Here is a 576,716-nt window from a genome sequence, read left to right on the forward strand (position 1 = left end):
TTAAACCGGGCGACTTGGCCGTGCGCGTAGAGGCGCGCGGCTGTGAGCTTGCATCCGGGAGATAGTAGGTTCGAATCCCACTATCGGCAGCCCTGAAGATGGTTTTCCGTGGTTTCCCATTTTCACACCAGGCAAATGCTGGGGCTGTACCTTAATTAAGGCCACGGCCGCTTCCTTCCAACTCCTAGGCCTTTCCTATCCCATCGTCGCCATAAGACCTATCTGTGTCGGTGCGACGTAAAGCCCCTAGCAAAAAAAAATATTTAAGCCGTTTCAAGCATATTATTATAATAAGGAATTTTGTTTTCGATGCATACATCTGTATTCAGTAGTATATTAATGACTGAAAATAAGACAAACCCTATAACAACCTATAACCCTACGTGTACTTGATTTATTTTTAAATATAGACGAAATATGCGGGAGTTGTCAAATAACAACATACTTTTAAAATAATAAATAGCAATATATTTCATTGTTGTGTAGATTTAATAAGAGAAATAAGAAATAAATAGTTGTTCGTACAAGTCACCTTAAACAATATTCTTGTAAATGAGTTTAATCCGCCTGTCCTTCATTTCGGCAAATATATCTATTACTTTCGTTTTGAAGTCGGGCGTCTTGCTAAGATTCCACAGAAATTCCTTCTCTATACCTAGAGTTCCCAAGTTAGACAGTCTCTGGTTGGTCATCCAATTCCTTAAATACGTTTTAATTCGTTGGAAGACACCCATAGCGCGTTCAATAGAAACTGACTTTAACGGAATATACAGCATCAAGTTAAGCAATTTTTTCCGTATGTGTACTCTAGAATACCTTATTAAGACTGGAAGCCAATAGCTGTTGGGGTTATAATACCGCAGCTAACATAGGCGGGCAAGAAAATACACGTACTTGAAGGGTTTTGATGCCGTCATTCATTTATTAGGTGTAAATTTACTATACTTTGTATTTGAATATTATTAATTTATTTTTAGACGTGTCTTATAATAAAGTAAATTCAAATTAATTACATTAAAAGCATGTCTGAGATGGTAGCCAATAAGAGCACCTTTACAAGAGAGATCCACGTACTAGCCAATGAGAGCAAGAAGAGACGCCGGTAAGTCTGTCTACTGGGCGGAGACATCTCGCTATAGGAAAGTCATAGTTCCACAGTCAGTGCCTACAGATTGTGAGTGGTACAAATGACATTGCTGCAAATGAAGGTGAGGAACTAATTACGACTCTCAGAGGTAAGATTTCCAAACTACCTGACTCAAAAGTAATTGTAGTAAATGTGCCACCCAGGTATGACCTTTTAGAGGACTCATGTGTGAACAAAGCTGTACATGATGTAAATATAAAAATCTAAGAGATTATGTAAGAGTTTTAGAAATGTCTATGTAGTAGATACTTTAGGTCTTGGCAGGCAAATGTTCACTAGACATGGGTTACATCTAAATGGTAATGGGAAAGCAACTCTCTGTAGACAAATTGCTACAATTATCAACAGAGATTTGCAAACTAATCAGTACTTAAGAAAACCCATACTACTAAACTGGCACAAACAGGGAAACTTGCCAGAAAACCCAGACCCTTAAATCAAGATCTATGTACAAGGATCTGGGTTCCAGGGAAGTTCTCAACTCATGAGTCAAACGTTACCCACTTGCAACAGTCAAGTTTTAGGGAGGAAGGAGGTCTGAGATTGCTCTTGGTAAACTGTCAGAGTGTAGTAAATAAACAATTAAAATTCGGTACATTGATGGAATCTTATGAGACGGATGTGGTGATAGGAGTGGAATCGTGGTTGAGAGAAGGGGTGGGTAATACAGAAGTATTTCCAGAAGGGTATACAGTCTATCGTAGAGACCGAGGAGATAAAAAAGGAGGAGGGGCATTTATTCTGGTGAAGGAAACTTATTGTTCGCATGAATGGTTTACTGATGAAAGGGATGAAATATTAGGGATAAAATTAGTTTGTGATAATATGAAGGAGGTGGGAATTATAGGAACATATAGGCCTGGAAGAGAGGAAAGAGATATGGAAATATTTGAGAAAATAATAGATTATACTCATAAAAACAATAATGATACGGTAATAATTGGGGGAGATCTAAACTTGCCTAAAGTTGAATGGAATGGAGCTGCAAGTGAAGCCCATGAACAGAAACTGGCAAATAAGTTAATTTGGGAGGGAGGATTTACACAAGTAGTACAAGAACCAACTCGTCTCAATAACTTGCTAGATGTATTCTTGGTTAAACCATGGGAAATTGTTGATAAAACTGAGGTAATTGAAGGAATAGGTGACCATAAGGCTGTAATAATGGATGTAGGACTCGTACCAAAAATGTTTAATAAGAGAGTCACAAAAGACAAGAAATTATACAGAAAAACTAAAGTTGATGAATTTGGAACTTACCTTAAATCACAATTCAGTTGTTGGATAAGTGAAGGGAATAATGTGGATACACTTTGGGCTAAATTTAAAGGAATCATTTGGGAAGGAGAGAAGAGATTTGTACCTGTTAAGAAGGGTAAAATGACCTCAGACCCTGTTTATTATACAAGGGAAATAAGAAAATTAAAAAGAAAATGTAGAATAGTAAACAGGAAAATCAAAGAAGGTAGGGAGAATAGAGAAACTAGAAAACAACTAATGAGAGAACTGAATAGAGTGAAAAAGGTAGCATAAGAGAATTATATGAATGGCATTCTTCAAGAGGGTAATGACCACAAAGGGAAATGGAAAAAGCTGTATTCATATATTAGGAATCAAAAAGGAAAAGGAATCCAAATTCCTACAATGGTGGGAGAAGGGGGTGAACACTATTTAACAGATACTGAGAAAGCAAACCTCTTTAGTAGGGAATTCCGAGATTCAGTAGAAGATTCTCAGGACTTGGAAACCGTAACAGAAGATAGAGAGGGAGAGACACAGAGGGAAACAAGAAGCTTCTCATTTACAAATGAAGATATTTTCAGAGAAATCCAACTGCTTCAGCAAGGAAAAGCAGCAGGAAGTGATCAAATTACTGGGGAGGTATTGAAGACAATGGGGTGTTATATAGTGCCTTATTTAAAATTTCTCTTTGACTATGTCATAAATAATAGTGTGATACCAAAGGAATGGAAGGAATCTATAATAATACCAATTTATAAAGGAAAGGGTGATAAAAGGAAACCAGAGAACTACAGACCAATCAGCCTGACCAGTATAGTTTGTAAAATACTGGAGAGTTTAATAGCAAAGTACATCAGAGGGATATGTGATGATAAAAATTGGTTCATGAGGAGCCAGTATGGATTTAGAAAGAAATTTTCTTGCGAGGCACAACTGGTGGGACTTCAGCAGGACATATCAGATCAGTTAGATTCAGGAGGCCAGTTAGATTGCATAGCCATAGATCTTTCCAAAGCCTTTGATAGAGTGGAACATGGAATATTATTAAAGAAATTGGAGGGAATAGGATTGGACGTAAGGATAAGAACATTTCTAAATTCAAGGGTTCAGAAAGTCAAAGTAGGAAATAATATATCACAGGAAGAGAGAGTCTGGAAGGGAATTGCACAGGGTAGTATAATCGGTCCGTTACTTTTCTTAATATACGCAAATGACTTAGGGAACAATATAACATCGAAAATAAGATTGTATGCAGATGACATAATTGTTTACAGGGAAATAAATAACATTGAGGATTGTTCAGAATTACAAAGGGACCTTGACAGTATCCAAGAATGGGTTGAAGAAAATAATATGAAGATTAATGGAGGCAAATCAACTGTTACAACATTTACAAACAGGAGCTTTAAAACTGAATTTGAATATACTTTGGATGAAGTAGTTATCCCAAAAGATGGCAAGTGCAAATACTTAGGTGTGAGATTTGAAAGTAATTTGCACTGGAAGGGTCATGTTGATGACGTTGTTGGGAAAGCATACAGATCGTTACATGTCATAATGAGGCTACTTAAAGGATGCAACAAAGAATTAAAAGAAAAAAGTTACTTAAGTATGGTTCGTCCATTATTGGAATATGCAAACAGTGTTTGGGATCCTCACCAAGAATACCTAATAAAAGAACTAGATGGTGTGCAGAGGAAAGCAGCAAGGTTTGTAACAGGGGATTTCAGGAGAAAGAGTAGTGTATCAGAAATGTTAAAGGAACTTGGGTGGGAAACTTTAAGTAAGAGAAGGGAGAAAAGTAGACTTATAGGATTATATAGAGCCTATACAGGAGAAGAAGCATGGGGAGATATCCGTGAGAGGCTTCGGTTGGAAAATAATTATATTGGTAGAACTGACCACAAGTACAAAATTAGAAGGAATTTTAGCAGAAGCGATTGGGGTAAATTTTCTTTCATTGGGAAGGGCGTGAAGGAGTGGAACAGTTTACCAGGGGTAGTGTTTGATCCTTTTCCAAAATCTGTACAGATATTCAAGAAGAGAATAAACAACAACAGAGATAATAAATTAAATGTTAGAGGGCATTCGACCAGTGCAGGATATTGTAAATAATAAATGTGTGTGATTAAAGTAATTCCATCCCCTGGTCTAAGGAGTTTGGACAGCCCAAGTAGGGGACTGCCTGTAGGGGTGAAGTACAGTTGGGACTTCGAGGGCCCTGGGACCGCTACGGTAGCTGTGAAGGCCCTTCAGGAACTCTGAAAAGTGGTGGCAAAAGGGGCTCTGGTTAAGACGCAGCAGGTCGTTATGCTACTTAGGTTCCAAACTGGGTAAAATATAAATATGTAAATAAATTCAATGTTAATTTTAATCTTATACCAGTTGTATAGTATTATTAGACGTAATTTCACATACCGTACTGTATATGAGTTGACTATGTTTGTAAGATATTATAAGTAGAATTTTGTAAACAATATAAATTTATTAAGGATGATATGTGTGTTTAATAGAAAAAATTATTAGTGTAAATTGTATAATATTGTATTCTAGGAAAATTTTCTTCATCTCCTGTTAATTTAAAATTTAGTGCTTGACAATAATGTATTTTAGTGTACCATTTGCCACCGAGGTAGACACCTCATTTGCAAATAAAGAGATTTTGATTTGATTTGATAGCGTTAGTGTTGCTCTACCTGAAAGCTTTGAAAATAAAAGGGAAAATACACAGAACGGACAGCGTCTACTTTCGCCTACGTGCTTCGTGTAACTGACGCGAGCCTTAGCATTGCCGAAGTGAGAAGAAAATAAGTAAAAACGGGGAATACAATAACGTCACGAATGTGGAAATAATTAATGTTCTAAAAACGAATTGCATTAACTAGACAATATTTCTTTCACAAAATGTTAGGGGTACACGCTGTCTACCCTGACGCTTCGCCCCTGCCTGGTACACTACCATCAGGGTCAGTAAAGAACATGAAGTGGCCAAAGAAGGTTGGATAAGAAATATGATGGACAGGAGCCTGAACAATGGAAGCAATGTCAGACTCAGCTAGGTGATCCATGGTCATCAACCCATGCAACCAAAATGGAAGCCCCCCCCCCCGGGTCTGGTTTTACAAAAGGCAGGGGTTTCTGTGAATGTATTCTACCGTCCCCATCCACTGGGGGCTCTGTGAGAATTCAGTGAAGATGTCACTTGACTACTGGGACCCTGTGTTGCTTTTTATGACAGGCAGGGTATATCACAGATGTGAGAAACGGGCGACTAGTGTCAAACCTAACCCAAATGAATGTACATTACACTAATTAGGAATTTATACCATTTGGTCGCGACATATAAAAACAATACGCCATTAGTAAAATGATTTCTGGTTTGGTAATTCAAATGTCCATAATTCTACAGCCTGTAAAACACAAGTACTCATAAGTGTTTATAAATCCAAGCTTTAGCTCACGAGTGTACAACAAATTAATAAAGTATCACTCACAAGTAATGACATGCAAGTTTTGTAGCGTTTGGAGACTTCCTTGGAATACTTTGGGCAGCATTCCACAAAAACTCTACTACCCTTGTTTCCATTCTCAATCGTGCAGACTTTTAATGATAGGTAACTTATCCTTTACAAACGTACTACACTAGCGATCAGTTTCTGACGTTCGCGTCTGCATTGATAATGATGCTCAATTACTCGTGTATCATACAAATCATTGCTTCCACAAGCTCTTCTCGTACTTGCAACTTGCCCCAATTTGCTTGTTGCTTTTGCACGTTGATATGTAAGACTATTATACATGCAAGATGCAAAGAGTATCGCCATTTATTTTGTCATCCATGTGTTTTGTGTTACTGTAACTGGTTACTGTTATCAATCGATCGTCGATTGTCGCAGTACTGTATACAATAGTACCAAATACACCATAGAGGCTGTAAGAACGCCCCCGTTCCGTGATGCATTTTCATAGCATACACTCAGCTTTTCCATCTGTGACTAATTAATGATTTTACCACATCAACAAAGTTAAGTACAATATAACCATAAACACGAGCGGGAAGGAAATGTTTGGATTTGATATCTGGAAACATAAAAGACATTTTTCTCGATAATGGTTGGTATGATAGCCATACGAAATTCTTTTGTTCCTTTCAAAGGATTTACGCGGAGACAGAGACACTTGTTCACTTGTTCTCTTTGTGCGTGGAGGAGTAATATTTCTTGGACAGCTGATACCATTTTACTTATATAATACATAAATTGTAGCATAGATTATTAACAAGAAAATCGGTGTTGTGCGGTACTTATTTTAGTGTATTGTGGTTGTGTTCTTGTTTGTTTCTTGCGTGTTTACTTCCATTATGTCACGTGGAAAATTAGTTTTGTTTATACTGTATTGAAATAACAGTCAGCATACCCTGTAAGAAAAATAGTACTGCCAACCTAACATGTTGATTGGGTCATCAGTCTGTACATTGGTTTAATCAAATACAGTAGAGACAATACGCGACACTTACGGATTTCGCCTTGCTAAAATGGGAGACAATTCGACGGTGGCGCTCGTAGTGACTTGACCTGAACAAATCGCGCTAAATTCAAATATCAATGGAAATGTATATACGGAAATGGATAAATAAATTACGTCTAGAAAGAAAGTGGTATTGAGATATTAACTTCGAAGTTGCTAAAGCAATTCTGGATAAATGAATGAAGAATTATTTAAAAGCTTATTATTTAAAGACTGAAATTAGACACATAAACAAGATATGAAATGGGCTGCTGTGAAATGGCTTGATCTTTCATTTATGCATTACTTTTTTAGCTTGAGCATTCCTGCCTGAACTTTTACTGTTGGATTTGTCTTTTTTATTTAAAAAAACATTGTATGATCACATTAAGACACTTGTCAATAAAATATCGGCACATTCCTTACACACATGATGCAATGAATTAACATTTAAAAGCTGGACAATTTTCCTCTTAACATGAAGCCTACTAACAGAAAGAAAATCTATAAAATTCCGGCTTTAATCTGAGAAGAGGGATTAAAGAAAGAAAAGTATGAAAATGTTGTCAGTAGTGATGCTTTGAGGAATATTTACGTGCAATTAGAGTAAAAATGTAACATACCCTTGGCTGTATAGTCGAGGATTTTTAAAGTCGCTGGCCCGGAAATGATATGAACAGATCTTATAATTCTTCTATAAGCGTAACGTCACTTCTTTCTTGTACACCTTATCCAAATCACTTACGTGACATTTCAAAACCCACAGATCACACCTACGACAACACATCGGTATTGAAGGTTAACTGCTGCACTATACAATAAAATATGCGTATTACATTTTATGCCAGTTAAAATATGGGTCGAGCAGGTCAGAAGATTATGAAGTACTATAAAGATCTCTGTCACTGGAAGAATATGTATGCAAACACATATTACTTACATGTTCTTGTCACGAGGGAACCTGAAGAACGACTGCGCATTTTTCTCTACTTAGTAATTACTGCAGCCAAACACAGCACATACCTTTCCCCTCATGTTGAGAGGAGATATCAAGGAATGACACACGCTACTATTTAATTATGTCAACTCACTGAAAACGCATAAATAACACCAAAAACTTCACACAAAAATACACGTGCTCTTATGAGAGAATCAGTACTGTTCAGGTCTATCCGCTAGAGTGAGCTCCAATAGCTGTCCCTCGATATCTCGCTCAGTGTCGCGTATTGTCTCTACTGTATTTGGTTTAATGCAGCGCACCATGCCACCCTATCATACGCTGATTTTAATTGCTGCGTAACTGCTACATAACTCGATTTTTTTTTTTTTTTTTTTTTTTTCCATATTTAAGCTTTGGTCTCTCTCTAATATTCTTACCAATTACCCTTTCCCCCAGAAACCAATTAAACATGTCCTAAGTGCCTCAAGATATGTGTGCTATCCAGAGCCATCTACAGTTAAAGCAGGAAGGTACGCTTGGCAACGCTGTATCTATCTGTCAAGTGGAGGCCGGCAAAAAAGGGGGCGTGTCCAATTTTGAATGGCTTCACCCATATTCACTACCTTTAGACCAACACGATGATTGTGATGAATGCACTCTCTTCGTAAAATGGTGCTAAGAAACACACACATCAGTAAATGCATTCACTGAAGTTAGAAATACACATTTTACATGAATAAAAACAAAACACTTTAAGAACAATACTTACAAGCTCGATTATTGTGGAGCATTGACAGCTTCCTCCGCTTACTGTTTTTATCCTCACCGCTGACATAACTCGTTTTCTTCGTCTGCTTTCAACACTTATTTAACACGACATTGAAATATGTAGACAATAAACAATCTTCGCACCATTATTATTGCACCCACAATGACGGCGTTCAAATCAGAACTGTTGATTGTCATCTCTTCCTAAAGCAGCTCAGGATACAGAGAACAGAAATTCTTTATACTTTTCACTTCCCAGATGGTCTTCGTATACCACTGTTCTGCAGACACACACACAATACAATGCGATGGCACCCCTAACTCACCTCTCTGAAGTTCTTCAAAATAGGGATCACATGATTCATTACTCTGCAAGAGACCTAAACAAGTGTCACAGCTTATCCTTCTGGATATTGTCCATATTGTATACCCGGAAATGTACAGCATATTACCCCCCACATCTCAAAATGCCCACCAAAAGAATTCACATGATAAATGTGAGTCTAATTTGTTTATTATTTCCATATTGAGCCCACACCACCGCATCCCTAGAATATCCTTGATACTAATTTTCATCTCACTTTCTAGGACTTGAGGTGTAGTAACGTTGTAGTTACAACCAATAAGCTATAAGTACTGACTAAACCTTCTTTCTAAGTTATCACTTTGAAAGTTTCTTGACAGTAAATAATTTGACAGTTCCAAACGAAACTTTTTGAGTAGGGCCTAACTATTTTTCCTTTTAGTGCAAATAATAATAACAATAATAATAACAATAATAATATTTGCTTTATGTCCCACTAACTACTTTTTTTGGAGACGCCAAGGTGCAAGAATTTAGCCCCTCAGAAGTTCATTTATGTGCCAGTAAATCTACCGACATGAGGCTGATGTATTTGAACACCTTCAAATACTGCCGGACTGAGCCAGGATCGAACCTGCCATGTTGGGGTCAGAAGTCCAGCGCCTCAACCGTCTGAGCCAATCAGCCCGGCCCTTTGAGTACAAAGTTCGAATAGGTGTGCCGTAAAACTACCTCTGTCTACAATATTTATCCATTTATACAGGTGAAAAGTTATTTGTTGCAGTATGCAGTAGAGGGTTAAGACCCTGATGGATCAAGCCAATGACATTTTGTCGCTAGCCAGGCTGTGTATAAATCAATGTAGAAAAGCAGGATCACAATAATAATTCCTTAAGAATGTGGGCCAATGGCTGATATGAAACTGAACCCTGGCTGAGCAAAGACTCACTCCCTTCAAGAGGCTCTCTTAAACATACCTACCATGTTTGACCAATGGGCTGTCTGTCACTAGCCAATATGTATACGGACCAATAAAGACAGGCTGCAGCACAAGAAACAACATTAAAGCTTGAAATTTTCTTCACCAAACGAAAACGAAAAATAATTCATGCAGTAGAGGGTTAAGCAGAGAGCCTCTTGAAGGGAGGGAGTCTCTGCTCATGTCAGCTATTGGCCCACATTGTTTAGATTATTTTCTGCTGTGGTAGTTAGTAGTAATGAAATCTAGCTGGTATTTTTAATCAATCAATCAATCAATCACCACTGATCTGTATTTAGGGCACTCGCCCAGGTGGCAGATTCCCTCTCTGTTGTTTATCTAGTTTTTTTCTTAAATAATGGCAAAGAATTTGGAAATTTATGAACATCTCCCTTGGTAAATTATTCCAATCTCTTGCTCCTCTTCCTGGAAATAATTTCCCCAATTTGTCCTCTTGAATTCCAACTTTATTACCATGTTATAATCTTTCCTACTTCCGAAAACATAATTCGAATTTATTCGTATGCTGACATCATTCCACGCCATCCCTCCCATGACAGCTTGGAACATAGCACTTAGTTGAGCAGCTCATTTCCTTTCTCCCAAGTCTTCCCACCCAAACTTTGAAACATTTTTGTAATGCTACTCTTTTGTCAGAAATCGCCTGGAACAACTCGAGCTGCTTTTTTTTTTTCCAGTTCTAAATCAAGTAATCATGGTGAGGGTCCCATACACTGGAACCATACTCTAGTTGGAGTCTTACCAGAGACTTATATTCCCTCTCCCTTACATCCTTACTACAACCCTTAAATACCCTCATAACCATGTGAGAGTTCTGTACACTTTGTTTACAGTTAGGTTTATGTGATTACCCCAATGAAGATCTTGCTTTACATTAACACTTAGGTACTTACAGTGATCCCTATCATAGAATGTCAAAAGTAGCTGATACTCACGCTTGCCAATACCCGGGGAAATATTTGCAATGGGCGGGAGTCGCACACCCGAAAACTAGTGGTGAGTGAGCTGACCGCCTGTTGAGGGAAGAGCTCACTTCAGGCAGCGAGAATTGAAACTTCGTTTAATGGATGATATTCTCGCGAACTCAAAACCATTATTCCACTCCCTCTTCTTCAGAAAGTATTACATATAACACCATAAATGATAAATAGCGTATTATTATTATTAATTTTTTTTTTTTTGTTTTAAATACATAGAGTTGAGCCTCTATGGACAGCGTGGTAACAACCAACTTCATTTTAGTGTCTAGGTCTTGTTCTTATTCCGACTTTGACTTCCTGCCAGTATCTTCTGAGCCCAGCGACGAGTGCCTGTTTATGCTCTTCAGACAAAGGTCCTCTCCATCTTCTGGAAGTTGATGGCATTTTGAAACCTTGATACTTGTTCACCAATCTTCTGAATGCGTTCCTGTTATGAATTTCTTGGTCTGAAATACCAATCTGCCTCAGATCTTTTTCGCATTCCTGGAACCATCTCCTTCCTTTTCATTTGAATCTCACAACAGTTAGTCTGAAGCACACTCAACAATAGACCACACACCTCATGCTGTATTGAGAGGTAAGTCTCATATAACCTATGCCATCTAACTAACACATTCTCTCATTCAATTCATTAATTTAATTTTATCTAATTTATCAGGTTAACTTCATGGGCATCGCAAAAAAAAAAAAAAAAAATTATACCAGACACAATGTATCTGTGTTAACCACATCTTCATGTGCTGTCCTGACAATGTCCAACAACATTTCAGCAAGATTTAACAAGCACCGTGAGAGCATCTCATTTATTACTTTGATTGAGGATGAAACAACATCTAACAGTCCCCTGTCAGCTAGTGGTTATTTACAGCGGTGTCCAATGGATTACATATAGCTAACACCACACAAATAGTATTGATGACAAGCTACAGGATCAACATTTACCAGTTCCCATTTACTATTGAAATATTAATGATCAGCATTATTAGAACTAACAGTTCTGTGTATATAAATTAATACTTGAAATTATTCTCAATGATGAACATACTCAAGATGTTAGAACCTAGTTCATTTTCAAATTTATTCATAATTCCATCCCAGTTTTTAATGTCATTTTGTATATATTTGTTTTCATTTGTTTTATGTCATTTGTGTGCATGTACATTTGTGTAGTTATTAGGTGTTTTACATTAAGGCTGAAGATGGCAGCCCCGGCCGAAACTAGTCCCTAATTAATGTAATTTAGAATATTACATATAATAGTATTGAAAGGTGGACCATTACTACATTAATTTAATAATTATATAGTTCCTGGAACCATCTCGGCCTTGTCGCCTTAGATTGAATAAAATTCCATATCCTTTTTGTTAGTCGATCATCAGTCATCCTCAAGAGATGAGCATAAAATAGTAGCCGTCTCTTCTTAATTGACGCTGTGAGAGGTTCTGTCTTGCTGTACAAATCCTCATTCGGTCTCATTCGCCACTGTCCTTCAACCCACCTATTACCTAGGATTTTTCTTAGTATCCTGCGCTCTCTTTTTTCCAGCCGGTCAGCTTGACCTTTACTACTTAAGGTCAAAGTTTCAGACGCATATAATCCCTCAGGTTTTACAACTGTGTTATAGTGTCGAAACTTGGCCCCTATACTCATAGACTTTTTACTATAGATATTCTTTGCCATTTGGTATGCTTGGTCTAACTTCCTCATCCTGACATTGATTGCTTCCTCTTCTAATCCATCCTGCTGGATGACTTCACCAAGATATCTGAAATTCTTGAGACGACCGATTTTTCCAAGATTAGTGATCATCCATTCAGATCCATCACAGATGTTTGACATATATTTTGTCTTCAGAATAGAAATCTGGAGTCCTACCTTTTCAGCAACTTCTGACAGCCTATTTATCTTCTTGACTGCTGAATCTAGGTTGTTAACAAAAATGGCCAGGTCATCCGCAAAGGCCAGGCTGTCAACGTACACCCCTTTGTGCTTAGGACCAAGTCTGAACTGATCTTCCTTTGTTTCTTCTTGGTCTAACAACTTCCTCCACTCTCGAATGACTTTTCCCAAAACACAGTTGAAGAGGAGTGGGGATAATCCATCTCCCTGTCTTACACCCGTTCTGATTGTAAACGGTTCTGAGATCTCACCCATAAATTTTACTTTCGACACTGTGTCAGTTAGAGTTTGTTTGATCAAATTTCTTGACGTATCGTCCACTCCAAACTCTTCCAAAATATTCATTAATGACTCGTGGTCAATGGAGTCATATGCTTTCTGAAAGTCAGCAAATACAACCACATAGCTCTGTCCTCCTGTCTTCTCGTACCTGGTGATGCTCTTCAAGTTAAAGATCTGTTCTGGGCACGAATGGCTTTTTCTGAAGCCAGCCTGATATTCTCCAATCTGTTGGTCAAGGTGAGCTTCTATTCTGTTCTGAACTGCTTTGGAGAAAATCTTATAGGGAACAGATACTAATGATATGCTGCTATAGTTGTTGACATTCTTTTTATCACCTTTCTTGTGCAGAGGGTGGATTAGTGCTGACAGCCATTCAGTTGGTATCATCCCAGTTCTCCAGATATCTTCAAAAAGCTTGACTAGTACATCTAGAGTTTCATCATTTGCCAGCTTCAGTAGTTCTGCCACTATCAAATCTTCACCAGCTGCCTTATTATTCTTTAAGCTGTTTATACTCTGTTTGATCTCCTCTTTACAAGGAGGGAGTGAGTTGGGTAGTTTGTGGATCAGGTCGCACACAGGGAATCTTTCTTTTGGTTCCTCACAATAAAGAAGGTTTTCAATGTACCGAGATATGATCGTACAGTTTTCTTTATTGGTCAAGCCCAGCTTTCCATCTCTAAAACAAAGGCTGGGGGCTTGGTACCCTCTCAAATTAGTCTTGAATGTTTGATAGAAGTCTCTGGAATTGTCTTTCCGGAAATCCTGATCGAACTGTTCTAATTGCTGTTTCTCATATAGTCGCTTGGCCCTTCGGAAGGTTCTGGCTGCTTCTTTTCGAGCTTCACGGAACACATCGAAATCTTCAGATCTTCGGGTCGAGTTCCACTTTCTCCAGGCATTTCTTCTTTGGGTCAGCACTACATCACAGACCTCATTCCACCATCTATGCTTTCTCTTCTTAGCTGTCAGGATTGCAGTATTAGCTGCTTGTTGGATCTTGGAGGTGATGTCCGTCCATTTATGAGATTCAAATGTCAGTTGCTGGTGGTATTGTTCTAAGACATCTTAATTGATTTTTAACTTTCCAAGGTCGTATTTATAAATTCTGTTTCCTGGTTTCAGGGCCTTATTGAGAGGAATGAAATTAATTTTGATCTTGGAGAGGTAATGATCTGAATCAAACTGGGTACCTCTCTGCACTTTAACGTTCATTATTTCCTTAATCGCTCTCCTGGATATTGCTACATGATCAATCTGTTTCTCTCCACACACATTGCCTGGTGATTGCCAAGTTTTTTTGTTTGCTTGGCTTGTGTTTGTAGAATGTTGACATTATCTGAACATTGAAGGTACAACACAGATTGATGAGTCTTATACCATTTCTATTAGTCATTTTGTGAGCAGGATAGTTTCCAGTTGTTGATCTGAATTGTGGTTCTATTCCCAGCTGAGCATTAAAGTCATCTAATAAGATCGTGATGTTCATAGATAGTATTTTCTCCAACTGTTCTTCAAGAAGGTTCCAAAACTGTTCGACTTTCTCAGGACTACGTCTGTTGTCCTCATTGATCAGTGTGTATCCTTTGTTACCGCAGCTGAGAGTTAGAATGGAAAGTCTCTCAGAGGGGCTGAAGAAGTCCACGATTGAACTGACAACCTTCTTGTGAACAACAAAAGCTGTGCCAAGTAAAGGCACGTTCTTACCTATTTTTATAGCCCTTTTGCCTTTATAAATGCTATACCCCTCAAAGTCCATTATGTCTTCATCTAGGTATCTTGTTTCTTGGATGGCTAAGATGGTTATGTTGTGTTTGTCCATCATCATCGTCAATTCTTTGCGTTTTCCCACTTTCAGTAGTAAATTGACATTCAGCGTCCCAAAGTAGTATTTCTGTTTCGTCTTGAATTTTGTTCATGTAGTAATGTCCTCAAAGCATCTTGGTTCAGGCTCCCCAGAATCCACAGCCCTGATTGTGCTCTTAAGAGTGGTAGATTCCCTCAACGAGGTACTACCTGGGATAGTGTACTTGTCGTGACGACATTCCATGCTGCTTGGTTGTTCAAACCGCTATGGGTCAGAAAACTCCTTCCCGGTAGTAGAACCAAGGTTGTAAGCCCTGGACCTCAATAATAGGCCGCTCCTCTGGAGTCAGTTGCCTTTCGCAGCCGCTTCACTGAAGAACAGACGCTGTTAAATGAAGATAGTTCATCCGCTTTTTCCGCCGTTGGGACTTGGTTGTCGTCTTCCGCCTTCCAAACCATTGACTATCTTCACCGTAACCCTGGTAGGGACCCTCACAAGGTACTACCAGCCGGGCCAGCTGGACCAAGGTTTTTTAAAGAGGTGTTACTCCTCTACCACTTCCCACTTTGTTCTGGCTTGTGACAGACAGAGCCTGGCTTCCCACACATTGGGCTCAGGATGGCAGGGTTTATTATTATTATTATTATTATTATTATTATTATTATTATTATTATTATTATTATTATTATTATTATTATTATTATTATTATTATACATACATTATCATTATAGACTGTTGTGCCTTTCAGCGTTCAGTCTGCAAGCCTCTGTGAATTTACTAAACGTCGCCACAATCCTCGATTTGCAACTAGTGTTGTGGCCTCATTTAGTTCTATACCTCTTATCTTTAAATCGTTAGAAACCGAGTCTAACCATTGTTGTCTTGGTCTCCCCCTACTTCTCTTACCCTCCATAGGAGAGTCCATTATTCTCCTAGGTAACCTATCCTCCTCCATCCGCCTCACATGACCCTACAACTGAAGCCGGTTTATGCGCACAGCTTCATCAATAGAGTTCATTCCTAAATTAGCCTTTATCTCCTCATTCTGAGTACCCTCCTGCCATTGTTCCCACCTGTTTGTACCAGCAATCATTCTTGCTACTTTCATGTCTTTTACTTCTAACTTATGAATAAGATATCCAGAGTCTGCCCAGCTTTCGCTCCCGTAAAGCAAAGTTGGTCTGAAAACTGACCGATGTAAAGATAGTTTCGTCTGGGAGTTGACTTCCTTCTTACAGAATACTGCTGATCGCAACTGCGAGCTCACTGCATTAGCTTTACTGCACCTTGATTCAATCTCACTTACTGTATTACCATCCTGAGAGAACACACAATCTAAATACTTGAAATTAGCGATCTGTTCTAGCTTTGTATCACCAATCTGACATTCAATTCTGTTGAATTTCTTACCTAGTGACATCAATTTAGTCTTGGAGAGGCTAATTTTCATACCATACTCGTTGCACCTATTTTCAAGTTCCAAGATATTAGACTGCAGGCTTTCGGCACAGTCTGCCATTAAGACCAAGTCGTCAACATAGGCCAAACTGCTTACTATATTTCCACCTAACTGAATCCCTCCCTGCCATTTTATACCTTTCAGCAGATGATCCATGAAAACTACGAACAGCAAAGGTGAAAGATTACAGCCTTGTCTAACCCCTGTAAGTACCCTGAATCAAGAACTCATTCTACCATCAATTCTCACCGAAGCCCAATTGTCAACATAAATGCCTTTGATTGATTTTAATGATCTACCTTTAATTCCATAGCCCCCCAGTATAGTGAACATCTTTTCCCTCGGTACCCTGTCATATGCTTTCTCTAGATGTACGAAAATAAACGCAACTGCCTATTCCTCTCGTAGCATTTTTCAATTACCTGGTGCATACTGAAAATCTGATCCTGACAGCCTCTCTGTGGTCTGAAACCACACTGGTTTTCATCCAACTTTCTCTCAACGAGTGATCGCACCCTCCCTTCCAAGATGCCAGTGAATACTTTGCCTGGTATACTAATCAATGAGATACCTCGATAGTTGTTGCAATCCTTCCTGTTCCCTTGCTTATATATAGGTTCAATTACTGCTTTTGTCCAATCTGGAGGTACCTTACCAACAGTCCATGCTAATTTTACTACTCTATGAAGCCATTTCGTCCCTGCCTTCCCACTATACTTCACCATTTCAGGTCTAATTTCATCTATTCCTGCTGCTTTATGACAATGGAGTTTATTTACCATCCTTTCCACTTCCTCAAGCATAATTTCACCATCATTTTCCTCCTCCCCATGAGCTTGGCTGTTTGCAACGCCACCAGGATGATTTCCTTTTACATTGAGAAGATGTTCAAAATATTCCCTCCACCTCTCCAGTGATTCCCTGGGATCTATTATGAGTTCACCTGAATTACTCAAAACACTGTTCATTTCCTTTTTCCCTCCCTTCCTAAGATTCTTTATTACTGTCCAGAAAGGCTTCCCTGCTGCTTGACCTAGCCTTTCCAGGTTATTACCAAAATCTTCCCATGACTTCTTTTTGGATTTAACAACTATTTGTTTCGCTCTGCTTCTTTCATCTACGTACAAATCCCTGTCTGCCTTGGCCCTTGTTTGGAGCTATTTCTGATAAGGCTTCTTTTTACGTTTACAGACTGCTCTCACTTCATCATTCCACCAAGATGTTTGCCTTTTCCCATCTTTACACACAGTTGTTCCTAGGCATTCCCTTGCCACCCATTCACTTTCTATATCCTAAACCTGCTTACTGTCTACTGTTCGAAACTTCTCACTAATCATATCCATGTACTTTTAATTTCCTCGTCCTGGAGATTTTCTACCCTTATTCGTTTGCAGACAAATTTCACTTTCTCTGCCCTAGGCCTAGAGATACTTAGTTCACTACAGATTAGATAGTGGTCTGTATCATTGAAAAATCCGTGGAAAAACTTGTACATTCCTAACAGATTTCCTGAATTCAAAGTCTGTTAAGATATAGTCTATTATGGATCTGGTACCCCTAGCCTCCCATGTGTAGCGGTGAATAGCCTTATGCTTGAAGAATGTATTCATGACAGCTAAACCCATACTAGCACAGAAGTCCAGCAAACGCTTCCCATTCCCATTAGCTTCCATATCTTCCCCACATTTACCAATCACCCTTTCGTATCCTTCAGTTCTATTCCCAACTCTCACATTGAAATCGCCCATTAGCACTATTCTATCCTTGCTGTTGACCCTGACCACGATGTCACTCAATGCTTCATAAAACGTGTCAACTTCATCCTCATCTGCACTCTCACATGGTGAATACACCTCCAAGTGCCAAATCTACCCACATCATTCGCTCATTTACGTGCCTAACAGAAACTATGTTGCGTGCAGTGGTATTCCTGATAAAGAGCCCTACCCCAGACTCTGCCCTTCCCTTTCTAACACCCGTCAAGTACACTTTATAATCTCCTATCTCTTCCTCGTTATCTCCCCTTACCCGAATATCACTTACTCCTAGCACATCCAGATGCATCCTCTTTGCTGACTCAGCCAGTTCTACCTTCTTTCTTCCATAAGCCCCATTAATATTGATAGTTCCCTATCGAATTCCATTTCATTCGCCAAGTTGTTTCCATGGAGTCCCTCGCCTGTCAAATGGGAATGGGACTCCATTACTCCCATAGGTCTGAGGCTTGCTTAAAATGTTCTGAGTTCGGTAAATTCATGAAGCAGGATGCTACCCTACTTGCACATAGTCCAAGTGAGGATCTCTTCTCTAACGGGTTATGGACCACCGGTGAATTGTATAGTCCTAGCCGCGTAAGCATAGGGAGGGCCATGACTCAGAATATGTCCGAGATGCCCACTCCCATTCCATAGCAACTGGTATCCCGACTCTCAGGACCACTTACTAGGCCACTCAGCCGTTGCCCATGGTTCACGAACTAGGACGTGACTACAGCAACCCACAAACATGAACCATTTATTATTATTATTATTACTATTTCGGTGATGCTGCGAAACCAGGAATCCTGGGATCACGTGGCAGTGTACGTGGAGAACATTCTTCGTCAGAAGAAGAAGGATTTGGAAGCATACGAACGTTTGTAGAGGAGAAATGAAGAAAGAAGACGTCTGAAAGACAAAGCACGATATCACCCTGAAGTAATGCGAGAGCGGTTCCGGGGTGATGACACACATCGTGGGAAAAGGATGTGTGGTTTTAGTGGGTAAGAATCTCACACACTTGTGGAGTGCGCACCCTTCACAAGTGTCTTCTGAAGATTTTCCACAATCCCTCGTTAAAAAAAAATTATTATTATTATTATTATTATTATTATTATTATTATTATTATTATTATTATTATTATTATTATTTCAAGTTGGTTTCTAATTCTTCTTTCTCTTAACTCAGTTTTAGCTCTGTCTTCCAGAAATATAACTGGAAAGCTCATTTTTTGAAAGGGACAACTGACGTCTATGTGGTGGGACATAACTGTCAGATACCGTCTGTATTTGTCAGTCTACATATCTGTTGTAAATAGCACTGTTTCTTAAGAATAGCCTCCTTTACTCGAGATGAAAACTCACCCTTTACTTGGTCTGTGAAATTGTGAATCTGACGCGAGACTGTGCTTTTTGGTAGTTGTATGTCTTTAGCAGTTACAACTCTGTACATGACTCCCAGATTGAGAAGCTCGTTTGCCAGGTTAATGAAGGCTATTCTCCCCACAATTTCAAAAGGTTTTAAATCAAGGATACTGAAAATCAAACATATCTTCAAAACATTATCCTTGGGTTCTTTGACTACCGTTTTAGCCCTGAATTTGATTCAAATGTGTCTTCTGAGAGACGAAGTGGAACTACTTTTATATGCTAGTATGGCAAAACATTGCAGGCATTGAATGTAACAAATGCACTGAAGTGTCAGAGGATCCACATTTTCGGAATATTCTACCTAAACTGAACTTTAACTATTTGAAACATTTCTCATTTAGTTTTGATTTAACCTGTTCTTTCTTCTCCAGTGCGATTTGATAACCTTGGAAGAGTTCTCTTTACACAGCTCACTCTTGCAACGGGATTACTTATGTTCCGTATCCACTGACGACAAGACAGATATTGGCTGGTCAGGATAGCCACTCCAGAATTCCAGGTAATCGAGCTCGAAAGTACCGGCATAACAGTGTTGCATAATGATTCCAGCATTTCCTACAATGAACATGAAGCACTCGCATACGTAGCATGAGCTCGTACTCTAATCCCAGTAAGGAACTTTCATCCCATCAACACAGTAATTACAATTGAGAAGACTTTTCCTATTAGCGAAACTCACAACCTGACTTTTAACCCTGTTTATCATCGTACCATTACCTGCTGTCCAACTCACAAAATTGTCGAGGTCTTTTTTGCAATTGCTCATAATCTTGCAACTTATTTATATATTACTCTATACAGTCCAACATCATCTGCAAAAAACCTTATCTCTGATTCCAGTCCTTTATTTATTTCATTTCAATCATAAAAACAATCAGACACTACTGATGTGCATTTAAGGCAGTCACCCAGGTGGCAGATCACTTATCTGTTGTTTTCCTCGCCTTTTCTTAAATGATTGCATTTTTATATATATTGGGTCTATGCATAAGTTTGTGCAGTTCTTATATTATATTTTACTGTCATTGTCACGTATTGTAACTCACAATCACTCTGTGATGTATTTACCTCCACTCTCTATGACCTTCTGCCAACGTTCAGGTAGCCGTTGAATGCCTCGCCTGTAGAATTGTTTTGGTTTTGACTGGAAGAAATCTGTTAGCCATTAGTCAAGACAAGCTTCGCCAGGAAACACTTGCCCCTGAATGTGGTTAGAAAGAGAGCGGAAAAGATGGAAATCTGAGGGGGCAAGGTCAGGGTGGAAATCTGAGGGGGCAAGGTCAGGGTGATACGGAGGATGAGGAAGAGGTTCCCAGCCAAGTTCAGCAATCACACCTTTGGTCAATTGCGCTGTATGCAGACAGGCGTTATTATGGAGCAATAAGACTGGTTGTTGTCTTTGTCTTTTGTTGTCAGTAACAACGGCAAGCCATCTTAGCTGGTCACCATAGGCTCCATGCGCTGATGGGAGAAATGTACCGCTGCGCTGTGAATGTTGAACATTGTAAGTTAATGCGTTTCAGCGTGCACGTATCCGCTGTTGTGTCACCGCGTGCTGCCATGGCCTACTAAAAAATAACAGTGGGATTTCAGAATGTTTTATGCAACAACAATTGGCCAAATTATTCCAAACTTGCAGAAAGTGGTTATGTAATAAATTTACAAGAAAAAACAGTTTTGCAGGAAATAGCAACAGAGCAATAACTGCAAATGTGATTGAAAAGAAACAATGGTTCACTATATATCCTACCATTTCACGGTAGAGGCAACATAGTAATTGATGTATTAGTAGTGGTGATAACGAGATTAGTGTTCATATACACATTCAACAATGCTGTCTTCAGAAAAATATCCTTGACTGTTTCTAATACAATATCATGTTAGCGTAGGTTAATCCTGCTACGGAAGCGATTAATTTTAAATTTTAATTACTTTTAAACATAACCATGTTTTCTAAGGAAGGCCTTGGTAACAATAGTTATTATTTCATGAAAGCTAATAATTGTTTCCATGAAATGTAAGCATATTTCAGCTGTTGTTTACGCAGTTTGCTCAGAACACGTCACCTCCCGTACTGATCGACCGTGTGAATAAAAAACAATATAACACTATCTTTTGTTTTTCTTAAAATTTAAAGAAGTATTGAATCCTAATTTGCCATCTCTCTTTTCTAACGTTTATCCCAGAGTATGGGATCCATATCAACGAATAAACAAACTAGTGAAATATTATGAAAATTATTATTACATAAGATTTTATATTTTGATGAATTGAATGAGAATATCTAAATAAATTTAAGATCTTCAAGTTTTCTTCTTTTCTCTTTTTTTCTTTCTTAAATGATCACATGCTAGTTTATACAATAGTTTTCTTCTATACTTCTTTCATTTAAACTTGATTCAAAGTCATTTTTTTGAGCAACATAAAGTTCTAAACTTTCTAAACCATTCATGAATTTTCCCTATTTGGTCGAATGTACTGTATTAACTCTATGCCATTAGAAATGTCTGTAAATTTATGATTATTTTCAACCATACGCTCTCCCATTGCTGAATATCTTTAATGTTTGACTGCATTAACATATTCTTTGTACCTTATAGCCAAACTTCTTCCAGACTGTCCTATGTATCGTTACCTACATGTTTGACATGTCCATTTGTAAATTCCTGACTTATTAAATACTAGCATGTACCCGCGGCTTTGCCTGCGTTTATTAATTCAACTGTTTTATATAATAAAAAAACTATTTTTTCCTTATAGAGCTTCCGGTTGAACTATATTAGTGTCCTTCCAATCGGAGCTAAGATATATAGTGCGTTTGCCTTTCCTACTCTTGAACAAACCACGTATAGTTGACAATGGGAGAAGAAGCCTTTTCGAAGACGGAGTCTTACAACTTTAATAGATTGTTCTTGTGCCTTGTTGATATTCATAGCGAAATTGAAACAAACGGGGAACTGCAGACATCTAAACTTAAAATGTATATCCAAAGAAATGATTCGAATCCGAGGAATGAATATTACTTCGCTCGCGGCATGACCAATCATGAGAATGGCTTCAGTAATATTAGTCATCAGTTTCAGAGTCATGTTCATTGCAGAGGGCATGATTCTTATTCTTAAGAAGGATAATTGGTGCCACAATCGTCTGCTCTTAAGATGTTCGAGGGTATTCCAGGTGACTCGAAGTCTTTCAAAAGCTCTGCCGTAACTTTTTAGAACATCGGGTAATTCTTGTAAAAGTTGCTTGTTGATGACGGTGACAAGTTCACTTCTTGGAGCAAGAATTGCTCTTTGATATAGCCATGCGTTATTGGTGAAATGCTGTGGCCACAAATGTTAAAAATTTCAGATCTGTGTGTTTATTATAATCTGATCTCTCCGGCTCCGTGGCTAAATGGTTAGCATGCTGGCCTTTGTTCACAGGGGTCCTGGGTTCGATTCCCGGCGGGGTCGGGAATTTTAACCATAATTGGTTAATTTCGCTGGCACAGGGACTGGGTGTATGTGTCGTCTTCATCATCATTTCATCATCATCATCATCATCATCATCATCATCATCACCACGACGCGCAGGTCGCCTATGGGAGTCAAATCGAAAGACCTGTATCTGGCGAGCCGAACATGTCCTCAGACACTCCCGGCACTAAAAGTCATACGCCGTTTCATTTCATAATCTAATCTTCTTTACTATAGCCTATGTTTTCTCTAAATGAAATAATAAAACATGAGATTGAGTTAGTTGAAAGAAAACATGGTAACCGGATAATTCTTTTGAGTGTTGCTTATTGATGATGTCGACAGCTTCATCATGTTTTGGTGCAAGAATTGCTCTTAGACACAGCCATGCATCTTAGGTGAAAACCTGTGCCCACCTATGACAAACATTTCAGATCTTTGTTTGCCGTAGATTTGGCTGGGCATCGCACACATGAACACAGACAGATAGACAGACATCATGGACTGAAGGAAAATGGCTTCCTATTCCACGGACTTAAAATAGCATCTTGACTGATATGTGTATTATTATTCCTTGTTTATTCTTATCCTCTCTTGTGCCCTATATATTTCCTCTAAATGTATACATGTCCAACCCTTGTCCCCTTTCTCTACGGGGTTTGGGTATGAAGTGAGATGAATCTTCGTAGCAAGATTTTACGACCGGATAGCTTTCATGACGTCAACCTAATCAGATGAGTTAATGAGATGAAATGTACGACATGATATATGATAATAAGAATGAATAGGATGAAACCCAGCGCCGGCACATAGCCCACTCCTCTTGAATAGCTCAAGACTTTCCGTCCCCATCCGATGGACAAATCACCATCAATATCCTACATTGACACAGTCAGGAGGATACTCTTGAGCCTAATCCACCGGTTGGCCTACAACTTACATTTTTTTAAAGCTTGGGCACAGGACAATACCCGTATATTATATGGTTCTCATTTATAATCGATGATGACTTCTAATCAATGTAATAGACAATCAATCTAATCAACCACATAACTAGGTCCAACATTTTAAAATGTAATTTAAGAAGATAAAGTACTAACATTATGTAAACTGGTAGGTTCTGTCAATAAATGGGACAAACACAAGGAACAAATGCGAACTGAATGACACACTTCAGACTTCCAGTCCAATAAAACTCATTTACAATGGTCAATTTACCAAAACTTTTATTGGAATTCCACATCCGGTGTTTTAAGTGTCTTTTATATTTTCGCTATATATTTTAATGTGTGTTTTATGTCTTGTGATAATCCATTCTGTAAGGGATTTTAATGATTGTACATACATTGTATAACTTGCCGTTGTTTAGAATTATAAGGCTGAAGATGACCTCTGGTTGGGTTGAAACCGGTCCCTTAAATTATGAAATGGTCAAAAAATCTCTTTATCATTTTATTTATAGTGTATTGATAGGTGGATAACCTCATACCTATTCTCCATCACCCCCATTCATGACAAAGCATAAAATTAGTTCACTTTTGTCTGTTTTGTGCTTTGCGGGCACTTTGCTATCATCTGAATGAAAATCGTCTGCCGAACTGTTACATTAAATTCTTTTGACAAGTCTCTGGAATCAATCTGATGACTGTGGCGGTGAAAAACTTCTTTTTTTGTAACCCTCTGGAAAAAATGGTAGGCAAATAGGCAGGACTTAGAAGATGATCAGACCTTCTGTTTCTCACAAAGTGAGAGCTGCATATTCTGCAGTTTAAGCATTTCCAAGAATTGATACACCAGAGAAGTTAACTGGTATACCTAGTCGTACCATAAATACTGTCTCAAAGTTTTTAATAAATTTCTACAAGGCGATGAAAGATATTTTAATAACATGATAGCAGTAGTTACATGGATATATAAGGAACACAAATCACAAATCTTTTTTCTTTGAAATGGCCACCTTTAGCAAATGCCTTTGCTGGCAGGACCTAGTGTTTACAGTGCACTATGTCTTCTGGTATAGGCTAGAGCAATTTTGTTCCTTTCATAGATCTGTTTCTGTCTTATACTTGGCTTTGACAATATGAAAGTGACAGAGGTATGAGCGATACTAGTAATGCCAATCCTTATGCAGCCAGTCCTGTTATGAATGGTGTGAAAATGTTGCTCATAGGGTCGTTTGGTGTATGCATTTCAGTGGGCTTGGCGGACTGATATGTAATAGCAACTCTGGCTTGGTGAGGAAAGCAACGGGAAACTTCCTCACTCCTCATTTCCCTGGTACGCTTCTTCAGTGATGCCTAGGCTATCTATGACAGCTGATGGCAGAGCTGTTGAGGATTCCACCAGCGTTAGCGCTGACGGACTGAACATACAATACCTTTAGCAAGCATACATTCAAGTTATACCAGTAAGCGTGCTCAAACAATAAAAATTAATCATTTAATGTGGCCATTCATGGTTAATTAAAATTGTGCAGAGGTAGGTGTGTGTGCGTGCGTGCGTGCGTGCGCGCGCGCGGGTCACTTTCAACACTACCATGTTTTAGCATGACCCCTGGCAGTGAACTGGGTCTTTTTCCTAAAATTTAACACATTATTATGCAACAGTAAAACATATTGCATACCTGATTTTTGTACCATATGAAGGTGTCAGCCATCCAAAATGAAGATATAAATTATCAAGTGCATATATATATGAAAATGAAAATCCACAGCCTGTTTCCAGTCAATTGACCGGGTCAGGAATGGAATGAATAAAGTCCAGAAACAATGTACAATGCAGTGACATTAAAATGAACATGTGAGACTTAAAATTAGACAGATTTAATATTGTACTGTACCGTTACAAAGTTAAAACTGAAGATAAAGGGTGGTTACAATGATATTAAAAAATTAAATTGTGCACACAATACATTAAAATAAGGCAATTGGATGCCATTAAGGAATGTTTCTAGTTAATTGATCTTGATGCTAAAGAAGATTCTTAAAAATGTATTGCATTCCATTACAAAGTTCTAATAGTCAGATGATGTTGTGTGGTAGCAATGACATTTAAGATTAAATTGTGTACCTAAAATGATTAATGTTAAAAGAAAGTACATTAAAGCCGTGAAAAAACTTCCAGTTGATGTTCTTAACGCTGAGGGCAAATGTTGCGCATGAAGGTCAGAGTAGTTCTAAGATGCAGGTGGTAAAGATTTGCAGTTCAATGCGGAACGAGAAGTTTGATCTAATAAATGATAATAATAAAAGTAAAAATTCGTACAACTACTGCTGAAGAAAAGGGCCGATCAAATGGCATAAGTAATATGTGACTCACCTTGTGCTGTGTTGTGTAGAACATAGCTAGCTGTACATGACTGACTTCATTTCATTCCTGAGCCATATTTGATTAACCTTATTCTGTGTTTTCTATCTCATTAGGATGTAACCTTCCTCTGTTTGCAAGGATATCAAATGTTTTGGCACCAGTTTATAAGATAAGCATTTCTTAAGAAAAATTGTGTCTAGAGATTTTGAAATTTTAGTTTTTAAGTTCTTAAATCTGTTCAACAATTTCTTAGTCTGGCTGCATACTCATTGTTGATAAACTTAACCATAATGATCCTGTATTGACTTGTCTAAATCTATTACAGAAACTATTTAAAATAATTTATGTTGGGTCCACATTGTCAGTACACTTTTAATGATTGAAAAATATTTAAGATATATAAACTTCATGGTAATTTGTCCGTATGAACTGTGATTACATTAATAGTTAAATCAATTTTATCATTTCCACCATTTTGATACAAAGTTTTGCAATGTGTTTACATTACAAATTAATATTAATTTGGTACTAGTTTCGACCTAAGGTCAGGATCATCATCAGCCGTGTATGACGATTGTCGGGAGGATTGGAGGGGAAGTGCAGGGCAGGAAGAACGGCAAGAGCGAGGAAAGTAGGGGAAAGAAGGGCGGGGCTGTTTTTAGGGCGGATCCGAGGGATGGGGGAATAGGAGTAGTTTCTGTGGGAAGGTGCCATAAATAGAATGAAAAATTCAAAGCAAATTGTAATTTTTTTAAAAAAGTCTTTTGCCTTCAACCCTCCCTTCTATAATCAACTGTGGAAGGTGGTATTTGGAATGCTGCAAGATATGTCCCAGGCATGCAGTGTTTCTCCTCTTAACTGTAACTAGCAGTTCTCAAACTCTATTCACATGTTTCAGGATTTCTTTATTAGTTATTCTTCCAGTCCATAGTATTTTAACCATCCTTTAGTAACTCCACATTTTAAAGGTTTCTATCTTCTTTGTTGTAGCAATTTTTCTTTGATACCATATAGAAGTATAGATGAGATGTAACATTTTATAAATCATACTCTAATTAACGCCCAGATCTGTACATGTAAGGACTTTCTTAAATTCCATGAAAGCACTACGGGCATTCTTTATGTTCCATTTTATCTCCAGGTCTGATGTCCAATCATTACTAAGCCACGTTCCAAGAATCAACAAAGTCACTGATAATTACTTTACAACTACTATAACTTCTAACAACATGGACAACACAATAAGATATAAACATATTGGCTATCAGTTTGAACAACAATGGCGCAGCGTTTTGCCTAGCAGAGGCACTTTCAACATTTGGTGTTTGTACCGGTGTTTTGTGTTTGATGAATAATGATGTGATGAATAAATCTCGGCTGACTTTTCAGAGTTTGACACCTACTCTACTCTTTATCGAGGCTTGGACTGGCACAAGGATTTCCGTGAAATTTCCTTGTGATGGAGCTTAAGAGTTTCATGGCTCACAAAACTGTACATTCCTTTTAATTCCAGGCATACACTCTATATCCCTAGAATGTTAATTATATATTAAATTAATTTCCCTCTTTTTTGTGTGTGTGTGTGTGTCCATTCACTAATATTGGGCTTATATTTCACATGGTTGTAGATCCAGAAATGATGCAGAAGAGCTTTATATCAGAACCTGGATTTTGCCCTGACTGTGGTTCTATATTACCAGAGTTAAGGACTGATGGTGGTGTAACATGCTTCACTTGCAAGAGGAAACATGGACCTGAAGGTGAGTACAAGATAGTTATACTGATGGTAGATGCAAATAGCCAGGATTTGATTGTGAAGTTGTTGTCCTCTTTGGTGCATACACATAGTGAATTGCTTTACCTGGAGAAGTCCATACTTTTCCCAATTTTTTCAAGTATTTTTAAATATTAAGTCTTCATGTATTCAGCTTTAGTCACCTAGGCCTATAAGTAACACATGGTGTGAACATTTCAATAGCTTCAAATTTGTAAATTAATTTTAATATTTACGAGAGTGAAGCAGCAAAATGTTCTCCTACCTCTAATGTCGATACATTTCATTGCTTCAGTTTTTCCTGGATTTTAATGGAAATGATAATCCACAGCCTGTTTCCAGTCATTTGACTGGGTCAGGAATAGAATGAATGAAGCCCCCTTCTAGTGGCAAGGTTCAGAATTGTGCCGGCTCCCGAAGCCGGTCGCACTCCTCTGGGGCAATGATTAATGAAATAAAATGATATTGGAGAGTGTTGCTGGAATGAAAGATGACGGGGAAAACCGGATTACTCAGAGAAAAACCTGTTCCGCCTCCGCTTTGTCCAGCACAAATATCACATGGAGTGACCAGGATTTGAACGGAACTCAGCGGTGAGCGGCCGGCATGCTGCCACCTGAGCTATGGAGGCTCCTGGATTTTAATGTTTATTTTAATTTTGTTAGGTTAGTTTTAAAAATTTTTCTTCAATATTTTTTACAAGTATTCTTTTGATGCTGACCTTAAGCCACTATATACTGTATGCAGTATATACCAGTATATACCAAAAAGGGTATTACGGTTTCGCTCGGTATATGTTACGATCAGCGGCGGCTCATGACATAATTTTCAGGAGGTTCACAACATTTTTGTTCACGTCTCAAATGTACCAAAGTGTAATGCAAATTAGTTGAAAATAACACATTAAATCATTTCACTAAAAGTTCTTTGTACGGTTCATTCCCTACTCATAATATGGTGGAACCCTTATAACTGAGGATCCATTTTATTTGAGACTAATGTGTGAGTATACAACAAAACTAAAATTACTATTACTAAAATGTTTTTATTCCATACACTGGTGAGGTAAGGCAAGTCTTCTATCAAAATGATAAAAATTATAAAGATGAGTTTTCTATGAAGCCAGGAGATGTTCGCAGTGCCTACGTGCTGCTGTGCGAGGTAGCATCAGCAGTTAAGTTGGCAGCATAGCTGATGCCGCTTGTATCAAAAAAAAAAAACCAACAAACAGTAAACTTTGTACTCACCTCAGCCATTCATAACAGATGCTGGAAATGTTGTCTTTGTGTTCGAAGATAGACTTCAACACATCTACACATATTGGCGAAGACTTTCACTAAAGTTTCTTGTGTAATGGACTGCACATAATTAATGATATTCACTTTAAGTTCATCAGTCGTTTTTGGATTAGTTTTGTACACCTCAGATTTTGCCGCACTCGAGAGGAAATAATCTGGTAGGGTTAAATCGGGAGACCTGGTGGCCAGAGATATTATTTTATCCCCAAAAAATTTATTTAAAAGGTGAAGCGAATGGTGGAGTGTATGTGCTATAGCATTGTCCTGTTGAAAGAAAGAACATTCAATTTCGTCTTCATTCAACTGAGCAATAAACTTGTAAATTATTTTTGAGCAGTAGACATCAGAATTCACTGAACTGTCAAAGAAGATTGGCCTTATTACGCGTGCTCATGATATGACAATCCATACACCAAGTTTCTGTGAATGCAGTGGTGTTTGTCTTAGTGCTTTGGGATTGTCTGAAGACCAAATTCATGAGTTTTGAGAATTTACATAGTCGGATAAGTGAAGCCATGCTTCATCTGAAAAAAACGTTTTATTTAAAACTCATGCTTCATCTGAAAAAAGCATTTTATTTAAAACATCAAGTTCATGTTGATTTATGAATCTTTGGAACCATTAACAGTACAGCACTCTTTTTTTGTAATCGGTTTCTTGTAATTCATGAACCATGGTAACTTTATAAAGGAAGAGATTCCTGTTTCTTGAGCTAATTTGCATGTTGATTTACTTGGACTTTGCAGCCTTATATCGGAAATTTCATCAAGTTTTTTGTCTGTTAAAAGCGTAGGCCTGCCTCTTCCCAGTACATCGTGAACTGACCCGGTCACACAGAATTTAATTATCAAATCCCAAACGGTATCCCGGTTTGGACACTTTGAATTAGGAAACCATGCCTGAAATTTTAGTTCTACATTTTCTGTAAACCGCTCGCCTTCGCGAAAAACGTATTCCACCAAAAAAAGCTCTCTGTTCAGTAGTAAACATTACCACCCGTATCCTGTTGCATTATTCCAATAATCTGTCTGAACGTTCACTCACTGCAATACACACTGACGATTTCGACAGTCCACAGCTCACACATGTGGCTTTCCCTGTACTGCTACCGTGTTGACCATGGCCTGTCGGCGAGTGAGGGTGACAGATATGACACCATGCTGTCAACTCAACTGCTCATGCTACCTTACGCAGCAGCACATAGGCACTGCAGAGAACATTACCTGGCGCCCGTTATTGCTGTGAAAGTCAGAGGGGAGCAGCAGTGACCTATAAAAGGAACTGTCCCGACATTTGTCTTAGTGGGGAAAATAGAAATCATGGAAAACCATTGTTAGCCGAAGCTACTCTGTTCGGTAAAAGTAAAATTCACAGCAACTTTGTTGCAATGCTGTATTGTAGTGAATGTCGAGAATTAGTATCTTTAACTTAGTTTTGGATACTTCCATCTAATCAACACTTACAAAGTGTTATATAACTTTATTCTTTCTCATTTATAGTAGAACTAGTTTCGGTCTATTGTTTAGACCATATTCAGCTACAATGAACTTAAGAACCGTACATTACAAACTATAAACAATGATAAATTATTCTATATTATAAAGTTTACATTCCTTTTCTTGGTGATATCTTTTATCTATAATTATAAAAAGAAGTGTCTGTCTGTCTGTCTGTCTGTCTGTCTGTCTGTCTGTCTGTCTGTCTGTGTGCGATGCCCAGCAAAATCTACAGCACGCAGAGATCTGAAATTTTGAACATAGGTAGATGGAAGTGTGTCCGAATGCACCTCAAAGCCGGAATTTTGATTTTCGCTTTCGTTGGTGAGTTATGAACGAAAAACCATCGGAAAACGTGCATTGGGATATGACAATCCAACGTGCTGTCACCAAGATTAAATGCATAGAGTCGCTGTCGCTAGGCAGCGTACATAAGATAGGTAGAGAACACAATATTCAAGGAGCCATTTTACGTCCAGGATGTAGGAAGCTGTTGTTTGGCCTCATATGTTGTGAGGGCATATGACGGTGTTGATGATGATTCGTCCGTCGGTCGGGGCGTTAAGTCTTGAGCTATTCGACAGGAGTGGTCTATGTGCCGGCGGCGGGTTTCATCCTCTTCATTCTTGCTATCATATATCATCAACAAATTAATCTAAAAAGCCACCTAATCGATGCTTTATTTCTTTTGCCTTTGGCAAACTTAAAAATACATTAACAAACACAGTACATGTTTCGACCACTTAGTGGTCATCTTCAGCTGTATATAAAAAATCTTAAATGATAACATTTAAAAGCAAGCACATTGGATCTTAAAAACAATATCCCATGGGAATCCAAAAACTATTGTTCTAGATGCTTTAAATGAATTGGAAGATGGGGGGGGGGGGGGTTGGGGGTAAGGAGATTTATGTGAATGATACTTAAATTACAGCATCGTTTACAATTGTGTTTAAAAAACTTAAATGTTGAAAAACATATTTAAAATATTTAAAAGCGTCTATGGTAAAATTCTTTTTGATAAAATTAGGTGGCGTGAATAAAAAGTTCGTGTTAGTAAAAATCTTCAGGCATTTGTGAGAAAATAATAACTTAATTAAAATTCGCGTCTGTGGTGCTGTTAAACACTTTGTTTTTAATAAACACACTTTAAAATATTCTAGAGTGTCTATGGTAAGGCACTTATTCAAAAACACTTGTGCTTGAATGAAAGTTTATGTCAGATGCACCGGTCTTCAGGTATTTATTGTTTATATTTAATAACTTCTTTGAGTGATATTCTTGTGGTTAAAAGGCCGTGTTGACTGTTTAACTTCCGAGAATTGCTCTTCGGAATGTGATAAAAGAAAGAAATTGTGTTAGTCGTTTAACTTGTTAAAACCCTGTGGTGGCTTCTGTTATACAAAATGGCGATCTGATTCGGGCAGCTTGCCTCGCGATCTGTAACCAGCAGGAGATCGTAATATATTAAAATATAACATATGATAAAAGTAAAAAGCTCCGAATTCTAAATAGATAGCGGGAAGATATTTGTATTCGAGATTGCGTGGCCTTGACTTACCTTGTCTGGCAAATGTTTAATCCGCGTTGCCTTGGAGAACTGCCTTCGTGCACGACCTAGTGTGATAGCGGTGTGACATGGTCTGATTGTTCGTGGAATATTCCGGAGAAAGGGGAAGTAGAGTTGTGTCGTCATCTAGTGCGTCTTGTGTGTGGGGAGGGATTACTGGTTGTGTTTCAGTGACGTCGTGTTCGAGTATTTCATTTGTTTGTCTTGTTTGTTTACTGCTTACCATTTCCACGTATTTACTGAATTGTTCGTATAGGAGGTTTTTTCGTTCGTTTCGTTTAGATTCCGTTCCCTGTTCTCTAGTTTATCGAGAGTAATGTGGATGTTTTCTAGGTTATTCATTAAACTTCCTTTGTTAATCCTACTGATAATTTGGAGATCTTGTCTGATGTTAGTGAAATTGTGATTTGCCTCCTTCATATGAGCTCCCATAGCAGAGTATCTTCTGTATTTCTCTGCATTAACATGTTCCTGATATCTAATTAAAAAGCTCCTCCCAGATTGCCCCACGTATGTTTTTTTGCACTGGGTACATGTCAATCTGTAAATGCCAGATTCCTGGAATTCGTCATCTTTAAGTTTATTGACTTTATTGTGATTAAAAAATCTGTGTTTTGTATTGTTGTTGGTTGAGAAAGCTATTTTGGTATTGTGCTTCTTAAACAATGTCGTGATTTCATAAATCCTCGGGTTGTTAAAGGTGAATTTAACGTATTTCTTTGCATTTTCCGATTGTTGCTTTAGTTTAATTTGTTGTTGATATTTGCACTTAGTAATGATTTTGTTAATGAATTTCAAACTGAAACCGTTATGTAAGGCTTGTTGACGAATGAAAGATAGTTCCTTCTTTCTGTCCGTATCTGTTAACGGGATTTCAAAGGCCCTGTTGACGAAACTGTAGTAGGCGGATTTCTTTTGTGAAGTGGGATGTAAAGAATCGCTTTTAATTGTAGTCGGTGTAAAAGTGGGTTTTCTGTGTATTTTAAACTGGAAATGGTTGTTTATCCGAATTGTTTGAATATCTAGAAAATTGAGTGTACCTTCTTCTTCTTCTTCCACTGTAAATTTAATGTTTCGGTCTAAAGTATTCAAGGTATTTAGAATACTTTGACTGTTATTAAGTTCTTTGTTTATAATGACAAAAGTATCGTCAACAAAGCGTACCCAGAAATCTAGTCGTTTAATGTGGCCTACTATCTGAGTGTATTCCAAGTGATCGAAGTATATGTTAGCTAAAATTCCGGAGGCCGGTGCTCCCATAGGTAGTCCGTCTTGCTGATAAATTTTATTATTAAAAGAAAAGAAATTATGGTTCAATACGAATTCCAGGATAGTTATGAAGTTTTCTATTTCAGGTTTACTGATGCGTTTATGGTCTAATAAATTAGTTTTTATAATCTTGATAGTGTCTTTTATAGGAATGTTCGTATACATGTCTTTAATGTCGAAAGATCTTGTTACGTGAGAATAAGTTAATTTGAAATCTTTAGCGGCCTTACAAAACTCTTTAGAGTTTTTTATCGAGGTTTTGGTATAAAAAACATAGTTTTGGGACAAAAACTTATGGATAAATTGAGAGGCTTTGTACGTAGGACTTTTCTGAAAATTAATTACTGGTCTAATAGGTACGTCCTTTTTTATGTAATTTAGGCATAGCTCTTGCCTTAGGAAGTCCAGGGTTCATATTTACGAGTTTATGGACTTCTTGGTCATTTAAAAGGAAGGTGCATTGCTTCAGTATTCCTTTCAAATTCCTTTGGATTTTTAGGGTGGGGTCTTTCTCAATTACCTTAAACTTGTTACTATTGAAAAAAGTTTCTGTTTTCTTAATGTATTCGGTTTCATTTAATATTACCACTGTTCCTCCTTTGTCGGCTTTTGTTATAACTACGTCATTTTGCCTAATTTTACGCTGAAGATCCTTCTCAACTTTTGAAATGGTGGAATTAGTTAATAATCCTTTAATTACGGAGGGAATCTTTTTCTTTGCTTCGTACCGTACATCATTTGAATGTCGACTGGAAGAGTTTGTATGGCCGTTTCTGTTTCTGCTAACGTTTGTATTAATTCTAGTTTGTTGTTGATACTTTGCCAATTATGATTTGGACCTTTGCCTAATATTTGTAGTTCTTGTTCTGTAAAAGTCGTGTCAGACAAATTTTTTACAGGGGGTGGGAGTTTTTCACAATTGAAAGGTGTTTTAGGTTGAGGCTTATATTGTTTAGTTAGGGCATTGCTTTTTAGGTTTTCTGACTTCTTATTCAATTACATAAAATCAGCTTCATGGTCCGTATCGCACTTCAATAGATTCACAATTAAGTATTTATTTACTTTCCACCTAGTCGATACAATGATTGCTTAAGGCAATTTTTAATGGTCAAAAGTGGTACATGTTTCGTATATTATCAACATCTTCAGCCACATAACACTGTTTAGATGAAAAATATATAAAATTGACAAAGTAATGCTTTAGAGGAAGTGTCCTTAAAATTAACATAAGATTGACAACATTAAAACAAACAAATAACTCAAGAGAAAATATATAAATTATTTCTACAATAGAAAGCAGTCGTCAAGGAAACACTTGTACAATATTCCATAGAGAATATGTCCTAATAAATATTCTTTTCTTAATAATTCATGAAAAAAGAGATCAATTTAAAAATTAAAAATTATACAATTTATAAGTAATTATCGAAATGAAGAAATCCTGAAATCACAGTGCGGCTCTTATTATTAATGTAGATGAAAATATAACTAATTCCTAGTTGTCAAATATTATTAAGCCTGCTTTCGTTTGGAACAGTAACTCCTGTAATTATTTCACAGTTTTGCGCCGGGTGTAATATTGATGATGCGTTCTTCCTTGCTCTTGCACCTGAGGAGGTGGAGGAGTGGGGGATATAGGTGTGTCAAGAACTTCCTTGCTGTCACCTATAGCTTCAACTGAGGAGGAATAAGTTGTAGGGCTATCTGTAGGTAGAGAAATTCCAATTCTTTTTTCGTGATCCTTCTCAAGCATTTTCAAATATACTAGAATTTGATAATATAATGGATTCTTATATTCTACAGCCTCATTAAGGTTATCATTTTTCTTTACAAGTTGGTCTAGATGAATGTATAGGTCTTCATATGTGTTCATTAAGCTGCCCTTTTTTAACTTTTTTATGATGGTCAGGTCTTGTTCTATGTTGGTAAATTTATGACCTGTGGCAGTCATGTGTGATCCCATTGCTGAGAATCTTCTATGTTTTTCAGCATTCACATGTTCCAAATATCTAACTTTAAAATTGCGGCCAGATTGTCCTATGTATGTATTCTTACATTCAAAATTGCATTTTCCACCAATAACAACATGAAACATATTATTTTCAACCATGATACAATAAATCTCTCGGAAAAAGATAAATTTTTTGATTCGGGAATATATAAACTCACATGCTTTGAATGTAAGAATACATACATAGGACAATCTGGCCGCAATTTTAAAGTTAGATATTTGGAACATGTGAATGCTGAAAAGCAGAAGATTCTCAGCAATGGGATCACACATGACTGCCACAGGTCATAAATTTACCAACATAGAACAAGACCTGACCATCATAAAAAAGTTAAAAAAGGGCAGCTTAATGAACACATATGAAGACCTATACATTCATCTAGACCAACTTGTAAAGAAAAATGATAACCTTAATGAGGCTGTAGAATATAAGAATCCATTATATTATCAAATTCTAGTATATTTGAAAATGCTTGAGAAGGATCACGAAAAAAGAATTGGAATTTCTCTACCTACAGATAGCCCTACAACTTATTCCTCCTCAGTTGCAGCTATAGGTGACAGCAAGGAAGTTCTTGACACACCTATATCCCCCACTCCTCCACCTCCTCAGGTGCAAGAGCAAGGAAGAACGCATCATCAATATTACACCCGGCGCAAAACTGTGAAATAATTACAGGAGTTACTGTTCCAAACGAAAGCAGGCTTAATAAGATTTGACAACTAGGAATTAGTTATATTTTCATCTACATTAATAATAAGAGCCGCACAGTGATATCAGGATTTCTTCATTTCGATAATTACTTATAAATTGTATAATTTTTAATTTTTAAATTGATCTCTTTTTTCATGAATTATTAAGAAAAGAATATTTATTAGGACATATTCTCTATGGAATATTGTACAAGTGTTTCCTTGACGACTGCTTTCTATTGTAGAAATAATTTTTATATTTTCTCTTGAGTTATTTGTTTGTTTTAATGTTGTCAATCTTATGTTAATTTTAAGGACACTTCCTCTAAAGCATTACTTTGTCAATTTTATATATTTTTCATCTAAACAGTGTTATGTGGCTGAAGATGTTGATAATATACGAAACATGTACTACTTTTGACCATTAAAAATTGCCTTAAGCAATCATTGTATCGACTAGGTGGAAAATAAATAAATACTTAATTGTGAATTCTTATTCAATGTCGCCTGTTTCTTGTTCATTAGACTCTCTACTTTATCTCTACAGTATTTTTGTACAGAATCCCATTCTAACGGTACCAAATTTATTGACGCTGAAAGGTGCGCTAGGTAAAGTTCCCGATTAAGGAAGGATTTCTTCCTATACATAAATTTGATTTCTCTCTTAAGCCATATACGGTTAACTGTTTTCTGGGTTGAAATTTGGAATACTGAGCGTATACTGTTTCTTTGTGTCCCTTTTAAGAAATTAGGAACCAGGTTGTTAATCAAACATTCTTTCAGGAATGTTATATCTGTGCTTACTTTTGCAAGTTTCATCTTTAGTTTAAGATAGATGTTCGTACTATTTCCTGCTTGGTTAGCATTCGTATTGCAAGCTGTCCACTTCATGGCCGTATCGATGAGTTTAATCAACAAATTAATCTAAAAAGCCACCTAATCGATACTTTATTTCTTTTGCCTTTGGCAAACTTAAAAATACATTAACAAACACAGTACATGTTTCGACCACTTAGTGGTCATCTTCAGCTGTATATAAAAAATCTTAGATGATAACATTTAAAAGCAAGCACATTGGATCATAAAAACTACATCCCATGGGAATCCAAAAACTATTGTTCTAGATGCTTTAAATGAATTGGAAGATTGGGGGGGGGGGGGTTTGGGGGTAAGGAGATTTATGTGAATGATACTTAAATTACAGCATCGTTTACAATTGTGTTTAAAAAACTTAAATGTTGAAAAACATATTTAAAATATTTAAAAGCGTCTATGGTAAAATTCTTTTTGATAAAATTAGGTGGCGTGAATAAAAAGTTTGTGTTTGTAAAAATCTTCAGGCATTTGTGAGAAAATAATAACTTAATTAAAATTCACGTCTGTGGTGCTGTTAAACACTTTGTTTTTAATAAACACACTTTAAAATATTCTAGAGTGTATATGGTAAGGCACTTATTCAAAAACACTTGTGCTTGAATGAAAGTTTATGTCAGATGCACCGGTCTTCAGGTATTTATTGTTTATATTTAATAACTTCTTTGACTGATATTCTTGTGGTTAAAAGGCCGCGTTGACTGTTTAACTTCCGAGAATTGCTCTTCGGAATGTGATAAAAGAAAGAAATTGTGTTAGTCGTTTAACTTGTTAAAACCCTGTGGTGGCTTCTGTTATACAAAATGGCGATCTGATTCGGGCAGCTTGCCTCGCGATCTGTAACCAGCAGGAGATCGTAATATATTAAAATATAACATATGATAAAAGTAAAAAGCTCCGAATTCTAAATAGATAGCGGGAAGATATTTGTATTCGAGATTGCGTGGCCTTGACTTACCTTGTCTGGCAAATGTTTAATCCGCGTTGCCTTGGAGAACTGCCTTCGTGCACGACCTAGTGTGATAGCGGTGTGACATGGTCTGATTGTTCGTGGAATATTCCGGAGAAAGGGGAAGTAGAGTTGTGTCGTCATCTAGTGCGTCTTGTGAGGGGGGAGGGATTACTGGTTGTGTTTCAGTGACGTCGTGTTCGAGTATTTCATTTGTTTGTCTTGTTTGTTTACTGTTTACCATTTCCACGTATTTACTGAATTGTTCGTATAGGAGTTTTTTTTTGTTCGTTTCGTTTAGATTCCGTTCCCTGTTCTCTAGTTTATCGAGAGTAATGTGGATGTTTTCTAGGTTATTCATTAAACTTCCTTTGTTAATCCTACTGATAATTTGGAGATCTTGTCTGATGTTAGTGAAATTGTGATTTGCCTCCTTCATATGAGCTCCCATAGCAGAGTATCTTCTGTATTTCTCTGCATTAACATGTTCCTGATATCTAATTAAAAAGCTCCTCCCAGATTGCCCCACGTATGTTTTTTTGCACTGGGTACATGTCAATCTGTAAATGCCAGATTCCTGGAATTCGTCATCTTTAAGTTTATTGACTTTATTGTGATTAAAAAATCTGTGTTTTGTATTGTTGTTGGTTGAGAAAGCTATTTTGGTATTGTGCTTCTTAAACAAATTCGTGATTTCATAAATCCTCGGGTTGTTAAAGGTGAATTTGACGTATTTCAGTGCAAATATCAACAACAAATTAAACTAAAGCAACAATCGGAAAATGCAAAGAGTTGACATCCAAACTAGCCGGTTAATTTGGTGTGGGTGAAACAACAGTAAGAGACATAAAGAAACAATAAGGAAAACCGGATCAATTTTTCTGCTAAGTGCGATCATTCATCATCCCAAAAACAAATGAGAACATCGGAGACTATGAAAATCTAGATGAAGCCATGATATGGTGGTTTAATTAAAATCAAGCGCAAGGTATTCCTGTGTCCGGTGCGATGTGTGCTGTGCAGGCAAAACGTTTTCACTGTCCCCTTGGTTTAGAAGGAGATTTTAAAACATCTTCTGGCTGGCTTACGCGGTTTAAGAAACGTTTCAGAATTTTAGAAATTACAAATAACAGAGAACGTCTCAACGCTGATACAGATGCTGCTGAGAAATTTGCTGATGAATTTCAATTGCAGTATTGCTGCTTTAAAGAAGAACTGCAGATCAACTCTGCTACAGGAATTGATTGAGGAAATCACTGACATTCCAACATTTTGGAAAGAATTAATTTTGTTGGATGCTCTTCACACAGTCAAAAAATCATGGGAGGAAATCACTGCTACTATGCTCGCATGGTCATGGAAATCAATTTTGCTACAATGCCATCATTACTGCAAAACCTGGATGAATGTCGAGATGCAGAAGAAAGTGACATAGTCGAGTGTAGAGATCAGTAAAGACAACGATGATTTCAGACACGAAAGTGGAATTTTTCTGTTGAAGAGGAAAATACGGACAATGTCAAGTGTGGGTGTGATACAATGGAAGTCTCAAACGTTTCCCACAGTCAAGCTAGTGTCTCTATACACACACTTATCTCTTATGTGGAAAACCAAGGTGAATTTTTGTTATCAGAATTGTTTTCTTGGGAAAGGTACGATCCAAAATTAGGAAAAGTGAGCGATCATCTAAAAAACAAAAAATGATGACAGATTTTTCTCACTAGTTATTATTGGTGTAATCCACAAGCATTTTGTAAAGCTCATGTATTTTTTGTTGTATATTCATTTTCCTCTGTTGTGTCTTGCAGTGTAGAGTAAAATGTTATCATTACTTTTTTGTTTGTTTATACATTTCAATATTTTAACCAATGACCTTGTTTTTACTAGGCTTAAAAGAAAAACTGTGGATAATTCGCTGTTTTCGGTAATTCGTAGAAGTTCGTGCATTAATTACAGCATATTATCTAGAGTCCACTGCCTTACAAAATGCTGCCTCTTTCTTCTTTACTTTCCATGGTCCTCTCTCTCTTTTGTTGTTGTGGAGGTTCTTCCAGAAAGGATAAATGAGTATATTATCTTAAAAATGGAGAAGATATTGGAGAAACCTGGTGCATTGTAGTGTGAGTTTGTGAGGTGAACTTTAAGGATAACAAATTTAAGTCAATGCAGCTGTAGAGTGTGACAAACACACAGATTGCTGCTTTCTCATCTGATAGGAAAAATATCCTGAAAAAGGGGCAAGAACATCTTGAGGCAGTATTACTGAAAATGTTTAATTCACTGAAAGGAAGTTATCTGATTTTCATGGCAATAAAGTTTTATATCATAGTCGTATCATGGTCGCAAAAGTTAACCGTATTGCTGCATCTTTTGATTTCTTTTCTGACCCAGATCTGGAGATTTTTATTCTTAATATTCAGTGTTCTCCTGTTTCACAGGTAGTATATATCTCCTTCTGACCAAACAGTCTTTCAAGTTTTGCTTATGTGTTTGTTTTATTTTTGTCTGTCATCATGAGGAAACCTCTAAAACAAGTTGTATACTTGGAGCAATACACTTCCTGATGTAAAAATTGACCAGACTCTTGTACAGAAGAATCAGCATCAAACTCTCTCCATGTTATGGTGTTGCTCTGTACATTTATCCAATACACATTTTTCTCAATAAACTTCTGTAGTTCTGAAAGAGACATGCAGCATTCAGAGCAATTTATCATTTAAACTTGTTCCAAAAGCATAGAATTCATGCTCTTCGCAAAGTGTAGATAGTCCTTTGTGTATTTAGTAGCCAAGAAATCTTTATTGATAATGCTTGTGCTCCTTCCTTTCAGACTTGTTTACACTTGGAGACTTAGAAACTGACTGTCAGGAAGTGTACATTCACGTTTAACTGCTGGTCAGAGGCATAACATTATATTGATATTCTTAGTAAGTTTAGATAAATGGAAATATATAAGCACAGATTTACTTTGTAGCACTACAGTAGTTAGAGGGCATGTTGGTAGCTAGAAGTAACTACTGTAATATATTATTGATCAACTATTGTGTGCAATTTGTGTACTTCAGATAAAAAATGTGGGAAAATGTGATAAATGTAAATACTGTATTCTTTACCTGAGGCATAGAAAATGAAATATTATGGCATTTTCTAAATGAATTCAGATCCCTTCAAAATCAAGACTGGCGTTCGACTAGGTGATGGACTTTCACCAATTCTCTGCAATTAGGTATTAAACAAAATCATGAGGGAATGGGAAATTAGACTACATTAAAAAAAATTTTTTTAAAAATAAGGAATCCATTTTGGGCAAAGAAAAGGAAGATTTGAGGTGAAGTGTCCTGCCTTTGCTGATGATATAGCAGTAATTTTGGAAAATAAATTACAAGCACAAATAATGGTGGAAATTTTACATGACGTAGCCATTAAAACTAAGGCTATATAAGATGGGTATGCTTAGCCGCCATTTTGGTTCATACATGTACAATGGCCATGTGATCAAACACTAGTTTCTCCTACCAGCGCTCACTTCATCACATTGAACGTATTGTTTTAATCACCGCTTGCATGGACAGAATAGTGCTATATTTGTGTGGATATTTATTGCATAATGGTGGGTTGTTCTGCACCTAATTGTAGTACCGGTAATGTCTCTACTGCGGGATATAGGTTGTTTAGATTCCTTTCTGGCTTGCATTATACCTCCACTGCCTCTGCTACACCTTCTACTTCAACTGCTGACTTAAATCTGCATCCAGCTCCCACTGACATTACTACACCCCTTAATTCAGTCACAGTGATCATTCAATATTCAGTTCTGCCCCCAAAGTCCGGCAACAGGAGTTAAACTTCCAAACACCACAGTTACAATATTTGTCAAAACTAACCTCATATGACAGAAATAATTTGTTTAACGTTGGTGATAGTACAACAAATGCATTATTGAAAACCAAGAGCTGTGGTAGGCAGGTCTTAAACTATGAACTTTCTAACTCAAGCTCTGAAACATTCGCATTTCTTAAAAAAATTGGGTGGTCTAAAGAAGCCAAATAGTGAAGTTAAGAAATCGGTTTGTAACTGCGAGGTCTTCTATAGGAACTATAAGCATTATATAATGCAAAATGGTGCAAATCTTGTAATGGAGAACACTTTGAATGATAAATGTATCAGTACATGTTCTCCAACGTGTTGTAATTGTGGACTTTAACAAGAATGTACGGAAACGAGGTAAAATGTACGGGACTACTTTGGAAAAGAAGAGAAAAATATAAACAAGGAATGTAATGTTATTGTTTTGTAAATACTGTAATAAAAGGAGACTGTAAATTTGTAAAATATTACTTAAATATCTTTTTTTTTTTTTTTTTTTTTGTGCTGCCTGAGCAAGTAACAAATGATGCAAACTTTTGAAGTTTAATAAGATGAGTCGTGTTGAGAAATAATACTACTTCTCCTCAAACCAGAGGAATCTCTGTCAAAAAAAGTACTGTTAACTTTGCCGAAGTCAAAATTTTTCAATATTCTCCACAGCTCGTGGGCCACTCCCCTTACAAGTCATTGTTAACTGAGTATCAGGTTGGGAGAGAAGTTTCAGCTATAGAAGTAGTTACCCTATTCCTACATTTTTCCGAATGTAATGTAAAACTACATAACATTTGTTTCATGAATGTTCGGTTGAATAAACTAAAATCCTCTGTTCAATATATCTGCATAAGCAGATGAGATTCATAATACTCACCAAAAATTAAGTTTATTTTGCACATAGAATGTCTTTTTTTTTTAAATACTGGTAAATAAGAAAAGATACTAAATTTTAGAAGAACAAAATAAACTAAAAGCATCCCAGTTACTTGGGTGTGTTCATCTTCGTACATCACATTTCAGCGTTATTTTTGTTCCAAGAATGTTTTTCTTATTCTTTCGACAACAGTGAATCAATTTCACGCAAGTATGAAGTACCGACTGAGATCATATGGTATCAAAATCTTCTATCACAATTTATATATCTTCGACACTGACCGATTACCACGTCAAATTCCACGGTTTAAGAATTACAGTAGCCTATATCAATACCATGGTGTCCCTCATTTCAATTGATGGTACCGCGGCTCATAGCTTACGAACATCCTATTCAACTTATCAAAAATATAATTATAATAATAATAAACTGATCTATTAGTAAGCCATTTTTTCTAATATTTCTCCATTGAGAGTACGTGCCTAGTTTGTTTGTTTATTAAAAGGCAAATTATCAACAAACTTGCTTTTACAATTACCGTCTCGAGTAAAAATTACACAATAATTAACGAAATATACTAATATTTATATTGAGTAACCGTTTGAGTAGTACCGAGAATGAGTATTTTTACAGTGTTTTAGTTTAGCATTATTTTCTAACGTGGAGAACAGTTAAAAAAGAGGGATATACAAGATTCGGGCGGTCAACTGCCTTACCAACGTAGTGCAGGAATGAACCATAATGGCGGGCGAGCATACCTAGTCTTTAGAGAACCCTAATTAAAACTAGTCTTCAAATTTTATATGAAAAAACTAAATATTGAACATATACACAGCAGAGAAAAGGTCTTAATAACACAGAATGGACATATTCAAACAGTTGATAAATTTAAATATCTGGTAGAATGGATCCAGTCAAATGGACTTGATAACACAGCCTGCAAAGAAAGACTGAAAAGTGGACACTCAACACTGTTACAACAAACAATCAGTATTGTTTACTGGCAAAAATCAAGACACCGCACAACTGTAAATAAATAAGAGGTATTATATGGATTAGAATTTTTAACATTGAACAAAAGAGGTGAAAAAGAGAAACTGGAAAAGAATGAAAGAAAAATAGTTAGAGAAAATTTGGTACCCCAAAAGAAAAGAGATATTTGGATGAAAATGAATATCTCTATCACAATATAGAGAAAATTAAGGATACAATTAAAAGATGAAGACTACAATATTCTGGTCACCTTCATAGAATGAACGCCGACACGCTAACTAAGATCTTTTATTATATCTCCAAATTAAAACACACCACCGGTTGGTTGGAAGAGATAGGATAGGATTTACAAAGACTGAAGATCACAGATAATATCATAAATAACAGGGTGGCCTTCCAGTAACAGATTACTTCTGTGGATTTTTTGCATTTGCAAATTCGATGTCAACCTCAGAGAGTGCTATTGGAGGAACAGAGGCAGGCAATCATTCGACGTATGAGGAAGTTCTGGGAGGAAAAGTAAAATACTGTACTGTAGTCTTAGGTTCTAAGCAGTCTATAATTGGCCAAATTCTTTAATAAAAAATAAAAAGTGATATTTTCTTGATGATTTCATTGCCATCAGCATTGTTTCTCATATATACAGTTGGCATGAAAGTATAGTTTCAAAATCCTATGAGGTGATTTGGAATTTATTTCTGTTGACTTTCACAAATATATTTTTTCCATTTTCAGTTTTTGGAGAGATGGTGACACGCTATGTGATAAATTTCAATTCACATACCAACAACCCACAAATTAAAAGTAGCAACTGGAAACACAAGAGCATAAAAGAAGAAGAGCCTGAAGGACCTCTGGTGGAAAGGAAATGCCCACAGTGTAATAATGATGTGATGTCCTATTCTACACTACAGTTGCGTTCTGCTGATGAAGGGCAGACAATATTTTACACCTGCACAAAATGCAAGTGAGTAAACTAAAATAAAGTACACATCATTACTTTGCCCTGAAACTGAATCATGTGTTTTATGACAGTATTTAGGATTGAGTGTTGAAACTAACTGTACTCTCTAAGTTTCTTGCCCTGATCTTTTCTGACCATATTTTCTCTTTTCTCATTGTTCAAAGTCTCTTAGCAGATAGCATATAGGGTAGCTCAGAAACTAATGCACCAATATAAATGGTCCGTTATTGGATATTATAAATTTTCCAGCTAACTCATTCGTGGTTGCCAGCATTTCACCCCAGTGCTAAGTTGGACTCATCAGTTGGTAAATAGCACCCCCCCCCCAAGACGCATGGTCGGTGCATACCGTGGAGGCCACTGTGTAGGCTACTTGAAGCCACGGGCAGTGCCATTGTACTATGGGAGACTTTGTCTTATTTCTAAAAATTGATGCCTGCCTGGCCATGAGATGATATAGATGTTGATTCCCATAGGGAACGTGAAATATTTGTCCCAAATGAGTAAATTTATAATACCAATATAAATGGTCTGTTATTGGACATTATAAATTTTCTAGCTAACTCATTCCTGGTTGCCAGCGTTTCACCCTAGTGTGCTAAGTTGGTCTCATCAGTTGGTAAATAGCACACCCACCAAGACGCATGGCTAGTGCATACTGTGGAGGCCACTGCATAGGCTACTTGAAGCCACGGGCAGTGCCAGTGCACTATGAGAGACTTTGTCTCATTTCCAAAAAGTGATGCCTGCCTGGCCGTCAGATGATATAGATTTTGATTCCCATTGTGAACCTGAAATATATGTCCTGAATGAGTAAATTTATAATACCAATATAAATGGTCCTTTAGGGAACCTGAAATATTTGTCCTGAATGAGTAAATTTATAATACCAATATAAATGGCGAAAGGCTGGCAACCAGGAATGAGTTAGCTGGAAAATTTATATTCGCTTTTAAATATATTACGCAGACATTATGCAACTTACACATTTGGTTTTTTTTTTCACAGAATGTACATTTGTCCTTCTTGTAAACAATATATTAACATTACCAATAACAGTTACCGCAATTCGCAGAATTTAGAAAAAAAAGGTATGCGAAGTTAAAAGTCTGTCCTATATAAACACTGATCGCTACGTTTAAAAGTTTATAAAATCGCATACATCAGGTTTATAACAATGGAATTTGTGGGGGTTATTAAGTATCGACTAGACGTTATTATGCATAAATCTCAATTTGTTTAGGTGGTAAGTTTCACATATATGTTAAAAGAAATGTACAAATGTAAACACGTGATGCCTGGAATTGGCCTATTTCTTCCATGGTGCGTAGATCCATGATCAGGCTTGGGAGCATCCCGAATTTCTTCATAACAATTTTATACCCTAATCGCCATGGATTTTCATCCGCTTCCTTAGACATTTCTCGCCACTTGTCGGCTTTACTCTTTTTAATTGTATTTCGCAGTCTTTTCTTCATAGTCTTATACCCTACTGAGAGAGCTTCATCATTGTATCGTGCTCTTTGTGTCCTTCGTCTGAGTCGCAGGCATTGTTTCCTCAGCTCAGCTCAGCTCAGCATATTTTTCTGCTGAATTGCAAGAATACTTTTCAACAGGCCCCTGGTGATGTCCAGTTGTTCTTCCTCTTATAATAATAATAATAATAATAATAATAATAATAATAATAATAATAATAATAATAATAATAATAATAATAATAATAATAATAATAATAATATTTTTTTTTTGTTTTTTTTTTTTTACGAGGGATTGTGGAAAATCTTCAAAAGACACTTGTGAAGGGTCCGCACACCACAAGTGTGTGGGATTCTTACCCACTAAAAACCACACACCCTTTTCGCACGATGTGTATCATCACCCCGGAACCGCTCTCGCATTACCTCAGGGTGATATCGTGCTTTGTCTTTCAGACGTCTTCTTTCTTCATTTCTCCTTTACGAACATTCGTATGCTTCCAAATCCTTCTTCTTCTGACGAAGGATGTTCTCCGCGTACACTGCCACGCGATCCCAGGATTCCTGGTTTCGCAGCATCACCGAAATAATATTATCTGCTGTCAATTCTCCTAGTTCAGTTTCCACACAACTCCTCTGAATCGTCCAGTGGCCGCATACAAAAAAGGTGTGAAATATGTCATCAATGTCATCACAGTATATGCATGCTGCGTCATTCGCTCTGCCCACTTTGTGCAGGAATTTCCGGAAATATCCATGCCCTGTTAGAAGCTGCGTGAGGTAGTAATTTACTTTACCATGGGCCCTTTCAACCCAGATATCCAAGCGTGGTATCAGTCGCTTGGTCCATTTGCCTCGAGGTCCACTTTCCCATCTGAGTTGCCATCGCCTCATCCGTTGACTGAAGGCATGCTTCTTTGCACATTTCTTTCCCAGCTCTCCTTGGGTACGCCAGATTTCATGTCGCTCCAATGCAAGTAGGTCTATTGGGGCTATTGCTGCCACCGTGAAGATTGCAGGTTCGGAAACCGTGCAGTATGCGCATGCAATACGTAAAGCCGCTCTCCGTTGTACGGCAGCTATCCTTCTCCGATACCAAGCGAATCTCAAGGATTCAGCCCAGATTTCAGAGCCATATAGGAGCACTGACTGAACCGTCGACATGAGAAGACGTCATTTGCTGGATTTCGGACCTTTAATATTTCCCATTAGTCTGCTAAGTGCAGTCATGTATTTTACTGCCTTGTCTGTCGTTCTCTGAATATGATTCCAGAATGTGAGCTTGGAGTCAAGTGTCACTCCTAGATATTTTGTGCTCGCAGATGTTTCAATCACTAACTCTCCAACAGTCATTGGTACAAGAGTTTCGATCCTTTTCCTTGTCAGAAGAACTATCTCCGTTTTGTGTTCGGCTAATATTAGACTGTGGTTCATCATCCATTCTTTTATGCACCGCATCACCTGGTTCAGTTTGATTTGAGCCATTTTAACATTACGAGCTACTATCAAGGCGGCCACATCATCATCGTAGCCCACAAGCTTCGTGTCCTCTGGCATCTCCAAACGTAACAAGCCATCATACATTATGTTCCAAAGATCTCGACCAAGGATCGATCCCTGCGCTGCACCAGCCGTCAGGCGTTTTGTCTTTTCTCCATCTTCCGTATCATACAACAGAGTGCGATCTTTGAAGTAATCTCTCATTATGTGCATAAGATATTGTGGTAGCTTGAAAGTTTCCTCAAGAGCTACCAACATGTCGCTCCATCTTGCCGAATTGAAGGCATTCTTCACATCCAGGGTCACAAGAAGTGTCAATTTACGGGAATGATGGTTGCCCATTTGTGCCCTTTCTGCTGTATTCACCACCTCCCACACTGCATCTAGCGTCGAGTGTCCTCTCCGAAATCCATGTTTGCGAACAGATAGATCCCCTGCTAGTTGAACTGCTGAGAGGATTCTGGGCTGCAGAAGTTTCTCCAGGCCTTTTCCGGCTGTGTCCAGCATACATAAAGGTCTATAACCGCCAAGTTTTCCTTTGCTGATCAGAACCAAACGAGCCATTTTCCATCGGGGACTAAAAACACCTGTTTGCAGGCAATGATTGTACATATTCAGCAACAGTTCTGGACATAGTTCTGCTATTATCTTTAACACTTCTGTAGGTATACCATCTGGTCCTGGAGTTTTCTTGTTTCTAAGAGAGCTAATAGCTCTATTCAGCTCTTCTACAGTGAAAAGGGGTATATCATCCAGTTCTTTTTCGTCATCACAGTCATCACAGTCTGGATGGTCTGGGAATAGTGTATTCACAATTTGTTTAATTGTTTGCGGATCCGCACTCGGGGTTGAAAATGTCCCGAGTTTCTTCATTACAATCTTATAACCTTGTCCCCATGGATCATCTTCTACTTCTTTAGCCAGTGCCCACCATTTATCAGCTTTACTTTTTCTGATTGCATTACGGAGTTCCTTCTTCGCTGACTTGTACTCCGCTGTGACTGAGGTATTCTCTTGACTGCCTCTCATCCTTTGAGTCCTGCGTCGAAGTCGCAGACAATTCTTTCTCAGTTCAGCAATCTCTTCGGTCCACCAGTACGCTGGGCGCTTGCTATTTCGCGGTCTCCTTCGGGGCATTGAGGCGTTGCATGCTTGATGGGTTAGCTGCATAGTGAGTTCAACACATACACCAGCTGCTTCTTTCCCTCTACGAGTAGAACATTTTTAAGTTATGTTCTCCATTCCATTCCGTATTACATCAATGAACGTTTCCTTGTCAATACCGGCTACATTCCACCGTGCTGGTCTGCGCAAGATGTTTCTTTCTTGAGGAGATTCTTGGAGCAGTCGAAAGATGATATATTGGTAATCGCTCCCCGTGTAGTTCTCAATCACTTGCCATTCAGAAATCTTAGGCGTAATATCCTCTGATGAAAAGGTTACATCCGGTATTGTTCCCTGGTATCCTGGCCGTCGGAATGTTGGCACATTTCCAATGTTGTTGACCACCAAACCCGTTCTGGCTGCCATCTCCATTATACGACGTCCTCTGGAGTCTGTTTGTGGCATGCCCCATTCCAACGCTTGAGCACTTACGTCACCAGCGACCACTAGTTTTTTTTCCATTCTGCGTATTACATCCTCAAGACCATCAATTTTCATCTGAAAGTTGGAAACAGATTCATTTGGCGTAAAATAACAGCTTACAATAGTGATTCCCCCAGTCTGTACCCAAACAAAACCGTCATCGCATCCATGCTGTGTTACTGGGACTTTTCCTAGATCTGGTATCCAAATTGCAGCTGTTCCGAGGTTATCCACAAACCACCCTGGATGGTCCCTCTCTTGATATGGTTCGCTAATAATAACGATGTCTACTTCCATCTCGTAAATCAACTGTGTCATAAGATCGTTAGCTGTTTGACTCCTGTGCATGTTTGCTTGAAGTATTCGCATCATTTACTGTGATTTTTTGCCTTCTCCAGAGCTTCACGAAATATTGCACATGCTCCCGATCCAGGAATGTGATTTCGTTTAGTTTCATTGACACCCTTGTCTGTACAAAGCATACATCGTGGATTGTTCTTTTTACAGTCTACTGCCTTGTGGCCAGATTCTCCACACTTAAAACAGAGCTTACTTCTGTCGGGGCCTGTGCAGTTTCTTGCCAGGTGACCATATGATAGGCATCGGAAGCAGCGAGGTAACATGGTTCTAGCTCCTACTCTGAGTATAGCCATCCTATCTTAATTCTTCCTGCTTCCAGTAATTTCTGAGCGTCCTCGTCTTTGGTTTCGAAGATGGCAAGTTTCTGTCCCCAGCTGTTTGGTTTCGAGATCGATATTTTAAGTTCTCCATGGGGATTTCCGGAATCTCGTCTTACAGCTTCCTCCACGCTGCGGCGGTAGTGACGCCATCCATGTCTCGAATCTCCAGTGTAGTTCGGGGGATTAACGCCTTTACATCGCCATCACGTCGGAGGGCATCTCTCAGAGAATTACTGAATACCTCCCTATTTTCAATCTTAGTTGTTTTGTTGAATTTAATAAGGACAGCTCCAGCTCTTGTTTTACGGATGGATCGAATGCCTGCTCCACTGTCTTCCGGCTTCACCCTGTTCCTGATATCCTTCAAAACATCAGCGAAAGTCTTACCGTTCATCGGTTTGATGATTACGGCTTCTGTACGACTCCTAGATTTCGAATGAGGTTGTTTCCCACTTTCGCTAAGCACTGTAGTTTCAAGATCATTACTGGCCTGTTTCGTTGGAATATCTTCGTGCTTCCTATCCTCACTCTTCTTCTTTCTCTTCTTCTTTGACAGAAACGTCTCCCATTTTCCTTGATCTTCCTCCTCCGAGTCATTTGTCACTGGTGATGTGTTGGACAATTCCTTATTCTCCATGGTAATTGGTCTCTGCTTTTGTTCTTCTGCAGATTTCTTCCATGACATCCTGCATGCTGCTCCAGCCTCTAAAGCTTCTGCCAGCTTCATGAGGCCATTCTTTATTTCCGTTTTGAGATTTTTGAGAGGAATAGCCATTATGTTCTTTAACAGTGATCTTGCAGTCTCAAGATGCACCTCTTCTTTGTATTGATTATCCATTATCTGCCGACTGATATCATCAATCAGATTTAGGTCAATACTCCTACCATTTTGGCCATTGTGGATACTTTCCCTTGATACACCAGGGAGCTGCACTGTATCACACAGAATGTCTGCTTCTGCCATCATGCCAATGTGAGAGTATAGCTGGCCGTGTCTCGAGTCAAGGAGATGAAGTTGTGAGTAGGTGGCTGGGAGCGCTTACACTATAAAGCGATCGTCTATCTACCGCAGTGTACCTTCTACGTGATTTTGATCTTTGGCAAGATGGCTGCTCACAACAGGATTATTTCACCGCAAACTTTTCAATATTTCACTCAATATTCTGTCGTTCCAGTTGTAAACAAACACATCTACCATGCAATGGGGCTTAAAATAACCATACAAGCTTGTTTCGGTGAGTGCCTTCACAATATAAACCCACTTTCTTGAGGTATTTTGTAGCTGCGAAGTTCATGCGTCCTTTCATCTCCAACAATCCAATAATAATAATAATAATAATAATAATAATAATAATAATAATAATAATAATTGTAGTCTTGGCTGCCATGTTCAAACATTTTTATTCCCTGCCATATAGGTAGGGTGTATGCCAATTTTCCATATGTATCACTGAAGATTTTTTACATGCTGATATCATACTCTAAGGGTTTCCTTCCACCGTTCAAAAATCCACTACCTCTGGTGTGTTTGAACCCATGGTCACGGGATCATAATGTCGACACTCTACCATTGATCCACACAGTACATTAGATCAAGCCTGCAGACTTTTCATTAGTGAAAGTACTGTTATATTCTCACTTTCCAGCTAATTTTTTTATTGTAATACAGAACACATAAAAATATTTCAACCTTTAAAATTAACAATATTGTAAAAGTACACTATGTCAAACTTCCAAACAATTCTCTTATGTGGTTTTTTTTTTGGCTACTTGTTTAACTTCACACTGACACATCAAAGGTTTTCGGCAACGGAGGGATGGGAAAGAGCTAGGATTGGAAATTTAAAGATATAAACTCCATTTTTGTTTCTGTATTGAAAAGGTTGAACCTTAAAAAACTTTAGGATTGGAAAGGTAACGACCATGGCCTTAATTAAGGTACAACCAACTTCAGGGCTGTTGATGGTGGGATTTTAACCCACGTTCTCCTGAGTGCAAGCTCGCAGCTGCGCCACCCTAATCCTGTGACCGATTCGCTCGGTGTGTTCTTGTTGAATTACAAGCACATGCCTAGTGTCGTCAGTTGGGATGGTCGCTAGGGATACAGTAGAACTTCGATTATACGTTCCCGGAAACTATGTTTTGCCGTATTATTCGTTCAAATTTCATGGTCCCGCGGGCATGCTAATTAAGTCACGTTGTAAAAATTCCACATTAACCGTTCCTCGAAGAAATGATTTCCCGGATCAACCGTCCTGAAATTTCAGTCCCATCAATGCTAAATCCTCGATCACACGTTTTTCAAGAAACTGTATCTCACGAAAGGACGTCTACAGCATGCTTATGAATCTTGGTGTTAATGTCTTGTCATTGCAGTAATTTGAGGAAGTACTGTACTTGAAAAACAATCGGCGGTGAACTTGCATAAGAGAACATCTTAGCATCGCATTCAGGTGGTATCCTCAGAAATTATAAAGTAGAGAGTGGCCACAACAATTGGAAGGAGGCAGAGTGCATTTCGACAGCTCTTCTTGAAGACGGTACGTCAAATGTTCGTAGGTACTTGTAAAACGTCTACATTATGTCCTAAGATGTTTATTTTTTTACTTTTTCTCGAGTGTATCGCCAAACAGGTTTTCGGCACTTCCCTCAGGGCACTGTATAATCACTGGGCTTTCAGGCAGGAATCGAAACTGCTCATTCTTAAGTAACACACATTTAGTATTTTAATATTGTCGTGTACGGTTATGTTATCAAGACAACAACAGATGTTGCACCTTACATACATAAAGCCATGGGAGGTTTTGGGATTATGAACATTAAAATAAGAATTATAAGAATAATAATAAGAATGTTATCGAGACCACAACAGATGGTGCACCTTACATAAGTAAAGCCATGGGAGGTTTTGGGATTGCCTATTACTGTTTTGTTCCTATAATATCCCTTTCAGACTGTGTACGCACAATTGTGCGGGTTGGTATTTTATTTATGTTGAGCTTATTTGATGTTTTCTTGGCACTAGACCGGACTGCAGTGCTTTTGCGGGACACGTAGCATGTACTTCAGTTGTTTTTATTTAGCGCTTGACCACCAGGGGGCAGGAAGAAGAGTTTAAAAATACAGTTCATCGGCAAGATGGCGGGAAGCAGTAATGCCTAAAATAAGTATTTATTTTTTGCATTCATATTAATCTAGAAGCTCTACTGAATATCAGAATATAATCAATGAAGTATGCAAATTGTTTAGCAAACGTAAATTGTGAACTTACAACATCGTACGTAATACCATGAGGTTTTGAATGTTGATATGCACAAGTGTGCCGGCTAGGTTTTCCTACAGGCAATGCATGCAAGAGTGCTGGGTGCTGCCACCAAAAGGACTGTGAAAGAACTCGTACTCTACGTGAGAAATTTAATGTATAAGATTTTAATTGTTTAAAATACATTGTTCCACACTGTAAAATAGAACATTTAATCATGTACATGTGTATATTCACTTGTACTGAGCTCATTTTTTTTTTTGTAAGTAGTGAATTGACAGGCACAATTGTGTGGGTTCTGTTTTTTAGCTGAAAGATTTCATTTTGTAAAATAAACTATAAAAACATGTATTTGAGAGCATTTTAGTAAGTTTTTGACGTACAAACGAAAATACACACCTCCAGTTTTCTTTCAGATCCAATGACAAGGTGCTGCTGCCAAAAGGGCAGTAAAAGCAAAACTCATCCTCGGTGTAGAAAATGTAATATTTACTTGTGTTTGAATGAAGATTTAATTGTTTTAAATTATTCCCCACTGTAAAATAGAACATTTGATCATGTACATATGTATGTATATTCACATGCATTGAGGTAATTTTTTTTGTAAGTAGTGAACTAAGTCCTGACATGCACAATTGTGTGGGTGCTTTTTCTCAGATGTTAATATTTATTTTGTAGAATAAACTAAAAATATATGTATTTAGGTGCATTTTAGTCAGTTTTTGACATACAAACAAAAATTCACACCGCCAGTTTTCTTTCAGGTCTGAAAGGGATAAAAGACTGAGAATTTCACATGTTTGTGTTAAAATGTTATAAATGTTATAAAAACCGCAGTTGTTTTATTTGCGCACGTTACATCTCACCATAAGATAGCTTGCACTCATACCGATTTGTATAGCGAGCGTGCTTTCCAGCTGAGCTCAAGGTCATCAATAACCATAATTCTGGAAGTGTTAATGATATTTGTTCTCTTTCCAGTTTGATTGTGATTGGTGATGGGCAGAATTTAATATAATGCATTCGAGAACTTAAGAATCGATACTTACATTTGAACCATATTCTCGAGTTCAAACGGTTCAACATAACCTTTAAAAGTCGATGTAGGCCTAATTTACACGGTACAAGATTTCCATAAACTGACTACGAACAGTATAGAAGATCCATAATCGTGCAAGAGTTGAATTCTATAGGAGCACAATTACTTATTCAATTATATTGAATTATATTTATCTATATACTTTCTTTCCTGCAACTGAAGAAAATTACTGGATCATCAAGCTATTCTCCATTTTACTTTGGCGTTTGAAACCACAGTGCCTGATGTTAAATATATCGCGCTGATCACCAGGAGCTGGCAAGTCACTTTAACAGATCTACTAATCTTCAACTCCTGCACGATTATGGATCTTCGTATGTGTTTGATTATGATATGACTTTGTGCCTGACAGTGTTTAAAAACTAGCTCATTTAACCGTTCTCTGCTATTCATAAGCATTATAAGATTTTGCCTAACACTGCGTGTGCCATACTGCCGCTCAGAAAATTACGCACTGTTTTCTTTTAAGTGACTTACATTTTATTGCCTCTTCTACTGATCTATTATCTCCTTTTCCTATGCAGTGTTTTTCATGTTTTAATCGGCTGATGATGACCTGGACTAGGGTCGAAACCGGTACCACTTCTACTTATTATTAAATAAGAATGTAATTCACTACATTTCTTATTCTTTTGTATTGAATAGGTTGAATCTCTTTATCAATTATTTCAATTTTAACTATAATATTCTTCAATACGGAACAATGAAATTTTTAACTTTAAATATGAACAGTATAGCGGTGACCAAATTACAATGGAAGATAAAAACAAAAAAGGATTTTGCCATAATTTTGGGTGCTTTTGTATCTAATGTGCTTCATTTTTTTAGATAAGAGAATTAAAAACTACATGTGGTCGATTGTTGTTTGGCTGATCAAAGTTGCTGAAATAAAAGAAGTTTTCAGAGAAAACTGACAAATTTTCCCTGGTAAAACTGAATGTACCTCCCCCATGGTCTGGTACCTTGACGTGGTGGGGAGGCTTGCGTGCCTCAGTGATCGCGAGAGCGATGCCGGCGGGAGCTTCGGCTCCTGGCAGGGTCACCCTTGCCGGTAAGGTCGAGGGTGAGGGGCCAGACTAAATGACAGACCTTCAGCTGTAGGTCCTGAAGGAAGAAAATCTTTGTCTCAGGGAGTAGGGAATGAGAACACCATCAGTCCTGAAGTCGCAGCATGGCAGGGGCAGAGGCCAAAAGAGGGCAGCCCCCTCACTGCCCTATAGACACTGTGGGCCCATATCTCACAAGCCCGAAATAACTTCCATGAAAAGTCAAAACGAGAGATACACCGGACTGCTGAACCCGATGGCAACATGGCGAGGGAAAAGGATTATGAGATTTGGAACATGGAATATAAGAGGATTAGCTGGAAAGGAGAATGAATTAGTGGCGGAATTCGAGAGAGCAAGACTTGTAGTGCTGGCACTGACAGAGACAAAAAGGAAAGGTCAAGGAGTGGATACAATGGTGAACGATCATGTACTCATTTATAGTGGAGTTAGCATCAGACTAAGGGCCAAATCAGGAGTAGCACTACTGATCCACAAGAACTTCAGAAACAAGATTCAAGAATGGAAATTCCACACGGATAGAATTCTAACGGTCCGCATACGATTAGATCCAGAGATGGAGCTGATGACATTTATTGTGGTTTACGGAGTGAACGACGATGTAAGAAAAGAGGAGAAGGATAGGTTCCACGAAAAGCTCCAGAATGTGGTGGATGACACTCGAGGGGACATCATTGTATTAGGAGATCTCAATGGCAGAGTCGGAAACCAGTCAGAGGGAAGTGGCGGAGCTGTTGGCCGGCATGGTGAGCCTGTGGTTAACAACAATGGTGAGAGGATTGTTGATTTCTGCATTGCCAATAATCTCGTCGCAGTGAACACCATGTTCCGCATAAGATGATACATATGTACACGAGGGAGGAACCCAGCCGAGATGAGCGCTCCATCATAGATTATGTGTTAGTGAAGAGAGATCACCTCCAGAAGGTGACAGATTGTCGAGTATACCGTGGCTACAAAATAGGAAGTGACCATTTTCTCTTGATAACAACAATGGAAACAACAGCAAAGGTAAAGAGGAAACAACCTAAGAACAAGAAGCAAGAAAAGATTAAGGTGTACAAGTTAAGAGAGAACAGGGAGGTACAGGAGCAGTTCACACAGGAAGTGGAGGAGGAGTGTCAGAGGATAGAGGAGAGGATCGAGGAAATGGACCTGGAGGGAAAGTGGAACATATTCAAGAAGATACTATTAGAAGTGGCAAGTAAAGTATGTGGAACAACAAAGGTGGGGGAGTACAAGAAAAGAACAAGCTGGTGGAATGATGATATCAAGGAAGAAGTAAGAAAGAAAAAGGAAATATGGAAGAAATACTTAAGAAGCAAGGATGCTGAGGACCATGAGATGTATAAGGAACAAAGAAGAAAGGTTAAAGACCTAGTGAAAACAGCAAAAAGACAGTCTTGGGAAGAATTCGGCCAAAGAATGGAGAAAAATTATAAAGAGAACCAGAAGCTGTTCTATAGAACACTGAAAAACATGAGAAAGGAGAAACAATGCCCTCTAAAGTTTATAAAAGATAAGGAAGGGAAAATCTTAACAGAAGAGAAAGAAATAATGGAGAGATGGAAAGAATTTTTTAATGATTTACTGAATGGAAATGAGAATGAAGACAGCCCATGGTCAAGTGAGGAAAGAGAGGAGACGGGGGGAGAAGGAGTACAAGAAGAAGGAGAGGACTTAAGGATAAATGAAATGCAGTTGGCTATTAAACAATTCAAGAATGGGAAGGCCCAAGGACATGATGGAATCGCCTCAGAAATGATTAAGAACTTGGGAAAGAAAGCAGAAAACTTTCTATTCAAGATAATGGTGGAGGCCTGGAGAACAAAAAAGGTACGTAGAGATTGGGAGGTAGCAGTCATCATCCCCATCTTCAAGAAAGGAGACAATCGAGAGTGCAGTAATCACCGTGGCATATCCTTGTTATCAGAGCCTGGGAAGGTCTTCTCAAAGATCCTGGAGACTAGATTAAGAAAGGAGGTAGAGGCTAAACTTGAAGAAGCCCAGTGTGGCTTCCACCCAAATAGAAGCACGCAAGATCTCATATTTACTGTTAGGATGGCCAGTGCAAAGCTACTGGAGAAGAACAAGACCCTTCATGCTGCCTTTATTGACCTGAAACAGGCATTTGATTAGCAAGTCACTTTGCAGTTCAATCATGAGTCTGTATAAGAACTGTCGGAATTACGTGCGGACAGGAAATGTGAGGTCAGCAGAGTTCATTACAAGACAAGGAGTCCGGCAGGGTTGCAGTCTTAGCCCTCTTCTTTTCATCGTATACCTCGACCATATTATAAAGCTGTGTCATGAGAGAATCAAGAAATTGACGGTCGGTAATTATCTCATGCGGCCAGTACGATTTTCTGACCTGGCATTTGCTGATGACCTGATTGTTGTTGCCTCCAGTGAACAAAACCTGCAGCACAACATCAATGTATGGGTGGAAGAGCTTAAGGAAAAAGGTATGGAGGTGAATGTGGACAAGACACAGACTATGGTTATCAGCAGAAATGAGGAGAGACACTGTATCATGGTCGATAGTAAACCATTAGAGCAAGTCACCAAGTTCAAGTATCTTGGCTCAATCATCAGCTCAGACAGGAAGATGGAGGAGGAAATAACAGAAAGAATAGGAACAGCAGGGCACTTATTTAATGCCATCCGAACAAACTTCCTCAACAAGAAGGAGATCTCAAACGGCACAAAATTAGCCGTTTACAAATCCACCTTTATTCCCACATTGACCTAAGGCTGCGAATCCTGGGTGCTAACAGAAAGAACCAAGAGCAGAATCCAGGCGGCAGAGATGAGGTACCTCTGGAAAGTAGAGAACAAAACCAGGAGAGACAGGATCAGGAATACAGCCATCCGGAAAGTATTGAATATGAAGCCACTGGAGAAAACCATCCAAGAATATCAATTGAGATGGTTTGGCCATGTCCACCGAATGTCGACAGACCGCTTGCCGAGGTTAATGAGGGAGGTGAGAGTGGAAGGAAGGAAGGCTCGAGGAAGACCACGGAAGACATGGGAGGAGGGGATTAGAGAAGCACTGCAGGAGAGGGGACTCTCTGTACAAGAGGCCGTTGCCATTACCGGAGATAGGAGTAGATGGAGATCTCTCGTATCCTCGACACCTCATGGTACAAGAGGACCGGCTTAAGTAAAGTAAAAACTGAATGTAAAGTTTCGAGATTTTTAAGTCGCGTACCGGTAATTAATGTTTGAAGATGACCCTGTGGTCTAACTTGCCTTCCTCTCACCAGGAGGGCCCGGGTTCGATTCCCGGCCAGGTCAGGCATTTTTACCTGGATATGACGGCTGGTTCCAAGTCCACTCAGCCTATGTGATTACCTTTAATTGAGAAGCTATCTTATCATGAGATGGCGGCCCCGGTCTAGAAAGCCAGGAATAATCAGGGTGTCTACTGAGTTCCATTTTCAAAATTCCAGTATATTTCCAGTATATTCAGTACAACTTCCAGTACCTAATGCTATGAATTTTTTGAAGTTCTTTAGGAAGAATTATACTCTTGATGATTTCAGGTTTGTAATTTTTTGCCAACAAATGCATTTTTTTGTTTTTAGCTAACTCAGCCTTGATTTTTAAATACAAACAATTTTTTAACATTTCTTACAGAGCCTCCCTACTTCCCTCACAGCCCTCCACTCCAATTTATACAGCTCTTGCTTTGGAAAAAAGTTACAATCCTAGTGAATACAAAATTGTTTGTAAGACTATTAAAACAATTACAAGAAAAAAAGCTGACAAATTGCCAGTTTTATATAAATGAAAAAAAACCTTATTTATAGCTTCATACTATATAACTGTTTGTTTTCAATTTACAATGCTGTATTACATACACACACAAAATATACTTGAAAAGTCTTATTTAACATCACTGCTTATAAGTGACAATGCACTTTTGGCTGTTTGGATCACTTCGTTAACACTTACATCCAATAAATACAGCCAAAGAAAGAGTATTATATACCACACATTGTGGAAGTACACCGTTCTTGAATAGATTCTGTACTAGGCTTATTATAAATAAAAGCTTGTTCTAGATAATAAGTCACAAGAAAGACGTATATATTAAATCAATCACTTTTATATGCATCACAGAAAAAAATATTTATTTATTTTAATTTTTTAACCAACATACAGTAGTACTACTTAGTCAGATTTTTGGAGATTTTTCTTCTTTTTGTCAGCCCAATACTGTTTCATCCTTTCTGAATGTAATTTTCTTTCTGATTCTGGAATCACTCTTCCTATTCTCTGCTTGTTGATTTTTGTCTGTAGTCTAGTGTGTTTATCTTTCAATATGTTGAGTGTATTTGTTTTGTATTTTAAATCTTCTATTGCAATATGCAATTCTCTCATGTCTTCTTTAAGTTCTGTGATCTATCTATCTATTGCAACTGTTTTTGTTGTTCTGAATAATGTTTCACACGCATATGTAATTTGTGGCTGGGTGGTTGTTTTGTAGTGTTTCAATTTGGTTGTTATTGAAAGACACTTTTTATTATATGTATTCTCGGTAACATGCTGTGCTGTAACCAGTTTATCTATTCTATTTCACCATGCTGGTTTTTTGTTCAGGTTATATGTGATTATTTCACCTAAATATTTAAATTTTCTACAATTTTTATTTCTTGGTCTCCCAGCTGAGTTAGCATAATTTCTGCTTTTTCAAATGAAATTTTCAAACCAATATTTTGAGGTATTTCCTGTACAGATTTATTTGTTGTTTTGTTTCCTGAATATCATTGGCCAGAAGAGCTAGATCATCAGCAAATCCTGGACAGTTCAAATGTATGTTATCCTTCTGGGTTCCAATTTTTATATTTTTCGAGTTGTTTTTGTACCATTCAGATTCCCTCATAACATACTGTAGTGCACACTCTGTCTTAAACCAGTTGTTACCAAGAGTGGTTCAGAAAGTTCTCTTGTGAACTTAATTTTAGAAATTGTATTAGTTAGAGTAAATTCAATATTTTTGATTAGCTTTGAGTGAAGTCCGAAATGTCTTAAAATGTTTAATAATGATGGTCTGTGGATGGAGTCGTAAGCTTTCTTGAAATCTATAAATGTTATTGAAAGGGGTTTGTTCCATTTTCTGTAATATGCCATGGACTGAGCATAGGGACGTGGCGACCCCATCGCCCAGTGGGAAACCACTGCAATCAGCCACCCGAGTATTGGCGAGAAAACCATACCTCATTGGGTTAGGAGGAAATGCCAACCCAGAACCCTGAACATCTAGGGTTGTCCCTCTGCGGTTAACAACCGTAGTTGTAAATCAGAGCTTGCTCCACCCAAGGTTAACTACCTTCAAAAGTCAACCATGGAAAGGTCTTTTAGGAAAAAAATTCCACCTTCCTGTCCAAGAAAGCAGGAGAAGGCTACATCGGATTCGGTGGGTAGCCACCTTGAAGACATCAACGAGTCAGAGCGTTGGCAATCACCCATTCCTATGCCAGCATATAAGAACAGGATCAAACAAGATCAGATCAACTACATTGCAACTTATAATATTAATTCTCTACTTAAAGCAGGAAAACTAAAGAACTTGACAGACGAATTAGATAAACAGAAAATTTTAGTAGCAGGACTCCAGGAGATGAGAAATACTACAGAAGAACCATTCGAATCTCAAGGCTACAGAATTTACAATGGGAAACCTGGACTAAGGGTTATGAAACAATGCCCCCAATTTGGAACTGGGTTTATAGTCAGTGTGAAAATAATAGATTCGATAATTGATTTTCAAGCCATCTCACCTAGAATTGCAACTTTGAGTTTAAAAGTATCCAACAAAATTTATACCATCATAAATGCCCATGCTCCTACTAATGAAAAGAATTTTCTAACAAAGACTAGGAAAGGAGTGGAAAAGTTTTGGGATCTCCTTGTCCAAACTGTAAACCAAATAAATATTAACAACGTTAAGATCCTGTTAGGGGACTTCAATGCCCAACTCAGAAGAGAAAAGAAATACCGAGATATCATTGGGAAATGGGCTCCACATAAACATACAAATAAGAATGATCAAAGACTTGTTGAACTCTGGGAAGGCAGCTAGATCACGTGTGTATGGACAAAACCTTCCACAGAGAAATCTACAATGTTATAGTATTAAGAGGAGTAGATATAGGTTAAGATCATTACATAGTCAAAATAAAACTTAAGTACACACCACTAAAAAAGAAACCAAAACGCAATAAACAAAAGAGGAACTTTGATCCACACCAGTTAATTCTTCTTCTTCTTCTTCTTCTTCAGACGCCATCTCCGAGCGGAGGTTGGCAATCCACGTAACTAGCTCTGATCTTGACAGCGCAGAATGGAATGCCATTTCTGAAGTACAGCAGTGCCATCTTCGAAGGTCTTTCAGTCATGAATTTCTTCTTCTCCCAACAGATCTCTTCCCCTGTATCTTCCCTTCGATAATAAGCTGTAATAATTGATACCTCAGACCTCTCATGATATGTCCTAATATGTCCTAGATATTGTGTTTTTCTCTGTTTTATGGTGAGCAGTAGTTCTTTTTGCTTTTCCATCCAGCGAAGGACCTCGGCATTTGAGATTTTCATTACCCAGGATATCCGCAAAAGAGGGCGATACAGGAACATTTCGAAGGCATCAATACGTTTCTCTGTGATTGGATCCAGCGTCCAGCTTTCACATCCATATAGGAGAACAGAAAATATATAGCAGCGGATCATACGAATTCGTACTTGGAGACTTGAGATCTGACCTTACAAAGAATTTCTTCATGGTAATGGATTGTTTCCTGGCCTGCTCAATTCTAGATATTATCTCCCGTTTGGAGTTACATTGGTCATCCAAGATGGTACCCAGATATTTGAGAGAAGACACTTGCTCAACTATTTTATCTTTTATTGTGAGATTTGTCCGAACTGTCTTCTTAGAGAACACCATCAGTTTCGTTTTTGAGGGGTTAACATATAATCCAAACTCTTCACTGTGCTGAACTAAGGAGTTTATCATGCACTGAAGGGCAGGCATGTCATCAGCTATGACAACAGTATCATCTGCATATCTGATGTTGTTGATGATTTTCCCGTTAATTTTGATCCCACCATAGTCTTTCAGTGTTTCTTTAAAGATTGCCTCTGAGTAAATGTTAAACAACAGAGGTGACAGTACACAACCCTGGCGGACGCCCTTCCTGATCGAAGCAGTTTCTGAAGTTCCTTGATCAGTTTTGACATTTGCAAACTGATTCCAGTACAAGTTACTGATTATACATAAGTCACTGGAGTCACTACCTGTTGGTCTCAGAATCTCTATCAGCTTATTGTGCCTGACACAATCAAAAGCTTTTTTATAGTCACCAGTTAATTAGGAATTACTTAATTTCGTGTGGCTATTTCTAGCCAAGTGCAGCCCTTGTAAGGCAGACCCTCCGATGAGGGTGGGCAGCATCTGCCATGTGTAGGTAACTGCGTGTTATTGTGGTGGAGGATAGTGTTATGTGTGGTGTGTGAGTTGCAGGGATGTTGGGGACAGCACAAACACCCAGCCCCCGGGCCATTGGAATTAACCAATGAAGGTTAAAATCCCCGACCCGGCCGGGAATCGAACCCGGGACCCTCTGAACCGAAGGCCAGTACGCTGACGATTCAGCCAACGAGTCGGACAGTTAATTAGGAATGATAAATATAGAGAAGTCACACAGAACATAAGACTGACAGATAACTTAGAAGAACTGGTTCCAATTCTCATGCAACAAGCTGAAAATTTAGCCCCATTGAACACATGTAAAAGACATGCCTGGTGGACCTCAGAATGTGACAAAATTCATGAAGAAATACATCAGGCATGGTTAAAATTTCAAACACACAAAACAGAAGAAAGTGCAACCAACCTTAGAAATATCAGGAAAAATTTCACACAAATTATCAGGCAAACCAAGAGACAATCACAGAAAGATCTAATCAATTCAATAGAAGAAAACTACCACAAAACCAATTCCAGAGACTTTTACAAAATGTTTGGAAGACAAGTACAAAAATTTTCCCCTCCCACATTAATGCTGAAAAATGAGGATGGAAAAACGACACATAATGACAAGGAAAATGCCGAAATCATGGCAAAAGCATTCATTAAACTTTTGAATTCTGAAGAACCCCAGGAACTTTTAGCAATTAATACAGACACGCCCATCAAAACCCCGCCTGAACTCATAAACCCCCCAACAATCCAAGAGGTGGAAACAGCACTCAAAGAGTTGAAAAATGATAACGCATGTGGAGAAGACCAAGTTTTCACAGAAATGTGGAGATATGCCAGTGGTACATTTCGAACATCCTTACACATGGCCCTAACAAAAATCTGGATAACAGAAAAGTTCCCCAAACATTGGACCACAGCCATAATCCACCCACTCCACAAAAAAGGAGATAAAAGCAATCCAGATAATTACAGAGGTATCTCTCTCTTAGACTGCACATACTAGATTTTCTCCAGAATCCTATACAGGAGGATCAGAGAGCAACTAGAGGACGAATTAGGTGAATACCAAGGAAGCTTCAGACCTTGGAGAAGCTGTGCAGAACAAATCATCACTTTAAAATTAGCCATAGTATATTACAAGAAGCAAAACAAACCTCTTGCATTAACCTTCATGGACTTTAAAAAAGCTTACGACTGTATCCGTAGACCTTCAATATTGAAAATATTAAGAAATTTCGGGCTCCATCCAAAATTAATCAAATTGATTGAATTCACCTTAACCAACACTAAATCAAAAGTCAAGTTCAGAGGGGAATTCTCTGAGCCATTCATCATAAAAACAGGCTTAAGACAAGGAGATTGCTTGTCACCATTGCTGTTCAACTGTGCCTTGCAATATATAATGAGGGAATGGTACAAGAGTAACCCAAAGAACATCCGAATTGGAAGACCCAAAGACAACATAAGTTTAAATTGCCTAGGTTTTGCTGATGACCCTCCTCTCTTGTCCAACAATATTCAGGAAACCAGACAACAAGTTATATCACTACAGGAAGTAGCACAGAAAATTGGTCTTGGAATATCTTTTGAAAAGACAGTAATCATGTTTACTGACCCACCACTCATAAACAAAATTGCCATAGGAAACCAAGAAATCAAAATTGTAGATAAATTTAAATATCTGGGAGAAATCATAACATATAACCTCAATGAAAAGCCAGCATGGCACAATATGTCACCAAGAATACCTACAACAAAAAGGGTCTGTCATTAGCAACAAAATTAAAACATTACAAAACAGTCACTCAACCAGTAATAACATATGCAAGCAAAACCATCTTCAAAACAACTAACAATGCACAAATAGTCCGGCTCCATGGCTAAATGGTTAGCGTGTTGGCCTTTGGTCACAGGGGTCTCAGGTAGTAAGTGCAACATTAAGTGGATTACAGAAATCAAGGAAGATATGGATGAACTACAAATTACAGTGGAAGCCCTAAGAAACAAAACCGACAAAATCAAGAAACTCACAGACAAACAAACCAGACTGCAAATCAGAATCAACAAACAGACAATAGGAAGGGTGATTTCCGATGAAGAAAGAAGGATAAGATCAGAGAGAATGAAAAAGTATTGGGCTGATAGGAAACTAAAAAATTCTTTGTATAAAGTTGGCTAGAGTGGTCCAATGAAGGACATAAAATATCGTGATGTGATGCCATGGACTAGCATCAAAGTTATTATTTCTTCAGAGCAGCTTCTCCAAGGTCTGAAACCTCCCTGGTATTCACCTAACTCTTGATCAAGTTGTTCTTTAATCCGATTATATAGTATCTTAGAGAAAATCTTATATGTGCAGTCAAGGATGGAAATACCTCTGTATTACTTCTTTCACCTTTCTTGTAAATTGGATTAATTATAGCTGTTGTCCATTGACCTGGGAATTTTTCTGATATCCAAATCTTCTGTAATATCATATGGAGGGATATCTGAGTTGCACTGCTGGCATATTTTCACATCTCTGCAAATACCTGGTCTTCGCCACACGCTTTGTAGTTCTTCATTTCCTTAAGCAATGTTTCAACTTCTTTTGCTGTAGGTGGGTTTATATTTTCTGGTTTCGTTTTTATCGGAGTATGTGTATCAATTAATAAGAGCTTTTGAGGTTCATCATTGTTCAATAGCTTGTTAATTGCTTCTGCCATGATTCTGCATTTTCCCTATTGTTATGCAGTATTTTTCTATCTTTATTTTTCAAGAGTAATGTGGTGGGGTTGTATTGTTGCAATTGTTGGCTTCCTAATAATGTCTAGAATTGGTTTTGTAAGAATATTCCTCAATAGAGTTTATTAAATTTTTTGATATTTTCTCTTAATTCTTCTAAGGCTGCTCGTCCACTGGAAGCGACTACGCGCGATTACGAGATCAGGCGACTACGTGCGTAATAGCGTGACTGATCCCAAAGCGAAGATTGTAACGGAACCGCGTCCACTGCAAGCGATCTCGAGCGGCCGACTCACGCGATTATAGGCGATAACAGGCGACAAGCGATGGATCCCACTCGAATGGGATTTGCCGCGTGTAGTCGCCTGTACTCCACGGTTCTTGCAAGCATCCGGTTGTCTGCCGTCGTCATATGCAACATTATTTTTATCATTACTGCATTTGTCATGGATGTAGATAGTGAAAAGTTGGTAAGTGCGGTTTGTGAAAGAACACCACTATGGAAAATGAAAGATAAACGCTATCATTCTCGAGATATACAACGCAAACTATGGTCGAATGTTGCAGAGGAAGTGGGCGTTAATAATGGTAAGTACTCTAATTCAATTATTTATTTATTTATTTATTTAATTTTTTTTGCTAGGGGCTTTACGTCGCACCGACACAGATAGGTCTTATAGCGACGATGGGATAGGAAAGGCTTAGGAGTTGGAAGGAAGCGGCCGTGGCCTTAATTAAGGTACAGCCCCAGCATTTGCCTGGTGTGAAAATGGGAAACCACGGAAAACCATTTTCAGGGCTGCCGATAGTGGGATTCGAAACTACTATCTCCCGGATGCAAGCTCACAGCCGCGCGCCTCTACGCGCACGGCTAACTCGCCCGGTATTTATTTAATTTATGTAATTTATATAATATGCTGGACTGAGTAGCTCAGACTGTAGAGCGCTGGCCTTCTGAGTCCAACTGGACAGGTTCGATCCTGGCTCATTCCTGTGGTATTTCGTGACATTTTACTCTGGCAGGGCTGTGTTGCCATCTCTTTTCCCTCCCCAATCGGTCCAGTTTTCACTTACCAACACCACGATACTTTTATATGAATAATAATAACAATAATCCGATGACACCAGCTGAATATAAATCTGCTTTCACTACATTATTTAATTAATTAGGTACACTACAATGGCATTTATGAACACACAGTAATGAACAGGCTAACAGCTAATGCAATTCCGACTATTATAGCACTCCACTGTTTCACTGATCACAATCACAACTGATAATAACAACATTCATGAAAACAAATAAACAGTGCACTCCCTAACTTCTATCTCCTTGCTCAAATTTCAAAGCATGACCACGTATTTAACAATTTGACCACCTTACAAATAGTGCCGTCACGTTACGGTTATGTTTTGAATCTTTATTTTAGCTTCTTTATAGAAGTGAATAGATTAAATAGTCAGTATAATGGAATTCATTGTTTTGTAAAATGTTTTGGAATGAACCTCTAACAACAATTAATATAAGACGTGGGGAAAAAAGCCTAGCTACATTTTAAAATGTAATCATTTACAGAGTGAAATAACGTTAAGTGTTTTCGAACAAGCGGTGGAGTGGCGCCCAAAAACCCTTCATGCACGAACCGCCACTGATTTCAAGGTGCTCAAATACGTCAGCCTCGTGTCGGTAGATTTACTGGCACGTAAAAGAACTCGTGCAGGACAAATTCCTGTACATCGGCGTATCCAAAAACCATAAAAATGTAGTTGGCGGTACATAAAACAAATAACTTTATCATTATTTATATTATTTTTATAATTTTAATACGGGAACATATGCAGTTTCTGTTGTAATATAAAATGAAAAAGAAATGAAAAAAGCAAATTTAAGTAGTAACAGTACCGTACCTAAACATTTTCAGTTATTCGGTTCGTGTTCACAAAAGTATGCTACAAATTTGTCTCTGATCACATAAGCAGTGGTAACACTTCTATTCTCGCCTAGTGAAGCAAATCTGGTGGGTGCACCACTGGTTTCCGATTGCAACTGTTGATGTAATACTGTCACAGCTTGTTGTTCACCTTCTTTATCGATGACAATATTATGCAGCAAGCATATACACTTAACAATCGCATCGACGAAATCGGGCTCAACCTCAATACATTTCTGCAGTATTCGCCACTTGGTGCTGAATACCAAATGCACACTCTATAACTTGTCGTGCTTTGGAAAGACGTCTATTAAAAACTCCTTGTGATGGCCCTAGTTGTGATGCTGGAAATGGTCTCATCAAGTACGTTTTCAGTGGATACGCTTCATCCGCCAAAAGAACATGTGGAACTTTAATATTCGTTCCAGGAAGTGGAGCAAGCTGTTGATTGCGTAGCTCACCTCTTTCAAGTCTTCCGTAAAGTTTGGAATTGGAAAAAATACCACCGTCACTCTCTTTACCGTATGCGCCCACGTCAATAGTAATGAATTTGTAATCGGGCCCAGCAACGCCTTGTAACACAATGGAGAACTGTTTGTAATTTCTGTACATGCTGCCGGCATTATTTGAATTTCGTATGCGGACGTGTTTTCCATCGATGCAGCCAACACAATTCGGGAATTTCCACTTACTCCAAAACCGTTCCACCGTGGATTTCAGGTGTTCATCTGTAGGGGGGAATGGCATATGTGCAGCGACTAACTGTTCCCAAATCACCTTGCATGTTTCTAGAACTATTCTGCCCACCGTTACATCTGAGATTCTAAATGAATAACCCAACGTCTTGAATGAAGATCCTGTTGCCAAGTACCTGTAACAAAAAATAAATAAGTAAATATACTTTATATAAAAACATAACAACATTAATAATTAATAATTTATTTTTTCTGTAAAAATTAAGGCCACATACCCTTCTCTTACATCTAACCAGACTAAGATAAGGCTACCTAAATTTATGGAAACTATAACAAATTCATAGTTATTATACAATTGATATAGTGTATACATAATTAATAGTAAATAACTAACATACATAGGATAAAACATACGAATTAATGCAGTTATTTGTATTTGTAGTTCTTGTTCTTATGACAATCCCTGAATGGGAAAAGCATATTGTTTGTTATCAACGAGTAAAAATAAATAAATAAATAAATAAATAAATAAATAAATAAATAAATAAATAAATAAATAAATGGTCCATTTAAATAGACGGAGGTTGCCCAGTTGTACTTCCCATGAAAACATTACTCATCACTATTCCATTTAAACCTGTTCTACTATAAAAACAGTGATTACATGTCGATAATAGAAAGTAATCAAGAATTGAATGAAAATTGTATGTATCTGTTTATTAGCGCATTGACCAAAAATGGTCCTGTTTCTCTTTGTTTTAGTGGCAGAGGTAAAGAAGAAATGGAAGGGGCTCCGTGATACATTTCGGCGAGAGTACAGAAAGGCATACAAGTCTGGAGATGAAGCACCGGGAGATCGTTCCTCTTCTTGGCCGTTCTTCAATCAAATGTTGTTCCTGCGCGATATACTGGAACAAAGAGATCTCAAAGGGAACATTGTATCTCCACAAAAAGTGGCTTCGTCTGGGAAAAATGACACCCTCAAAGATGTAGACGATTTTGCTTCACCGTCTCTTGAAGAAGAAGACGATCAAGCACCTACTTCACAAGAAACAAACGCAAGTGGAATTGATCCGGAGCAGCGTAGCTTATCTGATGAACAACCAAAACCGGGGCCTTCAACAGCCAACATCAAACAGCGGAAGCGCAGGAAAACGAATGATAAGAAACTTGATGACAACGACGAGAAGTTCCTTGAAATAGAGAGAGCGAAATTACAGTTACTTGTTGAAAGTAAAGCCGTTAAGGACGACAGCTATTACCAATTTTTGGTAAGCCTCCTTCCATATATGAAGAAGGTTCCTGAGAATCGCAAACTCACTGTGAGAAATAAACTCCAGCAAGTTTTTATAGATGAGGATGAATTACGTAACACTTCTCTGCACACGCCGTCTCCGCATACATACACACCATCCCCGTCGTCCTGGACCATTGAACCAATACCCCAAACAAGCTCACCCAACGACACTCTCCAAGCGGGATCCGGCTCTGTAGATGTGGGCTTACGACAATTGTTTGGCAACTTTTCCGGTGCATCATAACAGACTTCGTGTTAAAGTGTTTAAAGTGATATGATGTGTTGTGGAGGTACAACAAACTAAAAAGAGAGTATGATTGAAAACTACAGAGACTTTTCAAATTAGATTTAAAGGTTTCATATTTCTATTTAACCCTTTTTACTTTTTTCTTATAGATTGTGTGCTTTTCTCTCGTTTTTGTAGGTTACACCGATAAATTAAATTGCATACTTAATTCGATATTTCATTCTTTAATAATTTTTTTTTTTTAAAAGCAAAAATAAATATCAACACTCTTTTAATAACTATTCATATCACTTACCTTAGAGTCACAGTTAAACGTTCCTGAGGTGTTATTGTCTCCCTGAAGTTTGACGTTTTGGCTATTTTGAGCTCTATTGCATTCAAAATATAGTGAAACGTTTCTGGACGCATCCGATAATAATCAAAGAATTTCTGGGGGTCTTTGTCCAAATCATTGTGCAGATGATGGAATTCTCCCATTGGCTTCCTTTTAGCTAGTATTGGGTTTACCCACCACCGATGTCTCCTTTTGCGATTTTTCCTCCGACGCCTCGTCAGGTAGGGACTCTCCAGAATGTAAACTAAATCATCATCATCCATCTCACAGACTATTTAATACGTTTAATAACTTGACAAACGGAAACACACACAGACCTGTACGGAGTACAGATGCCAACTGACAGCCGCGCGTAGTCGCCTCTAGTGGACGACCCCAGTCACGTGTAGTCGCTTGATCAAAATCGCCTGTAATCGCCTGTAGTCGCCTCATCTCGTAATCGCGTGTAATCGCTTCCAGTGGACGAGCAGCCTAATTGTTTGAGTGAATCCTTTCTGACATTCTTGAGGTTCATTGCATTTTTTTCTGTTTTGTGGGCTTGAAATTTCAACCAAGCTTGATGTCTTTCTTCATTCATTCTATCACCATCAGAGGTCCACCAGGCATGTCTTCTCTTTGGATTTAATGGAGCTAGATCTTGTGCATTCTATTTAAGAATTGGTATTAGGTCATCTAAATTGTCTGATATCTTGTAGTTCCTGTTCTTTGCCGATACTGGGCATTCTGGATTAACTGATGTGGGTCGTATGTCCTTTTCTTTCCAGCTCTACTTTGTCTTTTTCTTCTTAAAGGAGTAAATTTAATCTTGATTTTATTTAAGTAATGATCTGAACCAGTGTCTGTTCCCATTAGAACTTTGACATTGTGGAGTTCCTTGTGAAAGAATTTGTCCATATATATGTGGTCTAGCTGCCATTATCCTTTTGTCCAATCAGGATGTTTCCAAGTTTTAAGTTTGTGTGGTTTTCTTTTAAAATATGGTAGATTTGGAGTTTAGTTCATGGGTTCTGCAATTTTCTATGAGTCTTTGGTCATTTCTGTTAGTATATTTATGAGGAGCCCATTTTACTACTACATCTCGATACTTCTTTTCCTTACCCAGTTGAGCGTTAAAGTCCCCTATAAGGATCTTGATGTTATTCATTGTCTGATCAAGGAGATCCCTGAAATTATCAACTTCTTGCAGAGTTTCTGTTAGGAAATTTTTTCATTGGTAGGGGCATGAGCATTTATGATGGTGTCAAGTTTGTTTGTTATTTGTAAAGTTAGAATTACAATTCTCAGTGGGATGGTTTTAAAATCAATTAAAAATCTATTTTTTTCAAATTTACTATAAATCCAGTACCAAATTGGGGGCAATGTTTCATGACCCTTTAGCCTGGCTTCCCATTGTACACTCTATAACCTTGAGATTCAAAGGGATCTTCTGTTAAATTTCTCATTTCTTGGAACCCTTCCACAGGAATATTTTGCCTATTTAATTCATCTGTGATGTTCTTAACACGTTCAGTACCTGCTTCTGAGTGGGACACTTGAATGCCTGGACTAGCAATTTTCATGACCGGCCCTCTTAACGTGCATCACTTAATAAAATTTACCATTACTCCTGAACTATAAATATTAGAAACGTGATATTTTGTGCTTACCTCTAGTAAATATATAGGGTGTGATATTTGGTGTCACAGGTTCCAAATTTTATACAGCCTATCTGTACTTTCGGCATAATGATTACTGTCACTGAAGTGAAGAAATGAAAGAATATGAAGGAAGCGTATTCAGGATATTGTTTTAGAAAATATTGGAGTATGAAAAACAGGGTCTTCGGTCCAGTACATTCTTATATCAGGATTTTGGACTAATCGATTTCCACGATTGCATGATCGAATTCTTTGTGAAATAATACAGAGCGCAAAAATATGTGAATGTTCCATTCAGAATTGTTGTGTGCCGTTTTATATGCCCTATGAATAGTATGCAAGGAACAGGAGAGTCCAACAGCTCCGGATCTGAAGGTGAGTCACCTAAGTACTTCTTTAAAATTTTCAAAAATGTCATCAAAAGGTCCTCACCAGTAGCATGACCTGAAAATGTGGATGCAAGATATTTTGTTTGAACTAAGTTTCCATCCCAAAATTGAACAGCCACATCCATTCGACCCTTCTGAGCGACAGAATTTAAACTTTCATCAAAAGAAGTACAAGTAGGCTCCGTAACTCAGGCGGCAGCGCACCGACCTCTCACCGCTGGGTTCCGTGGTTCAAATCCTGGTCACTCCATGTAGATTTGTGTTGGACAAAGCAGAGGTGGAACAGGTTTTTCTCCAGGTACTCCGGTTTTCCCTCTCATCTTTCATTCCAGCAACACTCTCCACTATCATTTCATCAGTCATTCATTAATAATTGCCCAAGCGAAGTGTGACAGGCTTCGGCAGCCGGCACAGTTCCTCTCCTCGCCACTAGATGGGGGCTTCATTCATTCCATTCCTTGACCCCGTCAGATGACTGGAAAAAGGCTGTGGATTTTCGTCAAAAGAAATACAAAAGCAAGGACACTCTTTAACCAAGTTTGTCAATTCTTTTTGGAAGTATGGACCCAGTCCATATGTAACTAGGTATCCAAGTTTATTCTTGAGCAGCTTGAACTTCTTCGCAATTCCGCTGTCAGGAAACACGATTTTAAAAAGATCACACTACAAATGCCACAATTTCTGCAGTAATAGCTTCATCCTTGATGATAAAATTGTTAAGAGCGCTTCTAGGCACAACACAAAATATGCTTATCATTAACAACTGAAGTTAGCACTTCACAAATTTCAGCTTTCATTGGAACAGAGTTTGTAATTGATGGAACAGCATTCACAGGAACAGAATCTGTAACTGCTTTCTTGGCATGTATCAATGTGAAACAGATTTTTGCAGGAACTTGAAGCGCTTATTCTTTTGATGTTCCTTTTGTCTTTGGCATGAGATCGAACTGCAGAAACCCCCATGTTGCTAATATTAAAACTAGTCCTACACAAAGAGCAATATCCTTTATAGTTATCACTTTCCACTCTTTGAAGTCAATTCCAATCTTAATTTATTGTTCTGTTCAACCAGTCATCTTTGAAAGAAATCTTTCCTCTCATTTTACTCGTCTCCGAAAAATATGTGCAACACCAATGTAAGTAAGTTTTTTTGTAAGTTGCTGTATATTGCTCTGACACAGATAGGTCTTATGGCGACTACAGGACAGGAAGGCAGTAGCTGTGGCCTTAATTAAGGTACAGCCCCAGCATTTGCCTGGTGTAAAAATGGGAAACCACGTAAAACCATCTTCAGGACTGTCGACAGTGGGGTTCGAACCCACTATCTCCTGAATACTGGTCGCACTTAAGCGACTGCAGCTATCGAGCTTAGTAGTAAGTTAACAAATAAACAATGGATGAATTATATTATATGCACAATATAGGCTACTTGAAGTATAGCATATAATATAATGCATACATTGTTATTACACTTGAAATATTGCACACAAAAAAAAAAAGAAGAATGAAGGGAAAGGGAACGGAAACTGAAAATAGTATTAGTAGAAAAGGGGAAGTTAGTGACTGTCTACAACACCAAGAGCGATGAGGGCATCACATACCGATGCCGGGTTATTAAAGAAAATCACAAGTTGTTATTCTAATAACTGTACTGTTACTACTGTACTATGTACATAGTGCTTTTCAATAAAATCACTTTAAGTTAATGACAGCCTAAACAATTGTTCTTTTTAGCTGGACTTTTGAAGTGCAAATATCCAGGGTAGATTATAAAGAATGATAATATTTGTTCCAGTATATTTATAATTTTTCCAGTATATGGTTCAAAATTCCAGAATATTTCCAGTACCTATATTAAATTCCAGTACTTCCAGTTTCAGTAGACACCCTGATAATGGCCGAGAGGATTCGTCACACTGACTGTGCGTCACCTCGTAATCTGCAGGCCTTCGGAACGAGCACCGATCGCTTGGTAGGCGGAAGGCCCATTGGGGCTGTGGTTTGGTTTGGTTTAGGGGCGTTTGTAAGATTATAAGTAAACATATTTCATTTTTGTGATGTTTAGCCAAATTGTTGATGGTTCATTCGTTCCCGGATGTTCCGTTTTCTCTTGTTGTACGTTTTCTTTCCAGGGTCCCTCCAAAAAATGGAGAATCAAGGTTCCACTGTACAGTGGAGTATATTTTGGCTCATTTTCTGTAACATGGCCAAGCCATGAATATTGCTCGTCTCCAGACAGCTTCCTCTATGTTAGGCTATAAACATCCTGAAAGAAATCCTGCATCCCTGGTCTGGCACCCTTGGATTACTGACTGTTTGGATGTTGGGTCAAAAGAATGAAACAATGAAGATAGTCTGGGGAGTATTTAGGTAGACAGGAGAAAATCCTCCAAAAGGAGATTATTTTTTATCTTTAGAATGGTGGGGAAGATATGTACAAAAGGTAGGGATTAAGTGTAAAAGTAAAGAAAGCTCTGAAATTAAGATGATGTACACCATAACACTACAAGATATATTGCCATTGATGCTTATAGACATGATACTCTATAGGGTTTTGGGCTTATGCCTTTCTCGTGGGCAGTCGAGATTTTCTTCTGATGACGCCGAGCACAGTTCTCTGTGAAATGTAAAGAATTTCACCTTATTTTATGACACAGCATAAGCCCAAAAGCCTATACAGTATCATATCTATGAGATATATTGTTTTGATGTGACTTTAATGTAAGTTAAATGATGTTAGACATAGTTGAACGCTTATTATTATGAGTATTTATTGCCTATCTGAACTTCCTGATACAAACACTATGAAAGAATTGTTACATTAGGAGGAACTGCATGTTATATTTCTCTTTTACAGGTTCAAGGAGACTGAGAATTCATGAGACAAAACATGCCCACTACATTGGCAACACTGTAAATATGATCCAAATAATTGAGATTTTTTGTGTAAGTTTTTTTTTTCAAGGTCTGCATAGCATAAAAGACTTGCCTGATTCCAAAACAGAAATGCATTATAAGTACAATAATATCATGTCCATGCTATAAACAAATGTACAGAATTAAGAAAAGTAAACTTATGTACAGTTAAAAAATAAATAAATGTTTGATTAAAAAAAACACACACACACATGCATCATCTTTTGTGACTGTTGCTTTTCTTGTATGGTCTTGATTCATGTCTTCCTCTCAATTTCTGTCTTGATACTGTAGGTCGTAGCACCGAAGATCGCTCCTGTGAATGCAAGCTTCCTGAAGGAGGATTATTAACTTCAAATTCACCAACTGCGCTGTGCTCCATTAGCTTCAACTTGGCTTCTATGGCTTGAATAGTTGTCTGACGACTGAAAGACAGTTGGAATTAGAAAGCAGTTGCAATCAATTCACCAGTTTAAATTTAAATAATTAATGGAAAGGAAGTAACTAGTGCAAATCAACCCATATATAGTAATAAACACCAGCATACACACAATGACAGGTACATCCATTTCTTCTCAGACCCTGATGAATTCATTTCTACTTCCCAGCTTCATCATGAGGATGGACTTTTAAAATTCATTGAAGGACAATCTTGACAATGAAAGTGCAGGATAAGAAAGCTGGATAAACATAGGATAAGGAAGAGACAAAAAAGATAAATATGAATACTGGTGGTAAAAGACTAGAAACAAAAGACAAACACAGAAGCAGAAATGGAACTCAACAGGTCAATATACTGTAAGTAAATGTAAAAAGGAAGAAGTGCAAATCTTACCTGATCTTCTTCTCACACTTTGCTCCAGCTAAAGCAGGAATTTCTAATTCTGGCTTTGGTTTATCCAACCCATCCTAGAAGATAAAAAATGCATTAATATTGAAATATTATACCATAGAATATAAAAACGATGCTTAAGATAAAGATGTCATTTACAAATTTTTGGGAGAAAGAAACTATACTGTCACTCTTCTTTTTTGATCTAACAGCAACCAGTATATACTGTGCACTTGACACACAGGAATAAATGTAAGTAAAGAGATAAGTGAAGTTTGTATCTAATTTGAATAACAATAATCATCATCATCCATTTCCCTCGTCCACCTCCTGGTGGGTAGAGATGTTTATGCCACCTTTCCATCTTCCAACCACCATTGTCCCTACATAACAGTGTTCCAATCCAGGTTTTCTTTCATTGATAGTTTTCACCACATTTGTCTGGGACTCCCTCTTGTCCTCCATCCTATCGGTGTCTCCATCATCTGCTTTGGCTTCCTTTCCTTTTCCATCCTTTCAATGTGTACAAAGCTTTTCTCCTCCAATTTTCGTCCCAACGTTCTCATTTCTTACTCTGTCCTTCTTGTCTTTCCTATCATCCTTGAAAATTCCGTTTCACTGTCCTGGATTTTATTTTCCTGTCTTTTTGTCAATGTTCAGGTCTCTGCTTCATATGTCAGTATTGGGCAGTACACCTTATATTATCACCTCTTTACACTTCAATGATAGTTCCTTCCTCCACATCATGTTCCTCACACTCTTGTAGAATGCATTTTCTTGTTGAATTCTTGTACCGATCTTCATGTCCAGACCTGCAACCAGCATTATTTTGCTTCCAAAGTACTAGAAGATCTCCAAAATTTTGTTCCTTTATTTTTATAATTCCTTTTCCTTCTCTTCTAGTCAACACCATTGCCTTACTCTTTTCCACACTGATTTTCATTCCATAATTTTCAATAGTCTTATTCAACATTTCGAGCTGCCCTTGTACTTGCTCTCTGTTCACTCCTCATACCAAAATATCATCTGCAAAAAAGCATTACCTTCAGCTCCCTTTTCCCATATTTTACCTCTGTCTCCTTCAAAAGTTCATCCAAGACCATAATGAATAAGTGTTATTTGAACTGTTTGTATTTGATATTAGAAGCATTGTACAAGTATTATGTATTCATCATCATGATGTCCCCTTTTCCACCTGACTCCGCGCGCGGGAGGGGCAAATCTGGTTCCTCTCCACCATTTTCAAACAGGCCTTGTCTTGGCAGTCTTTCTTCTTTCATCCACTTGACATCTTCTGTACCATATTCCTCAGAAATTTTATTTTAGCTGCCTGTACTCTACTCTCATCTCTCTGAGTTAATGTCCATACCTGGTAGTAAAAGGCTCTCCCCACTTGTATCCTTCTACTAATTTCCATATCCAGTCTTCCATTCTCTGCCACTTCCTAAGTATTTGAAGTGTTCTACCATTTCCAGTTCCATGTCTCCAATTTTGATAGCTCCTTTTCCTTCTGTAGTTCCTCTACGCATCACCATTGTCTTACTCTTCTCCATGTTGATCCTCAATCCCCATTGTTCAATCCTTCTATTCAGTACATTCAGCTGTTGTTTTTTTTTTGCTAGGGGCTTTACGTCGCACCGACACAGATAGGTCTTATGGCGACGATGGGATAGGAAAGGCCTAGGAGTTGGAAGGAAGCGGCCGTGGCCTTAATTAAGGTACAGCCGCAGCATTTGCCTGGTGTGAAAATGGGAAACCACGGAAAACCATCTTCAGGGCTGCCGATAGTGGGATTCGAACCTACTATCTCCCGGATGCAAGCTCACAGCCGCGCGCCTCTACGCGCACGGCCAACTCGCCTGGTCAGCTGTTGTTGTACCTGATCTTCTCCCCAGATCACATCATCCAAAAACATCATTACATTCATTCTTTCCCCTCTAAAATCTTCCCTTGCTGCCTTTACAATGTCATCTATAACCAATATGAACAGTAAAGGTGCCAACACACTCCCTTGTTTTAGCCCGTTGTCAATTCCAAAACATTCTGTTCTGCCCACTGCTCTCTTCAAAAAGTTGTAACAATTATATATTGCTTTTACCATTGTTATTAGTTCATTGCCAATGACCCCGTGTGTCAGGTTTTCCCAAACTCTTGCATTATTAAATTATTGACCACATTATAAGACAGGACATTATTATGTCAATGATTTGGCAGAGATATCAGGTAGCTGACAGTGTTAAATATGAGGGTGGCCCAGAAAATTATGCACCACCATTTTTTTCTCAGCCCCAAACAATCGTACAAATGCAAAACATTAGATATGAATTCTTTGAAGGTTTCTATTTCTTCCGACAGATAGCATACTTGCAGCAATAGTTCAACATGGCGTCAGCAAGTGATGTACGTTATAAGCAGCGTGTCGTCATTGAATTTCTCACTGCAGAGCAAGAAACCGTTGAAAACATTCACGAACATTTATGTGCAGTGTATGGAGCATCAGCAGTCGTCAAAAGTCCGGTTAGTTGCTGGGCACAGAGAGTGAGGCCATCCGAAAGCAGTTCAGCAGAACTCCAAGATTTGCAACGGTCAGGGAAGCCCCCCACAGCTGTCGCACATGACAAGATGCAACGTGCTGATGTGCTCACTTGCGAGAACCGACGCAGAATGACTCGGCAGCTGGTGCGCGAGCTGTCAATCAGCAAAGGAAGAGTGGGTGTAATCATCAGTGCTCTTGATTACGCAAAAAAAAGTGTTCACGATGGGTTCCGCGACTTCTTAAGGAGGAACACAAAACTCTCAGAAAAAACATTTCTTCTGAGTTGCTGCAACGTTTAGGAACTGAGAGGGAAGCCTTCTTGTCCCGGATTGTGACAGGTGATGAAACTTAGGTTCACCATTTTTAGCCCAAAACAAAATGGCAATCGATGGAATGGCGCCATCCTGACTCTCCACAGAAGAAAAAAATTCAAAGCAACTGCTTCTGCTGGTAAGTTCATGATCACTGTGTTTTGGGACTGTGATGTTGTCGTACTCATTGATGTGATGCCAAGAGGCACCACCATTAATTCTGAGGCATATGTCAACACATTAACCAAACTTAAGAAGTGCTTCCAGAGACTTGGACGCCATAACAACCCAGGTGATTGTTTGCTTCAACATGATAACGCACGCCCTTACACAAGTTTGAGGACGGTGGAACACATTGCAAAACAGGGTTGGACAGTGTTACACCATCCACCCTGTAGCCATGACCTAGCTCCCTCAGACTTTCACTTGTTTGGACCATTGAAGAATGTCATTCGTGGGAGACATTTTGAAGATCACGAAGAGGTGATTCGCACAGTGAAGAAATGGCTTCGTGAATAGAATAAGGAGTGGTACCACCAGGACATAAACACTCGTGTGTCTCGCTGGAACAAGGCCATTGAATGGGAAAGAGATTACGTGAAAAAACAGAGAGTGTAGAAGAAACATAATTCTTTCTTGTGTATAAGTTTCATTATGTTCAATAAATAATTGTTGCAGGAAAAAACTGTGGTGCATTAGTTTCTGGGCTACCCTCATATTCACAGTACACTATCAGAGAAAGAGAAATAAGACAGTAATATAAATACAAGAACAGGTAACAAAAATGAGCAAGATTTAAGAAAAAAAAAAAACCTTTGGCAGCTTGGATTTGAAGCAAGAATAGGATACAAGTTACTGAAATGGGGTTCTTGAAAGGTACTAAAGGAAGAACCACACAAGACACAAACCATTGTGAAATACAACAAACAGTAGGTGACAAATTATTGCAATGTTTAAGGACACAACTAAACTAAAGAATACCAGAGCAGTCATTTAACGACATAATGAAAGAAAATGCTGGGTTAGAACTAGATCAGAGAACAGTGTAGGAGAGAGCATAAAAGACAGTTGAGTCAGAAGTGATGCAAGAATAATGATGGAAAGATAGTAGATAGTGGAAGATTACCCAGAATCAATCTAGATCAGAGTCCATTGTGTCCAGATAGATGATAGTAGGAAAGGAAAGGGTGAAACTCACGAGGGAACATCGGCAATGGTTAAGTCTCCAATCACGATGAAACTTGGAAAACACATTCGGGTACATGTAAAAAAGATGTCAGCATCAACTTCGGGTGCTGACATTCATTAGGGCGTTAACTAAGGGGCCTAAAAGTTGAGACATTTCAAGTTCTGCATGAACAGAGATGAATACCAACTGGCCAATGCTAAGCCTGCCTTGTGCCACACCTCTGCACCTTCACGTTTCCCTTCTCCTTGCGCCTGCTCGTCTGCTTAGCTGCTGAACGGGATCGGTTGCTACACTTTGCGTACTCAATTAGCCTTCCTCATAGCTCTCCTCTGTAATTCCCACATTGTATTTGTCGGTTTACTTTTTCTGAAATGTTTATGAAAACGTTTGCGACGATTCCTTAAGCGCAATGTCGTTGAGTGTGTCAAAAAACATTTTCCATCTTCAAGCAAATCATGGAAGTCACGGTGAAGAAGGTCCGCTCAACTTTTGGGAGCTGCAGCTTTATGGCACGATTGAGGGTGAATGTTAAGCAGTCGACTGTTTTCAGATAGGTTTTGATGCTCACGAGGTGATGTCACACTGCATGCTATAGGCCGTAATAATGTAGACTGAAGCGTGGTCTTTTGCGTTGCATGTGGAATTTTAGGTTTTAATTTTCAGCACTGGATAATGAATAATTTTGGGCATAATTGTGTACGAATGTATGGGTACACTAACTGATTGAGCCACTGTCTCTCTATGTTCCTCAGCAACAAACGGGAGAGTCAAATTCGCTTTCATTTTTTGCACAAAATCACTGATCTGTACTGTACAATGAAGGGATGTAGTCTAAAGATCTCTCCAAAGATGCTTCTCACAAAATTGTGACTGTATCTTTCTCCTCCTCTTCTTGCAGACACACAGGATACAAATTACAAGATCTTTCTACTTTTGTTTCTGTACATTTTCTTGGAGCAACTCGAGCAACTAGTAGATGGGCTGAAGTTTGTTTGTCCCATTGAACACTCTCTTGAAAGTTCCAAAGCCTACAGTTGCAGGTCTTCATCACAAACATGCCGCTTCAATCTTCTTGCTTCTGTAAAGCGAGAAAATACTTTTGTATACATCAATTTCTTGTGTGCAACAGGATTTAATGACATAGATTCTACTTGGATCTTCCATCTTCCACCTGTATGCTTGTCGTAGTAATGTCACCTTACAACAACTTTTGTGAACAGTAGAGATGGCGAAGTGACACTTCAGACCATTTTTTGACATTTTGATAACAATAAAATCTGAGGTTCATGAAATATTTAATGAGCAAATGTACCAAGTACAGTATGATAAATGGATGATGTAAAATATAATAGTATCAGTATATAGTAATAAACAGCGTTTGCTTCTTCACTAAGCGCTTAAAATGATACTAAAGGGATCAATTTTACCCTGAAAGCACACTTAACAGCAACAAATTTAAATAATTCCGAAATGGTTAGTGAAAATTAAGAAGATATTCTATGTACAATAACAAACTAGTATGTCTAAGTAAGTGAACTACTTTAATAATAATTATAAAATTAGTAATGAAATCTAAGAAGAGTCCAAAAGCAGAATTTTACGTACATTAACAAGCAACTCAGAATTATAAAGCAGAATTTTACGTACATTAACAAGCAACTCAGAATTATACGTACAGTAACAGACTTGACCTAATCCAGGTTAAAAATCTACTTCAAACTGAAGTTTAAAAATATAATTTTCGAAACTTTTGCATTTGACAAATGGGAGCGCCTTTCTGTTATATTATGACCCTGTTTTGAGAACAATAATGTCCTTTTTCTGAGTAAAACAAAGACCTTGCATTGCGGAGTACGCATTCCCATATCTTCTCTCTTGCAATGCTGTCATACGCCTTCTCAATATCAAGGAAAACCAAAGCAGATCTTCTCCTTTTTCACAATATTTCTCCATTAATATACAGACACTGAAGATTAGGTCTGCTGTGGACCTGTTGGCCTGAAGCCATATTGTTCCTCTTCTAACAGTGGCTCTAAGTTGACTCGCAATCTGCACTCTAAGATTTTCTCAAGAATCTTAAGCCCATGGAAAAGGAGTGTTATTCCATGGTAGTTGGAACATTATCGGCAATTTCCTTTCTTAAACAGGGGATAAGACACCCTTGCTCCAATCAGTAGATACCTTGTTATCTTTCCAAACTGCATTGAGCAACCTGTGTAGCCACTGTAAAACCTAGGCTCCTGCTGCTTCAATCATGTCTGTATCGACTAGGTGGAAAATAAATAAATACTTCATTGTGAATGTACTGACTTCATCGATTCCTAGGGATTTCCCTTGTGGCATCTTCTTAACGGCTACTTCTGTTTCTGCCCATGTAATGGGAGGTTCCTCTCTGTATGTTTCAACAGCTGGTTCTTTTGTTCTCTGATCTGCTTCTATCCTCTTCAGTAGGTGATCAAAATGATTCCTCAGAACCATTCCGATATCCTCTTCTTTCCTGGCTAGGTTTCCATTGGGATCCTTAACTGCTTTGATGGTTTCAACTGAATTTGTTTTGTTTTTGATCATTCTGCACCACAGTTTCATATTGTCTCTGCTGTCTTCCTCCAGTTTTTTGAGTAAATTACTCTCAGCACTTTAACTTTTCCTCTTCTACAACTCTTTTAACTCTCAGTTTCTTGTCCCGGTAAACTTGCTCAAGGTCTCTGATCTTCCACTCGTCCCTCATCTGTTCTGGTTTGCATTTCTCTACATCTCATTCCTTTTGTGCTATGTTCCTTTCCTTTATTGAGGATCTTACTCTTTCATTCCATCAAAGATGTCTCTTTTTCCCTTACTCACACACTTGTCTTCCCGCAAACCTCTACTGCTTCTTTTATCAAGGTGTTTTAAAATATTGTCCTCACCACTCTCCACCTCTTCTGCAGGCAGTTGTCTCCTTATATGGTCCTAATAGTCAGTCCTCTTTCCAATCTGTTGTAGTTCCCACACCTTAATCTTAGGTAATATCCTGGTTGTTATCTTTGGTATATTAAAGTCTTTCAGATCTGCTACTAATAACCGATGGTCGTTATTGAGGCTCTCATTTGAAATTACCTTGATATCAGAACGAGTCTACTTCTTTATCTGTAATGACATAGTTAATGACTGTCTTCATCTGTCCAATCCCAGCTGTATCGGGTAATCTTGTGGTGGTGGTGGTGATTATTGTTTTCAGAGGAAGTACAACTGGGCAACCATCCTCTACATAACACTAATCTGAGAGATAAAATGCAAGGGGTCCGACACTTCGAAAAACGAAGGTATCGGCCATAGAAAGACAAGGGCCACGAAGGGTGTGAAAATGAAAGGCTCCCTAGCCCTCGCAAACCTAATAGCGTCGGGGTCGGAAAAGAACAAGAGTTGACCAAGGGAGGTCGGATAGGATAGATGAAAGTGAGGAGGCTGGCACAAGTAAGTGGAAGCAATGCCAGGACTCAGCTAAGGGCCCCGTGGTCGCCAGCCCACGCTCCAAAGTTCAGAGCCCCTGGGGCCCCTTTTAGTCGCCTCTCACAACAGGCAGGGGATATCGTGGGTGTTATTCTACCACCCCCACCCACAGGGGGTGGGTAATCTTGTGACTGACTCTTTTGTTGAACCAACTGTTTTTTACTACCATACAGTGTCTTATCAAGAAGTCTAGGAGATGTTCCCCTTATGAATTCCTGTTCGTAAGGCCATGTAATCCTATCACCTTCTCATAGCCATTCCTGTGTGTCCCAAACTGTGCATTGAGGTCCGCAATGATGATCGCCCTCTCTTCACTGATGGGCTCTTCTAGGTCTTCCAGAAACTTGTTATTTTCATCTTGACTGCAATCTGTTATTCTTGCACAAGCATCAGCTTCTCTTTCCCTAGGTGAACTGTAGCCTTTATAATCCTCTCATTGATGTACTGGATATCTGTGATACCATCCAACTCTTTTGCCAGTATCAATCCTACTCCATTTCTGTTGTTACAATTCCAGTAGAGGGTATAGTTCTTCCACAAATTTCTTCCCTTTACCTTTCCATTTAATTTCACTCAGTCCTAGAATTGATATTTTCCTTCTCTCCATGATGTCCACTAACTTCACACTTCCCAGTCAAACTCAGTACATTGATTGTTCCTATTCAAGTGTTGTCTTCTCTGGGGTTGTTACACAATCGCAAGGCCTGGCCTATCATCAGGCTGTAAGCCATCATATCTGGTGTGGGTCTGCGGTAGCTGTTGTCTACTCGGAGTTCTTTGTTTGCGTCTGAGGTTTGTATAAGTGTTGAGAACGACAGCAGTTATTCTCCAAGTGACTTGCTAGGCCTAACGTTAGAGAAGATTTTCTGCCAGGGTTACCTCCCTTAGCCTTTAGCAGTCCCCTGCCACATCTGCAAGACAGCAGTTTCCTGTTGAATTTATGTGTCATTTCCTACACACAGACTTCAACAAGCCCCCCCTAAGGGTGAACTCCTCTGCCCATAGCCATTAGTTCTCCGTTAGTTTGTCAGGTTTAGTAACGGTCACCAAACCCTTGGCCAGACAACCGCGGGTAGTACTGTCTGCTGCCACATATGGTGCGGACTACAGCCTATCTGCTAGAATGCCATCTTTGTCCTGCCACATGTACAGAGAAAGAGCTGCTTGAGGTTACAAGGAACGCACTTGGCATTGCTAATTTCTGGTGCACCACAGTATGAATCTTTGGTGCACAGTTTATTTTTATCTCTTTTCATCTTTTCTATAGACAGTTTTTGCACATCTTTATATACATGTAATATTCTGCTTGACACGATATAAATAAAAATAAATTTCTAAACAAGCAAGCTTTGTACTTCTGTATTGATATTGTGATGATAGCCACTGGACCTCTGGTTTTACACAGAATCTGAACAATGGAGATGTGACTTTCTTTAGACAATTTCACATGCATTGACCTGATTTCTAACTGGACAATTGGGAACTGATGAAACACAGAATTGAGAAGGGGAACATGTCAGAGGATTCAAGATATTTAAGAACAATATTGTTGTTATTATAAATAACTGCCGTAAAATTGCAATATTGGCAATATTTTCAAGTTATTTATTAGACATAAAAATGTATTTACCATTGCATTATTTATATACAAATAAAATTCCATAATTTTTCATCCACCACTAGAAGTTATTTTCCTCCAAGATTGTTATTTTGTGTTAAATCCAGGTTTTTGCATATTGAACTACATTCAGATTTCACAAGGCTGCAGGTGTAAATTGTTTTCAGAATATCTAAAACTGGATAACCAGATTATGTAAATCAGTTTCAGCAAAAATTAATTTTTAAAATCTGCATAATTAGAGCTCAAAATTAACTTTAAGATTATTAGGTTGTGTTCAGGACATAAAGTACATGCCTAAGAGATGTTAAATATAGAATAAAAATGGTCAACTGGTCACCAGTGGGATCATAACCCACAAGCTTTCGATTTTACAGTGGATACTCTACTGGTGGCCTAGTGTCTGGCTGGCCATTCTTGTTCTGTACTTCACATCTCTTCGGCATCTACTATGCGTTCTGATCATGACTTTATTAACTGAAAGTTTATTTCAGCTACAATGAGGTCGTGAAAATTAAGTATCCACTCTAATTACAACTACAAGAAAAAAGTCATTAAGGACCTTACCTTTCCTACACTATTTGCCCATCGCACGACAACGTGCTTATATCCCAGCATTGTTCCATCTAGCTTTTCTTTTGCTTTATTAGCATCTTCGCTAGTTGAATACGTTACGAATGCATACCCACGAGGCTGTCCAGCTAGAGGACCCGACCGATGGAATAGCAGATCAAATTTTTCAATATGACCATACTTTTGCAGGAGTTTCAGGAGATGGTACCGGTAAAGAGAGAGAAAGACACATAAATGTTAACAGCAACTGAAAAGATAAGTTTAGGTGATATTTATTTATAATTTTTCAAGAACTGTAATTCACCATGATTAAAAAAAAAAAAAAAAAAAGCTTTGCACACAATACAATAATATATTTCTGTCCTCTTACTAATTGTAGTTTACACAGATAAAGGAAGCTGATGAAACTCAAGAACAACTTATTACTGTGGTGAGAAGACAGGAATGTAGGGGGGAAATGTTTGCCACACTCTCAACTCTTCTTCTTCTTCTTTTATGACCACATAGGATCACTTTAGTCAGTCCGTCGTTCAGGTCTCTTTGAAGGGATTGTTCGGGCTTTGCGGTCCTCCCAGTACTTCTTCAGACGCTCCGATCTTCGTGCCCTTTCCTCAGTTGAAAATGTGCGTGTTGGTTTGTTTTGTGTAAGGGTAAAGCGGAGGTTTGTATTCTTGAGTTTTGTATTCAATTTTATCTTATTTTTGGTGTCTTCTGTTGTAAGGCCTATTTCCTTCAGATCCTCTCTTACTTCTCTGATCCATTTACATCCTGTTGTGGTATTTTTTGAGACGAGATTGTGTTGTACTAGTTGTTTCAGAAGTCTCGAGTCCTGCATCCTCATGATATGTCCAAAGAATCCCAGTCTCCTCTTACGCATAGTATCTGTAATGGGTTCTAGCTCTTTGTACACGACTTTGTTAGGTATTAACCGCCACTGTCCATCTTTCTGATATTTTTTGTTGATACAGGTTCTTCCAATCCTCCTTTCAATTTTCTGAAGTCTGTCAGTCTTTGATTGTTTATTCAGGTAAAAGAGTGTTTCTGCTGCATATGTAGCTTCCGGTTTTATAACTGTGTTGTAGTGTTTTATTTTTGTATTTATTGATAGACATTTCTTTTTGTAGATATCCCATGTTAATTTTTGTGCTTTAGCTAATCTATTTGTTCTTACTTGGATTGAGATTTTTTCATTTAAGTTATGTGTTATTCTCAACTCTTCTGCCTCAACAGAAAAATTATATTGTAGGAGAAAGTGAAAAAAATAAAAAAATAAATATATACACAGTTCTAAAAATTAGGGGAAGATGTTTTTGAACCTATGCAATGCTCCAGAAAACAATGCCTTACACCCAGGCATATTACCAACTAAACCTTTATTCTTTACCGCTGGAAGTATACAAAAGAACATTGATGGATTCACATTCATTTTCAGAACACAAACAGAAATGTCCAAACAGGGGCGAAAACAAAGTGATAACAGTCCTGGTGATTGTTGTGCACGAGTATGAATTCAGGGCCAACACTGCATGCAGCAACCAACACATGCTGTAGCAGTATCTGCTCGATGCAGCCCGCAGCGGTAAGATTACCACGGACGACAACAAGAGCTGTCCGGCCATCAATACTGATGCCACCTCACACCATCACAGAACCTTGTTAAAAATCGGTCGCTTTCCTGGACTATTGCTCACCACGGTGTCTCCATACATGTTGACGTCCATCATGCTGTGTCACGGGAAATCTGGACTCGCCTGTGAACAACACAGGTCTCCATTGGCGATTTGCCAGTTGACATGGGTACGGTCAAACAGAAGGCGAACTACGTGATGTTGCTGGGTTAAACGGGGCACTCGAATAGGACGTCTGGGTCGTAAAGACACTTCTCTTAACCTCTTCCTTACTGTCTAATCAGACAACGTGACTCCAGTGACCCTCGTGAGGTCTTGTTGCAGTTCTCTGGTAGTTGCTGAAAGACGCACAGATAGACAGATATCGATCATCCTGTGGGGTTGTCATGCGTCCACGATCTTGTCCAACCCTCCTCGTGAACTGGCCTGTCTCTTTTGTAGCGATTCCACAAGCATTGAATAACTGATGGAGAGATATTGAGATCCACAGCAACACGACCAAAAGTCCATCCCTCCTGGATCAAAGTGACGGCCCTTGCGACTTGAAACTGGTTAAGATGTCTCAAGGAATGTGTTGGTTTACGTACAACATGCTCAAATAACCGCAGTAGTCTGTGTACCTCACAACAACACATGGACGCACCGCTATTCACTTCGTTTTGAGGGGTCACCTGACAGTTTAATGGATGGCTATGCCTACAGATGGAGTATAACTTCGATTTGACATACCTTGAGTAGCTAAGGTCTCAAGTAATGCTGTACAACCAATGGAACCCCATTTATCAAATTAACGTTCACATACCAGACGTTACAAAACATGTTTCCCTAATTTTTTTTGAACTGTGTATTTATGAAAGGATGGGTTCCTAACAACAGGCAGAAGCGGCTTATTGCACTGAGAAACAAAGCTGTACATTTTATAGACTGAATTATTCAACTTCATATCACATCAATGTTCATCTTTGTAATTTGTAGACACTAAAAGTGTATAGATATCTAGTCATCATCATCATCATCATCATTTAATCTTAGACTGGGTTGTGGATCTCAAACAATGAGAGTACTGGGCAAAAATTACAAGCAATGAAAGGTTGAAAATGAAAGATACTCTATGCTTGTTAACCTAATACTTTTCTAAGAGAAATACTGCTAGCGGTAATAAAAAAGAATTGCTCCTGGGAGTTTGTAAATGAGAAATGAAGGGAGGAACTTGGTAAGATTATGTGAATGTAATGCCCGACTCAAATACAGCCATGAATTTGGCACGCATATCTTGCAAGCTCTAGAACCTCTGGGAAGAGTGGAGAAATGCAGACAATATCAGACATATTCAACAATCCTTTAAATGTAAGGAAAGTAATGGCAAAAGACCTCGCTCATCATGCCTAGTATGCCTCATTACGACATCGCTATCAGTTTTTGTGATTTTCTTATGACCACACAATCTATGGCGATGCTTTTTGAGGATCCTTCTTGACTGAGAGTCCTGAGTCCCGCAGCCAAAATAGTGAGAATTTCATAAAACCTCTCGAGTCAAAGTGAATTTTTTTTTTTTACAATTAGCTTTATGTCTCACCAACACAGATAGGTCTTATGGCAGGAGTGGGAAGGGAGCGACTATGGCCTTAATTAAGGTACAGCCCCAGAAATATTGTGCTCCTTCAACCACCTAATCAACTCATTCTTTCTAGCCGCCATTGCTGGTGCTATTTCAAGGATGACAGAGTGGTACGGGGCATTGCCCATGATTATAATGCTCTTTTCAAGCAAGATGCTCAGCAGGCTTTCCTCAAACCATTTCTGGAATGTGCCACTATTCATTTCCTCGTGGTAATCTCCGGTTTTCTTTGATCGGAACACACACAAGCAATTTGGCACAAAACCTTGCGAAGTACCGGCGTGAATCACTATGACTCTGCCCCCGTTCCCAACAGGTGCTGCCATAGTGCCTTCTACTGAATCATCTGTCCAGCCTTTGTTCTGGGAATGAGAAGCATTAACACAAGTTTTGTCCAACCATACAATAGAATCAAAATTCTCGTCAATAATCTCTCTCAGAAATCTGCACCGCCACATCAAGGTATCACTTATCTCCATCAGCACTCTTCGCCCGTTAAACTTCTTGTGCCTAAAACCCAGATTTTTGACTACTTTTCTAAGAAAAGATTCGCTCCCACTGAATAGTTCACTGTTTCCAAGAGAACGAAGCAATTTGTCAAGGGTAGGATATTTTTCCTACGGTAATAGGCGTAAATATGCCGACAAATCGCAACTTGTTGAAAAGAGTCTAATTCCGTTACGGATTTAGGCTTATTCCTCTTCTTCCCTGGAGTTTCAAGGTTGGACTGCTCCGCTGTCTGGTCCTCAGCAAAGTACTTCTCCTTCCCAATGCTCATAACTGTGCTCCTGTTAAGTTTGGTCGCATCAGCTGTTCTCTGAACTGCTTTTGCAACAGGCAAGAGAGGCGTGCCGCCATCTCCTTGTATGTAGGATGGTAAATGGTTTATTTTGTCACCTATTCAATACATCTAAATTTTTACATTTAGGAATTTATTATTAATTCCACTTGAGACATGTTTCGCCCTTCATTGAGGGCATCATCAGTCAAATCACCTCCTCAAGGCAAAAATCAGGTACCTGATTAGTATTTAACATGCACACATTAATATTCATTACAATGGGAAAATTAAGTACGAGAAACACTTGTACAATGGTGATAGTTGACAATATAAATTTATAGACTAAGTAGTCGGCACCAATTGATAAAATTCCTGGGTACTTTTAGCAGAGATAGCAGTGGTGCTCCGAAGAATAACTGACACACTCATAGGAAATTATAACGATTTTACAAATTATTTACATTATAACACTCAGGGGAGAAAGGGTATAGTGCTCGGTGTCAATGTTTGTAACAAAAATTACTGTCATGGTTGGTAACTATACAGTAAATTTACATTATCCAATTGAACAGTTGAGAAATCACAGTTTATATACATATTTACAAGAGAGCCGCTTGGTGAGCAAGGATATAACAATGTCTAGCATCAAGTGCGTGCCATTGTTTTAATCGTTGGAAGACGATTGCAGCATTGACATATCAGAAATATGCAGAGTGGTTTAATCTTATTTTATAATCACAGGGGGCAGGGAAAATATTCCATAGCCAAATGAGGTTCTATAGGCATCAAACAGAAAGTTATCTGGTTGAAGTCCCGGGTTCTGTACGGTGAACTTGGTCAGCGTGGACGGAGACTCATTGGTTGTCACTGAGTAAACGGTGCATTTGAATGGCAACAATGATGGCAGTTATTTGTAGGTAATTGTATTATTGGGAATATGTTGCGGGTTGAATCTTTCGCTTTTACTTTAGTTAACTCCTTGTAGCTTGGAATGTTAGTGAAAACATCGGTGTGAGATGCCAGTGAGACTTAAAATGATATTATTACGTAAATGGAAGTATGAAGGACCTCGGGACGAAGTTACTGTTTTTGTTGCTGGTCTGGTGAAATAGAAAGGAGATGCTTATGCTATGAACTGCAGTGGAGAGATTAGAATATATAACTACAGAGTCAGAGTGTTGTAGCTGGGATGAGGCATCTTCTCATTCTGTCTGCGAAGAGGAGCCGTAATGGCACGCCATGTTCGTGCCGGTGTGCGCTGGATTCTAGCGTGTTGTTGGAAGTTGTGTTGTATGAAGTGGAAGTTATCTGTAATCGAGATGTCATTAGTATTAATTGGTGTGTAGGACAAGATCATGGTAAGTAATGAAGATTAAATGTTATGTTACATACCTGATGTGTCGCTGAGAGGCTATTTGTTGGTGAGGTTGGTTGACTATGAAGGAGACCCAGTCGGTAATACGCAGTGTGGTTGGCAATGGCGGCGGGAGGGGGTGGCGAGCTTTGGGAGGGAGGAGCATGGGGGGAGTTCATGCGCAGAGGTGAGCTGACGGAATGGAGGAAGGTAGAGTGGAGGGGTGAGCTTGTAATGTGTTGGGAGTGTTGATTGATAAAAAGAGGGAGGGGGGGTATGTATGGACTCGAAAATTACGCGGTTGGTATTGATGTCTTTTTATTAATGCGGTTGAATGTTATTTGCTTGTGTTGGGTGTTGTGTTTTAGATGGTCAAGTGGTTTTTATTTCTTGCATTGTATCGATGAGGTCGTGGTGGAGGGGGAAGTGCTTGGGTGGGAGGAGGTATGGGCTTGCTGTCATTGTGTGTGGGGGAATGGGTGGGAATGGTGGTGGTGGTGGTGGTGGTGGTGGTGGGGTAACTGTCGACGTGCTGGGTGAGTGAGGTAATGTGGTATTAAAGAGTTTAGAAAAGTTGTTGCCTTGAAAATTTATTTTTTGTAGTAAGGTGGGAATTTGTTCATAAAGGGTTTTTTAATATCTATTATCTCGTTGAGGTTTTTGTCTTTATTGAAGTGTTAGTCTAGAAAGATGAAACCATCAGCATCATACGAAACAACCTCTCCAAACGCAGTGGACTAAGCAAAATAGAAATGAAGAGTTTATTAAAGTATTAACCTTTGTATTTAACAATAATTACTTCACGTTCAACAACAAGATATACCACCAATTAGTCATTATCGATAAACAGTGCAATAGCCGCGACAACATCCTCACATTCCTAAACACTTTAGACAACAATATAAAATTCACAAAGGAAGATGAGAACAACAGCTCTATTAATTTTTTAGACATTAACATCACACGAATGGACAACGCTTTGGAGTTTCAGGTACACAGAAAACCCTCCTTCACCCCGCTAACAATAAACAAGAATTCTTTACACCCCAACTCTCATAAACAAGCCTCTTACTACAGTTTAATATACAGAGCTTTAAAAATTCCCCTTTCACATAACAATCTAAAAAAAGAACTTGATTACATAAAAGAAATTTCCAAATTCAACGGCTTCAACACCAACATGATCAACAGGATCATCAACAAAGTAAAACTAAAATTAACAACACAGCTTTCCCCAATAAAACCCAATAAACCCAAATACGCAACCATCACATACACAAATCCAGTCATCCACCAGATAGCCAACCCCCTAAAAAAAAGCACGAAGTCAACATTGCTTTCAAAACGCAGAACACGAACCAGAACATATTTTGTAACCAGAACTCTGTCAACCCAAGAAACAATCGCTACGCAGGCTCAGGTATTTACAGACTCACCTGTTCACAATGCAATTTCTCGTACATCGGACAAACTGGCCGAAGCTTCCAAACCCGTTATTTAGAATACTACAATGCCCAAAAAAAAAAAAAAAAATTTTCCACAATGAGCACCCACATGAAGGACACTGGCCACCACTTCACCACAATAGAACAAGACTTAAAAATCCTAAAAAGAGTTGAGAAAGGCAAACTAATGACTGAGTTTGAGAACCTATACATCTTTCTAGACCAACACTTCAATAAAGACAAAAACCTCAACGAGATAATAGATATTAAAAAAAACCCTTTATGAACAAATTCCCACCTTACTACAAAAAATAAATTTTCAAGGCAACAACTTTTCTAAACTCTTTAATATCACATTAACTCACTCACCCAGCACGTCGACAGTTACCCCCCCCCCCCAAACCAATCCCCCCACACAATGACAGCAAGCCCATACCTCCTCCCACCCAAGCACTTCCCCCTCCACCACGACCCCATCGATACAATACGAGAAATAAAAACCACTTGACCATCTAAAACACAACAACACCTAACACAAGCAAATAACATTCAACCGCATTAATAAAAAGACATCAATACCAACCACGTAATTTTCGAGTCCATACATCCCCCCCCTCCCTCTTTTTACAAACCAACACCTTATCAATCAACACTCCCAACACATTACAAGCTCACACCTCCACTCTACCTTCCTCCATTCCATCAGCTCACCTCTGCGCATGAACTCCGCCCATGCTCCTCCCTCCCAAAGCTCCCCACCCCCTCCCACCGCCATTGCCAACCACGCGTGCGTATTACCGACTGGGCCTCCTTCATAGTCAACCAACCTCACCAACAAATAGCCTCTCAGCGACACATCAGGTATGTAACATAACATTTACTCTTCATTACTTACCATGATCTTGTCCTACAAACCAATTAATACTAAAGACATCTCGATTACAGATAACTTCCACTTCATACAACACAACTTCCAACAACACGCTGGAATCCAGCGCACACCGGCACGAACATGGCGTGCCATTACGGCTCCTCTTCGCAGACAGAATGAGAAGATGCCTCATCCCAGCTACAACACTCTGACTCTGTAGTTATACATTCTAATCTCTCCACTGCAGTTCATAGCATAAGCAACTCCTTTCTATTTCACCAGACCAGCAACAAAAACAGTAACTTCGTCCCGAGATCCTTCATACTTTCATTTACGTAATAATATCATTTTAAGTCTCACTGGCATCTCACACCGATGTTTTCACTAACATTCCAAGCTACAAGGAGTTAACTAAAGCAAAAGCGAAAGATTCAACTCGCAACATATTCCCAATAATACAATTACCTACAAATAACTGCCATCATTATTGCCATTCAAATGCACCATTTACCCAGTGACAATCAATGATTCTCCGTCCATGCTGACCAAGTTCACCGTACCGTACCCGGGACTTCAACCAGATAACTTTCTGTTTGATGCCTATAGAACCTCATTTGGCTATGGAATATTTTCCCTGCCCCCTGTGATTATAAAATAAGATTAAACCACTCTGCATATTTCTGATATGTCAATGCTGCAATCGTCTTCCAACGATTAAAACAAGGGACGCACTTGGTGCTAGACATTATTATATCCTTGCTCACCAAGCGGCTCTCTTGTAAATATGTATGTAAACTGTAAATTCTCAACTGTTCAATTGGATAATGTAAGTTTACTGTATAGTTACCAACTATGACAGTAATTTTTGTTACAAACATTGACACATTGAACAATAACGGCACTGAAATCATGCGAACTTTTTTGTTCATTTGTTTTCTCTATGACCTTTAAATTTCAGAAAACATCCAACAAAATTAATGCTACAAGATTTATATTGATCCTCCTACACTGAAACAATGATTAGGGGCATGATGAAAGAAGAATTTGTAAGCTATGAAAAAGTTAAAGATGAGACGCATGAAATTCTAGGTGTAAGGCTTTCCCCTGACTGTTATAATGTAAATAATTTGTTTTCTTTATGACCTTTAAATTTCAGAAAACATCCAACAAAATTAATGCTACAAGATATATATTGATCCTCCTACACTGAAACAATGATTAGGGGCATGATGAAAGAAGAATTTGTAAGCTACGAAAAAGTTAAAGATGAGACGCATGAAATTCTAGGTGTAAGGCTCTCCCCTGACTGTTATAATGTAAATAATTTGTAAAAACGTTATAATTTCCTATGAGTGTGTCAATTATTCTTCGGAGCACCACTGCTAGCTCTGCTAAAAGTACCCAGGAATTTTATGCATTGGTGCCGACTAGTTAGTCTATAAACTTATATTGTCAACTATCACCATTGTACAAGTGTTTCTCGTACTTAATTTTCCCATTGTAATGAATATTAATGTGTGCATGTTAAATACTAATCAGGTACCTGATTTTTGCCTTGAGGAGGTGATTTGACTGATGATGCCCTCAATGAAGGGCGAAACATGTCTCAAGTGGAATTAATAATAAATTCCTAAATGTAAAAATTTAGATGTATTGAATAGGTGACAAAATAAACCATTTACCATCCTACATTCAGTATCTTCAATACGGATTAACAATGATTTTTATCTTTCTCCTTCTCGAAATACTCCCTAACATTGAAAACAATTTCCCGGGCCTGGCTCCTTAGTATAGTAGTGCGTCTGAAGAACTTTGATCCTTAGATGTAGGCGTCAACACGACAGAATATGAACTTCACATATGGGCCTAAAATTAACCTATTATATAACTACCGAACGAAATATTAAACTAAGCTGCTATATAATCTAGATCACTATTGTACCTTGTTACACACTTTTCACCTCAATATAATGTGCTATACTATTAAAAATACTAAACAATAAATTTATAAACTCTACACTAAGAAATATAAATGAACAACCTAGCACAAAGACACACCAAGACCGTAAAAAGAACTGAGCACAATACAAAACAAAGCTGATAGCACGTGGTTACAGTAAATAACAGATCGACAACACTGGAAACTGGAAGTGGAGTCTAATACGCTCTATCGGAGCACAATCGCTATTAAGCAAAGTTCATCAACAAATGATGATGACCTATTTACAGGTCGAAACTGGTACTGTCTTTTAATGTAAATATTCTAGACACTTTGTAAAATACAGTGCTGATTAGGTGGACAACTCATCCTTCATACTTGTGTGCTCAAATTATCAATATGGATATGAAGCTGATAGATCATAGGACTGTGTGGTAAGCCTACTGGTCAAATGACAGAGACAAATGAATGGCCATTAAGTTCTCTTGATTAATATTGCATAATACGATAATAAGATACCCTTATCCCTTTTCTCTTTGGGGTCGAGTATGAAGTGAGATGAATCTTCATAGCGAGTTTTTATGGCCTGACGTAAACCTCATCAGAGGAGTTAATGAAATGAAACAAATTACTATATTTACTTTATATGTAGGCCCCTGCCTGCTGTCATTTCTTGATGGATACAGTACTTTTGCATCCATCTCTTGGCACAGGCCAGAGTAAAGTGTAGCTTCCACCGAAGTCCCAGTCAACATCCATGGCTGTGACAATATGGAAGTTGCTGGGGTATGGGTAGTGCTGAGTAATGGCATTCAGAGCATGACTAGTGCATTTGAGTGTTATGAAAGGTGCTGCTCATAGGGTCAGTCGTGCTGCAATAGTACTTTCTGACCTAGTGAGGAAAGCAATGGCAAACTATCTCACTCCTCATCTTGCCTAGTAGCCTCATTTTGGTGCTGCCATTGGTTTTTGGGGTTTCCTTATAATCGCATAACCTTTGGTGGTGCTATCTGAGGATCCAACCAGCCTCTGGGCTGATGACCTAACAGACACAGACATGTAGGCCTAAAACCCATATGTTCACCATTTATTGTCTTTTGAAATTTAGAAATACTGCCTTCCAACAAAAATAGATGGTAAAACTCAGAATACATTCATAAGTTTGTTAAAGAACAGTGTAGAATATTTACACGTACAATTTATAGCTCTTTACAGTGTAGATGTCGTGCGTTTCACTGCACAAAATTTGAAGTTATCGCATATTGGATCCCCCTATTTTTTTGGCTGTAAAAGATGGGGGGGGGGGGGGAGGAGGAGGTGGTCTAACGCGCGAGTAAATACGGTACTCTATATCCATTCCTCACTCCCTTCTTTCCTTTCTCCCCTTCCATTTAATTTCGTTCAACTCCATTTCTATACCCACTTTCTCTGTAAAATTTCCCACTTTTTCTACCTTTCTTATTATACTTGATAAAAATTCAAGTTTGTTAAGACAATGATATTTACATAGTGCCTTTAAGTCTATAACCATAAACAGCAGCATGCATTCCTACAAATTATAAGAACTTCCTTTGTCAAAGACTCAGTTCAGACATTGTACTAAAAATATATTTTTAAAAGTTTTCATTTAGAAGCTTACTCAGTGATCCTGGGATCCAAGTTTCCAATCCATAGCCGTCTATCTTCAAGCTTATTTTCAGGCAATGGATCAAGAGGTAATGGATGAGTTATGGGCTGAAACAAATAAAATTATATTTGATTATGATGCAAATTAAATAATTTACCTTTCAGTCACTTCATATAAAATTCTCATATTCTTTTGAACAATAACGGCACTGAAATCATGCAAACTTTTTTGTTCATTTGTTTTCTCTATGACCTTTAAATTTCAGAAAACATCCAACAAAATTAATGCTACAAGATATATATTGATCCTCCTACACTGAAACAATGATTAGAGGCACGATGAAAGAAGAATTTGTAAGCTACGAAAAAGTTAAAGATGAGACGCATGAAATTCTAGGTGTAAGGCTCATTTCTAATAGGCAACTTGATATATTTGGAGTGTACAGATCGGGAAAGGGTAGCACTGACGCGGATTCGGAATTATTTGATAGGATAGTCAGCTATGTGGGAAACGACATGGAAAGAAATGTGATTTTAGTGGGAGATCTGAATTTGCCAGATGTCAATTGGGAAGGAAATGCGAACGATAGGAAGCATGACCAACAAATGGCAAATAAGTTAATATGGGAAGGACAGCTGATTCAGAAAGTGATGGAACCAACCAGAGGGAAAAATATCCTGGATGTGGTGCTGATAAAACCAGATGAGCTCTATACGAAAACTGAAGTAATAGATGGTATTAGTGATCATGAAGCTGTTTTTGTGGTAGTTAAAAATAAATGTGATAGAAAGGAAGGTCTTAAAAGTAGGACTGTTAGGCAGTACCATATGGCTGATAAAGCAGGCATGAGGCAGTTTCTAAAAAGTAACTATGATCGGTGGAAAACGGTAAATAAAAATGTAAACAGACTCTGGGATGGGTTTAAAGAAATTGTTGAGGAATGCAAAAACTGGTTTGTACCTTTAAGGGTGGTAAGGAATGGTAAAGACCCACCTTATTATAATAGAGAAATAAAGAGACTAAGAAGGAGATGCAGACTGGAAAGAAACAGAGTTAGAAATGGCTGTGGAAGTAAGGAGAAATTGAAGGACTAGAAAATTGAATCTAGCAAAGAAGGCAGCTAAGGATAACATGATGGCAAGCATAATTGGCAGTCATACAAATTTTAGTGAAAAATGGAAGGGTATGTATAGGTATTTTAAGGCAGAAACAGGTTCCAAGAAGGACATTCCAGGAATAATTAATGAACAAGGGGAGTGTGTATGTGAAGATCTTCAAAAGGCAGAAGTATTCAGTCAGCAGTATGTAAAGATTGTTGGTTACAAGGATAATGTCCAGATAGAGGAGGAGACTAAGGCCAAAGAAGTAATAAAATTTACATATGATAACAATGACATTTACAATAAGATACAAAAGTTGAAAACTAGAAAAGCGGCTGGAATTGATCAGATTTCTGGGGATATACTAAAGACAATGGGTTGGGATATAGTACCATATCTGAAGTACTTATTTGATTATTGTTTGGTCGGAGGAGCTATACCAGATGAATGGAGAGTTGCTATAGTAGCCCCTGTGTATAAAGGAAAGGGTGATAGACATAAAGCTGAAAATTACAGGCCAGTAAGTTTGACATGCATTGTATGTAAGCTTTGGGAAGGCATTCTTTCTGATTATATTAGACATGTTTGTGAAATTAATAACTGGTTCGATAGAAGGCAATTCGGTTTTAGGAAAGGTTATTCCACTGAAGCTCAACTTGTAGGATTCCAGCAAGATATAGTAGATATCTTGGATTCTGGAGGTCAAATGGACTGTATCGCGATTGACCTATCTAAAGCATTTGATAGGGTGGATCATGGGAGACTACAGGCAAAAATGAGTGCAATTGGACTAGACAAAAGAGTGACTGAATGGGTTGCTATATTTCTAGAAAATAGATCTCAGAGAATTAGAGTAGGTGAAGCTTTATCTGACCGTAATAATTAAGAGGGGAATTCCTCAAGGCAGTATTATCGGACCTTTATGTTTTCTTATATATATAAATGATATGAGTAAAGGAGTGGAATCGGAGGTAAGGCTTTTTGCGGATGATGTTATTCTCTATAGAGTGATAAATAAGTTACCAGATTGTGAGCAACTGCAACGTGACATCGAAAATGTTGTGAGATGGACAGCAGGCAATGGTATGTTGATAAACGGGGTTGAAAGTCAGGTGGTGAGTTTCACAAATAGGAAAAGTCCTCTCAGTTTTAATTACTGCGTTGATCGGGTGAAGGTTCCTTTTGGGGATCATTGTAAGTATCTAGGTGTTAATATAAGGAAAGATTTTCATTGGGGTAATCACATAAATGGGATTGTAAATAAAGGGTACAGATCTCTGCACATGGTTATGAGGGTGTTTAGAGGTTGTAGTAAGGATGTAAAGGAGAGTGCATATAAGTCTCTGGTAAGACCCCAACTAGAGTATGGTTCCAGTGTATGGGACCCTCACCAGGATTACCTGATTCAAGAACTGGAAAAAATCCAAAGAAAAGCAGCTCGATTTCTTCTGGGTGATTTCCGACAAAAGAGTAGCGTTACAAAAATATTGCAATCTTTGGGTTGGGAAGAATTGAGAGAAAGAAGAAGAGCTGCTCGACTAAGTGGTATGTTGATATAGATGTTGATTCCCATAGGGAATCTGAAATATTCGTCCTGAATGAGCAAATTTATAATACCAATATAAATGGTCCAATAACGGACCATTTATATTGGTATTATAAGTGGTATGTTCCGAGCTGTCAGCGGAGAGATGGCGTGGAATGACATTAGTAGACGAATAAGTTTGAATGGCGTTTATAAAAGTAGGAAAGATCACAATATGAAGATAAAGTTGGAATTCAAGAGGACAAACTGGGGCAAATATTCATTTATAGGAAGGGGAGTTAGGGATTGGAATAACTTACCAAGGGATATGTTCCAATAAATTTCCAATTTCTTTGAAATCATTTAGGAAAAGGCTAGGAAAGCAACAGATAGGGAATCTGCCACGTGGGCGACTGCCCTAAATGCAGATCAGTATTGATTGATTGATTGATTGAAGTGGCACTGTTGCTTGCTTCTGACCCAAGGTGACTTTGGTTTGAATTCCAATTATTTGTGTGTGTGTGTGGGGGGGGGGTGAGGTTGTAACAAAAAATTCACACATTGAAGGTATCAATGGTATCAATTCCATGTAAAACTGGAAGTTCTGTGGCTGTGATCATTAGACATCGGATTGGTATGCAAATGCAATTTTTGTTTGCAGATATGCAGACCTCCAAAATCGACAAGGAAGTACGTTTAAAGGTAAAATTGGACAAATCATTACGTTTAAAAGTGCATACACTTCAAATTTCCGATTTACTGTGCATGTTTTAAACTTATATTATGCATGTGTGTGTGTGCGTAAGGAAAGTGTCCACTTCTCGGTCAACAGTTCATAAAATAATGGTAAAAAAAACACTCAAGGGAATAAAATGTTGTCGCCTTTTCATTTTTGATACCTATGTATTGCTTAGACCGTCATCTACTCACTGCGTGAATTTAAAAGCCCTGTGACAATAATCACTGCTAAAACATGAGGCTTATTTAATATTAAGAAAAGGAACCACCTTTCGCATCATAAGCAAGGCTCCACACACTTACTCGCTCGCGCTCATAGCCGCGCAAACATAAGATATGACGACTCAGATATCTTATGATAAATAAACCATAGATGGGCACTTTTAATAAAGGTTACAGGTTTCATAAACAGCCTGTCTGCTCCAAACATTTCCGATACCGATGCAGTCTTTCAGTGTATTTCATACTCTGGAGAAGTGTGCAATGAATGCATTAGTACAAAACCAGCCAATGACAACAGCTACTAAGAGAAAAAATTATGACAGGAAAAAAACTTACACAATTTATCACCTCAGAGGGCAGGAGGTGTGTCAGTCATTCTTTCAATTTGTATTCGCTTGTGGCTCTAACAGGCTAAAGAAATTAAAGGAACAACTCAAGAAAGAAGGGGTGCAGCCTAAAAATTCACCAAAACGTATTAAAGATTTCTCAGATAAAATCTATTCCTTTTGATGATCGTAAACATGCAGACAACTTTATGAATAATATCAGTGAATAAAATGCACTTGTCATGCCAGGCCAGATCCCTACAAAATGAAGAAGTGGTCTCATGCTTCTCCCAACCAGCATGTCTAAGAAGTACGTTCATATATTATACTCTGATAGTTGTATAATTCATTAGATAGAATTCCTGCATCACTCATCCTGGTATCCCATCTGACTGATCTTTGTACGACTTGTAGAACCAATTAAACTGTTATAGGGAAACTGTCAATAATGATTGAGGAAGAAAAAGGAAATCTGATGGAGAAGGCTATACAACATCTTAATCACGTCCAAGCAGAGCGGACTGCTTATAAAAAAACCACAGACAATTGTAGACAAGGGATTAGACAACTGGAAACTCCATTGTCTCTTGGGTCATATAGCTGTAACACATACGAAGGCACAGTGCACTATAGTTTTGATTTTGCCCAACAGGGGCACTTCCCATATGATCCGCAACAAGTTGGACCCCTTTTCTTTCTTACAGGCTACAGGTTTCTTTGGTGTAGCGAGTGAACCACTTAACAAATTTGTTTTGTACATTATTCCAGAAGCTTGTATTGCGGGTAAAGGAGTAAATGCTGTCTTATCTCTTGTATATCACCTCTTGGAAAATTTTTGAGTAGGTAAGGAGCATTTAGAAAATGAAATGTCATATGGCTTTTAGTGCTGGGAGTGTCCGAGGACAAGTTCGGCTCATCAGGTTCAGGTCTTTTGATTTGACGCCCGTAGGCGACCTGTGTGTCATGATGAGGATGAAATGATGATTAAGATGACACATACACACAGTCCCCGTGCCAGCGAAATTAACCAATTATGGATAAAATTCCCGACCCTGCCAGGAATCGAACCCGGAAACCCTCTAACCAAAGGCCAGCATGCTAACCACTTAGCCATGGAGCCAGACTGGAGCATTTAGAATTCCATGCTGATAACTATGTTTTTAAAGATAAAAATTTCATTATGTTCCGTATTGAACTGTATCACATTTAAACTGAAATAAGAAATAATGTAGTTCAACCTATTCAATACAAGTAAATAAGAAATGTAGTGTTACATTCTTATTTAATTATAAGCGGAAGCAGTACCTGTTTCGACCCCAATCTGGGGTCATCATCAGCCGAATAAAAAGTACAAAAACAATGCATAGGAAAACAAGAAATTAAAGGATGAGCCTCTCACAAAAACAGTTGAAGAAGCAATATAAGATAATGGGGATTAGCAATTTTAAATGGTAAAATCTAGAAGAAGTAGAAGGTCAGTCACTTATATGAAGTAAGGTCAATCTTCTGAAGAGTAGCACAACACAAGCAAAGTTCAGTCCTGTGTCTCAAAATGTTTACGAGAAGAGGTGAACAGTTAAGTGAGCCAGCCTGCATATACTATCAGGCGCGAAGTCACAACACAATTTAATAAATATGAAGTCCCAAAATTGTGTAGAAGTTGAAGACGAGTCGCTTGATTGAAGCAAAATGCTAGCTCCTGAAGATCAGCGCAACATACTCAATGTCCGGCACTGTGCTTTCAAATGCCGACGAAACTCGTTGAATAGCTTAATGATCCAGGATGTAATTGTTTTGATTGCGAAAATGTATATAATACAATATAATATAGTTTAATATAATTGAAGTATGTAACTAGGATCTTGTAGATTCTTTAGAACAGTTGACGTAAAAAACAATTGTGAAGAGAAAAATGGTAAAAAGCACAATATTGGAAACAAATGAAAAATGCATATACACAGCGCGCTACTTCTTGAAGATAAGAATTCAGGGCGTAATTGAGGTAGTAAAAGCCAGCGCAAGGCATGAGTTTAAATTTGAATGTTGCTAAGACCCAAAATGCAGGTGGCACTATATTATATTAGTATACAGTTCAAGTCTGAAAGTGGTTTTATTTTTTCCCAAGAGGAGAGGTGAAAAGAAAAGATAAGTTAATAAAGGAGGAGGATTAGTAGATAAGAGAAGATTAAAAGGATTGGAAGTTGAAAGAGGATGGGAAAGGATAGGATAGGGAAATAAAGGAGGGGTATTTTAGGGTGGGTTATTGGAGGTAGAAAACGTAGGTAGGAACTGTGTAAGGCATGGAAAATTGAATTCGGGTTTAGAAATTTAGTATTTTTGAGAAGAAGAATTAGGAAGTCAAATAGAATATTGGGTTTTTCAGAAATGTCGTTTAAATTGAAATTAGGGTTGAAGTACTGGTCAAGGTGAATAAAACAATTTTCAGTAGTATTTAGAAGGGGGCCTTTGTGAATGATTTAAGTATTTTTATGTCTTTTTCAATATTGGTGAAATTATGCTTGGAGTCTTGTATGTGTTGTCCTATAGCAGAGAATCTGTTGTATTTAATGGCGTTGATATGTTTGAAGTATCTGATGTTAAAGTTACGGCCAGTTTGTCCGATGTACGAGGAGCTGCAGGTGTTACATTTGAATCTGTATACTCCAGATTTAGGAAAAGCATTCGATTTAGTGATTTAGAGTTGTGTAATATATCAAGATTTCTGTTATTGGTTCTAAAAGAAATTGTCATGTTGTTTCTTTTAAGAACATTACTTATTTTATAAGCATTTTGAGTGCAAGTAAAAGTGGAAAATGCAGTGGGTTTGGTTCTGTCCTTTGATAACGTAGTTTTAGGATGGTGTTTGAATTTGTTGATGATACGGTTTATGAAAGAGTTGTTGAAGCCATTAAATTTAGCGATAATACGGATGGTGTTCAATTCGTTATTTAAATCTTTTAGACATGGGGGTGTTGAAGGCACAAAAAATTAGGCTGTTATAAGTAGCACGTTTATGTGCTTGAGGGTGTGAAGAATCTTGCCGTATTGTGGTTGTGTTTGGGTTGGTTTTCTGAAAATTTTGTAAGTTGAAGAAGGATGTCTAGTTATAGTTAAGTCTACAAAATTAAGAGTTTTGTTGTGTTCTGATTCAAGGGTGAATTTATGTTAGAGTCAATGTTGTTAAGAAGAAGAAAAAGAAGAAGAAGAAGAAGTGTAGAGGCTGCGTTGGCTGATTCTTCATTTAAGATTACTAATGTGTCGTCAACATATCTGGCCCAACCAACGCAGCCTCTACACTTCTTCTTCTTCTTAAGAACATTCACTCTAACATTCAATTCACTCTTGAATCAGAACACAACAAAACTCTTAATTTATTCAGCTGATGATGACTCTGATTGGGGTCGAAATTGGTACCGCTTCCGCTTCTAATTAAATAAGAATGTAACACTACATTTCTTATTTGCTTGTACTGAATAGGTTGAACTACGTTATTTGTTATTTCAATTTAATTATGTTAATTGTGTTGGCAAATAGAAACATCTTAATGAGATACCTCATGTGGAGGGTTATGACAGGAAAAACAGCAGTTGAAAAATTTCATTTTTGCCAGTGGGTCACACGAAATTTCACCCTGATTTGTATTTTGGTTGTTTCAAGAGAGCATTCCGGAAAAATGAAAGTGAAGTTATTGAAGATGTAATTAATGTTGCCCATAAAAGCTGTCAGGTTTCTAGCTCTATTATTCCTGTAGTGACATCTCTAATACCTCACAGGAAGTATGCGAGTGAGATGATTGGTCTCTGATAAGCCTTCCAAAAATAGTATGAATTCATGCTCCACACATGTGAATCAGTCATGCACTTAGATGCCATTACTTTGCAAATGCATAGATTAATATATTGCATGATGCGCCCGTGCAATTATGCGAAGCACAATGCTATTTCTATCAAGTAGGCTAATAAATTAAAATTCACCAAAATTGTCACCAAATGGCTCCTAAAAACTCTAGAAAAGTCATTAGTCGCTATCTTTGAAATTCTGTCACTAAATTACTTTTTTAAACTCCAAATCTAGCGACTAGTCTCTAGAATCGACTACACTGATGTGAACGAAAACGAACATAGCACGCGAGAGTGAGAAATTGACAATTGATACATGCGTTGTGATATACAGGTTTCAATAAACATCGATATTTCATTTGAAAGCGGGCAATGAGCGAAGGACTTCTGGCTAATGGCGTACAAAGTTGAAATGGCGGGATTTGAAAACAAATGTTAAGTTCAGCAAAAAATACGTTAAAATTGGGAAATAATCGTGAGTCAGGAAAAACTGTCAAAAATCGGGAGTCTCCCGCCTAAATCGGGAAAGTTGGAAGGTATGGTTCAGCAATCCGTCTGACATTCCTATCAGGCGGTATGGCCTCGTTTAGTGATTATGCCTAACTTTTGGACACTTGTGTACTTCTAAGTGTAGCATAAACTAAAAAGTACGAAATACGCACAACAAAAATTCTCAATTTTGTCTGTGAAGCAACTATCCAATCTTAACGTACGATCAGTGCACGTGCACTATTTGTCAGGTCATCAACTCAGTTAGATTTTCAAAATGCACCACCAAAGGTTATACAGTTACAGAGGAACCACAAAAACCGATTAAATAAGGTACAGCTCTGGAATTTAACTCTCGTGAAAATGAGAAACTGCAGAAATCCATCTTCAGTGTTGCCAACAGTGAGGTTCATACACACAATCTCTTAAATGTAAGCTCATAGATACGCAAGCTGTATGACATAGCCAACTTTCTCAGCGATGATTTAGTCAGATGATTTGCTAATAACAGAAATAATAATGTCAAGTTTGATCTTATTTGCAAACAAACCAGGCTGCAAAGATTCATCCAATGAATAACTAGAACTTTCTAAGAAAATCAGTAAGTAGAAGTGATTAAATTCAACTAGGAAAGCAACAATTTTAGTAGAATAAAAATCTTAACAAAATATGCCAAGAAAAAAAAAAAAAGGCTGAACATATGATATACAGCACCACAAATATGAAAATGTTACTGGTTTTACATCCCATTAACTTAACTACCTCTACTGATTTCAAAGATGCCATGATGCCAGAATTTCATCCCACAGGAGCACCATATATAAGAGAGATACCATCAGTTATTCATAAAAGCCATAAGTAATTGCATCACTCTCTACTACCATGACATAGTATAAAGCATCTCTTACTCCTCAGAAATAGCATATTTTAATTCTGACAAACCAATTTTAACTGGTATCTGCCATAAGGAAATACCTTAATGCCCAGAATTCGCTATAGGCCTATTCTTCATCTCAGCCTTTTCACATGTCACTTAGGGTCAGCATTGCATTGGTGGATTCTTCCCTTCCATAAATGTCTATTCAATGCTTTTTCCCCTCATCCAACCTTATTCTCTTACATCCCCTTCTACCTTGTCTTTCCATCTCATTTTTGGTCTTCCTCTCTTCCTTGACCCATCAATTTCCAAATTTCCAACTCTTTTGAATGAATGAAAGTTTAATTGCAGCCAATGACCATATAAATATGAAGTCTTACAATTCTCTTAAATAAAACTTTGTCAGTGATTCATGTCTCTGTTTACAGGAAATGGCATGGTATCTACCACATGACTCCCCGCAATGAGAACATGCATAGTCTGAGTCAGGGTGATGAAACGTTGATCTTCTGCATAACTTACGGTGAAAACCATGCACTGTGAACCTAGTCACAGTGTGCCACAGCAGGTAATTTGCTTGTTTCCAGTCTTGCGAGAACATTGCATCAGTGGTAAAGAGGTCGTCCCACATTTCCGCTCTCTTTGCCAGTAAATCTTGTAGAGTATTAATGTAGCTGGAAGTAGGGGGGAAGTAGCAGTTTAAACCATAGTTCCTCTGTGTAGTAAAATTCCCTGGCTAGCACGTATACAAGACGGGATGGTGTACATTTTGACAAGCAAAGGGTCTTTTTGAGAAATGTTGATTTTACACTTTCGATATCTTTCTTTGTGAGATATGTCCAAATGTTTTCTAGAGCGTATGTAACCGACTGGTGATACCTTCGCATTGAACAGCTCAAGAACTGTTTCGAGGGATAATTTGCTGAGCTTCTTTATATCATTCATTGATTGTATTGCTGCATTTACCTTGTCTTTCACGTGTAGGGTGAATACATTGCCCTGGCTTTGGAATGTTACACCTAGGTATTTAAACTTCATCACAGTAGGTACCTGACATGACTTGTATAGAAAGACTGCTTGCTTTCCACCTTTTCTAAAGGACATTGACACAGTCTTTCCTCGTTTAGGAGGAATTTTATTTCTTTCCGCCCAGTCTGTCAGTTGACTGAAGGATGTTTGAAGTGTTTCCTGTGACATTGATGTTAACATCATATCATCCGCGTAGATGTACATTTGCAGCTTACCTGGATTTTCCAAGTACATGGACTGAATAACATCTGCTGTGGCTATGATGAATAAAAGGGGACTCAAAGGATCGCTCTGCAGGACTCCAATATTCTGTCTTATAGGTTTTGAGTGAGAAAGACTGTCATTGATTTCAATAAAATTTTCGTCTTGAATATCCCTAATGATCCTGCAAAGAAAATTCTGATCACAGACCAATGTTTCCAGTTTCTCTATGATTATATTTCTATTGATAGCATTGAATGCTTTTGTGAAATCAATGAAGATGGCATGCAGTTTTCTCTTGGGCCTTGACACGGCTCCCTCTATATCTTCCTGAAGACATTGGATAGCCTGAAGAGTGGACCTACCCCATCTGAAGCCAAACTGTTCTTTTGGAAGAAAATCATCAACTAAAGATTAGTCTGGTAGTTTAAAGTCCTGTCAGTATTTTAAAAAGTGAACATTCTAGGGTGATCCCTCTATAATTGTTGGGGTTCCCAACATCTCCTTTACCTTCATAGAGAATTTTCACAGTAGATAATTTTCCGGAATGCATCCTGTTTTCAGACATTCGTTGAAAAGGTCTGTTAATACTTCCACTAATGCTGGGGCTAGTGCTTATATAGGCCTATGCTCATTGAAAACCTCGCCAGGGCCACATGCTTTATTATCTTTGCATTTCCAACTCTTTACCCCACATAGTTCTCCCCTCTTCTCTCTACATGCCCATACCATCTAAGCCTACTTTCTTGAACATTCTTTCCTATGGGTCCTATTTTCACTGATCCTGTGATGTAATAATTCCTTATTCCATCCCTTCTTGTGGCTCCACTCATCCATCTAAACATTCTTATTTCTGCCACTTCCATCTTTCTCTCATGGGCTTTTGTGATCGGTCAAGTTTCTGCACTATACAGCATCACAGGTCTCACCACAGATTTGTAGAGCTTTCTTTTCATTCTGCAACTGACCTTATCACACAGTAGGCCTACTCCACGGTTACGTGAACGATGTTGATCCACGAAATATCACTGTAATATTTGTCACAAACGAAAGGTAATCATCGATTTACTCAAATAAAGTCTCAAATCCCAGGTTGATTAAGAAATACCGTCGTTACTAGCAAGAAATATGTATACGCATTTACTGGCTGTAAATAGGCGTCCATGGTGTTGCAACCGCTGCTCGCGCAGTCTTTTGTTTCTCTCTTGAGGTCGAGGGCTGGCACGGATGAATGGAAGTGCTATGTCTGCGATTTTTGTTAACTTTTGCCACATGTCTTGCATTCCGCTGCTCGCACCGTCGTTTGTTTTTTAGCTTGAGGTCCAGGGCTGGTACCAACGAGCTCTCTTTCTAGCGAATGGGAGTGCGGGTATTTTGTTGAAAATAGCATGATCCCTGGACCAATAAATCAGCGAGGTGACAGCCCATCAAATTACATCAAATGAGAAAAATCAATAAAACGACACCAAAGAACTTCAGTGAGTAAAGACATAACAGATGAGTGTTGGACAAACAAAACACTTACGGAAGCGCTGCGACGTAGCAGAAATAGTTGTTGTAAGGCAGTAAAGTATGTATTCTCTAAAATAAAATATTTCTTACTATTTCTTAATCAACCTGGGATTTGAGACTTTTTTTGAGTAAAGAGCAATTACTATCTTCCATTTGTGACAAATATTACAGTGATATTTCATGGATCAACATCATTCACGTAACCCTACTCCACTCAATTTCTTCCAGTTCATCCATCTATTATTTATCCTGTGCTGTATTTCAGCCTCCAGTCCTCCATCACTTTGTACGTATGCTCCCAGTTATTTAAAATTCCTGACCAATGGTAGCTCTTCTTGCAGGTAAATATATAGATTTCGTGCTTCCTTTGTACACATATATTTTGTTTTCACCCTGTTGATCCTCATTCCTCTTTCTTCCACTTTTCAAGCTTTTCTTATAATTTATCTCGGGTCGGTTTGCATAGTACGTCGTCGGCAGATATCATGCTCCATGATGCCACCTTCTTTACAGCTTTAACTAGCACATCCATAACTGGATCAAAGAGATATGAGCTGAGAGCAGATCCCTGATGTAGCCCTACTCTCAATGGAAATTCCTTTGTTGTATCTACACTGCTCTTGACTTGCATCATCACACCTTAGTACATCTCTTTCACCACTCCCATGTACTTTTCTGGCAAGCTCTCATACTCCTCGATAACTCTTGCCTGGGAACTCTTGTCATATGTCTTTCCCAGATCGATGATGATGCTTGTTGTTTAAAGGGGCCTAATATCTAGGTCATCATCCCTTCTCCAGATCAATGAAGGCCATAAGTTATGTAGATTAGCTTGTACCTCTCTCTCTCCATCAGCTGTCTTAGTACAAACATGACATCGGTTGTTCCTCTTCCTGGCATAAATCCAAACTGTTCTTCGAAAATGGTTTCTAAACATAACCTCGCCTCAATGATCCTTTCCTATGTCTTCATTGTGTGGGACATCAGCTTTATCCCTCTAGAATTCGCTATAACATACTCACATAAACTTTTATAAACTGTGATTACATAATGGATATTTAAAAACGTTTGGTTTAAACTAATTAATTTTAATAAGAACCAAACATTAAGACCCCAGTTTTCGCCTTTGAATCCGTAAATCTGAGGACTTCTTTTCTACCAAGGCAAGGTAAAATGAAATGAAACTGGAACGTTAAGTCAGTTCCCTAACCAAAGTTTCTTCTTAACAGTTCATGTGATATTAAGGTATGTGCTTGAATTTCAAAGCGATCGAAAAGGAATACAAATCCTGCAACAAAAAGAGAAAGAAACAGAAAGAGACTCGAACATACGTACATCTAGTAAACTCATACTTCACAAACTCGATCAAACAAAATGTGAATCGAAGTTTTGCACCTTCGGTGTTTTCAACATGTTTTGCCTCTTGACAACACAATATTCATCGTAATTAGCAAGGTACAACACAAAAGGTACGAAATTAGTCTGAGAAAATGTGTCAGTGTTGATCAACCACTTCCAACTTTACACGATACTTGTGGAGTGTTTGTTTGCAATCAGGGTTGCCAACGGGCAAAACATTTTCGTACTAAATTTTCCCGTGAAAAGGTACTAGATTATGGAAAAACGTACTAAATCATCCTTTTTACAACGGAGTAGGATTATTTATAATGGAAATATAGAAAAAAGTATACTTATCAAAAATACACCTTTATTAAATGAGAAAAACCGAGCTCGTTAGCTGCAGTCGCTAAAGTGCGGCCAGTATCCAGTAATCTGGAGATAGTGGGTTCGAACCCCACTGTCGGCAGTCCTGAATATCGTTTTCCGTGGTTTTCCATTTTCACCCAGGCAAATGCTGGGGTGTACATTAATTAAGGCCATGGCCACTTCCTTCCCATTTCTAGGCCTTTCCTATCCCATCGTCGCCATAAGACCTATCTGTGTCGGTGCGACGTAAAGCAAAAAAAAAAAAAAAGGGGGGGGGGGGGCAATCGTAATTATAATTATCAGAAGTTATCGGTTTTGATATCTATAATGGGAAGCGGGAATGTTGCAGGTTCAATACCCACCATCCTAACATTTCCAGTTCCAAGCTGACTACGTGATGAGATTCTTTTATTTACGTTTTCACGCATTTCTATTTAACATTCACACCTTTTAGAACATATTAACATGCATTTCACATTGTGCTCTTCTCTTAATCCTTGGAAAATATTGCCAAAGCAATAAACTATTTTAAAATATGAAAATTTTGGGCAGACGCGTGCTTTAGAAGGAGCCCATTCACTTACGCTACAGACCAGTAGTTTGTTTCTCAATCTGGTCTTATTAACAGAAAAAGCAGGAAAAATCCTGTTCTGTTTCACCAGGAGAATGTGGTAAACAGTCGCAAAAATTCGTCAAATTTGAAAAGTTGTAGTCGCCTACAGGATTTTTCAGTTCAATTAAAGAGTTCTAAAATTCCATAAATGCTTAGTTCTCTTTCAGCGATTCTGTGGAATTGTTTGTAAAGAAGGAAGCTGCACTTTCGAGTGTCGACTCAAATAAATGTGTACCTTAAAAGCCGTTCAGTTTGTCAAACACAGAAGTTCAATATAAATAGGGCCTGTTGTTTAATAGTGTGTTTTTCTCAGGTGTGTTATAGCGTAATATTTATATTGAGCCTGTATGTTCGGCAGACTGAAAAGATTTTCAGTTTCTTTGGACTTTGCTGTCCACCATTTCCTATCTAACTTCATGAGCACTCTGTCATTGCATTAGGGGAATATATAGCTAATGGGATTATACTTATGAAACTGCCATCTCTTTTGCAGTTTTCTAGTTAGACATGGAGAGATTTCTCAAAATAGGGTCACTTGTTCACAGAATTCAACATGAAAAAATAGACACTTGGCTCTGAAACTTCTTATCAATTTCTTTCTTGTTCTTCTGCTGCAGTAGAAGAGCGTCTACTCTAGCTCCGTAAAAGGTACTAGATTTCCATAAAAAGAACTAACGTACTAAAAATGTCCATGAAGTACTAGATCTAGTACTAAAGTACTAACGGTGGCAACCCTGTTTGCAATTGCATCAAAGCGATGTTTACATATTTACACTCAACCAAATACAGACTCAACTGTTCACAGAAGAGCCAACTTTACGAAACAATCCCTCATTTACTTTATAGCTTGCTTTATAGAAAACAAGATGGCGCCTGTATTGACGTGAATTTTTGGATTATGTGGGTTGTGTTTACAGTTAAGACGCAGTTTCAGGCATTTAATGCCGTGATTTGCGTCAAGTACTAGACATTTGTTTGTAATAAATAATTTCAATCAAAATGTCTGAGCTTACTAGAGCTGCTACTCCATCCGAAACGACAGTGACAGTGGTTGAGAGCGAAGAGGAGCACGTACAACAGGTATGAAGGGGCCTAGTCAGTTTCAAGGTTATGCAATATCAGTAGTTAGTGGTTTTATCACTATGTTTGCTCTCGTAGTGTGATTTCGTCGATCACGTTTTATTCTTTAAAGGAAGCGAAGAGAGTTGCAATTCTGTGGATGTAATCAAAGAAATTGCGTTTGTGCTTTTTAAATAAGACTTGTTTACTACCATGGTGCTTATTCGTTTGCCGCTTCTCACAAAATTGACCACTACCATGCGAATTTTTCCATCTGTACGCCTAAAATCGCCATACTCTCCTCATAGATTATTTAGTACTCCAGCACAGGATAGTCCATTGGCTGGAATTCGTGTGTTAGATCTGACGCGCATAGTGGCAGGCCCGTTTTGTACTATGATTTTGGGAGATCTTGGTGCTGAAGTATTGAAAATTGAAATGCCAAATTCGGGGGATGAAGCTAGGAAGTGGGGTCCACCCTTTATTGAAGGCACATCTGAATCTTGTTACTTTCTGTCATTGAACCGTAACAAGAAGAGTGTATGCATAAATCTGAAATCTGATACTGGACGAGAAATAATTTATGAGCTTGTTAAAAAATGTGATGTTCTTATTGAGAATTACGTGCCTGGGAAATTGAAATCTCTTGGTCTTTCATATGAAGATGTGAAAGATATTGCTCCTCACCTTATATATTGTTCTTTGACTGGTTATGGTCCTAATGGGCCATACAGTAAACGCCCTGGCTATGATGTAATAGCTTCCTCTGTTGGTGGACTTATTCATATAACAGGTCCTAAAGGAGGAGAGCCATGTAAGGTAGGTGTAGCAATGACGGATATAGCAACAGGACTCTATGCTCATGGAGCGATTATGGCTGCTCTGTTGCAACGAGTTCGAACAGGGAAAGGCCAGAAAATAGATTGTGATCTTTTGTCCACTCAAGTTGCTTGCCTTATTAACATAGGTTCAAACTATCTGAATGGTGGTCTAGAAGCCGTGAGAAGAGGAACTGAACATGGTAGTATTGTTCCGTATCAGGCATTTCCTACATCAGATGGACATTATCTTACTGTGGGAGCAGGAAGCGATCATCTATTCAAAGCACTCTGCAAGAAATTGGATATGGAAGAATTGTCGACGGATCCAAGATTTTCTAACAATGCAATGAGAGTTAAAAATAGAAACATTCTCATTACCCTCCTGCGTGAAAGATTTCAACAGAAAACTCTCTCTGAATGGCTGAAAATTCTAGAAGATTCACAGTTTCCTTATGGGCCTGTCAACAATATGTCCCAGGTATGTGATATTACAATTGTTTTTTCTGAGTACACCCTGGTGATCTTTGCAGAATAAAAGCAGAGTAAGCCTGTGTTTCATAAAGACAGTGATAATGTTTTATGGATGTTAATAATAGCCTATATTGTGTTTAATAATGTTAAGTTACTTTGTTATTTTACTTTTTGGTTTTGTATTGCAGCCGAATGGCCATCATGGTACATAAGCAAAACGTTATGATTTTGTTCTCATTGAACATTTGTTGAAATGGTACAGTTCACATTGTTTATTGCACAACACACACACACACACTGTGGAGACAGATCGTGAAAACCTCGGCGCGCACATAGTTGGTAATTCCCTATGGGAATCAACATCTATATCTTCACATAGTTGGTGGTGAAATCCATGTACCGCTAGTCTATTCAGGGTGCTTTTTAGGTCATTGCGTCTGTGGAGTAGAAGTCTGGGTCAATCTCTGCCCTTTCCTGCGCCTGTTTAGGAGCAATTCCTGTTCCTGCTATGTGGATGGGAGTGGCAGTCTGATTCTCAAATCTTCTACTACTGAGCTCGATAGCTGCAGTCGCCTAAGTGCAGCCAGAATCCAGTAATTGGGAGATAGTGGGTTCGAACCCCACTGTCGGCAACCCTGAAGATGGTTTTCTGTGGTTTCCCATTTTCACACCAGGCAAATGCTGGGGCTGTACCTTAAGGTCACGGCCGCTTCCTTCCCATTCCTAGGCCTTTCCTCTCCCATCGTCCCCATAAGACATATCTGTGTCAGTGCGACGTAAAAAAAAAAAAATAAATAAAAAAAAAAAAAAAAAAAAAATCTTCTACTAGAAATGTGTCTTTGACTAGCTCCTATGCCAGTCTTGAACGTGACATCTTGGAGATTCCTAGAATCCTTTTAAGGAATCTAGCCGTAACATTTTCTATGGTCTTTAAGTCAGTTACTGTTAGATTCTCCCAGATTAGTTCTAGCCCATAGGTTAGTACTGGAAGTACCTTAGCGTAGAATAGAGTCATGGCTGTGGATGTAGACAATCTAGTGGGTTCACTGATATATGTACTTCTTATTGCGGCCATAGACCACTCCCTTATATGGTATCTAAGTGAGGTGGCTGAAAGTTGAAGTGTTATCCTGAGGTATTTAAACGACTTTACGATTTCTATGTCTTTCCCGCCACATTGTATTCTGTCATTGTATGAAATTCTTCCTCCCTTTTAAAAACTTCTTATTACTACGTTAAGGTACTATGTTATTGTAAAACTTGCGTCAGTAGGAAGTCTTATGTTTTCTAAAAATTTTTAGTTATAAAATATCTTACGTCTTGATGTTTTTAGCATACTTTCACTGCTGCAATAAAACAGGTGCAAGTTGCGTGTTTTGAAGGGGGGAATAAATTTAAAATCTTCTTGTAGTTTGTTCAGGGTCAAGTTGTCTGAGTTTTATGTTCCCTTCCTCATAATTGTGATCTGTTGGACTGTGTCAGATTATTTGCTGTCCCAACCTGTCACTTGTGTGATTGTCGGGAGCGTGCCGTGCACAGTCCAACAGATCGCAGTTATGAAGAAGGGAGCATTCTCATTTTAGATAATGAGACATCAAACTTCTATAATTATACACAATTTTGTTCTAATTAGCATTTCTGATGATTTGTACTCAACCTTGAAAGGAGATAGTTTAACTTTTAAGAGGCAAGTGATGCCGCCTATTGGACTACTACCTCTTTGTCCTTGGGTAGCAAATGCATTTATAGTGTTAAAGCCAGTTTCGCTTTTAAGAGGCATGTGATGCCGCCTATTGGTCTACTACCTCTTTGTCCTTGGGTAGCAAATGCATTTATGGTGTTAAAGCCCTGAGTGGTTCAGGCAGCCATACTGTATGCTGTTTTATTGGCTTATATTGTAGGCCTATGTGAAACTGTGCTTTATTGAATATAATAATCACACAAGATGAAGCAGCTTGAAATTGCACACTTGCTTACTTTTGTCATTTTCAAAGTTGAGTTTCTTCAAATCAGGGATCAGAATTGTATTCAAATTTTTGGGAATGATGTCCTACTTTGTTAAAAATATGTTAGCTTCATCCAGAAACTAAGCAGATATCTATACTAATATTATGAAGAGGAAAAATTTGTATATTTGTTTGTAACGGATAGACACAAAAACTACTGAACCGATTTTAAAAATTACTTCATCTATAGAATGCTACATTGCCAGCGGGTAACATAGGCTGTATTTTTATTTCAAAACAATTCAAGGGCGTACGATGGGGGGAGATATAAAAAGAATAGGCTAATATAGGTGAAATCGAATTTGTCGTACAAGGACGAGACAAAGCTTTTTAAGCCCCTTGACGCAAAGAACAAAACTTGGTAATCCCTACGGGCCCTAAAACCCATCGTTAAGGAGATATTGGTACCACACTACCCCTGCTCTAGGAATCGGATATAGAAATGAACTGCCGTAACCATGACGTCAGCTCCAGTCTACAATATATCACAAAAACCTAACATGTTACAGACATGAAAATTGGCATTTGGAATCTTTAAAAATAAAACGCAAATTTTTGTTTTCAGAAACTCCACTTAAGTGGTAGAGGAGGTGGGGGGGTGGGTTGAAAAGAAGTGAGGAAGGGGTTGAATTCTTTATATGAGGATACATATATCTCAGAAACTGAAGATGTTACAGACGTTAAAATTGGTAGGCTACTTGGAATCTCCTTTAAAAATAAACACACTTTTTTTTTGAAAATCCACTCAAGGGGGTGAAATAATAAAGAGAGCGGGTGAATTTTTAAAAAGAGTGTCTCCTTCTTCTATGGCTTTTCCCACACCTGTGGGGTCGCGGGTGCAAACTGTGTCGCACATGTGGATTTGACCATGTTTTGTGGCTGGATGCCCTTCCTGATGCTAACCCCGTGTGTAGAGATGTAATTACTATTTTGTGTTCCTATTGTGATTGGTAATGTGATGTGTTCAGTGAATATGAAGAGGAGTGTGTTGAGACAAGCAGAAACAACCTGTCCTCGAGCCAGATGAATTAATCGCACGGGATTGAAATCCCTGACCAAGCCCGGAATCGAACCCAGAACCCTGCGAACCGAAGGCCTGAACGATGACCACTCAGACAAGGAGTGGTGAAGTTTTTAAAATGAGTATTTCTCATAAATGTAACATGTTACAGACGTGAAAATTCATATTTGTAATCCCCTTTAAAAATAAACGCGTATTTTTGTTTTCTGAAAATCAGCATAAGCTGGAGATCGAAAATAAGTGAAGGAGTTGAATTCTCTTTACGAGGATACTTATATCTCAAAAACTAAGATGATACAGACGGGAAAAATTGGTATTTGGAATTTCCGTTAGAAATAAAGACATTTTTTTTCGACTTAAAAGAGGACTGTTTCTCACATGTAGAGTTCCACGTCGCATGTTCCAGATTTAGTTCTGCCAGTAGCCTGGTCATCTTAGCCCGAAAGGAAATACCACAAACGTGGTTTACAAAGAGGTTCTGGCGTAAATGAAATGCAATTTTTTGGTTAGATTTTATACTTTAGGGATTTTCAGATAATGTCTTAGTGCAGTATCGAGGAACAATTAATTTTTATCAACTTAACAAATCCTCGCGAGCTAAGCCATGGGTAACAACTAGTTGAATATAAAAACAAAGCCTATTAGTAAGCAGTAGGCCTGTCTCTTAAATTTCTTCCCTGTACAGAACCCTCCAAGGGGCTGCCTGGCTGAGGCGGTAAAGGCGTGCTCGGTTCATCCGGAAGGACGTAGGTTCGAAACGCTGTCAGGAAATCGTAAAATTTAAGAAACAAGATTTCCACTTCTGGAGGTGCACATGGCCCTGAGGTTCACTCAGCCTACACTAAAAATGTGTACCAGGTTAATTCCTGGGGGCAAAGGCTGCCAGGCGTAGAGCTCACCACTCTACCCCATCAAGTGCTGAGTTTCCGGAAAGTGGAAGCCTTTACTTTCCACCTCTTCAAGAGCCTTTCATGGCCTGTACGGAGATGACTTTGCTACAGAACCCTCCAAGATAGTAGCCAGGAGACTTCCATGCCTGATTATGTCTTCAGTTCAGACATTCCTCCTTTTCCTCATGTACTTTTTAAACATGGCATCTTTCTCTGTTCTGGATATCTTCAACATCCTCCTTTTAACACCGTAATTTGATTTTCTTTTTGTCGTGCCTAGTGCCCAGGTCTCAATCAGTCATCATTGATCTATATTTAGGGCTGTCACCCAGGTGGCAGATTAGCTCTCAGTTGTTTTGCCCGGTCTTTTCTTAAATAATTTCAAAGAACTTGGAAATTTATCAGGCATTTACTGTGATAAATTACTCCAATTCCTAATTGAAGACCTAACATTCTAAAGTAGCTAAGTGCCAAAAACTACTTTAAGAGATAATGATGAAAAACACTACCAAATGCTCCAGTTAATTCATTTTGGCTATTTTGTGTGAAAACCCCATCATTAAATCACATAGGCCTATACAATCAGCCATGTACATATAATGTGTTATATTTTTGACATCTCTTAGAAAATGCAATTTAAAAATGAAAATTATGAAGGGGCTATGACTAACACCTTTTTCATTTTATATGAGCTCCATTTTGTATGTATACAGCTTCATCTAACAGAAAGTAAATGTGGATAATATTAACTTCAGTTCAGTCTTTTTGAATCAAGAATGTTTAGTCTAATATGTAAATTCACAATAGGAACACACATTTCTTTTTTTCACTACTTTACAAATCAGCATAAACCTGGTGATGTTCTTTGTCGATGTACGGAATATGGTAGGTGTACCAGAGAGATGGGAAGGAAAAGGGGGGATTGTAGAAGGCAAATGGTGTAATGTTTTAATGGGAAGAAAATTTCAGACTAAGTGTGTGGAGGAAAGTGAACCAAGGTAAAGTGTTATCAAGGAATTCGGTTAAGGCTAGTGTTGAGGAAAGTAGAAGAGGAGGAAAGGAGAAGGTGGCATTTTTCACTTTCAGCATCAGAATTCAAGAGAGGTATCAGTGAGAAATCCATATGAGTCACTGCAGGTAGAACATCAGAGGGAAGATGAGGAACAGGGAACTGTTGCAGAGGAGGGCAGAAGTAGGAGGAAAGATAAAGATAGGAAGGGGAAATGTAGAATAAAGAATAGGAAAAGAAAGGTGGAACTGCGTCAAGAGAGGGAGAAAAAGGGAGGGAGGAAATAGGATCTGCAGCTGGCAGAAAAGATGAGGGCGACCAGGAGCGGAGGGTATCAAATTGGGGTGGGGGGTAGGGTTCAGGCTCTGGATATGGAGGATTCCATTGTTAGACACGTGTAGAAAGTGCATGAAGGAAAGGGAACCAGGGTAGAGTGTTGTCGAGGACTTAGGTTAAGGTAGATGTGGAGGAAAGTAGAAGAGGTGGAAGGAAAGGAGGTGGTAGTTTTCACATTGGTACCAACAGTGTACGGCAAACAGCTATATGTACCAACATAGTTGGGAATATGTGGGATCTGGTTAATGCAACACGGTTAAAGTTTAATAAAGCAGATGTTATCAGTGGAATACTGTGTAGGAGGGGTACTGCCTGGAAGGTGATCAGAGATTTAAATGAGGCTAAGGAGTGGGTATGTGGGAAACAGAGCGAGATTTGTAGATCTGCGTCCAGATGGCCTTCTCTTAAACTGTAGTGGTGTAAGTTAGGAAGTTTGTTTGTTTAGAAAGGTTGTAGGGAGGTACATTCAGGGAAACTGGGTGGACTGGGGAGCGGAGATAAGGGTACAGGGATTTGAAAGTCAAGTCGGAATATAATACTATTGAATAGGTGGAAACCTATAGCTTTTGTTTTACAATAAATTTTCTTGTAGACAGGATGGGATTAATAGGAGGGGGAGTATTCATTCTGGTCAAAGAAGAATTTGTAAGGTATGAAAAAGTGAAAGATAAATAAATGGCATGTTGCCTCCAAAGAAGCCTAGTGAAGGTCTTTCAAGTTGACGCCTTATAGGCGACCTGCGTGTCTGTGAGGATGGGGCCCTAAGATGATATCTAATGCTAAAGATGGCACAAACACCTAGGCCCCGAGCCATAGGAATTAACTAATGAACCTTAAATTCCCCGACCCGACCGGGAATCGTACCCAGGTCCCCTTGGACCAAAGGCCAGCGTGCTAACCATTTAGCCATGGAGCTGGTCAAGTTAAAGATGACAAACTTGAAATTCTAGGAACAAGGCTGATCTCTAAAGATGATAAGCAACTTAATTTTTTTGGAGTGTACAGACCTCCAAATAATGCTGATTTGGAATTATTTACCAGATGTCAATTGGGAAGGTATACGAACGACAGGAGGCATGGTCAACAAATGGCAAATCTGGGGAGGACAGCTGAATCAGAAAATGATGAAACCAACTGGAGGGGAAAATATTCTGGATGGAGTAAACCAGATGATCTCTACAGAGAAACCGAAGTAGACTTAATAGATTGTGTTGGTAATCATAAAGCTGTTTTTGTCGTAGTTAAAAATAAATGCAATAGAAAGGAAGATTATAAAAGTAGGAGTAATAGGCAATTTCATATGGTTGGTAAGACAGGCATGAGGGAGTTTAACCCTTCAAGCTGGTATTAAAAGTTTGCCAAGTTTTACCATACAGCAGTAATAAATTTTAGAAAAATATCACAGATTTACATGCTGTTGCAAACATTGCTATAACTTCTAAATGACTTGTCTGATTTTGTTCAAAATAGGTGCAGGCGCAGTTCTTATAATGCAAATGTTATATCTACATACAAAAATGTGGCATGCAAAGTAGAAAATAGAAGGAATAAAATTCGAACCAACAGGTGTCCATGATCACTCGGGTGAGCATTCACTAATATTACTATCATTATGTACATCAGACATAATTTCCTGCTGTACATAATCATCATCCCTAACACTTTCATTATCACTCGGTTTATGTTCATCACTACTTTCACCTAATATGCGTTCTAGAGTTGCATTAGATAAATACAGACCCTGCGAGGACGCCGCCCTGTTGTTTACCACGATCGACGTTGATGAAACAAATTCTTTTTACCCCAACGCAATGCCTCATTACGGTAGAAGACACTCCCCTGCATAGAATGATGCCCTGTGCTGCAAGCCATGCTAAAAGTTCACGTTGACAACCAACAGATGGCACGCAGATGTACATCTAAAACATCGCTATACCAGTCCGTACAGGTATACGTCAAACTGCTCCTGGCTTATGTTTTGTAGATCCATACACGTACGCGTCAAACTGGCTTGAGGAGTTAAGAAAAGTAATTTATGATCAGTGGAAAACTGCAAAATAAACATTTTAACAGAATATGGGATGGATTTTAAGCAGTTGTCGAAAAATGTGAAAACTGGTAGGAAGGTACCTTTTAAAGCAGGTAAGGAATGGTAAAGACCTGCTATATAATAACAGGGAAGTAAAGAGATTAAGAAGGAGGTTCTGGTTGGAAAGAAATTGAGTTAGAAATGGTTGTGGAAATGAGGAGAAATTGAAGGAACTTACTAGGAAATTGAATCTAGTGAAGAAGTCAGCTAAGGATAACACGATGGCAAGCATTGGCAGTCATACAAATTTTAGTGAAAGTTGGAAGGTACTTTAAGACAGAAACAGGTTCCAAGAAGGGCATTCCAGAAATAGTTAATGAGCAAGAGGAGTGTGTGTGTGTGGGTGTGAGGATCTATAGAAGGCAGAAGTATTCAGTCAGCAGTATGTAAAGGTTGTTGTGTACAAGGATAATGTCCAGATAGAGGAGGTGACTAATACTAATGAAGTATTGAAATTTACCTACGATAACAGTCATTTACAATACGATAAAAAAGTTGTAAACTGGAAAAGCAGCTAGAATTTATAGTATTTCTGGGGATATACTAAGGACAATGGGTTGGGATATAGTACCATATCTGAATTACTTATTTGATTACTGTTTGTGTGAAGGAGCTATACCAAATTGAGTGGAAAGTTGCTATCACCCCTGTGTGTGATGGAAAGGGTTATAAACATAAGGCCAAAAATTACAGGCCAGTCAGTTTGATACGTATTGCATGTAAGCTTTATTTCTGATTACATTAGACATGTTTGCAAAATTAATAATTGGTTCGATAGAAGGGAGTTCGGGTTTAGGAAAGGTTAATCCAATGAAGCTCAACTTGTAGGATTCCAGCAAGATTTTGCAGATATACTTGATTCAGGAGGTGAAATGGTCTGTATCATGATTGACCTATATAAGGCACGGGATCGTGGGAGATTACTGGCAAAAATGAGTGCAATTGGACTAGACAAAAGAGTAAGGTAAAGATCTGCTATATTATAACAGAGAAGTGGAGAGATTATATAAAATAGAACTTTGAGCATTATAGTAGGTGAAACCTTATCTGATCCTGTAATCTTGGGTCAGGAATGGAATAAGGAAGCCTCCATCTAGTGGCGAGGAGGGGGAATTGTGCCGGCTGCCGAAGCCTGTCGCACTCCTATGGGTTAATGATTAATGAATGATAGGTGAAATGATATTGGAGAGTATTGCTGGAATGAAATATGACAGGGAAAATCGGAGTACCCGGAGAAAAACCTGTCCTGCATTTGCTTTGTCCAGCACAAATCTTGCATAGAGTGACCAGGATTTGAACCACAGAATCCAGCAGTGAGAGGCCGGCGCACTGCCCCGCCTGAGCCACGGAGGCTCCCTGCAATCATTAAGAGGGGAATTATCCAAGGCAGTATTATTGGACCTTTGTATTTTCTTCTGTATAGATGGATGATATGAGTAGAACTGGAATCAGAAATACAGCTTGTTGCAGATGATGTTATACTGTATAGAGTAATAAGTAAGTTACAAGATTGTGAGCAACTGGAAAAAGATCTTGCCGATGTTGTGAGATGGACACCAAACAGTGATGTGATGATAAACAGGGTTAAAAGTCAGGCTGTGAGTTTTCGCTAATAGGAAAATTCCTCTCATTTTTAATTACTACATTGATGGGGGTGAAAGTTCCTTATGGGGATTGCTGTAGGTGCCTAGGCGTTAATATAAGGAAAGATCTTCATTGGGGTGATCACATTAACAGAATTGTAAATAAAAGTTACAGATCTCTTCTCATGGTTATGAGGGTACTAAGGGTTTTTAGTAAGGATGTCAAGTAGAGGGCATATAAGTCTGTGATAAGACCCCAATTAGAGTATGATTCCAGTGCATGGGACCCTTAGTAGGATTGTTTGATTCGAGAAATGGAAAAAAATCCGAAGAAAAGCAGCTCGATTTGCTCTGGTTGATTTCTGACAAATGATTAGAATTATGAAAATGTTGCAACGTTTGGGCCAGGAAGACTTGGGAGAAGGGAGATGAGATGCTAAGAGTAAACGGTATGTTCTGAGCTATCAGTGGAGAGATGGTGAGGAACAACATGAACAGACGAATAAGTTCAAGTGGCTTAGGTGGCAGCACGCTGGCCTCTCACTTCTGGATTCTGTGATTCAAATCCCGGTCACTCCATGTGAGATTTGTGCTGGACAAAGCAAAGGCGGGACAGGTTTTTCTCCGGGTTCACAGTATGAAGATAAAGTTGGAATTCAAAGAGGACAAATTGAGCCAAATATTTGTTTATAAGAAGAGGGTTAGGGACTTTTATAATTTACCAAGGGAGCTGTGATCAGTAAATTTCCAAATTCTTTGCAATTATTTAAGAAAAGGTAGGTAAACAGTGTGTCTGCCCATGGGCGAATGCCCTAAATGCAGATTGCGGTGGTTGGTTGATTGATTGAAGGGAGATATTTAATAATTGCTTCCAAATACTTCATTTTTCAGGATATATCTTACGATTGTCTCTTTCTGTTAAATGTATGCTCATGACATCACTAATTGTTTTGCCTCTTTTAAGGATATTTACTCTTTTCCAATATTCTACGTCTGAATGCAATCTTTCAACATACTCTTATACAGTACCAGGACGTGTAATCCGAATACATGATGCATTACTTATATTAATTTAACCTTGTAAGATTTAACATACTACCGGTATTATCGTTCTACAATGCGATTTTATTTTACATAAATATCACACGAGAACGCGTTCACTTCCTTATATAAATGACTGTATTTACACTGTACGTCACAACACACAATTATACACAGTCGCAAATGACACTATATATAACACTCAATAGCGGAGTACCCTGAAGTCGATTCTGACCAGTACAGATATCAACAACACTGACTCGCGCACTATAACGTGCCCTCTCTTGAATTCACCGCCTCACTCACTCAAGTCCAATACTCAGACTCCACCTCGGAACCCAACAGTCACTCCCAGTCCATCACTTGCCTGAGTCCTAAGAACTACGAACTAGGAACTAAGAACTAACTTCACTGACCGACAGCTCGATATTTATACTGTTTGGTCAACCATCTAGAATGATCTACTTCTGGAAGAGTTCTTACAATGCTCTAATGGAACACACTTGAAACATCGATCGACCAGCTAGTTGAATGGGTACTTGAACGTTCCTCCACTATTTACAAATGTACATGGAAATATCTACAACATTCGTAATGTCTCTACATGTATCTGGATAATAAAACCTTACAGTAAGTTTCCAGAACCCTTCATATATACCAAATTATAGTACAGTAAGTCTAACATACAAACATTATGGAATTTTCTACCACTTTCGACTATCTAGATTTTGAGGTTATACAATTTTATACTACATATTTACAGAGAAAACATATACTAGTCATGTTTAACACTTAATAAAAGATAATTTAGCAGTAAATAAACTATAATTAAAATATATTAAACATACTAATTGAAGGTTTTACACCAATTACGATGTCGTACCTACGACAGTATTAGCTTTGAAGTTAATGAAGTCACACAATGTCATAAAGTGTACTTGAAATGGTTGGGAAGGCTGGGATGATGTATTAGTTTCCTGCAGATCATCAGGTTCATATGATTTCAGTGTCCTCTTGCGCTTTTCAGTTAAATCGAAATTACAATCACAGGCTAGAAAACTGTGGCCTGATATCAGATATTTATGTTCATTGCATTTAAAACAGCTTTGTGCCACTAAAAGCAAATGCGTATGGAACAGTACATGGCTCCTATTTTGTGCACAGCAGTTGTCACTCCACAATGTTAGGTTCATTTCATCCGTGGACAGCCAACGGCAAAGATACATTCAACACCGCCCTACCCATTATGCTGGAGGGGTTCAATGATGATGATGCATCTGTTGCAATTTATGATGGTTGCAGTAGTTTTGCATTTGTCCCTTGGCACAGGCCAAAGCAAAATGTAGCTTTTGCCAAAATATCAGTCTCATCTATGGCAGTGACAGTATAGAAGTTGCTGTGGTGTGGATGGTGCTGAGTAGTGACATTCACAGCACGACTTGTGCTTCTGAGTGTTATGAAAGGTGTTATTCATAGTCAGTCATACCCAGTGAGGTAAGCAGTGGCAAACTACCTCACTCCTCATCTTGCCTAGTGCACCTCTTTTTAACGCCACCTTCAATTTTTGTGTTTTCCCACAACCACATAACCTCTGGTAGTGCTATTCGAGAATTTAACGAGCCTCTGGGCTGGTAATTTAGCAGGCAAATTAACAGAACAAAGAGACAATGTTTGATTTGGAATTGAATACATGAAACAGATTTGAAATTTTGTGATTTGCTCCTTGGCCCCCTTCACTTTCACACAACTCAACTCACTAGTGTCATAGATATGTACACAAAAGTTATAGCATGACATCTTATGTGAATAAAACATTTCTGCATGGGTAAGAGTAGGTACAAACAACACTTGCTGCAAATCTATTCCAACTGTAAAGGTGTCGGTGCCTGGCATTGTTGAAGAAACTTATCCTTTTGCATTTCGTCCATTGCACGTTGTGCTTTCCTGTGATGCAGTTCTATTTGGATGTTGGCAATCTTTTTGCTAAGGTGAATGCTCTATGGTTGCAAGATCTAACTTGCCACACGTTTTGTACATGTCTGCTTTAGGTGAAAATTACAATTTTGGAAAATACTTTTTTGCTAGTCGCTTTACGTCACACCGACACAGGTCTTATGGGGTAGGAAAGGCCTAGCAGTTGGAAGGAAGTGGCTGTGGCCTTAATTAAGGTACAGTCCCAGCATTTGCCTGGTGTGAAAATGGGAAACCACAGAAAACCATCTTCTGGGCTGCAAACAGTGGGATTCGAACCCACTATCCCCTGGATGCAATCTCACAGCCACGCACCTCTAACCGCACGGCCATCTCGTCCGGTTAAAAAAAAAATACTTGAGGAAATCTCATCTGTAATGCATTTCTTCAACACATCTCTGGTTATTTGAATTTATATGCTTGGTACAATCACTAATGTTTAAATGAGGACTTAAATATTATTTGGATATATTCTTATAATGATTGTAGTCTTGTCTCTTGGAATTCATAAAATAATGTTTTATTAGCTCATTGTCATCTTCTGTTTATTTAATGTTATACCCGAATGCTCCACCACGCTCGTCACAATTAGTGGCCTGACCCATCTTGAGTTACTTCGCCAATACCTCAGTCTTTTTCTTATTTACTCCAAATGTATCTATGAATGTTTTCTGACACAATTTAAAACAGGAACTGTAGGCCCTATACAGAATTGTTGAATTGCAATGATAAGGCCTATCTTCGGTTTGTTCATTTCTCCCACAGCATCTCCTAACAATAGGTAATAGTGAACCCATTAAAATGGTTCCTTCTGTGTTTGCAGTTTGGGTGTAAAAATCGTTAAAGAAACCCAAACAGTGTTCATTTCACACCTAATGACATATCAGTTTTTTGCTGTCATATCTGCAGACAGTGTGAAAAATACAGAGAATGAAGAGAGGTTATGTAACATAGAATCATTTTTTATATGTATTACACAAAGAGGTGTATAATCTATATAACATTATTTAGTGCCATATGATTATTATTAGCAGGCATTTTTTCGTCAGAACATGTTGTATGTGCTAAACTTTTTTACTTTAAGTTGTTATGATGTTCAGTCATCTTAAATGAAAGTCCACTGGCAGCTCTTCCTTCAGTATTACCCTCGATTATATCAAATGCATCTATCGAACCAGTTACTGATATTAATTTCACAAACATTTCTAATAATCCCTCCTCTTTGTCCTAGAAATATCAAGCCTCCCTACTAGACTTGTACTGAAGAGGTTCCATTGTACAGACGCGCACATTAATGGTGTCCCGACATAAACAATCAACACTGCCCCACTCCAGTACTGAAAAGAAGGGGAGAGAGTGAAGGGGTAGTGTCGAAGGCCAATCCAGTACAAAACATGGGGGAAGGGAGTGAAGGGGTAGTGTCAAAGGCACAATGACTCGCCTTCTCGCTTAACGCATTGCTGCATGGACTGCATGCAAACAGCCCGCTACAAGACTTCGTTGTGATCGAAATGGGCACAGTGGCGGATGTATTGAAGTACAGCATTAGGTTACCTACTCGCCCGGCCCCGCAGTGTACGGGACAACGCGTCCGGCCGCCCCAGGTTCGATTCCCGGCCGGGTCAGGGGGTTTTAATTGTAAATGATTATATCCCTGGCCTGGGGACTGCGTGTTTGTGTCGTCCTTAACGTTTCTCACATTCAACACTCAACACTTCCGCAATTCCAATTACATGCAGGTTCATATATTGTGCAAGTAGGGGCAAAAGAACTCTATAGGTTGACGCCCCGAACAAATAGCATTATAACATAAAAAAATTAAAAGTAACCTACTATGATAATTACAGTATTAGGAGGTAAAGGAGGTTTTAACCGAAAATATTTTGTACTAGTTAGGAATGTTTTGTAGCTGCGTTATATCGGGTCTACCAATCCTTCTTCACCTCGTTTTTGCCATATTTTTATCCATCTCCAAACTGTCTTAAGACTGCATGGTATTGCTTGTGCTATTGCTTGGGGGACCATGTGAGCCTCCCACATGCCAATAATACGGCCTCGATTCACCTGTGATAGGATAGGAGCAATCTTATTACAATGTTACAGTATAACGCCGGAATGCACACACTGTGTATTCAGAACTACCTGTTCACTCCCTTCCCCTCCTTTTCAGTACTGGAGTGGCCTTCAACACTATCCCTTTACTCTCTCCCCTCCTTTTCAGTACTGGAGTGGGGCAGTGTTGATTGTTTATGTCGGGACACCATTAATGTGCGTGCGTGTACAACAAGCAAGCTCTTCCATTAGGATAGTTTTAGAATGCACATATTTAGTGTTTTATAAAGTTTGTTCACTAGGGAGATTTGTCTGTATTTAATCAGTTCGAATTTTGCGTGCCTTTAGAACAGTCATGACTCTTGCTTTCCTACTGATTTTGAAGATTTTACAACACTTCATCAGAGGACTAAAGCTTTTAATTTGTTTCAATTATTGGTCATCAGACCCAGCCTCTTTGCCATTTTTACGATTCCTTGGAGTCGGCCCCAATTCAGCTAGTATGAAGATCATACAGATGGATCATTTCTCTCATAATCTTCATGTCTGGAATTGGTTTCTTCTCTCCAATCTACCTTTATATTGGCACGAGTATTTGCTTGGAAAGTACATCAGCATCTCACTAGCCTTCAGGTTGTTCCTGCCATTGCCAGCTTCTGTCATCAGGTTGATGTTCCTTTCTTGCCTAAGCAATAGGAAAAAAAAAAAAAAATACTGTGCATTTACTCACAAACTGAGTCATTTATTTTGTGGTAGCATTGCTATAAAAATGAAGCAGTGATGAATTAGAATGTTGTCTGTATCTCCTTGGCATTTCCTGTCGCTTCTAGGGTAGTGACAGAAATAGATTGATAAGAGAGAAAGAACATTGTCTAGTTATAGCCTAATAGTAACTTATTGGGAACAATTTCCAAGTTAGAGAAGCAGCATTTACAATGTACATATAATGTGGAATTCCTTTCAAATGATTTCTACTTAACCAGATTAATTTTATCATCAATTTTTATTGAAAGTTTTTGGCTATTTAGTGATTTAAGGCTTTAGATTAATATCTTGTTTTGTTCTAATATATGCATGTGTGTGATATTTCAGGTCTTTAATGATCCTCATATAGAAGCTATCGGTCTCATAAAGGAGGTGCAGCATCCTGTTGGGAAAACTGTGAAACTTGTCGGACCCCCTGTGCAGTACAGTGATTCAGTCAATGCTGTGCGATTACCGCCACCACTTTTGGGACAACATACTGCAGATGTGTTGAAAGAAATTCTTGACTATTCAGAAGAGAAGATTCAAGAGCTTCAAAGCAGTGGTGTTGTTCAGTAGAGAAGATTAATCTACCAAATTCATTCTTATAATTTTGTAAATCCTTGTTTTCTTTGTATTTAGTACTGTTAGAGAAGTTAGAGAAGCAGCTTTTACAATGTACATATAATGTGGAATTCCTTTCAAATGATTTCTACTTAACTTATGTTATAAGAAATAAAATGACCTAACGACACATCGGAAATATCTTGAATTCTTGAAATCCTGACCAGTCTGTACTAAAGTCTCCACCAGACAACTTCCTGAAATTGCCTGTTTTTGATAGGATTTCAGTGAAATCAGATCTTTCAACCTTCACATGTTACTTAAAGAAGCATGCATGTATATTATCTTTCCTTGCCTTCCTGAGTTACATCTTCCATTGTTTTTTAAATTTTTTTTTTTTCTAATCCCAATGGTGCTTGGTTTGCAGTGTTGGGAGTCTTGCTCTCTTTGCCATTCATGGTTCTTCCCTTTCTATACGTTATGCAGTAATTATTTAAGGGTCAGAGAAATCTCCTAGCGAGTTGGCCGTGAGCTTGGATTCGGAAGATAGTGAATTCAATTCCCCCACCGACAGCAGCCCTGAAGATGGTTTTCCGTGGTTTCCCATTTTCACACCAGGCAAATGCTGGGGCTGTAGTATCTTAATTAAGGCCATGGGCACTTCCTTCCCAATTTCAAAGAGAAAGACTGTTCTTTTCATGAATCTACAAGACCATCCTTTGCTTGCTTTAACCTGTGAGATTTCTATATTGCTTTTCTCTGGGATCTCCAGCCCCTTTAACTGTAGCACTTTGTACAAAACTGAATAGCTATTGTTACTTATATTTTAACAGTTCTTTTTCTGGATACTAGCCTGATTTTGGTCCCTGAAATGATAAAGCTTTCTTCTCGGCACACTGCTACTGTTGTTTTTGTTTACACCAGTAGCGTAAATAATTGCATAATTGCTGTTATTTCTGCGAATACTATTGCTCTTAATTTAAACTGTGCATTATAACTTCCATTTTTCTTATCCATGTGCATGTCTCCTATGTGGTTACTGCAAGCATACTAGTGATGATTGCATAAACCAATGCTATAGCTATATATATTTATCTCGATCTTCTAGCTTCCCTTCTTTTCTCAATAATTTACTTCAAATTATTTTCTTTTCAGACATTCACTTCAAACCAAATTAAACAATAGATCACTATATCTGACCAAAAGGAATCCCTGTTCAAATTACGAATGTTCCCCTTCAAGTAACAAAAAAGTTACTACCCATATTACATTGAGCAAACATAAATTATAAATCAAGTTACTTGTCTACGCAGATAGGGGTACCAACTCCCAGATCAACTCAGAACATTTGGCTGCTGTAGGAGTGACGACATAGTTTGGCATCAACCACAGCAGTTTTGATATGTCATTTAGTTTCAAGTTTGGATGTGTTATTCGGACTTCATCATTGTTTTAAATTAAGATTTGAATTGTGGCATACCAGTGTTTAATTTATTATTGGTTATATGTGTGCATATGTCTTCCAATTGTAGCATGACTGAAGATGATCCAATATATATGGGGTCGAAAATAGTCCCAGTTTTATAAGGTAGTGTACAAACTTATGGTATTGAATAGGTGGACCCTTCTCTACCCTTTGATAACTATGCGTAGATTGCCGAGCAATCTTGTTACTGAGTGTTGCTGCTCGAGTTTCTCTACCAAACTGATAACTGGTGTTTGAAACAGTAGGGCTGTGGCTAGAAAGGTGTTGTTAAGCCATTCTGGTCTGAACCTGAATATCCCTAACAAAGGTTCTGGACTGGGCATTTTTAAAGGTTTTAAAAATGTTGTTTGTTTCACGTCAGGTAGTACTTTAAATTTTAAAACTGTTTATATGTTTTGTAAATTTAAAATATCAAATAGTCTACTAAGTAAGTAGGCCTACAGGTTTCTGGAATACTGTTATATGTACCCTATTTTGATCATGTAAAATATGCATTGCAATTACATAACAAGAATGAAAATGATAAAAAAAAAGTAATCATTGTTCAATAATAATATTAATAAAATAATGAAAATCTTATAAAATTTTACCATATAATCCCATATACCACCCGCACTGTTTTTCTCGAAAATATCACTTCTAAAAATAGGATGCGGGCTTTTCATTTCGAGGTCGATACTTTACACGTCTTAGAAATGTTACTTTTTTTTTAGCGTTTGTTTGAAAATAAGTTGGCATGTGTGTACCGTATCATTCTCTCTTATGTATTTCATGTGATAATTGAGATTTGTTCTATAATATATTGTGTGTAATACTTTCCTAACTTATAACTTTCCTAAAAGTCACCTGTAGATTATAAGCTCATTAAAATTATTTCTAAGTATGGAACAACCCTCAAATCAAACATCAGCACACTCGTGGTCACCATGACTTGGCACCCAAGCTTCTCAGCATGTGCTCCCCCAACCCCAAATACACTTTCACTTTTACTGTAAGCGCTCGGCGGCAGTCAGTCTGCAGTCTCGCGTTCTTAAGAGTGCCACGTGTAAACATGAATTCAGCAAAGCATTTGTGGTCTTTTATTGTAAATGAAAAACCGAAAGTTGTAAAGGAAGCTGAAATGATCGAAATTCGTGTCACCGGTAGGAAATATGATTAGATGAATCTTGTATTCGAGATTGGATTAAGAAGAAAGATTTTCTTTTGAACAGTAGTTGTGATCTTAGAGCTTTCTGCAGACAGAGTTTCCTGAAATTGAAAGGATTAGGTACAAATACGTAACAGAAAGGCGGGAATTGGGATACGGCGTGTGTACCAAAATGTGCCAATCAAAAGCATTGGAAATCCCAAAGGAACTTTCTACGCCAGAGTTTAAAGCAAGCCGAGGGTGGATCACAAATTTCTATATGAGGAATGGATTGAACATTAAAAGGCATATCACAATTTCACAGCCTATGAAGAAAAACTGTTTTCCTTCCAGTGCCATATAATTCGGTTGCAAAAGAAAAATTTGTATCTGCTTTCCCAAATTGGAAATGCAGATCACATGCCCGTCTATTTCGAAATACCATTGGACAGTACTGTGAGTGTTAGGGGGTCAAAAAGTGTTACAATCAGAATGGGTGGTAATGGAAAAGAGAGGTTTTCATAATATATACTTGCTGATAGGACTAAACTTCCACCGTACATTGTCTTAAGAGAAAGACACTTCCAAAAGAAAATCTACCTGCTGGTGTTATCGTCAGAACTCCGGTTGGATGGACAGTCTACTAGTGGAAGACTGGCTGAAATGTGTTTGGGAATGTCGCCCTGGTGCGTTGCTTCAACAGAAAAGCTTGCTTGTTATGGACAGCTACCGCGATCACACAACAGAAGCTGTGAAGAAGCAAAACAAGGACGCAAAAACCAATCTAGCAATCATTCCGGGCGGATTGGCACCTATGTTACAGCTGTTGGATGTCTGTGTAAACCATCTGTTCAGAGCAACCTTGAAACAGCTGTATACCGAGTGGGTGGTGGCTGACAATCATGCATTGATGCCCGGAAGTTCAACTGCTTTGTTCGTGTGTAAAGACAGCGAGGGATCATATCTCTGGTGACATCGTCCAGAAAGGTTTCCAGAAGTGCTGTATTTCTAATGCTATGGATGGCAGCAAAGACAACGTTGTGTGGATAAGTGATTGTCAAAGTTATGGTGAAAGCTCCGAAGTTGATACTTCTGATGAATGAAGTGTTGACTATCATTCTATGATTGATAACTTTTTCCGTGTGTGGTTTAAATAATTTATTGGGTATTGTTTCGACGACACTTAAAAACTGTCTGAATCTTAAATTTGTGAAACATACGTAGTGAAATGACATTCTTGTTCTGTAGCAAATATTGTAAATGAATTTGGGTGAAACTTTTTTAAAAATTTTGTACATTAAAATATAGGGTGCCAGTCTTATTCAGGGGCAGGTGGTACTTGGGATTATACGGTATTTTTCTCAAAACCTCAAAAGACTTCTGTTCGAGAGAAAATAGTCTTCTAAACATAATTTGCCTTTTTGTGATAAACTTCAGAACAATCCAGCATACGAAGTCCTACCTCACATATTGGACAATAATATGTTATCTCTTTCCTGGCCCATTTACCACTTGCCTTCTTGCTTCTGCCCCACACACTTTGCAGCTTCTACAGGGTCTGGCCTTATTCCCAGTTGGTGGAATTTTTCTCCCAAAATGCCTTCCGGTGAGTCGGCCTGTTGTTGTTTCACTGTCCATGGCAACAAATTCTTCCCCTGCTACCAAAAGCAGTGTCCCACCAACAACACACATGAATTTTTCAAGGTCCAAGTTTCTTGAACAGTATGGAGCTATTCACTACCCCTCGAATGAAGAGATGAAAAAACGGCTTCTTTCACCACATCATTGTTTTCCTCTTGAATGGATAGTAGACTACAAGCTGATCATTATGGTCCACTCCAAGTTTATTTGCGTTGTAGTCCATTATAGTATCTCGCTTCGCCATACCTCTCCTTACATAAAATAAACTTCATTATAAAGCCCGTATTGTCGTGAGTATACGTTGAAGGTTAGGTCAAATGTTCCACCTTTACAATACCAAGATTCTTTATTAACTAAATATTTACATGATTTTTAATTATATCGGGACATGTTTCGTCTACCTTGTAGACATCATCAGCCATAAAAACTTTTGAGAAAAAGCTACAAGGACAAGGACAAAGTAACACATTAAAATAATTCGGATAACCGAATATGTCATTTAAAATGGTGAAGAATTCAGAACTGTTTTGAGCACAGCACTTAAGAATACCGTTGAAATTAAAATTAAAATTGTCCACATGGGATGATTCAGTAAAAACTTTGCGTTAAGTTCTTCCTTTTTGTGTGATGTGTTAATATATAATATTCTGTTATGTCGTGAAGGCTTGATAATGAATTGCACAATGTTCATTCCAATAGGATAATAACGATGTATAAGAAATCCAGCGAGCATATGTTAAAGCCGTCTTATTGGTGTAGTGTTGGCATTTCCTGTTGAGAAGTTAGGTGGAAAATTTGAACGTGATGACGTAATATGGAATGTGCAGTAGAGGGCCCTAGAATAAGAAAGATAGCTGTTGTTAGTGTTAAAATAGGCAAGTTTTTGTGTCTTGAGATGTAAAGTAATGAAAAAATGAAAAATGAGAAGTGCGGCACATCTGATTACTTACGTTCTCGCCTGTCTGACGGCGACTAGTTCAGTGTGGAAGCCTGTGGTTGACTGAGAGCGAACTATGGAGGTCGTGTGTGAAGGGAGCCGCCATGAGGGGAAATTAGGGGAAGGTTAGGATCAGTAGGCGGGAAGCCGTCACATGGAAGCTTGTTAGTGGTTTTGTCAAAGTAAGAACTATTGAGCAATGCCTCAAAAATTACGTTCGCAGTTTCGGAAATTTCATTCAAATTGTGAAAGGGATTGCATTTATGATCTATATTAATATAGATGTTTTCTAAAACATTGGGTAAAGTGCTTTTATTATGAAAATAAAGAATTTTTAAGTCCTGTTCTATGGAAGTGAAGGAATGATTGGATTCTGTCATGTGAGTACTCATGGCGGAGTACCTTCTATGTTTAGCGGCGTTGATATGTTCCTTATATCTAACTGAAAAGCCTCTTCCGGTTTGCCCAATGTAGCTCGCGGAACATTGGTTACACTTTAACTTATAAACGCCTGACCTATTATATTTATTCATAGTGTTGTTAATTTTATGTTGGTTGTAAAAAAGATTAGTATTATTGTTGACTGTTTTAAAAGCAATGTTGATCTTATGTTTCTTGAGGGTGTTGGTGATATCATAAATCTTACTATTTGTATAAGTGAAAGTGGCGTATTTGTCTGTTTTTCTTTTTGTTTCTCTAAGTAAAGTTGAACTGGATTTGTTAGTAATTTTATTGATTATCCTGTCAATGAAATGCCTGCTAAAACCATTTTTACTCGCTATTAAGCGGATAAATTCAAGTTCTTTTTTACGATTAGCATTTGATAAAGGGACGTGAATAGTTCTTACTTTGACAAAACCACTAACAAGCTTCCATGTGACGGCTTCCCGCCTACTGATCCTAACCTTCCCCTAATTTCCCCTCATGGCGGCTCCCTTCACACACGACCTCCATAGTTCGCTCTCAGTCAACCACAGGCTTCCACACTGAACTAGTCGCCGTCAGACAGGCGAGAACGTAAGTAATCAGATGTGCCGCACTTCTCATTTTTCATTTTTTCATTACTTTACATCTCAAGACACAAAAACTTGCCTATTTTAACACTAACAACAGCTATCTTTCTTATTCTAGGGCCCTCTACTGCACATTCCATATTACGTCATCACGTTCAAATTTTCCACCTAACTTCTCAACAGGAAATGCCAACACTACACCAATAAGACGGCTTTAACATATGCTCGCTGGATTTCTTATACATCGTTATTATCCTATTGGAATGAACATTGTGCAATTCATTATCAAGCCTTCACGACATAACAGAATATTATATATTAACACATCACACAAAAAGGAAGAATTTTAATGCAAAGTTTTTACTGAATCATCCCATGTGGACAATTTTAATTTTAATTTCAACGGTATTCTTAAGTGCTGTGCTCAAAACAGTTCTGAATTCTTCACCATTTTAAATGACATATTCGGTTATCCGAATTATTTTAATGTGTTACTTTGTCCTTGTCCTTGTAGCTTTTTCTCAAAAGTTTTTATGGCTGATGATGTCTACAAGGTAGACGAAACATGTCCCGATATAATTAAAAATCATGTAAATATTTAGTTAATAAAGAATCTTGGTATTGTAAAGGTGGAACATTTGACCTAACCTTCAACGTATACTCACGACAATACGGGCTTTATAATGAAGTTTATTTTATGTAATGATTATGCCAACCAGGCAAACAAAGCTAACACCTACTTGAATTTTAAGATTAAGCTATCAAAAATAGGCAAGGACATTGCTTTTTTGAAGAAATGTTTACATAATGGACTCATTCCAAATTTTTTGAAGTTCAATCAAAATAAGAACAACAGTTCTTACTGGCACAGAAAAACCCAATCTAGGTCTAATTCATTATGGATCAGGAATGAAATTAAGTTTCTACACAGGAAAAAATCTTTACTTAACACAAAGTTATATGAAGCACATCTGTTTGCTTCGTCCTCCCTAACCCCTCTAGAATGGGATTCTTTTCAGAAATTCGCTCTTACGAAGATAGAGAATGTAATTGTCAAAAAACAGGCCACTTTAGACAACAAATTCAACACACTTTTGCGTAATAATAGTCACAATAAAAACTTCCTTCCATACAATAGGCACATCAACGATTCCGACTCGGAAGACGTGAAGTTCCATGATCCGGTTATAAATCTTTCTGATGCCCAACTTAGCGCTTCGGATATCGAAATTTTAGAGAAGGGCCCTAAATTCAATTGGCCTACTGCTTTTAAGTTGAAAGATGCCATTACTATCACTGCCGAAACTGAAAACGCCATACAAAAACTACCAATTGACAGCCAAACAGAAATTAGACTTAATATTCGCAAAAAAATTTCTAATTTAATTAAAGTCAGCAAATCTACAGCTCCTTTATTTCCCAAAAAAGCCATAGACTCGTTAAAAAAGAAGATTAACGAAAATGATCTAATAGTCACGAAAGCGGACAAAGGCAATGCCACAGTTATTATGAACAAAGAAACTTATGTGCAAAAAACTGAAACCTTCTTTTCTGATAACTCTTTTAAACTGATAAAAAAAGATCCTACTAACAATATCCAAAAAAAACTTAAAACAATTATTGAAACAAACGTCCTTTATTCTTACTGAACATGATTCTCAAAAACTCATTAACATGAATCCCAGTATCCCCACAGCTAAAGCATTGCCTAAAGTCCACAAAATAGATATTCCCATAAGACCCATAGTTAACTACAGGAACAGCCCGACTTACAAAACTTCCAAATTTATTCATAATTTCTTGAAGAAATACTACAAATTTGAAAATCCCAACTCCATCAAGAATTCTATAGAATTTTGTAATTTGACAAAAAACCTAGAATTACAGCCGCAACAAAAAATGTACTCATTTGACATTAAAAACATGTATTCCAATATACCAGTCAAGAAAACTTTAAAGATCAAGGATAATTTTCAAAAACACAGAAAATTAAGCATACAAGAAATAGAAGAATTTTTAAATATTTTAGAATTTGTAACTTCCAACAACTATTTCACTTTTAATGGGAAAATTTATAAGCAGGATAGTCTTCCTATGGGCTCCCCGGCTTCAGGAATAATGGCAGAAATTTATTTAGACCACTTGGAAAATTCCAAAATTCTTAACAAAATTAAAGGTATCGTATTCTGGACACGCTTTGTTGATGATACATTTACTTTAATAGATCACAACATCTCCAACGGCGATATCGTTCTTGAACAGTTGAATGGAGTCGATCCATGGATCAAGTTTACTTCCGAAGCGGAAGTCAATAATTCATTAAACTTCTTAGATGTCACTATTAACAATAGCTCCAACAAATTCTCTTATACCATATTTAGGAAGCCCACCCAAACTATTAATACTATTCAACAAGACTCAACGCATCCGGAATCTCAAAAAAGAGCAACATTTTATAGTTTAATCCACAGAGCTTTTCACGTCCCTTTATCAAATGCTAATCATAAAAAAGAACTTGAATTTATCCGCTTAATAGCGAGTAAAAATGGTTTTAGCAGGCATTTCATTGACAGGATAATCAATAAAATTACTAACAAACCCAGTTCAACTTTACTTAGAGAAACAAAAAGAAAAACAGACAAATACGCCACTTTCACTTATACAAATAGTAAGATTTATGATATCACCAACACCCTCAAGAAACATAAGATCAACATTGCTTTTAAAACAGTCAACAATAATACTAATCTTTTTTACAACCAACATAAAATTAACAACACTATGAATAAATATAATAGGTCAGGTGTTTATAAGTTAAAGTGTAACCAATGTTCCGCGAGCTACATTGGGCAAACCGGAAGAGGCTTTTCAGTTAGATATAAGGAACATATCAACGCCGCTAAACATAGAAGGTACTCCGCCATGAGTACTCACATGACAGAATCCAATCATTCCTTCACTTCCATAGAACAGGACTTAAAAATTCTTTATTTTCATAATAAGAGCACTTTACTCAATGTTTTAGAAAACATCTATATTAATATAGATCATAAATGCAATCCCTTTCACAATTTGAATGAAATTTCCGAAACTGCGAACGTAATTTTTGAGGCATTGCTCAATAGTTCTTACTTTGACAAAACCACTAACAAGCTTCCATGTGACGGCTTCCCGCCTACTGATCCTAACCTTCCCCTAATTTCCCCTCATGGCGGCTCCCTTCACACACGACCTCCATAGTTTGCTCTCAGTCAACCACAGGCTTCCACACTGAACTAGTCGCCGTCAGACAGGCGAGAACGTAAGTAATCAGATGTGCCGCACTTCTCATTTTTCATTTTTTCATTACTTTACATCTCAAGACACAAAAACTTGCCTATTTTAACACTAACAACAGCTATCTTTCTTATTCTAGGGCCCTCTACTGCACATTCCATATTACGTCATCACGTTCAAATTTTCCACCTAACTTCTCAACAGGAAATGCCAACACTACACCAATAAGACGGCTTTAACATATGCTCGCTGGATTTCTTATACATCGTTATTATCCTATTGGAATGAACATTGTGCAATTCATTATCAAGCCTTCACGACATAACAGAATATTATATATTAACACATCACACAAAAAGGAAGAATTTTAACGCAAAGTTTTTACTGAATCATCCCATGTGGACAATTTTAATTTTAATTTCAACGGTATTCTTAAGTGCTGTGCTCAAAACAGTTCTGAATTCTTCACCATTTTAAATGACATATTCGGTTATCCGAATTATTTTAATGTGTTACTTTGTCCTTGTCCTTGTAGCTTTTTCTCAAAAGTTTTTATGGCTGATGATGTCTACAAGGTAGACGAAACATGTCCCGATATAATTAAAAATCATGTAAATATTTAGTTAATAAAGAATCTTGGTATTGTAAAGGTGGAACATTTGACCTAACCTTCAACGTATACCTCTCCTTTACAGCCCTTTGCCCTCACTGACACTTCAGACTCTACCTCCATGTTTTGAAGATAGAACAGTGACATCCCTCGTGTCTTTCCATTTGAAGGCTATCATGTTGGGTCTTTGATGGAAAGTCAACTCTCTCCTCTTCAATTTTGCAGGGACTAAACCTTTACGCATCTCTTTCCTGTTTAGTATTACAGTCCCTGTACCTAAGGTATCTCAATCCCATAACTGCACAACAGTTGGACTAGTGTAAAATCTGTCCATACACACACTGTGGCCTTTGCGAAAATAATCGAACGACACCCTTTCAAACAGAGAAACATTAGAATAGTCATTTCCACAACTAGAGTACACTTCCAAATTCATAGCATAACCTGAATTAGATTCACACACAAGAGAGAACTTTATTCCATACTTCTCTGGTTTGTTCTTCATGTACACGCGAAAGTGTATTCTACCACGATCGACAGATTTTGGGATGGGACAATTACACCAATAAACTGTTTCACCAAAGATTCAAAATATGGGGGGGATCATGACCTGGTTAATCATGAGGTATTTAAGTGTCATTGTTCAATTGCAGCGAGACATGTTCATCTTGAATCTGTTACGTGACAGTGGCTTGCTGGCAAATTATGTTTACAAAATCGGGGTTGTCGACCGGTAATCCTGCAGATTACTTTTTACAAGTAAGCTCCTTTTACATGACTACCAGCAGAGAGAAACTACTACACTCCAGCACCATTTTCCAGACTTATAGGCAACTCGCTCTAAGCGGAACGAGCCTAGGCCTGGTCGCTGGGTGATAAGGGGCTTGCTTTGCCTCCTACTACTGGTGGTAGATATCCATTTAAACCCTGGTCCTACTACTTGTGAACTGAAAGCAGATCTATACATCTGTTGTCAGAACGTGTGCAGCCTAAATAATAAGCTGTGTGATTGTGAACTATCTTTCTATCTTTGTCAGACTTAAGAGAAGTCAATGTGATTGGCTTGATCGAAACGTGGCTCTCGTGTGCTAGTGATAGTGAACTACCACTTGGTGCTAATTACAGCACATTTCACCAAGATCACTCTATTCCGGGTGGTGGAGTGATGCTAGAAGTGAACAGTACGTTACTGTGTAAACGAAGGACAGATCTCGAACGGGACTGTGAGTTAATTTGGGTGGAGATACTCTTTCCTCGACGCCCTGTACTTATGGGATTTTACTATAGGCCTCCAAACAGCCCTCTGTATGACCTTGAACAATGCCTGGATTCAGTCATCGCAACTCTCCCTCACGGCGAAGTAATTTTAATGGGTGACTTTAACTTGTCTATAAAGTGGTCTTCTCCCTCTACAAGACTGTCAGCTAACAACTGTGACACATACTGTATTTTATAGACAGCTTCATTAATGGCCTCGGATTGAAACGGTTGAATATGTACCCAACACCCTGGACCTCATGCTCTCCTCATTAGAACTTAAAAAACAATAACCCCAGGCAGAAACCTTTTTCTCTGCGACCACCAGCTCCTCGATGCTACATTCCTTCTACCCCAACCCTCTTCAAAGCCCCACAGCAGGACATCCTCCAGCCCTACCTACGTTTGGCACCGTGCCGACTGACCTGCAGTGTTTTCCCTGGAGCCTTCTCGAAATGGCTGATACCGAGTTGGCTCTTTACCTGTTGTATGACTGGCTGCAAGTTGCACAACAGGCTATTAATAGCAAATATCAACACTGGATATCACAAGTGACCAGACTGATATTAAATAACAAAGTGCTTGGCGCCTTTGGAAAGAATTCCCTAACCCACACACTCGCAGTACCTTCGTTAACATCTGCCGCCATGCGAGGTTTATGATCAGAGGAGAGTACAAGACACACATAGACACAGTCACTGAAAATGTCCGGAGCAATCCCAAGCGCTACTGGAGTATCATCAACAGAAGGAGAAGGATGGAGCAGATCCCTTTCAATGTGAAGCACAACGATACAATAGCAGATGGCGCCAATCGCAATGAACTGTTTAATGGGTACTTCTTCTCCACCTTCTTCCCTCCTTCACAAAAGCAACACCTCCCTCCCGTAGGTACAGTTTCAAACAGAACCTTATCGAGTATAACTACCACACCAAGCAAAGTTCATAACCTCCTTCAAACTCTTTGTACCAGTAAAACTACCAGTCCCGACACTGAAGATGAAAGAACAGACATTATGTAATGTCTACATTTCAACTGTTTAAGTAATGTTATGTTAATAATTGAACATCTGCTTATTTTAATTTTAATCAAGTCGTTGAGATTTTGAAAAACTTTTGCTGAAGAAGAGAATGATATGGTCAAGGACCGGTTTTCTAATCTTCCTTCAAAAGCAGAAATACGGCTTCCAAAATCTCCCTCAATGGCAGAGATAAGGCTTCCAAAATTTCCCTCAGTGGTAGAAATCGTCCCTTCAACCTGTTGCTTTATGCCGGAAACGTGGATTTCTACCTCCTTCTTGAGGTTCGTGATATCCCCTTCCAGCTGGCTTACTCTACTATTGATCTGGTCAACCTGTCTCAGTTTTGACCTGATGTCCGATACTGGTGCATTAATCGATTGGTGATGTCACTAATTTGCGATGAAATTTTGTCATTTACAGTTGAAATTTTCGATTCTAGACCCTGTTCAGCTTTGTAAACCTACGTGTACACTAGTGATATTTGTCCAGTTAAAACTGAGTTAGCTTGAGAAATTTGGTCTGTTAAGGTGGAATTGAGTGTCTGTATCATGTTTATTAGAACAAATTTTAGTAATATTTACCTCATCTTCTGATGTTTCTTCCGGATCTTCGTCGAACTCAATGAAATTTTTTTTTGGATTTTCTCCTTTTTCAGCGAGATCTTCCCGTAACCACGTCTGCAGTGATTTCTTTTTCCCGTTCGTCAGGAGATTTCTCTTGGTGAGTTCGTCTTTGAGCTGTTTCACCGACATGTTTTCTAGTATCATTTGCATTTTGATCTATTTCTCGCTACACTCGTATTCACTTGTAAATTCTTACGTCCTGCCCTACGGTCGCCAGTGATCTATCCAGAATGACGCACACAAAATACTGTCAGTTGGTACACTGATTTATTCACAATTATTTACAAATTTAATACACATAACCTTAACCCCTTAAGCGGGAAGCTCGGTTCACACTAGCTCACTCCCAGGTGGGGAGCGATTTCCCTGATTGAAGAAAATATTTAATTACTTGATTAAAAACAATCTTAGACTAAAATGAACTATTGAAGAGCCAAAAGAGAAATATTTACTTGAATATAATATATTTAATTGTTGAAAAATTTGATTATTTTAATTTTTCAATACTTTGTGCAAAAACGTACTAAGTGCTTTCACAATGTGAAATCGAGGTTGCTTCTTCCTAACAGCAAAACTCTGGTTTTTGTTTGTACAGTAACTTTCACCTGAATATTTTAGGCAGTTTACCATCAATCTCTGCCTGTAAATAAATGTTTCTGTATATGTAAATTGTAGATTTACAAAGTTTACATGTACTTAAAAGATGTACATTGGAATAAATTATAATACTCACGAATTTTTCTGTTATGTTGATTAGCGCTTTCGAGGGATCAAGTTTATATCGCCTCCCTACAATTCATAAGTGACATAAACGTACTGTATTACGCTACAATACGCATAATATTTACAGTATTTACAGTCTTCGCAGTGTTATGTCTTTTACAGCTGTTCATTATAATACACACGCAAGCAGATCATGTTATAAAACCTGTCTCGCCTTTGCTTAATTTATATAATTCCATTCCAAAACGCGATCGTTTTCTTGTTATGTAAACATTCCACCCTAGCCACCCTTTCCATAGCAAGAGGTTGTCATCAATTGACATTTTGCCGCCAGGGGTATAAGCTTCCAAAAATGTTGCTAATAGGTGGTCAAATACTGGATTTATATCGTATATTTTGGGAGGAAGTTGTGCATCATTCACCTCATTGTCAGAGATATGTAAAAAGCTGTGGAAGAAAATCTAATAATAATGTTATTGGCTTCACGTCCCACTAACTACTTTTACGGTTTTCGGAGACACTGAGGTGCCAGAATTTAGTCCCGCAAGAGTTCTTTTGCATGCCAGTAAATCTACTGGCAAGAGGCCGACGTATTTGAGCACCTTCAAATATCACCGGTCTGAGCCAGAATAGAACCTGCCAAGTTGGGGTCAGGAGGCTGGCCAGGCCACTCAATCTGGTGAGAAAAAATCTCTTCTGTGTCATCACCTCATAGAAAGTAGGCGTAGTGAACAAGCGATTGAGAGAAATAGTGTCCTAATTTACGTTTCTCTACAATCCCTTGCGGCAACAGTATGGCCATAAGAAGCTTTATTTTGTCCTTATTTGTCCGGACACGGTCTTGATCTCGATTCCTTCCTTTTGTCTTACTAAACTGGGATTTATGTGCGATGTCCCACTCGGCATCTTTTGTCTGTTCAGCTATGTTCTGGCATGTCTCATCATAAGAAAGTAATTAAAATATTTCGCTCAGTTTTTTCCCTAAAAACACTCTTTTTACATCACGTTGGAAATTTGGATAAACGGGAATTTCTTTGTCCATTTTCAGTATAAGTTGACGAAGAACTTGCAATGGTTGGATTGTAATCAGTATTATCGTCACAACTGTCGCTGTCATGATCGCTACTTGAACTGGATGTAAAAGAAAAGTGTTCCACCAATCAATAGTTATTTATTGTGAATGAATTATTGCACTAGTACCGGTTTCGGCCTCTCTTGGCCATCATCAGCTAGCACACAATATTTACAGTCATTAGACAAAATTACAAAGATGTTACGTTAGAGCATCCGGATGTCTAATGAAAAATGGAAGTAAAATATATTGTAGTATGTTGCGTTAAAATATCTCTGATTAAAGGTGGTGATGGTTATAATAAACTAAAACCTATTGAGTGTGCATGGACATGAGTACATAAACACATTAAAATATATATGATATACTTTGTATAGAACATTCTCGATGATCACCTAATACAACTAGATCAACACAAGAACTACAAGAGGATTGAAGAATGAATGCTACGCAACATGAACTCAAATTTTAATAGACGTTTTTAAAATATACTAAGTTTTAATGTGTTTAATGTGCTATATTTTTTAGTGTCTTATGATGTGGCCTATATATTCAAACCCAACTGTCGGCAGCCCTGAAGATGGTTTTCCGTGGCATTTTCACACCAGGCAAATGCTGGGGCTGTACTTTAATTAAGGCCACGGCCGCTTCCTTCCCACTCCTAGCCCTTCCCTGTCCCACCATCGCCATAATAGCTATCTGTGTCAGTGCGACGTAAAGCAACTAGCAAAAAATATAACTGACTATTTGAAGGATAATGTTAATTTTAAAATTTTATTGTACCCTATATTGAATTTATAGTAATAAGATTGTTTGCAATCTAAACTGATGTGTTTCTTGCTGGTGGTCTTCCATTTTTCAGCCTGGGTAATATTATTCATCACTTTTGTAACTCTTAAATGAATGTACCGGTACAGTACATTATAGTGACATTCTTGACGTTTCAATCTAGTGTAAAGAAAAATAGTGTAGGTATCAGAATTCTGTAAGTTATTAGCAAAAAGAGCAATCTCCTTACATGTTGGTATCAAAAAGAGCAATATCCACGAAAATCTGAAAGTTAGTATCAAAAGGGACAATCTCCGAAATACAATTTAAAATACCTAATTAACCATTAATTATATGGTAGGTTTTCTTTGATTACTCGCTCACAGCCTGTCTGTTGTGTATATAAGACAAAAATCACCCAGATAGAGTGAATAGAAATGCATTAGATAAAAAATCACTCCCCCTGTAAAGTGCGGGAAGGTGGAGATTGCTCTTTTTGATACCAATAGCCTCAAATGAAAGAGGTTGAGGACACTCAAGTAAAGAAAATACACAGTAAACAAATGAAAACTTGAATTAACAAATAATTTCAAAATTAAATATTATGTATTTAAAGAAACAGATCCTGGCACAGTCTGGTGGTATCTGAAGGTGCTCAAAAACATCAACCTCGTTTCAGTAGATTTACTGGTACATAAAATAATTCCTGCAGGACAAATATACAGCACCTTGGCATCTCCAAAAACTATAAAATTAGTTACTGGGACCTAAAACAAATAACATTATATTATTAATATTATTATTATTATGTGAACATCAGTCTGTTTTAAACAACTTCAGCCCACTATTCTGCAATGTTTATAGCCTTAGGATTTTTCAACAGGTCTTTGGTGGATGAAGTGGAACAAGACGGCATGGTATAGATACAGTGAGTTGTTTGCTCAACTCTGCAGTCACATACTGTTGGCTCAAACATGTTCAAATCCTTTAACCCACGAGAGGTTGCATCAAAAGATTTGTGTAATTAGTCATGCATGGTCTATTTGACCGGGAAGTATAAAATACCAGTTTTTTTTTTTAGCAGAACTCGTATTAATGAAAAACATGTCCATGAAACAAACTACCAATTTTTCTTGCAGAACACATTGATTTATGTAAGAAAAGTATACAAAATACTAGTTTTTATAGCAAAACAAGTTGTATTATTAAGGAAAATCATATCCATGGAACAAAATACCAGTTTTTTTAAATAATAATGTTATTGGCTTTACATCCCACCAACTACTTTTACGGTTTTTAGAGAAGCCAAGGTGCCGGAATTTAGTCCCGCAGAAATTCTTTTACATGCCAGTAAATCTACTGACACGAGGCTGACACATTTGAGCACCTTCAAATACCACCGGACTGAGCCAGGATGTAACTTGCCAAGTTGGAGTCAGAAGGCCAGCGCTTCAGCCATCTGAGCCACTCAGTCCAGCACCAGTTTTTCTAGCAAAACACATTGTATTATTAAAGAAAAATACATCTGTGAAATGAAATAACAGTTTTTGTAGCAAAACACTTCTATACTGACAGCAAAGGCCGTGGACGGCGAAAGCCAGGAGTCGTGTACTCTGTAAAGGACTGTGTAATATGCAACACCAGGAGTCGCATACGGTGGAAATGACCAGGTTTACAGAAAAAATTCTTTACTGACTGACTAGTGATGAACAGAGGAACAGCAAACGTAAACACGTGTAATGGATGAGTCCATTGAAAGGTGCAGGAAGGGAGGAAGCTTTATACTGTGAAACTATTTCGAAAGAACAAAAACTGAATGCGCCCAGTCTAAAAGACCATGGTGCAACCCCTCGTGGGTTGAGTTGTTCCTGTATTTTATCTCGCTGACTCTGAGCCCACTGAAAGCTTTCCAAACAGGTCATTCCACCTCTTGTCTAGCAGCCAGGCTCTGAGATGGATTCATCCAGTGATCTTCAGCCCTTTCTTTCCACATAGCCAACCATGATTTCTCGTTTTTGAAATCTGTCACTTGCATGAAGCTCTCTCTGGATTTTAATCGGGTAGGGGAGGTTGGTGGTGATGCAGTGGACGTTTACTCAAGGTAAATATTTGATTCTCTCTGTGCAACTGCATCACATCTGATGGCAGGTGTTTGCTGTTTCAGCCAGATAGTACAGTTTTCCCTGAGCTGTTAGATTCTAGCCCTGTGTAATAAGTCTGCATGTCTCATTCAGAGCAATATGTACATCCTAGGCTGTGTTGACTTGTACCATACAGGGCTTGCATACTCGGCTGCAGCATAGCACAGGGACAGCCCTGTAGTTTTAACAGTGTTTTGTTTTAGCACCTCAAATTGTACCTTTATTTTCCACAAGTGTTTCTTGCTCATACTTTGACATTCAAACAGTGCTATTTAAATGACAGGGTATGGTCCATATGACCCTCAGGTGTTTCAGTTGAAAACATTTCGTGATTTACACCCTCTCAAGTTATTTGAGGTTTCCTGGATGTTTGTTGGTTTCTGAGGTGGAATGCACTTAGTCAAGTTATGGTTGGGTTTAGCTTTAGTTGTTTCTTGAAGTAGTTGTGTTCAACTCAACTAGGGTTTTGTTCAGTTCCTGTTCAATGCATTTAAAAGATTCACAGTGGGCTACAGTAGCAAGATCATCAGCATAAACAAATCTTGTATTCCTGTGGAATAGTGGGTCATTGGTGTAAGTATTTTTTTAAACAAAAAATTGTAACTAGAACACTGCCCTGTGGTAAAATATTCTTTTGTACTTTCCAACTATGTTGTCCCTGAAAATCAAGAAAAATTCCTCCAATTTTGAAGGAGAGTATGTATTTCATGGGTGTGTGGGAAATCCCATATCAGATCATGCTCTTTGCACAGCAGTAGTTGATGGTTGACAGTATCATATGCTGACATTAGATCAGTGAAAGTCCCTCCTGTTACCATCCTCAACAGTGAATTGAACCTGATTATTAACACCATAAAGCAATGGCTGGACTGGAAAAAAGATGAGGAAGAAGCAGCATATGTGCTGCAAGCTGCCTGCATTTGAGGAAAGGATGGCATCTCCACACAAGTGACTTGTTACAAAGCCATGATAAATATATACAGAGTTTACCAGAAAAATGTTTGCACTCCTTGTCAGTCTATATCAGGATATTGACATTCTCAATTGTTTTGATGATGATGATGCATGTTGTTTAAAGGGGCCTAACATCTAAGATCATCGGCCCCCAATTGTTTTGAAGTACAAGTATTTTGCAGTATGGTATTTCGCCTAACAGATGTCAGTACTTGCATCACGGTAGTGGAAAGACAAAATGGCTGACATGATTTGTGAGGTTTGATAATGCCGTTAAAGTGCAACGTCAGTGGAAGAGGGAGTTTGAAACAGAACCTCTAACACGCCTAACAATTAAACACATTACTGATAAGTTTGAGATGCATGGAACGATTTGTGATACTTACAAAGGAAGATTAGGAAGAATGCATACAGCTACTAGTCCTGCTTTGTCGGCTTTCGTGTTGGAAAAGTTTGCTACTTCTTCATAGAAGTCTGCTACGCAGTGTGCATGCGAAGTGGGGATTAGCAGTATAAGTGTACGACAAATTTTGAAAACCACTAAGTGGAAAGCTTAAGTGGTTAATAGGAGAAATTCCAATTTTATATGAAAGATCTTACAACCCTAGCAGTAAGTGAATTGACAATTTTGGAATAAAGTATACAAATAAGATATTTGAATTGCAGATTAAGACATTTTAAATATGTTTTTCTTTTTATGTGTAAACTAAGGAACAGGATTGAAGGAAAGGAAAAGTTTTTTTTTTTTTTTCTCCCAAGAATAGTGACGTTATAACACACAGTGACTGATTTTGTGAATTTTAATTTTGCAAGGTTTTTTTTACTAAAGGACATAGTAGGGATAAATGATTGAACAGTTTAGACACAGAAAGGAATTTTTATGTTTTCAAGATATTATGTATAATTTATGTTATTGATGACAGTGTTGTACAATGTGTCTGTGACCTCAATATAGATCAAATTTGGAAAATGAGAGTAAGATAAGACTTCAGTAATACTAGGGATGTTTAAATTGTACAGTGAAGAGTATAGGGTAGAATTAAGACATAGATTATACTAGTAAGTCCAACGACTTCGCTGATGTTTTGTACCGCTTAAGAAGGGAGCAGTTGAGCTCTTGAAACATGAATGGGGGTAATATAATAAAATTTATTTATTTAATTGTATGGTGATTATAACTACAAATTTATAAGTCCAGGTCCAAGTGTTTCACACACTCTACAGCACTTTCTGAACGATGAAATAGGTCGCTGGGGCTTCCGGAGTAGGCATGAAGATGGCAACGCAGGATGACATGGTCCATGGTCTGCTCCTCTTCACTGCATTCACACATTGGAGAATCCATCCAACCCCACTTATGGCGTAAGAAATTGCAGCGTCCATGCCCATTTCTCAGTCTGTTGAGGTGACACCATAGTTTTCTTGGCAAGTCGAATCCCTTCATTTTCTGGGTTGGATTTAGGTCATGAGCATTTGTTCCAGATGTTGAAATTGACCACTCATCCCGCCAGCTCTTGTTTAGATTAAAATTATCCCTCAAGAGTCGGCCCACGAGTATACTTGCTGGTCTTCTAGATCAAAGTCATCGTGGTGATGGATAACAAAATTCCTGGTGAACTGGTAATGAGGGAAATGACCAGATCTTCTTTGCTTCTCTCAGCAGAGCTTTCGGTTGCTGAGATGAAAACATGAAACCTCGGTCTTAGAATCACTTGGGATCAAACACCAAGACTTGAAGAATGTCGCCATTTTGACCAAGTCTGCTGAAAGAATGCCTTCTCCATCCTCAAAATTTCTGCTTTGAGTTACCAGTGCAATGTTGTCTGCATTGATGAACATAGTAGCTGTGGTTGATGGTAAGTCATGGATGTAAAGGTTGAAGAGAACTGGGGCCATTACTGATTACTGTGGCAGACTTTTTTTTTTTTGCGGCTTTTAGAATCACCTAGGAATACTACAAACTCTCTCTCTCTCACAGAGGATGTTGGAAATTAGGTTTGCAATTCCTAAGCAGGGAATTACTTCCAGCACTTTAAGAATTAGTCCATGTCGCCTGACAGTATCATATGCACTTGTCAGATCAATAAAGATAGCTGTTGATTTTAACTTCTTTTGGAACCCTGCTCGATGTGAGTGGTAAGAGACAAAACTTGATCAGTGCAGCTACGATTTCTTCTGAAACCAGCTTGCTCTGGGGGGATTACAGCATCAATGAGTGGTGCTATTCTAGTGAGGAGGACTCGTTCCAACAGTTTATATATGCAACTGAGAAGTAGGTCTCTGCTCCGACTTTCCAGGTTTAAGAAGGGCGATCATCTTTGACCGTTTGAACTGCTTTGGCAGGTTGTTTGTCTGAAGGATGCAAGTAAAAAGAGAAGTGATCCACTTTATGCTATGTGGATCCATATTTTGAAGGAATTCGTTGAAGATATCAGGGCCAGCAGCCTTGCCGGTTTTCAGCATTTTGATAGCAGCTTCAACTTCCTGAATAGTGAATGGTCTAGACAGTTCCTCATTCTTCTTTGTTCCATGTTTGAGCTCGGTGAGCTTATATTTCACAGTTTTCGTATGGCATTTATCTCTCTTGGCTCGGGTGACTTCAACCATTCTATTTGCAATGGCATCTGGGCTCAAGTTAGTGCACTGCGTTTTAGAATTATGTTTTCCAGTAAGTCGATTTAAGACTCTCCAAGCTTTTCTGCTCAATTTTGCAAAGTCCATGTCTTTGATTGTTGCTTCCCACTTTTGTCTCCTGCTCTTGTCTAATGACCGTAGAAGCTGTGAACCTACTTCATGGCTGCCTGTTGTTTGATATTCTTCATACAGGGCCTCACTTTCTGGATTCCAACCGGGAACATATTTTCTGAAACCTCTCGGAATGTTCGATTTGGCAGCTGAAATGACTAAGCTGACTAGCAGTTGGTTCTAGATTTGTATCACACAACTTCTGATCAAGATCTTAGAGAATTTATCCCAGTTTGCACGATCAAAATTCCACCTGGGTGAAGGTACTGAGGTCACCAGGGGTATCTTCATACCTGCTTCCAACAGGACTGTTCGATGCCGGCTGTTTGGGAAACTCGACAATATTGTACGTGTAATACTGAGAGGTTGATCAAAGCAATCCTTGGACACAATTGTTAGGTCGGGATTGTAGTGTCTTCTCCAGCGAGCAGAATTGAAAGTGCCCTTGTCTTTCACATCAAAAACTAGGTGCAGATCAGATATTTCAGCCCACTGAGTTAATGCCTCACCATCTTCATCAACTGTGTCATATCGCCAGTTAGTATAATGGCTGTTAAAATCTCCAGTGTAAATGCAGGGATGGCTGAAGGTTGGCAAAATGCTAGGAGGCTTATACACGTTAACAACTGTTACGTTATTAACCTCTATTACTATAGAGAAAATGAGATCCTTTACACTTGACTCGATAACCTGAACTGTAAGACTGGATTTGGCATAGGTGGCAATTCCATACTGCTGATGGTGGATAGCGTCGACTAGGGTATAGCCCAATATTCGTCCTCTTCTATCAAAGTCCTGTTCATCTGTTGTGTGCATCTCCTGAATGTTAGCGGTATCAATGTCGAGATTATTCAGCTGTTTTTTAAGGTATTCATACTTGGCACGAGTTAAGCCTTCAATATTTAGTTGGAAAATATGGACTGAAGGTCCAGTGTCTATTGTTCAGTGGTTCTGAAAAGAACCGTTATTTCCAAAAGTTTGATACATTAATCACCTTATGTCGCTGTTGCTCGCTCAGCACCACCCGGGGGACACGTGCAGGGCAATCAATAGGTACAATCTTGCGGACATGAGCAGGAAGTGTTTTCATAGATTGAACTGGAAAGCCTACAATTACTGAATGTGCATAATGATGATCGTGATCATTGACGGCAATTTTATGAACAAATGGAAAGTCACTTTCTGATGAAGGTAGTGTGGCCCAGTTTAAACTTAATGGAACAGTGAATTGACATAACTATGTCTACTGGGCACTGGAAAATCTGCATGTTCATGTGGACTAGGTGGTCTATCTATCAGGGGTTAATGTCTGATGTGGACTGTCAACTAGGGGCTTCATATGACCCTTTTTCTTTGATGGTACTGTCACTAGAGAAGTGTACTTAGAAATGTTAAGCACCTTGATTTTACTAGCTGTACGTGCACCTTACGGAACTGATGATTAGGTCTTCTACCAACAGGATGGGGCACCACCACACTACCGTGTAGCAGTATGAACTTTCCTGCATGACAATGTGCAGGGACATTGGATTGGATGAAGAGGGTCCATTGAAATTCGGCATGGTCTTGACTTACTTGTGGGAACTGTGATAGCTCAAGTCTATAGATGTAAGCCACGCGTGCTGATGGCCCTTCACCAGGGTGATATAGTGGTACGTGCAGAGATCTCCATTGCAATATTGACCAACGTAGTTGCGGCGACCGCTCATCATTCTGCTATGTGTCTGGCAGTCAATGGTGAACATTTTGAGCATCTAATGTAACCATATGCTTAGCTGAAGACAGAACTACATGTGTGATCAATATTTCAAATAAATGATAATATAAATAAATAGTTTCTGTTCCGTAAGGAGTGTATACATTTTTCTGGCGGACTCTGTAGATGGCTATATGGCAGCACAACATGATATCTAGACTAAGACGATGACTACACCAAAATGGTCCTCTTCAACACTATTAGATGGACTGTACCTTCTCCTATATTGCCAATCATAGTATGTAAACATTTCCAATCACTGCAAAGAATGAAAAATGTTGGGGCTGTACCTTAATTCCACGGGCGCTTCCTTCCCATTCCAAGGCCTTTACTGCCCCATCGTCACCATAAGACCTATCTTGTTTTGGTGCGACGTAAAGCAAGTAGCAAAAAGCAAAGAATGAATGCGAAATAATCCTTGGAACACTTTTTGCTGGTCCTGGCTCTATATTCTCCTGCGCTACATTAATCATCCATCTAGAAGGCAAATGTCTGCATGTATGCTGACAGATGAAACCAGACAACAAATACTTTGTACCTTTGTTGTCTTTAGATGTCCACTGCTGGAAGATTTAGCCGTCTCTGTTGGAATCTCTACCAAACACTGATAAGAAGTGTACAACATGCAGGCATGAGAACTGTTATACCTTGTCACCCAATGTATTTTCTTGCATAAAATTGTCAACATGCATTCTTCGAACCATAACAGTTGAATACACACCTGTTACATGTTATGAAACTTACACCAATCAATGTTCTGTTCTTGCAAACGTTACTTTCTACATGCCTGTGACCATGTTTAGTGTGTTGTATTTGGGCTACACGAACATGACATATACATACAAATTGGAAACCTAACTTGATGCTGTCTTAATTCTATTACAAATGGTTTAAACTGCCATTGAATTTCATTTCACTATTCATTTTTGACAAGAATATGTACTCACAAAGGTCCAAAGAGGGGTGTTGAAGACATAGTTTAATTGAAATTGGGTGTGAACAAATACTATCCTATCAGATGCAATCCGAAAGAAGGCAGTCATGGCACCAAACATGATTGATTTAAATGATGATGAAAAGAATCATGTTTTCATGCATATCTTGGCTACCAGGGTGTTATTATAATGTGCCGACAGTATAAAGGTATCCGATTGATTCCGTACATCACATGGCTGGATGCGTGTGGTTCTATTTTGTTTGTTTATTCATTAAGTAATGTACATGGGCTTGGGATATCAATTCATTATATCATAGATAGGAGGCTGCCAGCTGAAGTACATGATCGTAGCATGTTCTGATACAGAACATTAGGTTCTTCTTATGTATATTGTAATGTAATGAATCCCCATTGATTGCATACCATTTATATTCCTTTATGACACACTCTAATGAATTTACCACTTTCAGTAGGATTGTGTGCAGCTAGCTTAGGTAACATTGTGATACATTCAGCATGTTGTCCCAGCAATCCCCATATCTCAATCCAGTTACCTGAGAAGTATGTTGGGACAAGAAGTTTGATTTATTGTGGATTCTCTTAAACATTTATTAAGCATTCAAAGATCTGGCAGCATTCTGCTGTCTGATATTACAATGCAGTCTGTCTTGAGTCTAAAATTGTTCATGTCTTGGGTGGTAATGTTGAATTGGAAGTGCGTAATAGAGCAACACCATATGATTGTGATGTGTTGAGTTGTCAGTGTGTGTGTCTATAAACATTATAGACTAATTAGCTTTGCACTTCGTTGTTCAATAATATATCTGCTGTGATTCTTGGTCACTATGTATTAATTTTATCATTGAATTTTACAGCATTTGTTGATAGTGTTAGTGAGATGATCTAAGGATTGTGATTTTTTTTCTAGGATGTGCGAACTGTGAGACTTCAGCTTCGTAAACCAAAATCGAGAAAGTCAGTCCAGTGGCGAGCAGGGACAGTTGATAATGAACATTTGAATAAAAAGAAATCAAAGTGTGAGTTTCATTTTATTTTTCAGTTGATTTTGTTCAATTTCTTCCACGTGTATACTTAGTTTCCTGAGAGTAAAAAGATCTTTACATTTTTACAGTTATATCTTCCCCCATTCTCTTTCTTCTCTATCTCAGATACTGTATCTAATACAGAAATTGGGTACATATTGCTTTTTTAAAGTTTGTAAAGGTTTTTATGTTAAATGTCATGGCCTACGCTGCGCTTCAGAGTATCATATACAGTAGAAGTCTGTTATAGCGAGAGTTCAAAACGGCAAAAATTTAGAATGGATTTTCGTTACTTCCGATTTTCTGTAAAAGCCGGAAAAAAACCATACACAATGAAATCGGTATGAAACAGCAATCAGTTTGTTCAAAACTTGCGTTTTCGTGCATTATATCCACACTATGGTTTGCTATGCTTATTATTTTTCGAAATCGGGTACTACGTGAAAGTGTATGTTTAATTTAATTCTGAAAATAATATAGTATCCCTCTAGAGGCCTTTGTGGCAAATGTTCCAGTTTTTTCCTTCAAACAGACCTAACTGTACATGTATCTTGAAAACGTATTTTAAAGTGTACGTAGAGAAATAACCTCCTCACTACAAATTGACATGGGAACAGCCTTCCCAAAATTTAACTAGATGCGACAAAAATATAAACTATCCTCTGAATCAGTGATGTGCTCTGCCTTATCTTGAGGTGTATACCATCCTTACTTAATTTCAGTACATAACATTAAAAATTAAGCGATCGTTAACTTCAGCCTTTATTTCTAACGAGTTAACTGCTATTGGCCATGTTATTTATGCATTTAATATGAGAACATGTTATCTTCTTTCATTTCCAATTTTCTTTTAGAGAAGAGCAGTTGACAGGCATTACTAACAGACTCCGACTTCGCCTTTGAATGTCGAGGAGAGAGCTTGGAAGTGTACATAGCGAGAAAACGATACGGTTTCGAAGATGACCGATCGCATTTTGTGGCAAATGTTTTTCTTATTCAGACAGCATCACCTAATTTAACCACATATGTACATTGAAAAGATATATCAAGCGCCGTAGAAAAGTGATAACCTTCTCACTATAAATTTAGATGGGAATAGCCTTACCAAAATTGTACCAGACACAAGAAAATTTAATCTAACCTCAGAGATCAGTGATGCGCTCTGTCATATCTTGAGGTGTAACACATTCTTACTTAATTTCAGTGAGAGTATTCAAATTAAATGATCCTTTACTTAGCCTTTATTTCTAACAAGTTAACCACTGCTATCGGACACGTTATTTACGCATTTATTATGAAAACATGTTCTCCTCTTTCATTCCCATTTTCTTCATGGAATAGCAGTCGACGGGTATTACTAATCGACTCCAACATCGCCTTCGAATGTCGACGAGAGCGCTCGCTAGTGGACATAGCGACGAAACTATACGAAAGATGATCGATCGCATGCAATATAATTGAATAGCTCGTTGTCGAAAGGCACTATGTCCAATTTTTAAAGTTTTGAGATAAACACAAAAAAAACTATTTTTCCGCTCTTGTTTTGTAATATGAGACATAATTGTTTGTACGATGTAAAGTGCACACACACGCCGTTATAATAAAGTAAAAATTGTATTGTTTCATATGCTACTAACACTTTTACAGACAAAATACTTAACTGGACTTGGTTCCTTTCAACATGGAACGAACAGAACCTGTAAACGAGCAATAACATTTACGTTCTTGGTTTATTTCCTTTATTTCTAAATGAATATATGTATATGCAATCATGAAAATTATAGGTAATAACTGTTATTTTCTTCAAACAACACACGGATTTGTTTATTTTGTTATGCGTTACATTTATATAAACCCATTATTAATAAAACAGCTGCACTGTAGTCACAGATATCGAGGAACAAAAGCATATTAGCAAAACAAGTAATACTGTTGAAAAGACAGGTAAACCTTTTTCACTGACACGGCCATTCTAGTAATTCATGAAAGAATGCTTTACTCTCCTCAGAAGTCGTTACATAATGATGAACCTTCTTGAGATCATCCTTTTTCGTTGATTTGATTGCTACTCGTCCTTTCACATAGGCCTTCATCAACTGATTCATAAGAGGACCATTTCTTGGCCCAGGCTGAGAAAAATGGAATGTGTGATGGACTATACTCCCAATGAAGGGATGAGCAATCACTCTGCCAGAATGATCTGCAGAATAGTGGAACTCGGAAACGATGCAGGAGCAAACACCACTTTCGCACTTTTAGGAACGTCCTTCCCTGTTGATTCATCACTTAGAGTTGTTATCCCATAATGCTTAGGCCACCACGCATCCACATCAATGATTCAGTTCCTTCGACCATTTTTATTGCAACACCCTTTTTTGCGTTAGCAATGATTGTACAGTATTCTTTTGAAGTGTAGATTCTGTCGCAGCGCTTAATTTGTTTCTTGAAAACACCAAAATTCCTATCGCAAGGCAGGAAGGAATGACCTCTAATAGGGAAGCGGTGAATAATTTCCTCGAATCGTTTATCTTCGACGGAGCCCATGCAGAAACGAATAAATGAATGAATGATGAATGAATGAGTGAAGTTTCTTCGTGCCTGGTTTAATCTCATTGGTGAGATAGTCCAATATGAATGTGCACACTTCATTGGCCCCTTTCTTAGCCTGCCCCTCATGATACATGTATGCTTTGGAACTATTGTCTTGGAGGTTGTGTATTGTAAATACATGTACCCATAGCTGCCTTAGGTAGAATATTTTCTGAACAGGTATATGAGGTACAGGTAAATTTTGCATGTAGTCAAAGGCAACCCAGGTTGTATCATCAGACTGGCAGGATTCTGAGCATGATTTCATAGAATAAAATTTATGACTTCTGTGCTTGTGAATATTTAGCTCGCTGCTGCTAATTTAACATTTTGTAATAAGTGCGGAGACTTCATTTTGACTTGAAGTTCTTCGCAGATACTGCACACATCTATTTGGGGTCTACCGAATCTGTAGCCAAAGTTCTTATTGAAATAATCAACATAAAATGTATATTTTACTTCAGGATTAGGATGTTCCTCACAAAATAAATCATGCATTTTTTTAAGGTTCAGCCTTGCATCCAAATAGTTTACTTCGTTACCCCCATAATGAGAAGTTTTGACTGGAAACTTGAGAATGTGGTCCCAAATTTCAGTGCAGATTTCACGTGATATAGCATGCGCCTTCTTATTGAATCCCCTCTTGTCCACTGGGCTTTTGTCTTTCGCCAACAGCTTAGCAATCCTGAATACACGCTTCTGTGTTACTCCGTGTAAACTAATGAATGCATTCCTACAGACCTGCAGACGCTCTTGATTTCTAAGAACAAAATATATATAAGCTGATTCACGTTCCACTTTTGATCGTTCTCCGTCTTGATTAACGATCCTAGGTCTTCGCCATTTAATGGGATGCCATTCAATCAGTCTCTGTAAGTGGATATCCTGTTCATTTTTGGTTTCATAATCGTAAAAAGCACTAAATATCTGCAGCCTCTCTTCTTCTTGCAATATATTGAAGCAGTGACGCTTGCACCTAAAACAAACAAGTTACCTAGGTAAATTCTTTGTCCGACATCCATTAAGTAATCATAACTTCAGTATCAATAATCGTTCGAATCCCTTTTATGGAAGTGAAATGGTTGAACAGATACTATCTGGTAAAAATGATAAATTCCATCATACCTGCAGGGAGGTCCAATACTGTTCTGAGGAACTGCCTTTCCTGCATAGCTTGTATATGCAGTACCCTTTACCCTTGATTGCTTTACTTCATTCCTGGCATAATTTTCTTCGTTGCATTTACGTTTCTTTCCTGCCATAACTTCGTTGTCCATGATGAAAATATCTTTAAGAACACAGCAAGAAGAAGAGTAATAATATGCAGAGTGCAACAACCACGTAGGATATATTGTCAATTACAACACTCAACATCTATGTAAACAAATGAAACAAGCGTGCCAATCTTGACATCCGAGACACAGCTGCGCTCTCTGCATAGGTTGGTTGGTGCTGGTTGACATTCCGTGTTGAAACGCACTAACTGCAGGACTAAGTTCCTTTCAACATGGAATAACTAACCTGACGGCTGTAGTAATGGCACAAGCGCTGCCAGGAAATGGTTCCTTTCAACGCCAAAACATGCATCTTGCTTCTTAGAACGCAAAATCGCTGTAAAACGAATTTGTCAAAAATGTGGACTTAGTGCCTTTCAACAACGAACGATTCAATTGCTGGGTGCATAAATGTCGGTAACGTAAAAAATCATGCATGATTAATCATTTGTAATAACGGATGTGTCGGTGATAAGGCTCTTGCTGTAACTGAAGGATAATAAACAGTTTGATATAGAAATTGTGAAGGGACAGATGAAAACTGTTGTTATAATAGGGTTTTCGTTATATGCCGTAATCGTTATAGCGGACTTCTACTGTATTTGTTATAAGGCTAAGGTATGGATAGCTTTTATTTCAAGAATGTAGAGATTCTGTTTAATTTCTGCAGTACCTTTTACCCCTTAATACAAATAAGAAATCTACAGTAGGGCTCATACATTAATTATAAGATGCTAAGCAAGAGGGGAGAAACATAACTCACAATATAATATGTTATATATTATATACAGGCTGAACCATGAGTCACCATATCCCAACATACCTAATGATCTAACAGGTCTGCTCTGCCATTGTGTCTGTATAATTCAGCCTGCCTAGTGGTCATGATCATAACGCGTCAAGTCTCTATGGTCTGACACCGTCGTCAGCAGGTTCGAATACCATCGGTGGCAAAAATTTTCACCATCAGAATGTTGGGAGATGTGAATTTCATTTTAAATGGTTCATATTGAACTGTGATTACAATTAAATTAAAATTAAAATATTTCCACCTTTTCAATACAAAATCAATTAATGTGGATTACATTACGGAAGAAACATTTATTGGAACCAGTTTCAAACTTTTTTTTTTTTGTCATCATCAACCAAATTGCGAGTTGCACAATGTATCTGATAGTTCATAGAAATTGTAAAAAGTCATGAAAACACAGTGGTTTGACACTACAAATGTGAAAAAGTCAAAATTGTTGTAAAAGTTTTGGATAATGCATAAAATGCACAAATTAATGCACTTAGCTGTTGAAGGAAGAATTCAAGAAGAAGAATTTGGGCATTGAGGATTCTTGAGGTTTGTATGTATCACTCCTCATGAAGTTCTGATAGTTGCGCTGCGATGTGTTGGACATATTGCAGGTAATGTCTCATTGGCGATCAAAGTTTCAGATTATGTTTAAAAATGCATACATCAATGCATGTAGTTGTCGTTGAAGGATAACAAATTTTCTTGAGAATTACGCATCACACGATACAGAGTTCCAAAAGCTGCACATCATCAACGGTAGTAGTGGTGGTGGTAGTAGTAGAGTAGTAGTAGTAGTAGTAGTAGTAGTAGTAGTAGTAGTAGTAGTAGTAGTAGTGAGAAAACAATCCATGCAGATGCAGTGAACAATGTAAAAAAAAAAAAATGGTAAATAGAAATAATTCAAAGAGATTAAAGTCCTTAAAAAACTGAAAGTGAAAGTTAAAAAATTTAAAATGGTGGAGAAGATTAGCAGTTCAGTGCAGAAATAAATGAAATGAATAAGGTTGTAAATAGTAATAAAAGCCAAATTAGTGAAATGGTAATGGAAAAAGAGGAAAAATAGAAAAAAAAATTATGAAGAAAATATGTAATAGGTGACTCACCTTGTACAAATATAACTCTTATGTTATATAAACTGAGTGGCCAAAAGACAAGGGAAGATGCTGAATGTGCTGTTAATAACGAGTTCTCCTCCGCGAGCCTTAAAAACAGCAGCAATACATCGAGCATCGACTCTACAAGGTGTTTGAATCGTTCTGGAGGGATCTGGACTGCTACTTGCACTGCTACTCACAGTTGGTCTTGCGTAGTTGATGTGGGGTTCATGGAGCGCACACCAGCATTGACAGCATCCCATAAATGCTTGATTGGACTAAGATCGGGGGGTCTGGAGCGCAAGTCCTTGTTCGTAACTCTCACAACATAAGGTAAATGTCAAGAGTGTTTGCACGACCAGGGATAAATAAGCAAATTTAAAGGAAGTACTTACAAGTTATCCCAACAAAAGGCCGTCGCTGATTGAGGAAGCACTGGATACAAGAGGCCAAGCGAATCAACTTAAAATAAGCTTAACTAATTGGCTGAAATAATAATTCCTTGATCAATTTAAAGAAAAACTTTAATAAGGCAAAATCATTTAAGAACATCAGACCTCAATAATAATAATTTAAATTTCCGAGCAATTAAAGAAAGAAAAATCAATTCAGAATTATAATATTAAAATCAAGTTTTAAGAATGAGCACTGAAAATCTTCCAGAACAATAAATCAATGTAGTTCAGTTCAAAATTAAAACGCTAAATCAACCCAAATCATTTAAGGTAAGTACCACCTTCCAATCTGTAATTCAAATACTGATCCCTAAGTAATGGGAGGCCAACTCAAAATAAGAAAACTTGAATCAAATATTTCAATATGCAGGCTGAAAACTTCTCCAATGGGTTATCTCGGTTACCCCAAATGGTATAAGAAACAGTCATAACCCACAACCCACATTACTTCAGAAATGAGCCAGAAATAATGCAATGACATGCAATAAATCCACAAGTACCGCCATAATTAAATATCCCACAATGAACAGTCACTTCAATAAAATCAGTCACACAAGACTGAAGAAAGGTAAGCCACTCGGGCAAACAATCCTTCCCAAAAATCAGATGACAGTCAAGACATAATAATTAGCCGACACTCATGTGTCAGATACAAAGGAGCAACGCCCCTTTTACGTTTGCATTCTGTTACACGGTTGGTGTAACAGAGTGACAACCACCATGATCAAATCCCAACTCAAGTACCGAGTAATTCATCAGAAAAGCTTTCATCCTAAAACTTATTCTTTTCCTCTTACTTGCTCGGAAGAGCTTGAATATATTTAAATAATAACATAATTATTACGATTTAAAGGAGGAAATGAAGTTAACCACCATAAGCTTAAGCAGACACTTCGTATATAGTAGTTAGTTGGGAGCTCCGCAACGTAAATATACCTTTACTAACATGGAACCTTAATAACAGCTTTAAACCAAACATCAATATCTTTCATACACTCGAATTGAAATCCCAAAAGTATGAGTATTACATAAAAGTATTACATAGATAATATGATGAAGTCCAGATTTTTTTTTAAATTCTTAAAAATTTTAAGCTCGAAAAGTCCAAAAGATCAGCTGTAGAAAATCTCACATATCGTAGTGTTTAGTAGTGTACATGTCTCTTAACACAATAATTAGCAGCCTTCGATGGGGTAGGTTAACCATTATAGATATGCTTGAAGCTACTTACAAGGTCAGATGCAAGAAGAAATGAAAACTCTTTAAACAAAACAAACCAGTTTCTTCAGGCCCTTACGCCCTGATGGAGAAATGGTTATCCGGGATCAAATCCCACAATCATTTTCATTCTCTTCACGGATAATTTATCCTCAAACCAGGTCAGAAGCGTAGTTTTCAAGGCGTCTTCTTCCAATTCAGCAACAAGAATTCTATTAAAAAAACTGCTATCGATTTCATTATTGGCAAGCCACGATCACCGGCCTAGCAGTGTTAACTACTCCCGGCCAGATAGCAGCACCGCTTGGTCACCTCGTACGACTAGTTCCAACTCGACCGCCAGATGGCTCACCATTACCAAATCAGAGAAGGTTCAAGGAATCTTCAGATTTGAATTCACCGTGAGGCAGACAGTAAGGAACGCATGAATAAAATGCTGAACTGATTGTACCATAGCGAGGAATAATTCTAAATCCATTGCAGCCTCCCCCTCGAAAGCATCAACATGGGGTGGGGTATAACAAGCAGGCATAGATGAAAACCATCGGTTGTCTCAAGAATATATGTAAGAAAGGTTCCATCTTCAATAATTTAACATAAACACGTCCCGAAGTGAGCAGAGGTATACCTGGGTGATGTATAACACAGTGATACAGACCACTCGCAGTTGTTTAGTGTTCAGTTAAGTCCATGTTTTCACGCGCAATATCATCAGCACGCCAATTTTCCTTGAGATGTTCAGATAATACCAAGGTTACTAAGGTAATCGGAGTTCGCTTAATCACAATAAATTTTCAGAGGCACAACCTACACAAGAAAACAGGTCTTACAATGTATTAAACATAGCATAATTCTCATTCGAACATAATTCAGGGCTTCAATTATAGGGAATGACAAGACTTCATGAGTGATAACCATATTACCACATAAATACCCCAAAAGGTAAACACAAGAAGAAGAAGAAAGAAAAGACAAAAATAAATAGGGAAACATAAGCCTCTTCGAGAAATAAGTCAGTGCAACAAACATTAGATAATTCTTAAAGTGACTCATCACACCAATCGCTTTATCATCAGTTTTCTCCAATCTGATCAGAATACCACAGTAAGAGCCGTAACCTGAATATCAGATCACTCACGATAATTATCACATCAAGTTGAAGTGTAGCGAATAAATCAATATATTAATTTAAGTTAAAATTTTAACAGACATATCTGTGAAATCAAAACCCCCCAATCAATAGATGATATAGTTTTTTTTTAAATTTCAAATCATTTCTTGGCTTAAATTAGTATTCCATTCACACTGCTTCAACTTCCATAGCCCTACTACACATATACTCATTCCAAGCAGAAGGTGAAAAAAACAGGAAACAATAATAACTAGAAGGATACTGAATAACACGTTTAGAACAGGAAGCTAAGCAAGAGTAGAAGATATGAATGTTTAGAGCAATGGTAAAAGGTTAATTACAGTTGGAGACATATGTACAATTCAGATGTAGGGTACGCGTAAGGTGGGTCATCAACAACCGAACTATCAGCAATTACCAGGCAATCAACACACAATATCAACACCTACACCGGGTTAGAAAATGACCAGGAGAAACACGGGAGACAAACCCATCCAGAAACCACATAATCCTTCTACAAGGCCCCATATCCAGATAGAGGATCGATGACTGCAATACCGTCAGAATGAGCAGAATAATCCCATACTTATTCTTCTACATCACAGAACGATAAGTTACTATACCAATGACACTTTTCAGATGAAGTTCCATAATAAAATGCACTAGACAGGCAGGTTAATTGAAATGAACATTTAAATTCACAAGCTTAAGTAAGATGACCTCAGATGAACAAGATATGGCAGAGAATATAAGAAGTTAAACCACAAGTCAGGTAACAGACCCCCAAAATAAATACATAGTTAAGAACTTTTCCCAGAATGAGTTGCAGATACATAAAATGAGTTTTCACCAAATCCACCTTGACACCAAGAGAAAAATAAAAGGCAATGTACAACCTCCTCAAGGTGCCCATACTACAACAACCCACATAATAAGTAACTCAAATAACAACAATACATCACCACTCAAATGACCACCAGTGCCGATGTGTCAGCCACGAAGGTAAAGGACATACAAATCCTCGACAGCATCTCACAAATCACAGAGTGCCCACCCAATATCATCACAACAACCGTAATAACCACCATCATGACTTCAGAGGAACACAGTCACCTCTCAACGAAACCATAATGCCACCCCAACATAATTCCCAAAATCAAACCCATAATACCAAAACTCACATCCAAAATAAGGATCAGAAACCATACCCTACAGGTCAAAAGGAGGTACACTCCTTAGGTCATGAATCCTTTAACTATCTCAATATCACTTCACCATAACGGACGGAAGAAGTAAAACTCTAAGTACATTACATGAATCTACAACTCTCATAAACAATATACTGGTAAATAAGTAGTAATTTCCCTCCAGACACCTTAGAAAATTATAACAGCGATGAATAAGCAGGGTACCAGAGCACCTTACAACTTGAAGTCCACACGAATATTCAATACTTGAACAGGAAGAAATTACTTAACACAACTATCCTTACAGGCTACTTCCCCTTTTCAAGATGGCATAAACGCCTTATCAGTAGACTATACCACCCATAATCCTAATCAGATTCCCACGAGCAGAAAACGATTAAAAACACTAGAACATAATTGACAGACCAGAACATAAACTAATTTTTCAACTAACACGGGTTCAACTTTCCTCCACAAATACATCACCTAGTTGAATAAGAATAAGGGCAAGCAGTTAATCCACAATTAATAATTATATTTCAAATAACCTAGAACAGGATATCAAACGAGTAAAATCCAAGATAGAAATAGTAAACAATTCATAGCGAGACAAATAGGCACGATCAGTTGGAGACCACTAGTACTATTAGATGAAGAGAGCTCAATAAGTTTGTCATCACAACAGATCAACAATTAATGCCAAGCTATCAAACAGGATAGAAATAGGGATAGCAGAAACTCAGGAAGGAACACAATCTGGAATCAGGTAACTAGCCTACTTCACAGAATCACAGATACAATTCATCCCACCATGGAACATCCAACCAATTTTAAAAAGGCAAATTAAATCCTTCGATTAGAAGAACCAACTGGGAAATAACGAGCAAGGACCCATACTACATATACCACAGTTGTCCTTTGCAGAACCTCGGCGTTACCCGGTCTATAAATACGTGATGTCAAGATCACACTGTTGTTCCCCAGCAAAACAGGTACCACCCCCAATATTCCCCAGGGGACAAGGTAAATAAAATATAAGTAGTGGAATAGAAGTCGAGTCGATGGAAATGCTCAAGAATCCTTGAAAAAGACAGTTACACCGCAAATGGCCCCCATAAACCATCATTAGTAGGATTCCAGTACCGGCTAGAGGATTTGTTATTTAGTCCCATACCTAAGTATCAAATCCAATAACACGGCAAGATGACAACAACCATGTCAAGAGACATTATAAGAACCACTGAGAGAAAATGCCATTGAGTGGCAGGTAAACATTAAATGGGCTTTACAGAAAAAGGTTAAACACTAGAGGACATCGGATCAACAGGCAATGCATGAAGAGAGGAAGGAAGGAACCAGATCACATGACTTAGATACATTACTCACACGAGGGTGCAGAATAACAACAATGCAAGGGACAGTCAGGCATGAGAAACATCAAACACCAAGTAAGGTTTATCCCAGGATTAAAACAAAACCAGAAGTTGATAAAATGCAAGCTAGATTAATCAATACCCAACAAAACAGATCACGATTAGAGAAGCTTGAAGTGGCCCAGACACGCGATGAATATCTCACAACCAATCGACACATTACAGTAAGTAAGTGGGCTTTGACACATCAGAAATAGCAGAACACATGCAAGCAATAATTAAGACAGGGAAAACCAGTAAAAACTGTAAGGTTTAGGCACGAGACCAACAAGTCATCCCAATCAGATACTGATCCACATGGCTCAACCATGATGGTAACTGCCCAATAAACAGTTGACACAAGGAGTAAACCAAAACATTAACCAGGTCAGTAACGATAGAGTCATACAAGGTAGATGGTATTCATATCCAATTCCACACAAGGGCGAAAACATATCACTAATTAATTGTGACATAACCCAGACCTGATCACACAATAGTGGATGCATATAACGGCACACATCAAGCTCACTACACATTAGAAGTAGGTAAATTAAACCAAATTTAAGAAATAACAATAATAAGTCAGATAAGGTTAATTAATTTCAAAATAAGAACACACCAAAGCGCACAGCCACATCACTGATTAAATAAATTTTCAAGAAACCATGATGTGCACACCCAATCATCAGATATCAACAATCAAGGTACAGTTACGGACATGAAAATAACAGTGGTTAGCCAAAGGTAATAAAGGCAAATAAATATTAGTTTCAATCTCATCACTTAATGACAACTGACCAACCTTCTTCATATTAATCATAAAATCGAGTTCAACTGAAACATTAATTACTGAAGTCAACAACGAAGTGCATTGAGACATCAATTCACCTTCAGGTCCAAGAGAAATCAAATCTTGCACCCTGTTAATAAAGTGATTGGTACGGGCTTTTAATCTTCTCAATTGGTAATCTGATGGACTACACTCTTTTAACTGTTTTATAAACACTAATAATTCGTTAATAGAACTGGACATTGCATGCACTGACTTACCCAAGTCGATGCTCATGTTACCTGGATTTACAGGGGAATCAAGGGAGGCCAGAAGCAAGGTAACATCGCCTTCCATAGAACCAGTGGACACCAAACCCCAAATATCGAGCTCGTACAACAGCTCACCCTTCCTCAGCATTCTTGGCAACAACATGGCACGTGCACTCATTTTGATATGAAACAGAAAACGCCAAGGTTAGCACTCAACACAAGGCTGTCTTTCCCTTCACAAGTTTAATTTCCTAGTCTCAATTGACTTATTATTTCAGCCAAGGTGATATCGATGGTCTGACGAAATAGCCAACATTCACAAGACACAAGAAAGAAAAATATGCATTCACAAGTTATCAGAACGTAGCTGTACAGAAAACCACGCAATCTGATACCACACACACTCTCACAACATAAGGTAAATGTCAAGTGTGTTAGCACGATCAGGAATAAATAAGCAAATTTAAAGGAAATACTTACAAGTTATCCCAACAAAAGGCCGTCGCTGATTGAGGAAGCACTGGACACAAGAGGCCAAGCGAATCAACTTAAAATAAGCTTAACTAATTGGCTGAAATAATAATTCCTTGATCAATGTAAAGAAAAACTTTAATAAGGCAAAATCATTTAAGAACATCAGACCTCAATAATAATAATAATTTAAATTTCCGAGCAATTAAAGAAAGAAAAATCAATTCAGAATTATAATATTAAAATCAAGTTTTAAGAATGAGCACTGAAAATCTTCCAGAACAATAAATCAATGTAGTTCAGTTCAAAATTAAAACGCTAAATCAACCCAAATCATTTAAGTTAAGTACCACCTTCCAATCTGTAATTCAAATACTGATCCCTAAGTAATGGGAGGCCAACTCAAAATAAGAAAACTTGAATCAAATATTTCAATATGCAGGCTGAAAACTTCTCCAATGGGTTATCTCGGTTACCCCAAATGGTATAAGAAACAGTCATAACCCACAACCCACATTACTTCAGAAATGAGCCAGAAATAATGCAATGACATGCAATAAATCCACAAGTACCGCCATAATTAAATATCCCACAATGAACAGTCACTTCAATAAAATCAGTCACACAAGACTGAAGAAAGGTAAGCCACTCGGGCAAACAATCCTTCCCAAAAATCAGATGACAGTCAAGACATAATAATTAGCCGACACTCGTGTGTCAGACACAAAGGAGCAACGCCCCTTTTACGTTTGCATTCTGTTACACGGTTGGTGTAACAGAGTGACAACCGCCATGATCAAATCCCAACTCAAGTACCGAGTAATTCATCAGAAAAGCTTTCATCCTAAAACTTATTCTTTTCCTCTTACTTGCTCGGAAGAGCTTGAATATATTTAAATAATAACATAATTATTACGATTTAAAGGAGGAAATGAAGTTAACCACCATAAGCTTAAGCAGACACTTCGTATATAGTAGTTAGTTGGGAGCTCCGCAACGTAAATATACCTTTACTAACATGGAACCTTAATAACAGCTTTAAACCAAACATCAATATCTTTCATACACTCGAATTGAAATCCCAAAAGTATGAGTATTACATAAAAGTATTACATAGATAATATGATGAAGTCCAGATTTTTTTTTTAAATTCTTAAAAATTTTAAGCTCGAAAAGTCCAAAAGATCAGCTGTAGAAAATCTCACATATCGTAGTGTTTAGTAGTGTACATGTCTCTTAACACAAAAATTAGCAGCCTTCGATGGGGTAGGTTAACCATTATAGATATGCTTGAAGCTACTTACAAGGTCAGATGCAAGAAGAAATGAAAACTCTTTAAACAAAACAAACCAGTTTCTTCAGGCCCTTACGCCCTGATGGAGAAATGGTTATCCGGGATCAAATCCCACAATCATTTTCATTCTCTTCACGGATAATTTATCCTCAAACCAGGTCAGAAGCGTAGTTTTCAAGGCGTCTTCTTCCAATTCAGCAACAAGAATTCTATTAAAAAAACTGCTATCGATTTCATTATTGGCAAGCCACGATCACCGGCCTAGCAGTGTTAACTACTCCCGGCCAGATAGCAGCACCGCTTGGTCACCTCGTACGACTAGTTCCAACTCGACCGCCAGATGGCTCACCATTACCAAATCAGAGAAGGTTCAAGGAATCTTCAGATTTGAATTCACCGTGAGGCAGACAGTAAGGAACGCATGAATAAAATGCTGAACTGATCGTACCATAGCGAGGAATAATTCTAAATCCATTACAGTAACTTCACGGGAGTGCTGTTCCAACCATCACAGAGCGGTGGCATGGCGGATTGTCCTGTCCAAACATGACATCTTCATCAGGGTACTCTAGCGCCAGAATGGGATGCAGATTGTCTGAAAGAATGTCCACATAAAGTGCATCTGTCAGCGCTCCCTGCAGCCAGACAGTGGGGCCTAACTGCGACCACGAGAACGCTGCCCAGACCAGAACTTAGCCACCTCCTGTCTGGACACAATGTTGTTGACACTTAGGAACCATATCTTCATGGGGCATGCGCCACACTCTTACATGCCCTTCATCGGACCATACCACATGCTGCCACTGTTCCATGGTCCATTGCCGATGTTTGCAGGCCCGTGCACTGTGTTGAGGTGTCAGCAAAGGGGCACAAGTTGGTCGTCGGCTGGTGAAGCCTATGCGGTGGAGTTGCTTCCTTACAGTCCTGGTAGGAATGGATTCCTGACTGTCAACATTCAACTGGGAGGTGATCTGGCTCACAGTAGCCTGTCGAGCGCCCAATATGGTTTCGCGGAGGCGACATGATGTCCGTTCGTTAAATCCTGTGTGGCGTTATATACACGGGTTGTAACATTCTCTCTGCGATTTCATTATCTTTCTTTAGAGATATTTGGTACTTCCTAGAGACCGTATTTTGTAAGCACATGCATTCAGTTCTGACACGATTGTTGATAGATTTCATGTGATAAGGTGGTTTTTCTAGAGTCTGTATACAAATTTTATAATTACAGTAGACTCTCAGCTAACCGCCTCGTGACTATCCAGCCTCTGTACTATCCGACCTACTTAGTACTGTAATACAGTACAATACTTTTCCGAAGCTTTAGCAAGCTGGCACCTGCTAGAACGTATGTGATCTTTCAAAATGTTTTATGCATATCTTGTGCTTTTGGCAGATGTGGTGTCACTATTATAAGGTGTAGTACAGTATTGTCAGTAAGTATGCATTGAATAAATTATTAGAAAACGAGACATAGAACCCCACTTTCAGCACTCACAAACAACAATGAACAGACGTAGAGAGCAGCTCTGTTGGCAACTGTGTCCTTTGTTTCGTCAGTTGTTTATCGGATGTTCAAAGAAGTGTACCTTGTGTAAATTGTTGTTTGTGCGCTCCGTTGTGTTTTAATTAAAGATTGTGAAATGGGTGATAAGCGAAAAAGTTTGTTACTATGGATGAGACACTACGTGTTACAAGGCGACTGGATTTGGGAGTAACAGCCAAAACTATTGCTTTGGAGATAGGGATAGGAAAACATGGTATGCTGCACAAGGTAGTGGAAGTGGAATTAAAGTAGGAAAAGCCATGTTGAAAGGTAAGCATAAAGAAGTTGAGGAAGCATTATTTTTGTGGCATGAACACTTTAGAGGGAAAGGCTTGGCCGTTACTGGGCCGATATTGCAGGAAAAAGCATTGCAATATCAATTTATTAATTTAATAGAGAAATGTACACTCAAGTTTGAGCATTAATTAAATTTCACATTTCATTCTTTGCTATAGTCTGTAATTGTCCTGGTTCTTTTGTGCATGTTATGATGTGATATCTACTACACTTCTGTCCACACAAAGTACACTTACAATCTTCGTCTGGCTCATGTAACTTCTTGTTTACGCATATCTTGTGGTGAAACCCGTGTATGGAGAGTCCTGTTATGACGTGGCGCTGCGTGTTGCACTCTCTAGTCCATCTATCGTCCGTCATCGCTGGTGAAGCGTAGAAGTCGAGGTCAATTTCACTTTTCTTCCTTTCCCTGATGTTTACTAGTGCCCTGCTTGCTTCCGTTGATTGTAGGTAGAATTGTGAACGTATGTCGTCTAAGAAATATGTCTCCCGCATAATTTCGTATACCATCTGGGATGGCGGTCTTTCCAACTCGGGTAATTCTCTTCATGAACATTGCTTTTATTCTTTCTATTCTCATCAAGTCTCCAATCTTCAGCTTTTCCCACACAATCTCAAGAAGGTAATTTGTACTGTCTTTTCTTCATTTATCTGTAGGCTGTTTTCCTCTGCCCAGGTCTCTAGTCTGCGCACTGCCCTTTGCACATCCTCCTTTTCTTTCGCTCCGATCACCATGTCGTCTGCATATAGGATCAGCTCTGCTTTTCATCCTTCCCCTGCTATGTGGTTCACATCTGCTGTGTAAATGTTGAAAAGTGTGGGACTCATAGGATCCCCTTGCATAACTCCGTTTGTCTGTATTATGTCTTCAGAAATGTCTATGTTGTTGTTTACTTGGATTATGTTCCTCTGTAGACATGCTTCAATTATTCTCACTAGTAGGTCCCTCTTGCTGATTGTCCATTTCATTTTCTCGATTAGCTTTCGCCTGTTGATTGAGTCGAACGCCTTCTTGAAGTCAACAAAGACTGCATGATATTTCCCTCCTTTGTGAAGGCTTCTTCTACCTGATTTATTAGGTATTTCACTGCCTGGACTGTGCTCCTGCCTTTCATAAAACTGAATTAATTTTCTGGAATGTGCCCAATGAAGGCTTCCAGTAATTCTTTCATTTAGTATCTTCGTGAAAACTTTAAAGGATGCGTTTTCTAGTGCTACTCCTCTAAATGAGTCTAGTGATGTTCTGCTCCCTTTTCCTTTGAACAGTATCTTTAGAGTCGCTGTGTTCCATCCCTCTGGTATTTTCCCAGTCTGTGTACATTTGTTCATTAGGTCTTTCCACAATTCTTCCATCTCGCCGTTTGAGTCTTTTAAGTGTTCCATGAAAATTTTGTCTGGTCCTGCAGATTTCTTGTTTCTCCCTCCTTGTATTGCTTTCCTAATTTCATACATTGTTATTGGCTCCAGAGCATGTGTGAGTTCTGCTGTTTCTGTGTCATATGCTTGCTTCAGCCCTTCCTTATTCAGTATATTCGAAAAATGATGTTCCAATTTCTCCTGTTGCGATTGACGTCTTCTTTTTCAGCGCTATGTATGGGTCTGGTTTTGCTTCCTCGGCTTGTTTCCTTCCTTGTTTCTCTGTATATTTTTCTTTTTTATTAGTTATTTATATTTTTCCCTTTGTTCTGCATATATGTTGTTAGGTCTTCTGGGCGTCTGTAGAATTTTGCTGCATTCAGGGCCTTTAGAGTTGCTTTTCTTTCCGTGTAACACTCGTGGTCAAACCAGGCTTGTGCGTGTCTTCCTTTTCTTTACTATTATAGCTTTCGTTATTACTTTGGTGGCTGTTTCTAGGGCTTCTTCTGGTCTTTCTTCTTCTATTAGGTTTCTCGCTTTCACAATGTTTTCCTCATTTTCTTTTATTGTTTCCCGCTGTATTTTCCTGGTATATATACTGGGTCGTTTCGCTTCCTCCCTCTTTTGTTGGATTTCCATGCGTACGCGTGTCATAGGTTTGTGTTTCCATGTTGGTGCTGCCGATGAGTTCCATAGGCCTTCTTGTTTATATAATTGTAGTTGTACTCCTCTAAAAAGTAGTAGGTCGATGGCGCTATGACCGTTCTGTTCTAAGTAGGTTGGTGTCTCTTTTTTGTTCGCTATTCTGAAGCCTTCTTCTTGTAATGTCTTGAGAAGGATACAAGTTTTGGTATTTCATTTGTCTATCCTGCAGTTAAAATCTCTGGCAAGTATTACGTTCCTTTCTGCTTTCGTTTGTTCTATGGCTACAGATATTTTATCCATTATGTTTTCTATAGGTATATTTGGCTGAATATAAATTCCTATTATTGTGATTTCTGATGTGATTATTGTGACCATGTTTTCCTCCTTGCTGATTCGCTTGATATCTCCCAGTTTCCCTTTTATGAAGATTGTGACTCACTCTGCTGATCTTCCTTCCGTCGGGGTTGCTAGCGTGTGTATACCATAGTAACCTTGCAGCTCCATAGGTTCTGTGAGGAATGTCTCTGTCATTATCACAAGATCTGTGTCATCTATTGTCTTCTGTGATACGTGGGTATTGCGTTTTTTATTCCCTCTATATTCCATAATAATACACTTATTTCCGTGCTCAACTGAAGTTCCTTCTTCTTTGGCAATTGGGTGAGATGTTTACCGATGTTCCACCCCTCGTTCTTCCTCCGGTCTCCTGTCATATCTCCGAAAGCGAAATCTTCTGACTTTTATTCCCTGTGGCCAGAATCCACGCTCTGTGCATCTTCCAGATAGATGTATGGGAAACCGCAGTATCAGTGACAAACAGGAGAAGATTCAGAATATACTATCAGTGATGAATGGTTGAATCAGTGGAAAAAAGTGATTCGGTATTTGCCAGAGTACCATTAGTGGAGAGGCTTTATCCGCTGACAATGAAGCTGTGGCGTTGTTTAAAGACTATCTTTGAAAGTTAATTGACGAGGAGAGAATTTCTGGGGAACTGTTGTACAACTGCGATGAGGGTGGTTTAAAGTACAAGATGCTCCCTACAAAAATGCTTGCTCCAAAAAAAAAAAAAAAAAGAAGCTGCGGCACCCAGAGACATAAAAAGTAAGGAACGAGTCACCATCTTGGCTTGCAGTAATGCACTGGCAACCACAAGTTTAGGCTTACATTAATAGGGAAATCACTGAAACCTAAAGTACCGAGCTCGATAGCTGCAGTCGCTTAAGTGCGGCCAGTATCCAGTATTCGGGAGATAGTAGGTTCAAAACCCACTGTCGGCAGCCCTGAAAATGGTTTTCCGTGGTTTCCCATTTTCACACCAGGCAAATGCTGGGGCTGTACCTTAATTAAGGCCATAGCCGCTTCGCTCCCACTCCTAGCCCTTCCCTGTCCCATCGTTGCCATAAGACCTATCTGTGTCGGTGCGACGTTAAGCAACTAGCAAAAAAAAAAAAAAAAAAAAAAAAAAACCTAAAGCTTTCAAAAACCTGAAATATCTGGAATCACTGCTCTTATATTACATCAAAAGAAAGCAGGAATGAATTCAGAAATTAAAACCTGGTTCCAAAATGAATTTGTACCAGTTGTAGAGAAATATTCCAAGACAGCAATTTACCGAGAAAAGCTGTGCTGCTTCTTGATAATGCGCCTTCGTATCCTGCCAGAGACAAACTTACAGATGGAGATATCAAAGCTTTATTTTTACTACCAAATGTGACTGCTCTTTGTCAGCCGATGTACCAGGCAATCCTTGAAATGCTTATGTAAAAGTATCGCTGGCGTCTTTTAAGTTCGTTGATATAAACAGTTGATAATAATGAAGACTGTGTAACCATTCTGAAGAGGAGTTAGACATCATAATGTGGTTGGCCGAAGCATGGGAAGAGATTCTGAACATATCACTTGTATGGTCTTGGAAAATTCTTTTGACCATGAAGGTGGAGATTTTAACTTTGAATCCATATGCGAAACTGAAGTCAAAGATTGAAGCGATGATCATCTTTCATTGCTCAAAAATGTACCAGACCGTGACGATGTCGATGCAGGGGGTGTAACAGAATGGATGGCAAATGATGAAGTTGATAAATTAACTGACAACGATATTGTAGAAATGGTGACACAGTGGGAAGTAACGGAACAGGAGGCGGCAAGCTTTGATGACAGGAAAAATCTCATCCCATGTTTGGAAGGGTTCCAGACTATTGAGGCAGCGCTGCAGTACGTTAGTGAGCAGGAGGAAGCAAAGCCAGCTGATCTCCTTGCGTAAGTGGGGATATATTTCATCACGGAAGAGGACTGAAGCAGTCATCCATCAAAGACTTTTAAAACCTCAAAGCTGTATGTTTTGACTTTTATGTTAGGCCTGCCTTTTAACATGTGTGTAACGAATATGTTTATTTATATTTTCTAACCATTAGGTCTCTGTTTTCAGTAACGTTTTATTTATTTTAAAAGTACTGTTCATATCTATACCCATGTTCATAAAAACCAGAACACCTTGAAAAACTAGAGATAGGAAGTTTTTATTCACAGGACATGTGCATTAGTATGTTCTGGAGGAATAAAATTAGCATTTGAACGATGTCGGCCCTCAGGTTCAAGATCCTCATCGATATCTTGGTGCTCTACCACCAACTGGTAAAATGTGCCTGCGGCTCTCGTTGTTGTTCTTGTCTTCTTGTCTTAAGTGGACAATGTACACATTCCACGACTTGTTTCTTACATCAGGCTAGGTCATCCTTCCCTTCAAAACTTTTGTGTGTGTGCGTGCGTGCATGCGCACGCCGAGCTCGATAGCTGCAGTTGCTTAAGTGCGGCCAGTATCCAGTAATTGGTAGATAGTGGGTTCGAACTCCACTGTCGGCAGCCCTGAAGATGGTTTTCCATGGTTTCGCATTTTCACACCAGGCAAATGCTGGGGCTGTACCTAAATTAAGGCCACGGCCACTTCCTTCTCATTTCTATGCCTTTCCTATCCCATCGTCACCATAAGACCTATCTGTGTCGGTGCAACGTAAAGCAAATAGCAAAACCATGTTGCAGATATATGGGAATTTTTTAGAATGTTTGTAATATTTTTGAATTGAAGGAAAAGAGAGGGGAAAATGCACATAGGAATGCTTTAGTAACTGTGAAATTAATTCTTGTATACAGGTTTCTTTCTAAACCTTTTGTTAGGGTTGTCTTGCTTTTTAATTAGTATTCATTCTGAGAATTACAGTTGCCCGGGAATGGTGCCAATGACTAATTACTTGCAAGTTCCAAAAAATTTTCCAACCTGGCTTAAATAATTCTGTTCATAACTCAGATTGTTGCAGATAATATCAAGGTCATGTAGTTCAGTTAAATTTGACAAGGAAGAGACCTACATGTGCTAATTGTTGAAACAGAAATACCATAGCATTTCAGTTGCCTAGTAAACATCAGTAACAAAGGACGAGCTTGTTAAGATCTCGAGATAAGAAAAGATGTAATTGCAGAAAATGCAAAAGGACTTTGAGAGAGAAAGCTTGCTGAAAAATACAAATGCAGGGAAACTCGAACACAATTGTGAAGAATAAAAGAAATTTTAAGTGAGTAGAAGGAAAATAGGAACTGAGGAGTGAAACAAAGGTGGGAAGTCAGTTTCTGCAGAAGTGAATGTTGCAATATATGAGTGGATCAGTTGTGTTCAAGCAAAGGATCTGTGAGTGAGCCAATGTTGCAAGGAAAAGCATGAGAAATCTCAGATAGTCTGGAAGTTGAGATTTTTTAACAGATGAAGTATTTGTGCGTCGTGCTGGATCGCCGCAGGTAACACAATGGAACTGTTAAACACACTTTCTTTTTCAAAATTGTGCAGGAGAAAAGAAAAAAAAAGAGCTAAATTTACACCAACACAGGTGAATGATTACTTCCCAAAAGCTGTAATGTTCGTAAAGGCTGTAAAATCATTTCTGAAATCTCACAAGCAAATATTTATTTAGAAATGGTTTAGAATAATCAAAGTAAAGACGTAAGCACATATTTAAGGTGGATGTTCTTTGCCGTTAAAATGTTCGCTTCACTTTTACAACATTGTTTCAGTGGAAACTTCTGCTAGATGACCGTGGTTCAAATACTGTTCGATCTTGGGTCGGAATTTTGACCTGAAAGGTCATGTGGCTTTAGGAAGGGCAACTAGCGTTAAATCATTGATGAAAGTTCACAATGAGCTTGAATGGCTCCAACATCCCAGAAATAAGCTGACGAAAGACTTTTTATTATGAATATTAACCAATATAGGACCAATTTGATGATAATTATGTCGTCAGTGCCCACTCTTGTGAAATAACCAGCTGGCAATACTTCGATGGAATAATTCTAAAACATGTTTTGAAATAGTCCTCATATTCACGACCTCCTTTTGTCTTTCATTTTCTGCAAAAGAAGAGGTTTTTTTCCTCAACATTTTAGATGAAAATCATATCTATATTGTAACTAGCTGGAGTACCCAAGCTTCGCTATGGAATTCTACATTGTATTGTATACAGAATTCTAGATGAAATCGTGTACACGTGAATAAGATTTTTTTTAATTGCATAGTAGGCATTTAAAAACTAAATTTTGGTGCCTAAACTACAATTTCATCCAGCGTGAATAAAAGTATTTATAGCCTAGACTGTAGTGCTTTATTCCCTGACTTTACATACCGATTTTCATTAAATTCTGTTCACCGAGCTCGATAGCTGCAGTCGCTTAAGTGCGGCCAGTATCCAGTATTCGGGATATAGTAGGTTCGAACCCCACTGTCGGCAGCCCTGAAAATGGTTTTAAGTGGTTTCCCATTTTCACACCAGGCAATTAAGGCCTCGGCCGCTTCCTTCCCACTCCTAGTCCTTTCCTCTCCCATCGTCGCCTTAAGACCTATCTGTGTCGGTGCAACAAAAAGCAACTAGCAAAAAAAAAAATTCTGTTCACCCACTTTTTCTCGTGGTTCAGCTATGATACAAACTTAGCAACAAAATTCGAAATTCTTTAATATCTCTGTTACCATAGTCGGTATGGTAAAAATGTATAAACATAAATGATCGGAAATTTAATTCTATATAACTTCAGTTATGTACTGTAGTATTTATCGATAGGACCATTAATAATTTTTTTTGTTTTTTGAGAATTGAATTTTAGGCCTTCCTCTAAACTACCGTTTCACTCAGCATGAATTAAATTGTTTATAGCGTAGATTATAGTGGCTCACTCCCTGACTTAATATAACGATTTTCATTAAATTCTCTCAGCCATTTTTTCATAATGTATGTATGTACGTGCGTACATGCATACGTATATACACAGATACATACAGACACAGAGATGACATAAATTTAAAAAGTGCATTTCCTTGTTACTGGGGACACAACCAGTACAGAAATACCATTCTTTTAAAATTGTGAGTAATGTGGAGACAAAACTCGTATATATAGATACAGCCTGTATTGATGATTGGTGAAAGATGAACTTCATATCATGTCTTTTTCATCATACTACTTGATAAACAGTTGGTCTTTTTAGGCACAGTCTTCTTACACATGCCTAGACCTAAAAGGGTTAAATAAGTAATGTTGAAATAGGTAGGGCCTATTGCATCATTCAAATCTAAAATGCCAAAATAGGATAAGACTTCCTAACCTTAGGCCATAAATCAACAGTATTTATCCTTCTCTCAACAACTTTATATTAACATGACCTACTAAATTTTTTCTCTTCACGTTGTTGTATTTTATTTTATTTTATTTTATTTTATTTTAAGGCTGCTGTCAATACGAGAAGCCTAGAGCTTTTGGTGAAAGTTCGTCTGAATCTGATGATGAGTGTGACAATTGCCGTGGACATGTTGAAAGAAAGAAGAAAAAGAAAAAGCCATCACCAGCTGAACCATCATCACCTACAAACTGTCCGCATGAGCCAAGCAGTTCTGTAGATCCTGGTGAGGGGGTAATACTTGAGTGTGTTTGAGTAGCTCTCCCATACCTGACAGACAAGTCTCTCCATAGTGACACTGTAGAAATATTGAACCTAATAGATGTATTCAGATGTGACTGTGTGCTAAAATGCGCACAAAATTAAAGAAAATGTTATTTAGCATAATATTAACTATAACTTTGTCTCAAGATCCTCAACTTTTCAGAAACACTTGACGCTCCTCTGAATGTTTATAATTTGTATTACTACAATATTTGCAACTTTCTTCATGTTTTTTTTTTATGACATTATTTTTTGTAGTTTCTTGCACTCCTTTTCAATATGCATTTCTCTGTTAACTATTGTTTACTTCTTGACAAAGGATGAGAGGGTTACGGAACTTGTAGGAATTGTAGAAGAACTTCAAATGAACAACACTGATCATTCAAATTATACTTGGCTTGTAAATGATGTTCCAATTTGTATTTTGTCGAGGAAATTTGGTCAGTAAAGTTATAGCCTTATCTCTCAAGGTTGTAAGTGAAATTTTATTATTTGTGCTGTATTTCTTACTGCCCTTTACATGAAGACTGTAGAGATATTTAAAATATAATCCATCTAAACTTGAAATTTGGATTGTTGAAGCTTGAATGTGATTTTTACCATATTTCTGAAATATTACAAATTATTTTCTTTGTTAATTGTTCAGGCTTCATGCTCCTGACAGTTTGAAGGTCACTGACTTTGTGCTTACTGATGCTCTGTGGCTTCAAATAAACCCTTAATACTGTACCTTCAAAATTGAGTTCTGTTTAAGTATTCATTTGTAACAAATCTAGAAAAGTATCTGATGAATGAATGAGAAGGATACAAGAGTTGATTTCTGTTACGTTGAAGAGGTCTGGAATAGCATTTATGGTTTTGAGAAGTTCTGGATAGGAAAGAAGTTCATTCATTCATACTCATCTAGCTTTTGTTGGAAGCAGTACTATATAGCTTATATTCAATTGGGTATTACCATTTTTACATTTACTTTTCTTTACTTCATTAGTTCTTCTACATACAATATTTTAAAGATTATATACATACACATTATATAGGATTAGATAAAACATTTAGAAAGTAGGGCTGTTATTTCTTGTTGAGAACAACTCTTTTGGATATGCTCTCTTTATATTTCTTCATATTTTGAAGGAAATCTTTTGATTTTTAATCATCCACAATAAATTCATCTCCCAGTAGAAGAAATGTATTAAAATTTTCAAACTATTTCTGCTGTGATATGAGTATAAAGTAATGTTTTATATATGTGATATCAAAAGGAAATTTTCACCATATCCGTTATAAACCATATAGTTTGTCCAAGTTAATAGTTAACCACTAATGAATGTATTGGCTAACAAAGATATAATAGCTTAGAATCATTTTGATATTTGTATTTTCATCTGCTGTTTGCTTTTTGTCATTTTGATTCCACCACCCGTATAGGCATCTTTTCATTATCTTGAGCTGATTAGCCTTATCTTTATTCTACAATTCCCATTTCAAGAATGAGGGGGTCTCAAGAATTACCCCTTCCTTGTGCATTTGACACTTGCCCCGCTAATGAAGCTTGGAAGGAGAAGGAAGCATGCCAGACGGTGAAAAAATGGATGTGAATAAACTAGGAGGGATATGAAGGAAGCCCACCAGTGAAGATAGCTTGTGTAAAGATGATGCTTCGTCTTTTTTTTTTCTCTCTTGCCTGTATCCTTTTTATTGCTCCACCTACCCATACTAGTCTGTCATTGTGTTCATCCTTTGTGTGTTCCTATAGTTTTTGTAATTTGCTTAGACCTACCTTTTTGAAATTCACTGCTGATGATATGTCCTTATACTTTTTTAGTTCCTTTAAATTTATTAAAGATTATTCATAACTTTCAGATATGAAGAGATACGTGGTTTTATTTTGCTTAATAAACCAAACCAAACCCAATGGCACAACAGCCCCGAAGGGCCATGGCCTACCAAGCGACTGCTGCTCAGCCCGAAGGCATGCAGATTATGAGGTTCGTGTGGTCAGCACGACGGGTCCTCTCGGCTGTTATTCTTGGCTTTCTAGACCGGGGCTGCCATCTCGCCATCATATAGCTCCTCAGTTTTAATCACGTAGGCTGAGTGGACCTCAAACCAACCCTCAGGTTGGGAATCGAACCCAGGGCCTCCGGGTAAGAGGCAGGCACGCTACCCCTACACCGCAGGCCTGGCTTATTTTGCTTAATGAGGAATAATAATTGGTAACAAAACATGCTGAAAACAACAAAATGAAAGTTGATGGGAGAAAATACAGAGAATGCAGATTAGCATCACGAAGTGCTAGTTTATCAAGTAAAGCCAATTGAAAAGTATTGTTGGTCATATTTAACTGTGTGTACCGAATGATGAAAATCCTGTTAGAATTCTGGATTGATCAGATGCAATTCTTCAAACTGATATTCATTTTACTAGGTAAAAATAATAAATTATGGTTAGGGGCCTTATTTTTTGGTGAAATAAAACTGTTGATTTTGGTGTTAAAACTGACACTATTTCGGTAGGTATTTCGTGAAATAAATTGTTATACTGATCGATGTTTCCTGTGAAATCTTCCTTGTAGTAGCGTATGGGGTAAATGTAACTAACTTTGTGATAAGGGGTTTTAAAGTAAACTCTTGGAATATATCATTGTTATTAAATCTTAGAAAAACCAAATATGCAAATTGTTATAGAAATAAATATATAAATCACTAAAAAAAAAATCCAAACCCCATGGCACTACAGCCCTTGAAGGGCCTTGGAATACCAAGCGACCGCTGCTCAGCCTGAAGGCCTGCAGATTATGAGGTATGGTGTGGTCAGCACGACGAATCCTCTCGGCCGTTATTCTTGGCTTTCTAGACTGGGGCCGCTATCTCACCGTCAGATAGCTCCTCAATTCTAATCACTGTCCTGGCCGGGAATTGAACCCGGGACCTCCGGGTAAGAGGTAGGCACGCTACCCCTACATCACGGGGCCGGCATATAAATCACTGATACTTCAAAGTGAAGTTAGGTGATCTGCCCTGTGATATACATTTATACATAGCCTACATTTTTAGACGTTGAATTACTTGTCTCCAAAGTACAAACCAAGCATGGTTTCAACATTATCAGGATACAGAGTTGTGCGACAGTCAGATTGTGTCTTTGTGTAAGCAGAGAAGCTCCTCTCGCTGACCACATTAGACGTCGGAAACCATAAAGCTTGCGAACACTTGGATGTAAATTCACTGTGGTCATTTATAAAACCTCCTAAAACTTTGCTAACACTGTCTTCTTTCACTTCCTCAACCAGATGTGCTTTCATTGCATTTTTCAAAGTAATGTAGCTCTGGAAGATGTTCATGGATAAGCTCTTTTTCCCCGGTAGGTGCTGAGTAGCTCAGATAGTTAAAGCGCTGGCTTTCTGACCCCAATTTGGCAGGTTCAATCCTGGCTCAGTCCGGTGGTATTTGAAGTCCTTCAAATACGTCAGCCTCGTGTCACTAATTTACTGGCACGTAATAGAACTCCTGCGGGACAACATTCCGCTATCTCGGCGTCTCCAGAAAACGTAAAAGTGGTTAGTGGGACATAAAAACAATACCATTATTACTACTCAAACAGGCGATTTATTTACAATAGGCCTACCAATACCATCATATTTTACAGTAAAGACAGTATTATTTATCTTTCCTTTAATATTCATTCTCTTCCTCATGCCAGGATTATCCTATTTTTCTAGAAGCATGTTGGCTTGCATGAATGCTTTTTTTGTATCTATTACAAATTGCTCTCTATAATTTTTCAACACCTTTACGATATGTAAAGTATCGCCGATTGTTATTTGCCACTTGGAATTATGTTCATTTGCTTCATTCTGATTCTCTGCACTGTATATCGTAGCCTACGTTTCAACTTTACGAATATTACCGGTCCACTATTGATATATTAGAATCTTTCTTGCAACGTCAAATACATAGAACCCCTCACTGTTGTATTCTTCGGCCCTCGAAAAACCTGTTGTGACTTCAGTTTTCGGCATTTTTATACTTAAATGTTGGACATTTGCCGATAAAGGTTCGTAAGTAACAAACTCTCATTGCGCACTGCTGTATCTACGACCGGTCTTGTATCTTGTTACGACCACAACGCTATTTGCTGTAATCGATAACATATTGATTTTTATCGACTGCCTTAGAGATCGCGGAACTGAATACACGTACATTCGATACACAGTGCATACCACTTTGTGTGGATTTGTGTGGGGAATATACAGCGCTATCAAGCAAATGAGAAGGAAACTACAATAGTCAAGTTCTCAGAAGCATTTAAACGTTTATTGGAGAGCTCTTCTGGTGTCATTTTGCATTTTTCGCACCAAATGGTGTATATTTCGCGATTATTTGCGCAATTAATCAAATTTTGCGATATTTCGCAAGTTCCTTTTGCTAAAATACGGTATTTTTAGTACCTGGGAAGTCATATATAGACAAGAAAGAAGATATCAAGAAAACTCGTGCATATCGTTATTACCAAAAAATACGGCCCCTAATTATGGTATTCAAGTTTCTATGTCTTGAGCTTTGATCATGGACCAGGATAGTCCCAATCATTCAGTGAATGATTCCTTGGAACAGTATGAATACTATTAAATTCTCTTGCAGGAATGTGGGAATATGATTACTGAACAATTTTGTTAGTATTTATTATTAATCTTTTATCAAGAGGTATTCTCTCCAGAATTGTCTGATTGGCATGTTCTTGAGAAAGTTAATCAATTGTGTAATTTTATATAGTGCCTCCATTTTATTTACTTTGGCATGTATAACTGCAGAACCCATGACTCTGTGTTAATTATTATTCCTAGATCACAGAGTAAGTCAATCATGCGGTTAGGGTTGCACAGCTATGGGCTTGTATTCGGGAGATGGTGGGTTTGAATCTCACCGTCATCAGCCCTGAAGATGTTTTTCCATTGTTTTCCGTTTTCACACCAGGCTGTACCTTAATAAAGGCCACGGAGGATACCTTTCCCATACTTCTGTCGCCAAAAACCATAGATGTGGTAGTGCGATGTTAACCCCGCTGGCAAACAACATATTCTTAGATCATATAAATTTCAATAATTAAATTTTCAAATCTTAAAAACTTAGTTACTTCACTTAAAAATGTTTGCTTGGCCAGTATTACAACCAGTATTATAACCAAAATTCTCCCAGCAAAATCATTCCGATTAGGCCTCACATGTGGGGGCATATTTCTTTTTGGATATGAATTGGGAAATAGCCGAACAATGCACTGCAGAAGATAGAGCAGCCTACATTCATAACAGAGAATGAAAATGACCATTCATTCCAACAGTGCATTGTTATTGGCAAGTATAGATATAATTACACCATAACTGAAAATATTTTTCTCTAAAACCCTTCTGTGAAATTGTGTGAGCTCAAGTCAGATTTTACACATCGTTGTTAAGGCATTGAGTCTATTTGGTCTGTTACCCTGATTAGCTGGTTTTTTTACCCATTGGAAAACATTTTCATCATCAGGAAGTTGGCTGACAGGGTAGGAGATATGGGTGGTATACAATTTCTAATAACTAGATTGTGTACCAAAAGTCTGGGTTCATTTCCAACCTTCTCCGCATTGTTCATCTGAAGTGAGGGCATATGGCACTGTTGATGGTGATTCGACCATCGGATGGCGACATTAAGATTTCACCAGAACACTTGGTGTTATTCGACTGGAGTAGGCTATGTGCTAACACTGAGTTTCACCTTCTCCCTACATCATTATTAGGGCTCAGATTTCTATGACCTAAAAAGTCTTGAAATATGCATGCATTTATGCCCTGAAAGGACCAAAATATGATTTAACACATTGAAGACGGGCGCCGAATGGAGGCTGCTACCCCATGCAGACCGGATAGTTCAAGCTTCCGAGAAAGAAATTACACTGTTGCACTCAAACTACTGTAACTCGAAATGTATTCAAGATATCGACCTCAAACTTGGAACATGTACTCACTAGGTTGCATTGTAGTCTGTACAATGTGATAACTTCTGAAAGCAATGCCGTATGTGGCTCCATTCAATAATCTTTCTAAGCACAGTGTAGTATAATGCCATATTTGTGCCATTCGTACACTCATTCTTTTCATGTATGCAAGGATTTCCCCTTTATGGCTACTCCCCGTTTAGTGTTAGCCGTTAATCATTAGATATATCTAATTCTCTGTCACTCGGTACCTATTATAACCAGTCTGTACACAATCACACTTATCGGTAGACGTCGGCAACTGAATACGCCGCACCATGTTTACATCTGCACGGGTGTTCCAGGGAATAGCTGTACATATCAGACATTATTTTGTTAAATACATGAAGGTTTAAAGAAATAAAGTTGCAGAATAATTTATATTCCATGACTACACTGTTTGGAACTCATAATCTCGCCCACAATTTCATCAGTAATGAAGTAAATACAAAGTGAATCAAAGCGAGAAGCCCGTCACCTACTGTCAGCTGAGAAACTGAGAATTCTCAGGGCTCATCACCTATGTGTCACATCAGATAACGATTCTGCATATAAATGTTGAAATCGATTGTCTTCATATAGGGCATGTTGCCATGGGCACGTCATATTGTACAATGATTCTCGGCGCATAAGAACACCCGTGTATTTACAAAATTTTCATGGCTACAAAGACCGTAATTTTTTTTTTCAAAATGCTATTTATCCGTGGCGTTGACCTCTGTACATATTTTGCCACTACTTGCACCATATGATATGAACCTGCCTATAATTGTAATTGCGGAAGTGTAGAGTGTCTAATATGAGGAATGGAACATTAAGGACAACACAAACACCCAGTCCCCAGGCCAGGGATATTAATAATTTATAATTAAAAACCCATGACCCAGCTGGGAATCGAACCCAGGGCCGAGGCGGACGCGTTGCCCCCTACACCGCGGGGCCGGACACAATAAAAAATACGACACTGAAATCTACGATCCCTCTATTCAATGACATGATTGAAAGTAGTTAAAATTATAGCCAACAGATAGCACAACAATTAAAAACAATACCCGTGCGAAGAAATGGAGATCTCTGGGGGCCATCAACAACTGCTGGCCGCAGTACTATGGAGATCTCCGGGGCCGGTCGTCAGTGTGTTAAAACATTGAAAGTATTATTTAAAAATTAAAACACTAAGCATAAAAAAATGCATTTAGTCCTAACAGTTAGTTACAGATGATTTCCCATTTCAACACCCGACAGTCTTTACCCTGGAGAGAAGAAAGCATGTTATCAAGAGCTCAAGCAAAAATGTCAGACTGAGATAAGAGTAATCAAAAACAACTGGTGGAAACAAAAGACTAAGGAACTCCAAAATCTATATGATGCCAGAGACGTACAGAAATTTTATGCTAGAGTAAAAAAGATGTACAGACCTGTTCGTTCCTCATCAGGCACCCTGAAAGCTGCCAACAGTACTACGATTTTCAGGACATCTTGAATCGCTGGAAGAATCACTTCAGCTTGCTTTCGAATTTGCAGTTCTTCTGCTGAAGACTTCCTCCAACGTGTGCCACAACATCCTTCACAACCTTGGAGGGCAATCCCACCTACTTTTCAGGAATTTTGAAAGGTTCTTGATAATGTAAAACAAAGAAAGGCTCCTGGAGCTGACAACATTCTTGTTGAACTCGTCCAAAGTGGAGGCTTTTCTCCCTCATCATACTGATATGGGGATCTTGCAAGGTCCCTGCTGACATGAAGAATTCCAGCATTGTCACCATCTTCAAAAAAAGGCGATCGAAGCATCTGTGGTAATAACCATCCCTACTCTCCATAGCTGGTAAAATATTTGCTTGAATTCAGTGGAATAGTCTCCAGATAGTGTCTGAGAAGGGTTCAATCCGTCAAGATGCACTACTGATACGTTCTTCTGTGCAAGACAACTCCATGATAATATGTTTGGACAAGTATAGTACCAAAATGAAATTTCAGAAATGGGCTTAAGAAAGGTTGTGTACTTGCACCAACACTTTTTGCCTTGTACCCGGCAGCCATGCTCTACATGACATCATATGAGAAAAACGCAGGTGTAGAATTTAAATATAGGCTTGATGGAGGGAAATTCAATTAGGCCAGACTCTGATCAGAAAGACTTACTAGTCTCACACATGAAACTGAACTACATTATATGGATGATAACGCTTCTCCAGCTCATACACCTGATGAGCAGTAAATGTTGTTTAAAACTATTTCACTAGGTCATTCGAACGATTTGGCCTGACCATCAACATTCCTAAAAAAAAAAGGTACTTGCACAGCCAGCTTCTGGACCTGCCATTCCAATTTTCAGTATTTCTACTCGTAGATCATTTCCTTTATTTAGGAAGTATTCTCTCCGGTAACTGTGCAGTGGAGAACAAAATACATGCTGCCCATGTAGCTTTCGGATGTTTTACACATTGGGTCTTCCTGAATAAAGATCTAAAAATATATACATAATCGATGGTGTATCGAGCAGTTGTCATCTCCACCTTGCTATATGGATGCAGAACCTGGACTCTATACCATTGTGACCGAGCGAGTTGGCCGTACAGTTAGGGGTCTGCAGCTGTGAGCTTGCATTCAGGAGATAGTGGGTTCGAACCCCACTGTTGGCAGCACTGAACACGTTTTTCCGTAGTTTCCCATTTTCACACCAGGCAAATGTACCAGGCTGTACCTTAATTAAGGCCACAGCCGCTTCCTTCCCACTCCTTTCCTGTCCTATCATCGTCACAAGACCTATCTGTGCTGGTGCGACGTAAAGCAGATTGTAAAAATGTATATACTGTATATATTGCTCTGATGACAAGAATCTAGAATGCTTCCATCAACAGCTCGGATATATTATGAACATCAAATGGGATGACTACATTCCAAACACAACAGTTCTAGAGAGGGCAGAGATGAACAGTATAGAGGCCACCATAGTGAATAGTGTGTAGTGAAATCTGTAACCGCTACTACAGTGGTTACACAAAACAAAGCACTAAACACAATAAGGGGGGGGGGGAAATGGTGCCTTTACGCAGTACCAAAAAACTTCACACACAGTTGAACATCAGTTGGAACTACGCAGATCTCCGCAGAAAATAACATACGTAAATATCAGTAGGGCCAACTAGTGGGCAATAAACCAGGAAGGTGGAAGGAGCTACGACCTACCGAGGGCATGGACATGGCTTAGATTGCGTTTTTCGAAATAATTCGCCGTGATCCTTAAATTTGAAAAATGTAATTTACAAATACATTCCGAACAAAATCCGCCAACTTGCAACTTACAAACTATATGCTCTGTGGTACACATAACTTAGAGGTACTTTGATAATTTCAAACCAGCTATATATCTAGTTACAAATGCAGTTGTAGAATGCAGTTTACAGTGAAGTAAACGTACTCTCCAAAACTCTAGCGTACATCAAGAGACACTGAACTACCAGAGGCAAACTGCAAGGTAAATATATTAAACTACAATCTACATATTTAGTGAAACAAGAAATGGGAATGCCTCGAAAACAAACAGGCAAGCCCAGCTGAAAAGCTAAGGCGTCATAAATAATAAATTTGGCGAATCTAGGTTTAGGCTAGGGCAGACTCCTATACGAAATAGCAACCGAACATTGCGGAAATTTTAGCCGGAACGGAATGCAAGAGTGCTTACCCGAAGGTGGCCCATCCCAGTAGTGAGGCGTCGCACACGACATAAAACTTCAGACAGACCAAGACAGACTAAGGCAGACCAGGCCAAGACAAGACGACGAAATGCTGCCTCGCACTCTATATAAGGGTAAACCCTGGCCTTGGAGTAGCCAATCAGAATGCATGAGTCTGCCTATCGCCACCTAGGTTCACCAATCACAATTCCTACTACTACAGTCGCGAACTTTAAACAAGTTTCTCGAATACGCATGTTCGCGAATCTTCCATTTCCAGAATAGTTAGAAAATGCCTTCTAGAACACATAACCAACAAAAGGCAACACACCCTGTTCAAAAATTCATGTAACAATTTTCTAGATACTTCCAGTAAGTACAGAACTGAAATCTACTATTTACAAGTACATATGTTACAAATATTACACTGTACAGGTTAGGTCGTTACAAATAAAACATTATCACCACTCTTTACAAATAAGGTCTTCAATATAAACATTTTCCACTTCCACTACGTTGTTCACCCGTGACAAAATCAGTGCAGGCAGGAGACACCATGGTGCCCGTCTGAAGTGCTATAAAGATCAGATTAAGAAGACATTCAGGAGCACTGGCATTGATCCAAGTACTTGGTAGATCGTTGCAGAAGACTGCACTCGCTGGTGCATAACTACTGCAGTTGCTGTTGCACAATTTGAGCGTGAACATTGTAGACATGAAACAGAAAAATTTCACTTGTAAACCATGCAGGCTCAAAATCTCCACCCTCTATAACAGGGGTGGTCACGCTGAGCATTTCGTCCCGCGGGCACACAGCACCAATAACATAGGTATCGTATTTAAAAATTAAATTTTAGATGCTTCCTCTAAACCACCAACCATTTCATTCAGCATGAATAAAGTTTATAGCCTAGACTGTATGCTTTATTCCCCAACTTTACATATCGATTTTCATTAAATTATATTCACCCATTTTCTCATGGCTCGGCATTGATGTGGACTTAGCAGCAAAAATCAAAGTTCATGAATATGTCTGTTATCATAGCCAGTACAGTAAAAATATATGACATAAATGATCAGAAATTTAATTCTATATAGCTGTAGTAATGTAGGAATTTATTGATAGGGCCACTAATAACAGATCTTTTAGAATTGAATTTTAAGCCTCCTCATAAACTACCATCTCACTCAGTGTGAATAAAATTATTTATAGTTTAGATTGTATGCCTTATTCCCTGACTTTACATACCAATTTTCATTAAATTCTCTTGAGCCATTTCCTCATGGCGCATGTATATATACATACAGAGATGACAGAAAATAAAAAAGTGCATTTCCTTGGTACTGTGGACATAACCGACATAGAAATACCATTCTTTTTTAATACTGAGCAGTGTGCAGACAGAACTCTTATTTTGTATATAGATTAGGTGGAACCTTTCACCAGCAGGCTTTGACAGCTTATTCCTGGTAAATCCCACTAACCAAGTAAAGATTGGTAAACCCTGGTGATTAGCTGCACAAGCATCGTGAAATGATGTTTAGAACAATATCTGGTGAAAGTTTAACTTATTATTATTATTATTATTATTATTAACTTTATTGGCCACATTGGAGCACGTGAGTCGTTCCACGTTCACTTTCTCTTTGAAGGTTGTACTGTTTGATTCTTGTGATCTGCTCAGTACTTTTTCATTCGTTCCAATCATAATTTTTTTCAATTAGTCTGAAATCACTATAGCCCCTGCAAATGTGAGAGTCTTAAGAAGTGTGTTAATTTTATTTTTGTTCTCTGCATCTGGTGTCTTGAGTCAAACTGCTTTGAGATCATCTTGAATTTCATGGATCCATTGCCCACCTGTCTTCTTTCCAAGATTTCTCACCTCTAGTTGTCATAAAAGCTGATTTCCTGGAAGTTGCAAGTTGTGAAAGAAATCCAACATTTCTTCTTCTTCTTCTTCTTCTTCTTCTTAATCTTCTTTGTGCTGGTGATTGGATAACTACAACCTAGTATTTTTTTATTTATGCATGTTCTGATGATTCTACTTTCAGTTTAGAGGAACAGATCAGGTTTTTGTTTTTAATTTCAAACAGGGTTTCACAAGAGTAAGTGGCTTCGAGGAGAGTTACGGTTTTATATAGCGTCTTAGTGTCTATTGACAGGCACTTCTTATTTTGTTAGCCAGGTTAGAAATTGGGCCTTTTTTCATTTTGTTAGTTCTATTTATCCATGTTTCTTTCTCATTTGTATGTGATGATTTCTCCCAAATATTAAAATTGAAGAACTATGTTAATTTTGTAATCATTTATGGAGATTTTATTTATGCTTTGGGGTTTCATGGGCATGATCTCAGTTTTTCTGAAGAATATTTGTAAGCCCCCCCCCCCCCCCTTTTTTTTTTGAGACTGGTGATCTGGTCACAAACTTTTTTCAAGTCGCGGGCTGAGAGAGCTAAATCATCTGAAAATCTCTGACAGTTTGTTCTTATTGAGGGTAAAGCTCTAATTTCATTTTAAATACTACATAAGTATGACTAAAAATATGTTATATGACCAAAATACTGCTTCATTTTATTCACATATGTTAGAAATGTGCTTACATTAAGTCAAGTATGGAAAAACGATCAAAGGTAAAAAAAAAATGACGTCATAAAAATCTGAGCCCTACTTATCATCATAAAAATCCCAGTCCCACATCCAGACATGCTGGTCACCCATGAACAAAAGACCTACACCAAGCAAGCCAAATATGTCGTAGGACACTCCCAGCACTAAAAGCCATACAATAAATAGTTAACATTATAACTCAGGTAAGCATTAGCATGGTATAGCTTTAAAAGTGAAACAGAATGTTCCTTGATCATGATGGATGTTATATTTCACAGTTATTCTTAAATTTGTATTTGTAAGTGCTTTTTACACTTGTTACTGTAGGTCATATTTTGTGTAGTTTGTGTTAATAAGAGTTCTCTGAATATGTATTTAACCCAAACTTAAGATAAGGTATGTTAAGAGTATATTTTTCATATTATGCCCTATTACATTGTGTTTTATTTAACTATAGTGTATCTTGATATTTTTCCAGAACCTCCCACTTCTGAATGAACTTTTGCACAAGATGAACTACATATAATGTTGGAAGTCTAGTTCCATAGACACAATAGTTTGTTAATGTTTCAACAGAAGTACTTACTGCTCACCAATCATTTTATTATGAATACCATAATAAAGATAACTGTTTCTTGTTTAAGTGATTTTACTTTGTATTTGTTTGGTTTAAGACTCTTGATGTTAGAACCTAGTTTTAAGAATTCAATGAGACTGTATAATTTAATGAAGTGAAGTAATTGTGGAAAATGTGTACATATTTTCTCTAATATTAGTCTGAGAATAAATAATACATTTATTATGTTGATAAGTAGGATATGCATTACATTTCTACCCTGCTGTAAAAAACTGTATTTATGATCTTAACATAACAGTACGAAGTCGGTATCTATTGTTTATTTATTTCATCCTATGTAAATATATATTAAACAAGTACATTGTACATCCAGCCTTGAAGTAAAAGTAATGAAATAAATAGATGCAAGGATTTTTTTATACAGCACAGTAACTTGATAACAGATGTACTGAGCAAACTGAAAAAGTATTGGATTAGGCTATGTTTTACCCAAACTTTTGTGATAATCCAAAATAGGTCGTTCATATGAGAACTTAAGGTATATTTATTGCAAATACTTATGTGCTTAAATTAGCGTAGTCTCCGTTCAGCATCTTTGTCATTGATCCACTATGGTATATATACCATGAAAGAATTTCTTCCTGTGCTGTGATAGTTTTGAATCACTGATGCTCGTGTAGAGTACCGTTTTAAAAGTTTCTGCTCAGATAAAGTCCATTTTGGAAACCAATGAAAATACTTGATTGAAAGATTCCATGAATGTGGTGGATTTGATAAAATTATATTTCTTAAGTCCTGCCTTAATGACAAAGCTTGGTTGTATAATATTGATCAAAATCATATTTCTGCTCTTAATTACATTATTTACAATGTTCCTATATAATGTACTTTACTGTCCATCATTTCTCCTTGGACCAGATAATCTTTATGTAATACTATGTCATGAATCCAGCTAAGACTTAAGTGGCTTTGTGATTCTTAACAAGTGGACTAATTAGTTATTAACATCTGTGATTTTATCTTACATGGAATGACCTAAGTATTTTGATGCTTGGTTCATGTTAATTTATGTCTTTGCACATACATCCTGCCAATTCCATACATATTTACTGTTAGCCCTACTCTAACAGAAACATTGCAGAATAGTTCATTTAAATTTAACCTCTAGTTTCTTAATTTGATTGATAATACACTCAACAAACAATACTGATTATCAACTACCATCAGAAAATGAATGGAAATATTGATCTTCATTATACTCCAGTGTAACAGTACTGCAAACACAGTGTCTGTACTTAATGGCCAGTTATTCAATACATATTGAGATGTAAATATTGTACAAAGAAATATACTGTATATTTAAATACACTACAAAGCAGTTAAATTAATTTCTATGAAAGATATACTGCATTCTAAACACTTCCTAAGAACCTGTAATTTATTTCATCATTTCCCCTTATCCCTTTATTTATTTATTTATTTATTTATTTATTTATTTATTTATTTATTTATTTACTTTTTAATTTGTAAATGGAAGTTTTGCATATTTTAAGATAGTTCATTCATTTGTTATATACCTACCATACCTCAAAGCATAACACAGCATATACCTCTCTCAACCGAGTGAGTGGTTGCGCGGTTTGGGTCACGTAGTTATCATCTTGTATTTGGCAGAGCTCCATTGTTAGCAGCTCTGAAGATGGGTTTCCATGGTTTTCCATATTCACACCAGGCTATGGTCGCTTCTTTCCAATTCCTAGCCCTTTTCTGTCTCATTGTCACCATAAGACCTAGATGTGTTGGTGCTATGTAAAGCAAATTGCAGATTAATAAAAAAAACTCTCACCTTTCTGGCCATCTGTTACCACTCATTATTCCCTTTGAATAATTCTTAATTGTCTGCCATAGCTACCAACTTTCACAAATTGTGGCCTTGATATCGGTTATAATCCATGCTTCCTTCTGACTGTGGTGTAAAAGGTAGGCAGTAGATTCTGTGTGGAACTTGTCTACTTCAGTAAAAAGGGATAGAAGGTTATTTACGAAAGTCAATTGAAGATCGTGATCTTGCACATTAGAAAAGCAAATACATAACTAGGTGGTGAAATAATAAAGTACTAGTTGAAACCTGTCAAAACATGACAGTCAATGGGTATATATTTAGTGAAGGATTTCCTTATATACAACATTTTTACAATTGGTAGGTAAAATGGGTCCACTTATTCAATACCACAATCTTTTTTAGTGTATGACTTTTTGTATACATGCTGACAAACATAAATACATTCATGACTATAAACAAACGACTAGTTCTTGGATGTATCTGATTGAATACGAGGTTGCGGTTAGGAATTCATCATACTCTCCTCCGTAAGCTCTATTTCTGCAGTCTTCTCTAACATGTTGAATGGTCTGCCGTGGTGCGCTGCAGTCACATGCTGGTAAGGATTGCACTCCCCATTGGAAGAGTGAGTCTCCACATCTTCCATACCCTGTTCTCAATCGACTGAGTGTTGTCCATACCTTACAAGGTAGATCAAACCAACGGACTGTCTGAGAGATGCAAGGTAACAGCTAACATGTATCTGGAGCATCAATAAAAACACACTAATAAAACATGTAACTTTATTTGGTGAAAAATCAGTTACATTGTCATATAATTAGTACACGAGACCGGGTTCGGCCGCTTGGGCCATCATCAGCTGTAAAGATTTAAAAAAACTGGCACAACATAAAAGACCATGAACAAACAGACATCTATAAAAAGATACACTTTAAAATCAATCTCTGATAGAAAACTTGGTGGCACTTATGTCTGTACATCACAAATATTGTACAATGAATTTAGACCTTGACATAATAAAAACATTAAACATTCAAAGATATCAAGTTAAGGTAAGAAAACACTTGTGTTGTGCCTTGGTTTTGAATTGGTGAGTTATTGTGTGGAGTCCAATCTTGACTTGTTTGATCTTAACAAATAACTTGTGTACACTTGTGAGTGATTGAGAGGGACATCAATAGTTATTGTAGAAATAGATAGTGGCTCAGTAGGTGTTCTGTCGATACAGATCAGACCGATGTCTGTAATAAAGAGAAAAAAGGGAAATATAAAAATTTGAACTGCTGTGTGGGACAAAAAACTAGGATGTGACCAGAACTTTGAAGCAAGTGTGGTAAAAAGTAGTGATGGGCAATGTTCTCGCTCGAGACTCTCGAGAATGACGTCGCATATCTCGAGACCGATCCTCCTGTAGTGCGAGCTGTGCGACGTACCAGTAACTACGATTGTAAACTTGATAGTATATCATTGGCACTTATTGCGTGATATAACGTTCTCATATCAAAACGTGTGAGTCAATACATTTTGTCAAAAGCCTGGAAAAGTACTGCATGTTCAACTATGAACCTCTTAATACCATTAACGAAAGTGAAAAACGAATGTCAGTATCTTAAACTGTTCACGACATATTTGGGGTGGACATCTTAGCTGAATAACGCTGCATCATTTGTGAATAACTGCAGATAGGATGTACACCTACTTGGATACTAGAGGCGTGCATTATTCGAACTTGAGACAGGGAAGATGTGCTTTGCTACATATGCCACCCTCATTACACATGAGTGAAATGTGTAATCTAAAATGCCCGATTTTGCTCCAATTCTTTCAGCAGGGGTGATGGGCAACTCTCTTGAGACCGATTCTCGTGTGCTGTGAGCTGTGTGACGTCCCAGTAACTACGTGTGTACGCTTGATAGTTTTCATCAGCAGTTCTCATTTGGAAACGTGTGACGATAAATTTTGTCAAAAGCCTAGGAAAGCACTGCATGTTGAACTATGAGCTCCTTAATACCATTAATGAAAGTGAAGACAGAATGCCAGTATCTTAAACTGTTCAGGAGTTATTTCAGGTGGACTTCTTAGCTGAATAACCCGTATAATGTGTTAGCAACTGTTATTAGGATGTAAACCTACCTGGATGCCTCATAATCGGCGGCAGGGTAGCTTCTTGTGATTCAGACGGGGCCAGAGGTGTTCTGTAACTATTCCTCCTCGTATATACTTTTAAGTGTTGGATCATCCAAGAAGTTTTTCTTTTGAATAAATCACACCTAGGGCTGTGCTATGTGACATCTCTTCAAAATAACCGACATCCACACAACTTAACTTACGTTATGAACATCGTCTTCAAGTTGTCGCGTACAACTAGTAGGCCCTACTATTTTACATTGCACCGTCATATATCGAAGTACCTAATTATGAGGGGAATACTGTATAACATTCTACGGAGTTATTTCCTTCGTCACCAAAATATCGGTAAACACAAGCAGTGGTCACACGTTATTGCATGTAGGGTCTGATAACGATGCACACCAACCCGTCGAAAGAATTGGAGCAAACTGAAGCATTTTAGATTACACATTCTGCTCATGCGTAATGGTGGTTGTATATGCAGTAAGGCGCATCTTGCCTCGTCTCGAGTTCGAATAATGCACGCCTCTAGTATCCAGGTACGTATACCTACAGTAGCTGTCACGTTCTGTACTTAAACCACTCATTCGTGCACCTAACACTACATACAATGCCAGAATGCGTATCCTTTATAATTATGTTATACTGCGTCAAAATAGAGCTCGTTAGAAATGAACGCCCTAGTCGCTTGTTGACGCGTATTTACTAAATGCAGAAGGCCTGTGGTTGGCCATTCGCATACTCAGCACAAACGACGTTCAGCTCCGACACCTGTAGGCCTACGACACGCTGCTCGCCGCACAATGCGGGGACAGCGCTCTCGAGATCTCTTGAAATTTCTCGCGAGAAGTAATACCTGCGCTAGTCTCGAGAAATCTCGAGATCTAGTCTCAGACTGCCCATCACTAGTAAAAAGATATAACTTGAAAATAATATTCTCACCCATGAGTAAATAATGCAAGTACCAAGCTTGAATAATAATAATTATTATTATTTTTTTATGATCATTATGATTATTATTATTATTATTATTATTATTACTTGTACATATGGCTATGAAGTGTGGGATCTGGTAAATACAGCACGGGTGAAGTTTAAGAAAGCGGAGATTGTTATTAGTGGAATACTGTATAGAAGGGATACTGACTGGAGGGTGATTGGGGATTTAAATGAGACTATGAAGTGGGTATGTGGGAAACGGTGAGTGAAATTTCTAGATCCTAATGGGTGGGTAGGAGATAGGGATCTGCGCTCAGATGGCCTTCATTTAAACCGCAGTGGTACGTATAAGTTAGGAAATTTGTTTGGAAGGGTAATAGGGAGGTACATTCAGGGAAACAGGATGGCCTAGGGAGCGGTGATAGAACAGGGAACTGGAAATCAAGTAGGGATGACATAAAATTGTTAGTGTTGAACTGTAGAAGTATTGTAAGGAAAGGAATAGAATTAAGTAATTTAATAGATTTATATTTACCAGATATTGTAATAGGAGTTGAATCATGGCTGAGAAATGATATAATGGATGCAGAAATTTTCTCACGGCACTGGAGTGTGTATCGTAGAGATAGGATAGGAAGGGTGGGAGGGGGAGTGTTCATTCTGGTGAAAGAAGAATTTGTAAGCTACGAAAAAGTTAAAGATGAGACACATGAAATTCTAGGTGTAAGGCTCATTTCTAAAGATAATAGGCAACTTGATATATTTGGAGTGTACAGATCGGGAAAGGGTAGCACTGACGCGGATTCGGAATTATTTGATAGGATAGTCGGCTATGTGGGAAACGACATGGAAAGAAATGTGATTGTAGCGCGAGATCTGAATTTGCCAGATGTCAATTGGGAAGGAAATGTGAACGACAGGAAGCATGACCAACAAATGGCAAATAAGTTAATATGGGAAGGACAGCTGATTCAGAAAGTGATGGAACCAACCAGAGGGAAAAATATCCTGGATGTGGTGCTGATAAAACCAGATGAGCTCTATAGGGAAACTGAAGTAATAGATGGTATTAGTGATCATGAAGCTGTTTTTGTGGTAGTTAAAAATAAATGTGATAGAAATGAAGGTCTTAAAAGTAGGACTGTTAGGCAGTACCATATGGCTGATAAAGCAGGCATGAGGCAGTTTCTAAAAAGTAACTATGATCGGTGGAAAACAGTAAATAAAAATGTAAACAGACTCTGGGATAGGTTTAAAGAAATTGTTGAGGAATGCGAAAACAGGTTTGTACCATTAAGGGTGGTAAGGAATGGTAAAGACCCACCTTATTAAATAGAGAAATAAAGAGACTAAGAAGGAGGTGCAGACTGGAAAGAAATAGAGTTAGAAATGGCTGTGGAAGTAAGGAGAAATTGAAGGAACTTACTAGAAAATTGAATGTAGCAAAGAAGGCAGCTAAGGATAACATGATGGCAAGCATAATTGCCAGTCATACAAATTTTAGTGAAAAATGGAAGGGTATGTATAGGTATTTTAAGGCAGAAACAGGTTCCAAGAAGGACATTCCAGGAATAATTAATGAACAAGGGGAGTGTGTATGTGAGGATCTTCAAAAGGCAGAAGTATTCAGTCAGCAGTATGTAAAGATTGTTGGTTACAAGGATAATGTCGAGATAGAGGTGGAGACTAAGGCCAAAGAAGTAATAAAATTTACATATGATAACAATGACATTTACAATTAGATACAAAAGTTGAAAACTAGAAAAGCGGCTGGAATTGATCAGAATTGATAAATGATATGAGTAAAGGAGTGGAATCGGAGGTAAGGCTTTTTGCGGATGATGTTATTCTCTATAGAGTGATAAATAAGTTACAAGATTGTGAGCAACTGCAACGTGTCCTCGAAAATGTTGTGAGATGGACAGCAGGCAATGGTATGTTGATAAACGGGGTTAAAAGTCAGGTTGTGAGTTTCACAAATAGGAAAAGTCCTCTCAGTTTTAATTACTGCGTTGATGGGGTGAAAGTTCCTTTTGGGGATCACTGTAAGTATCTAGGTGTTAATATAAGGAAAGATCTTCATTGGGGTAATCACATAAATGGGATTGTAAATAAAGGGTACAGATTTCTGCACTTGGTTATGAGGGTGTTTAGGGGTTGTAATAAGGATGTAAAGGAGAGTGCATATAAGTCTCTGGTAAGACCCCAACTAGAGTATGGTTCCAGTGTATGGGACCCTCACCAGGATTACCTGATTCAAGAACTGGAAAAAATCCAAAGAAAAGCAGCTCGATTTCTTCTGGGTGATTTCCGACAAAAGAGTAGCGTTACAAAAATGTTGCAAAATTTGGGTTGGGAAGAATTGAGAGAAAGAAGAAGAGCTGCTCGACTAAGTGGTATGTCAGTATAAAGATAATTTAAAAGTCACCACCTTCAATTCAATTTTGAAGTAAATAAATCTGTGTATTGATAAGGTGGTGACTTTTAAATTATCTTTATACTGTGATACTGATCAATACGGAAATGAAGCTAATAGATTATAATAAGTGGTATGTTCCGAGCTGTCAGCGGAGAGATGGCGTGGAATGACATTAGTAGACGAATAAGTTTGAATGGCGTTTATAAAAGTAGGAAAGATCACAATATGAAGATAAAGTTGGAATTCAAGAGGACAAACTGGGGCAAATATTCATTTATAGGAAGGGGAGTTAGGGATTGGAATAACTTACCAAGGGAGATGTTCAATAAATTTCCAATTTCTTTGAAATCATTTAGGAAAAGGCTACGAAAGCAACAGATAGGGAATCTGCCACCTGGGCGACTGCCCTAAATGCAGATCAGTATTGATTGATTGATTGATTGATTGCATCCAGTTAGTATTTGTATCATTATGACGATACGATTGCGTTTGTGAGGTTATATCATGAAACATGTGCTGTACATAAATGTTAGTATGAGTTCAGTTAACGTAAATACCTGTAAATAAATATTATATAATTTATTCTTACCTGTATGTATGATTTGTAATCCACTACAGAATTGTGAAACACACTGTAATATCCCGAATGGCACTAGGTAAGACAAGAACTATGGAGAATATTCTTTACATTATATTTGGGCTTTATGCACTAGAATTTATGAGAAGGTCTGTTGTGGCATATCTTTCTAGAAGCCTGGCGAGGCACATATATAAGGAGGTGGTCCCCATGGTAGAGACAAGTTATTGTTTAGTAGAGTTATAGTGTAGCAAGAATATACTTGTGACCTGCAGTGGTTGCTACCTCCATATCGAAGTGATAGGCAGTTGTTTAATATGGCGGCTTGTTGATATTCTCGAAGTGAAATGTTTTGTTTGTGAAAAAGTGATTAAGGTCATGTGCATTTAATTTGTAAATAGATTTGAATAAATAGTGGTACCAACTGACAGCAATTCGTGTGCGTCTTTGTGAGCACATTAACTGGCGACCATGGGACAGGACGTAAAAATTTACGAGCGAATACGAGTGTAGTAGATCAAAATGCAAGTAATACTAGAGAATATGTCGCTGAAGCAGCTCAAAGATAAACTTACCAAGAGGAATCTTCCACCGAACGGGAAGAAGAAATAGCTACAGGCACGGCTACGGAAAATCTCGTGGAAAAAGGAGAAGATTCCGAAACGTTTTTCATCAAAGTCAACGAAAATGCTCACAAAACATCGGAAGATGAGGTAAATATTCCCAAAATGTGTTCTAACCTAATGACCATGATGCAGCACTAAATAACACAATATCAGGTGTCAATTCAGGCCTAACAGGACAGATTGCAGATCATATTTCAAAAGGAAATAACAAAATTTCAGATGTAAAAGACAAACTTTCAGGCAAAATTTCTCAAGCTCAATTTTAACCAGGCAGATAGCACAAGTGTACACATAGGTTTACAGTGTAGAACAGGGCCTAGAATTGAAATTTACTACAGTAAATGATGCAATTTCATCACACATTAGTGACGTCACCAATCGATTAAAGCAGCAGATATCTGGCATCAGGTCAGAACTGAGCCAAGTTGACCAGATCGTTAAGAGTAAGCCAGCTGGAAAGGTATATCTTGGACCTAAAGGAGGGGATGAAAAATCCAGGTTTCCAGCATAAAGCAACAGGTTGAAGGGAATATTTCTAACATCGAGGGAAATTTTGAAAGCTGTATATCTACCATCGAGGGAAATCTTAAGAGCCTTATTTCTGCTGTTGAAGGAAGGATAGAAAACTGGATTTCGACCATCAAGGGAGATGTGCAGAATATAAGGGAAGGCATCGACAAAGTCACCTTTATTAGAAACAACTACCAGTCACTGTACATGGAGATTGCAACTTTGAAATACAGTTGAAGACAGATGACTGTGTCACGCATGTCACTTCAATATGGAGACTGCAACTATGGCATGTCGCTACTGAACAACACCTCGTCAAACAATAACTAACTTTTTCCGTCAGGATCGTCTCCTTATATATGTGCGCCTGGCTAGGCTTCTGGAAAGTTACATTACAAAATATATCTTCGTGAAAATTCTGGAGTGTCTAATACTTAGGTTATAATGTATAGAATATTCTCAATCGTTCTCGTGCCTATTACCATTCTGAAAGTTACAGTGTGTTTCACAATTATGGATTACAGTTTATATATACAGGTAAGAATATATTTATTTATCACCTACAGGATGTCCCAATTACAGATGATGTAATAGGAAATTAAATAAAAAATAAAATAATAAAATAAAATAAAAAATAAATTTAATAATATACATACAAATATACATATATACAAATAGATATAAATCTTCACATGTTTTCTACAAATTATTTACATAATCCACAAAATTTTCACGTTCCATCCTTTAGAAGAACTTTACAAATTGCAGTGGAAGGGTGGTGAAAAATGTCGAGTGACCCTTCCAGCTGATTTATTGAGCCAATAATTTTCATGCGCAATCGTCCTACATTTGGGCAGGTGGAATGTACATTTATGCCTTGTTCATCTGCTTGGAACATGAAGTAGGATCGACCCCAGTATAGCCGGACAGTCCACTTCACTCTTCAAGCATTTAACACGTTGAGTGCCAAGCGACCCCATATGGGTACGTGAGAGTAGTGAAGTTTTTGAACTTCACGTCCCCGTATGGGGTCGTACGTTCGTTCTAAATCGAGAACTGTGCGAACCCATTTGGGTGCGCAGTAAGTACTGTGTAGAGATGAGAAGAATGCAAGAATGAGGAATGTGGCCTGCAAGCACAAACTTTCTGTTCTGTCCAGGCAGATTGGCTCTTATCTGCTACGCGAAAACATTGACTCACACTTTGCAGTTTGCTAGATTACAACTGACAAGAGCGAAGAACTGCCAGTAGAAGATAATATAAAGTCGCCTGGGTAGTAGCGGAGTTGCTATGGTAACCATTGCGTCACTGGCTCTGCTGGTGAAAAACCCTTTGCCCCGTGCCTCACTGGGCATATGCATTCTTCTGATCTCCCAACAATATGTGATTCGAAGCTGTTCTCTTCCTGCCATCTGCTGGTCATCTATTTAAGTACGTGCATAGTCCACCTTCCATTCCTCAATTCCTGTTTTGGCGCGACCCCATATGGTTACGTCAAGAGTGATTTGTAGGGTGACGAAGTCGTTGTCTACCTCGCGCACGGATTGTTTATGTAAGTGTGCAGTGCTGTGAGTTTCCTGTTTTTTTAAAGTCGTTACGAATAAATCGAGGGGTAAAATACTTAGTACAGATAGTCTGGACGATATATCGAACAAGTTGGACAATGATGTAAATGAAGTATATAGTTACAGTGATTTTGAACCCAGTACAGAGCAAATAGCGATCTCGCACATTCATCCATATTGATGAATTATAGTCTTCAGCATACACATCCCTACTCTATTCCGGGTTTCCAAGCCACCTGTTGCAACAATTATTGTCTTGTCCAGGGACACGAACCTTCATCAAGTAGCAGTACATAAGTAATACATAGTGATTACTTTGGTAACTCAATCCATTGGCTGTGCTGTCTGAGCAGCCATGTGTTTGGGTACTAAAGAATGACAGTTAAAAACAGAGTTGTGTGAGGGCAAGAGGTCTCACGAGGAAGTCGATACGGACAAATCTAAATAGTCACGTCCTGTCGTTTGGAGATGGCAAGAAAAGGGGGTAGTTTGAAGGATACCATACTTAAAATTAATGGGTGACCCAACTAAGTGAAAAGGGACGCAGAGTCATGTTTATGATGACAAGTATTAGAAATGGGGAAGTTATGTTATGAGCATAGGGTTAAGGGCGAGAAGTCAAGTTCATGTTAATAAATATTGCCATGTGCATAGCGTGGGATTTGAGATACATGGGGGAGGTGGTAGCACCAATGGTAAGCCAGTAAGTCTTTATCTAAGAGGAGGGGAGACCCTCAAATCATATTGCTAGTCCCTTTAAATACGTATGTAATTGAAGGAACGAGTGTCTTATTGCATTAGACTTCGCTTTGGAAGCCTTGCCTTCCGCTCACGTTAGAGAAATGCGATCGATTCTCCAAGTGGTCTCGCTACTTAGAATATTTCTTAGTACATCAGGTTGAACGGTGGTGCTAACAATTGGTATTCACCATTCATACTTTGATTCTCGACTTAAGCCCTAGTTCTTCTGGGTTTTATCGTAGTTGGCAACTTAAAGCTTGAGGAATCTCTGTGAGACTCCACGATGCTCTGTTTTTAACATCGCTTAGCATTTCAGTGGCACACTAATGTTTTAGGGTCCACTTGCATTTACTTGGAGTAGCCATTCTGAGGAAGGCTAGTTCCAGTACGTCACATTACGTGACCGACTTCAATTGTACGTGTATATTCTTTGTACATCATCTGTCAATATACACACATATATAGGAAATCATATGAGTTTCAACTCTTAACAACCAACTTACCTCACGCCTATAAATTATCATCTTATATCCCTTTCGTTTTTAGTACTGTTGTTAGCCATCAGGTGATTCCACTCACCGCTCGGCGTCTCACCTGTTGGCCGGGATACATTATGACCGTCTTCAATGATATAGTCACTGGTTTTCCATGTTGCACAATTATCGCTGCTAGGTTCTCTTACTCAAATTAACTGTTATTCAAATAAAATGATATTCTTATTCAATATTCCGTAACTACTAATTCTTCTTATAATACTATTCTGTTACATCCTAATTAACCAAATTCACATGATTTTCACTACTTTATATAACAACATTTTATGTGAAAATTTCCTAACCTAAAATCGGAAGATCGTCATTTACAAACATTTCCTGACCTAAAATCGCAGGTCGTACATGTTTACGGCTCCAGTATGAACAAGCTAACACATCTCTCATAATCAACAGTGTATAACGCGTCCCTGCAAAGGAAAAGATAAGAATGACCGAGTGTCGGGACAGTAACTATTGTATAAGTGCAACCCTATATGGGGACGCGTGTACGTGTACAATTCGTAATGATCAATACGACCCCATATGGGCTCATAATATTTTACCTAATATATCATAAATACATCCTCATTTCAGCGATGAAAAATGGAAATGGCGTATGGCTTTAAGTACCGGGAGTGTCCGAAGACATGTTCGGCTCGCCAGGTGCATGTCTTTCGAGTTGACTCCCGTAGGCGACCTGCGCATCGTGATGAGGATGAAATGATGATGAAGACAACACATACACCCAGCCCCCGTGCCATTGGAATTAACCAATTAAGGTTAAAATCCCCGACCCGGCCGGGAATCGAACCCGGGACCCTCTGAACCGAAGGCCAGTACGCTGACCGTTCAGCCAACGAGTCGGACATTTCAGCGATCATTTGCTTTGTTAAGGCTGTCAACGTTTTGGCACCAGGGAGTAACTCGATGTTATTAGCTCACGGCACTAGACGGCAATCCTATGAAATTCGAGCTGGCACTTAACGTGTTAATGGCTAACATTGCGTTCGCACATTTTTGGCGCGTTGCTAGCGTATTAATTCCAAGAATGTTTACAAATTTTTCATACCTGCTTGAAGAGAGTGGTATGCCCAGGAATACAAAACTAATCCACTTCATGAACCTTATCTGTACTCTCTCGAGATGGTGTATGTGGCCTTTCTGATATGGGAGCCACACCTCACAACCCTACTCGAGACGGTCTCACCAGGGAACAAAACAGAGTTTTGACACATGCAATATTACTGAAATCTTTACAATTCCTTTTGACAAACCCCAGGAGTCTGAAAGATTTCTTTATAATACCATCGATGTGCTTCTCAAGCCATTCCTGTTACTAAGAATTACACCTAGATCATTAAACTCCTCCACACGATTTAAACTTTCTCCACTGATTTTATATCCTGTAAAATACAGGTGTTAATTTCCGAGTAAATGACATGACACCACACTTGAATTTATTCACTTTAAGGGACCACTTATCACACCACTCGCATATTTGCTTCAGATCCTCTTGTAGATAATCACCATCAGTCTTCTTCTATAACTTTGTATAGTTTCGAGTCATCAGCGTACAAGAGATATTCACTGCTCTGAACGACTGTAGTAATATCATTTAGGAACAAAACAAATAGAAGAGGCCCTAACAGTGATCCCTGTGGGACGCTGGATAACTAGCTCAGAAAGAAAGAGAATATAAGCTTTTGAAATGTGGTGTTACAGAAGAATGCTGAAGGTGAGATGGATAGATCGAATCACAAATGAAGAGATACTGAATTGAATTGGTGAGAGGAGATCAGTTTCGCTAAATTTGATGAGAAGAAGAGATAGAATGACAGGACACATCTTAAAATGCCCAGGACTTGTTCAGTTGGTTTTTGAAGGAAGTGTAGGTGGTAAGAACGGTAAGGGTAGACCAAGGTATGAATATGACAGGCAGATGTAAGATGCAATAGCTGCGTAGAAATGAAAATGTTAGCACAGGATAGGGTGGCATGGAGGGCTGCATCAAACCAGTCTATGGACTGATGACTCAAACAACAACATGTCGGATTACTGAAAATATGGAAATAGGTCTCCATTTATATACATCTTCATCACACCATCCCTTTTGAATAAGTTTTGTTCTAGCTGTTTTGAAAGCTTCTGGGCATTTCTTGTATATAAGCATAGCATTTGCCAAAAGGCACAGTACTCTTGTTGTTTTTAACTCCTTCAGGGCCGGTTTCATCAACGTGGGTTAAACCTTAACCCCGAGTTAAACAGTTTTAACACTGAGTTTGACTGTTCATTCCGTTTCATCAAGGAGGGTTATTTTTAACTCTAGGTTAAAACTGGAGTTAAGTTAACCCCTCCTTTCACCTGGGTTAAACTGTTTATTCAAGGTTAAAAGCAACATGACCACATTAAATCATGCATTTGATGCAGAGTTGCTTTATTTAGATTTGTTAAACGGTGTTCCTAACAGAAATAGGCCTATAATAAGAAGGAAAGACTTTGAAAATCTATCTGAGGAACAATTTCTGAAGAGACAGACTTAAAAAACCGTCATCAGTAAATTCATCGATGAAGTTCGCGAGAGGTGAGAATACACAGCTGATCGAAACAAACTTGGGCTTGCGAACTAAACTAGAAACTATATTGACCGTAATAGTAGCAACAGCGGTATTACACAATATTGCTGTGGAGACCCGAGATTAACTTCCCCCACAGGACTTGACTCTGCATCAGTATCTCACAGGAAGGAGAAGGAACAGGAATGTTGGAATTGAGAATGACATCATTCTTCACATTGATAACGACAGCACTGCAGTGGCATATAGGAATGCAACTGCACACCACCACTTCAATAGTACAACACTTATGAACATTATACTGTGTATTACGTAGTGGTTATACAGAAATGCATTACTTTCGTGTGTGTTATTGCTGTGAAGGTGTGCCAACTTTCAAAACAACTCTTGGCACAGAGAAGCTAAAATTTTTATACAACTGTTTTAGTTGTTTCGTAGATCGCACTGTAACGTGGGCAATATTATTAAATTCCCCTGTTATTCTTTCCCATGTATCCTCCTTTTCTTTTAATTGTATACCGTCAATCTTCTTGCATTCTATAATACTTCGGTACTCGGTGGCTAATTCAATAAGTAATGATTTTTCTAAAGCAGAAAAATTCATGCCACTATTTCTCTTCTGCACTTCTTCCATTTTTCGTTCAAGATCACGAAAGAATAATATCTACCACGGACCTGAGGGAGAAAACGAAATACAGCGCAAGAAATAAACAAAAGAACCACGCAAGAAGTGTGTTCATGATCTCTGATTTTTAGTCACTGCCTCCTTGATTATTAGGGCAGCTGTTTCCTGCGAGGGTTAACGCGGTGTTAGTTAACCCTCTGCTGAAATAGCTTGGTGAAACGCGTGACTTTTAAGAATGAGTTAAAATATTAACCCTAAGTTAACAAACCCAGGGTTAGAGAATATTTAACCCACGTTGATGAAACCGGGCCTCAGAGTTCTAACAATAACACCATCTGGACTGGCAGCAGTATCAGATCTTACTCTGGCAAGAGCTGATTTGAATTTTTTTTTTCGGAGTCTGTAATCTTTTTTTTCTTTTTCGGAGTCTGTAATCTCAATATCTTCAGTACATACTGGATCTAAGTATGTCACAACGCAGTTTTAAGACAATATGCAGTGTATGGTAATTTCATAAAATGGCCAGGCTGTGTGGCTCAGATGGTTGAGGTGTTGTCCTTCTGATCCCAACTTGGCAGGTTCAATCCTGGCTCAGTCTAGTGGTATTTTAATGTGCTCAAATACATCAGCCTCATATCGGTAGATTTACTGGCATGTAAATAAAAACTCCTGCGGGACTAAATTCCGGCACCTCCAAAAACCATACAAGTGGACGTGAAACAAATATTATTATTATTATTATTATTATTATTATTACACAAAATGTCTGTGAACCTCCGGGGCCTTCTTCATACTTGATCCCTCATCGGTTACAAATGCAACCTTCCAAAGATGAGGCAGCTGAATACCTAAATCATTGCTTTATGTTGCTATTCTGGAGTTATGTTTTCCCCCATTTTTTGTTCATTAGGGAATACGCTTGTAAAGAGCATTATGTTTTTAATACCCTAGTTGTGAATATAATGGAAATCAAAAATGGGTAGTGATTCCTTTTTAAAATTGTCAGGTCATATATCTGTAATAGCTGCACATGAATTTTTTGCATACCTGAAATAACCGCAGGTGTAATTGCTCACTGAACGTAATTTTCTAACTCATGGCTGTGTTGCGCCACTGTCATGCGGTGTGGTAACAGAGCCTGCCTCATGTCGTACATCATTCTGTTCTTTAACTACAATAGTAAAGCCTACACCTCCTGCAATATTATAAGGATGCAAGTCCAAAGCACACATTTTCACATAATTATCCCTCAGTTAGGCTGCCGTTTTATAGCCAAGCTTGGACTGGAATTAAAGGTATCAGGAATCTCACTTTGAGGACTTATTTGGTTACGGCTATGTTTTGCTGGCATACTGGTGCTTGAATTTCTTAATATACACTACCCAATTATACATCTGGTAAAGCATGTTTTTTCATCTTTATCAAGAATTACTGGTATATAAAATCTGTCCCATACCTTGCCGTTGGTGCTATTATAACTGCTCACTAAACTGACAAGGACCTCTAAGAAGGAAGATCTGTGTCACACCCTCCTCCCCCCTATCTTAGTAGATAAACATTGTGGAAAATAGTTATAAGAAAAATAATTTACTGTCAATAATATCATAGCATGTGATAATAATGGTAATAGTGATGATGATGACGATGATAGTAATCGCAGCGAGAAACTGTTTGGAGTTATTGAGTTGGGTTGTAAACACATGTCTGTTCGAGTGCATGTGACCAGTGAAGGCTGATACAATGATTGTGATAGTTAATGGAAGGCATGTTAATTTTGGGTGCAAAAGATGTAAAAATGGCTCTTAACTTTTTGAGGCTGGGGATGAGGTTGTTAGGAGGAGAGTGGGTTTGTGTGGAGATGGCGTATCGTATCTGTCATGGTGTTGAGATGTCATGACTTTTATTTTGTAAGCAGGGCATAATCACTGAATTGTGGTGCCTACGCTGCTACATAACCGTATTTATATACGTATTGCCCCTTATTAGCCAGTTACCTGCTGCATAACCCATGTTTGGGTAACCTTGAGGTCTTGGTTGTTTTACCTGTCACTAGAGAGGAGATGAGAATAAACCCGTTCTCCTACTAACTGATACCTGACCAAGTACTTAGGCAACCCACTGTTTACCTGCGTTCATCTCTAGGGCTTCTACAGTGATTGTAGATTCTTTAGATCTATAGCATTCATACTGTGGATACATACATACATACATACTGTAACAGGAAAGCCTAGGTCCTGGTCCATATTAATTGAAAGAAACATTACTTCAGCATAAAAGATCCGACCGACGTACGAACATCTATGTAAAGAATGTTCCAGTATGTGCCAGACCCTACGAGTGCACTAGGCGGAGTCAAGTGACGTCACCTGTCGCTTGAAGCTCACCTCCCCTAGAGATATTTCTCGAAAGAATTTTTCTTTTACCAGCTTTTTAACACCTTAACCAATTTCAACGGGACAAACGCTGAATTATAGCGGACGTCATAAAAGTTAATCCCTGTGAATTTCGAATTAATTCATCCCATGGTTGTTGAGTTATAATAATTTAAAGTTTCAACAAAATTACGTAATCACGGTCACATGGCCGAGAGAGATGCTACCCCTCCCAGCACTGGTATCTATATATGCCAAGGCCAGCCAGCCAGCAAGCCAGTACAAGGACGAGTAGACAGCTGTGTGAGTGAGACAGAGGAGAGACCGGCCCGCGTACAGTATGTTCGCACAGTCACGGTGAAAATACTTTCCGTCGTATTTCCGGAACGCGAAATTATATCGCCGACAGAATTATAAAAGACGTCGCACTATATTTAGTATATCGCGTCGCGACTACAGTCTAATCCTAAAGACATTTAAGAATGTAATACGAGTGAACTTATTGAAGTGCAAACATTAACTATTTTACGTTCACAGAATATGTCATTACGTGTAGACTTATGATTTTGAACTTCTGCAGAAACTAATGTGTAGAATCACCAGAACTCGTTTCTTTCCGAGTATTGAACTGTATTCCTTTATTCATGCCACGTCAGTATACGACTTACAGTAATTTGAGTGAAAATTAAGAACTTTTCTGAGGTAATATAACATTATAATAACAGGATAAGCAGAAAATAATTCTTAGTGACTTAATGACTGTGTTCAAAGACTGTGATTATCGACTTGCCTTTTCAAGTGTGAACTGTGCATTTATGAACGTTTCAATAACGACTGTAAATAGTAATTCATACAGGAAGGACTGTGATTCTTTCAATTACGCCATAAATAGTGTTCAACAGTCAATGACAGTGTCAGTGTTAACTACTCGCACTAAGTGAATTTTTCGTGTGCGAAAAATCACCCTAACGAGCTGCAATTCTACATGATCCAGTTCCAGCCGTCATCACCTCATCGGGAACGTCAACATGGTGTGTCAAGGGAACATCGCCGATCCTGATTCTCCACGGAACATTCCAGATGTCCATCCTTCGACATTTTGTAGCAACATTTCTTGCCATAAGTGAGTAGTAACAAACTGACTAAAATTTTTTTTTTTCATTAATTTGTGAACAGTGGAAACTTCAGTGCCGCGTGTGAACAAATATTTCAGAGTTCTCATAATTTCTCAGAAGTGAGTAATTTAATTTCAAATTTCAGTTTCATATCTCGTAGAAAGACTTTAGGCTTTTCAAGTGTGCTATATATCAAGGGTGACGAACTGAGAACTGAAAACTATTAACCAAAATTTAATTTCTCATATCAACTTACAATTATAAGTGTGCTTAGGTTTAGAAAGACTTTAGGTGGAAATTCAATACCTCATATTCTCACATATGAAAGACTTTGAAATCAGTAGTATTTATGCCATTTTCATGAACAGAATTCAGGAAGATTACTTTCAAACTTTTAATTTCAATGCCAGATTTGAATCAAAAATCATATTGCAGGGTGAAGAATTAATAAGTTGTTTTGAAAAAGATTTTTTAACCATCTATTATTCGCTCTGCGAGTCTATCCTACTCTGTATCAGCTCCAAAACCAAGTTCCACTCCCTGAGGTCCTACTCATGCCCTTTGCCCACAACTTTTCCTGGTACAGAGAGGATAGTAAAATAATAGATGGCGCCGCAACTTTAGGGGCTCGATTTTGGAGCCGTGTTATAATAATAGATGATGCGCCAGTAATAATTACAACATTCAGGGTTTGATTCAAGTCATTGTATTTTGAGCACAGGATCCGACTGCAATCATTACGAACACAAAGAACTTGTATTTGACTTATTCGAATATTCCGGAAACATGGATAACATACTTGCAGCAATCGAAGCTCTCAGGCTTAGCATTAATGATCAGAATGCCAAGATTGATCGAATTAATACGCAGATGGTAGGGTCTAATTCTCAACTACAGGCGCAAATGGTAGAGTCTAATTCCCAATTGCAGGCTCAAAATACTCAACTTCAACAACAAATGCAGGCTCAAATAAACACACAAATAACCGCACTACAATCACAAATAGTTGACTCTAATTCTCAACTACAGGCTCAAAATACTCAACTTCAACAACAAATGCAGGCTCAAAATACTCAACTTCAAGCGCAGTTAACTGAGTCAAATAGTAAGGTTGAAGACTTAACTTCTAAAATTGACAGGACCTTGGACACTAAGTTTGCTGAAGCGGATAAAGTCATTAATAAAAGGCTCACTGAATCTAGTGCCCTTATCGAGCAACGATTCCGTGAAGCTGGAACTCGCCTCGAAAAGAAACTTACTGATTCTAGTGCACAAGTCGAAGCCACATTGAAAAACATGCGGGATCAGTTTGTTGAAAACTTAAGAGTCTATCAAGGAGGAAATAAAGACAGAGGTCATCAAGTCTTTAGACAAAGATCTTAGAAATGTTCTTCCTTCAGTTCAAGCATTTTCTACTGAACTTAAAGATTTACGGACTGAATTTCAAGAATCTCATGGTAACATCTCACAAACTCAAGTAAAGCTAGCTCAGGTGCAGGAAACCTTGCGAGATGCATTAAAGAACGATGTGGGTAAATTACGAAGCGAGATAGGATTAATTAAGAGCACGCAAGGAGAACTCGACAAGCGTATTACAGGACAGCTAGACAGCACGCATACCCAGATAGCTGCTTTCTGTAAAGACGTACAAGTCATTAAAACTGACTTGAGAAATGAAATAACAAATTTAGGCACCTCAATTAATTCTAAAATTAAAAGTTTGTCTGAAGAAATGAATCAAATTAAACTCAAAGAACATACGACTGACGTCACAATTCCTGGTTCGTCGAGGGAAGTACACAGCACAACAACACTTATTAAAGTACCAGATGACAAACCAGTCAAATTTTCAGGACGTGACGAGTATACTGCTCGAGAATTTTTGTTAAATGTCGACGATTACCTGGAAGAGAATAGGGTAGATGACGATAGGAAACTTAGACTAGTATCCAAACTTCTAGAAGGACGAGCCTTATCATGGTTCATAGCTTTTAAGAGCAACTTTAAAAACTATGACGACTTTAAAAAGGCACTTCTTAAACGCTTTTGGGATTCAGAAAGACAGCACCTTGTCAAGATGCAACTCTACTCTAGTAAATACAATACTTCAGTCAATACTTCCCGATATTCCGATTATTGCCTAATGCAATTAAAGAAGCTCCAGTTTTTAGATCCACCTTTGCCAGATATCGAACTTATTCAGATCCTGACACTTCAATATCCGCCTCATGTTCAAGAAATACTAGTCGCTGCCAACATTAAAACATTGGAGCATTTTGACGCTACTTTGTGTAGGTTAGATACGGCTAATACCCAATCTAGTCCGAAAACTAACAGGAGTCGAGAAATAAATACGAATTCTGCGGAAATAAAACCGCCGGAGAGAGAGGAACCCAGGACACGTGAAGAAGGCAGATTAAGCCCTACCAACCCAACCAGATTCCGGAATTTCAGACGTCAGAGGAATCAGGAGAGACACCCTTACCAACCTAGGAATTTATGGAGACAGCACGAAAGCACTCCTGAAGAAAATCGTGAGTCCAGACGACGAGAACTTGAAAGTAGATGGAAGGATACACAGGAATACATCAGGGAGAGAAATCGTAATCCTGATGAGCCTGGAGCTACATCCCTGGAATACCAACGTCAATTCGGACCAAGAGAACAAAGATCACCTGATCCTGAATCAACAGGCGCTATAAAAAAAAAAACGCCGATCTCGCAATAAGGAGATTAACTACAGAACACGATGAGGACGAAATTTCAAATTATTGTACTGCTGTTATCAATTACTGGCATATTGACGATTCCGAATTACTATTCGAAGACGCACAAACACTAAGGCCAATTATTACACGTTCACTACCTGTCATAACAGTACGCACAGGCAACCTACAGGTGATTACGCTCATCGATTCTGGAGCGCAAGCTTCTTTAATTTCTGATAAGCTTGTAGACTCTCTTAAAGATCAGAACAATGTTTTGTTATTGCCTGCAGCTCAGATTAAAGTAAGAGGGATAGTTCCTGATAAAATTGTTAAATGTAAATTCCAGGCATTTTTAGAGTTTGAAATTAACAGTCAGACATTCGAACACATATTTTTAGTAGTATCACGTCTTAACTTCAACTTGGATCAGATTTTATGATCAAATACAAAGGAACCATTGACTATGATGCCAACCTCGTAAGATTCAAGAATAATTCCGTAGGACTACAGCTGGTAGGACGAAGTGACCTGGAAGTTCAAGAGAAGGGAGCCCGTTTCGAAGAAGCCGGTGGTGACATTATTAAGCCCGCTGTAAGTGAGGTTGCGCCAGCCGTAGCGGAAAGTAGAAAGGGTGACCAAAGTGAGGACGATGCAGAGTCCCTATTCAATGAGAACTCCATCATAGGTCCGGACTATATAATGTCAATAGCCAGTGTGGTTGAAGACCCGGAAATTAAATTAAAATTGGAGGAGGCTAAAAATGACGTTCTACAAAAATTTGCATGTGTATTCGATGACAAGCCTGGAGAGATAGCTGGCTATGAATATCATCTTGATGTAAATGACTTGTCCCCTTATCAGAAGAAACCATATCCCGTACCCGAGAAATATCGAGAAGAAGTTCGCAACTTAATTCATAAAATGACAGATGATGGGATAATTTCGCCTTGCGTAACTAAGTACTTGAATCCATTGCCCATAGTGCGTAAGCCTAATGGCAGTATCAGAATTTGCCTCGACGCAAGGGTCCTAAATGACCGACTGACCTTAGAATATGACCGTCCTCCATTACTTAAGGATATTATCAGAAGATTCCACGGCATGAATTTCTTTAGTTGCCTTGACGGAACTTCTTCATACTATCACATAAAATTGGATGCTGAAAGTAGGCTATTCACAGGCTTCTTATTTGAAAATAGGACCTATGTTTTCAACAAAATGCCCTTTGGCATTAAGAACTCGGGAGCTGTTTTGATCAGAGCCTTGGAAAAACACTTATCAGATGATGTAAAGGACATAACTACGATTTATGTTGACGACATTTTGATTGCCTCGAGAACTTTCGAAGAGCACGTGAGAGATGTCAATCTGGTCCTGCAGGAATTGGAGAAGAAGAATTTCAAGATAAATGCCCAGAAAAGTCGACTTTTTCAAACATCAGTATTATTCTTAGGACATGTAATTAGTGGTGATGGAATTCAACCCAACCCTGCCAAGATTAAGAGTATCATTGACTTTCCTAGACCTCAGTGCATTAGAAACGTGAGACAGTTCCTAGGACTTTGTCAGTTCTTTTCTCAACACTGTCCAGATTACACTGAGATGGTAGCTCCTCTTCAGCAACTGCTACTTAAGAATAATAGATGGAAGTGGACCGAAGAATGTGAACGAGCTTTCCTTGCCACCAAGGACATGTTGAAAAACTCTGTTAAACTAGTTTATCCAGATTTTTCTCTTCCATTCTTCATAGAGTGTGATGCCAGCTCTGTAGGAATAGGCGCAGTGCTGTATCAAGCGAGACCTGAAGATCCCGATTACAGACTTTTCATCTCGTTTCTAAGTAGAAAACTACGACCTCACGAAAAGTCTTATACTATAACTGAACTCGAAGCTCTGGCTGTTGTTTTTTCTCTCCAGTATTGGAAGAAAATTATCTACGGCTATCCCATCACGATTTACACAGACCATAAAGCTCTGACATTCATACTGTCATCTGACATGACGAATGAGAGAGTTTCCCGATGGGCTCTTTTTATTCAACAGTTTGACCTCACAGTAATACATAGGCCTGCCCGGAAGAATGCATTAGCAGATGCCCTCAGCCGCAACCCTGCTGAAGTTATAGAAGTTCACGAGGTTAACATCATGACTGATGATGACGAAGAATGTCTTCGCAAACTTCGTTACCTTGCCCAGATGCAACGAAGAGACGCCAATTGTACGGAATTAATTCGATTTTTATCAGGTTCGATTCCCGCCGATGAAGATGAATTCCCACGTCTCCAACGACTTTCTTCAAACTTCTGTTTACGGGATGGGATTCTTATGAAATACATTGATTTAGCCAAGACGCAATGCAGGATTTATGCACCTGTTAAAATCAGGAAGGCTATCATATGGCATTGTCACTCAATTTCAGGTCATGCTGGTACGGATAAAGTTCTCAACCTTATTAAGGAAAGGTTTACATGGGAATATCTTAGGCGAGACATTAGGAGAATTTTACGGTCCTGTGATTTATGCCAGCGGATCAAGTCGAATAATTATCTCCTCAAGGAATTTCCCAAACCGCTGATCCCGGAAAAGCCCGGAGAAATAATGGCAATCGATCTGTACGGCCCTTTGCCAAAGGCGACCAGGGGGAACAGACATGTCATTGTAGTTGTGGATGTCTTTTCTAAATATACTATGTTATTGCCTATCCAGAAAGCTAACGCCGGTAACATCTTAAGGAGCCTGAAAAAGAACATCATCCCCGAGATGGGAAAGCCTGAATACCTACTGACGGATCACGGAACGCAATTCACTTCCGTAGAATTCCAACAGGCTTTGGAAGAACTTAACATTCGACATATCATGAATTCTATTAGGCATCCGGAAGCTAACCCTGCTGAAAGAATAATGAGAGAACTCGCTAAATTCTGTCGAATTTATTGCAGTGAACATCACTGGAAATGGATCGAGGTCTTGCCAGTAATGCAAAAAATCATGAACTCTATTGTGCATGAATCTACTAATGACATTCCTCTCAGCCTACATCATGGGTCAAAACCAGAGCGACCTTGGGACAGAATTTTACCAGCTCTACCAAATGTTATTGTGCCGCAGCAAGTTAAGATCAACGACGCGCTGACCAGGTTAAGACATGCAGCCGCCCTCAGAGAACGACGCCAGCGTAATAGGAAGTTCAGAAGACCATTGAATCCTGGAGACCTTATTTTAATACGGAGACCAGCTACTTCCAACCCTGAGAGAAGGATTTACGCTAAGTTCTGTCCACTATTCGTAGGTCCTTACCGTGTCCGCACTGTATTGAGAAACGGGGCTTATGAAATTGTGAAACTGGACGGCACTTTCGAGGGTATTTATAACTCAGCCAATTTAAAACAATATGTACCACAGGAAGAGTAAAGCCTGGAAAAGAAAATCCTGCGTATTTTCTTTTCGTCCAACCAAGGGGAAGATGTACCAGGAAAGCCTAGGTCCTGGTCCATATTAATTGAAAGAAACATTACTTCAGCATAAAAGATCCGACCGACGTACGAACATCTATGTAAAGAATGTTCCAGTATGTGCCAGACCCTACGAGTGCACTAGGCGGAGTCAAGTGACGTCACCTGTCGCTTGAAGCTCACCTCCCCTAGAGATATTTCTCGAAAGAATTTTTCTTTTACCAGCTTTTTAACACCTTAACCAATTTCAACGGGACAAACGCTGAATTATAGCGGACGTCATAAAAGTTAATCCCTGTGAATTTCGAATTAATTCATCCCATGGTTGTTGAGTTATAATAATTTAAAGTTTCAACAAAATTACGTAATCACGGTCACATGGCCGAGAGAGATGCTACCCCTCCCAGCGCTGGTATCTATATATGCCAAGGCCAGCCAGCCAGCAAGCCAGTACAAGGACGAGTAGACAGCTGTGTGAGTGAGACAGAGGAGAGACCGGCCCGCGTACAGTATGTTCGCGCAGTCACGGTGAAAATACTTTCCGTCGTATTTCCGGAACGCGAAATTATATCGCCGACAGAATTATAAAAGACGTCGCACTATATTTAGTATATCGCGTCGCGACTACAGTCTAATCCTAAAGACATTTAAGAATGTAATACGAGTGAACTTATTGAAGTGCAAACATTAACTATTTTACGTTCACAGAATATGTCATTACGTGTAGACTTATGATTTTGAACTTCTGCAGAAACTAATGTGTAGAATCACCAGAACTCGTTTCTTTCCGAGTATTGAACTGTATTCCTTTATTCATGCCACGTCAGTATACGACTTACAGTAATTTGAGTGAAAATTAAGAACTTTTCTGAGGTAATATAACATTATAATAACAGGATAAGCAGAAAATAATTCTTAGTGACTTAATGACTGTGTTCAAAGACTGTGATTATCGACTTGCCTTTTCAAGTGTGAACTGTGCATTTATGAACGTTTCAATAACGACTGTAAATAGTAATTCATACAGGAAGGACTGTGATTCTTTCAATTACGCCATAAATAGTGTTCAACAGTCAATGACAGTGTCAGTGTTAACTACTCGCACTAAGTGAATTTTTCGTGTGCGAAAAATCACCCTAACGAGCTGCAATTCTACATGATCCAGTTCCAGCCGTCATCACCTCATCGGGAACGTCAACATGGTGTGTCAAGGGAACATCGCCGATCCTGATTCTCCACGGAACATTCCAGATGTCCATCCTTCGACATTTTGTAGCAACATTTCTTGCCATAAGTGAGTAGTAACAAACTGACTAAAATTTTTTTTTTTTCATTAATTTGTGAACAGTGGAAACTTCAGTGCCGCGTGTGAACAAATATTTCAGAGTTCTCATAATTTCTCAGAAGTGAGTAATTTAATTTCAAATTTCAGTTTCATATCTCGTAGAAAGACTTTAGGCTTTTCAAGTGTGCTATATATCAAGGGTGACGAACTGAGAACTGAAAACTATTAACCAAAATTTAATTTCTCATATCAACTTACAATTATAAGTGTGCTTAGGTTTAGAAAGACTTTAGGTGGAAATTCAATACCTCATATTCTCACATATGAAAGACTTTGAAATCAGTAGTATTTATGCCATTTTCATGAACAGAATTCAGGAAGATTACTTTCAAACTTTTAATTTCAATGCCAGATTTGAATCAAAAATCATATTGCAGGGTGAAGAATTAATAAGTTGTTTTGAAAAAGATTTTTTAACCATCTATTATTCGCTCTGCGAGTCTATCCTACTCTGTATCAGCTCCAAAACCAAGTTCCACTCCCTGAGGTCCTACTCATGCCCTTTGCCCACAACTTTTCCTGGTACAATACATACATACATACATACATACATACATACATACATACATACATACATACATACATACATACATACAGATATAATGGCTAAAAGTCAATGTCAACAGAATAAATCTAATTTATTTAAAATATCAAAAGATAATAAAACTTTTTTTTTTAAACTGGACAAGTTCAAACAAGGAAAATCTATCCACATTAGAAGATAGGACTCCAGGCTGCTCGACCTTCCTAGCAATAAAATTATATACAGTGTGGTTGGAAACAATGTGAACCATTGTCATCATTTTATCAGTTGCTGAAGTTAACCAATCGGATTGCTCCGTGGGCGAATTCAAATGGGCTATACGAGGCAGTGTTGCTAAATCTGCATGTAGCTTAAGATCGGCTTTAGAGCACCCATCAAAGAAAAAGAACTTTGCCAGGGGAGTGATATGAACACGGAACTGCGAGCTGAGAGGATCGCACCATAGCAAGTATGCTATGGTGACACCGGCTGAAATCCACTGCGTGTGTGTGTGTGTTTGATGCTGATTTTTTGGTAGGACACTTAGGACACTCTAAGCACTTGCAAATTTAGCAACACCGCCTCACAAAACCCATTTAAATTTGCTCACAAAGCGATCTGATTGGCTAACTTCAGCAGCTGATAAAGTGACAACGGTGCGAGATATAAAATTATTTATTAATACGACAGCTCTCTAACACTCATATACACGGTTCACATTGTTTCTGACCACACTGTATATCTCTCTTCAAACATATATGCCTTTAAATTTTTTTAGTTCTTTCTGTCTTTTGTTGCTGATTTATCTTTATTGTTATACTGCATATTTAAAATAAATTACTAGTTACCCGCTTCAACCGCATTACAACCACACTGCCCTCCTGTCTGTACTTTCTTAAACTTGTAAGCAAATAATTTCAAATTTTCATGTCTTTATGATACATCAAATAATAACAACATTAAATCCTGTGAACTATGTGGTATTTACACATATAGTAGGTAACAGTTTACTTTATTTCTCATGAAAATATGCAAACAATTGCTCAAATAATTGAAAAATCATTCAAGGGTGGCGTACTATCAATATCATCTTAAATATGTACGGCTACCTGACCAAGGTAGTAAAAGTGCATTTGATTCACTCGGAAAGATGTGGGCTTGATTCCATATTAGGAAACCAAAAAAATTAGAAACAAGTCCACTTCTGGAGAGATACATGGCCCTGATGTTCACCCAACCTACACCAAAACTGAGTGCCAGATGAATTCCTGTGGGCAAAAGTGGATGGGCACTGAAATAACCACTCTCTCCCACTCAGTGCTGAGATTATGGTTAGTGGAATCCTTTACCTTTCACTCCTCCTAGGGCCTTCAGAGTTTGCAAAGAGATGGCTTTGTTTTCACAGAATATGGATTGCCTACAGTTTTGTCAAAGAGAATACTTAAAAAGCTATTATACACCGTTCGGTTACATATACAACACACACTTTACTCCCAATAAATGAACAGTCTCACAAGGCAATCAACAGCAACTTTGCCACAGAAGTGTGTTAAATATGGGACTCATTTATATATGTGACTTGAATGTAAGTCTCATAACTAATTCATCTCACAATTCCGTGCTTTTGGATATTTGCTATTAAAACAGTGAAATCCAATATTACAATGAGAATTACTGGAGGTATTAAGAAATGTTAAAATTTCACCAATTAAACATTTATTTTCTCAAAACAAAAGTGAGAATGTCATTAATAACAGGAGAAAATCCATCACATTAATACAATTATTCATCATTTTTAACTTCAATGTGAAGTACACTGCTATTATATAAATATTACAAATATTACCAATTAAAATTTCATCGATGAAACTCAAACACGAGTTCTGTATGGAGAGTGTGTGGAAACATATCAACAGGCACCACCCTTCGAATTGAGAACCCTCCAGAGGTACAAAGTTGAATAAAGTTGGCTGTGACAGCCGGATGATCAGCTTTACATGAAACATACACCAGGCGTCGTATCTGCACACACTCCGACAGGATGTTTATCACTTTGGGAGCTGCAAAAATATATTTTGATTTCATCAGTAATTTCAATAATAACAATGTTCATGGAAATGAAGTAAGAAAAACATTCTATAATAACAAAAGTTAAATATACAGGCTGATGACACACCACACCACCTCAAATTATTTAAATACTGGATGTCTCATCTAAGAGTCATCAGGCACCTTATCTCTGGTGTTTCTGAATATATTTTCAATTTCATTTCTGTAATGTGTAGGAAGGGTCAGTCCAAACAAAGACAGTTCATCAGGTATGTGGTGATGTGTCAAAAGAAAATGCCGTTTAGTTCTCACTGCAAACAAAATATTGTTTAAAGTGTAATTTTATGTCCCCAATCGATAGAGCAGCCTAAATTAGTCTGTTGCGATATTCCGTTCAAGGAAATTTTTATTTACAGTGACAATACAGCTTCCCTGGTTGTGCTGCCTTGTAGTGTGCCATACTGTCTCCACACTACTATCATACAGCAGCCTCACTCAGCCCCGCTATTGGAAATACTAACTATTCCTCGTCTTGCTATCACCGTCAATAAATATCCTTGAATGAAATATTGCAACAGACTAATCTGAGTCTGCTCTATCAATTGGGCACAAAAAATTAGACTTTAGACAACATTTTCTTTGTAGTGAGAACCTAAACAACTTTTTTTGTTGAAACTGGATGTTGCATGATGTATCTGATGAGAAGTCTTTGTTTGGGGTGACTCTACCTACACATTACAAAAACTAAATAGAAAATATCTTCCAAAACACCTGAGAATAGGCACCTGATGACTCTTGGGTGAGACAACTGGTGTATTTGTATGTGGATTGTACCAGGAACACGGGTACATCAATTATTTCTTGAGTATTATGTGTTATAAATCAACAACACGATTCAACTCGCAATCAGCTGATGCAAGAGGTGGATAGGCCCCCGTTCACACAGGCCTTGGCTAGCCTGTTCACAGCAGTGGCCTCTGCCAAGGACAGATGTCACAGGTTCGAGAGAATTCCAAGCCAGAAAAATTAAAACTTCTACAATAATTAACCTAGTGACATGAGAGATACATTATTCTGTGCGTAACAACGTAAATGTCTCGATGTTCAAATTTCATGAAAATACGTGCAGGGATATAGGAGTTTTTCCAAGGAGAAGAAATCATGTCATCAGGTGACGTCAGAGCCAGAATCGTATAAAAGAGGGCCACAGGATCGGATAGTCAGTATTCGTCATTCAGCATCTGGAAGCGCTGTTCATCAGGCTTGCCATATATTGCTGTAATGCCGCTCAAAGTGCGAAAGTCTGCCAGAAACTATGTCCAAGTTAACCTTATGTCAGTAGAGTGGAACTTATAAATTTGCGTACCAACATGAACATAGAACATTTTTAAGTGTTTAAAACTTTCAATGAACTGTGGAACTTATAACTTTGTGTAGCAACGTGAACATTGAATATTTCCAAGTGTTCCTTTCAATGAACTGTGGTACTTAGAACTTGCACGATCAAGTGTTTGAACATGTTAAATTATTTCAAGTGAAACATAGAAAATATAGAAATATTTCACATGACTCAGTTAACGTAACTTACCGTGTTACAATTTACGTAAAAAGAACTGTGATGTAAATGTAACTGTTACAAATTACAGTGTGTCTTACAACATTTCTTACACACCTGATATTCATTTCAATTCAATTAGTAAGACATTACTTCCTGATTCAACGAGTACATTTTTTAACAACACGAGTGATTCATAAACAGTGATTAGTATAATAATTATTATTATTATTATCATCAGATCTAAAAATCTGTTATTTTTGTGCTTACAACAGTGTCTAACCATGAATAAACTCCTATAAATGTAGCAGTGTTCATGTGAAAGTCAAACTCTTGCATTTCATGATAATTATCTGTTGTTCAACAACATTCAAACTTAGTCATTTTTCTTCATAGAGTAGTAAGACTACCATTTTCATATTTAATTTTGACATTTTTACTCAAAGTGATTGTTTGCTTGCTTGATGATGCTTGTTGTTTTAAGGGGCCTAACATCGAAGGTCATCGGCCCAGTGATTGTTTGAGTTCAGACAGTTACCCAATTAAACATCAAGTGAACCTAACGTAAATAAATAAATAAATGAATACTGGATTAAAGCCACTATATTTATTAATGGAGCCGAGCTTTCAGCCAAACTGCATTGGCCTTCATCAGGACATGTTAAGTTCTGCTTCCGACAGTGAGCAAAGAAATTCAAAGAAACGTGGAAGTCATGATCGTACCATCCACGACCTACCCCACTAATTGGACTCAAGGATTGTCATGCTGTGATTTACCGCCCCCTGTCGATGGTTTCGTGAGTGCGTCCCGCTGTTCCATGGTGGTGTTATGCATGTATTTCTGCAGTACAGGTCTCCATGTCTTTGATAACTTGAAGCCGCCTTCCCGGTTGATGTTATTTGGGCACAGCTCTATCTCTATGGCTTCTCTTACCAGTCGAGCATAGAAGTCTTTTATAGGCGTGATGACCTTCGCCTGGTCAAAGAGGATTTCATGGTCTGTACTGTAGAAATGTTCTGCTATGGCAGACTGCCTTATGGCATTCTCTGTGGAGGATGAAAGAGCGACATTCTTTACTGATCTAATGTGTTCTTTAACCCTGGTGCTGACAAGCCTTTTCGTCATGCCAATATGTGAGCAACCACAACCACATGGAACTTCATATACGCCCGGTGTTTCGAGATGTTAATACTATGAGCCACGAAAACCTACGTTCATTACTTATAAAGTGAACCTGTTTGGGGGACTTGTATAAAGTGGATACTCGTGCTAAATCATAATTACGAGTGAGGTGACCCCGCGTAAAGATCATCTGAAACTTCCCAGTCTTCACTGGATCGGAGTCCTGTGGTGATGAACGGTTGCCAATGCATCGTGGTGCCATGGTGATGGGCAGCCTGCGTGGGACAGTGGTGCCATGATGGGACCACTCCAGGGGAAGCAGCTCAGAAGAAGAAGAACAAACCTGTACTGAGGTCATATATGTTTATAATACCAATATAAATGGTCCGTTATTGGACATTATAAATTTTCCAGCTAACTCATTCCTGGTTGCCAGCGTTTCACCCCAGTGTGCTAAGTTGAGCTCATCAGTTGGTAAATAGCACACCCACCAAGATGCATGGCTAGCGCATTCCGTAGAGGCCACTGCATAGGCTACTGGAAGTCACCGGCAGCCAATGCACTATGAGAGACTTTGTCTCATTACCAAAAATTGATGCCTGCCTGGACATCAGATGATATAGATGTTGATTTCCATAGGGAGTCTGAAATATATCACTTATTTTAACAAACCACTCTAGCGTTGCCTTGTCAATGAGAGCTCCACTACCACTCTGAAACAGTTTAATGCATATCCTAATAGGATATTCCAGTAACTCTAAAGCCCTTTCAATATTATTACACTTTAATGCTGCATCGAGCCCTATCCTAATAATCTGACATTCTGCATCTTCAAGGTAGTTATTTAACTTTGATTTGTCCTCCTCTGTCCATATATACTTGGTGTGGTTAACAAGCCTCCAGTCCTTTATGTCCTTCCACTCTTCCTGCTCCATTACTTCTGCCACATCCAATCCAGCTTCTCTAATGTTCTTCCAAATCTGATCCATCGATCTTCTTACAATGTTTTATTATGATGAATTTGGTGTTGATAAACTTATATGATTGTCAATTTTTCTGCAAACTTCTATTCAGCTGATGAGACGCAGTAGGGCGTCGAAACTAGTACTGATAGAAAAATATATGTTGCAATTACATCTACGCCACAAATTTTTATGTATTGAATAAGGTGGACTCAAAATTATAATAAAATGTTGTAATCTTAGTTCAATACGGACAAACAATGAAGTTTATTAATTTAAATAAAATCCACCTTCTTCTCGGTCTTCCAACTGGTTTCTTTCCCTTAACTTCTCTTTCCAATTTCCTTCTTGTTATCCGTTCCTTTCTCATTCTTTTTACATGTGCGAACTATCTCAGTCTTGCTTTCTGTATCTTCTGTACTAACGGTTTTATATTTAGCTCTTCTCTGATTTTAATATTTTGAATTCTATTTCTTCTTGTCTTTTTAACTGATGTTCTTAAAAATTTCATTTCTACTGCTTGGATGTAACTATCTTGTCTCTTATTACTTACCAGCGTTTCTAGTCCGTATGTTACAATTGGTATGAAATACTGTTTATATAATGTTAATTTCATTCCTTTATTTGTACCTTTATTTAGTCTGTTATTAATTTCGGTGTTGATTTTATAACTTCCATTAATAATGCTACCCAGATGTGTAAACTGTTCTACATTCTCTAACCGTTCTCCGTCTATGTTCACTTGGCTTCCCATTTTCTCTTTTCCACAGTGCATAACTACAGTTTTCTTTTTACTAATTACCATTCCAAACTCCTTCAGATTTTCATTCCAAATGTCCAGTCTCCTTTGTACTTCCTTTTCTCCCTTTCCCCAAATCACCACATTATCTGCAAATACCAAAGCATTCATTTCATCAGTACTGATACTCCGTTTTACACATTTTATGATTTCATCCATCAATATAATAAAACAATAATGGCAACAGTGCACTTCCTTGCTTGAGACTTTTTTTGTATAAAATGTTTCTGAGTCACCACTCCCCCACTTGTACAATGCTTTTACTCTCATGAGACAACATTTTTATCTTATTAATTAATGATTTTGGTACATTCCTTTTCAGTAGGCATTCCCATACCTGTTTTCTCTTAACTTATCATACGCTTTTTCCAAATCCAAAAATATGAATAGGATTTCCTTGTTCCTTTTCAGATGTTTTTCCATTATCGTTCACACATTAAATATCAAGTCTATTGTTGATCTATTTGGTCTAAAGCCATATTGTTCTTCCTCTAACTGTGTTTCTATTATATCCCTCAGTCTTTTGTCTATGACTTTCTCCATTATTTTTAGCCTATGTGATAATAGGGTTATACCTCTAATTTCATTTTCACATTTCTTCCTATTTCCTTTTTTGAACAGTGGTACAATGCTTCCTTGTTGCCAATCTTCATGTATCCTTTCATCCTTCCATATGGCATTGAGGGCTCTGTATAGCCACTGTAGTCCAATGCTTTTCGCTGCCTTAATCATATCAGCACTGAATTCGTCTTTTCCGCTTGCTTTACCTTTGGTCATTGCTTTCACTGCCCTTTCAAGTTCACTTATCTCCTTCTTCCTCCGAGCAGTCATCCTCATTATAAAGTTTTACAAAATACTTTGCCATCAACTTCTGAAGACCCTTTTCGTCATGTACTATGGATCCATCTTCTCTCTCTAATGCCTTGATTTTTCTTTGATTTATTCTTTTCAATTTTATTACTCTGTATAATAGTTTCTGATTTCCTCAACTATCTTGCTCAATTTCGTTCGTAAACTCTCCCCAACATTTCTCCTTTTCTTCCTTGATACTCCTCTTTACTTGTAGTTTCAATCTTTTGTATTCCACATGTAACCTTTCTATCTTATTGCCCTTCTGTGCAAATGCAGAGCAACAGACTCCTTTATACCTTGTGTTGTATGACCTGGGAAAGGCTTTCGACTCAGTCCTGAGACCAGCTATGTGGACAGTACTGAAACACTTTTGCTGTCCACAGCATTTTGTAGATCTGGTGACGGTACTTCATGATAACACATCTGGGCAAATCATTCAACAAAATATTATCTCTGACCCATTTCCAATCACTCACTGATTGAAACAAGGATGTGTGCTTGCTCCAAGACTCTTTGTTCTTTACCTAACTGCCATGCTATATGGGACATTTATAAACAACCAAGGTGTAAAGGTCAGATATCGCTTTGATGGAGGACTGTTCAATCTGGCTAGAATTTGCTCCCGAAAGCTCACTAAGATTACCTGCATTACAGAATTATTATTATTGTTATTATTATTATTATTATTATTATTATTTTATGTCAGAATGTTGATACAATATGAACAGTACAAGTATAGAGAAACACAATATACTGTACAAATTACACAAAATACATGGCACTTTATAGATATAATTTGTGCGGTCACCCTGAGTCCATCCAATCATCAACGGCAGCAATTCCCTCTTTAGTCACTTGAATGAGGTCTTTAAGTATACATTGGGCAGAGCATAGTTGATATAATAATAATAAGAAGAAATTGTGCACAAATGTACATTACATTTTAGAGTAATTATTCTTTTACAGCATTGACTAAAATGGTATCGATCACATCGTTAGTTACACTGCATAGATGGGTCATGAAAACCAGGTCATAAGCACAGTTTTTGATGGAAACCATGTATGGCCAATCTGTTCACAGCACTCCTCAGTTCGTTGTTCGGCCCAGTCCAGCTTTGATTAATCGTTGCATCCATCCTGTAGAATTCCAAGCCAATTTCTGCTTGTTTTCTTAGTCTAATTTGAAGTAGTTTCTGTTCTTGTCATATGGAGGGTATTTGTAGTCTCATTTTTATGTCTTCCATAAGGAAGGTTTCTCTAGCTAGCTCATTAGCAAGTCTTGATGGTGACATTTTGGAAATACCTAAAATTCATTTCAAGAATCTAGCCTTGACATTCTCAATAACTCTAAGGTCAAATAGACTTAGATGTTCCCAAATTACCAAATTAGCTCCAAACCGTATGTCAGGGCTGGTAGAACCTTTGCGTAGAACAGCGTCATGGCTGTATTTAGAGACAGTTTAGTGGGTTTCTTCAGATCATACATATTTCTGATGGTTGCCAATGACCTTTCTTTTACATGAATTCTAAAAGAAGTAGAAGAGGGCTGGAACATAATCCCCAAGTATTTGAATGAATTTACAACTTCCAGGGCTATTTCACTGCTTCTTATCCTGTCATTTTCTGCTATTCTCCCTCCTTTCCGGTAAACCATTCGGAGTGTTTTCTTTCTATTGATTATGAGACCATTCATGTCAGCATACTCATTGAGCTTATCCATTACAGCTTGTAGGTCATCTCAGTTGTTTGATCCTATTGCTATGTCATCTGCATACTGGTGTCACAACCAATGTGATATCTGCTAAGGCTATGTAGAATAGTATCGGACTATTGCAGTACCCAGCTGCTTTGTAGAATGGCTGTTGAGGATGTTTCATCATCTTGTATCGTGACCCTGTTGTAAGCAAGTATGTTATTTATGGCTATGGTTAGTGGGTTGTCTGCTCCAATCATATTCACTAATTTTCTAAGGAGTATTTCTCTGTTTAAGAGGTCAAAAGCCTTCTTAAAGTCCACAAAGATTACATAAAATTTCCTCCTTTGACCACCTCATTGAATCTTGTATACAGTAAAACCTCGTTAATTCGAAGTCGTTGGGACTAAAAAATATCGACTTCGAATTACGTGATTTCGAATTAACCGCCAATTCGCAATTCAGAAGTACCAACCCTTGCCGTATTACAAAATTTTCTATGGCCCGTTACTGCATGCAGTTAACCTTGATTCACAGTTTATACCCTTCAAATGCCATGAAAAAAGAACTATTTCCAAAATGTATCCAAGAAGGTGTATTTACAGTATTCAAGTAATGCACTCGGATATCTCACTGGCAAACATAACCTCACGCAATGAAAGAAAGAAAGAAAGAAAGAAAAGAAAAAAGCACGATTCAAAGACGAGGATAAATTATACCGGTCCCCCTGTGTAAATGCATTATTTTTTGGATTTCTGTACTGTTTGCATTTTTAGATGCTTTGTTCTGGCATGGAAAGTGCCCGACGCCCTTAAAACGTTGTGGTTTATTGAACTTTCCTATGACGAGGGGATAAAGTTTCTCGCTTCCATCCCATGTGCATTGCAACGCACTACTATGACCCATTTAAAACCATAAGACCGTTTGGGCTTGCATTAAAATAAAGCAATGCAGTTTCACCGGCAATGACAATATTGTTCGGTGCCTACGAATTTATTATATGAGCTACGTTTTTTCGTCAACTGTCGGCATCGCCAGTGTTCGCGGATTCTGTTTTTCCGCACACTGCCTGTTGCGTGATATTACGGCGTTCCTTAAAAGGTTGAATACAAAAGAATTCTGATTTCATTCAACTTAGCAATCATGAAGCGCACTGTAGACCCACCGAAGTGAGTGTAAGTGCGGAAAGCTACCCTTCCACGTAACGGAACGCGCGTTCTATTATGACGCGGAGCGGATAAATTTCGAGTTGAAATTACTCTGTAACATACTATTGTTTTAAAATGTAAAGGCAGTTTCGAATTAAAAGTCTGAATTTCGGTAATGGGGCCGACATTGTACTTTGAATTACGAATTATCCGCATGTCGAATTAAGCAATTTAAATAACATGCAAAACTGTATCTCATGTTTCCGGGAACGAGAGCTTCTTCGAATTAGGCAGGATTTTGAATTAACCGATTTCGAATTATCGAGTTTCTACTGTATTGTCCAAGAGATTCTCGACTGCATGTAATGTCCCTCTTCCTTTCATGAAACCAAATTGCAGTTCGGGGATCATAGTTCCTGTTTCTGCAATTAGTCTGTTCTCTAGGATCTTAGCATAGGTCTTATAAATGTTGTTTTCGAGGGCAATATCTCTATACGAAACAGGGTCATCCCTGTCCCCTTTGCCTTTGAAGAGCATTTTGATATGCGACTGTCTCCAACCTTCGAGTATTTTCTCTGTCGTAAAACACAGGTTGAACAGAGTGATCCATACACGAAGCAATATGTCACACGTGTCTTTCAGATTTTCATTGAAAACTCCATCTGGGCCAACTGCCTTCTTAGTTTTCACGGACTGGATAGCAGTTTTGACTTCCTCCTGATCTATAGGTCTTGTTGTACAATGTAGATTTTCTCAAAGTGGGAGAGCTATATCAAGGTTCTGCTGATTAAGGATCTCCAAGAAATGCTTCTCCCATGTGGCAATCGGGAATTCGCAAGAAGGGCACATAGCTCGTTGTTTGAGAGCAATGTAAGGGTCTTTCATAGCATATCGAGCTTGCAATTTAGCTTGTTTTTTTTGGTAGTGCGCTTTCCTTGTTTGAGTAGATCTTTATATGTTTTCGTTTTCACTGCATACTCAGCATATGTGGATTTCACACCTGCTTTCCGCGTCTTGCGTAAAAGGTCCAGAGTATCTTGTCTGACCGTGTACCACTTCTTGTCGAACCATAGCTTGGCGATCCTCAGAGTCTTCTTGATTTGTGCTTTCCTTATGAGGTCCAGAACACTATCTGGAGTAGTCTCAAACATTCCTTCATTTATCATATGTGGTACTCTTTTCAAGTCTTCTTTTCCATCCTCGATGATAGGCACATCCTTGTAGTGCATTGATTAGGACTCCTCTTGGTTACTGAATTTTGACTTGTGAGCTCAACTTTAATAGCTACAGGTATGTGCTTCCTAAGAACTGCTGTCAGATGTGAGGCCATAACCCCTCGATTAAAAATTGTTAAGCAACGTCCTTTGTCAAAGAAAAGATCAACAGTACTTTTACCATTTGGAGCCATATAGGTTACTTCTGCTTTATTGACTAGTTTATAGCCTTCATCTCGTAGGTAATCAAGAATAATATTAGTTTTATGATCAGGTTTGTCTAAATGACAGTTAATGTCACCCCCCAGATTCACATTTCTGTCATCCTTTACCGCTGTTATTGCCTTAACTATATGTTTCATTGCATCGTCTGTTGTTCTAGCTGGGCTAATTTAGATACCGATGATGGTTATTTTGTCCGTCTCAATTTTTTTTTTTTGCTAGTTGTTTTACGTCGCACCGACACAGATAGGTCTTACGGCGACGATGGGACAGGAAAGGGCTAGGAGTGGGAAGGAAGCGGCCGTGGCCTTTATTAAGGTACAGCCCCAGCATTTGCCTGGTGCGAAAATGGGAAACCACGGAAAACCATTTTCAGGGCTGCCGACAGTGGGGTTCGAACCTACTATCTCCCAAATACTGGATACTGGCCGCGCTTAAGTGACTGCAGCTATCGAGCTCGGTCCGTCTCAATTATTAGCATATTTTCTTCTTTATGGACGTCCCTTGGTGTGCCTATGCCTTCTCCATACAATATACTAACTCCTCCTTCAGGTCTTCCTCGCTCCTTTGATGTGGCTAGAACATGTCTGCTGTAAAACTGTGAAAGCTTATGTGTTCCAGTAGAAAAGTCTCAGTAAGTATGGCTATATCAAACTGTTGCCAGAAATTATCAGAAAGAGAAGAACAAAGAGATTTTAAACCTTCCACATTTTAAAGAATAATGTCCAAATTTAGTGCCTTAGTCTTGTCATGTGATCTTATTCTAGACTTACAGCTGTACACCAACTCTTCCTCTTGAGAAACGAAAAGGCCGAACTAAGATTCCCTGAGGCCAGAAGTTTTTGTCCTGTAATGAAACAAGGTATCTCAAATCCACTCCTAATTTGAATGCCTTGTTTGATCTTTTTGTTTGTAATGACTCACATTCAATATCTCCAAGAATACCATTTGTTCGGAGGAAGTTTATTATAGATTCCGACTCTGTTTCTTTGTAGAGCCTCCCCATATACATCCACACTTTCCTGGGAGCTGCCTGTAGCTGCTCTATGTTTGGTTTAGTTCAAATTTTTGTGTTCCCTTTTGTATGCCCATTTCGATTCCGTAATGTTGTTGGTCTTCTTCTCTGATGGCTAATCCATGGTCCAGTATTACCTTCATTGGCATCTTAGTTTGTTTTTTCTGTCATTTTTTCATTACAATTGTCAAGGGAATTCTTGTTACATTCTTCCTGAGTACCTCGTTTATGATTCTGAGAGTGGTCTTCGATTATCGTGTTATCAGCTGGTACCTATAATCGTGGCTTTCCGTGCATTATAGTGCTTGGTACTTGGGAAATGGGACATTTGGTTTGTTGGTCCACGCTGCTTTGTGGGAGTTGTGCTTCATCTTTACTACAATATTGTATTTGATCCCAATTGTGTGCAGAATTTTCATCTATTTAAGTTGCAGGATTTTGTATTTTTTTCTGTTTTCTCTTGTTTGGCAGTAAGGGCCAACTTGCACTTTCAGTTTTTTTTAGATGGTCTGTTAGGGTTTTGGATTGTTCCACTTGTACCTCAAGTATTAGTGCTAGTTTTGTTAGTAATATCTTACTTCGGGCATCAATAGAAGATTTAACATCTGGTATTTCACATTTAATTTCTGATTTATTTGGAATCATGTCCAATCTCTGAGCCAAGCTCTCAATTTTGTCACCTCGCACTTGCTTTTTGTTAATTATCTCATGCTTGCACTTTTCACTCATCCATAGTAATTTGCATTTTTTATGTTTCAACATTTCAAATTCACCTGAGTAATTACTGTGCACTCCTTGTGATGCCATATTTTGTAAATCCCATCACACTGTATAGATATATCTTCCTCTCTTACTCTTTTGTTGCAAGTTCTGCAAGTTACCACTTTGGCGCTGCACCCTGATGTGGCCATCACTTTCGTATTATTGAAGTGAACTCCTAAGCTATAACTTTTTTGAATGCAAAATTCTGGTTTCTTGTCTTCACTTGTGTGTGGAAATTTGTTACACGATTATCCTGTCCGTACACTCAAATTAGTTCAAAGATAACATTTGTAGCACTTGTATAGATTTTGATGTAACTGATCTTATACAATACCTGAAACTTCACTTAAATTCACTAATATTCAATACAATTCACGACCATTGTGTGAATATGTGGAGTAGTTTGCTTTTCCCTGCAGTCACAATGTTCTGTCTGTTTTCCTAAATATCCCCACTTCTTGAAGTTGTCCCTAGATCTTCCAGTACCACTCCTCAAACGATTAAGTGACCTCCAAGGAGTCCAGCTGAGCTGATGTCAAGGAGGTGGAGATTCATGACGTACCATCCACTCCAAAAGGTGTTGTATCCTACTCCGCTACAGGTCATGGCACACTTTTGCTGGTGATTTGTTTAAAGTAGTAGAGACGTTGATTTCAGGGCTGCCGGCAGTGGGGTTCGAACCCACTATATCCCAAATGCAGGCTCACAACTGCGTGCCCCTAACCGCATGGCCAACTCGCTCAGTGATTTTAATTATTTAGGAGGCTAAGTCTAAATAGCTGGTGACTCCTGTTGTTCTCTGGGTTTGTTCTCTCATATCTTGCCACCACTTCCCTCTTTATATCAGGAGGAGTGATCCCAACTAGGCAGTAAAGTGTCTCAAAGATCGAAGTACATCGAAGCGCATGTTGGCCAAGCTGTTTGCCAGACACAGCTGTATATCTAGCGTTGGTATAACAAAGTAATATTTGGAGGATAGATGAAGAACACATTGCGGACTATAGAAGTGCATTTGCTGGAAAAATAACTGAAGTCAACGTAAGTGGTTATTGCACCCATTGCCTGAACTGTACACCATCACCTCTACTACCCTGCCGACCAACATTCTAATGGTGATTTTTTTTTCGACTAATGGGACTTGAATCAGTTAATCATGGTGCCAGAACCACAGGGATTTGATGTCTGAATGATCATGACAAATGGCAGACAAATATAAAGACAAAAACAAGTGGTAGTAGATTAGGAACACAGGACAAGCACCGTGAAACAATACCACTTTGCTATCATGGCTCCACAATGAAATATTCATGGTAGTTGAAGGGAGACGGGTAATGAAAGAAAATCCATAAAAAGCAGTATAAATAATTTTTGGACACCTCTTTAAAAACCATGCCTTTTATTTTGGAGTAAAGATACTCCACAGATTGGTTAATAGAAGAACAGATAATTAAGGGTCTGCTGTAGACTGTTGACATATATCAGAATTAGGGTTAATATAAAACTTACCTACACCTTGTCTACTTGGGTTAAGAACAGCAACAATATCTGATGCCATGTTCAAATCCTGCAGTACTCTACGAAGTCTCTGGGGATAGAAAGTACACAATAAGCACATATGACCAAATCTACTTTCAGTGTTCAGAGAATAACCTGTAATGCCAGTGAAAACCATTAAAATAAGAGGAAATTGAAAACATGATATTTAATTATTTAACTGATTAAAGGATTAGTTTATATTAACACTAAAAACACTCAATAAAATTATACTCTCAATCAGTATTTATATGGTGCCAACTACATTCTACCTCAAACTGAGGGGGAAAAAACATTATGAACTATGAAATTTTAACATTAAATGATAAGCAGTATAAAAGTTAGCGGAGACTTGTCATTTACCGATCCCATTTGGGAGCAATATATCCCTATTGTAGGGAATTCAAAGCAATAAGAGCTGAAGATGCATTCAAGATTTTTAAAAAAAACTTTTGTTCTTTGTAATGAAACTATGGACATGTTGGGGAACTGTGTTTTTAATCTGTTGTTTTACCTTTTGGAACTGAGGAACAACCAGGATGTGTATTTAGCTGCCAGTGTGGTGCTCAGTAAAGCCACGGGTGCCACATCCTCACAAAGTGTTGTGGACATTCTAAACAAGTACGATGTTTAATGTGACATTGTTTTGAATGTAGTTACTGATTCGGCTTATTATATGGGTGCAAGTTTGAGTACCTTAAGGGGGTTTGTAGGTGACAGCCTAGGTCATGTGCAAAGGTGGGCTCATAAAGTAAATTCTGTAGGCTATATCGGGCAGTGCAATATCGACAAACTTAACTTGATAGTTGCAAAAACCAAGGCAGCTTTCCCAAACGCTACACAAAGGAAACACATGTATCTTGAATTGCTTTGTAACACTGCAGGGAAGATCAAATTTCTTCCAATGCCTGTGCAGACAACGTGGAATACTCGGTTTGAGTCTGTGTTCTACATTCATGAACATCTGAATGACATTGTTGACTTTATGGATAAGATGAGTGAGGAGGATGATGGTGCTGCATTTTTTAATAACATGAGTAGCAGTAAGCTAGCTGTCACAAGAGCTTAAGCTCAGTTTGTGGCAGACAACTGTAACCGGATCATGGATTTAATTACATCATTAGAAGGTATTAGCTACGCTACAGCTCATGCTCTGTATTCAAAGCTGAAAGTATTACAAAATACACTGGATCCACTGACTAGGAAAATGTTTTCTCCTGAATGAAATGTTGGCAATTCACAGAGCCAAAGCTGCGAACACTCTAAAGACAACAACACCGTAGAATATGATGAAACTCAGTTAATGGCAGCAACCCTTCAATGGCTGTTTTTAAAGCATTTAGAAAATATGTAAACTTCACACAAAAGCCTACTCTCATGCTCTATGGTGTTGTCATGAATGACACGTTAAACTGGAATGACCATATAACAAGTGTCTGCAGAGAGGTATATGTATTCCTTCACCCCCTAAAAATGAAACAATCCATTCTTCCACATAGCATGAAAATAAAACTTATTCAAACTCTTATTTTTCCAATAATTTATTACTGTGATGTCGTATCAACCGATGCAACAGTAGAACAAACTATGAAACTTCAAAGGGCAATGAACTCTTGCATACGATTTATATTTTCTTTGAAAGTTAGGACACACATTTCCCCTTATTATGAGAAGCTATCCTGGCTGAAAAACGACCAATTAAGAAATCTACGTGCCTTTGCTGGTGGGACCTAGTGTTTACAGTGCACTATGTCTTCTGCTACAGCAATTATGTTACTTTCATTGATCTGTCTCTGTCTTATACTTGGCTTTGACAATATGAAAGTGACTGAGGTATGAGAGATGCTAGTAATGCCATTCCTTTTGCAGCCAGTCCCTACTATGAATGAAGTAAAACTGTTGCTCATAGGGTCAATTGGTGCATGCATTTCAGTGGGCTTGGCAGACTAATATGTAATAGCAACTTCTGGCTCAGTGAGGAAAGCAACAGGAAACTACCTCACTCCTCCTTTCCCTAGTACGCTTCTTCAGTGATGCCTAGGCCATCTATGACAGCTAATGGCGGAGTTGTTGAGGATCCAACCAGCCTTCGGGCTGAGGATTAAACATACATACAATAAATCTACATACTGTGACACTAATTTTTCAACTTCTGAACGAATCTACACCTGAATACCTATCCTCACATTTTAACTTCCTCTCATCTATCCATGGGTATAATACCAGATCGACTTTTACCCTTATGATACCAGTTAATCACTCGTCTGTATACAGCCACTCATTCCAAGTGTCTGGGGCAAGGCTATGGAAAACTCTCCCTGTCAGTATACATAATAGCACTTCAATAGTCTCATTTAGACAGTCTTGTTGAGATTTTCTCTTAAATACATGATCAGCTTATATGAATGTTAGTGTGTATGAGTGCAAATATGATTTAGAGCTATTGTTAGGTGATGGATGACCACATGCTAAATCGAACTAAGCGCCAAAATCGGATTTTTTCGTAAACTGGCATAACATGAATATAGATAGTAATATCTTTCTTGTGCCAAAGTGGTTTAATGTTACCATGAACCAGGAGGAAGTGACATCACAAAGTTGTGGCATTGATTTCATCTGCCAGAGTGAACCAAACACCGAAAGAAGATGGCTTCGGAAGGAAAGGGTCCACGAGCGAGACATTTAATTTCATCCAGAAACATCGCAGAAATAACAGCAGATATCCGGAGTGACTTCAGTTCTGGCTCCTCAGACCTGTTTAACCCTAAGAAGAATGGGAAGAATGCACGAGTGGAGGCAAGTTTTGCAATATCTTTACTGTAAATATGTCTATTTTGAGATTAGTAAGAACAGCTATTCATTTCTGAAAACTGACCATGCTTTTCGTGCGTTTATACTCGAGAGTCATAGCTACTCTTTTGTTCTGAGAGCCAATGTTACCATACTCGATTCATTGTATCCAAAGAATAAATAGTATAGTTTCATTAGTTGCGCAAGTTCACGAATAGTTGGTTCACTTTGGCATATGTTTCCAATGGTCGCTGTGAGGTTGCATTTGGAGTTGGTCCGCTTTGGCAAATATTTCCAATGCAAAATAGTATCTCTTACAGATATTTTTCTATAACTTTTTTCAAAGCCAAATACAGATGAAGAACAATGTAGCACAAAGAAGAAGAGGAAATTAACTAGCAGAAAAAGGGAAAATTGAACAGAAAATGGACAAAAGGAAGAAGAGAATGGAGCACCCACATTCAGTCCCATTAAAAAAAAGAAAGGGGACCCTGCAAAGTGGAAAAAAAAAAAGTTCGGAAGTTCAACAGAACCAGAGGAAAGGCATACACAAGTCCGAAAAGAAGACTACTTCCTGAAAAACACTTCATAGATTATGAGTGTAAATGTATAAAGAAGTGTCATACTAAAGTGTCGAAAGACGATGGGAGAGCATTTTTTGGTCAGTTTTACAACTGTGATTCTTGGACTACACAAATAACACTGATTATTGGCTCTATAAAATGCCACGGTGTCAGCCACAGGCAAGTGAAAAATGTAGGCATTTCTTCAAGAAATCTCAGCCAAAAATACTTCATACGTTCATCTACAGATGGGGACACTGAGGTATGCAAAGACATGTTTATGAAGACATTGCAAGTAAGCAGTGCTAAAATTCATAGGGTACTGCTGCATGAACCACATAATAAAAGTACCTCCAGTACTGTAGACCGTATTAGAGAACACACTGAAAGCTTCTCTGCAGTTTATAGCCACTACACCAGGAAAGATTCAAATAAAACGTACTTGAATACCAATCTAAATTTGAGTTTAATGTACAGACTATTTGTTGAGAAAGTTAAACAAGAAGGTTGTGTTCAGAAGATGTCGCTGTATGAAAGCAGGCATGGCTTTAATATAAGCTTCCGTCCCCTCTATTAAGGACACATGCCACACATGTGATTGTGTGAAAATTCAAATTCAGTCAGCTGAAGCCAGTAATCTTCCTAATGATGTGACACAGTTGAAAGCAAAGCTAGAACTTCCATCACCATAAAGCAGAATGTGGAAGAGATGCTATGAAGAACGATGAATTGAAAAGAAAATCTGAAGATGGACCCAGCATAATATCATTCAACATGCAGAAGGTAATGTCTTTACCTCACTTAACTACAAACGAAGACTACTACAAAAGACAGGTTTCTTGTTTCAATGTAGGAATCCATGATTTCTGCTTTAATAAAGACACTATGCATCTTTGGAATGAGAGTGTGGCATCCAGAGGTGCACATGAGATACGACCTTGCATCTTAAAATACCTGAAGAGTCATGGAACTAAAGAAACACTAATAGCATAGTCAGATAGCTGCGGTGGTCAAAACAGAAATTTCAAGATGGCTTGTTTCTGGATGTTTGTGGTCCAATCTCCAGGGATAAGCATTAAAGAAGTTATCCACAAGTTTGCTGAACCAGGACATTCTTACCTACCTAACGACAGTGCATTTGGAGACAGAGAGAAAGCTTAAGTATCACCCAGAGGTCTATGCTCCATCACAGTGGTGTGACATAATTTCATGTGCAAGAGTAAGGAAAAATGCTTTTGAAATAAGTGTAGTAATGGAAACAGAAGATTTTAAATGCACTGAAATTCTGCAGCAACATCTTGTTAACTGTGAAAAGAATGATTCAGCTGACAAAGTTGAATGGCTTAAGATCAAAGAAATGAGACTTACGAAAGGAAAGCCTGGCATAATGGATTATAAATACATTCACAACGAGGACTATGAATACTTTTCAGCACACTTCAATAAAAGACTAAACGGGTAGACCAACAAACCTTGGTGAACTTGATCTTTCAGTACTCTACCCAAAAGGTAGACCTCTGAGTGAAGACAAGCGTAAAGATATGAAAAGTCTACTGAAATACGTCCCTCCAGTACATCATTCATTTTATGAAAGGATCACAAATGCTAGTGTACAAAACATCATTACTTTTGAACATGACTGCTCTGACAATAGCTGTGAAGAAATCAGTACTAAAAAGTAAAAAGTAAACTCGTGTCCTCATCCCGAGGTGGTGCAGCTCTTTTCAGGCACACCCCCAATGGAGGTGAGCTGCATGTACCATTCCATTCCAATCACCAGTCCTCCTGCCATTTTTAAATTTCTGGCTGTACCGGGAATCAAACCCGGGCCCCGAGGACGGCAGCTAATCACACTAACCGTTACACTACAGAGGCGGACAATCAGTACTGAATGCACATTAAGTATGATTTTCAAGGGTATTCATATGCAATTTAATTTGAAAGGGTACTGGTACGTGGATTTTATTTTACCAGGGGTATCAGTTGTTATATTTTGTTAACTTTTATTTTTCATTCATCTTTGTTTGTAATGTCTAAATGTGAATTAAGAATAAATTAAAATACTTTGTACACCAAAATGGACCATATCCCAATCATCTGGAAAAAGTAACGTAATTCAGAATGGACATGTTGCTGCATGGTTCCCAAAAGTATAAAAGGAAAAGTATAACTGTGTAAATTGCTGGTACGAAATATTAGAAATCAGAGTCAACAGCAGACTTTTCAATTTAACTGTAACTTTGAGCGTTAATTTCTCAGAATGTTTCTTTTGATACTTGATACTTATATTTGCATTAAACAAATCAATCAATCATATACAGTACCTGTTTCATTCCATTTGGAACATCTTCAGCTGTATTACAATGCTTAGGTGAAATTACAAAGTATTTATCTTCTTAAGAACATCTTAATAAGTACCTTGTTTTACTTAAGATCTATGTGAATTTAAACAATTGAAATAAATTAAAATCAATGTGGATGGTTGAATGGGGTGATGAAATGGGAGGGAAAATGGATTTACTTATTTTAGTCTATTTTAAAATGATATCTATTCATTCGAACAGATGTTATAAAAAAATGTTATTTGTTTCCAGCACTTTTCACTATGATACATGATATTCTGCTTGTCTACTAATAAAAAGTTTTTGAAAAATAATTTTCCTTTGTCACTGTTCTATATTTTACAAGGGTGTTCTCTTAATTTGCTCCTTCCAAGGCGAATGTTGTTTATTTTCATTTTATAAAAGTGTCTCTTGAATTCAATTAATTCAGGATCCCTGAAGCTGACTGCTGTCATACTATTATTAAAAGAGCTTCCCCGAAATCTGAAACGAAATAAATGGGAGATTGTTTTTAAAAGCATCTTTTACCTCTGCACAAGGAAACCTAGTATATAAAAGAGTGGTTTCATACCTTGTTGTTGACAAACTCTACTGTGTCCTTGGAGGAGGGACGGCTGATGTAGCCTTCTGTCTTGTGAAATAATGATGTGTGTGTTCCAAAGCTTGCTCCACCTTCGGGGAAGGCAAGGTTGTGGAGTGGGGAGGAGGCGTGTCGCTTACGGTCGCGGTTTCGGCTTTAGAAGAAGGGGTAGGAGGAATAGATATATACAGGAGGATGGAAGTTCGTTCATTTTCTTTCTTTTATTGTCTGTATCGTTTTAAATGCCAATGCTTCCAGATGTGATAATATCCCTTTGTATAAAGGGTTCCTATTATCAATTATATCATTCAAGTTATTATCCTGATTACTTTGATCTAAATAAATGTATATATTTTCTAATGTATTTAGAAGACCACCTTTAATTCTGTTTTACATAATATTCTCAAATCTTGCTCTATAGTGGTGAACCGATGACCGGTTGCGCTCATATGTTGGCCCATCAAGGAAAATGTTTATGCCCCTCAGTGTTGACATGCTCTAAGTATCTTACCATAAAACTGCGTCTAGTTTGCCCAACATAAGATTTTTCACATTGATGACAGTTTAATATGTAAACCTCTGAATCTAAATGTTTGTCTTTCTCTAGGAAGTTAACGCTGTTATAGTTTAAAAAAATTTGCTTAGTATTATTACTGCTTGAGTACGCAATCTTACAGTTATATTTTCTGAACAAATTTGTTACTGTATATATTAGGATTGTCGAGAGTGAACCTGGCATATTTATCTTTCTTCTTTATTTTGGGTGTTACATTAGTATGAAACTTCTGTTCGAATTTTCTGATTATTTTATTTACCATATCAAGTCCAAAACCGTTATATTGGCCTTGTTTACGGATAAAGAGCAATCTTTTTTGTGATTCCAGATGTAATGAGTGGTTCTTTATCGTAAGAGGAGTAAAAGTGGGCTTTCTATGTATCTTAAAAATAAACTCTTGCTTATCCTGTCACATATTTATGCCTAAAAAATTTATGGAACCTTTTTTTTCTTTTTCTACAGTAAACTTTATTCTGGAATCTAATGAATTTAAAATATTGAGGATATTATCACTATTGTTCCATAGATTAAGACCCTCTATTTGTCCTATTATTTTGGTCTGTTCTAGATGATCCAGATAAATGTTGGCTAAAATGCCAGAAGCAGGAGCTCCCATAGGGAGGCCTTCCTGTCTGTATATCTTCTTGTTAAATGTGAAATAATTGTGTCTTACAAAAGCCATTCACCACCTTACTCTGTCAAAAATTATTTTCTGTAATCAGTATTTACAAACAATTTTGACAGGCAATATAAAACATAGCAAATTGAAATCATTTAAGAAAAGACTAAAGGACTAGGTACACAATTGATAGGAAATTTTCCACCTGAGCAACAGTCCTAAATAACATTCTATTATAGATGGCCATATTTATTTGTTGGAGAGGCATACTCTTGACTTCTGGGATTATTATTATTATTATTATTATTATTATTATTATTATTATTATTATTATTATTATTATTATTCTGCAGTGTTTGTTTTTGTGAAATTGAAGGCTGTTTTCATTTTACTTCAACTGATTCATAAGGAAAGTATTTCAGGATGTGTAGGCTTGGCAGTGTGTTCACACAAGTAAAGAAGGTACATATGAACAAAATACAGAAAGAAAAAATCAACGTTGAGGTAAGAAAGACAGTCCTACCAGCGCTCCATGGAAAAATTTGTCACTCTGTACCTAGGAGTTCGCTAGTAACTTAGATGGAAGTACAAGATTTAGATCAATACGTTTAATGTTGCCAAGTGAAGCAATCAGATCAGCTTGCCTGTGCAAAGTTTTTGGAGACAGTAGTTTATGTATAGTGATGAGGGTAATAAACAAGACCTTGTGTGTAATTTACATGTAGTTGTGACAAGTATCACTCTAATACACTGCCAATTTACTCATAAGAACAACATTCCAGAAGCTGTTCCTTTAGTTACAAGGCTAGTGTACAGGGCGCTAGTCTCACCTGCAAGAAATACATACAGTATGTGAATACACAGAACCCTAATGAGAATTTAAAGTTTCTACTTAGGAAGAGATGTCCATAGACAATTTTTCTTCATAGGCATTTGGTGAAATAAGGTGCTTTTGAAGCTGCTGTAGTCTTCAGTAACAGAGACAGGACTGACATTCTTACAAAGTTTGGATTTGGACCTGGATTCTTTGCACAGACGATACTATGGAAATTCATGCTTGTCATTTAAGTGATATGCTACTATTCTGAACATGGCACAACTGAGGCAACAAGAGATTTCCAGACTCTTATGAGGGAGAGAAAGAATAGTTATGAAGGATATTAAACTGTATAATGAACTAACATACCATTGCTTTTCCTTGGTTTTCTCAATTTCACAAATTTCAAAACATACAGTATGAGCATTGTTCTTTTTTTTCTTTTTTTCATAATCATTCACTATAAGAACTGGACTTCGACAAGGAGACGGACTTTCACCATTGTTATTTAATTGTGCATTGGAGAAGGTTATGCGTGAATGGAACAAGAAATGCCAACCAACTATCAAGATCGGTAGAAATATTAAACTCAACTGCCTTGCTTTTGCGGGCGATTTAGCATTACTTGCAAGTACAATAGAAGAGGCTAAATTTCAAATTGAACAACTAGAAATTATAGCAAAAAAATGGGATTACAAATTTCATTTGAAAAAGCAGAAATGATGCCAACTTTTAAAGTTGATTTTTCAGTTATTCAACTGAACAGTAATAAAGAGATTAAAATTGTTCAGAAATTCAAATATCTTGGGGAAATAATAACATGAAACACAAATGAAAAAGAAGCAACAGAACACAGAACAACTAAATTTAAACAAGCACAAAGACTTACCTGGCAAACCTATAAAAAAAAAATCTCTTTCGATAAACGCTAAGCTGAAACACTATAATTCCATAGTTAAACCAGAGGCAACGTACACTAGTGAAACTTTATTCAAATTAAATGTAAAATCTACAACAGACAAATTAAAGAAAACTGATAGAAGAATTCTTAGAACAATTATTAATAAAAAACACCACCAAGTTCATGGACAGTGGAGATTGTTGCCTAACAACATTGTCTATCATGAATGTGAATCAATAATATCTACAATGCGTAAAAGAAGAATTTCCTTTTTCTGTCACATATCAAGATTACCAGACACCAGGATATTGAAACAACTATATGATTATTTTTTGAAAAATAAAATCAACAATAATTGGTTCAAGGAAGTTCAGGATGATTTGGAAGAATTGGGTATAACTCGGCAACAAATCAAAGACAGAAAAGAGAAGAGGATTTTGAAGAACAAAAGCATAAGTCTCAAACTAAAAACAGTTGAACGGAAACAATATACTATATGGGACACACAAAGGGCTTCCAGGTCAGAGAGGATGAGAAAGTTCTGGGAGAAGAAAAAGAAGAAATTAACTCAAATGTATTGATTTAAGTGCTCCAATGTGGGCGTAAAATATGTAAATAAATAAAATATTGGCAGGATTGTAATGAAACTTGGCACCCTATTTCTACATTATATAATGTAAATTTTGACCGGAAGCATTTCTTGATATGCTTATTATTTTGGTAGGTGGGGTCTCACCAAGTGGTATGAAGAAGAAAAAAAAAAAAAAAATCAAAAAAAGAGAACTGTACAGTATATTACATCAATATACATGGTAATTACCATGCTGTTAAAATCCATCTAATAAACACAGAAAAATAGTCATACATTGTAATAAAAGTCAAAATTGACATCCAATTCAAATACCTTGCAGAAAAGAAACTACCTAAATGAAAAACACCTTGATCCAAATACAGTAAAACCTCGTTAATTCAAAGTCGTTGGGACTCAAAAATCGGACTTCGAATTACGTGATTTCGAATTAACCGCCAATTCACAATTCAGAAGTACCAACCCTTGCCGCGTTACAAAATATTCTAAGGCATGCAGTTAACCTTGATTCACAGTTTATACCTTTCAAATGCCATGAAAAAAGACCTATTTCCAAAATGTATCCAAGAAGGTGCATTTACGGTATTCAAATAATGCCCTCGGATATCTCACTGGTAAACATAACCTCACGCAACGAAAGAAAGAAAATAAAGCACGATTCAAAGACGAGGAGAAATCTATGCTCGCTCCCATGTGCAAGTGCTTTATTAATTGGATTACTATACTGTATGCATTTTAGATGCCTTGTATTTACACAGAAAGTACCCGATGCCCTTAAAATCGAACTTTCCTATGACTCTATCCTTGTAAGATTTCCCGCCATGGCACTTCTCTCGTACTTCAGAAATGTAAACACTTGCCGCGTCACAAAGTATTAATACCATTAATACATGCAATCACCTCGATTCACAGTTTAAACCTTTCAAATGCCATGGAAAAAAACTAGTTCCGAAATGTATCCAACAAGGTGCATTTACAATGTTCAAATAATGCATCTGGATAAATCACTGACAAACATAACCTCATGCAACGAAAGAAAAAAAATCGCACAATTCAAAGACGAGGATAAATTATGCTGGTTCCCCTGTGCAAATGCATTATTTTTTGGATTTCTTTACTGTTTGCATTTTTATTATATATGCTTTGTACTGGCATGGAAAGTGCCCTACGCTCTTAAAACATTGTGGCTTATCGAAGTTTCCTTTGACGAGGGGATAAAGTATCTCGCTTCCATGTGCATTGCAACGCACTACTATGACCCCCATCCCTCACACTGTACGATTTCCCGGCTGGCAATTTCTCCTTTAAAATCATAAGACCGTTTGACCTCGCATTAAAATAAAGCAATGGAGTTTCACCGGCAATGACAATATTGTTCGGTGCCTACTAATTTATTATATTTGCCACGTTTCTTCGTCAACTGTCGGCATCGCCAGTGTTCGCGGATTCTGTTTTCCCACACACTGCCTGTTGCGTGATATTACGGCGTTCCTTAAAAGGTTGAACACAAAGGAATTCCGATTTCATTCAACTTAGTAATCATGAAGCGCACTGTAGACCCACCGAAGTGAGTGTACGTGCGATAAGCTACCCCTCCACATTCCGGAACGCACGTTCTATTATGACGCGGAGCGGATAAATTTCGAGTTGAAATTACTCTGTAACATACTATTGTTTTAAAATGTAAAGGCATTTTCGAATAAAAAGTCTGAATTTCGGTAATGGGGCCGACATTGTACTTCGAATTACGAATTATCCGTATTTCGAATTAAACAATTGAAATAACATGCAAAACTGTATCTCATATTTCCGGGAACGAGAGCTTCTTCGAATTAGGCGGGACTTTGAATTAACCGATTTCGAATTATCGAGGTTCTACTGTAATAACAATCAAGCTAGCTAAAGATCAAAAATTCAACTGGGATATCTACAATAAAAAAGCCTATCCATAAATGCAAAACTAAAACACTACAACACAATTATAATACCACAAGCCACATATGTAGCAGAAATGCACTTCCATCTGAACAAACAATCAAAGACCAAAAGAAGAAATGGAAGAACCTGCATTAACAAAAGATATAAAAAAGACACATAGTGCCCAATTAAGTCATGTACAAAGAGTTGGAACCCACTACTGATACTATGCCATCCTCAGTCCATACGTAGCATATGCTCTACATGTGGTTTTCTTTACTTATAATAATACAAAACAATTTAAAGCAAAAACAATAATGGTAGGAAAGTCAACTCTGACAAGGGAACATTGGCAATGGTTAAGTCGCTGATCGCGATGGAACTTGGAAAACACATTGAGGTACACGTAAAAACGATGTCGGCATCAATTTTGGGTGCCAACATTCATTAGAGCGTCAACTACGGGGCCTAAAAGTTGCGACATTTCAAATTCCGCGCGATCAAGGATCAATACCTGCTGCCCAATGCTAAGCCGCCATACTGCGTGCTTGGAGACATGCCTCTGCACCTCCTCCCCTCCTTCTGGTTCGCCACCCCACGTTTTCCTTCTCCCCGCGCCTGCCCGTCTTCTTAGCTGTCGAAAAGAACCGGTGCTATACTTTGCGTACCTATCAGCCTTCCTCATATCTCTCCTTTGTAGTTTCCACATTGTATTAATCAGTTTACGTTTTCTGAAATGTTTATGGAAACGTTTGCACTGGGCGAGTTGGCCGTGTGGTTAGAGGCGCGCGGCTGTGAGCTTGCATCTGGGAGATAGTGGGTTCGATTCCCACTGTCGGCAGCCCTGAAGATGGTTTTCCCTGGTTTACCATGTTCACACCAGGCAAATGCTGGGGTTGTACCTCAAGTAAGGCCACGGCCGCTTCCTTCCAACTCCTAGGCCTTTCCTATCCCATCGTCGCCATAAGACCTATCTGTGTCAGTGCGACGTAAAGCAACTAGCAAAAAAAGTGTATGGTGCCTGTTGTTAATTGTGTTTTGTTTCGGTTTTCTTTTCACTATTTTTTAATGTTTCAAATAGACCAAAGATTGTTTTTGTTTACTATCAGTTATTGACGGGGAGTTTGCCTGATGTAACTTAATGTATACGAAGTCATATTGTGTTGCCTTGTAATTGTTTGTTGTTGAACCAGTTCGTACAATAGCCATTTAATTTTTTGCGTATGCAACTGCCATTATACCCAGAAGACTGTAGTGTGATACTTTAATATCGGTACTTTTTGAATACATAGACCTTCGTCAGCTATAATGCATAAGTACCGGTACAGGAAGACTACAGGTCTGCCTGTGATTACTGTATAACTACTGCATATATAAATGCACATCTTTTTTTATTTTTCAAGGCTTTTCTTATTACGTCAAACTTTACTACCTTCCATGTCATACTCATATCAAAGTTGCCTATGCATTAAATTTATTTATATTTGACAACCACTGCTGCAATTGAAATATATTGTGCCTGTCACTGCAAAACATAAATACATCATTTGTAAAAGCACAAATAAAAACATTCTACCTATAGGCCTATTCCTTATACCAGAGTACGCAATAGGAAAATACCAGTAGTTTCAAACTTGGAGTTTATAATTGTTGTTGACACTCCTGATAGCGTACACAAAATGGGTGGGGGGAAGGGGACATAAAAAGATCTGGACCTATAACCAGGTTTTGATATCCCGAGAAGATTTCTGATAATAATCTTATTGTCACTAAGGCTGACAAGGGCAATACCACTGTTATAATGAAAAGAAACAAATATATTAATAAGACTAAAGAATTCTTTTCTGACAGTTCGTTCACTGTTGTTAAAAAAGACCCTACTCAAAAAATTCAACGCCTTCTTAAACAAACTCTTAAAAATACTTCATTCCTTTTAACTGAACAAGAAAAAACTAAATTTATTAGCATGAATCCAAGTCTTCCGTCCGCTAAAGCCCTTCCTAAGATACACAAACCCGGCAGCCCTATCCGCTCGATCATCAATTACAGACCAAGTCCTCTTTATAATGTTTCTCAATTCATTCAAAAGTTTCTAAGAAGTTATTATCATTTTTTGTCTAAAAAATCTATTAAAAATACTACAGAGTTGATCGAGAATCTTAATAAATTTCATATCCAACCTAACCATTCCCTTCACTCGTTCGACGTTGTTAATATGTATCCTAGTATTCAAACCTCTAAATTATACCCTATCATTGAAAACAATGTAGGCAAATACAGCCACCTAAGTGCTTTAGAAATACAAGACTTTATGTCTATCCTGAAATTGGTTTTAAATAATAACTATTTCACTTTCGACGGTATTATCTATCAGCAGGAGGGTTTGGCCATGGGATCGCCGGCTTCGGGCATCTTAGCTGAAATCTACTTGGATTTTTTAGAACATACTAAAATTGATAATAATAATTTCATTAATATTCTTTTTTGGGCTAGATATGTTGATGACACTTTGGTAATCCTAGATGAAAGCACAACAGACGCAGCTTCCACTCTTATCAACCTTAATAAAATTGACCCACACATAAAATTTACGCTCGAATCTGAATCTGAACGAAGAATAAATTTTTTAGACTTAACCATCATTAGGCAACTATATTCCTTAAAATTCAACATCTTCAGAAAGCCTACCCAAACATCTTCCACTATTCATCAAGTTTCCTCTCATCCGCAAATCCATAAAAGAGCGGCTTATAATAGTATGGTTCATCGAGCCTATACGGTCCCAATGTCTGGAAGTGATCTTAAAAAAGAATTGAACAATATCCATATGATTGCTAAACTCAATGGATACAATAGTTCCTTCATTGAAGGTATTATCAATAAATACAAACATCGTCCTATAACCACTCTGAAAAAAAGAAAAACAAAAAATTTATTTATTTTCTACCTTTACGTTCAATAAAGATATTTATAAGGTCACTAACGTTTTTAAAAAAACATGATGTTAAAATCTCCTTCAGAACCAACAATAATAACGCTAAAGTCTTACACAACTCATCATCTGTTAATAGAACTGATCCTTTTCCAAAATCTGGTGTATATAGGGTCAAATGCAACAGCTGCAATTCTTCTTATATTGGACAAACAGGAAGAAGCTTTAAAATACAATACTTGGAACATGTCAATGCCCAAAAACACAATAAATTTTCTGCAATTGGTCAACACATGAATGATTATAATCATAAATTTACTGACATTAAACAAGATATGGTAATTCTCAAAATTATGAATAAGGGACCCCTCCTTAACATAACAGAGAATTGCTTTATAAATCTAGACCAATATTTTAATCCTAATTTCAATCTTATTGACATTTCCAAAAAAATCGAACATTCTTTTTGACCTGCTCATTCAACTTTTCAGACAATCAAAATCTAATATTAAAGGTCCGATTTTTCTTCTATTTATAGTCATCATCATCATCATCATCATTATCATCATCATCATTTCCCTTTATCCAGCTGTAGCCGGGTAGGGGCAAATATGGTTCCTCTCCACTTTCTTCGGTCTTTCCACCACTCCTCCTCCAACACTGTATCCCAGTCCAGGTTTCTTTCTATAATGCTGCGTTGGATGGTATCCTTCCATCTCAATCGTGGTCGTCCACGGCCTCTCCTTCCTTGGATTTGCATTTCCATCACCTTTTTTGGCATTCTATCGTCGCTCATTCGCTTTATGTACCCAAATCATCTTAGTCGGCTCTTCTCTATTCTATCATTAATTTTTTCCACTCCAATTTCTTCCCGGATTTTCTCATTCCTTATTTTGTCTCTTCTACTCTTCTGTATCATACTCCTCAAGAATTTCATTTCGGCTGCCTGTATTCGACTCTCATCCTTCTTTGTCATTGTCCAAGTTTCTGCTCCGTAAGTTGTTATGGGTACTAATACATCTTGTACATAGTATCCTTTGCTTCCATTAGCACATCTTTGTCCCATAACATATTTCTTACACTATGATAGAAACAACTTCCAGCTTGAATCCTTTTACTAATCTCAGCATCCAGTCGAGCATTCTCCATTAATTCACTCCCCAGGTATTTAAACGTTTCCACTACTTCCAGGGGCTTGTCTGCAAGTCTAATCTGACTTTTCCCTTCTTTCTCCCCTCTAGTCATAACAAGAGTTTTACTCTTTTCTACACTTATTTTCAATCCACATTCTTCATCTTCCCATTCACCACATTCAACTGTTCTTGAACCTTCCTGTCGTCTTCTCCCCAAATCACAATATCATCTGCAAATAACATCATGTTCATTTCTCTTCCTCCATATGCTGCTTTTGCTGTTCTCATGATGTCATCCATTACTATTGTAAACAGGATTGGTGATAGAACACTTCCCTGTCTCAGCCCACCAGTTATTTTGAACCAACTTGTCCTGCCAACTTGTGTTTGCACGCAACTACAACATTCCTTATACAATGCCATGATCATTTTTATTAATCCCTGTCCAATTCCTTTTTGCACCAGACTGTCCCAAACTTTTGTCCTAGGGACACTGTCAAATACTTTTCAATATCAATGAATGTCATCACCATATCATTCCCGTACTCCCAATGCTTTTCCATTAGTTGTCTCATGATGAAAATGGGTTCTATTGTTGACCTTCCACTTCTGAAACCAAACTGATTTTCCTGTATCTGCTTCTCAACCCTCAACCTTATTCTACTTTCCAGTATCCTTTCCATTATCTTAGCGACATGGGATATTAGAGTAATTCCCCTGTAGTTCTTCAAAACTTTCTTATCACCTTTCTTGAAAATTGGGATGATTATTCCTTTTTGCCAATCCTCGGGGACCTCCTTATTTTCCCAGACATTCCTGAGAACCCGATATGTCCACTGCAGGCCTACAGCTCCAGCTGCCTTTATCATCTCCACTGAAATTTCATCTATTCCAGCAGTTTTTCCATTCTTCATCTTTCTTACTGCCATTTCAATTTCATTCATTGTAATTTCTTTATCCATTTCTTTGTCAACTAATTGCCTTTCCTGATCGTCCATTGAATGACTGTCGTCCGTTCTTATGTTCAGCAGCTTCTGAAAATACTCTCTCCATCTATTTCTTATTACTTCTGGCTTTGTTAATATTATGCCACCTTCATCCTTCACAAATCTGGTGTTTACTTGATATCTCTTTTTGTTTCTTAAGATACCATACAGTAATTTCTTGCTGCCCTGCGTATCATCTCTCAATGTCTGTGTGAATAAGGCCCAGCTTTTCCTCTTTTCTTCCTCCACTACTTTCTTGGCCAAATTCTTTGCCTCCACATATTTTCTTGTACTTTCTTCAGTCTTAGATGTTTTCCATGTTTTTCATGCCATTTTTTTTTTCTTCACTTTAATCTTTACCCTATCATTCCACCAGTGTGTTTCTTTGTCTTTCACATTTCCTGATGTTCTACCACATACCTTTTCTGCACATCCAACCAGTGCTTCCTTAAATCTTTTCCATTCCTCTGCAACATTCCCCACCTCTGTCCTGGGTACCAAGAGTATTATTTCCCTTTGAAATTCTTCTTGTATATTTTTCTCCTTCAACTTCCATACTTTAATTCTTTTCTCTCTTCTTAATTGGGGTTTTTCTATTTATAGTACTTTTCTTAATCATTCTTCCATATTCCCACATCCCTCAGCCCCACCTTAAAAAAAATCCTTTTCTTCTCCTTCCTTTATTTTTCTCCCTTCATCTCCTCAAGATTTCCTTTGAACCTTACCTACCACCATTTCTCTCTTCAGCTTATCACAACACGCGTAAATTCCCTTATGACATATTTTATTTAAACATTTTCTTCCACCTGACCAAATTTATTTATTTTCTACTGTCATTTATTCAGAGTCAATTTTATGGTCCGCATTGAACTGCGAATTTATATCCACCTTTATTTAACTCCATATATGTTATTCCGCCTCGTGAAACATCCATCGTCCTTCAAGATTCCAGAAGCAGAAGAGCTTTCTTCTAGCATCTTTCTTCACATCGACAATTATTTCTAGTTTATAAACATCTTGAGAAGACAATGTTACGGTACTTCAATTTCAATTGATCTCTGAATGAACAACATCATCGCTTGAAAACCAACCTTTTTCGATTTCCACTTTCACAACTTGTCATTTTTATATGACGTACGGGACCTTTTTTATGGATCTCTATTTTTTAACATAATATAGCGCTTCTCTGGACTCCTAAGCCTCCACGCGCAACAATTACCTAGTTCCAAAAAACTAAAGAGCCTTTCCAACATCCATGTGTTTTGACGTCTATGAATACCTTAAAAAATGACGTAACGTCTTCGAATATACAACAGCAAACTCAAGAAGCCAGCATTCAACTGATAATTCTTCTTTATAACATCTTTTAGTGCACACTAGACTTTTAATGCTATACGGCGCACTGAACTTTATTCATTAATAAACAACATAACTTCCACTCAGTGCTTCGTCAATTGGAAGAGTTATTATTTTTAATATATTGCTACTCAATATCCCACATGGTATGTACTTTTAAAAATACTGTACTTGTATTTACATTGTTTATTTTTTCTTCGATATTTACGCTTTAATTTACTTCAGGCTGATGACCTATTACTAGGTTGAAACTAGTCCCTATGTAATTTAAACTATTTACATTTTGTATTGAAAAGGTGGACCCAAAATAATATATTAATTTACTCTATTGTAATTACCAACTTCCACACAAAATAGAATTCATCATGCAGTTTCCAGCTGTTGGCTAGGTCTGCTTGGAACATAAGCCTCTCGTCTCCTCTTGTCTTCCCACCAATTCTCCCTGTTTACTACACACTCTTGCATTCCTTTTATCTACCTATATCTTGGTCTTTCTCTTGGTTGTTTTCCTGCTGACTCCTCCTGGGTGTCCTTTACTCTGTCATTCTCTTCATGTCTCCATACCATCTAAGTCTAGATGCCTCTATCCTGTTCTGTAGCGGCTCTTCTTTTTCATTTCTCTAACCTTTTCATTTCTCATCTTATCCATTCTTGTCACTCCTATCTTCTTCTTCTTCATCCATTCCCTTTTCCAGATTCTTCTATACTGCTTCTCAGAAAGTTCATTTCACTTGCCTGTATCCTAATCGCAGCTCTCTGCCTCATTACCCAAGTTTCTGCTGCATATGTCAGAATAGGTGTCTTGTATATTACTCTTTTGCTTCTCTGAGGGACATTCTTGTTCCAAACCAGGCTTCTGACACTTTTCAGGAATGCTCCTGCCATGTTCAATTATTTCCTTATCATTTCTTCCACTTTCCTCCCTGATACTTCCCAGGTACTTGAAACTCTCTATCTTCCTAAGCTGTTTCCTTCTAAGCATTACCCGTCTCGTAGGTCTCTCCTTTTCTTCTAATTGTGATCATTATCTCACTCTTTTTGGCATTAAATTTCATTCCATATACGTACACGAACAGACTGAATTAATTTGATTCTTATATTGTCGATCTGGAGAGGTCCATGTAAAAACACAACATTTCTGGTGTTAGAACAATGTATTCATTATGGAAAGTCTGTTGTCTGTTGCAAATTGTATCAACTGATTACCTCATTCATTGCACACTCCCAGATCATATTTTTCTCACCATGTCCCATAAGTGGTTGTCTATCACGTTGGTTCCAATTTCTGCATGGAAGTCTCACAGTATGATTGTAATTCTTTAAGGTATAAGGGTTATTATAGCCTCTGCTATATTTACACAGAAGTTTTCTATCTCTTGGTCCTCTGCAATGATGGTGGGTAGGTACACCTGGACCAGTTGCAACTTACATGGTTTGGTATTGAGGGTTTAAGAGCCACTATTCTTTTGTTGATGGGCCTACGCGTTGTGATAAATTAAACCCATTGCTTGTTGACAACAAATGCAACAACATTCTAACCTGTATTATCTGTGCTGGTGATATATATCAGATAGGAATGAGTTTCTGATAGTCCTCAAAAATTGAGTCAATTTCTTCAGTCTTCATTTCACAACGTGAAGTTTTCCAATCTTGAGTAATCCCCTTATGTTGTGATTTGGTCAATTATTAGCATATTTTCCATGTAAGGCCTGATCATTCACTTCTGCACATCGGTTGCACATTTTACACCAGTCAACTTGGATCCAAAATGGTGCCGAGTTCTACTCGCATCACATAGTATAACAGTATTAATTTCTTGGCCTTGTATAATGTGCTGATGGGATATTAGCCCAGTTGCATGCAGAATCACAACCAGCAAAAATCAATGTGTGAATGCTGCCTGCAAGTGTCTGAAGTCCAGTTCAAGGAGCATAGGTGAACTGGATGCAATATGCAACACAGTCTGTGCCAGGCTGAAGACCTTTCCCCTTCCACAAATTTCAGAATTTCAGATGAACAGACTGGGTTTGTCCCAGGCAGAAGAACTTGTGAACAAATTCTAAACATCCAACAGGTAATAGAGAAGACCAGGGAGTACAACACCACATGTTGTTGTACATTGTGAAATGGTCAAAGTTTTGAATGATTCACATCCAGATGAGGATGCCGAGCCACCTGGTATAGGCCCTACCTGATTCAGCAACTGTACACTTCGAACACAGAGTCTATAACACAATAACATCTTCTTAGACATAGTCTCTACTGCTGCCAGAGTGAAACAAGATTGCATCCCCCACCTCATGTTTTATTGTATGCATACAGTGAATACATCATGAGGAAGTTCTTGAAGACTAGGATGACAGCATCACAATTGGAGACCGGAAAATCAACAATCTCAGGTACACGGATAATACTATGATGACTGCAACAAATGAATATGAAATACAAATCATTATGCAGAAGCCAAATGAATGGAGCAGAGCTTATGGTCTTGAATTCAACAATATGAAGACCAAAGTGATGATCACCCATTAATACTCTTATCCTCTTTGAGAATTGATTGTAAAAAAATAAAAGATTATATTACTAAATCCACACAGAGTGGATCTCTTCTAAAAAGCACTGATTCAGGATAACGAATTAATCAGTTAATAGGAGTGACTTCATACAATTTACCTAACTGGAGCAGGAATATGTATTTTTTTTTACAAATTGCTTTACATCGCACCAGCACAGGTAGGTCTTATGGCAACAATAGGATAGGTATAAGGAACACATTTTCATATACTTCAGACATTAAACCATAACAAGAGAGTATTCATTTGTAACTTCAAATCTAAAGTTTCGAGTGTCAACAAAGCTGACTGTTTTTAAAAACATTGGAAAAAATTTATTTTTAGCAATAAATAATATATATATAAAACATATAATTCCAACACAACTGTGAGATAAAAATAAAGGAAATGAAACAAATGAAAATGGAACATTTACTGAAGGTTCCTCACATACCTTTTCCACACGACCCACATAGAACTGCACATTGTGGATGTTATTGACTTTTGCATTGTACTCTGCATCCTTAACAGCATCCGCAATAGTTTCAACACCTACACAACCCCGGACATGTGAAGATGCCAATAAACTGATAGTACCTGAAACATTGATCAAAGAAACACACACACTGATAATTAGAAATCTCTTCTAAAAAGCACTGATTCATGATAACAAATTCATCAGCCAATTGGACTGACTTCATAAATTTTACCTAGTTGGAGCAGGAATATTTTTTTTTCACAAATTACTCTGCATTGCACCAACACAGGTAGGTCTTATGGTGACAATAGGATAGGCAACTGCTAGGAGTAGGAAGGAAGCAACCAATGCATTAGTTAAGGTACATCCCCAGCATTTGCTGGGTGTGAAAATGGTAAACCAGAGAAAACCATCTTCAGGGCTGCCGACAGTGGACTTCAAGCACACTATCTTCCAAATACAAGCTGATAGCTACATGACCCAAACCACGCAGCCATTTGCTTGGTGGAGCAGGAATAGTGTAAGTTCTGTGCTCAATACAAACAATTCTATACGAAAGTCATATCTGTTGAATGAGGATGAGATCTAAAATGCTTCTATGCATCATATTCTGATTTTTTGCTATCTGATTGAGTATATAGACTTTTGGGGAATTGTTTTTCTTTTTGCAAGTTGCTTTACAATACCAATATAGTTGGTCCGTTATTGGACATTACAAATTTTCCAGCGAACTCATTCCTGGTTGCCAGCATTTCCTCCCCCCCCTCAGTGTGCCAAGTTGGTCTCATTAGTTGGTATATTGCACACCCACCAAGACGCATGGCTGGTGCATACCGTGGAGGTCCTTTACATCGCACCGACACAGATAGGTCTTATGGCGACGATGGGAGAGGAAAGGACTAGGAGTGGGAAGGAAGCATCTGCAGCCTTAATTAAGGTACAGCCCCAACATTTGCTTGGTGTGAAAATGGGAAACCACAGAAAACCATCTTCAGGGCTGCCGACAGTGGGGTTCGAACCCATTATCTCCCAAATACGGGCCGCACTTAAGCAACTGCAGCTATCGAACTCGGCTTGGGGAATTCTCTGCATCACAGTTTGTGAATATTAAGTTGTAGATGTTAAGAGAAATGGATAGGGCTGTAGTCTGTTAATGGTTACTAACTGATCAGTTGCATGCAAATGTCTTACGCTAGCACGAAATAAGTTGTGCCGTCCAACTGCCGAACAGATTAGTTCTAGAGGAAATACACCTAGAAGAAAACCATTAAATCCATTTCTTCTCAGCCCACGGTTAGCTCGATTCTGCTGAAGGCGGGCTGAACACTCATTAAGGGGCTATCTTGATAGATCTTGTCTTGTGCTGCAGGAGAAATGAAATTGATGGGTAGGGAACCTATCCATGTGAAGATGAATAAGCGGGGATTGTCCTTGTCCTTTACTGTTTCCATGTTTGTTGTTGTCCCTTCTTTCTGTTGCTCCGTTTTCCCTCGCCTTAGTGTTTATCCTACTATGTGTTCCTATATACGAGGGCAAGTCAATAAGTATCTGCAATCAATTTTTATAATTTATTACAGAAAGAGTACAGTAGAACCTCAATAATTCAAAATTGGTTAATTCAAAATCACCCCTAATTTGAAGAAGCTCTCGTTCCTAGAAACATGAGGTATGGTTTTACATGTTATTTAAATTGTTTAATTCGAAATACAGATCATTCGTAATTCAAAACTGCCTTTACATAAAAAATAAATAAAGTAGGCTATTTTACAGAGTAACTTAAATTCAAAATTTATCCGTGTCATGATAGAACACGTCTTCCGGAACATGCAGGGGTAGCTTTCTGCACTTTCACTCACTTCAGTGTATTTACAGTGTGCTTCATATTTGCTAAGTTTGAGTGAAATCGTAATTCTTCTGTACTTAGCGTTTTAAGGAATGCTACAATATCATGCAGGCAGTGTGCAGGGAAGCAGAATCCATGAACAATGGTGATGCCGACAGTTGGAGAAAAGGCTTGTATAATCAATTCATATGCACCGAACAATATTGTCAATGCTAATGAAACTGCACTGTGTTTTTTTTTTTTTTTTTAATCGAACTCAAACAGACTTACGGTTTTAAAGGAGAGAATTGCCAGCTGGGAAATTGTACAAGGGTGGGGATCGTCATACTGAGTTGAAATGTACATGGAAGAGAGGTCATTTCTTCCCTCGTCATAGGAAAGTTTCATAAGCCACAATGTTTTAGGGGTGTCAGGCATTTTCCGTGCAAGTACAAGGCATCTAAAAAATGTAAACAGTACACAAATCCAAAAAATAAAGCATTTGCACACGAGGCTCAGCATAATTTGTCCTCATCTTTGAACCATGTGTCTTTTTCTTTTGTTGTGTGAGGTGAGGTTATGTTTGTCAGTGATTTATCCAAGTGCACTATATGAATAATGTAAATGCACCTTGTTGGATACATTTTGGCAATAGTTTCTCCATGGCATTTGAAAGGTTTAACCCCTTCGGTGGCGGGTTTTGGGAGACCTCCTGTGCCAGAAAAGTGATGTTTTTCGGAGGAAATTATTTATTTTTAGGAAGCAAGGAATGAGTAACAATTTTTTTTTTTTGCTAGGGGCTTTACGTCGCACCGACACAGATAGGTCTTATGGCGACGATGGGATAGGAAAGGCCTAGGAGTTGGAAGGAAGCGGCCGTGGCCTTAATTAAGGTACAGCCCCAGCATTTGCCTGGTGTGAAAATGGGAAACCACGGAAAACCATATTCAGGGCTGCCGATAGTGGGATTCGAACCTACTATCTCCCGGATGCAAGCTCACAGCCGCGCGCCTCGACGCGCACGGCCAACTCGCCCGGTGGAGTAACAATTATTAAGGGAACACATTCATATATTATTCAAGGTTAATACAATCTTACATTACACTCTATTTACACTTTTTTTTACAGTAGGTCTGTTATCTAGTTTCATAAAACATCATAAAACATTGGTGTTTTGAGTAGGACCTATACTGTCCTGTGAGCAATACATTCTTATTTCAGGCTTTTGTATTATTCCCATCAGCAACACTAACGCAATTAATTGCCAGATTTTGTAAGAGTTTATTTTTTCCAAAACTGTGCCCTTCCATGCGGAGATTTATTTACAAGTTTTTCAATGCAATTTCAGAATAGGGCCAACTAATTTTTTCGGGCACTGTCAAATTTACAATTTCATCTGTTAGAATCAGTTCAAAACAGTCAATCGCACTCACCTCTGATAATCCTCACACCAGGATTTGCCGTAAATGGAATAATATTAGATCGCACACTATCCCCAGGCTTACACTTTTTCCAAACGAATGTATATTCAACATCTACCATCACCTTAGCTTCTGACGTAATATCTTCTTCACTTTCACTACAATTACTGAGGTCATCATCTAAAGAATCAATAGTACCATTATAGCTACTATCAGAAATACTAATGTCACTTAGAGATTCATCTTTGATGTATTTCCTTATTTTGTCTTCAGACAAACTTCTCTTCCGTTTCGCGCTTGCCATTTCTGTTTACCTCGTCAGCTGGCCAGAGGTTGTATATGTAAAGTAGAGAAGATAAGGCATATTTTAGGCCAGACGCTTCGTGAATACAGCTGGAAATCCTCCCGCCATCTGTTGAGAATGCTTGAAAACATTTTCCAAAGCGATTAGAGTACCCGAGAAATTATTGGGCGATCGCGAAATGAACACTGCAGCTAAACGAGAATTTCTCGGGCGGTGACGTTATGGGCAGGCGTGCGCCACCCGAGAATTTCTCGGGCGTGCCACTGAAGAGGTTAAACTGTGAATCAAGGTGATTACATGCATTAATGGGTCTCAGTGACGTGGTGAGCGTTGGCATTTCTGAATTACGAGAGAAGGGCCATGGCAGGAAATCGTACAAGGATAGAGTCATTGTAATGTGTTATAATGCAGACGGACTTTCTCCCCTCGTCATAGGAAAGTTGATAAGCCATGATGTTTTAACGGCATCAGGTACAGTACAGTTGTCTGCTGTAACTTGATCTGAGTATATATAACTTCTTCCTGCATAAAGTGAGCAGTTCAACTCTGTTTATGGATGTGTTTGTGATGGCTACTAAACAGACCAATCTTGGCATAAACATACGCCCACACAAATCACAATAAATGGATGCAGGAGGGGGGGTGTAATTGACGGAGTTTTCTTGCTTTTCGCTTGGCCTATTGATGTCTGCGGTGTTCTCTTTCAAACAAGTTGACAGCGGTGGATGTAGTGTTCCACCACAGTGAACGGTCCACAGCACATTCTTCCCATGCCTGTATATTTATACCAGTTGTCTTCATGATGTGTTTCAGCTGGTCCTTAAAATGCTTAAGAGGGGCTCCACGAGGTCTACTGATGATGATGATGATGATGATGCTTGTTGTTTTAAGGGGCCTAACATCGAAGGTCATTGGCCCACGAGGTCTACTGCCAGAGCAAAATTCACCATAAAGAATTTGGCGAGGAAGCCTGGTATCACTCATGCGGTGAACATGGCCCAACCATCTCTGTTGATGATCGATGATTGTTGCCTCAATGCTATTTAGCTGTGCTTTGTTGAGAACTGCTGTGTTGGTCACATAATCCTCCCACTTAATATTCAAGATGTATCTCATTTATTGTTGATGGAAGCACTCAAGATTTTTGATATCACGGCGATAGAGTATCCAAGTTTCACAGCCATACAGTAGTGTGGAAAGGACAACAGCTTTGTACACCATTAGTTTGGCATGCAGTTTTAGGTCATTATTCGTGAAGACTCTGTGCATTAACCGTCCAAATGCTGCATGAGCAGCCCCAATTCTTTTATCAACATCTTATTCACAAGTACACCGTTTAGACAAGATGCTTCCAAGATATGAAAATGATCAACCTGCTTCAGTGTTGTGTCTAAGATGGAAATACTAAACTCAGGGAGAGTTAAACCTAGGGCAGGTTGTGCAAGTACCTTCGTTTTTTCGCATTAATGGCACGACCAAAGTGATCACATGCAGTTTTAAAGCAGTTGTCTAACTGTTGTAGTTCTGCAAGGCGTTAGAGCAGGGGATGCGGTGTCATCGGCATACTGCAGTTCTGTCACCTGGGTAACCGCAGTACATCTATGTGAGCAAAGTCTTGCCAGATTGAAAAGGCCTCCATCAAATGGAAATTTAATCTCCATGCCTAAGTTGTTTGCAGATGATTCATGCAGAATGGCAGCCATGTACAGTGCAAAGAGTGTAGGAGCAAGCACACAGCCTTGTTTCAATCCATGAGTGATTGCGAATGAATCTGATACTGAGTTACCATGAAAAACCTGTCCAGACATGCCATCATGAAGAGCTTGAACCAATTCCACATAACGTTCAGGACATCCAAAATATATCAATACTTTCCACATAGCAGATCTTGGTACTGAATCAAAGGCTTTTTCCAGATCATAGAAAACTAAATACAGAGGCTGCTGTTGCTCCCTTCATTTTTCCTGGGGTTGTCTAGCACAGAAGATCATATCTGTTGTGCCTCTGGAGGTTCGGAAACCACATTGAGACTCAGGCAAAATCCTCTCTGAGATAACATGGAGCCGGTTTTATACAATTCTTGCAAGAATTTTACCTGCAACTGACAAAAGCGAAATACCACGGTAGTTGCCACATACACTGCGGTTGTCTTTCTTGAAGATAGTGATCATGGTAGTATTTTTCAAGTCGTCAGGTACTTCTCGAGTTTCCCAAATTAAGAGGATGAGTGCGAAAAGCCTATTCCTCAAGGGTATACCTCTATTTTGTATCAGTTCCAGAGGGATGTTATCAGGACCAGGAGCCTTTCTTGGTTTTAGCTGATTGAGTGCTTTGGTGAAGTCTCTGTATGTGGGTGGAACTGCCATCCATGATTGTTGGGGCTGCTGAGGGACATTACGAAGAATGTCTTCAGTGAAATGGGAGGCATGATTTAGAAGGGCAGAGAAGTGTTCCTTCCAATGCTCTAAAATTTCTCCATTATCATTTAAAATGATGGAGTTGTCAGCAGTCTTCAATGACCCGATGAAGATCACATTGGACCCTATATCTCCTTTATGCCAGCATAGAAGTTTTGCAGGTCATGGGCATCAGTCTTTGCAGTTCTTAAGCTTTTTGTTGCCACCAGTTATTCTTGATTTCCCTCATTTGTGCCTGACATTTTCCTTTATGTTCCAAGAAATGTGATTTCTTTATATTAGAGGATGGATCTTGAAGATAGGATAGATGGGCTTCCCATTTGGCATTGATCCGACAATTTCTTAATTATTTTTATTAAACCAGTCTTGTCTTTTTTTTCCCCTCACAAAACCAATTGTTTCCACAGCTGACTCACGAGGGAACATCGGCAATAGTTAAGTTTACACAAGGAGTATTTTATTACACCACCTATTCAATACAATCCACTGTTGCGTGGTTAAATGAACATAGAAATTACTAGATTTTAAGGTACATGTTTCCCCCCCTCTTTTACTGGGCATCATCAGCCTTATTCAACTCTAAAACAAACATTGTTCTGAGGACCTTATCCAATTTATATAAACTACACTGTTGAACTCTTAATAGTATTGATATTGTGGTTCATTTTAATTTACAGTACAAAGATACTTATAAAACATATATACACACATTAAAATCACTTTTAAAATATTAAAATGTTCATCTAAAATAATTTTGTATCACATTATTCTTAAAAATAATTCATGTCTGAATCTGAAATGAATCCTCTTCGTAAAATGCTTGAACAATATGCAACACTTGGGACCAGAGTATCGAACCCAAGGCATCAATGGATAGGATTAGTATGATAAAATGTGCATGTTAAGGGTGAGATCAGTTATTAAAAAACATAAGGGTTAAAAATGCGTAATCATAGGTTATAAACTTCATGGTTCTGATCTGTATTGAATTGTAATTACAATTGAAAGGTGGATCATTACTACATGAATTTAATAACTGTATTGTAAAAAATACGTTGTCAAATTGAAGAAGATATGGATTAAGTTTTCATAATAACATCCCCGCTCTGTCAAACTAACGAATGTGCAAATTGTCAAAATATTAGGAGAGTTGAAATAAGTTGTGATTACTCATGTCAGGTGGTGGTGGTGGTGACTTTTGTTTTAAGAGGAAGTACTACGAGGTAATCATCCTCTCTGAACAAATAAGTGGAAAAGAACTTTAAAAAAGTAAAACTAAATTATTTATCAACAAAGGAATTTGGAAACGCAGTACAAAATAAAATGAAAAAACAATTATAGAATTAGGCCAAAAGGATTACTAACGTATCAAAAGGGAACGTACGTTCCCCGAGTTACAGTGCACTTGTAATTTATATACCCATGATAAGTCCACTGTCGCACATAAAGCGGATGACGAGATCAGCAGTAGTCGCGTCATCGGCTAGTATGCGTTCGAGTGTTTCCTGCAGGCCAAGGCTCCGTCTTAGGCCAGAGAGATCGGCGCACTCTGTGAGGATGTGGGCCACGGTGAAGTCGGCACCACAAGAACACACTGGGGGGTCTTCCCTCTTTAGGAGATAAGAGTGCGTGGATCGTAAATGACCTATCCTCAGCTTGCATAGTAATATGGCCTCTCTCCGTGAAGGTCGGAAAGAGGACCGCCACACAGTAGTTGTCTTCTTAATTGCTCTCAGCTTGTTGGGAGTTCGGATATCTAGCCACTCCGATTCCCAGGACGCCAAGATGGTTCGACGTAGCTGAGAACAAATATCCTTAGCAGGTACATTGGCAGGTCTTGGAGGTAAAAGTGCAGCTTCCTTTGCTGCTTCATCCGCAAGTTCGTTTCCCGCAATCCCAATGTGGCTTCCAAGCCACGGAGGTACCTCGCTAAGAGTTCGTTCAAGACAACCACCGATATCAATATTCAAATCATGACACAAGCTATCAATCCGAAACCCAACCGGCCGTGTGGCATTCGGCCGGTTTTGGCACCGCTGGTAGTATTGGGTGCGATAGATGCATTGATAGCTTGGATGTAGCGGCATTTCACGAATTTTGGCAGAGTACGTTAGGAGTAACTGCTGCCTCCTTATCCGTAAAGGTGGAACTCCCGCTTCAGCGAGCAGGCTGGGAATGGGGCTAGTACGGAAAGCACCTGTTGTCAGCCTTACTCCACTATGGTGAATACTGTCTAAAAGGCTCAGCGTAGATTTTGATGCTGAGCCATAAGCCGCACTTCCATAGTCAATCCGGGAGAGGACCGTAGCCGTGTAAAATCGCAGCAGTACTGCACGGTCAGCCCCCCACGAAGTACCGCTGAGAAACTTAAGCATATTAAGTCTCTTCATGCAGGCAACCTTCAACTGACGGATGTGGGGCTGCCATGTAAGTCTCTTATCAAAATGGAGACCCAGGAATCTGTAGGCGTCAACCACTGGTAAGACACTGTTTCGCAAGCGGAGCTCTGGTTCGGGATGCACTGGCCGACGTCGACAGAAGTGTACAACAGAGGTTTTCGCTGCTGAAAATCGAAAACCGTGTTGCAGGGCCCATCTGTCGACTCGGTTAATAGCTCGCTGAAGCTGTCTCTCAGCAAACGCCACCCTTCCGGAGCTGTAATGTAGAGCTAAGTCGTCTACATACAGCGAAGGAACGACTGCGGGCCCAGCAGCGGCAACTATGCCGTTGATGGCGATTGCGAACAGCGTGACACTCAGTACCGATCCCTGAGCTACTCCATTTTCCTGAACGTAATATTGAGAAAAAACATTCCCTACACGGACTCGAAGGAGACGGAGGGACGTGAAGTTCTCAATAAACGTTGGCAAATTTCCCCGAAATCCCCACTGGTGTAGTGTGGAGAGAATTCCATATCGCCAGGTAGTGTCGTAAGCTTTCTCCAGGTCGAAAAACACGGCGACTAGGTGTTCCTTCCGGAGAAAGGCCTCCTGAATGGCGCTCTCCAGTCTGACCAGGTGATCAGTGGCAGACCGATGAGAGCGAAAACCACACTGGTAGTTAGACAAGAGACCCTCCTTTTCCATGGCCCACACAAGACGCCGGTTAACCATCCTTTCAAATAGCTTACAGAGGCCATTTGTAAGGCATATTGGCCTATAACTATCCAGAAGTTTTGGATCTTTACCTGGCTTGGGAATTGGTATTACAATTCCCTCATGCCATTGAGATGGAAACACTCACTCACTCCATATTCTGTTGAATAGGGTGAGGATATCCTTGAGACATCTGTCACTCAAATGCTTAAGCATTTGATTATGGATTTTGTCCGGTCCAGGAGCCGTATCTCTGCATAGCGCTTGGGTACTTCGGACTGTCTTTGATTCAAGAGAGACAGAATTATCGAGAAGTGGTCACTATCACAGAGGTCGTCGTGAACTTGCCACCGTAGCAGGGGAACTAGCGCACGGCTGCACAAAGTGACATCCAGGTGTGAAAATGTGCCATGTGCGCTGCTGAAATGTGTCGGTTCCCCTGTATTAAGCACGCAAAGATCAAACAGGTTGATCATTCTCTCGAGCATCCTCCCCCTAGGACAGGAAGACGGAGAGCCCCATAGTATGTAACGGGCGTTCACGTCTCCCAGCATGAGGAAACGAGTAGGCAACTGAGTGATCAAATCTTGTAGTGCATGAATTTCAAGATCGTAATCCGGTGGAATGTATATGTTGCAAACCGTTGTCATTACTGGCAACGGAATGCGAACTGCAACTGCATCTAGCTGAGTACGGAGCGGTACTTCTTCGCTGAAGATGTCGGAGCGAACTAGGGTACAAACGCCCCCAGTTGCCGCGCCATCCACAGCTACTCTGTCTTTGGAATAAAGACAATATCCTCTCATAGTCGTGTCGTGTCCAGGCCTCAAACGAGATTCCTGTAGACAGACTAGCGGATATCAATTGATGTAACTCAGCTAGGCGACAGTGATAACTACTGCAGTTCCACTGCAATAGTGCCATTGTGTGGATTGGTAGCGTTGCGAATTTAGGACAATTGCTTGCCCTTCTTTCGGTCAACTACCTGCCAATTTCCGCCGTCTTTGTCGGTGTTCGTTATGCCATCGTCACCATCTACAATAATAATGGCTTCAGTCTCCATTGCGTCCCCAGCAGGGGGTGACTTGGAGGCTGAGCCCTCCATAGATGGTGTGCTCTCTGATTTTGAATGGTGGGCCTTCTTCCTGGGAGAACTGAGTTCCCCAGAAATTGATCGAACAAGAGGGCATCTGGGCCTCTCGTTCTTACCCACCGTTTCCTTCTTTGAAGGAGAACCGGCAGATTGGTTGCCGGTCTTCTTCGGGGATGCTGTGATCCCCGATGGGGTTGGAGAAGACTTTTTCTCCAACTTCTTAGGGGAGCGCTGTGGCTTCCCTTTCTCCTCCTTCTTGACCTGTGCGTTGGTAGGAAGGCTGGAAGAAGATTTTCCAGCCAAATTTGGGGAAGTCGTTCCCCCCGCACTTGAACTAAAGGACTTCCCAGCCGAAGGTGTCTGAGAAGTGCCCTTTCCAGAATTTTTTGGCAATAACTTGCCTACCGATGCCTTTGTTGCGATTTGTTCTCTCTTTTCTTGGTTACTGGTGCTGTGAGGAACTGTCTGCTTGCTAGTTGATGGTTTCTCCGGAGCGGTTGATACAAAACTTGTTGGTGTTATTGGTACTTTTGCTGCCTTCTCAGCAAAGGAGACGGAGAATTCCGGAGGGGCCATTGATTTAAATTTCCTCCGGGCATCTGGATAAGATAGTTTATCCAGTGTCTTAATCTCCTGGATCTTCTTTTCTTCCTTGAATTTAGGACAATTCTTGGATCGGGGCGCATGCTCACCTGTGCAGTTTACACACACGGGTGGTGGTGTGCATTCTACACCAGTATGTACCCCTTTTCCACATTCCCCACAAGTTGCTGAGCCTTGGCAGCGGGTTGACGTATGACCAAACCGTTGGCAGTTGTAACAGCGCATAGGTGCTGGAATATATGGTCGAACTGTCAGTGTATACATTGAAACTTTAATTCGTTCGGGCAGTGTCTGTTTGTCAAAGGTGAGTATGAAAGCACCTGTGTCGTGAAGATTAGCTCCGACACGCCTCTTGAGCCTCTTGACGTCGGAAACTCCCCGACGTGCAAGGCTTCGGATGAGATCATCATCAGAGGCTTTGACTAAGTCCCTGTGAAAGATAACTCCTTTGATGGAGTTCAGGGACCTGTGCTTTTCCACCTTAACAGGTACTGGTCCGAACATTGTAGCTTCCAGTAATTTCTTACTCTGCACAACCATAGTGGTCTTGATAAGTACGGAGCCGTCTCGTAGTTTCCGCATCTCATCAACCTCTCCACCAACAATATCCTCCACAGCATTACTAATTAGAAACGGATTTTCTGGAAGGAAGCTCTGTCCATCGACTCTGAAGGCAACCAGGAATCGAGGCAGATTTTCCTCAGACGTTTCAATATTGAACAAATCATCGGCTCTGTTGAAACGTTTACGTTTCTTTGCGGTACAATTTAAAGACGCAGTTTTAAGGCCTGCAGCCTTCGAAGAATTAAAACCAAAATCAAACTCAAAACCCATCCATGTCCCACGAGTACCCGGGATATAAAATGTCGACCTTCGGCAGAGCCCTGACGTACCGAAGGCAAGGCTATATACTCCAGAGGTCGCCCGGTATCTGGAGGTGGGTCGCTAGCAACTACTCTCCCAGTAGCCATTCGTCACCTCGCCACGACCCGAAACTTGTGATTGGGTTGGGCCGCTAAGAACTACTCTCCCAGTAGCCATGCATCACCTCGCCACGACCCGTAACTTGCGACTGGGGGAGGATAAAACCTCCGTGCTATCCTATTCTACCCGAGGCAGAGAGGTTGGCTGGACAGGAAGAGGAAAGAAATTTAAGAATGGGAGTATAGAAGAGAAGAAATAGTTATGAAATCTAAAGAGCACAGACACCTCTCAGGCAACTCGGGGGACACCTTGTTAGTCTGGCCCTACACCGAGGCCAATCCAGCATGGGTAACCCTAAGCTGGCACAGCCCTCGGGATCAACAAGCACACAAGCCCCCACACCGACGTCAAGGTCATGGTGTCCCTAGAGGGGGTTACTCATGTCAAATCAATTATTAACTGATTGGTTTTATAAGTTAGCCATACAGAACGAGATGCAGATGTGAGACTTTGTCAGAGGGTAGACGTTATAAAAATAATAAAATCAAGACCAAGACTTTAGAACCATAGGTTCCCTAGTTCGTCACTTTCGCTGGTTTGCCATAGTGGGGACGATATGTTGGGTAAAAATCTTTGTATAATAACGAGTGCTAGTCGACATTGGGGTGTTGGTCAGAATCGCTGCTAAAACTATTCATAAGTGTAAACTATAGGCCCATATGATGATCTCATGGAAACGTAATGCCCCTTGTAGATGTAGATGACCGTAGAAAAGAATGTGGGTGATCTGTAATGAAACAGGTACTTACTCATTCACCAAATATTATGTACGTCTTAACGTTTCAGCAGCGTTAGCTTGTTTAGTGTTCCTACTCCTAGTGTTGTATCAATGCGGTTGAAGTGGTGGGGAATGCTGAGGGTGAGAGTAGGTAGGCAGAGCTTTGCATCCGATGCTAACACAGGAGGGGGTTGTTTGGAGGAGCAAGCGCAGGCTTGGTATTTAGAGAGATGAAGGGAGTTTTTAATTCTAAGGATTTAAATACCCGAGGGATGCTATTATGGTTTGGATTAACCGCACTTAATAACTTACGCATTAAAGTGTGTAGTGGACTTCTGATTTCAGTGTTGTCATTGAGATTTTGACCTTTATCATATGTTTTGTCCAAAAGGATGTATACACTCTCAAATTCATTTAAAAGTTTACCCTTACCTGTATTCCTGATTATTGTGAGATTCTTTTCTATTGAAGTGAAACGGTGTCCGGCTTCCTTCATATGCGTGCTCATTGCTGAACATTTATTATGTTCTTCAGCATTAAAATGCTCCATGTACCTTGTATAGAAGCTTCGTCCAGTCCGTGCAACACAGGAAAATCTACACTGTGAACGTGTTAATCTGTACACTCCTGAACCTGTAGCATTGTTGGATGCGCTTGAGAATGGTTGGCTGTTGAGAGAGCTTTTGCATTATTGTAGTGATAAAGTAGTTAAAACCTACTGAAATAGTTTAATTTTTTGTATTTATGATTCATTTAGTACTATATATATAGTGGTGTTTAGTGCTTGTTGGTAGAAATTGGGAGTAGTGATATTTATTTAAATGTTATAACAAGTAATTCAGTTGGTCTTCAGTAAATTACGTTTTCTATGTTAAGTAGGCTAGTTAGGTCTACCTTGTTTCGAATGTAGGTTTAGGAAATACTTTAGGTAATAATATTAACTTTAAAAAAATTTGTAAATATCTGTAGGTTCGTTGGTATAATACTTACAAAGGCAGATTATCATAAGGAACAGTATCATAACTTACGCCGAAACTTCTCCGGTATTTCGTATAGATATCCATTTAAACTATCGCGAAGGTAATAATTTACTACATTAAAAAACATGATACGCCTGTAAATTTCCTTTAAAAAGAAGTCAAAGAGATTACACGGTAATAGCTAACAGTCATTGTATTGTTATTGATTATTGTCGCTCTTCATATTCAAATATTGCATTGTTGGCTAAGTCGTAAACAGAGGGTGTATAAAATAGTATAGGCAAGTAAATATAAATAAAAATCAGCTGATCTCGTATTCCAATCATTTGTAGTTCTGAGTAAGTAGTTAAAGTATCCGTAATTTATATTTCGCTCCCTCGATCTTTCAGTATTTATGAGCGGTTAGCTAATAATAATAAAGTTCATATATCCCAGTAATTGCAATTCAAGTCCCTGGAGTAGTAGGAGTAGTTTTGACAGAAATATTTTTGAGAAATTATTGCAGACAACCTCGTATTTTTCAGTAGGCCTAATTAAGGATACTTTTATTCTCCGTCCTGGGGAGTATGGAAAATAATAGTAATCCACCCACTGTAATAATCACATAACCACATTTCAGTTGAGAATTGTAGTGAAGATAAGGTATATTAGATAGTATCTTGCCTGTTATATTCGTGTTTTTCTTTGTGTACGGCAATCCCTTTCATACTTAAGCATTTAAACAAATGCAAAGGTTTCATTTCTATTAGAGTATAGTAGGATAAAGTAATACCAAAGAAATAATCTTCTGTCTATGCGTTTAACTTTGTTGGTAATCCTTGAGTAACCGAGCTCGATAGCTGCAGTCGCTTAAGTGCGGCCAGTATCCAGTATTTGGGAGATAGTAGGTTCGAACCCCACTGTCGGCAGCCCTGAAAATGGTTTTCTGTGGTTCCCATTTTCACACCAGGTAAATGCTGAGGCTGTACCTTAATTAAGGCCACGGCCGCTTCCTTCCCACTCCTAGCCCTTTCCTGTCCCATCGTCGCCATAAGACCTATCTGTGTCGGTGCGACGTAAAGCAACTAGCAAAAAAAAAAAAAAAAAAAAAAAAAACAACCCTTGAGTACGGTAGTTCTTGCGAATTTCAAACTTTAGGCCTAATTGCAATTTTCATTTCTATTTGTGCTTAATAATAACCTATTGTAATTAGGATACCTCTGAACATAGTTTTTAAACTGTTGTAGTGTATTGTAGAGACTTATTATATTTTTTTTTGCTAGTCGTTTTACGTCGCACCGACACAGATACGTCTTATGGCGACGATGGGACATGAAAGGGCTAGGAGTGGAAAGGAAGAGGCCGTGGTATTAATTAAGGTACAGCCCCAGCATTTGCTTGGTGTGAAAATGGAAAACCTTTTTTCAGGGCTGCCGACAGTGGGGTTCGAACCTACTATCTCCCGAATACTGGATACTGGCCGCACTTAAGCGACTGCAGCTATCGAGCTCGGTGTAGTGACTTAGAAATTAGAGTGTTTATTCTATTATTTTGAGTATTCTTGCGAATTTCAAACTCTAATTGTAATTTCCATTTCAGTTTGTGCTTAGTAATAACCTGTTGTATTATAATTAGGATACGTCTGAACATAGTTTAAAATCATTGTAGTGTATTATAGTAGGTATTTTATTTTAAATTAGTGTGTTTATCCTATTACTGTGAAATATTTGTGTAGTATAGTATCTGTAGTATCTAGAGTATCGGTTTTATCTGTATTAACCCTCTTACTAGAATTCTGTTGCAGTAATTAGGGTAGACTTAACTGCAGTTTAGAATTGTGTAGACCTAATTCTTGTTTATTACTTTCGGTTTTCAGTAATTAACAGCAATTTTCATTCTGTTAGGGTGTAGTAGAAAAAAGAATTCGTACAACTAAGTAGCAGTGTAGTAGTAGCTTATATTAATTACCTTGTTGTTGTGTGATCTTTGTGAACTATCCTAGACAATATTTCTTTCCTTTCATTTTTATAGGCAATATTTCTTTCCTTTCATTTTTATTTGCACAGAATAAGTTATGTTATTTTATTTTATTTTTTCCTTTCTTCCCATTATTCCATAAATAATGGCTACGCAGTGCAAGTGTAGGAACTGTGGGTGTGGCCAGGCACTAAGGAGTATGAGGGAGAAGATGAGGGAGATAATTAGGATTCTTTCAGAGGACAGGAAGGAAAGTAGGCTTCCCTCAAATAATGTACAGGATACAGTAGGTGTAAAGGAGAGGGATGGGAAGGAAATGGGGGAATTGTAGAAGAGAGGTGGTCTAACGTTTTAAGGGGAAGAAGATTGCAGGCTAAGGTTCAGGATCAGAATTCAGGACAGGTGTCTCTGAGAAATCAGTACGAGTCACTGCAGGTAGAACAACCGAGGGAAGATAAGGAACAGGGAACTGTTGCTGATATGTGTGGAAGTAGCAGGAAGGGAAGAGGTAGGAAAGGGAAATATAGTGTAGTGGAAAGGAAAAGACAGGTGGAACAGGGTCATGGGAGGGAGAAAAGGGAGGAGGAATAAGCTTCTGCAGCAGTGAGAGAAGATAGGGCTGACCAGGAGGGGAGGGGTTCAAATGAGGTAGGTAGGGTTGAGGCTCTGGTCATGGGGGATTCCATCATTAGATATGTGGGGAAAGTGTGTGGAGGAAAGGGAACCAGGGTAGATTGTTATCCAGGAATCAGGTTGAGGCAGATGTCGAGGAAAATAGAAGAGAAGAAAGAGGGAAAGGAGAAGGTGGTAGTGTATCACGTTGGTACTAACAACGTAAGGCAAGCAGATATAAGTACCAACATAGTTGGGGATGTGTGGGATCTGGTAAATGCAGCACAGATGTTTAAGGAAGCAGAGATTGTTATCAGTGGAATACTCTGTAGGAGAGATACTGACTAGAAGGTGATTGGGGATTTAAATGAGACTATGGAGTGGGTATGTGTGAAACTGGGAGTGAGATTTCTAGATCCTAATGGGTGGGTAGGAGACAGGGATCTGCGCTCAGATGGCCTTCACTTAAACCACAGTAGTACATATAAGTTAGGGAACTTGTTTAGAAGGGTTATAGGCAGGTACATTCAGGGAAATGGGGTGGCCTAGGGAGCAGCGTTAAGCAAACAGGGAACTGGAAATCAAGTAGGGATGACATAAAAATGTTAGTGCTCAATACTGTAGAAGCATTGTAAACAAAGGAATTGAATTAAGTAATTTAATAGATATATACTTACCAGATATTGTAATAGGAGTTGAATCATGGCTGAGAAATGATATAATGGATGCAGAAATATTCTCACGGAACTGGAGTGTTTGTCATAGAGATAGGATAGGAATGGTAGGAGGGGGAGTATTCATTCTGGTGAAAGAAGAATTTGTAAGCTACGAAAAGGTTAAGGATGAAAAACATGAAATTCTGGGTGTAAGGATCATCTCTAAAGATAATAGGCAACCTGATGTCTTTGGAGTGTACAGACCGGGAAAGGGTAGCGCTGACACAGATTCAGAATTATTTGATAAGATAATCAGCTATGTGGGAAACGATAAAGGAAAGGAACGTGATTGTAGCGGGTGATCTAGATTTACCAAATATCAAGTGGGAAGGTAATGCGAACGACAGGAAGCATGAACAACAAATGGCAAATAAGTTAATATGGGAAGGGCAGCTGATTCAGAAAGTGATGGAACCAACTACAGGGAAGAATATTTTGGATGTGGTGCTGATAAAACCAGATGAGCTCTACAGAGAAACCGAAGTAATAGATGGTATTAGTGATCACGAAGCTGTTTTTGTCGTAGTTAAAAATAAATGTGAAAGAAAGGATGGTATTAAAATTAGGACTATTAGGCAGTACCATATGGCTGATAAAACAGGCATTCATTGTCGCCATAAGACCATCTTGTGTCGGCGCGACGTAAAGCAACTAGAAAAAAAAAGGCACGAGGGGTTTTTTACAAAGTAACTATGATCGCTGGAAAATGGTAAAAAAAAATGTAAACAGACTCTGGGATGGGTTTAAAGCAAATGTAGAGGAATGTGAAAAATGGAATGGTATGTATAGGTACTTTAAGGCAGAAACAGGTTCAAAGAAGGACATTCCACTAATGAACAAGGGGAGTGTGTATGTGAAGATCTTCAAAAGGCAGAAGTATTCAGTCAGCAGTATGTAAAGATTGTTGGTTACAAGAATAATGTCCAGATAGGGGATGTGAGTAATAGTAAAGAAGTATTAAAATTTACCTATGATAACAATGACATTTACAGTAGGATACAAAAGTTGAAAACTAGAAAAGCAGCTGGAATTGATAAGATTTCTGGGGATATACCGTCAAACGGGGCGATTTCGGACAGTATGGTAGAATTGCCGTATTTTGTTGCATAGCAACGAGCCTTCGGTGCTTTGCACTTCTGCGCGCGTTTTAGTTTGACCTTTAGGTTATGTTTCCCGCGTTCTGTGCTTTTTATTACGAATCGACTTCATTATTTAAATTTTCTAAGATTTCACTGCTGTTGGTGATATTCTTATCAATTACTACAAAAGTGTCATCCACATATCTCAACCACAAACAAACTCCATTGATATTAGTTTTTAATTTTGTGTGTTCAATCGAGTCCATGTAAATATCAGCTACGATGCCCGATATTGGATCACCCATTGCTAAACCGTTCTGTTTGTAAATTTTCTTATTAAATGTGAAATAGTTGTCCAAGACAAAATTCAATAGCCTCATGGACTCATCGATCTCATACATGATGTTAATATCTCTGGTCGGAATATTTGGGTACATATTAATCACATCAAAAAAGCATATTGCTTGATTTGGTTGTAGACTGAATTTACTTCGGATCTCACAAAAATCAAATGAATTCTTTAAGGGCTGCTTGTTATTAAATACATAATGTTTCTTTAGAAAGGTCGGGCTGTTACGGCAGTTAATAATAGGACGTATTGGAATATGACTCTTATGGACTTTAGGAAGGGCTCTTGCTACTGGGATGTTAGGATTCATACTTATGAGTCTTTGTTGATCTTGTTCATTAAAAAGAAATGTTGATTTCTTGATTATTATCTTTAAATTACTCTGTACTTATTAATGGATCCTCGTTGTTGAAAAAATCCTCTGTTTTTTGGATATATGCTCAAGCATGCAAGATGAATTCTATAATATCTCTTTTCCGTATTACGTATTAAAATATTCCTGTATATTACATGCGGAAGTATGTCTCTGATATGTCTTCCCTCTGCAAAATCAAAAGGAGTTCGGTTAGTTTCCGCCAAACATGATGAAAACCATGCTAACATAAGAGGAAAAGTTAAAAACATAAACCATACATAACCCTGAAGGCTCATAAATCTTATTAAACAATAATTATCTACTAAAAAAATAAATCTTAACAAAATCAATGCCAATCTTACCTCATAAGAAATTGTTTGAGCAACAGCCCGCAACCCTCCTAATAGTGCATAATTAGAATTTGATGATCACCCCGCAATCATTACTGTATACACTCCTAAACTGATGGGTGGTTCAGTCTTTAATATATTTTATAACATTTATATTTTTTGTAGGGTGTACTCTGTCAGGTGATTTTGGTAATTTAAGTTATTGTTTTGGGGGAGATATTTTATCTTATGGATTGATTTTATTGAGATTTTGAATTTGTGCGTTTTCTACTGACAAATTTGTTATTTTAACACCAAAATAACTTCTTTCTTCTTTTTGTTGAAACTAACAATTTCCGATGGTACATTTTATCTTGGTCACAGCCACTATGATTCAAGCTGCGCTTGTATCATTCTGGTGCTTAAAATATCTACTTTTAAATTTTATTCACGGTAACTCAGAACATTTTAACTCCGTGTTTTGGCGATATATTCTGCCTTGAGCAAATTCGTAAATCAGTAGTACATATTTCGTTCAATATTTAAACATCATCATTATCATCATTATTTTACAGTTCCAGTTCCCGGGTACTATTTAATCTTTAAACATCACCAGCTACAAATGTGTTTAGGTGAAAATCTTAAAAAACAAAACAAAAAAAACTTGTAACTGATGATGTTTAAAGATTAAACAAAACATGTACGGTATTACTAATTTATGAATTTGCTTACGGGAAAATATACTGTATTGTATCGATAAGGTGAAACAATTGTTGTTGATTTATCCATGTATGTTATACATCGATACAGACAATGAGGTTGATTGTTTGCAAGATGGTAACCAGTCAAATAAAAAGTTATGGAAATGCTTAGGAATATCTGGCAACATAAAGAATCTAAAGTGTTCAGTTTTCAGTCCAGCTGACTCTAGCAGAAAACTGTGGGCATCTTCAGATGTGCCTCATGTATGTAAGTGTATAAGAAATAATTTCTATGACAAAGTACTCTAATCCCTAGTTCCTCTTCCTATAATTTTTTTTGCATGCACAGACTTTATAACATTATGTAAATTTATAGGTATAAACAGTTCAATGATAAACAAGGTTTTCTACTGTTGACATTGTTCATTATTCATTTTACAGGGAAGTTTATGAATGTGACACATCTCCTGAATTTTCCAAATTGAAAGTTTGCTATAAACTCATCTCTACCCATTTGGATTCTAATTCAATTCAACGAATAAATGTTAGGCTGGCATTTCAACTTTTCAGTACATCTGTTGCTAATGGTACAGAATTCTATCGAGGTATTTAGATGGTTTAGAAGACAGTGAAGCAACAGAAAATTTTACAAGTGATTTGAACTGCGTAATAGATGCATTAAATTCAATCATCCCTACTCAAGCACTGCATAAAGGATCACAGTCATATGACACTTGAGTGAAGTGGAAGAATATCCTCAGAAACAACCATAATATATTTGCTTCACAAAGAACACTGGAATCCTTGAGAGCTACCTTAGAAAGCACTTTAGAAGTGTCTGAATATTTGTGGGGAAAAAATTACAGCTACGTTTTGACAAGAAAATCTAATCATGATCCCCTAAAATGCCATTTTGATATCCTGTGATCACTAAGTTGTGATGATCATCCATCCACTGTTGACTTTCTACATTTACAATCCAACTAAACTTTCTTTATCCTCTGGCATAAAACTGAGTACTGAGATGAATTCTCCTTAAAGTCTCTAGTTAATCATATACGTATTCTTGCAAGAGCAACTGAATACAAAAATTGTGCAGTGAAAATACAAGCTGAAGATAAAATCAGGGAGAAAACTTAAACAGAGGACTGGGAAAACAGTTTACCTGACTTAAAAGTCAGGGCAAAGCATGCTTTTCTTTCTTTCTTTTTTTTTTTTTTTTTTACAAGTTGTTTTACATCGCACTGGCACAGATAGGTCTTACGGCGACGATGGGATAGGAAAGGGCTAGGAGTGGAAAAGAAGTGGCCATGGCCTTAGTTAAAGTACAGCCCCAGTATTTACCTGGTGTGAAAATGGGAAACCAAGGATAACCATCTTCAGGCCTGCCGACAGTGGGGTTCGAATCCACTATCTCCCAAATACTGGATACTTGCCGCACTTACGCGACTGCAGCTATCAAGCTCGGGCAAAGCATGCTTACTGTATCATTTAGGCAGATACTGTCCCCTTCAAAATTGGTAAAAATCATCTATTGGAAAATATTTTATTTCTACTGTGTGTTGAAATATTATTTTGTGAACCAGGAAGGGAGTTGTATCACATCGAGCTGGCTAAGCGAGATACGCCAGGTGGCCGGGAATTCCACTCAAGGACAAACGAGGGGAGAGCGCAGATACAGCTAGCCAAATAACCTTCAAATCAGCCGTGAATGCCACGTGACCAGGCAGAATGTATGTCAAGTGCTCGATCGATAATTGTGAAGGTGCATGACGTCTGACTATGGCAGCCAATCAAGCGATTAATTTGGTGCGAAGTTAATAAATTAACCAATCGCTTATGAGGAAAGGACGCACCCCTGTCTTAAGACAGTGAATAATGGATTTTCCTAGGGAAAATTTACTCAGAAATTTCTACCTCTGAACACGTTGTGTGGAGAATTACTCTAGCTTCAACTACGGACTGAAGAAGACGCACTTCGCTTGCTGAGGGAACTTCGTCATTCAGAGCCTACAACTTGTAACAACTGCAGTTCAGATATTTACGGATCCCACCTATAATTCAACAGATTTCAAAAGTTAAGTTTCTTTACCATCTTATCAAACATCGGTGTGAGTTTTGGGCCTTGTCTTAGACGTGATTTTTAGTTTCAGCTTCACAAGAAATTCCACAGAAGAGATCACCGGTTCGAGTCCAAGTCAGGATGCCAGTCTTCTTTCTTGGTGAATGGTGTGATTTCCAGCGCCCCAGCATGTATCCAATGCACGAGTAAAATGTAAGGCAGTCCAGGCGGGCGTGACCAGGATCGATGGTGCGTAATGTGATAATGCACTAGGTCATCAGTCCGAGTTCTACAGCCGACAGTCACCACCAAGTAATATTTAAACTTTGTTATTCTTTCTTTCCTTTTGTAATGTAATTGTAATGACATAGCCTCTACTTATTTGTTTAGAAATTTTCTATTAGTTAGAATTTTTCCATCTCTTCTTTCTTGGTGATGGTAGATTGAGGATGAGTGAGTATTTGAACCTATTAGTTTGTTTGAGTGGATGTCTTCGAGAAGTGTTTCAACTGTCCCGAGTTCATTGTGGCAGGAGAAATAAATGTAAAATGACCTCAACGTTAAACTAGGACTATTTGAATATTTTTAGACTTTAAATGAGATCAAATGGGACAGTAAATTCGTGGATTCTATTATGTCAGAGTTCATTCTTCATTTATGCGACGTATGGTTGAGTTTGGTGTGCAATAGAGTCATCTGAAATATTATTGTGCAGTAGCTTCCGCACGTATGATCTTGCGCGGCCAGGGAAAATAATAATAATAATAAAAAAAATAATTTAACTAAATTATCGCGTAAAAGAACACCTAAGGTCATGAGCATAATATTAGTTATTATTGAAAATGGTTGATGTGCGCTCATTTATTGTAATTTAGGCCTGGGAAATGGCAGTATCTGACCGATACAATTTTTTATATATTTGCTGTGTTGTGATGATAAGTTGACTGATAGATGGATATTATTGAATTCAGCAGTCGAGCTGTGCATCCATTAGTGAGTCAATTTAAGAATAGGATATGTTACTTGATGTAATTTCTTCGTTGTGAGTGCAGATCAATCGAGAATCACAATTGTAATGGAGAAGTAAAAATAAATATCGTAGCTCATGAACCGCGTGCGCGGAATGTTAGTTCTGGCCTATGTTTAAGCGATTTTATCGATGATTTTTGGATGATTTTGTGTTCGTAAATTTTCTCTGAACATCGTCGTATAAATGTGTTCCTTAATAAAGTGATGGTCATTGCTCTGTCACATTTCCAGTTGATGAGAGGAGGTCACCACGATAGTGTCATCATGAGAATAATTTTCCTAACTTTGTCTAAACATAAAAATTAATAGTCAAGGGCTAGCGTTCGTGTAAATATGTATATAATATTTCCGTGTATCTTTGTGTGAGTGTAGTGTGTGTGATTTGACTGTACTTTGCTTAATGTAAGTTTCCAATCCATATTTGTGATGATGCTCTTCGTTATTTCGTGGGAATTTTTGGCCTAATTTACGCCGACTTTAGTGGTTCACCATTTGAATGAATTTAAACCTTTAGTGAATTTTATTCATTTTTAAGGAAGAATAGGATCTTATTTAACGAATACACATAAATAAGTATAGGCCATGTCAGTGGATTGAACTCACAAAATCAAATTGTAAGCGTTAATTAATTAATTATTTCAATTAATGGATAAACAACGATTGACATGAGGTCAAGTTCCGAGCTATTATGTGAGGAGCAACTACTAAATAATTATAAAGTTGAGTTTATTAATTAATTTACAGGTCAAGGAAGACGATTTAACCATAATTTTATGAGAGAAAAATTTTTATTTAATTTTCAAAGAGGAATGAAAATGATCATTTTCAAATGTGTTTAAAATCAAATCTATGAAGGAAGGAAGTTTATTTTCAAGTTCTTAAATTATCAATGGGAGAGATCATCTCAAATCAATCATTATTAATTATTTAATTAGTTTTCCACTAAAATATAAATATTATACTTGCAGATTCAGCCCTTTTGCTGTTCGATTTTTCGATGAAGTGTCTATGTGACTACGACATAAAAGAAGACTAATCATATAAACAAAATACCTAGATTTTGTAAATTATTGTGAAGTTTATGAAGAGCAGTAGTTGTAATAAATGTGTAAAACCTATTTAGTTTTCTCTCATTTGCCACTAGTTCATCATCTATCCCTGCACTTTAAAATTTTCGCACAGCCGATAAGCGAACGATCTACACCCTGAAGATCTTCGCTCACCGGCCGAGCTGAGCCCGGCATGACGGGTGCAGGTATAGATTTGGCAGCCAACGTGTTAAGGCCCGATTTATTGGCTGTACCAATAAAAGAACTCGATCTTGTAGTCCAGAATTTGGATGCAAACAAGATGCAGTGGCAAATTAAAAATTTTCAGGTTTATTTGTGACATTTATTAGCCCAAATTTTTGTGGCGAACTACGCTCATGTTAAAGGTTAGGAAGGGCCTTGGTGCTATATTATAAACAAAATCTGGATGATATTTTCAAAATTTATCTTTTGCGGCAGATTTCCGCATAGTTTGGACTTAAATTATAAGATATTATTTATGCGATAATAATCTTCTTTTATGACTGTGAATTCAATCCACACGTGACTGTCGATCTGAACTCGGGTATTAGACCATCGAACCTGGTCCGTCCAATGTCTGAACTGCTAGTTGTCTCAAATTAGAATGGGTACTGTTACTATGGAGGACCTTCGTAGGCTCCTAGAGGTAGTGACTACGGACTTGAAGGACAGTTTAAAACAAGAATTAAACGAAAACAGTAATTCATTGAAACAGGAGCTAAAAGTTGAGCTAAATGAAAATAGTGATTTATTGAAACAGGAATTAAATGAAAACAATAACTTATTGAAACAGGAATTAAATGAAAACAATAACTTACTGAAACAGGAGTTAAAACGTGAGTTAGGTGAGAACAATGAATTGTTAAAACGTGAGATTAGTGAGAACAGTGTACTGTTAAAACGTGAGATTAGTGAGAATGTGAATGCTCAATTAGGACTTAAGCTAACGGAGAATAATGCTCAACTAGAACGCAAATTAACCGAAAATAACACTCAGTTGGAACTTACACTAACAGGAAAACTGAATGCAGGACAGGACAAACTCAAACAAGATCTTAAGGGTGCCCTAGAGGAAATTCAAGCTAGGACGGATGAAAACTTAGGGAAACTGCACATGGACGTTAAATTATTTAACGGAAAATTAGCGTCGGTCCAGAGCGAGTTGGTGTCCGTTAAGCAAAAATTTTCTAACCTGAAAGGGGAAATTCAAGCCGGAATCGATAGCTCCATGTCAGCGATGTCAAATGAGTTTAGCGAAAGACTAGCCAAAGTACAGACAGGAATACTGCATGGACTAGACCAATACAAGGACGAAGTGAAAGGAAATTTTAGGACCATTGAAGAGAAAATTAGTGACAATGCCGAGGACTTGTCTGCAACTAAAACCGCATGGAGCAGGAAGTTCACCGAAATCTATGAAACGGTAAAACAGGTGGAGAAGGGCGTAATAGCCGAGATTAAGGTAGCCCAAGTCACTAATTCGGAGCGACTCGAATACTTTTATGAGACAATCGAGGAGACCCAGCAGAGTCTTAAAACAATGAAAACATCCGTGGATAAGGAAATAAGTGAAGTTAGAGCCAGTTCGGAAGTCTACAAACAGGAATTACAGGGAGAAATACAGGAGCTTACCAAGGAACTAAAGCTACTCAAGTTACAAGGAGAGAGTAATAACATTGTAGCTAATTCTCTGTTAGAACGACAGGGACAACTGGAGACACGTGTATCCGAGGAAGTTCAATTCTCAACTCCCAAGACCGATGAAAGAGTAATTCTAAACGTTCCCGTAAACACCACCAACCCATTTTTAGAGCCTGTTAGAGGGGAAACGAGTCAACTGAACACTTCTGGTCAAACCCAAATCGTGAATATAATACGATTGCATGAGGATCACCCAAAGAAGTTTAATAATGTAAAAGGAATAACCCCCAAGAGTTTTATTAACGAATTGCAGGAGTTCTTCCGAGATAATAAAATCCCTGTGGAACGTCAGCTACGAGTAACCGAGAGATACCTGGAAAACTCAGTGTTGACGTGGTTTACAGCCTTCCGATACTCGTTTGACGATTTTGAAGGTTTTAAAAGGGCATTTTTAGAGAAGTACTGGAACTCAGATATTCAGGACCAACTTAAGACAGAACTGTATGCTAAGAAATATGCACAATCCACACCCACGCGCTTCTCAGAATTTTTTTCAAGTCAATTACGCAAATTGCGTGAGCTTGACGCGCCACCTACAGAAACTGAGCTCATAAAGGTCATAGTAAGACAGCTGCCTGCGGATATCCAAAGAATTATGATAGCCTCGAACGTTCAGACGGCAATTCAAGCGGAGGCTATTCTCAGACAGTTAGATATGACATCCAGGGAGCCGTCTAGGCGGAGTACAAACCCAGAGCAACAGGTGTTCCATGCAACTGTCAATCGACCAGACGACAGGAACCTTGCCAGCCAAGGGAGAAACCGGAATCGCGAAAATGAAGAAAGACCGTCTAGGGATCGTTCTCCAAGACCAGGCTATAGTAACGAAAGAGAATGGAATTACTACCGGCGGAACAATCGGAGAAGGCCGTATGAAAATAATAGAGATCGCTGGAGAAGAGAACCCAACGACCGCAGATTCGAAAACCGGAAGAGGAACTGGAGGCAAGAAGAGCGTGAAAAATATCTCCGCGAGCTCCAACAATCCAACCAAGAACGACGCAAATGGCACCGTGCTATCCACGACCAAGACGTCAATCCTGACATGGTCGGCGCCGAGAGCCTAGAATATCAGAGAGCCAAAGAAAAGGAAGAGAGGGAACGTCCTGAAAGAGAAGAACAGAGTCAAGGCGCTATTAAAAAAAGAACAATCCCTGAACTAACGGGAGATAGCCTGAATTCTAGCCCTTGTACTGTCAATAAGACACGAGAATGGATAATAGTGCAGATTGATTCCTGGATGACAAAGTCGGAGGATCTACTAGAAGAAAATATGGATACAAATAGAGTTTGTACGAGGACATTGCCGATAATTTTAGCCCGAGTATGTGGTGTTAAAGTAAAATGCTTGGTCGACACAGGGTCCACCATCAGTGTCATCTCCAATTCGTTTCTAAATGACTTGAACGAAAGATATAACATTCCAATTATTCCAGTGTCTCATGTAAAAATAAAGGGAATTATCCCGGATAAAACTGTAGCATGTAGACAACAAACTTTACTGGATGTGGAAATTGGTAATTCAAAATTTCAAAATATTTTCCTGGCCATGTCAAATATAAAATTCAATATCATCCTTGGGGTGGATTTCTTAACTACTTATCAGGCCAACATCGATCTTAATTTAAATCAAATACTATTTCGGTCAGATGAAACAATTGAAACAGTCATGGTTAACCCGACAGAAATAGCTGATCAGAGTGTGTTCCAAATTAGTAATGCCTATGCACCGTGGGAATCTTAAGACCAGGAGGCCACTGAAGAAGTTCACCAGGCCCTGGACAATATAATAGAAGAGGGCGATAGTACAACACACCCGTACGATCTTATAAACTCCAAAGCTGAACAAGCATTAGGAACAGAGAAAGAGAGAGGCCAGCTCCGAGATCTACTGATGAAATATAAATCACTGTTCGATGACAAACCAGGCCAGATTCCTGATTTTAAATACTCACTGGTAGCTACAGATTGGACCCCGTTTAAGAAGAAACCCTATCCGATCCCAGAGAAATTTCACTCTCGTGTGGCGAAGATTATCAAGGAAATGGAACGGGATGGAATTATTATGAAAGCTTGTACACCATTCCTTAGTGCTCTTGTAGTAGTAAATAAACCAGACGGGTCTCTGCGCATTTGCATCGACGCGCGCGATGTAAATAAGAAGTTAGTACCAGAAAGAGACCAGGCACCGGCAATCAAAGACGTCCTGAGGAAATTCCATGGCATGAGATTGTTCTCATCAGTTGATTTTACAGCCTCCTATTATCACATACTGTTAGAAGAGAAGTCTAGGCTGTTAACTGGGTTTATGTTCGATCAGCAGACCTATGTTTTTAGAAAGCTACCATTCGGTATATGTAATGCCGGAGCTGTTCTTGTCAGAGCCTTAGATAGATGCCTTACGGAAGAAGTTAAGAGCTTTACCACCAGGTATATCGATGATCTGCTTCTGGCCAGTGAAACTTTTGAAGAACACCTAATTAAATTGGAGAAATTGTTAGATAACCTTTCTAAGTCTGGATTCCACATCAACTTAAAGAAATCCCATTTTTGCCAAGCTGAAATATTGTTTTTAGGCCATATAATTGATGGGGAAGGAATACGACCCAATCCTGTAAAAATAGAGGCCATCAGCAAGTTCCCAAGGCCGATCCGCGTGAAGCAAGTACGGCAGTTCTTAGGCATGGCCAACTTCTTCGCGAATCACTGTCCGAACTTCACAGAAACCGTCGCTCCATTGCAAGACTTATTGAAGAAAGGCAACAGGTGGAAGTGGAACAGAGAATGTGATTTAGCCTTCGCAAAGACCAAAGAGATGCTATCAAATAATGTCAAACTAGGATATCCCAATTTCAAGAAACCTTTTATCCTACAAACAGATGCATCAGGAGTCGGAATTGGGGCCGTACTGTTTCAGGAAGACGAGAGGAATCCCGAGGACAAGATCTACCTAGCCTTTGTCAGTAGAAAACTGCGCAGCCACGAGAAACACTATTCAGTAACAGAGTTAGAGATGCTATCTATCGTCTATGCCCTAAAATACTGGCAGAAAATTATCTATGGGTTCGAGATAATTATTAGGACAGACCACAAAGCACTGATATTCATGCTAAAGGCCACAATGGCGTCTGAGCGCATTTTTAGATGGACCATGTTCGTACAACAATTTAACATCAAATTAGAGCACTGTTCAGGGAAGAGTAACATGCTAGCTGACTGTTTGAGCCGTAATCCCAACGAGGAAATTTTACAAGTCAACCAACTGGAATTAATTCCCGAAGATCACGAGTTTTTGAGGAAATTGAGATACATAAAACAAGCTCAAAAGCGAGATGGTAACTTGAGGCCTATTATTGACTTTCTAGAAAACAAAACTAAACCTAAGGACCCTGGGTACAGAAAGATAAGAAGGAAAGCGTCCCGGTATCAATACTTAGATGGTACTTTATTTAAATTTATGGATACAGCGAAATCGAAACTGAGAGTACTAGTACCTTCTAAATTACGCGAGCCATTGATATGGCATGCTCACAGAATCACGGGCCATGGTGGCATTGACAAGACACTAGCCACGATACAAGAAAAGTTTACGTGGGACAAACTCCGATCAACTGTGAGAAACATAGTCCGAGCTTGTGACATTTGTCAGAGAGTGAAACCGAGCTCCCATCTGCTCCAACACAGTCCCATTCCGATCATTCCTTCTAGGCCAAAACAACTATACGCAATGGACCTATTTGGACCTGCTCCGACATCGAAGCGAGGCAACCGGCATATCATTGTCACCATCGACGTATTTTCAAAATACGTAACTTTGTACCCGATCCAGAAAGCGAACTCGAAATCAATAATTCGGCGCATCACTCGCAATCTGATTCCAGATATGGGCAAACCAGAGGCATTACTCACTGACCAAGGGTCCCAATTTACATCCACAGAATTTCGTGAGGCCATGGAACAGCTTGGAATTAAACATATTCTGAATTCTATCCGCCATCCTTCAAGCAACCCGGCAGAAAGGGTAATGCAAGAGCTAGCTAAATTCTGTAGGATTTATTGTGGAAATACACATTGGTTATGGGTCGACGTTCTACCTATAATGATGGAGTGTTTGAACAATACTGTGCATGAGGCCACGGCACAAATCCCTGTTAGTCTCCATTTTAATCGACCACCAACTCGACCTTGGGATAACATCGTTCAATGCCCCGGTAACTTAAGGCCAACACTGGAGGAAAACATTCAAAAGGCTGCTATCTCATTACGGGAGCAAGCTGATCGCAGACAACGGAGAGTAAGGGAAAAAAATTTTTTCGACCCCTGAGATTGAATGAATATGTTCTTTTAAAGAAACCAGCCATTTCGGAACCTACCAGCAAATTCTACGCGAAATTCGCACCTCTTTTCGTGGGTCCTTATAAAATTATCCGAGTATATGGGAACAATGCCTATAAAATTCAAAGTCTTGATAAGAGCTATGAGGGAATTCATAATGCCTCTAATTTACGAAGCTACAACTGCACTAGACCAGTAAATGACGCCCAAGTCAACACGATAATGGAAGAAGAAACGTCATGGGATGCAAGTGAGGATGCAGTGTACCAACATGCATCAACCCAAGTCAACCTGCAAGAAGAAACCTGTGAGGAATGTCAAGAAATGCAGAGCACGATAATGAATCAACTTCGACTACTGGGCGCAGCACTAGAAGCGGACAACAGGAGGCTACGTGCCGGAACAAGAGCTGAAAATATGGCATAGAAGTGTGACACATGTTTACCACTCAAATTTTTCAGGGAACATGTTAAAGGTCTATTTCCAGCATTAATGATTTCATCTTCCGACTAAATCATTAACCAACCAAGGGAGAAAATGTCCCCTTCAAAATTGGTAAAAATCATCTATTGGAAAATATTTTATTTCTACTGTGTGTTGAAATATTATTTTGTGAACCAGGAAGGGAGTTGTATCACATCGAGCTGGCTAAGCGAGATACGCCAGGTGGCCGGGAATTCCACTCAAGGACAAACGAGGGGAGAGCGCAGATACAGCTAGCCAAATAACCTTCAAATCAGCCGTGAATGCCACGTGACCAGGCAGAATGTATGTCAAGTGCTCGATCGATAATTGTGAAGGTGCATGACGTCTGACTATGGCAGCCAATCAAGCGATTAATTTGGTGCGAAGTTAATAAATTAACCAATCGCTTATGAGGAAAGGACGCACCCCTGTCTTAAGACAGTGAATAATGGATTTTCCTAGGGAAAATTTACTCAGAAATTTCTACCTCTGAACACGTTGTGTGGAGAATTACTCTAGCTTCAACTACGGACGGAAGAAGACGCACTTCGCTTGCTGAGGGAACTTCGTCATTCAGAGCCTACAACTTGTAACAACTGCAGTTCAGATATTTACGGATCCCAATTATAATTCAACAGATTTCAAAAGTTAAGTTTCTTTACCATCTTATCAAACATCGGTGTGAGTTTTGGGCCTTGTCTTAGACGTGATTTTTAGTTTCAGCTTCACAAGAAATTCCACAGAAGAGATCACCGGTTCGAGTCCAAGTCAGGATGCCAGTCTTCTTTCTTGGTGAATGGTGTGATTTCCAGCGCCCCAGCATGTATCCAATGCACGAGTAAAATGTAAGGCAGTCCAGGCGGGCGTGACCAGGATCGATGGTGCGTAATGTGATAATGCACTAGGTCATCAGTCCGAGTTCTACAGCCGACAGTCACCACCAAGTAATATTTAAACTTTGTTATTCTTTCTTTCCTTTTGTAATGTAATTGTAATGACATAGCCTCTACTTATTTGTTTAGAAATTTTCTATTAGTTAGAATTTTTCCATCTCTTCTTTCTTGGTGATGGTAGATTGAGGATGAGTGAGTATTTGAACCTATTAGTTTGTTTGAGTGGATGTCTTCGAGAAGTGTTTCAACTGTCCCGAGTTCATTGTGGCAGGAGAAATAAATGTAAAATGACCTCAACGTTAAACTAGGACTATTTGAATATTTTTAGACTTTAAATGAGATCAAATGGGACAGTAAATTCGTGGATTCTATTATGTCAGAGTTCATTCTTCATTTATGCGACGTATGGTTGAGTTTGGTGTGCAATAGAGTCATCTGAAATATTATTGTGCAGTAGCTTCCGCACGTATGATCTTGCGCGGCCAGGGAAAATAATAATAATAATAATAATAAAAAAATAATTTAACTAAATTATCGCGTAAAAGAACACCTAAGGTCATGAGCATAATATTAGTTATTATTGAAAATGGTTGATGTGCGCTCATTTATTGTAATTTAGGCCTGGGAAATGGCAGTATCTGACCGATACAATTTTTTATATATTTGCTGTGTTGTGATGATAAGTTGACTGATAGATGGATATTATTGAATTCAGCAGTCGAGCTGTGCATCCATTAGTGAGTCAATTTAAGAATAGGATATGTTACTTGATGTAATTTCTTCGTTGTGAGTGCAGATCAATCGAGAATCACAATTGTAGTGGAGAAGTAAAAATAAATATCGTAGCTCATGAACCGCGTGCGCGGAATGTTAGTTCTGGCCTATGTTTAAGCGATTTTATCGATGATTTTTGGATGATTTTGTGTTCGTAAATTTTCTCTGAACATCGTCGTATAAATGTGTTCCTTAATAAAGTGATGGTCATTGCTCTGTCACATTTCCAGTTGATGAGAGGAGGTCACCACGATAGTGTCATCATGAGAATAATTTTCCTAACTTTGTCTAAACATAAAAATTAATAGTCAAGGGCTAGCGTTCGTGTAAATATGTATATAATATTTCCGTGTATCTTTGTGTGAGTGTAGTGTGTGTGATTTGACTGTACTTTGCTTAATGTAAGTTTCCAATCCATATTTGTGATGATGCTCTTCGTTATTTCGTGGGAATTTTTGGCCTAATTTACGCCGACTTTAGTGGTTCACCATTTGAATGAATTTAAACCTTTAGTGAATTTTATTCATTTTTAAGGAAGAATAGGATCTTATTTAACGAATACACATAAATAAGTATAGGCCATGTCAGTGGATTGAACTCACAAAATCAAATTGTAAGCGTTAATTAATTAATTATTTCAATTAATGGATAAACAACGATTGACATGAGGTCAAGTTCCGAGCTATTATGTGAGGAGCAACTACTAAATAATTATAAAGTTGAGTTTATTAATTAATTTACAGGTCAAGGAAGACGATTTAACCATAATTTTATGAGAGAAAAATTTTTATTTAATTTTCAAAGAGGAATGAAAATGATCATTTTCAAATGTGTTTAAAATCAAATCTATGAAGGAAGGAAGTTTATTTTCAAGTTCTTAAATTATCAATGGGAGAGATCATCTCAAATCAATCATTATTAATTATTTAATTAGTTTTCCACTAAAATATAAATATTATACTTGCAGATTCAGCCCTTTTGCTGTTCGATTTTTCGATGAAGTGTCTATGTGACTACGACATAAAAGAAGACTAATCATATAAACAAAATACCTAGATTTTGTAAATTATTGTGAAGTTTATGAAGAGCAGTAGTTGTAATAAATGTGTAAAACCTATTTAGTTTTCTCTCATTTGCCACTAGTTCATCATCTATCCCTGCACTTTAAAATTTTCGCACAGCCGATAAGCGAACGATCTACACCCTGAAGATCTTCGCTCACTGGCCGAGCTGAGCCCGGCATGACGGGTGCAATACATAGTGCAAAATATTTCAAAAGTGACAAAGTATAAATTATACCTACCTTTCCTCCATGGCAAACTGACTGATAATGTACTGGTACCTGCTTCGTTAATACTAATTAAAGATTATGGATCTACACAGAGCAACACATATCTTACATATGCATCAGAAAGTGTTCATAATATGCTGCTGCAAATGGAAAAAGTTGTTGAGGAAAAGCTATTGTGTGCTAATAGTTTGTGGGAGGATATATATTTTTGAGAGTTTTGAAAGTTAAGATGTCATCGCAAGTGGGAAGTTGTTAAGATCATGTGTTGTGTACTTCACTACTTGAAGTGTCAAGTCTTCTTCAGCACAAAGGAGATAAGAAGAGAGTTGGCTACTGCCAAGATAGTTAAATCATCTCGAAAATACTCCATAGTGGCCTGCAGCTGAAATCATCTTTAAACGCGAGTTGCATGAATCAGTTTATTACGTAGACTGACAGAACTGTACATGCCTCTGTTAACTGCATGGTGCCACAAAGGTGTTGCCAGTGCCGTCTGTGTGGCGGTCCACGCTAACTCACAGGGAATGCACACTTCCTCTTCTATTATGCTATGATTCAACTGTACAAAAAGAGATATTTCAACAGAATACCTGTTCCACAGCACACATCCAGCAAGGTGGTAATGGGCGACAGGTGAGACAGATGTAACACAGTTGAATACAAGACTTCTGCTGCAGGAACATTCATCTGGAAGAAGGAATCTGGTGAGATCCGAAACTGAAGTCCACCAAGGGACTCGGTCAAGTATTCATGCCCATGAAGATGAATAAAGGGTGCCTCCTGATGGGTGCAGCGAGTATTTGGGCTGTAAAACAATAACAATAGCTACAAATAGTTCAGTGATAAACAAGGTTTTCTGCTGTTGACATTGGTGCTTTGCTACAGCTCAAAAGTCTAAGAAGTACAGGTTAAATATAATGGTGAAATTGTTTATTATTCATTTTAGCAATATCCAACCTCCACACTCATGTAGTTAGTAGATGTCTGTCTCAAAGTGCAAAGCAGCCAATAACAGACCTAAGAGTTTTCGGGCAACCATACTCCTGTTTGAATCCATGAGTGTCTGGGAATGTTTCCGAAATGTTACTTTGATATTCCTGGACCAGACTCAGAAAATGATCAGGACAGCCAAGTATCACAGCAGCACCTTAATTAGTACATCTTGGAACAAAACCAAAAAAAAAAAAAAATTTCCAAGTCACAAATTATCATAAAGAGACATTTCTGTAGTTCTCTGCACTATTTTGGGAGAGAGACAATTACCAATGCAACCATGGTTTGAGACCTGGCCAATGCATGTGGTATTTTTGAAATAAAAGTAATAACCCTGTGACCCTGAAGTTCGAATTCCACGTAAATGTTGAGGTTCCACGGTTAACCCAGCATTACTCGCTAGTCTTTATGTGCGCCATTACTCGCTAGTCTTTATGTGCGCCATTACTCGCTAGTGAGCGCAGTGCTAACCTTAATGTTTAAAGACCATAATATGCCCGTATAAAGATGGGAATATTTCTAATAATGAATGTGTTTTTTTACGTCCTACTTACTACTTTTTGATGGTTTTCGGAGACACCGAGGTGCTGGAAATTTGTCTCGCAGGAATTCTTTTACGTGCCAGTAAATCTACCGACACGAAGCTGACGTATATGAGCACCTTCAAATACCACCGGACTGACCCAGGATCGAACCTAACAAGTTGGGGTCAGAAGGCCACCGCCTCAACCGTCTGAGGTACTCAGCCCAACGAGGTATTTTTAATACTCATAAGTTGTGAATTTTATTATGGTCTATATTGACAATTGATCACTATCAAAGTGTAGAGAAAGGTCGACCTATTCAATACCATTAGCTTAATATAGTGTCCTATATAATTGGTATTAGTTTCAACCCTACATACACTGGGTCATCTTCAGCCTTGATCTAATGGGAAACATAGTAGTTAATTTCCTAGATTTAACTATTCTTAGAAACTCTTTCGCTCTGTCGTATAAAATTTCAGGAAACATACACAAACTGCCAATACCATTCGTCAAGACTCCATACATCCCCAAACACACAAACGTGCAGCGTATAATAGCATGGTTTACCGTGCCTTCACGATACCTATGACAAAGAAAGATCTCAACATTATAATCGCCAAATTTAATGGTTACAACAGATCATTTATTGAACAGATAATCAATAAATTCCACTGGCTTAAGACCACTCTCACAAAAGAAAAACCTAAAGCTACCATTTCATCTACTTTTACTTTCAATAGCAATGTCTATAAAATTACCAATCTCCTTTGAAAATCTAACATACAAATTTTCTTCAGAACTAATAACAAAACTTCAGAAATTTTATACAATTCATCATCTATCAATACCTCCAACAGATTTTCTAAATCCAGAATCTATAGATTCAAGTGTAATGACTGCAGCTCTTCATACGTGGGTCAAACAGGACACAGCTTCATGACCAGATATTCGGAGCATGTCACACAATAAGATATAACAAGTTTTCTGCTATAGGCCAACATATTCACAATTCCTTTTTTTTTTTTTTTTTTTTTTTTTGCTACTTGCTTTACGTCGCACAGACACAGATATGTCTTATGGCAATGATGGGATAGGAAAGGCCTAGGAAGTGGAAGGAAGCGGTTGTGGCCTTAATTAAGGTACAGCCCTGGCATTTGCCTGGTGTGAAAATGGGAAACCACGAAAAACCATCTTCAGGGCTGCCGACAGTGGGGCTCGAACCCACTATCTCCCGATTACTGGATCCTGGCCGCACTTAAGCGACTGCAGCTATCAAGCTCGGTATTCACAACTCTAAACGTAAGTTCACTGACATTGAACACGATTTAGAGATCCTTCAAGTAACAAACAAAGGGCCAATCATGAACATTACTGAATATTGTTTTATTTATTGCGATCAATATTTCAATCCTAATTATAATTTGAATGAAATTTCCAAGAGACCCAATATTCTTTTTGATCTCTTAATTAATTGGTTAAAAAATATTAGACTCCCAAAAAACAACTCGATCTTTCAAACCATACGCAATATACATCCCCATCAGTTACCTCCACTACCTCATCCTTCTGCTCCACCCTAGCTGCCTGATAGTTGCTACTCCTCCACCCCTCCCCTCTCCTTCCCTTCTCCACGTTCCTTAACCTTGTGATCGCATCCATCAGTCCACCTCCGTCTGCTGGTCAAACAGGCTGCTCAGGGGGAGTTTGTTTCTAGTCATTTCTTTTCATTCTTTCCTTCCTACCTCTTGCTTAATTTGGCTTTTAATTTCTTCTTCAGGTTCCAAACCACATATTGAACTGGGAATCAATTTTTTGGTCAAACTAAGACCATCACATGACCGTTTATTCTATCGGAACCACCTAAACTACAGATTAAAGAAGTGTTAACCTCACATGACAATATAAAATTCTGCAGCTTATATTCAACAAGACTAAAGACATATACAAGCTTGACTAAACACTATGTGTATAAAACAATGGAGTCATAATCATTTTTTTAAAAGGATTTTATGTTTGAGTGCAACATCATTTCGTACTATAATTTTATTTAATATTCATCTAAGCAGGTGTTATATCATCATCATCATCATCATCATCATCATCATCATCATCATCATCATCATCATCATCATCATCATCATCATCATCATCATTTCCCTTTATCCAGCTGTAGCCGGGTAGGGGCAAATATGGTTCCTCTCCACTTTCTTCGGTCTTTCCACCACTCCTCCTCCAACACTGTGTCCCAGTCCAGGTTTCTTCCTATAATGCTGCGTTGGATGGTATCCTTCCATCTCAATCGTGGTTGTCCACGGCCTCTCCTTCCTTGGATTTGCATTTCCATCACCTTTTTTTGGCATTCTTTCGTCGCTCATTCGCTTTATGTGCCCAAATCATCTTAGTCGGCTCTTCTCTATTCTATCATTAATTTTTTCCACTCCAATTTCCTCCCGGATTTTCTCATTCCTTATTTTGTCTCTTCTACTCTTCTGTATCATACTCCTCAAGAATTTCATTTCGGCTGCCTGTATTCGACTCTCATCCTTCTTTGTCATTGTCCAAGTTTCTGCTCCGTAAGTTGTTATGGGTACGTAATACATCTTGTACATAGTATCCTTTGCTTCCATTGGCACATCTTTGTCCCATAACATATTTCTTACACTATGATAGAAACAACTTCCAGCTTGAATCCTTTTACTAATCTCAGCATCCAGTCGAGCATTCTCCATTAATTCACTCCCCAGGTATTTAAACGTTTCCACTACTTCCAGGGGCTTGTCTGCAAGTCTAACAATTTAAAACACATTATAACACCTGCAATTAGACTTGCAGGTGTTATAATGTGTTTTAAATTGTTTCAAGATTGATTGTGATTGCTTAATTTGACTCTATGGCTGATGATGGCACGATATAAGTGCCGAAACTAGTACCTTATGTAAATGACATGTGATCGATTCACACTAATAAATGTCATTGCATTGAATAGGTGGACCCTTAATAATTTCATTTTATTGTAATAATATGAATGGCTATAAAAATATTATTATTTGCAAAATTAGTGCATTGTTTAAGATTATACTCTACTTTTCATTTTATACAAATATAGTATTATTTTCGAGTGCAGGAAGTGTTCATTTTATTTATTTACTTTTTTCTTACAAAATGCACTGCTTTGTTTCTTTAAGGCGTTTTACTATGATATTATGAGAATATCGTATTTTTATTTATTACACCTCACCTATCATTATTCCTTTCTTTTGGATTGTGAAGAATATTCTTCACTTAAATGTCCTTTAAATGTAAGTATGGTCTCTTTTATATGTAACTTTATCCTATTTAATTTCTCTCCCATTTTCCTGAAAGGAGTAGGTTTTCAAATAAAGTACAAATCACCTTACTAAGTTCTTAGTGAAAGTTTCCTTCCTTCATCTTAATTTCTTGCATCCAAATTTGATATCTGTGCATATTTTAGTGCAAAATATATCAATTCTTCTTTTGACAGTGCTTGCAAAGTTATTAACGTAGAGTAATTTAATTGGGCCTATACTGACGAAAATATGGGTCACTCTTTCTTTCAATGGTCGGGCGCAATGACATTTGACAAAAGGATCATGCTTGAGACCGCTAACATTTCAGCCAGCCTTCACACGAAAGAATTACCGTATTTCACGGCATAATCGTCGCACTTTTTATACCAAAATTTTCGAAAAAAATTGTAGGGTGCGACCATTATACGATGAATATTTAAAACCAGTATTTGTATTACTCAAAAAATGTATTTATAACTAAATTGTATTTGATACAAATTTAAGATGCATGTAATACTCGCGTTTATACATCAAAATAATTAAAATAGTCTAAAACAAAATTCATAATTTTTTGCAACAATTCGGCGAACGTTTTTCCAACCTGAAAATAAAAATGAACGTATTAAGTTAATTTGTCATTAAATTGAGTATTAAAGTTAAAATATTACACTTGCAAAAAATTATCGCTTTGTTGTGAAATGCGGACTTACCGGTACGCAATTTATTCCAAATCTTCGGTGTCGGTATCGCAGGTTTCGCTATCTGATGCGCCATCCTCGCCTCTGTTAATACCAGTATCAGATTCTTCGTCTCCCTGCCACACTGCGTCATCTTCGGAACCGTCTAGTGCATTCGAAATCCCAGTCGTTTTGAAGCTCTTGGAGACTAGTTCAGGTGGTATAAGATCCCAACTCTTCTTCACCCACGAGCATAACAAGTCCAAGGGTGGACGCCTGATATTTCCGGCGGGCGTCAATTGCTGATCGCCGCTCATCATCCACTCGTTGTAAAATCGACGTAAGTGGTCTTTAAAGGGTTTATTAACACATACGTCTAGTGGCTGCAAAGCAGATGTTAGGCCACCAGGAATGACTATCTGTCGTGTCTTATTTGTAGTGAGAATTTGCTTCACTTCGTTCACGAGGTGACCTCGGAAACTATCTAAAACAAGCAGAGCTGGTTGTTTTAGTAGTGCACCAGGTCTTCTATTCCACACAGTTTTAACCCAGTCCAGCATGAGTTCTACGTCCATCCAACCCTTTGGTTGCACTCGTACATGAATTCCACGGGGAAACTGTATATTCTTAGGCATCGTTTTCCTCTTGAAAATGATGTAAGGCGGCAACTTTCTCCCGTCAGCTGTAATGGCTAGCATTGCCGTGCATCGCAACTTCTCACTACCGCTGGTTTTCATTAATACACTCCGTGATCCTTTTAGCGCAATAGTGCTGTTGCGAGGCATATCAAAAAAGATTGGAGTCTGATCGGCATTACCGATTTGAGAAAGCAAGTACGAAGTTTCCTTGCGCAAACGTATGACAAATAGGTGAAAATTTACAATCTTGTCCGTGTAATCAGCAGGCAACTTTTGGCTTAGTGTTGTTCTCCTTCGCAATGACAGATTGTGTCGTCGCATGAACCCCTTAATCCACCCACGAGTCGCCTTAAACTGAGTTACCAGTATGTTGTGTTTGCGCGCTACCTCCTGTCCCTTAATTTGTAACATTTCATATGATACACTGCAGCCATTGTTACGTATTTCACTGACGTACCTAAACACTTCTTCGTCAATTATAGGAAACTTCCCTGTTTTAGGACCTCTAAACGCGCGTTTGTGCTTTTTAGCTTGTTTTTTACTTTCCGCCAGTCACGCACCAACTTTTCACTCACAGAAAATTTTCTTTCTGCAGCTCTGTTCCCGTGCTGTTCAGCGAAGGCAATCACGCTTAGCTTGAAGCCCGCAGAATAGTTTCTATATTTACCCATAATCGCTTATAAATGCTTCACACGTTAATGTTTTGCGATATAAATGACTTTCCGTAATTGTTCACTATTAAAACAAATTATTTCTGCAAACACCCAAAACACAAATTAAAAACTTAAATTCTCACGCACACATGTCTACAGTAATCACGTAAATCTGAAACAAATGAATGCATCTGTGATCTGTCCATTCCAGAGCAGCCAATACTGTTAGGCAGCAAGGAAGCATGCAACAATTTATCAGTTTAGCTCATTGGTTGCGACACACTACTGCGCTTGCGCAAAGCTCGCAAACCGGAGCTCTAGCTAGCGCGGTGTAGATCTACTGTATAGTTGACTGTATTCCGAGACGTCAGTAACAAACATTCATTTTTTTCAATTTCTTTTAAACATACGGTAATTAGGTTAATATTTCTTCCCAGTTATTGATGATTTTACCATTACTGACGAGTTTATAAAATAAAACTTTAATAGCATTGGATAATAATTATCTTGACTGCTTGGATAAAAGTTTTCATCCCATGCCCGGACACTTATGACGTAGTAGTAAGATAAGAGTCTAGCGATGACAACTGAGACATCGTAAATAATTCGGCTGAATAATTCCGTGGAAATCTGCGTTATCGTCTTGGATTTCACTTCGTGCGCAATAACACAGGAGCCGGCCCCATGGTGTAGGGGTAGCGTGCTTGCCTCTTACACGGAGGCCTCGGGTTCAATTCACGGCCGGGTCAGGGAATTTTACCTGTATCTGAGGGCTGGTTCGAGGTCCATTCAACCTACCTAGCTGGTATTTCCTGGCGACGTTGCCGATAAGCGATAACTTACAGCCTTACGTATTTCAAATGGGAACTCATAATATGTAGGTGGTGAATAAATAGTACACTGTCTCGCGACCACGTTGTCAAACTGCCGATAGTCTACCGGTAAGCCATGCGTCGTACATATACCGGTATTATTTATTTATACGTTGTGCAACATGTCGCAAACGTGACTGTGTTGCCAAATTGTCCATAAACCATACACGTATTTAAATTGCGCATTCATGTGCAACTTACGTTGCAGTTTCATTTACCTTTTAACCAGATTAGTGAACAAAATTTGGGCGTGCGACGATTATGTAATTAAGGGTTTAAAGTCCGATTTTTGTATTGAAAATAAAGGATGCGACGATTACGCGGTGGCGACGATTATGCCGGGAAATACGGTACAAAGAAATAGGGGGATTTGACTACCATCGAATTGACATATGAGTCCGTGGGGTTCCTTCATTCCCCTCTCTACTGCATATTCCAGGTCGAGCCAGGGGGCATGTGGGTAGGCGGGGAAACAAGTACCTTCCCCTCTGTGCATGTCTGGTTCGTGTTAGATCTCCATTCGCTGTCTCCATATCCCCTCGCACATGGCGTGTCCATGTGTTATGCTTCAGCATGGATCTGACCAATGTGAAAAAGAGTGTAAGCTGGTACTGGGCGGTTCTGAGGGGTGTACTGATTTCCTTGCCTGAAATGAAATTTCTGGCCACGGGATTTTAATGAACACTGGTCTACAGTGTGCATTAGCAGTTTCAATGCCTCAAGGAGACAGTTAATTGTTGTTAAAAGTTTATGAATACACATAGAAAAATATAGTGTTAGGTATTTACAAGGCATTTCATTTTCACAATTAATGCTCGCTGAGAAGAATGGTGAAGAATGCCTGTCGTCCTACACCTGATTTGTCTATGTGTCAACCATTGTTAAGTAGACAACAAACATGAGAAAGTTGAAGTGGTTAACCAGTTGCTCCGAGAGAAATGTTCTGTTTTGCTTTCCGTGTTTGTTGTTTGGAAGTGATATAACTTGGACAAAAACTGGAGTGATGGATTTGAAGCATTTAGGTGAAAGGGCTAAAAACATATGAACAATCAGCTAAACACCTCAAGGACGAGGTTGACTTAGATATGCTAGGAACAGTGAATACTGCTAGTTAGTGAGGCCTATAGACAAGAAACAAACAGATATAATAAATCGAGAAATATTATTAAAAATAATTTACTGTATAAAATTCTGTGGTAAATTTGAACTTCCACTATGAGGCCATGACGAGAGGGATCATTTATCAAATCCCAGAATTTTTTGAGAATTATTAGAATTTGCTGGAAAGTTAGACGATTCTCTCAAAGCCATTTAGGGGAACATCCAAGGTTATCCAGAATGAGCTTCTAGAGAGTATTCTTGAGGGGTGTAAAGAAGAAATAATATGAAGTGAAATTAAAGGAACAAATTTTTTAGCTGTAATGTCGGATGATACGATGGATGTTTCTGAACATACCCAACAGGTTATTGTTTTCCGGTATGAAGTAGACGATGCTGTGTGCGAATGATTCTGGGGATTCTTTAATCCTGAAACTCAGAATGCAGAAGGACTTGCACAGTGTATTTTAGAGCAACTAGAAATTCTTTTGAATGGCAAAACTGATAAACATATCGCGCAAAGATAACGGGGTGGCGGTAATGAATGATGATAAATGTAGTGTAAAATTAAAAAGTCCTAACAACATGCACATTTTGTGCATTGCCATATGCACTAATTAAATTTAATGATGGAGAAAGCCGCATCCCAGAATCGACAAGCCCGAAATTTCTTCAGCAGTCTAGCCGCGATACCAACATTTTTTTCCAAATCGCCCTCACGGTAAGCCATGTTGGATGGCATAACTAAAAGGACCTTTCTTGAATGTAACACCAGGTGGAATAGCCAACTCGTTAACACAGTCTGTGAAAATAAAGAGTCTCTTCACAAATTTCCAGGAACTTCAAAATAACAGGAATCAAGCAACTGTACAAGCAGCCACAGGGCTTTTACGCATGATAAATCATCATGGCTTCAATTTCTGGCTTACACTTTTCCACCACATCATGCCTCATCTGGACATATTGTATAGCCAGCTACAACATCGTTTGGCTAACTTATTGAGTATTCATAAGGCAGTGAATGAATTTCCCCAGGCTATCAATATAGAGAGAAACAAGATCCCTTTAATAGTTGATCAACCTGAAGAAAACCCTCCTCCAGCGAGGAAAAGGAAAGAAAATAATGGGAACATAGTTGTAAAAGAGGTGTGTGACTATTTCCTGTCAGGCAAAAGAAAGATTTGCTTTCACTAAGCGTTTGTCCACTGCGAAGTTGTAGAGTGCATCTCTTTTTGGAAGATCTACTGACTCACAAACTTTCCATCCAGTGAGCTCGATGACACTATTGAAGCCTACCCATTCTTGTACATAGAGCGACTGGTGACCAAACTCACGGTTTTATATCAAAGGCAGGAGTTCTGAAGTCTCTCCAGACTTATGAAGATGTACGAGACAATGCTGAGTACTGGAGTTAGTGAATGCTGCACAGAAGTATTCACTCTGCTCCGAATAACACCAACCACACCCATGACAACAGCTGAACCTGAAACGTGCTCCTCTAATTTAAAACGAGTGAAAACCTTTTTAAGGAGTACAATGTCAGAAGAACGACTTTCAGCATTGGCAACGATTAGTGAAGAAAAGAATCTGACAGATAGTATTATCAATTTCAACAACATAGTGTATGACAAATTCACTTGTCATAAAGAAAGGAGTATAGATTTTGTGTATAGGTAAATATGAAAGTGAAAAAAAACTTTGTTAAATTAAGTGCATATTATTTCTGTGCATTAAATAATGTTACAATTTATTGCAGACTTCAAAAATAGTAATTGGTAGTGTTTGATTCATCAGAAGTTTAATAAAGAGTAAGGATAACTTAAGTGTGTTCTTTAGATTAATCATATTGTACAGTTAGCTGCAACCCTACCAAAAGAGAAATGCATGAACCACCACTGCATACAACTAATAATAAAGAATACAATTTGGTATGTCTTAATTTAATATCTAAGTCTAAAACATTGATGAAGTTGGACTATACATTCAAACTTGAAACCAAAATGACACATTAAAACTGTTGTGGTTGGTGTTGAACCATGTCAATGTCCTTACAGTAACCAAGTGTTCTTGAGTCGATCTGAGAGTTGGTATTCCTTATCTGCATAATTGAGCAATTTGATTTATAACTTGCTTTGATGAATAGTAACATGAGTAATGGTTTATATGTAGCTTGAAGGGATCATTCACAACATGAATAAGAGTTGCTTTTCATCAGAAGCGATTTATTGTTTAATTCAGTTTGAAGTGAACGTTGGTACGTTCCTCGTAAATTGTATGCACTTGGCAAGGACATCAACACCAGCAGTTTGAGCAGCTAATGCTAAGTCACCGGCATAGCAGAATATGGTGCTGATGGTATTAGGCATGGCACTGAAGCAGTCCATTCTTTACTGTGAAGAGCAGTTTGTTAACATGTTCTTCATCACTTGTTGATTTCTTACAAGGCACAGCTTTTGCGTTCAAGCAGCAGTCCGCCTAGCCATTCTGTATCTTAAGCTGCAATCAGGTTGGCAAAAGCTACTGATGCTTTTAGCTTCTTCTGGAACCCGAATTTGGCGCAGGATGTTAGTGCTAGTATCTGTTCACAACAGCTATGTAAATTTTGGAACTCTGCCTCTCTCTGTTATGCTGGAGTTATGTTACTGAATTCTGTTCAGGATAAGGTGTTTCAAGAGTTTGAAACAAATACTGAGCAATGCTACTGGTCTGGAACTTGAGGCACCATTGGGTGATTTTCCAGATTTAAGGACTGCTGTGGTACAAGACATCTTGAACTTTGGAGGGATGTTTCTGGTGTCTAGAATGTCAGTGAAAAATTGATTTATATATGTTCTTCCATGCTTTCCCAAATGTCTTACATACCCTGGGCATATTCTATCTATTATAAACACAGAACAACTACGAACATGAGCTTGTCCAGTAGTGTGCTTTCCACTGAGCACAGACAGGCTAGAGAGGGAAAGGCAAATTAGACACCGTTCTACATTCAAAACATGCATATAACGATCTCCTTCAACACCCACTCTGAACTGAAAAGCATGTATCTGTGATAGAAGCCCTAATTCTATGATTATTCATACTTACTACAATTTATGAATTTCATGCTTCTATTCCATACTGACTTATTAGAATTCACTATAATTTGTTTGTACTGAATAGGTGGAACAAGAAATGATTTTCCAATAAAGGAAAAATTAATTTGTACACTCAACACATGCAAGGCTGTCCTATTATTTGATACAATGTACTCTATACCGCATAACATTCTGAGTAGCATTTCCAGTAGCGCCTTTATAAGGGAAAAAAAAAACGTAAATTAATTCAATGGTTCCCAGTATCTGAAACCAAGGGATTTCAATACCATGCACTTAAAAGATACAGAATTCTTATAATTAATATTCTCCTTCATTAAGTAGCCAACACCTATTTCTTAAACATTGTAAATTTTTCATTATCATAGAAGTCAATTATTGCATGGGGTTTGGGTGGACAGCTTCAGAGATTTGTTGCATGTTGCTGAACTGTGCAATGTTTCCCCAGTGATCTATGTTGCTTACCACATTTTTTCTGCCCTCAGAAAAAATATTGGACACTGTATGTCATACTGCAAGCTTGAGGCGTCAGCTCCCAGCTTTAAGAAACATTTGTTTTCTCATGCACTTTTGAAAGATTCCTTAAAAAGTCATACACACAGTATGTTACATTTTTTGCCTGACTGTGTAAAAATTGATGAGTTATACCACTGTCAAGTGCTCAACTGTTACTCGGCTTCTTATGAGACATCATAAGTATAAAACTTCAGCTTACAGCACATCTAAAACTTCCTCCACACTAACCTGATACCGCAATACTGTCAACCTACCTTGTATTTTGCCGAGAGATTCCCCGGTGAACATAAATATTTCAGCACTTTCTTATCTTTTTCGCTCAGTGGGAGAAATAGATGTTGAAATTATCACTTCAATTCAAGGGCAGATAGTATCTCCCAAATGCCTGGTTGTAGAGTCATGGCGTTTGGGTGGACAGCTTCAGAATTTTTACAGCTGTCACATAGCATCACAGAAACAATTGAATCTATAATGAACTTCGTGCATGGAAAGAAATAAAGATAATAAACACAGCGAATGAAATGAAATGGTGTATGGCTTTTAGTGCCGGGTGGTGGTGGTGATTATTGTTTTAAGAGGAAGTACAACTAGGCAACCATCCTCTATATAACACTAATCAGGGAGAAAAAATGGAAGGGGCCCGACACTTCGAAAAATGAAGGTATCGGCCAAAGAAAGACAAGGGCCACGAAGGGCGTGAAAATGAAAGACTCCCTAGCCCTTGCAAACCTAATAGCATCGGGGTCGGAAAAGAACAAGAGTTGACCAAGTGAGGTCGGATAGATGAATGTGAGGAGCCTCGCACAAGTAAGTGGAAGCAATGCCAGGATTCAGCTAAGGGCTCCGTGGTCGCCAACCCACGCTCCAAAGTTCAGAGCCCCTGGGGCCCCTTTTAGTTGCCTCTTACGACAGGCAGGGGATACGGTGGGTGTTATTCTACCGCCCCCACCCAGAGGGGGGTTAGTGCCGGGAGTGTCCAAGGACATGTTCGGCTCGCCAGGTGCAGGTCCTTTGATTTGACGCCCTATGCAACCTGCAAGTCGTGATGAGAATGAAATGATGATGAAGAAGATACATATACCCAGTCTCCGTGCCAGCGAAATGAACCAATGATGGTTAAAATTCCCTACCCTGCCGGGAATCGAACCCGGGATCCCTCTGACTAAAGGCCAGCAGGCTACCCATTTAGCCATGGAGCCAGACAACACAGCGAATAAAGATACTGAACACAGTGAGCGAGGGCGTTCATTTATTTTTCAAGGCAATTTATCCATTGGCTGTCATGGGTGGGCTAGAAAATCTGGTTCCTCCCTCATGTTTATAGTTGTTCTGTGTTTAGTATAGTCCTGCTTTCCCCATTTTCAGCATTTTGATAGCTTCATCTATTTCTTGCTGAATGAATGGATCTGAGAATATGGTGGTGACTTTCACTATACCATGTCTTCTAGCTCATTTTCTGTCTCTGTTTTTGTGGTTGGGTCTAGATGGATTTTCTCAGCTCATGATTTGATATGTAGTGCCGTTTGAGATAGTTTTATCCTTACTTTGTTTCTTGATGGCAGATGTTTGATGCAGTACCAAGTTTTCTTAGAAGTGTCCATGCCTTCCTATTTGAGTATTTAAAGTCGAGTTGAGAAATCACTTCTTTCCACCTTTTCTTTCTGCCTTCATCTAGTTCACCTAGTACTCTTCCCATTTTCAGCATCACCAGTTTTCCGATAATTTTCATGCATTGTTTTAGATTCACCCCAGCACTGAATGTAGTACTTTTTTAAATCATCGTGGTGTGTTCTGTTTTGCTGCGCCAATAATTACTCCCACAAAATCTCTTGTAGTTTTCAGCCCTTGGAGGTATCCATCGCAGATTGTCATCTACTTCCCAACTGAAATATTCCCAGATAGCTATTTTGAAATTTTGTCTAGCTTTATCAATGGACCTTCCAGCTGGGATTTGAAAGCCAACAATGATGACTGTAGAGCAGTGCTAGCTTTTTCGGAAATGTTTTAGAACTTTCCTTGTGTGACCTAGGGGTTGTTTCTATTCGTCTGTGGAGACAAAGACCAGGTGAGGGTTGGGGTCAGTTTGCCATCTGCTTGAATGAAATGCTTTGATTACTTTAGCATCAAACCTGAGGTGATTGTCTCCATTTTCATTTTTGCCTGTGTAACCCCAGAATGTATAGCAGCTATTCAAGTCTCCTACAGAGAAGCAAGAGGTTCTATGCTGCTGAATTTTTGGCAGGTCATATCTTTAATACCACGGAGAATGCTTTTTGTATATTAAATGGATCCATGGATTGATGATGGGAGCTTTGCTATCATTTTGTATCCTGTGATCTTCCCTTTGATGTCAACGTTTATTTCAGTCAAGTGAGTCTTGCCGGGCTATAATGTCAATGTTATGATCAGTGGCTAATTTGCTGAGAAAATCACATTCATCATTTGATAAGCCTTCTACATTTATATGAAGGATGCAGACACTAGGTCTGAAATGTTTTGTACGTTGGCTTTGAAAAGGCCTTCTTTTCCTTCTCCTTCCTAGTATTATTATTTTTTTTATTTTTTTTAGGTTTGCCTTCTGCTGTAGTTTAAAGCACTTTAAAATGACCACGAGAGATCTATGATCTAGTTCGGCCACCATATTGATAGACTTTCAGCTGTCCTAACTTAGCAGTCTGTTGCCCACAGTGCACTATCGTGGAAGCTGTCTATACGTCACACCACTGTTATGAATTTACTTTTTGGAAATAGCGAAGCTTTATCTGTTCTTGTAATAATTAAGAGGGGAATTCCTCAAGGCAGTATTATTGGACCTTTATGTTTTCTTACACATATCAATGATATGTGTAAAGAAGTGGAATCAGAGATAAGGTTTTTTGCAGATGATTATATTCTGTACAGAGTAATAAATAAGTTACAAGGTTGTGAGCAACTGCAAAATGACCTTGATAATGTCGTGAGATGGACAGTAGGCAATGGTATGATGATAAACGGGGTTAAAACTCAGGTTGTGAGTTTCACAAATAGGAAAATTCCTCTCAGTTTTAATTAATGCGTTGATGGGGTGAAAGTTCCCTTCGGGGATCATTGTAAGTACCTACAGTAGGTGTTAATATGAGGAAAGATCTTCATTGGGGTAATCACATAAATATGATAGTAAATAAAGGGTACAGATATCTGCACATGGTTATGCGGGTATTTAGGGGTTGTTGTATGGATGCAAAGGAGAGGGCATATAAGTCTCTGGTAAGACCCCAACTAGAGTATGGTTCCAGTGTATTGGACCCTCACCAGGATTACTTGATTCAAAAACTGGATAAAATCCAAAGAAAAGCAGCTTGATTTGTGCTGAGTGATTTCTGACAAAAGAGTAGTGTTACAAAAATGTTGCAAAGTTTGGGCTGGGAGGACTTGGGAGAAAGGTGATGAGCTGCTCGACTAAGTGGTATGTTGCAAGTAATAAATATCTATGTAGTTCTGTATTGAAGATCACTATACTGATAAGATTACTAATTAATTTATTATTTAACCACCTATTCAATATAATATAATATAATATAATATAATATAATATAATATAATATAATATAATATAATATAATATAATATAATATCACCAATCCTGTTTACAATAGTAATGGATGACATCATGAGAACGGCAAAAGCAGCATATGGAGGAAGAGAAATGAACATGGTGTTATTTGCAGACGATATTGTGATTTGGGGAGAAGACGACAGGAAGGTTCAAGAACAGTTAAATGTGGTGAATGGGAAGATTGAAGAATGTGGATTGAAAATAAGTGTAGAAAAGAGTAAAACTCTTGTTATGACTAGAGGGGAGAAAGAAGGGAAAAGTCAGATTAGACTTGCAGACAAGCCCCTGGAAGTAGTGGAAACGTTTAAATACCTGGGGAGTGAATTAATGGAGAATGCTCGACTGGATGCTGAGATTAGTAAAAGGATTTAAGCTGGAAGTTGTTTCTATCATAGTGTAAGAAATATGTTATGGGACAAAGATGTGCCAATGGAAGCAAAGGATACTATGTACAAGATGTATTAGTACCCATAACAACTTACGGAGCAGAAACTTGGACAATGACAAAGAAGGATGAGAGTCGAATACAGGCAGCCGAAATGAAATTCTTGAGGAGTATGATACAGAAGAGTAGAAGAGACAAAATAAGGAATGAGAAAATCCGGGAAGAAATTGGAGTGGAAAAAATTAATGATAGAATAGAGAAGAGCCGACTAAGATGGTTTGGGCACATAAAGCGAATGAGCGACGAAAGAATGCCAAAAAAGGTGATGGAAATGCAAATCCAAGGAAGGAGAGGCCGTGGACGACCACGATTGAGATGGAAGGATACCATCCAACACAGCATTATAGAAAGAAACCTGGACTGGGACACAGTGTTGGAGGAGGAGTGGTGGAAAGACCGAAGAAAGTGGAGAGGAACCATATTTGTCCCTACCCGGCTACAGCTGGATAAAGGGAAATGATGATGATGATAAGATAATATAATATACAGAATGTTTCAAAAATAGGGGGCATAATTTCAGGTATATATTTATTATATGTAGATAATCAAAATAGTTCATTACAACATGTGTCCGGAAATGCTTCATTTCGGAGTAATGATCTTCACAACACTGAACTTCACAGGAACGTTTTTCTTTCCGTAGGTCATTGCCGTGAAAGGAGACATTAAGAGCACATTCTGATGGTTCATTCCGAAGCGCAGGTTTGGCATTCGTCTGTGCGTCATGTACTCAATTCAGCATGTGGCAGAGATACACTTCATGTACGATAATAAGGCGGACGGCAATACTGCGCTGGCTCGTCGTTTGTACCAGGAGAAGTACCCACATTGACGATGTCGGATTGGAAGACATATGTACGTCTCCATCGCCATCTGTGCGAGCATGGAAAATTTCACTCTCCTGGTTTGGGGAGGGGTCGACCATGATCTACAACTCCAGCTGCAGAGGAGGAGATTCTGGACGTTGTGGACACGACACCTTCTGTCAGCACACGAAGGATAGCGTTGCAAATGAATGTTCCTCATATGGCTGTCTGGAGACTATTGAAAGAGTATCAGTTGTATCCTCGTATGTGTACAGGCCCTGTCACCAGCAGATTACCCTGCACGAGTTAGGTTACGTTGACCAGGTTAGAAATTGTACTTTTTTCATTTTGTTGGTTCAATTTATCCATGTTGCTTTCTCACTTAAGTTGTGCATTATGATTTCTCCAAGGTATTTAAATTGTAGGACTATATTAATTTTTTGATCATTTATGATGACTTCTTTTATGTCAAGGGGTTTCATTGGCATGATCTCAGTTTTCTCAAAGGATACTTGTATTACTATTTTTAATGCAATTTTCTGGAGACTGGTGATCCGAGTACGGACTACTTCCATGTCGAGGGCTAAAAGAGCTAAATTTCCAATTTCTTTGCAATCATTTAAGAAAAGGCTAGGAAAACAACAGATAGGGAACCTGACAGCTGGGCAACTGCCCTAAATGCAGATCAGTATTGACTGATTGATTGATTGATTGAGGAGGATGGAGGTGGTGAGGAAGGTGCAGAAAATAGTGAAGGGCAGTCTGAGGTGGGGTCTTGAGATTTCCCGAGACTAACACAAGCACTGTTTCTCGCGAGAAATTTAGAGAGATCTCGAGAACATTGTCCCCGCTTTGTGTGGTAACCTGTGTGTCACAAGCATATAGGCAGACAGAGCTGAATATTGTTTGTGCTGAGTGTGCAAAAAATAGCCTACCTAGGGCCTTCTCCATTCTATAAATACGTGTGAACCAGTGACTAGAGCGTTCATTTCTTTCATTTCTACTGAGGTCTATTTTGATGCAGTATAACGTAATTATAAAGGATACGCATTCTGGCATTGTTGCTGTTGTTGTTCGAGTCATCAGTCCATAGACTGGTTTGATGCAGCTCTCCATGCCACCCTATCCTGTGCTAACCTTTTCATTTCTGGCATTTTATGCAGCGATAAGTACATGAATGAGTAGGGTAAGTAATGTAGATTATTTCGAAGAGATGCCACAAAGCACAGCCGCTGTGTTGTTTATTCAAAAGAAGTAAAATACGTCGGCAGAAATATTTTTGGGATGATCTGGCACTTAAAAACACATATCGCTGAAGGGGAATTGTCACAGAGAACAAATCCGACCCAGCCTGCATCACAAGAAGCTATCCTGTCGACAACAATTGCAAGGTATCCAGGTAAGTGTACATCCTATCTATAATTATTCACAAATTATGCAGGTTATTCGGCTAAGATGTCCACCTCAAATAACTTGTAAACCATTTAAGATATTGACATTCTGGTTTTACTTTAGTTAATAGTATCAAGGGGCTCCTGGTTGATAATGCAGTACTTTTCCAGGCTTTTGACAAAATTTATCAGCACACATTTCCGAACGAGTGCTGATGACATACTATCAAGCTTACACTCGTAGTTACTGGGACGTCGCACAGATCAACGTCAGTCTCGAGAGTCTCAAATGAGAGTATTACCTATCACTAGTAGAAAAAATAAACTGCATGGTGTGAACATATTAAACACGTTAATGAAGAAAGAACGCCACAACAAACTACAGAATTAATTAAAAATTAAAGGAAAGAGAACAGGAGGAACGTTGAGATTACAATGAATGAACCTGGTTAAGAACAATGTACGGCAAGAAGACCTGGACTAAAACACAGTGATAGAAAAGAGTAAAATGCAGAGGAACTATGTTTGCTTTAAAACATAAAAAATATTGAAGATGTAGCCAAAGAAAATATCACAACAGGAAAGAGTATAAAAGCTGTATATTTACCACGCTTGAAAGAAGAGAGAATCAGGAGTGCAGTGCTTCCCATAACCATGTACAAAAAACTCTCTCAATTGTTCCTGTTGCTCTTTCAGTTCATTCTCTGTAAGATTACGAGGATGACACACGGCCACTGCCATAGTCTCCCCTGCTTCTGTTGAACGAATCACTAAACCACGCCAGTATCCACCATCATTGAAGTCATGGCAAGCAGGTAGTTTTGACTGTCTGAGGTAATTCTGGAATGCCTAATTACAAGTTTTATTAGGTTAGATTAAAATTGATCCAATAATAGAATTTCACAAGGGTTAGGACCAAAATGATCACTAAGCTCTTACCATGCATGGTAATTTAGAGTGATTATCTGTTTATTTGTGATGACTGTTGTAGTCATTATCACTAGAATTGGGTAGATTGACCCAGGACTTGATAATAAGATAAAATACTGGTGTCGTTCACAAATGAGATAGGGAAAAAATCAGCAAGGGCAAGCAATGAAAGTCGGTATCACTAACATAAATCTACTAAAACTAACACACAATTAGCCACATTTTTATGACCACATTGGAAATGTGTAGCCTGTGAAGTATGTCAATCTGTATGCAGTTGCACTTAACAAAGACAGTCATCAAGGTGAATTCAAATGCACTTGCTATGATCAGCTTTTGGTATACAAAAGTTTAAAGCTGTTGTCAATACCGATCACATTACCTATGTTTACAATTCTTTATATATATTTTAATCTCTTGCTTCTGACATAATAAATAGTGAAGACATAAATGTTTCCATACCTCAGCAATGTCTTTGTGACTCTGCTTTGTAGATAACAAATATGTTCCTGGAACACACACCACATTTTCCTCAGCAGGACTCCCAATATAAAACCCCAGGGTTTTGGGATTTCCATCAATTCCAGTTCTAATGTGTAAGTCACTCTTGTTACGGTATGCTTCTGTCACTGGCTAAAATTATATTAATAGTTGAAAATTAAATTCACTTTAATAAAGACTTCCCTAAAGCAGAATAAAATATAAATGAGCTGCTAGATATAGTACACAAAAATCTGTCTTTAACAGAAAAAGAAATTGAATGAAAATGTAAATTGAAACCACAGTAAATTGATGTGTTTACATATTAATTAAAACTCTTCATAAACTACACAGTCCAAAAAATTAGGGGAACATGTTTTGTAACGTTTGGTATGTAACTGTTAATTTGATAGATGGGGTTCCAATGGTCGTACAGCATACCTTGAAACCTTAGCTACTCAGGGTATGTCAAATCTACGTTATACTCTATCTGTAGGCATAGCCATGTATTAAACTGTCAGGTGACCCCTCAAAATGAAGTGAATAGCGGTGTGTAAGTGTGTCGTTATGAAGTACACAGACTACTGCGGTCATTTGAGCACATTGTACGTCAACCAGCACATGCCATGAGACATTTTAATGATGTTCAAGTCGCAAGGGACGTCACTTTGATTCAGGAAGGGTGGACTTTCTGTCATGTTGCTGTGGATCTCAATGTCTCTCCGGCAGTTATTCAATGCTTGTGGAATCGCTACAATGAGCCAGGCCAGTTCACAAGGAGGGTTGGACAAGGTTGTGGACGCATACAACCCCACAGGATGATCGATATCTGACCATCTGTGCATAGCGGCGTTGTTCAGCAACTGCCAGAGAACTGCAACAAGACCTCAGGAGGGTCACAGCAGTCATGGTGTCTGACCAGACAGTAAAGAACAGGTTAAAAGAAGTGTCCTTAGGACTCAGACGTCCTGTTCTCGAGTGTCCCGTTTAATGCAGCAACATCGTGCAGCTCGTCTTCTGTTTGCCCATACCCACGTCAACTGGCAACTTCGCCAACAGAGACCTGTGTTGTTCACAGACGAGTCCAGATTTCCCCTGACACAACATGATGGACGTCAACGTGTATGGAGACGCTGTGGTGAACGGTACATGCCAAATGTTGTCCAGGAAGGCGACCGATTCGGACAAGGTTCTGTGATGGTGTGGGGTGGCATCAGTATTGATGGCCATACGGATCTTGTTGTCGTCCGTAGTAATCTTATCGCTGCAGGGTACATAGAGCAGATACTGCTAAAGCATGTGTTGGTTGCTGCATACGGTGATGGCCCTGAATTCGTACTCGTGCACGACAATGCCAGGGCTCATGTAACATGCATCACCAGAGCTGTCTTGCGAGAACTGGACATTCAAGAGATGGAATGGCCAGCAGTGAGTACTGAGCTTAATCCCATAGAGCATGTGTAGGATAGGCTTGATAGAAGTGTTCATAGGCGTCCTGTTCCACCACAAACTCTCCAAGACCTCGAACAGGCTTTCATTGAAGAATGGGACCTGATACCGCAATATGACCTCCGTCGACTTATACGGAGCATGCCACATAGGTGCCAGGCTGCGATAAATGCTCATGGAGGACACACCATACTGAAGCTCTCCAACTGTGATAAAAATCCACCCTGGAGGATTGTTATCACTTTATTTTAGCTCTTATTTGGACATTTCCATTTGTGTTCTGAAAATGAACATGAATCCATCGATGTTCTTTTGTATACTTCAACGGTAAAGAATAAAGGTTTAATTGGTCATATACCTGGGTGTAAGGTATTGCTTTGTGGAGCATGGCATACATTCAAAAATATGTTCCCCTAATTTTTTGAACTGTGTAGTATGTTTTAGTATTTTATAAGCAGTAATGAAATTATTAATTATTTTAAATACAGGACAGGATAAAAGTTGTTTTCTTCAATCATTAGTTGTCAGTTTTCAAGCTTGTCCTTTGAGAAAACTGATGATGATCATCTGTTATGTTCTATCATCTGCATTTTATTTTTTTAAGAATTGCTTCTACATCACACCGACACAGATAAGTCTTATGGCGATGATGGGATAGGAAAGGGCTAGGAGTGGGAAGGAAGTAGTCGTGGCCCTAATTTAAGGTATAGACCCAGCATTTGTCTGGTGTGAAAATGGGAAACCACGGAAAACAACTTTCAGGGCTGCTGACAGTGAGGTTTGAACCCAATATCTCTCAAATGCAAGCTCACAGCTGTGCGTCCCTAACCCCACAGCCAACTTGCTCGGTCTACCATCTGCAAATTGGTCCCTAAATGATGATAACGGTGTATCAAGAAGCAAGGTCTTCATTTTGAACAAACTTTGTAAATTTTAATACTGTTATTGGCTTGAAGTCTCAATAACTAGTTTTAGAGTTTTTGGACATATCAATGATACTGGAATTTTGCCCTGCAGGAGTTCTGTTACATGCCATAAATCTAACAACATGAGGCTGATATATTTGAACACCTTCAAATACCACCAGACTGGGCTGAGATTGAACCTGCCAACCAGGGCAGCACACTAATGTCTGAGCCACTTAGCCCGGCACTGTGTAAAGAAATGAGCAATCTACTGTTTCCAAGTTTTGGGGAAAGTGACTTTTATCCCACCCTGTATTTCTGTAAGATTTTTATGAAATGGCTTCAATTCAATTAATTTCTTTATAGTTGTTAATCCAAAGTATAAATAAATAAATAAATAAATAAATAAATAAATAAATAAATAAATAAATAAATAAATAAATAAATAAATAAATAAATAAATAAATAAATAAATAAATAAATAAATAAATAAATAAATAAATAAATAAATAAATAAATAAATAAATAAATAAATAAATAAATAAATAAATAAATAAATAAATAAATAAATAAATAAATAAATAAATAAATAAATAAATAAATAAATAAATAAATAAATAAATAAATAAATAAATAAATAAATAAATAAATAAATAAATAAATAAATAAATAAATAAATAAATAAATAAATAAATAAATAAATAAATAAATAAATAAATAAATAAATAAATAAATAAATAAATAAATAAATAAATAAATAAATAAATAAATAAATAAATAAATAAATAAATAAATAAATAAATAAATAAATAAATAAATAAATAAATAAATAAATAAATAAATAAATAAATAAATAAATAAATAAATAAATAAATAAATAAATAAATAAATAAATAAATAAATAAATAAATAAATAAATAAATAAATAAATAAATAAATAAATAAATAAATAAATAAATAAATAAATAAATAAATAAATAAATAAATAAATAAATAAATAAATAAATAAATAAATAAATAAATAAATAAATAAATAAATAAATAAATAAATAAATAAATAAATAAATAAATAAATAAATAAATAAATAAATAAATAAATAAATAAATAAATAAATAAATAAATAAATAAATAAATAAATAAATAAATAAATAAATAAATAAATAAATAAATAAATAAATAAATAAATAAATAAATAAATAAATAAATAAATAAATAAATAAATAAATAAATAAATAAATAAATAAATAAATAAATAAATAAATAAATAAATAAATAAATAAATAAATAAATAAATAAATAAATAAATAAATAAATAAATAAATAAATAAATAAATAAATAAATAAATAAATAAATAAATAAATAAATAAATAAATAAATAAATAAATAAATAAATAAATAAATAAATAAATAAATAAATAAATAAATAAATAAATAAATAAATAAATAAATAAATAAATAAATAAATAAATAAATAAATAAATAAATAAATAAATAAATAAATAAATAAATAAATAAATAATGCAAAATTTAGTCTATTCATATCTACAGTCAAGCATAGTACATAATGTGCTATGAAAAGACTACTGAGATGTACTCTTCAGAAATCCAATATTTAAATTCTGTCACCAATACCAGCTATTCTGAGAAAGTTTTTTTTATGGGTTTCTCCATAATATGTACAAGGAAAATGGTGCATTATTACTATTTTTCAAAGACAATAATCAAGCAGGAACGACACAGATGTCATGAAAAAGGTGCTGTCAAGTCAGTAAAAAAATACAGACTTAAAGGTAAATGAATTTAATTTAGCTTACTGTAGAAGTTTTTAATTTAATTAATTTATTGATTGTACTATATAACTTAATTTGGGGTCTGTTAAATTAATATTATTTGAAAACCTCCAAGTATTATGCTTTTTTGCCCAGCATTGTAGATGGTGCACTGATCCAAATCACATAAAATGCTGTATAAACTATCTATACATTAATGCTGACAGATGAACATCAAAGAACTATTATAAAACATTAATAAAATCCTTACAACATACTGTAAGCTAGCATAAATTACAGTGGATAATCAGGCAAAAACTAGTCCCCTGGAGATTTATGAACAAAGAAATATCAGAACCATAATTTAAGTACTTACAGATGGTTTAATCTCTTCAATGGTGGGATATCTGTATTTGTTCTTCCTTGATATGTGACTGGACTTTAACTTGGATGCAAGATTCTTCACAATCCCTTCTGTCCAGTTATTTTTAATATTCAACTGCTCTGTGTATGGCACTTGCCATAGTGGTGTCATCACATCTGCTAAACACTCATACTGACTTTCAGGAGTAATCTGTTTCCCAGAAATACACGGATATGCCAACTGTAAAGATATAGAAGAGCCATGTCAGTATACAGAAAAGAAATAGAAGGGAGATTAAAAATTATTAAGGAATCAATCTAATATGTCAGTGTGTGAAGATTATTGAAAAGATTCTGGAGAGATGGATTCAGGCTAAGTACGAGGAAGGCTAAGAGGAAAAGAGCACAGCTTCAGACCAGGATGGTCCACAGCAAATCTCATCTTTGCCGTGAGACAGTTAAAGAACAGCATTAGAAGTATGGAAAAAATCCGCTGATGGCCTTCTTGGGTATTGAAAGGCATATGATAGTGGAGAGGCAGCCTAGTTAAGGCAGTAAAAGTATGCTCAGCTCACCTGGAAGGACCTGGATTCGATTCCCAGTCAGGAAGCTGAAAAATTTTAAAAATGAGTTTTCCACTCATGGAGCCATGGCTCTGCAGTCCACTAACCCAAACCTAAACTGAGTACCAAGTTAATTCTTGGGGGCAACGGCAGCTGGCCATAGAGTTAACCAATCTATTCTCCTTAGTGCCCAAGTTAAGAACAGTGGATGTCTTTACTTTTCCACTCCTCCAAGGGCCTTCATGGCCTGTATGGAGATGGCTGTGCTTTCCATATTATAGTGAATGCAGAAACAAGATAATGAAGGTTCTAGAAAACAAAGGAGTTGGGAAACAGACTATATGCAGGTAAAGGAGATGTATCAAGGGAGTGCGAGTCATGTTAAAGTAGGAGGAGAGCGAAGAAATTGGCTACAACAAAAGAATGGTATGAAGCAAGGAAATGAACTCCCACCATTACTTTACATTGTAGTAATAGATGATATAATAATGAGAGTGGCAGAGGAAATAGGAGAAGAAAAAAAAAAAAAAGGTAGTAATAGTGTTTGCATACAATTTCATGGTGTGGGAAAATAGAGAGGAGAAAGTTCAAGGGCAGTTGGATGCATGGGATGAATTAGTACAAGAATATGACAAGAAATTTACTATAAGGAAGAGTGAGATGGTGCTTACAAACAGGAAGAAGGATACACTGACAATTGGAGTAACAACTGGTGGGGAACAGCTGAAGGAGGTGCAGAAATTCAAGTATCTACACAAATTAATATAGGAGAAAGGAAGAAAGGAAATAAGTGAGCAGGAGAAAGAAGAAGAAACATTCCTAAAAAATGTTAGAAGCTTAGTGTGGAGTGAAGATAACCCCTCAAAACAGCACAAAAGTGATATACAAAATGTAATATATCCCTGTACTGACACATGATTCGGAAACTTGGATAATGAGGGGAAGAGAAAAAACATAATCCAGGCCTGTGAAATGAAGTTATTGAGAAGTAGACTAGTAGTAAAATCTATATATATAAAATAAGAGTTTTGTCTGTACATTGCTCAGAATTTGAAAATAATGGTATTTCTGTATCGGTCATGTCCATAGTAACAAGAAAATGCAATTTTTGCATTTCCGTAATTTCTGTCTGTCTGTCTGTCTATCTGTCTGTATGTATGTACACGCATCACGAGAAAACGGCTGGAGAGAATTTAATGAAAATCGGTATGTGAAGTCGGGGGATGAGCCTCTACAATCTAGGCTATAAATCATTTTACTCACGCTAAGTGAAATGGTAGTTTAGGGAAAGGACTAAAATTGAATTCTCAACTATTTATGTTATTAGTGGTCTAATGAAAATCGGTATGCGAAGTCGGGGGATGAGCCTCTACAATCTAGGCTATAAATCATTTTACTCACGCTGAGTGAAATGGTAGTTTAGGGGAAGGCCTAAAATTTAATTCTCAACTATTTATGTTATTAGTGGTCGTATTTTGAAGAAAATGGGTATGCAAAGTTGGGGAATAAGTTGCTACAATCTAGACTATCAATAATTGTATTCACGCTGAGAGAAATGGTAGTTTAGGGGAAGGCCTAAAATGTAATTCTCAAATATTTCTTATTAGAGGTGTAATCGATGAATGCTACATAACTAAGGTTATATAGAATTAAATTTCCTATTATTCATGTCTTATACATTATTACCGTACTGGCTATGACCACAAAGATATTCATGAATTTGGATTTTTGTTACTAAGTTCATATCAGCGGCGAGTAACGAGAAAATGGGTAAACAGTATTTAATGAAAATCGGTATGTAAAGTCGGAGAATAAGAAACTACAGTTTACGGTATAAAATATTTTACAAATCACAGAGTCGAAAGAAAACTAAATGTGAAGGCCTACAATATAGAAAGCTCATAACATTGATCAACAATACCATTACATTGACCATTGTTTGTCGTGATGTGCTTTGTGTCTTCTGTTGCCCCTCATCTCCGGTAGATAGGATTACTGCTGCGTACAGAGTATTTTTTATTTGATTTACGTCGCACCGAGATAGATAGGTTTTATGGCGACGATGGGATAGGAAAGGGCTAGGAGTGCCTTAAGCCTTAATTAAGGTACAGGCCCAGCATTTGATTGGTGTGAAACTGGGAAACCACAGAATACCATCTTCAGCACTGCCGACAATGGGGTTCGAATCCACTATCTCTCGGATGCAAGCTCACAGCTGCGCACCGCTAACCACACGGTCAACTCGCCCAGTCGTACAGAGTGTAACAGCCTGTCTGAATATTGATGGGAAGTAGCTGGGGAGTTAGATAACTCTTCTTTAGCATGCCATTCCCCTGGTTTATAAATTTTCTGATACTACTGGTACGTAACACACTGGACCATCACAGCATTCGGGCTATTCAATCCCTACTCTGAGGCACTGATTGGAATGAACAGTGTGCATATTTAGCGGAATAATGGCAGATGAGTGTTCATGGCAATATGCAGCCTGGTCATCTCAGCTCTGGAACTTTGGACTATTAGATTGGCACCGCAATCTAACCGCAGCACTGTTCGTTAAAAGTGATAAAACGTGCGGCTTTCCATTTGATCGAGTATTTTACATGATAGCATTGCTTTTAATCGCTACATTCATACTTACGTTTTTGTAATGACCTATGTTGATTTCAGTTAGGAAAACTACAAAGTCAGTCTTTCTGAGAATCCCGTAGCGAAGCACGGGTACATCAGCTAGTTATGGATAAAATAAGAAATGAGAAGTTAGAGAACTAGCAGATGTGGAACCATTGTAGAATTATTTAGAGGAACCAAGGCTCAGATGTTACGGCCACGTGAAGAACTCCTAATGGGTGAAAATATGGGGAGTAAAAACATGAAAAATGGGCAGTATTTTAACTGCTTAGCTGCTAAAAAAGTAAGTTTTTTTTATGGCAGTTGGTAGTATTGATACAATAATTAATTTTTATGTTATTTGATAGTGATCAAAAACAAAAGGAATTCAGTTGAAACCATCAAAGCAATTGAGGATCCTAATGGAAACCTGGCCAGGAAAGAAGAGGACATCAAAGAGGTTCTGAGGAATCATTTAGATCACCTATTGAACAGGACAGAAGCAGATCAGAGAACAAAAGAACCAGGTGTTGAAACCTGCACAGTGAACCTCCCATTATATGGGCAGAAACAGAAGCAGCCCTTAAGAAGATACTGCAAAGGAAATTCCCAGGAATTGATGAAGTCAGCACAGACATGATTAAAGCAGCAGGAGTCCAGGGTTTACAGTGGCTACACAGAGTACTCAAGGCAATTTGGAAAGATGGCAAGATGTCTACTAATTGGAGCAAGGGTGTCATTATCCCCCTGTTTAAGAAAAGAAATCACTGAAAATGCTCCAACTACTGGGGAATAACACTCCTTTCTCATGGGCTTAAGATTCTTGAGAAAATCTTAGAGATCACATTGTGAGTCATCTTAGAGCAACAGTTTGAAGAGGAACAGTATGACTTCAGGCCTAACAGGTCCACAACAGACCTAATCTTCAGTGTCCGTATGTTAATGGAAAAATATTGGGGAAAAGGCAAATATCTGTTTATGGTTTTCCTCAACATTGAGAAGGCATATGACAGCCTTGCAAGAGAGAAGATATGGGAATGCCTAAAAAAAAAAAAAAGTGCCAGAGGGACTGGTGAGGAAAGTTCAGATGCTGTATGAGAAGCGTACCAGCTGTGTGCGATTGCGTGATGGACATTCATCCTGGTTCAAGACTGAAAGTGGAGTCCAGCAAGGCAGTGCACTATCCTCATTGTTTATCACCATCATGGATGACATAATGAAGAACATCAAGAAAACCTCTGGTGAACTAAAAGCAATGGCCTTCGCTGATGATGTTATGATCTGGGAAGAAATCAGTTTAAAAGTCGAGGTGTTTGCTGGCATTTTGGAAGGGAGGATGCGATCAACGGTTGAAAGTAAGTTGGATGAAAACCAGCATGCTTTCAGACCACAGAGAGGCCGTCAGAATCACACGTTTTAGTATGCGCCAGGTTATTGCAAAATGCTAGGATAGGAATAGACAGTTGTGTTTATGTTTCATAGATCTAGAGAAGGCACATGGCAGTGTACTAAGGGAAAAGATATTCGCCATACTGGGGGACTACGGGACTTGTTAAGATCTCCGCTTACATTACGTATATTCCCTACCTTGCATGCTGCTTTTTCGCCGAACACGTTGCCGCTGCTCCATGCATTCAACTACTCCGCTCACCTGTGCTTTGGCTGCTCCATTCATCACGTGACTCTGACGTCATCCTCTCTATGCTTCGCCTGCTCCGTTGTGTGTGTGCTGGTGCTTTCCTATTGGACACGTGATAAATATGCTTCTAGAACTTGCTGGCCTTTAGCCTCCTTACTTTTCTAGATCTTTCTATACCACTATAAATTCCCACTCCACTGCTCCACAATTTGAGTCTACTTTCGTCTCGGAGTGGTGGAGCACCAAAATAACCGTGCTACTTTGTATTATGTCACTTCCATCTGGACTGTTAATCTTCAAGCAATTTGATGAGCAAGATTTATCACTATTTAGACATTAATTTTTCTTTTGGGCCATCTGCCACTGCTGAACTTTTCTTCCGCTGACTTAAATTTCGTATTTTCAAATCTCATATGCAAGACTTCACTTCTACAACAGCTTTTTAATCACGAACTGCGCTACGGACAATGCAAAAATTTGTAATCACTTCAGTTGCCTCCTAAGACATATGCTATTTTGTATTATTAATATCATAAATTCTGTTCCCGCAACATAGTAATACCTGGTGAAGAAAATCCTTTCCCCATTTTTGATCCTTTTCCCACTTCCCTTTTCCCTTCCTTTCGTACCTCTTTTCTTTCAGGTTTTGCTCCTCCTTTTCTTATTCAGCTTCTTTATTCTTCATTGTTCGCTTGTATTTGGTCATAAGGCTTTTCTTTGATACATTTCTGATATTACTATTTGTAAATGTGGCATATTTTTCTTACTTTCTCAGGTTATACATATATATATCTTTCACTACTTATTTAAATTTGTCTTCATTTATTTATCTTGTTGCAAAATATATCTTATCCATATTGTTAATCCTTGGTTTTTCTCTTGTTCTCACATTCTTTCATTTCTTGGCCTACTCCTTCTTACTGCGTGTTTCCATGGTTTAATTATTATTATTATTATTATTATCCGAGCCTCCTTTTTCTACGACCTTTTTGCTTAAGCTCTATACTATATTCTATCACTATTGTATGTACATTTACCATTACTGCCGTGCACTTCAGTTGATACTATTGTTTATCGCATGCCTCCAGCTCTGTAATATCACACGCTACACCACAATATGGTAACAGAGCTCTCTACAGTATGGTAGCAGAGTAACTCTGGTTCGATTCCCGTCTCTTCTTTTATTTTTATTTTTGGTATCATCTTTGGCTTTTTTGCTTGTCTTCTTACTATGGCTTACTTTTCAGACAATTTTTCTTCTTACTAATCCGACACTTTTACATTTTCTTCTAATCCTGTCAATTTCTCGGCTCCAAACCCTTTTGTTGCTTATGATTAACTTTCTCATAATTCTTCTTCCACTATGGATTTTACGCTGCCTTCTGACCTACCTACAAACCATCTATTGATTATACCACCTTTATTCCTCCTACAAAATCCCCTTTAAGTCAATCGCCCCCTCCCCCTCCTAAACCTTCCTTAAATGCATCCCCACCCCAGCCTACACCACCGCCTACTCCGTCTCCACAATTTTTGTATGAATCTCCTAATCCCTTTTCTACCTCTTCTCATTCAGAAGCTATTAACTTCCATCTTATTAAGAAATCTTTAGGCTTAGTCCCCCCACCTCACTTCGACTCATCCACAAGTACTTACACTCTGGTTGTTTGCTGCTCGTAAATTTTAAAAACTGACTCGGCCCCATTTTCTCAATTACTTTCCCTTTTGTATTCTAAAACTTCTGGTCATTTTAGTAATTTTCTTTTACAAGACATGTCTGATTGCCACGATTGGATTCAATTTCATTCCATTTTACACAATTACTTTCTTCCCTATGAAATTCGCCACCAGTTAAGCTCTGTTTTCTTACGTCGTCATCAACATTCTGATGAAACGACTTATGACTTTTTGGATTCTCTCATTACCTTTGCTGACGTTCTTCCTATATCTGAACACCCTCAGGAAATTATCTCTCTGGTTCACTTTTATGCTGCTCCTCCATTTCGGCAATTAATTAACCCTTTTTCTCTTCCCACATCTATCATATTGCTCAAATGGACACTTTCAATTCTTATAGTAATGCTTCATATTATGCTTCTGTTCCCCCTCTTCCTCACCCCACCTCCCTCTTCTTCTCCTTCTACTTCTTCTCTTCATACACCCACTTCCACTCTCTCTTGTTTTCGCTGTCAAGTTCGAGGCCATATCGCTCGCTATTGTCCAACTCCACGATCGGGAAACGCTCTCTCCCGCCGTATGTAGGCAGCATCCGGTCTATGGGGCAAAATCTGTCACTCGCCACTCCGTGTCAGGCTCGATCTGCTTACATTCTTGCTGTACTTCAGAATATTCCCTCCCTTGCATTATTAGACTCCGGAGATTCTATTTCACTTCTCAGTTCCTCTTTCTTTCAGCAATTACTTCAATTGTATCCACACCTTCAATTACGTTTTTCGGATTTATTATGTACTTCAGTCTCACGTCACCCTTTAAATATTCTTGGTCAACTTATTCTTACAGTAAAGATTTCTAAATTTTCATGGTCCTTTCCCTTTTACGTCGCTCAAGATCTTCCTATTCCCCTTATACTCGGATATGATTTTTTTCACATACTAGCTTAATTCTTCACACTCAAACCTCTTCCATTTCTTTTCATTTTGATTCTGTAACTAGCATTCCTTTGATTAATCCTTCTGATTATCCCACTTCATTACATCTTTCTAACTCGCACGTTTATGTTACTGAGTCTCAGCAGCAAGTTTTAAGCTCGCTACTTAACCAATTTTCTGACATGGTTACGGAACAACTTGGTACTGTCCGCAATTATGAGGCTCATATTGATCTCTTGGATCACTCTCCCGTCAGATTTCCCCCTTGTCATCTTAGTCCACCTCGTATGCAACTTTTGGAGCAACACATATCTCAGATGCTTGCTGATGGTACCATTATCCCTTCTACTTCGAATTATGCTTCACCTGCTTTTCTGGTCAATAAGCCTGATCATTCCACGCACTTTGTCATAGATTACCGTCATCTCAATAGTAAGATTAAATATGATGCTTATCCCCTTCCTAAGCTGCAAAACGCTTTTCAAATTTTTGCTAATGCTAAATATTTTTCCATATTTGACTATAACTCCGCTTTTCACCAAATTCCCTTAGATTCTGCTAGTTCTAAACTTACTGCTTTTATTACACCTAATGGTCTCCATCAATTTACTAAGCTCCCTTTTGGTCTTAATGTAGGATCCCAGGTCATGCAACGCCTTGTTGACTCCCTTTTTCCTGATATTAAGTACAAATATCTTTATCCGTACATAGACGATTTATTGATTTTTTCCCCCTGAATTTGACTCCCATATTAATCATCTTACTGAAGTACTTTCTCGTCTTCGTACGGCAGGTCTCACTATTAACCCTTCCAAACTTTCTCTTGCTCAAACTTCTGTTAAATTTTTAGGTCACATCATTTCCTCCCAAGGTGTTTCTGTTGATCCTAATCATATTGCTGCTATTACCCAACTCTCTCCTCCTAAAAACATCAAACAACTGCATACCTTTCTTGGCATGGTTTCTTTTTATAACCGTTTTATTCCCAACTTCTCTCATATCGCTGAACCATAGCATTATCTCAAACGTAAGACTGTTAAATTTCTTAGGACTCCTACTCAACAACATGCTTTTTCTACTCTCAAATCTCTTCTTATCAAAGCCCCCGTTTTGCAGTTTTCTAATTTCTCTTTACCCTTCGAAGTTCACACTGACGCCTCTGATTATGCTATTTCTGGAGTTCTTAATCAAGTTGTTGAGGGTACTCCTCTGCCTATTGCTTATTTTAGTAAACTACTTTCCCCCACTGAACGTAACTATTCCATCTATGAACGAGAAGCCTTGGCTTTAGTGACCACCCTTGAACATTTTTCTGAGTATCTTGATCATAAAGAATTTATTGTCAAAACCGGTAATCAAGGTCTTTCATGGCTTCTCTCTAATGCTCCTTAAATTGGCAAAACTGGCCACTGGTTGCTCCGTCTTTCCCGCTTTAAATTTTCCTTTAAATTCATCTCTAATACCCAGAATTGTGTTGCTGATGTTCTATTTTGTCTATTTGATCCTTCATCCTTTGGCACTTCTCCTTCTCCTACCACTTTCCAGTCGCTCCCCACCTCTGATTCACCGCTTTTGGATAATTTAATTTGTTCATTGATTGATTTCCCATTGTCTTTTCAGTCTTGCCAATCTCATCAACTTCAGGATGAATTTTGCATTCAGACGAAAGCTTTGCTTTCTGACCCTTCCTATCGTGGTCCCTTTGTGTTTTCCAAAGGTCTACTTCTTTTTAAACCCACCCCTAAATCTTCTGCCAGAGTTGTTGTCCCTTCTATCCTTCAACCCATGATACTTTCTTATTATCATTCTTCTCCTCTGGGAGGGCATTTAGGATTTGCCAAAACTTATGCTCCCATTGCTTCTCTTTATTTCTGGCCTAACATGTGTAGATATATTAGTCAGTATGTGTCCACTTGCCAACCTTGTCAGTTAGCTAAACCTCTAAATTCTAGATCTGCCAGCCTACACTGCTGGTCATACAAATTTTAGTGAAAAATGGAAGAGTATGTATAGGTACTTTAAGGCAGAAATAGGTTCCAAGAAGGACATTCCAGGAATCATTAATGAAAAGGAGGAGTGTGTATTAGAAGATCTTCAAAAGGCAGAAGTATTCAGTCAGCAGTATGTAAAGATTGATGGTTAAAAGGATAATGTCTAGATAGAGGAGGTGACTAATACTAAGGAAGTATTAAAATTTACCTATGTCAACAATGATATTTACAGTAAGATAAAAAATTTGAAAACTAGGTAGGCAGCTGGAATTGATAATGTTTTGGGATATAGTACCATATCTGAAGTACTTATTTGATTGTTGTTTACCTGAAGGAGCTATACTAAATGAATGGAGTGTTGCAAAAGTAGCCCCTGCGTACAAAGGAAACGGTGATAAGACATAAAGCTGAAAATTACAGGCCAGTCAGTTTGACATGCATTTCATGTGAGCTTTGGGAAAGCATTCTTTCTGATTATATTAGACATGTTTGTGAAACTGATAACTGGTTTGACAGAAGGCAGTTTCGGTTTAAGAAAGGTTATTCCACTGAAGCTCAACTTGTAGGATTCCAGCAAGAGATAGCAGATATCCTGGATTCACGTGGTCAAATGGACTGTATTGTGATTGACCTATCCAAGGCACTTGATAGGATAGATCATGGGAGATCATGGTAAAAATGAGTGCAACTGGACTTGTCAAAAGAGTGACTGAAAGGGTGGCTATGTTTCTAGAAAACAGAACTCAGAGAATTAGGCTTTATCTGTCCCTGTACTAATTAAGAAGGGAATTCCTCAAAGCAGTATTATTGGATCTTTATGTTTTCTTATATATATCAATGATATGTGTAAAGAAGTGGAATCAGAGATGAGGCTGTTTGCAGATGATGTTATTATGTATAGAGTAATAAATAGGCTAAGTTACAAGATTGTGAGCAACTGCAAAATGATCTCGATAATGTTCTGAGATGGACAGTAAGCAATGGTATGATGATAAACGGGGTTAAAAGTCAGGTTGTGAGTTTCACAAATAGGAAAAGTCCTCTCAGTTTTAATTACTGCATTGATGGGGTGAAAGTTCCCTTTGGGGATCATTGTAAGTACCTATGTGTTAATATAAGGAAAGATCTTCATTGGGGTAATCACATAAATATGATTGTAAATAAAGGGTACAGATCTTTGCCCATGATTATGGGAGTATTTAGGGGTTGTAGTACAGATGTAAAGGAGAGGGCATATAAGTCTCTGGTAAGACCCCTACTAGAGTATGTTTCCAGTGTATGGGACCCTCACCAGGATTACTTGATTCAAGAACTGGAAAAAAATCCAAAGAAAAGCAGCTTGATTTGTTCTGGGTGATTTCCGACAAAAGAGTAGCGTTACAAAAATGTTGCAAAGTTTAGGCTGGGAAGACTTGGGAGAAAGGAGATGAGCTGCTCAACTAAGTGGTATGTTACAAATTATAATTCTCATATTAGGTCCATATTGAAATGTACGTTAAGACAAAATATGTTGCAAGTGCTATTTTAATATCCCGCAACCAAATTAGACTCCCTCCCTGTCCGACCACGCAAATCTCTCGCAACCAACAACACAAAGTTAACGCCCCCACCCCCCCCTCTTCCGCCAATATCACATCGATACAATCCTAGAAGCGCAAGTGCCAGTCATTTCAACGCTACCATAGAAACTGATTAACACCATAACAGTCAAGGAGATAAATGAACATACATATAACGTTGTTTTCTTCAACGAACCTTTCCATAACTGAGTTACATCATTACAGACGAAAGGGTGATTATACATTCTCCATTTTTTCTTTTCAAACCCACCTTCTCTTCAAAAATATTTTCCTAAGCATTCACTCTCCTCTTGTTACAGACTTTACACCAAAAAGCTCTAATGAACATCAATATACCTTCGACTTTCGCTCCTTTAAGCAAGATAAATACGACTATAGACAGCCGAATACCTTTTCCTTGCTTCTACAACTACTTAAAGAAGACTGTCATGTTATCTTAACACATTCGACTTTCGCTCCTTCAAGCCAGATAAATACGACTATACACAGCTGAACACCCTTCCTTGCTCCACAGCTACTTAAAGAAGACTGCTGTCTTATCTTAACATACAAAATGAACATCTTTAACAGTCTAGCAACTTTACTTTTTTCCTTATCCTCCAACAGGAGTATTCAAGGAAACACATTTCTACTTCATTATAAAGATTGAGCTGTTTATCGCTCCACCCTCAATAGGTTTTGGGCTCATTGACTCAGCACTCTGGAGAGTGTAATCTTGTGAACTTGTGACATGCAGCTTGATACTATGGTTTTAACCAAGGACATTCTTATAATTTTATGTTAGATAAACACCTACATTGATATCCATCTTTTTACGATTTGTAAGAACAATCAGGATCCTGATTATTCACCTTACAGGTTTGAGTTTGAGGCTGATGATGCCCTAAAACTGGGCGAAACATGTCCCTTGTAACCTTTTATGATATCATTTAATTCTTAATTTACTAGATCTTTTTGTATTGAATAGGTGGATATTAAAATAATACTTGTAACATACTTTGTATTAAGTGGTATGTTCTGAGCTGTCAGTGGAGAGATGGCGTGGAATGACATCAGTAGACTAAAAAGTTTGAGTGGTGTCTTTAAAAGTAGGAAAGATCACAATATGAAGATAAAGTTGGAATTCAAGAGGACAAATTGGGGCAAATATTCGTTTACAGGAAGGGGAGTTAGGGATTGGAATAACTTACCAAGGTGTATGTATGTTTAGTCATCAGCCCGAAGGCTGGTTGGATCCTCAACAGTTCCACCATGAGCTGTCATAGATGGCCTAGGCATCACTGAAGAGGCGTACTAGGGAAATGAGGAGTGAGGTAGTTTCCCGTTGCTTTCCTCAACTTACCAAGGAAGATGTTAAATAAATTTTCAATTTCTTTGCAATAATTTAAGAAAAGGCTAGGAAAACAACAGATAGGGAATCTGCCACCTGGGCGACTGCCCTAAATGCAGATCAGTAGTGATTGGTAAGTTTCCGTTTTTTTCCGCCTAAATGGCATCACCTATTGCACAGGCCTATTCTGTTACTTCAGAATATGAACATTGTAGGTAAATTAATAAATGCTTAAGGAATTACAGATTACCAAGTTTGATTAATAAGTTTTGTTCCTGAAAGGCCGCAAAGCTGCTGGACCAGACGAAATTTTTAATGAGCATCTGAAGGAAGCCCTGCCACACCTAGGGAAATTATGGACAGCCTTATTCAAAAGTGCCTAGAAATAGGCAAAGTACCGAGCAACTGGAGGACCACAACACTAAAACTCTTGTACAAAGGTAAAGGCAGCCCCGACCACCCGGACTCCTACAAAGGAATTACATTGGAGAGCGCACTGTTCAAGGTATTACAGACTATGAATCTATGAATCTTACTATGAAGCTTTCTGAAGATGACCCAATGCCAGGTCGAAACATGCCTATTTTATGTGTGAAGTTTTGTCTTAATTGGACGTAAAATATATAGTATTAACAAGGAGAATTAAAATAGTTTTGTAAAATTTTGTAAGTTGTTCAAGGTAATCACCAGAAAAGGAAACAATCAGACAAATACCATATCAACAATTTGACTTTATAAGAGGCAGATCGACACTACATGCAATAAGCAACTTAACGGATGACATAAAGGAAGCACTTAGGCATCACGGAGGGAAAGTCCATGTCATATTCATCGACTATAAGAAGGTCTTATTGTTTATAAATTTCATTTTCCTTATTGATAGATTCAATGTATAGACAAGAAATGTGTTTTTCCACCAATCAATACACGTTTATTGTAATTAGATTACACTAGTACCGGTTTCGGCTCTTAACGGCCATCATCATCAATGTTATATGTCCAATGATGATGGCCGTTAAGGGCTGAAACCGGTACTAGTGTAATCTATTTACAATAAACGTGTATTGACTGGTGGAAAAACACATTTCTTGTCTATACATATAAGAATGTCTTCGACCTACTTGACTGCCAGATAATTATCGACAAGCTGAAACGTATGATTAGAGAAGACAACTATCTGACAATCATCATAGACAACATTTACAACTAAATGAGCTCATCATCAAAGACAACATCAAAACTTTGACCCTGATACCACAGACCAATGGAATTCTGCAGGGTGATCCAGCGAGCCCCTAGTGTTCAATCTTCCAACATCAGATGTTATCGAGTGCTTTGGAAACCCAAAAGAACAGGTCACATTCTACGTGTACGCAGACTAGGCTCTTTAAACCTGGAGGTACTACAGGAATGTATTGCCTAACATTATGGGCAGAGAAGAATAAGCTAGACATCAATGAGCAAAAGAAGGGAGGGAAAATACAGTCAAAGAGCAACTGTTCTTCACTCCAAACCAGGAACCAATCAAAACAGCAAAGGAATTTAACTATCACGGAATGACACGACAGACCACTGGAACAACTTACACTAAGCACATCAGAAATAGAGCAACGGCAGCAATGACATCCACCTCCTGCACAGATTATCTGTACCCACTGCCATACAGATCTTCAAACACCAAGATAATGCCCATAGTGACTTACGGACTGGAATTGATATGGACACATCTCACCAAATCAAATCTCAAACACATTGAGCAGATCAAAGCAACATATCTTAATAGATTATTGTGTGTATCATAATTCACTCCCTCCAGACTGACAAACGAGCTCGTCGGAGAAACTTTCTTCATAGAACAATTAAGACAGAAAATGCCCCAACCGTCCACAAAGGCATATCTGGAATTCTTAGAACTGCAGAACAAGAAAAACGAGATATGGCTGGAATTCTACATGACCGAAACAATGACGTCTACAGATTGGGAAGGTGCGGACTACGATCTGCGCCACACGCAGACGCGATTCGCAGTGCACGGGTTCCACCATCGCGTATGCAAGCAAAAGGCTTTCCACGATCCGGGCAAAGTCTCGTGCGTATGTGAATAGTGCGATAAAGTATGATCGGTATCATGGCTATGGTTTCACCACAGACGTATAACCCTAACATAACTTTGTAGCGACTACTGTAAATAGCTATATGCAGAACATCTATACACGTTGTGCACTTTTCTCTTATTATTTAATAATTTATGTGGTCATGTCCATATTCGGCAAAGTACGCTTACTATCGCATGCATATTCATGACTTATTTTTCAAATAAATTACATACACTACTAAAGCTTCTCCCCTTGCGGCGAACTGCAGCCGATATTCCCAAAAGGATGACATCTTTCCGAACTTTTCTCGTTATTTTGCAAAAAAACCAACCTATAACCATGTTGTTTATTTACTTATGACCTGCATGCAGTGCGACAGGTGACCAAATGACATTCCTCTGTTTGACAGTGTTGCCTTAATTTAACAGGATCGCATCTATTCTGTAAGAAATACCTAAAACTGGAAGGATTAAATTGAAAAATTAGACGTTAATTTAATATTAAAATGTTTTAAACTACTATATATAAAATGGATTATGTATAATTAAAAAAATAATGTTTACAATTATATTAAATTACCTTTCCTAAGTTGGTTATAAATTGTATCTCTTATAAATCAGAATATCTACAGTCTTTTGTTTCTTCAAAAATGTGGCGGTGCAACTTTGTTACGGATTACAGGATTCGGAGGAATATTGAATGTTCGAAACCACTGAGATTTTCAAATGATATACAATCTTTAGATACAATACCACACAATATTGAAATAAGATATTTGAAGTACCGGTACCTTTCTTCTTACCACTTCAATCGGTGTAAGTTATACTATAAGTAGTATAGAATTTCGCACAATGTGCATGGAGTAGTTAATTTTCACAGAACTCTTAGAGAGGAGCCGCGTCGATTACACCACAGTACGTGATATCTGTCACATGGCCGACCGCATAGTTCACACAGACACTGTATATCCGGAACGTGGAACTTCTTCATGCTGTACACACTATGGTGAAACCCATGTACTGCAAGGCGGGTAACTATATGTCGAAGCTCGTAGTTCGAGTTCATCCAGTCAGTTGACATCATTGCTTCGGTCGCATAGAAATCGCCCCATATTTCCTTCCGTTTCTATTGCAGCTCGTGTAATAATTGTTGATAGGCCTCAGTAGATGGCAGATGCAACTGCATGCGAAGTTCTTCCATGTAGTATTCCTGCCTAGCCAGAACATACACCAGGCGGGAAGGGGTGAATTTTGAAAGATTCATAGCCTTTTTCAGATACCTTGCTTTGACACTTTCTAATAGTTTCAGGTCTTTCTTCTTCAGGTGGTCCCATATACATTCCAAAGCATACGTCAAGACGGGTGTCACTTTCAGCTTAAATAGGTCCATAGCCGTTTTGAGCGAAAGTTTACTGATATTCTTCACTTCGCTCATTGCAGCCACTGCGGACGCTACCTTCTCCTTTATATGTATGGAGAAGATATCGCCATGGGTTTGGAATGTCAGACCCAGATACTTGAAACTGTTCACTATTTGCAGGTTTGACCCTTCTAATGTAATAACTTGGTTTGCGGCTAGTCTTCCTCCCTTTCTGAAGGTCATCATGACCGTTTTCACTTTATTCATCCTTAGCCCATTCTCTTTAGACCATTTCGGTAATTTGTCGAAGGCTACTTGTAACTGCTCAATCGATTCCGAAGTTAGAACCATGTCGTCCGCATACATATAGATCGCGACGTTCATGCGAACTACTTGTACTACATCCAAGACAGCTATATTGAACAGTAGGGGGCTTAGTGGGTCGCCCTGCAACATACCGTTCGTTTGTTCTAACACGCTGGATACTGATCTGTTATCGTCGATCTGGACCACGTTCGCAAGAATACTCCTTATAAGCATTGATATGTAGTTTTGAGGTCCAATTAGGGATTCTAGCTTCTCTATTATAAGCTTTCTGCTCACCAGGTCGAAGGCCTTGCAGTAGTCAATAAATATGGCATGTAATTTGCCACCTTTCAGTCTCAATGATCTCTCGATATCATTTTGTAGGCATTTTATGCCGTCGATTGTTGAACGACCCTTCCGGAAACCAAGTTGTTCCTCAGGTAATCTTCTGTCCACTAAGTCTGATAGTCTTTCCGTCAATAATCTTGTCAGTATTTTAAAGCCTGCACATTCTAAAGCAATGCCCCTATATGAGTTAGGGTCACCTATGTCTCCTTTTCCCTTGTATAACACCTTTAGTAATGAGCTTCTCCACTTGTCTGGCACGTTGCACTCTAGTAGGTAGTTATTAAGCAAGTGTGTCCAGTCTTCTGTCAGTACATTTGTGCTCTCTGTTATGTGTTCGTTGAAAATCTGGTCAGGGCCGCATGCTTTTTTCTTCTTCAGCTTTTTTTAAATGCTGTTTCTACTTCCTTTGCAGTAAACAGTTCTACGTTTACGCTGCTCTTGTGATCTTCAACTGGTGCCGGTCGTGTTTCTTCCTTCTGTAGCACATCTTTGAAATGCGCTTCCCAGATCTCCATGGGTATATCCCTGGGGAATTGAGGTTGTTTTGCTTTCAGGGCTTTTATGAATGTGCCTTGGCTTCTTCTGTTAGCTTCTTTTCTTCATCCAGCAGAAAATCTTTCCTTGTAGCTCTCAATATGGTTTTTTATTCTGTATTTTTCTTTGTATATTCCTGTAGGTCAGACTGAGACTGGGATTGTCTGAATATGTGCAGCGCTTGAAGCGCTTCCTTACGGGCTTTGTAACATAGCTTATTAAACCATGGCTTTGCACGTCTGGGGTTAACTAATGGTCGTTTGGCAGCTATTTTGATAATGCTCTCAAGATAATCCAGTATTTGATTCAGATCTCGCCCATCTGTGGGATTTATGTCTTCGCGTGCCTTTTTAAGAATCTCTTGATTTAGTTTCCTGGAGTATGAATTTCTGGCTTCGGTCTTCTTCGGTGACATTCGTTCTACACAGAGTGTGATTTCTACTGGTAAATGTTTTCTGATGACCACATCATCCCTTACTCTACCGCCTGTTATTGTGCACGTTTTCATGTTTGTAAAAACAAGGTCTATTGTGCTGCTCCCATTGCTGCATATATACGTCATGCGGTGAGGATCATTTACAAGGGACAGCCCTATCCCTTGTATAAAACCGAGTGTACTGTCTGTTTTCTTGTTAACTCGGTCCACCCGACAGTTCAAGTCTCCTGCTAGTATAACTGTCTCACTACTGTGAATTTTAGCTAGCGTTGTGCCTATGTCGTCTATTATTTCTTCCTCTTTGCATTCTGGTTGGAAGTATGCTCCTATAATTACACATGAGTTTGTTCTCACTGCCAATACATTGTCAGTTTTATATATCGTCCTGTTCGGGGCTAGTCTCGGACTCACCAAGCATGTTATGCCGCCTTTCGGTCTGCCTTTCTCTCCTTGTATAGCAAGAACATGCGCTGCATACACGTTATTTGGACACCACTCCTTTGTCAAAAATGTCTCCACTAAAATAACTATGTCGTATTCTACAAGTATGTCTTTAGGCATCATATTCATGGCATTTACTAGACCCTCAATATTCCACGACAGACATTTGACAGTTATGTTCCTTTCTTCCTCTAAATCTCCAAGGGGCACGAAAAGTACGACAGATAACATTTTCCGGCCAGAACTTGCTGTTATATACCTTCTCGAGGTCTTTCAGGGGCACGCCAATTTTGAATGCTCGACTAGAAGGTCTGGAGCTCACTAGTTGACAGTCAATGTCACTTATTCCGCTTTCTTTTAGGTATTCCTCGAGGTCCTCATTCGTTGTGTCAGCATTGAGCCTTCCGATGTATAACCAGCCCTTGCCCTCAGCTACTTTGATCTTGCTCTCTCCTTGCTTACTGCCACGCAATAGCTCCCTCTTCTCATGAGGCCCGGGTCTCTGGAGTTAGCTTCCCTGTTCTGTCCGCCCTTCTTCCGTGGTGCCCGCTAATTGTGTGTGCCTTCTACGGCTACGCTGCATTTTCCAAGTTATACTATAAATAGTGAATATGTTGGCTCGTTAGGGGATTTGTTTTTTGATATTCAGAGCTGAAGACGGAACAAGCAAATGATTTCAGTACCTTATAGTTGAAAGTAGTACATTTCACATATGCAAAACAGTTTTTGGTTGAATTCTATAATGTAGAGGATAAACAGTAGGTCTTCATGCTCATTTCATTTCTATTATTTTATTAATGCGCACAATTTGTGTATTTCCGTATTTCCGTTCATGCAGTAGTCTGATAGGTTTTCTTCGATTTATACATTTTAGAACATGATGACGGTCACAAATTCTGTCACAGTTTGCAGACACAAGTTTGGATCAATCAGTCAACCACTGTTGATCTTCATTTGCTTAGTACTGTGACAGTGGTGTGGTGTGTATGAGTCTAAGTGGTCTTTAGTGTTATATTCTGTGTGCCTTTCGACAAGTAATGTTCAGTAACTTGTCATCATGAACAAACATAGTGGTGGTGATGAAGCTCCGGATTCTGCTTTAGGTGATAATGCACATCATGAAGAAATTGTTCGCATGCAAACGGACTCATTAAATGTGACTCCCCCTGTGAATTCTTTCTACACGCCTGGTAGTGCCCTGTCCTCCCGGGGAAATAGAAAGTTATCCGCAATCCCATTGCAGGATATTCGTTGTTTTTGTTGAAGCGAATGGCTCAAACAATATTGCAAGACTCCATCCCATGGCCCTAGGGTATATGTTCTATGACAGTGATATTTATGTCAAGTGAATCACACCCAAAGGTCGCAATCAACTACAGGTTGAGTTTGCTTCTGCCATTCAGGCTAATGCTTTTTTAAGACATTCATTTTTGTCCACACACAATCTGAATGCATACATTCCAAGTGCTAAAATTTTCGAGTAGGAATAATACGTGGAGTTGACAAAGTTCTATCGGATGATAAAATTCTCTGCCATCTTAAATCTACGATCCGAGTCAAATTGGTCCAACACTTAAAGTGTAAGTCTTTTTAATTGGGTGAGGTCATCTATGTCCCTATGGGTTCGATCAAAATTTTGTTTTGTCCCCAACATTCGCCAAAGTCTGTTTCCATATTTCAAGTCTACTTGGAAGTGCACCCATTTATTTTCTTCGCCGTTATCTGTGCTAAATGCCAGCAATATGGTCACACCCAAAAGAACGTGATAAAGTCTTCAAGGTGTCGTAACTGCTCTCTTCATCACATAACATCTGACTGTTTAGAAAATGTATGCTGATGTGTACATTGCCATCAAGATCATCCAACTGGATCATCTGAATGTCCAACCCATAAACAACAAATAGCAATTTTAAAAAACTTGTGTGTTTGGAGAACATTTTTTCTGAGGCTTCTTCACGCATATTCTCACCAGAATTTAATGTCACTAATACCGTTCAACAATTCCCACCCCTTCCTACTCCTAATATCTCTTTGTCTGCAGAAACACCTAGGAAACGAAAATTTACACAGGTGATAGTGAGAGAGCCTACACCCATTCCACAACCTGGTTATGACAGGTCTGGATACCTCATTGTAATTAGACCACCATCTATGCCCAAGGATCACCCCGTCTGTCCATCACAACCATCTACATTAGCTGCAACACCCAGTTCCTCTATGTCAAGACATGCTGAGTATCAGTACCATGTACTTCATTCAGTGGTTAATACCAATGTACAGAGACGTTTGCTAAATAGTATCCATCACCCTACTGATTCAACTGCTACACGTGACGCATACTCTATTCCAACTCTGCGATAGTTTACATACTATGTTTACCTTAGATGCTTCCAATACTACAGTGGAATGCTAGAAGTATTATCAATTAGACATATGAATTGAAAGTTTTGTTAGCAGAAACTAATCCTAAAATAATAGCCTTGCAGGAAACTTGGTTTTCCCCAGTCAGTGATTTCTATCTCAAAGGTTTTAATATTGAACACAATGATGGTATCAGTTATGGTGGCATAGCCATGTTCATACATTCACTGATTTCATATACATTATTGCCTATTTTGTATCACATTCCACATACTTATGTCATAGGTATTATACAGGGTGAAGCGAAATTCGTGCACTCGGGCGTCTCAGCGCGTCTCCACACATGCCAGCAATAAAAATGTATCTCACAAAAGTTCATCATTCGAGTATATCCGGCAGAACAAGGATGTTGAAGAGTGGCAATCTGGCAACACTCTAACCACTTGTAAGGTAACTATCTCTGTCAGCACATGCTATTCGTGCTGTACAGTTGGTGCAGTGGTTAGAGCTTTGGGTTAGGATGCAGGAGATCGAGGGGTAAATCCAGGGTTGAAGCGTATTTTTTTTCGTAAATGTAGTCCTGGTGGCATGGTACCTGGCATCTTAATCGTCAACAGCGATTGCAGCGGGTCCTCTAGAAACCTAGAAATGGACGAACAATCATTTTCATTGGTCAGCTTTGAAAGACGGCCTTTCCACGTGAATTTATTCGCACCACTTCATATACTAGATGCGAAACCTGTTTTCTTTGTACCCTCCAATGGTCTCATAGATTAGTACCAACTATTATTCTTACCTCAGGTCCATTGCATTTCGTTAGGGCCTTACGTTACCAGTAGGCCTAGCAAAGTATTTGTTGTGTTCAGCGTTACAAAATGTTGTACATGTAGGATAAATATGACATAAGGTACGCCTCAAACCAGGATCGAACCCTCCACCTCCTGCATGCTAACTCAAAACTCTATCAACTGCACCAACTGTACAGCACGGATAACATTTGCTGACAGAGGTACTTACCGTACATGTGGTTACAGCGTTGCCAGCTCGCCACTCTTCAACGTCCTTTTTCTGCCTGATATACTTGCAGGACGAACTTTTGTGAGAGACATTTTTTTATTGCTGGCATGTGAGGAGTCGCACTGCGACACCCGAGTGCCCGAATTTTGCTTCACTGTGTATATAATCAAATATATATTGTCAATATTTATTGCCCGCCGGACATGTATTCAATTTTTCCAACAATTTTCTTCCACTGAAAAACTCCTTATACTTGGCGATTTAAATATACATCATACTGAATGGGGGTGTAGTGTTGACACTTCTCAAGGTTCTCACCTTCTTGCTACTCAAGCTCATGATTTAGTTATCCTCAATGACGGGTCTCCGTCTAGATTAACACCGTCTAGTTCCCCTCCTAGTGCAGTGGACTTATCATTATGTCGTTCCTACATGGTCTCTCTTACTACATGGCACACATTCTCAGACACTCACAATAGTGATCATTTTCCTATTCTGATCATGTACGGTATAGGTCGGCCTCTTACTGACACCTCTCTTCCTGTTTCCACCACCCGTACCCGTTCCTTACGTAATTTTAATAGTAAATCATTTACATAATTTATTATCCACCAGTTGGAGTCTATTCCTGATAGTGAGTTACATTATCATACCTTCAATCAGTCAATCACTACTGATCTGCATTTAGGGCAGTCGCCCAGGTGGCAGATTCCCTATCTGTTGTTTTCCTAGCCTCTTCTTAAATGATTGCAAAGAAATTGGAAATTTATTGAACATCTCCCTTGGTAAGTTATTCCAATCCCTAACTCCCCTTCCTATAAACAAATATTTGCCCCAATTTGTCCTCTTGAATTCCAACTTTATCTTCATATCTTCATTACTTAAAATCCTCACACAGTATCTTGGTATTCATCACCTCTTTTAATCTGGTCATTACTGATATACAAATCATCAGCATAGCTTAAAGTGGTGGGATAATGAATGTCACCTACTAGTCCTTAAACGATGCAGATTATTTCGAATGTACAGGAAAACATTAGCTCTCAAGCACTACTTTCGACTTAAGTACCATTTAGCTTATTCTAAACAGGTTTTCAGTACTAAACGCCGGTTTGCATGGAAATCGTTTGTCTCTTCTTTAAATGTTCATATTTCTACATCCCATTTATGGAATGCTCTTCGTGCATTTTGCATGGAAATCGTTTGTCTTTTCTTTAAATGTTCAGCATGGAAATCATTTGTCTCTTCTTTAAATGTTCGTATTTCTACGTCCCATTTATGGAATGCTGTTCATGCACTCACTAGAGCCTCCCATAACATACCTCCTTCTGTCATATCACCGAATATTTTGTCTGACTTTCTTACATCGCTGACCCCTGATTATGTAGTGTCGGATTTCAACTCCCCCACCCCGTCGCTTTCTCCTCCTCGATTTGCTGTCATATTGCAACCAATTGAGTGTAAAGAATTGGAGATGGTACTCCACCTGACGAACAATTCATCTCCTGGTCCTGACTATTTCATATGCCATGTTGAGAGCAATCAATCAATCAGTCAATACAGATCTGCATTTAGGGCAGTCGCCCAGGTAGCAGATTCCCTATCTGTTGTTTTCCTGGCCTTTTCTTTAATGATTTTAAAGAAATTGGAAATTTATTGAACATCTCCCTTGGTAAGCTATTCCAATCCCTAACTCCCCTTCTTATAAATGAATATTTGCCCCAATTTGTCCTCTTGAATTCCAGCTTTATCTTAATATTGTGATCTTTCCTACGTTTAAAGACGCCACTCAAACTTTTCGTCTACTAATGTCATTCCGCGCCATCTCTCCGCTGACAGCTCGGAACATACCACTTAAAGTCAAATAATAATACTAGATTATAAATTCCTCCTGTTCAATACATGAGTTTTTTATTTAAATTTAAGAAATAGTTCTTAACATATTAGATATAGGGACATGTTTCACCCATAATGAGGGCATCATCAGCCTAAAAATCTCATACCTGAAAGAAAGATAGATCAGGATCCTGGTTGTTCTTATACCTAAATAAGAGGATACTGTTTTAGGTACAAATGTTTATAAAATGACTAGCAAGTGGAATATAGGCCTAGTAGTTATAAGTACTCTTATGACAAAGTCTTATAATCAATCGTTATTGTAGATCTTTATGAATGTCTGGTTTTTTGAAATGTGATAACAAGTGGTTAGTTAAAAGTAAAAAAAAAATAAAATACGAAAATTGCTGCGCTGATATAAAATTTGGTAAATATGGTGCCTTGTTCTGGAGATGGCATAAGGAGCTTATAATAGCTTAATATTTAGGATAAAAGTTGCTCTTAGTGGTAGTAAGTTGTTAATTTTATATGAAAAGATAATACGACAAACTTCTTGAAGCACTCAGGAGCGAGGACAAGTACTCGTCAGAAGTGTAGCTATTTTTATAATAAGCTGGTAAATGTGGTTGTAGCTTCTTATATTAAAAGTCCAAAGGAAAATGTGCGAGGTTGAGTAGAGCTTGTAGTGTTATGTTTCTTCGACAGTTGTTATGTTAATTTGGTTAAAGATGAGCTAAAATCCAAAGTTGTTTGTCTGTTGAAGTTGTTAATCTTATATGAAAAGATAAGACGACAAATTATTATTATTATTATTATTATTATTATTATTATTATTATTATTATTATTATTATTATCAACTGAGGCAAAAAGGTCTGCAGTCAACGGTCTCTATGGCGGATGAGGATATTTCCCAACGGCTGAGAGGGCGGAAGAACTGGCTCTACGGCTAACAACCGTAGTTCTAACCACGGACAGAGTAATCTGTCCCACCAAGCATTACCATGAGGTAACATTATGTATGATGGAAACACTTTCAAGGAAAACTACCCCAGGTGGTACCCAGCAATGGAAATCCACCGTCGCACCAGGCGGCGCAAACAAGCCTTCGGATTCTGGGGAGCTTGTACCAACATGCAAGATGGAGTCGGAGCCATCTGGTAGCCAGACTGATGACGTACTAACGACAAACACGACTAACCTAAAACAAAATCTAAGGACAAAGAAACATCACTGTTTTGGAACTATCAACATACAGACTCTACTTAGGACGGGGAAATTAAAACGGACTTTGGATGAAATGGAAAATCAGAATATTCTAATACTAGCAGTGCAAGAGACGCGTTTTACTGATATTAATACGTTTGATTCAGAAAATTATAGAATCTTTAAGGGTAAACCTGGACGAAAAATTGGAAGAAATCTGCAGCAACTTGGCACAGCATTTTGTGTAAACAAAAGGGTTATTGACTCCGTAATGGACTTCTCTTCTCCTTCTGATAGACTCTCCACTCTAACACTGAAATGTGCAAACAAGAGATACACACTATTCAATGCACACGCCCCCATAAATGAAGACAACAGAAACAATCCTGATAAGGTGAAAATATTCTGGGATCAATTGGAGAATGAATTGCTAAAGACGCCAAGCAATCATGTCAAAATTCTGATGGGTGATTTCAACGCGCAGGTTGGGAAAGAACGTCAGTTCCGAAAAATAGTAGGTGGTTATCCAGCTCACACCAGAACAAATACGAATGGGAAGAGATTTATTGACTTATGTGAGACATTCGATCTTAAATTAATGTCCACGTACTTCAAAAGACTGCCAAGGAGAAAGAAAACGTGGTGCGCTCCACGGAAAGACCTAGGTGAATATCAACTGGACCATGTTGCAATTTCAAGGAGAAACACCAAAGAAATTATGAATGTGGTAGTACGGAAAGGAGCCAATCTTGACTCTGATCACTTCTTGACCCGCATAAAATTCAAGCCGTTACCGCTAAACAAGAAGAGACTCTCTCCGAATGCGTCAATAAAAGTAAACCATGAAAAACTTCAAGAAAACAGAAACGACTTTCAAAGACGTATGCGGGAGAAGAAAATGGAGACTTGTGAGGATATTCGAGAGAATATGGCTAATATAGCTAAGGATGTTGCACCATTGCGACGAACTCGCAGACACCGATGGTGGACTACAGACTGTGATGTAGCAATTGATAGGAGAGCTGCAGCCTATAAAGCATGGTACGCAGATAAAACAGAAGATAAATTTGAGACATACAAAGAGGTACGCAAACAGACAGCAAAGATCCTCCGGCAAGCCAAAAGGAATCAAATATCTGAAGAAATTCGAAGTATTGACACGGAATTTAAGAAGAACAATACTAGAAACTTTTAGAGGACCTTTAAAGAGCACATACATGGATATCAACCATCTACCATGGGATTTCGAAGGGAAGATGGAAAATTGGCAGTGAATAAGAATGAAAATTGTGAGAGATTAGCTACATATTTTGAGAAATTGTTGAACTGTGAAAAACCTAAAAATAAATGGCCAAAAGAGGATCCAAAGCAATGGAATGAAAACTCAATACCCCCTGACGAAAAAGAACTCTGTGAAATAATTACAGACTTAAAGAACAACAAAGCTGCAGGGGAAGACTCTGTCACAGCAGAGATGCTGAAAAGTGGTGGAGAAATCGCAATAACAATTTTAAGGCGAGAAATGGAAAAGATATGGGAAATGGAGGTAATCCCTGAAGATTGGAAAAATGCTATCATTCATCCTCTACACGAAAAAGGTGATAGAGCAGATCCTAACAACTACCGCGGCATTTCCATCACATCTGTAACTTATAAGACACTCTCTAAAGCACTACAGAGGAGACTTGTGGAACAAGTGGATCATCAACTAGGCGAGTATCAAGCGGGATTTAGGAAGGGAAGATCGTGCGTTGATCAAATCTGGAGTCTGAAACGTGTACTAGAGAATCATCTCTCAAAGGATCTGGTAGTCATTTTTGTAGACTTTAAAAAGGCGTATGATTCAGTCGACAGGGAAGTGCTATTCAATATATTAGTGGAATTTGGAATTGACGCCAAAACAACAGCAATTATTAAGCAGACTTTAACTGGGACACATTCGAAAGTTAAGTTCATGGGAGAGAACTCCAAGCAGTTCGAAATTAAAACAGGAGTCAGGCAGGGTGATGGATTGTCTCCAATTCTTTTCAACTGTGTGTTGGAGAAGATTATCCGGGAGTGGGAAAAAGAACTGGACAGAAAAGGATTACTTAACCAAGTATACATTGGAGGGTCAAAAAGTGGTGTCATGATTAATTGCCTTGCCTTTGCTAATGACGTTGCGCTGCTATCTAGGAATACGGACACAGCAATAGAACAGCTGAATGTACTAAAACTACAAGCAGAAAAAGCAGGACTACAGATTTCTTTCGAAAAAACTAAATATATAACAAACATCAAAACAGCCCCTCGGTACCTGAAGACAGAACACGGTAAAATAGAAAGAGTTGATAGCTTTAAGTATTTGGGTGAAATAGTGCAATTGAAAACAAATGAAAGAGAAGCAAACAACACCAGACGGGAGAAAATGGCTGCGGCTTTTCGTAGGACATATCCTATATACAAGAAGAAAACCATCTCCAGACGAGCTAAACTAAGGCACTACAACACAGTGATTAAAACGGAATGTCTTCATGCTAGTGAATGCCTCCAAATGACAGGAAAAGCGGGACTGAGAGAAGCTGAGAAATTTGAAAGAAAGATCCTTCGCAAAATAATGGGTCCAAGGATTGTGGATGGACAGTATAGGCTGCGAGGAAGGGAAGAACTTAACCGTGACAATGAAAGGCTAACTGAGTCCATGAGAAAACGGAGACTTAAATTCTATGGGCATTTATTTAGAATGGATGAGAAGAGACTAACGAAAAGGATTTTCACAATACTAGACAGCAGACCTAAAGTGTTGGACAAATGGTTCAGGGAAGTAAGATCTCAGACAGGTGGGACTAAATTCGGAAGACATCTCAAACCGAACAAAGTTTAGGTCAGTGATCGACAGATTTCAGGGATTCCATGACGAACCAAAACTTAACCGTGGGTGGACGGACGAAAGAAGACAGGCTGCCAGAGAGAGGATGCTGAAGTTCTGGGCTGTGAGGAAGGCTTCCAGAAACATGTAATTGTTATCTAACGTGGTCTCTAATGGCCGTAAACGTATATATATATATATATATATATATATATATTATTATTATTATTATTATTATTCAAGTCAAAGAAATCACAAGCAAGGTTACAAACAATTTACAGTAACTATAATAATTTATAAACAGTAAGTACAAATACAGATTTATTTTTTGCTACTGGCTTTAAGTTGCACCGACACAGATAGGTCTTATGACAACGATGGGATAGGAAAGGCCTAGGAGTTGGAAGGAAGCGACCCTGGCCTTAATTAAGGTACAGCCCCAGCATTTGTCTGGTATAAAAATGGGAAACCACGGAAAACCATCTTCAGGGCTGCCGACAGTGGGATTCGAACTAACTATATCCCGGATGAAAGCTCACAGCTGCACGCGCCTAACCGCACGGCCAACTCGCCCTGTAATACAGGCCTTTAAATTGGTGGTTGGACTGTAGTGTAGTGAAAATCAAATACATCCTGCCCAGTGGTGAGCAACGTCAATTGCCACAGGGTTGGCAGCCATCATATCTCAAGTATGCACTGGGTTGGGGATAGTGTACACTGTCACAAGTGATCTGTAGACCGTTCTGCACCACATCGCATTTGGTTGACACTGTTGAAGACCGCAATTTCTTCAAAGTAGCCTTGGCTCTAGCAACACCTGGTGAGTATCTGCCATATAGGCCAAGTCGTGTTGTGCCCAGCAGCTAGGTTTACAGAGGGTCTCGTCCAGTGTTGTATTGAGCTGTTTTCCCACATCTCTGCTCAGGATATCTGCTGATTGGTGGTAGCTATTCCACTCATAAAACTTTTCCTTAACTTCAGACATTGTGGAATGTTTTGCTCAATACATGTATTGAAAAAGTGGATTTCCTTATATTAAAATTACTTTTGTGATTCTCAGTTCAATACGAAACAGCCATGAAGTTTTTAACTTCAGATGAATGTGCTGGTAGTCATGCAGTGGGTGTTGTTCAGACTTCACCTTAAATCGCTCCTTCAAAGCCACCGCTTTTCGCTATATATTAAGTGGAGCAATGCCAGCTAGATGGTAAGAGTCTTTCTTGAGTTGATTTCAAACACCTAGTTATCAAATTGTACCGCACAGGGCTTGCTTATTCTGTGGTTTTAACGGTTTTAACTTATATTGCATAAGATATTGTTCCTTGCAAACACTTTCTATACTCTATTAAAGCAATGTTGTTTGAACAATAGTGTTCTGTCTATAGCAACACCTAGATATTTTGGTGTGGGCAGTGTGCTAGCTGAACTCCTGTCCATGCGACCTTAAGCTTCCTATGAAGTGGAACAACAAACCTGGGTTTTACTGGGATTGGTTTTGAGCTCTTTTTTTATTTTTATTTTATAATACTCTTTCAGGCCCTAAAGTGCATAAGCTAGTCTTTGCTCAACCTGTACATAAGAGTTATCTTGAACTGAAAGTACAGGATCATCAGCATAGATAAAACTTTAGGTGTTGGGTGGAGGGAGTGTGTGATTGATAGTGTAAATTTTAAAGAGTCCAGGAACAAGGACACTGCCCTGTGGTAACCCAGTCTTCTGATTCCTCCATCTACTGTGCTGGCCATAAAATTCCACATTGAACCATTGGTTTTGGAGGTGGTGGCGTTTTCATGCAAGTAAGATTGGAAGTCCTTTGTGAGGTGGTACAGTTTGAACACCAGTAGCTGGTGGTCAACAGTATCGTAGGTTGCTGTCAGGTCTATGAAGGCTACTCCCATAACTTTCTTCTACTCCTAAACCATCCTTTAATGCTGTGTCAACCCCTCCGGGTGGGGGACGCACATGTAGAATGCATCCGCGGTATCACCTGGCTGTTGTAAGAGGCGACTAAAAGGGGCGACCTAGGGGCGGACATGGATTGCGGTTTGGTATAATGTGTTGGACCTCCTGTGGATGGGAGAGAATGAATACATTCACAGGTAATCCCTGCCTGGCGTAGAAGGCGACTAAAAGGGTCATGTGCCCATGGTCCCCTCTTTATTTTTTATTGATTTTTCGAGGGTCAGTTGTAGACCATTTCAAAATTTTGGATGTGTGTGCTGCTCGGAGATGGGCCTCTTATGTGTGCGGTTACGTCCGAAAGCCCGCGCCAGTAACCACCCAGGAAGCGGCGGGTGGGAGCGCCATGTACCCTGACAACACAGGTCCCTGCACAGCCGAATGCCAAAAGGACATATTATTATTAATATGTTTTTCTCTCTATATTTAGTGCTCTGTACACGCTATGGGGTACATGCTATTGCAAGTGACTGGCGGAAGGGAGTCCTAGTGCTCATTGCCTCAGTCATCCCATATTAGGCATCGTCCAACATCGGACCCCAGGTAGTACTGGCTATGACCAGGTGGGTATTGCCTTGGCAGCTTGGTTCGGTTGCAGAGACCCATGATTGGAGTGGATGGCATTCGGGGAGGATGGTTTCGGGCATGGCTTTGAAACGTTGTCGCCCATCCCAAGGTGGTTCCCCACCGAAGTCTTTAACTTTGGCTTCTCTGAGAGGTTCAACTCCCTGGGAACATGCACAGCGTGAAGGAATGGGATCCAGCTTCCCTAGGTTTCTGGTTGCTACCAGAACTGTTGGGCATGATTTTAAGCTGGTAAAATCGATCCTTTTTAGTAGACACATTGAAGGCATCTATGGCGAACTTGAGGATCTCAAGAAAATGCGCAACGGTAGTTGCTCGCACAGCACTGCAAGCCGATCAGTTGCTTAAGTGCGACCACTTTGGTGAAATCCCCGTCAGAGTGGAGGAGCACAAAACCTTGAATCTGGTTTGCGGAGTCATCTTTCACCGTGACCTTATTTCGAACACTGACGACGAGTTGATGAAAGACATGAAGAACCGTGGCGTGACACACGTCCAGTGCATTACGCGCAAGGTCAGCGGTGAAGAAGTTGCTGCTGGTGCCTTCGTTGTCTCTTTCAAGTTGTCATTGTTACCAGAGAAAGTCAAGGTAACAACTTATCGTTGCGATGTGAGGCCGTACATCCCGCCTCCCATGCGATGCTATCAATGCCAGAGATTCGGACATATGGTATCTCATCGTTTGAATCAGTCATGTGTGGTACATGTGGACGAGTAGCTCATTGCGCAGAGAAGTGCACAACTCTGTACAAGTGCACTAACTGCTCTGGTCTTCATTCTCCTCGGGAGCGAAACTGTCCTACATATTTGAGTGAGAAGAAGATCCAGGAGATCAAGACCCTGGATGGTCTTTCCTACCAGGAAGCGCGCCATAAGTTTAAGTCCATGAATACACCTTCCCATACACTCGACTACAGCATGACAGCTCAGAGTCTCCCAGGGTTGTCTTTCCCGTCATCCTTACCTGTGATGATCGCTGCGCCCAAGGCGACTATTGCTCCTCTGAGCAACATCACAAAGAGTAAAAGCTCAAAGGGGGGTCCCACCCCACCTTCGACCAACCAGAAGTCTGTGCCGGCTGGCAGTTCTAAGCCGGCACAGCAAGGGGCGAAGGCTAAGTCTCCCCCCTACCCCCTAAGAGGTTGGCGAAAGCCGTGCCTGAGCCGGTGGAGGTGGCATTGTCAACCAGGGCTGGTAAATCTTCTCCCTGCCTGTCTAAACTAGAAAAGAAGGTGGCGAAGAAGAGTGCCCATCCCTGGCGCTCCTGCACTTCCCTTGCGAAAGGGAAATCATGCCCTCCATGTGGAGGTATGAGTCTGCGCCAGCAGGTACTCCTGTTCCAAAACCTGCACGCTCCCCTTGTAGGGGAACTTCCCACCCCCAAAAAGCATTGAATTTCTGGGTGTCATCCCTGCTGTCTGTCACTGACGGAATGGGTGTTGATAGTGTTTAAGTTCACGAGCATCTTGTCGCTCATAAACACTCCTTTATACTCCAAACTATGGCACTGTGACAGTGGAACAGGCATCTTGCTGAGCTACGTCAGCTCATTAGTAGGTATGTGGCGAGTGTAGTATGTATTCAGGAGACAAACTTCAGACCAGGTCATCATAGTCTTGAGAAATTTCAGACTATACCCTACAGAACCATTCTATATTCACCGGGCGTCTGGTGGTGTCGGTATCTTTGTTCGTTCTGATACCTATAGCGAAGTATTCTTGGACTGTTATGTTTTCTTATATATATATTATATGAGTAAAGAAGTGGAATCAGAGGCAAGGCTTTTTGCAGATGATGTTATTCTGTATAGAGTAATAAATAAGTTACAAGATTGTGAGCAACTGCAACGTGACCTGGATAATGTTGTGAGATGGACAGCAGGCAATGGTATGTTGATAAACGGGGTTAAAAGTCAGGTTGTGAGTTTCACAAATAGGAAAAGTCCTCTCAGTTTTAATTACTGTGTTGATGGGGTAAAAGTTCCTTTTGGGGATCATTGTAAGTATCTAGGTGTTAATATAAGGAAAGATCTTCATTGGGGTAATCACATAAATGGGATTGTAAATAAAGGGTACAGATCTCTGCACATGGTTATGAACAGGGGTCAAAAAATACCGGGCGCCCAGTCGCCATGGCGCCTGAAAATTTTTACCTGGCGCCTAAATTTTCAAATTCGGTTTTGAAAATTTACTTTTTGAAATCCGGAGTTCCCTTACATGTACGTTCCCATCACTTTACAAAGTAACAAGGCGTGTGGTGTTTCACGTTGTTTTCTGTAGCTCATATATTCTAATATGTGCAATAAACATTTTCTGTGCTTCTGGCAGTCTTGAATTCTGTAATTGCTCTTCGTACCTTGGAACTGGACGTTTCAGTTCTGCGCGGGAGCTGCCTAGCGGTCTTGGGAGATATCGGTGTAACTCGTCCAACAAGTGTTGGACATATCGTAACACATAGAGTTCCATTACAGATGATCAGCTATCGGTAGCCGAGTACAAAGATCAGACCAGAGTTGTGGAGAAATGCAGAGAACTACTAAGTGAAATAATTCCACAAACACTACATTACCGCCATCCTTCCCGTGACTAGCCGTTCCTCAACTATTGCCGCCTAAGCAGTGCTGATAAATTCCCGTGGAATTCATTCTTTGCATTTAGAACATATGGAATGACGTGTTAATCAATTCTTGTATTTTCACCGAACAATATTTATACTTTAAATTTAATTACAGCATCTTGGTATTGAACGGTTTGCACTTTATAAATACGGTTGTGTTTATCCCTGTGCGTTTACGGAAAATTTGCAACGGAGCATCAGACATCGAAGCTCGCGAACTCGGAAGCCATTTACCGCTGGTGTATTTTACTATACTTGAGAAAATCGGCAAAATGAAACGAACAAAACCGCACAAATTGACTGATGTGAGTAACAGTGTCTTCTTTCAGATTTCTTCATAAGTAGGGCCCGTAAATATAACACAAAGTAATACAAAAGGGCGTGAATGTGAGAAAACACTTGATGGAAGTGCCGACTGTAGAGTTCAGGACGACAATGACCAGCGTGAAATTTATGGTGTTCAAGACAATGATAGGTCAAACATCAAAAATACGTCGAAATTTCAATTTTCAGGCAAACGGAAATTTCAGCACTTTCAGCGAAGTGCGTAAAGAAAATGAATGCTAATGTTACAGCATATGAATGCATTGTTCATGGCATCTTATTATATTGCAAAAAATAACAGACCCTGCACTGATATTGAAGGTTTGGTTACATTGTTAAGCAAGCTGAATGTTACTGATTCAGAGAAGTATGAGAATGATACACAATGCAGAGAATCGTAGCTTGAATGACTACCGTGGCTGTGCTATGAAGAAAGAGTTGCGAAGTGTAAATTATGCATTAACTTTCGTAGTATTGCCGACAAACATTCTAAAGGTGTATCCGGATTTTCAGGACCATTTAAACTGGAAATGTTTAAAACAAACAAAAAATTCTATCCTCACTCGAAATGTTAGGAGGCTGAAAAAATGGCGTAACAGCCCCAAAGTGCCTTGGCCTACCAAGCGACCGCTGCTCAGCCCGGAGGCCTGGAGATTATCAGGTGTCGTGCGGTTAGCACGACGAATCCTCTCGGCCGTTATCCTTGGTTTTCTTGACCGGGGTCGCCATCTCACCGTCAGATAGCTCCTCAACTGTAATCATGTAGGCTGAGTGGACCTCGAACCAGCCCTCAGATCCAGGTCAAAATCCGTAACCTGGCCGGAAATCGAACCCGGGGCCTCCGGGTAAGAGGCAGGCACGCTACCACTACACCGCGGGGCCGGCAGAAGGCTGAAAGTTTCATGAAAAATCCTGAATGTGCACTTTTAGCGAGGTGCGTCAAGAAAATGAATGCTAAAAAAACAGACCCTACACTGATTTTGAAGGTTTGTTTGCATTGTTAAGCATGTTGAATGTTACTGGTAGGAAATCAAACAGGCACATGTAGTGTAATTTTAAAAGATGCTGCCCTTGAAGGTGACTGGTGATTATTTGGGTTAGTATATCTTAAAATACAAATTTACATTCTTATATGCAATGAGACTATACTACTTAAGGTCACATTTCAAAAATAATACGTAGCTTTATCCTAGTCTAACCTGTAGTGTTCATAATGTATATTTGTGAAAAATGTGCTGGCTCCTGATGAAAAGGGGCTGGCTACTGAATTATTTCTATTTTCTTCTACCCCTGGTTATGAAGGTGTTTAGGGGTTGTAGTAAGGATGTAAAGGAGAGGGCATATAAGTCTCTGATAAGACCCCAACTAGAGTATGGTTCCAGTGTATGGGACCCTCACCAGGATTACCTGATTCAAAAACTGGAAAAAATCCAAAGAAAAGCAGCTCGATTTGTTCTGGGTGATTTCCGACAAGAGTAGCATTACAATAATGTTGCAAAGTTTGGGCTGGGAAGAATTGGGAGAAAGAAGACGAGTTGCTCGACTAAGTGGTATGTGATATAGATGTTGATTCCCATAGGGAATCTGAAATATTTGTCCCGAATGAGTAAATTTATAATGCCAATATAAATGGTCCGTTATTGGACATTATAAATTTTCCTGCTAACTCATTCCTGGTTGCCAGTGTTTCACCCCCGTGGGCTAGGTTGGGCTCATCAGTTGGTACCTAGCACACCTACCAAGACGCATGGCCAGTGCATACCGTGCAGGCCACTGCGTAGGCTACCTGAAGCCACCGGCAGTGCCAATGCACTAAGAGACTTTGTCTCACTACCAAAAATTGATGCCTGCTTGGCCATCAGATGATATATATGTTGATTCCCATAGGAATCTGAAATATTTGTCCCGAATAAGTAAATTTATAATACCAATGTAAATGGTCCATTATTGGACATTATAAATTTTCCAGCGAACTCATTCCTGGTTGCTAGCGTTTCGCCCCCGTGTGCTAGGTTGGGCTCGTCAGTTGGTACCTAGCACACCTACCAAGGCGCATGGCCAGTGCATACCGTGCAGGCCACTGCGTAGGCTACCTGAAGCCACCGGCAGTGCCAATGCACTAAGAGACTTTGTCTCACTACCAAAAATTGATGCCTGCTTGGCCATCAGATGATATATATGTTGATTCCCATAGGGAATCTGAAATATTTGTCCCGAATAAGTAAATTTATAATACCAATATAAATGGTCCATTATTGGACATTATAAATTTTCCAGCGAACTCATTCCTGGTTGCTAGCGTTTCGCCCCCGTGTGCTAGGTTGGGCTCGTCAGTTGGTACTTAGCACACCTACCAAGACGCATGGCCAGTGCATACCATGGAGGCCACTGCGTATGCTACCTGAAGCCACCGACAGTGCCAATGCACCATGAGACTTTGTCTCAGTACCAAAAATTGATGCCTGCGTGGCCATCAGATGATATAGATGTTGATTCCCATAGGGAATCTGAAATATTTGTCCCGAATGAGTAAATTTATAATACCAGTATAAATAGTCCGTTGTTGGACATTATAAATTTTCCGGCTAACTCATTCCTGGTTGCCAGTGTTTCGCCCCGTGAGCTAGGTTGGGCTCATCAGTTGGTACCTAGCACACCTACCAAGACGCATGGCCAGTGCATACCATGGAGGCCACTGTGTAGGCAACCTGAAGGCACCGACAGTGCCAATGCACTAAGAGACTTTGTCTCACTACCAAAAATTGACGCCTGCTTGGCCATCAGATGATATAGATGTTGATTCCCATTGGGAATCTGAAATATTTGTCCCGAATGAGTAAATTTATAATACCAATATAAATGGTCCGTTATTGGACATTATAAATTTTCCAGCTAACTCATTCCTGGTTGCCAGCGTTTAACCCCCGTGTGCGAATGAGGAAGGGGAGTTAGAGATTGGAATAACTTACCAAAGGAGATGTTCAATAAATTTCCAATTTCTTTGAAATCATTTAAGAAAAGGCTAGGAAAACAACAGATAGGGAATCTGCCACCTGGGCGACTGCCCTAAATGCAGATCAGTATTAATTAATTGAAGAGGTTTCTCTAAGGACCCCACTGGAGACAGTTGCGGTGCAGGTACCGCTGCCTGTCATAGCAACAGTGTGTAACATTTATTTTCCATCAGGCCAGCCTCTTAACATAAATGATGTCACTGATCTTATAAATCAGCTTCCACCTCCCTTCCTCTTATTGGCAGATCTTAATGCCCATCATCCCACGTGGGGCTCTGAGACGCCTTGCCCCCGGGGAAGAGAGCTGGAAAGATTAGTAAGAGAGCTGGATTTATGTATTTTGAACACAGGGGAACCAACTGTTTAGTGTATGTTACAGCACATATTCCCGCATAAACGTAAGTCTATGCAGCCAAACGTTTGTTCTGCTGTTTTGGTGGATTACACACAATGATCTCTGTGACAGTGACCATTTTCCCATCATCCTTAGTTTGTTAAAACAAAAATCCGTTGAAGCTCTTCCTTGACGGATTGTTAAACACGCTGATTGGCCAAAGTACACATCGCTAGCTGTCTTTAACGACAGTACCAGGCGGATCGTCGGTGAGGAAATAACTTACATCACCCAAGTTATTCTTGCTGCTTATGAGGAGTCCATTCCTTCCTCGCTGAAAACTTGTTCCTTAGTGGAATGAAGAAATTGCAGCAGCTATCAGAGAACACCGTCGAGCTCATAAAAGTTATCGTAGGCAGTCTACTGTGGCCAACTTAGTAACATTTAAACAACTCTGCGCTAAGGCACGAGTACTTATTCGCCAAAGTAAGAAACCTTTGTGGGAGAGATGTGTGTCTTCTATGATGTCACATACTCCATCATATCAAGTGTGGACTAAACTTCGACGTATTTTGGGTATCCAAAATTCGACTTCTATACTGGGAATTTCCATTGCAGGCAGTATCGTCACTGAACCACTCTCGATTGCTAACCATCTAGCTAGCCATTTCACGGATGTGTCTGGCTCCAGGAATTATCGTCGTGATTTCCTCGCTCTGAAGCGGGAGGCAGAAGGTCATCATCTCGGTTTTGCCACTCAAACCTCAGAGGTCTATAACGTGCCCTTTACAGAGTGGGAACTCCGCACCGCCTTAGCACTTTGCAAGAAGATGTCTCCTGGACCAGACAATATCCATAACCAGATGTTGAAATACCTTAGTGAGGATAGTCTACTATATCTCCTTCGTATGTTCAACCAAATGTGGATAGAGTGTGAGTTTCTGTCTCATTGGCGAGAGGGCACACTCTTTCCTGTCCTCAAGCCTGACAAAGATCCTAAGTATGCAGGAAGTTACAGACCGATTTGTCTTACAGACTGCCTGTGTAAGCTACTTGGGAGGATGGTAAGTTGCCGACTTGTGTGGTGTCTGGAGAAACAAGGATTCTTCTCCGAGTACCAGTGTGGGTTTCGAGCCGCTTGCTCGACCACTGACCACTTGGTACACATGGAGAGCTCTATCCAGGATGCGTTTCTCCACAAACAGCATTTGGTAGCTGTCTTCTTTGACTTAGAAAAGGCTTATGACACCATGGTCCTGCATCAGTGGAGATTCCGAGGTCACTTGCCGGTATTTATAGTGAATTTCTTTGTCCCTCCTTCTATTCCGTGTCCGAGTAAGGCGGAGCGCACACTTATAGGACAAGGAATGCGACAGAAAGGACTTGTTCCAAGTGGATGTAGCACGTGTAATCAAGAGGAAGCCCGCACACTTATCGGTCAAGAGCATGGACTGTCCCATGTGTCAGCGGACATGTCCCGTCGAGGTATCGCCTGTTGCATTTTGTAGGACGTGTCCCATCAGTTCGCACGTGAATTTCGTGAAGTGAATTAAATATGTGTAGTTCAGCAGAGGCAACTACCATAAATTTTATAGCAGAAGTGGAGAAGCATGAAGTGCTGTATAATTACAGATTAAAGGATTATTCAAATAGGTCCATATGTGATAATATCTGGTGAGAAATAGGAGAAGTATTCAGCATGAACGATAAGTAGGCTACCATCATTTATTTACAGTGATAAAATACATCTAGTGAATACTTTAACTTACAAATACAAGATATTGTACTTAGAAAAGCAAACTCTCTTGTTATAGTTGTTGTGATGAACGAACACATTCACTTTGCAGTATCATTATCCCAAATTAAAATAGGACCAATACTAATTGGGAAAACGTGATAAACTGAAGTTGTTATTTTTTCTTGTAAGTTTCTAATTTACTTAGGTAGCTAAATGAATGTTCAATGCTTCTTGCCATGGAAGTGCATTTTCTGGCTTCATGAAATATGCACACAGTTGATCTCGTATTTCTTGAGCTCCTGTTGTAGGACGAATATTACAATGGCCAAGTCGGGAATGATGATCTTGATTTGTGCATTGATTTTCACCTTCTTCTGACACGGACGGATTGATGAAATGTCCTTCTTTCAATTTGATGAAATTGTGTAAAATGCATGCAGCTCTAATGCAGCTATCAACTTTGGAGACTTTTATTGAAATCGGTGTTTCAAAAAGCCTAAATTTTGACACTAGCATGCCAAAAGCACATTTGACACTTCGCCTTGCTCTACTGAGTCTATAATTAAACACTCTCTTTTCATTGTCCAAGATCCTAACTGGATAGGGTTGCATGAGGTTAGTCTTGAGTGGGAATGCTTCATCCCCCACCAGATAATAAGGACATACAAATGACACATCATTTTGGAGCCCAGAAGGTGGTGATAACTTCAATTTACCATCCATCAGAAGTCTGCCTATGTTTGAATTACGAAAGACAAATCCATCACTATTTCTTCCAAACTCTCCGACGTCTATAGCAATAAACAAACCATCAGTATCACTGAGAGCTAGAAGTACAACCAAAAAATATCCTTTGTAATTTATGTAGGAGGAACCTGGCATGGCCAGTTTCTTCATTCTGAAATGCTTCCCGTCAATACTGGCAACACAATGTGGCATATTCCACAATTCATAGAATCTGGCTGCTGTTTGTAACCAATTATCAGTATCTGGTGTAGGCATGAAATCTTCATTTGGGGCTTCCCAAATGGCAACAAAAGTTTCGAACACAATTTTGCCTATTGCTGTTTCCCTTCATTTGAACTGGAAGGCAAGTGATTTAAAACTGCCTCCGTTTCCAAGAAACCTGAAAAAGAAACAAACTAACTAACTAATAATAATAATAATAATAATAATAATAATAATAATAATAATAATTCTGATGGAGACTATTTTTCTTATAGCTCGTGAAGCTAAGGAAAAATGGAAGAACATTCGGTATGCATTCTTACGACATTTAAGGCAACTACCGACAAGTGGTTCTGAAGGTGGAAAAAGAAAAGCCTACTATCTTGCCGATTTTTTGCAATTTCTGGAGCCATACACAAGATCCCGGGGGTAAGTGTTGTCGAGTGTAAACAGCCCACATTATGTAAATTCAAGTGTTGATTGACTTTACATTTTGCATAGACTACGGAATTTTTAAGTAAATCAAATAAATCTGTGATTCTAGGCAATCAGGAAATATGAATAACTACCAGGAGGAGGAGGAGGAGGAGGAGGAGGAGGAGGAGGGTGTAAGACAGGAGCATCCAGATCCAAGTGGTCTTTCGGGAGAATGTAGTTACAATACTACTATCGAAGAAGACGGATCATTTAGTAGCAGAAAGGAGTCGTTGATTTTAGGTAATAGGCCTACCGAAAATAAAAAAAATGAAAGGTAAATATTCATCATCAGAAGAAAAAGCAAGTGAAAAAGCCTTTGTCGACTACTTTAACGAAAAGAGGGCTAAACTCCAGGCAGACGATTCGGATCCCGACTTGCTGTTTTTTAAATCACTTTTACCAATGGTAAAAGACCTTAATACTGCAAATAAATTGTTGTTCAGAAGTTCAGTTTTAAATTCACTGAGTGAAATATGGAATTCACAGACATCTCAGTCTCAGACATCTCAAAATGTGATAATAGTATCACTGGATGAAGATGATGGAATTTCTTCTCAACCTGAACAATCGTGCATTGTGTGGAATAATATGAATAAGTGATCGGAAATGTGGTTTGCCTAAAAATGTAATATTTACCAGTGTCCTATTCATTTCCACTTTACCGCAAGCAGCAACATACTACACCTACTTATGCTGAACAAACGTGTATAGATCTTTTTAATGTATTCATGCACAACCAAAATCAATCGGTGTTAACCTTACCTGAGTGTTATCAATAATCTTTCAGCTGGTAGAATAGGATCCCTTCATTTGGTATATTTTTTCTCAATTAGTGTACCAAATGTAGTAACCCTTGAACCGTCTCCCAGTTCATTCTATAAAATGTATGAAATTATGAAGAATCTTCATTAAGTTTCTTAGCCAACACAAAAGCACCATTCTCTTGGCAGTCCACATTAGATGAGTTGACCCAAAATCTCCTTTTTCTCCTAGTCACCCGTTTTCTTCGTAATTTCTGAGGCAACAACAAGCCTTCCACATCACTAGAGGACATCTTAACTGATGACCCACAGATGTGCATGTACGTGGCCCATGGGACACGGGGCAGGACAAGTTACTTTAGTCATGTCCCCTGTCCCATGTTGCATGTCCAAGAAGTGTGCGCTCTGGCTAAGGAGGACATATTCGCAATATCACGTTCAAGAAAATGGAGTCCCACAGGGATCGGTTCTTAATGTCACTCTGTTCGCGATTGCCATAAACGGTATTGTCGCTGCTGCTGGTTCAGCAATAATACTGTCGCTATATGTGGATGATTTTGCTCTGCATAATAGCTCGTGTAATATGGCAGTCGCAGAGCGACAATTACAGCAAGCTATTAAGAGAGTGGAGCAGTGGACCTTAGAACATGGCTTTGGGTTTTCCACCGGAAAGACCTCTGTTGTCCACTTTTATCATCAACTTACTCTTCACCCTCATCCTGAACTTTATTTAGGAAATGTCGCTCTTCCCGTAGTTGATACTTACCGATTTCTTGGGCTCCTTTTCTATAGTAAATTATCGTGGGAGCCACACGTGCGGCATCTAAAAGTGCAATGCACCAAGAAGCTTAATCACTTGAAGTTTCTTAGCAGCATTAATTGGGGAACAGATTGCACGGTTCTCGTACTTGGGCACATATTTCAGCCAGGTTAAACTACGGCAATGCAACATATGGCTCAGCAAGACCAAGTGCCCTTGCAAAACTGAACAGCATCCACCACAGCGGGGTTAGGTTGGCGACAGGAGCTTTCGGTACTAGCCCCGTAGCTAGCTTGCTCGCTGAATCTGGCGTGCCGCCTTTATACCTTAGCAGCTCCTTCTGGTGTATGCTGATAATTTGCGACAGATGCCACTTCAAATAAATATTAAAATTTATTTATTCCACCTATTCAAGATTCAAGATAAAAGTCTCCCTTAATCTCGAAAATCATAGATTAGGGAGAGGGTATTATTTATTGTAATCGTTTCATAATTTCATAATTTGTGATACATGCCGTATGCAAAATTAGAAGGAGTAACTTAAATAACTATTGTGAATTGTGTTAATAATTGGTACATGCAATGAATGTTCATATAAAGCACATGCTTAGAGATTGAACAGAGAAAGAATAATATAAACTGAATGTTGTAGTTCCATTCATTTATAGCATTATGGCAGAAAAAACCAAAGCATCTATTTATAGTGATATCTTTTCAGATTATCAAAGATAATATTGCCTTTGCAGACTGTTAAGAAAAGAGAGAAAACGGAAATTATTACTCGACAATACATGAAACTAGTAGAACTACTGTAACGAGGTAGTTCCATGCTATCCCTTAAGCCTATGTACCTAATGGCTCTAGACTTCAACGGAGTTATATTGTCTAGGTTACCTTAGGCACAATTCGGTTCCTGGCTGACATGTATCACATCCTTTCCTTCCTTCAGTTTCCTGCTCCACCTTCCCCTAACAATGTTCAGTAATTTTGCAATTCTATCCGGATGCATCCATTCTCTGTTCAATAACTTTACAATTGTATACAACTGATTTTCGTTCTCAATTTTCTTTACATCCTCATCGTCTATGAATTTTTCTCGTATTTCCTTTGTCATAGGACAATCTTTTATAAGGTGTGCCCATCCCATCTCTTCAGAGCATATTAAACACAATGTTTTCTCTCCAACTCATCTTTATGTTAACCAATTTCAACATTAATAAAGAGACTTCAAACCTAATTTTCCTTTCGACTATATACAAGATTAATGGTTATGAATTTCATGTTTTTGGTCCGTATTGAACTGAGAATAATATATAAGTAATAATAATAACAACGTAAACGTTTCCACCTTTTCAATACTAAAATATATTCACAAAATTATAAATTACACGGTACTAGTTTCGACCCATCTAGGGGTCATCATCAGCCGTATTGGAGCAAAGATCACTTTTGGCGAAATCCTAAGAAAATGTTATTTTAAAGAATAACAAGTGAAATGAGATATTATGGTAATAGTTAATAATACAAGGAATATACATTTTCCATAATCAAAAAAGACCCCACCCAAAAAATTCAAAAACTACTTAAACAAACTCTTAAAAACACTTCATTTTTATTTACCGAACAGGAAAAATCCAAACTCATACATATGAACCCAGGACTCCCCACTGCTAAAGCTCTTCCCAAAATTCACAAAACCGGAATTCCCATCCGGCCAATTATCAACTATAGACCGAGCCCCTTATACAAAATATCACAATTCATCCAATGTTTCTTAAGAAAAAATTATCAATTCTTATCCAAAAAGTCTATTAAAAACACATCTGAGCTAGTAGAAAAACTAAACAAGTTCAATTTGCAACCGTATCACTCCATCCACTCTTTCGATATTGTAAACATGTACCCAAGCATACAAGTATCAAAATTAATTCCGATAATTATAAACAATTTAAACAAAAACAGCCACTTAAGCAAACTAGAGATACAAGACTTTATCACAATATTAAAACTTATCATCGACAATAACTTCTTCACTTTTGACAATGTCATATATCAACAAAATGGTTTGGCAATGGGGTCACCGGCCTCAGGCATCTTAGCAGAAATATACCTGGACTTCCTCGAATACACCAAAATTGACAAAGAATTCGAAAACATTCTCTTTTGGGCCAGATATGTCGACGATGTCTTTGTAATCATGAATGAGAAATCAATTAACGCACCCACCACCCTCTTAAGACTCAACAATATTGATCCTCATATCAAATTCACACTAGAATCCAAATCAAATCAAAAAATCAACTTTCTAGATTTAACCGTCACTAGAAACTCAGATTCTTTCAGTTATAAAATTTTCAGAAAACCCACTCAAACAGCCTCCACCATTCGCCAAGATTCAGTGCACCCCCAGTCCCACAAACGAGCCACATACAACAGCCTAGTTCACCGAGCCTTCAGCATGCCTATGTCCAATAAAGATCTAAAAAACGAACTCAACACAATCCGCGGAATCGCAAAATTCAACGGCTTCAGCAATAATTTTATAGAAAGGATAATCAATAAACACAAACATCGCCCAAAAACTACCCTCAAAAAAGAAATAACCAAACCTCTAACATTTTCCACCTTCACGTTCAACAATGATATCTACAAGTTAACCAATATCTTTAAGAAACAAGGCGTTAAAATAGCCTTCAAAACCAACAATAAGAACATGAACGTTTTATACAATACTTCACACATCAACAAGACCAGCAGTTTTTTAAAATCAGGAGTTTATAGGATCAAATGTACCACCTGTAAAAAAACCTACATCGGGCAAACCGGGAGAAACTTCATTATCAGATACCACGAGCACACTAACGCAATAAAATACAACAGGTTTTCAGCCATCGGCCAACACATGCAAGATTATAACCATAATTTCACCAATATTGAACAAGACATGGACATCCTCGTATTAGCAAACAAGGGCCCTTTACTCAACATAATGGAAAATTACTACATACACCTAGACCAATACTTTAATGCCAGTCACAATCTCAATGAAATCTCAGAGAAACCCAACATACTCTTTGATCTATTTATCACTTTCCTCAGAAACAATGCAGCCAACCTAAACTCAATCCTAAATTTAATCAAAGGTACTTTTCCAAGACAATTACACTTTCTCCCGCACCCTTCAGCCCCACCTTAAGCCCTCTTCCTAAGCCATACCGGTATATAATTTTATATATGTCATTTCAACACAAGAACTTACTGATTTCCATGATTATAATTTTTACAACACCCCATTTATACTTTATTCTTTGTTAAAAACCTCTTAGTATGTATATTCCTTGTATTATTAACTATTACCATAATATCTCGTTTCACTTGTTATTCTTTAAAATAACATTTTCTTAGGATTTCGCCAAAAGTGATCTTTGCTCCAATACGGCTGATGATGACCCCTAGATGGGTCGAAACTAGTACCGTGTAATTTATAATTTTGTGAATATATTTTAGTATTGAAAAGGTGGAAACGTTTACGTTGTTATTATTATTACTTATATATTATATACAAGAGACTACAATCACTCCTTCCGGCTAATATTTAACACAACTGCTTACAATCAAGCACTCTTCTTCACTCGTGCTTTTAGAAGACTACAGTTTTATCTCTTCGCACGAGAGTTACAACAGTCTAACCATTTTTATATTATTATAAACCCCACTTGTTCTAAGCAGCAGAAACGTCTCATTACTATTTTTTTTAAATTGTGTTTAAACTCCACTCGGAGTTATTAACTACATTCTTCATCATTATCCTGGCGCTTGAACTGTTCAAAACCCGATAATTTTATCTAACACCCTCAACCACCACAAGGCCCCGCTTTACTTGTTCCAACGTAACAACTTTATTATAAGCTTCACTTGAAGTGAGCAACGGTAACGTCTCTTTACTAGCTTTAATATGTTTTAATACTCGATTTGGAATTATCAACTACATTTATTTTTTCTTTTATCATTATTTTAATGCCCTCAACCTCCACAGGGCGCCACTTTACAAGGTTTAACGTAACAATTTACGTTCTTATAAAATTACCAGTATACAATTTGTTACCAATTTTTAAACAAGGACATTCAAGAAAGTGTATAAATTTACGACTATTTGTTTTTTTAAGATAGGAAACCTGAAAGGGTCCACCTTTTCAATACAGATAAATGTTATAAGTTTATTTACAACATATATTTACACTTGGAACTAGTTTCGACGCTGTTTGGCGTCATCTTCAGCCAAAATGTGGGAAATAGGCATAGGCGTAAGCATGCAGACATTTACATTATACAAGATGTTAAATCAGTGTGATTAAATGAGAGACATGAAATAGTGAATTACAATGTCAGTTTACAAAATTGTATAAACATGAGTTAGGGCTCAAAAACATAATCACTTAAAAAACATATAAACCGCAACAAAACCACGCGGAAGTTCGAGATGAAATTGGCATTGGAGATTCAAATTATCTCAGACACACTTCCATTGAATGTTGCCTGCCGCGAGTGTAGTACAAAACATAGGTTAGAGTTCAACAAACACAATCGTCTCAAAAATGTACATAACATTTTAAAAATATTTTTGGGTTGAGATGAAAATTTGGCAGTTAGGGATTGAAATCACTTATTCACTAAGTGTCAATTCAAAACCAGCTGTGAAGGGTGAGACAAAATTGCACAAGCGTGAGTTTGGACTCGATAAATGCAAAACCTAAAATGCATGCAACACACTCGAAATTGTAGGTTCGCGATGAATTTGGTACATAAAGGTCTGCGTTCACTCATTCATTGAATGTCACTGGTGCAAGTGTAGTTCAAATACGAGTTAAGATTTAACAGAATCAAGCCTCTTAAAATTGCACATGACATCTGAACCCATGGTGCTAGATGAACTTGGCAGTAAAGGTTCGAATTTGTAGATATTCAGTAATGCCACTTCAGAACAGTCCATGAAGGGTGAAACAAAAGCTATTACTCACACGAGTTAGGACTCATTAAATACCAATTTACAAATACATATTACATATTCAAATTTTTCGTAAGTACAAGGTGAAATTGGCAGTTAAAGAATTAAAATTTAGTAGACACTTCTTCGTCAGATGCCATATAGGTCAAGCGCAGCATAAGTATGAGACAGGGCTCAACATATCCAAACTTGTACAAATGCATATACTAAATCCAAGTGTGAGATGAACATGGTAGTTAAAGAATCACGTTTGTTGAGGGTGTAGTAAACATATTCAGCTCGACAAGAATACAAAATTGAATTTGAATGTGATTCTTTAACTACCATGTTCATCTCGTGCTTGGATTTAGATATGTTATATGCATTTGTACAAGTTTGGATATGTTGAGCCCTGTCTCATACTTATGCTGCGCTTGACCCATATGGCATCTGACGAAGAAGTGTCTACTAAATTTTAATTCTTTAACTGCCAATTTCACCTTGTACTTACGAAAAATTTGAATATGTAATATGTATTTGTAAATTGGTATTTAATGAGTCCTAACTCATGTGAGTTATAGCTTTTGTTTCACCCTTCATGGACTGTTTTGAAGTGGCATTACTACAAATTCGAACCTTTACTGCCAAGTTCATCTCGCGCCATGGGTTCAGATGTCATGTGCAATTTTAAGAGGCTTGATTCTGTTAAATCCTAACTCGTATTTGAACTACACTCTCACCAGTGACATTCAATGAATGAGTGAACACAGACCTTTATGTTCCAAATTCATCGTGAACCTACAATTTCGAGTGTGTTGCATGCATTTCAGGTTTTGCATTTATCGAGTCCAAACTCACGCTTGTGCAATTTTGTCTCACCCTTCACAGCTGGTTTTGAATTGACGCTTAGTGAATAAGTGATTTCAATCCCTAACTGCCAAATTTTCATCTCAACCCAAAAATATTTTTAAAATGTTATGTACATTTTTGAGACGATTGTGTTTGTTGAAATCTAACCTATGTTTTGTGCTACACTCGCGGCAGGCAACATTCAATGGAAGAGTGTCTGAGATAATTTGAATCTCCAATGCCAATTTCATCTCGAACTTCTGCGTGGTTTTGTTGCGGTTTATATGATTTTTAAGTGATTATGTTTTTGAGCCCTAACTCATGTTTATACAATTTTGTAAACTGACATTGTAATTCACTATTTCATGTCTCTCATTTAATCACACTGATTTAACATCTTGTATAATGTAAATGTCTGCATGCTTACGCCTATGCCTATTTCCCACATTTTGGCTGAAGATGACGCCAAACAGCGTCGAAACTAGTTCCAAGTGTAAATATATGTTGTAAATAAACTTATAACATTTATTTGTATTGAAAAGGTGGACCCTTTTAAGTTTCCTATCTTACGTTCTCAGTTCAATACGGACAAAAAATGAAATTCTTAATTTAAATATTTGGTTTTTTTAAAAGACTTTATTAAGGCTTCATTTTAAGAATATCATAACTATTGTTAACCATTTGCTCGCCATTTCCAGCAGATTTCCAACATCATCCTCACTTTCATATGTAATTTTAATACAATCAGGTACCTGATTAATTATCTTTCAGATTGATATTAAGGCTGAAAATGCCCTTAATTAAAGGGCAAAACATGTCCCTATAATTTTATTCAAGATTTAATTTCTTAATTAAAATCTATATTTATGTATTGAATAGGTGGAATAAATAAATTTTAATATTTATTTGACTTCATTGTACATTTCAATAAGGACCAAAACATGAGAATTATAACATGTAATGTAAAAGCCAACCAGGCATACCATATGTTAAACAAATATCTCTATCTGAAAGTTAAGATCAGCAGTTTAATTAAAGACATAGCCTTTTTAAAAGAATGTCTTAGACTAAAATTGGTACCAAAATTTTTGAGACTTGTCCAAAGGAAAAACATCTTCTCCTTGAAATTAAAACTTTCTACAGAAAGAAATCCCTTTTAAACTTACACTTATCAGTGTCTCAATATGTAGCCCCTATAGAATGGAATTAATTTCAATTACATGTAGATTACAAATTAAATATCATCCTAAATAAGAAACAAATAACGTTAGATAAAAATCTTGCCTTTTTAAAAGACAGTCAACTACAGTCACCTAAAAGGCAAGAAGATAGAAACAAAAAGACTCCTTTCAACAACACACCCGCCGTAATTAACTTAACAAGTACGATCTTTTCAGATAAAGAACTAGAATTCTTAAATAAAGGATTAAAACATAATTGGCCTAGTATACATAAAGAAAACGATATCATCACCACCATAGCAGAGGTTCCTTTGTAACCTTTGGAGTTACAAAATGATACTAGACATGAAATAAAAAGGAAACTACCAACATTAACTGAGGGGATTAATTAAAAATACTAATCTTAACCATACTAAAATAATTAAAGACATAAAAAACAAAATAAAAGATAACAATATAATTATAACTAAAGCTGATGTAATTTTAATACAATCAGGTACCTGATTAATTACCTTTCAGATTGAGATTAAGGCTGAAGATGCCCTTCATTAACGGGCGTAACATGTCCCTATATTTTTATTCAAGATTTAATTTCTTACTTAAAATCTCTATTTATGTGTTGAATAGGCAGAATAAATAAATTTGAATATTTATTTGAGTTCATTGTACATTTCAATACGGACCAAAACATGAGAATTATAACATGTAGATGCCACTTCACCCAAGCTATCCTTGCGTATTCAACAATCGAAACCGTTGGTTGTACGCCGCTTGTCCTCAAGCAACACGACTGATTGGAATACGCTTGGATAGCAGTCACAGATTGTTTCATGTACCTTTGGTTGCTTGCCATGTCAGACAACCAAGTGGGGTATCTCCGTGGGTAGTACGACGACCTGAAATAATCCTGGCTGTGCACACTGGCCCGAAGGAAAACACGGACCCTTCGATTTATCGGAGGCTCTTCCTGTCCGCTGTTGGCCAATATCCATGTTCAGTCGTCGTTTACATGGATGGTTCAAGGACAGAAACGAGGGTGGTTGTGCGTTCGTTGTCGACAATGATAGGTTTCTTTTTGCTCTCCCAGAAACCTGTAGTGTGTACACAGCAGAGCTCTATGCTATCTGTGAAGCTCTGTAGTATGCACTGTTCGATGTGCGTGGAAACTTTCTTCTGGGTACTGACTCCTTGAGCTCGCTACAGTCTATTGATACCTGTTTCCCTCCGCACCTTCTGGTTCTGGTACAGTGGATCCAGGACCTGCTGACCGCATATTTGGATGCCGGCACCAGAATCACGTTTCTCTGGCTCCCAAGCCATATGGGTGTAGAGGGAAATGAATTAGCAGATAAGGCTGCCAAGGAGGCAGTTACACTGCCCTCGTTGCCTTACAAGGTTCCAGCAAGTGATATTCGCACTCAGCTGAGACATCTGGTTATGTCCCATTGGGAGATGGATTGGCAGGCCATTCCACTTCCAGATAAGCTGAAAGCGATAAAAGGAACAACGAAGGTATGGAGCACTTCCCTTTGGGCTTCTCGGAGGGAAGCAGTGGTATTATGTCTTCTTCGGATCGGCCATGGTATCCTGACGCACTCCCATCTATTGAAAGGAGAACCCCCTCCGGTGTGTACTTGTGGCAATTATCTTACCGTGGTACACATCCTTACAGAGTGTGTGAACCGGGTCGATCTGCGCCGTAGACTTAACCTCCCAAGTACAATCTCGTTCATCTTGCGAGATGACGAGCAGTCAGCAGACCTCGTCATCCGTTTTATGAGGGATAGTGGTCTTTTTTTTTATTGTGTCTAATGATGTCCTTTGTCCAAGTGTATTTGTGTTAACTGGGCTTTTATCCCATTGACTTTATTTTAGTTTGTGTTGCGTATTTTAATGTGTTATTTTAACGTCTAACATGAATTTTATATATATATCTGTACTTCCAGGCAATGCCTTATACCTTTGTTACCTGTATTTGCTATTATTTTATTAGAAAATAAGGCATTGCGAATTAGATCCACTGATTGTTTTAATCTCATAATAATTTTTCTTCGTCACCATTTTTTTAAAACTCTAGTCAATGGATACATTTTAAAATTTTAATTATCATATACCATGTCGTGCATCTCATTCCATTAGGGGCCGATGACCTTTGATATTAGGCCCCTTTAAACAGCAAGTAATGCTATGTCAAAATTAGTACTGTATCTGCGAGGTACGGTCTTTCCCAGTTTGCTGTGGAATAAGGAGAGGATCAATTGCTTTGGATAACCTAGAACAAATCATTCTTTCAAACAATTTTGTACTTAGATGGATTAGGGTTGTTAAGGCATTTTCCTCAAGATAATTATTCTTCTGGAATTGTGCTAAATTTTGGGGGTGTGACAGGAAGCAGGACAATTGTTGAAGATGAATATGAGCAGAAGCCATTCCTTTGTTTTTGGAACAATTTATTTGTTCTATGGAAATGTCGTCCATACCTGCAGCCTTATCAGATAGATAGATAAGGAATGGTTGTAGGTCTATGAAGACCCTTTGTGTCCCTTAAGCGGGTTTGCCTAGTCCAGCCCTAGTGCTCCTATAAAGGATACCACTGTCCGGATGTTGGCATTCCGGATGTCTTCCAGGTTCACAAAATGTGAGCCAAGATATTGATGTCTAGTGCTTGCAAGAGCCGCGAACTGACACAACACATGCGTGGAGGTCTCTTCCTTCCTACCGCATCTTCTACACATCAGTTAATGACTGATTTTCATGATATGTAGGTGTCTCTGTAAGGTATTGTGGCCTGTCAACAATCCAACTACCATTCGTATTCTGGTCCTATTCAAATTTATTAGGACCTTTTTATATCTTTGGCTGGGCCCTTCGATAAGTTCACGTGCCTGCCTTGCTGTGGTTAACCTCTTCCAAATGTCTAAGTGAGACTGGTTTGTCCACTGGAATATTACCAGTTTCACACTTCGGAGTGATACTCCGAGGAAGGGCTCTGGTCCTATGAAAGGACTTTTTGAGCCTTGTTTTGCTAGTTTGTCAGCTTCTTCATTTCCACTGATTGCTGTGTACCCAGGAGCTCATAACAGGGTAAATGGGCTAAGTTCACACAGCTTATCTAACATCCTTCGGCACTCCCATACCATTTTGGATGTTGTTCTAACTGTGCATTGTGCTTTTAACGCTGCCTGGCTGTCACTGCAAATGGTGATGCATCTTCTACGTCCAGGCATGTTCCATACATGTACAGCACAGACCAGTATTGCATATACTTCGGCCTTGTCTTAGGCCCCCAGACCCTGGCGCCCGTGCCTGCCTCCGTCCGCGAGCCATCTGTGTACCATATACAGCCCACAGACCTAAGACAGGCCCCAGCATCCGTGACCCACTCCTCCCTTGTGGGTATCACCACTGTAAACTTATAGTTCATATTAACCCTTTCGATCACGAATTATTTATACTGGAGAAAAAAATATTTTTCCTGTTTTAGAGGTGAGTACAGGTTAACAGGAGTGTGTATACAAAAAATCATAATTTTATTTTGGTTATTTTTGAAAATGCAGCATGTGTACAAATGTAGACAAAGTTACTCAATGGTAATTATACAACCAGTTCTTCCATATATACAGTGTATGCATTGTTATTGGAAAAACGTGTGTTTCTTACAATAAAAGGACACTACTTCTAGAATTCTGCACAGAATGAAAATGTAAACAATACATTTTAATATTTTTGTCTAATAATGTGTATATTTGGCAATATATACCACAAATTACTACAATAATTCAACTACAATGAATACAAAAATTTGTTTGTCATTGAAATTAGCGGGAGTAAATCTCCTTGAATGCACATTATTCAATCATGACACTAACACACAGAAGAAAATCTATGTACTCAGAGTTCCTTAGTTTTTGTGATGGAAATTGGTGAAGCAGTTCCTTTCCTTGTTGAGACAAAGATAGATGTTGCATTTCTGGCAGCGCCAACGTGACTTCCCTTTGCAGTCTGTGTTCTTGCATCTACCGGGTAATGTTGCATCACTGTGGACAGGCATGTGGTCTACATTATCAAAACGAACTTCCTCTGAGGGACGAACTTCTTCTACACCTTGCCGTTTCATTGTTGAGGAATCACTATTGTCACTGCCTGCACCAGGACGACCCCTCTTTTTTCCCACTACATTTTTTCCTTGCTTCACCAGGGCTTCTGCAATTCTCAGACGAAAATGGAGAAGGTCTAATGTTTGTTTCATGGGAAGTCCTAATCTTGCAGCATCTGCTTGATATTCCAGCCAGCTATTGGTAATAGCCATATCTATAGCATGAAATATCATCTTGAGAGTCCATTTCCTAGTCTTGATGCAGATTCTATAAAGGCTTATAAGGAAGTCTAACTTGTCAACTCCACCCATTGACGTGTTGTACAAATTCACTATTTCAGGCCGTGGAACCTGTATATATTCTCTCTTCTTTTTGTCCCACCTTCTCACAAGGTCTCTTTCACCAGTGCCAATGAAATTTGAGGCTAAATTTACTGATCTGTTGTCCTGCCACTTTACGACAACTACATTACCATCACGACTGGAAACCTGGTCGCAGTAACCCCTTTCTTTCTTTTTCATGTCTTGATCAGAAATCAAGGGAGGATTGGAGAATCTATTCAGACGAATGGTACCAGCTGCAGCAATTTCTTTCATCCTCAAAGCTTCAAAGAGGTTATATGTCGAAAAGAAGTTGTCGAAGTATAGCTGATGGCCCGGAGCAGTCAGTCTTTCACATAAATGAAGTACAACAGAAGCCCCCTGACCAAACCTTTTTTGCATGCCACCTTCAATTTCCGTGGTTGAACCTTGGTAGAGCAGGAAGTCATATGCAAGTCCACTCCTCCCACACAGCAAAAATACCTTTACACCCCACGGGTTTGGTTTACCTTTCATGTATTGTTTTACATTGAGCTGGCCCTTAAAAGGTACTATTTGCTCATCTACACAAACTTTTTGTTCTACTTCAAGTTCCAGACAACGTTTCCTAATTGCATCATAGATGGGACGCACCTTCCAGAACCTGTCTGTACAGTCTACCCTTTTCTCTAAATTATTTACACAATGCAGTAGGTTTCTGAGCTTGGAAAATCTGTTAACTGACATATTATCTTCGAAAATATTTAGCCCTAATGCAGTGTCCCAATACAACCGTAATCTAGGAAATCCCAGAGTGCCTGCATATATGTGTAGTCCAAAGAAAGTTGTAATTTCACTTAGACTGGTTGGTGCATATCTTGATTCTCCAACTTGATTTGCAAATATGTTTGTCATGTCGACAAATGTCTGCAACAGTGTTTCTGGAATATACTTGTAAAAGTAAGAAATTGGGTATGGAAGTTCTGTAATTTCATTATTCTCAGTGACCTTATCCCAATGTGGTATCTTCTCTTGGAATGTAACACCACGCCGCCATTGAATATTGCCTTTTGGGGTTAGGTTCATCCATGAATATGAATCCTCTTCAACTAGTACTCCATTTTCCTCAGGTGTTGGGGTTTCATCATCACCTTCATCGCGTATTTCATCTAACGTATCACCTCCTGGTAAAAATATAATAATTGAGTCTATGAGGCCTTCTAATATTTCAATGCAAAACCAACAACAACAACAATAGTGAGTAATGTTAAACATACCTGGAGCTGGAAGTTGATCAAACAAATCATCTCGTTCCTCTTCATCACTATCACAACCCTCTATATCGGAAACATCTCCATTCTCCAGCAGCTTCAGTATTGCATCAGCTGAGAGAACTGTAAAAAACAATGCCATTTTTTCCTATGTAATGTACTAATTCAGAAAAAATAGGAACTATATGGAGTAATACTCACTTTATGACGACTCACGTCATCATAATGCATCCTCAACAATAGTGAAAATAGCTTTACATAACCTTAGTAACTTGGTTTAGTTTTCTATTTATTTGCTCCATGCAGGCATACTGTCTACATTTGTACACAACCTATTTGTAACATGATCTACTTCAAGTAAATGTGATTTGCACACATTTCTTCTCCAAAATACCGAATTTACATATTTCTAATTAACATTTTTTAAGTTTTCATAATTACATGCAGCTCCAAAGTCGTGAAATTAGATAAAATTCAGCAACTTACCAGCTGTCTTGTGTGTACCTTCCGCCATGCCTGTTTACAATATCTTCTGCTTCATCAAGTTTCTCGCAGAGAGCAGCACATCCTATAACACTGGATGGCTAGATATGTGTGTGTAGAGACACAATTTACGAAATTACAAAAAAGCGCCATTTTTCTCCATGAAACGTGATGGAAATCAATGTGTACAATTGGAGACATGGTGATCGAATGGGTTAAAAGTAGGCTTCATCAGGTCCCTGTTCATCATTGTCGTAGGCCAAATCTGGTGAAGCCTTGTAAGAATAGAAGCGTGACATCTATTTGGATTCTTGAAAGACCATCCTCCAAGTGACAAGAGGCGCTAAGAACTCATTCCCGCTATCTCCTTAACATATAAATGTAAGGGGGGAAGACATAGGATGGCCTCCATTGCACATAATGGTGTAGTATCCAGTGCCCCTGTTATTCCTAGACATGCAAGTCTCTGGACACTGTTTAACTTGGTGGTCACAGTTTTACTCTCAGACCCTGGCCACCAGACTAAAGATGCATATGTGATCATCGGCCATACAATAGAAATATAAAGCCATGGGACCACCATAGGTCCTGGGTCCCAAGTCTTTCCGACGGTCCTGCGACAGGCCCACATAATCTTGCGAACCTTATCCACCTTATGGACTATATGCTTTTTCTAACTCAGTCTTGCCTCAAGGATTACCTTTTTTCCCAAATAGGAATGGCTCTGACAGTCCGTCTAGCCTCCTCCTCCTGGTAAACACCACGAGCTCCATCTCGTTGGGATTGACCGACAAATCCGTATCGTGGCACCATCTTTCCACCCTGCGTAGGGAGCTCTGTACGAGCTCCGAAACTGTACTGGGGAAATTCCCTATCGCCATCAGGTTAATGTCGTCTGCATAGCCTTGCAATTAAATTGAAATAACAAATAACATGGTTCAACCTGTTCAATACAAGTAAATAGGAAATGTAGTGTTACATTCTTATTTGATTATGAGCAGAAGCGGTACTGGTTTCGACCCCCAGTCTGGGTCATCATCAGCCGAATAAAAATACAAAAACAATGCATAGGAAAAGAAGAAATTATAGGATGAATCTTTCACAAAAGCAGTTGAAGAAGCAATATAAGATAATAGGGATTAGCACTGTGCGATTTTAAATCATAAAAACTAAAAGAAGTTGAAGGTAAGTTACTTGTATGAAGTAAGGCACAATCCTCTGAAGAGTTGCACAACACACGCAATGTTCGGCACTGTGCCTCAAAATGTTTACAAGAAGAGATGAACAGTTAAGTGAGCCAGCCTGCATATACTATCAGGCACGAAGTCACAACACGGTTTAATAAATGCGAAGTCCCAAAATTGTGTAGAAGTCGAAGACGAGTCGCTTGAAGTAAGATGCTAGCTCCTGAAGATCAGCACAACATATTCAATGTCCAGCACTGTGCTTTCAAATGCCGATGAAACTCGGTGAATAGCTTAATGATCAAGCCTGTAATTGTTTCAGTTGCGAAAATATACACTGACTGACAGAGCAAATGCAACACCAAGAAGGAGTGGTTCGAAAGGGATGAAAGTTGGGGAAAAAACAGAGACGGCACGGACGAATAATTGATGTTTATTTCAAACCGATATGCAGGCTACACAATGCGCACGGCATCGACTCAGTAGGATGTAGGACCACCGCGAGCGGCGATGCACGCAGAAACACGTCGAGGTACAGAGTCAATAAGAGTGCGGATGGTGTCCTGAGGGATGGTTCTCCATTCTCTGTCAACCATTTGCCACAGTTGGTCGTCCGTACGAGGCTGGGGCAGAGTTTGCAAACGGTGTCCAATGAGATCCCACACGTGTTCGATTGGTGAGAGATCCGGAGAGTACGCTGGCCACGGAAGCATCTGTACACCTCGTAGAGCCTGTTGGGAGATGCGAGCAGTGTGTGGGCGGGCATTATCCTGCTGAAACAGAGCATTGGGCAGCCCCTGAAGGTACGGGAGTGCCACCGGCCGCAGCACATGCTGCACGTAGCGGTGGGCATTTAACGTGCCTTGAATACGCACTAGAGGTGACGTGGAATCATACGCAATAGCGCCCCAAACCATGATGCCGCGTTGTCTAGCGGTAGGGCGCTCCACAGTTACTGCCGGATTTGACCTTTCTCCATGCCGACGCCACACTCGTCTGCGGTGACTATCACTGACAGAACAGAAGCGTGACTCATCGGAGAACACGACGTTCCGCCATTCCCTCATCCAAGTCGCTCTAGCCCGGCACCATGCCAGGCGTGCACGTCTATGCTGTGGAGTCAATGGTAGTCTTCTGAGCGGACGCCGGGAGTGCAGGCCTCCTTCAACCAATCGACGGGAAATTGTTCTGGTCGATATTGGAACACCCAGGGTGTCTTGCACATGCTGAAGAATGGCGGTTGACGTGGCGTGCGGGGCTGCCACCGCTTGGCGGCGGATGCGCCGATCCTCGCGTGCTGACGTCACTCCGGCTGCGCCTGGACCCCTCGCACGTGCCACATGTCCCTGCGCCAACCATCTTCGCCACAGGCGCTGCACCGTGGACACATCCCTATGGGTATCGGCTGCAATTTGACGAAGCGACCAACCTGCCCTTCTCAGCCCGATCACCATACCCCTCGTAAAGTCGTCTGTCTGCTGGAAATGCCTCCGTTGACGGCGGCCTGGCATTCTTAGCTATACACGTGTCCTGTGGCACACAACAACACGTTCTACAATGACTGTCGGCTGAGAAATCACGGTACGAAGTGGGCCATTCGCCAACGCCGTGTCCCATTTATCGTTCGCTACGTGCGCAGCACAGCGGTGCATTTCACATCATGAGTATACCTCAGTGACGTCAGTCTACCCTGCAATTGGCATAAAGTTCTGACCACTCCTTCTTGGTGTTGCATTTGCTCTGTCAGTCAGTGTATATAATACAGTTTAATATAATTGAAGTATGTAAATAGGATCTTGTAGATTCTTTAGAACAGTTGACGTAAAAAAACAATTGTAAAGAGAAAAATGGTAAAAAGCGCAATACCAGAAACAAATGAAAAACACATATGCACAGCGCGCTATTTCTTGAAGATAAGAATTCCGATGATGTAGATGTTGATTCCCATAGGGAATCTGAAATATTTGTCCCGAATGAGTAAATTTATAATACCAATACAATGGTCCGTTATTGGACATTATAAATTTTTGTGAAATATTTGTCCCGAATGAGTAAATTTATAATACTGTAACCTGACAAACCCCGGTCAGATATTATTATTATTGTCATTATTATTATTATTATTATTATTATTATTATTATTATTATTATTATTATTATTATTATTCATGTGTATATTTCATTTATGTGTGTATTTAGCCGTCGCGGCTTAGTAACTCTTTTTGGAACTCTCGTTATTATGGATACTCTCTATATTTTATTTGGGACTAGTGTGTTTCGATCACTCAGTTTATCTCCCGGTTGTGTACGTGACGAGTCTCCGAGCGGGGGTTTACGTGTTGACGGAGCTGAGGTGGAAAATTCCAGGAACTGGGCTATTTTAAGATGCTGTTGTGTTGGCTTGGGCTAGTGTGGTGCAAGCACGCGTCGAGAGTTGGAAGTTGCAGCTTGCAGTGTGCAGAGGTGATACTGGTGGTAATCGGAGAGGTGTTTTGTACGAGTTGTGGGAAGATGTCCCATGCCATGTTGGGAGTTCGAGATCTGCTGTTGAAGGAACCAGGGAGAAAGATGCTGGAGTGTAACAACATTCTATGGTTATGAATGTTAGCCATATATAATTCTACGGAGAGTCTACGTAAGGTAACGTGTTGGGCCTTTTCAAACTATACCAACGCCATCAGCAAAGTGGAGTCCATTCTTGAAAAATGAGTCATGACTGCGTGTGAATATTTTGCGTTGCGGAATAAACTGAGTACCAGTTATTGAGAGAGAGTTATTTCATAAATTAAGACATTTATTATTTATATCAATATTCTCTTTATTTTGTTATATATGTTCAAGGGTGTATCACGACGAGCTCTGCTCGGATTTCTAGGTAAATACAGGTTTAATTGACTAAGTATATTGTATGAGATTAATATATATTCTGTTTAATTTCTATGGGTGGGGGAAATTACCAGATGGACTCCTTTTCCAATATTAATTTTTTAGGTATCAAGTGATTCAGATCTCCTTGTCACAAGGCAACGACCCTGAAGATGAGTTTCAACAGCCGGCAAAGTTTAAGAATTATTTATTTGTATATTTATGGCTCCCAAATTCCATTAGTCATTATTATTTATATTTATATTTAATAGAAAGATTTCAATGTCGCTAGCAACGTGGGGCAAGACTGATCTGAGTCACGATAGGGTATGCACACAGAAATGGTATAGTTGCTCTCAAATTTCATGATATGTACAGTTGTTGTGGAGATTTCTTGTTCGCTGTGGAGTGTATAATATGTCTTGTGGAAATTTTGCGTATGTGGGAAACGCAAGGTGATGAGTTGGACGAGAGAAAATATTAATCTGTTAAAATTAAGAAATAGGAGTGTGGAAAGGAAAGTGCATATTAATTGTAGTACAGGGGGAGCAAACTATACCGTTGACATGATTAATTCAGAGAGTGAAGCCACAATGGGCGATAATAATTTAAATGTTGTGTTAGATTCGATGGTAACCGGGGACAATGCTTCATCATCTCTATCAGAGCAGAGTAGCGATAATAGTGACCAGCAGCTAGACCAATTAGTTCATATTTTGAGTGAATTTACTAATAAACTTGAAAGTAAACTTAGAGAGCAGAATGATGAGTTAACACAGAAACTTGAAAGTAAACTTGAGGATAATAATCAGAAAATGGAAATTAATGTTGCTAAAATTGAAAAACAAGTTCAGGAAATTAGTGATAGGATGGATAATCAAGTAAAGAGGTTAAGTGAGAAAGTCGATTCAGGTATTATGGAGATGAGGAAGGAATTAAACTATCAATGTGTAGAAATTAATGGTAAATTGTCTGAGCATGATAGGCAAATTGAAGAAATTAGGGGTATATCTGAATCAAATAAAAGTGAATTTAACCGAGTAATTTGTAACGTTGCTAATAATCTTGAAGCTAAACTTGTTGAAAATAATTCTAAATGTCAGGATAAAATTTTAGATAACTTTAACAGTATTCACAATGTGATAAGTAAACAAGGTGTAATTGAACATCAGGTCAGAGAGAACGCTAGTCATATTGATGTATGGAAGGCAGATGTATTACAGAGGGTTGACGAAAAGATTCAATCAGTCAGGTCCTCAGGTGATGTTCAGAGTTCTAGCATACAAAGGCATATTATTAAGGAAATTGAGCTGCCTAAGTTTAATGGTAAGCAGTTTAACCCTCTGGAATTTCTCAAGGTAGTGGAGAAACGTTTTACTAGGAGCTTGGAAGAAGGTGTGTTAGAGTGGGACTTGGTAGATGATATGTTAGCAAGTGCGTTTACAGGTGAAGCTAGGAGTTGGTATGATGTTTATAGAGGTCATATTAAGGGTTTAAGGGGATTCAGGGAGTTGTTTATGGATAAGTTTTGGGATGAGGAGATTCAGGGTAGGGAAAGAGATAGGATTATGGCTGGGAAGTATAAGGGTAATGAGGGTATTTCTCGTACGGAGTATTTTCTTGTGCACGTGGCTATTAGTCAGAACTTAGAAGAGAGTTTGCCAGAGCAGGATATTGTTAGGAGGATGGCTAGACATTTTAATGAAGATATTCAGTTGGCCATGTGCATCCAGCAGGTTAAGACCATTAAGGGAATGGAAGGGCTGTTGCAACGTTTCGATTCTTTGGGTAGGCAGGTAGGACATAGGAGTGTGGGGGAAAATAATCACAGGAGAGGAGTAGCATTTGAAAGTAATCGTAGGAATGGGAATGACTATAGCAGAAGGGATCTGGGTAATGGGAATAGGCAGGAAGAAACCAGGATTAATTTCAGGAATCAAGATAGTAGGAATTTTAATTCTAGTAATCAGTCTAGGGATTTGAATGATAGGGGGAGAAGGGATGAGAGAGGTAATAATAGTGGTAATCAGCAGAATCAGAATTTAAACTCCAACGGGATGTCCTAAATAGGTCCGTTAGGAGATCCCCACTTGATGTGCAAATCCATGTTATCAGGGAGGCTTTTGAGATTGATGTTGGTAAGGATTTGTTGTGTGACCAGGATAGTGCTAAGGAAGGTGGTTCGTCTGAATTATTGATCAACCCAGCTATGGAGGCTACCATATGGGGTGTGAAGGAGAAATTGCTTGTAGACTCGGGGAGTCATAAGTCTTGTGTAAATTTTAAATTTTGTGAGGAAGCTCGTCGCAGAGGTGAGATTATTGAGGAGATTCCTGTGAGGAACACATTTATTATCACAGCAGCTGGTGCTAAGAGTAATCGTATTCGTAGTCAGGTTATTGTTCCTATTGAGGTTGGTGGTCAGACCATGTTGCAATGTTGTCTTGTTGTGCCTAATCTGGTATATTCCGTTATACTGGGGAATGACTGGCTATCTGAAACCAAGTGTGTGATTGACTATGATACTGATGTTTTGAAATTTCTTGTTGGTGAAGAACGTAAACCGATTAAGCTTAATTATCAGGTGGATAGGAGTAGTTTTGTGCTTCATTGTAGTCATATTCAGGTTATTGAGGTTGGAGAGCGTGGAGGAGGTTCCTCAGGATCTATTTGTACAGCTTGCTAGGGAGAAGCTGGTTAAGTCTGGTCAGAAACGTGCTAGGATAGTTCAGAATAGGTGCTCTGATAGTTTTGAGGTAGGAGATGAAGTATTGTTGCGAGTGCCTCACCCATCTAACGCTGAGGATAAGACCATGTCTAAGCTTTTTTCAATTGTTTAAGGGTCCTTTTATTGTTGCGAGAAGGATAGGGAGGTGTGCATATTCCTTAATTGATGCTAATAGGAAATGTATTGGAACTTATATGTGTTCAATTTGAGGAGATACCATCGGGATCCCTAATGTTGTATATTGTATATTTGATGGGTAGTTTGAGGAGCTGTCCTTGGGCCATCAGCCACCTGATTTGTGTTGTTTTGCCAACATTTGTATCTGTTGGAAAACAAAGGGGGAGTATTGTAACCTGACAAACCCCGGTCAGATATTATTATTATTGTCATTATTATTATTATTATTATTATTATTATTATTATTATTATTATTATTATTATTATTATTTATTCATGTGTATATTTCATTTATGTGTGTATTTAGCCGTCGCGGCTTAGTAACTCTTTTTGGAACTCTCGTTATTATGGATACTCTCTATATTTTATTTGGGACTAGTGTGTTTCGATCACTCAGTTTATCTCCCGGTTGTGTACGTGACGAGTCTCCGAGCGGGGGTTTACGTGTTGACGGAGCTGAGGTGGAAAATTCCAGGAACTGGGCTATTTTAAGATGCTGTTGTGTTGGCTTGGGCTAGTGTGGTGCAAGCACGCGTCGAGAGTTGGAAGTTGCAGCTTGCAGTGTGCAGAGGTGATACTGGTGGTAATCGGAGAGGTGTTTTGTACGAGTTGTGGGAAGATGTCCCATGCCATGTTGGGAGTTCGAGATCTGCTGTTGAAGGAACCAGGGAGAAAGATGCTGGAGTGTAACAACATTCTATGGTTATGAATGTTAGCCATATATAATTCTACGGAGAGTCTACGTAAGGTAACGTGTTGGGCCTTTTCAAACTATACCAACGCCATCAGCAAAGTGGAGTCCATTCTTGAAAAATGAGTCATGACTGCGTGTGAATATTTTGCGTTGCGGAATAAACTGAGTACCAGTTATTGAGAGAGAGTTATTTCATAAATTAAGACATTTATTATTTATATCAATATTCTCTTTATTTTGTTATATATGTTCAAGGGTGTATCACGACGAGCTCTGCTCGGATTTCTAGGTAAATACAGGTTTAATTGACTAAGTATATTGTATGAGATTAATATATATTCTGTTTAATTTCTATGGGTGGGGGAAATTACCAGATGGACTCCTTTTCCAATATTAATTTTTTAGGTATCAAGTGATTCAGATCTCCTTGTCACAAGGCAACGACCCTGAAGATGAGTTTCAACAGCCGGCAAAGTTTAAGAATTATTTATTTGTATATTTATGGCTCCCAAATTCCATTAGTCATTATTATTTATATTTATATTTAATAGAAAGATTTCAATACCAATACAATGGTCCGTTATTGGACATTTCCAGCTAACTCAGTTTATAATGTCCAATAACGGACCATTGTATTGGTATTATAAATTTACTCATTCGGGACAAATATTTCAGATTCCCTATGGGAATCAACATCTACATCATCTGATGGCCAAGCAGGCATCAATTTTTGGTAGTGAGACAAAGTCTCTCATAGTGCATTGGCACTGCCAGTGGCTTCAAGTAGCCTATGCAGTGGCCTCCACGGTATGCACTAGCCATGCATCTTGGTAGGTGTGCTAGGCACCAACTGACGAGCCCAACCTAGCACACGGGGGCGAAACGGTGGCAACCAGGAATGAGTTAGCTGGAAAATTTATAATGTCTAATAACGGACCATTGTATTGGCATTATAAGAATTCAGGTCGTAATTGAGGTAGTCCAAGGCAGCGCATGGCATGAGTCTAAATTTGAACGTTGCAAATACCAAAAATGCAGGTGGCACTATAGTACAGTATACAGTTCAATTCAGAAAGAGATGGTTTTTTATTTTTTATTTTATTTTATTTATCGAGAGGAGAGGTGAAAAGAAAATATAGGATAACTTAATAAAGGAGGAGGATTAGTAGATAAGAGAAGATTGAAAGGATTGGAAGTTAAAAGAGGATGAGAAAGGATAGAATAGAGAAATAAAGGAGGGGTACTTTAGGGTGGGTTATTGGAGGTAGAAAATGTGGGTAGGAACTGTATAAGGCATGAATTTGGGTTTACAAATTTAGCATTTTTGAGAAGAATTAGGAAGTCAAATAGAATATTAGCTTTTTCAGAAATGTCGTTTAAATTGAAATTAGGGTTGAAGTATTGGTCAAGGTGAATAAAACAATTTTCGGTCGTGTTTAGAAAGGGGCCTTTGTTAATGATTTTAAGTATTTTTATGTCTTTTTCAATATTGGTGAAATTATGCTTGGAGTCTTTTATGTGTTGGTCCTATAGCAGAGAATCTGTTGTATTTAATGGCGTTGATATGTTCGGAGTATCTGATATTAAAATTCCGTCCAGTTTGTCCAATGTACGAGGAGCTGCAATTGTTATATTTGAATCTGTATACTCCAGATTTAGAAAAAGCATTAGATTTATTTAGTGATTTAGAGTTGTATAATATATCAAGATTTCTAAAAGAAATTTTCATGTTGTGTTTTTTAAGAACATTGGTTATGTTATAAGCATCTTGAGTGAAAGTAAAAGTGGAAAATGCAGTGGGTTTGGTTTTGTCTTTTGATAACGTAGTTTTAGGACGTGTTTGAATTTGTTGATACGGTTTATGAAAGAGTTGTTAAAGCCATTAAATTTAGCGTTAGTACAGATGGTGTTCAATTCGTTATTTAAATCTTTTTTTTAGATATAGGGGTATTGAAGGCATGAAAAATTAGGCTGTTATAAGTAGCACGTTTATGTGCTTGAGGGTATGAAGAATCCTGTCATATTGTGGTTGCTGTTTGGGTTGGTTTTCTGAAAATTTTGTAAGTTAAAGAAGAAGGATGTCTAGTTATAGTTAAGACTAGAAAATTAAGAGTTTTCTTGTGTTCTGATTCAAGGGTGAATTCAATGATAGAATCAATGTTGTTAAGGAGAAGAAGTGTAGAGGCTGTGTTGGTTGATTTTTCATTTAAGATTACTAATGTGTCATCAACATATCTGGCCCAAAAGAGGATATTAGAGAAATTATTGTTATTGTTATTATTATTATTATTATTATTATTATTATTATTATTATTATTAATTTTCGTGTTTTCTAAGAAATCGAGATATATTTAGACTAGAATGCCTGAAGCTGGTGAGCCCATCGCTAAACCATCTTGTTGGTAAATGGTGTTATCAAAAGTGAAATAATTATTGTTGAGGACCAATTTTAAGATTGACTTGAAGTCTTGAATTTCTAGTTTACTCAGATTACTGAATTTGTTTAAGTTGTTGTTTATTATGGGAAATAATTTGGAAATTGGAATACTGGGATACATGTTTACGATGTCATAAGAATGGAGAGAAAAATTTGGTTGGATGTTGAAGTTCTTTAATTTGTTGATTAATTTAGAAGTGTTTTTGATAGATTTGTTGGATAAAAATCAATAATTTTTTAGTAAAAATGTTTGAATGAATTTAGAAGTGTTATATAAGGGACTGGGTATGTAATTGATTATTGGGCGGATGGGAATGTTAGGTTTATGAATTTTGGGAAGGGCTTTGGCAGTGGGTAGACTTGGGTTCATGTTTATTAATTTATTTTTTTCTTGATCTGTGAGGAAACAGGAAGTGTTTTCTAAGGTTTGTTTGAGTAGACGTCGGATTTTAGTGGTCTGGTCTTTTTTAACTCTAGAAAAAGAAGAGTAGTTGAAGAAATCTTTAGTTTTAGCTATGTAGTCAGTTTTTTCCATTATGACTGTGGTGTTGCCTTTATCAGATTTGGTAATGATGATATTATTGTCATTCTTTTTAAGATCTAAAATGTGTTTTTATCATGAATTATTTGTTGTTATTATTAATGAAGATTTTTTTCAAGTTTTCTTTTTACTTCATATCTGATTTCATCTTGTTCTGTTGGCATTTCAGATTCAATTATTAAAATGGTGGCTATATTGAGAGTATTGAGGTTGGGCCAATTGTGTTTGAGGCCCTTAGAAAGAATTAAGTTTTCATCATCACTCAGATTTGTTTTAGATAAATTGACAATGGGAGGATGGAATTGTTCATCTCTTCTCATAAACATTTTGAGGCACAGTACCGAACAAAGTGACTGACCTTCAACTTCTTCTAGTTTTTATGATTTAAAATTGCACAGTGCTAATCTCTATTATCTTATATTGCTTCTTCAACTGCTTTCGTGAAAGACTCATCCTGTAATTTCTTATTTTCCTGTGCATTATTTTTGTATTTTTATTCGGCTGATGATGACCCAGATTGGGGGTCGAAACCGGTACCGTTTCCGCTCATAATCAAATAAGAATGTAACACTACATTTCTTATTTACTTGTATTGAACAGATTGAACCACATTATTTGTTATTTCAATTTAATTGTAATACAGTTCAACACGGAACAACATGAAATTTTTATCTTGGGCATAAATTCCTCCAACATTTAACCTGGTAAGTAGTTCATCCACTACCAGGCACCATAATATTGGTGATAATACTCCTCCCTGTGGACACCCCTTGTCTGTATTAGCTCTCAACATTACTGTGTTGAGGGTAAACAGAACTTGACGGCCCTGCAGTGAGGCCATAATCCATCTTTTGAGCATCCTACTCATGCCTCTTCTCTCTAGACTGAGTTCTATGGAGCCCAAAGATGTGTAGTTAAAGGCCCCTTCTATGTCTAGGAATACCACCATAGCAAGTTGTTGCTGATCCAAGGCACTCTCCAGCCTGGAAACAAGCTGGTGTAGTGCTGTCTCAACCGACTTCCCTGGTTGTTATGCATGTTGATGAGAATGCAGGGGACAATCTCTTAATACTTTCTCCCTGATATGTCTATCCACCAGTCTTTCCAAAGTCGTAAGAAGAAAAGGCGTTAGACTAATCGGTCTATAATCCTTAGGTCTAGTATATGATGACCTTCCGAGTTTAGGTATATACACTACCTTTGCCTGATGCCACAAGGAGTACATGTACCCCATGGTGAGACAGGCTCTAAAAATTCTGACCAGGTATGGTATAATGACCACTCCCACTTCCTGAAGAAGCGCTGGAAGATCCCATCAACTCCTGGACTTTTATAAGGGGCAAAAGATTCTAATTCCCACTTCACCCTTCTTGGGGTAACAATCTCTGCGGCTTCCTTCCAACCACTTCTATCGGTATATAAAATAAATTTCATTGTAAAGTCCATATTGTCGTACGTATACTTTAAGGTTCAATGTGTTATTCTGTCCTTGTCTTTTTTGTGCTTTTTCTTGTATATTTTACGGCTGATCATGTCTACAAGTTGGACGAAACATGTCCCGTCTTATTTTAAATAATGTTGTTTAAATAATTAGGCAATAAATTTTTGGTATTGTAAAGGTGGAATATTGACTTAACCTTAAAGTACACTTGTATCGGGTCGGAAGGATCCGCTCAATTCTACTTCACTCTTCATAACTACTGAACCTGGAAAGTGAGCATCAAGCAATAAACTCAGGGTCTCCCCTTCTGTGGATGTATATCCACCCGAGGGAGACTCCAATGAGCCCAGCCTTGCCTTTCCATCCAAGGTTAGAATTTTATGAAGCCTTGCCGCTTCATGTTGACTCTCAATGGAGTCGCAAAACTGTCTCCAGGATTTCCTACAAGCCTTTCTGACTTCTGACTTGTACTTTCTTTGTGATTCTTTGTAAGAATCTAGACTTACTTGGTCTTGAAGGTCCCTGTATTTTGTTCCAGAGCCTCCATGCTGACCACAAGGCGGACACCCTTCTTCTCCTCCTCCTTGCGGTCATAGATTCTCCAGCTGCTGGGGTTTAGACCATGGTTCTGGCATGCCATTCTTCTCAAAAGGACATCGTTGTCATTTGGTTTTCCTGGTATCTAGACCATGACTCTCTTGTAGGAGAGGAGTTTATCCATGCCTACAATTGTGAGCCTGGCTCCTTCCCATGGCTTCATATCTGTAACAAGACTAGAGGGCCATGCTACAGTCTCGTCGTTTTCTGCAATAATGATGGCCGCACCTCTCGACAGATAGCAGTCCAGGAACTGAGGCTTAATGGGCCCCTGCTCCGGAAGCTCATCTGTCAGATTGGTGATAGCTTCCTCTACAGACTCCACCTGTTTTTCAGTTAGCTGCTGGTCAGGATATCCTTCAGGCACTATGGCCCTCCTGATCCCAGCTTTTAGCTATTCTGGCATACACCACCTTAGGTCTTTTGTGGGCCTGTCAATCTTCTTCTGGGGTTGCCCCCGACAGGAGTCGTTTTCCCACTGGCATCTTGGTGGGAGGAGTCCTCTGTGCCCTGGAAGCAGAACCCATTTGAGGGTCCCGCCTCTTGTGCTAATTGGATCCCCCCCCTGCAGTCGTCGTTGCCATGGCAGTAGAAGGCCTCTCAGCTCCAGAGTTAGGCCCTCTTTGGCCTGCTTCCGGGCCCCTAAAGCCTTCTTGTACTTTCTCTTCTCAGCGCCAGAGCACTATTTCTTCTTCTTCCTCTGAACTAGAAGATTGCCCACGTCCAGAGTGAGCTCGCTTACGGTCAAGGTTGTGCTGTCCGAGGGTATCTCCGAAGAGTCCCCATCGGTTGTCGTCGAGCTAGTGTTTCTCTCAGAAGCCCCAGAGGAGCTCTGGACGGTTTTGGGGTTGCTACAGTACTCATGAAAGTCCCACGAGTAGCTAGGGAAATATGATGTCCGCCCAGGCAGAGCCCTGCATACCCGGGTAAGGCTACTTACTTCGAGAGGGCGCCAGGTATCTCAAAGGCTCTGTTCAAGACACATCTCCGATGTACCATGCACCCCATCGGCACGGATCGCATTATACCTTAGGGTTCGGTGGTGCTTTAGCTTCCTCCTCCTTGTATACCGAATGGTTACCCAACAGGGCTCCATTGGGCATCTCAAGAAAGGAGCTACTAGTCCCCCTCACCACGCAGAGGATCTTCAGTTGAAGAGGGTAACCAGCGTTAGCCCCCTACAATTGTAGAAGCCTTACCAGATTTGCACTGATCAGTGGCAGAATTAAGGTCTAATCAGAACGGTTTGGAGAGGGTTTGTGCCTTGACCTTTAACAATCTGGGAATACTTGTTGCAGATTTAAGTTATCAGTTCATTTCTCAGGTTTGCCTTCAATTGGAGTGTTTTGGCTGTTTGGTTTGGTGAGATATTTGCATGAGATGTGGCATTAAATTGATTGTTTTTCAGCCTTCTGTGTAGCTTCCAGGCCTTGTGGCTGTTTTGGGACAAATCAAACTCTTCCCATCTCTCTCTCTTGACATCGGATGATTGTTGTAAGTACTTCTTTCCCTGCAGTGGAAGTTCCCTCACTCCAAGGGCTATTGTCAAAGAACTTGATGTTACAAGTGAAATATGTAATGCGAGTGGAATGTATTTTTTTTAAAGTCTTTGTTTGTAAAATACAATATGATGTTTTATTTTTATTGACCTAACCTGTACTGTATAATGTTGTAACATAGGCATTTGTAAATAGTAGAATTCTGTCTATAGTTCCTGGAAAGATCTAGAAAGTTACATAACTTTTGTACAGGGTGTGTTACTTCAAAATGCTACCTCTACGACAGTGGTAACACCAAACAAGGCACAAACACAGTTAAAAAGGGAAGGTAAGAGTACAATGCACAATATAAGAAAACACTACACACTCGGAAAAACAGTAGCTAGCATTACGCGGGTCTCCAACAAAACAAGTACGTAACTATCAGTGGGGCCAACTAGTGAACGACAAAACGGGAAGATGGAAGGGCTGGGAACCTACCAAAGGCATGGACATGGCTTAGATAGCAGATTCCGAAATAAATGGCCGTGATCCTTAGATTTTAAAAATATTATTTAAAAGATAATTTTACAAATACATTCCAAGTTACGAGCTATAAGTTCAGTGATATATATAGCTTATTTCGTAGCAGTGTAAACACAAATTTCAAATCAACTATACATCTAGTTACCAATGCAGTAGTACAATGCAATTTACAGGTTATCCAAAATGTAGTGTACCTAAAGTGATACAGAACTATCAGAGGCAAACCCCAAGGAAAATCTTATTAAACTACAATATACATATTTTAGTGAAACAAAACGGGAATGCCTCGGAAACGAACAGGTAAGTCTAGCTGACAAACTAAGGCGTCATAAGTAACTAATTTGGTGAATCTAGGTGAGGTTAGGGCAGACTCCTGTATGAAAAGCAAATCGGAACATTACGGAATTTTTAGCAGGAACGGAATTCAAGAGTGCTTACCCGAGGAGAGTGCCATCCCGAAAACCGGGGGACGTCAACCAGATAGGCTGCTCGCAGACGGATAGACCAAGACCGACAGATTTCAGGATACCGAATTCATTCGAACACTGCCTCGCTCACTATATATAGGAATTACTGGCCTTGGAGGCAACCAATCAGCGTGCACATGTTCCCTATCGCCACCTAGACTCACCAATCACAACCTTACTTTCGATCGAGAACTTTGACTAACATTCTAGAATACGCATGATCGCGAAAGTCGTATTTTTCCAGAATAGACAGAACACACTTTCTAGAACACATACCAACAAAGTAACACACCCTGTACAAAAGTTATGTAACTTTCTAGATCTTTCCAGGAACTATAGACAGAATTCTACTATTTACAAATGCCTATGTTACAACATTATACAGTACAGGTTAGGTCAATAAAAATAAAACATCATATTGTATTTTACAAACAAAGACTTCAAAAAAAATACCTTCCACTCGCATTACATATTTCACTTGTAACACTTGAGATACTTCAACTTAGCCTTTGTTTCTGGAGCAAGGTCCTGGATGTAATTTACCTGCAGCCTCAAGGAATTGATAACTGTGAATATGTCATCACATCTTGGACCAACTTGTCATGGTGGTCTGGTGTAGGGGTTGAGGATTCCCCCTTCTCTCATCTAATTCTTATGCGAATTGTTGTCAGTTTGCTTTTCTGAAATTGATTCTGTGACAGAAGGGTACTAGCTGAGGTTTAACTGCAGCCATGACTTGGCACATAATTTTTTGAGTGTTTGGTATTGGGCTGCACAGAGTCTTTACACATTGCTGGACGATGTTATATCCAGGTCTCCTCCTGCTACTGTTAAAGGTGACTTTCATCTCATCATGAATAAGAACTTTGAGTACTGCTTCTCCATTTTCATCATCATCATCATCATCAGGATAACCCCAAGTGATACTGTGGCTGTTTAAGTTACCTAAACAATTCTAACCTGCCTGTTTTGGAAGGGCTGGAGTTCTTTAAACATGAAAGATATTTGGCCCCAGGAGCATCTGTTTTGCCCTTTCTCTACAGAATCATCTGGGGTAATTCGGACTGTCAACCTCCCTTTTCACCTGTACAATGTGTATTAGTAGGTTTCTTCAGTTAGTAAAATGAAATGGCATATGGCTTTTAGTGCTGGGAGTGTCCGAGGACATGTTCGGCTCGCCAAGTGCGGGTCTTTTGATTTGACTCCCATAGGCGACCTGCGCGTCGTGATGAAGATGAAATGATGATGAAGACGATACATACATCCAGCCCTCATGTCAGCGAAATTAACCAATGGTGGTTAAAATTCCCAACCCTGCCGGAAATCGAACCCAGGACCCCTGTGACCAAAGGCCAGCATGCTAATCTTCAGTTAGTATTCCTGCAACATAGAGCACATAATGGTCAATAAAAAAAGGCTACTTTAAAATATAGGCAATTTAAAACAGAGGTATTTTAAAGTGTTCTAAGTGTTATATTCATGTTTGACAGACTGAAATGCTGATGATTTATATTAACTGAGCCAATGCAGAAAAAGAATGGCTTCATTCTTAACAAACTAAGTAGTCTTTCACATGAAGAAGTGGGGAGAAGAATTCATGGAATTGGTGGACACAAACCCTTCAACAGTGTACTGTAAGCAAGCATTTTTTTGACATAAAGTTTATCTTAAATATAGAAATCCTCTGTTAAGTTTTAATGAAATATAATGAATAATGGTGCTTGCTTCATTGTACTGCTGTAGAGTATGAGATGAACCTGTGCACTTCGTCTTTCTAACTTAATTTGAGGCACAGATGTACTAGTAATATTCTGGATAACTAGAAAATGGATAATAGAATGTCTGTGACCACTTATATTGTTGTTGTTGTTGCCCCCCCCCCCCCTTCACGTATAAGACTTCTTGAAAGTGTGGAGCAATTGACCATGAGACACCTAGGTTAATCTGATGTTTCTTCCACCTCTGGATAACTGGTAAATGGATAATAGAATGTGTCTCTCTCTCTCTCTCTCTCTCTCTCTCTCTCTCTCTCTCTCTCTCTCTCTCAGTTAATGAACTCTTGTTCTCTTTCAACACTGAGGGCCTTGAGTTTAAGAAGATAGTGGGATATTAAATTTCATGCCCTTCATGGCTGTTCCCTTTATCGTGCCAGAACCTTATTTGAAGGGTGGACGCCTTCTGTTTTCTTTTCTGATTATTATGAAGGGAATTGCCTTTAAAACCGAGCTCGATAGCTGCAGTCGCTTAGGTCAGCCCTGAAGATGGTTTTCCGTGGTTTCCCATTTTCACACCAGGCAAATGCTGGGGCTGTACCGTAATTAAGGTCGGTACAGAAGTGCACTGGTGATTCATCTATGATACTGTATGTAAGGTAGGATGTAGTGAGAATTTCTTGGAAAGTGGTGGTTACAGATGCTGAAAGTGTTGAGATTAAATTAATTTATATGAAGTGTGAAAAAAATGTAGTATGGTGAACTCTTTGTTACAATACAGCACAGACAGAAAAAATATTATTGTAGAGGGAGTAATTGTTATAAAGAGGGATTTAGAATATTGGGTTCTCATATCAATTGGTCAACACAGTAACATCTTAAAATCAATATTAATAGCAACATCGTATCCTTTAATATGAGGCTTGCAACAACAGAAATGTACCAAAAAATAAAACACCTTACCTATGTTCAGCAGAGTACATTCGTACTGATCACATAAGTTTAATTTCTCACACACAATTATTGTTGTTCACACTATGCAGCGCTCTACAACAGTAAACTACCATAGTCAGAAAAATCTGAAATGACAGTCTGTTTCACATTCCTCTTCACAGACAGAGAAACACACAAAGACCTAATTGCATCAAGGTTCACTGCTACAGTTACAACAGTCCTTGAATTAAAAGCGTGATACTTCCACCTTCCAATGCATGTATTATTTGTATTATCAAAAAAGAATAATTATAAGGACATGTTTCATTTCAGCTTATGTTAATACATGCTTTCATTAAATTTTATCCCTTCTTTATGGACTCCTATAACAGCTAATAACACTGGAAGATTCAAGGTCTAAAAATCTGTGTGGCACTATATTTTACAATCGAGAGGATTTCCTCCTCCCCACTAACGTGGCAGCCCCACATCTGTCAGTTGAAGGTTGCCTACATGAAGAGACTTAATGTGCTTAAGTTTCTCAGTGGCACTTCGTGGGGGGCTGACCGTGCGGTGCTGCTACGATTTTACACGGCCACGGTCCACTCCCGCATTGACTATGGAAGTGCGGCTTATGGCTCAGCATCAAAATCTATGCTGAGTCTTTTAGACAGTATTCACCATATTGGAGTTCGGCTGGCAATGGGAGCTTTCCGTACTAGCCCCATTCCCAGCCTACTCGCTGAAGCGGGAGTTCCACCTTTACGGATAAGGAGGCAGCAGTTACTTCTCACGTACGCTGCCAAAATTCATGAAATGCCGCTACATCCAAGCTGTCAATGCATTTTTAGTACCCAATACCACCAGAGGTACCAAACCGGCTGAAAGCCACACGGCCGGTTGGGTTTCGAATTGATAGCTTGTGTCATGATCTGAATATCGATATCAGTGATTGTCTTGAACAAACTTTCAATGAGTTACCTCCGTGGTTAGTTCCGCGACCGGATATACGTCTCGATCTACTCTGTGGACCCAAGGTGAACATGGATTGCTCTGTTTATCGGAGGTATTTCCAAGGCTTTGTGTACCAATATCCGGCCGCGAAACGTGTCTTTACGGATGGTTCTAAAATTGGAGATAATGTTGGTTGTTCTTTCGTCACCGATGACATGAGCACGAAGATCTCACTTCCTCGTGTATACTGTGGAGCTTTACACCATCTTAGAGGCTCTGCAGTTTGCACTGTGTGACGAAAGAAGCCACTTTCTTATGTGTACCAACTCGTTAAGCTCTCTGCAGTCTATTGAAACCTGTTTCTCGCAACACCCACTGGTGCAGCAGATTCATGACCTTCTAGCCAGGTTAAGTGATGCTGGCACCAGAATTACTTTCGCGTGGCTTCCAAGCCACGCTGGGTATGCGGGGAACGAACTTGCGGATGAAGCTGCAAAGGAAGCGGTACTTTTACCTCCAAGACCTGTCAATGTACCTGCTAAAGATATTTGTTCTCAGCTACGTCAAACCATCTTGGCGTCATGGGAATTGGAGTGGCTAGCTATCCGAACTCCCAACAAGCTGAGAGCAATTAAGAAGACAACTACCGTGTGGCGGTCCTCTTCCGGCCTTCACGGAGAGAGGCCATAGTATTGTGTAGGCTGAGGATAGGTCATTTATGATCTGCGCACTCTTCTCCTAAAGAGAGAAGACCCCCCCAGTGTGTTCTTGTGGTGCCAACTTCACCGTGGACCACATCCTCACAGAGTGCGCCAATCTCTGGCCTAAGACGGAGCCTCGGCCTGCAGGAAACACTCGAACGCATACTAGCCGATGACGCGACTACTGCTGATCTCGTCATCCGCTTTCTGTGCGACAGTGGACTAATCAAGGGTATTTAAATTACAAGTGTACTGTTACTAAAGGAACGCAGGTTCCCTTTTGATTCGTTAGTAACATTTTCGGCCAAATACAATAATTTTTCTTTTTGTTTGATTTTGTACTGCGTTTCCAAATTCCTTTGTTGAATATTTTTTTTTTAATTTTAAATTTTAAATTTCTTTTCTACTAATTTGTTCAGAGAGGATGATTACCTTGTTGTACTTCCTCTTAAAACAAAAATCACCACCACCACTTCCTCCTCCCCCCCTGCCGTTATAATTTTACCTTATACTATAAAAATGACAATCTATTAAAGAAAACTATTTAAAATAATTTATGCTGGGTCCACCTTGTCAATACACTTTTAATGATTGGAAATTACATACAATACACATGTTCAGTGCAGAGCTTTATGTAATTATTCAATAATTTACCAGTGAGATAGAACAATATTATAAAGACATAGTGTTTTGCACGAAGAAGAAGAAGAAGAAGAAGAAGAAGAAGACTGTGGCATAATTTTTTAAAAATTAACGTATCCATTATCTGTGTTTTAATTAATGTGTCTTTATCATTTTTGTTTTGTTATCTTTGAAGCTGAAGATGTCTCAAAACTAAGAGATGAAACATGGCCTTGTAATTAAGTGTTCTCTTTTGATAACACAAATAATAAAAGCATTGAAAGGTGTAAATCTCTTGATTTGAATTGTATAGCATCAAAGTGGTTACCTAATAATGAAGTTTATCAGTTGTAGTCTTTGGAATGCACAACATTGTGATGAAACAAGGTAACGAAGGGGTTATTTTAGTTATTCAGCTGTCTGATAGCTTCTGGACTGCCATTTAAATCCTTCTGGTATGTATACTACCTAGATATTCCTGGAATCGTGTAGCTGCAGAGTTCCCAGAGTTGCTGAACAAACCCTCCCCTCAAGTAAGTACACAGTTATAAAAGCCCGCCTTTGGCCATGAATTTAATACCTGTATAATTTGTACTAGTTTCAACTATAGTGCGAAATGCATACAATTTTTGAGGAACATAGGGACATTCACTTCAAACTGAATTAAACAATAGATCACTACATCTGATGAAAAGAAACACTTATTCATTTTACTATTTAACAAGACATAATTTATAAATCAAATGGCTCAACTGTACAGATAAGGAATACCAACTCCCAGATCGGCTCAAGAACACTTGGTTACTATAAGGGCATTGACCAGCCACAACAGTTTTAATGTGTCATTTTAGTTTCAATTTTTAATGTGTAGGTATGTCTTCATCAGTGTTTTAACTTATATTTTAAATGAAGATATACCGAACTGTATTCTCTAATATTGGTTGTATGTAAACATTTGTTTCCAATTATATCTTGGCTGAAGATGACCCAGTGTATGCAGGGTTGAAACTAGTACCCGTTATATAGGACATTATATTAAGCTGATGGTATTGAATAGGTGGACCTTTCGCTACCCTTTGATAATTATCAATACGGACCATAATGAAATTCATAACTTATGGTGGCCATGATCGTTGAGGCGTTAAGTGTATATGGTCTGAACCAAATAGGTGGCTGTGTGGTTTGGGTCATGTAGCTATCAACTTGCATTTGATAAATGGTGGGTTTAAACCTCTCTGTTAGCAGTCTTGAAGATGATTTTCCGTTATTTCCCTTCACACCAGCAAATACTGGTTTTGTACCTTAAGTCCATAATTGCTTTCTCCCCACACCTAGCCCTTTCCTATTCCATCGTTGCAACAAGACCTCTCTGTGGCAGCGCACATAAGCAATTTGCAGGGAAAAAAAAAAAAAAGTTGTGGTGGGGAAGGAAAAAACAAGATGTGGTCTGACACGTTGGTTAGCTGGTTTGAGTCCTGTTGGTGGAAGATAACTTCACCATCAGAATGTTGGCCAGCAGGTAGGAGAGGTAGGGTATACAAGTTTTAAATACTAGATTGCGTGCCAAAAGCTTAAATTCAATTCCAAAACCTCTCTGCAGTGTTCATATGTAGCAGGGCATATGACACTGTTGATGGCGATTTGTACATCGGATGGAGACAAGTCTTTGATGTTATTCAGCAGGAGGTTATGTACCTACACTGTATTTCATCTTCTCTCTACCTCATCATCTTCTTCGTCATTATCATTGTCATCATCGTCATCCCACATTCAGACATGTGCAGGTCACCCATGAGCGTCAAATAGAAACACCTAGTCAAGGCAAGCCAAACATACCTTCAGATACTTCTAGCACTAAAAGCCATAAAATAAATAAATAAAATAACAGCTATAAACACTCTTGCTTGCTGTGTTTACACAACATGAAAGTTCAATCGTCTACCTCAGTCGGGATCGAACCCACAAACTTAAGAGTCAGACGCTCTTCCACTGATCCACCAAGGCAGCTAGTGTCACTGGAAAACTTTCATGATCATTTACAATACCGTACTTATTATTTGTGATTCCACAAAAAGTTTTCTTGAGGATTTTTCAGACAGGTTAAAGTACACTGAGCAAGTGGCTATGTGGTTTGGGTCACATAGCTGTCAGCTTGCATTTCTGAGATAGTGGGTTTGAACACCAGTCAGGGCACTGAAAATGATTTTCCATGGTTTCCCTTTTTCACAGCATTCAGATCCTGGGGCTGAACCTTGATAAAGACCATATTCGCATACTTCCCTTCCCTTTCATCACCATAAGATCTGACTATGTTGGTGTAACATAAAACAAATAATAGTAAACAGTAAATAGTGTTCTTTCTTAGGAAAATTGTAGAAAGGATGTTTATGATAATATCAAATATTGTGTGCAATTATTTGTGGATTGTATTTTACTTGTACATAAATAATATCATTACCCTAATGAGATATTTGAAATATTCAGTTGGCTGGTATAAGCTCATTCTTAAGTTTAAACTTTTATTTATGAAATTGTCTATTCATATCAAAACTCTTTATTATTTTATGTTTCAGTACTTACTTCATAACATTTACAGGAAAGAAAATGGGTGATAATGAGGGTCGTGTTATAACCATACTGGAGCCACCTCATGTTCGAGGCTACCGGGTGAGTAGTGATATTTATGAAAATATCTCTCCTCTAAAGGTAATTCCACGTAAGATTTACATCATTTCTGCTTCCATTTAATGTTTTAAAACTTGTGTGAGCCATAGAGATTTTTTACCGACCACATGCTGTGGCATATTTTATGATGTATTTAAGGTGAATGTTCTGCTGCTATGAATTTATGAGATGATGCAGTAATGAATTCTAACTGTGGACGCTGTTAAGAGAGGATTTTTGTAGTACTCTGAAAAATTTCCTATCACTTTGGAAAAACATTCAAGTCCTATATATGGACTAGCTGATGTACCCGTGCTTCACTACGGAATTCTACATTGTACACAGAATTCTAGGTTAGGTGGTGTACACGTTGTGAGTGAGATTGTGTTAAATTGCATAGCTCTTAATGTTACCCTAGAAACGCAACAGGGAAGTCACCAAATTCTTTTCTCATATGAAGACTGAGTTAGGGAATATTCATTGTAATGGTAGGCCCTCTTGCCTACCATCATTCACAATCAGGTTGGGGAGTTTTCATTATAATATCAGACACTCACTTTCCACCTGCCTTTTTACATCCTCAGAAAGACTGTCTTAGTGGATTTCCCAACTAAAATGAAAATAGGTTATTACAATAACGTCAGGAGGCATGGCACAATTAAAAGCAATGCTTTCATATGAAATACTTGCGAACAAATGAAAATTCACACATTTTCTCACTTTACTGTGCTACTGATCTAACAGTGCAATGTTCCAGAGCTGGAATGACCAAGCCGCAGACAGACGTGATCCGCGAATCGTCTGTTTTTGGGAAGGGGGGTCAAATAGTGGAGATGTCCTTTTATTAATCAGTTTCATAGGAGTACCCAATGAGTCGGAAAATCTCAATTCACTACACTGGTGGCGGAAATATCCATCTGACTTGGAGGCAAATTTTTCCTGCAAGCCAGAGGAGAAACCCCCTCTTCACTGCTAATTTGGAATAAAATGAATGTAGAATTTAATAAAAGATAAGAGGAAGAAGCTTTCCTTAAGAAACGGGTTATTTTTGGATTAGGCCTAAATTGTAATTCTAGACCAGGTCATACTACTACTATTACTACTACTACTACTACTAAGTGAGCTTCTGCCTTAAGTGTGCACACTGCTCAATCAAAGCAGGAATCGAATAGTTGTAATACTATGATGAGCCAGTGTGTTAAGTACCAGCAGTATCAGAAAATGTTTGAACCAGAGGAATGGCATGCTAAAGAAGAAAGTTTTCTAACTCCCCAGCTATTTCCCGTCAGTATGCAGTCAGGTACACTGCAGTAATCTGATCTATCAGAGTTGAATGGCAGCATAAGAGACAAAGAACATCACAACAATGTAATGTTATTGTTGATCAACATTATGGGCTTTCAATATTGTAGTAGGCCTTCACATTTAGTTTTCTTCCAACTCTGAAATACCACTCTTATCATAGTCGGTACGGTACGGTAAAACTGAATAAAACATAAATGATTGGAAACTGTATTCTCTATCATTTTTGTTATGTAGCACTTTTCAATAGGACCAGAAACATAGGTAATTAAAAGTTAAATTTTAGGCGGCTTCCCGTAAACTACAGTTTCAACCAGGGTGACATCTCCTCACCAAACTCGTAAATCTAACTAATACACACCTCGATTTTTTTCACCTGGGTGGGCCTCAACTTTAATCGAAACTCAATCGAGCCCAATAAAACATAAATAGGCAGACGCCTAGTTGGCTGTCGCCTCCCCTATAATTACAACCATGTCTTACTGCATAATTCCAGGTGTGGACCTCGCTATACTGGAAGATGACATCTATGAAGACTTGTTAGCGGTGGACGTCCCGGCCAGCAATGCATATAGACTGTTGGACCGCACTGCTAAGCCAAAAACGCATATAATAGTACAACTACCAGGGGATCAAGCGCCGCCTTCTAGCCTCCGGAGTCACCATTCATAATAAAACTTATGCTGTGGTACCAGCTCCTCCATACATTCTACAGCAGCTAGCCGCACACCCTCTCCATATTCCCATCCTCCAGGAGCCTCCACCTTATACACCCCCCCCCCCCATTGTCTCCTTCCCTCCCATCAACTACCACCATAACAACCATTACAACATCAGTTTGCACCTCTTCCACAACTCCAACCACCACTACCACGTCCTTTCACCCATTACCCATAATGGGAGCATCCCTCCCACAATTCACACCTCCCCCACCCCAGCAACCCCCTACCACCACACAGGATGTGACAGAAGCTGCTCCACTATCGCCACCAGCGAACGCCGCCGCCCCGTCAGCACCAATTCAGCAGATAGCTCCGCCTCCTCATGCCAGGTTCAGCTGCGTGCTACGGGGAGTAGCACCTGGCACCCCAGACACCGATATACTACAGGAACTCAGAATAGCAGGCATCCCTGTCCAAAGAGCCACCAGGATACGCAGCGCCCATGGCCCCACATATATGGTGCGACTGCAACTACTAACAACAACTGACATCAAACAACTTATCAGCACCGGATTCCAAATCCAAGGACAACATCACAGAGTAGAACCCTCGCACTCTCCACCCCCACCCAGCTGCCAACCTCCAGTCACTGCACATCGCCACCTCTGCCCACCCCTACTCCAATTCCCCCATATTGACAAGTCTATCCACCCTTTCCTCACACAGGCTACAGCCCCATCCCCACCCACATTGGATCTCCTTCGCCTCCTTATCACCTCACTCCACAACTGCACAACCACCCTCCAGCAACTAACCTTATACCTACTCCCAGGCACTCCCATCCAACCTTATTTAACCCACATCTTCTCTTCTCAGCCTAGCTATGTCTAACAACATGTATGTACCAGTATATCAATCTGTAACACCTCACCAATAATTGTATATCAAATCTGTATATAAATCTGTAAACACAATGTATCTCTAACACTTCACAATAAAAGCACGGAATGGACTACACTCCTTAGCCAAGATGCCACATCTTCACATCTCCTAATACGCATTCTCCTTTACCCATCTCCTAACTCCATCAAATCTCCACAACCCCGTCACCTCTCCTGGCCAGAGAGAGGGCATCACCCTCTAGTTGGCCCGCCCCTTCCCTTCGGGAAGGGGAATGAAAACATCCCCCTAGGTCCTAACCAGGATGAATCAAACAGCTTAGACTGTTGTTTTTTATTCACCGACTCTATATACCGATTTTCATTAAATCCTGTTAACCCATTTTCTCGTGGCTCGGCGTTGATATGGACTTAGCAACAAAAATACAAATTCATGAATATCTGTTATCATAGCCGGTAAAGTAAAAATGTGTAAGACATAACGCTATATAACTTTAGTTATGTAGTATTTATCAATAGGATCACAAATAATATAAATATTTGATAACTAAATGTTAGGCCTTTCCCTAAACTACCATTTCACTCACCGTGAATAAAATAAAATAATTTATAGCCTAGATTGTAGAAGCTCATTCCCCGTCTCTACATTCCGAATTTCATTCAATTCCCTTCAGCTGTTTTCTCGTGATGCATGTACATACGTACAGACCGACAGAAATTACGGAAAAATAAAAAGTGCATTTCCTTGTTACTGTGGACATGACCGATACAGAAATATCATTCTTTTAAAATTCTGAGCAATGTAAAGACAAGACTCTTATTTTATATAATTATAGATTTATTTACAAATTGTAGATGTGTCACAGCTCTCAATGCTGGAAAAGAAATCTGAGTTACATAATTGCATGCTAAACATTTTTACTTGACTTATAAATTAAAGAGTTACAGTATTCTGACAGGTTGTCAGGGTCCTTCAAACTCAAATAATACACCGAGTGATAGCTTGTGTTTTCTTATCAACTAAATAATGGGTGTCTTTGAAAAGGGTTCCAATATTTCCAGGTGAGGCAACTTGCAACAAATGATGGAAGGAAGGTTCTATAAACATTGGTCAAAACCAAATATATTTGGATATCACCATGTCGTTGATCTACTCTTCACAATGTGCTTGATGTGTCCGCCATCCATTGCAAAGCAGCCTTCCACTCTACATGGCATGGAATCATGCATTCAGGAGGAACACCTATGGCTGTTGCCAGATTGCATCACATGCATTGTACGCGTGTTCTTGTAGTGTATCTACATAAGTAATGGGGACCACATAGATCATAGTGGTTGTAGTAAGGATGTAAAGGAGAGTGCGTATAAGTCTCTAGTAAGACCCCAACTAGAGTATAGTTCTAGTGTATGGGACCCTCACCAGGATTACCTGATTCAAGAACTGGAAAAAATCCAAAGAAAAGCAGCTCGATTTGTTCTGGGTGATTTCCGACAAAAGAGTAGCGTTACAGAAATGTTGCAATGTTTGGGTTGGGAAGAATTGAGAGAAAGAAGAAGAACTGCTCGACTAAGTGGTATGTGATACAGATGTTGATTCCCATAGGGAATCTGAAATATTTGTCCTGAATGAGTAAATTTATAATACCAATATAAATGGTCCGTTATTGGACATTATAAATTTTCCAGCTAACTCATTCTTGGTTGCCAATGTTTCGCCCTCGTGTGCTAGGGTGGGCTCATCAGTTGGTACCTAGCACACCTACCAATACGCTGGCTAGTGCATACCATGGAGGCCACTGCGTAGGCTAACTGGGGCCACCGGCAGTGCCAATGCACTAAGAGACTTTGTCTCATTATCAAAAATTGATGCCTGCTTGGCCATCAGATGATACAGATGTTGATTCCCACAGGGAATCTGAAATATTTGTCCTGAATGAGTAAATTTATAATACCAATATAAATGGTCCGTTATTGGACATTATAAATTTTCCAGCTAACTCATTCTTGGTTGCCAACGTTTCGCCCTCGTGTGCTAGGGTGGGCTCATCAGTTGGTACCTAGCACACCTACCAATACGCTGGCTAGTGCATACCATGGAGGCCACTGCGTAGGCTAACTGGGGCCACCGGCAGTGCCAATGCACTGAGAGACTTTGTCTCATTATCAAAAATTGATGCCTGCTTGGCCATCAGATGATACAGATGTTGATTCCCATAGGGAATCTGAAATATTTGTCCTGAATGAGTAAATTTATAATACCAATATAAATGGTCCGTTATTGGACATTATAAATTTTCCAGCTAACTCATTCTTGGTTGCCAACGTTTCGCCCTCGTGTGCTAGGGTGGGCTCATCAGTTGGTACCTAGCACACCTACCAATACGCTGGCTAGTGCATACCATGGAGGCCACTGCGTAGGCTAACTGGGGCCACCGGCAGTGCCAATGCACTAAGAGACTTTGTCTCATTATCAAAAATTGATGCCTGCTTGGCCATCAGATGATACAGATGTTGATTCCCATAGGGAATCTGAAATATTTGTCCTGAATGAGTAAATTTATAATACCAATATAAATGGTATTGGTATTATAAATTTACTCATTCAGGACAAATATTTCAGATTCCCTATGGGAATCAACATCTGTATCATCTGATGGCCAAGCAGGCATCAATTTTTGATAATGAGACAAAGTCTCTTAGTGCATTGGCACTGCCGGTGGCCCCAGTTAGCCTACGCAGTGGCCTCCATGGTATGCACTAGCCAGCGTATTGGTAGGTGTGCTAGGTACCAACTGATGAGCCCACCGTAGCACACGAGGGCGAAACGTTGGCAACCAAGAATGAGTTAGCTGGAAAATTTATAATGTCCAATAACGGACCATTTATATTGGTATTATAAATTTACTCATTCAGGACAAATATTTCAGATTCCCTATGGGAATCAACATCTGTATCATCTGATGGCCAAGCAGGCATCAATTTTTGATAATGAGACAAAGTCTCTTAGTGCATTAGCACTGCCGGTGGCCCCAGTTAGCCTACGCAGTGGCCTCCATGGTATGCACTAGCCAGCGTATTGGTAGGTGTGCTAGGTACCAACTGATGAGCCCACCCTAGCACACGAGGGCGAAACGTTGGCAACCAAGAATGAGTTAGCTGGAAAATTTATAATGTCCAATAACGGACCATTTATATTGGTATTAAGTGGTATGTTCCGAGCTGTCAGCGGAGAGATGGCGTGGAATGACATTAGTAGACGAATAAGTTTGAATGGCGTTTATAAAAGTAGGAAAGATCACAATATGAAGATAAAGTTGGAATTCAAGAGGACAAACTGGGGCAAATATTCATTTATAGGAAGGGGAGTTAGGGATTGGAATAACTTACCAAGGGAGATGTTCAATAAATTTCCAATTTCTTTGAAATCATTTAGGAAAAGGCTAGGAAAGCAACAGATAGGGAATCTGCCACCTGGGCGGCTGCCCTAAGTGCAGATCAGTATTGATTGATTGATTGATTGATTGATTGATCATGGTCTTAACATTTTCCCAAAGCTAAAAATCTAAAGGGTTAAGGTCAGGCGAACAGGCAGGCCAAGGTATTGGTTCTACCAGGTGAGTTGGCCGTGCAGTTAGGGGCACGCATCAGTGAGCTTGCATCCAGGAGATAGTGGGTTCACAAACAGTTGTAATTTTCCTTATGTTGGACAGACTTTAGGGAGTTTTAATATTATGGTACTTAGAACATGTCAATGCTCTGAAATATAATAAATTTTTAGCAGTTGTTTGAAAATTTATTGAACATCTCCCTTGGTAAGTTATTCCAATCCCTAACTCTGCTTCCTATAAACGAATATTTGCCCCAATTTGTCCTCTTGAATTCCAACTTTATCTTCATATTGTGATCTTTCCTACTTTTATAAACGCCATTCAAACTTATTCGTCTACTAATGTCATTCCACGCCATCTCTCCACTGACAGCTCGGAACATACCACTTAGTCGAGCAGCTCGTCTCCTTTCTCCCAAGTCTTCCCAGCCCAAACTTTGTAACATTTTTGTAACGCTACTCTTTTGTCGGAAATCACCCAGAACAAATTGAGCTGCTTTTCTTTGGATTTTTTTCCAGTTCCTGAATCAAGTAATCCTGGTAAGGGTCCCATACACTGGAACCATACTGAAGTTGAGGTCTCACCAGAGACAAATATGCTCTCTCCTTTACATCCTTACTTCAACCCCTAAATACTCTTGTAACCATGTGCAGAGATCTGTACCCTTTATTTACAATCATATTTATGTGATTACCCCAATGAAGATCTTTCCTTATATTTATACCTAGGTATTTACAATGATCCCGAAAGGGAACTTTCACCCCCATCAACGCAGTAATTAAAACTGAGAGGACTTTTCCTATTTGGGAAACTCACAACCTGACTTTTATCCCCGTTTATCATCATACCATTGCCTACTGTCCATCTCACAACATTATCGAGGTCATTTTGCAGTTGCTCACAATCTTGTAACCTTTTTATTGCTTTGTACAGAATAACATCGTCTGCAATAGCCTTATCTCTGATTCCACTTCTTTACACATATCATTGATATATATAAGAAAACCTAAAGGTCCAATAATACTGCCTTGAGGAATTCCCCTCTTAATTTTTACAGGGACAGATAAAGCTTCACCTACTCTAATTCTCTGAGTTCTATTTTCTAGAAACAGAGCCACCCATTCAGTCACTCTTTTGTCAAGTCCAATTGCACTCATTTTTTCCAGTAGTCTCCCATGATCTACCCTATCAAATGCCTTAGATAAGTCAATCGCAATACAGTCCAATTGACCTCCTGAATCCAGGATATCTGCTATATCTAGCTGGAATCCTACAAGTTGGGCTTCAGTGGAATAACCTTTCCTAAATCCAAACTGCCTTCTGTCAAACCATTTATTAATTTGCAAACAGATGTTATATAATCAGAAAGAACGCTTTCCCAAAGCTTACATACAATGCGCGTCAAACTGACTGGCCTATAATTTTCAGCTTTATGCCTATCACCATTTCCTTTATACACAGGTGCTACTATAGCAACTCTCCATTCATTTGGTAAAGTTCCTTCATGCAAACAAACATCAAACAAGTACTTCAGATATGGTACTATATCCCAACCCATTGTCTTTAGTATATCCCCCGAAACCTTATCAATTCCAGCTGCTTTTCTAGTTTTCAACTTTTGTATCTTACTGTAAATGTCATTGATGTCATAGGTATATTTTAATACTTCTTTAGTATTAGTCACCTCTATCCGGACATTATCCTTGTTACCAACAATCTTTACATACTGCTGACTGAATACTTCTGCCTTTTGAAGATCCTCGCATACACACTCCCCTTGTTCATTAATTATTCCTGGAATGTCCTTCTTGGAACCTGTTTCTGCCTTAAAGTACCTATACATTCTCTTCCATTTTTCACTAAAATTAGTGTGGCCACCAATTGTGCTTGCCATCATGTTATCCTTAGCTGACTTCTTTGCTAGATTCAATTTCCTAGTAAGTTCCTTCAATTTCTCCTTACTTCCACAGCCATTTCTAACTCTATTTCTTTCCAACCTGCACCTCCTTCTTAGTCTCTTTACTTCCCTGTTATAATATAGTGGATCTTTACCATTCCTTACCACCTTTAAAGGTACAAACCTATTTTCACATTCCTCAACAATTGCTTTAAGCCCATCCCAGAGTCTGTTTACATTTTTATTTACCGTTTTCCACCGATCATAGTTGCTTATTAAAAACTCCCTCATACCTGTTTTATCAGCCGTATGGTACTGCCTAACTGTCCTAATTTTAATCTCTTTTCTTTCAAATTTATTTTTAATTACCACAAAAACAGCTTCGTGATCACTAATACCCTCTATTCGGTTTCTCTATAGAGCTCATTTGGTTTTACCAGCACCACATCCAGAATATTCTTCCCTCTAGTAGGTTCCATCACTTTCTGAATCAGGTGTCCTTCCCATATTAACTTATTTGCCATTTGTTGGTCATGCTTCCTGTCGTTCGCATTACCTACCCAATTAACATTTGGTAAATTGAGATCACCCGCTACGATCACGTTCCTTTCCTTATTGTTTCCCACATAGCTGATTATCTTATCAAATAATTCTGAATCAGCATCTGCGCTACCCTTTCCTAGTCTGTACACTCCAAAGACTTCTAGTTGCCTATTATCTTTAGAAATGAGCCTTACCCCTAGAATTTCGTGCTTGTCATCTTTAACTTTTTCGTAGCTTACAAATTCTTCTTTCACGAGAATGAATACTCCCCAGCCTACCTTTCCTATCCTATCTCTACGATACACCCTCCAGTTTCGTGAGAAAATTTCTGCATTCACTATATCATTTCTCAGCCATGATGTTGGATGCGCTAGCGAGTGGTTGACTGTTCCAAGAGCTCTGTGTTATCTCAGTGATAAAGTAGTTAATAATTGTAGAAATTAACAAAATTTTGTTTGTGTGTGTGATACATTTAACTCCACAAATAATTGTGTTTATTATTTATTTGTGGTAATCTGCGATTAGTGGCATTTATTTACAGTTTTCACACTGAGTAGTTCCGTAGGCGTTTGCTAGATTACAACCGGTAATTTAGGTCTACGTGAAAGAAGAAATATGTCTTTCTTTTAAATAGTATTATTAAAATATCAATAGGTTTGTTGATAAAAAGTACGGTACTTACAAAGACGGGATATTAAAAAGAGTCTTAACTTCGGCAGCGGTTATATCTATTAGTGCAGGCATTTGACAGGGTGTTTCAAATAGCAGTTCAACGGTCCCACCCATCACGAAGGTAATAACTTCTTTTAATAACGCGATACTGTTGTAAATTTTGTTTAAAGAAAGGAAGGATTTCAACTTCTTTTTTTTAATTCATATATTCCGAGTACAAGTGAAATGAATGCAGGAATAAACAGTTTGATTAAGGATGCAATATTCTGATTTAGAATAAATACGGTAATGTTATTATAATAATGGTCATGTGATAAGCAATAAAGAAGTGACATTATATACAAATAATGCGGCAAAGATACACACACACGCGCATCGAATAAAGGTTCCTCGTCCTTCTTGTCCATGGCTTGATGATAAAGGCAAGAGAATGATGGCTGACCGTGACTCGTTATTTCGACATTATAAACAAACCCTAGATGACACAGACTTCGAATATAACCGCACAAAGCAGTTAATCAGAAATTTTAAAAAATGTATATATTTTCGGAATTTAGCTAACAACTTAAATTCTAATCGCGCATGGGACCAACTTAGAGCTCTGGGAATAGGAAAACATCAACAGAGACAGACAACTCCTGACACTCCACTTGACGAACTGAACGATTAGTAGAATAAATATTCAACCTACCCAACAGTGGCGTATACTGTGGGCTACTAAGGCTATCAGTGAAGCCCAAGCCTCAAATGAGAACGATGGAAATCTAAATCTTATTATAATGTAAACATCTGACACATTCTTCCATTTAAAAAACTTGAAAGCATTGAGAAAGAACGTCGCTCGTATTTCTGAGAGCAAGGCATCGGAGGCTAACATAGCAGCCCAGGCCTTCGGCCCACTCCCCTCGAACCGCCACGCGAGGCTTGCTGGCGAATGTCGGAATGGTGCGGGGAACGAGGGGATCCTAACCTTGAGCTGGGCTAGGCTTCGGTCCGTCAAATCGCAGCCGCTAACGAGAGAGACAGCGGTGGAAAGAGAAGGCCCAAAGACTGGAAGTTCTCCGGAAGTGTCCGAATTGATGGGATTCACCCATGAGCTACAGTATCACGAGTTTGTTTTTGCATGTGCAGGACATCTTATTGGTAGCTTATAGTTGGAAATTATTGGTATATTTCAGTTGATATTAGAACAATTTTAGTTTATCTGAAGTTATAGTGTTTAACGTGACTGTGACCTTGTGATGTTACATTTGTGAAATTGCTGAACCGTGTGTAAGTTGTTGGATAAACCATTCTCGCAACTAAAATATGAAGATAAATTGCTGATAATTAAAAATGGTAAGCCTACCCCACCTCTTACTCAGTTACATTGTGAACAGGAGGAGAGAAACAAGAATCCATACGAAGGGTATTTCAACTTAAATAAGTATGAAAAGTATTTGTGGTTATGTGGCTCATGCGAACTTCACAAACTTTATTGTTGGCCATGCTTATTGTTTGCAACTGAGATAATGTCCGCCTCTGTGGTGTAGTGGTTAGTGTGTTTAGCTGCCACCCCTGGAGACCCGGGTTCGAATCCCGACTCTGCAACGAAATTTGAAAAGTGGTACGAGGGCTGGAACGGGGTGCACTCAGCCTCGGGAGGTCAACTAAGTAGAGGAGGGTTCGATTCCTACCTCAGTCATCCTCGAAGTGGTTTTCCGTGGTTTCCCACTTCTCCTCCAGGTAAATGCCGGGTTGGTAACTAACTTAAAGCCACGGCCGCTTCCTTCCCTCTTCCTTGTCTATCCCTTCCGATCTTCCCATCCCCCACAAGGTCCCTGTTCAGCATAGATGGTAAGGCCGCCTAGACGAGGTACTGGCCCTCCTTCCCAGTTTTATCTCCCGACCCAAAGTCTCACGTTCCAGGACGCTGGCCTTGAGTGTAGAGATGCGATCTCTCGCTGAGTCGGAGGGAAAAACCAACCTGGAGGACAAAGGGATTAAGAAATAATAATAATAATAATAATAATAATAATAATAATAATAATAATAATAATAATAATAATGCACAGCCTCTGGAAAGGCTTTATGGTGACCTGGTGAAATGAATGGTGAAGACGTCATAAGCACCCAGTCCCCGAGCTAGGGGAATTAAGAATACGAGGAGGCTGATTCTTTAGCTACCATCTACAATGATCAGGTGTTGAGTATTGGCAGTAGCAGAGGCTAGGGCTTGTGAACCATCCTTAACACAGCAGGCTACTCCGATGGCTATTAGCTGCAGCTCAAAACCCTTAAGGCTTGACGTTCACTAAACCAAGTATCGAAAATGGGTAACCTAAGTCTAGTGATAGCCCATGTCTTAATTGCAGCATACGCCACTGCTACCCAAATAAACTGCACCGACTCACCGTCCTCCCCTCCAGCTAATCCACCATTCACATTTCACAGTGTCACAGAAAATCAGGTTAAAAGGCTTTGTACTCGATTAAATCAAAGACTACAGGTGTAGTTGATATTCCTATTATTTATACATAACATTGTGGGTGCTATCTCGCCTATACTGACGCATATATTGAACTACTGTTTACTAAACGGAACTTTCCCTACTGTCTGGAAAATAGCCAATATTATATCGGTACCTAAGAGTTTAGACCCACAATCACCCTCGACTATCGTCCTATGTCCGTACTCCCTGCGCTTTCTAAAGACTTTGAACGTTTAGTATACGAGGAAGTTCAGGAATACTTAAATAATAATGCTCTTTTGGACCCTTTGCAATCTGGATTTGAGAAGGTTCATAGTACCGCGACAGCACTTTTGAAGGTTATCGAAGACATGAGAAACGCTATGGACAAAGGACTGCTAACTATACGTATCCTTCTGGACTTCAGTAGCGTCTTTGACACTGTAGTAATTCCGACTATGATAAAGAAAATGGAACTGCTAAATTTCGACCTGGCTGCGCTTAAGGTTTTTAGTTCTTATTTGAGTAACCGTCAGCAGCGTGTAACAGTAAACAAGGCCTCTAAATGGAAAATGAAGCGTAGTGTTGCCGCAGACACTGCAAAACTATATATTAACAGGGACCTCCTACAACTCAGTGTATATACACAACGAAGCTCTCTTGTACTAAACTGCAAAAAATATCCGACAATTATAATTGGATCACGAAAATTACTGAGCTGCTCAAACAATGTCGCAATCCCGCCTATTCTACTAATGGTAACATTATTCCCTACAGTAAAACGGTTAAAAATCACGGCGTAATGATGAATGAAACTGTTGATTCGTCTGATCACACGAAAGAAATACGTAAAAATATTTTTGGAGTTCTTCACCCTCTTAAACGTCAGAGGGATGTATTTCCATTTGAGCTACAGCCCAAACTAACACATACACTTATTCTCCCTATTCTTGACTATTGTGACGTCGTTTTAGTTGACATGACGAGAGAAGAAACACTTAAATTTCAACGAGCACTGAACACCTGCCTGCGATTTATTTACAATATCAGGTACAATGTTCATATCACCCCATACTATCAGGCTGTCTCATGGCTGATGACTAATAAACGTCGGCAGTTACACACTTTAACGATGGTGATCAGAGTAGTAGCTGAAAGTCAGCCAATGCATATTTCTTCTAAATTCATCTTTTTATCATCATTTCACAACTTAAATACACCGTTCTAGATTCATTCTTTCTATTCCACTGCACCGCACAAATAAAATTAATAGGTCATTTGTGGTGACTGTCGCCAGATTATGGAATTCCCTGCCAGTTCAGGTCAGAAAAACTAGCTTTTTTTAATCACGACTTAAGGTCGCCTGCCGAGACTACGTGCTGAGGACAGCTGACTGAATGGTTGAAGTATGAATGTGTGCGTTCCTGAGGATTAGCCATTGTTAAGAGTTTTTAATATTAGTTCTAATATTGATTTAGTAATTTATTGAAATTTATTTTCAATTCTCTTAATTTATGTAGTATTTTATTTAAGATTCTGATTAGTATGTGGTTTAAGTGCACGAGAGGGCCTGGAACTCTAACTTCGCCACTGAACTGAAGGCACTAATAATAAATAAATAGATAAATAAATGATGTAAAGCGTATGGGTATAGATATTTTGTTAGTTGGTAAAGAAAAGTACACGTTACAACATATGCTATGTAGGGTTTTAGACGGTTAAGGCACTGGCCTTCTAACCCCAACATGGCAGGTTCGATCCTGTCTCAGTCCGGTGGTATTCGAAGGTGCTCAAATACGACAGCCCCGTGTCAGTAGATTTACTGGCACGTAAAAGAACTCCTGCGGGACTAAATTTCGGCACCTCGGCGTCTCCGAAGACCTTAAAAGAGTAGTTACTGGGACATAAAGCAAATAACATCACTATGTAGGGTTTACCTTGTCCTTTTAGTTTCCAGCGTGGTTAGAGCCACGCAGCTGTGAGCTTGCATCCGGGAGATGTACCTTAATTAAGGCCACGGCCGCTTCCTTCCCACTCCTAAGCCTTTCCTATCCCACCGTCGCCATAAGACCTATCTGTGTCGGTGCGACGTAATGTTAATTACTTTTCCACGCAAGCCTGGGATACAGAATATAGTAGTATAAAGTTAGAGTTTTGTGACGCTAATATTCGTATGTATAATTTTTATTGACGTGCCAGAAACCAACGACACCGAGCTGTTGCCATTTCAACACCGTTTTGAGGGTTACCGATTCAAGCCGGGATTTGAACCTGCGAACTCAGACTCAGAAGGACAGCGACTCAACCAATTGAGCCACATGAAAAGGAGGCGTTTGTGATTATTGTAGATGCAGTTAATATTTTTACAAAGGTTTTATGAGGAGCATTTATTAAGGCGTACGTTTTCTTACTGTCCTAAATGCACGAGGCCGGACAAAAGAACTAGCTGGAAGCCAAGGAGCCTTGCAGGGGTGTCAGTTCCTTCTCTGTTCACTTTTCCAAACCAAACTCCATGGCGTAAGAGCCCCGAATGGCCATCGCCTACCAAGCGACCGCTGTTCAATCCGAAGGCCTGCAGATTACGAGGTGTCGTGTGGTCAGCACGACGAATCCTCTCCGCCGTTATTCCTGGCTTTCTAGACCATGGCCGCCATCTCACCGTCAGATAGCTCCTCAATTATAAACAGTACCTCGAACCAGACCTCAGATTCAGGTAAAAGTCCCTGACCTGGCCGGGAATCGAACCCGGGGCCTCCGATAAGAGGCAGGCACGCTACCCCTACACCGTGGGGCCGTCTGGTTACTTTTAGGTATCCTTATTTTCGAATTTGACTTAAGGCATCCTGCGTTCGATTCCGGGCACTGACAGAGTTAAGAAAGGCATGGGATGAGGAGGATACAGGCTTGTTTTTGGGTGCAGTAGAGTTTTCCTTGAGTTTCCCGTAATCTAAATATCCACGGCCTGGAAGGTAGTCACCTTCACGGGGTGTAGTACCAAAGTGGTTCCTTTTTTTAAGAAGACAAATTAAATGAAGATTCTACTTCCTCACAAACGAAGAACGATATTATCAATTTTACGAACAGTTTCAATAATGCAGCAGGTTTATGTTAAGAGTACAGAAGCTATGATTGTACATGGTAACGATCAAAACCAACAAAATCTATTGAAGATCCGTCACCGCACTCGGTAGGACCGGCTTTCTTTTCATATCCACCGGGCGAGTTGACCGTGCGGTTAGGGGCGCACAGCTGTGTGCTTGCATCCGGGAGATAGTGGGTTCAAACACCACTGTCGGCAGCCCTAAAGATGGTATTCTGTGGTTTCGCATTTTCACACCAGGCAAATGCTAGGGCTGTACCTTAATTAAGGCCACGGCCGCTTCTTCCTAATCTCGGTCCTTTCCTTTCCCATCGTCGCCATAAGACCTACGGTGCGTCGTAAAGCAAATTCTAAATAAAAAATAAAAAAATCTTTTCACAACCCCTTCCAAGGAAAAGTATCTACACTACTGGCCACTGAAATTATTTTGTGGGTACGCCACTGCATTCACTCACCATTTAAGGTACAAGGTAAGTCCGAATAATGGTTGGATACTCAAAATACACCACTATAAATGATGCGGTTCTGGCTCAAAAGTATACGGAAATGTAAGGGACGGAATCTAGTGTTTTAAGTAGAATCCGTATCAATAGAACGTGACTTCCCATTTAAAAATGTTTCATGCATCGACTGCGATTCAAGCCTGGGCCGTCCTGATGAGAAGATAGAACCATTGGAACTGAGTTATCACGCTCGCCAGTTACAAAATAGTTACCCGCACTTTTGATGGTGCTATTTGAGGTTCCAATCAGTCCCCGGGCATTTGACAAAATATATAGGCCTACCTGTCGAACTTAGGCACGCATCCGCGATTGTCTTGCTACTCTAAGAATAAAAAAAACTTTTTCATAACTTACCGAGGATGCACATAGTGTTGGCTTCTCAGTGACAAAACGGTCCCTCTTCAAAAAAGTTACTTATATGGCACAAAATGAGGAACTAACCTGCAGCTCACAATCCTGTCACAGTCTTCCCAACGCTGCAACTTAAACACAGCACATCTCTCAACCACGGCACAATCCGAGGATCCCTAGTACATTGTTGTTTCCTGGAACCGATATGCAAAAGCTGACAAGATGTTGTAAGCTTGCAACTGTTTCTGGCCGTCGCCCCCGTTATCTCGGTGGTCACGTTCTGGCCCCCTACTGAGTAATCCCTTGCTAATTGCCCCTTTCTTCATGTCTTGACATTTTTCAACACACGGTTACATTCTCAATAGTGAGACCTCTACAGGGAAATATCCCCGCGCATCACAAGTGTCTTCCTTTCATTCAAGCAGTACAAATATGGAGAATTATGTATGGCCCTATAGAGCCCTGCTAGTAGATTCTTGTCGCTACGTTAAATTAACATTTCGACGTACAGTTTTAAGTTGTTCGTACCGTACGTAAAACAACGGCTGATCCTCGCCCTAGTTTCAGGAAATATTTGGGGGGGGGGGGCGGGCGGCCCCCCCTTGGCTACGCCAGTGATTAGTATTATTATTATTATTTACATATGTACGGACGATACGATCGTATTATTTGTGAGGTTATGTCAATTAACATGCGGTGTATACATATATATTGATATGAGTCTATTTAATGTAAGAATCTGTAACTAATAGTATATAATTTATTATTACCTGTATATATGATGTATAATCCACAGTAACATTGTGCAACACACTGTAACATCCAGAATAATGTCTTTAACACTAGATGGTTTAGAATGATCTTTACATTATAATTATACTATAGGCACTCTAGACTTTACGAGAAAAGCTGTTGTGTAACATTCTTCTAGAAGCCTGGTCAGGGAACATATATATGAAAGGCAGTCTTTATGGTGGAGTTGAATTATTGTTTGATTGGAGTTGTTTTCGTGAACTTGTGGTTTGATTCTGACGACATGTTATTGTAAAGGCCGGTCTCCACTGATTAACATTTAACAACAACATGTTAAATGTTAAAGTGTTAAATGTTAACTGGTGACACCATCAACATGTTAAATGTTAAATGTTGAACACTGTTTCATTTAACATTATGTCCACACTTAATAAACATGTTAAACTTGACTTCCTTTTTCTATATACATTTTTCTTTTTTCTTTCTTTCTTTTCTTTTTTCTTTTCTTGTTTTCCTTTTTCTATATACGATTTGTGGTAATGCATTTAGGTGGTTTCTAGTATGTTCAAACAAGAACAATGGACTCAGATGAAGAGGATTACCGGGTGAGTTGGCCGTGTGGTCAAGGGGCATGCGGCTGTGAGGTTGCATCTGGGAGATGGTGGGTTCGAATCCCACTGTCGGCAGCCCTGAAGATGGTTTTCCGTGGATTCCCATTTTCACATGAGGCAAATACTGGGGTTTACCTTAACTATGGCCACGGTCGCTTCTTTCCAAATCGTAGGCCTTTCCTATCCCATCGTCGCCATAAGACCTATCTGTGTCCGTGCCACCTAAAGCCACTCGCAAAAGAAAAACAGATGAATAGGATTTGGCCTTCCTTATTGCCACTGTTGCTTCTTGTTATGATTTAGAAATGCAGTTTTATTAGGCACATTTCCTCCCCTCATCCAGCTCATTGCTTCAAAAGCAAACCCCTTTGAGGTATAAAGTTCGTCCGCACCCGCCCCTGACTTTTCAAAACGTTTTACAATTCTCGACTGTACTGAGGGCGGAGGGACGCTAGATTTCTTTCGATGCACTCGCGGGAACAATTATAGATAATTTTGAGTTCCTGGAAACTGCCGGCTTTCTTCGCTTTATATCTGTATTCCTTTGATGAGGCAACCCACAAACAAGGCCTTTCTATTGTATCATTAAGTCCAGAGTCATCTCGTTGCTCCACTCCATTTCTGACTATACATTTTAGTATAGTTCAGAGAGAACGACACATGTGCGCGTACTGTATTTGAGCTTATAACAAAGAGAATGAATTTTGCGAGTGTTGTAACCATAAACCTACTTCACGAGAAGCACGTTTGCGTCGTCTGGCTATCTGTTAACATGGAAACTGCATGAAATTTGCCGAAGCTGTGCCGACATCTCACGAACAACGAATTGACTTGACATGTTTTCCACTTGTAGCGGAAAACACGCCAACATGTTAAAAGTGTTAACCTCAACATTCTGAATTAACATGCAAAGTCAATTGGAAGACACAATCAAAATATACATGTCATTTGTAACATGTTAAATTTAACATGTTGGTGTTTTTAAATGTTAATCAGTGCAGACCAGCCTTAACAGTCAATAAATGTTAATCAGTGCAGACCAGCCTTAACAGTCAAATTTTTCAAGATGGCAGCCGCATTTTCTTATTCTCCGTAGTCGTGTTTTGTTTATGATGGCAGTTGATTAGGTTATGGTGTATAATGTGAAAATAAGTGCTAAATAAATAAGTGTACACAACTGACAGCATTTTGTGTGCGTCTTTGTGGATACATCAGTACAAGAAGCTTATTCATAAAATACTCATATCAGGAGATAATGGGATAAATACAATAACAGGAATCGCAAAGAAAACAAGATGACAGATTTCCTGTCAGTGTTTTACCTGGTCACCTGGCCTCAAATAAACTGGAAATTTATTGGACATCTCCCTTGGTAAATTATTCCAATTCCTAATTTCCCTTTAGGCTCAGTTACCCAATTAACGAGCAGCAGCTGTGTGGAGGAAGGGGAGCCTGCAGGAACTATTGGTTCTGGCTTTGTCTCACAACTCAGTTTGGTTTGCGTTTCAGTGAGAATGCCAGCTGTGTGCAAAGTGATGTGAGAATAAATGGAAAAGTATAATAATAGGCCTAATTATTCAATTCCACATCGATTGTTTATTTACGATTCGTATGTCCATACACAATCCACTTGTTCAGTTAGGAGATAATTTTAAGAGAAATTCTCAGGTGTTTGAGTTCCAAGTTGTGAAATGGTTCTTAGATTAGTTAACAAATTTTGTGAAATTGGAAATATTAATAATAAGAAGCGAAGAAGGTGAAGAACAGTGCTGACAGAAGATCTTAAAGACATCGGACAACATATGAAAAATACTCCTAAGAAATCTCTTAACAGTCTTTCCCATTAAACAGGAATTTCTTACGGTTCCATATAAACGGCTATAAAGTTACTCAAGTTTAAACCCTATAAATGTACTGTGGTGCAACAACTTAAACCAGGTGATCCTGTGTGTAGGATTATTTTTAGTGAATGGATTTTGAATAAAGTGCATGGTAGGGAAATTAATCTCAACTTCATTCTCTTCTCAGATGAAGCATGGTTTCACTTACGTGGTTACGTGAATTATCCAAACAGCCAATATTGGCGTGCCAAAAAACTTATCTGTTTTATGAGGAACCTCATGATGAGAAATTAGTAGTATTGTGCACAGTTTCCCTTCAGAGAATAATAAGCCCAATTTTGTTTTGAGGAAACAGTCATATGAACAACAGTTTGTGACCCTTGGTTGCTTCATTAACTGAGTTAGAGAAAACATACTTTACCGTTTTTCTCAGCTGGACTCGACGATGGCTCATACAGCCTATATTTCATTGCAGGAAATTCAACAAGTATTTGGCGATAGAGTTGTCAAGTCACATATGGCCCGTACGATCCCCTGATTTAACAGTCTGTGATTATTATCTCTGGGAATCATTAAAGTATCAAGTGTATGAAATGAATCTGCACACTTTAGATGAACTGGAGTCCGACTCGTTGTCTGAATGGTCAGCGTACTGGCCTTCGGTTCAGAGGGTCCCGGGTTAGATTCCCGGCCGGGTCGGGGATTTTAACCTTAATTGGTTAATTCCAATGGCCCGGGGACTGGGTATTTGTGCTGTCCCCAACATCCCTGCAAATCACACACCACACATAACACTATCCTCCACCACAATAACACGCAGTTACCTACGAATGGCAGATGCCGCCCACCCTCGTCGGGGGGTCTGCCTTACTCGGCTAGAAATAGCCACACGAAATTATTATTATTAGATGAACTGGAGAATGCCATTTGAGAAGAAATCAGTTTGATTCCTCAAAGTGAATTAAGAAGAATAATGGGTAGTTTCTTAAGAAGATGCCAGAAATATGTCAAAAAATGACGCCAGGCAGTTCCAGTTTCTCCTTTAGTGACATGGGTGAGTACTTTTAAAGTGCATTAGAATTTATCAGACAGTCACTAGCTTGCTTTCGTATTGCCTGGCCAGCGTGAAGCAATAGCTTGGTGGGCTCATCCTAAGCCTCACCTCAGCTGCGGGTCTGCATTAATTGGGTGACCCTGTATAAACGAATACTTGCCTCAGTTTGTATTCTTGATTTCAACTTTATCTGCTTTTGAAAACTCCATTCTAGCTTATTCGTTGACTAATGTAGATGGCGGTGACTTGGCTAAGCCTGGAGATATATTTTATCCTGTTAGTTTTATGTTTTCTATGGTTTATATTTCAATTTCATTAATCTTGGATTATTTAGAAGATGACACTTGGATATTTTAATATTATGTGATAAGAATAACCATTTCATAGGACTGAGGCGTTATTTACATGTTGTTCAAGTTTTTGATTGTTTAAAAGTGCATGATAACTGTATGTTGTGTTACTACATGTGACTGTGTGACTTAAGTTTGTTATTTGTAGGTTAACACTTCCCCTCTAAGCCTGAACTTTGCTTGGGTCATTTAACTCTCCCGTTTGTGCGAAGTCCATCAGTCGTTCGTTTTTGCATTTAACTTTGTATTGTGGCGGGTTTTTAGTGTAAATGAACGCCACTCATTCATCGTGCAGCGTAGGATTTCAAGCATTTACAGAAAATACACTAGGTCACAGCACCCATTGGAAACTACTAGAGTAGAACGCAGCCCGGAAGGCGGTTTCGTTGCGCAGAGAGAGACAGAAGTATGAGGTGCGGTGATGCCAATGTGGCTACTCATAACAGCATGTATGTGTAAACATTTTTTCATCCAGTTATATCTTTATTTCCAAAGCGATGCCCTATATTTTTGGGGCTTATAATTTTCCTGAAAATCCAAATTAATTTTTAACATCAAACCCGGAGAAAGTGTTGAGGAAAATTTTCGAGATATTAAGGAAGGTAAATGTAAGGTGAGATAAATGAAAGGCGAAGGGCAGAGAGCATTACAGCATTAATGTGTAAACATTTTTCATCCAGTTATATCTTGAATTCCAAGGCGATGACCTATATTTTTCGTGAGCTTAGACGTTTCCTAAAAGTCCAAATTAATGTTTAACATCAAACCCCGCGAAAGTGTTGAGGAAAATTTTCGAGATATTAAGGAAGGTAAATGCACGGTCCAGTTTCAATGCCGTAGGATATTCGCCGTTTATATACATATCAAATATTGTTGTACGCAGAACATTTTTAATGAAATCATCGAGGAACGTCACTGGCTTCTTCCTCTAAGGGTTCTTTTCTGGCCACCTATTATTTTTATTTCCGAAGCTTGTTTTATCCTCTGTACTGTTTGCAGGCCGATACCACACGCGAGTGCTGTCTTGTTTTGAAGCGTGGCAACATGACGTTCCTCACCTTCTCCGCCTATGAACGCCTGCTGCTGCATGCTTAACAAATGCAAATACACTTTAAATACTATTTCCCTCGCCTGTCGACGGAATACTTGTCTTTTTGCTCTTCCTGGATCTATCATACACACGCAAATAGTTCCCTAAATTCGTTGATTATGATATTTACAAATAAAAACTCGAAACATTCACTCGTGACCCGCACAAACGGGCACCTCTTACTGAAATGATTCTATAGGCTCAGCGGGAAACACGTCATACTACAAACCGCGCGAATGTACTGCGCAACCCTCTTCAAACTGCCTTCCGGGCTGCGTTCTGCTCTAGCGTTGTCTTTAACTACATGTGTGACTGGCCATTGTAAGGAGTAAAATGGCTGCTAACAATGATATTGCAGAGATTTTGAGCCATTCTTTATCGAAATGGAAGGCAGTGATTCATAAGTGGCAAATTATAATTTAAATTGGACTGCAGGTATGTACAAACTTATAAAGGCGGTGTCAGTTTCTCTTACAGTCAGTGCTGCAGTGGAACAACCATCTTTTGTTACAAGGGTGACAACGAAGCACATCCACCTATGATACCCATCACAGAGGAGAAGAAAAGACAAGCTAGAATATGTGTGTAAAGTCTGTTCAGATGCAGGGAGGAACAACACCAGTCTTAGAGTACAAAAGCGACCAGGCGGACGTGTGAGGTATGTGATAATGGTCTGTGTCTTGCCCGAGAGCTTCCAGAAATTCAATTTCAGACAGGATTACTTAATCCCCATGTGGATACAACCACTGTATCCTCTTCCTGTCGTAAGAGACGACTAAAGGGGGCGACCAAGGGATGATTGTATTAAAACCATGAAACTACTTGTGATTAGTACCATCACGCGTGGACCACCGTCGGTCGCCTCTACTTGCGAGTAATACCGCTATGTTAGGTACACAATAGTTTTGTGATTTGTAACAACAGCGAGTGAATCTGTATGGGTTTTCCAGTACCCGTGATTACTACCATTGTGAGAAACACCACGGTTTTGGGCGTTGCTTCTGATTAATACAACTATAGAGCGACACCATGGGTCGGTGTTGTCTGTAATTAGTACCCACTATGTGAGGAACACCACGGGAATACCGGCGCGCGTGATGAGTACACCGAGATGAGGAACACCATGGTTTTGATTTTCCTATGAGTGGCGCCATTGTGTGGAAAACACCGTAGGTCTGCCTTACCTGTGCGCAAAATGTGAGTAGTACCATAATGTGTGTGGAACGCCGTGAGTCTATACGCTACTTTTGATTAGTACCGCAACCTCACAAATACCGTGGTTCTACTTTACTAGCGATAAGTGTCATTATGAGGGGCCGTTGAGCTGGATTCTTGACCTCTTTAGACAACAAACATCCTCGATTCAGGATTGTGCTTTAGAAGCAGTCCCTTGGTGTGTAACACTATTGTTTATGATAGTTTCTGGAAAGGTGGGGCATTTCGGGTCGGATCCACTGATTGTTTTAAATTCATGTCCATCCATTCATTCTTCATCATCACGTTTTTTCTGGTCATTGCATGATTTTGAACTTTTAAGGTGTTATTAAATTTCGTACCGTTAGGAACCGATGACCTAGATGTTAGGCCCGTTTAAACAACAAGCATCATCATCAATATCAGGATTACTCAAAATGAAAACTAGGCGTGGCACTGTACTTGAAGTTTTCCGACTTTGTTGATGCTTATGATATATTGTAAATAGGGATGGATCCTTGATACTTTCGATACTTTGATACTCTCAATACTTGCATGGTATCGACATCGAACGATACTTCCTAAAAGTCGCTTGATACTTTTTCGAGACTTCGGTGGTAATTCTGCAATTTTATTTCATTTTCAAATCACAAAATATTATTGCCACTAGTAGAACATTTTAAAGTGGTTGCAATGACCACGTAACATTAGAGACGAAGAGGGAGATACTGTCAGAATGGCCTTTCCTTGAATGCCTGTTTAATCAGTGCAAACCCAAACATCTAATTACGTCACTGCAAGTCAAGCAGGAACCTGACTAATTACACGTTGAGTTGAATTTTCTAGAAATTGCTTGTTTGTGATTTTTCTAACAATAGAGAAATTACCTTCGTTGTGTTGTAGGAAAAATGAAACTCCTCCTAAAAGAAGTATTTGACAGATCAGCTTACTTACAGTTAGAGCTTTCTGGTGAAAGTACATCACCTGGCAGGGGTTGGTCCTCATTACCTTAATTTCTGGATTTTCCCACTTGCTTGTCTGGAAATAACTAGAAATATCAACGGAAGTACACAGGCAACTTCTTCGGAAAAACAAAATGTAAAGTAAGCCTAATGAGGTTGACTGTCTGCTGTGAGCATTAGTTCTCCACCCCTCCCCCGACCATGCTCACTTAGTGCAAGAAGAAATTATATATACTCGGATCGAGTTACAGCAGACGTAAATAAATACATTGAAGAAAATGAAATATATTCCATTGCAACGCTGTTGGATCCCTGCTTAAAGGGACGAGTTTTTCGCAGCCCCGGTGCTCTCAGTTGTGCTAAAGACCGACTGGTGGACTTTACTAACCAAGAGGAAAGTCCTGCATCCAAAAATGTTCAGGTAAATTTTGTTTTTAATATATTTTCAGGTACCTGTGTAGGGATAGTCGTGTATAATGACAAACTCGTGAAAATCAATCAGTTCACAAACTTTTCGTTATTTTATTTTGGGTCACCTACTGCGAAGCCTGAGAAATTGCCAGGAATATGGTACCTGCACAGTACCATATACAACAAACTAATCGTGTGTCAGATTCACTGGCAGTTAACAGTTCCCAAGAAGAAATCGCCGCATATCTCAACGACGATTTGTCACTTCCTCTTTGTAGTGCACTGAATTATTGGAATACAAATTTAAAATTTCCAAAACCAAATAAATTACCCGCTAAATGTTTAAGTGTTCCACCTGCAACAGTTTTATCCGAAAGACTAGTACAGTAGGACTCATATGTGACAGAAAAAGAAGTGGAATTGACCCCGAAAGTGCTAGTATCTTTGAACAAAACTTAATTTTTCAAAAAATATTTTGAGAACGTTTCTTATTATTTTATTTAAAATATTGACAGTTATAAATCTATATATTGTTATTTCATTATTGTACCGGTATGTTAAAAATCATCTGAATGAACTTACTATCAGCGAAAACATCCACCAACACAATGCTCGTAATAAGGGTAATATTAAAGTCCCAAGACATAGACTTGTGAACAGGTAACTCACATAAAGTTAATAGTATCATATTTTTAATAAATTATCATTCTCTGCGCAGGATGTGTCCATCAAAAATTGTAAAAGAAAACTGTATAACTGAATGTTGGAAAATCCATTTTATGACGTAAAGGAATTCTTGGAAATGAAAATTGTTAATATTGATTTTAATAACTGTATATAGATAATAGAAATAATATTGTAGTATTGAATGACAAAACCTGTTTCATGTAAATGATTAATGGTGAATAAATATTCTTATTATTGAAAGCTAACTGATATTATATAAATCATATGACACATCCATCCTCACAAATAGCTTGGAAACTACCACATTCACGAGACAAGACAGCTCAAAATTCCAAGCTGCAGAAGTGGAGCTCCTACCCACCATGATACAGAAGACTAGGAAGGACAAGTTTAGAAATGAAAAGGTCTGAGGGGAGGTGTGAATAAGAGACTCCCTACTGCAGAGGATCCAGGAAGCAAGATTGGAGTGGTTTAGCCATGTAAGAAGGATGAGTGCAAGCAGGACTGCAAGAAGATAATATGAAAGGGGAAGTAAAAGGAAAAAGACCAGTGGACATTCCCAGAGGACAATGGATCAATCTAGTGAAGAAATATGTCTAGGAAAGAGGGCACGTTGGGGAGAAGATTACTAGAGAACAGTGGTTGATGGACATACAAAGATGGAAGGGGCTTGTACACCACATCTGGGCAACTGGAGATAGTCAATGATGATGATTGGTAGATTCCCTATTTGCTGACATAAAGGATCACTTTATCTCTCCATATATTGATGATATTCTTATGTTCAGTCCTGATTTTGAATCTCATATTTTACATTTAACTGTGAAGTCCTTTGTAGATTGCATGTTGCCGGCCTTACCGTTAACCCATTAAAAATATCCGTACTCAAAACTCTATAAAGTTTCTCGGACACATTATTTCATCTCAGGAAGTCTCCATTGATTTCGATCGAACTTCTGACATGTCTCAATCCCCTCCCCACCACAAGAATTTAAAACTATTACGTACCTTTCTTGGGATGGTCTCTTTTTACAATAATTTAATTCCTAATTCTTCTCACGTTGCTGAACCTCTTAATTACTCAAAGTTGAAAATACTAAATTTGTTTGGACAGAAAATCAACAGCAAGCTTTCCTTACATTAAAATCTCTTCTAATACACGCTCCTACTTTGCAGTTTCCTGATTTTTCCTTGCCACTGATGCATACTGATGCTTCTAATCTTGCCATTTCTGTAGTAGTACTTTACCAACTTGTAGATGTTGTTCCATTCCCTATTGCTTACTTCAACAGGCATCTTTCCCCCATTGAAAGTAATTACTCCGCCTTTGAATGTGAAGCGTTAGCTTTATTAAATACTATGGAACACTTTTCGGAGTACTTAGAGCACAAATAATTTATCGTAAAGAATGACAATCAAGCTCTTTCATGGCTTTTGAGAAATGCACCTAAAATTGCAGAACTGGTGGATGGTTGTTATGATTATATAGATGCAAATTCTCCCCTAAATTTGTTCCCAGTGGGGATAATTGTATAGCTGATGCTTTGACCCAACAATTTGACACTTCTACATCTGAATTGATTACTAACGAAGATTATTTATCTCAATCTCCAACTATGCAATCTCCTTCTCATGTTAACATGGTATGCACCGTACCCTGATTGACTTTCCATTATCTTTTCAGTCTTGTCAATCCTATGAACTTGAGGGTGAATTTTGTAATTAAATTAAATGATGTTTATCTGATTCCTCTTATCATGGCTCCTTTTCTGTATCTAAAGGACTCTTAGTCTATGAACCCACACGCAACCTCTAAGGTTGTGCTTCCCAAAATTCTTCAACCCATGATATTGACATATTACCACTCTTCCCCCACGGGTGGACATCTAGGTGTCACCAAAATGTACACCCATATAGCCATTCCTTATTTCTGGCCTCACATGCGTAAGTGTATATGAAAATATGTTCAATCTTGTGACTCATATAAAAGCAAAACCTCTAAATACTGCTTTTCCACCAACTTACCCAGCTCGAACATTTTTTTATGGATTTGGTAGATCCAATAATTTCTTTATCCAAACGCAATGCCTACATAAGGGTACAGGAAAATCGAAAGTCGATTGGAATGTTAATCAATGAATCAATCAGTCACTACTGATCTGCATTTAGGCCAGTCGCCTAGGTGGCAGATTCCCTATCTGTTTTCCTAGCCTTTTCTTAAATGATTGCAAAGAAATTGAAATTTATTGAACATCTCCCGTGGTAAGTTATTCCAATCGCTAACTCCCCTTCCTATAAGCGAATATTTGCCCCAATTTGTCCTATTGAATTCCAACTTTATCTTCATGTTGTGATCTTTCCTACATTTAAAGGCACCACTCAAACTTATTCGTCTACTGATGTCATTCCACGCCATCTCTCCACTGACAGCTCGGAACATACCACTTAGAACAATTTACGAACGTTATCGTATACATCTATATTGATACAGTTAAGAATAAGAAACAATGTTAGGTTTTGGTCCACTCAATCAATACACATCACTTTACAAGTGAACTACTTAATTAAAACATATTAAAATATTTAGGGACAGGTTTCCTCTCTATTTGAGACTTCATCGGCCATAAAATCACGTGGTAGATTACAAAACTCAAATCAGAAATTGAAAAAATGTAAAAAAAGTGATGGAAGAACCCAATGTCTTTTTAAGGACTATTTGAGAAATGCAAAAGGTATAAATATATATACATTGTTAACACAAATTGACCTCACTTCTTGCAAAAACTTTTGTCTTTAATGTTAAAAATGAAATTAACTTGAAATTGACAAGCCTTCCATAACGTCTCGTACGGAATCAATGTCCATTGTTGCTGTCCGTATTTGAAATCAAAGTTCCTTTTGAACTATTGAAAAAACAGGAGAACAAATATAGGCCTACATGTATTTAAAGAGGTAGTTTAACACTTCTTGCAAACAATCTTTCAGCAAAGTTAAATATGAATGACCTTACTTGAAAAACGTTGCAAACATTGTTTGAATCTGGTAGTTTCAGTATGTTGGTAGGAGAGATCGAAATTCTGGCCTCGAAAACGGATTGGTACTAAATCCTTATCAGAACAATTAAAAGCATTAACTTGTAGAATATTCTTTCATTTTTAGCTAATTTGGTAGAAGAAATCTGAAGCCTTATGAGACCGCCTGTCGTATGGCAAAGGCAAGCGCTGCATGACCACCATATTCGTGGCTTAATTACTAAGAATAATCCTTTTTGAAAAAGATAAGGTCTGGAAAGAAAGAGAGATAAAATTAATGGGTTTAAAACCCTTGGATAACTAAGAAAAGAGATTCCGTCACGAATGTTTGACGTAAAAGCTTACCGTAAATGACACTTCCTATAGCTGGTTTTGAATGAGCCTCGCTCTAACTTGCTTCTCGCTACGCGACTGCGTGTGCTGTAGTTGTTTTTTCTCAGGGGGGTTCATTCCCGACTCCCGCGCTTTGCTTCCAGCGTAACATCGCCTCATGCTGACGTCACGTGGAGGTCAGTCGGCAGCTGTTGCGGTGAACGATAAGGAACTCACTTTCAGTATAGGTCTATTTTGCGGTACGTAGTCTTGTAACATTTTCCGTATTTTATTGATTGTTGTGGTAAAGATGAGTATGGTTTCTAAATAATACTTACTTAATTGTGCTATGGCACAATGTACTAATTGGGGATCAAAAACAACTGGTGTCTTGTACCACAGATTTCCAAAACGTGAGAAGCGCAGTAAATTACAAGGAGTCTGAAAAGATCGCTGTTTTCACATTTGATGAAATGACTATAGACGGACGTATTTCATACCATTCATCTGATGACCGCATACTAGGGCCTCACAGCAACGTCCAGGTAGCGATGGTTCGAGGGCTCTTTGCTGCATGGAAGCAACACATTTTTTATGATTTCAACGTGACAATGACGTCAGAGTTTTTAAGAAACATAATTTAAACTTCAGGCTTCTGACATTCATATTGTCGTAGTAACTTGTGACATGGGGGGGGGGGGCAAAAATTTAAAGTGTGGAAGGAATTAAATGTTCACAAGTACAACAGCGTTTTGCTAATCCAGTGGATGATGAAAGGAACGTGTGGGTGTTCTGTGATGTACCTCACCTCTTGAAATTATTGAGAAACCACTTTTTAGATGCAGGTTTGACGTTAGCTGATGGTTCAGAATTTCAGAAGAAGACAATAGAACACCTATTACAAATTCAAACAGGGGACTTATCAACTACACATCATTTAATGAGGCTCATATTTTGAGTGTAACAGACAGATTCTGTCAGAATGTGAGAATAGCTGCGCACAGCTCTGGCAGTGCGGTATACTTTAAAAAAGGACGCTGAAAGCAAGTGCATCGAGCTAGTCAATGACACCTTCGACGTGTTGAATTCCAGGGCACCTAAAGATGAAAGGATTCCCCTTAGGAGTTGATACGGCTTAAACTTAAGGAGCCAGGAAAATATTCTGAAGCGCTTTCTCAAAGGTGATTACACAAGTGAGATTTGGTAAACGGAAAACTTTACTTTCGTTTCAGAAGGGATTCATAATATTTATAAACTCTCTCTTAGGACACGGAACATGCGAATATGTCTTATATTTTAACCACCAGATTAAACCAAGACTGCTTGGAGAATTGTTTTTCACGTGTCCGTGGCCTAGGAGTTTTTTTATAGCAATCCGTTTCCTTTTGAAGTTCGTAACAGAGTTCGACTTCTATTACTCACAGGGAGTAATGAAATCCCTCTCCCCTGTCGTGTGTCAGTGAAAGTTGAAAATAATTCATTGCCGAGTGATACAGGTACTTTTCATCCTGATGCTGATAATGAGGAAGATTTCTTGAGCTTCACAAGCAATGAACTATATATAGATGTTTTTGAGGGGCCGTTAACACCTGTACCCGTAGATGAACAGGAAGAAACGTTGGAGTTGTTAAGACTTGGAAGACTTGAGCCAGGACTTCGAAACTGAAGACGTAAACCAGGATGCAATTAAATATCTTGCAGGCTACTTGGCATTCAAATGTCTCTCTGTTGATGATAGCTTGGGTGACAAAGGTGAAATGTTTGCCTTGGCACAGGAAGTGCCTCACGACTGGTTATCAATCATTTCAAAAGAAGTCCTTACTCGTCCAACCGAAGAATGGTATCAAAATGTTATGCAGTTTGATGTAATGTTTGGTATTCACGGGATTTATATTTCTAAATGTGAAAGAGTAATGCAGACTTTGACTTCTATAATAAAATCAAAATTTCCAGAACTTGACTAGAATATTATATCGCTGTACGTCAGAACTAGGACTTTCATTAGAATACTTCACCTCAACAAAAAAAAAAAAAACATCATATAGATGCTATAAAGAAGTATTAAGCGAAAAAGAGTCGACTGTGGGAAGCTTCAGCCTCTTCAACAACTTCCTAAGTCATCAAAACGTGAGTTTTAAATACAATTAAACCAATAACTATTCCATTGTTTCGATGCATGTATTGTTCTTACAGCCGGCTTTTAAGATGTAGGCCTAATTACTCAAAGTTTCTTCTATTTTCTATCAACAGTATTATATCACTGATTGCAGGTAGTATGTAAAGTACCACTTTATTATAATAAGGCTAACTTTTAAATTATTTATAAGAAATTGAACTTATTTTTCCTAATTATCGAGGTTTATGCTGCATGCAGGCAATGCAGGCGCGCGCTTCTAGCCCTCCCGGCTACGTCACGCGTGATCAACCAATGACAGCGCTGTGAGCGGGAATGGCCTACCTAATATACTCTATCTACCTTGGTTTTTTCTATTGCCCTGTGGAATATCGCTAGTAGCGGTAGCGGTGGGGGGTGCAATGCTATTAGTGGGGAAAGGGGAAATAGCTCAGCCTGTAGCAGGAGAGGGAGGGTGGGAAGTTTGCATTAGAGGAGGTGACTTCCAATTATTAATTTTTCGTGAGAATAGAAGCGATGGTAATTGTTCATATGATGGATTTCTTCTCTTGTACGTCATATAAATTTTTGTTTCCGTTAATATTCTGGTCTAAACTTATATAAATATTTTTGTAATTGCTCATCATGTCCCCTTTGCTTACATTTTTAAAATGGTCAAGTCTTTATGTCAGTATATTGGTGACCAGTATCCCCCATATGGAAACTCATTGCAGAATACTTCTTGTGTCTGTTACCATTGACGTGTTCGAGATATCTGGTTTGAAAACTCCTACATTTTCGCCCCATGTACGTGACGAAGTATTGATCGCACTTAAGTTTATAGATTCCTGAATCTAATAACTCCTCTTTATTGTGATTAACAGTATGGTTAAAAATATATGACCATTATTATTTTTAGTCGAAAATGAGACTAGACAGCCGTGTTTCTAAAATAATTTTGTGATTTAAAAAATTCCTGGGTTAGTAAAGGTGAAATTCGCGTATTTTAAACACTTAAGATTCTCTGGTGTTAATCTTATGTTGTTCTTTCTTTTTACTTATAAGTTTATCGATGGTATTCACACTGAACCCATTCACAATACCTATCTTCTGTATGTATCGTAATTCTCTTTCTGTATGTGATAAAGGTAAATTGAAGGCTCGATAAACCATACTGAAATAGGCAGCCCTCTTATGACTCCCAGGATGTAAAGAATCATTTTTAATGGTCACAAGAGTAAACGTATCCTTTCTGTATACTTTAGTAGAGAACTTGCCAGGTTCCCTCTTAACGGTTACATCTAGGAAATTCAAAGCATTGTCCTTCTCGTTTCAAGTATGAATTTTATTCTTTCATCTAATGAATTTAAAAACTGTAAGATATTGTTACTATTGTTAAGGCGCTTATCTATTATTACAAAGGTATCGCCCACGAATCGTGTCCAAAAGTCCAAACCAGGAATATGTCTTATTTTGCGGTGCTCTAGATGGTCTAAATAAACATTTCCTAATATACCCGAGGCAGGAGCTCCCATTGGTAAACACTCTTGACTGTAAAGAATGTCGTTGAACGTAAAATAGTTATTTTTGTGACGAACTCTACAATTTTCATGAATTGATCAATCTAATTTCCCTAGACGACCTTGACTGGTTAAATTCGTTCTAATAATATCTATTGTTTTATTGACCGGGATATTTGCATACGTATTAGTTATGCCAAACGAACATAAGTAATGATGGGGCTGAAGCTTGAAACTTCCTAAACTTAGACAAAAGTCCACCGAATTTCTTATTATTGACTTATTGTGGAACTCATAGTTATTAGAAAGAAACCTGTGTTTAAATTTTGAGATTTTATATTGTAACAGTAAATATGGTACTTGTATGAGCATGAGAAATGTGGGGCATGTACCGTTCTGCTTGGAGTGCTTACAGAGTGAGAGGTTTTTCTTTTAAAGAATTCGAGTTTTTTCCGAGTGTATTAATAAGTTCAAAATCATATCACCTCTGTACAGAAGAAACAATGGGAAGTGTTCTTTCCTCGTCCTAGGGTTGGCGATGTCCCAGAATTCCGGCTGCCCCGCTCCTCTCTGCACCATTGAACGGTCATTCCTCCCTCGATACAAGGTCTTGAAGATCTCGAATTTCTAGAAGATCCATGCGATATCTGATGATGATGATGATGCTTGTTGTTTTAAGGGGCCTAACATCGAAGGTCATCGGCCCCTAATGGAACGAAATGAATGACATGAGACATGAAGTTAATATATTTAAAAGTATCCACTGACTAGAGTTAAAAAGGAATGGTGATGAAGAAAAATGAGGGTGAGATTAAAACAGTCAGTGGATCTAATACGCAATGCCTTATGTTCTATTAAAATAAGAGAAAGTACAGGAAATCGAAGGAAAAAGGCATTGCCCAGTAATACAGATATTAACACATAATTTACGTTAGACGTTCAAATAACACATTAAAATACGCAATACAAACCAAAATGAAGTCAATGAGATAAAAGCGCAACTGACATAACCAACACCAGGACAAAAGACATCATCACACACGACAAAACAGACCGCTATCCCTCATAAAGCGGATGACGAGGTCTGCTGACTGCTCGTCATCGCGCAAGATAAGGGAGATAGTACTCGGAAGGTTAATACTACGGCGCAGATCGACCAGGTCCACGCACTCCGTAAGGATGTGTACCACAGTAAGATGGTCGCCGCAGGTACACACCGGAGGAGGTTCTCCTTTCAGTAGATGGGAGTGCGTCAAGATACAGTGGCCGATCCGAAGGCGACATAATACAACGGCTTCCCTCCGCGAAGCCCGAAGGGAAGTCCTCCATACCTTCGTTGTTCCTTTTATCGCTCTCAGCTTATTGGAAAGTGGGATGGCCTGCCACTCCATCTCCCAATGAGACATAACCAGATGTCTCAGCTGAGAGCGAATATCACTTGCTGGAACCTTAAAAGGCAACGGGGGCAGTGTAACTGCCTCCTTGGCAGCCTGATCTGCTAACTCGTTTCCCTCTATGCCCATGTGGCTGGGGAGCCACACAAACGTAATTCTGGTGCCGGCATCCGAACACCCGGCCAGCAGGTCCTGGATCCGCTGCACCAGAGGGTGTCGAGGGAAACAGGTATCAATAGACTGAAGCGAACTCAAGGAGTCAGTACACACAAGAAAGTGTCGGCGCTCATTGTCTTGTGCGTACCCCAGAGCCTCACAGATAGCATAGAGCTCTGCCGTGTACACACTACAAGTGTCCGGGAGAGCAAAATGAAACCGATCATTGTCGACAACGAACGCACAGCCCACCTTCGTATCTGTCCTTGAACCATCCGTGTAAACGACGACTGAACCTGGATAGCGGCCAAGAACGGACAGGTAGATCCTCCGATAAATCGAATGGTCCGTGTCTCCTTTCGGGCCAGTGTGCAAATCCAGGATGATTTCAGGTCGTCGTACAACCCACGGAGGTACCCCACTTGGTTGTCTGACAAGGCAAGGAATCGAAGGTACGTCAAACAATTCATAACTGCTATCCAAGCGTATCCCAACCGGCCGCGTCGCACGAGGATGAGCAGCGTACAACAAACGGTTGCCATTGTTGAACACGCAGGGATAGCTCGGATGAAGTGACATCTGTCGCAAATTTGCAGCATACGTAAGTAGTAGTTGCTGGCGCCTCAGGTGTAAAGGCGGCACACCAGACTCGGCGAGCAGGCTAGCGATGGGGCTAGTACGAAAAGCTCCCGTCGCCAACCTAACCCCGCTGTGGTGGATACTGTTCAGCTTCGCAAGAACGCATGCTCTTGCGGAGCTATATGCTGCACTGCCGTAGTCTAACCGGGATAAAATGTGTGCCCGATAGAATCGCAGGAGCACCACGCGGTCAGCTCCCCAATTAGTGCTGCTAAGAAACTTCAAGAGGTTAAGCCTCTTAGTGCATTGCACTTTTAGCTCCCACACGTGTGGCTCCCACGATAATTTACTGTCAAAAAGGAGCCCAAGAAATCGGTAGGTGTCAACAACTGGAAGAACGACATTTCCTAGATAAAGCTCAGGATGAGGGTGAAGAGTACGTTGACGACAAAAGTGGACAACGGGGGTCTTTGCGGCAGAAAACCGAAAGCCATGTTCTAAGGTCCACTTCTCCACCCTCCTAATAGCTTGCTGTAACTGTCGCTCTGCGACTGCCATACTGCACGAGCTATAGTGCAGAGCAGAATCATCCACATATAGGGACGGTATTACGGCTGGACCAGCAGCAGCGACAATACCGTTTATGTCAATCGCGAACAGAGTGACACTAAGAACCGATCCCTGTGGGACTCCATTTTCTTGAACGTGGTATTGCGAATATGTCCTCCCTACTCGGACACGGAATAGACGGAGGGACAAAAAAATCGCAATAAATACCGGCAAGTTACCCCGGAATCTCCAGTGATGCAGGACTGAAAGGATGCCATATCGCCAGGTGGTGTCGTAGGCCTTCTCCAAGTCAAAGAAGACAGCTACCAAGTGCTGTTTGCGGCGAAACGCATCCTGGATAGAACTCTTCAGGCGTACCAAGTGGTCTGTGGTGGATCGAGCGGCTCGAAATCCACATTGGTACTCGGACAAGAGTCCTTGTTTCGCCAGACACCACACGAGTCTGCAATTTACCATCCTCTCAAATAGCTTACACAGGCAATTTGTAAGACAAATCGGTCTGTAACTTCCTGCATACTTAGGATCTTTGTCAGGCTTGAGGACAGGAATGACTATGCCCTCTCGCCACTGAGACGGAAAATCACCCTCTGTCCAGATTCGGTTGAACACACGAAGAAGATATAGTAAACTATCATCACTAAGGTGTTTCAACATCTGGTTATGGATGTTGTCCGGTCCAGGAGACGTGTCCTTGCAAAGCGCTAAGGCGCTGCGGAGTTCCCACTCCGTAAAGGGCACGTTGTAGTCCTCTGAAGCTTGGGTGGCAAAACTAAGGTGATAACGTTCTGCCTCCCGCTTCAGAGGGAGGAAATCAGGATTGTAATTCCCGGAGCCAGAGACATCCGCGAAATGACTAGCGAGATGATCAGCAATCGCGAGGGGATCAGTGGCGACACTGCCTGCAATGGAAATTCCCGGTACACAAGATGATCCTTGAATACCCGAAATTCGTCGAAGTTTCGTCCACACTTGAGGTGATGGAGTATGTGACATCATGGACGACACATATCTCTCCCATGAAGCCTTCTTACTTTGTCGAATAAGAACTCGCGCCTTAGCGCGGAGTTTCTTAAATGTTACCAAGTTGGCCACAGTAGGTTGTCGACGGTAACGTTTATGAGCGCGACGGCGTTCTTTGGTGGCTGCTGCTATTTCATCGTTCCACCAAGGAACGAGTTTTCGGCGAGGAGCCCCCGAGAAAAACGGAATGGACTCCTCAGCAGCAGCAAGAATAACTTGGGTGACGTAAGTTATTTCCTCGCCGACAGTCCGCCTGACATCATCGTTAAAGACAGCTAGTGATGTGTACTTTGGCCAATCAGCATGTTTAAGAATCCATCGAGGGGGAGCCTCGACGGGTTTATGTTTCAACAAAGTAAGAATGATGGGAAAATGGTCACTGTCACAGAGATCATCGTGTGCATTCCACCGAAACAGTGGAACCAACGTTCGGCTGCATAGACTAACGTCTATGCGAGAGTATGTGCCGTAACGTACACTAAAGTGAGTTGGTTCCCCTGTGTTCAAAATACATAAATCCAGATCTGTTAGTAGTGTTTCCAGCTCTCTTCCTCGGGGACAAGGCATCTCAGAGCCCCATATGGGGTGATGGGCGTTAAAATCGCCCAATAAGAGGAAGGGTGGTGGAAGCTGATGTATAAGATCAGCGACATCATTGATGTTCAGATGCTGGCCTGGTGGAAGATAAACATTACAGACTGTTGCTATGACAGGCAGCGAGACGCGAACAGCTACAGCCTCAAGAGGGGTTCTTAATGGAACCTCTTCGCTGTAGCTATCAGAACGTACAAAAATGCCAACGCCTCCGGAAGCCCGGTGAGCATAGTATCGTTCTGTCGAGTATAGTTTGAAATTCCTCAAGACCGTATGATGACCAGGTCTGAAATTGGTCTCCTGAATACAGACTATACTCGCTGCGTACTCACTAATAAGCTGACGTAACTCAGCAAGATCCCTGTCATAACCGTTACAATTCCACTGTAACAGTGCCATAGTGTGGACTATAAAAGGAGTGTTAGGTTATGAGCGACAAAATGCTCGTAAGCCTAAACACTATGTAGTTCTACATCCGTAGATGTAGAGGACAGCGCGACATCCATCCCGTCATCAAAAGATGGCAGGGGTGCCGCCCAGAACTTCGACGCTTTTCGGGCGCGAGGGGGTCCCCTACGAGGAGAGCGCGCAGGTTTGGGAGCAGGAGTGCCTCCTGGCGCAGACTCATATCCCCCAGATGGGGGGCATGACTTCTCCTTCGCAGGGGAAGTCCGAGAGCGCTCAGGACGGGCGCTCTTCTTCCCCTGTTTCTTTTCTAGTTTAGACGGGCTGGGAGATGGTTTCCCAGCCCTGGTCGACGATGCCGCCTCCGCCGGCTGGGGCACGACTTTCGTCGACCTCCTAGGGGGGAGACTTAGTCTTCCCCCGTTGCTGTGCCGGCTGGGAACTGCCAGCCGGCACAGACTTCTGGTTGGTCGAAGGTGGGGTGGTCCCCCCTTCGAGCTTTGACTATTTGCGACGTTGCTGGGAGCAGCAACACTCGCCTTGGGCGTAGCGGTCTGGACAGGTGTCGAGGTTGTGAATGACGAACCTGGAAGACTCTGAGCTATCAAGCTATAGTCGAGTGTACGGGCAGGTGTATTCGTAGAATTAAATTTACGGCGCGCTCCCTGGTAGGAAAGACCATCCAGGGTCTTGATCTCCTGGATCTTCTTCTCACTCAGGTATGTCGGACAATTCCGATCCCGAGGAGAATGAAAACCGGAGCAGTTAGTGTACTTGTATGGAGTTGTGCACTCCTCCGCGCCGTGAGCTACTCGTCCACATGTACCACATACAGCCTGATTCGAACAGCGAGATACCATATGTCCGAATCGCTGACATTGATAGCATCGCATAGGAGGGGGGATGTACGGCCTCACATCGCAACGATAAGTTGTTACCTTGACTTTCTCTGGTAACACTGACAACTTGAAAGAGACAATGAAGGCACCAGTGGCAACGTCTTCACCGTTGACCTTGCGCGTAATGCGCCAGACGTGTGTCACGCCACGGTTCTTCATGTCTTCCATCAACTCGTCGTCAGTGTTCAAAATAAGGTCGCGGTGAAAGATGACTCCGCGAACCAGGTTCAAGGACTTATGCTCCTCCACTCTGACGGGGATCACGCCAAAGTGCTCGCACTTAAGCAACTGATCAGCTTGCAGTGCTGTACGAGTCTTTAGAAGCAAACTACCGTTGCGCATTTTCTTAGGTTCCTCCAGTTCGCCATGGACGGCTTCGATGTGCCTACTAAAAAGGATCGACTTCACCAGCTTAAAAGCGTGCCCATCGGTTCTGGTAGCGACCAGAAACCTAGGGAAGCTGGATGCCATTCCTTCACGCATGTTCCCAGGGAGTTGAACCTCTCAGGGAAGCAAAAGTTAAAGACTTAGGTGGGCGACCACCTTGAGAGAGCCGACTTCGTTTGGAAGCCATGCCCGATAGCTTCCTCCCCGAATGCCACCCACTCCGATCAGGGGTCTCTGTAGCCGAACCAAGCAGCCAAGGCAATACCCACCTGGTCATAGCAGGTACTGCCCGGTGTCCGATGTTGGACGATGCCTAATACGGGATGACTGAGGCAATGAGCACTAAGACTCCCTTCCTCCAGTCACCCGCAATAGCATGTACCGCATAGTGTGTACAGAGCACTAAATATAGAAAAAATAAAGAAAAATAATTAATAAGAATATGTCAGGCGGATACCACTGCCCGGGTACATGACACTCCCACCCGCGCGTCCTGGGTGGTTGCTGGCACGGGCTTTCAAGCGTAGTCGCACACATAGGAGCTCCATCGCCGAGCAGCACGCACATCAAAATTTCGAATGGTCTACATCTGAACCTCGGAAAAATAATAAAAAATAAAGAGGGGACCATGGCCACATGACCCTTTAAGTCGCCTTCTACGACAGGCAAGGATTACCTATGGATGTATTCAGCCTCTCCCATCCACAGGAGGTCCATCACATTATACCAAACCGCAATCCATGTCCGCGCCAAGGTCGCCCCTTTTTGTCGCCTCTTACGACAGGCAGGGGATACCGCGGGTGTATTCTACATGTGCGTCCCCCACCCGCAGGGGGTAGTGTGTTTGGTCCGCGAGAGGTATTTTATTTCCCTCAAGTCCGCCGGCAAGCCGGTTAGGACCCCCCTATCCGCCACCTGGGACGCGCCACGTGGGAGTATCACCTCTCCCCCTGCTACGCAGGCGTAGCAGGTTCGTGGCCATGCGATATCTAGAAGATCCATGCGGTGTAGAAGTAAGGGCGTCGAGATAGACCACGTAAATGATAAACGTGAACGAACACCGGTAAGCCTTGGACGTGTTAATACGAAAAGCGGCTTCTGCACAGATGAAAAAAGATATAGCAATGGTTATGACAAGGTTTATAACACATAGGAACTGTATAATATAAGAATTATCACACGGTAGAATGTCGCTGAAATCTACCCCGTGTTATGCCATTAATCATTGGAAATGAATTCTATGCGGCAAAATGTTACTAAGCTCGAATAAGCACATAAGTTTAACACTCGGAAATTAAACTCATAAAGCGAATAGGCGCTTGAGACTTGTTGTCGAATATCAATAAAATCAGCCTAATAAATAGCCGCCTAAAGTTTGTGTTACTTGGCATAATCTGAAATTATTCCACACGACATATTTCTTAGTCTGAACACTGTTCAATGAAATCAATTAGATTGAAATGAAATAAGAATCTTTCACTCGTGAAGTTAATCTTGTTCACGCATGTTAAAAAAATAAAGTGAAATTGGTCATTCACCAACAGTCCTTAGTTCGAATGTTCGTAGGATTGGAAATGCACAGTTCTTAGTTCGAATGTTCGTAGAATTAGAAATGCACAGTTGAAATACACAGTCTACAGTCCATCATCTACAAAATATTTACACATTTTAGAGAATTATCTCCACACGAAATTGTGAGTTAATGACAAGTTAATTCTGTACTCAATCACTTGTTAATGTTTGCCACTTGAGGAATTCTAGGTTAATGCACAGTTACGTCAATGAGATTTCCCGAAATATTCAATCACTTTGTAAGGAGCAAAGACTGTTCCAAATCCTATCACTGTCCACGACATTAACTTTGAATTATGAGCACTTGGAAAAATAATTCCAAGTCTTAGACATTCATTCAGAATAAACAATCACTTGGTAATATTAGAGTTTGGTGAAGCACAATTTATATCACTCTCCGTTGGAGCAGAATTCTATCATTCACGATTCAAAAAAAACTTGTATAAGTCCACACTCGACGCTACAGTGTTAAAGTCCAGGACTCGACGAAATATGGCAATCACTACACGTCGTATCGCAGTCTCCGCGAGCTGACCGCTCGCTGCTAGCAGCATGAACTTCACTGCGAAACACACTGGTCTGCTAAGTTTTTTTTTAACGGGGGGCCCCCGTAGCCCGCTCCCCCGCCGTGACCATCGACTCAATCTACATGGCCTCCGACATGCTATTGATTTCTATGTAGAAAAGAGATAGCTGGGTAGAGTGGGAAGTGATACAAGGAGTATCTGCCTGTTTCCATGTCAGACACGTTACCAGGCGAGATTGTGTTAGGTATATGGTATTGGTATATGGTATTGAAGGGTCAGGGAAAAACCACATAGGCAGAGAGAAGAAAGAGCCTACATGTAAAACCTGACATCTTTTGATAGCACATGCAAGGATGTGGGCTGGATAGAGACCAGAGGTTGTGTTAGTTGGGAATATGTGTCATGCAATCATAACCATTTACCTAGCTTTTGTCAATTATTATGGGGGATCAGTCCTGCTTGTCACTGCCTGGTGCGGCTCGGGTCCGCTGGAGTCTGGGCTTTGGGCCATAGGTTAGTCCCTTGGTCCAGCAGCCAGCAGTCCCTGGTGCCAAGTCTCCTTTTAAGGAGAAGGGGAGTAGTGCCAAGCCTTACTTGTTGTAAGGGGCATCTTCTTTCCCGCCTGATGACGTCCCTTCTTTGCGGTGTTGGTGTCACACACTTGTCTCTGTAAATATATACACATATATACACACATCCTATTATATATACATTATTACTTTTCTTCTGTAGGGTGCGGGCCGCTTTTCCGCTCTCGTGTCCTGTAGAACAAGTACAATTACAATTAATAGATTAATAGTTAGTGGTATTAGCAGGGGTGGGTTTTGCGTCCACTCCTTTGTCGCTGGTGGGGGCGGGGTTGGATTGGATCGTCTCTTTCATGGCTGTGTTGCCTTCGTCGTGTTGTATTTATTCTCTCAATCCTCCCTCGCTTGGCTAAATCTATAACATAGTAATAACATAATCTAGGACAAGGATGTGGGTAGTAAACAAGCATGCACATATATACAGGTGTTGTGGTGTGTGTGCATAGTGTTAAGTGGTGCGGTCTATTGAGTTGGTGTCAGTTTAGGAGCGAGGGCGGTTTTGGGCCCCCGACCTCCTGGCCCTGTGCCTGAACAGAATGTGTTTCGGTGTGGGGTATTTGGTGTATAGGTCGACGTCATAGCGTCCTATTCCACTGACTAGAGGGTTGACCTTACTACCCCATGACTTCTTGTACATTCGGAGTGTTTGCTTTCGTATGTGTTGCCTTATGGAGGTGACTTTCGCAATTGCGCGTAGGTGGCGTATTGGTGTGTCATACGGGAGTTTAGCCGCTGCTCGAATGCATTTGTTTTGTATTAGTTCCAGCTTATCCAGGTTCGTCATAGCAGTGTAGCCCCATGCGGGAGCTGCGTACGTTATTATCGGCCTAATTAGGGCCTTGTACATGTTTATTGCTACTCGCTTGTTAATACTGGATCTTTTATTCAGGATCGGATAGAGCTGTGCCAGTCGTGCGTTTGTTTTTCGCTGGATGTCTTTAATGTGATATAGCATGGTTAGTTTTCTATCTAGGACTACTCCTAGATATTTGACCTTGTCGTGCCATGCTATATCTCGATTAAATAATTTGAGCGGTTTTATGTAGGCTGGCATATGTGTGCGTCTGTTCTTCCTAGTAAACAGCACAGCTTGGCATTTGTCAACGTTGACCTTGATACGCCATTTGGTTAGCCAGGGCTCGAGAGTTCGCAGTGCTACTTGTAGTCTCTTTCGGGCGCATGCTAGCTGAAAGTGTTGTACTGTGATAGCAGTGTCATCCGCGTAGAGGTGCGTGGTAGTGAGTTCCGCTGTCGGCATGTCATTCGTAAATAGAATGAACAGGATTGGCCCCATTAGTGACCCCTGGGCTACGCCCGCCCTGATTGGTCGCGTGCTTGACAGAGTGTTATGAACATCTACTTGGAACTCTCGGCCTTCCAGGTATGATTTAATTAATCTTATGTACCCTGGGTGGAATTCGAAGTCTATTAATTTCGCTAATAGGCCTTCGTGCCAGACTTTATCGAATGCCTTCTGGATATCAAGGAATACCGTGCCTGTGTCTCTTCGCTTGTTTAGTCCGATGGTCGCTTGTTCTAGGACCCGGGTAAGCAGTTGCGGGGCGGAGTGGCCGTTTCTAAATCCGAATTGAATCGGTCATTGTTAGAAGGCACTAAGTCAATTTTTGTCAAAATTGAGATTTCCATGGATACGTATAGTATGAATGTAGACGCATCTAGCTATGTTAAAAGGAACTAAGTCTGCCCGTCCAGTATGCTGTAAAACTACTAGCTGAATTTAACGTTCAGTGTTAAAGAGAACTAAGTCATTGACTTAGTTCCATTTAACAGTGAAGCAGATTATGTTGGCAGCAAGCAGTGTTGTTCTTCTGTCACAGAAGAACACGGAAGTGTGTTGTACAAGCTTGTTTGCCCAACGTAATAATGGAGGGAATAAAGAAAGTCAAGAAACGTTGCATAAATACTGGTAATTACCATAGAAATACGGTTAAGAAGGCAAGAGTGAAAGGTTCGGAATATGTTACAGCTACAGGAAAAATAATGCCGGCCAAGAAAACTGGAGAAGATTGCTGGTAAGTAGTAAGGTGAAGCTTAATTTTACTGATAGATTATGAGCAGGGAAAGCATCATATTATAATATCAAGATACTAGGTGTGGTGGAAATTTTAGTGTCCAATATTAATTTTCCTCGTTCGCGTATTGTTACAGGTGCCGAAAGAGATGTTTCCTCCGTATCAGTGAGTGTAACCAAATCAATATTCTTACAGCATTTCATGACCTTGAGACTAAAAACGAACAAGATCTTCATTTGCAGCGTCTAATAGAAGCAAAACAGGTGAAACATCGCAGACCACGCAAAGTAGATGTCACTGGGAAAGCAAATGAAAAGCAAACTGCATTCAAATATCATGTGCTTGTTGGAAGTGAGAAAACTGAGGTATGTAGGCGAGCATTCTTGAGTCTTCATGCGGTGTCACAAAAGAGAATATACCGAATTAACAGTCTGCTGCTTAGAGGGGAAACACCAAGGGATAGGCGTGGGTTCCATCCAAGTACCCGTAAAACACCATTGGAAGTGGAGCAACTCATACACAATCACATTGAAACATTTCCGGTAAAATCAACTCACTATTCTGGTTCTGAGATAAAATATTTGGATGCTAGGTTAGATGTGAAGCAGATGTACCATCTTTTCAGAGAGAAACATCCAAACTTGAACGTGAAATATAAATTCTACCTCAAATATTATAATGAAAACTTCGCTCTCCGCTTTGGAAGGCCACAGATAGACGTATGTAGTACATGTGAAGAGCTACAGGTAAAAATGAAATCTCCACACTTGGCTGAGAATGTGAAGCGCGCAGCCGCCTCCGAGTTAGCCATTCATAAACGTCGAAGTGCCAAGTTTTATAGAGCTTTAAAGAAAACACAGGAAGCTTGCAAAATGAACGCTCATATTGGTGGGCTTGTTTTTGATTTCATGCAGAACTTACCGCTCCCGCATCTTCCAGTGCAGGAGATTTTCTATCTGCGTCAGCTATGGGTTTATTGCTTCTGTGTGCATGATTTGAAATCCGAAACCAGTTTCCTCTTCTTATACCACGAAGGCATTGCAAAAAAAGGTGCGAATGAGGTTTGTTCTTTTCTAATGCACTACATTAATGCTTACTTGACTCCAGAAATCACGGAACTTCATCTTTACTCAGACGGTTGCGTAGCTCAAAATAAGAACCACGCTGTCATTCGCATGTGCCTGAGTTTAACACAGTCTGGAAGATTTAAGGGTATAATTCACCGGTATCCAGTGAGAGGCCATTCCTTCCTCCCTTGTGATAGGGATTTTGGAATCTTCAGGAGAAAAATCAAGAAGACTGATAGGATATATACCCCACAAGAATACTGTTGTCTGCTGGCAAACAGTAAATCAAATGTACTTGTGCACATGGTGGAATCGTCTGAAATCCTAAATTTCAGTGCCTGGTGGCCTTCCTTCTACAAGAAAACCTGCATCGCTAATGAAACTCAAACTGCTCCTCGTTGTGAAAAGGTCACCTTGGCCCCCATGTCATTCAAGGAATTCAGGTATTCAGTTGAGAAACCAGGTGTTATAGAAGCATATCCATTCATTGACGGACTTGTTAAATACACATTTCCCGTTGCGAAACCTCACGTATATCATACCTTCAGCATGAATATTCCTCAGGCTTATGTTTTGGAGAAAGTCCCCATTAACAAGAAAAAGATTGTGGATATCCAAAAAGTGTACAAGTATGTTGAAGTTGATGAGGAAGCCGTTTCGTTTTATAAGGACATATTGGTGTGGCCAACAGCGGAACACGATAATGATGAATAAAGTGTTTAACACATATCACAGCGTCATCATCAGAAGGTTATTAGGCAATTACCTACCTAAGCATTACAAACTGTAACTTCCTTTCTATTTGCCCACTACTGTATTACTAGCATTGAAAATATAGTAATATGCTATAATGGTAAAAATAAATCTGTATATTTGTCATAAAAGTGAACTAACTACTGTTTAAAGATCTGATTCATTGTTAAAGGGAACTAAGTCATAAATTTCTTTTTCTATTTTCTCACTTTTTAAAAGGATAAATCTGTTCAAATAGACTTCTCTAGAACAGCATTATTGCAGGCAATGATACTCACACGTGACAGCAACTATGCTTTACAAATAAGCGAGAGAAACAGTTTTTGTCAATTATCTCAATTCTTACAAAAATGACTTAGTGCCTTCTAACAATGACCGATTCAATTGTTCGTTCCGAATGATTCCTCTTTCCTTGATATGTGCTATGAGCCTTTACAGCAGTATTTTCTCAAATACTTTGCTGAGGGCGTCCAGGAGACTGATGGGCCTGTAATTATTAGGGTTAGATTTGTCCTTGCCTGGTTTTCCGAATACAAGGATTCTCGCCTTTTTCCACTGTTCGGGATAATACTGCAATTGGAGCATTGCATTGTATATTTTAGTGAGTAGTGCGAGGGCTTTCGGGGTTAGTTTTTTAAGTATTATGTTCTGAATCTCATCTGGGCCGGGTGCCTTCTTCGGGTTAAGGTGACCTATTATCCACTTAATTTCGTGGATATTAGTCTTCTTAACCTCAGGCTTAGGTGCGTTTGTTAGGAATCCCGCTACCTTGGCCTCTGTTTGCCTAATGAAGGCGGGGTCCGACGGTTCGTCATTGGGCTTAAAGGCCTCTTCGAGTGAGTCGGCTATCACCTCTGCTTTATCTTGATTTTTATATACTGGTCCGTTAGGTCCCTTAATTGTTGGGATCACGTGTGGTTCTCGCGTGAAATATCTCGCTAAGTTCCACACCGGTCTGGTATTTGTGTCAAACGTACTCAGTTTGTTATTCCAGATCCGAGACCTATACTCCATTATTTCGGTTTCGATTTCGACCCTGAGTTCGTTTTTACGTATCCGGTCTTCATCGCGGTGGTGTCGGGCCCAGTTGCGCTTGTGTCTGTTGCGCTGGCGTATTAGATCTTTAATGTGGGCCGGTATTTCCATGTTGGTGTTTTGTCTAGGTTTGTGTACCGGGATGCTCGCAGTTGTGGCTGCCTGGATCGCATTTACGAGTGTTTTTAGGGATTCATCCATTTGGGCTGGGTTTACTATTTGTATGTCCTCAGTCCCCTGTAGGAGTGAATCGAGTTTTCTTTCAAATTTACCCCATTTGGCTGCTTTATAGTTTAGTAGGCGCTTGGGATTATTCTCATATTCCTCCGGGTTCGCTTCCAGTGTAAATATTACTGGTTGATGCCTCGGACCTTTATAGTGTGTCTTTGAGGAATATTTCGCAGTAGGGCGATGTCCAATATATCGTCGACCTGTTCGTTTAGTGCCAGGAACGTGGGTTCGCTGGGGGCTGTTACCACATAGTCCTGGGATAGCATGTGGTTGTACAGCCTTTCGCCGTCTGCGTTAGGTTTCAGGCACCTCCAGCTGGCGTGTTTCGAATTTAGGTCGCCTCCTAGGATCGTGTTTCTATTTTGCCTTAATACCGATTCTATATCTTGTGTGTTAAGGTGTTTAGGTCTGGAGTATGCCTATATTAAATTGACGAGTGTTCCTCGCACTGGCATGGCAATTCCGCATGCCTCCAGCTCGACCAGTTCTGGTAAGTCAATTTCCATATGTTTAATGTCCTTCCTTACCAGAACTGCCACTCCTCCGACTCTATTGGCCTTGTCGCTTCGGTGTATTTTATAGCCTCTTATGGTGAACTTCTTCCCCGGTGGGAGGAAGGTTTCTGTTAGGAGAGCTATGTGTATGGTGTTCGCGGCTAGGAAGGCTTCGAGCTCATATTTCCTGGATCTGACGCCTTGGCAGTTCCATATTAGAACTCGAAGCTCCTGCGTGTTATTGTTATTATTATTGTGGTCTTCGTCGTGTTGTTCAGGCATCTTGGGACAGGAGGTCAGCGATCGCATTAACCAGATCCCTTAGCCAGGAAAATGGGAGCATGTTGGCCATCATTACCCCAGTGGTAATGGCTGCCGTGAGGTTCAGGTTCGGAAAGAAGGTTTTCAAGTTTTCTTCTATCCTTTCCCTGAACGCCTTTACTGCCATGTTTCCCTCTGGCTGTTGAGCCTGTGTTAGTGTTACATGGTGCAGGTGGTGAGATGGGTGTGACTGTTGTTGTGTGGGGTTTGGGGGTTGGGGGGGTGGGTCGGATGTTCTTTTATTAGCGGCAGGTTCCTTGCGGGGGGTGGAGCTGCCCTGGGGCGGGCCCTGAGGCTGCTCCGGGGGAGCGTGCGTGGACGTAACCTGCCTTAGGTTGGGTCTTTGGGGTAGGGCCTTCTTTCTGTTTTTATTTTCGGAGGTCTTACTTTCAACGGAGGTGGCGGGTGCTTGGGCTGAGGGCCTGGTTTTGTGTGTACCCTCCGTCCTTGGGGGTTGCAAGTTTACTTTGCCTCCACCTGAAGGGTCTGATTTGCCTGATTGGCCTTGCTTTCGGCCCTTGGTGCCTGAATGGCCTGTAGGTCCTAATGGGTCCTTTTTGTCTGAGGGGCCTATTTGTTGTTGTTGTCCACGTGAAGCGTCTGTGCCTGCTGGGCCTGCTGGGGCTTTAGGGTTGCCACGCTTATTACCCTTAAGCCCTTTGCCTTGAAAGGCGGCTTCGTAGTCCCTGCGGCGGGGACATTCTCTATAATTAGCCGCGTGTTTCCCCTCGCAGTTGGCGCACTTTGAGTACGCTGGATCATTGCCGTGGGGGCAGTCGCGGGACAGGTGGGAGGCGGCGCATCTGCGACATCTGGGATCCAGCTGACATGTCGCCCCTGAGTGCCCATGCCTCTGGCACACCCCACATTGTGGGCCAGTGGTTTGCGGGCGGTACGGTTCGACTGTCACCAGCATGTTTTTCAGCATCCGCATTTTCCGCAGGCTGTCCGCTCCCGGGGTATCCGCCACGGCAACTAGGTAGAGGCAGCCCTTGGCTGGCCTGTTTCCTGTTCGCATCCTGTGTACAGTAAGTGCTTGGATACCTTGGGCTCGCATGGCAAACCCGATATCATATGGCACATACGTGTTATTGGGCGTTCTCACTCAAATCGCTTTACTGTTGAGTTGGGCAATATCTGTACAAACTTGATATTAAGCCCTTTCAGCACTTTCATAGCGATTTCATAGCTTTCGAAGCTGGACATATGTAACCGGATCGCTTCATGTCCGTTTATTCTCGGCTTGGAGAAATAATAATTTCTCTGCTCATGTGTCAGCTTTTTGAGAAGCTCCATTTCGATGAGTTTAATATTGTTACTGTAGACCGTAAGGGTTGGGGGGGTCGACCCCTTACGGGTGGCTGGTTTACTTGTTTGTGTCTGCTGAGGTCTTATCTGTTGTGCCTGTCTCGTGTTAGTGTCTGGTGGTGGCATGATCGAGCTGTATGAGGTGTCTGTGGAGCTTTCGGCTCGGGTACTCGGTTTCCGACTCCCGCCCTGTTGGGCCTTGCGGCTCATAGGCTTGGTGTCTTTCCCTTTCTCCTCGCCTTTTCTCCTTCTCCCACTCTTGGCCTCCCTAAAACCGTCATCCTGGTTTCCCGGCTGGGTGGCTGGGTCCAAGGTTTCGGTCACCCCGTGTCCGCACGGCTCTTCTCCCTCCGTGCCTTCAGAGTCGGCATCCTGGGATGTACTTGATACATCTATCACCAGTCTTGCCTCGTCTGGGTCGGAGTCCGATTCACCGGCTTGCCCGGGGGAGGGGGGTAGGACTTTACGTGGCGCCTTCCGCCGAGTCCGTCTTTTCTTGCCCTCTTTCCTTCCCTTGGGCGCCGCCTCATCGCTCGGGTAGGCGGAACTGGGTCCCGCTTTCCCGGCGTCCAGCTGGCTTGCCACTAGGTTGGGTTTGAGGGCAAGGTTTGTGTTGGGGGGAGAAGTAGTCTCCTGTTTATGTTCAGGTATCTCCCCAGTCACTTTTCCAAGTGCGAGTTCCGGCACTTCAGGGTCGAACCCCGGTTCCCGCTCACTCGCACATAACGTCAGGCCTCCTGGTTCGCTTTCCCCGCGCTGCGCGCTCCTTTCTCGGGGCTCAGCTCGAGTAGAGCCAGCCGGCCGAGTGGGCAGCAGCTGCACAGGTATGTGCTTGCCAGCGGCTACTGACGGGGTGGTTATGGGGGTTGTCCTGGTGGTGGTGGTGGTGGTGGTGGTGGTGGTGGTCGTGTCGGTGGTGGTGGTGAGCGCAAAGTACTGCGTGGCGCACCCTGTTACGTGAGGTTCGTGCGTCAGGTTTACTTGCACAGAATCAGGGGTGAAGTCTGTTCTGTGCTCCTCTGGCGCATTTCGTTCACTGCTCACTGGGGGCACGCTCTGTTGGGTAGCCACCGGTCCCCGCTCGGCCGGGTCCTTGGCCGTAGCGGGGGTTGTTAGCTCTGAGCTGCGCGCTTGCGGTCGCCCATCCATGTACTGACCAAGGCCTATGTTGCTTAACTGCGGTGATGGGATTTTCACCGAAGTACACAGCAGAGCATGGCCGTTGGCAGCCTGGGATGGGCTCACTGGGGACGTGTTAAGGAGTAAGCCCTTAAGGATGACCCTGTGTGATGATATAGGGCTGGTCAGCCCTAGCCTACTGAAAGTGGTTGGCGGAGGGGTGCGCTGTAACAACAGCGCTGTTCCCTCCGCTGGTGGGCTGACGGCCGTGGAGTGAGTGGCTTGCCGTGATAACGGCTGCCCCTCACCCTCCGTCAATTCCTGCAGATCGTCGTCGTTGTCTGTAGTGGCTCCAGACTCACTGACAATTTGCTCTTTCCTAAGTGCATCTTTGCTCTTTTGAAGATGAGTCTGGAGCCGTGTGTTTGTATGTGGGGACATCTAAATCGAACTAGTGGACGCGGGATTATCCCTTGTTACAGGGGTCCCTGGGCCACAGAATCCCTATCTAACCCTAGGTACCGAGAGGCGGTAACCGGCTGGGGTAGGTAGTGTAGTATATCGAAGTTCTCGCTGAGAGGAGAGAGAAAGCGGAGCGACAGGCACGTACGACCTCTCGCTTCGACAGTCAGCTGCTCCTAAAAAATGGTCTGCTAAGCGAAGCATCTCTCTATTTATACCCGATTCACGCCCAAAACATGCCTTCACATCTCACTCCACAACTTCGTCTTCTCATTTCGGATTTTTATTAAACCTTGCAGGAATGCAGATAAAATATCGGGCTACACGATGATGTGGTTGTTTTTGTCTAGTTATTATCGTGGGGAAAGTTATTATCCGAAGAAACTCAAGGAACATTCCATACTAGTCTAGGCTCACTCTGAGCTACGGGGAGGTAGGCTGTGACGTCACTCCGCTCTACGTCACACACAACTGTTGCTTGCTATTCCAGTCTGTCTGCCGCTGCTGGACGGTGCGTAACGCGAAGTTTTAAATTTAATTACGGGGACTTAGTTTCGTACCGGCTGTTCCGGGTACAATATGTTAGCGTGTCCTTGCAGTTAATGATAGGTCTAGCCGGTATTCCCGCTTTGTGGATTTTAGGCAACGCTCATGCCGTAGGTAATCTGGGGGTTCATATTTATCATCTTCTGAATTTCGTCTTCATTGAGGATGAACGTGGAACATTTCAATGAAGATTTTAAACTTTTTTTGAACTACTGAACTTGTAAATTTGTAAATTCACGAAGTCACCATCATCTTTAAAAAGCACGATGTAAACGTACCTTTAAAAACCAAAAATAGGAACGCACTAGTCTTACATAATGCCACATCCATAAACAAGTTCAATAGTTTTTGAAAATCAGGAGTATACAGGATTATTTGCAACAGTTGTAATTCTTCTTACGTCGGAGAGACCGGGAGGAATTTTAATATAAGTACTGGGAACATGTCAATGCCCTGAAGGACAATAAATTTTCAGCTGTAGGACAGCATATGCATGACTATAATCACAAATTCACAGGCATAAGACAAGATATGGAAATTTTCAAAATCATCAAAAGAGGACCCCTCCTTAACTTTACCGAAAGCTGCGTCATGCATATAGATGAATATTTAAACCTGAATCATAATCTTAATGACATTTCAGAAAAGCCAAATATCCTATTTGACCTTCTAATTCCCATTTTAGAAACATCAACCAACAAGTCGTAATTCAGTTTTTCATAATATTTACAACACCTTTCCTCAGCAGCCATCTCTTTTCCCACATCCTTTGACCCCGCCTTAATTCCTCCCTTACTCTCCACCTCCTCTTCCCCTATCACCGACCTCTCTCATTCTCCACACCATGCCCCTTGTCCCGTCTCTTCCTTTTCCTTTGAATTTCACAACTGTTAATATGAGGCACACAAAAATACACCACGCAGCATATGCCGCAATGAGAAGTAAGTATCATATAACCTGTGTCATTTGCCTAACAAGCTCTCTATCTCCTTCTATTAATTAATTGTATCTAATTTTTTATATCATTTATCCAGGTTAACTTCATGAACAACACAATGAATTGTGAATTTATACCAGCCACATATTATGAATTTGTCAGTTTTAACCATATCTTCATGTGCCGTCCTGACAATGTCCAACAGCATTTCAGCATGTTTTTAACAAGCACTACGGGAACATTTTATTTACGTTGATCAGTGTGGAAACACCATGTAGCAGTTCTGCATCCGCTGGTGGTTATTAACAGTGGCATCCTCTGTCTTGCATACTGCTAACACCACTCAAGTAGATTTGGTGATTGATGATCTGACTACAGAATCGACATTTATCAGTTGTCGTTTTGCAATTGAAATTGTAATGATTGGTAGTGATTGAACTAATAATTCTATGAATATCAATACCTGGATGATGAGCATACTTGTACTCCAGATACTACGAATTTAGAGCCTAATTTATTTTTCAGATTTTACACTTAGTTCAGCCCAGATTAAAAGTTAATTGTGTGTTTGTACATTAGTTTTCATGCCAGTTGTGTGTTTTTACATTTGTTTAGGTATTAGATGTATTACACTAAGGCTGAAGATGGCCAGCCAAGGCCAAAACTAGTCCCTCGTTTAGTAATGTAATTCAATAATATCGCATAATATAGTATTGGAAAAGGAGGACCACACGTCATTAATGTAATCATTATTATTGTGATCACAATTCAATTCGGATCAAAACCATGAAGTTTATATCCTATAAAAGATGCAAGACCGCTACTTGGCGGAAAATTTCATCTGCTGCCCTTGTCATTGCTGACAATGTGACCAGCACCACTGTCGCGCGTAGGCAAGTGCGCGGGTTTTCTGGCGATACGAATGATACACTTCCGTGCATTATTGACCTTATTATAGAGGAGGACAATTGCCCAGTCAATATCATTCCTACAGTTTATTTCAAATGTGTTTAAGTTTTTATTTATATACCAGGAGAATCTACTGTAATCTGACTTTAAATTCTCCAAAGGTATAGATGGCTCTTTAAAACGAACCCAGGAAAGATTAAAAGTGATCGGTTTATGATCAGAATCAAGTACATTATGAACAGTAAAATCAATTGGTCTCAACTCCTTTTTCACCCCACGGCCATTAAGTTGTTTCCCCCCACCAAAAAAGAAGGCGTGTTTCTTTATCAATCAATCAATACTGATCTGCATTTAGGGCAGTCGCCCAGTTGGCAGATTGCCTATCTGTTGGTTTTCCTAGATATCCTTAAAGGATTTCAATGACATTGGAAATTTATTGAACATCCCCCTTGGTAATTTTTTCCAATCCCTACCTCCCTTTCCTATAAATTAATATTTGCCCCTGTTCGTCCTCTTGTATTCAAACCTTATCTTTATATTGAACCCATAATTCTACGATGAGAAAATATTTTTTTTATTTTTCTCAATACTTATTTCAAACAAGCTACTTTTATTTTTGAGAGCAGCCATGTTGCGTTTCAAGAGCCTCTCTGTCGCGTGGGAACTAACTCACCCGTGGCGAGCTCGTGAAGTACCGTGACACCTCGGTGGACTTCGAGTGCTCAACAATATCTTACATTCACGGAATTCTTCGTAACGAGAGATTTTGGCAACACAGTAAATACAGAAATAAATAATCTAAATTATTCTTAAACCTTACGTGAAGACAGAACCCCCAGGGTAAATATAAATGCAGTTAAGCCTAGAGACAAATCCGCGCCCGATCAGTGGACTAGCTCCACGTGCCGAGGTCAATGCATGAAGAAAACCCGCGAAACGCCCGGGCAGAAATAATTTATTTCACCTGTTACGAGTGTGGGAAAATTATGAAAATAACGCCCAGATAAATTGCAAATATGTCCGAAGTCATGGAACGAATTTCAGAAAAATCGGTCTATTGGACGCGAAATTAGTAGATTGCATAATCAAGCTTCATGGTGTTAGTGGCGTCACCCCATAAGACTATAAAAGAAACCCCCCGCTGTATATTTATCAGTGTCCGCCTGGGTACTGGAGCAGTGAAGCCCTCGACGTTCGTCAGAAGAAAGTGCGAAAAGTTGGTCTTCAATATAACTCAGTACATGTTCGTGGCTATGGTTAAAATATATTATTTAATGGAAGATGATAGAAACTTTTTTGAGCTGCCGCTAATGAAATTTTGAAGGTCTAGAAGTAATTGAATTTCTCTCGGTATTCAGCGTGTGTTTGTTGTAGAAGAGTCTGAAGTTAACCACTGCGCCTGGTCTCTTATCTGTTTGTAACACCTGTCCTAACCAGAACAGACTCCTGGGAAAATTATGTCAGTCGCCATTTGAAAGACGAGCTCATCACAAGGTGACCGTGTCGAAAGTGTGTTATAGAATATTGTGTAATCTAAGCTGTATATATTTATAAGAAGACGAGGATAAGTTTGGCCATGGAGGGCTAATTTAACGAGGTGGCTGGTTAGATACAGCCAGAATCCAGAACGATGGCGGCTATCACAGGCCTGTACTTTTAATAAATGTTGTAGTTAGAATGTTGTTTGTCCCAACCAAATTTTTCCTTGCGAGTGTCGGGTTGATATTTTGTAATGAACAGAAAAAGATATTATATTTTGTTCAGCGTGTGAAAATTTTTAGTTTTGTAAAATTCACGTCAAGAAACTATAAAATGCGACGTTTGAATCTGGTGTTATTGTTCTCCGAGATATTGTCCGAAGTGAGTAAAATTAGGAAGGTGATCATGATAAAGTAGTCGTGGCGAATGTCTTAATTTCAAATATCGTTTGAATTCAGAAAATTCTTGCCAAAAATATAATGTTTACCGCGGGATAAAATTTTCCTATGTTAAAAGTACATTTAACAAGTATGTTTTACAAGGATTGCAGGCATTTAGAAAATTTCCAGTGAAATCCGATAAAGTTATGTTTTATTCATGGGAAGTAAAATTTTGTGACATCGTGTATGTCGATGATATGGAAAATCACGGTGTGTTCTTGTATTCTCGAGGTCCGAAAGTTGTAGTAACAGTAAAATAAAGAGGTGTATTTTATAATGGTTATTGTTTTTCACAAGAGGATTAAAATTTGAAAAGGGTCTTGAAATATAATAAAATGGATTGAGAGTGAAGAATTTATATATGTGGAGATGAGAGTGGTAGAAATATTGAAGGTGGAAGGGAGCCTGGATTTTACGTAATACCGCCGGGAAAAGGCGAGGAGAATGAGTTTTGGAGACAGGCTATGTTTGCCGAGGAAGGACTTTTGAGACAGGCTGTATCTTAAATGTGAGATTTTATGCGGCAGGTTGTAGTATATTCCGCTAACAATCCGAAAGCTGGGACCTGGAGAAGGTCGGTCCGAGATCATTATTGTGCGAAGCACAGTAAATGTTAATTAAGATCCCAAGTGAAAAACGATTCTGGTGGGTAACTCTTGGTAGTAAAAATTTCAAGTGACTAGTTACGTAAAGTCAGTAATGGATATTAGAATAATATGACCTCAAGGATAAAAGAGCATTTTGTGTACACGGTCGGTGTTGTTTGGTTCTAAGGACGAGTTTCCATTCAGTAGAGTTCATAAATTATAGGGTGGTAATTTATCAGTAAATAGGAGCATTTGTGAAATGAGATATTCGACGTTTTTAAAGCGATATGTTTGACTGTGTAAATTTATTGTATTTCGTTTCACTGGATAGTCATGGGTATCAGTAGCGTAGCCAGGATTTCAGTTTGGGGGGGGCCATTCATCCAGAATTTTATTTTGATAGGTGTCCAAACTTCCATAGTTTAGGTGGTGTAGAATACCGAAAAAGGAAATGAGTGTCCTTGGATCCAAGTAAGAGTGGTGGATTCGTGCGGATTCCGGAAGCTAATAGTAATTTCCTTCTTCTTCCCCATTTTCCCACATCTGTGGGGTCGCGGATGCGAAATGTATCGCACATGTGGATTTGGCCCTGTTTTACGGCCGGATGTCCTTCCCGACGCCAACCCTATATAGAGGGATGTAATCAGTGTTGTGTGTTTATTTAGTGGTTGGTAATGTAGTATGTTGTCTGAATATGTTGGGACAAACACCCAGTCCCAAGCCAGAATAATTTTTCAGACGCGATTACAATCCCCGACCCAGCCGGGAATCGAACCCGGAACCGTCTGAACCGAAGGCCTCAACACTGATCATTCAACCAATGAGTAGGACTCCGGAAGCTAATATTAATGCACATTATATATAAAATGCTCAATAAAAGAACTTTCGTTAAAACTCCTGGGGTGTCTGGACTCCTTGGACGACAACCCTCGGTCCCCCAGCTATCTCTGTTACTCCCATCCCAACATAACTGTAGCATTTCATATATTCCGCGTAGAAGTGAAATGAATGCAAGAATAAACACTTTGAGTAAGGATGCAATATTCTGGTTTACAACAAATACGGTGATGTTATAATAATAATGGTCATGTGATAAGCAATAAAGAAGTGACATTTTATACAAATAATGCGCGTCGAATACAGGTTTCTCGTCCTTCTTGTCCATGGCTAGATGATGAAGGCAAGAGAATGATGGCCCACCGTGACTCGTTATTTCGATATTATAAACAAACCCTAGATGACACAGACTTCGAATCTAACCGCATCTTCAGAAATCGCACAAAGCAGTTAATCAGAAATTTAAAAAATGCATATATTTTCGGATTTTAGCTAACAACTTAAATTCTAATCGCGCATGGGACCAACTTAGAGCTCTGGGAATAGGAAAACATCAACAGAGACAGACAACTCCTGACATTCCACTTGACGAACTGAACGATTACTTTAGTAGAATAAATATTCAACCTACCCAAATTAACTGCACCGACTCACCGCCCTCCCCTCCAGCCAATCCGCCATTCACATTTCACAGTGTCACATAAAATCAGGTTAAAAGGCTTTGTACTCGATTAAATCAAAGACTGCAGGTGTATATGATATTCCTATTACTTTTATACATAACATTATGGGTGCTATCTCGCCTATACTGACGCACATACTGAACTACTGTTTACTAAACGGAACTTTCCCTACTGTATGGAAAACAGCCAATATTATATCGGTACCTAAGAGTTCAGATCCTCAATCACCCTCTGACTATCGTCATATGTCCGTACTCCATGCGCTTTCTAAAGACTTTGAACGTTTAGTATAAGAGGAAGTTCTGGAATACCTAAATAAAAACGCTCTTTTGGACCCTTTGCAATCTGGATTTGAGAAGGGTCACAGTACCGCGACAGCACTTTTGAAGGTTACCGAAGACATTAGAAACGCTATGGACAAACGACTGCTCACTATACGTATCCTTCTTGACTTCAGTAGCGCCTTTGACAGTGTACTAATTCCGACTATGATACAGAAAATGGAACTGCTAAATTTCGACCTGGCTGCGCTTAAGGTTTTTAGTTCTCATTTGAGTAACCGTCAACAGCGTGTAACAGTAAACGACAAGGCCTCTAAATGGAAAATGAAACTTAGTGTTGCCCCACAGGGCAGTATTCTACGGCCCCTAAGTTTCTGTATTTATATCAATGACATACCATCTGTGACAGGAAATAACACACATGACCTCTGTGCCGACGATCTTTAAATAGGCTATATCGACACTGCAAGACAAGATATTAACAGGGACCTCCGACGACTCAGTGTACTGTATATGCACAACGAAGCTCTCTTATACTAAACTGCAAAAAAAAAAAAAAAAAAAAAAAAAACTCAGACAATTATAATTGGATCACGAAAATTACTGAGCTTCTCAAACAATGTCGCAATCCCGCCTATCCTACTGAATGGTAACATTATTCCCTACAGTAAAACGGTTAAAATTCCCGGCGTAATGATGAATGTAACAGTTGATTGGTCTGATCAAACGAAAGAAATACGTAAAAAGATTTTTGGAGTTCTTCACCCTCTTAAACGACAGAGGAATGTATTTCCATTTGAGCTATAGGCCAAACTAATACAGACACTCATTCTCCCTATTCTTGATTATTGTGACGTTGTTTTAGTTGACATGACGAAAGAAGAAACACTTAAACTTCAACGAGCACTGAATTCCTGCCTGCGATTTATTTACAATATCGGGTACGATGTTCATATCACCCCATACTATCAGGCTGTCTCATGGCTGATGTCTGATAAACGTCGGCAGCTACACACTTTAACGATGGTGATCAGAGTGGTAGCTGAAAGTCAGCCAATGTATATTTCTTCTAAATTCATCTTTTTATCATCATTTCACAACATTAATACACGTTCTAGATCCATTCTTTCTATTCCACTGCACCGCACAAATAAAATTATTAGATCATTTGTGGTGACTGTCGCCAGATTATGGAATTCCCTGCCAGTTCAGGTCAGAGAAACTAGCTTTTTTAAATCACGATTTAAGGTCACCTGCCGAGACTACCTGCTGAGGACAGCTGACTGGTTGAAGTATGAATGTGTGCGTTCCTGAGGATTAGCCATGTTTAAGAGTTTTTAATATTAATTAGTTCTAATATTAATTTAGTACGTAATTTATTTAAATTTATTTTAAATTCTATTAATTTATGTAGTTTTAACTATTTTAAGAATCTCAGTATTTTATTTAAGATTTTGATTAGTATGTGGTTAAGTGTACAAGAGGGCCTGGAGCCCTAACTTCGCCACTGTACTGAAGGCACTAATAAACAGACAAATAAATAAATAAATAAATAAATAAATAAATAAATAAATAAATAAATAAATAAATAAATAAATAAATAAATAAATAAATAAATAAATAAATAAATAAATAAATAATGTAAAGCGTATGGGTATAGATATTTTGTTAGTTGGTAAAGAAAAATACACGTTACAATAAATGCTATGTAGGGTTTACCTTGTCCTGTTAGTTTCCAACGCGGTTAGGGCCACGCAGCTGTGAGCTTGCATCCGGGAGATAGTGGATTCGAACCCCACTGTCGGCAGCCCTGAAAATGTTTTCCCGTGGTTTCCCATTTTCACACCAAGAAAATGCTGGGGCCTTACCTTAATTAAGGCCACGGCCGCTTCCTTCCCACTCCTAGGCATTTCCTACCCCGACGTCGCCATAAGACCTATCTGTGTCGGTGTGACGTAAAGTAAATTGTTAATTACTTTTCCACGCAAGTCTGGGATACAGAATATAGTAGTATAAAGTTAGAGTTTCGTGACACTAATATTCGTATCTATAATTTTTATTAACGTGCCAGAAATCAACGACACTGATCTGTTGCCATTTCAACACCGTTTTAAGGGTTACCGATCCAATCCGGGATTTGAATCTGCGAACTCAGACTCAGAAGGACAGCGACTCAACCAACTGAGCCACATGAAAAGGAGGCGTTTGTGATTATTGTTATAAATAGATGCAGCTAGTATTTTTACAAAGGTTTTATGAGGAGCATTTATTAAGGCGTATTTTTTTTTACTGTCCTAAACGCACGAGGCCGGACAGAAGAACTAGCTGGAAGCTAAGGAGCCTTGGAGGGGTGTCGCTTCCTTCTCTGTTCACTTTTCCAAATCAAACTCCATGACGTAACAGCCCCGAAGCGCCATCGCCTACCAAGCGACGGCTGCTCAGCCCGGAGGCCTGCAGATTACGAGGTGTTGTGTGGTCAGCACGACGAATCCTCTCCTCTGTTATTCCTGGCTTTCTAGACCGGGGCCGCCATCTCACCGTCAGATAGCTCCTCAATTATAAACACGTGGGCTGAGTGTACCTCGAACTAGCCCTCAGATCCAGGTGAAAGTCCCTGACCTGGCCGGGAATAGAACCCGGGGCCTCCGGTAAGAGGCAGGCACGCTACCCGTACACTGTGGGGCCGGCTGGTACTTTTAGGTCTCCTTATTTTCGAATTTGACTTAAGACATCCTGCATTCGATTCCCGGCACTGACAGAGTTAAGAAAGGCATGGGATGGGGAGGATACAGCCTTGTTTTTGTGTGCAGTAGAGTTTTCCTTGAGTCTCTCGTAATCGAAATATATACGGCCTGGAAGGTAGTCACCTTCACGGGGTGTAGTACCAAAGTGGTTCCTTTTTTTTTAAGAAGACAAATTAAATGAAGATTCTACTTCCTCACAAACGAAGAACGATATTATCAATTTTACGAACAGTTTCAATAATGCAGCCGGTTTATGTTAAGAGTACAAAAGCTATGATTGTACATGGTAACAATCAAAACCAACAATATCTACTGAAGATCCGTCACCGCACTCGGTAGGACCGGCTTTCTTTTCATATTCACCGGGCGAGTTGGCCGTGCAGTTAGGGGCGCACAGCTGTGTGCTTGCATCCGGGAGATATTGGGTTCAAACACCTCTGTCGACAGCCCTAAATATGGTTTTCTGTGGTTTCCCATTTTCACACCAGGCAAATGCTGGGGCTGTGCCTTAATTAAGGCCACGGCCGCTTCTTCCCACTCTCAGCCCTTTCCTTTCTCATCGTCGCCATTGAAGACCTACGGTGCGACGTAAAGCAAATTCTAATTAAAGAATAACAAATATTTTCACAACCCCTTCCAAGGAAAAGTTGTATCCACACTACTGGCCTGGACTTACACCCCACCCACCCACTGAAATTATTTTGTGGGTACGCCACTGCATCCACTCACCATTTAAGGTACAAGGTAAGTCCGAAGAATGGTTGGATACTCAAAATACACCACCATAAATGATACGGTTCTGGCTCAAAAGTATAAAGAAAGGTAGAATCCGTATCAATAGAACGTGACTACCCATTTTAAAAAGTTTCATGCATCGACTGCGATTCAAGCCTGGGCCGTCCTGATGAGAAGATAGAAGCATTGGAACTGAGTTATCACGCCCGCCAATTACAAAGTATTTACCCGCACGTTTGATGGTGCCATTTGAGGTTCCAATCAGTCCCCGGGCATTTGACAAAATATATAGGCCTACCTATCGAACTTAGGCACGCATCCGCGATTGTCTTGGCACTGTAAGAATTTTAAAAAAACTTTTTCATAACTTACCGAGGATGCACACAGTGTTGGCGTTTCAGTGACAAAACGGTCCCTCTTCAAAAAAATGTTACTTATATGGCACAAAATGAGGAACTAACGTGCAGATCACAATCCTGTCACAGTCTTCCAAACGCTGCAACTCAAACACAGCACATCTCTCAACCACGGTGCAACCCGAGGATCCGTAGGACATTGTTGTTTCCTGGAACCGATCTGCGAAAGCTGACACGATGTTGTAAGCTTGCAGCTGTTTCTGGACGTGGCCCCCGTTATCTCGGTGGTCACGTTCCGGCCCCCTACTGAGTAATCCCTTGCTAATTGGCCCTTTCTTCATGTCTTGACATTTGTCAATACACGGTTTCATTTCCAATACTGAGGCCTCTACAAGGAAATATCCTCGCGCATCACAATCCTAAGTGTCTTCCTTTCATTCAAGCAGTACAAATATGGAGAATTATGTATGTCCCTATTGAGCCCTACTAATAGATTCTTGTAGCTACGTTAATTCAACATTTCGGCGTACGTTTTTAAGTTGTTCGTACCGTACGTAAAACAACGGCTAATCCTCGCTCTAGTTTCAGGAAATATTTTGGGGGGGGGGCCAGTGATGGGTATGTATATCTGGAAAATGACGTTAGGCAATCTGAAGGCTTTACCGTAAAATTATAGTATGGATTTCTGCGCTGGTGATGATTATTATTTTTGACGATATCCACTAAATGTAGACGTGTGTTGGAAGATATTATTCTTTCCTAAACTTCATTGCGCAGGCTGAGATCGTGTTTGAGTTGGGGGATTGTTCATCACGTGATATTTATTTTCAAGTTCACGTCGTTTTTGTAACAATATAGAAACTTACGGCATTTTCGACTTGCATTCGTTCTTTGACAAGAGTTGTTTCGTTGTGTGTTATTCGTTTCGACCATACTTGCAGTTAAAATAGCAGAGTTTGTTTGAAATTTTCGAATTCGCCTGATATGGTAGGGGAAGCATATACGACCTAGTTTCCGCCCGACAATAGATTTAGGACGTCACAGGTTATCCTAGGAGTATACTGATGATGAGACGTCCTAGTTCACGCTCGACGATAGAATTAGGAAGGTATTGTGTACATAGAGATTAGTGTTAGGGTGTACAGACTTTAATTAAGCCCGACGATAGGTCTGGGATGTCAGCTGTACATACTCAAGTCTCAGATTAGATGTTTTTCCGTAGTGACCTGGGTGATGGTAGCAACTACAGTAAAATACGAAATATGAAGAGGGTTAGATCGGTAATAATGAGGCCAACCTTGCGCGCGGCTCCCAACAGCTGGAATGTGCTCCCTAAGATATGGGACCGTTATGAGCAAATGAGGGTTGCCCAACATTGGGTATTGACCTTACGGTGATTGAATATTTTACTGTAATTCTCCATGCGTGTTGAGTTAAAATCACTTCGATATTTTATTTCATTTTATGGACTTAATTGTTTTGTCGTTCTGACGTCCGTTTCGCTATGATAGTGTGCATATTGACACTCAATGTATTAGTGAGAGACTTGAGTTACGAATACGGATTCGATTCGTCAGCCAGTAATATATTTTATTTTCAATCTTTGTCGTTCTTTCATTTTTATACGTAGTTGAGTTCGATTAATTGATAGCTTTGTAGGTAGTGTGTTTGGGACAAACAATAAGTAGATGGATCTATGATGGTAGACATTGTTGAGTGGGAAAGAATTCTTTTATTCTGTAATTTGTGTATATTTTCCTCTGTGGACCTGTAAGTTTATTAAGCGTAACGTAACCATCCATAACCTGAATGTCGGTTTTATAGTACTATTTTTCAAGTGATTTGCCACTTTTTAATTAACTTCAGTGTTTGGCATTTCTTCTAAATGCGTGATGAATAAATGTTTCCTGCATTACGCAGTTTTGTTCCTTCAGAACGACGTAACGTAAGATCCTCGCGGGTCGTATTGTTGTTGGTTCCTTCTGAACAGCTGTTTGGGTGATGCACATTTAGCATCGGGATTATTTTATCACTTAAGTGTGTCATGAAATGACAAATACATGGTGGAATTTTGTTTCAATTGTGAATGCCGCTGTTAATTCGCAGTGAACACCATGCTTTCCTATAATATTTTGCAACCTATCCAAAGCAACTGATAGTCATTTTGGTTCGAATAAGGGTCCATTCGGCGGGTGTTCCGTATCCGAAAGGGTATTAGACTGGTGGGGAACCTTAATTGAGAGGAAATCAGGCGTTCTACTTGTTGAAAGTCAGATTTTCCACGGATCGTGTGGATTAATTCTCAGTTATTGTTTGGAGTAATAAGTGCCCGATTTTTCAGGTTTTTTCTTCTTTCAGTTTTCCAGTTTCGCTGTCCACTAACTTATTACTTTCCCCGAAGCGACTCTTCGGTGTTGTAAGAAATAAATCAACGCTATGCAATGTGACTGCGTTTGAAACATTCAATAATAAATAACTTATCATTTTCTTTTCTCCAATGATTTATATAAAATAATAATGCTTTTGTGCCAGTTTCGAATTTAATAAAAGTTAGTAAGCACATATTTGCTCCTCATTTCAAGTAGTTAGGCTCTCTTCTGAACCCCATCGTTTGGTTAAGATCGTGACCGAATTTCTTCCCGCAAAGACCCAAGATTCAAGAGTTCAATATTGCTCTACTGTAGCAGCTGTGGCCGACCAACGATGGAATAGTAAGTCCAAGGGTTCAATATTGTGATCTTTCCTGCTTTTAAAGACGCCGCTCAAACATATTCGTCTACTGATGTCATTCCACGCCATTTCTCGGCTGATAGCTCGGGACATACCACTCAGTCGAGCAGCTCTCATCCAGAACTAATCGAGCTGCTTTCTTTGGATTTTTTCCGGTTCTTGAATCACGTAATCCTGGTGAGGGTCCCATACACTGGAACTATACTCTAGTTGGTGTCTTACAAGAGACGCATATGCCCTCTCCTTTACATCCTTACTACAAGCCCTAAACACCCTCATAACCATGTGCAGAGATCTGTATCCTTTATTTACAATCCCATTTATGTGATTACCCCAATGAAGATCTTTCCTTATATTAATACCCAGATACTTACAATGATCCCCAAAAGGAACTTTCACAATAGCAATGCAGTAATTAAAACTCAGGGGATTTTTCCTATTTGTAACTCACAACGTGACTTGTAACCTCGTTTATCAACATACCATTGCTTGCTGTCCATCTCACAAAATTATCGAGGTCATTTTCCAGTTGCCCACTATTTTGTAACTTATTTATTACTCTATAGAAAATAATATATCCAAAAAAGGCCTTACCACTGATTCCACTCGTTTACTCATATTTTATATATATAAGAAAACATAAAGGTCCAATAATACTGCCTTGAGGAATTCCCCTCTTAATTACCACAGGATCAGATAAAGCTTCGCCTACTCTAATTCTCTGAGATCTATTTTCTAAAATAAAGCCACCCATTCAGTCACTCTTTTGTCTTGTCTAATTGCACTCGTTTTCCAGTAGTCTCCCATGATCCACCCTATCAAATGCTTTAGACAGGTCAATCGCGAAACAGTTCATTTGACCTGCTGAATCCAAAATATCTGCTATATCTTGCTGGAATCCTACAAGTTGATATTCAGTGGAATAACATTTCCTAAAACCGAACTGTCTTCTATCGAACCAGTTATTAATTTCGCAAACATGTCTAATATAATAAAAAAGATTGCCTTCCCAAGCTTACATGCAATGCATGTCAAAATTACTGGCCTGTAATTTCCATATTTATGTCTATAACCATTTCCTTTATATACAGGGGCTACTCTAGCAACTTTCCATTCATTTGGTATAGCTCCTTAACCAAACAATAATCAAATAAGTACTTCAGATATGGTACTATATCCCAACCCATTGTTTTTAGTGTATCCCCAGAAATCTTATCAATTCCAGCCGCTTTTCTAGTTTTCAACTTTTGTATCTTATTGTAAATATCATTGTTATCATATATCAATTTTAATAATACTTTAGCATTAGTTACCTCCTCTATCTGGACATTTTCCTTGTAACCAACTATCTTTACATACTGCTGACTGAATACTTCTGCCTTTTGAAGATCCTCATATAAACACTCTCCTTGTTCATGAATTATTCCTGGAATGTCATTCTTGGAACCTGATTCTGTCTTAAAGAACTATACATACCCTTCCATTTTACACTAAAATCTGTACGACTGCTAATTATGCTTGCCATCATGTTATCCTTAGCAGCCCTCTTTGCTAGATTCAATTTCCTAGTAAGTTTCTTCATTTTTTCCGTACTTCCACAGCCATTCCTATCTCTATTTCTTGCCAATATGCACCTCCTTCTTAGCCTCTTTATTTCTCTATTATTATAAGGAGTCTTTATCACTCCTTACCACCTTTAAAGGTACAAACCTGTTTTCGGAATCCTCAACAATTTCTTTAAACCCATCCCAGAGTCTGTTTACATACTTATTTACCGTTTTCTACCGATCATAATTACTTTTTAAACTGCCTCATGCCTGATTTTCCAGCTATATGTTACTGCCTAATAGTCCTACTTTTAAAACCTTCCCTTCTATCACAATTCATTTTTAACTACGACAAAAACAGCTTCGTGACCACTAATACGATCTGTTACTTCGGTTTCTCTATAGAGCTCATCTGGTTTATCAGCACCACGTCCAGGATATTTTTCCTCTAGTTGGTTCCGTCACTTCCTGAATCAGCTACCCTTCGCATATTAACTTAATTTCCATTTGTTGTTCATGCTTCCTGTCGTTCGCATTTCCTTCGCAGTTGACATTTGGTAAATTAAGTTCTCCCGCTACAATCACATTCCTTTCCATGTCGTTTCCCACATGGCTGATTATCTTATCAAATAATTCTGAATCCGTGTCAGCACTACCCTTTCACGGTCTGTACACTCCAAAGACATCAAGTTGCCTATTATCATTAGAAATGAGCCTTACACCTAGAATTTCATGATTCCCATCTTCAACTTTTTCGTAGCTTACAAATTCTTCTTTCATCAGAATGAATACTCCCCTCCCACCATTCCTATCCTATCTATACGATACACACTCCAGTTCCGTGAGAAAATGTCTGCATCCATTATATCATTTCTCAGCCATGATTCAACTCCTATTACAATATCTGGTAAATATATATCTATTAAATTACTCAATTCTATTCCTTTCTATACAATACTTCTAGAGTTCAACACTAACATTCATATGTCATCCCTACTTGACTTCCAGGTCTCTGTACCCTCATCACCGCTCCCTAGACAACTCCATTTCTCTGCATGTACCTCCCTATTACCCTTCTAAACAAAGTTCCTAACTTATACGTACTCCTGCGATTTAAGCGAAGACTATCTGAGCGCAGATCCCTATCGCCCATTAGGGTCTAGAAATTTCACTTCGAGTTTCCCACATACCCACTCCATAGTCTCATTTAAATCCCCAATCCCCCTCCAGTCAGTATCCCTCCTACACAATATTCCACTGATAACAATCTCCGCTGTCTTAAACTTCACCCGTGCTGCATTTATCAGATCCCACACATCCCCAAATATGTTGGTACTTATATTAGCTTGCCTTACGTTGTTGGTACCAACGTGAAACACTACCACCTTCTCCTTCCCCTCCTCCTTCTCTTCTACTTTTCTCAGCATCTGCCTCCACCTAATTCCTGGATAACACTCTACCCTGGTTCCCTTTCCTCCACACATTTTCCTTACGTGTCTAACGATGGGATCCCCCATGACCAGAGCCTCAAACCTACCCACCTACTTTGATCCCCTCTATAGTGTATTTAAAAATAATACAGTGAGTGCGCTAGTAACAACAGCGTAACAACACAGAGATGTATACTCTCTGGAGAGAACAGCTGTTCTTCTCATTGGAACATTCTTTGTAGTGAATAGTTATACAATGCTGTGACAAATGCATTTTCCTAATAAAGTAATGTTAAGTACTGGATAAGTATATTTAGTAGCGTGTTCAGAACATAACAGTTGGCGACGAGGTGAAAGTATAAATAAGTATTGCTAATATCCTGCACAGTACTATCAATCGACCACCGAAAATATTTACCGCTGTTTTGACACAATTAGGTTACACTCAAAAGAATGGATTCAGAACAATTTGCTAAACTATTAGATGCTTTCAACCGACAACAACAAACCCTGCTTACTCAGTTTATAACAACATTCCAAAGAGAATCAGGAAGAGAAATCTCGCATTCAGGTAACTGTTCAAGCATACAACCATTTGAAAATTTTGATTCTCGGAAGGAAAAATTTGCATGCTATATGGAGAGGTTTGAGAATTACGTAGCAATGAAAAATATCACAGATGATGAAAAGAAAGCACAGCTACTATGCGTCTCTATAGGTTCTGTGCATTACAATAGTCTATCTGCATTTCTAGGCCCAGAAAAATCGATCAGAACTCAGTCATTTACAGATCTGGTTAAACTGTTCAGCCAAATGCTTGTTCCCAAGAAAAGTGCCATTATTTCTCAGCATTATTCTTTTGCAATAACAAGTACACTTGGAAATTTGGAAAGGTTGTAAAGAAGTATGGTCAGCGACACTACCTAGTTATTTTGGACGAATCAGGAAGGACACTGAAACGCCATATTGACCAAATGCGTGGGACACTCATTCAACCTAAATCAGTTACATTTGTACCAGCCCAGTCATACGACGTACCTAGAGCTCCAGAATGCCATGTCTCGGTTAATTCTGATTTAACAGTATCACCACGCCAAGATCCAGCTGTTCCAGTAGAAAATCCATCAACCCCAGATACGACAGAGACACTACGACAGAATACCGATGTTCCAACAAATGAACGTGTCCGTAGATCATCAAGACATACTCGACTGCCTGTGCGGTTCCGTGATTTTGTTTTGTGAACCAACTCAGCTCAACTGTTCTGTGAGAAGTGAAGTACCTTTTTCAAAATTCTATAGATTATCTGGTTTTCCCTTTTTTTTTAATTCGTCTATATTCCTTATCTGATAAGTTCACAGCTTCAAAGTGTTTATTTAAAATTCAGTGTATAACACATTTCTAAGTGGGGGAGACTATAGTGTATTTAAAAATAATACAGTGAGTGCGCTAGTAACAACAGCGTAACAACACAGAGATGTATACTCTCTGGAGAGAACAGCTGTTCTTCTCATTGGAACATTCTTTGTAGTGAATAGTTATACAATGCTGTGACAAATGCATTTTCCTAATAAAGTAATGTTAAGTACTGGATAAGTATATTTAGTAGCGTGTTCAGAACATAACACCCTCCCTTCCTGGTCTGCCCTATCTTTCCTAATAGCTCCAGAAGCTACTTCCTCCTCCCGCTTCTCCCTCCCATGACCCTGTTCCACCTGTCTTTTCCTATCCTCTACTCTACATTTCCATTTCCTACCTTTTCCCTTTCTCCTACTTCCACACATCTCAGCAACAGTTCCCTGTTCCTCAACTTCCCTCCATTGCTCTACCTGGAGTGGCTCGCACAGGTTTCTCACAGACACCTGTCCTGAATTCTGATCCTGAATAGAGCCCTTAGCGTGAAATCTCCTTCCCCTTAGAGCATTAGGCCACCTGTCTTGTACAGTTCCCCTTTCCTTCCCATCCCTCTTTTACACCTGATGTAACCTGTACATTGTTTGAGGGAAGCCTACCTTCCTTCTTGTCCTCTGTGAGAATCCTAATTACCTCCCTCAAACTCTTCCACTCCTCCTTCATACCCCTCAAGGCCTCGCCACACTCACAGTTCCTACACTTGCACTCTTTAGCCATTCTTTTCGGAAAAAATGAAAAAAACTTGTTGTGCAAAAAATGAACGAAGAAATATTATCTAGGATAGTACCCAAGATCACAAGACAATTAGGTAATTAATATACTCCTACACTATAATACTACTTAGTCGTACTCTATTTTAATCTTACAACGCCCTATCAGATAAAAACTACTGTTAATTACTAAATACAGAAAGGAATTCACAAAAATTACACAATTCTATACTGCTGTTAAGCCTCTCCTGATTACAACAAATTTTAGCAAGAGAATTTCTACAGATGCTTCTACTTTACTGCACAAAAATTTAAAATAATAAAATAAGCACGCTAATTTCCAATAAGATATTACTCGTATACTACTGTACAGTACACTACAATAATTTTAAACCACGTTCAGGCGTATCCTTGTTACAATACCGGTACCGTATGTCACTACTAAGCACAAACAGAAATTGAAATTGCATGTTTGAAATTTGCATGAACTACTGTACTCGAAGATTACGAACAAAACTAAATGCTTAGACAGATTATTGTTAATACTATGCTCTAATATATACACCAAGATACACACGAATATAGCAGGTAAGATACTATACTATCTAAATAGCCATACAACCTATCTGTGTCGGTGCGACGTAAAGCAACTAGCAACTACCTAAATATACCGTATCTGCACTACAATTCTAAACTGAAATGTGGTTATATGAATTTTACCGCTGGTGGATTACTATTATTTTCCCTACTATGCGGGACGGAGAATATAAGTGTCCTTAAATGCTGAAAAATAAGAGGTTGTCTACAATAATTTCTGTCAAAACTACGGCTGGGGCTTGAACTGCAATATTAATACGATAGGCCTTATAGGAATTTAATTATTTACTTTTAGTCGTTGTATGAACGAAGGTGCAAAGTACAGTACAAAGTATGCCGGGACCTTAGGCTACAAATTATCGGAATAAAGTAACCCGCTGATTTTGTATTTCTTTATACAACTACCATATGCATGTAGCCCGTATACTCTTTGATCTCATCGGAGTGTACGGTACCAACAACCGTCAACAATCCAAAAACTGTTAAGTACCGTAATTATCCAGTGAAATTTCCGTGTAGTCTCTTTAACTTCTTTTTAAATGGAAGTTTACGGGCGTATCGTGTTTTTAATTTAGTAATTATTATATTCGCGATAATTTGAACGGATATCTATACCAAATACCGGAAATGTTGCGGCGGAGGTTACAGTACTATTCCTTATGATAATCTGTCTTTGTAAGTATTATACCAACGAACCTACAGATATTTACAAATATTTTAAATGTTAATATTATTACCTAAAGTATTTTCTAAACCTAAATTCGAAACAAGGTACATCTAGATAGCGTACTTAAACTAGAAAACGTAATTTACTGAAAACCAACTGAATTACTACTTGTTATAAAATTTAAATAAATATCACTTCTCCCAATTTCTATCAACAAGCACTAAACACCACTATATAAATAGCCCTAATTGAATCACATACACACAAAATTAAGCTATTTCAAAAGGTTTTTAACTACTTTATCACTACAATAATGCAAGAGCTCTCTCAACAGCCAACCGTTCACAAGCGCATCCAACTATGGAATATTATATTATATTATATTATATTATATTATATTATATTATATTATATTATATTATATTATATTATATTATATTATATTATATTATATTATATTATATTATATTATATTATATTATATTATATTATATTATATTATATTATATTATATTATATTATATTATATTATATTATATTATATTATATTATATTATATTATATTTAAAGGAGATTCCATATACCAATGTTCACGTCTGCTACCTTCAGTTTTGAGATATAAGTATCCCCATAAAAAGAATTCACTTTTCACTTCCTTTCGCACTCCCCCTTAAGTGAATTTTCCAGAAAACAAAAATACTTGTTTCTTTGTTAGTAAAGGATCTTCTAAATACTAATTATCACGACTGAAACATATTCAGCTTTTTGAGATGTGTGTCCTCATAAAAGAAATTCAACTCCTTTTCACCCACGCCTCCCAATATGTTTTTCCACCAGAATGCGTATTTCTTTGTTTTAAAGGATATCTAAATACCAATTTTCATGTCTGTGAAAACTTTAGTTTTTATTAATTGAAAGTATCCTCATACAGTTATTTCAGTTCATTTTTCTTTCACCCCCTTTCATTGGATTTTCGAAATCAAAGGAGTACCTGTTTCTTTATTTTTAAAGCAGATTCCAAATACCAAATTTCACATCTGCAACATCTTTCATTTCTGAGATAATAGTACGTTCATACGAATAATTCAACTAATTTTTCAGTTCCCCCCTGCCCTTTAATTGGATTACCGAAAATAAAAAATACGTACATCTTTATTTTTAAAGGAGATTCCGAATACCAAAGTTCATGTCTGTAACATCTTCAGTTTTTGACATATCAATATCCTAATAAAAAGAATTCACCCCATTTTCAGTCATTATAAGCCCATCCAAGTGGCTTTTCCGAAAACAAAAAATACATGTTTCTTTAAAGAGACATACCGTAGACATGCTAATTTTAAAAATTTGCCCTCTTTTTATTTCCCCTCAAGTGGAGTTTCCGAAAACAAATCACCTGCTTTTCTTTATTTTTACAGGAGATTCCAAATACCAATTTTTACGTGTGTAACATTTTACGTTTCTGAGGTATACTATAAATCTAGTCTTTCTAAAACTTCACCCCATTTGTCACTCCTGTTTAACCTCCATTAATTGGATTTTCCAAAAACAAAAAATAAGTGTTTTTTTAATTTTTAAAGGAGATTCCAAATACACATTTTCAGGTCTGTAATATCTTCAGTTTCTGAGATATAAGTATCCTCATTAAAGGTATTTAACCCATTTTCACCCTTTTTCTCCCCTCGTAGTGGGATTTACCTAAAACAAAAAAATTGTATTTCTTTATTTTTGAGGAGATTCTAAATACCTTTTAACGTTTTAAAGTTTTCATATATAGATACACTCATTTAAAAATTCACCTCCCTTTTCTCCCCCTTAGCAACGGAATATCCAAAAATCCTCCCTTAGCGAGCACCTACATTGTAATATAAAGTAATCCTCAAAGTGTCATTTCTTTATGTTCAGTAGTTTTGGCTCGGCGATGATGAATGGGTCATTCGGTCAGTCAGGACATGTTCTTTTATATATATAGATGTCTGGCTGTCATGGAGGAAGATTGATAGAAAATCTTCACGCATATGGATATAAAACATTAGTGTTGCTCTGATTTAAAATAATTGAGCGTTAGGTTCTGAATCTACTAATAGCATACACTCCAAAATGGATGGATTTGAGGGTTGATAAATGACATAATTTTGTTGGAAAGGGTCCATATTTTATAGCATGAATATTTTTAACATCCAGATCAGTATTTTACCTGTTCTCTACTTAGTTCTTAATTTGTACTGTGATTTGTTTAAAAGATTTACTGTCGTATTGTACCTTTATCATATTTTCATGTTAACTTTAATGAATAATCATTTCCATTTGCTTTTACAGGAAAGACTTCCATCTATGGCAGTGGAGACAGATTTTGTGGTAAGTAAGAGATTAGCCTATTGAATCACTAATAGTGAATAACAAGAGTAGTTGCTTGATGTAATATTTTCCCCCATAGATTCAGTGTATGTTATGTACCCGTTTACGGATTTGCTCGTTGAATGCTGACATCACAGAGGTGTTCAGTTCCACTAAGAAATAAAAGGTTACGTATGTCACTTATGATGTAAATATTACCAAAATAAGCGTGGATCAAAGGAAAGAATGATAAGGTCATGAAATAATGACTTGCGGTGCAATTAATATATAAAATAACAATATTTATTCAAATATTGGCCATCCTGATAACTATAGTTGTGGGAGCGATTGTTAATTAATTTACGTCCAGAATATAGCAAACAAATGTGGTGATATAAGAAACATTTCTTAATTTTTAAATAAAGGGATTCTCCTGCAATAGTGTTAGAAAATGTTCTGGATAAATATCACATAAATATTCAAATTTGAAAAATGTTAAAATTTAAAGTTAATTATTGAACTTATCTTCAGATCAGAAAAATTGATATTAATTATAATTATCCTGTACAGTTAATTATACCTGTTCCTACGGTAACTTCATGTTCATCTCTTCTGATACAAAATAAAATATGTTCTGTTGACTTCACAGCTTAGAAAAATAAAGACATGCTGGATCAGCTGGCATAAACACGTAAATTCAACGATGACACAACACTGATAACTGATATAGATGCTAACAAACTGAAGTAACACAAGGCTGCAAAATAAATATAAGTGTAAGGAAAAACCACGAAGATACACAAAATTATATACATAATCTTAAATAATAATTATTATTTGCATATCGCAGGTCAGATCAAATATCATGAAATTATATTACTCAGAATATTAATACGGCGAAATTATATTACTCAGAACATTAATACAGTTTGCCCACACGCTAACACATTATCTTATGTCCATATTAGTGACTTTTTTAGCAATGTACATATTATTTATTTATTTATTTCAAAAGAGGCACCTGAGCCAAGGCTCATAATGGTGCAGTACAATTAATTACATTTAGCAACAAAGAGGAGACTTGAGAACATCAGCTTCTAGGACATACATTTCTTAATTTTTAAATAAAGGGATTCTCCTGCAATAGTGTTAGAAAATGTTCTGGATAAATATCACATAAATATCACTGTACAATGAATAATAATAATATGAATTACATTTGGCAACAAAGATGAGATTTGAGAACTTCAGCTTCTAGGACAAAAATATAATATACTGTACAATGAATAATAATAATAATAATAATAATAATAATAATAATAATAATAATAATAATAATAATAATAATAATAAGGTATCATAGTGATAGAAATCAAATATGAACAGCAGTGATATAGTATACTAAATCAGTACTCTATAGGCTTGGCATTTTTACTTTTAGAAAATTAACAAGTTTGGTTTTAAAGATGGGCAATTTAGCGGCTTCTCTAATATGCTCAGGAAGGTTATTGAAAAATTTATAGAGAAATGCCATAAAGAATTAGTGCCATACTTAGTAGACTTTGATGATTTACAGTGAATTTTAGTAGATGCTCTTGTACTGTATGAATGTATATCAGAATTCAAGTTGCAAAGTGTGTTCGAATGAGTTTGTCCATTTTTCAATTTATACAACATAATAGCTGAAGCTTTTTTACGAAGACCATCTAGTGACAGCACATTACAATACTGGTAGACCTGTATGGCTGGTGTTAAGGTGGGTAAGTTGAAAAGTATTTTCAGTGCTCTTTTCTGTAAGATACTGATCTTTTCAAATTGTTCTTTACTGCAACATGCCCAGATATGAATAATGTAATTCAGGTGGCTTTCAATTAGCGCATGATAAATACTCTTCAACAGTCCACGAGAAACTTTGTATTTTAATCGGCTGAGTACACCAATAGCAGGAGTTATTCTATCACACAGCATTGTGATGTGATTCTCCCAAGTTAGCGACTCATCTACGCCAAGTCCTAGAAATGTTGTTGATTGAACTCGAGGTATCACTTCATCATAGAAACTTAAGTTGATGCCCAGAGGAAACGTACATAATGGTTTGTGAAATATGATATAGTTAGTTTTATTATGATTAATTCTTAGTCGGTTGGTAGTAAGCCAGGTCTGAATTAAAGATACGTCATGTTGCATCTTTTCTTCAAGATTATATATACAATTCCCTGTGTAGAAAATAGTTGTGTCATCAGCAAATAATGACAATTTGCCGAACAGCGGCAAGTTGCCAATACCGTTGACAAATACAAGAAATAACATTGGTCCTAAAACATAACCTTGAGGCACACCAGTTGTTATAGTCTGCAACGTGCTTTCTGCTCCCATACAACTAACGAACTGTACCCTGTCTCTGAGATAATCTGTAAACCAGTTAAGTGCTAAACCTCTAACCCCTGCTGCTTCCAACTTCAGTAGCAAAATGTTATGGTCAACTGTGTCAAATGCTTTCTGAAGATCTATAAAGAGGCCTGATGCTACCATACATGAGTCTAAGGACTCCTGTAACTTAATAATAATGTCTTCCACAGCATTGTAGGTACTAGAGTTAGGCAAAAATCCATACTGATAAGGATAAAAATAGTCATTACATTGTAGGTATTTTAATAGCCTATCTTTAACCACTAACTCTAGGATTTTTGATACAATGGGAAGGACTGATATAGGTCTGTAGTTATTAAGATCAAATTTATCAGACCCTTTATACACAGGTATGACCTTGGCAATTTTTAACTCACGTGGAACAATACCTTCGCTTAACGATTTGTTGATTAACTTTCTAATGCATGGAATTACACAGCTAGACTCTTAATTAGGTTATTACTAATACCGTACACATCACTACTGTTGCTATTTTTTAATTTTCTTACTTTTTCTGCAACTTCAAAGTCATTAGTAGGTTTCAAGAACAATGAATTACTTGGCCCATTTCCAATATTAGGTGATTTGTGGGTAGGAGTATTGGTAGCTAATTTTTTTCCTATATTAATAAAATGGTCGTTAAATAATTTTGATATTTCTGCTGGACAAGTCACAACATTATCTTGAACTTTGAGTTGGACATTCCTGTTTTTGGTAAAATTTGATGTTAAGATTTCATTGACGATTTTCCAAGAATTGTTTTTGGCATTACTTAATCTATTTATGAAATATGCATTTTCCAACTGTCTTTTAAGTTTAGTTACCTGATTACATAATATTTTATAGTCATTTATCAATTGCTGTGATGCATAATCTCAGCCCATTTTTACTCTAAGTTGTTGTCTTTTTATTTTACCGTAAAGTTCATTCTTTTGGTCAATGAGGCTGGAAAGTGTCCCATTCATCCATGGGCAATATTGCTTACCTTTGAATGTCTTATTATTTGGTTTATAATTCTGATTTATAGGCCTACTATTGGCTTCGTGCAGATAATTGTTAAGTTTATTTACTATCACATCACAACCATCACCTTCACTGATGATCAGAGGATTGGTAGACATATAAGCATTCATGTTCTTCGCATTACATGTTTTTGGTTTCAAGTAAGAATTTTCTGTTCTCACTTCCGGTAAAAAATTGGTATCGCAGACTAATAAATTATGATCACTATAATCATTAATTATATTATACAATTTGCACCTACACAGCTTATTGACATAAACATGATCTAACAGACTAGCTGTACTGTTAGTAATCCTGGTGGGAAATCTGCTGTTACATGGATTTTGGTTATATTATTCACATAACCTCTTAAGTTCAGACGTTAGTAGACTCTGCTGAAGTTTGTCAATATTGAAATAATAATAATAATAGTATTGCAACCAAATGGTCCTGAAATATACACTTAAATAACTTAGATGTATATCACTAATAGTGATAATATGCAGTCAATGCTTGCAAAACATGATCAGTTATTTACACAGTTGTGTCAAGCTTCCTTTTCTATGGACACATTCGGTAGCATGGTATATGCCGCATCGTTGGTCACAGAAGACACATACGCAACCCGGTCCTGACTTGTGAAATTCCATGGTTCTGCATACCTTATGGTGGAACCCGTGTACGGCAAACCTGGTCACTGTATGCCTCAGGTCATATCCACCACGCGTCCAGTCCCTGTTTAACATCGCATCAGTTGAGTAAAACTCGTCCCATATCATAGCCCTCTTTGCTTGCAGTTCTTGTAGCAGCTCTCTGTAACTCCTTGTCGCTGAGAGTAACAATCTAAGTCTTATGTCTTCAATGAAGTACGTCTCCTTTGCCAGAACGTATACTAGCCTTGATAATGTATATTTAGAAACGCATAAAACTCTCTTCAAGAATCTAGCCTTCAAACTTTACAGCTCTTGCAGTTGTCTTTTTGAGAGGTGTTCCCATATTAGCTCTAGACCATATATGGCTGTTGGAACAACTTTCGTATTAAACAGAGCCATGGCTGTCTCCAAAGATAGCTGTGGAAGATGTTTAATATCACTAATGCTTCGTATAGCTGCGATGATTCTCTCCTTTAGGTGTATTGTGAATGTTGTTCCTGTTACCTGTATTGTGATCCCTAGATATTTGTACTGGTTACTAATTCGTAATTTTTGTCCTTTACACAGGATGTAATCGTCTCTAGATAATTTTCCTCCCCTCCTAAAAACAACCAATTCTGTTTTGTTTGCATTAAGGTCCATTTTATTATCTTCTGCCCATTCCACAATTAAGTCCATGGCAACTTGTAGTTCCTCTTTACTCTCAGACGCAATAGCCATGTCGTCCGCATATATGTACGCGTTAACCTTTCGTGTTTGCTTCTTAATTTCTTTTATTGCATCCTGTGTGAAGATGTTAAACAGCAGAGGGCTTAGTGGGTCCCCCTGTAATACCCCATTTGTCTGCCGAATCCATCTTGATGTGCAGAGATTGTCGCTTATTTGGATATAGTTCTCCGCAAGTATGTTGGCAACTAGTCTAGTGAGCCAGGTACGACCGATGATTTCCTCTAGTTTTCTAACAAGTTTCTGTCTATCTACTGTATCGAAAGCCTTGGAGTAGTCAATAAATATTACGAACATTTTGCCTTGCTTTTCTCTGGTTGTTTCGTGAATATCTTGGAGGAGGCATTCCACTGCCATCAGAGTCGATCTCCCGGCTCTAAATCCGAACTGTTCTTCAGGGAGAAGCGGGTCTGCTATTCTATTGATTCTCTGGGTTATCAGTTTGGTTAGAATCTTAAAAGCTGCTGATTCAAGAGCCACTCCGCGATATGATTCCGGTTTGTTTACTTCTCCTTTCCCTTTGTATAGCATCTTGACGACTGATTTTCTCCATACATTTGGAATGTTTCCAGTTTCCAGACACTTGTTCATCAGCTCTAGCCATACTGTTTCTAGGTAAGGGAGAGATGTCTTCAGAAATTCGTTGTAGAGGCCATCTGAGCCTGCCGCCTTGTTAGATTTTGCACTTGAGATCACTTTCCTTACTTCTTCCTGAGTGAAAGGACTGCATGGTTTAACTTCTCCTTCCATTGTAGGTGTTAAGCCCCGTTTACATAGTATATTTTCCATGTATACCTCCCAGATCTCCATTGGTATGTCTGCTGGGAATCTTGGTTGGCGCGGGCGCACTGCTTTGTACGGATTTTCCTTGATTTCCTTCATTAGCGCCTGATATTGAGCTTCTATGTAACTGGCTTTCTTATCCTTTAAAAGAGTTTTATATGTCTTTCTAGCGGCTTGATATTCTGCTAGGTGGACGACGTCCATACTTTGTCTGGCTACTCGCATTTTCTTCAAAGTTGCCTGTCTTACTTGGAAGCACTCACTGTCGAACTATTCTTTGGCTTTGCGATTACCATTCCACGATTCGGTCGCTTCTTTTATGTAGTCCTCTATGAGAAGTGCCGCTTCATCGATCTTTCCTGCTCTGATTTCTTGGAGCATATGCTCAGTTTCATTTGAGTTTTCCTGTAGTAGAGATACATTTAGACATCTCTTTACTTTCTTTTCATTACTATGTCTTGTCTCTTTAGCTGAACTGCAGTACACGTTTGTGATCACTGGAATGTGCTTTCTTATTAGTGCGCCATCAGTAGTTGTGAGAAGAGTTTGGGACTGCACCTCTATGCCCTTTACCAGGACTAGATCTATTGCGCTTCCTCCGTTATGGCAGATGTATGTTTGCGTTTTCCGGTCATTCACTAATGTTAGTCCTACTTCAGTTAAGTATTCCAGAACTAACTCTGTTTTTCTGCTTGGTCTGTCTAAGGGGCAGTTAAAATCACCTGCTAAAATTACATTGGGGTTGTTAGTAATACTATCAAATGCTTTCTGAATGTTGTCTATTATATCTACTGAGCTGCAATCCGGTCTAAAGTATGCGCAGATGATGACTCCTATTCTTGTTCTTACTACCACTATGTCCTCGTCCGTCATTAGCACATGGAACGGGGATAACCTTGGCTTGATTAGACAATGCACGCCCCCTGATGGTCTTCCCCTGGTGTGTTTCTCGGCTGGAGCAAGTATGTTGTAGAAGCCTTGTACCACAGTATTCTGTTCTCTAGTTACAAAAGTCTCAGTTAATACACAAATATCGAAGTCTCTGAATATATCGCTTGGTGAATTGCTTAAGACTCCTCTTAAACCTTCCACATTCCAGGTTAAAATCCGTATCACATTACTCTCTGGGGCCTCTGTATCTCCATGGGGCACGAAATGGCCGACAGATTATATTGAAATCTCCTACAGTAAAACACATGTAATTACTGTATTTATTCCATATGTCCTCAAGTATATTAAGAAACTCTTTGGAAAATTTCAAATGGGGATTATAACATCCCAAAATAAGAATATCCCTCTCCAGACCGCTCACTTTAACCAATAAAAAATTGTGCGGAGTACCAGGAGTGTTAATCGAAACTAATATTTTAGCTTATAGGGTTCTTTAATGTATATAGCAATCTCTCCCCCTCTATCTTTTGTTCTGGAACAAAAATAACATTCATAACCTTTCAGATTATAATATTTCTCATCTTGTGGAAGTAACCATGTTTCTACTATAATAATGATTTCTGGCATCTGTGCATCTACAATTAAACTGGTTAAGTTTAGCCATTTATTACGGATACTTTGCGAGTTAGCATAAAAAATTCTCAGATAGCAATCTCTGGTTGTAAGTTGTCTTAAGTTTGTTAACTGAGCCTCTACAATTTCCATATCATGATTCAAGCTGATTCAAGATTTAGAACATCTTCAATATTTCGCATGCTTATCACATTAGAGTTGTCCTCTTTCCTAACAAAAATCTTACCTTCCCGTGTCCACATATATTTATTACCTTTCATTATTAAATCCTTTGCCCTCTTAAGAAGACCTTTGACTCTGGGTGTAAGATGATCATTTATGTAAATCATATGATCTGAAGCATTGAAGCCCACTGCTGCAGATGATATCTGCCGGACATTCTTCTTTGCTGCCATAAATTCCTGTTTTCTTCCATATGTTCACAAATTTGACTATGATGGGTCTGGGTAGTGTCTTGTTTGCCGAGGGAATTCTATGAGCAATGTCCACATCACACTTATTTAATTCAAATCCAATAGCTTTACCAATATTTGTCACGACACTATAAACGTCTTCATTCGGAAGGTCTGGTGCGCCATGGATTTCAATATTGTTTCTCCTTAAGTATTGGTTAACATTCTCCACTTCGTCATGGGAATCGGCCTTCATCTTGTGAAGTTCCTGCTGAAGTTCCTTGAGCCTTACATCCCGTTTATTGATTTCCAGTTTTAAGTCTTCAATTACTTTAGTATTGAAATCAATACTTTCCTTCAGACTGTCAATAACTCTGTCAACTAACCGATCCATAATTGAATCTAAAAATGTTGACTCACGAAGTATTTTATTCACCGCGGCCGACAGATCCTCTGAACGACTGTTTACACTAGGTGGAGTCCTCACATTCCCATCCGCTGCACTGCGCTGCTGTTGCTGCTCCAAGCTTGCCATCTCCTTGCTACCGCGACTTTTTTTGTTCTTGGACATAACCTCAAACAAAAATTCCGATCTGATACACTGTTTCACACTTAGTTCACGTAAAATAAATGTTATGTCTTATTCACCCGTGACAATTTTCACACACGCAGGTCGTTGTTACATACAACTCAGTCACCAAGAATCACTAATGTCCACACGAACACAACAAATCTTCGGACCAACCACCAATGCTTGTTGGGAGCATGTCGTGTACTACTCGTTGTGTGGCGACCTTTTTTAACGGGGGGCCCTCGTATCCGCTCCCCCGGCGTGGCAATCGACACAGTCTGCTTGCCTCCGACATGCTAGTAGAAAAGAGATAACAGGGAGAGTAGGAAGTGATACAAGGAGTATCTGCCGGTTTCCGAGTTAGACTCATTACCACGACAAGAGTTTGTATTGGTTAGGTGGTGTTGAGGTATGGTATTGAAGGGTCAGGGAAAAACCACATAGGCAGAAAGAAGAAAGAGCCTACATGTAAAACCTGACATCTTTTGATAGCATATGCAAGGATGTGGGCTGGAAAAAGACCAGAGGTTGTGTTAGTTAGGAATATGTGTCATGCAATTATAACCATTTCCTTGCCATTTTCTCTTATTATGATCAGTCCTTCTTTTCACTGCCGGGTCGGCTCCGGTCTGTTAGCGTCTGGGCTTTGGGCCACAGGTTCGTCCTATTGACCAGCAGCCAGCAGTTCCTGGTGCCAAGTCTCCTTTTGGAGAGGGGGAATTAGAGCCAAGCCTTACATTCAAGGGGCTATCTTCTTCCGCCTGTCGATGTCCCTCTATGCGGAGTTCTTGGAACACACTTATCACTGCAGATCTAAAACTAAGGTTATTAATAACATATGTATATACAGGTTCTCATTGGAATGCCGGCTGTTTGCCTTCTCTCATGTCCAGCGTTCTACCTAAATAATCAATCAATCAATCAATCAATCAATCAATCAATCAATCAATCAATCAATCAATCAATCAATCAATCAATCAATCAATCAATCAATCAATCAATCAATCAATCAATCAATCAATCAATCAATCAATCAATCAATCAATCAATCAATCAATCAATCAATCAATCAATCAATCAATCAATCAATACTGATCTGCATTTAAGGCAGTCGCCCAGGTGGCAGATTCCCTATAGGAGTGAAATAACTAATTAAACAGATGGATATTAGTGCTGTTTGTAGGGCGAGGGCTGGTGTTCCGCTCCCATGTCTCTGTCGGGGGGGCGGAGGTGGATTGATACGTCCTTGGCCGTCTGGCTGCGTTGCCGTCGTCTTCTTAAGTTGTAGTTCTTATCAATCTTCCTCGCCTGGTCCCTGGGTCTAGGACAGCTGAAAACATATTTAAATAGTTGTCTGCAGTGTGTGGGTTTATGTGGTATATATGTGTCATCTTGGGGGAGGGGGTTGGCTATCGGCCCCTCGCCCACCCAACCCTGTGGCTGAACAGAATGTGCTTCGGTGTGGGATACTTTGTGTAAAGATCGACGTCATAGCGTCCGATCCCGCTAACTAGTGGGTTGATCTTATTTCCCCACGACTTCCTGTACATTTTTAGTGTCTGTTTGCGTATGCGGTGTCTTATTGAGCTGACTTTCGCAATATCACGTAGTTGGCGTATTGTTGTGTCGTAGGGGAGTCTGGCCGCTGCTCGTATGCATTTATTTTGTATTAGTTGCAGCTTATCCAGGTTCGTCATTTCAGTGAACCCCCACGCTGGGGCTGCGTACATGATTATTGGCCTAATTAGGGCCTTATACCTGTTTATGGCTACTTTCGTGTTTATACTGGACTTTTTGTTCAGTATAGGATATAGCTGGCTAAGTCGTATGTGTGCTTTTCTTTGGATATCTTTGATGTGGTGAAGCATGGTGAGCTTTATGTCTAGGACTACTCTTAGGTATTTGGCTTTGTCATGCCATGCGATATCTTGATTGAAAAGCTTCAATGGTTTCATGTTGACTGGTCTGTGAGTGTATCTGTTCTTTCTTGTGAGCAGTACGGCTTGGCACTTGTCAACATTGACCTTGATGTGCCATTTCGTTAGCCATGGCTTAGCGCTACTTGAAGCCTCTTCCGATTGCACGCTAGTCGTGGATGTTGTACTGTGATAGCAGTGTCATCGGCGTAGAGGTGTGTGGTAGTGAGTTATGTAGTAGGCATGTCGTTTGTATACAGGACGAAGAGGATTGGACCGATAAGGGACCCTTGGGCTACTCCCGCTCTTATCCTGCGCGTACTAGACAGTGTGTTGTGTAAGTCTACTTTGAACTCTCGGCCCTCTAGATAAGATTTAATAAGTCTTATATAGCCTGGGTGGAATTCGTGGTCTATTAGTTTCGCTAGTAGGCCTTCGTGCCAGACTTTGTCAAATGCTTTCTGGATATCAAGGAAAACTGAACCTGTGTCCCTTCGTTTATTGAGACCTATGGTGACTTGTTCTATGAATCGCGTGAGCAGTTGTGGGGCAGAATGTCCGTTCCTGAAGACAAACTGCTCGTTGCGAATTATGCCTTTTTCCTTGATATGTCCTATTAACCTTTTCAGTAGTATTTTCTCGAATACTCTACTGAGGGCGTCCAGAAGTCTGATGGGCCTGTAGTTGTTAGGGTCTGACTTGTCATTTCCTGGTTTTCCAAATACGAGGATCCTAGCCCTTTTCCAGTGTTCAGGGTAGTATCGGGCTCTGAAAATTGCATTGAAAATGCTGGTAAGTAGTGTTAGGGCTTTGTGAGTTAATTTATTAATTATAATATTCTGGATCTCGTTTGGACCAGGCGCCTTCTTGGGGTTAAGATGACCTATAATCCGCTTAATTTCATGTATATTTGTCCTCTTAACCTCCGGCTTAGGTGCGTTTTCAAGGAATTCTGCTACCTTTGCCTCAGTTTGCCTGATGAAGGCGGGGTCAGATGGTGTTTCGTTCGGAGTGAAAGGCGCCTCTATCGAGTCCGCTATGATTTCCGCTTCAACACGGTTCTCGTATACCGGGCCATTAGGTTCCTTATTGGTAGGGATGCTGTGTGTTTCTCGCGTGAAGTGTCTCGCTAGATTCCACACTGGCCTGGTGTTTCTGTCGAAAAGTCTGAGGTGGTTGTTCCACTTTTCCCACCTGCATTCCAGTAATTGAGTTTGTATTTCCGTGTTTAGTTCGTTTTTCATCTCGCGATCTTCGTCTCTGTGATCTCGAGCCCAGTTACGTCTGTGGCTGTTGCGCCTGCGTATTAGCTCCTTTATGTGAGCTGGAATCTCGAAAAGAGGGGATTCTTTGTGTTTGCTTAGCGGTATGCTCGCGGTTGTGGCTGCTTGAATTGCATTTACTAGGGTTTTGACTGCTTCGTCGATCTGGGTTGTGCTGTCTAATAGCATGTCTTCGCTTCCCTGTAGGAGTGTGTCTAGCTTGTGTTCGAATTTGCCCCAGTTGGCTGCTTTATAGTTGAGCCGGTGCTTGGTTTTTCCTCATATTCCTCTGGGTTCGCATCTAGTGTAAATATCACTGGTTGGTGCCTCGACCCAAGGTCGTTCACTACCGTAATGCTTTTAGGAATAAGTCGCAGTAGGGCTATGTCTAGAATATCGTCGACCTGATCGTTTGGCGCTAGGAACATGGGTTCGCTGGGGGCTGTTACCACATAGTCCTGAGTTAGCATGTGGTAATACAGCCTTGTGTCTGCTGGGTTTGGATTCAGGCACCCCCAGCCGGCGTGTTTCGAATTTAAGTCTCCTCCTAGGATCGTGTTTCGATTTAGCCTTAGTACCGTTTCAATGTCTTGTGTGTTAAGGCTTTTTGGTCTGGCGTATGCCGATATGACATTGATGAGTGTTCCTCGCACTGGCATGGCAATTCCGCATGCCTCCAGCTCGACCAGTTCTGGTAAGTCTAGTTCCATATGTTTAATATCCTTCCTTACCAGAACTGCCACCCCTCCGATTCTATTAGCCTTTTCGCGTCTGTGTAATTTGTAGCCTCTTATGTTGAACTTCTTCCCCGGTGGGAGGAAGGTTTCTGTTAGGAGAGCTACGTGTATAGTGTTCGCGGCTAGGAAGGCTTCGCGTTCGTATTTTCTAGACCTGACGCCCTGCCAGTTCCATATTAGAACTTGAAGCTCCTGCGTATTATTATTATTATTATTATTATTATTATTATTATTATTATTATTATTATTATTATTATTATTATTATTATTATCGTCGTCGTCGTGTTGTTCAGACATCTCGGGTCAGGAGGCCAGAGATCGCATTAGCCAGGTCCCTTAGCCATTGGAATGGGAGCATGTTGGCCATCAAATACCCAGTGGTTATGATTTCCGTGAGGTTCAAGTTCGGAAAGATGATTTTCAGGAATTTCTTCTATCATTTGCTTGAACGCTTTTACTGCCATGTCCCCCTCTGGCTGCTGTGTGTGTTCCTGTGTGGGTGGTGGGGTTGGTGTGGTGTGGGGGGCGGTAGTGTGGATGCCGGTTTGCTGTCGGCAGGTATCTTGTGGGGGTGGAGCTGGCCTGGGGCGGGCCCTGTTGTAACTCGGTGGGAGCTCGCGTGGGCTTAACCTGCCTTTGTTTCTTTACATGGGGCTGGGCCTTCTTGTTGTTGTTGCCTGAGGTCTTAGCTTGGACGGTGGTGGGGGCTGGTTGAGCTGAGGGCCCGGTTGTGTTTACCCTCCGTCCGTGTAGGTTTGAAGTTTAAGAGACCTCTGCCTGATGGGCGCTGGTTGTCTAAAGGGTCTTCTTTTTGGCCCCTTGTGTCTGGAGGGCCTGCAGGACCTGAAGGGTCCTTTTTGCCTGACGGGCCTGGTTTCTTGTTGCGTGAAGCGCCTGTGCCTGGAGGGTCTGCTTGGGCTTTAGGGTTGCCACGCTTGTCACCCTTTGGCCCTTTGCCTTGATAGGCGGCTTCGAAGTCCCTGCGGATGGGACACTGCTTGAAATTAGCCGCGTGTTTACCCCCGCAGTTAGCGCACTTGGATTACGCGGGGTCGCTGCCGTGGGGGCAGTCGTGGGACAAGTGGGAGGCGGCGCATCTGCGGCATCTGGGCTCCAGTCGGCATGCCGCCCCTGGATGGACATGCCTCTGAAACACTCCACATTGGGGGGCAGTGGCAGGGGGGGCGGTGCTGCTCGACCGATACCAGCATGTTCGCGAGCATCCGCATTTTCCGAAGATTGTCCGCTTCTGGGGTGTCCGCCATGGCAACTAGGAATAGGTTGCCCTTGGCTGGCCTATTCCCTGTTCGCATCCGTACCACGGAGAATGCGGGGATATCCCGTGCTTTCAATGCAAGCTGGATTTCATCCGCATTACTTCCGTTAATGGGGTTCCTCACTACGAACCGCTTTATAGTGCTGTTGGGCAATACTTTTACAAAATTAATATTCAGCCCTTTAGCACTCCTATAGCAATCTCGTAGCTCTCAAAGCTTTGCATGTGCAGCCGGATCGCTTCGTGTGCATCAACCCTCGGCCTGGAGAAACAGTACTTTCTCTGGTCATGCGGTAGCTTTGTGAGGAGCTCCATTTCTAGTGTCTTAGTGTTGGTAGTGTATACCGTAAGGGGTGGGGGGTTTGACCCCTTACGGGTGGTTGGTTTCGTGTGTTGTGGTGGTTGAGGTGGGCTATGACGAGTCTGCCTCTTGTGTGTGGTGTGCCGATATATGTTTCGGTGCTACTATCGTCTCGGGTACTTCGTTTACGTCTCCCACCTTCCTGGGCCTTACGGCTCAGGGGCTGGGTACTTTGTCTTTCCCCTTCACCTTCCCCTTCTTCCTCCGTTTTGCCTCCCTGAAGCCGTCATCCTGGTTTCTCGGCTGGGTGGCTGGGACCTCGTGTTCGGTCACCCTGTGCTCACTGAGTCCCTCTCCCTCGGAGCTTTCAGATTCGGTCTCCCGGGATGTACCTGAAAGGTCAATCACCAGTGGAGCCTCGTCCGAGTCTGAGTTTCTCGTTTGCTCGGGTGGGGGTTGGACTTTATTTAGCGCCATCCGCCGAGTCCGCCTCTTCCTCTCTTTCCTTCCCTTGTGCGCTGTTGCCTCTGCGCTCGGGTTGGCGGAGATGGGTCCCGCCTTCCCGGCGTCCGGCGAGCTGACCACTGGGTCGGGTTTGAGGGTTCGGTTCATGTTGGGGGAGAGGTAGCCTCCAGTTTATGTTGGTGTTGCTCCACAGTCACTGGCTCAGCGGAGACATGTGACTGCTCCTTTTCATGTACGAGTTCCGGCACTTCGGGGTCGAACTCCGGTTCCCGTTCACTCGCACACAGCGTCATGCTCTTTGCTTCGCTTCCCTGGTGCTGCGCGCTCCAGCCTCGGCTCGGTGGCCGGCTTGCCAAGTGGGCAGCTGCTGCACCGGTATATGCTTACCACTGGCTACTGACGGGGTGGTTATGGGAGTTGTCCTGGTGGTGGTGAGCGCAAAGTACTGCATGCCGCACCACTTTATGTGAGCGTACTACGTCTGGTTTTCTTGCAGAGAATCAGGGGTGAGATCTGTTCTCTGCTCCTCTGTGGCGAGGACTGATATTGATACTCGTGTCTAGGGAATGACGAGGTGCAGCCATAATCGCCTGTACTCGGAACTGCTCGGGTGATCTCGGCATTTAGCCCGTCCCACCAAGCACTTCCGCGAGGTGCAGGCAGCAGCACTCACAATGGCCAGTAGTAAAAATGCGAACAGCTGTTACTTTTTAGAATTACGTACCGGTAATCAGTTTAACAGCCACAGAGTCTCTTATGATAATGTAATTTATTAGAATATATTTCAGTTATTCCTATGTTGGTCTCGTCATTCTCTAGACACACGTGAGAGAGAGCATTCTATTTCACTTGACAGTTTACCTCGTGGGTCACTTGGAAATGTGAAAAGCGCTGTTGTTATTAACTTAAATAAGAAATCACACTATAGAAGTACATAATATACAGTAGATCAAACAGAGTGAATGTGATAGTATGAAAGTTACTTAAATACAATTCTGGGCCCCTTCAGCTGAACAATGCTTGCTGTTTAACATCGTTAGCTTATCACTTTTTCTTTCCACGAATACTTTAGTTTTGCCACAACGTACACTGACTGACAGAGCAAATGCAACACCAAGAAGGAGTGGTCAGAACTTTATGCCATTTGCAGGGTAGACTGACGTCACTGAGGTATGCTCATGATGGGAAATGCGCCGCTGTGCTGCGCACGTAGCGAACGATAAATAGGACACGGCGTTGGCGAATGGCCCACTTCGTACCGTGATTTCTCAGCCGACAGTCATTGTAGAACGTGTTGTCGTGTGCCACAGGACACGTGTATAGCTAAGAATGCCAGGCCGCCGTCAACGGAGGCATTTCCAGCAGACAGACGACTTTACGAGGGGTATGGTGATCGGGCTGAGAAGGGCAGGTTGGTCGCTTCGTCAAATCGCAGCCGATACCCATAGGGATGTGTCCACGGTGCAGCGCCTGTGGCGAAGATGGTTGGCGCAGGGACATGTGGCACGTGCGAGGGGTCCAGGCGCAGCCGGAGTGACGTCAGCACGCGAGGATCGGCGCATCCGCCGCCAAGCGGTGGCAGCCCCGCACGCCACGTCAACCGCCATTCTTCAGCATGTGCAAGACACCCTGGCTGTTCCAATATCGACCAGAACAATTTCCCGTCGATTGGTTGAAGGAGGCCTGCACTCCCGGCGTCCGCTCAGAAGACTACCATTGACTCCACAGCATAGACGTGCACGCCTGGCATGGTGCCGGGCTAGAGCGACTTGGATGAGGGAATGGCGTAACGTCGTGTTCTCCGATGAGTCACGCTTCCGTTCTGTCAGTGATAGTCACCGCAGACGAGTGTGGCGTCGGCGTGGAGAAAGGTCAAATCCGGCAGTAACTGTGGAGCGCCCTACCGCTAGACAACGCGGCATCATGGTTTGGGGCGCTATTGCGTATGATTCCACATCACCTCTAGTGAGTATTCAAGGCACATTAAATGCCCACCGCTACGTGCAGCATGTGCTGCGGCGGGTGGCACTACCGTACATTCAGGGGCTGCCCAATGCTCTGTTTCAGCAGGATAATGCCCGCCCACACACTGCTCGCATCTCCCAACAGGCTCTACGAGGTGTACAGATGCTTCCGTGGCCAGCGTACTCTCCGGATCTCTCACCAATCGAACACGTGTGGGATCTCATTGGACGCCGTTTGCAAACTCTGCCCCAGCCTCGTACGGACGACCAACTGTGGCAAATGGTTGACAGAGAATGGAGAACCATCCCTCAGGACACCATCCGCACTCTTATTGACTCTGTACCTCGACGTGTTTCTGCGTGCATCGCCGCTCGCGGTGGTCCTACATCCTACTGAGTCGATGCCGTGCGCATTGTGTAACCTGCATATCGGTTTGAAATAAACATCAATTATTCGTCCGTGCCGTCTCTGTTTTTTCCCCAACTTTCATCCCTTTCGAACCACTCCTTCTTGGTGTTGCATTTGCTCTGTCAGTCAGTGTATATATACAGTTCACAGAATATTTACACAATTCACCCATACAGTAATTGTTACCGTAGCTGCAGTATTTAGGATTGCTCCTATAAAACAGTTTCTTATACCGAATTAGGGACTATAATATATTTTGTTTAGCGAAGTACCAAATTTGCAGCAATTACCTGTTGTTCGCTCTCGGCAGGCCTTGACAAGGATGAAGAAGTTTTCTTATGGGACTTGTTCGTGGAAAATAATCGTCACTGTGTTTCAAATTTTATCCTCTTTGAAGTTGATGGTATTTGTGCTGTGCTGATCATTGCTTTTGCAATGGGCTTGTATAGTTGGGATTATTGGTTGGAGGTGTTTCTCAAATTTATATACATGTTCCGGTGATTCTATTGTTGCGAGAATACTTTCAAATTTTCCTCGGAGCTTGGCATTGCGCTGTTCTATGTCCTCGCTTTTTAAATGCTATTTGTTCGGGGCGTCGACCTATAAAGATCTTCTGCTCTTACTTGCACCTGCGTGTAATTGGAATGGAGGAAGTGTAGAGTGTTGAATGTGAGGAAATGAACGTTAAGGACGACACAAACACCCAGTCCCCAGGCCGGGGATATTAATCATTTACAATTAAGAACCCCTTACCCAGATGGGAATCGAACCCGGGGCTGCCGGGTGGCAGGCGGACGCGTTGCCCCTACACCGCGGGGCCGGACAAGTCCTCACTTATATAGCCTTCTTTTCAGCAATACTAAATACTACAGCTACGGTAACAACTACTATATGGGTGAATTGTGTAAATATTTCGTAAACTGTATATGTACGTTGTGGCAAAACTAAAGTATTCGTGAAAAGTTAAAAGTGATGAGCTAACGATGTTAAACAGCAAGCATTGTTTAGCTGAAGGGGCCCAGAATTGTATTTAGGTAAGTTTCATACTATCACATTCACTCTATTTGATCTACTGTATATTATATACCTATGTAGTATAATTTGTTATTTAAGTTAATAATAACTGCGCTTTTCAAATTTCCAAGTGACCCACGAGGTAAACTGTCAAGTGAAAAAGAATGTACTCTCTCACTTGTGTCTAGAGAATGACGAGACCAACATAGGAATAACTGAAATATACTTATAAAATTACACTATCATAAGAGATTATGTGGCTATTAAACTTATTACCGGTACCTAATTCTAAAAAGTAACAGCTGTTCGCAAACATACTACTAGCCATTGTGAGTGCTGCTGGCTGCACCTCGCGGAAATGTTTGGTGGGATGGGCTAAATGCCGAGATTACCCGAGCAGTTCCGAGTACTGGTGATTATGGCTGCACCTCGTCATTCCCTAGACACAAGTGATATTGATAACAATGGAGGGGAAAGGGGGCGGGGCAGAGGGGAGTGTTTGAGTAGGAGGGGGTGTATCGCGCGGAGTCTTGATTGTGTGTTTCTGTTTCTTAACGTTCTTTAAATTAAAAAAATTAACAGATGCATCAAAAAGAATGTTGGTTTTGTCCATTATCTCATTAAGATTAAAGTTCGGATTGGCAGACTAGTCCATGTTGATGTAAAATTCTGCACAGATATTGAGCAAAGGGTCCTCGAAAATTGTTTTCAGAATTCCATGTCGCATTCAGTACTGGAAAATTCATGTTTGGATTCTGCTGGGTGTTGCTGTATGGAAGAAAATTGGTTATATTTAACAGCGTTTATATGTTTATTGTACCGGGTAAAGAAACTTCTGCCAGTTTGGCTGACATAACATGCTTCACATTTGATGCATTTCGTTCTGTATACTCGTGAGTGGTTGTATTTATTGTTTTCGTTGACGGATTTGGTGTTATGTAGAACAGTAGCTACATTACAGGAAGTTTTGAAAGCTATTCTTAAGTAACGTTTTTTAATATACAGTATTACTTATGAGATGGACATTGGCATTCTTGAAAGTGAAAATTACGTAGTCTTCCTGTAATTTGTCTTCTTTAGTTACTCTTTTTATTTTGATGATGTTTTATAGTTTGCGTAATTGTATGTATTTATTATTTATTGTATCCAATTTATTTAGCTATTTCATGGATTGTGTTAAGCTCTTTATTTAGGTCTATATCGGATAGGGGTATGTTAAAGGTTCTGTATACCATACTATGTCAGGCTGCTTTTTATGGGCGTTTGGATGGGTGCAATCTTGTTTTATTATGTTTGATGTTTGAGTGGGTTGTCTGTACATTTTGTACATTAAATGATCTTTATGTCTAGTGACGGATGTGTCTAAATAATTTAATGTATGATCTATTTCTATCTTTTTTGTAAATTTTATATGAGGGTCCAATTTATTTGTTCTAAACCGCTGTTACCATTTGTGAATCATCCATCTTGTACCTACTGGTCAACATATGTAGTGTTTTACTATGCAAACTTTAAACTTGATGATTGGTGAGGTCTGAAAAATTAAAATGGGGCACAGCATAGTAGTGTACTAGTAGAGAAGTGGGCGAAGCCACGAGATATCCAGGTCTTTTTTACCATCTCACAGTTGACATGTAAGGTAAGATTTCAAATGACATGAAGTCACATTCACAACACTAGATATTTTTATAACATACCACTGCTGGCTTAAACTGTGGTTATCCGTTACAAAAAAGTTAAAATTATGAATGTTAAATACAGTGTTCCACATTCTTCTTTCATTCAATATAATATGCACACACGTGCAAATATAATTAATCTCCAAGGGTAGTTACATAGTCAACATAACTAAATATGGTCTGCGTTCATTTATAAAGTGTGTCATTCAGGAAAACAGCTGGTAAAATCTGATGATAAGAACAGATTGATGCTTGAGATAAGGTCAACTCTGGTATTATTATAATATTAACTTTATTGGCCACATTGGACCACTTAAGTCTTCCATCTACACTTTTTCTTTGAAGGTTGTACTGTTTGATTCTTCTTATCTTCCCAGTAGTTCTTCATTCGTTCTTATCGCAGTGTTCTTAATTTGTCTGAAATCTCTACAGGCCTTATGTGCATCATTTCAGTTGACACTTTGTGATTATTAAGAAGGGTGTTAATTTTATTCTTGTTCTCTGCATCTTTAATTTCGAGACAAACTGTTTTGAGATCTTCTTGAATTTCTTTGATCCTGTGCCCTCCTGTGTTCTTTCCCAGATTTCTCATCACTAGTTGTCATAAAATTCTAGTTTCTGGTAATCGTAAGATATGAAAGAAATAAGACATTCTTTTCTTCTTCATCATGGTGGTAACTGGGTCAATCTCTCGATAGACAGTTTCATTGGGGAGGATTCTCCAGATTCAAAACTGACCTGCCACTTTTGAATCTTAATAAACTAAAATCATGCCATCCAACTCAGCGTGATGCTGCTGACATGAATGCTAAGGCTTTTAAAACTCTTGATGAATGGAAAGGTAGATAGGAAGCAGCAACGGATGTGCACCTGCATACATTCTTCTAAGTTCCCAGACTTCCATACGGATTCCACTTACCATGCAAGACCTGGACTGCCCTGACGAGAATCAGAACAGGACATGGCCGGTGTAGAACCACTCTCCATAAGTGGAAAAGTGTAAGATTCGAGCCTATCACGGTGATGAAGATGACTTACTGCTGGTAACTTCAGATGCTGTACAGTGGATTGAAAAACTTGATATTCAATTATGAAGCTCAAATTACATATTTACAGATTATAAACAAAGTATGTATAGGCCTATTTATTACTGATATGTCTTTATAAGCCATACGCTAAATAATAAAAATTGGGGAGGTTTCTCCAGACTCCTTCAAGCTGGTAGTTCTTATTTATGCAAGTTCTGATAATTCTTTCAGTTTTGAGGAATTGATCAGTTATTCTTTCATTTTAATATTGAACAAGGTTTTGCAAGCGTAAGTGGCTTCGGGCACAGTTTCAGTTTTGTAGTGTTGGATCTTATTAGTGTCTATTGGCAAGCTTCTTTTGTTATAAGTTGACCAGGTTATAAATTGTGCTTTTTTCATTTTGCTGCTTCTATTTATCCATGTCGCTTTCTTGCTTAAATTGTGCATAATGATTTCTCCAAGGTAAGACTATGTTAATTATAAGACTATGTTAATTTATCATCATTTATGATGACTTCGTTTATGTCAAGGGGTTTCGTTGGCATGATCTCAGTTTTCTCAAAGGATATTTGCAAATGTATTTTTCTGCAGACCGGTGATCTGAGCACAAACTTCTTCCATCTCAAGGGCTGAGAAAGCTAAATCATCTTTAAACCTTTAAATCTTTGTCCTTATTGAGAGTTTTGCTCCAATTTTGATTATAGGTGGGTTTTCTTTTCGCTAAATTTTCATGATGAAATCTAGAGACACATTTAAAAGTAGTGGGGATAATCCTTCACCTTGTCAGTGGCCTGTATTTATTGTAAAAGCATTTGACATTTCTACCCTGAACTTTACCTTTAGTTCAATAATTTTTGTTAATTTTGGATGAAGGCCATATGATCTGAGGGTTTTTGAAAGCCTATTTGAAATCTATGAATGAAATAAACAGCCATTTACTTCTGTATTTGTAATATTCCATTATTAGTTTTAGGCTGAGAATTTGGTCTGGCAACTTCTGTATGGGCAAAATTCTCCTTGGTATTCTCCAAGTTGTAGTTCCAGAATGTTTTATCCTATTGTAAATTATGCGGGAGAAAATTTTGTAAGTGCATTCCAAAGGGGTTATTCCTCTGTAATTGTCTGGATTAGTTTTATGTCCTTTTTGAATAATGTATGGATTGCGCCTGAGGTCCAATGTTCTGGGATTTTCTCTGTGATGCAATTTTGACTAGATGCTGATGTGGGTTTATGATTGCTTGTTTCCCTGCATTTTTCCAGAATTCTTTAAAGACTAGGTCTCGTGCCTCATAATTTTTTAATTCCTTAATTGCCAATTCCACCTCATTGATAGTTGGAGGATGTATTAGATCTGGGGTGGTTAAAACGAGTGTGTCAGTATTTACGTCCAATTTTTCCAGTGGGTCATCACAATTTTAAAATATTGTTTATGTCTCTGCGACGATCTCTGCATTTTCGTGATTACTATGGGCTAACTTTCCATATTTATCTCTCAGCATTAATATTGGTGGCTCATATTTTTTAAGGTATTTGTCAAAGTTTTTATAATAATCTTGTGATGGCTTTGTGTTAAAAATCTCTTCTATATTTTGTAAGGTATTTTTAAGATGTTTGCATTTGCTTTGTCTGATGATTTTATGTGTTGACTGTATTTGTTGTATTAGTTCTAAATTTGATTTGTCTTACTTTTGTGCTTGATGATTTATGCAAGTTCGGTGTCTTCTCTCATTTGCCTAGTAACATTTTCATTCTCCGATTCGTGTTTTTTCCTAGGATTTGTTGGAGCTAACTCTTCTGCTATCAGTCTCAGTTTGGTGGTCAGTTCTTCTAATGTATTAGTGTTGACAGATCCGTCTCCTGCTTTCCTATAGTACTCCCTGTTATTCATTAAGGTGGTAGGGTCGAATTTTTTCTATTTTCATTTTGAGGTATTTTCTTAACAACCACTACCACCATCATCATCATCATCGACCAACTCCAGTTTACCAAGTGTGGTATACGAGCCCCTTCCATTTTGTTCGGTCCATGAAACATTCTTCGTTCACAATCCGCTCCCAATCCTGCCCTCTCTCCTCTACATACTTCTTCACTATGCCTCTCCATTTCTCTCTAGTTCTTCCCCCTGGTCTCTTTCCCCTTATTTCTCTTTCATACTCCTTTCTTGCAGTTCTATTGGCCTTCATTCTTTTCACCTGACCAAACCACTTCAGTCTTGCCTCTTGGATGTTCTGGAGTAAGGAGTCTTCTAGTCCTGTGTCTGACTTTTTCTTTCCTGAATTTTGTCCCTCCTGGTCTTCTGGATCATTGTGCGTAGGAAGTTCATTTCTTCTGCTTGGAGTTTTGATTTGTCCTTTCTTGTTAATGGAGCGGTTTCCAAGTTGTATGTGAGGATAGGGGTGTAGTATGATTTATACAGTGTCACCTTGGTTTGATTGGTACTTGTTTATCCCATAGTAGCGGTCTTACTTGGAGGTAAAATGTATTGCTTTGCTGATTCGACTGTTGACTTCATATTTAGCTAAGTTATCCTTGGACATTATACTACCCAAGTACTAAAATTCTGTGACACTGTCCAGGTTTATGCCATTTTGCATGATTTCTGGCTTATTGTCACCTTTCTGTATCTTCAGCACCACCGTTGTAGCCTCGTTGATGTTTAATCAATATCTCTCAAACTCTTGATTCTACCCCTGCAGTTTCTCTTCCGCATCTTTCTCTGAGTTAGCCCAAATAGCTACATCATCTGCAAATGCAAATGCCTTTAAGTCTTGTTGCCGCTTTTTTTAGCGCCTTTAATATGGTATCTGTTACAATGATAAATAATAGGGGTGACAAAACCCTACCCTATTGTACTCCCCTTTTTGTCTCAAACCAGTATGACAGTCCAGAACCGACTTGTACACAGCTTCTTGTTTTCTCGTAAAGCAGCTTAACTTCTGAAACTAGACTGTCTAGAACTTCGAGCTTTCTCAGGTACTCCCAAATAACCTCCCTTGGTAGGCTGTCATAGGCCTTTTCGATGTCAAGGAACAGTAGATTTTATTTAATCGTCTCAGAAACATACAATAATATCAGGACAATAACAAATCTGGTACTATAACCATTAATCATTTCTTATGATGGCAGGTAACAATGTGATTATGCTCTACATAAATACAAATTTAATTAAATGTGGTGCGACCAATATACGGCTAATTCACATGCTTCCTTGGTAGCTTCAATCACATTATGGAGAGAGTATGCCATTGGACACAAGTTACAAACAAGAAGATGGCTCATTGTTTGTTCTTCACCACATTCACATAGAGTGGAGTCACAGACAAAACCCAACTTTCTCATGTTGGTCTTTGTTCTTGCAACTCCTGTACGCAACCTGTTGAGCGTCTTCCATGTGGACCAGCTGTGCTCGTGGCCTGGAGGAAGTCTTTCGGATGGCGTCATCCATCCTGCAAGGAGGCTGGCTCTGGAACGCCATGAATTCACTCTGAAGTTCGAAAGAGGTTCAGTGAGGCTTTCAGTTGTATGGAGAAAGCTTTTCCTTGACTTGAGCTGTTGGGTTCCTGGTTGGTACCCATATAAAGCATGGGTCGTCAGGTTCAGTGCTTTAGATTTCTCAAGTCTGGAGAATATGTGGGGGTGAAATACCAGCTAGGCAATAAACTTTATGAAGTGGTGTAGATCTCAGACATCCTCTAATGAGTCTGCAGATCTCATTTAAGGCAACATCCACTTGATTAGCATGACTATCTACACCAGACAAGGCAGGCATATTCTGCGGCTGAATAACAGAGAGCTATTGCTGAAGTTCTTAAAAGGAGAGAATGCGTCTCCCAGGTTGAACCCGATAATTTCCTGATAATATTGTTCACTGCAAATACCTTCCTTTTGATGTTCAGACAGTGTGTTCTATAGGTTAGTGCTCAGTCAAGAGGTACTCCCAGATATTAGGGAGTGAAGCAGTGTTCTAATATTTTACCTTCCCAAATCACTTGCAATTTTCTTGCTGTCTGGCGATTTTTCAGGTGGAAGGCACAGACTTGTGTTTTTGATGGGTTTGGCTTTAGTTGGTTGTCTTGGTAATAACCACTTAGAATTTGTAGAGCATGGGAGAGCTTCTCTTCAGTAAGTTCAAAAGTTTTCCCTTGAACTGCCAGAGCGACATCATATGCATGAATGAAGCTCTTTGTCCGTTGTGGGCGAGACTGATCATTGGTGTAGATGTTGAAAAGTATAGGAGGAAGCAGACTCCCTTTTGGAAGGCCATTATTTAAGTTCCTCCATCTACTCGTCTGGCCTTGGAATTCAACAAAAAACCTTCTCTTGTGTAGAAAGCACTCAATCATTTGGGTGAGTTTATAGTCCTTAGTTATACTGTGCACATTACGAAGCAGTATCATCTGATGTCAAGTCAACACAACCTACTCCAGTGACTTTGTTGTTTTCATAGCCGTCTACGATATATTGTGTGAGGTGCAGTACTTGGGAAGTACAATTTCTCCCTGGTCGAAGGCCGGCTTGTTCTGGTATGAGTAATGGGTCTATCACTTCAGATATTCTGTCCAGAATCATTCTTTCTAAGATTTTATATAAATGGCACAACAAAGAGAAAGGCCGGTAGTTCTTCGGATCACTTGCGTTCTTGCCAGGTTTAAGTATTGGTATAACTCTTGCTTTACCGCACAGTTTAGGAATTTTGAAATATTTAATGCAGTTGTTGAATAAGTCCAAGAACCATTGCTTACTGACAGGACCAAATCTTTTGAGTTGCTGAATACAAATGTCATCAAGACCTGCCACCTTATGATTTTGGCATTAATTCAGCGCTCTATGTAGATCTTTCATAGCAAACTGGTTAGAGTGAATGCTGTTTTCCTGATTAGTTGGCATTTCTTCTTCCTCTCCCAGCTTTATTTGATTTGTCGCTCTTCCCGAGCTGACTAGGTATTTGATTTGCAGAAGCGTTACTATGTATTTAAGGTCTTAGTTGTATCATTATTGAGGTGTCTAAGTAACCTCCACGTGTTGTAACTGTTTCCTCCTATATCCAGCTCTTCCATTAATTTAATCCATTGGTTATGTTTGGATTCAGAAATGGAGGAAATAATACGCTGTCTGCTGAAAAGATCTTGATATTCCTTCAGCAAAGTTGATGATTCAGGAGTAAGACCTTGAATGTAACTAGTCCTACATCCTCTAGGAAAAGCTTTTCTGGAGCAATACTGGAGGACTTCTAAGACTCTTCATATGCCTCTGGAACGGCATAGTTATTGTAATCCTCTCATCAAGCATTGTGGTCACATAAGTGGGCGGTGTTGTGTGTAAGGAATCTGTGTACAAATTGACTTTATTCTTTGATTAGCTAATTTCTCGCTCACAAAAAAGATCAGGGTTGTATCCACGTTGCCATCTACCAGTATTAAAAGAGGGAGGAAGTTTATTATCATGGATCAAGGATAGTCGGTGCAGTTCTGCCCACTATAGTACGGCATCTCCATTTGAATCATCTTGAGAATAGCCCCAGACAGTGCTATGACTATTGAAATCCTCAGCAATAACAGATGGTTTCCGACTGCTGAAATTAGCTGGAGGATTAAATGAGAACACCTCATTGGGAGGAAATTACTAAGTTACTAACTTCTACATTAATTATTTCAACGTTATTTTGTTCTGTGATGGAAGTTGTAAGAATCTTAAGATATGGTTTGGCAAATATGGCACTACCATACCGGCCGTGAGGTCTTTCGGCCACTGATTTCATTCCTCGGATCTTAGGGCGCTGTTGATGAATGTCCTTACGTGTTTCCTGAACACATAATAAATCACATTTGTGGGTATAAAAAGGTTGTGTATTAGCTCTTCTTTACACGTTGATAATCCTTCTATGTTTACAGAAATAATTGTAATGATTGGCTCTGATACAAGCCTTTCCCAATTTTTGGAAAACGTCTTACTCATCTTATATGAATTGTATTGTTTCTGGAATTCTGACATTCAGTTAGGTAATGGAAATCCAATTTCGACTACCTACGCAGGGGCACAACGAGCAGGAATTAGCTTCACCCCACAGTAGATATAAAGGCTTCTCTTTTTCCCAGAGTAGGAAGTGTTTTATTGTGGAGTATGTGTTTGAGAGCAGTGTACGTGTACAGAAATGTTAATATTCAATAAACCATTCTTTAACCAACATGTAATATCGTGGTTATGTTACTCCTCGCATAGCCTGATAGTTAGTTCACCTACAAGGTTATGGGCCCAGATCAACAGAAATTCAGAGGTCCAAATCAACAGAAATTCGGAGATACAGATTGACAGTCTGGTCATAATGTTCCAGAAGGTCCCAAAAGGTCGACGGATCTATAGAATTACAGCCACATCCCTACGCCACAACTCTGGTATATGGAACAAATTGGTTTAAAATATATTGCTTGACTGGTCTCCGCACAATGATATTATGCAGACCGGGTGAGTTGGCCGTGTGGTTCGGAATGCACAGCTGTGAGCTCACATCCGGGAGATAGTGGGTTCGAACACCATTGTCGGCAGCTCTGAAGATGGTTTTCCGTGGTTTCCCATTTTCACATCAGGCAAATGCTTGGGCTGTACCTTAATTCATGCCGCGGCCGCTTCCTTCCCATTCCTAGGCCTTTCCTGTCCCATCGAGGCCATAAGACCTATCTGTGACGTGCGACGTAAAGCAAATAGCAAAAAAAAATGTTTGCAGCAGATGGCTATGATCAAATATATGTGGCATATCAGAGATAAAACATTCCAACAGTCTAAAGATATCCTCTTCTCACTGAAGAATGCAGGAATAATAAACAGGGTGTTTGGGAGATATGTACAAATATTTTTCTGGTGGTTGTAGGTAGAGGTCTGAATGTATGTATACATACATACATACATACATACATACTGCACCCATAATCGAATGAGCCTTATGGAAATGATAATTAAATTATTGAAATTCGCATATGTGAATACTGCAGAGGCAGGGAAAAGCTAGCAGTCTCACAAAGCGCCACCCAGTAGACGCGTTGGCTGGAAGTACATCCGTCAAATATGCTTTAAGTCACGAACAGGAAATAGCTAACTAAAAGCCTCCCTCAAATAAAGTTTTATGGCACCGAAAAATGCAGACTTTCTACTTGGTCTCTCACGGGAAATCGGCGATATGGAATGTGCCCATCCCTAGTGTGCGACAAGGAAAGAGAAAATACCTGTCACCCCTCGGCAGAAAATGGTTGCACTCGAGCTACGATGCGCGGCAAGATTCTAAACAATCACAATTTACAAAATTAAATTGTCTTGTCTTAGCGGGAATCTGTATCCAGTTTTCCGTGATTTGGTGTCGAAAGTAATAGTGAAATACTGTGTCCTGACCTGCAAATAATATTTAACGAATATTTCCCGCAAATACGTGGCTAATTATTTCTCAAAATATAAGTTTTCAACATTGTGTTGAAGAGTGGTTGCGCCCAAGGAGCGGAGTGTCATGGCGGCAAGGCGCCATGCTCCGAGCATAAATAGGCCCTATGACGCTTTTCAATTTATAAATTTTTTTTGCTAGGGGCTTTACGTCGCACCGACACAGATAGGTCTTATGGCGACGATGGGATAGGAAAGGCCTAGGAGTTGGAAGGAAGCGGCCGTGGCCTTAATTAAGGTACAGCCCCAGCATTTGCCTGGTGTGAAAATGGGAAACCACGGAAAACCATTTTCAGGGCTGCCGATAATTTATAAATTAAGCTACGATCATTTCTGATAACGCAGTGCAACATACAAATTAAACCATATTTTGGAATATTTAGAGTGTATTTCCGAACATTTTAACCTACGAAGAAGTGAAAAACGATGCAAGGTACCGTATTACTACGCCGCATCCCCTCTAATCGGACTATTTTCGAAGTGGGGGTGTGAGAATTTACAAAAGCAGTAGCCGTAGTGTGGTGATATCTCAGTCCTACTTGAAATTTCAGTGCAGACAGGCGATTCTACAGAGAATGCAGCGCTAAGAGACGACTTAACATTTGTGTGAGTAGATTCTTAGGCAAGCAACAAACATTTAGGGAGAACTCTAAAATAATATCAGATCATAGGAAACAGTCAGACAATTATCATAGCAAAAATGACAATGGTAGTTGTTTTACAAACTTTTCACAAATGAACATTTAACGTAGTGAAACAGACGGACAACGGAGATGGACAATAGGAGTTTGCATAACATGTAAATATACAACATTCCTTATCTCACAGTTAGCTTGCACGTTAGTATTCTAGTGGAGAAGTATTCTTTTGGAGGACTGTATTTTCATAAACATTTCTTCATGTCTTACATGGGAACGTCACAATTAAACGTGCGCAGTCTATAAAATGGTTATTTCATCTGAGACATTTGGGAGCAAACATTAGGTGAGCTAATTGCAGGGAGAGACTTTTGTTTACTAGTGGAGCTTAACAGTACAAGGACTGGTGGCCACTTTCATTTGTCAGAGTGAGGTCGATGGCTGCTAAATCCCTGATGATGATGATGATGCTTGTTGTTTTAAGGAGCCTAACATCGAAGGTCATCGGCCCCTAATGGTACGAAATGAAAGAACAACAAATTCAAAGGCATCCACTGACCAAAATAAAAATAAAATATCATGAAGAATGAATGAATGGATGGACAGGAACCCAACAAAACACAAAACAAAACAAACAAACAAAAACCAGTGGAGCGGACTCAATGCAGATCGAAAATAACATTGTTACCGACCAAGGAACCACTTACAAAGCACAATGATGCTTGGTGTCTAAAGGGTGTGCAAAATCCACGTCTAAGGCCCCACAGAATGGTACATGTCGCGAGTAAAATAGAACCATGGTATGTGTCATGTTGGGGTATTAATCAGAAGTAGCGAAGACTCACGGTGTTCCACAAAAGATGGTACTACTCACAAGTATTGTACTTCGTACAGGTAACGCAGACCTATGGTGTTTCGCACACAATGGCGTCACTTACAGCCAACGCAAACCGATGAGTTTCCGCACCTAGGGTACTAGTCACGGGTGCCGGTCCCAAGGGCCCCGTGGTGTTCCGCACATAGTGAGTACTAATCACAGGCAACGCAGACCCACAGTGTCGCTCATATAGTGGTACAACTCACAGGCTACGCCCAGACCCGCGGTGTTGCCCACATGGGTACAACGCACGGGTACTGGAATCCACCAGGCCAGGCTTTTTACTGCAACGAATCACAAACGTATTTCGTACCATATTCGTGATACTACTCGCAAGTACATGCAACCCATGGTGTTCCCCGCATGATGGTACGAATCAAAAGTAGTTGCATGGTTCTAATTCATTCATCCCTTGGTCGCCCCTTTTAGTCGCCTCGCACGACAGGCAGGGGATACCGTGGGTGTATTATTCGTCAGCCTCCCCCACCCACAGGGGGTGTGTGTTTGGTCCGCGAGAGGTATTTTATTTCCCTCAAGTCCGCCGGCAAGCCGGTTAGGACCCCCCTATCCGCCACCTGGGACGCGCCACGTGGGAGTATCACCTCTCCCCCTGCTGCGCCTGCGTAGCAGGTTCGTGGGCTAAACCCCTTGTGTAAACAGGCGGTAAAGGGGGAAGCTGGACAGAGGCGACCAGGAGGAATCCGCGCCAGGTAGCTCTTTTTCCTGACAGAGCACGTCAACTCATCGAGAGCTATTGCAGTGTAATTTATGTTTTTCTTCGAATGAGTGTTAAAAGGCGTGTGTGGAAATAATCTTACGTGTGCTACGCAAGTATGAGAATGGATTAAATTCGTGTGTATAAAGTGTTGAATAGCCTCCGCAAGATGAAGAAAATGGAGTAAAATTATGTAGCGGGGACTGTGGAGCATCAAACCCGCCTTCCAGCACAAAGGTAAAATGAGCATTTTATAATCATGTAACAATATACTCGAGGGCTATGAACAATCAGTGGTAATTTAGGGTAACGATTTATGTTGGCTTAATAATAATAAAATATCACGTACCGGATGGTGTAATTATATTTTAAATGTTATTTGCAGTTAGACTTAGAAGTGAGACTAGGACAATCACATCTGACGATTCGGGATGTGAATGCCATGGTGTAATAATAATAATAATAATAATATTAATAATAATAATAATAATAATAATAATAATAATAATAATAATAATAATAATATAATCGAAAATAATCGTAGTTTTCTTAAGTGACTTTCTCTCACATATTTCTGGACAAATTTTGATATGAGTTACGATTTTTGAAACTAAAATCTCTGTAGATATTTTATATCTAGTGTAATTTCAGATTTTAACATAATATGGGAATATACATAACATTAGTGTTTTGGTGATATTTGATTTTGTGGACGCTGCCGAGTTGTTTTTGATTTTTATCTAGCTGTAATTATAGCGCATCCAATTTCATTATTCATTTTGCACTATCACATTTTTTTAGATGATGGTTTTCGTTTGGATAGCATACGTATCATTTTGCGGTATAGTGTTTAAATACGTAATTTTCTTTTTCTGTTGTGTGCGTGGATTCATATTTTCAAATGCTGTATATTTGACAGGCAAATCTTGTTGTTACAGTCTACAAATAAGGATAGGGAAACCATTGCAGGTCAAATCTGATAATTCATGGTATGAGAGTGTGAAATAAGATGAAACAGATGAACAAAGTGATAGTAATACCCCTGATGATAGCAATTAAAAATGGAAAATATGAAGTTTGAGGACCATGTTGTATTATGGTGTCGTAATAAATGAATGAGAACGACACAGTGTATTATTATTAAAGATTGGCCCGTATTCAAATGAGCGAGGCTGCATTGACAAGTATGTGCTACTTTGAGAATAATGAGATGAATATGAATTGAGAGGTAAATAATTTAACTAGCATAGTTAAATCTTCGACGATATATGTGACATTTGTAGGTAGAAGGCTTACATATTTATAATTTTTCCAGGGACGAATATATCACTCGGAAATATGCAAATCAAAGGCCGAGTTGAGACATGGAACAGACTGACCAAACAATGTGTATAATTTGCAAGCCAATTGTAATCATTTTGACGTGTAATATTCTTAGTTAGGATTTTTGAAAGTAGTAAGATGTCATGCCCAGACCTTTACGTCTGATGTCACGAGATTGCCGTCAAATTCACTCTATTGTTACTTTAAATCTGTTTGACCACGATTTCTGCATTTTTGGTCGTGTGCATTTTTATTTAATTTTTTTGTCAGGCAGTGATCACGTCCGTTGTTGGGATTTTTCTTTAACGTTTTGTTTTTCATTTTTCTGCGCGGATAATTTTTGGTCAACGTGTTTTAATATTTTTATAGTGACAGAAGGTACGTGAACGTTTGTTCATGATTAAATATGATGTAAAAAAGATAGGAGTAGTTAGGTTATTTTGAATTTATTTGTTTTCTTTTGGAGCAGTGTGGTTACTCCATTGTCATGTACATTTTGTAAATAATAAAATTTCATGTGTTAGGTTAGCAAGACCACAGATCGTTCATAGCCAGAATCAAAGTAAACATTTATGCTCTAGGACATCGTAAATCACAAAACTTTGAACCCTACTACAAAAGTTTAATTAGGTAAATGGTTCGACCTTTGATAAAAAGCTGTGTCATAAGTGCCGTAAAATATGTAGACAAGATGGAATCTGCCTCCATCGATGGTGATGCCATACAATTTTAATCATTCTCTGTACAAATGCAGACAGCGGCAAGGTAAATAAAATAAATACTGTCAAAGGGTCGAAATTCATTTAATAAGGTAAAAATAAGGCACTTGGCCTAATTTGTTCTATTTCATTTGTAAAGTGTCCAGGCTCTCACAGCTAGTAATGTGTAAATTATCTAAATAAGTAACTGTTCATTTTCAACGTTTGATTTGATAACACTTCTTGGTTCAGCCAATGTTTATTAAGTTTGTGGCTAAGAAATAGAATGGTAATGAGATACCGTGTTCATGGATTTTCCTTTATTAACCATGGTTATTGTACAAATAATATTTTTACAGTTGGGTAGTATTCAACTTAATTTGAACTTGGAGTCAACAAGCTTAAGACATCCACATTTTGAAATCTGTATAATTAATTAATTAATTACTTAATGCTACGCAAGTCCAGTCATTTGACATATGATTTAAATGATAGTCATTTTGGTGTCTTATTCAAATGCAGTATATTTGTGGACCTGTGGTCTGTTGTGATTGTGTCTCGAACATATAAGGCACCAGTTCGATGGTGATGTGTATTATTCAATTTTATCGACCTTCAGTCAATTATTTTAAGGCAGATGTTTTATTTTTTGTTGAGGAGATTTGAATCGTGATATTTTCAGAGTAACCTTATTGCATTTTAATTTAACTTCATTTCACTTCATTTTAAATTTCATTTATTTAAATATTCTCCTGACTTTGTAAATAAACCATTTTAATTATTCAAATTCAATTTAGTCTCTGGGTACCGTCATTTTTAGTAGTTAGTTGACCCCTCGTCTTTCATTTCCTCACCCCCAATCGTGTGTGGCCTGTCAACCCCGAGGAAAGCTGAAGGACGTGACCATCCCTGAGAAGATAAGATCTACATGAGCGGTAGGTATTATGTGATGTCATTGATTTACATGAGCAGCCGGCGCATCATTCAAGAAAGAAGAGTACCGCATTGCGTGCCTTGAAAAGGGCACAATACATACACACATACATACATACATACATACATACATACATACATACATACATACATACATACTGTGATATTTTAGGTCTACTGTGATCGGCCGTGAATTTTATAAGACCGGACTGTACCCCAGGTGTCTCGCGCGGAGTGTCGACAGGGAAATGCAAAGGGATGATTTTTTGTTTATCTTTTGTGTAACCTGCTGAGGAGTGAAAGACAATGTTATTGCCACAAGAGAAGACGAGAAATTTTTTTAATACACCTGAACCTTTCACCCACGACAAGTATTACGTTTAAAATCTTTCGTCATATTACCATGTCAGATCCGACATCCTAATAGTCACTCTCCAACAAGTATGCATAAAAACCGTGATACCACACTTCAGGAAGGCACGAATAGTAATAATTGAAAATTAAGTTAATTATGGAATTAATTACATAATTATTTAACAAGAAATTAACGGACATCTCAATTACAACGCCGAGGAATTCAGGACGTCAATTGAATCATGAGGTGTGACGTCAGAGCCCGGAACATAGGTGGCGAGCTGATACTAGAATATTCTCATTCATTCTCTCAAGTTTGTTTCGTTCTTGTTCTCTGCTGGCTACGTAATTGCTCGGGAAGTTACTACATAATAAGGTCTCGTACAGGCCTGGACACAGCTGTTATTCGCTCTACGAGGGGAGCAGTGTTATTTCAGCGCAGCTTTAACAGATCATTTCAACATCTTAACAGACGTCAATAGTGTTAGAAAAGAATGCACGTATCATCCTTTGCTAACTGTGAAACCACGAGTTCGATGCATTTGTGTTAATATTTTTGTAAAAGTTTCAGTGTACTGCAAGTAACACGAGTTCGATACCGGCCAAGGAAATGGGGGCCTTCAGTGTGAAGTTCGTGTGCCTTGGAGACATTGCTTGGATCATGATGCAGCATTAAAACCCAGAACCGATGCCAACAGCGTCATAATGCCTTGAATCCTGCCTAAAAAAACACCATGGTCATCAAGACATCCAAGTTAAGTCGACATTTCATTTATACTGGGTATTATCTGTTCTATGTAGCTATAATATGTAGTTAACTTTCTTCTTGAAGGGATTATTAATTATACAGTAGTTTGAGTAGCTTTTTTGTATCTTTACCATGTTATGTTCTTGCATTATTCGACGTTGGATTTGCAGTTTCACTTACTACGCGATTTTAAGGTGCATGATGACAGGTTGTCAACATCATCTACCATGCGGGTTTCAGATAGTTATGTCATCGGACATGTATCTGATTTAAATATCAGCCATCTACTAACCTTTAAGGAATTTTACATTTCTATTCGATTACTATGATATTAAGGATTGTGTACGCGTGATATTTTCATTCTTCGAAATGTATTTCTCTTATATTTTGGCCAAAAGTGTTTGCTATATTTTACACGAGGCAACAGGCTCATCTGACATATTAACGCTGTGCTAACGATACGGATAGCTTTCTTTGAATCCAATTACATACTTTCTAAGGAAGGATAGTGTCTTATTATTATATTTATATGTGGTTCAAGTCATTTATGTGAATTTTCCCGTAATATTTTGAACGGATGTTGCGAGTTACTTTCGCTATTTTTACCTCTCACGTTGTGCCATGTGGTGAATTATGGCATGAATTATGCTGATTTTATGTGCTATTCGAAGGCGAATCTTCACGTCTCTATGGATAGAGGCACATTTAATATATTTTTGCGATGTTGCGTGCATTGATGAACGGAGATTTTGGAATAATTTGTCGTCATTTGACGTATGTGCGGGTTGTTGTTTGTGAGAGAATTATAGGCGATAGCGTCTTCATTAAATATTGAACCACGAGATAAACCACATGTCTTCTTTCAAAATAAAATTGAGTGTATGAGATAGTTATTTGTCATACTGGATGAGCGTCATCACCAATAATATTAAATCGAAGTTGTATAATACTATTCACTTCCTCAATATATGCTAAATGTTGGTCACGTCCTGAGTTCGATACAGATTGGCGATATGTTTAATCATCATTACCTAGATTGTTTGTACCAGGTGGATTAGTTACAGGTGCGGATCATTATTCACAGGAGTCTGCCATTCCCAGGAGATGAATGGACAACGTATGGACAGGTGTATATTTGTAAATAATACTCTTAGTTGTAGTTGGCTGCAATTGTTTTTCCTTGGTGGATGATGGTAATGGGAGATCATTTCGTGCATTTTTATGTTGTTATTCCACAGGTTGTGTGATTTAATTTTTTTGTGCAATATCGATCGATGTGTGTAACCATCGTTGTTCCGAATTTCAGCGTTTTGTCAGGATTATGGCACATGGTTAAGGATTTAATTTAAATTAATTTTTTCTTTCTCTCATTTTCTTGCCTACTTTGCCACGTAATATCACGTGTATTATGTTACGCCGAGCAGATAATCATTGAAAAGTCGATTGAAATTGGAAAAGTAATTAAATTAAAAAGTGAAATTAAGCAACAAAAGTAATTTGTTAAAACTTTTTTGTATTTTCATTTTTTTGTTCAGTCATATAACTTTAAGATTTAAAATCTTGTTCCAGATTTTCCGGCATGAACTGACATGCGTGCGAGCATCATTTTCTAGAAAAATCAGATAACATTCAAAGTAATATTCGGAAAAATGTGACATGGACAAAACAATTTTGTCAGAATGAAATAGAATTCATTAACATGTACCATCCCATTTGTTTCAATTTTTGGATGTACAGCAAGAGTGATATAAAATTAAAATTTTAGCGATCATTTCACATAATCATCATTCTGAGAAGGAATTATTATTATTATTTTTGGAATAAATCATCCACCATTTATTTGGATTTCGATGGTTCATTATTTACGAATATCTGCCCATCTCCTTGATCCACACCATTTTTCTTATGGAACATATCAATCCCTTACTGAGCACCCCTGAGAGGGTCGCGTGCCTCCAAATGCTAGTCGTGGCTTAAACGGGCAGAATACATACATACATACATACATACATACATACATACATACATACATACATACATACATACATACATACATACATACATACATACATACATACTGTGACCTTATCGGTCATGTACATATTTTTTATTAATTAAATGGCAGTGAAGAACCTTTGTAAAGCTCCCTCGTACTTGTGACAAAAAGTTGCATTAGGTTGCACCTGCGTACACAACCTTTGTAGCCTGTTAAACACCACTCCGTCTTAACTAAAAGAATACACAGATAGAGAGAGAGAGAGAGAGAGAAGAAGAAAATGTCAAGCCAGAAAAATCAATAATGATACCTTCGCCCATTGAAAAATTGGCCGAAACACAATGTTGCCGGCTCGCAAGTTGCATTTGTATGATGAGATTTCGAGACATGCATAATAATTAATATGGGAAACCTCGGGATGTTATATGATTTCATTATAGACACCTGCCAAAATTCCAATTCTCTATAATATATTAACATATGGAAGAATACGCAATCGTTGTGTTATATAACACGCTAAGCGTCAGGACGCTTCCTTTGTACGCAGCACTCTCATGGAGGACTATGTAGGGGCATTAATTTGATAATTAATTTTAAATAAATGGCCGAACAATTCAGGTTCCGCACATAACCAGACTACTTAAGAATCTGAGTCACACGTTTGAGTTTATTACCGATGTCATACGACACGTGGAACTATTAATTAAAAAGTAGTGGGGATTAGCCACTGTCTCTTGCATGAGTGGGGGGAAGTTTATAAAAGGAATAGCGGTGATGACAACAGTATCCATTTGACGCGAAGGATCCAAAGCAGAACCACGGTTTGATGGTGTTCTGATCTATTTAGTGTTTCGGACTGCAAATATACAGTTTACATCTTCGAGAATATATAATTGTCTACAAACAATAGTATTTAAAAAAGGTTGACGTTATATGACCACAAGAACGGTATAATTGTAATGTATTTAAAAGTGATGCAACAAGTGTTAATTTCATTAAAATTTAATGATTGTATTTTTTGTGTTAAAGTGACGCAACAAGTGTTAATCTCATAAAAGCTGTTATAAGTGTAGAAGATAACCATTGGATTATGAACGCGCTCAGCGCGAGTAGCAACGGACACGAACCCGTGACCAACGTCAACACCATGGAAGCTTAAAAAGGAAAAATGAGGGTTTTCCTCAGGACCCGAACCTTGGATTGTTACGACACGATGATAAGTACTAAAATGAAATAATTTTTTTTAATAAATGCGCGGTTATTCATTATGCAGATCACGTAAATTAGGTTAGAAATGTAAATTGCATGTATTTTTGAATTAGAGAGAGAACTTTTGAGTGGTCTTCATATTCATTTATGTTCATTTCATGGAATTAATAGTCTACTCCATGGGTTTAAATATATATATAACTTACATAATGCATGTATTTGACATGATGATAAAATATTAGTTAGTCTGAGAGTGCTTAGATGGGGTAAAAGTAATAGAATGTAGATTTGTTTTGGCACTGAGCCAAGCCGTAATTTTGTATAAATTATTTACGTGATATCCAAGCTTATTATGATAATGCATGATGATTATGCTTTAAAAAACGGACTATCGGCTGTTAACATCAGGATAGGAAGGCACTCTTATTTTCACGTAATTTGCATGATAATATTTGTAGATGGCAGTATTAATTATGCGTAACTTGTGACATGCCTAGACATCGAACAGACGCCCTCCTATTGAGATTAGCGTTTTCCTTTAATGTCGAATGTTTTCCCATTCTATATATGAGAATAACATTATGGATATGTTTAAAATCCATATTTGATTTTATTGGTTTGAGTTTAAAATGTAGGAAAAACCTAGGCTGCATTCTGTAATCGGATGGAAGTGAACCTGGTCATTCTAATTCTGAGGATATGAATTTGATAAGATAAAAGGTGGCCTGATATTGAGTTAAAGAATTGTGATAAGGCAGTGAACTAATAAGCCAGTGGAGCTTTGGAAATCTGATATGAGAATACGTAATGAAATGAGATTATTTTAACAAATGTGTTCCAAGGGAAACGATTTGGTTTCGCCTCGAGATGTTGAAAAGATATTTCTGCCACAACAGGCCATTATTTGCTAGGGCTTTGACGTCCAGAGATTTACGATGAGGGGATTCGGAAGAAGGCTTGCCCCTTGTAGAGGATTACTGTATACTGTATTGTTCGAGCTATTCCACTTAGAATGAAGGCAGCGCGACACCGATTGTAGTTTAAAGGATTCTTTTACTTTTCCATGTAAGATCTTATAATAATATTTAACTAACTGGAACGCCAGTATTATTATTTATTTGTTGACCTATGATTAATTAAGAAAGGGAGCTTTTATAGACCCGTTTGTCGATGCCATCCTGGATATCATCGGTTCGAGTTCTGAGGCAACCATGGATTTTTGTTGTCACATATTTTTTTCATACGGCCAATTGCATGTATATATTGTTTATTGTTTCTTTTCATATTACGTGTACATATATCTTCTTTTTTAATACATTATTTAGTCGTGTTTCACTCTTTATGTGGATGACAAATCAAGTTTTATTTTCGTAATTTTTGTCATTGGATTCATTGGGATGTGGGTTCGATTTCTGGACCCGACATCAGTCATTTTATTTTGATTAGGATTTTATCGACTAGCATTCACTTATTATTTGTTAACTTTTTGTAATATAATTAATTTAGATAGGTGACCACTTCAAGTTATCTTCAATTTTTTGTTGTATAAATAATTGCTTCTTCTGATAGATTTATAAGGATATTTCTGATTTAAAAAAAAGTATGTTATACAAATTATAATGTAATATTTATCATCATGTCGGGAAGAAGAAAGAGGTAAAGGAGAAATAAAATTTTGACATTTTACAATTGGTATTTAGTCCATTGGACATTGCATATTCAACATTGATATACTATAAATATCCAGGGTCAACTTTTAATTAATTTGATTTATCAAGGCTCAATAAATAGGTATTTAAACTTTTGTCTGCCTGTCATTTTGCCGAATAACATTGTATCCCAAGTTTCCTTCCGTTTATTTATGCCTTTAAGATAGTTATGTATTATTTTCTTTGAACTTTCGCTGCGAACGCACCATGGCCCTGGGAGGTCGGTGGTTTGATTCTATGGAACGATGATGATGATGATGCTTGTTGTTTTAAGGGGCCTAACATCGAAGGTCATCGGCCCCTAATGGTACGAAATGAAAGAACAAAAATTACAAAGGCATCCACTGACCAAAATAAAAATAAAAATGTCATGAAGAATGAATGGATGGACAGGAACCCAACAAAACACAAAACAAACAAACAAAAACAAAAACCAGTGGATCGGATTCAATAGAGAACGAAAATAACAGTATTACCGACCAAGGTACCACTTATAAAGCACAATGATGCTTGGTGTCTAAAGGGGGTGCAAAATCCACGTCTAAGGCCCCACAGAATGGTACATGTCGCGAGTAAAATAGAACCATGGTATGTGTCATGTTGGGGTATTAATCAGAAGTAGCGAAGACTCACGGTGTTCCACAAAAGATGGTACTACTCACAAGTATTGTACTTCGTACAGGTAACGCAGACCTATGGTGTTTCGCACACAATGGCGCCACTTACAGCCAACGCAAACCGATGAGTTTCCTCACCTAGGGTACTAGTCACGGGTGCCGGTCCCAAGGGCCCCGTGGTGTTCCGCACATAGTGAGTACTAATCACAGGCAACGCAGACCCACGGTGTCGCTCATATTGTGGTACAACTCACAGGCTACGCCCAGACCCGCGGTGTTGCCCACATGGGTACAACGCACGGGTACTGGAATCCACCAGGCCAGGCTTTTTACTGCAACGAATCACAAACATATTTCGTACCATATTAGTGATACTACTCGCAAGTACATGCAACCCATGGTGTTCCCCGCATGATGGTACGAATCAAAAGTAGTTGCATGGTTCTAATTCATTCATCCCTTGGTCGCCCCTTTTAGTCGCCTCGCACGACAGGCAGGGGATACCGTGGGTGTATTATTCGTCAGCCTCCCCCACCCACAGGGGGTGTGTGTTTGGTCCGCGAGAGGTATTTTATTTCCCTCAAGTCCGCCGGCAAGCCGGTTAGGACCCCCCTATCCGCCACCTTGGACGCGCCACGTGGGAGTATCACCTCTCCCCCTGCTACGCCTGCGTAGCAGGTTCGTGGATTCTATGGAACGGAAGGGTGCAGTAGACGCTTGCATGGTCGGAAGAGATTTTGCTCACCCATCATTGCTGAAAAATTTTCTCTTTCGTTCCTTTCTGATGAGGTGGCATCTGACTCTAGACTAAAAAGGTCCCTTTCCATCAAGCGCCTTGGCGTATGGTGCTATATGGCGGTATCCCGACATTTTAGGGATTATCATGCAGTCAATTGGTTCTATGCGGCAAATGGCGTGGGGTGGAAAGGCTGCAATACATACATACATACATACATACATACATACATACATACATACATACATACATACATACATACATACTGTGACATTTTAGGTCTATTGTAATTGGCAGTGAATTTTATAAGACCGGACTGTACCCCAGGTGTCCCGCGCGGAGTGCCACCTGGGGAATTCAAAGGGATGATTTTTTGTTTATCTTTTGTGTAACCTGTTGAGGGGTGAGAGACAATGTTATCACCGCAAGAGAAGACGGGAAAATTTTTAATCCGGTTGAACTTTTCACCCACGACAAGTATTGCATCCAAAATCTTTCGTCATATTACAACTACAGATTCGATGTCCTAATAAACATTTTCCAACAAGTGTGCATAAAAGCTGTGATATCCCATTTCACGAAGGCCTGGATAATAATATTTGGAAATTAAATTAATTATGGAATTAATTATATATAATTAATTAACAAGAAATTAGGGGACATGTTATTTACAACGTCGAGGAATTCAGGACGTCAATTGAATCACGAGGTGTGACGTCAGAGCTCAGAAGATAGGTGGCGAACCTGCACTAGAATATTCTCACTCTCTCTCTTGTTTCTGCTGCCTACGCGTGTTATTAGGAAGCTCACTACGCAAGGAGGTCTTCTACAGACCTGGACAGCTGTTTCTCGCACCACGAGGAGATCAGTGTCATTTCTGTGCAGTTTAACAGACCATCTAAAATCATAACAGACGTCAATAGTGTCTGGGAAGAAAGTACGTATCATTACATGTCAATTGTGAAACCACGAGTGGGGAATTTGTACTAATATTTTTGTGAAAGTTTCAGTGCACCTCAAGCAATACGAGTTCGATACCAGCCAAGGCAATGAAGACCTACAGTAAGAAGTTCGTGTGCCCTGGAGACATCGCCTGGATCAGGATGCAGTACTAAACGCCAGAACCAAGGCCAACAGCGTCCTAATGTCATGAATCCAACCTAGAAGAAAACCAGGGTCATCAAGACATCCAAGCTAAGTTGACATTTCATTTATACTGGGTATTATCTGTTCTATGTAGCTGTAATAAGTAGTTGACTTTCTTCATGAAGGGATTATTGATTAAATAGTAGTTTGAGTAGATTTCTAGTATCTTTACCATGTTATTTTCTTGTGTTATACGACGTTGGATTTGTAATTTCTCTTACTATGTGATTTTAAGGTGCGTGATGACTGTATGTCAACATCATCGACCACACGGGTTTCAATAAGTCATGTCATCAGACAAGTATCTGATTTAAATATCAGCCATCAGCTAACCTGTAAGGAATTTTACGTTTCCATTCAATTACTATAATATTGAGGATTGTGTGCGCGTGATATTTTCATTCTTCGGAATGTATTTCTCTTATATTTCGCCAAAAGTGTTTGCTATATTTTGCACGAGGGAGCAGGCTCATCTGACATATTAACGCTACGTAAGGATTCGGATAGCTTTCTTTTGGATCCGATTTCATACTTTCAAGGGAGGACACTGTCTGATTATTATATTTACATGTGGTTCCAGTCATTTATGAGAATTTTCCCCGTGATATTTAGGACGGATGTTGGGAATTATTTTCGCTATTGTACCTCTCACATTGTGCCATGTGGAGAAATGTGGCATGGATTATGGTGATTTTTTGTGCTATTTGGAGGCGAATCCTCGCGTCTCTATGAACAGAAGCACATGCAATCTTTTTTCTGCGATGTTGCGTGCTATGATGAATGGATATTTAGGAATTATTTATCGTCATTTTGATGTATGTGCGAGTTGTTGTTTTTGTGAGAGAACTATAGGCGATAGCGTCTTTATAAAATATTGAACCACGAGGTAAACCACATGTCTTCCTACAAAATAAAATTGAGTGTATGAGATGGTGAGAGCTTTTTGTCATACTGGATGAGCGTCGTCGCAATAATAACAAATCGTAGCTGTATAATATTACTAAACTCCTCGATATATGCTAAATTTTGGTAAAGTTCTGAGTTTGATGCAAATATTGGCGACATTTTTAGTCATCATTATCCAGACTATTTGTGCCGGATGGATTACTTATAGGTGCAAATCATTATTTATGGGAGTCTGTCTTTCCCATGAAATGAACGGATAACGTGTGGACGTGTGTGTGTATTTGTAAATAGTATACGTAGTTGTAGTTGGTTACACTTCTTTCCTTGGTGGATGATGGTAACGGGAGACTTATTTCGTGCATTTTTATTTTGTTCTTTCTACAGGTTGAGTGATTTTATTTTTATTGTGAATTATTGATGTGTGTGTTACCATCGTTGTTTTGATTTTCGGCGCTGTGTTAAGGTCATGACACATGGTTAAAGATTTAATTTAAATTAATTTTTTTCATTCCTCTTTCTTGCTTACTTTTATCACGTAATGTCACGTGTATGCTGTTACGCTGAACAGATAATCACTGAAAGGTCGAGCTAAATTGGAGAAATAATTAGCAAGTGAAAATAAGTTCCTTTTAAACAAAAATTTTTTTTTGTATGTTCATCTTTTGACCAGTCATATGACTTAAGCACTTAAAATCTTGTTCCAGATTTTCCGGCATGATTTGACATGCGCACGAGCATCATTCTCTAAGCAAAATCAAATATAACATTCAAAATAATATTCGATAAAATTGACTTTCATCAAAACAAATTTTTGTCAGAATTAATAAGAGTTCATTAACATGTACCATCCCATTTGCTTTCATTTTTGGATGTACAGCAAGAGTCAACGTAAGATTAAACTTTTAGTGATCATCTCACACAATCATAATTTTAGAAGGGCGGAATTATTTTGGAATAAATTATCCACCATTAATTTGTATTTCGATGGTTAATTATTTACGGATATCTGCCCATTTCCTTGATCCACACAATTTTTTATGGAACGTGTCAATCCCTTACTGAGCACCCCTGAGGGGGTCTCGTGCCTCTAATATGTTAGTCGTGGCTTAAACGGGCAGAATACATACATACATAGAAGAATTACAAAGTATTTTACGATATCTTCAGCAAGAAAACTGGATCATACATTTAGATGGATCAAGGCTCATGTTGGCTGTACCGTGAAGAAAATTTTCTCTCCACTCCTCGTCTTATTTTATTTCTGTGTAATTGTGCTTGCAAGCTGTTTTAATTCAGGTGTTATTTATACATGTTATATTGTATTATGTTTTTGCATTGCCTTTTTCCCTAAATAAAACGTTGTCCTCATTCCCTCATGGCCCCAGGATAAAGGGAAGTCTCTTCCCGTCCTGGGGTATTTTCCATCTTATGTTGGCTATCGTCCTCTTGCCTTCACGATCTGGTGAGAAAACTCCCCTCCCCTTTGGGCGTGCGCGCGCCTCCCCCTGCTGGGTAGGCGAGCGCTCGCTGGACCTTGCCGTCATTCTGACTGACTTACTCGCTCGCTGCACATTTGCAGCCGGTCCCGCTGCGGCCTCGAACCGAGGACTCACCAGACGTGGAGGTAAGACCTTAGAGAGTTACCCCCTTGTGTAGCGCGTTATGAAAGTTGAGGAAGCGGATCGCAATCTTAAAGAATCTCATGTTAAAGCTCTAGTTTACGTAAGGTTTTAAAAGGTTCTCGCCCCGGGCATGTTTTCACTCGAAAATATAGCATGTATGACAGAGGTACTTAAGGGTCTTAAGACCTGTGTTTCTTTTAGCTATGTTGTTCTTATGTATGGGATAGATCACATTTAAACAATGTCTTTAAATTTGTATTTGCGTAAACCATTTCGGTCTCAGAAGTAATTACTGAGTACGAGAGGGTACCAGAAGGTTACGATGAATTGAGCAAGTATTATGTGTTTAAAATTCTTGCTGTTATGTACGATACTTTTGTGGTATACGCTTTTGCGTAAGTTTTCTAAGTTAAAGATTATACTGGTATGATCTAGAACCTTTTGGTACTATTGAAGAGTCTGGGATACCAGGAGACCCTAAGTTGGGTGTTTGTAAAGTAAACGATGTATTGTATACAAGGATAGGCCCCGGTTTCTAACGAATATTATACTAATTAGTAAATTGTGCTGGTCACATGTATTTAAATTGTTTTAGAATGGTGCTTTAAATTGGGACATGTCCCTGGTGTTGTTAAATATTGTATACCGAAGTAACGCAAAGCTTTCTATTTATATAATAAATTGTTGTTTGGCAAACTTATCGTGACTTTACGCCCCTTTCCTTTGGCCCACCGCTTCTTCCCTTGAAAGCTACCGGGTATAAACCCAGTACAAAATCTGGTAGCAGAGCGTGGCTCAGATTACACAGAGAGAAAATTTTCTTCACGGTACATTGGCAATGAAGGAAACTAATTTGCAGACCATTTGGCCAAACAGGCTGAAAACAACCTCGACTTAGAAGTGATTTACAATCGAACACCTATTTGTACAATCAAACAAGACCTGAGGGAGGAAACCATTCGATTGAGGGAGCGCGAGTGGGAAAGCACTACTAATGGAAGCATAACAAAAGCATACTTTCCTAACGTACGGAGCAGACTGAAAATTAAATTAAACCTAAGTCGTAATATGACAGCTATGACAACAGGCCGTGGAAAATTTGGTGAATATTTCTTTAGGTTCAAAATAACAAATGAACCTACATGTGTATGACTTGACTTATTTCCTGTGGCTCTTTCAGGAGCATAGGGCTTCGATGAATTTTCCCAGCAGACTCTGCTGCGGGCCATCCGACGTAGTTCTCCTCAGGTTTTTCCTGCCTCACTTGCCTCCTCCAATACGGATCTCTTCCAGGTCTGCCGTGGTCCACCCCGCTTTCGTTGTCCCTGCTGATTCCATTCCAGGGCTTGCTTCTCAATGCCTGCATCCTTCTTTCTGAACGTGTGTCCTATCCACCTCCACTTCCACTGTTTGATCTGATTTTCAGTGAGATAAAGATACTGTTGAATTAACAGTTACCATAGGAATGATATACATCCCAACTTGTGTAAAAAAACCATCACTGACATTATTCACGTTCAGAGAAGCACTTGTATATATAACAGGAGAAGATTGCAGGGGAACATTATCACAAGTTACCACATTACTAATTTGTGAAGTAGCAGATACCGAGATAGTGTCACTGTCACAATTTTCAGATGGAGCAGAACATTAACTACAGAACTTGAGCCTGACGACGCATTGCCTTCTAGCAAGCCTACTATTTTATCGAAAATATCGGAAAACTTTGATAACAACAACTCACGTTTCTGTCGCTCGTTTATATATAAATTAAGAGTTAACATGTCACGAATCCTGTCCACGTAATGCTGCACTTGGACTTTCACACGTGTTAAGTGAGCATTAGACGGTTTAGAGGAACAAAAGGACAAAAGAATAGCTTCAAATTCGGTAAATTTATCTTTAACAATGGTCAAAGATGCACACACTTCGTCTGTTAATAGACTCTGTACGGCGATCAGTACATTAAGCGATTGCTTTAACAAGCTCGCGTCATCTCTAACCCTTCCTGTCGAATTTAATTTACGAATACGAAGTTCGTAAACTAATTTCTCCTTCCTCAAATGGAACGGGACAGGGACCACACGAGACATGTTAACAATAAATTACGTTAGGAGATGATACCAGGTTACTTTTAGGTTAGACAAAGTTATTGCTTTCGCATCTCTTTCTTTTGCAGCCACGCCTCAGCAAAGAGATGTAAACTCCCTTTTTGCAGAAAGGTACACATAATATAAGTTACATATAAAACAAGTAATGATGTAATAAACCAAAAATAACAAACCTGAAGGAACAATGTCAGCCAATGATACACCAGGAAAAACATTTTAAATTTCAGCACCACATGGCTACGCAGAGTTATCAAGATGACAACAAGAGAAATGATGTATGGGAAGCAGGCCGGGAAAACCTACAGAGGAAGAGATCTTACGTGTAGGGAAAGAAACGGGAGAGCATTAATCCTTTAGTCTTATTTGTTCACAATAAAGAATTTTAACAAGGTATAAAACACTAATTAAAAGGATAATATTATCAATTAAGAAAAAGGTTAAATCGAACCACGAGGTTCCTATTGGTGGTTCTTCAGAAAATTAAATATCTACACAATATCACAATTACATTTAAATACGTACAAAGAAAGAAAACAAAGGAAATTTAAATTTAGCGTAGAGGCCTTTAGAGGTTGTCGGGACGACGATATAATAATATTATAGTAGAATATATCACAATGAAATAAAATGTACCATAATTGATAAGATAACGTTAGGCGATCAAACGTGGTTAATAAAATATAATAAGAAGTAGGCTATGATGAGGAAAATCGCGCAGTAAGGAAGGAACTAGGCCCAAAAGAAGATGACCAGAATAACAGTGCAAAATAATATATAAATATATTTTAACAACCATAAGTTAACAATCAGATAAAAATTTGGAAATGGAAGAAAAATCAAAAAAAGATGTACCACATTTACAAAAGTATACTATATGCATCGAAACCAGAACCCTGAAAAGAAGAGGTACGCATGGGAAGGGAAAGGGGACTAGGATGAGAATGGATCTTCTTCACCGGGTAATTGAATAGTTTAGCAGTAGCAATAGATCATATATGAGAAGTGAAGAAGCTTTCTTTTTGCAAATAGTCCGTAGCGCAGTTCATAAGTAGAAAGAGTCTATGTGAAAGTTTTTAAAGCGAAGCATAGCCACTCAACTGAGTAAAGTATTTATGACAGGTGAATGCCAGAATGAAGGTAAAGTCCAAAAGTAAACAAATGTGTTATAAGCCTTGCTCACCGAGTTGTAGCAGATAATGCCCAGCTGAAGTTGACATAATAGCACAGCACACAGTTGTTAGCGTGTGTAATCCACCACTCCGCCACGTAAGCCCGACTCAAGGATGGATGGGCGGAGAGGGCAATTTAAAGAGGAAAGGAAGTTTCCAGAAACGAAGCAAAGGCTATACACACTAGCGATTTCTAGAAAGAACAAAGTCACGTGGTGCACAGTACACAAGCACGGCAAAGTGTAGCACAGCTGACGTAATCAGTCGAGTTGACAATAGGTGAGCAGAGTACATCATGCGGCGAGCGTAGAATTGAAGCAAGCAGCGCCAAGCAAGGTAGGGAAACGTAGAGTATATAGGGAGATCGTAATAAGGTGCAGTCCTTTCCTAATGCAAATCAGTGAGGGACGCGTAGCTCAACCGGTGTACACTAAATTGACGCTGTATTACGGGAGGCAACCCGAATGGAAAATTAAAATGTACATTTACAAAAAAGGTTAATAAAAGGAATTGCCTCCAAAACAAAGGATATGCCTAGCTGACAAACTAAGGCATTACAAAACCAAAACGTTGAAAACCAGGGTCTAAGGTAAAGTCCGAACAAATGAATTTACATATTAATTTAACATTTGAAAAAAGAAAATATGCTTACCCCGGGATGACTGGAGCCGCTTAGCGGACCACCTTACAAGGTGTGTCCGATCGTTAAGACGTACGAAAACCAAAGACGCTGAACAGAGCCTTGCTACTACCGAGTATCCAAAGGCCGTAAATAGAAAAACACTCAAACAGCCAATCAGGGAAGTTACCTATGATTCGACCCGAAGTTTTCACCAATACATTTTATCGTTATTTTCGCCAATCGCATTACAGCACCATATATGGTAATGTGGGAAATATATTCCAGAGGTTTCGATTGCGAAACTCAGCGATTTCGTGATAGAAGCCTCCACGTGGCAACTACAGGGTGATACAAAGAATGGGATACTACATGTATACTACTGGAGGTCTTCACTCCCCCAAAATCAATGTCTGTTTCTTAACACTAAATATAATTGTCTCTTCTGCGAGTCCTGAAAATTCTTTAAATCAACATAATTTCACAACAAATAAAACTCATAAAATTTTACATAGATTTACAGCAAAAATAAAAATATTTAATTGAATTCTTCAAAAAATGTTAGTTCCTTAGTTTCTTTCAATGACGGTTTCATGACAAATTTTTAGTATAATGTCAAAAATTAAATGAATCCAACGACTTTATGAACTCACCACCGGCGACACCTCCTGCCAAATTTTCTTGAATTTGGTGTTGTGAGGTGTCGTAGGCATAAGAAAGGTCCACAAACGCTACTCCTGTGATTTTTCGGGATTGAAAAAAACATCTTCTATATACTGTGTTAGGTTTACTACTTGTGCAGTGCAGTTCATGCCTAGCCTAAAACGAGCTTGCTCTGGGATTAACAAACTCTCCACAGATGGTACAAGACGGTTAAAGAGCATGCTTTCAAAGATCTTGTAGAGGTTACACAAAAGAGAGATACGTCAAAAGTTTTTGGGGATGATTCAATTATAACCATGAAACTACTTATGATTAGTAGCATCACGCAGGGAACACCATGGGTCGTCTTTACTTGTGAGTAGTATCACTATGTTAGGTACACAATAGGTTTGTGATTAATAGGAGAAGAGATTGGTTCACTGTGGGTTTGCAGTCCTCTGATTAGTATCACTATATGCGGAGCACCATAAGCATATGTTGCCTGTGATTAGTACCATTATGTTAGAAACACCACGGGTCTGGGTGTTGCCTGGGATTGGTACCACTTTATGACTGACACCGTGGGTCTGTGTTGCCCGTGATTAGAACCCACTATGTGAGGAACACCACAGGAATACCGGCGTCTGTAATTAGTACATCTATGTGAGGATCACCATGGATTTGCGTTGCCTATGAGTGGCGCCATTATGTGATAAACACCGTAGGTCTGCGTTACCTGTGCGACATACAATACTTCTGAGTAGTACCATAATGTGTGAAACACCATGAGACTACACTACTTTTGATTAATACCACAGCATGAGAAATACCATGGTTCTATTTTACTAGTGATAAGTACAATTATGAGGGGCCATTGACCTGGATATTTGACCCATTTAGACAATAAACATCATCGATTCAGGATCGTGCTTTGGAAGCAGTTCGTTGGTCAGTATTTAATATTTTTTAAATAGTTTCTGGGAAGATGGGGAATTGCCGGTCGGATCAACTGATTGTTTTAAGTTCATAATCATTGTTCAGCAGCGTCTTTTTGAATTCTAGTCAGTGGATCGATTTTGGAATTATTTTTAACTTTCACTATTTTAAACTAATATTCATCCATTTGTTTTTCATCATCACGTTTTGAATTCTTTTGAGTGGATGAATTTTGGACTTTTAAATTTTGTCTTATTTCATACCATTAGGGGCCAATGACCTAGATATTAGGCTCCTTTAAACGACAAGCATCATCACTATCAATTTCTGATTCTATCTTTTCTAGTCTTCCCTATGATTCCTCTAAGGAATTTCATCTTGGTGCCTGAATTATACAGCTGTTGTCCATGTATTTGCTGCATATGATAATATTGGTTCATAGTAGGTTAAATACTGAACTTCTTTACATTTCCTTGGAAACTCTTGGTTCCACAGTATAACCCTGTCACTCTCCCCAATAATTTTTACAACTTCTTTTGGTTTCCCAGTTAGTGGTATATCTGTCTCTCCACCATTCTTTCGTGCCTCTTCTCATCACTACTGTTTTATTATTATTATTTACAGTTTGCTTTACGTTGCATCGACACAGATATGACTTATGGCGATGATGGGATAGAAAAGGAATAAGCTTGGGAAGGAAGCGGCTGTGGCCTTAATTAAGGTACAGCCCTTGCATTTACCTGATGTGAAAATGTGAAAATGGGATACCACGAAAAACTATCCTCAGAGCTACTGACAGTGGGGTTTGAACCCACTCCCTCGCGAATGCAAGCTCACAGCGTCGCACCCCTAACCACATGGCCAACTCGCTCGGTACTACTGTTTTACTCTTCTCTGTGCTTATTCTCATTCCAAACTCTTCTATCGCCTGATTCTGTACATTAACTTATTCTTGTTCTTCCATTTCATTTGCTTCCCATACCTCTGTGACATCTGCAACCAATGGGGCCTTTGCTGTGTTTCTTCTCAATTTCTACTTTACGAAGGTGTGGATTTCATCCATGACTTTGATGAAGAGTATGGGGAGCAGTGAGCTTCCCTGCTGAAGTCCTGTTTCCACATCAAGCCATTTCATTCCTCTTATCATTTGCTCACATATCCCGTGTACTTCTGTTTTCCTCAGTGCATTCCAAATCAGCTGCCTTGGTATACTGCGAGGCCTTATTGATATCTATAAATGTCACCAACAAATTTTCCCCAAATTCCCATATTTTCATCATCTGCCTTACTGTGAAGATCAAGTCAAATGTTCATCTGTCTTTCCTAAAGCCATATGCTCCTCTTCCATAATTTCATTCTCAATCTTCCTTCCAATATCCTCTCAAATATCTAGCCTACATGTGATGTAATAGTCATATACTTTGTAGTCGTTACATTGCTTCTTATCTCCTTTCTTGAATCAGTCATCTCCGTACAGGCCATGAAGGCCGTTGGAGTGGTGGAAGGTAAAGGCTTCCACTATTCGTAACATCGGCACTTGATGGGGTAGAGTGGTTAGCTCTACGCCCGGCCGCCTTTGCCCCCAGGAATTAACCTGGTACTCATTTTCGGTGTAGGCTGAGTGAACCTCAGGGCCATGTGCACCTCCGGAAGTGGAAATCACGTTTCTTAAATTTTACGACTTCCTGACGAGGTTTCGAACCCACGTCCTTCCGGGCGAACCAAGCACGCCTTTACCGCCTCGGCCAGGCAGCCCCCCTTTCTTGAATAATGGGATTATTATTAGACTCTTACTCCAATCTTTGGGGATTTAGTCTTTCTTCCATATCCCTCTAAATAACCTATACAACCAGTGTACGCCTACTCGGTCCACTGCCTTTATTGTCTCCTTAACTGGCTGATCTATGGAGCATATTTTTGTACTAAATGCCATTTCCGTATATTTCTTGTGCAGCACTGTGGTTGTTGTGTTAAGCATGCACAATGCTTCCTTCATCTGTTGACAAGGCACATGCAACGTTGGACAAATTCACATAGTGCGGTAATCTTGTAGTGAGTATTGAAAACATTGAAGCCAATAGATCAAACTGCTGACTGTGAGACACAGTTCGTGATTTGTTCCTTGAATGCTTGAAACTAAACCAACTGACATTCAATGCCTAGTGTGTGAAGGTTCTTTAATGTCTGTTAAGCCATTTCTTTTCAGTTTCAACTCGAATTATATAAAAAGAAAAATAAGAAAGTGTGTGAGGTGTGTGGTGAACGTGCAATGATACATGGAATGGTGAGGAAGTGGGTTTGAGGGTTCAGTGAAGGTCGTCAGGATGTCCCGTGGAGCGGCTGACCATTTGTTGTCACTGATAACAAATACAGTAGGGGCAATACGCGACACTTATGGATTTAGCCTTGTTAAAATGGGAGGTAATTCGACGGTGGCGGCCCTAGTGACTTGACCTGAAAAGTCGCGCTAAATTCAGATATCAATAGAAATGCATAGGCCCCTATATGAAAATGGATAAATAAATTACTTCTAGAAAGAAAGTATTATTGAGATATTAACTTCGAAGTTGCTAAAACAATTCTGGATAAATGAATGAAGAATTATTTAAAAGGTTATTATTTAAAGACTGAAATTAGACATATAAACAAGATGTGAAATGGACTGCTGTGAAATGGCTTGATCTTTCATTTATGTTTTACTTTTTTTTTGCTTTAGCATTCCTGCTTGAACTTTTACGCTTAGATTTGTCTTTTTACTCATTTAAAAACATTGTATGTTCACATTTAGACACTTGTCAATAAAACTATCGGCACATTCCTTACACACATGATGCAATGACTTAACATTTAAAAGCTGGACAATTTTCCTCTTAACATGAAGCCTACTAACAGAAAGAAAATCTATAAAATCCCAGCTTTAATCTGAGAAGAGGGATAAAAGAAAGAAAAGTATGAAAATGTTGTCCATAGTGATGATTTGAGGAATATTTCCGTACAATTAGAGTAAAAATGTAACATACCCTTGGTTGTATAGTCGCGGATTTTTAAAGACGCGGGCCTGGAAATGATCCGAACAGATCTTATAAAAGCGTAACGTCCCTTCTTTCTTGTACACCTTATCCAAATCACTTCTGTGACATTTCAAAACCCACAGATCCCACCTACAACAACACATCGGTATTGAAGGTTAACTGCTGCACTATACAATAAAATATGCGTATTATATTTTAAGCCAGTTAAAATATGGGTGGAGCAGGTCAGAAAATTATTAATTACTATAAAAATCTCTTTGTCACTGGCAGTGGCGGCTGGTGCAGAAAATCAGTTGTGTGCTGTAACCCATCCCCCGTCCAAAAATAAAAATACTTAGTAACATTTGCGGTTTTCAAGAGGCTCTCCACTGAGTTTTTCATATTGAACAAACACGCAAACAACCCCAACACATATAGGCCTACACATTCCTCATACAAATCTACTTAAACACATACAATACCACCTTCAATCACAAAACATTCACGAACTCAGAAACACTTGGCGTGAGCGCGCAAGAACAGAACTTCGCAACGTTATAAAAAACATTGAAATAAAATCAGCAACGTCGTAATGCAAAAGTACACGTTAGGTTGTTTTAGTGACATTTATGTCCACCTCTGTAGTGTGACAGTTAGCGTTATTAGCTGCCGTCATCAGGGGCCCGGCTTCGATTCCCGGTACTGCCAGAAATTTAAGAATGTCAGGAGGGTTGGTATGTGGTTAAAATGGTACATGCAGCTCATCTCCATTGGGGGTGTGCCTGAAAAGAGCTGCACCATCTCGGGATGAGACAGGAGTTTACTTAGCGAAATTTATAAACTAGACATTTTGTAATTTAAGGACATCACAATATCATGTCCTTTATTTTGACAATATAAAAAGTACATTTTTTTTATAGTTGATCGATTTACAAATGCGACTATGGAATAGGCAAGTTGGGAGCATTGAAAGACCTGCAGCTGATGGCTTTCTCTACAGTATTTTGTTTCCCGTTTGCTTTGAGCGATCCACTCTTAAATGCTACCGCTGAGTCACCTGTCACGTTCTCATTTCCGTCGAAATCCTGGTGTGACCAGTGCTGCCTCTGTGTGATCGAACGAAGACTCGCTGTGAAGTGATGTCTTGGCTGTTCTTTCCACAGTATATCGAAGAAGTTAGGCACGTATGCGCAAAAGGCGGAGTTCCTGCTTTCTGGCAAAAGGCTTAGAAATTCTCGCTGAGCCGCGCTGAGCTGTGATCTCCACAGCCAGCACCCGGCGTGGAGCGCACGGCTAGTTACGTGGTTGTAAGGAGAGTTTAATGGTTTGTTATTCTTTGGCTGGCGTTTTTTTCATTGCACTGTATTTGATTGTAGGTAATATTATTAAAGTAATTTATTTTTCAAATAGACAATGTGCTGCAGCACTTCAGCACATAAGGTACGGCCGCCCCTGGTCACTGGAAGAATATATATGCAAACACAATATTACTTACATTTTCTTGTCACGAGGGAAGTGAAAGAAAAACCTCGCATTCTTCTCTACTTCATAGTTACTGCAGCCAAACACAGCACATAACTTTCCCCTCATGTTGAGAGGAGATATCAAGGAATGACACACGCTACTATTTAATTATGTCAACTCACTGAAAACGCATAAATAACATAAAACTTCACAGACAAATACACGTGCTCTTATGACAGACTTATGACTTTAAGTAAGAGAAGGGAGAAAACTAGACTTATAGGATTATATAGAGTTTATACAGGAGAAGAAGCATGGGGAGATATCCGTGAGAGGCTTCAGTTGGAAAATAATTATATCGGCAGGACTGACCACAAATATAAAATTAGAAGGAATTTTAGGAGAAGCGATTGGGATAAATTTTCATTCAGTGGGAAGGGTGTGAAGGAGTGGAACAGTTTACCAGGGGTAGTGTTTGATCCTTTTCCAAAATCTGTACAGATATTCAAGAAGAGAATAAACAACAACAGAGAAAACAAATGAGATGTTAGAAGGCATTCGACCAGTGCAGGTTAATGTAAATAAAAAAATGTGTGTGAATAAATTAATTCCATCCCCTGGTCTAAGGAGTTTGGACAGCCAAAGTAGGGGACTGCCGGTAGGGGAAGTACAGTGGGGGCTTCGAGGGCCCTAGGACCGCTACGGTAGCTGTGAAGGCCCTTCAGGAACTCTCAAAAGTGGTGGCAAAAGGGGCTCTGGTTAAGACGCAGCAGGTCGTTATGCTACTTAGGTTCCAGAATGGGTAAAAACAATGCAATGCAAATTTTAATCTTATACCAGTTGTATAGTATCATTTGAAGTAATTCCACATACTGTATATCAGTTGACTATATTTGTAAGTAGTACAGGAGATATTATAAGTAGAATTTTGTAAGCAATATAAATTTATTAAGGATAAGCTGTGTGTTTAATAGAAAAAATGTTAGCGTAAATTGTATAATATTGTATTTTGGGAAAATTTTCTTCCCTTGTTAATTTAATATTTAGTGCTTGACAATAACGTATTTTAGTGTACCATTTGCCACCGAGGTAGACACCTCATTTGCAAATAAATAGATTTTGATTTTGATTTGAATCAGTAGTTCTCAGGTCTACCCGCTAGAGAGAGCTCTAATAGCTGTCCCTCGATATCTCGCTGAGTGTCGCGTATTGTCTGTACTGCATTTGCTGATAATTTGGTATGAGTGGTTGAAACAGAAGTTTGTTAGGACAGATAGTACACAATTTTTTCACACACTCACTTTTTCCACAATATTTATGGTCTATTTCCTACCATATTGTGACAGATCGCATAGGATTTTGGAAATTATATGCATGATGGGTGCCAAAACACCTGAACACACTGAAGAATACAAGACCAAATGAATGGGCAGTGCATTAGCCTTTCTCTTATGATATGCTGAAGAAGGTTAAATGGCATTTTTACAGGAGACAAGGCATGGGTATCCCACATCACTCCAGAATCAAAGCAGCAATTCTCAGAGTAGTCATTTATTCAATATTACCAGTGAAGAAGAAATACAAACATACAATTTCCACTTGGAAGATCATGTGCACAGTTACCTGAGACAGACAAGGCACTTTGAATTCTTACTTCGAAATGCAACAATCAACAAAATTGGCTACTGTGTCACACTATGAAATCTGTGTCATGCGATTCAGAACAAAAGGTATGGAATGCTTTCCCATGGAATTGTCTTGGTTCATGACAAATCCATGCCACACACAGCCAATCAAACCCAGGACCTCATCATATCATTTGGTTGGGAAGAATGGCAGCACCCCCTACAGTCCTAATTTGGCACCAAGTGATTTCCATCTTTTCCTTCACCTGAAGAAGTTCCTTGGTGGCAAGCATTTTGAAGATGATGATCTCAAAGAAGGAAGGAATACAGACATGGTGTTCATCACAGGCATCATAGTTCTATGATGGAGGCATACGAAAATTGGTGCCCCATTATGACAAGTGCCTTAATTGTGGTGGCTTTGCGGAGAAGTAGTTTAAAGTGTGTAGAATCCAAAGAAAAGAAAATGTTTTCAAAACAACGTTAACTTATGTTTCTTAGAAAAATGTTGGTACATAAAAAATGTGCCTCGTACTCTAGGTGTTTTGCCACACTTCATCTTCTGTACAGTTTCTTCTATTTATAGCATGGATATGTGTTTCTCTTGTTGCAAAATGATAATTTTCCAAGACTTTAACTCCTGCACCCTAAATCAAAGAAGTGTGTAGTCTCTTCCTTCACTTTCTACTTCAAATTTTGACAATTGAGACAGTGAGTGATGATATTATACCACAAAAGTATTGTAGATGAATATTTTAATACAGTCCCCTAGTGCAGTTGTTGCAATGTCTCAAATGAAAAATTTCGCTAATCCAAATTGCTTGCAATAGGTTTTAAGGAAACTCAGATGAGGAAGGAAAATATAGAAATAACCAGAAATCCTGCAGTGAGTAGGTTATTTCTGCACCTTTCTTAAAAATTACCTCTTGATCTGGACGCCACTGGAAAGAGACCAAGTAGGTGATTTAAGCAGTGGTGGGCCAATATGCTATACAACATTAAGAGTGAAAATGAATATCCTGAAATGGCCTATGACCAAATCGAATGAAAACAGATAAATAATAATAATAATAATAATAATAATAATAATAATAATAATAATAATAATAATAATAATAATAATAATAATAATAATAATAATAATAATTGTATCAAAATCAGTGCTTAAATGAATTCTTCTATTGGTCAAACAGTGAAACTGAAACTACACCAACTTGGAACTTTAATCAGAAGATGTCACCTATAAAATATTGAGTAATTTTTTTATTGTGAAGTTTCCTAAACTGACTGAATTTCTCCTAGTTCTGTTTGCTACTCATCAAAAAGTTTGGACATTTCTCCACAGACGACACTACCAAAAAACTATGATCATGGACCATGGTGCTAAGTGAAAGTTATAATTTAAGGAAGTTTTGTATTTCTAGGGTTTTGTAACTGATTGATGTTCATTTAGTTTTGGGTTGGCAATATTTCCTTTTTCTTTCTGCCAGTTTTGAATCTAGCCAACACTAATTTTTAAAATTAATTTTCTACCTATCACAGGCTTCTTGTTCGATTTTGAGTGTTATTTTTGTATTTAACCAATAAAATTAAGAGGGTGTGGCTAGTTTAGTCTTGAATGATCTCGTATCTTCCCTGAGGGTTTATAAACTGCGGATTCTTACGTTTCTTGGCTAATTGATCGACGTCTATCTGAGTGTGCGTGTGTTCAGCAGGAGGCGGGTGGCCTCTTTCGTCGGCAGCTAGAACATCTACAAGGTAATGGCCACATAACTTTATTCTGTCTTGCTACCTACGCAGTTTAATCCGAGGGAAAGGTCCGAATCTTTAACTATATAACCTACTTTTCTAAAGTGTAAATCATCTTTCGGCTAACGTAAAAACTTCGTAAACCCTTTATTTGTAAATCGGGGATGGAGAGTGAATTACCCTCTCGAGCTCCCTTTCATCTTGCTTTGAGGTGACTACGTTTTATAACTGTTTTTCATTCTGTAATGTGGTAAAGTAATTTCTATACGAGTCACCTCAGTAGTTTGGGAATGTCCCCTGCTTCATCGGCCTAGAACCCTGTATTTGTTGGAGCACAGTCTTCGCCTTCATTCAAATTGTACTCGGGCCGTTTATTTAACCTGTTCTTTTTCACTAAGACCCTGTAGGTTGGGTACTAGGTACCTCTGTGTAATAATATTTCTATTTGTAAATAGTGCCTGGTAAGGCCAGAGATTGTCAGATTTTTCATGCAATGTTGCCTTGAGTAGGCTTGAGAAACTGAGAGCCTGTTAGAGCTTTTTCAAATTTTGTAATTGTAAAGAGTGCCTCTAGAAGGCTAGAAATTGTATTTCGGGAGCAAGTGCTCTTTGAATTAGAGGATTTCTGCCCTTGAATAAATTTGTGCTCTTTTGTAAATTTGAGCTGGGAGCTCAAGTATTGTAAAGCGAGGGGATTGAAGCCCAAAATCTGTAGGATTCACTAATTTTGTATTTTCCTTGACTTGTTTCAAGATTGTCATTGTACCTGATATATTATTGTGTTCACTCAGTGAAAGATTGTTAAGTTTGAAGTTCTAAAAGAAAAATTTTACAATTTTACAATTTACAATTTTAATTCAATTCTTGATATTGTAGATAGACCCATTCACCCCGGCACCTTCTTTAACCTCTTTCTGCTCCACGGGTAGCCCCGTAATAATAATAATAATAATAATAATAATAATAATAATAATAATAATTGTTACCGTGTTTTTGTGGTAGTTATGCGTGAAAGAAGGTGCGGGGTGGTGAACAGGTCTCAAATTACGAAAGTAAAATTAATTTAAAATTTAACAAGGTTATATTTTCTTTTCAAAATAAAGATATAACAAGCATGGCAGGTACAGAGTAGCAAGTCACAAGGGTAGTTAGAATATTTACAGTATTCGGGCTTCGCGCCCTGACTTTACAATGCTTGGGCAATCAGCCCAACCTTACTTCAAAATAAGTATTAACAGAGGGGCAGAAAACCCCATTCATGCTCAGGAGCACTTGCTCCAAATTACACCGAAAAGCCTCCACGAGGCATCCAACACTCAATTTTCGAAAAAGAGCCACACGCTCTCAACTTTAAGCCTCTCAAAGGCCACACCAAACTCCACCTTCAAGTTGTCCTCTCTGGACATAGACACAGGGGTAAAATACCCAACCTACTGAGGTCTATTAAATGAAAAAGGGTAATTACATGACCTCTAAAATAACAATTTGAGAGGAGGCGAACTGCACTCCTAATGTATTTGTTTCAAAACCTAATTTGGCTCTAGGCCACTGATGCAAGGGCTAATCCCATACTACGGAGGTGACTTTAGAAAAGAAACAAATTTACATAATGTTAAGGAAGAATAGGTTGAGAAAATAAGTTCACCTCAAAACAATATGAGTGGGAGCTCGAGAGGGTTAAGCACTCTCTATCCCAATATGTAGTTTAAAAGATAGAATAGATACCAGTTTCTTTACATTTTTAGGAAGGTTACATAATGGAAAAACTTCGGACCCGCCCCGAGAGTTAAACTGCTGAGCAAGCAAGAAAAGAAGTAATTAATCGGCCATTACCTGGTTGTTGACCGCTGCCGGAGAAAGAGGCGCTTCCCGCCCCCTGCTATGTACTTTACACACTGAAAGATGGAACAGAAGTGGCCCGGAGACCCTAAAATCAGCAGTTTATATTCTCTCGCGGAAAGTTCGAGGCGTTAGGGGAATGAAAACACCCTCCCACAAACTCTTTATTGGGTAGGATACAGCAACATATTCAAGTTGGGGGAAGATACCTCCGATTGGACAGAAATTAATCAAAGAAATTCGGGATTGGCTAAATACAAAACAAGGGGAAAGAGAGGGGTATACAGCCAACTTAAACAATAACAGAAGGAAACTTAACAAGAAACAAACTTTTGAAATAAAAATTTCTCCAAAAAATAGTTCTTTCACTCCGCACTAGGGTGCACTATTGTTGATCTTCAGTAGTGTCCTCTAGAAGAGAAAGTTCACACTTCTTTCTACAAGCAAAACAAAAATACGTCGAAAATGACACAGTTCAAAAACTCCAAATTTTCCACGTAGTGACATCTTCTGAGAAACTTGAAAATTAATACCATCCATAAAGTTCAGACTTCCTCCAGCAGAGGAGTTTCAACTGGCGCACATTTTAAATTAGCGGCGTGAAGGTGTACCGCCCGGTACAGACCTCCCCCCCCCCAAAAGTTCCTCTAGGGGTGACACATGAAATTTGTTTGAAAACAAGGTCCAAGTTTTGATGTAGATATGGAGATTAATTGCCGAAGAATTTATAAGATTTTCTTAATGTGGTTTGATTCAGTTTCAAAATTTTTGTTGTAACTGGAGAAGTTAAGTTTTTATGTTTGTAGAAGTTGAATTCAGAAGGAAAACTTTAGTTTTTAAAGTTGAGGAAAATTTTCTAAGTCCACCAAATATTGCAGTAGAATACCCAAGAAAAGGTAGTAAAGTTGATCTGGAATGTCCATATAGTTGATGTTGATTAAGCTGGATGGCCAGACCGGCCGTTGCAGCTTGCGTCCCGAGGAGGCCGCTCGTACCCCTTAAGTACCCTGAGATACCGCTCGCCCGCACTATGAGGGGAGCAGTGGTGTTGAAGCACGCCGCGCCCGCGGTGAATGTATACAGGCTGCGGGCAAGTAGCAGGTCGTGCGCCGCACATTAGCCTTGGCCGGGAGGAGAGCTCCGGCTCGCCGTGCACATGTGGTCCTCGCTGGGGAAGAGGGGGCCCTTCCTCTAACCCAATCGCAGCACGGCGCCGCGCGGCTGCGGGGGCACTGAAACATTAAAGCTAGGCGGCAGAATTGTTGGACCATCATCATTTTTTTTGAGGGCACAGGCTTTGTGGAGAGGTTGAGGGGCCAGCGGCGTGCAGAAATTCATTTCATATGCGAGCCACTGTGTATAGTGGAGCAGGAGACGGGAGCGTGGTAATGGCCGTGGCAAGGATAGGACAGCAGTTTAACCGCGCGGGGAAGGTTTACAAAAACTTACATATGAAACAAAATATTATAGAAGGGGCAGAATGCCTTCAACGTGAAAACTCAAAAAAAAAAATTAACCTTCATATTCCTTTCACGATTATATGAAGCAAGTTAACCCAGAAATTACACCGGTTTCACCTGGGACAGGTGAACCCTAAATATCCTCTCGGTGGCTGGATTGCTTAATAACAACGTAACCGGCGTAAGGAAATCGAGAATGACACACGGCCCATGGAATCTGGGGGCAAGCTTGCCCGCGGGAACAAAATTCTTGACCATTACTTGGTCACCTACCTTCAAAGGGGTGGGTCTCCACGATCATACCTTTCCCTAACCTTTTCATGAGACACTTTAAGATTGGCTTTAGCCTCCTTCCAAAGATCTTTAATATTATCCGGATCTATTGTCTCGGGTAGAATGTCACTCAGAGACCAGAGGTTAGAGAGCGGCGTGTTGGGAACGAACTTGAACATCAAAGAAGCTGGAGTAAACTTGTGAGATTCATGAACCGCCGAATTCAAAGCAAAAGCTAACCAATGCAGGGACGTGTCCCACCTGGAATGATCTTCATGATGATAGGCAATAAGCGCGGACCTGAGGTTACGATTAACTCGTTCAGCCAGAGATGGTTGAGGGTAATAAGCAGAAGTTGTCACGTGAGAGATGGACAGGTCAAAGCAGAATTTATGAAATAAATTAGATGTAAAAGCCTTAGCATTATCCGATACAATATATTGGCACGGACCAAAAGAAGCAAAAATAGAATTTAGGCAAGTAATGGTGGACTGAGCGGTAGCCAGCTTAGTCGGAAATAACCAGGAAAATCTAGTAAAGCCATCTACGCATACAAAGATGAACTTGTTAGCATTTCCCTTTGACTGGGGGAAGGGTCCTACATAATCGATATACAGGCGTTCCATGGGACGCAACGCTTGATGCGAAGACAAAAGGCCTACCTTGGTGGACATGGTGGGTTTACTGAGCAAACAAGATTTACAAGCTTTTACTAGTTCACGGATTTCACCGTCCATACCTTTCCAGATGAACATTTCACGAATCTTCTCACGAGTTTTAAAGATACCCAGATGCCCTCCTAATGGGGTCTCATGATAATATTTGAAGATCATAGGTACAAGAACAGCTGGAACGACAACCTTCATCATCTTATCATGCCTCGATGGGCAACATAAAACACCATTCCTCAGAACATAAGGGACCACATGTTCCCCAGAAGAAAGGGTTTCCATTATCGGAGCCAGCGTCGGATCTTCACGTTGGTATTTCTCGATATCCCTAAAGAGCATGGGAGCATCTGTTAAGATGGCATTAACATCAGATAGTATGGACTTGGAAGGTGATAAACTGTTGACCGGTTCATGGGTTTCGACGTCGTTGGAAAACATACGGCTGAGTCCATCAGCAACATTTTCGGTGCCTCGGATATGCCTGACATCGAATTGGAAGGCAGAAATACGGATGGCCCAACGGGCTATACGACCAGTACGACGCGGCCTACCTAAGACCCAGCTTAAGGCTTGATTATCTGTCTCCAAGTCGAATTTGACATGTTCCAGATAGAGACGGAACTTTTCTAAGGCAAATAAGACTGCCAAACCTTCGAGCTCATAGATGGAATACTTGGCTTCTTGAGCCGACAAGGTCCTAGATGCATAGGCGATGGGTCGCCTCCCTAGTTCAGTCTCTTGAAGAAGGACTGCAGCTACTGCTGACGACGACGCGTCGGTTTGGACGATGAATTTCTTTGAGAAATCAGGCATAGCAAGGACAGGGGCATTACAGAGAGCTAATTTAAGATCTTCAAAAGCGGCTTGTTGAGAAGGTCCCCACTCGAACTTGATGCCTTTCCTACGAAGAAGGTTTAAGGGCGCCGCTCTATTAGCGAAGTTAGGAATAAACTTCCTGAAGAAATTCACCATACCAATGAACCTGGCGATACCTTTAATGTCCTTGGGAGGTTTAAAATCACGGATGGCCTGTGTTCTAGAATGATCGACTGCTACACCATCAGGTGACACAATATGCCCTAGGAATGATATAGAGGGCTTAGCAAAGGCAACCTTGGACAACTTGACAGTTAACCCAGCCTTACGAAGGCGATCGAGAACTTCTCGCAGATGATCTAGATGTTTTTCAAAAGTCTCTGAAAATACGACGACATCATCCAAGTAGTGGTATAAGTACTCAAATTTGATGTCGGAGAAGACCCTATCTAGTAGCCTAGTGAGTACAGCTGCTCCCGTGGGGAGCCCGAAAGGCACGCGGTTGTATTCGTATAAATTCCAGTCCGTGGCAAACGCTGTAAGATGTTTAGACTCTTCGGCAAGGGGAATTTGATTATAGGCCTGATTCAAGTCCAAGATAGTAAAGAACTTGGCCTTACGAAACCATGAAAAACAAGAATGAAGGTCAGGAAGGGGCACAGATTGCAACACCACCTTCCGATTGAGAGCCCTATAATCAATGACAGGCCTGAAGCCCCCTTGGGGTTTCGGGACTAGAAAAATAGGTGACGAATACGCCGACTTAGAGGGCCTAATAATACCGTCCTTCAACATCTGATCGATGATTTCTTTCAGAGCCTTCATTTTAGGTGGAGATAGCCTATAAGGTGGAAAACGGACAGGAATCGAATCCGTGACCTCAATTTTGTATTCAATAAGGTCAGTAACACCAAGAGTATCAGAGAACACCTCTGGAAATGACTGACATAATTTACGAATACTATCAGCCTGCTCCTCAGGTAGATGTCTAAGGTCTAACAACATCTCATCCTGGGTAGGCGAAATAGATGAACATGATACAGAATTACACTTTAACAAGGGAATTTTACAATTTGACGCAAATTTGAATGTGCACGACTTACTCTGAAGATCGAGCACAAGACCAGTGTGAGAAATGAAGTCCGCTCCCAGTATGATGGGGCAAGACAAGTGCTTAGCCACAAACAGTTTGGTTTTCCATGTAAATTTAAAAATACGAATTTTGACCTGTACCGAACCTAGAATTTCTAATGGAGATGAATTAGCCGAAACATATTGAACAGGAGATGAGTCATAGTTAGATAGTTTACAAACAGACTTCAATTTTGAATACCATTGGTCCGAAATAATTGAACAAACACTGCCTGAATCTAATAGAGCAGTTATAGGCTCGTTATTTAACTCAATCTTAAGAAAAGGAACAGGTGCGGGGGTATCCGCCGCAATCCTAAGACATTCTTTGGGGCATTCGAAAGATGGATTTACAAATTGAACGTTCCCTGAATTCACGACCTTTTTGCCAGGGGCTGAGCCTTGGGAAGCAGAATTAGTCGACTCAGCCGAAGCCGCTAGTCACATTTTATTATTGGCATTGGTGGAATTTGCACCAGAAGTTGAGCAGGAGGGGGTGCTATTTGAGTTTGGGCAATTCTTGGCGATATGTGAGAAAGCCCCACATTTAAAACAGCCTTGTGATGAACCAGCCCCATTCCTTGTCCCACTCGACTTGATCAGTGGACACTTATTGCGAAGATGGTCAGGCGACCCGCAAGCATAACATTTACGGGGATTGACTGGTCGGCGAGGTGGAGGCCGAGGATTACTAAAAGAAGGAGGGGGTTCTTTCGCGACACGCAAAGAATAGGCGTATCTAACTCCTTCCGTTGAGACGGTCAATGCTTCAAGTTCAGAGAAAGTTTGCGGGCACGCCGCGAAACACAAATATGACCAATAGGATGGTGAGATACCTTCCACAATGGCTTGTACAATCTGATCCTCAGGGAAGTGAAGAGCAAACACCCTAGTATAAAACTTAATGTCCTGTATGAAATCAGCCAAGTTTTCATCCAAGCGCTGTACACGGTAATAGTACTTCTGAATCAGAGATGACCTCGCGCGGGCAGGAATAAAATTTGCAAGCAAGTGTGCGTGAAAATCTTCAATAGATGACTGTTCAGCTATGGCTCTTACTATTTTGTCAGAGAGAATACCAATTGCATAAGGATAGATGATTTGCAAAATTTGACATGGAGAAAGAGAAAACACAAGGGCATGGTCCTGAAATTCAACTAGAAATCTTAAAAATGAAATTACGTCACTGGTGGTATTAACGGAAAACTTAGAGATACCTCTGAGCAACATTGCCAATGGATGAGGCAAGCTGCTAAACCCTGGTGACATAGTAGGTAAAGGTTTCAATGGCAAGGAAGTTAATTCCGAACGTATATTATTCAACGATGCACGGCGTTCAGACTCGTCCAATGGGGCAGAGGTTGTTTGAGCAGCGATGGTTTTCCTATTTACTTCTCCCTTAGGAGGCTCTTCCTCGCTACCTACATTCACTGTGGTGGGTAGATCGCTTTTGGGAGGAACTTCCCCAGTTAACAATTGAGTGACCTTGCTAGATAATTCAGAAATATTTTCAAGTAGCGTACTAGCTTCCTTCTTCTGAACGTCATTCAACTTTAGAGACAACAGATCGTTAACTCTATTTGAAAAATGAAGTAGCCTGGCTTGCACACGTTTAATTTGATTAGGAGAAGGATCATTTTCATCAAAAAAGCTAACTACAGAGGCTAGCCCAGTAATATTCTCGACGATCGTGGAAAGAGAGTCGTCAGTTTCTTTCTCTCCCAAGGTGGGGATGGAAATGGGCAATTCAAGGGACTCTCTAAGCTTATTTGTGTCTACCGCAACCGTGCCTCCAGATTGCACATTTCTAATAGTCAATTCATAGATCAACTCCTCCTTGCGCAAGTAGTTAAGATGGAGAACATCGCGAGGGCCGGGCATAATGACAGAACAATTTTGAAAAACTCAAAAAATTCCAGCAACTGAGAAAATGGTTAGAGTTCGGATCAAAACAATGTTTAGCCGTCAAAAGGGGCTAAAATGAGACCCATGTAACCACACTCTGCTACTACTTGTTACCGTGTTTTTGTGGTAGTTATGCGCGAAAGAAGGTGCGGGGTGGTGAACAGGTCTCAAATTACGAAAGTAAAATTAATTTAAAATTTAACAAGGTTATATTTTCTTTTCAAAATAAAGATATAACAAGCATGGCAGGTACAGAGTAGCAAGTCACAAGGGTAGTTAGAATATTTACAGTATTCGGGCTTCGCGCCCTGACTTTACAATGCTTGGGCAATCAGCCCAACCTTACTTCAAAATAAGTATTAACAGAGGGGCAGAAAACCCCATTCATGCTCAGGAGCACTTGCTCCAAATTACACCGAAAAGCCTCCACGAGGCATCCAACACTCAATTTTCGAAAAAGAGCCACACGCTCTCAACTTTAAGCCTCTCAAAGGCCACACCAAACTCCACCTTCAAGTTGTCCTCTCTGGACATAGACACAGGGGTAAAATACCCAACCTACTGAGGTCTATTAAATGAAAAAGGGTAATTACATGACCTCTAAAATAACAATTTGAGAGGAGGCGAACTGCACTCCTAATGTATTTGTTTCAAAACCTAATTTGGCTCTAGGCCACTGATGCAAGGGCTAATCCCATACTACGGAGGTGACTTTAGAAAAGAAACAAATTTACATAATGTTAAGGAAGAATAGGTTGAGAAAATAAGTTCACCTCAAAACAATATGAGTGGGAGCTCGAGAGGGTTAAGCACTCTCTATCCCAATATGTAGTTTAAAAGATAGAATAGATACCAGTTTCTTTACATTTTTAGGAAGGTTACATAATGGAAAAACTTCGGACCCGCCCCGAGAGTTAAACTGCTGAGCAAGCAAGAAAAGAAGTAATTAATCGGCCATTACCTGGTTGTTGACCGCTGCCGGAGAAAGAGGCGCTTCCCGCCCCCTGCTATGTACTTTACACACTGAAAGATGGAACAGAAGTGGCCCGGAGACCCTAAAATCAGCAGTTTATATTCTCTCGCGGAAAGTTCGAGGCGTTAGGGGAATGAAAACACCCTCCCACAAACTCTTTATTGGGTAGGATACAGCAACATATTCAAGTTGGGGGAAGATACCTCCGATTGGACAGAAATTAATCAAAGAAATTCGGGATTGGCTAAATACAAAACAAGGGGAAAGAGAGGGGTATACAGCCAACTTAAACAATAACAGAAGGAAACTTAACAAGAAACAAACTTTTGAAATAAAAATTTCTCCAAAAAATAGTTCTTTCACTCCGCACTAGGGTGCACTATTGTTGATCTTCAGTAGTGTCCTCTAGAAGAGAAAGTTCACACTTCTTTCTACAAGCAAAACAAAAATACGTCGAAAATGACACAGTTCAAAAGCTCCAAATTTTCCACGTAGTGACATCTTCTGAGAAACTTGAAAATTAATACCATCCATAAAGTTCAGACTTCCTCCAGCAGAGGAGTTTCAACTGGCGCACATTTTAAATTAGCGGCGTGGAGGTGTACCGCCCGGTACAATAATAATATATTTTTACCTAATCAAACAGATTTTAAGTAACACCAGGTCACGAGTAAAGTTCAGAGGAACCATATCATAAAGTTTTGAAATTAAATCAGGAGTGAGACAGGGAGATGGTCTGTCCCCTCTCTTTAACTGTGCCTTGGAAAAAGTAATAAGAGAGTGGCGAAAGGAGTTAGCTAGAATGGAGATTCCAAGTGGCATTTATTTGGGACATAAGCGCAATGAGCTCATTGTTGACTGTTTGGCATATGCCGATGACCTGGCCCTTATATCTAATTCAATAGAAACTTCAGTGAAACAATTAAATGTTCTCAGACAACAAGCAGCAAAGGTTGGGCTACATGTGTCTCTCGAAAAAACACAATTCATCACGAACATAGGTGAATCTCCTTGTACGTTCCATCTGGAACAGGGAGAGATCAGGAAAACCAACAGTTTTAAGTACTTGGGAGAATGGTTGGAATCAAATCTCTCTGAAGGAACAGCTTTGTCAACTCGAGTTAACAGGCTTGAAATGGCCTACCAACTGACCAAGAATGCCTATAATACTAAGATGAAGCACTACTAGACAGTCATTCGTCCCGAAGCCTTATATGCTTCAGAATGTTTAATATTCAACAGGAAGGGACTCATGAAAACACTTGAAATCCGGGAAAGATTGATAATGAGGAAGATACTGGGGCCAGTCAAGGAAGGGGACAGTTATACAAGACGGCCTAACCAAGAGCTCTACAAGTACTGTGAAAGAATAACGAATGTAGCAAGGAAGAGACGGCTAGCATTCTATGGGCACGTCTACAGGATGCATCCTACCAGGTTGACCAACCGGATTCTCAGCTACTGGCAAAATAGGAAGACCAAGTCACCTTGGTTGATCGAAGTGGGTAATGATCTACAGGAACAGGGAATAACAGAAGGAATCTTAAAGGATCGGACAGCACTCAGGAAGATGCTTAAACATAAGAAGTTCCAGGACAGACTACCAACAAAGAAGACTGGCGCCCTTTGGACAAAAGAGAGGAAGGAGCAACACAGCCTGAGGATGCGCAACTACTGGGCAAACATCAAAGCCCATTCCAAAATGCAATAGTTGAATGTCGTGGTCCTTAGCTGGCCTATATGAAACAAGATGAAGGAGAATACATTTTTATTTTTTGCACTGTTTATGCTCACATTGGAGCACCAAAATCAACCTTTGCAATAAAATATTCAAAAAATAAGTACATAAAAATAAGTTCATTTTATAAAACTTGATAATTTCTTCTTTTCCCAAAACTTCTTCATTCTAGGCGATCTTGCAGCCCGTTCTTCTGCTGATATTACATACTGCTTATGTTTTGATGTGTTAAGTGATAGTTTTGCATGTTTGTTGTTTAGAATCTACTTCTCTTCTCTATTTTCAATTTGCTCTGTAGTAATTTTCAATTCATCCAAATCCATTTGTATTTCTTTAAACCAAGTGTTTTTGTTTTACTATTCCAAAAGAAATAAAAAAAACTGTTTAAGGAGTATGAAATTTGGCAAATAGTATATGTGTCCAAAAACTGCAATCCTCCGTTTTCTCATCACGTCAATAAAAATTGATTCACTTTCCTTGTAAATTACTAAATTGGGTAACAGTCTCCACTGGCCATCAACCTGATTTTTTAAAATTAATAGTTGTCCGGAGAATTTATTCTTCTATCCACTTTCTGCAGTTTGTCTGTTGTTGCTTGGGTATTACGTTTGAATAATGTTTCCCTTGCATACGTTGCTTCTGGTCTGATGACAGAGTTATAATGGCAACATTTAGCATTAATTGAAAGAGACTGTTTCTTTTTAACTCAGCCATGTAATTTGATGTGCTCGTCTCAGTTTTAGAGTTCTATTATCTGTGGATGCTTTTTCATCAGCATTCCAAGTGACAGTTTTACCAAGATATTTACATTTATTTACAACTTTTATTTTCTGAGTATCTATATACAGTATATAAAAATAGTTTTGTCTGTGCATTGCACAGAATTGGAAAAGAATGGTATTTCTGTATTGGTCTTGTCCATAGTAACAAGGAAATGCATTTTTTTTACTTTTCCGTAATTTCTGTCTGTCAGTCTGTCTGTCTGTATGTATGTATGTATGTATGTATGTATGTACACGCATCACGAGAAAACGGCTGAAGAGAATTTAATGAAAATCGGTATGTGAAGTCGGGGGATGATCGACTACAATCTAGGCTATAAGTCATTTTACTCACGCTGAGTGAATTGGTAGTTTAGGGGAAGGCCTAAAATTTTATTCTCAAATATTATTAGTGGTCCTATCGGTAAATATTACATTACTAAAGTTATAGAGAATTAAACTTCCGATCATTTATGTCATACATTGTTGCCTTACCGGCTTTGATAACACAGATATTCATGAATTTGTATATTTTTGCCAAGTCTATATCAACGCCGAGCCACGAGAAAGTGGGTTAAGAGAATTTAATGAAAGTCGGTATATAGAGTTGGGGAATAAGAAACTACAGTCTGAGTTATGGGAAGGCGCCTAAAATTTAATTTTTAAATACCTATGTTATTGGTCCTATCGAAAATTACTACATAACAAAAGTTATAGAGAGTACAATTTCCAGCCATTTATGTTTTTTTCAATTTTACCGTACCGCGTATGATAAGAGAGGTATTTCAGAGTGGGAAGGAAACTAAATGTGAAGGTCTACGATATTGAAAGCGCATTGATCAACAATAACGTTACATTGACCATTGTTTGTAGTGATGTTCTTTGTCTCTTATGCTGCCGCTCAATTCCGATAGACGGGATTACTGCTGCATACCGAGTATAACAGCCTGACTGAATATTGGCGGGAATTAGCTTGGGAGTTAGAAAACTTTCTTCTTTAGCATGTCATTCCTCTGGTTCATATATTTTCTGATACCGTACTGCTGGTACGTAACACACTGGTTCATCATAGTATTCCAGCTATTCGATCCCTACTCTGACGCGCTGTTTTGAATGAGCAGTGTGCACTCTTAAGGCAGGGGCATATTTAATATAGTAGTAGTAGTAGTAGCAGCAGGAGTAGTAGTATGATGACCTGGTCTAGAATTACAATTTAGGCATATTCCAAATTATAGCACCACAATTCACAAAATAACTGAAAATTCAACCCTGTAAAGGGCCTGTTCTTAAAAAGAGTTTCTTCACTTTTGCCTACAAGTCAGATTTTTCCGCCGCCAGTGTAGTGAATTGAGATTTCCGACTCATCGGGTACTCCTAGGAAACAGGCATAATTTTTGCCGTGGGACTGTCCATTATTTGAACCCCCCCCCCTGTAAAAAGACTAAGAGTATTCACGGATCACGGCTGTCTGCGGCCTGGTCATTCCAGCTCTGGCACTTTGGACTGTTAGATCGGCAGCATAGTACTGTGCGTTAAAAGTGAGAAAATGTGTGGTTCTTCATTTGATCACATATTTCATGTGAAATCATTGCTTTCACTCGCGCCATTCGTACTGACGTCATTGTAATGAACTGTGTTCATTTCAGTTGGGAAATCCACCAAGACAGTCTTTCTGAGGATGTAAAAAGGCAGGCGGAGACTGAGTGTCTGCCATTATAATGCAGTTCCTCAACCTGATAGTGACTGATGGTAGGCAAGCGGGCCTACCATTACAATGAAAATTTCCTAACGCAGTCTTCACATGAGAAAAGACGTTTGGTAATTTCTTGGTCGCGTTTCTAGGGTAACGTTAAGAGCTATGCAATTTAATACAGTCTTGCTCACAACGTGTACTCTATCTAACCTACAATTCTGTCTACAATGTAGACTTCCGTAGCGAAGCATGGGTAAATCAGCTAGTTATTTAATATAATATGTGGAGTGTCAAATTTAAAGGATGGCATCATTCCCGTTTCCTCAAAAGATATTTTCAACCCAACCTTTGCTGCTAATCTTCCTAGTTCCTCTATTTGAAATTTTGCTTCTTCTATACTATTTGCTAATAGTGCCAGATCATCAGCAAATGCAAGACAATTTAGTAGAATATTTCTTCCAATCTTAACAGTCGGAGGACATACCTTACTCCATTCACGCATATTTTTTTCCAGCACACAATTAAACATCAATGGGGATAATACATCTCCCTTTCGAGGATCAGTATGAATTTCAAATGGTTCAGATATTTCATTTCTGAACCTAACTTTAGACTTTTTCTCAGAGTAACCGTATTGAGGTTAACAAGTTTCTGATGTAGACCAACCGGGCGAGTTGTCCATGTGGTTTGGGGTGTGCAGCTGTTTGCTTGCATTCGGGGCATAGTGGGTTCGAACCCCACTGTCGGCAGCCCTGAAAATGGTTTACCGTGGTTTCCCATTTTCACACCGGGCAAATGCTGGGAATGTACCTTAATTATGGCCATGGCCGCTTCCTTCCCACTCCTAGATCTTTCCTATCCCATCGTCGCCATAAGACCTTTCTGTGTCAGTGCGACGTAAAGCAACTAGCGAAAAATGCAGACAAAATTCAGTAAGGTTATGTAGTAATGATTCACAATTGATAGTATCATAATCCTTTTGAGACTGATAATTTGATCTGGACAACTTCGTCCTGGACGAAAACCACCCTGATATTCACCCAATTCACAGTCAAGCTGGTCATGGATTCTGGAATATAGGATCTTAGAGAAAATTTTATAGGTGATATCTAGCAAAGAAATTCCCTGATAGTTACTAGGATCTGATATATCACCTGTTTATGGATTGGGTGTATAATTGCAACATGCCATTCTTCAGGCAATTATTCTGTGTTTCAAATGTCAATGAGATGGTTATGTACATTCTGAATAGTGTGTATATTTGCATTCTTTCAGTTTTCTGCAACTAGTTGATTTTCTCTTGCTGCTTTAAAATTTTCAGTGAATCAATAGCTGTACTTACTTCATCGTAAACCAGAGGTATGACCTCCAAAATGGTTTTATTTCTGGGAAATAGATCAAATTCAAAATAATTTTCAGGTTCATCACTATTAAGTAATGTTTTGAAGTATTCAGCCAAAATTATTGCATTGTCATAATCATTATGGGCCGCCTTTCATTCTTATCTTTCATCAGGAGAGTAGGGGTAGTTTAATTTTTTGGTATTGTTTAAATGTCCTATAATAGTCTCCTGTTTTATTTATTTCAATTGAAAACTTCATCAATAGATTTTAATGTTTTCTTCTGATAATTTCTTTTAACTCTCCTGATTTATTTAGCCGTTAATCATCTAGTATTGATTCGTTCTTCTCTAGAGAGTTCTGTTTCTTGTTGTTGACCATTCAACTAGGCTTTATGCTGGTGTAGTATTGCTGTACCACACACTTCATTCCACCAAGAATATTTTTTAGTTTTTTAATGGGAGCAACTTCCTCTGCTATGGCTTTTAGTTTGTTAATAGCGGTTCCCAAGTTATCACTTAAAAGTGTTGTTGAAATAGCGGTTCTCAAGTTATCACTTAAAAGTGTTGTTGATTTCTCAAAGTCTGTTTGATTATTAATGACTGAACTAGGATCATACAATCTTTTCCTGTTAAGGTTATGCGGTTTATTTATCCTTTTAGGAGTTAATTTAAATTTAATCTTGGAGATGTAATGGTCTGAATCAACATCAACACCTTGCAGAACCTTTACAGATTTCTTTATGAAATTTACGATCCATGGCCACATGATCTATCTGGGTTCCATCCAATTTAACATTTGGACATTTCCAAGTCTTGAATTTATGCAGTTTTTTAAACCTTGTTGTTTCTAAAATTAGTCCATGATTAATACAAAATTCAATTTCACCGTTCTTGTTCTTGTTCGCTGGCCATTGTTCCACCACACACGAATTTTCTCTCACGTCCAATCTTTGCATTCAGATCTCCAAGAAGGATTTGAATGTTATTATCAGGTATATTCGTTACTAATTGGTCAAGTTCATCCCAAAATTTATCAGTTCGCTCTTTGTCAGTTCTGTTCTTTTCATTTGTTGGAGCATTAACATTTATCAATATTTAGATCTTGTTTTCCACTTTAATCGTTAATAATGCTACTCTTGATAAATTTGAGGAAAAGTCAATAATAGAATCTAGAATTCTATTGTGTACCAAGAAACCAACTCCAAATTGAGGAACATTCTTTATGACCTTTTCACCTGGAGGTCCTTTATAGAGACAATACCCTTCTGATACAATTGTGTTCTGATCAGTATTATGTAATTCTCGAAGAGCTGTGATCACAATTTTATTTTGATTCAAAATATCTATTTGATGTTTCAACTTACCAACTTTCATCAGTGAATTGATATTTAATGTTGCCAAATATGAAAATGTCTTGGTTTATTAAACTTAAGCACATTCTTATTTTGATTAAAATGCATGATTGATCATCATGTCTCTGGGCGCTCCGACTCCAATCCTCTATCTGACACCCCACCATATCTGAATGGTGTCTTCGTTTGGAAGATTATATAGTTGTCCAATCCGGTGGATTCTTTCAATAGAATACTTCCCATATTAGGTTGATTGTCTGATCAATGATCAAGAGTCGGACCATGGTCAGGGTTTGCAATTCCAGATGTGATCTAGAAAGGTGATAAATAAAATGTGATATGATGAAGAATGAGATTGTGAAGTGTGTTTGCCTCGAGATGTTCTCTGGAGGTTAATTTACGCCATTGATCCAACCTTGAGTTACAATTCTAAATGTTATTTACATAGGTGAAGATGAGAGATGAAGGATGATGATGATGGTAATAATAATAATAATAAATAATAATAATAATAATAATAATAATAATAATAATAATAATAATAATAATAATAATAATAATAATAATAATAATAATAATAATAATAATAATTCCAAACTGCAGTATACATGTAAAATACTGGAAATTAAATTAAAATAACTCTAGGTATAGAAGTTTCTACATATGCTAGTTCATGTGATATTACAAGTACATGTAAATCTAATCGCTAAGAATGATTAAAATTAAGCTTTTGTGTAGGTTAGACGAAGAAATGTACCATCTTGGTTCCTGCCTCGGCTCACTGTACCTCCTGTTTACTGGCAGGATCGGACAGAATTCTTTTTGGGTGTATTAGCGTTTTCTCTCGGTCTTGGAAGTATTTGGAGATTTCCATCTGTGGCATTTTTCTTTGGAGGTGGTAAGTTTATCTTCTTAGATTTAAAAGGCAATTTCATGTATACTTTCTTCCATTATGCTGTCTTTTTTAATACATCGACAGCACATTAGCAAATGGGACCTAAACAAAAAAAGACCATTTCTCCAAATCAGGAATTTGACTCAAATGCTAAAAACTAAACTGAAATACCAGGTGTGTTGGTCAAACAAAATGTTATTTCCACACCATGTACAACAAACATGAAACTCAGTCAGATACAATCAACGTTCAGCCATCATTTTATAGATATCAACACAGATCTTAAAATTTTACACTTGGAAAGTGTAAGCAAATCATTTCTCAGTGATCACAAACACCTGAAAAATTCCTCTTCTTCACTCTGCTAAATTAATTTTTGTAATACATCGACAACACACTATGAAAGCTCATGAGCAAGTAAGGTAAGGGTGTATTCTGCCCGAAGGCAGGTCCGAACCTCTTCAGAGGTTTGCCTGACCCGGAGTTTACGTACGGTAGGGTGGCCAGTTCCTTTCCGCTCCTCCATTCCCTTACCCCCAAGTTGCAAGTGCAACCTAACAACTTCACACTCCTTTCAAATGTAGATTTTAATTAATCCCACTTGAGGTTACTTGGATGCAAAGTACGTTTTTTATGTGCGTTAGGTTATATTTTTATACTAAATAATCTGAATTAGGTAGGGACTTGCCATTAAGGATTCTACCTTATTAATTAATAATGAATAAACATAAGCAAAATTATTCTATTATTTCATTAATGAATACCAAGATATTCCAAAATCAAGCCTCTAAACAGTTTTCAACTACATATGAAGACATATAGACTATAACCACATTCCACTTGCAACTAAACCGGTTTATGTTAGCTGCAGGCAATGACCTGGCTCAGTCCATGCATACCATCTATGAGAAACAGATTTACAGAATCCAAACTGCACTAAGACAAGTTCATGATATATTTATGCATTTATTTGCACCTTTGTCGGTGATAAGGAATGGTAAAGATCCACTATATTATAACAGGGAGGTAAAGAGACTAAGAAAGAGGTGCAGGTTGGAAAGAAATAGGGATAGAAATGGCTGTGGAAGTTAGGAGAAATTGAAGGAACTTACAAGGAAATTGATTCTAGCAAAGAAGTCAGCTAAGGATAACATGATGGCAAGCATAATTGGTGGCCATACAAATTTTAATGAAAAATGGAAGAGTATGTGTAGATACTTTAAGGCAGAAACGGGTTCCAAGAAGGACATTCCAGGAATCATTAATGAACAAGGGGAGTGTGTATGCGAGGATCTTCAAAAGGCAGAAGTATTCAGTCAGCAGTATTTTAAGATTTTTGGTTAAAAGCATAATGTCCAGCTAGAGGAGGTGACTAAAATTAAAGAAGTATTAAAATTTACCTATGACAGCAAAGCATTCTTTCTGATTATATTAGACATGTTTGTGAAATTAATAACTGGTTTGATAGAAGGCAGTTTGGGTTTAGGAAAGGTTATTCCACTGAGCCCAACTTGTAGGATTCCAGCAAGATATAGCAGATATCCTGGATTCTGGAGGTCAATTGTACTGTATCGAGATTGACCTGTCTAAGGCATTTGGTAGGGTAGATCATGGGAGACTACTGGCAAAAATGAGTGCAATTGGACTTGACAAAAGAGTGACTGAATGGGACGCTCTATTTCTAGAAAATAGAACTCAGAGAATTAGAGTAGGTGAAGCTTTATCTGGCCCTGTAACATGGGCGCCCGCAGGATCTTTTCCAGGGGGGGGGAATTAACAATTTTCTTGAATATAAAAACCAATATAACGTCAGCAACATTAAATTGTTTACAGAAACTTCCTGTTATAACATATGCTAGATGACTGTCAGTAATTTCAGTTTATGAAATAGTCTGGTATGATATTAAACAATTGAACATCAACATATTTAGAATTCCAGGGGGGCAAGTGCCCCCTTGCCCCCCTTGCGGGCGCCCATGCCCTGTAATAATAAAGAGGGGAATTCCTCAAGGAAGTCTTTTTGGACCTTTATGTTTTCTTATAAGTGATATGAGTAAAGGAGTGGAATCGGATGTAAGGCTTTTTGCGGATGATGTTATTCTCTATAGATTGATAAATAAGTTACAAGATTGTGGGCAACTGCAACGTGACCTCGAAAATGTTGTGAGATGGACAGTAGGCAATGGTATGATGATAAACGGGGATAAAATTCAGGTCGTGAGTTTCACAAATAGGAAAAGTCCTCTCAGTTTTAATTACTGCGTTGATGGGGTGAAAGTTCCCTTTGGGGATCATTGTAAATTCCTGGGTATTAATATAAGGAAAGATGTTCATTGGGGTAATCACATAAATATGATTGTAAATAAAGGGTACAGATCTCTGCCCATGGTTATGAAGGTATTTAGGGGTTGTAGTAACGATGTAAAGGAGAGAGCATATTTGTCTCTGATGAGACCCCAACTAGAGTATGGTTCCAGTGTATGGGACCCTCACCAGGATTACTTGAACAGGAACTGGAAAAAATCCAAAGAAAAGCAGCTCGAATTGTTCTGGGCGATTTCTGACAAATGAGTAGCGTTACAAAAAATTTGCAGAATTTGGGCTGGGAAGACTTGGGAGAAAGGAGACGAGCTGCTCGACTAAGTGGCATGTTCCGATCTGTCAGTGGAGAGATGGCGTGGGAGGACATCAGTAGACGAATAAGTTTGGGTTGTGTCTTTAAAAGTAGGAAAGATCACAATATGAAGATAAAGTTGGACTTCAAGAGGACAAATTGGGGCAAATATTCATTTATAGGAAGGGGAGTTAGGGATTGGAATAACTTACCAAGGGAAATGTTTTCAATTTCTTTGCAATCATTTAAGAAAAAGCTAGGAAAACAACAGATAGGGAATCTGCCACCTGGGCAACTGCCCTAAATGCAGATCAGTATTGATTGATTGATTGAAAACAGTATTTTAACATTCAAATGTGTTTTTCACTTGTTTATATCACCCATTCATAATTAATGCCAAGTTTATACCACCTAAGTCATTTCTTACATATATGTGAGTGATAAAAAAGTGATTTGATACAATGAGGATGTTTTTATAGAATAAAACATGTCATTTTGCTGTTAAAAAGTAATTTTTCCAGGTATGCTCTAATGTTTTCGTAAGTATGTATTTTGTGTTTGACTCTGAAAAACTTGAGGTTACTTTTCCAGTGGGTGTTAAAGATATATTCAGCACTACATCATTCATGGCACATTTTAACAAAGGTAATTATTACAGTAATGCGTGTTGGAGTGCACCTGGACTGATGCACAAATTAGGTTCTTTTTTGCTAGTGGCTTTACGTCGCATCGACACAGATAGCTCTATGGCGAAGATGGGATAGGAAAGGCCTAGGAGTTGGAAGGAAGGGGCCGTGGCCTGAATTAAGTTACAGTCCCAGCATTTTCCTGGTGTGAAAGTAGGAAACCCCGGAAAACCATCTTCAGGGCTGCCAACAATGGGATTCGAGTCCACTATCTCCCGGATGCAAGCTCATATTCACACTCCTCTAAGTGCACAGCCAACTTGCCCGGTCAAATTAAGTTTGATATCTCAGTAAGTAATTATACATTTTTGGACCAATGTTGTTATAATCTGTTTAATCTGTTTTTCTCTTCGTTTTTCCAGGGGTTTTGTCATGCTCGGTGTAGTAGTAGTAGTAGTAGTAGTAGTAGTAGTAGTAGTAGTAGTAGTAGTAGTAGTAATAGTAGTAGTTTTTTGGTTGTGGCAGGGGAAAATCTTTTAAAGACACCACTCTATGTGGGAGTTGGATTTTAAACCGACTAAAAACTCCTGCCCTCTTCATTCAGCCCATTCTGGAACTGCTTGACGGCATGACATCAGAATGGAATGATGTATATTATTAAGTTCTTCCTTTCTCTTTTCTCCTTCGTCCCCATAATGCATGTCACCATTGCCTTTACTGTGTTCCAGGCAAGCGGGCTCTCCAACATGATCTGAACCAGATTCCCTGGCGTGAGTCGTCGGCCAAGTTGTTGGCAGGGTTTCCTTCATTCTTCTTCCCATCGAACACCGTAGAAAAAAGTGTGTTCTATTGTATCCTTTTCAGAACAGTACAAGCAACCATCTCCCTGCATCTTTCCCATCTTCGTGGCGTATGTCCTGTCAGGATCTGCGACAGATAGTAATCTACCTGCCGATGTCTACATTTAAGCCAGTCTCCTATGTCGGGTATTAGCTTTTTTGTCCATTGGCCAACATCGGTTGTGCCATCACATCAGCGTTGCCAGTCTAGTAAGAGCTGGTTCCTCAAGGCTCTTTTTCTTTAGCAGATATAGCCACACCCCTTTCGTGCCAAAGTTTTCTCTCTGCCAGGAGGAGGTCAATGGGAATAATGGCAGCTAGAACTTGTAAAGCTGCTGTCGAAACAGTTCGATATGCACAGATAACTCCGAGCAGCATTTTCCTCTGTACTCTTTCCACAGCTCTTCGGTGAATCTTCCTCCTGAGTGCATTGTGCCAGATAGGTGCAGCATAAAGTAAAATGGAATATACTGCAGAGCACATAATCTGTCTCTTAACTGTTCCTGGTCTCCCGATGTTAGGTTTAAGTCTAGCCAATGCCGATGCATTCTTCTCTGCTTTTTGAGTTACTGTCTTCACATGTGCACCAAATGTGCAATTTCTATCGAAGGGGAGGGGCGGGCCACCTAGAAGGTAACGCCTTCTCTCTGGCCAGGAGATTTGGCGGGTTTGGAGGATTGATTAGGTTTGTGGGCGGAGGGGATAGGTTTGATTCTGTGAAGGAGTTGGGAGGGGGTTTCGACCTCCTGGCTAAGTATTTATTGATTTTTCTGTATGTACAGAGTATTTACATATTACAATTTTGGTCTTTTACAAATTGTTCTGATGCTTTTCATTCTTCTTGCTGTGTTAGTAAAGATTTGTCTCCAACGTATTGTTTTTACAGTTATTATATGGAAATATATCCCTTGCCCCCGGTTTTATTATTTTGAGTTTATTGGGGGGCTATTAGGATATTTACAATAGACGGTTACTTATTTTACATTATTTACATTATTTACAGTTTGGATTCTTTGATATTTACAATAGATGTTTACAAGTTTTTATCATATTTACATTTTACAGTGTTTTGCCATTGTTTGCTAGTTGTTCACCGTGCTATTGCCAATAAGAACCCCAAGGTATCGTCAGACTTCGTCGTCGTCGTAGTAGTAGTAGTAATAGTAGTAGCAGCAGTAGTAGTAGTAATAGTAGTAGTAGTAGTAGTATGCTTGTAAATGAATGTGCGATGTGGGTGATTTGGTATTAGTACTTGAATTATGAGGGGGTACCCAAAAATAACCGGAATTACATTGCTGTGAGCGAACGCTTGTGTAGTATTAATTTCTGCCGCTAGGCATGTATAGCGCAACTCATTGCCAGTTTAGTGCCGCCTGTGTTATTGACCTGGCTTGTTCTGTTCATCTGCAGTGATTGTTTTTGCTAGCGCTGTTTAGTTCTTGTTTCATTTTTCATTATGACCAGTTTAAGTGAACAGTGTGCTATGAAATTTATTTGGAAGTTTGCGCAACAGTGTTTGTAAGAAAAAGACCTGATTTTATGGCATACAGGAGACTGGTTCGTCCACCACAATGCACCTGCACACATAGTCATCTCTGTTAGACAGCTTTTGGCAAAAAATGGCATGGTTCTGCTTCCCCACATGAAAAGGGGCATGAAAGGACATAGATTTGACAACATTTAAGAGGTCAAGAAGAAACGAGGGAGGAGCTGTGAGCCATATTTAAGACTACAAAAAATATTTCAAACAGTGGAAGCACCGGTGAGACAAATGTATTAGTTGTAATGGAGAGTATTTTGAAGGGGATAAGGTTGTTCTGTAAAACATTTGAAAATATATATAGCTTTTAAAAATCCACTTTTCTGAGAATCCCCTCATAGATTTTCTGCCATGAGCACCCACATGACAGATTTTAATCATTATTTTTCTACCTTATGTCGACATCTTAGCACAATACGCATCGAAAACAAAGGTGTCCTCTTAAACATTATTGAAAATATGTTTGTCCCTATAAATCAAAAGTTTAACCCAACGAGAAACCTAAATGAAATCTCAGAAAAAATTATATGCTCTTTGACGAATATTACTGAAAATCATTAAGAAACAAGATACCTCCCAAAATGCAAGAAACATCATCACACATACTTATTCTAGATCCAATCTTGCTCTGCATACTCCAGTCCCTGCTTCCCTTCCCCCTCTGCCCTGCCTCAACAGGCCTTCAAGGTTACGCAGTGCTCCGCCGAGCAGTCGAACACAGATACAGCAACAAGCCACAGCCCATCCAATGGGGCAATCGGGCAGTAAGTTGTCCATTCTGCGTTGCTCTATCCTCCTTTTTAACTTTCAAAGTTTTTAACAGTTCATTTCCTCTCTTTTATATCTCACACACAGGCTTGACCAATAACATCAATAGTTACTGGACTTTTCAATTTAAGAATTTTCAAGATTCCTGTTAGCCGTCCACTGTCATGTTTTGAGAGATATTCCCTGCCATCGGAGCCCCATATCGCACGAATCTCCTATTATAAACGTTATAAATAAACACCATGATTTTCAGACCCGATCAAACAAAATCGAACACTCACGCACGACAAGTACAGGAAAACATTAGAATATAACACCCGGTTAGGCAACATGACAAATAAATGAAACGGAGATGGGAAGCAGTTAGGACCCTACCCAAGCCGCAAGAAGGTATTGAATTGCTGGTGAAATGAAATTAACGGTGACTGTAATTAAATACTACATTTACTGAAATGATTAGAAAATAACATTACAAACGGAGCCATCAATGACGCAAGTTAAGTTAACACAACAAATTTAGAGAGAGCCATCACACTAGTACAAGCTTCATGGCGGTGAGTTTAAAATAACATACAGAAATAATTAGAAATATTTTAACCAAATACGTTTAAAACAAGAGAACACACGTTCACAAATCACACGTACATGTTAACACATAAGGAAGGAGCAGAAGGATAGTAAACAATTAAAATCTTAACCCAGACTCCGCTCAGGATGCACCCTTTTTAAATAAGGAGCAGAACTCTTTAGAGGCTCTCACGACACAGTAAAATCAACAAGTAAGAGTGTTTAGCACGACCTGGGATAATAACAAGCAAATAAGAAATTATAAATAACCAGAATACATACCCCGAAATCCCAATGAAAAGGCCGTCGCGATTTGTAGAAGCAAGGGCACAAGAGGCCAAGTGAATCAATTAAAATTAAGTTTAATTACTAATTGGCCGAAAAAATAAATCCTCAATTAAATTTTTGAAAGGAAACTTCAATAAAAGCACAATTATTTAAAATATACTTCCAACCTTGTCCAAAACTACAAGACAAAAATTTTTGAGATATTAATAAATTGAAAATTAATTCAAAATTACAAGTCTTAACACCAATTATTACAGAATTCAACGCAAAGCACAGGATACCACCTGAAAACCTTTCTAATATACTATCTCGGTTATCAATGAGACATGAAAACTGTCAGAAGCCACCAACTTCCCCAACTTCAATTAACCTGGAGAAGTAATCAATAAACGTGCAAATTAACCCACTAGAAGGTCAAATAAACAAATATCATACATCCAACCGTTACTTTAATTAAGTGAGTATCTCAAGACTGCAGAAAAGTCATCTGCACGCACGAAAATTTTTATCCACATCAGATGAATGTCAAGTGTCATAAATAATAAACTGATACTCACATGTCAGACACAACAGAGCAACCCCCCCCCCCAACCGTTTGCATTCTATTACACGACAGTGAACACATAACTACCACCATGATCAAAATGGCTACTCGAAGGTACCGAGTAGTTCATTAGAAAAGCTTTCTTCTAAATATTTTACTTACTCAAATGGTGGTTTGAAAGTCTTCAAATATAAATATGATTATTAGGATAAACAAAAATGAAATTAGACAACCGTATAAGTTATACAGACTCTACATAGATGATTACTTTTGTTAGGAGCTCCTCAACATAAATTTATTCTTTTACGTTCATGAAATTTTAAATTACTATATCGAGAAGGTTAAATTAATCACATCATTATAAATTAAAATTGAAACCCCAAGCTGGTTGAACATTACATAGTTACGATGACGACCTGTTTCTCAAATATTTTCTAATTTCAAATTTCCGAAAGATTGGATGCAGAATTTCTTACGCCGGATAGTCCCCATGTCTCTTAACACCATGAAATAATAGCTTTCGTTGGCTAGGTTAACCCAGTAATAAAGCGGTTTGAAGTATACTCACAAGGTCGGTGAATAACAAATCATTAAACTACAAAAAAACCAACTCTTCGGGCCTTATGCCCCAGATGGATAATCCATCATCCAGGATCAAGTCCCAATACCATCTTCACGTCCTTGAGTGATTAATTTTATCCTTTAATGCGCCACCAGAGCGTAGCTTGCAATGTCTCTGCTTCGATGCAATAATTAGAAGAAGAAACAACTGCCTTCCTGCTACATTGTCGTGTTACAGTTCATCGCATAGCAAGCTCATCTTCTCGCGGCTAGGTAGCAGCACCTACTAGCCTCCTCGTATATCTAGTACCAAGTCGACCGTTAGAAGGCGTATCATCACCAAATCGGAGGAAAAGGCAATACAACCTCGATGTTCGAACTCACCGTAACGTTGACAATTATATGAAGGCATGAATGAGTTCCAAAATTCATCGTACCATGGCGAGGAGTAATTCAAAATCCATTACAAGGCAACCCGAGGGAAAGTTAAAATTTACATATTTTACACAATTAAAACAAAAGAAGGGGGAATGGAAATGTACACAATTACTACACAATTAATAAAGCCAAACGGAAAGGGGAATGCCTCTAAACAAAATGAGTAAGATTAGCTACGAAGATTAGGTCATGCGAAATTAAAATTTGCGAATGAAAGAAAACCCGGGCAAACTCCGGAAGTTCAAGAAAATTTAAACTAAGAAACTATATTTCAAAGTTAAAAACCCGAATCTTGAACTAAATAGTGCCTACCTCGGAGGGCCGGGAGACCCATGAGATGGAGAAAATTTCTCCCTTCGCTGGACAAAACAAGAAGACGGAGGGAACAACTTGGCTCTGGCCAAGTGGCCAGCCGCCGGAAGTGGTGAAATCGAGAAACAACAAATTAGCGCACCCGCATTTGTTACATTCGCCATTGATAAAGGATTTTATTTTGGACATAGAGGACCCAGAGAAAAAACTGATGACCATATACCGATCGTAGCTTCGAGAAATTTTCATACTGATGCAACCGGAAACAACTCGAATCATCTTTTACCAAACCTGGCATGTGCAGCTACAATGTTCCCCGAAAGTTATAAAGACAGTACCTTAACGAAAAAAATGATCAACACATAATAAAATCGCCGAATACAATAACCCTCAAATTATTAACATTTTTCCTTAAAACACACATACAAAAACAAACATAACACTTTTCACTTAAAACACACATAACAATCATCTTTTTTAAATATTACACACAGTCAACCTTGAGGGTACACATTTTACACACAGAGTCAATCTTGAGGGTAAACATTTTACACACAGAGTTAATTTTGAGGGTAAAACAATTCAGCCATTTTAATATACATTACATTCCTCTCCTTCCGCAACCTCGAGCATAGCTTGAGACAAATAACTTTCTTATACCTTATTGGCAGTCATTGTTGCCTCACTTCAATATCCAAAAAATATTAAAATTTCACTACATCTAATGGTCTTCATTAAGTTGCGGTGTTCCAAAATTACATATAAATTCAACATAGCAATATTCAACCCTGTGAAAAAAATTGAATCTTGTCAAAATAATTTTTTACAATCTTCAACTTTTATGTCCACTGAACGGTATAGTAAATTGTTATTCACTTTCTGTAAGAGGGCATCCACTACCTCCTTCATAAAGAAGTTTGAAATGAGTAGATCTTGCATTAGTTTTCACTCTAGTTATATGATTGACTTTCCCGCAGTTGACCACTGTTTATCGTGGAATATTTGGCTGTCGACACGGCCGTTGCCACTAGCCTCCATATAAGTTCAGTCCCAACTCGGTTCATAAGCAAGTTGTAGTGCGGCCCATCCGTATCTTGAGTCATCGAGTATCAGGCAGCGAAATGGGGCGCAGTCTCGCACGACTGCCGCCATCTGGACATCTGGCCGCCGGGTTGCGGTGTTGGACGATAGTACCCAAGACATACAATCTGCCCCTCCACTAGGCATGTCAGGTTGAAACAGAGATTGCAGCCCTTGCAGCCACTGCAACAGAAATCCATACGCAGTAGATAGAGAAATACTAAAGCCAAAGCCGCCTCGGTGGACAAAGCTACGAGTTATCCAACCGGTGTCTCATCGACCTCCATAGGGAGATCCCCTCCCACAGACTTGGGAATACCCCATCCTCCCTCGGATAAGCACTATTGCTAATTTCAAAGGGAAAAATGGTGAAAGACTAAACGTAAGTCTGCTGGAGTTTACCCATATACCACAAAATTTTACATAGATTCCCTAGTTATGAACATGAAGATGAAACTACATTATGATAAAGTATATCTAGCATGGTCATAAAAGACCATTCTCATTACAACTAAAACAATTTCTAATTAAACTATAAAATCCAGCAGATAGCTGGCCAGCTTCCCCCCAACAGAAAAACAAATAAAATACAATTTGCTTACAACTAAGATTCCTTATAACCATCCAAGGTACCTAAAATGGTCTCTAAAGTATCGTCTCATAACTAAGGGATTTTTACTTGGGACAAGTGAACACGACTGATCCTATTTCTTTCAGGATCACTGACTAATAATGACAAAGCGGTAAGAAATTAAAAAAATTGTGCAGGTACCTCATATTCTGGGGGCTAGCTTACTAATGACATGGTTCGCAGCACTGCTGACAGGATGAGCCTTTACATAAAACAGGTCACCCACAGACAGATTGTGCGGTCTTCGCCGTGATTGTTTTTTTTGCTAGGGGCTTTACGTCGCACCGACACAGATAGGTCTTATGGCGACGATGGGATGGGAAAGGCCTAGGAGTTGGAAGGAAGCGGCCGTGGCCGTAATTAAGGTACAGCCCCAGCATTTGCCTGGTGTGAAAATGGGAAACCACGGAAAACCATCTTCAGGGCTGCCGATAGTGGGATTCGAACCTACTATCTCCCGGATGCAAGCTCACAGCCGCGCGCCTCAACGCGCACGGCCAACTCGCCCGGTCGCCGTGATTGTAGTTACGTTGAACTTTAGCGTAATAAACTGTTTAAATTTTTTCGCGCACGGTGCCAAGCAGTACGGATGGTTTCTGGAATTGTGACGTCAGGAAGAAAATTGATAATGGACCACAGATTAGAAAGTGGAGAATTAGGAGTGAAGGCTAGCATTAATGAAGCAGGAGTTTGCTTATGACTTTCATGAACGGCAGTATTGAAAGCAAATGGTACAAATTAAGTGATGAATCCCACTTAGAGTGGTCAGCAGAGTGGTCGGCAATAAGAGCATATCTAAGATTTTGATTGACTCTTTCAGCATAATTAGGCCTCGGATAATAAGGGGTAGTAGTTACATGAAAAATTGACGAATCAAAACAGAAATTACGGAATTGCACTGAAGTAAAAAATTTACAGGGTCCAAATGAAGCAAAGATCTGTTTCACAGACGAAATAGTAGTGTTAGCATTAGGTATACGAGTAGGGAAGAGACACATAAAATGTGAGAACGCATCAGCACACACACGAGTATGAAACGATGGCTGGTCCGTGACCTTGGGAAAGGTCCAATGTAATCAATTAATAATCTCTCCATAGGACGAGAAGCTTGCTCAGATGACAACAGACCTAGGTGTGTATTAGGTGCGGATTACTGATATTACAAGTTTTGCCAGATTTGACCAAGGTACGGATTTCACCATCCATGGATTATCAAATGAAATGTTTACGGATTATCTCTCTAGTTTTGAACACACCGACATGTCCAACGCCAGGAGATCCGTGGAAATATTTAAAGAGATCAGGAACCAAGTTAGCTGGAACGTTGGGGTCTCTGCGACTGCGAGCAGGACAACATAGAACACCATTCTTAAGAACATATGGTTTGAAATGTTCACCAGACTTAATCCTGTCAATAATGGCCTTCAATTCAGCATCCTCCTCCTGATGTTTACCATTATCTTTGATTGATAGAACATCCCACCGAGACTATCATCAACAATGTTTTCAGTGTCATGAATGTGATGAGCTTCAAATTGAAAAGTTGAAATGCGTACTGCTCATCGTTCAAGATGACCAGTTCTTCTTGGTTTGGCCAGTACCCAACTCAATGCCTGATTATTTATTTCAAGATCAAAATGAGACGTTCAAGATACATCCTCAATCTTTCTAAAGAGAAAACAACATCTAAGGCTCCTAATTCATAGATCGAATAGTTGCGTTTAGCAGGATTTAGACTACGGGAAGCATCAGAAATTGGAAGGCGCCCCTCTTCAAATTCCTGAAGGAGAACATCAGATATACCTGTAGATGAGGCATCGGTTTGAAGAATGAAACGTGTAGAAAAAGTCTGGCATAGCCAGAACAGGAGCGTTACATAAGGCAGTTTTCAGGTCGTAGAAGCCTTTAAGTTGGGCATCACCCTACTCAAATTTAGCGTGTTTTCTTCTCAAAGCATTTAATGGAGCTGCTCTTTCAGCAAAATTGGCGATGAATTTACGGAAAAAATTACCATGCCAACGAACCTAGCTACAGCTTTGTCATCTTTAGGGGTAGGATAATTTTGGATAGCTGCAGTATGAAATTGATCAATACAAACTCCTTTCTCAGAGACAATATGCCCTAAGAAGGATATCTGGGTTGTGCGAAAGTAACTTTACTAGCCTTAAGGGTTAGCCCTGCTTTACGGAGTCTTTCAAGGACATCATTGAGATGATCAAGGTGCTTTTCAAAAATTTCACTGAAATTAACTGCCATCCAAAGAGTTGTATACAAATTTTAATTATATTAGACAAGACATTACCTAGTAGTCGAGTTAGGACAGCAACGTCCGTACTAAGGCCGAATGGGATCCGTCAAATTGATAGAGGTTCCAATCAGTGTCCAAAGCAGTGAGGTGCTTGGATTCCTACGCAAGAGGTATTTGATAATACGCCTAATTGAAATCAAAAGTGGTAAAAATTTTGGCATTAGCAAACAAAGAGAAACAAGAATGCAAATCAGGAAGGGGAACAGATGGAAGTAAAACTCTCTTGTTGAGCATCCGATAATCAACTACAGGCCTGAAACCACCCTGTGGTTTAGGGACAAGTAATATGGGAGAAGAATAAGAAGATTTAGAAGGAGGTTTACACCATCAGCAAGCATTTGATCGATAATAGCCTTAAGGGTTTCATTTTGGGAGGCGACAACCGATACGGGGAGAACGAATAGGTACATTGTCAGTGACTTTAATTTTGTACTCCAAAACATTGGTTACACCTAACTTACCGGAAAATACATCAGGAAATTTATCACAAGGATTCTTAAGTTAGTCGGCAAACGATCATAGTCAAAAGCTTTAGGTTCACCCGTGTCTTCAGAAACAGGATTGACATGACAAGGAATGAAAGGACAAGATGCATTTTTCGCCACTAGTACGGGAATTTTCCACGTGAAGTTATGGATTTTTAATTTGACATACAGATATCTAATCACATTTAAGGTATTAGAGTTAGCTGTATGGCTGGTTAGAGGTACAGGTTTCAAATAAGGGAACTTGCAAACAGTTTTCATGGAATTATACCAGTTGTCACTCGTTAAAGTAACGCTACTTTTGGAATCTACCAATGCACAGACTGGCTCATGGTCCACTTTCAAGCATAAGGTAATTTACCAGGAGGGGTAACAGAAATGGTACATAATTGTAGGAAATTGATATCAGGGTCATACTGAGTCCTGTCATCAGCCACAGAATTGTGTAAACCATCACCGAACATACAGCGATACCAGACGAAACATGAAGCTACACTTTGAGGTTTGGCACAAGAATTGGTGGTTAGTCATCTAGAATTACCATTACCGGAACGTCCAGACCCGGAAGAATTGCGAGAACACTGTCTAGAGAAATGTCTATTCGACCCACTGTATTGACAAGAATTATTGGTGGAAGAGTCCGTACCCACACCAGGTTATGAATTGCCTAAGGGCTCAATATTAGGACAGTTCCGCTGGAAGTGATCAGTGGAGCCACAATTAAAACATGCACGAGGATTACGTGGCTTGGAAGAAAGAGAAGGAGCGGTTTAGTAACCTGTGGAAAGGACATGTTCATAGGAGGGGGAGCTAACGCAACACGTAGCTGATCGGCATATCTAATACCTTCGGCAGAAACAGTGATAGCATCCAATTGAGTGAAAGTAGCTGGTGGCTTCGAAAGAGCAAGATCCGACCGATAATTAGGGGCAAGACGCTCAACAATGCTGGCAACCATTTGAGACTCAGAATAGTTGAGAATAAAAATTCTAGCATAGAACTTAATATCCTAAATATACTCAACAACTATTCATTCAAATGCTGCACTCTGAAATAATGTTTTTGCAACACTGAAGACAAGGCACGAGAAGGAATAAAGAATTAAAGTACATGTGCATGAAACTGATCCACTGTCCATCTTTCAGAAATAGCTCTAATGATATTCTCAGAAAGAGCTCCAGATACATGTGGATACAAAACGTGGAAGAAATGATTACTACTTAAATTGTATACAATAGCCTGATCTTTAAATTCAATTGAAAACCGAAGGAAAGATATGACGTCACCAATCGAGTTAGCAGTGAACTTTGATACACCCTTAAATACAGTAGTTAATGGGTGAAGTAAATTGGGAAAAATCTGGGAGACAGCAGATGTAGGAAGTGCCTGAGAATTACTAGAGTGCTTCTGAGAAGGAACTACATCAGCATAGTAACCTTGATTCAAACGCCCATGAGAAAAGTATGGGCTGCTGAAAGTGGGTTAGGGCTAGCATTGGACTGCAAGGAAACAGGCGCAGATATCCTCATCTGCAAAACATTTTCACACATTTGAGAAACCACCGAAGCATTTGATATATGTGGCACTTGGGCATGGGGATATTTTGCATTATGTCATGAGAAATAGGTTGTATAGCAACAGTTTTTTGACACAAAGGCACAGTAGAATTACCAGGTGCCATAAGAATAAAAGCATACAAACTTGTGTAAAAGGACCATTACATGCATTACTTACAGGCAGAGATGCACTTGTAAAGATAGCAGAAGAATACCCATGGGGAACATTATCAATTTTTACCACATTGCAAATTTGGGAGGCAGTAGATACATAAATTGTTTAACTTTCACAAGATTCGGACGGGTTAGATATTTTCACTTCAGAGCTGGAATTAGGCAACGCGTTGCCTTCAAGCAAGTCTAATATTTTATCAAAAATGCGAGAAAACTGTGTCAATAATGATTCACACTCCTCTCACTCGTTTGCTGATAAACTGAAGTTAACAAGTCGTGAATCCTGTATACATAATGTTGCACTTGGTTTTCACACGTGTTAATGGAGCATTAAACGGCTCGGAGGAACATACGGAAAAAAAGGATGGCATTAAATTCTGACAATTTGTCTCTAACGATTGCCAAAGATACACACACTTCGTCTGTTGTTAACTCAGGAATCGACACCGATAAATTAAGGGACTGCCTGAACAGGCTCGTGTCATCTGTAAAAAGTTCGTAAACTAATTCCTCTTTCCTCAAATGGAAAGAGCTAAGGATAGCACGAGACATGTTGACCAGAAGAAACAGCAATACGAATTAAATCTTTAGGCATTTTTACTAAAAATAATCGCCGCTGATCTCCTTTTCATCAGCAACCATTATGTAGCCGTAATCGGTGAGGGCGTACACAAAAATTAAAACATAATAATAATAATAATAATAATAATAATAATAATAATAATAATAATAATAATAATAATAATAATAATAATAAAAAATGTTATAAATTAACACCATGATTTTCAGACCCGATCAAACAAAATTGAACACTGGCGCACGACTAGTACAGAAAAATATTAGAATACAGGATGTTAGGGGTATACGTTCAAATATTTCTTGTAAAAATAGAGAACGATGTGACGAACCACTATATATCAAACTTTAATAATCTCGGAAGTTATTTTCAAGAGCAAAGGGGTTACGATGTTTTTTAGAATAGGCAATATGCCTTACCTTGTGAATGAATAGATTTCCTTTGATAACAGGCAAGTTACGCGCCACCCATGCCAAACTGGTTTCTGTTTATGTTTGAGAGCAATTGTACTACGTAACAGCTGTACGCTACCTATGCAGTGCCACTTGCCAAACTGATTTTATTTTAAGAGCAACTGAACTATGAAAACAGCTGAAGGATACTACTAGTGTATGCCATGCTATGTTACATTCTCGCCAGACTGGTTTTGTGGTTGTTAGTATTTAGTTTCCGTCTTAGGGGCTTCCGACAACCCTGGTCATCGGTTTTGGATCCTGGAGATGTATTGAATTGTCAGTGTTAATACTGGTTCATTTGCTGTTACGTCCTTTAGGGGATTGGGATATCTGGTCATCAGCCCCGTGGTCTAGTGACTATGGAAACGACCTGATAACTTGTGTCGTTGCGGGACCTGTACGACCGTGTGATATAATTATTGGTTGGGACAGGCGCGCTGGGAGGTGAAATACGGTACGATCCCCGTTGTGCATTGCATAAAGGTAGAAGAGAAGAAAGAAGTCAGTTCCTTACGCAAACGAAAGCATGCATGGGATAGGATGTCCAAATGCGTAGCATGGGAATTGAGTTATCGAAGCACATTGAACGCTTTGTTTCAAACGAGTAATGAACATGTTATACAACTAAATAAATCAAACGTACCTACATTTCGTGCTTCCTGCCTGGCTGAGTGGCTCAGATGATTGAGGTGACGGCCTTTTGACTCCAACTTCGCAGGTCCGAACCTGGCCCAGTCCAGTGGTATTTGAAGGTGCTCAAATACGTCAGCCTCGTGACGGTAGATTTACTGGCACATAAAAGAACTCCTGCAGGACTAAACTCCGGCACCTCAGCGTCTCCGAAAACCGTTAAAATAGTTAGTGGGACGTAAAGAAATGATCATGATTAAGATTATTATTATTATTATTATTATTATTATTATTATTATTATTATTATTATTATTATTATTATTATTATTATTATTATTATCAGGTCATTAAGAACTGAAAGATGTGGAAGAAAATAGTAAAATATGCGTGGTTTAGGAGGAAACAAGGTGAGCAATACATCACTTGAGGCAGCATGGGTCGCTGTATTTAAACATACAGATTACTATGCGTAAGACGAGAACCAGGTAAGCTCTTGAGGATGAGTAAACTGTAACCTCGTATTGTGGTTAGCACGAGAGGTCGAAGTGTGACAAATATGTTTTTGTGTTTAAACATCAAACATTAACATCAACAAATCTGAGAAACATATACAAGATTAAACGTGAGAGACATGTAGCTATTAACCTGAACGCCAGGCCGACGGTCGCTTTCATAAGTAGAAGATGAGTTATCAAATTATACACAATTCACAGATGTCGAACGTATCTAAGAGGATTCCGCAACAACTGCATCATACATTTTACTATGATGGTGCTTCATCAGCTGCGACACGTGTTATATTACGCGTACGGTGCCCGGGATCGTTTACTATTGTCAGGGTGTATTCTTCTGCGTCTAGGATTACACGTAGCCATTCAGGCCCTCGCTTTTCATAGCATGATGTAGCACAACCTGTATCGCGGATACGCTGCAGTACAGCAAGTATCGTTGCTGGATTCGACACCCGTCTGTTGGGAAGCCTTTCCCGTTAGATTCATGGAGCGTGACCCGTATTCTGTTCTGCCTCACGATACACTATTACAAGTTGTCCATTTCATGACCGTATCGACGTTTAATCAAGAAGTAAGTATAAATAACCACCTAATCGATACTTTATTAATGCCTCACGATACATTAGCAGCATATCATGGTATCCTTGGTTTTCATACAATTGCTTTATTCAACTACTACTACTACTACTACTACTACTACTACTACTACTACTACGATGTAACTCGCGTACTAGTACGTCTCTCTGACAGCTGTTATTCAGGTGAAGGTCAGGCAGGCAGCTCATACCTCTAGTCCGGTTTCATATAGGGGCGGGAACCCGTCTAAGCACATCCCCGTAGCTAGGAACATCAAACAACCGAAACGGCACGTGACACGTCTAGTGCTTTGTTCGAACTGCTTACGTTGAATATACTTCTACAGTGTGATTTCATTATCATGGATTTTTGGGAGATCAATTTGCCGTATGGAGGAACACCCCGGACTTCATTTCTTCATTTTGTTATAATGCACAACATAGCTCAAACAAAAAACCTATAGGAAGTCCAGTTAGTCTGCTAGGCAAAAGCGTGTTGACGTGTACGTAAATAAAGTATCTTACGTCAACGAAAGTATGCATGGGATAGGATGTCTAAATGAGTAGTATCGGAATTGAATTGTCAAAGCATATTGAACGTTTTGCTTCATACCAATAAGGGACATGTTATAAAAATTAATTAATTAAACGTACCTTCCTTTCGTGCTTCCAAACGAAAAGAACATATTTAATGGTAAATTAAAGCATTCTAGCTTAGGCCTACTGCTGCTTTTGCAGTGCCTATTACACGTAGCAAAATAAACGTTGCCAGGCTGATTGGCTCAGACGGTTCAAGCACTGGTTTCATGAACTTAGCAGGTTCGATCCTGACTCAGTCCGGTGGTATTTGAGGGTGCTCAAATACGTCCGCTTCTGATTTGTAGATTTACAAGCACGTTAAAGAATACCTGTGGACAAAATTTCGACACCACGCATCTCCATTGGGACGTAAAGATTATTATTATCATTATTATTATTATTATTATTATTATTATTATTATTATTATTGTTATTATTATAACTGTGTTAGTCTATTATTACTAACTATTAAGAAAATAAAAGTTAATCGCCCCACTCAAATTTCGTAGCTCGTAATCTGTCGGAAAACAGTAAAGAAAATACTGAACTGTTAACAAGTCTGAATTGTTTTTAATCTTATAATTGCGGAAATGTCTCCGAAATTACTGAAACATGTACTTACAAATTGTTTTACGTCGCACCGACACAAATAAGTCTTACGGCAACGATGGGAGAGAAAATGGATATGGGTGGGAAGGAAGCGTTCGAGGCCTGCATGAAGGCACAGTTCCAGCATTTCCCTGGTGTGAAAATGGGAACCACGGAAAACCATCTTCCCGGCTGCCGACAGTGGATTTCGAGCCCACTATCTCCAGAATGCAAGCTCACAGCTGCGCGCCCTTAACAGCATGACCAACTTACTGTAATCTCTAATGCCGGACTGAGTAGCTCGGACGATAGAGTGCTCGTCTCCTGATCTCACCTTGGCAGGTTCGATGGCGGCTCAGTTCGGTGGTGTTTGAAGGTGCTCAAATACGCCAGTCTCGTGTTTGTAGATTTACTTGCATTAAAAATACTGCGGTACAAATTTCTGGCGCCTCAGCATCTCCAAAAGCCGTGAAAATTAGTTAGTGGAACGTAAAGATACTATTATTAGTAGTAGTTGTGATAATATTATTACGGATGTTCTAATTAAACGGGTCAATTATAGTCATCGGCACTTACTGTCCAGTAATAAGCCTTCTGTTACAAATACCCGGCAGCAATTCCACAGTAGCTCTTTTTCCTGCGAGCAATGTTCACGCATGGATGCAACTACGGTTTTTGAAATTTGTCCCATTATTAACAGTTTCACTGAATACTTACAGCCTTTTCTTTCAGTATCCACCGTCCTTTCATTGACCTGAAATCCTTATGAATAAGCATAGACATCTCGCATTGTATATTGTCAGAAATTTATCGCAGACTGTCGCAATAACAACACAGATATGTTGCGCCCATTTTTCATTTACTCATTAACTATTTCCTTTCATTTTGTCAGCTTGGATCACCGAGTAATCCCATTGACATCTTATAAATCACACACAACTACACAACACTTGATTCGCATGTACGTTCTGGTACGGATCTTCGACGTCACCGTAAGCATTCTGTGTACTTTTCACACAGAGTACCCTAGACCGGTTTTCGAATACAGCAAGTGGCCTGGCACGTGAGTCAAACTTCGCTACTTGCCGACCCTTTAAGGGAAGTACACAACAACAGGTGTTGGCCTTCGATAAGGAACAGGTTCAACAATCCCTATACTCTGCTACTGTACTTCCACTACACGAGGACAGAATGACATAACCGGTGTATCCTGGTACGGCCGTTCAAAACACATTAGATCCTGAAATATTTGGCTCAGTTTTGGGAAAACAAATAGGACAAGGTAAAAAGTACATAGCATATGTTGTGAGATGCATTTTTCCTTGCTGACTAGCAAAATATCTGCACGTATACCCCTAACACCATGTATCTACCAGGTTAGGCAACATGGCAGCTAAAGGAACGGAGATGGGGAGCGGTTGGGACCTTACCCGGGCCATGAGAAGGTATTGCATTGATGGTGAAACGAAATTAACAGTGACTGTAATTAAATACTGCATTTACTGAAATAATAATAATTAGGAAATAACATTACAAAGGGAGCCATCAATGATACAAGTTAAGGTTAACACAACGAATTTAGAGAGAGCCATCACACTAGCACAAGCTTCACGGCGGTGAGTTTAAAATAACATACAGAAATAATTAGAAATATTTAACCAAATACGTTTAAAACAAGAGAACACGTTCACAAATCACACGTACATGTTAAGACATGAGGAAGGAACAGAAGGATAGTAAACAATTAAAATCTTAACCCAGAGCCTGCTCAGGAAGCAACCTTTTCTAAAACACTTCCAAGTAAGGAGCTTATCCTGAACGATAGTTTGCTAAGGCGAATCAGAACTACTTAGAGGCAACCTGAGGGAAAGTTAAAATTATCATATTTTACACAATTAAAACAAAAGAAAAGATAAATGGAAATGTACACAATTACTACACAATTAATAAAGCCAAACGGAAAGGGGGAATGCCTCTAAAACAAAATGAGTATGACTAGCCGTGAAGACTAAGTCATGCAAAATTTAAATTGGCGAATGGAAGAAAACCCGGGCAAACTCCGGAGGTTAAAGAAAATTTAAATTAAGAAAATACATTTGAAAGTGTAAAACCCGAAACATGAACTAAATAGTGCTTACCTCGGAGGGCCAGGAGACCTATCACATGGAGGAGACAACTTCTCCCTTCGATGGTCAAAACAACAAGACAGAGGGAACAAGCTTGGCCCTGGCCAAGTGGCCAGCCGCCGGAAGTGGTGAAATCGGGAAAAACCAATTAGCGCACCCGCATTTCTTACATTTGCCAATAGTAAAGGGTTTTATTTTGGCCAATGAGGGCTCAGAGAGAACTCATGACCAAATACCGGTCGAAGCTTCGAGAAATTCTCATACCGATGCAACCGGAAACTACTTGAATCGTCTTACCAAACCTAGCACGTGCAACTACACCGTGCCCCGAAAGTTATAAAGACAATACCTTTATGGAAAAATGATCTTCAAATAATAAAATTGCCGAAAACAAACACCCTAAAATTATTAAGATTTTTCCCTTAAAGCACATTTACAAAAAACAAACAATATTTTTCACTTAAAACACACATTAAAAACTTCTTTTTTAAATATTACACACAGTCAATTTTGAGGATACACATTTTACACACAAAGTCAATCTTGTGGGTAAATATTTTGTACACAGATTCAATTTTGAGGGTAAAACAATTCACCCATTTTACCAACATTGCACGTACCTTTACCACTTCCTTGAGATTGTTCACATACCTCAGGCTTGAAATTGCTTGTTTTGATACGCTAGACAAATAGTTAACTGTGGGTGTCACCAGTTGCTTGGAATCTTAAAGTTATACCACCTGTCATTAAAGGATCCTTTCTTGCAATTTCAGGCCCAGAACTGAAAGTCATTAGGGGCATTCTCAAGAAAATTTTGAAAGCTTGATGCATCATGAATTAAAAATTCTGACATAAGCGTTCTCTTCAAACTTAATTTTAAACGATCCCAACGTCACCATGAGACCTATCTGTGTCAGTGCGACATAAAACTAATTGTAAAAATAATTCTAAACACATTTCCAATATTTTCTTTCGCATAATTTGCATCTATGCTTGTGTTCACTAAAATAATGAAAGCTGCAGCTGTAAGTATTTTCTTCTTCCTGACCCTATGCATCATAAGCTCACGAACAGCTCTTTCCGTGTGAACATATTGTTGAAGTTTGTTAACAAAAGTTTACTAACTATGTTGAGAAATGTTTTCATTAACGGTGTATACTAACTTTGTTTTGTTAAAATTGTACATTAACTTTGGTGTGGACTACCATAACAGTTATAATTTTTTTATTCTCTTCAGATTATTTGTACTATGTGATATGAGTATCACCTTGTCTTTCTTAGTCCTTCACCTATCATATCCTAGGGAAGTCTTTCTTTTATTTCCTTGAGTTCCACACCCTCATCTCAAACAACAACTTATCTGTCTTTTGTTTTTACTATCAGTGACCACTTATTATTATTATTATTATTATTATTATTATTATTATTATTATTATTATTATTATTATTATTATTATTATTATTATTTTTCTAAGCCCCATTTTAATACATAGCATTAAAGAGTGTTTTCCCTTTGAAACAGCAACAAATATTCCTTTTAGTGTACGTAGTATGTGGACTGGGTCTGAAGTAAGTGGATGTAGTTTCCTTAACTCATTTCACTTTCTTTTCTATCTAAAGATAACTGACATTACTGAAAATATGACTATGATTAGCTGTAAATAGTACTGACAATTTGTTTTTTGTTTCTTCTTCAGGTACATTCTTGGTGCCTTTTCTTATATTTCTGGTCCTATTTGGAAATCCACTGATGTTTTTTGAAGCAGCAATGGGTCAGTTCACAAATAAAGGCCCAGTTAAAGTGTTCACTCTCTGTCCATTATTTCAAGGTATGTAACATCTAGTAAGCAAAACTGAAACATTAATTAATTAATTAATTAATTAATTAACTTACTTTTTTATTTATTTTGAATGTATTAATATCACAACTGTCACAGCATTTGTTACTATATACAGATACTCTGTCTGAACTAGAGCATTTTAAGAAAAAGCTAAGTAAGCCATTGATAGGGAATCTACCACCTGGGTGACATTATTGATTGATTGATTGATTGATTGATTGATTGATTGATTGATTGATTGATTGATTGATTGATTGATTGATTGATTGATTGATTGATTGAAGTGTCACAAAATCAGCCTCAAAAAGTATTGTTGTCGCATCTTGTCATGTCAGAAACACTGGACAGCACATGATCAAGTTCCACAATGTGAAGCTATTCAAAAACCAACAAGCAGCCATTAAACTGCCATACTTTCAGAAAGCCATTTAAAAGCCAACCATTTCAATGCCCCCGTATTTCCTGGTCAAGCTCAGCCAGCGCACGAGAGATCCCAAGGTGGACCGTTCGTTAGAGGGCTGTCTTTAATTCTTGAGGCATTTAAAGGATAAAGATCAATGGCAATAAAAGAAATGAACAATTTAAAACATAAGCTTGACATTTATTATAATATACACAAAATAATAATAATTAAGAAATGGAAATTATACCTGCTGATGCTAGTTTCGAATCTCACAGAGTTAAGGCCACTGAATGCATTTACAAAATAACTCTTGCTGATCTTGAACATCGTAGACATTGGATTATTCTGAAATAATAAAATGAAAAAATTAGCCTTCCATTGGCTGGAAAATTAAAAAAATAAAAGAATGAACTCCATCCTAAACCATACTTGATCTCAAATATATTCGAAAGCTTAATTTGTCTCGCTTATCTCACTTTAGACAAAACAAAAGTGCTAAATTTCATTAAATTGAGTGATGGATAAACATGGTATTCTTTCTACAGCTTCATCTGTACAATATTTATAATTTTACATTACTTTCTATCTCAATTGCTGATAATATCCTTAACAACACACGCAGGTATTATTTACTTGAATATTGGAGTAATTATTAATCTTGAAAAATTCTCAAATGGCTTAATTAAAGTTAATAATGTTGTCATGCGACTTTATAATCAATCTTAATGATGAAAGTAACAATTCTTCTGTTAACAATCATTAAATGAATGAATTGGACTTACTCATGTCGTTACATGAATTAACATTACAAAAATTTCTTTTAATTTTACACACTTGCTTATGCTTGGTTTTGAAAATTATACAATATTATTCACTTATTCAAATTGCATTATTAAATACTTGATTCTATCCTTAAGCATTGCATAGAAATTATTCAACCACAATCGAAGAAATGAACCCAAAACACAGACAACGCTGGAATAACCTGACCAACCATGCTGAACAGGTAGTCAGACTAAATACCGCATTTCAAGAAATAACACTTCAAAATCATCAGAAACTACTACTACTACTACTACTACTGTGCTTTTCCTAACTGATTGACTTATTTTACAAACATATAAAACTGCATTTAAAATTGAAAATCTGAAATATCTGCATTTAATATGAAAATTAACATTCATTAAATAAAATACACACTCGTCGAACCTTGTACTCACACTTACTAGTTACCTGCTTACTTACACATACGTTATTTGAAGGGCGCCAGCTGCCACTCAGTACAGCAATAATAGGATGAGACTCTTGACTATCTCTAAGGTGTGGGGTAATAAGCTTACTTTTGACAACATACCATATAAGTTCTGGGAAAAGGAGATTGGCGTTCGGTTTCCCCATTAATTTTGAGGTTAAGATATTTTACTTTCATTGAAATAAAACTATGAATTCGTTTGATAGAACAATATATATTCTTTAAATAATATATCAAAAAATAGTGAGTCTTGTTGCGATAAAACAGATGAGAATGTGAAATTATGACATTGCAACTGAAAGAAACTAGGCATGAATTTGAATTCTTCTTGACCGGACATTTAACAATTTATACGAAATATTTCCCTCACTGATTCACTTGACTGTACCTTCAACACTTTGAGTGTAATTACGACGTATTCCTTTGATCTGGTGTTTACTGTAGATGTGTCACGCCTAACTTGGTGATACATCCTTGTGACTGCTTCTTCTCCATCTCATCTGACTTCTTTGTAAGTCAATATGGTATTACCTCTTGGTAGGTCCTGGGTTGCCCTCTCTGACTTCATGGTAAGCCCTTGCGTCCGTGTCTTCCACTAAGTGACGGACCAACCATTTGGTCTCACTCTCTCAATGACCAATAATTAATGGCTCACTGAGTCTTCACCATCTCTCGTTATTTATTTATCGTATGATGTGCACAGATAGATTATATAAATAAGTATACAGTATATACAAGCAGAAGCCTATAGTTCCAAATCAAGTCCATTGATCCATTTCAAGGCCTCCTCAGTTGCGTTATGAATGTCCTCCAAAGGACCTTGAAATGACTGACCAACTAAGGCCTCTTGATCTAGTAGACTACTTCACTGTACTGCATCCGTATAACTAATGACTGACGCTACAATATGCATCCACCTTATATAGACGTTGGTTGACACCGCTACGTAATTTCCAGAAATAACAATAACATACTCCCACCTACGCGACAGATATTACATACAGTGGTGAAATAGCCCGGAGGCTGACTCTCTGAGCGCATATTCTAAATAAATACAATGACGTAGCCATGGCTTGGCGATGACTTGGCAGAATCGCCCCTAATCTTGCACAATGTCCCAACGTCACATCCAATCCCTGATATATACAACAATTCTCACTGTACAGGTATTGAGTGTTATCCTACATATACGTATATATGTATACATCTAAGTACAATCTTGCAAGCAACAGGCAATTGCAAAATCGAATTGAATAAAACGGATAATTACAATAATAGTAACAATATCACAGATAAAATAATAATAATACTGACATAATAATAATAATAATAATAATAATAATAATAATAATAATAATAAAATACAGATAAAATCATACAATAATAAAAATACAGATATCATCTTGTAACGGGATTTGAACCGTTACAATTCGCCTCCCTCATAAATAAATCGAAGAACAAAGAATCGATTGATTTATGAACAAAATTATATATATATAACACTGACACAGATAAACACTTTAAATGAGTATACAACAATAATTTTCTTTTTCAACGTCCATACATTTTATAAAATATCAAAGGTATGAGAATTTTTCTCGCACATTGTCATCGGAGATAACTGTCCAGTGTCCCATTCTCATACAATATACAAGAGCATAACCCTTAATTTAACACACACAAATAATTTTCAATCAATATACAACATTCTTCTCCTTTTTTTAACATATCAAAATATTTTTTGAAAATTCACTTATATGAGAACTTTTCTTGCATATTGTTATTGCAGATAACTGTCCAATGTCCTGTTCTCCGTTTTTTTGTCACACAGAACATGACAATGTAGCACTTATTCTTCCAATACACCAATACGACACTTGGTTCACACGCCAATCGCAGATGTTAGTTTTACTTTGCCAGTTTCTCACAAAAATTAATCATCTTAATCTTATCTCAACAAATCTCACGTGAAGTACTTCTTTAAATTCTTAATATTATAAGTACCGACAATCTTCCCTTCCTGATCTATTAAAGAATATGCACACTTCCCGATACGGTTCACAATAGTGAAATACCCCTGATACAAAAGAAAGAATTTAGACATATTTCCTGCCTCTGCAGATGATGGGAATGGAACTCTGAGTAGCACCTTGTCACCCAAACTGAATTCGTCCAATTTTGCCCTTTTCTGCTGGCGAATACGTTTATTGCCTGCTTTGATTACATTTTCCCTAGCCAGCTGGATATAATAATCCTTAGATTTTCCCTCTCCCAAGTCTAAGCCTAGCATACTTGCAATATGATCGGTTGGCTTCCTACCAAAATGAATTTTATACGGCGTACATCCCGTAGACTCGTGTAACGTAGTGTTACACCATCGTTCTACATCACCCAGTCGTGAAAACCACGAACTGTGCTTACCATGTACGTATGCTCTGAATATTCTCCCGATCTCTTTCATGACCCGCTCGACCATATTACCTTGTGGGTATCGAATAGACGAATATATGGCCTTAACACCCAGTTCATTCAACTTGGTAGTCCATATCTTTGAACTGAACTGACTGCCGTGATCTGATAATATTCTGAGTGGACATCCAAACTCAGGAATATATCTGTCAATAACCTGCTTTAGGCAACCCCTTCCCGTAGCTTTTCTCAGGGGATACATTTTGACATATTTGCTGAAGGCATCAATCAAAACGAACACATACCGGTATCCATACCGAGATTTTACTAGTTGCCCGAACAGATCTACGCATATAAGTTGGCCTGGCTTGTCTACAATGACTGCTTGCCGTGGACCCTCTAACGTCCTGTTAGGATGCTTACTACGTTGACATAGATCACAGGTCGCAAGTAATTTCCTAATACTCCTTCCCATATTCTTCCACACAAAATTCCCTTGAATAGCATAAAGAACCTTGTTTGCCCCAAAATGACCGAGTTCTTTGTGATAATACCAAATCATGTCTTCCACTAATGCCTTTGGTACACAAACTTTAAATTCCTCAGAATGACACTTACTTGACAGGAAACCACTACTTAGTTTATATTCATGTTTACCTTTCTTCACAAGAACATCTGCCTCCTTATCTCTTAACCAGGTCAGGATAACATTCATCTCATCGTCCCTCTCCTGTTCCACCATGAGATGACGTAATCGATCTCGTTCTGTCATGTTGTCCGTCACATTACCCACACATACCAGTATTCCTTCTCGTATATCTACATACCTTGACTCAGTATTGCCTGATAAATTCCTACTGAGGAAATCGGCTAAGACATTATCTTTACCTTTAATATGTCTAATAGTGAAGTCATATTCACTGATAGCTAAAATCCACCTTGTCATTCTATTACTTGTTAACTTACATGTTTTAATAAATACTAATGCCTGATGATCTGTCCATATCTCAAACTTATTCCCTAATACATACATCCTAAATTTGCTTAATGAATAGATAATAGCCAAGAACTCAATTTCCGTGATGGTATACCTTTTTTCAGTCAAGCTGAGTCCCCGACTCGCCAAAGAAACAATACCCAAATTTCCTTCGTCATCCCTCTGACACAAACATCCGGAAATGCCCTTTTCTGACGCATCGGTCATGAGTACAAACTCGCGATTAGGCATAGGGTATTTTAACATAACGGCATCATTAAAACCTTCCTTCAGCCTAAGAAATGCCTCATCATGTTCAACTGTCCACTTCCATTTAGCTCCACCTTTCAATAAGCCTCTGAATGGCTCTAACAACGCTGCATATTGGATGACAAAACGTCTAAAATAATTACAAACCCCTAAAAATGATTTTAACTGTTTACTATTACGTGGAGTGATCGTGTTGTTAATCTTCTCTAATCTCGTTTGTTCTGGTTTTACCCCCTGTGCAGATACAGTGTGCCCCAAAAATGTAATCTGTTGTGTGCAAAATGTTGACTTATCCAGTTTTAATGTGAAGCCTCCCTCTCTAACTTTCTGTAAGACTATGTTCAAATGTTCCATATGTTCTTCAAAAGTGTGAGATGCTATTACTACGTCATCAATGTACATTGTAACAAAATCCCCTGTATCCCGACCTAAAACTCTAGACATAGCACGAATCAACGCTGCGGAAGAGGTTTTCGTACCAAAAGGGACTCTAGCAAATTGATACAAACAATTCATATATGCGAAAGCTGTGAGAGGTCTGTCCTCTCTTCTGAGGGGAATTTGCCAAAATGAAGAAGACAAATCCATGATGGAAAACCATGTTTTTCCTTCAAAACGCTGAATGAGTTCTTCCACTGTTTCAGGCCTCTGTTGGTCTGCCTCAATCCTCTGATTCATAAGCCTGGCGTCAATACACAGCCTGACTGACCCGTCCTTCTTGGCAACGATAATTAAAGGATTAATACTATGGCTACAAGATGGTTCAATTATTCCGTAATCCAGCATAATGTTTATCTGTTCTTCGACAGCACTAGCATATTTGAGTGGAATGGGGTACTTAGGTCCCACAAATGATGAATGGTCATGTACAACAAACTTGTGTTCATATACATGTGTTCTTCCTGGCTTATCACTAAATACATCTCGATGCTCACCTAACATCGAACACAACTGCTCCTCCTGTAATTCACTCAAATTACTTCTCGCCACTGTCTCATACAGACTATCCCTTGGATCCTGTCTTATGCACAAGTGACACACGTCAAAACATCTCCTCTCACTAGGAACACCTTCACTCCCCTCCCTAATACCTTTACCAGAACACACGTTATCAACACTTACCTCAGACCCTTCATAATTCATACATACTTGTTTGCTAGTTTTCTCGCAGGACAAACACACACTACCCGAATCAAAGTCTAATCTAGCTCCATGATTTGTAAGCCAGTCAGCTCCTAAAATAACTGAATACACCAGATTTGGCACAACAAGGCATGGTTGAAAGTTACATTCATTTTCAATCGTAATAGGTACCGCTATCATTTTATTTACTCTCTGTGACTTGCTACCCACCGCTGTTATAATGAAGGTTTGCCTCACAGGAATCTCTGTTATATTCTGACTTTCTTTCAGAATTTCCTCATAAAGCTTGGAGCTAATACATGACCTTTCACTACCAGAGTCTAATAATACCTTCACTTTTCTTCTCCATATAATAATTTCTATCGTCGGAGTCACTACCTCACTACTTATATCCTCAGTATTATAACTACTTATATCACTTAATAGATCACTCCTTATATCTAGATTAATACTACTATTTCTTACTTTATTATCTATGACTACGTCATCAATTAAAACATTTGACTTATCACTACTTAGGTCACAATCACGTTGTTCTCTTAAATCTACTTTTACTACACAATTATCTACACTACCTACCTGTTTTTGACAACTTTTACCTTCGGACTGTTCACGTGACCTGTTTATGCAGTCCGCTGAGAGTTTAAAGTGCGCTGGCTCAATGATGGATCCTGAATAACACTCGTGTTAGGCCTATTTTCATCTCTATGACTCAAATCCCCACGCCTCCCATTGTCGGATTGTCTCGGGTAACTCTGCTGACCTCTATCACTATTAAAATTCCTATTAGCCCTCGTCTGATCATAATTGTTTACTCTCCTCTGATAATTATCTGACCTGTTTCCCGCTCCCTCTACATTTCTACTTTGTGGTCGATTGCCACCTATGCTACTATTCAGAGCCTCAAAACTATCTAGCAATACCTCCATTTCTTTGATAGTACTGACTTTCTGCATACACGCAGCTTCCCTAATCCTATCAGAATGATGTTTTAACATAATCCTTTCGATATCGACTTCTGAACCAATACTATTAAGATTTTTCCAGATAAGCACATGTGCCAGAAAGTATTCTGTCATAGACACCCCCTCCTGTTGTCTATATTTACCAAACATAATCCGTTCTCTTTCACGACCCTGGATATTCTCATCCCAAAACTTATTAATAAACTTCTCTTTAAATTCTTCCAAATTAGACATATTATTACGGTACACTTGAAACCAGGTTTTACTTTCACCAATGAAGGAATTCGACAAGATCTCTAATACGTATTCCCATTCGATAATATTATCCCTCAACTTATTTGCAAATCTTTTCTCAACTAATGTTAGAAATTCCATAGGATTAAATTGTTTTCCAGTAAACTTAGGCAAATCTTGGTCCCTATTGTATAAACCACTCGTTACTACTATTTCTCTTGTAATCTGACCTTCTCTCATTTCTTGCCGTAGTACCCTCTGGCAATTCAAAACTTTTTCTTCCGCCACTTTCTCCGCATTCTCTTTCATTATTCTCAATTCTTCCTGTAATTTTTCCTCTTTCTCTGTAACCTTCTGCGACAAAGTTTCTTGTTTATTCTTTAGTTCTCTGACCTGCCCAAGCTCTTTATCAAACGTTTCTACCTTACTGACACATTCCCTCATATCTTGCCCCACTGCATTATGGATCTTGTCTATTCTTTTGTCTACAATCTCGTGAATTTCTTCCCGATTACTAGAAATCTTATTACTTAACTCTTTGATATTCTCTGTACATGTTCCTTTGACATGCTCAATTTGAGTATGAAGATCGCTCCGACTCGACTCCATTTCTTCTCTAAGGTCAACACACTCTTTATTTAACTTATTTTCTAACGTAGATATTTGATTAGTTACCTTTATTATCTTAGTATCTATTTTAGAATTTAGTGATTCACTTAACCCATCTATTTTATCATTGATCACATTAAGATTTTCGTTACAACTACCAATCATTTCCTCCATTTTACTACTTATGGAGTCAATCTGTTCATTACAATTTTCATTATTAGTACAAATTAATTCTTTCATCTCTTCTTTACTATTTTCCTTACTACTAATTACTTGTTCCATTTTACTACTTAGAGAGTTAATCTGTTTATTACAATTTTCATTACTACTATCAATTAATTCTTTCATCTCTTTCTTATTATTTTCACTACTATTACAAAATAATTCTTTCATCTCTTTCATCTCTTTCTTATTATTTTCATTCATCTTTTCCATTCGTTTATTACTATTTTCACTACTTGTATTTATTTGTTCCTTGAGCCCGGTCATTTCAGCCTTAAAAAATTTTAAAAATCTTGGTTCATTCCCCCTACGCTTTCCTTTTGGGTTTCAGTATGCTTCTCAATTTCTGCACTTTCCTGAATTACCACAGAAGCTTCCATCGTATTGACCTGTTCCCTACTCTGTATTTCACCTTGGGTGTCCGCAGAAGCAATGACCTCGTCCTCACATGACTTGTTATTGTCTTCCTTGTCCATCTTTGGTTCACTAGTGATAGTACGCGATCTCAAATTAATTTCCCTCTTCAAATCCCTTGACATATCCCCAAAATACAAATATATATCACAAAATTATAGTCCTGAAATTTACCGGTAATAATTCCGTTGGCTTAAATGTGCATACTCTTCCCAAATGAATCTATGATATGCTGTCATTCAGAACAGATTCTGAATTTATTCGAGTCCCACGTTGCGTCGACACATTGTGATTTTCCTAACTGATTGACTTATTTTACAAACATATAAAACTGCATTTAAAATTGAAAATCTGAAATATCTGCATTTAATATGAAAATTAACATTCATTAAATAAAATACACACTCGTCGAACCTTGTACTCACACTTACTAGTTACCTGCTTACTTACACATACGTTATTTGAAGGGCGCCAGCTGCCACTCAGTACAGCAATAATAGAATGAGACTCTTGACTATCTCTAAGGTGTGGGGTAATAAGCTTACTTTTGACAACATACCATATAAGTTCTGGGAAAAGGAGATTGGCGTTCGGTTTCCCCATTAATTTTGAGGTTAAGATATTTTACTTTCATTGAAATAAAACTATGAATTCGTTTGATAGAACAATATATATTCTTTAAATAATATATCAAAAAATAGTGAGTCTTGTTGCGATAAAACAGATGAGAATGTGAAATTATGACATTGCAACTGAAAGAAACTAGGCATGAATTTGAATTCTTCTTGACCGGACATTTAACAATTTATACGAAATATTTCCCTCACTGATTCACTTGACTGTACCTTCAACACTTTGAGTGTAATTACGACGTATTCCTTTGATCTGGTGTTTACTGTAGATGTGTCACGCCTAACTTGGTGATACATCCTTGTGACTGCTTCTTCTCCATCTCATCTGACTTCTTTGTAAGTCAATATGGTATTACCTCTTGGTAGGTCCTGGGTTGCCCTCTCTGACTTCATGGTAAGCCCTTGCGTCCGTGTCTTCCACTAAGTGACGGACCAACCATTTGGTCTCACTCTCTCAATGACCAATAATTAATGGCTCACTGAGTCTTCACCATCTCTCGTTATTTATTTATCGTATGATGTGCACAGATAGATTATATAAATAAGTATACAGTATATACAAGCAGAAGCCTATAGTTCCAAATCAAGTCCATTGATCCATTTCAAGGCCTCCTCAGTTGCGTTATGAATGTCCTCCAAAGGACCTTGAAATGACTGACCAACTAAGGCCTCTTGATCTAGTAGACTACTTCACTGTACTGCATCCGTATAACTAATGACTGACGCTACAATATGCATCCACCTTATATAGACGTTGGTTGACACCGCTACGTAATCTCCAGAAATAACAATAACATACTCCCACCTACGCGACAGATATTACATACAGTGGTGAAATAGCCCGGAGGCTGACTCTCTGAGCGCATATTCTAAATAAATACAATGACGTAGCCATGGCTTGGCGATGACTTGGCAGAATCGCCCCTAATCTTGCACAATGTCCCAACGTCACATCCAATCCCTGATATATACAACAATTCTCACTGTACAGGTATTGAGTGTTATCCTACATATACGTATATATGTATACATCTAAGTACAATCTTGCAAGCAACAGGCAATTGCAAAATCGAATTGAATAAAACGGATAATTACAATAATAGTAACAATATCACAGATAAAATAATAATAATACTGACATAATAATAATAATAATAATAATAATAATAATAATAATAATAATAATAATAATAATAATAATAATAATAATAATAATAATAATAAAATACAGATAAAATCATACAATAATAAAAATACAGATATCATCTTGTAACGGGATTTGAACCGTTAAACTACTACTACTACTACTACTACTACAACTACTACTACTACACACACACACACACATACCCGATACATGCATTTTATATACAAAATTTACACACGGATCCTAGGGTTTTATTTTAATTTCATCATTATTATGATAAATTATGGTCGAATGGACTAGGCAGATGAACCTTTATTAAGTTAAACATGTTCAACAAATTATGTGACTCATGATGGAATTGGATTAATAACTTCAATGAGCATTATCGTGGCATTATGATGACGATCTCTTCAAAATTTCAAAATTTCATTCAGTAGATTCGGTAGAAGAATAATCACGCACATCGCAAGGGTTAAAACTAATACCATCGGACACATGATCATTGAGCGCCGATAAATTATTATCTCGTAAATACATGAAATATCACTCAGCACGTGCTCCACATTTATCTCGGAAAACATTGTAACCCATGATATATGCTTCCGAAATTCAATAAATATCCCGCAGGACTACCATATTCCAGGCAAATTATACATTACTAGAGCACACATTAAATATTCCACAAGAAAAATTCTAATCACATTTATCACTCATGACCATTAAAAATCTTTACTCAATCTTAATTTTATTATTATTATTATTATTATTATTATTATTATTATTATTAGCAGCGATTTGTAATCTATCGTCAGCATCTGAATTAATGTTCAAATATGAAGACACAATCTGTATAATCATAGAATAATGCACAAGATGAAACGCAACTAGAATTTACTAGGTGGAACACAATCCAAATCTTGCCCCACAATGTTTCATAAAACATCTGAAATAATTATTTTTCTCAATTATCCGGGAGCTCACTTATTATTAGACATGACTTTTATTTAACTGCCTAGAGATTGAGATATTCTTGGAAGACAAACTACTACAAATCTACACTAATAGATTCCAAATCACATTCACCCATATTCAATTACTACGTTAATCAAGGTAAGATGAAATTGGAAAAATATTGCTAATTTATATAAATCTACAAGAAATTTTAAATTACTACAAAGATGGACAGAAAAATATTATTGAAATGTACTCGAATTTGATGACGAAGCTCAATTTCCGGGGCAGTCTATTCTGTTCCCACACGCGCACAAAAATCGCCTATTAGCACTATCCATATCCTTGCTGTTGACCCTTACTACGATGTCACTCAATGCGTCATAAAGCTTGTCAACTTCATCCTCATCTGCACCCTTACATGGTGAATACAATGAGACAATTCTCGTTCTAATTCCTCCAACTGCCAAATCTACTCACATCATACACTCATTTACGTGCCTAACAGAAATTATGTTGTGTGCAATAGTATTCCTGATGAACAGCCCTACCCCAGACTCTGCCTTTCCCTTTTTAACATCCGTCAAGTACACTTAATAATATCCTATCTCTTCCTCGTTATCTCCCCTTACCTGAGTATCACTTACTCCTAGCACATCCAGATGCATCCTCTTTGGTGACTCAGCCAGTGCTACTTTCTTCCCATTAATATCAATAGCTCCCCATCGAATTCCATTTCGTTCGCTAAGTTGTTTCCAAGGAGTCCTTCACCTGTCAAATGGGGGTGAAACTCCGTTACTCCCACAGTTCTGAGGTTTGCTTAAAATGTTCTGAGCTCGGTAAATTCATGAAGCAGGATGCTACCCTACTTACATATAGTCCAAGTGAGGATCCCTCCTATAATTGGTATCGTGACTTCAACAACAACAACAACTACAACAACAACGACGACCCTGCACAGTATACTTTGAACGGAAGGGGGTCTGGGCAAAGGGATCTGCATTTATTATGATAACTTTGCAACTCAATTATTTCTGGCTGTAAGCAAGGGAAACTGCCGTTATGAGAGTAATTCCAAACTCCCCAACTTGAATGTGACTGGAAATGATGATGATGATGATGCTTGTTGTTTTAAGGGGCCTAACATCCAAGGTCATCGGCCCCTGATGGAACGTGATGGACGACATGATACATGATATTTAAAATTTTAAAATGTATCCACTGACAAGAGTTAAAAAAATATGATGAGAAAATTAGTATGAGATTAAAACAGCAGTGGATCTAATTCGCAATGCCTTATTTTCTAATAAAATAAGAGGAAATACAGGGAGAAAAGTAATAAGGCATTGCCTGGTAGTGCAGATATATAATTTACATTAGACGTTAAAATAACACATTAAAATACGCAACACAACTAAAATGAAGTCAATGGGATAAAAGCGCAATTGACATAAACACACTAGCACAAAGGACACCATTACATAAGATAAAACAGACTACTATTCCTCATAAAGCGGATGACGAGGTCTGCTGACTGCTCGTCATCTCGCAAGATAAGGGAGATGGTACCCGGAAGGTTAAAACTACTGCGAATATCGACCAGGTCCATACACTCCGTAAGGATGTGTACCACGGTAAGATGGTCGCCGCAGGTACACGCCGGAGGGGGTTCTCCTTTCAAAAGATGCGAGTGAGTTACGATACCGTGACCGATCCGAAGACGACATAATACCACGGCTTCCCTCCGCGAATCCCGAAGGGAAGTCCTCCATACCTTCGTTGTTCCTTTTATCGCTCTCAGCTTATTGGGAAGTGGAATGGCCTGCCACTCCATCTCCCAATGAGACATGACCAGATGTCTCAGCTGAGAGCGAATATCACTTGCTGGAACCTTGAAAGGCAACGGGGGCAGTGTAACTGTCTCCTTGGCAGCCTGATCTGCTAACTCGTTTCCCTCTATGCCCATGTGGCTTGCGAGCCACAGAAACGTGATTCTGGTGCCAGCATCCGAACCACCCGGCCAGAAGGTCCTGGATCCGCTGCACCAGACGGTGCCGAGGGAAACAGGTATCCATAGACTGGAGTGAACTCAAGGAGTCAGTACACACAAGAAAGTGTCGGCGCTCATTGTACAGTGCGTACCGCAGAGCTCCACAGATAGCATAAAGCTCTGCTGTGTACACACTACAGGTTTCCGAGAAAGCGAAAAGAAACCTATCATTGTCGACAACGAACGCACAGCCCACCTTCGTATCTGTCCTTGAACCATCCGTGTAGACGACGACTGAACCTGGATAGCGGCCAACAACGGACAGGAAGAGCCTCCGATAAATCGAAGGGTCCGTGTTTTCCTTCGAGCCAGTGTGTAGGTCCAGGATTATTTCAGGTCGCCGTACTACCCACGGATGTACCCCACTTGGTTGTCTGACAAGGCAAGGAACCGAAGGTACGTCACACAATCTGTAACTGCTATCTAAACGTATTCCAACCGGCCGCGTTGCTCGGGGACGGTTGCCATTGTTGGAAACGCAAGGATAGCTTGGATGAAGTGGCATCTGTCGCAAATTAGCAACATAGATAAGAAGCATTTGATGGCGCCTCAGGTGTAAAGGCGGCACACCAGACTCAGCGAGCAGGCTAGCTATGAGGGCTTGTACGAGAGGCTCCCGTCGCCAACCGAACCCCGCTGTGGTGGATGCTGTTTAGCTTCGCAAGAACGCTTGGTCTTGCTGAGCCATATGCTGCACTGCCGTAGTCTAGGCGAGATAAAATATGTGCCCTATAGGATCGTAGGAGCACCGTGCGGTCAGCCTCCCAAGAAGTGCAGTTAGAAACTTCATGATATTAAACTTCTTAGCACATTGCACTTTCAACTGCCGCACATGTCGCTCCCACGATAATTTACTATCGAAAAGGAGCCCAAGAAATCGGTAAGTGTCAACAACTGGAAGAACGACATTTCTTAAATAAAGCTCAAGATGCAGGTGAAGAGTACGGTGACGACAAAAGTGGACAACAGAGGTCTTTGCGGCAGAAAACCGAAAGCCATGTTCTAAGGTCCACTGCTCCACCCTCCTAATAGCTTGCTGTAATTGTCGCTCTCGACTGCCATACTGCGCGAGCTATAGTGCAGAGCAAAATCGTCCACATATAGCGACGGTATGACTGCTGGACCAGCAGTAGCAACAATACCGTTTATGGCAATCGCGAACAGAGTGACACTAAGGACCGATCCCTGTGGGACTCCATTTTCTTGAACGTGGTATTGCGAATATGTCCTCCCTACTCGGACACGGAATAGACGGAGGGACAAAAAATTCGCAATAAATGCCGGCAAGTTACCTCGGAATCTCCACTGATGCAGGGCTGAAAGGATACCATAGTGCCATGTGGTGTCGTAGGCCTTCTATAAGTCAAAGAAAACAGCCACCAAGTGCTGTTTTCGGAGAAACGCATCCTGGATAGAGCTCTCCAGGCGTACCACATTGGTACTCGGACAAGAGTCCTTGTTTCTCCAGACACCACACGAGTCGGCGATTTACCATCTTCTCAAATAGCTTACACAGGCAGTTTGTAAGACAAATTGGTCTGTAACTTCCTGCATACTTAGGATCCTTGTCAGGCTTGAGGACAGGAATGACTATGCCCTCTCGCCACTTAGACGGAAAATCATCCTCTATCAGATTCGGTTGAACACACGAAGGAGATATAGTAAACTATCATCACTAAGGTGTTTCAACATCTGGTTATGGATGTTGTCCGGTCCAGGAGACGTGTCCTTGCAGAGCGCTAAGGCGCTGCGGAGTTCCCACTCCGTAAAGGGCACGTTGTAGTCCTCTGAAGCTTGGGTGGCAAAACTAAGGTGATGAAGTTCTGCCTCCCGCTTCAGAGCGAGGAAATCGGGATGGTAATTCCCGGAGCCAGATACATCCGAGAAATGACTACCTAGATGGTCAGCAATCGCGAGAGGGTCAGTGGCGACACTGCCTGCAGTGGAAATTCCCGGTACAGCAGATGATCCTTGGATTCCCCAAATCCGTCGAAGCTTAATCCACACTTGGAATGATGAGTATGTGACGTCATAGACGTCTATGCGAGAATATGTGCCGTAACGTACACTAAAGTGAGTTGGTTCCCCTGTATTCAAAATACATAAATCCAGCTCTGTTAGTAGTGTTTCCAGCTCTCTTCCCCGGAGGCAAGGCCTCTCAGAGCCCCATATGGGGTGTGGGCGTTAAAATCGCCCAATAAGAGGAAGGGTGGTGGAAGGTGATCTATAAGATCAGCGACATCATTTATGTTCAGATGCTGGCTTGGTGGAAAATGAACATTACACATTGTTGCTATGACAGGTAGCGGAACGCGAACAGATACAGCCTCGAGTGGGGTTCTTAATGGAACCTCTTCGCTGTAGGTATCAGAACGTACAAAAATGCCAACACCACCGGAAGCCCGGTGAGCATAGTACCGTTCTGCCGATTATAGTCTGAAATTTCTCAAGACCGTATGATGATCAGGTCTGAAGTTAGTCTCCTGAATACAGACTATAATCGCTGCGTACTCACTAATGTGCTGACGTAACTCAGCAAAATGCCTGTCATACCGTTACAATCCCACTGTAACAGTGCCATAGTGTGGACTATAAAAGGAGTGTTAGGTTATGAGCGACAAAATGCTCGTAAGCCTAAACACTATCCGTAGATGTAGAGGACAGCGCGACATCCATCCCGTCATCAAAAGGTGGCAGGGGTGCCAGATGGGGGGCATGACTTCTCCTTCGCATGGGAAGTCCGAAAGCGCTCGGCACGGGCTCTCTTTTTCGCCTTCTTCTTTTGCAGTTTAGACGGGCTGGGAGATGGTTTCCCTGCCCTGGTCGGCGATAACGCCTCCGCCAGCTGGGGCACGGCTTTCGCCGACCTTCTAGTGGGGGGAGACTTAGTCTTTCCCCCTTGCTGTGCCAGCTGGGAACTGCCAGCCTGCACAGACGTCTGGTTGGTCGAAGGTAGGGTGGTCCCCCCCTTCGAGCTTTGACTATTTGCGACGTTGCTGGGAGCAGCAACACTCGCCTTGGGCGTAGCTGTCTGGACAGGTGTCGATGTTGTAAATGACGAACCTGGAAGACTCTGAGCTATCAAGTTATAGTCGAGTGTACGGGCAGGTGTATTCGTAGAATAAAACTTACGGCGCGCTTCCTAGTAGGAAAGACCATCCAGGGTCTTGATCTCTGGATCTTCTTCTCACTCAGATATGTCGGACAATTCCGATCCCGAGGAGAATGAAAACCGGAGCAGTTAGTGCACTTGTATGGAGTTGTGCACTCCTCCGCGTCGTGAGCTACTCGTCCACATATACCACATACAGCCTGATTCGAACAGCGAGATACCATATGTCCGAATCGCTGGCATTGATAGCATCGCATAGGAAGCGGGATGTACGGCCTCACATTACAACGATAAGTTGTTACCATGACTTTCTCTTGTAACACTGACAACTTGAAAGAGACAATGAAGGCACCAGTGGCAACGTCTTCACCGTTGACCTTGGACGTAATGCGCCGGACGTGTGTCACGCCACGGTTCTTCATGTCTTCCGTCAACTCGTCGTCAGTGTTCAAAATAAGGTCACGGTGAATGATGACTCTGCGAAACAGGTTCAAGGACTTATGCTCCTCCACTTTGACGGGGATTTCGCCAAAGTGCTCGCACTTAAGCAACTGATCAGCTTGCAGTGCTGTACAAGTCTTTAGAAGCAAACTACCGTTGCGCATTTTCTTGAGTTCCTCCAGTTCGCCGTAGACGCCTTGGATGTGCCTACTAGAAAGTATCGACTTCACCAGCTTAAAATCGTGCCCATCGGTTCTGGTAGCGACCAGAAACCTAGGGAAGCTTCACGCTGCGCTTGTTCCCAGGGAGTTGAACCTCTCAGGGAAGCAAAAGTTAAAGACTTAGGTGGGTGACCACCTTGAGAGAGCCGACTTCGTTTGGAAGCCATGCCGAAAGGCTTCCTCCCCGAATGCCACCCACTCCGATCAGGGGTCTCTGTAGCCAAACCAAGCAGCCAAGGCAATACCCACCTGGTTGTAGCAGGTGCTGCCCCGGGTCCGATGTTGGACGATGCCTAATACGGGATGACTGAGGCAATGAGCACTAGGACTCCCTTCCTCCAGTCACCCGCAATAGCATGTACCCCATAGCGTGTACAGAGCACTAAATACAGAGAAAAAATAAATAAAATAATTTGTCCTTCTGGCATTCGGCTGTGTGGGTACCTGCGTTGTCAGGCGTATACTACTGCCAAGGTACATGGTGCTCCCACCCGCAATGGTCCTGGGTGGGCAGTTGCGGGCTTTTGGGCGTAATTGCACACGTAAGAGGCCCATCTCTGGACAGCACGCACATCAAAATTTGGAATGGTCTACATCTGACCCTCAGAAAAGTAATAAAAAATAAAGAGGGGACCATGGCCACATGACCCTTTAAGTCGCCTCCTACAACAGGCAGGGATTATCTATGGATGTATTCAGCCTCTCCCATCCACGGAAGGTCCAACGCATTATACCAAACCGCAATCCATGTCCGCGCCAAGGTCGCCCCTTTTTGTCGCCTCTTACGACAGGCAGGGGATACCGCGGGTGTATTCTATATGTGCGTCCCCCACCCGCAGGGGGTGACTGGAAATGGGACAGGGGGCATGCCTTTGTATGAAAACTCCCCATATCGATTGTGACTAGCAGCAGTCAAGGGGGTCTTCAATTATAATAATCTCCCAGACGTGACTGCGACTGGCACTAGAAAATAGAGTCTACCATTGTAATGAAAACTCCCTAACTCGGACTTTAGATGAGAAATGACGTATGGCGACTTCCCTGTGGTGTTTCTCAGATAACGCTAAGAGCAATGCAAATGAATTAAATCTTACTCATGTGTATAGTATTTTACCTAGAATTCTGTATACAGTGTAGAACTCTAGAACACTGTAGCGAAGCATATGTACGTGAGCTAGTCTCATAAAAGTTCATTATCATCTCTTATGTGAATGATTTACTTCTTCCAATGCCCTGAAGATGGCTACCTATCTCGGCTATCTCATATATTCAGAGTGAATGAAGTGGCATGACAATTGGATTGCTAAAATATTTTTGATTTTCATTTAATTTTTTCCCTACACATTCTGTAGAACATTTTAACTCTTCCCCATGTTTTCTAACACGTTATTAATATTTTTATACTTGTATTTTGAAATATTTTTGTTCATAGGATCCAGTTATAATCCAGCTGTCTAATACCTAAAGTAAGAATGTACCTATTTGCAGGTTTGGGTTGGTCGATGATTGTGTACTGCTTAATTTTCATTGTATATTACAATGCTGTTATCAGTATTGCAGTCTTCTACCTCTTCTCGACATTTCTTCCTGTATTACCATGGACTCAGTGCTCATCATCACAAGCAGGCGATGTCTGTAATACAACTTCAAATGGTACCATATCTGCTGGTGAGCAGTTTTACCAGTAAGTATAACAAACCTAGGAAAACAATAATTTTAGCACTTTGAACACTGGCATATTTGTAACATGTTGACTACTGTATACTGAACATTTTAGCCATACTTTGAGGCCTTATAATTTCAAAACTTTTTGAGATAAATGAATTATTCTTCTTGTATCCAAAACTATAATTACCGGTCTCAGCACTGAACGCATGCGGATCTTTGATTTTTAACTTTGAAATATGAAAGGGGCCAATATATTTAACACATTTTTGTACTTTTTCTTTTTTCCTTTAATCAAACAATTTTTGTAATTAACTTTCTTTCATATTTACATCTAACTTTGTGCTTATATAAGAGAGAAAAATGTGATTGGCAGTTTATCAGCTTTTCTGTTGCATTATTGCTGAAAGAATCAAAACACCATGCCACCATTGTAGGAACGAGCAGGAAAACAAAGTGCATGGTATAAATCCTGGCTGCTTTTCAAAACAAGTGTTCATATTCTATCCAGCAAGGGTAAGTGCTCCCATCTAGCAGCAGTATGCAGAACTTAATGCTGTTATACATGTTTACCAGAAGAGACATGGACTTATTTCCAGCATGTGAAGATTTATTAGTTAAGAAAACCAAGCCTGAGTGCTGCTCAGGCACTGTGTTCAATTAATTTATTGATTTATCTTCAGGTATCTAGCCTTTACTCGCTCCCAATTCTTTCAGCTGTTTGTATGAGAGGTATTCTCCCACTAATTCTAGGTCATACTTCAGAACAGGTAGTATATTTAACCTAAACAGGTCCATAGCTGTGCTGATCGATAGTTGTGTGATGTTTCTGATTTCATTCATAGCTCTAGTGGCCGCCACTGCTCTAGATCTTATATATAATATGGAACTCTTTCCCTGGTTTGGATTGTGATACCTAGATATTTAAAATTGTTAGTCCTCTTGAGTAGTTTGCCATTACATTTGACATTCTCTGCTTCAGTGAGTCTTCCTCCTTTCCTAAACACTATCAATTCTGTCTTCTCTTCGTTTATCTGGATGTCGTTTCTCTCCGCCCTTTCACATAATGTGTTTTGCAATACTGTTGCTGCGATGGCCATGTCATCGGAGTATATGTATGTGCTTGTTCCTGTTATTCCTCAGTGACATCATTTGTGAGAACATTAAACAGGATAGGGCTGAGTGGATCGCCTTGGAGGACACCATTCTTCTGTGACAGCTAGTCAGATATGCCTATTCCATCATCTATCTGTATGTGATTTTCTGCCAGTATATTCAATATCAGGGTTGTTGTGCTCGTTCTTCCAATTAGTTCCTCCAGTTTATCTATTAATATATTTCTGTTGACCATATCGAAGGCTTTTGAGTAGTCAACAAGAACCACATAAAGTTTTCCTTTTGGTCTTTCTATTGTCTGTTTTATTTGTTCCAATAGGTTTTCTACTGCCAGAGTCGTGGGCCTTCCCTTTCTAAAACCAAACTGTTCTTCTGGTAGAAGGGGTTCTAACTTCTCTGCCAGCCTCTTGGCGAGGATTCCTGTTGG

The 576,716-nt window shown here is 39.0% G+C and overlaps 5 protein-coding genes and 1 long non-coding RNA gene across 19 annotated transcripts; 4 read left to right on the plus strand and 2 right to left on the minus strand.

Annotated features, from left to right (window-relative positions):
- Positions 1–6,552: 6,552 nt before the first annotated feature.
- Polr1H (RNA polymerase I subunit RpI12) lies at positions 6,553–75,448 on the plus strand. Of its 6 annotated transcripts, none has more exons than XM_068227219.1 (5): positions 6,558–6,688; positions 11,150–11,464; positions 27,919–28,050; positions 44,687–44,918; positions 75,185–75,448. In XM_068227219.1, exons 3-5 carry the CDS (start codon positions 27,927–27,929, stop codon positions 75,207–75,209), a joined length of 381 nt encoding a protein of 126 aa, XP_068083320.1. In that variant the 5' UTR covers positions 6,558–6,688; positions 11,150–11,464; positions 27,919–27,926; the 3' UTR covers positions 75,210–75,448. The 6 variants fall into 6 exon arrangements, with proteins under 6 accessions (XP_068083322.1, XP_068083320.1, XP_067001544.2 ...); XM_067145445.2 differs by lacking the exon at positions 11,150–11,464 and adding an exon at positions 19,895–20,022 and having other exon boundaries at positions 6,561–6,688; XM_068227220.1 differs by lacking the exon at positions 11,150–11,464 and adding an exon at positions 19,933–20,022 and having other exon boundaries at positions 6,591–6,688.
- An 8-nt stretch (positions 75,449–75,456) lies between these two features.
- Positions 75,457–110,455, minus strand: LOC136871824 (probable RNA-binding protein 18). Its single transcript, XM_067145442.2, has 5 exons — positions 110,248–110,455; positions 97,064–97,161; positions 85,786–85,996; positions 76,079–76,152; positions 75,457–75,668 (listed from the first exon to the last, which is right to left on the minus strand). The coding sequence occupies exons 1-5, from the start codon at positions 110,260–110,262 to the stop codon at positions 75,461–75,463; spliced, it is 606 nt and encodes a 201-aa protein (XP_067001543.1). The 5' UTR covers positions 110,263–110,455; the 3' UTR covers positions 75,457–75,460.
- A 1,638-nt stretch (positions 110,456–112,093) lies between these two features.
- LOC136871827 (E3 ubiquitin-protein ligase PPP1R11) lies at positions 112,094–192,049 on the plus strand. Of its 2 annotated transcripts, XM_067145450.2 has the most exons (4): positions 112,094–112,312; positions 153,904–154,012; positions 177,599–177,775; positions 190,588–192,049. In XM_067145450.2, the coding sequence occupies exons 1-4, from the start codon at positions 112,232–112,234 to the stop codon at positions 190,605–190,607; spliced, it is 387 nt and encodes a 128-aa protein (XP_067001551.1). In that variant the 5' UTR covers positions 112,094–112,231; the 3' UTR covers positions 190,608–192,049. The 2 variants fall into 2 exon arrangements, with proteins under 2 accessions (XP_067001551.1, XP_067001550.1); XM_067145449.2 differs by lacking the exon at positions 190,588–192,049 and having other exon boundaries at positions 177,599–178,282.
- On the plus strand, positions 112,357–129,088 carry LOC136871826 (succinate--hydroxymethylglutarate CoA-transferase). The gene is made up of 2 exons (XM_067145448.2): positions 112,357–113,590; positions 128,674–129,088. The coding sequence occupies exons 1-2, from the start codon at positions 112,505–112,507 to the stop codon at positions 128,902–128,904; spliced, it is 1,317 nt and encodes a 438-aa protein (XP_067001549.2). The 5' UTR covers positions 112,357–112,504; the 3' UTR covers positions 128,905–129,088.
- Positions 192,050–192,807: 758 nt separating the features above from the next.
- LOC136871828 (tRNA (uracil-5-)-methyltransferase homolog B) lies at positions 192,808–325,778 on the minus strand. Of its 7 annotated transcripts, none has more exons than XM_068227496.1 (9): positions 325,638–325,778; positions 311,000–311,227; positions 306,481–306,651; positions 305,696–305,937; positions 287,068–287,282; positions 253,300–253,442; positions 232,183–232,261; positions 219,129–219,342; positions 192,808–193,271 (listed from the first exon to the last, which is right to left on the minus strand). In XM_068227496.1, exons 1-8 carry the CDS (start codon positions 325,743–325,745, stop codon positions 219,140–219,142), a joined length of 1,389 nt encoding a protein of 462 aa, XP_068083597.1. In that variant the 5' UTR covers positions 325,746–325,778; the 3' UTR covers positions 192,808–193,271; positions 219,129–219,139. The 7 variants fall into 7 exon arrangements, with proteins under 7 accessions (XP_068083597.1, XP_067001553.1, XP_067001552.1 ...); XM_067145452.2 differs by lacking the exon at positions 192,808–193,271 and adding an exon at positions 193,329–193,770; XM_067145451.2 differs by lacking the exon at positions 192,808–193,271 and having other exon boundaries at positions 218,976–219,342.
- A 283-nt stretch (positions 325,779–326,061) lies between these two features.
- Positions 326,062–390,485, plus strand: LOC136872608 (uncharacterized). 2 transcript variants are annotated; one of them, XR_010859961.2, is made up of 3 exons: positions 326,062–326,219; positions 387,424–387,517; positions 389,313–390,485. It is a non-coding gene; the product is annotated as an uncharacterized lncRNA (long non-coding RNA). The 2 variants fall into 2 exon arrangements; XR_010859960.2 differs by lacking the exon at positions 326,062–326,219 and adding an exon at positions 326,336–326,434.
- Positions 390,486–576,716: the final 186,231 nt, after the last annotated feature.

Source organism: Anabrus simplex, chromosome 4 (assembly GCF_040414725.1).
Source record: "Anabrus simplex isolate iqAnaSimp1 chromosome 4, ASM4041472v1, whole genome shotgun sequence".
Lineage (NCBI taxonomy): Eukaryota > Metazoa > Arthropoda > Insecta > Orthoptera > Tettigoniidae > Anabrus > Anabrus simplex.

What these genes read in the sequence shown, in the direction of transcription:
- LOC136871828 (XM_068227496.1), bottom strand. Translation starts at nt 325,745, where the DNA reads ATGGTTATAGGTTGGTTTTTTTGCAAAATAACGAGAAAAGTTCGGAAA. An exon ending in TTGAAGAGATTAAACCATCT is followed by an intron (nt 306,652 to 310,999) that starts GTAAGTACTTAA and finishes ATATAATTTTAG; the next exon opens with CCAGTGACAGAAGCATACCG. An exon ending in GTCACAAAGACATTGCTGAG is followed by an intron (nt 305,938 to 306,480) that starts GTATGGAAACAT and finishes ACTTGTAATTAG; the next exon opens with GCATTCCAGAATTACCTCAG.
- LOC136871827 (XM_067145449.2), top strand. Translation starts at nt 112,232, where the DNA reads ATGTCTGAGCTTACTAGAGCTGCTACTCCATCCGAAACGACAGTGACA. An exon ending in AAGAGGAGCACGTACAACAG is followed by an intron (nt 112,313 to 153,903) that starts GTATGAAGGGGC and finishes TTTTTTTTCTAG; the next exon opens with GATGTGCGAACTGTGAGACT. An exon ending in GAATAAAAAGAAATCAAAGT is followed by an intron (nt 154,013 to 177,598) that starts GTGAGTTTCATT and finishes TTTTATTTTAAG; the next exon opens with GCTGCTGTCAATACGAGAAG.
- LOC136871826 (XM_067145448.2), top strand. Translation starts at nt 112,505, where the DNA reads ATGGTGCTTATTCGTTTGCCGCTTCTCACAAAATTGACCACTACCATG. An exon ending in CTGTCAACAATATGTCCCAG is followed by an intron (nt 113,591 to 128,673) that starts GTATGTGATATT and finishes GTGATATTTCAG; the next exon opens with GTCTTTAATGATCCTCATAT.
- LOC136871824 (XM_067145442.2), bottom strand. An exon ending in GATCCCAGGATCACTGAGTA is followed by an intron (nt 85,997 to 97,063) that starts AGCTTCTAAATG and finishes TCTTTACCGGTA; the next exon opens with CCATCTCCTGAAACTCCTGC. An exon ending in GGGCAAATAGTGTAGGAAAG is followed by an intron (nt 76,153 to 85,785) that starts GTAAGGTCCTTA and finishes TTTATCTTCTAG; the next exon opens with GATGGGTTGGATAAACCAAA.
- Polr1H (XM_068227221.1), top strand. Translation starts at nt 27,927, where the DNA reads ATGATGCAGAAGAGCTTTATATCAGAACCTGGATTTTGCCCTGACTGT. An exon ending in GAGGAAACATGGACCTGAAG is followed by an intron (nt 28,051 to 44,686) that starts GTGAGTACAAGA and finishes TTCCATTTTCAG; the next exon opens with TTTTTGGAGAGATGGTGACA. An exon ending in TACACCTGCACAAAATGCAA is followed by an intron (nt 44,919 to 75,184) that starts GTGAGTAAACTA and finishes TCTCTTTTACAG; the next exon opens with GTTCAAGGAGACTGAGAATT.